A 573898-nucleotide genomic window follows, 5' to 3' on the forward strand; every position below is an offset into this window, starting at 1 on the left:
TCAGCTTCAGCACAAAGAAGTCAGAAACTGTAGACAGGATAATGTAAGAAGACAACTCTATGAGGTAAGGTGTAGGTAGTAGCTGCATTAAGAAGGGATGACTTGGAGTGCCTGGCTGGCCTAGTCAGTGGAGCATGTGCTCTTGGTGTTAGGATTATGAGTTCAAGCCCTGCATAGAGCTTAGTGAAAGAAAAAAAAAAGAGAGAAATAAAGGGAAAAAAAAACAAAAACAAAGAAAGAACAAGATAAAGACTTAAGATGATTTAACCTTGAAGCCCAGAGCAAGGATAAAAAGAAACCTAGATCTTTGAGAATTTATTGGGAGTTCAGTAGCCTGGGCAATGCAGGAGATTCCCAAGTTGGCCTTGCTTTCAATAAGCTGCTGGTCATTTGATTGACTGATTACCCAGAAAAAAATTACACTGTGTGCTAAGAACCAAATGAGTGGTCCTACAGATAATAAATGCTCCAGATAATCAGATTTGTGGGAAATTTCACAGAGAGATGTAACTTGATTTGGCCTTGAAGAGTGGGCAAGATGCTTATGGGTATAGACCAGAAAGGTGAAGACACTTAATCGGGTGGATTGTTGGGAGGTGTCCAAGTATATTTAGTAAGTAAAGGAGTAAGGTAAGTCTCAGAGCAGCCCGAATTCAGGCCTGTCCAAGGTGGTTTGCTCACTAGTGGAATACTTGAGAGGAGCTGACCTGTAGGAGGTGTTTAGCTAGAGGGTAGTCTTCGCTTCTAGTGTTGACTGTGTCCCTTGGGGTGGGGTGGGGGGAAAGGCAGAGAATAAGAAGATGAGAAAGATGGCTGAAGCAGCTATTTTCACAAGGGACCCTCAGGACCCACTGCGTAAGAGTTCCAAGAGCAGTCAGCCTCCCCGTTTCTACTTTGGAATATGTGTAGCCCCTGCCCCATAAGGATTAACAGGAACCTGGAGCTATGTGAACAATACAAGGGGGTTTTGGCTCTTTGGGAACATCAAGGGCTGGCCCAGGCAGGGTCTACATTTCCAGAGAGCACTGGCCCCAGCAGCCACACCCCCATGCTTTAAGACACCACATCATAACATGGCTTCTGGAGTCAGACACTTGGTTCAAAGCCTGGCTATCCCACTTCCTACCTGTGAGACCTTGACAGTCACTCAACATTTTAATCCTCTATTTCTCTGCCCAAGATGTGGAGGTTAAGAGATAATATAAGGGCTCAGAACAGAGCCTGGACCCAGGAAGCACACAGTAAGTGCTAGGTATTATTAGCTCTTCCCAATTACCATTAATCATGCAAATTGCTTGGTACAAAATACAGGTATGATAGATGGTGGCTGTTGTGGTGATGATGATGATGCGTAAGTGTTTGTAAGCACCTGTAAATGTCCCTGAGGACTCCCCCAAAAGCTAGGGAGAGCATTCAAGGGATGCCTAGACAAGGGATTTGTGTAAGGGAGCAGTGTTATAAGGTTAGAAATGTCAAGGTGGAGTTTTTTTTATGACTGAGGGCGATTTGGAGAGAGCAGATGGAAAAGACTGTTTACTGTTACTTTATTTAAATTAATATGTCTGTATTTAGGTAACAATTTTTAAAATCTATTTTTCTTTGAGCTGATCTCATCTATTTCAAAATCTAGGAAATTTTAACAATCATCTTCAAAGGACCCTCCTCTCCCTAAACCCAAAGTCTGTTGATGACCCCCTATCATAGGTATTTCCTGCTTCAAACCTGAGTGTCTGTCCTGCCCGTGAGACTTTGAAACTGTGATCAGGAGCTCATGTCATATAGGCACTGCAAATTCAGTAAGTTAAAACCTGACCTCATTATACTTCCCTCAGAGCTGCTCCACCTACTGTGGTCCCTATCTCAATTAATAGTGTCTTTTGGCTCTAACATCTCAGAATCCTTTTTTGTGTGATTTCTCAGGTCAGTTCAACACGTATTTATTGGACACCACTCCATACGAAAAGCCGAAGTGCTCTCTAGAAACATGGGCCTTGTCCTTGAGAAAAGACTGATTAATGCTCCTGCAACCCAACTGGAGTACACTACTCTTCTTTAAATAACTGTTTCACTCACAGTGTTGTTAGATAAACCACTAAACATTTTAAACAGCATTTACATACGTAATATATTTACTTTGCCTTTTAAATGCTTTTTTTAAATGCCTGATTTAGGGGCATCTGGGTGGCTCAGTGGTTGAGCGTCCGCCTTTGGCTCAGGTCGTGATCCCAGGGGGGAGCCCACTTCCCCCTCTGCCTATGTCTCTGCCTCTCTTTCTGTGTCTTTCATGAATAAATAAATAAAATCTTAAAAAATAAGTAAATAAATGCTTCATCTAACAAACAGAACGTCCTCATGTAAATAATAATAATAACAATGATAACTAACTTACTGAGCATTCCCTAAAAGTCAGGTACTATTGCAAGCTCCTGTATGAATTCATTAATTCCCTCCCAGCAATGTTGTAAAATAGGTACTATAATTATACCTATTTTATAGATAAGAAAACTCAGACACAAGAAGTTACTTGCTCCTGGTCAGATATCTAGCAAACCTAATATATTTAAAATCTAATAAATTTTAAAATCAAATATATTAAACTTTAAATAAAGTGAATGTCAGACTTTTTTTTTAAAGTAGGCTCCATGGCCAACATGGGACTTGAACTCACAACCCTGAGATTGAGAGTCATATTCTATAGACTGAGTCAGCCAGGTGCCCCCAAACTCCCTTTCAATACTATTTGCAAACTAGTAAAGATCTCTGAAAACTAGTAAAGATCTCTGAAACAAGTATAAAATCAATCACTGAATTATATATTTTACATTGGAATCACAGGCTAGTTTATCAGATCCTCTGATATAATAAATTATATCTTACAAACATTAAAAATACCAAATTACACAGAATATTATTAGAGTTAACACAAAGATACACATTCTGTGAATTTATTCCATCATCCTCATATTTAATTCTGAATATTCTTAGGATTAAATATCATTTACCATCCCAAGCAATGAAGGTTAGTTTCTCAAGCCAATTGAGCTTGCCTCTGCAAAAGAATGGGGATGCCTGTCTCAGCAGGCTGAGATTGCTTTGTGGCCAAGGTATCAGATTCTTCTGCCATCACTGTGAACACCCAAATCCCTTCAATATAATCTGTGTCAACAGAGTTCTCCTAGACCCTCCCTACCTCACAGATTAGATTCACCCTGGTACCTAACCTAGTTCTTTCTGGACTCATTGATTAGGTTATGAGGTAGATAAAATCCGGGTGACCATCAGGTCCTTCTTCCCTTAATTAGATCCAAATGATCTCTTTATTGGATGATTACATTTGGCATCCTTTTCCAATTCTTTCCCTATCTGCCTCAATCCTAAAGTTATTCTAATGACAAAAAATATAGATTGAGCCAGGCTGTAGGGGGTCCTAATGGCCTTCTTAAGAATTGGTTCTTGGGATCCCTGGGTGGCGCAGCGGTTTAGTGCCTGCCTTTGGCCCGGGCATGATCCTGGAGACCCAGGATTGAATCCCACGTCGGGCTCCCTGCATGGAGCCTGCTTCTCCCTCTGCCTGTGTCTCTGCCTCTCTCTCTCTCTCTCTCTCTCTCTCTCTCTCTCTCTCTCTCTGACTATCATGAGTAAATAAATAAAATCTTTAAAAAAAAGATTAAAAAAAAAAGAATTGGTTCTTAATTCAGGGCAACAGTTGGCTTTTGACAATTTTGACCAAGACACTTACAAGGTCAGAATAGTGTAGATTCACCAGGAATCCAAATACGAATTGAGCCACTGATCCCTAGAAGGCACTCAAGGCTCCCCACTTCTTGACCCTCTTTAGGGTGGAGTCAGGATGGTGAGCAAGAAATTTCACCCCACACCAAACTCATCATACCCACATCCACAAAGGAAGATAAAACTTGCTGAAATTGGAGAATATGGCATAAGGTACATTTTCAAGGGTAGAGCCTTTATTTTTATTTTTTTTTTCTCATTAAACTTTTGTTTTAATGGTCTCAAAATTCTGTGACAGATTTTTGGTCAAGTTGTTTCCATTAAAAAGTACTGATTTTAAAAACTAATAACTTAAAACTGCCACACACGCACAAAGAAAAAAAAAAACAAAATGGTCCACAAAACATTCTCCTTTCCTTCTGAAGGTTTTACGATGCATTGTTATCATTAACCAGTCTTTTACTATTAAACTTAAATGGCCAATTGACACAAACAGTTCTGAGACCGTTCTTCCACCACTGATTAAGACTGGGGTGGCAGGTATTGGGGATAATATTCATTTAGCCTTCTGAGCTTTCTGGGCAGACTTGGTGACTTTGCCAGCTCCAGCTGCCTTCTTGTCCACTGCTTTGATGACACCCACAGCAACCGTCTGTCTCATGTCACGAACAGCAAAACGGCCCAGAGGAGGATAGTCAGAGAAGCTCTCAACACACATAGGTTTGCCAGGAACCATATCAACAATGGCTGCATCCCCAGATTTCAAGAACTTGGGACCATCTTCCAGCTTCTTTCCAGAACGACGATCTATCTTTTCCTTCAGCTCAGCAAACTTGCAAGCAATGTGAGTTGTGTGACAATCCAGCACAGGTGCATATCCAGCACTGATTTGGCCTGGATGGTTCAGGATAATCACCTGAGCTGTGAAGCCAGCTGCTTCCATTGGTGGGTCATTTTTGCTGTCACCAGCCACGTTGCCACAACGAACATCTTTGACAGATACGTTCTTGACATTGAAGCCCACATTGTCCCCAGGAAGAGCCTCACTCAAAGCTTCATGGTGCATTTCAACAGACTTTACTTCAGCTGTAACATTGACTGGAGCAAAGGTGACCACCATACCAGGCTTTAGAACACCAGTCTCCACTCGACCCACTGGGACAGTACCAATACCACCAATTTTGTAGACGTCTTGGAGAGGCAGACGCAAGGGCTTATCAGTTGGACGAGTTGGTGGCAGAATGCAATCCAGGGCTTCAAGCAGTGTGGTTCCGCTGGCATTCCCATCTTTACGGGTGACTTTCCATCCCTTGAACCAAGGCATGTTAGCACTTGGCTCCAGCATGTTGTCACCATTCCAACCAGAAATTGGCACAAATGCTACTGTGTCGGGGTTGTAGCCAATTTTCTTAATGTAGGTGCTGACTTCCTTAACGATTTCCTCGTATCTCTTCTGGCTGTAGGGTGGTTCAGTGGAATCCATTTTGTTAACACCAACAATTAGTTGTTTTACACCCAGTGTGTAAGCCAGAAGGGCATGCTCACGGGTCTGCCCATTCTTGGAGATACCTGCTTCAAATTCACCAACACCAGCAGCAACAATCAGGACAGCACAGTCAGCCTGAGATGTGCCTGTAATCATGTTTTTGATAAAGTCTCTGTGTCCTGGGGCATCAATGATGGTCACATAATACTTGCTGGTCTCGAATTTCCACAGGGAGATATCAATGGTGATACCACGTTCACGTTCAGCTTTCAGTTTATCCAAGACCCAGGCATACTTGAAGGAGCCTTTTCCCATCTCAGCAGCCTCCTTCTCAAATTTTTCGATAGTTCTTTTGTCGATCCCACCACATTTGTAGATCAGATGGCCAGTAGTGGTAGACTTGCCCGAATCTACGTGTCCAATGACGACGATGTTGATGTGAGTCTTCTCCTTTCCCGTTTTGGTTTAGGTTTAGCGGTGGTTTTTACGACACCTGTGTTCTGGCGGCAAACCCGTTGCGAAAAAGCGGGTAGAGCCTTTAAAAGGTAGGAGGTTTAACACTAATAGGTACAGTCTCCCATTGTCAACATATCCTGAGTGGTAACAGCGCTATCCTTGCCCTACTTGGAGGCACCCAAGCCAGCATCTTCTCCTTTCTCCTTCTAGGAAATTTCCAGGCCCTGGAGCTATAGCCCCACCTATAACAGCTTGTACAGCCCCAGCCTTTGGGCAAAGAAGCTGCAAATTTGTCTTTCTGTCCAGTTTCCCTGGTGAGGCTGGCTTTTTGCACCACTAGGAAGTAAAGTTCTAAGACTCCTGTTTGGGCATCAAGTGGGGGGAATAGACAGAAATGACCAGAGTCCAGCCTGTCTTTCCTGACTTCTGCATTGTGGTTTGAGATCAAATACCCAGCTAATAATAAAGTTCTCTTTTGCCTGGTTGTGTCATTGTTCATTTTCCTTATATTTCCTCCAGGGATCTCTTAGGTAGGGGAAATGGCTGGCCAAGACAGGATTCAGGCATTCCCAGATCTCCAACCAGATATCTTCTCTATACCATCTAAGGAACAGTCCTCAGAAGATGTTCTGAACTCCTGAACAGACCAAAATTAGTCTGGAAATGCTTAAAAGGAATGAAAAACCAATGGGGGAAGTAAAAGAAAATTCAATACTGCTTGGTAACTAATCAGATACTGAGGGAATAGGAAGGCAAAGTTCAGAGGTAATTCCAGGGTTTTAAGAGCTAGATGACAGAAAGATGGTAGTGTCATTGACAGTCATCTAAAGGGACAGCCAATTTAAATGGAAAGAGGATGTTTTTGGTTTCAGACAGATTGAGTGACGGGTGGCAACAGGGAAGACATATGTTTTGGGCACAGGCTGCAGCATGGAGTGGAGGTGGGGAAGGCTGAGGCAGAGCAATCAGGCATGAATGCAAACTGGTGGTGCCTGTGGCATAGAAGGGAGAAAAGGTTTTGAGAGACATCAGGAAGAAATCTTAATCAGGGCTTGGAAACTGATTAGATCTTGAGGGTAATGGAGCAAGTGAATTGTCCAGTAACTCCTTAATACTAACGTAATAGCTTTAGACAGTTACTCTTTTTAAATATCATTCACTCATTTATTCAAGAAGTACCTTGTAACAGTCACCTTTGGATGTGACTTGCTTAATCAAGAGATTCCCCTTCTCTGGAAACTGCCTCCAGTCACAGAAATGGTCCCCAGAAGTCAAAACCCTCACCCTCCATTGCTGACTGACAGAGGCATGCATTTAACCCAAGCTATGCTAGGATATTCTCTGTCCTGGGAATTTAGCATGTTTGGCTAAGAGACACAGACTGGAATCCTACTAGAGCTGAGTCACATTAATGGTGTAGTTAGAGGGCAGCCCAGGGGGCTCAGTGGTTTAGTGCCGCCTTCAGCCCGGGGCATGATCCTGGAGACCCGGGATTGAGTCATCCCCCCCACTCCCGTTGTGCTCCCTGCATGGAGCCTGCTTATGTCTCTGCCTCTCTCTCTCCATGTCTTTCATGAATAAATGAATTTTTAAAAAATGGTGGAGTTAGAGATGGGGTGCCTGGGTGGCTCTGTTGGTTAAGCATCCTTCAGCTCAGGTCATTATCTTGGGGTCTTGGGATTAAGCCCCACATGGGGCACCCCACTCAGCTAGGAGTCTGCTTGTCTCCCTCTCCCTGCCCCCATCCCATTTGTGCTCTCTCTCTCTCTCTCTCTCTCAAATAAATAAAATCTTTAGGGAAAAAATGATGGAGTTAGAGAAAAGATCCACAAACACCACTGAGGTCCCCAAGGCTGTAATATCCCCCTAGTGACTTCCGGCCACAGATGATTAGTCTAAAAGCAGGTACCTAACTCAAGTTGGCTAATCAGATCCTTTCCTGGAGATTTTGAAATTGGAATCGAGATCGATCTCTCTCTATATATCTTTTTCTCTACCTCTGTCTCTCACTTTCTAACTTTACAACTTTTTTTAGCTTTGGGAGCTGTAAGTGGAGGCCATTTACCACCAAATGAACTGGGGAACAGAGACAGTCCATCAGTAAGTAAGAAAAGCAGGCAAAAGAGACAATGTTCCAGGATCCCTACAGTGCCCTAGTCCCTCATTTTCTTCCTGATATTCACAGGATCCCTGCCGATGGGTTTCCTAAATTCCTGAATATTCTCCTAATAAATTGCCGTTTTTGCTTAAAGGACTTTTGAGTAGAGTTTCTGATGAGTAGACCCTCCCAACCTAAAGAGTTCTAGCAAATACATATCTGTATGTATGAGGCTCTGGGCAAGACACCACAGATCTGCTATGGATCAGGCGTGGTTCTGTACTCAAGTTACTTAGAGCAGTGGGAAGAAGATACATTCTGTTATCAATAACTACGATACAGGTAAGAAGAGAAAAGCCATTAGAGATGTACAAAGTCCCTCTTTGGGGACTTAGAGGAGGCCCTGCTAAGAGCAGGGCTGGACTAGAACAAGGCAAGCAAGGAGCCACTGACTCTCAGGGTTATGTTAGTGCAGACTTGGCACTTCCACAAACCTGAGAGTGAGTGCTTCCTTAAACTTTGCTGAAAGTTACAACTTATTCTACCAAGATTTTCTACCCATTTCTGTCCATGGCTAAGAGTGAGGGTCAGGAGGACTTTATAGGTTAATACTCGAGCTGGACCTTGGGGAAGAAAGAGTTGAACTTAGTGGCAAGGCCATATAACTCGAGGTGAAGTTAACATAAAAAATACTCCCATGAGGGGATCCCTGGGTGGCTCAGCAGTTTCGCGTCTGCCTTTGGCCCAGGGCGCGATCCTGGAGTCCCGGGATCAAGTCCCCTGTCGGGCTCCTGGCATGGAGCCTGCTTCTCCCTCTCCTCTGCCTGTGTCTCTGCCTCTCTCTCTCTCTCTCTCTATGTCTATCATAAATAAATAAAAATAAGTTTAAAAAAATACTCCCTTGAGAACACAAAAGGGTTGCTCTAGAATCATCAGACTCTCAAGTACGGCTTAATATACAGAGCATGAAGGAGGAGGGGACAGTAAGAAAAAAAGGAAACACAGAATAAGATTCTGCAGGCAACAAGAGAATAATGGTGACTGTTAAGCTGGGAAGTGACATAATCAGAGCGGTACTTAAGAAGATTAATGGAACAGAATAACCTGAACTAACAAGGAAGGGCTAAGGTCAGGGCAAACAGTTAAAGGCTATTGTGTTAATCCAGGTAGAAAGGTGAAAGTCTAAACAAACTGGCACTGGAAAAATAATACACAATTAATATAACTTAAAACTGGTTGTTGGAGGGGATCCCTGGGTTGCTAAGTGGTTTAGCGCCTGCCTTCGGCAGAGGGAGTGATCCTGGAGCCCCTGGATCAAGCACCTGGATGAGTCCCTTGTCGGGCTCCCTGCATGGAACCTGCTTCTCCCTCTGCCTGTGTCTCTGCCTCTCTGTCTCTATGTCTCTCATGAATAAATAAATAAAATCTTTTAAAACAAAAGTTGTTGTTGGAGATGAGGGAAGAGAGGAATTAGAAATACTGGTCAACTGTGCACCTATAACAAAGGATGAAAAAGCATTTGATGCAATGATGTCTAAAATATATACATGAGAAATGCAAGTGGAACTGTGTATATGGTATGCTATTTGTATTTGCTTAAGTTTTGCCTGGTCTGTTGTTGTTGTTGCTGCTGTTGAGGTATAATTGACCTATATCATTATATTAGTTTCAGGTATACAGCTTAATGATTCGATATTTGTATATATTATGAAATGGTCACAACAGTAAGTCTAGTTACCATCTATTACCATACAAAAGTTAGGACAACTTTTTCTTGTGACGAGAACTTTTAACATTTACTTTCTTGGCTACTTTCAAATTTTTTATTTATTTATGATAGTCACAGAGAGAGAGAGAGAGAGAGGCAGAGACACAGGCAGAGGGAGAAGCAGGGTCCATACACCGGGAGCCCGACATGGGGTTCGATCCCGGGTCTCCAGGATCGCGCCCTGGGCCAAAGGCAGACACCAAACCGCTGCGCCACCCAGGGATCCCTCTTGGCTACTTTCAAATATACATTACAACTTTATACACTACAGTCACCATGCTGTAGATTATGTCCCCATGACTCATTTGTTTTGTAACTGGAGGTTTGTACCTCTTGAGCCCCTTCACCCATTTAGCCCACCTCCCAACTCCTCCCATAATTTGTATTTTTAAAAGGGAAAACAGGGGGATCCCTGGGTGGCGCAGCGGTTTGGCGCCTGCCTTTAGCCCAGGGCGCGATCCTGGAGACCCGGGATCGAACCCCATGTCGGGCTCCCGGTGCATGGAGCCTGCTTCTCCCTCTGCCTGTGTCTCTGCCTCTCTCTCTCATTCAGTGTGACTATCATAAATAAATAAAAATTTAAAAAAAATTGTTTTTAAAAAATAAAAGGGAAAACGTAAATAAATATACTTCTTACATATTCAAAATATAGGCATATATCCTTAAAGGAATATGCACAAAACTTTGGCATTAGTGGCCTGTTGAGAGGGGGAAGTGGATAATTGGGGTTCCGTAGTGGGAGAGCCTTTATCAATGTTTATCAGTGAACCTTATGAATTTTACCATTTAGATGCGGTACCTGATGAAAACAATTCCTTAAAATTGCTGAACAAAAACAATCCCAAAGCCCAAAGATGAAGCTAAAGAATGGAGCTAGTGACAATAGCTTCATTAACAAAAATAAAGACAGGAAGAGAAGTTCATTAGAGAAAAAAAATGTGTTTCAATTATGACATACTGAGACTGAGATGCCAATTGTACATACATCCAGTTGGAGGCTTCCAGCTCGCAGTGGAGGAGGGGAGAGCTAACGAACAAAAGGTCATGAAAGACCTTTGCCAGAATAGTCACTGGAATGGAGCAAACAGAAACCACAATTCATGGGGTGCCTGGCTGACTGAATCTGCAGAGCGTGTGATTCTTGATCTCAGGGTTGTAAGTTCAAGCCCCATATTGGGTGTAGAGATTACTTAAAAATAAAATTTAAAAAGGGAAAGAAAGAAATCAGAATTCAGTGGGTAGCAGAATAAAGGGGAAATGGGAAAGGAGAGGTAACTAGAGTAGACTATTCCTTTAAGAATGATGGATAAAAAGGGGCAATGGAGAGGTTTTCATAGCTAGAGAGAGCTAAGGTCAAGGTAAAATAGAAGAGATTGAACATCTTTTTTGGCTTCTGGAGAGGAGCCAGTAAAAACAGAAAGGTTGAAATTACAGGAAGAGAGAGAAATTGATAGAGCAAGGACTCTAAAGAGGAGAACAAGCACAGGAGCGGGATGAGGCTCAAAGGAAGCAGGGTACCTTCACATTTAAGAGAAGCCAGAGGGGAAGAAGGAAGGATGGGAGAGGAAAAAGATTCGTTTGTAGGGTATTCACAAGGGAGGGAGGATTCAGGCTGGCTTGTCCTTGTTTCCTCTGTGAGGGGGTCCAAGTCATCTGCTGAAAAGGGGACCTGCAGTCAATAGCTCCAGAACAATGGCAAAGATGTAGAACAGGCCTTGCTTAGGGAGAAAGCACCACACAAGGGTATACAAGAGAGCTGACCGCTAATGTCAAGGCTGAACTGAAATGAGCCCCCACTCAAATATGGTGGCATCAATCAACTTGACTCATAAAGCACTTTCTGTGACTCTCCACAGCAGCCCACAGACACTCAGATGGCCAATACATAGTTTTGTTTCCTTGTTTTGGGCTTTCTCTTTTCTTGAGAGTCAACTTAGGTTTGTTGTTTTTAACTGTGGTAAAATACACTAAATTGGTTTGCTCAGGCTGCCATAACAAAATACCACAGACTGGGTAGCTTACACAACAGAACTTTATTTTCTCACAGTTCCTAGGCTACTACAAGTGTGAGCTCAGGGTGTCAGCAGGTTTGGTTTTTTCTGATGCTTCTCTCCTTGGATTGCAGAAGGCCACCTTCTTGATGTGTGCTCATATGATCATCTCTCTAGGTATGCAGCTGTATGTTATTTCTCTCTGTGTGTGTCCAAATTTCCTCTTCTTCTAAGGACACTGGTCATATGGATTAAAGCCACCCTAAAAAAAACATTTAAGTTAATTACTTCTTAAAGACCTTATCTCCAAATACAGTCACATTGTGAGGTACTAGGAGTTAGGACTTCAACATATGAATTTCAAGGGGATGCAATGCAGCCTAAGACATGCATATAATATAAAAATGTATTATCTTAACCATTTTTAAAAATATTAAGCCAGAGCATTCTTTTATTTTTGAAGACTTTATTTATTCATGAGAGACAGAGAGAGAGAGAGAGAGGCAGAGATACATGCAGAGTGAGAAGCAGGCTCCATGCAGGGAGCCTGATGTGGGACTCGATCCCGGGACCCCAGGATCACATCCTGGGCCAAAGGCAGGCGCTAAACCGCTGAGCCACCCAGGGATCCCCTATCTTAACCATTTTTAAATGTTTTGTTTTGTTTATATATTCATTATGACTCATGAGTCTTACTTGCTTTCTGTAGCAAGAAGATATCCCCAGGCCAGATAAAATTTTGCAGGCTCATTCCTGTAACAATCAGCCATTCCTATAAAAATCTCAGGTTCCTATTAGTGGGGAAAGGTATTTAGGGACCACAATTTAGATACTAGGAGTGATCATTGCTCCCAGGTTGTCATCTTCAATGGATGCTATAAAATAAGTATTTTTTAAAAGAACAAAAAGGGTTGGGGCATCAGGGTGGCTCAGTCAGTTAAGTGTCTGAATCTTGATTTCGGCTCAGGTCATGGGATTGAGCCCTGAGATGGGCTCCACACTGGGTATGGAGCCTGCTTAAGATTCTCTCTCTTCCTTTTTCTCTGTCCCTCTCCCCCTGCACACTCTCTGTCTCTAAAAAAATAAATGAATAAATAAAACATTTTAATAATAAAAAATAAAAGAATAAAAAAGGTTTATACTGATATTTTCTCTTCAAATTTAACCTTACAATTATTTACTTATTAACCTTACCATTTTTATACTTGTTTTTTTCTTTTCTTTTTTTTTTTACTTTTTTTTTAAAGATTTTATTTATTTATTCATGAGAGACACACAGAGAGAGGAAGATATAGAGGAGAAGGAGAAGCAAGCTCCCTGCAGTGAACCTGATGTGGCACTCAATCTGGGAACTCTAGGATCATGTCCTGAACCCAAGGCAGTCGCTCAACCACTGAGCCACCCAGTCCATTTTTATACTTGTATCACTGTTCTCTTACACTGAAACAATTAGTTCCTAACAACATTAAAACAATTACCTATTTGCTATACCATATAATCTATGTAAAGACATTTCAAAGTGATAATACCAAATTTACTGTTAAGATTCCTTTGCAAGTTGTTATGTATGTATGTATGTATGTATGTATGTATGTATTTATTATTTACTCAGAGAAATAGAGAGAGAGAGAGGCAGAGACACAGGCAGAGGAACAAGCAGGCTCCATGGAGGGAGCTCCACTCGGAACTTGATTCCGGGTCTCCAGGATCACACCCCCGGGCCGCAGGCGGTGCTAAACTGCTGTGCCACCAGGGCTGCCCAAGTTGTTATGTCTTTTAAAAAAATATTCCTCTGAGGATGTATAGTGAAAATACTATGATCTAAAGTGACTTGAAGTAATTTTTTTTCCTCTTTGTTGTGACACCAACTTGATATACATTTTGGCTCATTTCTTCCTGCTGTGTTCAAAACTGGATACTGGCCACTTGAGTGTCTGTGTACTGCTGTGGAAAATAATGGGATTTTACTTGGTTTTATTTTTGAGTACACAAAATGTTTACATGATTGCAAAGCTAAAAATATAAAACAACAGGGGATCCCTGGGTGGCTCAGCGGTTTAGCACCTGCCTTCGGCCCAGGGCATGATCCTGAGATCATGGGATCAAGTCCCACGTCGGGCTCCCTGCATGGAGCCTGCTTCTCCTTCTGCCTGTGTCTCTGCCTCTGTGTGTGTGTGTGTGTGTCTCATGAATGAATAAATAAAATCTTTAAAATATATATATGTTTTATATATATATATATAACACAACATATATTCAGAGATATCTTTTTCAGCCTAGTGCCTTCCCCTCACCCTCGTGGTTGATAATCATTTTATTATTTATTCCTCCTTCTGATAGTTCTTGCAAAATAAGCACATACAAATATATACACAAACCTTTGTTTCCATAATATTTGCATTTCTTGAACAGAAGATAACATGTTAAGTTAATGTTTAAATAGTTTATCATTTTTTATTCTTTTACTTTCAACCTGTCTATATTTAAAGTGTATTTCTTGTAGATAACAAATACTTGGAATTTGATTTTTGGTCTAGTCTGATAATCTCTGTCTTTTAATTGGGGCATTTAGAACATTTCCATTTAATGTGATTACCGACATGGTTGTTTTTAAATTTGCATCTTGTAAATTGTATACTATTCCATCTGTTTCCTGCTCCATTTTTGTATTTTTCCATCTTCTTTTGGATTGAGGATTTATTTTTATTTTATGATTCCACTTTATCTCCACTATGCACTTAATAGTTTGACCTCTTTATTTTATTTCTTTTTAATTTTTTTAAAAATATTTTATTTATTTATTCATGAGAGACACAGAGAGGCAGAGACACAAGCAGAGAGAGAAGCAGGCGCCATGCAGTTAGCCCAATGTGGGACTTGATCCCAGGACCCCAGAATCATGCCCTGGGCCGAAGGCAGGTGCTCAATCGCTGAGCCACCCAGGTGTCCCTCTTTGTTTATTTTTTTTCATGGTTGCTCCATACTTTACAAATATGTGCCTTTAATTTATCACAGGCTACCTTTATTTGATATAATATCACTCCATATTTAATATAAGAACTCGACTACAATCTAAATCCATTTCTGGCTGCCTAACCTTTCTGCTTCCTTTGTCATAGGTTTTTCTTCTATATGTTATAAACATCACAGGAAATTATCCTATTTTCCTTAATAGTGAACTACATTTATAATATAGTTCAATATATAAAATATATTATTTTTATATTTATGTTATATATAAAAATATAATATTTTTGAATATAAAAATTTCAAAATTAGAGAGAAGCATAGGAAAAGATGTTCAACATTATATGTCATTAGGGAAATGCAAATTAAAACAATGATGAAACCACTACATACCTATTAGAATAGCTAAAATCCAAAAAACTCCTAACAATACCAATTGCTAGTGAAGATGGTGGTAGGAAAACCTAAACTGTAATTGACAAATATGGGAGAGTCCCATATTTTTGTGCATTTTACCCCTACCAGTTTCTCACATTGAAAATAAGGGGTGGAATGCCTGGGTGTCTCAGTCTGTTAAGCATCTCAGTCTTGATCTCAGGGTCATGAGTTCAAGCTCTGTGTTGGACTTCATGCTGGGTGTAGTGCCAACTTCGAAAAAAAAAAGGAGAAAAATTCCCTTATGCTTTTGGGGAGTGTTGCTTTTGGAGGGGATGTGTTGGGGGACAGGGTGCCATTTTGAAATATGCTCAGAATATTCTCTTCTCCTAACAAGGCCTGCCCTCAAGACAAACTATTTCACCAGAGCCTAACTGACCTGGGGGAGGGAAAATACTAAACTCTTGCCCCCTCTATCCTTTCTGTCTCACTTAAGGGGTGGATGAAGAGATTGAGTAGCACTTGTAAAGGTCACAACCCAGGAGCGCAGGATCACTAAAACACAGATCTAGCCATCGTACTTTATGATGCTCCCCCCACCCCCCCACAATCCAAGCATCAGAACCAGACTCAGATACGGCAGGGATACTAGAATTATCAGACCAGAATTTAAAATAACTATGATTACTATGCTAAGTATTCTCATGGAAAAAATAGACAACATGTACAAACAAATAAGTAATGTAAGCAGAGAGATGGAAATTCTAAGAAGCAATCAAAAAGAAATGCTAGAAAGGTAGAAATCAAAAACAAACAAAACACACACACACACACAAAAGAAAGAAATCAAAAACAGTTACAAAAATGGCTTTGATAAAGTAGATGGTAGACTGGACACAGCTGTGGAAAGGATTGGTGAGCTTGAAGATACAGGTAAATAGAAATGTCTAAAACTGAAATGCAAAGAGAAAAAAATATACTGAAAAACAAAACCAGAACAGAATATCCAAGAACAGTGGGACTATTACACAAGGTGTAATGTACACAGAAATGAATACCTGAAGGAGAAGAAAGAAAGGAAGAGAAGGAAGAGCTGAAGGAACAATGACTGAGAAGTCCCCAATGTTAATAACGATGTATCCATATTAGCTCTCTTAGCCCTGCTCCAGCTAAGATACGCCAGAAATCTGAGGAAGCTAGACCACCAACAATAGCCTGCCATCAGCGAATAGGTGGCAGCTGGAAGATAACTACCCCAGCTTCCTCAGTCCTCAGTTGGGACCCCAAGGGCATGTTCTACTCTGTTTCCCAAAGTTCTTCAGTGGGATCTAGCCTCCATGCCCACAACAGGCCCCTGCTGTATCACATGCCTTCTATTGCCTTCCTTCTATTCCCTGTACCACTTGCCCATTTCCAACCAGGGTTTCCTGGGATTACCTCCCAAATAAAAGGCTTGCACTTGAATCCTTGGCCACAAGATTGCTATCAGAGGTACTCACCCTAGCACATCTAGGCATGTTCATTATGATATATTACTTCTATGATAGAGGAAGATTTGAAAAAAGAATCACCCCATCTACACGGTTTAACCAGTGTATTCATATTATCTGATAGCTGGTCATTTGATGTATTTGGAGAGCAGGAAATGAAAGAGTTACACGAAGTAGAGTTCTTTAAATTGATTTTGATATTTTGGTGACAAGTCCCACTGTAATGCAGAAGCAGAGCAGGAAAACTTGCAATCTATCTATGTCCCCATTATCAACTGACCATGTGCCATGTTTTTTGTACTTAAAGAGTAGAGCAAATAAAATGTTCCTTGTATGCAAATAAATCGAGAGTATAAACTGCTTTGAGGTATTTGGAATTCAAGATATATTGTTACACTATTTTTCAAACACCTAGGTGAAGTTTACTTTGTATTTTTACTTGACATACATTCACATTGCTGAGTATTTTAGAGATGACCTTAAATGCTGGGTAAATATTAAATTTAAATATATTTTTAGATTGTCGGGAAAGTGACTAAAACACTGAATGAAAAAAAAATATGGTCTCACTGAATTTAAGACAATCTATTTGTAAAGGAAAAAAGATGAGAAGAACATGTATTAAAACTATAAAGTAATTTGTATTTAAATTGATAAGATAGGTTAGGAGTTTTGTTTCTGTTTTTCAAAATTTTGTTTGTATGATTACATTATTTTCATAATACAATATTTTAGAAGAAAGTTCACAGAAGCAAACAACACAAGATCTCATTAAAGAAGAGCTACCTTGGGATCCCTGGGTGGCGCAGCGGTTTGGCGCTTGCCTTTGGCCCAGGGCGCGATCCTGGAGACCCGGAGTCGAATCCCACGTCGGGCTCCCGGTGCATGGAGTCTGCTTCTCCCTCTGCCTGTGTCTCTGCCTCTCTCTCTCTCACTGTGTGACTATCATAAATAAATAAAAAAAATTTAAAAAAAAAAAAAAAAAAAAAGAAGAGCTACCTTAATATTCAGCTGTCTGCTTGTTTTTTTTTGTTTTTTTTTTTGTTTTTTTTTGTTTTTTTTTTTGTCTGCTTGTTTAATTTGAAATTCCCACAATAGGGAGAAAGGGGAACCCTCTCGCACTGTTGGTGGGAATGTGAACTGGTGCAGCCCCTCTGGAAAACTGTGTGGAGGTTCCTCAAAGAGTTAAAAATAGATCTGCCCTACGACCCAGCAGTTGCACTGCTGGGGATTTACCCCAAAGATTCAGATGCAGTGAAACGCCGGGACACCTGCACCCTGATGCAGCAATGTCCACAATAGCCAAACTGTGGAAGGAGCCTCGGTGTCCATCGAAAGATGAATGGATAAAGAAGATGTGGTTTATGTATACAATGGAATATTATTCAGCCATTAGAAATGACAAATACCCACCATTTGCTTTGACATGGATGGACCTGGAGGGTATTATGCTGAGTGAAATAAGCCAATTGGAAAAGGACAAACATTATATGGTCTCATTCATTTGGGGAATATAAAAATTAGTGAAAGGGAGTAAATGGAAAGGAGAGAAAATGAGTGAAAATATCAGTGAGAGTGACAAAACATGAGAGACACCTAACTGGGAAATGAACAAGGGGTAGTGGAAGGGGAGGAGGGCGGGGGTTTGGGGTGACTGGGTGATGGGCACTGAGGGGGACACTTGGTGGGATGAGCACTGGGTGTTATGCTATATGTTGGCAAATTGAACTTCAATTAAAAAAAATTTTTTTAATGAAATTCCCACAATAGGAGAAGACTCAGGAACTGTGTAAAATTTTACCAGCCATTCAGGTTATTAAACATGGCTTTCTCACAAATTTAAGTATATTTTAATAAATTTTAGATGACATAAAATATAAAAGTGCAAAAATTGGACGTGCAGAGCTCAGTGAAATTTCTGTCAACTCACCTGTGTAACAACCATCCAGTTGGAGAGCTAGAACATCCCCAGCACCCCAGAATCCCATCTCATGCTCCCTCCCAGTTATCACCACCCAACCCTCCCCAAAGGCAACCGTCAGCCTGGCTTCTAACATCATAGATTAGTTTGGCTGTTTCTGAAGTTTATGTAAATGGAAATTTACATTATGAATTCTTTTGTGTCCTGCTTCTTTTATTCAGCATAATCTGTGAGATTAACCATGTCATATGTATGAATATAGTTCCTTCCCACAGTTTACGACTCTACCACAAATTTATTCATTGTAATGTTCTGGGCACTTGAGATGCTTCCAGTTTGGTGTTAGTATTGATAGTGTTTGTATATTCTTGTGGCAGTCTCTGGATGCACATATAGATATGCAATTCTGTTTTTTTAAGATTTGATTTATTTATTCATGAGAGACACAAAAAGAGGCAGAGACACAGGCAGAGGGAGAAACAGGCTCCCTGTGGGGAGCCTGATGTGGGACTTGATCCCAGATCTCTGGGATCATGACCTGAGCCAAGGCAGACAGATGCTTAACCGCTGAGGCACCCAGACATCCCTAGATAATGCAATTCTATTAAGGAAATACCCAGGATCGGAAGTTCTGGATCATTGGGTATGTGTTATATTCAGTTTTAGTAAATACCGTTTTTTAAAGAGGTTATACCAATTTTCACCCCCACCAGCAGTGTGTGAAAGGTATAGTTGGCCCAAGTTCTTTGTCAGTTCTTGGTATTTTCTCTCTAACTGTTGCCATTCTGGTGGGCAAGTGTGGTATCTCGTGGCGGTTTCAATTTGTATTTCCTTGTTGACTAAAGAGGATAAACACCTTTATCCATCTTATTGACTATCTATATAACTTATGAAACGTCTGCTGAAGCCTTTTGGTCAGTATTCTATTGAATTGTATCTTTTTCTTATTGATTTGTAGGAGTCATTTATTATATTCTGGATGCAGTCCTTTGTGGGTTATATATCGTACAGATATCTTCTCCCACTGTGATTGCCACTTCACTCTCTTCATGGTGAATTTTGATAAACAAAATATTTTTTTCTTTTTTAAAGTATTTATTTATTTGTTTATTTATTTATTTATTTATTTGAGAGAGACAGAGACAGAGATAGCAAGAGAGCGCCCAAGCAGGGAAGAGAGGCAGGACTCCATCCCAGGACCCTGGGATCACGACCTGAGCCAAAGGCAGATGGCTAACTGCGCCACCCAGAAGCCCCAATAAATTTTTTTCTTAATGGTTAATGATTTGTGTTAATGTCAGTATCAGTGTCCTGTTTAAGAGATCTTTGCCTACCCTAAGATCATGAAGTTTCCTGTATTATCTTCTTGAAACTATATTATTTAAACTTTCACATTCAGATCTACTATGTACATGGAATATATGTTTGTGTTATGATGTGAAGTAAAGGTCAAGCTGCCTTTTTTTTTAAAACATAAGGATATTCACTGGACCGAGCACCATTTATTGATGAATGTCTTTTCTGCACTGTTCTGCTTTTCCAACACATACCAGTGATTATATATATGTGCGTCTGTTTCTGGATATGGGCTCTCTATTCTGTGCCAATAGACTTCACAGATTTTTTAATGCGTGAAAGACTTTCAGAGGGAGAAAGGGAAAATTTAGGGGCACTCATTATGAACATAAATAAGTTGTAAACTTTATTACTATCATTTTGTTTGCTTTAATCTGTTTTTCTTTTTAAAGACAAACATTCAAAACTGTCAGCCACTTAATTTTTTTTCTTTTAGTTCTATAGATTTTTATAGGTAAAGGGGCACTGAGATAAATCCAGCATACCTCAAAATGATTCTCCACAGGGGTGCTGTGTGCCAACTGTTTAAGGCACTGAGCTTTGAGTATAATCTTTTAAAAATTATTCCAACAAAGGTTAAAATGCTTTCTTTTTTTTTAAAGATTTTATTTATTTATTCATGAGAGACACACACACACAGAGAGAGAGAGAGAGAGAGAGAGAGAGAGAGAGAGAGAGAAAGGCAGAGACACAACCAGAGGGAGAAGCAGGCCCCATGCAGGGTCTAGCCTGCCGGAGGTGGGACTCCATCCAGGGTCTCCAGGATCAGGCCCTGGGCTGAAGGCGGTGCTAAACCGCTGAGCCACCCGGGTTGCCCTAAAATGCTTTCATAAGAAGCTTATGAAAGCATTTTATATGCAAATGATTTTTAGATTCCAATAACAGTAGCATACATTTCATAGTTTAAATGTACTGGGATATGGGATCCCTGGGTGGCGCAGCAGTTTAGCGCCTGCCTTTGGCCCAGGGCGGGATCCTGGAGGGCCAGGATCGAATCCCACGTCGGGCTCCCGGAGCATGGAGCCTGCTTCTCCCTCTGCCTGTGTCTCTGCCTCTCTCTTTCTTTCTCTCTCTCTCTCTCTCTCTGTGTGTGTGTGACTATCATAAATAAATAAAAATTATAAATAAATAAATGTACTGGGATATGACATGTGGAATTCAACTTTGTTTTGTTGTGTTTCATTTCATACTGGTTTACTTAGCAGTCCATTTTCACTCCTCAATAGACTTTATGTATTTCTCATAGTTTCTTCACTCATTAATTCATTCAGTTCTGAAGAATTACTGAGTGTTATCTCAATCAGCCAACCATCTTCATAACGAAATCTGTTGACAAGTCCTGGATTTTCTACAAGAGCTCCGTTAATTTCAGTTACTTCTAATAGAGGAGAAGAGAGTTCACTAGCGGCTTTCACACTTTCCAAAGCACCAGACTCATCTTGTTTGTTCCATTTTGTCCCAATTTCAGGTAGACTACAGTAAACAACATCTCCTGTACAAAACTGCTGTGCAAAATTGCGGATTCCCACTGTTCCCATACCATTTTCTGTTGTTATCCATTCGTGTTCGGCTTGAATTTATGCATGGAGAGCAACGCGGAGCCTGTGCCCAGAGTTGGGATGGCCTGGCCCTCAGCCCCCAGGGCTATGGCAGGGGTGGCGGTTCCCAGGTGGCGGGCAGGGGGCGGCGGGCAGGGGGCACACTCTGCATTGCTCCTAGTGTCATGTGCGCAGAGGTGGGAAGTACCAGTTGCTTAATTTTAAGATTTTTTTTCAAGTTTTTGGGTATGTAATATATATTTGTGCCTCAGACATTAGCATATATGTAAAGTTATGCAAATGTCGACCCATTTATTTTCTTTCCATCTACCTTAAGAGGTAACTACTGCTATTCATTTCTTATTTTTCTTTCAGATATATTTTTTAAAGATTTATTTATTTATTCTTGAGAGACACACAGAGAGAGAGGCAGAGACACAGGCAGAGGGAGAAGCAGGCTCCATGCGGTGAGCCTGATGCAGGACTCGATCCCAGGACCCCAGGGTCACAACCTCAGCCAAAGGTAGATGTTCAACCACTGAGCCACCCAGGTGGCCCTCTTTCAGATATTTTTAATGCGTGCATAAACTACCACAAAAATATATGTTTCACTTTTTTCCAGTGGTAGTATGCTCTATACTCTATACACTCTTCTGCATCTTCCTTTTTTAAACTTGACATATCTTAATTTTCCATAACAACACAAAAGAGGTTCCCAACCTTCCATATGGCCGCAGAGTGTTCTGTTTTATATATATATATATATATATATATATATATATATATATATATAATCATTTAATTACCCTGGTGAGGGACATTTTGTTTGTTTTTAGTCTTTTGCTATTATAAATAATACTACAAAAAATAATCTTGTGTGAATAGTATTTTAACCTGTGAGAAACTGTAATTGTGGGATGAATTTCCAGAAGCAGAATTGTTAAGCCAAAGGGTTTCTTTGACTAGATAGGGACAAATTCTCTGAGAGGTTGTTTACACTGTGACCAAAGGATGAAGGAGCTTCTTTCTCAGGAACTCTGCTAGCACGTCATAACCTTATAATTCCAAGACAGGGCACAGCGTCTTCCAACCTGAGTTCACACTGATTAATTCAGAGAAGAGGTCACAAGCCAGGTCAAAGGAAAGCATCCATGGGCTCTTTGCTAAACATAGCAGAAAGGAAATCCTCTCTTTTCTCTGAGATTGTAGGTATAAGAATAAAACAAGCTTGGAACTGCCTGAGAATACTCCAATCCAGGGGGAAGCAGGGCCTAGGGATGGAGACTGATGTGAAGGAGCTCCTGAATCCAATCTTGCCTAACTCTGAGAGGTTATGTGTGTCAAGAACAACTTCATCACTTGTTCCTCTCTTTCTCTTTCCTCCTCTTCCTCCTTTTTTTCTCTTCTTCACTCATTCTAATTTTAGGGTTTTTTTCCCTACAACTTGCAATCTAAAGAGACTCAACTAACACAACTTCCCACCTTCAAGTTCTTAAAATAATTTAACATTTTAGTTTACCAAATAAGATGTTCTATGTTCTTTTTTTTTTTTCCTCTTTCTGTCAGCTTCATTCAACTCTTCTTCAGTTGTGGTTTGCTGGTATCCAATTCTTGTTTCATTAATAAGTCATCCAACTTTGGACAGAATACCTGCAAGGCCCCATTGTAGGGACTGTGGGAGAGATGGTCCTTTTCCTTGAGGTGCTAAGGCCTGTGGAGAGAGCCAGACGTTTATGCAGAGAAAGGTGATCAGCACCAGGAAGATCACTCAGTGCCTAACCTAGTGAACAGGAAGCCAGAGGGAAAAGGCCTCACTCTTCCCTGGGGCAGTCAGAAAAGAATTCATGTAGGAGACAAGACTTTTGGTTTTTAGCATTTTATTTTAATAGATAGCACATTGACACCATCCAACATTCAGAAGATACGTGTAATGTACAGTTGGTAGCTTAACCATGTTTAAGTGCACACTCAGTGGCATTGAGTCTATTTACATGCTGTGTGACTACCACCACCATCCAGACCCAGAACTCTTTTCAGGTTGCACCATTGAGACTGTCCCCTTTAAACACTAACTCCTCCTCTCCCCTCCTCCAAGCCCTGGTAACCACTATTCTACTTTCTGTTTCTATGACTGTGACTGCTCTAAATGCCTCAGAAAAGTGGAATCATCATGGTATTTGTCCTTTTGTGACTGGCTTATTTTAGTAAGCATAATATCCTTAAGGTTCATCCATGTTGTAGCAAGTGTCAGAATGGTCTCCCTCCCCACCCCCACCTTTTTTTTCCCCACCTTTTTTAAAGAAGGATGAAGGGCAGAGGAAGAGAGAGAGAATCTTAAGCAGGCTCCATGTCCAGCACAGAGCCAATGCGGGGCTCCATCTCACGACCCTGAGATCATGACCTGAGCAGAAATCAGGAGTCCGACATTCAACCAATTGAACAAGGCAGGTACCCCAAATGTTCTCCCTTTTTAAGCAGCATAACGTTCCATGGTATGTGTTTACCACATCTTGTTTATACATTCAGGTTTTTGAGGGTTCTTTCTCTCCTGCTGTCCCACTCCTTCGTAATTTGTACCATAAAGCAGTTTTCTAGAAGCTCAAGGTCTTTTGTGACTCTTCTACTCTTCTTTTTTTTTTTTTTTTTGTAACTCTTCTTTATTGGGTGGAAGGACCTACTGGAATGACTGTCTTTTCCCAGAGACTCCAAGGAGCTGACCTCCAACACCTCCATAGGCCAGAGGCCTCCTCTCTTAGTTAACTTGGTTTCTTCAGAGAAACACTTTCCTCTTAAAGCCTTTCAGGATTTCAGTCCTGTCGGCCCAGAAGTCCTCTGGGAACAGAGCTCTCTGTGCTGACCCAGAGCGCACTAGCATCCTGCTGAGCAGCTTCTGGCAAAGGCCCTCTAAGTGGATTTTCTTCATATCCTTGGCAAGCAGCCTCCAGAAGTGCTGCCTGTTTTCATCCTGCCCTACTGATTGGGTGCCTCAGGCTGGTTGTTCTCGGTGGTGGGGGGTCACCCTCGGCTACACCCTTTCCAACACTTTATCTTCCAAGCCCCTGTGACCTTTTGTGTTACCAGGGGCCTTTGCTCAGTCTTTTACAGCAAAAGACTGAGGCCACTCAGTCTCCTTCATTCTTTCCTTTTCCATTGCTTTTTTACCTTCTTAAAAAAAGACACAAACAGTTGTATTGTAAGAGAATGCTCTTGTTCTTCGGAAATACACTTATGTGAGACACTTGGTAGATACACCAGGATGCCAATGGGCTGCAACAAGCCCAGGTCCTGGGTATTCAGTGGTAAAGCAGCTCAATGCCTCCAGTTTACAAAGGATTCAGGAAAAATGCATCAGTATAAACATATAAAGAAAAAGGATGATAGGGATGCCTGGGTGGCTCAGTGGTTGAGCATCTGCCTTTGGCTCAGGTTGTAATTCTGGGGTCCTGGGATCAAGTCCCACATTAGGCTCTCTGCAGGGAGCCTGCTTCTCCCTCTGCCTGGGTCTCTGCCTTTCTCTCTATGTCTCTCATGAATAAATAAATAAATAAAATCTTAAAAAAAAAAAGAAAAAAAGGATAATAAAGCAAAGAGGGTAAAGTGTAACAATTGGTGAATCTGGTGCTATGGGTTAAATATTGTGTCTGAAATTTATGTGTTGAACCCTAATCCCCAGTGTGATGGTATTTGAAGGAAAGGCCTTTGGCAGGTGATGAGGTCATAAGAATAATAATAGGTGGAGTCCCTGTGAATGGGATTAGTGCCCTTAAAAAAAGAGACCCCAGAGGGTTCACTCACTCCCCTTCTACCATGTGAGGATGCAGAGAGAAGATAGTTACCTGTGAATGAGGAAGTGGCCTCTTGCCAGACACCAAATCTGTTGGCACCTTGATTTTGGATTTCCTAGTCTTCAGAACTATAAGAAATAAATTTCTGTTTTTATAAAACACTCAGTCTGGGGCACCTGGGTGGCTCAGTCAGGTAAGCATCTGACTCTTGATTTCAGCTCAGGTCATGATCTCAGGGTGGTGGGATTAAGCCCTGTGGTGGAAGTCTGCTTGTCCTTCCCTCCTCCCCTCTCCTCCCCCTGCTCATGCTCTCTCTCAAATAAATAAATAAATAAATAAATAAATAAATAAAATAATATATATATATATATATATATATGGTATTCTGTTATAGAAGCTCAGATTGGGAATTCTAAATAGATATAAGCAGATCATCTGATATGTTTATATGAAAAATTGGATTGAAAGGCTGTTGGAAGTTGTGTGCCAGAAAAAGCAAAGTAAATGAAAAACCAAGGTAGATATTAACTTTGGTGGAAGGGGGGAGGAATTGTACAAACAATGAAATGAAAGCACAGTAAATCAATAGGCTCAGCATTCATTTGCTGCAGGTGTTTACTGATAGTGTGCCAGGCATGTTCTTAGGCCCTGGGGGACACAGTGGTTAATAAAGTCCCTTCCCTCAACAAATTATATAATTTATATATAATATATATACATGATAAATATATAAATATATAATAAATATAATTGTATATAATAAAACTGATTATATAATCAGTATTTACATCAATAAGTAAATAATATAATGTCAAGGTGTGTGTGTGCGTGCGTGATAAGTCCGTGAAGAAAAGTAATGCTGGAAAAACGGATGGAGTCTCCGGAGCTTCTCTGATCAGGTGATATTTGAGCAGATCCCTGAATGAAATAAGGATGGATTTCAGGCAAACATTAGGGCGGAGAGCGTTCTGATGCTGGAAGAACACACGTAAAGGCCCCAAGGGAGGAATACACACAGTGTGGTCACATGTTGGAGGAACCAGGGAGGCCACTGTTGCAGGGGAGGAGTGACAGAAAGGGAGACAGCAAGGGGGCAAGGGAGCCCAGGGCCCTAGGGTTTTAGAGGACCCAGCAAAGACTTGAATGATTCATAATCACAATGAAGAACACACTAAATACTGATTTAACTGAAACTTGTGGTAAGATGAGAGAGGTAGTGCAAAAATGTCATATCCTCATCTACCGTAACAGAAAGTCAACAGATAACATCTAAAGTTGGTAACAAGAAATATGAGAATAAGCATAATTTTTGCAAATGTGGAGGTAAATGCCAAAAGAACTAGCTAGATGAGCTGACCATGGTGGCTTCTGGAAAGGAGCCTGTTGAATGGCAAGAGCTTGGTGAAGGAGACCATGGTTGATTATTACGAGCACCTTAGTATGATGTAATTTTTAAGACCATATGCCCATATGGCTCTGACAAAACTGATAAAACAAAACAGGAAACAAAAACCACCAAAAAGCCAAGGAGTGACCTTCCATGGCCTAGTTCCACAGGCAATGGCAGGGATGACTTTCTACGACGCTGAAGGTTCTCGGTGATTGCCCATGTGGCCTTGCTCAGCTGTTTGGAAAGCCCCTGACAAGGCAGCTCCCGCCTCCCTGTGCCATCAGCTGGCGTGTGAAGCAGACCTCTTGGGAAGCACTCTCTCGAAGCCTGCCCAGCTGCTTCCACGCTTCCTCACCAGGCAAGCTTTACATATAGAACCAACTCAACTCAGTGATAAGCAGCAGCCACAGAGGCGGCAGGCTGGGGGCTGTGATAAGGGATGAGACAGGGTTTGAACTTAAAAACCAAACCGACCCAGGCAGTCTCGCTCCACTTCACAGTGCTATGGGCACATGTTCAGTGGGAGAAGTTATGAGAAAAGACAATGTAGGTTCACTGAGTGTTCACTATGCCTTAGTTTATGTGTGGGAGGCTTTATATACATTATTTCATTTAATCCTCACAAACAGCCTTGTAGATTTAATGCCACAAAACCGTATACTTAAAAATGGTTAAGATGGTAAATGTTTAAGATGGTAAATGTTATGTTATGTGTAGTCTACCATAATTTAAAACCAATAGTGATGACCTTGTGTGGAAGGTATTATTTCTATTTTCTAGAAGAGGAAACAGATGATCAAAGAGTTTAATAACTTGTGGGGTGGCTGGGTGGCTCACTTGGTTAAGCATCTGCCTTCAGCTCAGCTCATAATCTCAGGGTCCTGGGACTCAGTCCCTGCTGAGCAGGGAGCCTCCTTCTCCCTCTGCCCCTCCCTCCCATGCTCTCGCTCTCTATCTCAAATAATTAAAATCTTAAAAAAGAAAAGAAAAGAAATTTAATGACTTGTTGCAGCTGCCCAGCCAGTAGGTGTCTGAGCCAGGTGCATTGGGCTTTGATGGCTTTCTGCCCTATTGCGAGGTCTCAGTGGTAAGGCAAATGCTAAATGAAATGGAAGGAAGGAGCTCTAGGAGGAAAGTGTAGTCTTTCTTTTGAGCCTCACAATTTTGCCCACTACCAGCTTGGTACTCCACCCTGGAGGAGTGAGCAAGTGCTGGAGTGAGATGTATTGGTGAACATTCCCCAGCTCAGCAGCTCTGGGAGACAGGCTCCATCAGCGTGCTCCTCACCCACGGAGGCCATGCTGGGGAGGGGCAGCAAATGTCTGCAGCAGGTGAACATGCAGCTCTGAGCCTTCGCAGATACTCCACAGGAGGCTCTTTTCACTTGATTTCAGGTTCTGAATTAGCTGAATTTTTAGATGATGCAAATCCGATTCTTTCCCTGCAGGAGTTGGAGGAAATGACAAGTGCTTAGTTAAGGGCAAAGAGAGCATCACCATATGATTAAAATGCAGTTGGGAGAGCAGAGTTGTGGGGAGGAGAAGGCTTAGGAAAGCAGGTGAAGGGATGAAGAGTAATTAGGATAATAACACCATCAAACACTGCAAAGCATGCTGTGTGGCAGACACTGTTCTAAGTAGTTTCTGTGTATTAATTCATTTAATTCTCATAACCATGCTATGAGGTTATTATCAGTTAGCTAAAAAGTACACAGTTTATAAAGCATTGGTTGATCCTATATGCCAATTTCTGCCTAATAAAAGTATTGTTTATAATGGACAATAATACCTAAATGTTCAACAACAGGGAATATTAAAGCCATGGAATGTATGTAGACATAATGTCATCTCATTACCTCCTTTAATCTTTACAACCCCTAAGAGAAGTCCTAATAGGAGCCCATTTTATAGGTATGGAGACTGAGGCTCAGAAGCCTTATAAGTAGATTTGCCCCATGTAACTTCAGGACCCAGGCTCTTACCTACTGTATTATCTTTCCTCGAAGACTGGAAGATACAAAGTGTTGCACAAAACTGCCATTCACCACGATTATAGTCGCATAAAACATAAAAGTCTGTGGGCAAATGCCAATCATGACTACAATATATGAACCAGGTAAGGGGATAATTTGAGTGAAATGAGTAAAACTGTTCTAAGTAAGATCCTCACAGGAAGCCCAGGACAGGGCATTCGTTTCCCCCCTTTCACTGGCAGCAGCCCCGTTTAGCTGTCATCATGCTCTGTGCCACTTTGAGCATGTCCTGACTTCCAAAGGGAGGGAGGCAGCAGAGAATAGTACTTTCCCTTTCCCCGGGCTCCCCTGGGCCCTGCAGACCTGCCCTTACACACCCTTCGCTGAAGTCACACCTGCTCGGAGCAGGAGACCATAGCCAGGGTGTCTCTGGGGCTGGCAGTTCGGCTGCATCACAGGCCTCTGGGAGCCCGGGACTCCACTCACGCGGCCTCCTCTATGTTGTGGACACCTCTATTCTTATGTGCACCACAGTGGTCCAGGGGCCTTAGGTGACACTGGGCTCCTTTGGCTTCCACCAAACAGACTACTCACCCAGAGCATGTTAGCACAGTTGAGTTTACGGATGGCTTCAGAGGGGAGATAAGAGAGGTTCGTGTCGAGGCCACACAGTGTCATCACCTTTCTTAAAAGTCGTTTGCCCTTTCTTTCTTTTTTTTTTTTTAAGATGTTTATTTATTTATTCATGAGAGACACACAGAGAGAGAAGCAGGGACACAGGTAGAGGAAGAGGCAGGCTCCATGCAGGGAGCCCAACACGGGACTCGATTCCAGGACTCTGGGATCACGCCCTGAGCCAAAGGCAGATGCCCAACCGCTGAGCCACCCAGGCGTCTCTCCTTTGACCTTTCTTACTAGTCCTGGCTTCCCACCACCACCTCTCTGGCTCTTCATGTCTGCCGCGGATGGGTCCCCTTGACTCTTCTCTGCCGACTAGTCCCCTCTCAGCAGGAGCCAAGGCAGGAGTTCCTGCCTCTGCTTCTTGCAGAACTACATGCCCTCCTCTCGCTGCCAACTCCGTTCCCACAGGTCACACCAACCCCCAGGAGATTCGGCAAAGGTTTTCTCCTCAAAAGACACCTTCTTTCTTAAGAGGAATTCTAGCAACAACTGTTCAGGAGGGGAAAAAATTTTTTTTAAACCTTTTACATTTTCAATCATCTGAGGCCAGCTTACCCAGAAAACAGTCTGAAACAAAGATCTGTGTGCAAAGGTTTCATGGGAATGCTCTTAAAACAACCCCTTCGGGAACGGGAGAAACAGGACTGGCTAGAGGAGAAGTTAAGCTTCCATGAAATTGCAGTGAGTTGTTAGCTGGTCCCACAGAAAATTCTGGAGCTGGAATGGCCCCTTGGAGTTATGCCATTGAGGCAAGGGGGGCAGGCCTTCATCTTCTGCTTTCCACACAATTGACTGGCTATTCAATGTATGTCAGGCAGCCCACTCAGCTGAGGACTAGTCCAGGTGGGGACACAGCAGGCCAACTCCCAGCAGCTAGCGGTGTGAGCACCTCCCTCCTAAAGGTGGGATGTGGATGGCACACCACAACAGACACTGCAGTGATAGTAAGTTTTAAAAGTGTGAAACAGGGGCACCTGGGTGGCTCAGAGGTTGAGCATCTGCTTTTGGCCCAGGCCATGATCCCAGCGTCCGCATTGGCCTCCCCGCAGGGAACCTGCTTCTCCCTCTGCCTGTGTCTCTGCCTCCCTCTCTGTGTGTCTCACGAATAAAAAAATACTTTCTGTAAGAAAGAATAAAATAAAATAAAAAGTGTGAAACAATTTCGATGCCTCTCTATTGGGGATTTGATAAATCAATAATAGTACATCCACACCAAAGAATACTATGCAGTTGTTAAAACTTTGTTTATGAACATAGAGTGGGGGGATCCCGGGGTGGCACAGTGGTTTAGTGCCTGCCTTCCGCCCAGGGCCTGATCCTGGAGTCCACAGATGGAGTCCTACGTTGGGCTCCTTGCATGGAGCCTGCTTCTCACTCTGCCTGTGCCTCTGGCTCTCTCTCTCTCTCTCTCTCTCTGTCTCTCATGAATAAATAAATAACATCTTTAAAAAAAATGAACATAGAGTAGTAGTCAGGATATATTCTTAAGTGAAAAAAGTGAGTTGCAAAACAGTACTGCCTCATGACTCCTTTTTTATGCTTAATAAATAGATAAGTAGTCTAAAAGTAGTCCAGACTTTTAATACTGACTACCTTTGGAGAAGTGCTTATGCCAAAAAATTAACAATAAACGTTTATTATTATAACCTTGAGAGTGAAACTTTTTTAAAAAGATTTTGGCTTTTTAAAAAAGATTTATTTATTGATTTGAGGGGGAGGAGGGGCAGAGAGAGAGGGAGAGAGAACCCCAAGCAGATTCCCCACTGAGTGCAGATCCCACAACCCCGAGATCATGACTTGAGCCAAAATCAAGAGTCGGCTGCCCTACTGACAGCACCACCCGGGCACTCCGGAAAGATTTTCAAGTAATCTCCACACCCAGGGTAAGGCTCGAACTCACAACCCCAAGAGTCACATCCTCCACTACTGAGCCAGCCAGGCGCCCTGTAAAACTTTTCTGGAAAAAAAAAATCCTAGCCAATTGAAACCAGGTAGCTGTTGATGAAATATGTCAAGGAAGTGACTTTTCTCGCTGCTGACTTGAATTTCTCCCCCCCCATCAGTGTTCTGTAAGAAATGGCATTTCTCCCCACTTCCTGCCTTAATTTGTGCCGCAGCCTGTGCAGCTGTGGAGCAGCTGTCATGTCCCCTTCTGACGCCGAGGTGGCTGCAAGCACCTAATGAGGAAGCTGCTGGTTTCACGTCCCATGTGGGAGGAACAGGAGCAGTGGGAGCTGCCCAAATTCCACAGAGCCATGTGAGAAATTCCCAGGCTGTAGCTGCTGCCAGTGTCCCTCGTAGCCGTGTCCCTCTTCACCCGTCACCCTCATCATCACAATAATGAAGAACACTATCGTCATCGTCACAATAATGAAGAGCACTTATTGAGATTTCCCCTGGCCGGGCAGTGTGCTTTATATTCGTGACCTCATGCCTTCCTCATGACAATCTTACATATGATTATCTTGGTTTGCAGACAAGACACTGAAGTCTTTGCCCAACTCTGTGAGCATACGACAAACCACTGAACTGCGCACCTTAAATGGGTGACTTTTATGGTATGTGAACACTACACCAATAAAACTTAAAAAAAAAAAGAGAGAGAGAGAGAGAGAAAACTGAGGGCGCCTGGGTGGCTCAGTCAGTGGAGCATCTGACTCTTGGTTTCAGCTCAGGTCATGAGCTCAGGATTGCAGGATCGAGCCCCACATCAGGCTCCATGCTGGGCACGGAGTCTGCTTGAGATTCTCCCTCCCTCTCCCTCTGCCCCTTCCCCACTTGCCTCTCTAAAATAAATAATTAGAGAGAAGGCTAAAGTCCGTAGAGGTTAGATAACTTGCCCGAGGTATAAAGTGGTGGGACAGGGTTAGCAAGAAGAAAGCTGGCAATGGAATCTGTGCGGTGGCTGCTAGACCAGAGCCTCCTGCCTGCCTGAGGCTGACCGTGGGTGCTCAGTGTCATTACTTGCGTCCATGGGAAGATGGGCCTGCTGTAGGCAAGCCATCGGGGCAGTTCCTTCCTGCCGTGAGCAGCAGCATCTCATCGCCTCAGAGTGGCTTTAACAGTGGGGGGGGGAGTGTTGGCATGAGAGAGAGAAAAATGAGTGACATCCATCACCCGATGCCCCATGCCAAAAATGCCCCAGCTCTGCATGAGGTGGAGCAGGGGCCCCTAACAAGCTGCTGAGGGTTCTGTCCTTAGTGTCCTGGGAACCCAGCGTTCAGCTAAGGGGATGGAGAATGGGATGTGGGGAGGAGGCGGCTGCTGGAAGGGCTGCATCGGGCTGGGTCCCGCGCTGGAATCTGTCCTTCTGCAGCCCACGTGCCTTTGGAGCAGTATCCAAGCCAGGGACGTGGGGATTGCTCGAACGACACGTGCACGTGCATATTCTGCTAAGTAGATCATCAGCATTATCTTGAAATAGTTGGTGTGAAAAAGTTGATGGGTTTGAAATCCTTTGCCTATCACAAGAAATTTCCATAAGAGCTGTTAAACTCTTTAAAGATAATTTCAACTGCTGTAAAAATTTGAAGGGTGATAAAAAAACACTTTAAAATTTTTTATTTCCTACTTGGGCAAAATTTCTCATTGATGGTGATTACCAAAAACTTGAATAGATCATTATTTTAAAATCTCCACTGGCAATTATTTATTGCCATTATGAGGCATATAAAAAAGGTTTAAAAGAATTATGCCTCTACTATATTTACTATCCTCACTACAGAGCAGCACTGTGCAGTCAGGCAGCCACTGGCCATGTGTGGCCACTGAGCACTTGAACCGTGCCTGGTCCAAATGGAGATGTGTTGTGTTTCACTTATAAGTGAAAATACACACTAGACTTAGTAAGAAAACAAGAATGTAAAATATCTCATTATTAATGCAATTATTATTTAATAAAGTATCTCATTTAATTTTACATTGATGACATTTGAAATAATAATATTGGGGATATATTAAGTTAAAGAAATATAGTATACAATTTTTTTAAAGTATGTTCATGGAAACAAGCTCAAGTTTCTCATTAAAAATTTGAAAATATTTTATTTGGAAAATTTTATACAAATTCAGTATTTAATATGTTCCCTAATGACTTTATATTTTATTTTTATACTTCTTTAATATAAAGAAAACATAATTACTTTTTCCATCAAGCCCCACACAGATGTACCCAAATCCCCTCCAGTTCACTTGGGTGTGCCATAATAAGGTGGATGTTTCCTGCGAGTGTGATGACATGAAATTGTTTCAAAGAAGATATTTTTGAGGATCTATATTGTTCAGAAAGATATTCTTTAGTATCTTTAAGGTTTGTAAAAGGCATTTTTGTGCATCTCTCCATGCCAGGCACCATGCTAGATTCTGGGGATACACAGCTGTACATATGGTACGATGTATTGATATATATGTATATATATATATATATATATATATATATATCAACACTGAGGGGAGAGAATCTTTGCCACCCCACTAAGGAAAGAAACACCTGGCAGAGAACTCCTAGCAACCTACTCTGTTGGCTGTAGAATTCGTGGACATCTTAGTGAGGCCCAGACCAGCCGCAAAGCAGTGGGCCAGGAGGCCTCCGTCCGAACAGAGTAACAAGGAAGCGTAGGCCTCTTTACTTTTTTGAGCTTTACATTTCAGTGGAGCCCCTGGCAGGGCTCCTTAAGGCTTGTTTCCACTGCATGGGGCTTTCTCTCTGTCTCTTCTGTCAACTCCAGAAGCCCTGCCTCAGCTGCAAAGCATCTGTGTGCAGGTTTCCTAAAATTATCTGCCTGAGGCGAGGTATGTCCTGAAGTCAGAGGCCAGGCTACCCGGGTGCTTGTAAACTCAGTTATTTTTTACATGTGTGACTTTGGCAACCCATTTAGTTCTCGTTATGGGCTAGCCTAATGCCAGAGCTGACTTTCTGTTTCCAACTTCGCCCCCCTGGGTGGAATCCTGCATTTGCCATAAATGGCCTTTGCAAAGCAGGAAGCCACCCACATGCCCTCACTAGCATAATTTGAGATGCTAGCATTTTCTCAGTTCTTCTGAAGTGGAGGCCAGGAGATTATCCATTTGGAAAATCATCAGAGAGCACTGAAGGTGACAGAAATCAACATTAGATCCCAGACTATGGAGTCACTTCCTGGAAATGCAAAGAAACAATATGGCATCTATTCAGATGAATATTACTTTTCAAATTCTTTTTTTTTTTTTTTTTTACTTTTCAAATTCTGTGTGGCCCTTTGCCTGCTCTGTGATGTAACTTTGTCATGACTTTCTCCATCTGTGCCCTGAACACCTGTGTAACTGTGCCTAAAGCAATTGATATACAAGTGATTGATATAAAGATTGATATAAAAATAGGCATATGTATGGATATATAGTGGCAGCAATGCGCTTTATTATAAGAAGTGTTGTATATTATCCATGTTTAAAAAGGAAGGAATTTGATCAAAGGCAAGCCATCTAATGTAACTAACCAAGGACAAAAGTTTCAGGACTTTCAGACTTTTTTTATTTTTATTTTTTTATTTGTTATTATAGCTTTCAGGACTTTCAAATGGTAACTGTTTCTCCTGTCTAGGAAACACCATAAAGGTCAAGTTAGTTAGGGATGACTTACACATTTTTTTGTTTCTAACATCTAAGAGATGCTTTTCAGACATTTGTATTGCCATATTCTTTTATCTTTTTAGATTTTATTTTTAAGTAATCTCTATACCCAACATGAGGCTCAAACACATAGCTCTGAGGTCAAGAGTCATATGCTCCTGGGATGCCTGCGTGGCTCAGTGGTTGAGCATCTGCCTTTGGCTCAGGTCTTGATCTCAGGGTCTTGGGATTGAGTCTCACATCGGGGTCCTGGGTTTGAGTCTAGAATCGGGCTCCCCACAGGGAGCCTGCTTCTCCCTCTGCCTTTGTCTCTGCCTTTCTCTCCGTGTCTCTCATGAATAAATAAATAAACTCTTTATTTATTTTTTATTTTTTTTAAATTTTTTTATTTATTTATGATAGTCACAGAGAGAGAGAGAGAGAGAGAGAGAGAGAGAGAGAGGCAGAGACACAGGCAGAGGGAGAAGCAGGCTCCATGCACCGGGAGCCTGACGTGGGATTTGATCCCGGGTCTCCAGGATTGCGCCCTGGGCCAAAGGCAGGCGCCAAACCACTGCGCCACCCAGGGATCCCCTAAATAAACTCTTTAAAATAAAAAAGTCACACGCTCCACTGACTGAGCCACTCAGGTGCCCCCATATTGCCATATTCTTCTTCTTTTTTTTTTTGAGAGATTGAGAGAGAGAGAGAGAGAGAGAGAGAGAGAGAGAGAGAGAATGAGAGGGGGCAGAAGGAGAAGGACAAAGAATCTTTTTTTTTTAAAGATTTTATTTATTTATTCATGAGACACACACACACACACACACACACAGAGGCAGAGACAGAGAGGCAGAGACATAGATTAGAGAGAGAAGCAAGCTCCACACAGGGAACCCAACGTGGGACTCCATCCTGGGTTTCCAGGATCACACTCTGGGCCAAAGGCGGCGCTAAACCTCTAAGCCACCAGGGCTGCCCAGGACAAAGAATCTTAAGCAGGCTCCATGCTCAGCATGGGGCCTGACGTGGAGCTCAATCTCTGACCCTGAGATCATGACCTGAGCTGAAATCAAGAGTCGGACACCTAACTGACTGAGCCATCCAGGTCCCCTGTCATATTCTTAATTGAATGCTTTGAATGACTACATCCAATTCTGCACCTATACCCTCTGATATCTTTTTAACCTTCCTGATATCATTTTCTAAAAAATCAAGACACATTCAGATCTGAAAAAAAGAAAAATGGGTTGTATTGAGACGACAGAGGTCATGGGTGTTACTATTAGGTGGTTTAAATATATACATATTTTTTATATTTTTTCTTTTTAAGTAATCTGTACACCCAACGTGGGGCTCAAACTCACAACCCAGAGATCAAGACTCACGTGGTCTTCTGAGTGACCCAACTAGGCACCCCAGGTTTTTTAAAATATTACACAAAGTTTTAAACTTTAAAGAACTGTCCAATTAAAGGAAAAAACTGATAAAGCCATTTGAAGAAAGCCTATTAAAAGAATTTCAGCCATTTAAATGTCCAACGATAGGGGAATGATTAAATCACGGTAATAATGTACACTTACTGTACACTTTATTCTGTACCAGGTACTATGCTAAGTGTTTTATATGAGTTATCTCATTTTTTAAAAATGCCCTAAATAACTCAGCAGGAGAGGACTATTATCATAATTTTCATTTTATCGATGAGAAAACTATAGTATAGGGATCCCTGGGTGGCACAGCGGTTTGGCGCCTGCCTTTGGCCCAGAGCGCGATCCTGGAGACCCGGGATCGAATCCCACATCGGGCTCCCGGTGCATGGAGCCTGCTTCTCCTTCTGCCTGTGTCTCTGCCTCTCTCTCTGTGTGTGTGACTATCATAAATAAATAAAACTTTTAAAAAAGAGAAAACTATAGTATAAAGACATTAAGCCACTCAGCAAAGACCACATGGCTAGTTATCGGCAGAGCTGGGATTTGAACCCAAGACTGTGGGTCCTACAGCCAAGTGGCAAAACACACTATCACACAATCATGGGAAATTTTCACAGCCAAGCACAATCTTGGTGGAGCTATCATGGTTAGAACCTTCTAAAAGGAAGGCTATTTTACAGCATCTCTCACAGTGTTAAGATGCACATACTGTTTGTCACACAATTGTATTTCTATGATACCATCCAAAGGAAATGTTCTCACATGTACATAAAGACTATTGTACAAGTGATTATACCATCATAGATGTTAGTCAACGGGAATGGCAAAGGAAATGATGGCACTTCTATGAATGAGCTATTTGGGTAGCTTTCTTAAAATGCAGCAGATCCCTATTTACCAGTAAGGAAATGTCTCCAAGTTATGCTGTGACATGACAAAGCTAGTTGTGGAGCCACTAGTTAAAAAAGCTGTTTTGTATGAGTGTAGAGAAAAGTCTGCAAGGATAAGAACTAAACTGTTAACAGTGGTTTACCTCTGAGGCATGGTGCAGAGAAAGGAGAAGGGAAGGGAAAATTTTACCTGTTCATTTATATATTTCTGAATTGTTTTAATTTTTTACGGTGAATGTGTATTACTTCTGTAATTAAAAAAATAATATGGAAAAAATGTTAATGTTTTCAACCAAGTTTTAATGATATGGGAAAATATTGTAACAAGTGAAAAAAATCGGAGCATGGAATTATGTATACAAGTATGATCTCAGCTGCAGAAAAATGCATTTAAAATCTAGAAAGGAAATATATCAAAATGTTAATAGGCACTGCCTCTGGGTGGCAGGATTATAAGTGGATTTTTTTCTCTGCTTTACTTTTCTAACCTTTCTAAATGTGCCTTATTATTTTTACAATTAGAAAAAGAAATTAAGTAGGTCTGCCAAAGGTCTGTGGCAGGCTGTAAAACACGAGCAGCCGCTGCCCATACGGTCAGGCTAGACGGTCCAAGATTCCTGACCACCGGAGGAAAATATCCTAATTGCAAGAGGACAGAGGAGGACCAAAGATGGGTTTTCTTCATGTTGATTTTCTGATTAAATTGCAGGAGGAGGGATGCCTGAGTGGCTCAGAGGTTGGGCGCCTGCCTTTGGCTCGGGGGTGATCTCGGAGTCCCGAGTTCGAGTCCCGCATTGGACTCCCCGCATGGGGCCTGCTTCTCCCTCTGCCTGTGTCTCTGCCTCTCTCTCTGTGTCTCTCATCAATAAATAAATAAAATCTTTTAAAAAAAATTGCAGGAGGAAAAGGGAGAGTCTCCCGGCAGAGAGGGTGAGATTTCCGATCCCCAAGGTCAGTGATGGGCTTTGCGGGGCACCGGGAATCACCGTGGCTTGTGGAGCGTGTGCGTCCAGAGCCCAGGGACTGGGCGCTGAGGGCTGCTGTGGCCCGGCCACACCGCAGCGGTGGAGGGCAGGCAGGCACCACACCGAAAGGCCTTGTGTGGTTCCCGAAGGCCGCCCCAAGGGCTGCCATGCCACAGCGTCGAGGGTGGGGTCACAGTGGTGTGGCTGCAAGGAAAGCAACTCTGTCACTTGACCTACATGACCCACTTCTTGAAATATCTGAGATTGCCTGGGATAATTCCTGGCACCATCATGGTCTGGGACTTCTCGGAAAGTATCCTGGAAGAGTAACTCTTTTAAAAGTAATTCTTTTTTTTTTTTTAAGATTTTATTTATTCATGATAGACATAGAGAGAGGCAGGTTCCATGTAGGGAGCCCGACGTGGGACTCGATCCCGGGACTCCAGGATCGCGCCCTGAGCCAAAGGCAGGCGCCAACCCGCTGAGCCACCCAGGGATCCCCTTAAAAGTAATTCTTTTGGTAGAGAGCTCTCGGCCTGTGTGTACCATGTCCGGACCTGTCATGCCTTTCTTGCTCCGCTCCTGTCGCTCTCTGTGCTACAGAGGGCTGCTTCCTGAAGGCTGTGTTTCCACGCCTCCCACGTCCGAATTCGAATTCTGCCTCCGTTTGGCCAATGGGAGACACTGTCAAGAGGTTTGGAAGACAGGAGAGGGGGAAGTTGAGGTATTTCTCCTACTCCCTCCCTGCTTTGGGTGAGCCTCTGGCAGCAAATGAGCCTCCTCACTTCAGCTTCCACTGAGTAATCTTGAGTTCCAGGTACCCGACCTCCTCTCTCTGTCCCCTCGAGGGTGGGGTGGGTGTCCTTCCTGTTCGCTGCTGACCTCCGCTTATTTGGCTTCCCACCGAGTCCTCTGTCACACTTATCAACAAGTCCTTGCATTAAATTCTCTCTCTTCGAAGTACTTTAGGTGGTTTCTGTTTCCCTGGCTAAATCCTGAACTAATACCTTCTTGGGCTAGGCCAGTCCCAGTGAAGAGAACCTCAAGATGGCAAATACCGGGGGATCCCCCGGGGTGGCTCAGTGGTTTAGCACCTGCCTTTGGTGCAGGATGTGATCCTGGAGACCTGGGATCGAGTCCCACATCGGGCTCCCTGCATGGAGCCTGCTTCTCCCTCTGCCTGTGTCTGTGCCTCTCTCTCTCTCTCTCTCTCTCTCTCTCACTCTGTGTGTGTGTGTGTCTCATGAATGAATAGGTAAAATCTTAAAAAAAAAAGAAAGAAAGAAAGAAAGAAAGAAAGAAAGAAAGAAAGAAAGAAAGAAAGATGGCCCCACCCCCCAGGAGTGTGAGTGCTTCTCTGCCTTTACTTTATATGTATATAACCCGAGGATCTCATTCAAATGTAGATGTGAATTCAGCAATGGTGAGAATCTGTATTTCTAACATGCTCCCCCATGGTGCTGGTACTGTGGTGGAAGCCTGCGGGGGCAGCCAGGCACCAAGGCGTCTAGACCTGGGTCGGGGAGGGAAACACCAGCGCCCTGGAATGGCTCAGTGGCAGGCCTCTACAGCACTACCACTAGGGGACACAACACGCGGTGAAACGCTGCATCTCTTAGAAGCAGCAGAACCCCACAGTTGAATAGGCTGTCCTGACATATTTACTGAGTGGGAGGTGGAAGGTGGGAAGCCAGCTGCCCGAGAGCAGATTGACTATATTCGTGTAGCAGCAAGCATCTGACTCCTTTATTGTGACATCTAAGATGTGTTTGTGCCTGGATATTTACTTATTTAAATAAATTTTACTTTTTGTAAGTTACTTATGTCCCCTATACTACGCAGTACAGAGTTAGGAGATTTTACCTCAGAATTTCATTTCCAGGGTAATCAAGGGGATGTTACAAAATATTTGTCTTACAGAGAGCCCTTGGGGTGGAAGAAGGTCGTGAACTACTGGGTTAGAGGATCCAGAGGAGGGTGGCCACTACCCAGAAATCCTGGGCCAGAAGTGGAAGTAGGCACTGATAAGACTCTGGGTTGTTTCCCCTCCTGGGGGGCGGGGAGAATGGGGGGGTGTTGCACACACTCTTGATTATACAAGGAGTAGTGTCATGCATAGACCAATGGAACAGAATAGAGAACCCAGAAATGGACCCTGAACTTTATGGTCAACTAATATTCGACAAAGGAGGAAAGACGATCCACTGGAAGAAAGACAGTCTCTTCAATAAATGGTGCTGGGAAAATTGGTCATCCACATGCAGAAGAATGAAACTAGACCACTCTCTTGCACCATACACAAAGATAAACTCGAAATGGATGAAAGATTTAAATGTGAGACAAGACTCCATCAAAATCCTAGAGGAGAACACAGGCAACACCCTTTTTGAACTCGGCCACAGTAACTTCTTGCAAGATACATCCACGAAAACAAAAGAAACAAAAGCAAAAATGAACTATTGGGACTTCATCAAGATAAGAAGCTTTTGCACAGCAAAGGATACAGTCAACAAAACTCAAAGACAACCTACAGAATGGGAGAAGATATTTGCAAATAACATATCAGATAAAGGGCTAGTTTCCAAAATCTATAAAGAACTTCTTAAACTCAACACCAAAGAAACAAACAATCCAATCATGAAATGGGCAAAAGACATGAAGAGAAATCTCACAGAGGAAGACATAGACATGGCCAACATGCACATGAGAAAATGCTCTGCATCACTTGCCATCAGGGAAATACAAATCAAAACCACAATGAGATACCACCTCACACCAGTGAGAATGGGGAAAATTAATAAGGCAGGAAACAACAAATGTTGGAGAGGATGCGGAGAAAAGGGAAGCCTCTTACACTGTTGGTGGGAATGTGAACTGGTGCAGCCACTCTGGAAAACTGTGTGGAGGTTCCTCAAAGAATTAAAAATAGACCTGCCCTACGACCCAGCAATTGCACTGTTAGGGATTTACCCCGAAGATTCAGATGCAATGAAACGCCGGGGCACCTGCACCCCGATGTTTCTAGCAGCCATGTCCACAATAGCCAAACTGTGGAAGGAGCCTCGGTGCCCATCGAAAGATGAATGGATAAAGAAGATGTGGTTTATGTATACAATGGAATATTACTCAGCCATTAGAAACGACAAATACCCACCATTTGCTTCAACGTGGATGGAACTGGAGGGTATTATGCTGAGTGAAGTAAGTCAATCGGAGAAGGACAAACAGTGTATGTTCTCACTCATTTGGGGAATATGAATAATAGTGAAGGGGAATATAAGGGAAGGGAGAAGAAATGTGTGGGAGATATCAGAAAGGGACACAGAACATAAAGACTTCTAACTCTGGGAAATGAACAAGGGGTGGTGGAAGGGGAGGAGGGCGGGGGGTGGGGGTGAATGGGTGACGGGCACGGAGGGGGACACTTGACGGGATGAGCACTGGGTGTTATTCTGTATGTTGGTAAATTGAACACCAATAAAAATTAATTTATAAAAAAAAAGGAGTAGTGTCATGGTGTCATTGTGTCACAGGGCATCATTTTCTTTTTCAGTTTTCATTTTCAAAATACAAGAATGAGGAGAATTGCTTATATTGTTGCCAAGCAGCCAGAGACGTGGGCTCTGGTGGGCATCTATCATTCCTCTCAGCTGCCCAGCCTCTGAATACCCTTTCTCTGGGTGGGGGGGGGGGCATTCCTTGTCTTATGTGTCCTCGACAGCAGGCAAAGCCTGCCTCCCACTACAGAAGCTAAACAGACACTCCCTCTCTAGGGCTCCCCTGCAGTTGGGTGTGCACGTGTTCTAGGCACACATGGAGCAGGTACACCTGACCTACACTTTGAATGAACACAGGATTGCTTTTCCCTGAGTGAGGAGGAAAGCATTACCATGGAGGTGAGGTTTAAACTACGTTTTGAGGAATAAGTAGAATTTCCACAGGTTGGGAGGAACGAGCAGTGGGCAGATCAGAGGGTTGGGTAAGCGGGTAGGCATTCCAGGTATGGCAAAGGTGTAAGCATGAAGATACTTTAAGATAAGTAAAACGCCATTAACTTTACTCATGCATGTTGGAGTCAAGCGCATTGAAAAGGGGCCAGAAGACCTAAATTCAAATATGGATCCTGCCTTGTATGACTTTGGACAAGTCCCCAGCCCTCTGGGCTCACTTCCCTTACTTGGAAAAAAGGTAGTACCACCACTACTGATTTACCATCCTCACATAGTTTTTGTAGGATACGTGAAGATGAACATAAACTGCTTTAAGTGGATAAGTCTAAATGGAAATTATTAATTATGAATAATGTGTGTAGGGAGTGGGATAGACAAAATGATGAGAGAGCACTGGTCCAGCCTGAGATAGGTCAGAAGAAAATCAAGTCTGGGGAGGAGTGTCTGATCAAAGACCAACTCTTCCTCAAGTGTAGGGCTGGGGAGGTAGGTCCCCTGGATAGCTGGCAGGTGTCAGGAGGAGCGCAGATACTCAGCTAGAAAAGGGGCTTCTGGGGCAAGGCTAGTCCCGCGTCTCCCTGAGGTTCTGGTCTGACCACTTCACCTGTTTTGTGGCTGTTTCCAGTCTTTTAGCCACCCTGTTACAAATGCCTTGCTATTTGCTTTCTCTAGCTGGCCAATGTCTTGTCACATTTTGATTCTTAATTTTCACCCCAGAAAGTAATTCTAATTTCATTTTGGAGGAGCTTTGCCGACTCCCTCATGTTCCCTCATGTAGAGCATGAGGCATGGAAGTAACCCGCCAGCCTTGTGCAGAAGAGCAGAGAGGCTATTGTACTAGAGGCTTCTTGTCAGTCCTGTCCACGTATCACGTGAGAGGTGCTCAGAGCTGGCGAGGTCAAGCCTCTACCCTCCTAGCTACCTGGGCTGAAAATCAGCAGTAGATTGACACCACCTTCCGTTTGCATTCCAGATCATCAGGAAATCTCGATATCATAGGAGGCCTTTGGGGATTCACAAATTAAGTCGTCAAGTGTGTGACTATTTGGGAGTAACTCCAACGTCCCTGACCCAGCCATTTGGTTCTAGGAGTTTCCTAGAGGGTTCTGCAAAGCCCCAGCAGGAGTTGAAACTACAGCAGTTAGCGGTGAGAGCAGGGAGCCTGCAGCCTGTCGCCCCCTCAGCCCAGTGAGTGATGCTTTTAAACCCAGGGATCCCCGAAGGTCTGCAAACGCAGACCCTTCTGTAACGTCCGCGGGGTTCCTCTCCTTTCCCGGCCCCGCGGCGTCCAGGAGCCCATCTCCACCTACACCCGCCGCACCTCCCCGCCCGGGTTTCCTCCTCCCGCCTGGGTCCACGCCTCCAGCCAGGCCCCGCCCCGCAGAGGGCGGTCGGAGCCCCCCAACCCCGCGCGCAAGCCCGCACCGCCTCCACCCAACCCTGTACCCCCCACCCTCGCGCCGCCGCTCCCGCTCCAGCCAAAGTCCTCTGTGCGGCGCGGCCGCCCCTGAAAACCTGGCCCGCATCGCGTGCTCGTCGATTGGGTCGGGTGTTGGCGGCATCCTGGATGTGTGGTCAGGTTTAGTCTGACGAACATTCCGAACTGTAGGTGGGCAGCTCAGGGAAACAGGACCAGAAGAGCCGACGGTCGGAGTGGCATGAACCAACTGTACAGGGGACAGGACGGCAGGACACAGGGGCTCTGGGTGGGAGGCTGCCCGCTGGCTCCTCGAGGGCCTGGAGAGCTAGGGAGGAGCTCAGGAGCCTCGTGTTCCTGGGCCTCAGGAAAGTGATCCCCCAGTCCCCCTTCTGCACCCCCCCCCACCGCCCCAGCCTCCCAAATACACAGCCTCAGGGAATTCAGCTTCACTGGAAGGAGTTTCACACCCTCTGGTTGGAAAAAGTTCTGGAGGCAAATGGGTTCTCCCCAGAGCCTTGGTAGATTCCAGCCAGGGCCGCAGTGAGGTCAAGGCCCTCCTGTCCTTGATCTGGTCCAAGCCTGGCCTCTGCCTGCACCCAGGCCTGGCCTTGGGCTTGGGGGTGGGGGTGGGGGTGGAAGAGGCAGGAACCAGAGGCGGCAGGTAGGAGGCTAAGCTCCGGATGCCTTCCTGCAAAGGAACCCAAGATTTTTGTTTCATTCAGGCCAACAGCTCAGGAGATGACTGCCACACCAAGAATACCCAGGGTCGGTCACCCAGCTCAGGGCTCCCGCAGCCTCGCCGGAGGGCATCGCTCCAGAGGGTCACGTCGCGCTCCTGACGAGCACACGCGCAGAGGACCAGGCTGCCGCGGCCGGGGTGGAGCGGAGGCTCTGACCGCCCGGGGAGGAGGCGGCTGCTCGCTTGGAGGTCAAGTCCCCGGATCCCTGGCCGGTGCTGGCAAAGTCCGGGGCGGACTCCCAAGGCGGCCAAACGGGAGAAAAAGAAGACAGGGTGGCCAAGCAGTGGGGGCGGACAGCGCTTTGTCAGCGTGGGGCCCACCTTTGGCAAGAAGCCCCCAGGGCCAACTCAAGTCCATTGTTGTTCTGGCTTTCCCCCAAACAGTCAACAACAACAACAACTGGACAAATTTGTTACTCACAGTTCCTAAGAGGAGGGCACGGTGCCACTCAGGCCTCACACAGGAACCACAGCGCCAGGAGGGGAAAGCAGGGGCTGCCGTTTAGTGGGGTTTTTGCTGGAAGGAATAGAGGAGGCAGGGTAGGCAAGCTGAGCAGGCTTGGGAGGGGATAGTTAGGGTAATAATCTCAGTGGGCTCTAGCTCCAGGGGCGTCCCTAGTTGTCTTGCATCTGGCCCTGAGATGACTTAGGGTAAGGGGATAGTGTCCTGACTGTAGGAACCTGATAATGGGAGGTGAATGGGGGAGAGAAGGGCGGGTCGGTTGGTTTCCATATCAAAGCTAGGCTCTGGGGCAAATTGTTTGCTACTTCTAGAAAGCAGCTCACCATGGGAGGGGCAGTCCCTCTCTGCGTCTGCAACGCCTGGGGACATCAAAACTCACAAAATACAGATATAGAGCAGACTGTCAGAATGTGCATCAGGGAGTCTTCGAGAGGCTGCAACCTCGCTGTGAACCCCACACAGTGAGGTAGAGCATGAAAAATGAGCACCATGTGAAAGCCGGAGGCTCCCAGGTTCTGGCAACAGCTCCCTTGGGGGATCAGCTGGTGTGGTGCAAACACGCTCTTACTCTCCCAGAGGGTGCAGCTTGGGGTGGACGCAAGCTTTGGCTTTGGAGTCAGACCTGGTTGGGTCCCACCGTATGACCAAGGGTAAGTGACTTCACCCTCTGAGCCCCAGAGGATCATTGGGAGAATTAAAGAAATTTGAGGACAGAGGCTTCTCCATGTAGGCTAGTCCGAGTTGCACAACTGCCTAAGAGACCTCTCTGGAACTGGTTTAAAATAATGCTGATTGCCTGGCTCCACCTAGACCTTCATGGGACTCAAGCCACACTCAGTAAATTGGGGATAGCAAGACCAAGAGAAGTGAGTATGTCCCCGCGACAGCAAGGAAACACTGGGACAATGCTGAGTGGCTCCAGGTAGGCGGAGACCAAGGCCACCAACCTGGGAGAGCTGGCTAGGCTGGGTGGGCTGTCACCAGGCTGGGTGGGCTGTCACCAGCAAGGATACAGGTGACCAGGGTCCTAGGACACGAATACCAGCCCCAGGGCCTGGGGAGCTCCTTCTGGTGCCACACACAGAGGTCCACAGACTGTAGCCCCAATACCGAAGTTGGAGGTGTTCAACTTCACACGACAGAGACATGATTTTCAGCTCTGTGAGGCCCAGAATGAGAATTAAATTCACATCCTCAGGAGAGAATGGAAATGTCATCTCCTTTTCAAGTTCCTAGTAGTACCCATACATTCCAAACTGTGGAGAATGAACTGTTTGCTTCTTTATTTTGATATAAACTTTTTAAAAAAGATTTTATTTATTTATTCATGAGAGACACAGGGAGAGAGAGAGAGGCAGAGGGAGAAGCAGGCTCCAGGCAGGGAGCCCGAGGTGGGACTCGATCCCGGGTCTCCAGGATCACGCCCTGGGCTGAAGGTGGCGCTAAACCGCTGAGCCACCCCGGCTGCCCAAACATTTTTTTTTTTTTTTAAGCAAGTCTTTTTTTCCCCCTGGTTATCTCGAATCTGCAAATTCCACGAAGGCTCAAAATCATGAGTTCTCTTGTAACACTCGCTCCTTAATCCTGCTCACTCTTGACACAGCCACATCTTTGTATCCTCTCTGATGGAGCAACATTCTGCTGAGGTGATTTCACAGACTTCCGGAGCCGACACTTGTCACCCAGCTTCTGGCCGGTGCTGTGACCACGTGAGCCCCCACCTCGGACCCCAGGGCACCCCTGTTTTCTGAAATGCATGACTCATCCTACCCAGGCTTTCTTGAAGAAAGTGAAGTTAAGCCCTCCCACACGCCTTTAAAAATGTATACTCTAGATTCCAGTTGTCGTAGTAACATCTTCATGCTGCCCGCTGCCTTTTATATATCTTGGTGCTGATGGACCATCAGTTACCATGAGAACGGCAACGTCTTTGAGCAGCGAGAATCTTGTAGAACTTAGTTTTGTGTCGTGTGCAAAACAAAACCCACGTCCACAGAAGCAGCCTCAACAGAGCGCCGATAGTTTAACAACGGCATGGGACCTGGAAGTCACCAGAATTTTACTTGGTTCCCTGAATTTTGTTTTGGAAAAAAAGGTGTATTTTTTTAAAGATTCAGTTTTATTAATTGTCACTCTTAAGTGATTGCATTAGTTTTAAAGATTTATTTTTTATTTATTTTAGAGAGAGCGAGAGAGAGAGCATGGGGGAGGAGGTGGGAGGAGGAGGGTCAGAAGGAGAGGGAGAGAGAGAATCCTAGCAGACTCCATTCCCCGTAAGAGCCCCAAGCGGGGCTCCATCTCACGACCCTGAGATCATGACCTGAGCTGAACCCAAGAGTTGGATTCTTTTTTTTAATTATTTTTAAAAGATTTTATTTATTTATTAATGAGAGACACAGACAGAGAGAGAGAGGCAGAGACACAGGCAGAGGGAGGAGCAGGCTCCATGCAGGGAGCCCCACATGGGACTCTATCCGGGGTCTTCAGGATCCCGTCCCAGGCTGAAGGCAGCGCTAAACCGCTGAGCCACCCGGGCTGCCCTCAAGAGTCGGATTCTTTTTTTTTTTAAGATTTATTTATTTATTCATCATAGACAGAGAGAGAGAGAGAGAGAGAGGCAGAGACACAGGCAGAGGGAGAAGCAGGCTCCATGACGGGAGCCCGATGCGGGACTTGATCCCGGGTCTCCAGGATCGCGCCCTGGGCCAAAGGCAGGCGCCAAACCGCTGACCCACCCAAGGATCCCCCAAGAGTCGGATTCTTAACTGACTGTGCCACCACCCAGGCGCCCCAGTACATTAGTTTTAAATACATATTCTTTCCTTCCGACTTGAAGATAGATTTGTTCACACCTGCCATACAACTGTAATCACTTCCTGAGCTATGCTTCGCTCCACTTCCCCAGCCCGGCCCACTGGTGACAGGGCAGTGCCAACTGATCAGGCGTTGCCTGCTATTGCAGAGCCAAGGTCTGTGCATTAATTCTCTCTTTCAAAAAGTGAATGTTTGAAAAATGTAAGCTCTTTGAGTTCAAGGACATAACACATGCTTCTTCAGAACTCTCCGCATAGTCCTTTTTGTTATTTGATTTGGCTTTAAGCTTTCCATTCCGATGTACAAAATGAGGTTTTGGCTGAGAATTTAAAATAGTCAATTTCAGAGGGTTTGTGTGTGGGAACAAACTTGAAGGTAGGAAGAAACCAGCCCCACAGTCTGAATAGCAGGCTGCGTCAAAGACACATTCTTTAATGAGTCCTGTTGACCTAACTACGTAGTGTGTATTGTGTGTCTACCATGTGCTGGGCACTGAGCTGCACATGTGACGTGTATTACCTCATTTCATGCTCACAATATAAGCCCTGTTTTAAGCTTTCATTTTACAAATGAGAAAACAGAGCTGTGGATATGGGGCAACTTGACCCAAAGTCACACACCTAATTACCCAGTGGGACTGGGATTTGATTACAAGCATCTTGTTCCACAACCCAAGCACTTGTAAAGCAAGTAAACCTACATTTTATAAAGACATCCTAAATCCAGGGCCAATGGGATGGGCTTTGTACATCTGTGCAAACTCTAGCAGTAGATGGCAATGTGGAGAGCGTGTTTTAACTGGTCACTCCCTGAGTTCTGTCCCTGAGCAGTAGCACTGTGCTGTGCCCTCTCCTGCAGATGCAAGCTAGGTTCAAGGGCAGGGGTGAGAATCAAGTCTTTGCCAGTGTCCCCGTACATTGGTTCCTGGTCTTCCGGAAAACAGCTTGCCCCATAAAAGAATTTCATTTTTTGACCCAGTAATCCCACTCATGGCAATTTGTTCTAAGAAAAGAATTCAAGTCTATACACAAAGAGGCATTCATCTAGCACTATATCTAACAGCAAAAATTGGCAGCAATATAAACTGATCTGCTCTAATGGATCCTCAGGTAAATTACAATTCATCAATTGAGAGGAATACTACACAGCTATTAACAGACAGCTGTGAAGACAATGAAACTGCACGTTAAAAAGATTCTGATTCTGCAAACATTCAGTTCAGCATCTGAAAATTACCCTTCACTAAGACTATGACCACGCTTTTTTTTTTAAGTTTATAATAAGATGGCCAAAAGACACACAAAAAAAGATGCTCAACAGCACTCAACATCAAGAAATTCAATTCAAAACTACAATGAGGGACGCCTGGTTGGCTCAGCGGTTGAGTGTCTGCCTTCAACTCAGGGTGTGATCCTGGGGTCCCGGGATCGAGTCCCACGTCAGGCTCCCTGCATGGGGCCTGCCTCTCCCTCGGCCTGTGTCTCTGCCTCTCTCTGTGTGTGTCTCTCACGAAAAAAAAAAAAACTACAATGAAATATCACCTCACACCAGTTAGAATGGCTAATATCAGAATGGCAAGGAAAGAACAAGTGTTGGCCAGGATGTGGAGAAAAAGGAACCATCACGCCATGTTGGTAGAAATGTAAATTGGTACAGCCACTGTAGAAAACAATATGGAAGTTCAACAAGAAATTAAAAATAGAAATTCCATATGATCTAATAATTTCACTAATGGGTACTTACCCAAAGAAAATGAAAATGCTAATTTGAAAAGATATATGCACTCTTATGGTTATGGCAGCATTACTTACAACAGCCAAAGTATGGAAGCAACCTAAGCATCGATCAGTAAACAAATGGATAAGGAAAATGTACACACACACACACACACACACACACACACACACGCACACATGCACAGCTTAGCTGTCCCGCAGCAACCGGCTGCCACCCCTGGCAGATCCTTGGAGGGTGACTTCAGCAGTGTGGATGGGGCTCAGCTATCTCACAGAACAGAAGCCCATGGGCTGCACACACCTGGGCGCAGAGTGCCAAAGAAGTCAAGGCTAAGGACACCTGAAGACAGAGAAGGGACCAAATGGCACTGGGCAATTCAACTCCCATAGCCAACAGGTGGGCCCAGATGGGTGGACACTGCTGTTCATCGCTCTCCCACTGACTCTGTGTGGCAAATAGGACTATGGTCAGTATGATGGTGACAGGTGCCCCAGAAGACCGAGAGGGTCTGAGGGTCACCTGCTGGCCAGGGACCTGGAGCTGAGGAGCGGGCAGGCGAGTCCGCCCAGCCTCCAGATTCCTGCACGCTCTCCTTGTGCTGAGCCTGCCGTGAGCCTGACCTCTCACTCACAGCTTCTCTGCCTCATTTATCATTAATGCCTTTTACATCCTCACGCAGGAGAGGAAACACGAGGTTGACATAACTGGGGGAGGCTGTTCACAGAGTAACAACAGATCCAAGGTGCAAATTAGTGCTAGGAAGTGCAGATTCGGAACCAGGGAGTGTCAAGCAAGGTGGGGATGAGGTGTTTTCTGTAGGAAGTAGGTTGAGGCAGGTGGAGGGTCAAGGTGTAGGTGCTCCAGTGGGCAGTGAAATGTGTTGTGGTTCAGGGGCCTGGAGTTGTATAGGGGGCCAGAAAGAGTACCCTGGTTTCTCTGAGTCACAAGGAAAAGAGGAGAAATAAGGCTTTGTGCAGAGCGGAGTGAAGGAGTCCTGCGGGCAATCACATCTGCCTCCCACCCCTCACCACTGCTCCGTTGCAGAGAGAAAGCCTCTTGTGGGAAGTCCGTGCTGCATAAGCTGTCCCTTCCCTCCCACCTCTGCGGGACATCAAGAACAAAGAGCCTTGGTTGATTTGTTTCCGTATTGTGGTAAAATTTATGGAACAAAAAAGTTATCCATTTATACTTTAACTATTTGTAAGTAACTGGTTTAGTGGCATTAGGTACATTTACAATGTTGTATAACCATCACCACTGTTTGTTTGTTTGTTTGTTTGTTTGTTTTAGAGAGGTGGGTAGGGGCAGCTGGAGAGGGAGCATCCCAAGCAAGCTGCATGCCCAGCACAGACCGTGATGGAGGCTCAGTCTCAAGACCATGAGATCCAGACCTGAGCTGAAATTGAGTCAGATACCCAATCAACTGAGCCACCCAGGCACCCCCATCACTGTCCATTTAAATTTTTTTCATCATCTCTAACAGAAACTTACTAAACAACAGCTTCCCATTCTGCCCTCCCCTCAGCCCCTGGTAATACTATTCTATATTCCATTCCCATGAATTTACCTATTTGAGAGAACTCATATGAGGGAATCATACCATAGTTGTCCCTTTGAATCTGGCTTAGTTCACATAGCATAACATTTTCAGGGTTCATCCATGTTGTAGCCTATATCAGAATCTCCTTTTTTCATTCCATTGTCTGTATAGACCACATTTTGTTTATCCATTCACTTGTGATTGGACGCCTAGTTTGCTTCCACCTTTTGGCTGTTGTGAATAATGCTGCTATGAACGTTGGTGTACAAGTATCTTGTTTGGGTCCCTACCTTCATTTCTTTTGCATATATACCTTAGTGGAATTGCTGGATTGTATGGTGACTCTTACATTTAACTCTTTGAGGAACCTTCAAACTATTTTCCACAATTGGCCACACTGAGCTAACTTATTTTTCTAATGATTTTATTTATCATTTATGAGAGACGCAGACAGAGAGAGGCAGAGACACAGGCAGGGAGAAGCAGGCTCCATGCAGGAAGCCTGATGCGGGACCTGATCCCGGAACCCCGGAATCATGCCCTGAGCCAAAGGCTCAACCACTGAGCTGCCCAGGTGTTCCTAACTTAAGCTATTTTAATGAAGAATGAATCTATTCCCAAAGCCTCATGTCAGCCTGGACTGGAAAGATTGGTCTAAAGGCCAGAGCCTCACTAGGATGTAAAATGTGGGTGCCCCATCGTAGCTACAGGAGAAACGACACACTGGATGCATCCAGAATAGGGTGACCAAGAGGAGTCACGTTAAGTAAAAAGTGGTTGAAGAGACTGGAGTGTTTGGCCTGGAGCAGAACAGGTGTCCTCTCCACATAGAATGGTCTCCAGGAGTGTGTAAGGCTGCCATGGGGCAGAGTGGATGGCTGTTTTTGTAGCCACGGAGGTAGAAGGGGAGAGCCGGGTGAAATTCTCCAGGAGACCCTCTTTGGTCAGATGCTGCTCTGAGAGCAGCAGTACCAACTCCCCTAACAACCTCCTTCCCCTGGGGCAATGACAGCAGGCTTGGAGAGGGTACCTGTGATGGGTCATGTGATGGGTCATCACTAAGGCTCCACGACCCGACCCGGGGAGGTCACCAAGGAGACAGCACAGAGCAGGGACTCATGCTTCATGGGATGCTCTCATTGTTGTTCTGTCTTGAACAGATGGGAAGGTTGAGCTCAGATTTTTTTCTTTTTTCTTTTTTTTTTTTTTTGGCAGTTGACAAAATCTTAGGCTTCCTTTTTTATGTGGGAAATCAGGAAGCATACAGTCTCAATACAAATAGTAGTGTAATTGCTGGATTATGAGTTTCATTTTGATAAATTTAAACATCAATCACAGTGAAATATTTAAGAACAGTCATTTTAGGGGATCCCTGGGTGGCGCAGCAGTTTGGCGCCTGCCTTAGGCCCAGGGCGTGATCCTGGAGACCCGGAATCGAATCCCACATCGGGCTCCCGGTGCATGGAGCCTGCTTCTCCCTCTGCCTGTGTCTCTGCCTCTCTCTCTCTCTGTGACTATCATAAATAAATAATAAAAGAAAAAATAAAAAAAGAACAGTCATTTTATTTGAATGGTTTCTCTAGAAGTTGGAAAAGAAAATGTGATCAGAGGTAAGAAGAGTTTTGAGACTTAAAACTCTGCTTTGCTCAGGTATTCTAACACCTTTGGGTTCCTCTATGGGGGGGGGCCTCAATAAACAGAACACAAGAGCACAGACGCAGCATCTGGAGGGTATGTTTCTTTTTTTTAAGATTTTATTTATTTATTCATAAGAGACACAGAAAGAGGCAGAGACACAGGCAGAGGGAGAAGCAGGCTTCATGCAGGAAGCCTGATGCAGGACTCAATCCAGGAACCCCAGGACCATGCCCCAACCTGAAGGCAGATGCTCAGCCACCCAGGTATCCAAGCAGGGTGCATTTCTTCTTGAATCTGCCTCTCTGTACCACTTATTTCTCAGCCTTTTTATTGCGTTTCCTTTTTGTTTTCTGAGTCTTGTTTATTACAAAAGCAGTGCATGCTTCAGATAGGTATTGCACTGAACAGCAAATATTTCTGGTTCCCTTGTGGCGCATGTGTGGCATTACATTTCTCTACTCCCTTAAAGTTAGGTGGGGCCATAAGACTTGTTTGGGCCAATAAAATGGGAAGTGATTTGTTACTTTTAGATGGAAACTTTAAGAACCTGTGTGCAATTAACATTTCTTTCTTTTTTTTCTCTCTGCCTGGCAACCTATAACACCCCAAATGGTGGCTGTTCTGTAAGCCTGGGTCCCTGAGTGAGGATGACACCCGGCAGGCCCCAGCCCGCTCTCAATGGACATGGAGCCTGAAGGAAAAATAAACCTTTGGGTTAGCCTTCCATGAACTGTAGCTTTCATTAGAAATAAACTTTGTTGTTTTAAGCCACTGAGATTTTGGGAGTGTCGCTATAGCATAAATAGCTCGTTAGAAAAATCCTTCAACAAATATTTATAGGGCAGCCCCGGTGGCTCAGCGGTTTAGCGCCACCTTCAGTCCGGGCCTGAGCCTGGACACCCAGGATCGAGTCCCGCCTCGAGCTCCCTGCATGGAGCCTGCTTCTCCGCCTGCCGGTGTCGCTGCCTGTCTCTCTGTGTCTCTCATGACTAAATAGATAAATCTTTAAAAATATATATTTATATGCCAGGCTTCTGGCAATGTAACAGGGCACAAGAAAGCCTTCAACAAGCTGCCAAGCCCTACTATCAGAGAACTATATTCTAGCAGGGACGATAACCGCTATACAATTAGCCATTTAATCGTTAAAATCTGGAGAAGTCCAGAGCCCTGCAGAGTGCATAGGGCACATGACCTGCTATGGCCCAGGGTCAGGGAGACGTCTCCTGGAAGATATGAAGCTGGGATCCAAAGGACGGCTGGGAGTTAGCCGGGGGAAAGGGAGGATAGTGTCCCACGCAGAGGGAACAATAGGAGCAAATAGGAGCAATAGGAGCGGGAGTGGCGGGAATGCCCAGAACAGGGCACAGTCGTGCTGGGAGGCAGGGAGGACGCAGCGCCCTGGCCGCTCTGCTTGCGGACCTTGGTAGGACGTTTGGTCTCGTCCCGGGAGCAGTGGGTCACCATGTTTGGGTCAGAGGGGTCAGATGACATTTTTTTAGAGGGCAACAACCAACACAGGATTATCAAGGCAAGGAGTGTCAAGCGAGGGAAAAAAATCTATCTCGAGTTGGCTTTGGCCGCGACAGTACGTGATGCAGCCCCAAAGCCAACCGCAGGTGGCTCTGCCTGCACGTGCGGCCGCCGCGGGAGCCCCTGCCCGGCGGCCACCCCGCGGCGAGCTGGGGCCTCTGCGCTCAGACCCGGCGGGCGCGCGCTGCAGCCTCCCACCGCCAGGGGGAGACGGGACGCCCCGGCCCGGCCTGGGGGCACCGGGCGGCCCGGATTCCGACCCGCAGGTTTGGGTCTGTGCACCCGCTGAAGCCCCGCGTTCCCCCCGCCCACGTTTACGCTCATGCCCTGCTCTAGAGGAGCAGACGCGGGGACCCGTCATCCGCCAGGTCGTGAGTCCTGTTCCCATCCCTCCGCCCGCGGCCCCACAGACCCCCCCTTGTCTCCAGGTTCCGTTCCTCACCCTCCGCCTCTTCCTTCTACCCCCGGAGAGGAGACTGTCCGCAGGGCTCCTGACCCAGCGCAACTTCACGTCTCCGGCTGACCGGGCCTGGGTCCCAACCCCGAGCTCGCGTGGACTGTGTGGACCCGCACCCCGCCGCCCTGCCTCTCTGAGCCCCGGTCCACAGGTCCCCAGGTCCCCGGCGCCTGCGGGCCCTCCCCCTGGGCCTCCCGCGGCCCCCGCACGTCTCCGGGGCCAAGGTCGGCTCCGGGTGCAATCGCCCGGGGGGGGGGGGGAGGGGGTACGGAGCGCAGCCGCGGCCTCCGCGGGCGCCCGGCACAGCGCCCCCGGGCGGCCTGAGGCGCTCGCTGCAGCTTCTCGGCGGCCCAGCAGGCTCCGGCCGCGGCCTCCTCTCCTCCTCGGCTTCCTTCCAGCGTCAGCGGCCCGCGCGCCTCGCTCTCCGGGTCTTCCCACGGCGGAGACTGCGGGACCCACCTGGCCTCGCAGCGGACCAGACGCCGTCGCCTCCCGCAGGTCCAACCAGCCGGGCCTGAGGGACAGGACTGGTTTTACCCGACGGGTAGTACTAAGCGTGGACATCCCCCTGGGACAGTTCTTCAGGGGACGGGGTGGGGGTGGTGAGAGTGTTAGCCCGGTTGGCGGGAGTGCTTCCTTCCCCCTCGCTGTAATTCTTCCCCTTACAGACAAGATCCTGGAAAGAATCTGCTTCTGCCTTTTTTTTTTTTCCCACTTCCTCACCTTTCTGTCACACACTTTTTCTGTCTCATTTTTTTTAAACACCACTTTTCTATTTTTTAAAAATCTCGAGCCTATAGAAAGGTTGAAAGAAAGTACAATGAACACACAGACCCTTTACCTAGACGGGGTTCTCAACCTCCACCCCATAACGTTTGGGGCTGGAGAATTTGTTGTTGTGGGAGCCTGTCCAGTGCATTGTGGGATGTTTAGCAGCATTCCTGACCTCTACCCACTAGATGCTCGTGGTATCCCCTCAACTGAGACAACCGAAAATATTTCAGACATCACCAAATGTCCTTGGGGAGGCAAAATAGCCGCCAGTTGAGAGCCACTGACCTAGATTCAGGAACTAACATTTTGTCATATTTACACCTGTACACACTGTGTATATACATGTATCCACATGTAAACATGCACGTATGTATGTATATATTTCCTATAGACCTATAATCATAGTGAGCAAAAGTGGCAAAATGTTTATTTGTGGATCTCTATGATACATATGCATGTTATGAAAGTATTTGTTATATATGCATAGATGTGTATTTTACAGACATATAGAGTGCAAATGTGGCAACATGTTAAAAAATATATTTTATTTATACACACACACACTTTTTTCCTGAAACATTTCAAAGTAAGTTGCATACATCATTCCCTTCTCTCTAAATATGTTAGCTCCTGAGGACAAGAATGTTCTGGCATATAACCACAACAAAAATTACCATGGTCAAGAAATTTACGTCAATACAATATTGTTTTGAAGGCTATATACATTTTCTCTTCACTTTCTCAATTATGTTCTTTGTGGATTTTGGCTCACCAAGTCCCTGTCATAACTGTGTCATGATAACACAGCAGACACACCATTGAAGGTGAAACAAAAATTAACTGCTGTCGTGATGGGGCCTGCGCATCAGCCTCCTTCGCTTGGTGTGAACCGTGCCCGGGTTAGTACTTCCTCTATTCCAGTGCTTACTAGCCTTTCTGCTCATCATTTAACCATCTCAAGAGGAGAAAGCATGTCCACTTCCAGATAATCTCCTTAGCCTTTAAAGGTCTGCAGGCCTGGCATGTGTCTATATCCCCTAACTGATGTCATCTGTGCTGAGAACAACATCAGGAAGAAGCTCTGCAAATGCCACCTCCCCAACATTCCAATAAACCTTACTGCTCGGATTCAAGCTCCTGAACCAAGTGAGGCAGAGAAGGGCATTAGACATCCTACGAGTTGAAGGACTCAACAAGCCTGTAGCACCTGGTGAGGCAGCATTAGCTGGAGCAGCACTTCTCCATGGGTGTGGTCCCACAGCTGCACCATCTGGGCGGTTAGCTGGAATGCAAACTCCTGAACCCCACCCTTATGTGCTGTGACACATCCTCCAGGTGGCCATGCTGCACGCTCAAGTTTGAGAAGGACTGACCTGGAGTTAGTGTGTTCACAAACAGAAGCCATCTGCATCCATCCCAGCAGCATCTAGCAGAGTGGGAAGGGGTTTCCCTTCCAAAGCCTGTCAACAGATGACAGAGAGGGCCCCCCCTTCAGGTTAAGAGCAGCACCAACCTTCTCCTGAGCGAGTGAGGGCTCCTCTGGCAACTAGTCAAGGTCTCACATGGAGTCTGCACAGATGGGACAGCTAGAGGAATGTCATTCCCAGCAAACCCACGTGAGTGTGAGCACCCCACTTCTCTAGCACAAGGATTCATGTGATTTCCTTTTCTCTGTGAGATTTACGAAATCCCGAGTCCTAGGTGGCAGCCTTCCTTAGCAGACTTCATGAGTCTTTGAGATCCTCACAAGGTAACCGATGGCATCATCATAAGTAGTTCAGACAGAAGATATCATCCCTGGACAGGTGCTGCCTTAGAGGAATCAGCTTCTGGCTCAGCTGCGCCTGGGGACCACAGTGCAGGTGTCAGTGTTGGGAAGGAAAGTGGTGCGACATGCCAGGAAGACAGAGCAGAAGCTAAGTGATTCAGAGATGGTGTTTATACTTCAAAATGCCTTTCCTTCCAAGTTTCACATTTGGGGCTTCTAGGCCTCTTGGACTGAAGAGAAAGAACTGCAGTTTTCTCTTAAGTGTTCCGCACAGACTGGGGAGATGGGAATAGCAGCAAAATGCCCATGGCAACTTTCTAGCACCGGTTCCATAACTCAGGGTCAGCCCAGTTTAACAGGAAGCCTGCAGAAGGTGGAAGGAAGATGGGAATGTGGAGGAAGAGTGTGGAGAAGAGTCCAGTGAGGTGGAAAGAAGGGAGACAAGTGTGCTGATCTGCTCCCTTCCCCCGCACAGGGACACTGTCCGCTGTCACTCCCGAGTCATGTGTTTATATGCCCTAGCAAGGTCAGAGCAGGAATGACGATCTTAGCCTCCTCTGGCGTCCTGGCTAATTAAAATCAACCAAGAGTCAGACTGCTGAGAGGAAAATTATAGCAACAAAGTTTTCATTATTTTTCCTGAAAAAAAGATGGGAAAAGGAAACAGGGCCCAAGAGAAAGATGTTCATAAGCAAATCCAGTGCTTTTTGCTTTTTTTTTTTTTTTAATTAGGCTACATGTTCTGCGTGGAGCCCAACACAGGCTTGAACTCACGACCCTGAGATCAAGACCTGAGCCGAAATGCAGAGTCAGGTGCTTAGCCGACTGAGCCACCCAGGTGCCCCAGCCATGCCTTTTCTATGTAACCCCTTTTTGCAAAAGAAAATCATCCATGCAGGCTAGAACTACCTTTTGAGAACAAAGTTTATTCTGACCCGGAATTCTAATTTTTAAAGTCCTATCAATTACACCACGCAGGGTAGGAATTACTCAGACTTTTTCCCTCCTCGACTTCTTCTGAAAAACCAAATTGGCTAGCTATAGCTGAATTTAGCTGGGAAGTAACAAGCATTTCTTTATCATTAACTACCATAGAAAAGCACACTTAGCTTGCATCTCAAATGGTCTCCAGTAAAGTCTATTTTGCTTGCAGTAGTTGGGTTATCCTGATTTCTCTTCCCCAAGTTCTGCTCGCTCTCTGGGGAACGCTATTAAGTCTTGTTTTTCCCTTTTTTTGATTTGGGGGCACCTGGCCAGCGGAAGCCTCGCAGGTGCAGGCAGTCGGCAACGTTGTGGGCAATGTAGTAGAGGTTCAGCATGGCCGCGGGGCTGAGGATGTCCACCTCCGGCTTCTTCTGCTTCTTCCCGCCAGACTTGCCTCGGCTTTTTCCTTGTTTCCCTTTACCTGGCTTTCAAAGACAAGTATGTATGGGGCATAAGTTAGTTTTTCTGACCTTGAAATAATTTTCAGCATTTCCTATTGAACATTAGAAACAAAAACTCTTAAAAGAATTGTAATGATAACAAAAATTTTTGCATGGAGTGGGAGCAGTCACGTGCAATCTAATTCAACAAATGTGTATTAAGCACCCAGATTAAAAGAGACCAAACCTGAGGGATCCCTGGGTGGCTCAGCAGTTTAGCATTTGCCTTCAGCCCAGGGTGTGATGCTGGGATCTTGGGATCGAGTCCCATGTCTGGCCCCCTGCATGGAGCCTGCTTTTCCCTCTGTGTGTCTCTCATGAATAAATAAATGAAAATCTTTAAAAAAAAAAACAAAAACAAACTTTTTTAAATAAAAGAGAAACCTAATCTAATGATCATATGGACTTTGTTTGCATTGATTTGAATGAAATGAAAAAGACATTTTTAGCCAATCAGGGACATTTGGTAATATCAAGGAATTATTAATTCTGTTAGGTGTGGGCAGCCCTGGTGGCTCAGCGGTTTAGCGCCGCCTTCGGCCCAGGGCGTGATCCTGGATCCAGGATTGAGTCCCGCGTCGGGTTCCCTGCATGGAGCCTGCTTCTCCCTCTGCCTGTGTCTCTGCCTCTCTCTGTGTGTCTCTCATGAATAAATAAATTAAAATGTTTTTTAAAAAATTCTGTTAGCTGTGATAGTGGTATTGGGTCATGGAAGAAAATGTTTATGCATTTCAGAAATGCACATTATGATCTGTGGAAATGGAAATGAAAGAAGGCTGCTTTAAAATAGTGCAGCTCCCCCAAAAGACAGATGAAGAAAATGTGGCAAAATCCTGACAACTTCTGAGTCTGAGAAATGGATATATAAGAATTCATTTTACTATTCTATTTTTGTTATGTATAGAAATTTTCATAATAAAGATTCGTTAAAAACATTAGATAATGAGGATGCAAACACATATTTTGGCATTTGTTATGTTGTAGTCACTGCCTCATTAAGCAGTCATGAGGGTTGAGATGGATATAAGACACTTGGCATAGACTCTGACATGAAGGAAACAATAAATGGTTGTCCCCATCACTTTATCACTCCTCCAAGCTGTGTTTTGAGGCAGAGAGGCATTATTCCCGTCTTAAGAATGGAAAAATGGAGGCAGAGCAAGGTCACAGTGCAAACCAGTGTCCACTAGCTCAGCACCTGTGCTCTTGCCATGACCTTGCTACCAGGCCAGGGCCTTTTAGGAAAAAGCATGGATATTATCCTAATGTGGTAATAAACTATCTGAAGTTTTGCTAGAGCCACACAAAGCTGAATTGACATTTCTATGTCCTGTGACCCACCCGTACATAAAATAACAGATGGGGATGTATTATATGGAAAGTGTCTCCAAGAAAGAAGAGGAATGTGTAAGTTATCAAGAATACCTGCTAGGGCTAAATATTTGTATAGAATAGATGCCATGTTGATAGCATCTAATTTTAAAAATGTCCCAGGCAAAAAAATAAAAATAAAAAATAAAAATGTCCAGGCTAAATAAAGAGAAATAGAGTCGATGTGTTAAAAACACTAAAATACATTTTTGTTAAGTGAGATGGAATACACTTCTAGATACAAAACCCAGGAATGAAGTTGAGAATTATCTTGCAACACAGCGGCCTGGCTTTAATGTGGAAATTCAAATTAAAAAAAAAAAAAAGGGCAGCCCAATTGGCTCAGCGGTTTAGCACCACCTTCAGCCCAGGGCGTGGTCCTGGAGACCCGGGATCAAGTCTCATGTCAGGCTCCCTGCATGGAGCCTGCTTCTCCCTCTGCCTGTGTCTCTGCCTCTTTCTCCCTCTGCGTCTCTCATGAATAAATAAATGAAATCTTAAAAAAGAAAATGAAAAGCTAAGCCACAGTCTGGGAGAAAATGTTTCCAAATTGTATATCTGATAAAGCCCTTATATTCAGAATGGATAAAAGACTCTCAAAACACAATAAAAAACAACCAAACAACAACAAACACCCAGGCGTCCTGAACAAATACTTTCTCAAAGAAGATACACAAATGGCCAAAAGGCACACGAAAAGATACTCAACATCAAATCATTAGGGAAATGCAATTAAAACCACAATGAGGGATGCCTGGGTGGCTTAGCAGTTGAGCATCTGCCTTGGCTCCTGGGGTCCTGGGATCAAGTCCCACATCAGGCTTTCCGCATGGAGCCTGTTCCTCCCTCTGCCTGTGTCTCTGCTTCCCTCTCTGTGTCTCTCGTGAATAAATAAAAAAAATATATAAAAAAAACCGCAATGAGATACCAGCACACACTCATTAGAATGGCTCAGGTTACCAAGACTGACCATACCAAGTGCTGATGAAGATGTAGAAGATCTGGAACTCTCTGCTGCTGAGAATCTAACATGAAAGAGGCACTCTGGAAAACAGTATGGCAGTTTCTTTAAAAGGTTAAACACATACCTACCATATGATCCGCCATTCCACTGCTAGGTATTTACCAAGAGAAATGAAAGTGTATATCCTTTCTAAGACTTGAACATGCAATGTTGGTAGTAACTTTGTGGTAGTCTAAAGCCTGGAAACAGCCCACAAGTCCATCAGTGAGTGAATGAATGAACAAACTGTGGTATAACCATAACCATACACTAGAATATCACTAAGCAATAAAAAGAACTAGTGATGCATGCTACAACCACAACATGGGTTTTTAAATATTTAAAAATAATTTAAATTAAACATCTTATTTTTAAAAAATATTTTATTTATTTATTCATAGAGACACACACACAGAGAGAGAGAGGCAGAGACACAGGCAGAGGGGGAAGCAGGCTCCATGCAGAGAGCCCGACGCGGGACTCAATCCAGGGTCTCCAGAATCACGCCCTGGGCTGCAGGTGGCGCTAAACCACTGCGCCACCAGGGCTGCCCAAATTAAAGATCTTAAATATAATTTAAAAATAATTTAAAATTTAAAAAATAATTTTAAAGTAATTTGAGGGGATCCCTGGGTGGCGCAGCGGTTTGGCGCCTGCCTTTGGCCCAGGGCGCGATCCTGGAGACCCGGGATCGAATCCCACGTCGGGCTCCCGGTGCATGGAGCCTGCTTCTCCCTCTGCCTGTGTCTCTGCCCTTCTCTCTCTCTCTGACTATCATAAATAAATTTAAAAAAATTAAAAAAATAAAGTAATTTAAAATAATTTAAAATTTAATTTAAAAATAATTCTACAAGTGAGGGACACCTGGCTGGCTCAGTCAGTGGAGTGTGCGAGTCTTGATCTCAGGATTGTGGGTTCAAGCTCCATGTTGGGCGTAGAGATTACTTAAAAATAAAATCTTAAAAAATAATAATTATTATTATACAAGTGAAAGAAGCCAGACCAACACCCCCCCATACATACTGTATAATTCCATATGTTTAAAAAATCCTACAAATTACAAACTGATCTATAGTCAGGGCAGATCAGCAGCTGCCTGGGGTGGGAGGTGGCGGGGGTGGTACACGGAGAAGCAAGAGAAAAGAGCTGATTACAGAGGAGCACATGAGACTCCCAGGGGTGATCCACATGTCTGTTATCTTGATTGCAGTGATGGCTTAATGGGAGCATACAGATGCCAAAGTTATCAAATTGTACATTAAAATACGTGCAACTTATTGTACATCACTTATACCTCAATCAATCTGTGAAGACATTTTTGTGAGTGAAAACTTTCAGTGTCTCTGCCGATTGGGTTGGTTTAATACAACTCCATGGCCCTTGGCTGTTTCAGGTCCCAGAACACATAGGGTCCCAGAACACATAGCTCCTGCCTTGAGACTCTCCAGACTCCTTACTGAAGACCACACTGGCATTGCTTCTAGTTCCCAAACCTGCCCAACTGCTCCCCGCTCCCACTTCTTCCTGCTGACCCTCCCAGGGGAATATGTTACTTCTCTTTGGGCAGGGCTCTGCTCAAATATCACCTCTTTAGAAAACACCTCTCAGATACTGTGTCGATATTCTATCTATAACTAGAGTGACCATATAGTTTATTGTCCAAACCAAGACACTTCAACAGACATAAACTGGACTGTCCCAGGCAAGGAGGGAGGGGGGTACGGATGGTTTCCCAACAACCCTCTCAGCCTGTCATTTTCTAGCTCCTGATGCCAGGCACACTCCACTCTTTAATAGTGCTATTTTGTTCGTGTATTTATGGTGTGTTTCCTAGCCAGGGATTTGTCTATGAGGTCACCACTGAATTCCTAGGGTCTAAACCAATGTCTGGCACGTTTGTATGAAGAGATATTTGCTGAATGAATACATTGCAATTCAAATGCCATGCAACCCCAGGATTTAGAAAGCAAATGTAGAGATCTGCTTTTCTGGATTTTAAGATGGCTTCTTCCTTCATTCAACAAATACTTAACAAATATCTACTGAGCACCAGAACCTGCAATTCAGGGCTACTGTCTTCATGAAGCTTAGAGTTGGTGAAGGAGAATTTACAAATGCATTTAGTCACCAACATTAACTCACACTCCTGTGAGCAAGAACCCAGGGTGCCTGGCATTATGATGACACAGAATGGGCAGGGAGTGACCACAACTGGGACAGGAAGGAAGAAGGGTTTACTGAAGGCCAGCCTGTGGGCCGAGGGGCAGGGAATTCCCAGGCAAACAGCTTGTGTAAAGGGTCTGAGGTGGAAGGGAATATGCCAAATTGAAGGGACCTCTCAAAAAAGGTCAGTGTGGCTGGCATATAAGCAACTGTGGTGGGGGTGCAGAGTGAGGGGAGCTTAGGCTGGGAAGGTGGGCAGTGTATAGCTCTGGCCTACAGGCCTGGGAAGCTCAGGGGTTTAACTTTTATCCAAGGAGCAGTGGGAATCCATTAACTTCAATGACTTTATTAAATTGTTTTGTGGGGATCCCTGGGTGGCGCAGCGGTTTAGCGCCTGCCTTTGGCCCAGGGCGCGATCCTGGAGACCCGGGATCGAATCCCACGTCGGGCTCCCTGCATGGAGCCTGCTTCTCCCTCTGCCTGTGTCTCTGCCTCTCTCTCTCTGTGATGACTTTCATAAATAAAATTTTAAAAAAAATTAAAAAAATTCTTTAAAAAAAATAAATAAACTGTTTAGCTTCAGCTCCTGGGCTCTGAAAGAAAATGACAGTACCAACCATGCACAGCACCCCGGGCAATGACACAATTTAAATCAAGAGACATCTATTTAGTGCTTTTACAAGGAACGAAGTAGAAGGGACACAGATTTGCCAAACACATTTCTACACTAGAGTCAAATGGGGCTGAGGAGTGAGGCTTTCCAAGCTGAAATAGGTGAAGCTCTGTAAGTGAGGTGTAGAAGGTCACGGGGGCTTGGGGAGCAATGTGGCAGCGGGAGGTGCTTCGGAGCTGGGCCCATCTTGAAGAAAAGTAGATAAGTAGCTTCAGATGGGGCAGCTGCAGGAGGCTTGGAGAAGAATGTGGGTCTAGTGTGGTATGTGTTTTTGTTTGTTTGTTCATTTTGTTTAAAGTAGAGAAGTTAATACGGTGAGACACCTGGGTGGCTTAGTGGTTGAGGGTCTGGCTTCGGCTCAGGCCATGATCCCCAGGTCCTGGGATCGAGTTGTGAATCAGACTCCTCTCAGGGAGCCCGCTTCTCCATCTGCCTATGTCTCTAGCCTCTTTGTGTCTCTCGTGATAAATAAAATCTTTAAAAAGAAGTTAATGTGGTAAATAAAGCTCAAGGTGAGGAATAGCAGTGCTTATGAGTTTGAGGCCAGGAGAATGAACATGCCATTGGAAAGTGCAGAGAAGGTAGCGGTGAAAAGACCTGGATTGTGAACACAGTTGGGAAATGCTCTGGGGTGGAGAGATCCAATGGAGAACTGGAGTGGTTTGGCTTCAGATGTTGGTCTGTGAGCCAACGACTTGCAGGTGGGATGGACGTTTAAGGATGCTGCAAGCCTTCCTGGGCATCAAATTCAAGAATTCCCTGCGCAAAAGGTCTCCTCCGGAGCCCTTCCAAAAACTAGGGTTGGAAGAGACCATCGCCGCGAGGACCCCTCGCACCACGGCTCCCTTTCCGCTTCTCAATCCGCAGAGGCGAATCCTGCGCAGGACCCAGGACAGCGGCAGCAGGCGGCGCCCGTCCCGGCTCCCTGCGCTCGCGCGCCCCTGTGCCGGCCTCCCTTTATTTCTCCCGCGTCTGGTGGTGAAGGTGGCGCGACAGAACCAAGGAACGGAAACTGACCAGCTCACAGAAGAGGGCTCCGCCGGCTGCGCTCGCTGTGCCCGTGCGCCCCCCCGCCCCCCGCCTCCCCCGTCCTCTCTCGACCCCAAGCGTTCAGGTCTCTAGGCTGGACATCACACACCTGGGTAAAGGTGCCTCGGCGAGGCGCAACGCTCTTAAACTAACTGAGCGAAAGCCTCGGATCTCAGACGTAAATAAGGCCATTACCATGGTAATCCCTCAGTCGAGCGGGTGAGCGCCGCACGGGTTCCCAGTCCCGAAACAGAGAGAGCGAGCCCAGTTCTCCGCCTCGCCTGCGGGCGGCGCCCCCGCGCCCATCCCCGCGCCGACCGGGTGCTCCCCGCTCGCCAGCGACCCGCCGCCGCCCCGGACGCTCAGGGGAGCCCGGCGGGGTTAGGGGGCAGCCGGCCACCCAGCCGCCGCCACGCGGAGCCTGGGCACCCGCCGCACGGAGGCCGCGCGCCGCGACACTCACGGCGAGCGCGCCCCGGGGACTGGGGGCACCGGGGGCACCGGGGGCACCGGGGCACCGGGCTCGCGGGGGCGCGGGCGGGCCGCGCGCACAAACGCCCGGCGGCGCGCGCCCCGGGGCACGGGGGACGGGGGACGGGGCCGCGCGGTGTTTGCCTGTTGCCGGGATACCGGGGGCCGCGCGCGCAGCCGTTGGGCCCCGCGGGGCAGCCGGTCCGCAGGCCCCGCCGGCCCCGCCGCGCTGGCTGGGCCGCTTCACCTGGCGCCAGGCGCGGGCGGCGAGGGCCCGGGGCCCAGCCTCGCGGGGCGTGGGGGCCGGACGCGGCGGGTGCGCTCCCGGCCTCGCAGCGGGCGGCTTGCGCCGTGGCGCTCGGACACCCACGGGCTGACCGTGCACAAGTCACCGGAGACGCCATGACCTTTTTCGGAAAATGACAAACGGCCTGTGAAGGTTGACGTGAGAAAAACATGGGAAACGGTTCATGAAGAGCCTGGGACACGCCCCAGAAGAGTCAACTCCTGCCAGAAAGGCTCTTGGGCCCCAAATGGGAGTAAGGAAGGCTGTAGGGCAGGAGCAGCTCCCTTCCAGCCTCGGGAGTCCACCTCGGTCTCGGTGCCTGTTTACTCGTGTTCTCCGCGGGGAGCAGCCTTTGTAGACTCGTGTCTTTGCGCGCGGCGGCAGTCGCAGACTGGGGCTAGTTGCCGAGATCCAGGGAAGCAGCCCCCTCTCTCTACCAGGCCCGGCGCTTCTTGGTTCTCGCCGATGTCCGAGCCTCAGTTGACGTTGCCCCCTCTGCCGGCCGCCGCCTCACCTGCTTCGGTTCTGTGCCTTAGCCCTTGCTCACGGGACCTCACGAGGTACTCTCCTGGTCGGCCTCCTGCTGCCCTCCCGGCCCCGAGCTCTCTGCTGTTGTATGTCAGCGTCTCCTCCCGTGACGACTCATCCGATAACGTCAGTGACTACCTCTGTTGGGGTGACACAGCCCCCAGCCGGAGGGATGGCCTCCGCCTGAGCTCGTCTTGAGGCCGCACTCTTCTCTGGCCGTAGGGCATCTCCTTCTGTTGGCCTCTCCATTTCCGTTGTCACTGGCGACGCTGCTCTCTCTTGCAGTCTCTTGCCCTCTGTTATCTCTCACTCCTCTCTCCAATGAGGAGCCCAGGCCTGAGCATCCTTTGTAAATTCTTTTATGGGTCCTCCCCTTGACATTTTCATCATTCTAAACTAGACCTTCGTTTCGTATTGCAAATAATAGTTAACACTGAAGGAGCGCTAATGTCCAGCACCTTGCTGAGGACTTTGCACGCGCCATGGCATCATGTCCCCGCAACCAGTGTGGGCGGTTCCATTATGTTCTCCAGTTTGCTTGAGGTCAGAGTAAGTAAGTTGCCCAAGTTCACACAAGCGGAATCAAAGCCAGCTCGGTCCATCTGTCCAGCTGGTGCTGTTAAACGCTAGTATTATTCAGGAAGGCACACTGGGCTTGAGGCCCAAAGATGTGGGTTCAAAACTTGGCCTTACTACGTATGAGTTTTGCAATTTCGAGCAATTCTCTGAGCTTCACTTTCTTGCTCTGGGTTGATGTGAAGGTAGTATGATGGGATGAATGTAAAATGCTATGTGAATTCAAAGTATCTTCAGTAAGCATTGCTTTTAAAGGATATATTTGTGAGTTAGGGAAAATGGAATGGGGAGAAGCTGGTAAAAAGTACAAACTTTCAGTTATAAGATGAATGAGGTCTAATGTATCACATGGTGATTATAGTTGATAATACTGTATTGTATAAATTGAAAATCGCTGAGTGGGACGTAAGTGTTCTCACACATAAAAAACTGTGAGGTGCTGAATGTGTTGATTGTGGTAATCCTTTCATAATGTGTGTATGTGTGTCAAACCATCAGGTGTACACTTTAAATATATTACAGTTTTGTCAGTTATACCCCAATAAAGATGGGGGGAAAAAGCTATAACGTATAAGAAAGAATGCTTTAGGGGGCACCTGGGTGGCTCAGTTGGTTAGGCATCTGCCTTCAGCTCAGGTCATGATCTCAGGCTCGTGAGATCGAGCCCCCTGTCCAGCTCCCTGCTCAGCGGGCTTCTCCCTCTCCTCCTGCTTGTGTTTTCTGCCTGTCTCTCTCAAATAAAATATTTAAAAGAAAAATAGAGCATGCTTTGTCAGTAGACAGGTGGGACATAAAAATGATGATCTAGTGACAATCAGCACAACTTCAATGGCAGCACCATTTTCCACTGACCAAGTGGATCTTAAGCCTTGAGGGCTTAGCACTGACCTGCAGGGAGGGGAAGAGGGCTGCCGAGGTGTGTGGCTGAAAGACAGACTGTTAAATAACACAACGAGCGTTGCTATTAGAACTTTAAAAAAAGTCATTGACAACACACGCATTTTTCTTAAATACCAGTCCACTTAAGAATCATTTAATACTTAGGACTTAAGATAGATCTGTTTATTCTATAAGAACTGAACAAATCTTCCTGGGTAAACTGGAAGATGAGTTAATTTAGATAACTATTCAAATTCACATCAGAATTACACTGGTAGAGGGGCAGCCTGGGTGGCTCAGTGGTTTAGTGCCTGCGTTCAACCCAGGGTGTGATCCTGGAGACCGGGGATCGAGTCCCACGTCGGGTTCCCTGCATGGAGCCTCTTCTCCCTCTGCCTGTGTCTCTGCCTCTCTCTGTGTCTCTCATGATTAAATAAATAAAATCTTAAAAAAAAAAAAGAATAGCCACTGGTAAGGATCTTGGCTGGCTCACTGGGAAGAGCATGTGACTGTTGATCTTGGGGTCATGAGTTCGAGCCCCACCTTGGCTATAGAGATTGCTAAAAATAAATAAATAGTACTACTAATTTTATCTGTTTATGATTATACATCCTTATGTCTTCTTTATAAATAGTAATACAAACTGTGCTGTTCTTTTAAAAAAAAATAACATTGCCAGAATTGAGGCATGCATTCTTAGAACATCCAAACTTAGAATATTCTATCATTATCTTTCTTAGAAGTTACATCTAAAAATTCCTATTTCCTCTTTTCTACTCTGATCACTCCTTTTCCTCCTTTTCATCTCATTAAGTTCAACATTATAGCACTGCACTCACTTCATCCTTTATAGCTCTAATATTGTAAGGAAGTTACAGAAAAAAATAAAATGTTCTTTGTAGGTAATTTCCTCTGGTCAGCCACTAGGGTCCCAGCAGTGAGAACCATGGGGTACAGTAAAAAACAGCTGGAGTAGATAGGAGACAAAATTATCTAGAGCAGGGGTCGGCAAACTCAGTAACTCTTTTAGGTTTTACAGGACTTATGTCCTCTTTTACGACTACTCTGCTGATGTAGAATGAAAGCATTTATAGACAACCTGTAAACAAGTGAGCATGGCTGTGTTCTAATAAAACTATCATGGAAACTGAAATTTGAATTTTATAGAATTTTCATGTGTCATATAATATTTTTCTTCCATGGATTTTTTTTTCCCTAACCATTTAAGAATGTAAAAACCATTCTTAGGTCATGGGCTGTTATGTATAAAACCTGTCAGTGGGCTAGATTTGGTCCCTGGGCTATAGTTTGCTGATTCCTGGTCTAGAGTATTAAAATGCTATTAATTATTCTTGCTGGGGTATTCTTTGACAGGGAGGGGAATGAAATGAAATGAATAATCAGCAATTACTGAACACTCACGTTTAGCAAGAATTATTCTAAGCACTATATGCACATCGACTCATTTAATCCTTATAATTCTATAGGGTAGGTAGTAAGTATTAACCCTATTTTACAGATGGGGAATCTGAGGCAGAGAGGAAAGAACTTGTCGTTCTTTACAGCTAAATAGATGCAGGGTCTGCATGTATCTCACCAAGTTGGGTTGAGAACCCTCAGTCTGAGCCTTTATGCTGTATAGCCTTTCTGGGTAAAATATCTTGCATCTTACCCTGAAGACATATTTTCACAGGCGTCCACATGGAGGATCTTTGTCCTGCCAGCTCCATTAAGCATTTGAACAAAAAGTTACAGAATGTTCAAACTAATGTTTCCATTTGGAGGCAAGGGGACAGATGGTATTGTCATATTTAGTAAGGAAGTCACTGTCACCAAAGGTGTTTGAGCAGAGATGGAATGACTTTTGTATTCTTGTAGCTCCTTAGACAGACCTTGGTTATTTTCTATAAAATATGTAAAAGAAAAACTTAAAGTCCTTGCTTTTTGAAAGCTAAATCTGGCCAATTACTAAAGGAGCAGACAGCCTGAAAACCTCCCCTGGCCCACTCAGGCACAATCTCATTACATTTACAGGATCTGGGAGTCTGAATGGTCAGAACTGCTGGTAGGAAATTATATTTCAAATTGTTTGGCCTATTGCTATGAGAACTGAGTAAGTCTCCCTTGACCTTGTCTCCACCACCACACACACATATGCATGCATGTGTGTGTACACACACCATTCTTCCCATTTATACCCTTTCTTCTTACCTAGAGTGATTGTTAAATATATTTAAGTTATACTTATTCAAGAAAATATTAACATGGAAAGATAGGTCTCTGGGATAAGTATGATAAAAACAAGTATAGGACAGAATATGTTGTGCTCTCATGTGTTAAGAAAAAATATTGGTGGGGAAGGGATGGGTATTATCACAGGAACTTTCTGAAAGGATACAAAATATTTAGTGATTACTTCTGGGGAATGAGATAAGGATCTGGGGTGAGAAGTTTTATTTGTCATTGTGTGCTCTGAAAAATTACTTGCATTTTTTACATGTATCTTCTTATCAAAAACACCAATACCTAAATGTATTCTTCAGTTTTACACCACTTTCTTATGTCCTATCCTCTACCTAAGCCTGAAACTTTCTTAACCTCAATCTTCTTTGACTACATCAATAGCTGCAAGCATTTTTCAAATAAAAATAACTTGCTTCAGTTCTTTCCTTACACCTCAAATAATAGAAAGGAAGAGTAATTAATTAGTTTTGTTACTATGTGTCTGATGTAGTGGGACAGTGAGTTGAATGGTGGCCTCCCAAAAGATATGTCCCTGTCCTTATCCTTGAAAACTGTGACTACTGGGATCCCTGGGTGGCGCAGTGGTTTGGCGCCTGCCTTTGGCCCAGGGCGCGATTCTGGAGACCCCAGATCGAATCCCACGTCGGGCTCCCAGTGCATGGAGCCTGCTTCTCCCTCTGCCTATGTCTCTGCCTCTCTCTCTCTATCTCTCTCTCTCTGTGACTATCATAAAATAAATAAAAATTAAAAAAAAAAAAGAAAACTGACTACTACCTTATAGCAAAAGAGTGAATATTACTTTATATGGCAAAGATACAATGAAGGATCTTGAGAAAAGAAGCTTATCCTGGATTATCCTGATGGGCCTTAAATCCAATCAGAGGTATCCTTAGAAGAGAGAAGCAGAGGGACTCTTGAGAGAGAAGAGGAGGAAGCAATGTGACTACAGAGGCAGAAGCTGGAGTGACATGAAGCTAGAAGCTTCCAGAAGCTAGAAGAGGCAAGGTAATGATTAAAGTCTTTAGGGAGTAAGTCCTACTGACACCTTGATTTCAGACTTCTGGACCCTGGAACTGCGAGAGAATAAACATTTGTTTTAAGCCGCTCAGTTTCTGGTAACTTGTTACAGCAGCCCTGGGAAACTAATAATGATGGGGAAGAAAGTACAATTAATAGCTAATATTAGTTATTTGGATTCCATAAATGTATTATTTCTTCTGGCTCAAATAACACCGTAAGTTGATTGTATCGAGGTAGTTAATACTTTTGTACTCATCTCAGTTACTACTACTGAAACTATGATGTAGTGAGATTCTTATCAGTGAACGGATCAGAGGCTAAACACATAGGTGATACTAATTAAAGGAATTCTTGCATTGGATGGAGACAGTCCTAGATGATCTCTGATCCCTTCAACTCAAGAATACATTTCCGTGAAAAATCTTCCAAATACTGAGGTTTAACATTTTACGATTAACATTAGAATAGCCAAACATTTAGAAAATGCATTCATCTGGAAAAGGTGTTTGAAAGTGTAAGGTACTCAGGACTTACGTTTTATGAACTTTCCATAGCAGGACTTCTGAAGGAATACCAGAGGCTACTGAAAATTCATTAATGGAAAAAATAGGTAAAATATAATTCATGAACTCTCCCCCAAATCACCAATTAGGACTTACCCATGCCAATATTTCCAAAAGCATTTGCATGTTGCTCCAAAAGCTCTGCTAATATAGACAGAGCTTTGATCTCTCCCTTTGTTCTGCCCTATTTTGGAGATTACACATTTCCACCATGTAAATAGCTCATTGTTGAGTAGTGAGATTATATGGAAGGTAATTTTCTTCACTATCACGATACTCTTCTTTGTTTTATGGTTTAGAGAAAACAAGAAAGCAGAAGGCCCAGAGGCAGACAAGTTTTATTTAGTATAGTTGATAAAATCATGATGTAGACATTTTTACTCTAAAATGTATTTTATGTGTTTATGTATATATTTGATGTCTCATGTTGAAAAGCATCATATAAAATATCCATTGAAATATGTACTAGTATTAAATACATGTAAGAATAGCAGTAGGGGCTCTAAAAGCTACTGGGTGTTTTATAAAAGTTGTTTATAAATCCCATAACATTTTATTATCTACAGAAAACATTTTATTGTGCCATTACTGAAAAGTCTGTACTGGAATTATATATTATAGGTAGAGCAGATGTTAATAGGCCATGCCCAATATTTCTGAGATAGTGGCAAGACTCTCTGCCTCTGAAAAGCTAGACTTAGCATCTACAGAGTGCCAGAGAGTTGCAAAGTTCAAACCTGACCTTGCCTGGATATTAAGGTGGTGTTACTTAGCTCATCAACAATAGCATCGATGAGACCAACATCACAAGTCTGATTGTTGTATGAACCAATGTCATTTTTGTTTCAGAAGTACAGCTGCATTTTGAGCCTCAACTAGTTTTATTGTAAATATAGGTCATCTCAAGAAGCCCTAGAGGAAAGAATTCAAACTCATCACAACTACTTGTGGGAGAAAAAGAAATCATCAAAACACCTGTTCATTTATAGAACTGTCTTTATATAATAAAGATTCTTGTTAGGTGGAAGTGCTAGGGGAACTATGGACACAAAAGGTCAAGAAAATCTCAACTGAAAATATCAGCATAAAGCACTGCAATGGGTGGTTTCAAATGCTCACTGGAAAGCTGTGGAAATTCTCAAGAATCCCTACTAAAGCCCTGCCACCAATCTTAAAAGCTCACGGAGAAGCTGCTGTGACTCACTGTCTACCCATATGTCTGGTTGCAACTGTCTTCCTGTAGGTAGAATACACTTCTCTGGCCCAATGTTAGGCTTGCCCCATGTGAACTGCTTTTTGCCAGTGGAACATGAGCAATTTGACTTATGACACATCCAAGCAGGAGCTTGAAGCACCCTCAGGTGCTTGCATGGTATGGTTTGGTGCTTGCTCCTGCCCTTTACCATGAGAACAGTATGTCCCAGGCAGGAGCTATTCCATCAGCCTTGTGCCAGAATAAGATGATGTGTGAGCAGAGCTAAATCTAGCAAGTTAACCTGAGTAGAACAGAGCTGCAGCTCATCCCCAGAAACAAGAAATAAAGATATGTCATAAGCCACTGGGATTTTTGCAGCTGTTTGTATTAGTCTACCCCAGGGAATACTTTCTGTACCTGTTTTTTAAGACTCTTTTGTGTTGAAGAATTAAATACCAAATTTCTAACTCCAGTTCAATTTCTTTTTATTAAAGTGCTTTCAGTAGATAAACAGTGTCATCAACAATCAACACAGATTTTACGGAAATATTCACAAATCAAATCCTCTATAAATCACTCAAATAATGTTCTTCTAAATAGTAACAGTAAGTCTTTGGAGGTTGGTTAATCTGAATTTATTCCTAACCACATGGGTTCTCAAATTGGAAGATTCAGATCAGTTACTTTAACATATGGGGCTGGCTGTCATTACCTGAATACTATCCCAGCAAGTCAGCGAAAAAATGTTGTGATTTGAAACTAATCACTTTTCTTGGTATCTCAGTTTCTCCATCTGCACTGAGAATATTCCCTTAAACAAGATTTGTAAAAAAAGTATGAAATGTTAGCATACGTCTTGCCTCCGAAAGCAGTCATGTGCATATTTTTAAAAGGGCAACTTATTTGTTCTTGACACAAATTAAATACTATATGGTTTTAAGAGAAATAGATTGATGACTGCTCTTTCCTTGAAAATTGTCTTTTCAGTTAAACCACATTAAAATAGATTAATAGGATTTGCAGATGATATGCTCAGTGAATTACTTTGCAGCGAGGACAGCTGTCCTACTCAGGTAAAATTTACCAATTATTTCAAGAAGTGTCATCCATTACATATATTCTTCATGACCTTTCCATAAAAATAGAAATCCTGCTACCTAAAGCTCAAAGAGGTGAAATCCAAGCTTTAGTTAGAGTTCTGGTCTAGCTCCTTTGGATATGATAACTGTATCATGACTTCCAAATCAAACTGTAGTTGACAAAGTAAATAAGCCATTTTTTACTAGACTTCCTGTCACAAATTGACCTGATGCTATCATAAAAACAATGCAGTAGTGTCTCTGTCAGGGGGAGGGCATTTAAAATAAAAAAGCTTGAAAATATAGATGACATAACTGTGGGGACAGAAGAGAAATAAAATGATCCTGATTGAATCAGAAGCTTTTCTAAAAACGTTGTTTCTGTCAAGAAGTATGTGATTTTTTAAAAAAGATTTATTTATTTATATGAGAGGGAGTGCATGGAGTGGGGGAGGGACAGAGGAAGAGAGAATCTCAGGCAGACTCCCTGCTGAGTGCTCCTGCAGGATCTCAGGATCTAGAGATCATGACCTGAGCCAAAATCAAGAGTCAGACACTTAACTGACTGACCCACCCAGGTGCCCCAATAAATATGTGATTCTTCTGTAAAAGAAATTTAGAGGTTGGTACATCAATCCCTGTATTTTCAAAGAAATGTGCAATACTTTTAGGTAGGAACAATATTGCTAAATCTCCACATGACACTTTGAAAGCACTTGCAGTAAAAAGGAAAAAAATATCATTAATCGACATAGAAGAAAAATGGTAAGCTGTGATGCTCTTGCTACTCTATCCAATTAAAAAATAAATCGATCATGAGCAGAAATGGACATGCCATCTCAATAAATAAAACCTCCTGCAGTTACTTGTCATTTAAAAAATGAATTGGATGAAAAGGATGACTTTTTACAGTGTACTCAGTCATTTGAAGACTGAAGTAGATTCAGAAAAACATGAAACATCCTTAGAGGAGGCCTATTTCAGACTGCCTATGGCAGAGCACTCCATGCCCTATGCAGAATACACAGAGAAATAATTTCAGATTGAACATACATCTCTTCAGGAATAGAGGAAAAAACACTTTACACAAATATACCTTACTGTAACATGCAGTCTTTAGGTAAGAGTAAATCATTATCCTTTACAGAGAAGATGCAGGTGCTCCAAAATCATCTTTGAGCTAATATATTTTTTGAACTAATAATTTTAGAAAGAGGTGTCAAAATTTTAAATTTAAAATCTAGACTTAATCTCAAACTTGAAAGTCCTAGGAATCCAGAGTGAGCAAGAATGTTCTCCCTATTTTATGACTTGCCTCTCTCATTATCTATGATGAATATCATGGGTCAAATGCTGTAATAAACTTGTTCTCACTCTTCAGGCCAGCAAAGGCTAGCCTAGTTCTGGGTAAGACTAAAGCAGGGAGCAGTCCCACAAAAGAGCCTGCAGGACTGATCCAGCAGATTTTCAAGTCCAGCTGGGTACCCAACTGACTCCAAGGCAAGTTGACCAATTTGTTGTGACTCAGGATCCTAGCCTTGCTCTATCTCCAGGCCCAAAGTCCCCAGGATGGCCCTGCACCACACTGGATGTCCTTGGGCTAGGCCAGCTCTCCCCTGGACAAGCATTCTCAGAGCTGGAAACAGAGGCTAAAAGGGCAGGATAGGCAGAGCACCATTTATTGGAACCAAACCCCATCTATCGGATGCTTTGTTCTTAAGAGCTCAGTCAGTGATTCTGGAGCAGCTCCTCCCAACAGATGGGCTGTGAAAACACCTCTCTCTCCAGCCACAGCTCATATGAATAGTGGAAGTCCTCAGGCAGATCCAACCTCTGCCCCAGCACACTCTGCAAGCAGTTATCCACAGGTGAAAATTCAGAGTCCTGGGGTTTGTCATACCGGCGGCTGTTAAAAGCCTCAATATTGGCCCTCAAGGTACATTCTTCTGCTTGGAAGTCCCATGGCCTGGCATCGATGTCTGTGTTGGGAAGAGAGGAAGAAGAACATGTATATAATTCAGGACTCTGCTCCTCTTATCATAAAGCATGGCCTATGGGATAAGAACAATGAAACGGGGGCACCTGGGTGGCTCAGTGGTTGAGTGTCTGCCTTTGGCTCGGGTTGTGATCCCGGCATCTTGGGATCGAGTCCCACATCAGGCTCCTCGCAGGGAGCCTGCCTCTCTCTGTATCTCTCATGGATAAATAAAATCTTAAAAAAAAAAACAACAACAAAGAATGAGACTGCTCAGAATTTCCTTTTTGTGGAGGGCAACATACAAAGTAAGTGCATAATATACTGCCATTCCAGGTTAAAAAATATACTTGTATATGCAGAGACTATCAGTTTGGTTTTTTTTAGATTTTATTTATTTATTCATGAGAGACAAAGAGAGGGCAAAGGGAGAAGCAGGCTCCCTGTGGGGAGCCTGATGGCAGTACTTGATCCCAGGATGTGGGGATCACAACTCAAGGCAGATGCTCAACCACTGAGCCACATCAGTGCCCTAGAGACTATCTTTGGAAGGGTAGTCTAGACACTGCTAACAGTAATTACCACTAAGAAGGAAACAGGTCCCCTGAGATAGACTTTTTTTTTTTTTTTTACTGTACTTTTCATTTTTTTTTAAGATTTTATTTATTTATTCATGACACACACACACACAGAGAGAGAGAGAGAGAGAGAGAGAGAGAGAGAGAGCACGAGAGAGGCAGAGACACAGGCAGAGGGAGAAGCAGGCTCCATGCAGGGAGCCTGACATGGGACTCGATCCCGGGTCTCCAGGATCACACCCTGGACTGACGGCAGTGCTAAACCGCTGAGTCACTGGGCTGCCCTTCATTATTTTACTTTCTTACTAGTTATATGTATTATATTTTCGAAAATGGCAACTCAATTCCCTTTACTGAGCTTTCCTAGGGGACAGGAGTTACCCATTTGAATGGAATCATCAGCTCTCAAGGAATGGAAAGAGGCAGGAAGGGGTACAACCAGGAGAATCAGAATGGATCAATTCTGAAGACTTTACTGATTCCCTGTGACCTCTCCCAGCATGTGATAAGTGTATGTGTCGGCTTATGTTAAAATTATTAGGTGAAAGCTTCTAGGAAGGTAAAAAGAGAAAACAGATAATCTGCTTTATTCTATTTATCCCACTCAGACACTTATTTCAGGGCTAGAGATCTGTCTTTCCCCGATCTCTTATGTCTCACACTCAATGGTATATATATATATATATATATATATATATATATATATATATATATATATATATAAAATTTTTTTTTAAAATAGTCTCTAAACCCAACATGGGGCTCAAACTCATGACCCCAAGATCAAGGGTACATGCTCTACTGACTAAGCCAGCCAGGCCCCCATAATGGTTTATCTTAAGGAAGTACAGATTGGGTTTGGACTCATGATGGCAGCAACAACAGACATGCCATTTGCAGGATAAAACATTTTCATGTTTTAAAAATCTACAAGAATTTAATAGTTAATTGGCTTTATGTCTCATAGAAGTTGCTCCTGGCTTGTTATCGGCCAATCATATACTTCCCTTAGTTTTGTGGGTTCTTTACTGCAGCATTCTCTAAAATTCAGGCAGGTTACAAATCCCAGCAAAGACAAGTCATTAGTCATTTTACCAAAAATTCTTAAATACAATTATGCAAATAATGGTCAAATCCTACTATAGCAAATGTCAATACAATGAAAAAGCTCTCCAAACTAAATTCTTCCAAACTTTGGTAAATCTATCATACGTCAACCAGATATTATAATGTTTCCTAATGTGAGACAATACGCAGTTCCCAATGGTACCTCAAATATACTATAGCTGAAAAGTTTAAACTGAATCCATCGAACCTTCAGATCTAACTTTCAGTTTAGGGACACCTGGGCGGCTCAGTGGTTGAGCTTTTGCCTGCTGCGCAGGATGTGATCCTGAGTCCCGGGATCCAGTCCCACATTGGGCTCCCTGAGTGGAGCCTGCTTCTCCCTCTGCCTGTGTCTCTGCCCTCTCTCTGTCTCTCACGAATAAATAAATAAAATCTTTATTAAAAAAATAACTTTCAGTTTATAGGTAATATGAGAGATAGAGATAAAAGGTAAATGATGCCACAAAGAAGCTAGAGATAAATCCAGAAGGTGGATATTCTGCAGGGTGACTGACCTAGTTCTTCAATTAGCATTATGGAAAAAAATGAAAACAAAACACTGCTAGATTTAACAAATAAAAGGATAGAACAGCCAGATGAATTTGTGGCCCTGGGCTGGATGATGACTTGGAAAAAACAGCTTTAAAAAACATTTTGGGGGGGTGCCTGGCTGGCTCAATTGGAAGAGCATGCGACTCTTGATCTTGGGGTCATGAATCTGAGCCCCACATTGGGTGTAGAGATTACTTAAATAAACAAAACTTTAAAAAAAAGAATATTTGGGGGCAACTGGGGAATTCTGAATATGGACTTATGATGTAGATAATGTTAACTGAAAAAAGATGATGAAAAGGTATGTATAATTTTCTTAAAGTAAAAAGTATACATATGTAAAGAAAAAGATCTAGAAGAATATACAGTAAGATTTAACAGTAACAATCTTCAGGTGGTACAAAGGCATAAATATGGTGATATAGTAAGTTTTCTGACTTGTATTTTCTATTTTTTTTTTTTGAAGTTTATTCAGGTAATATCTATATCCAACTTGGGGCTTGAACTCACAACCTTGAGATCAAGAGTCATGTCCTCTTCCAACTGAGCCACCCAGGAAGGCTGCTTTTTTTGCTTTATCTAATTGCTTTTTAATAATAAAAGGTTATTTTAATTTTAGAAATCTCTTGGAGAAATCTGTCTTTTAAAGGAATGTTTTCGAAAGGGGGTAATTATCTCAATTTGCTTGTTTTATAAAATGGGAAAAATTTTTTAAAGCAAACTCTATCTACAATGTGGGGCTCAAACTCTCAATCCTGAGATCACTAGTTGCATGTTCTACTGTCTGAACCAACCAGCCAGATGCCCCTAAAATGGATTTTTATAGTTAATATAGGACCAGAGCACATGCTAGAATTTGGGGCAGTAACCTTAAAGTTTGTTATATCAGTACCTGCCTATAATCACATATTTTCTCATCCAAACTAAACTATGTAACAATTCATACCAAAAGAGTAGAGATAAATGTTTATTTAGTTTGTTTAAATAACTGGGCAACTCCTGGAGATCAAGAACTCTGACAATACTCACCATTCCCATAAGCCCAGTCATCATTCATGCGGTGGCGTACTTTCTGATAGATGGCTGACATGGTTTTCATGTTGCTTTTCCTCCACTGGCGCCCCAGATACTTGGTCTGTATTTTTAGCAGCTTCAGAACATAAAGTTGCAGCATGGCCTGTTTGACCTTGAGGGCTCGCTTTAAGATCGGAGCAGATTTGAATACTACCAGCATCTACCCATTTGAAGAGAGGTGGGAGTGAATAAAGGCAGATAAGTTTCTTGCAACTTCCAACTCACAGACAAATTAAGCCAAACTTAACTGGTCTCAATACCCTGGGGGAGCTTTTGGGAATCTATGGTCCAGGTTCTATTCATATTTAGTCTTCAAGAACATAAAGGAACCACTCCATTTATATGTCACAATTCAAAGTTTCTAATATTCAAAGTACATGATATAAAGGCAAAATAATTGTTCAGCCACACATTCCATTTCTACTGTTACCAGCTTCTTATGTATCTCCTGGATACATAATTCTATGTACACATATATTATTTTTATTAACAAAACCCACAGCCAACTACATATCCTGTCACATTGTTCTATACCTTGCTTTTTATTTAACAATGTATCTTGAAAGTTACTCCGTATCAGTATAGAATTGCCTCATTCTTTTTTTCCTGCCTCATTCCTTTTATTTTATTTTATTTTATTTTATTTTATTTTATTTTATTTTATTTTATTTTATTTATTTATTTATTTATTTTTATTTACGATAGTCATACAGAGAGAGAGAGAGGCAGAGACACAGGCAGAGGGAGAAGCAGGCTCCATGTACTGGGAGCCCGACGTGGGACTCGACCCCGGGTCTCCAGGATCGTGCCCTGGGCCAAAGGCAGGCACCAAACCGCTGCGCCACCCAGGGATCCCGCCTCATTCCTTTTAATGGTTGTATAATATTCCATTATAAGGATGTACCAATATTATTTAACCAGTTGGTCCTGTATTAACAGGCTTTAGGTTGTTTCCAATCTTTCATGATTTGTACTGCAATGAATAATCTTAGACTCGCATCATTTGGGATGTGCTTATAATCCAAATAACAATGCTAACTTTCCAAGCAGAGCTGCCCTGGGGGATAGTCCATTTTCAGCTCCTTGTAAAGAAATGTACTATGAATAATTATTTCATATAGAATAAGTGCCCAGAATTAGGTGCTTACCTTATGTAGCATTCAGAGCTCTATAGAGCTCACAAAGCAGGAAGTCCATAAATATTTAAGATTAAAAAAATTTAGTCAGATGGACACTACCACTATCTGAAGCCCCACTCACCATTGTTCTGGAATGCTTCCATTTGGTCAGTTTATTGAGTAGCCTCAGAAGGTTGATGCAGGAAAAGAGGTTCCTCCAACAGAACTGGTTGTTGTCTCCAGCTTCCTGTAATAAGGCAGGCCCACCATTACCTCAATAGCTATAAGACTTTCATTCCCACAGAAGCCTGAAATGCTACCTCCTCACCATTCTGCTCTTCACACACTAAGGCCTCAAAGCATGCAATACTCTTCATCTGAAAGCACACAGCTGACAATCCTGGAAGGCTTAACCTAGAGCAAGTACTGATTAGAAAGAGGATACATGAACATAGGAACTTCACTCAAGCAAGCCTTCTTGTGTTACTTTCTGCTTTAAAATCAGAAAAGAGGGATCCCTGGGTGGCGCAGCGGTTTGGCGCTTGCCTTTGGCCCGGGGCACGATCCTGGAGACCCTGGATCGGGTCCCGCGTCGGGCTCCCAGTGCATGGAGCCTGCTTCTCCCTCTGCCTATGTCTCTGCCTCTCTCTCTCTCTCTCTCTCTCTCTCTGTGTGTGTGACTATCATAAATAAAAAAAAATTTTAAAAAAATAAAATCAGAAAAGAGATGATAGAATTTAACCCCCATATACCTTGTACTTATATAAACTGTTTACAACTGCTAGGAGTTATTCTGGTAGATTCATTCCTTCCTCCTTTTCTTTCTTCCTTTCTTCCTTTTTTAAGTAGGCTGTATGCCCAATGTGGGGCTAGAACTCATGACTCCAAGATCGAGTCATGCTCAATCTACTGATTGAGCCAGCCAGGTGGCCCTATTCTGGTAGATTTCAAACTATGTTAGATAGATCTGATATTCATTATGACTTAATTTTTAAAATCATCTTCCATCCTCCTTTATCAAACTCTATTGCAGTGAATTGCTTAATTCTCTAGCATGGAAGCAAAAATGGCAGATGGTAAATTCTAACCAGGTGTTTCTCTTGTATGTTTATTGATAGCTTGTGAACACCCAACCAGAGATAACAGATGGATGTCAGATTAGAAACAGGTATCTACTCACAGAAAATCTTTCAAGGACAAAAATAGTCTTTCTGGATTTGGGGGTCTGTAAATATACTGGAATCAAAAGCTATGTAAATCAATGAGCATGCATGGTAGCCAAACTAACATCTTGGAAATTCCTCATGCCTACAATTTGATTGGAGAATGTAAGAGTAGGAGACAATATGTAGAAGTGAACTGTTGTCTGAAGAATGGAAAATTACCCCCTCCTTTACCAAATTTATCCAAAGCAAGCAAGACAGACATACATCTAACGTGGAATAAACATCTAAGATTAGGCTCTACTAAGAAATAAATAGGACTACTAAGGGTCAAAAAGTTCCAGGAAAACTTTTTGAAATATTATTTAGAAAAAAATGTTCTCCTTCCTGTAGTAAATGTTCAATATTGTGTTTAGAACTAGTTCCTGGAGAACCATCTATTTCCTTCTAAGAGAAACTTCCATGGGAGTTTCCACTCTAGTGCATCAGCTAGTAGGTTTGCCCAAAACAGGTAGGTTCTATAGATGTTCCATCTTGTGTGTCTAACAGAGGAATGAACTCTTAAATGTTTATTTTTTTTTTTAAGAAGCAGGGGAAACAGAGAACATATGGGAGAAGCTATGTATATCTCCACTATGAGCTTCCTTTATCCTGATTTCTAATATGATAGCAGCATAAAGAGCCTTGCATTCCTTAGCACTTCAAAACATAATATGGAAGAGGTGCCTGGCTGGCTCCATTGGTAGAGCATGAAGACTCTTAATTTTGGGGTCTGAGATCAAGGCACATGTTGGGTGTAGAGCTCACCTTAAAACAAAACAAAACAAAACAAAACAAAACAAAACAAAACAAAACAAAAAAAGGGCTGTGGCTTGTAGAAGCAGCACTGGAGTAGATAGTAGACACCTGGATAATGGCTTTGACCATGGCTGTACGATGGTAGATAAGTCATTTCCTTGTTTCTTGTAAGAGGTTGAATTACACCATATTTCAGATCCTTTCACCTGTGATCATTTAATTTAGTACTGTGATTTATCTCCACTTTCTCCATTTGGTTCAAAAGTGAAGTTTTAAGTGAAAGTAAGCTGATTGTGGCTACCTTTTCATCAAAGGTCAGTCTCAAGAGTCCCAGGAAAGACACTCTAGTTCCTTCACGAAGATGGTCTCATCTGCCCAGGGCCTTACTCTCTTTTCTTTCTGATAATGCTGCCCTACCGACTAAAACTAGTCCCATTTCTTGCTTCATCAGATGTTGTCTGAAGTGGTCACTGAAAGAACACAGGTGCCTGGGTGGCTCTGTTGATTAAGCATCTACCTTCAGCTCAGGTCATGATCTTTTTATTTTTCCAAAGATCGATTGATTGATTGATTAGAGATGGAGAGAGAGAGAGACGGAGAGAGAGGAGCAGGCTCCCTGCAGAGCAGAGAGTCTGATGCAGGACTCCATTTCAGGACCCCAGGATCACAACCTGAAAGCAGATGCCTAATCTACCGAGTCACCCAGGCACTCTCTTTTTTTTTTCTTTTTTAAAAGATTTTGGGATCCCTGGGTGGCTCAGTGGTTTAGCGCCCGCCTTTGGCCTGGGCCGTGATCCTGGAGTCCCCAGATCGAGTCCCATGTCGGGCTCCCGGCATGGAGCCTGCTTCTCTCTCTGCCTGTGTCTCTGCCCCTCTCTCTCTATGTCTGTCATGAATAAATAAATAAAATCTTTAAAAAAATAAATAAAAGATTTTATTTATTTACTTGACAGAGAGCACAAGCAGGGGGAGTGGCAGATAGAGGGAGAGGGAGAAGCAGGCTCCCCAAGGAGCAGGGAGCCTGATCCCAGGACCCCAGGATCATGACCTAAGCCAAAGGCAGATGCTTAACTGACTGAGCCATTCAGGCTCCCCAATAAATAAAATCTTAAAAAAAGAAAGTAGGAAAGAAAGAAAGAAAGAAACACATGCTAGTCAATGCTCTCTCAGGATAATGCATCCCCGGGTTGTTGTCTGTTTGTAGCAATAGGCTCTGCATGGAGCCTTCTGCCTTTTTCCCAAACCAACAGATAATCCATTTTTCAGCAGACCTCTAGCTCCATGGGATGCCTTTTCAGATTTGCCAGACTTGAGGCGTTTTTGTTTTCTTGTTTATGTTAATTTAATTTTTCTCTTTTTTTGGGAGGGCAGAACTCAGCATACTGAGTAAAATGTAAACTTCTGTGGAGAGGGGATCCCTGGGTGGCGCAGCGGTTTGGCGCCTGCCTTTGGCCCAGGGCGCGATCCTGGAGACCCGGGATCGAATCCCATATCGGGCTCCCGGTGCATGGAGCCTGCTTCTCCCTCTGCCTGTGTCTCTGCCTCTCTCTCTCTGTGACTATCATAAAAAAAAACAAAAACAAAAAAAAAAACAAAACACTTCTGGAGAGATAGACTTTATGAGCAGCAGCACTTGGCCATATTCTCTTGTTTCTGTTACTTCACACTATTTTTTTTTAAGATTTTATTTATTTATTCATGAGAGACACAGAGAGAGAGAGGCAGAGGGAGAGGCAGGCTCCATGCAGGGAGCCTAATGTGGGATTTGATCCCGGGTCTCCAGGATAACACCCTGGGCCAAAGGCAGGCACTAAACTGCTGAGCCACCCAGGCTGCCCTACTTCACACTATCTAAAGCAAGACCTTTACTCACTTTCTACTGGTGAAAGTTGAAAACAGAAAATATTTGCCCATGTTTCACTTGTATAAACACTTGTTTACAAAAGCAATCCCATTTACAACTGCACCAAAAATAATAAAATACCTTGGAATAAACTTAACCAAAGAGATGAAAGATTTATATTATGAAAACTATAAAACACTGATAAAAGAAATTAAAGAGGATACAAAGAAATGGAAAGGCATTCCATGCTCATGGATTGAAAGAATGAATATTATTAAAATGTCTATACTACTCAAAACAATGTATAGAGTTAATGTAATCTCTATCAAAATACCAACAGCATTTTTCACAGAACTAGAACAAACAATACTAAAATTTGCATGAAACAAAAGACCCTGAATAGTAAAGAAATCTTGAAAAAGAAAAACAAAACCGGAGGTATCACAATTCCAGACTTCAAGTTATATTACAAAGCTGTAGTAAGCAAAACAGAATGGTACTGCCACAAAATAGACATACAGAGCAATACAATAGAATAGAAAACCCAGAAATAAACCCACAATTAGGGCAGCCCTGGCAGTTCAGTGGTTTAGCACCGCCTTCAGCCTAGGGCCTGGTCCTGGAGACCTGGGATCGAGTCCCACGTCAGGCTCACTGCATGGAGCCTGCTTCTCTCTCTGCCTGTGTCTCTGCTTCTCTCTCTCTTTCTCAGGAATACATAAAATACATTAAAAAAAAACACCCACAATTATATGTTCAATTAATTTTTGACAAAGTAGGAATGAATATACATAGGGAAAAAGTTTCTTCAACAAATGATGTTGGGAAAACTGGATAGCTATGTGCTTAAGAATGAAAATGGAACATTTTCTTTCAGCATACAAAAATAAACTCAAAGTGGATAAAAGATCTATGTGTGAGACCTGAAACCATAAAAACCTTAGAAGAGAGCACAGGCAGTAATTTCTCTGACATCAAACCATAGCAACATATTTCTAGATATGTCTCCTGAGGCAAGAGAAATAAAAGCCAAAATAAATTATTGGGACTACATCAAAATAAAAAGCTGCACAGCAAAGGAAGCAAAACTAAAAGGCAAACTATGGAATGAGAAGATATTTACAAATGACATATCACACAAAGGGCCAGTATCCAAAATATATAAAGAACTTATACAACACCCAAAAAACCAAATAAACCAATTAAAAATGGGCAGAAGGCATGAACAGATATTTCTCCAAAGAAGACATCCAGATGACCAACAGACACATGAAAAGATATTCAGCGTCACTCATCACCAGGGAAATGCATATCAAAACTACAATGAGATGTCACCTCATAGTGGCCAGAATGGCTAAAATCAAAAACACAAGAAACAACAAATGTTAGTGAGGATGTGGAGAAAAAGGAACTCTCTTGCACCATTAGTGGGAATGTAGACTGGTTCCTCAAAAAGTTAAAAATAGAACTACTCTATGATCTAGTGATTGTACTACTCAGTATTTAATCAAAAAAATACAAAAACCTTAATTCAAAGGGATATATGCATCCCTAGGTTTATTGCAGCACCATTTACAATAGCCAAGATAGGGAAGCAGCCCAAGTGTGCATTGATAGATGAATGGATAGAGAAGATGTGGTATATAAATACAATAGAATATTTTTCAGTCATATAAAAGAATGAAATCTTGCCATTTGGAACAACATGGATGGAGCTAGAGTATAATACTAAGTGAAATAAATAGAAAGATAAATACCATATGGTTTCCCTCATGTGTGGAATTTAAGAAACAAAACAAATGGGTAAGGGAAAAAAAGAGAGAAAAGACAAACCAAGAGACTCTTAACTATAAAGAGTACACTTATCATGATTAGCACTGAGTAATGTATAGAATTGTTGAATCATTAGATTGTATACCTGAAACAAGTATAACACAGCAATTTACTATACTGGAATTAAAATTAAAAACCTAAAAAAAATTGTTTACATACACTTTGTGTCTAAAAATTCAGTTCAGGGATCACATCCTACCGTTTCATAGCATCTCTAAGGCATTATGCGGGTTCTGTTCTCAAGATCCATCCTAACCCAGCTGAGTGAGCCAAGCCAAATAAAAACAGAGGCTTACACCAGTTATGTGGATAATTGACTCAAATGACTGCCGAAAGAACAGAGTGTTTCTTCTTTTTGTACTGAGGAAATCAGACTGGTTAGAATCTGAGCACTAGAGGAGACTTAGCTTTCAGACTTGCTAAGTCTAGTTCAATTCTGTCATCCACAGAAGCAAAACCTAAGGTTGAGGGAAGGAAGGGCTTACTTAAGATCACCTAAGTGCCCCAACCAGGCCCTGAACCTCTAACTCCATTTTAACATTCTTTTTTTTTTTTTTAAGATTTTATTTATTCATGAGAGACACAGAGGGGCAGAAACACAAGCAGAGGGAGAAGCAGGCTCCATGCAGGTAACTCAATGTAGAACTTGATCCCAGGACTCCAAGATCATGATCTGAGTCAAAGTGAGATGCTCAACCACTGAGCACCCAGGTGTCCTGACATTCTGTCTTTATTTACTGTTCATCTTCTGTTGCACTTTTGGAATCCTAACAGAGAAGATGATTTCTGAGAGAAAATTTGATTTGATCCCCTGCTTTCTCAGTTTCTGACCTAATGGTAAAGAAGCTCTTTCTTATGTCCTATTTTAATGGTTATTTCAAACAAGCAGAAGATAACAGTTTCCAGAAACAACAAAAAATAGTGAGGTTTCTTGGTTTAAAGCGGCTCCGTTTTAAAAGTCTTCTGAGTCTGGTCAGCCTATGATCAGACTGAGCCTTTAAAGAAGTGCTACTAAGGGCACCTGGCTGACTCAGTTGGGAAGAGTGTGCGACTCTTGATCTTAGGGTTGTAAGTTCCAGCCCCATGTTGGGGGTAGAGATATGTAAACAAACAAACAAACAAATAACTAAAAACAAAACAAAGTGTTATTCGCTGTGGGCTTTTCATATATGGCTTTTATGATATTGAGGTATGTTCCCCCTATTCCTACACTGTGAAGAAGAGTTTTAATCAAGAAAGGATGCTGTACTCTGTCAAATGCATAAAAACAGAGCTTTTCTCCTAGAGTCAGGAACATGGCAGGGATGTCTGCTATTACCACTGTTTTCAAGATAGTACTAGAAGTCCTAGCCTCAGCAATCAAACAACCAAAAGAGATAAAAGGCATTTGTAACAGCAATGAAGTCAAACTATCCTTCTTTGCAGATGATATGATACTCTATGGAAAAGCCAAAGCCTCCACCCAAAATTGCTAGAACTCATACAAGGATTCAACAAAGTGGCAGGATATAAAATCAATGCACAGAAATCAGTTGCATTTCTATACACTGACAGTAAGACAGAAGAAAGAGAAATTAAGGAGTCAATCCCATTTATAATTGTACCAAAAACCATAAGGCCTTGGAATAAACCTAACCAAAGAGGCAAAGGATCTGTACTCAGAAAACTATACAACATTCATTAAAGAAATTGAGGAACACAAAGAAACATTCCATGCTCCTGCCACTTTGCTGAATCCTTGAAGGAATAGAATATCATGTGTGGCTATTAAAAATCATGTTCTCTGGGACCCCTGGTGGCTCAGCGGTTTAGCACCACCTTCAGTCCAGGGCCTGATCCTGGAGACCCGGGATCGAGTCCCGCGTCAGGCTCCCTGCATGGAGCCTGCTTCTCCCTCTGCCTGTGTCTCTGCCTCTCTCTCTCTCTCTCTCTCTCTCTCTCTCTCTCTGTGTGTCTCTCATGAATAAATAAATAAATAAATAAATAAATAAATAAATAGATAAATAAATAAATAAAATCTTAAAAAAATAAATAAAAAATCATGTTCTGAAATATGTCCAAAGTCATATTATAAACATTTAAATTTTATTATGTAAATTGAAACACAAAGTACTTATTTTCTTAAAAAAGTGTGTATATATATATATATATGAATTAGTATGTACATATATATAGTAACTGAAGGAAAATATTAACAGTAGTTACATATAGGTAGTATAATTTTTTATTTTATTTTATTTTTTTAAAAGATTTTATTTATTTAACTGAGAGAGAGAGAGAGAGAGAGAGAGAGGAAGAGGGAAAAAAAGCATGAGTGGGGAGAGGGAGAGGGAGCTGAGCATGGAGCCTGACTCAGGGCTAGACAGACCTGAGCTGAAGGCAGATGCTTTAACCAACTGAGCCACCCAGTCACCTCAACAAGTAGGTAGTATAATTAAGGTATTTTTGTTTTCTTGCCCATATTTTTCTGTATTTATCCAATTTTCTGCAATAGTATGTACTGATTTTGTAACCAGGGAAAAAAATTGAAATATTATTTAAAGAAAATCCTCCACATCTATAAAAGCCAGTATATTTTCTGTTTACAATTAATTCACTGAGCCTGGAAAAGAGATAAATCTTTAATCATATAAACACTAGTATGTCTGAGTATTTTTTTAGAGAAACAAACCATTATATTGAGGACCTATGTGGAGTAACTTGCTAGTTAAGCCCATGATTAGGCTCAGGGAAAACATTCATACCGTAAATTTGAGCAAAAAACCCCCAAAATTTGTGGTTACCAAATGAAACCACCAGGTGCCACTGTTGCTTCATAGAAAGGAGAGGGGAATACCTAGCATGAATTGGTTTATTTAGAATAGGTATGTGCTTTCACCTGCTTGTGGATAACAATAAAATCTTCTCAGAGGCATAACAATTATTTCAGTAATTTTATGCTCATTTCCCAAGAGGCCAATCAGAAGAGATTTTACAGTATAATTCACATCAATTTCCTACATATGGGATTTGGAAAAGAGAACATATTGTATCAAGAAATAGATTTCAGCCATAAAAGTGACTTTATGTTTTGAAATACCTAATACTAGCATTTTAATGCTGTTTACCATTGTTTGATGTGAGGAAGTGTATTCTTCATTCTACCTCTGAATGGCAGGGATGTTAAGTCTCCACCTTGGCTCTACTGCTTTCAACTGTAAGGTTTTGGCAGTTAACTTCTCTATGTATAAAACAGTAATACCAAGCTAATACAGTTATTTTAAAGATTGAATAACGTGCATAAATAGGGTTATTACATAATTTAATGCTTCTCTCTATAGGGTTAAGAAGCTCCCTAAGTGAGACAGAAAATCTCTGCCCTGATGCTATAAAGTGTGCTAAATGAGATGCCTGGGTGGCTCAGCAGTTGAGCATCTGCCTTTGGCCCAGGGTGTGGTCCTGGAGTCCCGGGATCAAGTCCCATATTAGGTTCCCTGCATGGAGCCTGTTTCTCTTTCTGCCTATGTCTCTGCCTCTCTCTCTTTCTATTTTCTCATGAATAAATAAAATATTTTAAACAAAAATAAAATAAAATAAAATAAAATAAAATAAAATAAAATAAAATAAAAAGGGCGCTAGACTTATTATCTTAGAACATGGGTCTTTCTTTAATTCTAGATGTATCATTTATGAGGAGACCATGACAAGTCATTCATTCACTGAGCCTTCTGGTTTCTCATCTTTGAAATAGAGGATTGGGCTAAATGGATCTCCAGCCAAGAATCCTATGGTTCTGTAAAACCTGTACCACAGAAGGTATCATTCTATTTGTGCATAATACAGTTTCCTGATGCAACATTTTGCAGGTATTAAAGTTGGGGGACAAAGGGTTGTGGGACACATGGGTGCTACCATCCAATCATTCAGCAGTTGAGTTCCTTTCATGTACCAAACATAGTGCTAGACTCCCGGGATATAAAAATGAAGAGGAAAACATCTCTTCCTTCAAGTTTTCAGTCAAACGGAGAAACAGATATAAACCAAGTAAATGCAACAGGGTGAGGGTATGGACTTAGCATATCTGAGGAGGTATATCTACACAAGGCAGACAGTTAATCTTCAATATGCTGTTTATCAGTTGGTTTCGTGAAATTCAAACTCTGAGGGACTTTTCTGACTTGCCTAAAGTTGTTTCCAGGATGAAGACATTTCTGGGTCATTCTGCTGAGGCTTTACCAACTTTTGGCTTAGAGAGACCTAGGCAAGGTATTTTCTGAAGTACACATTCCTGTTTTTTTTGTTTTTGTTTTTTAAGATTTTATTTATTTATTCATGAGAGACACACAGAGAGAGCAGAGACATAGGCAGAGGGAGAAGCGGGCTTCCTGCAGGGAGCCTGATGTGGGACTCAATCCCTAGACCCTGGGATCATGCCGTGAGCTGAAGGCAGACGCTCAATCACTAAACCACTCAGGCATCCCACACTCCTGGGTTTTATAATCTATATGAAAAAGGAAAGTGAGGGACGCCTGGGTGGCTCAGTGGTTGAGCATCTGCCTTTGGCTCAGAGCATGATTCCAGGATCCGAGATCAAGTCCCACATCGGGCTCCTTGCATGAAGCCTGCTTCTCCCTCTCCCTGTGTCTCTGCCTCTCTCTGTGTGTGTGTCTCTCATGAATAAATAAATAAAATCTAAAAAAAAAAAAAAAAAAAAAGAAAGAAAAGAAAAAGGAAAGTGAATAGCCTATTGCATAGTGGAAAGGAGACAGATCATTGTTTGGAATAGACCAGCAGAGTTTCCCATGCCATTTAGCACAGATGTTCACATTCAATTTCAGTCCCATTAACTTTCTAAATTCTCTCTTCTCCTTAGTGTTTGTCACTCACCCTTTTCTCTTCTCTGCAAATTGCTATGCTCAGTTTTTCCAAATTTTTCTCAACTGGGTCAGCAGCTCTAAACCCCCACTGCCTCTGTGCTCTTGCCAATATTCCTTTACTGATCTGAAACTCCCAAACCAGGGCATTATGGGGCTGGAGAAGGAATGGAAGAGCAAATACCAGCCTCTGCCACCTGGCAGTTTCAAAAGCTACCAAATCCCCCTCTGCTTACCAGACTCTCTGTAGTAAGCTCCGGCAAATCCTGGATGGTACAGCAAGGATAATCCAGGACTGAGATGCTGCAAAATGGAGAGAAAGGGACAGGCTTTAGGGAAATAGCAATGGCAGAAAATGGCAGTATCTGAAATGGTAGGAATTCCTTCTCTCTAGCAGGCCCCATCTATCTCCCAGATTGCTTAGTGACCTCAGCTGAAACTGAGGGTTGTGTGCCAGGCAACTCCAGCTCCAGTCTCCTCTCCTCATAGTCATGAGAGGAACCCACTGAGTTCCTCCAGGCTAGGCCCTATCTGGCAGATGCAAAGAAAGCAGCAAGAAAGCCTCTGGTATAGCCACCTTTCTCCTCTCTTCTTTAAAGAGTAGGGACATGTGTGCATTTCTGTTTTTGCATTTAAGTGTATGCTTGTGTATATGTGTGAACTGTGTTCCCAGAGATGCTGCCCAAACTTAACCCACTTAGTAACAATCTGTGGACATGAGGATGAAATGAAGACCTCTCCTATATTCTTGACCAGATGCTTCTGAAAGTCAGGAACTCTGGGAAGTGATCACGGAAGGCATTCTTTTTTTTTTTTTTTAAGATTTAATTTATTTATTTGAGAGAGAGAGAGAGAGAAACAGAGACACAGGCAGAGGGAGATGCAGGCTCCATGCAGGGAGCCCAATGTGGGACTCGATCCTGGGTCCCCAGGATTATGCCCTGGGCTGAAGGCAGCGCTAAACTGCTGAGCCACCCAGGCTGCCCCATGGAAGGCATTCTTGAAGGAAGCTTAAAACAGGCAGCTTCCTGCGGCAGGGCCAATCTAGTAGCTCAAGAATGGTGATAGCATTAGGGCACCTGGGTGGTTCAGTCAGTTAAGCATCCAACTTGATCTTGCCTCAGGTCATGATCTCAGGATCATGAGATCCAGCCCCATGTCAGGATCTGCACTGGGCATGGAATCTGCTTAAGATATTCTCTTTCTCCCTTTGTCCGCCCCCCTCAACAACTTGTGCTCATGTACAGTCTCTCTCTCTCTCAAAAAAAAGATTGGTAATAGCATTTGCCCCCAGAAGTGACAGTGCAGGACTACAAGGGAGCTAGAGGCTCTGCAGTGAGCCCAGGGAAGCAGCATGAGTAGGTAGGGGAAATGAGGCACTGCATTATGACAAGCACATAGTTTACTTAAAATTATAGTTCTTCCTTTCCTTTTCTCTCTTCTTCATTGGTACAATGCAGAATTTAGCTAATATCTAATGCTCCTTCTGGTTCTGACATTCCATAAGTTTTATAACCAATCTATCTGAACTAGTACAGTTGGAAATGGATAAAGGATGTTGGCAAAGCAGGGGCCATAAAGAGGAGTATGGGGTTTCTTGGACCTGTCTCTACGTTTCGAAAGTCAAAACTCTATCCAAGCAAAAGGCAACAATTTGTTTACCTAGAAATGTTTACCTTTGTCCAAGAAATCCACAATGATGACCTAGGGGAACCAAGGTAGGAGAAACAAGGGCATTGGATATATCTATAACATTGCTCATCATCTTAATTCACTCTACTAGATTCTCCCAGGGTTGCCAGTTCTATACTTAACTGCTCCATTATGATAAACATTCCTGGCTGGCTTATTCACTTATCTACCCACCACCCACAGACAAAGCCCATGGCAAAGTAGGTGCTGGCAACCAGGAAATGGGGGTGGGAAATCAAAGATGGATTTGTTCCATCCTCCGTGAACTGAATTCTAGCCTAAGGGGGCAAAAAATAAAGTTACATGTTTCTAGAATATCTATCTAGATTGTAAGAACCATGAGGAAAAGGTGCAATAAGGGGTGATGGGTGTTTCAAGCTCTCAGGGATCACGCAACAGTAAAGCTTATAAGTGGTACAGAAGATGACTATCTTATCTAGGCCAAACTTAGTAAGTGATGTAGTCTGGCACTACCACTCTTCTAATTCCAAATGGAACCAGATGGACACCTATCAGATTCTTTGCCCCTCCCCTTCCAGGACCAGGGTGGAGGGTGGGTATTTATTTCCTGAACCCCAGCCATACTTGATTGATCCAGGGTGGATCTCTAACTGGAAATGTGGAATAGGACTCACGTATGTTTATCTTAACTGATACATATATAAAAACTCTGATATAATCAGGGAATGTATTATTTTAATTTTAAGATGAAAATATGGGCAGCCCTGGTGGCTCAGCAGTTTGGCACCGCCTTCAGCCCAGGGCATGATCCTGGAGACCCAGGATTGAGTCCCATGTCAGGCTCCCTGCATGGGGCCTGCTCCTTCCTCTGCCTCTGTCTCTACTCAATCTCTCTCTCTCTCTCTCATTAATAAATAAATAAAATCTTAAAAAAACAAACAAACAAACATGAAAATACTGTGGCTCAAAAAAACCAAAGTTTCCTTACTTAAGATTATGTAACAAATGGCAGGTCTCATAACTTCAGATTCCATATGTGTATGTCTATTTTATTTTTTTTAAGATTTATTTATTTAGGGACACCTAGGTGGCTCAGTTGGGTAAGCATCTGCCTTCAGCTCAGGTCATGATCCCAGGGTGCTGGGATCGAGCCTGACATGGGGTTCCCTGCTCACCTGGGACCAGCTTCTCTCTCCCCTCTGCCCCTCCACCCTGCTTGTGCTCTCTCTCTCTCAAATAAGTAAATAAATCTTTAGATTTATTTATGTCCCTGGGGGACAGAGAGAGAGAGAGGAAGAGAAAAAATCTCCATCAGACTCCCCATTCAGTGAGGAACCTGATGCAGGGCTCGATGCCCTGACCCTGAGCTCATGACGTGAGCTGAAATCAAGAGTTGGATGCTCAACCGAGCCACCCAAATGTCTCTGTATATTTTATTTTATTTGTTTTTAATTTTATTTTCCCCCTAACCCCTGTGTATTTTACTCAATTTTTAAAAAAAGATTTTATTTATTTATTCATGAGAGACAGAGAGAGAGGCAGAAACATAGGCAGAGGGAGAAGCAGACCCCTCACAGGGAGCCCGATGTGGGACTCAATCCTGGAACCCCGGGATCATGCCCTGAGCCAAAGATAGACACTCAACTGTGAAGCCACCCAGGCATCCCACCTCTGTGTATTTTAAACTACATATAAGTAGGCTACCTCTCCATGGTGACTTTCAGGCAGTACTGACAAGACTGGTGAGGCACTATCCCCTGAGCTCCTCCAGTCACCCCAAGTAATCAGATGAGCCTTCTTACTTCTACTATAGGAACTCTGCCCCTGGTAAACTCTAATTAACATGCTTCTAATTCTTGTGGAAGTAGCAAACTAAAGAATAAGGATTTACTTTGTAACTCCCCAAGTCCCCACTTGGCTGGAGGAGTGGAAAGTAATTTGTATTTATAGCAATTGTGACCAGAAAACAATCTGTGTTTTGATCCTGACTCTGCTGCTTACTTAAGTGGTCTCACTAGCATGTTAGTCTTGAGCAAGTCAATTAACCTCCCTGGATTTGTTTCCTAATTGGTGAAATGAGAATAAAATTTGTTGTAATATCTCTTACCACTACTAAAGTGATTAAATAAAATACCATATATTTGCTTTATTACAAATTGATCGAAGTAAGGATCTGTTATTTACCTTTAGTTACAAATTTGGTAGGACACTAGTTTACAAAGTAACATAATTGATTCAACTTATGATTTATACTAAGATCAGGGCTGGCCAGATAAGAGGGCTGTTTCACAAAAAAAAAAAAAAAAAATCTTCTGGATCCTTCTGCCATAGGGTTAAAATTTCATTGTTGCAGTTTATTTACTTGAGTTGTGAATTTTTCAGTTTTCAAAACCATTAAAATATAAATACCTCTGTGAAGAGACCAAACCACACATCCCATCAACTAACACTTCAAGGAAATGAAGTTTGACAATGACAGCTCTAAGATAGAAGGGCCTAGGGACACAAGGAGATCTGAAAGTCTCAGAGATGATTTATATTTCTCAACCCATCCCAAAACAGATCTCTGAAATAAACCTGTCCAAAGTCCATACCTGTTTTTGGCAGTGATGTAAGACAAGATATTTTGATTGAAGAACTTCAGGATCAACGGAATGCAGTTGGCAAATACCAAATGTTGTGATACATATTCAAACTGAGTTAAAAGATAAAAGCAAAAAGGGCTGCTTATGTGGGGGAGAATAGAAGGTACGTATGAAAAAAAAAAGATAGGCAAGTATAACTCTAATATCCATTCCTAAGAATATCCACTGTCCACTAGTGTTATCAGTCCTCCTGTCTGAGAAGCGGGGAGAAACATCATCAGCCAGTCCATCCTGCGTAAAGGGGGACAATCTGCAGTGTGTGTTATGTTGCAAGCACCTTACCAAAAGCACAAAACATAAACAAGTCAGAAAGAAAATCCCACTCCAAATAAACAGAAGGAATTGCTGTGATATTTGTTCCTAAGCTCAACAAGAAAGGAAGGCTCCCTGAGAGAGTTGTCTTCCATACCAAACCTCTGGCTCATAGTGTTTCAACAATGATTGACATAGCAGGAACAGGTGCAGCTTACTCCCAGCAACTGCTGGCATCACTCAGTCAGGATGGATATGGCACATAGTAACCAAGTGAACCACTGGAATGTGGGCTCCAGCATAAGTCTGTCTGGTTCACTATATTATCCCTATACTTACAATATCAGTATTTTAATGAATGAATCAACAAGAGCCCTTCGGCCAACAGACACTGCACTGAGAATAAGTCCAAGATCTCTTTGATGAGCTAAACACCAGAAATAGAGGCTCCATTTTGTTCTTTTGAATTTGGATGGGGTTTTGTATCTGGGAAGACCTAGTGGATAGTATCCTAGAGTGGTATCACCTGGAATTTGCCTGTGATGCACTGAGGAGCATCAGATAGAGAGTTTGCCTCCAGATCTGGAACCCAAGCTGCTGGGACAGTAGAGAAACTGGGCTGAAAAAAGCAGAAAACTGTGCTGTTTTAAATCCCTTAGCTTTCCCTGATCACCAAGAAGTAGCCATGGCAGCCAGCCAAGCTGCCCTCTACCCCTGGAAGGAGTCAGCTTGTGCTGCCCATTTCTCTCTGCTACTCAAATATTTTCTCCCTAGTAGCCGACCTGGCGTATTTTCCAAAGCTCCAGATGGAGCAGCCAATACATACCCACTATGGAGTTATAGAAAATCTTTTTCAGTTTGAGATTGTCTGTAGCCTTGTTGGGATTCACTGACACTGACACACATTGGCAAGGCCCATCAAACCACCCACCTGTCTGGCTGTTGATCCACATACTGCCCACCAAGAGAAGCAGACAGAAAAACATATCCACGATTCTCTGTTCTTTCTACTAGGAACACTATCTCCCACTCACCTCTACTCCTCCCAGCCCTGCTGTTGCTCAACAAACACTGGCAGAAGAAGTGTGAGCACCCAGGACACCCATAACACACCCAAAGATGTCTCTGAATGTACTCGAGTGGAGAAATATCCTGATTATATAGTAAACTTGCATGGACACAGACCCTGCAGGAGCTTCTGAGTATTCTGAGAACCTGCTGTTCTAGCAGGAGGCTTTTTTCTGACTTCTTAGGAGGAAAATGGAGCAAAGACACTGAGCAATCATGAAGAGCCTCCTGTCCTCCCCACGTTCTCACCAAAGAGACCATCTATCCCCTGCCCCCAGGTTCCCTGATATCTTGGCACGGCCCACAGTACCAAGTCCAAACTCCTGAGTATGGCAAACAATGCCTTCATGGAGAAACAGCTTCTTAACCTTTTTTTAGGCTCTGTTTCCTCATCTATAAAACAGAGATAAAATAAAACCTATCTCATAGGGTTAAGAGAATTAAATGAGATCCCACGTGAACTTAATAGTAACGGGCACATTATAAGTACTCAATAACTGTGTGCTATCATATGTATTATGATCTGCTCTCTGCCTTCCTCTCTAGGTCCATGTATCACCAGGCCTTCCCCATCTCCCCCCCCGCCCCCCCAAGGGAGAACTCCAGGAACATTTAATCAGTTTCCAAAGGTACTTTACTCTCTCTTCTCTGGACTTTCACAAATTAACATTTCTGCTTGAAATGCTTCCTATCTTCCTTCCCTGACGACTCCCATATTCTGACTAACCTGTTTCTTTAGGACTCAGGTTAGAAGTCACCTCACCTCCACAGCAGGTAGGATAACCAGCCAGTGCTTATCTGTATCACGCACTTATCATTCCATAGTTACCTATTTATATATCCATGTCCTTTATAAGACTTCAAAGCCCTTAAGAGCCCAAACTGTGCCTTATTCAGGATTATACCTCAAATGTTAGAAAAATTCTCAACACACTTTTCCCCCACTTTTTTTTTTTTTGTGTGTGTGTGTAATGCTTGAATCCTATCTTGTGCTGTTTCAAAGCTGGCTGGCCACATTCCCAAGAAGCCAAGGATTCTTACTCATAACCCTTGGATAATGTTCAAAGGACACAGACATCTGCACCTGTCTAGAACAGTTCCTTACATCCCACTCCGTAACCCCACTCAAGCTTGTGCAACAGGTATATGAATTCCCTGAGGAGAACCAAGAAAAGGCTGAAAGATATTCAACTGGACTACAAAGGCCCCATCACCCCCTCTTTGTGAGACAGGGCCTAGAGAACACCTGAGACCTGTGAAGAAATGCTGCTGGCTGCTCACCTGGTAGATATGGTTCAGTTTGAAGTGTTTGAGGAGGAGCAGGAGAAGGGCAGAGATACTCTTTACAATGATCTCCTTGTGCCTGTTCACATCGATGCCCAACTTCATGCTCTGGAGAACAGTAATGCTACATTGGGGAAGAGGAGGAGTCAGTGCAGAGCAGCCTTAGAGAGAAGCCTACAAGGACCCAAGTATTTGGGTCAGAGACAACATATACAGGAGAGCCAGAGCTTGGGAGATCTGAACTTCTGTGCTAGGGAAACTCCCAGAGTCCCTACTTCGAGTCTGTCTAGAAAAAAGCTCCTTTGCTCTCTCTGTTTTTCTTTCTCCTTTGGCAAGCTCATGCCTTGGCAATGTCCCCCCACATACCTATGCAACCAGTCCCTGGCACTGATGTTGCTCTGCAGACCCTCAGTTTAGAGCTAAAAAGAACCTAGCAGAGAGCACTGCAGTGCAAAGGAGCTACTGATGGGGGAGAGAAGATCTCTTTGGATACAATCCCTATGAGTGTTATCAAGGCAGGGTAGGGACTAGAGAGACACTGTAGACAAAACAGTGCATTCAGCAGCCAACTCAGTTGAAGCACTCACGGCATCTCCTCAGGCAGGACATCTGCCAGGATATTGATAGAGTCTGTCTTTGCTTTGGAGGTGGGGGCTGCGGCCAGCAGAATCTTAAGCAGAGCAATCTAGGAAGTAGAAAATGAGGAGATCCATCTCTGTCCATCCCATTCAACAAGGCGATTTTTCCACACCTCAACAGCCCTATAAGAAGTGTTTTAATGCCTTCTTCTATGTTCATTCTCAATAATCAAATCTCCCCAGCCTCCAGAAGGGTAAACAGGTGCCCAGTCCTGAGAGGCCTGCCTGTGAGGCTAAGGGAGCCAGAAGGAAGCTTACAGGCTATTCTGCTTCAATAATGTTCTTTCTAAAGAAGATGATGCAAAGAATAGAGGGGCAATGCCTAGAAATAAGGTGAGAGATATAAGCATGAACTCACTTTCTCTATCCCTTAGAGGAAGCTCTAACCCTGACGATCAGCATCTTCACCACGCAGCCTGAGGCTATCTAGGACAAGACAGACCATGGTCTCAGAGGGACTAGGGTACTAACTTAGAAGGAGGGCCCCCAATACATCCTGCATGGACCCAACCTTATTCTCTGCCCCTCCCAAAGAAGGACTTGGAAGTACAGCTAAGTCTTCCTTCTTCTTGGAGAAGCCCTGAGGAGTGCTCAGAATTCTAACGTGTTAGAGAATATTTTGCCTCATGAGAACAAGCTCAAATAATGGAAAGCTCAGTTTGAAATGGCTCTCAGCTGTCTGTTCCTTGGAGCAGAGAAGGGCAGCTCTGGCCCAGCTATTTCCTTACCATGTACTGAGGGAGGCTGTAGAGCATGCCCTGGTAGAGGATTTCACATGGTGTCTCTGGTACCACCTCTTCCCCCTAGGATAGGAAACACACAGTTTGCCCAGGCCATTTTCCAGCTCACCAAAGACTATGTTTTCTTGGTTGTAAAGGGTGGCATGAAAAGAGCACTAAGCTAGGTTCCTATCCAGCTGTGTTAATGATTCGTTTTATCACCTTGGGTAAATTACTTTCCCTCTCTGGGTCTTAAGTTTCCTCTTCTTTAGGATTACTAGGCTAGTCTGATGCCCTCTGAGGGCTATTCCAGCTCTGACAATCTATGATTCTGGTTTTCCCATTACCTGAAATCAATCCAGAATTCTTCTTGCCCCATCACATGTTGGATCAGGAGTCAGAACACCTATCTCGGTGTTGGCTCAAAACACTGCTTTTCTGGCCATGCACGGGCTTACGTCAGGGTGCATGTATGCCTGGGATACTAGAACAGACACCCCACACAGAAGCACTTTCTGTGGTGTCAGTCTGAGGCCATCCAAGAGCTCTGGAATGCTCTGAAGTAAGAGGTAGGTAACTCAGTAGAGAAAGTTGAAAAGGGAGCTGGGTAACCCATGGTCAAGAGAGGCAGGATGGAGTATTAGCAGGGAAACTTTTAGATAGAAGCTATTTTCTTTCTTTCTCCAATAGCCCCTACTACATCCCTTCCTCCTTTATGACCAGCACCCTCATCCACAACTCTCTTTGTCCTTTGATGACCCCATCTAAGCCTTTTATCAGAGGGGGGGGCAGGATGTCTGGTGCTCAAGGGGCTACTCAGGCCATTGTCATCTTTGGCCAATTCAGTTCTTCTTCCCACAAGGTACTTCTATCCCTGGGCAAGGTCATTGCCTTCAGATCCTGAGGGAGAGAGAAAGAATCTGGCCTCTGCCATCCCACATAACTCAGTTGCTGCTTAAATGGGCATTCAATAAACTCAGGCAGTAGATCTCTGGGGGAGCAGGAAGGCAACCTGCTTCCCCAAAGATCTATTTCATACCTTCTCTTCTCCCCTGTCCTCAAACCAATCCCCGTACTCTGTGACCCTTCAATAGTTGCTAACCCAGCTTCATACTTCATGGAGAAAACAGAGGCAATCAGACACTTCATCTTCTCAACACCAAATCTACCAGGGTCTCTACTTTCCTTCTTGACATGAAGTATCCACCGCCTGTGCTCTGTTAAAGGCCAACCCCCCACTTGTGTTGGGGATCTCTCACCGTTTTGTTTTGTTGAATGCATCAGTTCTGCAATTGTCTCCTCTCTCCCAGATCATCTCTTTTAGGACATAAATGTACTCTAATATCTATCTACATAAACATACTCTTCTATCTATAAAATTTTCCTTTGATCCCACATCCTCCTTTAGCCACCATCCCATTTTTATACTCTCTACAATAAAACTATATATTGTCTGTGTTGACCACCTATCTCCTTTCTTTATGTTCTTTACATTCCTTTTTCAACACATTCCAACTTGGATGTTACCTGACCCAATGGGCACCTCAGGTCTTATCCATTTATCAGCAGCATTTGACACAGCTGATCACTCCCTCCTTGAAAAATTTTCTTAGCTTTTATATTATCACAATCTCCCACATTCCCTCCTACCTCACTGAGTTTCCCTTACTCTTCTTTTCTGGCCCCTTTCCTGACTCATTCCACCTTCAACACAACTGCTGTGTCCCAAGGCTTTGTCCAGGGTTCCATCCTCTATTCTCTCCCTGGGTTATCTCAGCCAATTCTATGGCTTTTAACACTGTCCATTAAGTCAACAGCTCCCAAATTTATTTCTCTAGGCCAGTCCTCTCTTAGAACTCTAGACTTACATATTTCAATTGCATGACTGCTCATGTGCATGGCTGCCTAATGGATATGTAAAACTGAGTATGACCAAAATAGAACTCTTGATAAAACGGAACTCCCCATGTTGGCATATGACTCTTATTTTTGATTCTCCTCTGTGCCTCTCTATCCAAATCCAATTGACTAGCAAGTTGTGTCAGCTACACCTCCAAAATATAACCCAAATTCATTCAATTTTCCCTATTTCCGTAATTACTACCCCAGTCCATGTCACCATCATCTGTCACCTTGACTATTTTAAGAGCTCCCTAACTGATCACTCTGCTTCTACTTTTTTCTGGTAAAGTCTTTACACAGCAGCCAATGGCTTTTGAAAATATAAATCAGATCCTGTCACTCCCCTGCTTAAAATCTCTAAGGGCTTACTTCTGTATTGCGAAACAACTTCACACTCCCTATCTTTGCTTACAGGTCCTGTGTAAAGCAGCCCCAGGCCACCATCCTGGCTTCATCTCATACAACCCTATCCCTTATCCCTGTGCTCCAGCCATAGGCCTTCATTCACTATCCCTAATACTCTGAGCTTGCTCTTACTCTTGTTAAAACTATTCCCTCTGCCTAGAATGCTCTTTCCCCTGATATCATGGCCAGCTCCTTCTCATACCTAACATTTTAGCTTAACTGTCACCTTCTCAGAGGTCTACCTACCCAGACTGCCTAATCAAAAGTAGTCTACTATATGATAGATGCCTCTATCATATCATCCTATTTAACTTTTCTTCATTGTATCTCCCATTCTCAATAGTCTTCTTGTTTCCTTAATTATTTATTTTCTTTTTTCTCTAACTTTAAAGTATCATGAAAGTAGGGACCTTGCCTTGCTTGGCATACAGTAAGAGCCCAGCAGCATGCACACATGCTCTGTGACAGCACTGCAGACAGATTTCCTCTTGTTTTTCTCCTATGCAGGAGCCCCTTGACTCACCAAAGACATGGGGCACTTTTCCAGATCCTCCTCATTCTTGATTTGAACATCTGCAATGGAGATGTACTTGTGCTAAGGAAGAAGACATCAATTAAGAGGCTGAAGTTACTAAAAAATATATATATATTTTAATTATAAAAAGGGGGGCTTTTGGCTGGCTCAGTCTGAAGAATGTGTGACTCTTGATCTTGGGGTTGTGAGTTTGAGCCTCATGTTGGGTGTAGAGATTACTTTAAAAAAAGAAAAAGATACTGAGGGCCCCAATCACATATGTACCAGCCTCTTGCTTAACTTCCTCAATGATAAGAAAATGTGTTGTTTATGGGTTGTCACCCCAAATTGAACATGAACCTTTTGAAGGAAGGAGTCTTATTTATCTTTGTACCCTTAACATTGAGCCCAGACTTCATATACAGTGTTTCTGTTTATTCTATGTTCCCATATTTGTTGAAAAGCAGAAAATACTTGAGTATTTATCTTCAACCAAAAGGCAAGGGGAAGTGAAGAACAGGCCCATGCCCCTGTAACCACTACCCTGAGACTTTTGTTGCATATGAGTATGCTTGCATGCATGTGTATGGAGTGATGATGGAATGAGGGAGAGTTCCAGGCCCGTGCAAGAGATGACTATTACTCTTTGTGCTTATATATACTTTGGATACAGAGCAGACTGCTACTAATCCTGAGCCTCTGGAAGTTAGTGGCCCTATAGGGACAAAGAAGTGAGAGGAAAGGAAGTGAGGAAGAAGAGAGAAAGCAGGGTGGGAGAAGGAAAAAGGCATGAGAGGAAGAAAGGACAACTTTTTCATCTATCTGAATGTAGGAAAATGGTTAAGTAGGAAGAGATGTAATTTATTCCTCTTTGGTCAAAATGCCTGAAGGTGCAATATAGAATAATTGGTTAAAATTGTGTCTGGTAGAAGAGCCAACACCCAGGACTTTGGTAATCTAATTTGCCTTGATGGCTCCCTACCCCTGAAGACTGAGAGCCCACCCTGGTCACCTGCTTTAGAGTCTTCACACTTTCATGGATGGGCCTGGGTAATCCAACCAAGGTATCTGTGTCCCTGTGAAATGCGAGATATAACAGATCATAAGCATCAAAACTATAGAAAACTACTGATGAATCACTGACCTCTACCCCTGAAACTAATAATACACTATATATTAATTAATTGAATTTAAATAAAAACAACAACAACTATACAGAACTACTGATATCCTCTGGAGTTATATGGACCATGCCTTTTTTTTTTAAAGATTTTATTTATTTATTAAAAACAGAGAGAGAGAGCGAGGCAGAGACACAGGCAGAGGGAGAAGCAGGCTCCATGCAGGGAGCCTGACATGGGACTCGATCCTGGGCCTCCAGGATCACCCTGGGCTGAAGGTGGCACCAAACCGCTAAGCCATCGGGCTGCCCCATGCCATTTTTAATATACAGTATTTTGGATCTTTCTCTGCAAGCTTCTAGCCCCCCCCCCCCCATTATTGCTTCAGGACACAAAAAGAACAATGCCACATAGAAGTGTTAGGATTAGGATTTTTGTATAGTCTTTTGGGGATTTACTTTGTCAGGAGTAGGTTCCTTAAAAGGGCATGTACCCCAACCACAGTGAAACACCAGTAACAAGGCCTTCTCAGTTTGTTTGTTTGTTTTTCCTTCTCAGTTTTATAGAGGCCAACCAGGGTGAGAATTCATGAGGTAGGAGAAATGGTGGAAGACTGGATCTGTTCTAACCATGTTGCTTCTTCATGGAATTCTGGCCCATTAAAACAGGAAGGACCCCTGAGGATCCCTGGGTGGCTCAGCGGTTTAGCGCCTGCTTTTGGCCCAGGGTGTGATCCTGAAGTCCTGGAACCAAGTCCCACATCGGGCTCCCTGCATGGAGCCTGCTTTTCCTTCTGCCTGTGTCTCTGCCTCTCACTCTCTGTGTATATCTCTCATGAATAAATAAATAAAATCTTAAACAAAACAAAACAAAACAAAACAGGAAGGACCCCTAGGGACTATCTAATCCAACACTCTCATGAGTAAATTGAAGCCCAAGAGGGAATTAACTTGTTACTCAAGTCATTTACCTGGCTAAGAACATGAGTTCTTCCAGGAAACTGGAAGGAAAAAAATTCCATAGTACCAGCACAAAGTCACTAGGAGATGCCCATAGTGGCTCTGGATTAGACTATGACTATCAGGCAACATCTCTCATTCCAGCCACCCACTCCTCTGGCCCCCTAAGAATCGCTCTATAGCCAGTTCTGACCATTTAGTCACTTACTGCCCCAGAGTGAATCCGATGAATTTGTTCCTGCTCATCTCCAAGAAGTGCTCGATGTCCTTCTGTCTGAGAGGGCAGTGGAAAGACAATTCCCAGAAAAGGAAAAAAAAAAAAAGCAAACCTTGAGAGACCGAACCTTTCTGGGCTTTTAATCCAATTGGAGGATTAGAACAGTGGGGGAAGACAGCAGCTAACAGAGGAAACTTCAAACCCAGGAGTTCTGACTTCTAGTCCAGCTTATTGAGAATTGAACACTTAGACTACAGCACCCTGGGTCTTCAGTGATTCTAATCCCAAAGCTCAGGGTCTCCCGAGTTATCAAACCTACCTGACCTTTGGAGCCCAGGGCAGGCCCTTGGGAAAGGCCACCCGCTCAGCAGAAAGGGGTGTCTGTGAGGGTGGAGGTGGCACCAAAGGGTCTTGCTCTAGCAGGTCTAATTCTCCATCCAAGGTTCGTTCTCCATCGCCAGCAGACTCCTCTTCCTCCTCTGTGGCTGGTTCCTCAGTCTTAAAGAGATCTCTTTCATTGTAGATGTCCAGGCTGTCCTGCTTAGTGAGGAGTTGCTAGGAGGGTATTGGAAGGGTGGAGAGAAAGTGTACAGAGATCTCACTCTAAGCATCCTTCTCTGAGGTCACCCTCTACCCATAAGTTACTAGACTTCAGGATATGGTGTAACAACCCAGCTCTTATAAGAATATCCCCTTCCCCACCTTCACCCTAGTATCTCCAGCAGACCAAATCCCAAGACAAGCACCTCTCAGGCAACCAAGCCAATAGCTGAGGAACAAAGCATAGACAATCCCAAAGTCAGTTACTTAGCTTTCAGACAGCATGGATGCCTCTTTCTTTCTTTCTTTCTTTCTTTCTTTCTTTCTTTCTTTCTTTCCTTTCTTTTTTTTTTTGCCAGCACTTTCCTTCCTAATTATGCTCTGCTTAGGTGAACATTCAAATAGTTTGCCTTCTGTGAGCATACACCAGCTGGCTGACTGAGGAAGAGGAGGACAGAGGCTTGCTACTAGGCAAAGAGAAGCAAGTTTGGAATTTTAAATTTTATCGAAGAAAAAAACATTGGACAGAAATAGGTCAAAAAGTTAACAGTGACTGCCTCTGGTTTGTTAAGCTTGTGGGTGATTTTCTTTTTTCCTCCCTTCTTCACATTTTTATATTTGTTCCAAATTTTGTACAACGAGTAAGCATTACTTTATAAAACAAAAAATAAAGGTTAAAAAAAATCACATTACAGATTATGTAGACCAGATTACCGAACATGATTGTCTGGTCCTATCACCTGTAATTGGTGAACTCAGGTATTTCAGAGAGGGGAGTTCGTGGGTACATGGTCAAGTCTTAGGGCAGCTTGTCATTCTGACCTTTCCAGGGATGTGGATTATACCTAGAACACTAATCAATCATCTCCTAAATGAAAGCTTCTGGTTCCAGGGCCAGACAAGAGCATGGCTAGCTCAAAGTAAACCTTCTTGCTGTCAGTAAAATGATAAAGCCTTACCCCAGGTGAGTGGATATGCTGGGAACCCTGTTCAGGTGATCTGGATCCCTATCTTCAGGATTATACCCTAACTGTTGTCCAGGATGCTAGGGAACTCCAGGCATACCAAGTCTAGGCCAATGACCCTGTAGCAAGATATGGATCTATGATGTGATATCACAGTGTTACATCATGATAACCCAGGAATCTGCTGGAGACAGAGGCAAAGTACAGACTTTAAGGTTTCAGGTTGGTCACAGGGCCAACCAGAGGCAGATGAGTTAAATCCATTTACTGCCGTTTCCTACCACATCCAGATTAGCTCAGAAACTTAATTTTTGGCCAACTAGTATCAAAACACCACTGTCTGCTTTAGTTCATACCCTTCGAGAACCACGGCGGCCTCGCAGCTTAGAAGGTGGTGGTGCCAGCTGAGACTCCCCCAGGTCGAGGGTGTAAGAGGGTGGGGAGGCAGCACGCATGCTCTTCACCACCTGGATACTATCTTCAGCCAGTGGAGGCAGCCCCAATTCTGCCCGCTTCTGTACTTTGAGAACCTGAAGATGCTCAAATCCACCGAGGGTAAACTACGATATAAACAGGAAAGGGGCAGAGAAGAGGAAAAGAGGAAAGTCGGGGGGAACAAAGTCAGGGACATGTAGATGGAGAAGAGCCACAATCTCTGGTCCCCTTGAGTCCCCTTCTTAACTAGGAAGTAATAAAATAAGATGCAGTTACTATCCCCAGTCTTAGGAGCTCAGGCATCAGGATAAAGCATTATTTACTGACTCAGCACTGGAAACATCACCAGAAATTAGGAAAGGGACTCCTGGGAGCTTCCACTGGAAAAAAAAAAAAAAGAAAGAAAGAAAAGAAAGAAAAAGAAAGGGAAGCTGTGTCCCCCCTTTTAAGGAGCACATCCAGATGCTATAACGCCTCAGTCACTCAATTTGTTCTGCAGTCAAAAGGTAGTTCTCCCCCTATGAAGCTTGCTCTGGAGGGTATGTCATTTAGCCAGTCCTGTGGGGTGAGAGCCAGAGATGAAGGATCAGATTTAATAATTAGGAACAAAGTGGTACCATACACTTATAAGGACTTCATTTTTTAAAAGATTTATTTATTTATTTTAGAGAGAGAATGTGAGCAGGGGGAGGGGCAGAAGGAGAGAGAAAGAGGAAGAGAAGCAGACACTCTACTGAGCACAGAGCCCAACACAAGGCTCAATCCCACGACCCTGAGCTCATGACCTGAGTTGAAATTAAGAGTTGGACGCTTAACTGACTGAGCCACCCAGGTGCCCCAAGGACTGCATTTTTTTTTTAAAGCAAATCCTCAGTTTATCTAGATGGAAGGCAGGCAGTAAGCCCTACATTTTATAGCTAGAAAAATTGAGGTACAGACAGTTGCCCAAGGTTCCTCAGTATCAGCAGAGGCTAGATCTCTCAACTCTCAACCAGTATTCTTTCCATGAAATGTCAGTTCTATCATGAGAAAGCACAATGACACCCCAACTCATAGAGTGACATCTGCTGTTAGTCCAACAGAAATAGGTAACCTACTCTGACAAAGAACATTTTATTTCCCTCCATTGGCTAACAGCTGTCCTATTCTTCAGTCTTAGCTCCAGCCTTCTGGAATCAGACTAGAAGAAACTGAGGTGGTGAGGAGTGGGATGATCTGATCTGATGGGATGAGAGTGGGGAGGAGGGTAGATCAGCCACTCACCATTACCACCTTCCAGAGCAAAAGCAGGACCTTCTTTATAGGGAAGTGGGGAGCCAAGCCACTGCAGAATTTGGTAACCATGGAGAAAAGCAGAAGGGCAAAAGGTTCCTCATTATGCACAGAGAAGCCTGGGGAAGAGGAGAAAAGAAGTGAGAAAGTGAGGATGAGCGCTGAAACCCTACCCCTTTAACCCTACTTCTGGACACAGTGAGGAAGGCTCTCATGTCACCCAAAAAATGTGAGTACTTGTTCCTTAGAAGGAGCCTTAGAGAGTCCCCAGAGGGAAAGGATAGGAAGTGAGGCCATGGAGGTGAATTGGTTAGCTCCCAAGCTTGAGGGTGGATACCAAACTAGAAGTAATAGTAATAAAGATGTTGCTTTCTGGCTGAAGGACTTAATGCATCTCATGGATCACAACTCACTTTGCCACATCAATGGATTTATTTTAAAAATCCCATAGGCCGTCATATCTTATCCCTGTCTAATGACAATATCAACTAATATTTTCAAGGTGGTTCAACTCATTTTTTCATGTGAGATTGATGATGAACTGGGAGATGGACAGCTATCCCCATTTTATAACCAAGGAAACCAAGGCATAGAAATGACACATGATGGTACTAACTCAGACACAAGGGCAGTCAAGCCAGGTCCTCATGCCTGCCACACAGTAGCTCTGCCCTAAAAGAATAGATGCTAATTCTGAAAGACGAAGGAAGGAAAGAAGGAAGAAAGGAGGGAGGGAGCGAGAAAGGAAAGAAGGAAAGCTGTCTGTCTCTATGTGGAAGCACAGCATCTCATCCCTACCCTTCCTCAGGTTGCCACTTCTTACTCAATTCAGTGCGGAAGGTCTCCCGCACTGTCCTCCACCGGCAGGAGTCCGTCTCTCTCTCCAGGCGGATATTTTCCACCAATAGGTACATGACACTCAGCAGCACCCTGGAGTTATGGAAGGGTTACAAGAGATTCCCAAAGCAGCTCCCAACCTGTAGCCAGAAACCTCAGGGATGATCTCTGTGGGAGCCCAACCCAGTGGAATTAGCAACTATTAGCAGTCCAGGTGTATCTGGTAACCCATTGCGAACTATCCCCTGTCCAATCCCAGGGCCAGCTCCACTTACCTGAGCTCTGTACTATCAGCAATGGAGATGGCTGGTTTCCGAAGAGCACTGCTACAGGCCTGGCTGTTGCTGCCATGGGGACGAGGGAGAGAATAGGAACTTATAAAACCTCTGCTATTCCCTGGCTATGTAGCTAAAAGAAATTGGTCTAAGGTAAAGGAGCCCCCAAATTCCTCTGCCATCTCTGTAAACCCTTATCTGTGGTAAAGATGGGCAAAGGCAGGGTCTGTGATGATGCCTCCTCTTATAATCCACACTGTGCCTAGTACCATGCTGAACACAAAATAGATGCTAAGCAACACTTGTAATCTGCCCTATTTGAACTTCTGGATAATAGGCATGAGATAAAATGAGGGATCTCTACAGTGGTAGCAACAGATAAGGCCACCTCTAGAGCTGTGACCTATGAGGGAAAGAATTGGGTACAGCAACAGAAATTGATCCTGTCCCTCTTGGGTCATGTTTCCAGGTAAAACAATTTCCTTCATGGATTCCAGAGTTAGGCTGAATTGAGGTGTTTAGATAAAAAGGGAACCCATCTAGGGTAGGGCCCTAAAACCCAGGACTGAAGCTGGGGCAGAAGCTGTTGATGTTGTCCTCCCAACCTCAGGGAGGACAAAATATCAGAGAGGATGGCTGGATAAAGGGAAACCGTCAATAAGCTTTGGACTGAGGTGTGAATAGACTCTGCTCCCATAGAGGTCTCTATAGTGAGGGAATCAGTATAGGACATGAAACACCCTTCAAGGAAGGGGATTATCCAGGCCAGCCCTCCCCTAAGGCTTCTCACTCGATTTCCATGTGGAGTAGCTCCAAGAAGGTAGAGAAGGTCCCCATCTGATAGAGCAGGAAGCAGTTGTATCTGGACCAGTGTAGCACATCAACCTCCGAATCACATTCCCCAAAAGTACCTAAAGAACCAGACAGTTGCCATGTGGGGTTGAGGGTAAGAGGGGTATCCAGTTCTTTCCACTCTGCCCCATGATCTTAAGACTATTTTCCAACACCCTGACCAACAATTAGGCTGACAAAGGTAGGGCAAGGGCCCCTAGAACTTCCTTGAATAAGGCAGGAAAGAGGAGAAATAGTCTTCAGAGTCAGGTCCAATGTGCTTATCACTGTCCTGTCTTAAGTTTGAGTTCCCTGAAAAGCAGATCCAGAGAGGATTCAAATATAAGTAGTTTATTTGGAAGATGATCCCAGGAACCATTAGTAGAGAAGTGGGGAAGTTAAGCTAGGAAGAAAAGGCAGCCAATAGCTGAAATCCAGGATGGAAGAAGCTCTGGGAAACAGTATGTTTTTCAACCCTCAGAATCATCCCACCCAAGAAGAGTGAGATAGTTGGGCTATTCATCCAATAACTCCTGTCATTCATTGATCAGTGCTACTGCACTAGGGGAGCACATTAATTTCCTAGCACTTCCTGGCTACCCCATATGGACTGCAGAGAAAGCCCTCAGGTAAAAAGTTAAAGGTACTAGCAGTTGGAAGTTGGCCGAACACTAGACCCAAGAGATGCAGTTAGGCACTGCCTCGTTTGCTATTGTCTTTTCACCACTCTCTTTCTTGTCCATTTATTGTTTTCTTATAAAACTAGCTCCCAGCTAGTTAGTTCTGCCAAAAGTCCTCGTTATGACCTCAGGGCCTATTTTTCCTATTCCAGTTAGGTTATCTCATTTCTCTTTCCAACAAATGGTTAATAGGTCTCTTCTGGGAAGGCTTCCTTAATTAATCTCATTGAATTCTGATCGTCTCCCAATTACCCACTGCATCCACTCCTGCTGCTATGCTGGCTTGAACCCTCTAAATGCCAAAGAGAAATAATACTGAGGGTCCATGTGTGAATCTGCAGGACCCCACTGTCTCCTCTTAGTAGAAGTCAGTGCCATAGCTGAGGAAAGAAGCCTTCATGCTCAGCTGGTGGTATATCATCAACTCTAGCCACACAGACTCTCTTGCTAAGTATTCTCCACATATGATTATAGCCCACATGAAGGAAAAAAGTACCTTAGAAATCTTGCCATGCCTGGTAAGATAAAAGCCAATTCCAAGGGATCCAGAATAGTACCCACCACTATCTCCTTAACTTGCTTATAAGCATCAGGTTACTTCCAGCACTTGATAAGATCTGTCCTTGAGAGGTAGGGACCTTGCTTTCTTTTTATTTTATTTTATTTTATTTTTATTTTTTGGGGACCTTGCTTTCTTAGCATGGCTTGCCTCATCCTAGTCCTGATGGCAATATTTCTTTTTTTTTCTTTTTTATTATTTTTTATGGCAATATTTCTTTCCCCAGTGTTTACCCATCTGAAGCTGGCAAAGGTGGACACTTGCCTTGGGCCAGGTATAGAACAGCCCGGGCCACCTTCAGTCGCCGTTCCCTACTGACCACCTCCAGTCGGTCCAGGAGTCCCATCACATAGGCCTTCTGGGCATCTTCCTCCAACTCCAGCCACTCCTTGCCTTGCACTGGAGACAGAAGGCCATACAGATCCAGGGTCAGCTTCTGCCTCCCCTTCCTGGAAAGGCTCCTGGTAACATGTCTACTTCTAATCCCAGCCCCCAAATTCTTCTCTTCAAAATCTTTCCTTATTTAGATGAGAAGGAATAAGAGATTGGAAAAGTAAAGGACCCCCAAAGTTCTGGCTGAACCCACTCTGAATGAAGCTTCTTCTTCCATATTCCCTTGTTCTCTACACAGAGCCTATTCTGGCTTCTCTCTCTGCCTTTTCAAGGGGTTCCCTCTCTCCCTACATATCTAATTCCTATTTATCATTACAGGTCCTATACTAAATTACCTCTTTCCCACTAATGCTCCAGCCAGAAGCTCTGTCCCCCAAGATACTCCTCTGCCTCCAAACCCCCAAAGATACCTTTTACTTCTCTTATGATACTTACCACTTTCCTCTTGGCGTCAGTTTTGTGATGTATACACCTCCCCTCTGCCACTGGACTATAATCTCTTGGAAGATACTGCAAATTCACTTTCACTATTTTGAGCACAAAATAGTACTCACCACACATCTGTTGTGTTGCAAACTGAATTCACTGACCAAGTAAGGAAGTGGAGGTCTGAGAGGATCAGTGTGGGCACATGAAATTATTATTAGATGCTATTAGGAGTGACACAGAGTTGGAGGCAGGGATTGAATGTTAAAGTCAAGGACTACACTAGGTACAGGGTTCAACCAGACAGCAGGGCACCAGCCCAGTCCTCATCCCTCTGCTCTCTAGGCCCTTTATATCAATGAAAAAGACCCAGCTCAGGCTTCTCCTGCTTCCATTCCATGGCCTCTCCACTTGAGATGTAGGAAACTCTGTGTCCCATATACAAGGAGGGATAGAGAAGTGGTTACAGAGAGGATAAAAAAGAATCATACTTTGTTTTGGGCTTTTTCTAGATTGGACTGGGATATCATGGAGGGAAAAGCAGGTCTCTATGTATAAGATTCTGGGATCACCTTGAGTCTTGAAATCTTCTTCAAAGCACCTTCTGTTAGTGGTGAATTCCAGGTTTTCAGTGTAGCTATATAATTCTGTGGCAGGAAAGATAGGACAGAGTCACAAACACTTAGCAGACACTTATAGAAGGGGCCTGGGGTAGAGAGGGTGGCATGAAAGAGCTAAAGCTTCCAACACATTCTTGTGTCCAATTCAATCCAGAGCCAGCTTCCTCCCTATCGGAGCAGTTAAAAATAGCCACTTGTGTCCCTGGGTGATTAAACCATCAAACCTGTCCTCCTCCTGCCAGCTGGCTGCTACAGCAGAGAAGGCAGTCTTCAACACTTGGTGAGGGCCAGGAGGGTTGGAGCAGAGAGGGCTTACTCTCATCACTCCTGTTTCTTAGGGCTGCAGCACTTTCTGATTGTCAACCCGGACTGAGACTATCCTGTCTCTAGGGAAGAGACGGGCAACACAACGCCTGAAACTTAGAGGCAAGATCCTTGTGCTATTCAAGGAACCAGAGTATGTGTTAGAGGGACCTCTGGGGTTGAAGCCAGTTCATTCTCTCCCTGCTGAGTTTCCTCGAAGGGTATAGAAGTTTAGGTTCTTGCCCATAGCCATCCAGGTAGATACAGCATCAAACCACAAAGAGGCAGCCATTGTTGCCAAAGGGCTGCTTATGCTCAAGAAAATCTAACTTTGTTAACAATAGTCTCTGAATACAAAATGCAGAGAGCTTATGAGAAATGAAAATGCCTTTTCCTCCACACACACACATAGACACACACTCTAGAACATTGTATCAGTAAGTATTCTTATCTTACAGAGGATGAAGAATTGAATTGAGAAGTCAATAGGTGACAGAACAGATTTCCTCAAACCTCTGTTCCCTGAGACCCTTCCTGGAAATTTAACTAGGTCACAGATAATTCACAAAGGGAAATTCACTTATGTTCCAGCCAGCTGTCTAATGGTTGAGAAACACCTTGTCTGGTAGCCAGGGCTTTTGAGTCTTGAGTTCCAAAATCCTGGACTGACCAGAAGCAAATCTCATCTTTGACTCTGATATTCTTCAGTGCTCAGTGGGTGGTGTGCATATGTTTTTTAAAAGCACAGTCAGAAAATGGAGCAAGGCTGTTAGGTACTAAACTTTTGTTCTTATTTTTAAGTTTTAGTTAATGAACTTTCACATACAGATAAATATAGCATACATAAGATACCTATGTATCTTCTACCCAGATTAAACAAATGTTTACACTTGTTATATTTGCTTCAGACATCTAAAGTCCTCTTTTCCTTCTTAGTCTATCTTATTCCCCACTCTAGAGTTAAACATTTTAATGAAATTGGTGTGTATGCTTCACATGTCTATTTTTCTACTTTTACTACACATGTATATACCTGTGAACAACATGACGTTGTGTTTGAAGGTTTTTACCCAAAAAGGATATTATATATATTATTTTTTCTTAGGAACAGTTCTTAGTATGTCTTTCAATAGTTTTTTACATGACAGTGTAATGAGCACATCCATTTTCTTAACTGACACTGTTCTCAAACAAGTGTGCAACTAGACTTTCCAGAAACATCTTTTAGATTTTGTGTGTTTAAGCAGTTTTTGGGAGGCATGAATAAATTACCTTGTCGCTGCTTTTTTCCCCTCTGAACACTAGGTTTTTAACATTTATTGATACCGAAACATATTGATATAGATCAATTATTCCAACAGCTATGTGGTAGCCTATTATATTGATATTCTAGTTTATCGATTTCCCTAAATTGTTTTGAATTTTTCACAATAACCACAATAAACATCTTTTTTTTTAATAAACATCTTTATACATGTTTTCTTGTGCCCAACTGTCTTTAAAGTATATATCTAGAATCACTGGGTCATATAATATGTATGCATCTTCAACTCCGCTAGATATGGCCAAATTGCAGTTTTATACTCTGCTCCCACATGCCAAGAAGTGTATAAAAGTACTAATTTCTCAGCACCCTCACAAACTTCAGGCTTTTAAGTTTTGCAGTCTGATGAATGTGAAATAATTATCTCATTATTTTAATTTTCTTTTCCTCATTTGCTAATGTAGTTGAACATCTTTTCATATATTTATTGACCATATGGTTTTCTATTCTCTGAATTCTTATTCATTTCTCTGACTATTTATCTATTGTACATCTCTCTTCTCTCTCTACATACATATACACATGCATATATATATATGAAATATATTTATATTATTTGGAATTCTAATCCTTTGTTGGTTATTAAACTCAGTTCTCTATTTGTCACTATCACAAAATTTATTCCTTGTGCTTATTCACAAGAACTTCTTTAAAAATCCTTGTCTCTTTTCCCTGAAAAAGCATGTCTCAAAGTGTCATTTCCATGTGACAGAATATTTAATTTTCATGCCATCTCCACCCAAAGCTCGTTTATTAATAACTGGCATTCATAGCACGTGTAACATGGAGGCTCTTAATGTGAGGAGATCACACTTAGCCTAAGCTAAAATCCAGACAGAGGGAGGGAAAGGGTGGCAGAAAGAAGGGGGCATGCATGCAGAGATACGAGTGAATATAAGAAAACAAACAGAAGGAATGGGAAAAAGGAGGAAAGAAAACAGATTTGAGAGTGCACCAAAGAGAATAAAGAAGGATGAGCATAAAAGAGTGATAGAAAAAAAGTAGAGAATACTGGAACCAAAGGAGAATTCACAGAAAGAAATGTAAAAGCAAACAAATATTAACTGCTGGAGGTTGGAGAGAAGAGGGAATGTGGAGAACAGGCAAGCTGCCAGGGGAGATCACAGACCCCTGCCCTCTCCTCCTGGCTATTCTTGCACTCTCCCCAGACCCATCTCTGTCTCATACCTGACAGCTCTGCTGCGTGCCCATCTGCATCTCCATACTCAAATTCCAGAGTGGGGCAGTCCACAGAGCCCTGTAATGGAGAAGTCTTTGCAGTAACTTGGGGAAAAGGATGAAAAAGAAGATCATACTTTCATTTAATCTTCTTCTCTTGGAGGCCAATGTTAGCTCAGGGAGGCAGCTTAAAGAGTCTCATCTGGGCCTTTAATCCAAAAAGGACCCTCCTCCTAGCCAAAATTGGAGGCTCAGGGCAGGGCTGAAAATTCCTATATACAATCCAAAAGTCTGAGTAAAGGGCTATGATTGTGAAGATATGAACGCTACACAATCTGTGCCTGTATCTGACCTACATAAACACAGATCAGAAGAGCATGTATCTGATTTCTAGAACAATGAGATGGACTTAAAACAAAATAAGGTGAGCCAGATTCTAATTTCAGCTATGTCATTAACCCAATGTATGAATTTGGGCAAATCTCATTCTTTGGATCATAGTTCCTCATTTATAAAAAAAGTCCCTCAGCTCTAGTGTTCCACGACTTTAGGATTGTCAAATAAGTAGTTCTATCCCAAATTGTTTTATTTTTATTTATTTATTTTAAAAGATTTTATTAATTTATTCATGAGGTACACAGAGAGAGAGGCAGAGACATAGGCAGAGGGAGAAGAGGGTTCCTCGCAGGGAGCCCAATGCGGAACTTGATCCCAGGACCCTGGGACCATGCCCTGAGCTGAAGGCAGATGCTCAACCACTGAGCCACCCAGGGTTCCCTACTCCAAATTGTTTTAAGGCTAGATTTTCTATGATGCTGTTATGCATAAATTTATAATCCTATATAAAAATATTTTAATATGATCCCACCTCTAAGCATTTTGGAGTTATTTCCTACCATAAATTTAAAAAATTTTGAATCTCAGCCATCACATATTGAGATCCTGAACAAGTTACTTAACCTCTCTGTGCCTCATTGTGGTATAAAAACTGTATTTGGTTTTTGCCCCGTTCCAGGCACAGAGCTCCAAAAACCTTTGAAATTTCCTGATAGAAGTGTAATCCATAAGCCCCTGTCAATAATACTTGAGTTTATGTTAATGAAATGAATCCAGGTTAGCCTTTAAGAGTTTCAAAGGAGGGGCTGGCTGCACCTCCAGAGAGGGGAGGAGGCTGAAGATTGAGTTTAATCAGAGGCCAATGGTTTAATCAACCATGCCTAGGTAATGAAACTCCATTAAAGCCCTAAAATAATGAGGTTTGGGTACACTAAAGTACTAGGAGGGTGAAAGCTAGAGGATGTGGAAGCTCTACACCATCCCACCCTCATACCTTCTCCTTTGCCTCTCTTCATTTGGCTATCCTTGAGTTATATCCTATATATTAAAATCGTAATCATAGAGGCAGCCTGGGTGGCTCAGCGGTTTAGTGCCGCCTTCAGCCCAGAGCGTGATCCTGGAGACCTGGGATTGAGTCCCACGTCAGACTTCCTGCATGGACACTGCTTCTCCCTCTGCCTGTGTCTCTGCCTCTCTCTCTCTCTCTCTCATGAATAAAAAAATAAAATCTTTAAAAAGTAATAAAATAAAAAATAAAATTGTAATCATAAGCAGAGCAGTTTTTCAAATTCTGTGAGTTACTATAGCAAATTATGGAATCAGGGTGGTAGGGATGGTCATGGAACCTCTAAATTTACAGCTGGCCAGGTGGAAGTGCATGTACCCTGGAGGTCCCAGGTGTGGCTGGCATCTGAAGTGGGGACAGTCTTGTGGGACTGAGCCCTTAACTTGTGGGGTCTGTGCTAACTACAGATAGTGTCAGAACTGAGTTGGTGACAGGGAATTATTGGAAAACGAAGTGCTCAGTTTTCTTATCTGTAAAATGAAGATAATTCATGGGGTCATTATAAGGACTAGATGAGTTAATAGAGGAAAAGCATCTAGCATACTACCCAGCAATTGGTACTGCTATGTAAATGGTTATATTACTTTGAATTTTACTTGTTGTACTTGCAATTTTAACATTATATGATAAAGGCATATTTCTCATATTGTTATGACTATCATTTTAAACAGCTAAGTGTGCAGCAAAATGGACAGATAACTGGTTACTTAACCAGTTCTCTAGTGTTGAACATTTAAATTGTTTTTGATCTTTTTTTACTATATGCATGAAGCTGTAATACACTTAGCAATCTTTTCATATTTAGGATCTTTCCAGCCTGATGCAGCACTCGATCCTGGGACTCCAGGATCACGCCCCTGGCCGAAGGCAGGACCTAAACCGCTGAGCCACCCAGGGATCTCTCGATTTTTTTTTTTTTTAATTTAAGGATAGATTCTTGCAAGAGAAATGAATGCATCAAACTTTATGAATACTTGTTGTATGGTTCTTTGTATATGACAAGTTTTTTTCCAAAACCACTTTACCAATTTACACTGCCAACAATGCAAATCATATTTAAATCCACTATAGCAAAGATTTCCAAATACTTCTGATACTTCTGGGTTACAGAAAAAAAAAAAGGTGGAGGGTGCAAATGACATTAGGTAGTTGAGATTTTATTCTGTTAAGTAGAGACTTAAAAACTTTTTAAAAATATTTATTTCAAAAAAGGATAGTTTAATACTCCCCAAACGAGGACGCAATATTAGAATAAAAGAGCCATCAATAGTAATGTTGACATATTGGAGTGACATATACACACATATACACACAAAACTGGAACAAAAGTTTAACAGTCTCACTATCACTATATGTGATTAGATATTTCCTATTCTTCTATTTCTTTAAAAAAATGTTGGTATCAACTCACAGAGTACCCCCTACAGTTTTAAAAACACCATTTTAATTTGCATGCATCCTGCAGCAAGACCAAGAACCAGCATCCCAGTGACAAGATGTCACATGTCCCCTGCTGTGATGTGACCAGAAAGACGGTTACCTCTGTGGTCTTCTACCTGAAAGCCCAGAATCTGGCCTCACGTCAGAAGACCCTGAATGAGGCTCACTGAGAAACTCTCACAGCCCAGAGCAGGCTCAAAATAACTGGGGCCTGAGAAGGATGCCTGAGGGACACAGCCTTGCAACAGTCAACAGACCACTGTTGCTTCCATGGTTTGGACAAAGGCACTGTGGAAACCTGAGCAGCTGGCATCAGGGGAAACTGAGCAAGGGGTAAGAGAACTCTCTGTACCATCTCTGCAATGTCTCTGTAAACCTAAAATCACTCCAAGTAAAAAGTTTAATAAAAAAAAATTGCATAATACTATTTACTTATTTATTTAGTAAGTAAGTAAGCTCTACATCCAATGTGGGACTTGAACTAATGATGCGGAGATCAAGAGTTGCATGCTCTATCAACTAAGCCAGCCAGGTGTCCCAAATTGTATATATCCTTTAAATTTATTGTATTGAACTATATTTTATGAAAAATCAATGTCAATGCCCTGAATTTTCCTCATTTTGCCACAAACCAGTAAAACTTTGTCAAGGACTTTTGGAACCAATTAAACCAGGGGACCTGGCTAAAGAGGCCTGAGGTGAATCGTTTAGTTAAGAGTCTTCTTATTAAGGGTTACTAGAGTGGTTCAATTGGTTTCGGCTCAGGTCATGATCTGAGTCCTGGGATACAGCCCTGGGGTGGGGCCTTGAGTCAGGCTCCAAGCTCAGTGGGAAGTCTGTTTGTGGATTCTCTCTCCCTCTGTCCCCCACCCCAAATCATGTGCACTCGGCATGTTTTCTCCCTCTCTCTCTCTCTCAAATAAATAAATGAACCCTTTTTAAAAAAGGATTAAATCCTTTTAAATTCTTATTAAGCAAATAATTATTCTCTAGCTTCCTCTTTTTCTTGGGAGGTTCATACACTAAGCCTTTTGGGGAGGGTAGTTCAACTAGTGTCCCCTACAAGCACAATGATGGATGAGGAGGCTCCCTTGAATTGTGCCAACAGTCACTCTCTTCCCATAATCCTCTAGAAGCACAAAGGAAGGGGGAAAAAAAACCCAAACCACCAAAATCAAAACCCACCTCCCTTGAGGACTGTCTTCCACAGGAAAGCGAAAGGAGGGAAGGAGGGAAAGGCAGATAGTTATCTGAGTCTGGCACCTGAGTGTTATGCTGATAGGGAATGTACTGACAGGTAAAAAGCAGCTTTCCTTCTGCAGTAGAAGGTGGAGAAAAGCTAATCTTTCCAGCCAGCCTTTTGGCAGGCAATGAGCCCAGATGGAGAGGATCACTGCAGTTGTCCATTTCCAAGCATAAAAAGTGCAGCTGCAGACAACCAGGAGGCAAAACTGTGGGGCAGGTGGAAAGCTCTGGGTCTCTGGATACTGAACTTATTGGCAAAAGGAAAATACTATCAGAGCCCTTTCCTGAAGGAAGACTTGATCGCAGGGAAAGGCCTCCTACATCAGTTTTAATTCCCCCAAAGAACATATCTTTCTGAAACTATCTTATTTTCTTACATATTGTCTGTCTCTCCACCCCAACTAGAATGTTTGCTCCACAGACCAAAGACCTTGTCTTGTTCACCATGTATCCCTACCACCTAAACAGCGCTGGGCATGTAGAAAGGAAACAATAATTTTAGAATTAATGAATGACCTATCCACTCTCCAAAAATACATTTAAGCAAGAGCAATGTCTCTATGGGAGAATGAGCACAGGGTGCCCTAAAAGGCCAGATTCAGGGGCACCTGGTTGAGCATCCAACTCTTGGTTTCCACTCCAGTGGTGATCTTTATGTGTTGTGGGATAGAGCCCTACTTGGGGCTCCACACTCAGCAAGGAGTCCGCTTGGGGATTCTTCCTTTCCCTGTCCCTTACTCATTCTCTCTATCAAAAATAAATAATCTTTAAAAATACATGAATAAAATAAAAGGCCAGGTTCACAGTGAGGCAGGGAGGGAGATGACATGGATAGAACACTGATCTAGCTAGCAAGACAGTAGGGCTGAGCTCTGCCTCTGAAAGGTGGTATGACTTTGGGCCAGTCTTTTCATCTCCTCCACTCCTCTTTTTTTAGAAAATAGGATGGAGGGGATCCCTGGGTGGCGCAGTGGTTTGGCGCCTGCCTTTGGCCCAGGGCGCGATCCTGGAGACCCGGGATCGAATCCCATGTCGGGCTCCCGGTGCATGGAGCCTGCTTCTCCCTCTGCCTGTGTCTCTGCCCCTCTCTCTCTCTCTCCTCTCTGTGACTATCATAAATAAATAAATTCAAAAAAAAATTTAAAAAAAAAAAAAAAAAAAAAAAAGAAAATAGGATGGATTCCTACTTGTAGCAAAATGAAAACATATATGAAATCCCTTTGGAAACTGTGATATAGGGGCACCTGGGTGGCTCAGTGGTTGAGCATCTGCCTTTGGATCAGGTTGTAATTCTGGGGTCCTGGGATTAAGTTCTGCATCAGGCACCCTGAAGGGAGCCTGCTTTTCCCTCTGCCTGTGTCTCTGCCCACCCCCCCTCGGTGTCTCTAATGAATAAATAAGTAAAATCTTAAAAAAAAAAAGAAATTGTGATATACTATTCAAATGGTAAACCCTTGCTGGGATAAGTAAAATCTGGCTTCTAGTACCAGCTCTGGCCCTATGATCTACTATGTACTGACCAATTACATGCTCTGTGCCTGAACTGAATTAAACATTTAACATTCAGTTATCTCATTTGGCTTTATCACAACCTTCTGAGGTAGGTAGTATTAACCTCATTTTATAGATGAAGAAATTGGAGCTCAGAGAGTTTTGGCAATTTGCCAAAAGTCACACAGGGTAAAATAGTAGGGCTAGGGTTCAAAACCTGGTCTAACTGACCCCAAAGCCTAGTGCTCCTGGCCACTATGCCAGATGTATGATCTTGGGCAAGTTACTTCTGTCTCTTGCTTCTGTAAAAGAAAAAACTAAAATAGATGATGTCTACAGATCCCTCCACATCTGACATTTTGTGGTCTATCGTGTGTGTGTGTGTGTGTGTGTGTGTGTGTGTGTGTGTGTGGTCCCAATTCTACTCTTGACTAAACTGATGGAAATTGGCTGGATGAGGGGGTGGGGGACTAATAATTCACTCCTTTGATCCTCCTAGTTAGCATTTCTTTTCAGAAGAAGAGGAAGTGACCCAAACATCCATATTCCTATCTGTGGGTGTGTATCTCGGACAGCTCCATCCACTCCCTCCTGTACAGTCCCTGCCCGAATCCTGTCTTTGGGACTTTCACTGGTAAGGAAGGGGTCCTGATGTCCACGGAAGGCACCCCCGACGGAGGCTGCCAACACTCGGAGTAAGGGGAAGCGCAGAAGTCCCTGGGCACGTCTGGATCGGCTCGCCCGCCCGGGCTGGGGCGGGGAGGCGGCTGCCGCACACGCCGGTCCCACTCCACTGCGGCGGCGCTCTGGCCCCCACCCCTCAGGCCAGTCACTTAACCTCTCCGCTCCCGTTTCCTCGGTAAATCTAGAACACGAATCCCCCCCACTTCAAGGGGCTGCAGAGATGAAGGGAGATCGATGTTCGAAAAGTATCAGGTATGCTCGCTATTGCGCTCCATCTTCGCGCCCAGAGGAGAGCCAGACGGCTAAGAAGCCCCCGACCCGCGCAGGCGACGGGCAGAGGGACCAGGGACTGCGGAGCCCCGAGTCCGGGGTGCGGCGGACCCCGCAGGCGCCCGCTCCGGGGGGCGGCCCCGAGCGCCCCGGGAGCTCCGGAAGGGGAGGAGGACAGGGCCGAATCACCTCGGCCACCGCTTCCCGCCCGCAGGCGTCTCCCGGCCCCAACTGAAGCTCTCGGGTTCCTCACCTCCGACTCCCGCCGCTGGCTTCTGAACGCTTCCCGGCCCTTGGGCGCCGCCTGCTTCCCTTTGCCGCCGCCGTTGCCGTTGCCATTGGCTGACGAGCTCCCGGCCCCGGGCGCCGCGGGGTCCTCCATGCAGCCCCAGCCAGCGGCTCCCCTCGGTCGCTCGGCGCTCTCTGCCCGGGGCGACCCCGCCGCCGCGCGCCGGGAGCCAGGCTCCGCCCCCTCCACAGCTATTGGCTGCGGTCGCGCCCCGCAGCCCCGCCCCGCAGCGCAATTGGCCGTTGGACCGCTCGGAGCGGGACTTGGAGGAGGTGGGGGGAGCTCGTACACGGGATTTCCCCCTCCCCCTTCCTTTTAAAAAAATCCTGGGGTGGTGTTGGTAGCCTTAGGCTCCCGGCTGCACCTTCCGAATTCTGGGCCTCCGGGCTCTGGCGGGTTATCCTTTTTCTTCTCACTCAGCACTCACCCCCCCCCCCGCAAATAGTGACCTTTTTGGGGAGCTTTAGTCTCCGCCTCCTGCTCCACTGCAGTCTGCGTTCCCCGGTACCACAGACCGCTCTCTCCCGGCGCCCGCGTTACGCCCCAAGTCCCGTTTCAGTCTCCGGGGAGCACGGCACCGCCGGGTGGCCAGGGACACCGCAGGAAACCGGGGACTCGCTCGCCCTCGGATTTCTCGAGAACTCATCCCGCCCGGAGTGAGGGCTTGGGCTGGGAGGTAGTGGGTTGAGGGGTGGGGTGGGGCATTTTCGCTTCCAGAAATCGCCGGTGCCCTTCCGGGCTGCTCCTGGTCGTCCGTCTTTCTCCGCTGAAGTGGGGCACCTTCCTCAGGTGTGAGCTAGGGAGAAATGTTGAATGCAGAGCATGCCCCCACCTGTTCCCTCTCCAGTCCTTTCCTTCATTTCTCTAAGATCCTTCCTAAGGATCACCAACGAGGCTGTGTGATCTGCAGCTCCCGAATTTATCTAAAAAGCTGTTTACAGTAAATATTTAGGCTGTTTGGGTTGGTAGTTAGAAGTCCCAAACAAGCAGCCTGAGGGGAAGGGGTGGGATTGGGGGAGTTGTTGAGCTGCCCCTTCGTTCCAGGCATTACGTTAGACACTTTCCAGATATCATACGGCACTTTCGACAGGTTGTTTTCACTAATCCTGTATTATTGTTGAGAAAACCAGCACTCACAGATTCCTCCTTGCAGTTCCCGAGGTATCATATTCTATCTTTTCTCAATGTCTTTGCAGTTCTTTCTCTCTGGGAAAAAAAAAACAAACGTTTTTGCTCTTGTTGGCTAACTTATATTGTTCTGTGAAGATTCCATTTCATTATAACCCCTTCTTCCAGATGCTTTCCTTTCACCCTTCTCAACTCACTCAGGCTGTGTTGGTGTCATACCAAGTCGGCTTGGATTCCAAATTCTTATATTTTCTACTCTATCCCCAAGGTAAGAGGCTCAAAGGAATTACTCCCCCTTCCTATATCTTAGGGACAATTCTCCTTTTTATTTGTATTTATTTTTAAATATTTTATTTATTTATTCATGAGAGACACACAGAGAGAAGCAGAGACATAGGCAGGGGGAGAAGGCCCCCTGCAGGGAGCCTAAGGCAGACTCATCCCAGGACACCAGGATCATGACCAAAGGCAGAGAGATGCTCAACCACTGAGCCACCCAGGTGCCCTTCCTCTCTTTTTTAAATCAATAATTCTTTTTTAAAAAAAGATTTTTAATTTATTTGAGAGAGAGCGCGAGAGCTTAAGTACACGCAGAGGGAGAGGGCAAGAGAAGTGGACTCCCCGCTGAGCAGTGAGCCCCAATGCGGAGCTCAATCCCAAGACCCTGGGATCATGACCTGAGTTGAAGGCATATGCTTAACAACTGAGCCACCCAGGTGCCCCAATAATTCTTTTTAAAAAAAAATTTTTATTAAGTAATCTCTACACCCAACTTGGAGCTCAAACTTATAACCCTGAGATCAGGAGTTGCAAGTGCCACCTATTGAGCCAGTGAGTACCCCACTGTTTCTTTCTTAACTATTTCTCTCCTTCACTCTTTGCTCTGCTGGTCAGTAGGTGACAGATCAGAACAGAGTTGAGAGAGAACTCCTTGGAGCTTTCTCAGTTCCTTTCCCTCCTATCCCCCAACATCTCCTTACTATATCCACCCAATCATTTTCCCTTTCCTCTCCTATTCCCCCCAATCTGAATGTAAGTTCCTTCAAAATAGGGCCAAATTTTGTTCATTTTGCATATCTCACGTATGTATGTTTAACAGGGCTTTTTTTAAAAAAAATTTGTTTATTTATGATAGTCACACACACACAGAGAGAGGCAGAGACACAGGCAGAGGGAGAAGCAGGCTCCATGCACCAGGAGCCCGACGTGGGATTCGATCCCAGGTCTCCAGGATCCCGCCCTGGGCCAAAGGCAGGCGCCAAACCGCTGCGCCACCCAGGGATCCCTAACAGGGCTTTTGTAATACTGACTGAAAAATCATTTGTAGGGAACTGTCCTATGCATTGTAGGATGTTTAGCAGAATCCCTGACCTCTCCATACTAGATGCCAGTAGTAGTCCTCTCCCCTAAATTGTGACAACCAAAAGTGTCTCCAGATACTGTGAAATGTTTCCTGAGGGGCAAAATCTTCTGTAGTTGAGAACTACTAGTTTAACAGAATTGAATTAGTGTGAATTTCCAAGGAAGTCCATGGCTCAAGGCCTCAACTATTTGATTTTGGAATTATTTTCAGGGTATAATATGTTAAACTCTAATATTCACACTCTGCTTTAAAATTCACAACTCGGGCAGCCCGGGGGGGCTCAGCGGTTTAGCGCCGTCTTCAGCCCAGGGCATGATCCTGGAGACCCGGGATCGAATCCCACGTAGGGCTCCCAGTGCATGGAGCCTGCTTCTCCCTCTGCCTGTGTCTCTGCCTCTCTCTCTGTCTCTCATGAAAAAAATAAAATAAAATTCACAACCCATGCCTAGCTCATCAATGCTGCAGTGTGGTAAACCTGCACAGCCCATTGGGGTTTCTTTTTTTTTTTTTTTGAGGGATTTCTTAATAAAAGAATTAATTATTCTGTCTTCCTCTTCCCAATTCCTATCCTCCTAAGCAGAGTTGTAGGTTTGACAGGCCCAGAACTTCATATTTCTTTTGTGAACCTAGTCAATCAGCAGGATCCCCAAACAGTGGTGGCAGGAAGGAGTGGCCAGTTTTGAGGCTTTGTTCCTTTTCCAGTCTATCCCTTGGGCAAAGGAACAAAGCTTCAAACTGGTTTCAGTTGAGAGTAGGACTGAGGACAGCTTTCAAGTCCCCTCTGGCCTCTAGGCAAAGCCAGTTGCTGAGCCTGGAGCTCCATCTGGCTTCACTTTCAGAGAAGGGGTTTGAAAAACTGGTGTTAGGGAGATTGCAAGAATCAGCACAAGAGACCTCAACCCATTATCTTTTCCACACTCCAGTGGAATGGGAAACAGTTAAAATCAGACATCTGTCTGCTCGTTATAGGCCCAGACTTTCAGAGCTTGTCAAAAGGAAGAAGATTATCTGGAAACAATTCCTGGAAGAAATAACAAGAAATCACAGATTAACTGAGAACTTTACTAGAGGCCATAGACTTGGTACACACTGAACTTTTTTTTTTTTTAGATTTTATTTATTTATTCATGAGAGACACCCACAGAGAGAGAGAGAGAGAGAGAGAGAGAGAGGCAGAGACACAGAGAAGCAGGCTCCATTCAGGAAGCCTGATGTGGGACTCCATCCCGGGACTCCAGGACCACGCCCTGGGCCAAAGGCAGGTGCCAAACTGCTGAGCCACCCAGGGATCCCCTACCTGAACTTTTTAGCTTATTTGTCAACAAGGATTGATACCCATCAATACCATTGACTATAGAGGCATCCATATGGATAGCTGGGAGCTAATTAGTCAGGGACTAGTCTATAAGTGTTTCCACCTTGCAGAGATGGCTCCAGTGCTATTTTTAAATCAACACTACCACTTTTCCTTGTCCCTAAAGTCAGGAATTTGGGGGCTGCTGGAAGAAGGCTGGAGGTATAAATAGGTAGTTACAAGGACTGAATGTATCCTTTCCCCCATGGAAACTCTCAACTTTAATCCATGGAGGTTAGATACCAGATTAAATAGCACCTGTTACAGAGAGTGCTTAAAAATAAGACACAGAAAGTCTTACAATATTTAGTTTTTGAGGACACTGGGCAGCCAGGATGATGTAGTAGAAAAAGGTTAGAATTATCTTCCTCTCCCATCAATGGCACATTTGGGTGTAATGAGGCAACAGAGTCTGTGGGATCCTAGACTGAGATGAGAAACTGATGTGTATGTAGCACATGGTGTGTGCTAGGTTTTAAAGCAGCATTTAAAAAATTAAATCAGGTCTTTAAATCCTTACCCTAGCAGATAAGCACTAACCATTTCACAGGCAAGAAAACCAAGGCTCCAAACAAAACAAAACAAAAACAAGGCTCCAATGGTTATATAATATAATCAAATCATGCAACTTATAAATGGAGGAGTTGGTCATATGACCCTGACTCAAAGTCCAGTTCTTTCCACACAGACCACAAGCTAGAGAAACTGCACAGCAGTGGGTAGTCTGGGCTTATCCTGTGAGTTTGAAACTAAGACTCAGGTACCCAAGCTCCCATCTTTCACAGAAGAGGACTCAAGCCCTGCTCTGGATATGTGTGTGTGTCTCTGTATGTGTATGTGTGTATGTGAACTTGCCAGCTGGCTCCCAGGCTTCATTGCTAATTGTTGCATTCTCCTTTTCCTCAACTGGAGTGGCACCAGCTTTTAGCCATTACCAACTGCCCAGACTATTAGCCCTTAGTTTAGATAAACACATGTCAAAGTAGCAGAAGATTCTGAAAGGGCAGAAAAGATCTTGCATACAGGAAGAACTAGTTTTAGGTTGTCAACTAAGAAAGGTGGCTATCGGGATCTCTGGGTGGCGCAGCGGTTTGGCGCCTGCCTTTGGCCCAGGGCGCGATCCTGGAGACCCAGGATCGAATCCCACGTCGGGCTCCCGGTGCATGGAGCCTGCTTCTCCCTCTGCCTATGTCTCTGTCTCTCTCTCTCTCTGTGACTATCAGAAATAAATAAAAAATTAAAAAATTTAAAAAAAAAAAAAAAAAAAAAGAAAGGTGGCTATCAGAAAGTTACTAAAAATGGCCACTCTATTGGTAGTTGAGATTGGATTTAATCTTCTAGTTACTGATTTATTGAGGCAAAAGCTGACTTGGAGACAAATCTCTGCCAGATTAATTTATTTCTTCCTTTTGGTTGTGTTTAGTCAGATTCTGGATGCCAGGGCCCTTTAATCCCAAACCATGGATGCTGGCTTCCTGTGATCTCCAGCTAAAGGCAGCACACAAAGGACTTGGGGGACCTAGAACCAGACATTAGTTTCTCTGCCTTAGGCCTACACTTCTCAACTCCCTAGGGTGATGGTTGTGAGAAAGCAGGTTCTTTACACACGTAACCAGGGGGTGGGTTGGGGGGAAAGATATTAATGGAATGGCCCACTATGGAAAAAGGGACCCAAGGCTAAGGCCATTCGAACATGCCTCTTGGTAGCTGCTTCAACTTTTTACATGCTTGCCCTACAGCAGGCTCTCCAGCCAGTTGCCCAGAAACATCTCTTACCTCTGAAATCGTAGTTCACAGAAGGAATACTCTCAAGACAAGAATCCATTTTAAGAATATTTTATTTATCTTTTGAGATTACATAGTCATTATTGCTGATCTAATACAATCACTTAGACATAAAGATTTCCAAGAGCCTCTCAGAAACGGCGATCCTTAGAGGTTTTATTTCCTTTCAGTAAGATGACAATGAGAACTAGATGATTATATATATATAATATATATATATTATATATATAGTTTAGTTTATCGTCTACATATAATTTGCTGGTGTTGCCTATTTTATTTCCATAATTTTCCTTTATTAAAAAAGCTTAATGCAACAATGCATTTGATTTCTTTTTTTTAAAACCATGACAAAGTTAATTTTGAGAAAACCACAGGAGCAGCAATTTCAGATCTCTTCAGAGAAAAGCCAAGCAGCAAAAAAGCTTTGCAGGAGTATGTGGCCATGGGGAGCCGTGCTCATATGGGAGGATAGGATGAGGAGGTAGGAGGGCAGACAGAAGGTAGACCTGATACCTTTTTTCTTTTTTAATGAGAAAACAAAACAAAAAACAAACCCTGAATTTCCATTAAGAAGGCAAAAAAGACCTCGAAAACTAGCACGAATTCATTGTAGAGAAAATGGTAAGTATCCCCACCTGCCAGGGCCATATACAAGCAGATTAGTCTTCTTTCCCATGCTTCCAGATACCTAGAATGCATCTAAGGTGAGAGCTTGAGGGAAGAAGACACATTTGTCCTGGTTCCAAGGGTAAGAGGGAATAAATGACCAGATTCCAACATTAAGGTAGAGCCCAAATACTCAGGAGGCCTGGGCCTCCTACTTCTTAATGGTTGCTGACATGGGGTCCTCAGAGAGAAAGGAAAAGGAGGTCATCTGAAACTCAGAGGTAAGTATCTCACCAGGGGCAGCAACACTGGCAACCTAATCTAGAGGTCTAGGGGGCTCTTTTTTTATTTGGAATGGGCCTCTTCACTATAGCACTATAGCAATGCTCTGTCAAGATCAGTACATAGTAATAACTGCTCCCCAGAGAGCCAGGCTTTACTGAGAAACAGCAGGTTATGATTTTTGGCTTAGGAACATAATAGGCTAGAGTCCAGGTATCTGCCTAATGGAATCTCCCCTTGATAGAAGATGAATTACAAAGATCTGTATCCAATTAATTAATACAAAAGAGATTAAATTAATTAATACAAAACTCAGAACTGGATAGGCAAAAGGAAGAACTTTGTGGCCTAGTGGAATTTTCAGCATTTACGATCTTCCTCAAGAAAGAATATAGCCATGTATGTGACATTTTTCCAGTATGTGCTAAGATATACAGCCTCTGAGGAACCAGATGCTATGGGCTGAGGCTGTATACTATTTAATGAGGCAAGTAGCCATTTACCCAAAGCCCACCTCCATACCTCCAAAAGGAAGGTCACTTCCAGACTAGCTCTGAAAGTATATGTGAAAACCAGGGGAAGTTGAAGAAGGTGGAGATAGGAGAGGAGAATCAGGGTTGGTAAGGTTATAGTGATCCTGGATGGTCTGGTGGCATTTCCTTGAGTCACCTTGGTCTTAAGACTATGAGGCAGAAAAAAATGGAAAAAAAATGGGAAAAGAAACAAACAAACAGGCAGACAGACAGACAGATCTGAGAGTGTTAAAGAAGGTTGTCGGGGGGTGGGGGGAAGGGACACACTTCATCCAAGATTTCTAGGGCCACTCTGGACTAACTCTTAAAACCGGTCTGGTCCCGATGAAACCCTTAAGACCAACAAGTTAATCTCCAAAAGGTATCCAACTCTTATGTGGGACATAAAAATTCAGGCTGCTCACATTACTAGTTTTTTGTAATGTTGGAGTTACTCAAGAGGCCACCTCTGAAATATAGAATCCTAAGATGGAAGAGGCAAGAATATAAAAATATATCCCAGGAGAGAAGAAAAACCATGGACTAAATAAATCATAGAGACATCAGATCTCAGTTTGATCAATGGCAAAGGCCAAAGAAATGAATGTATGAGAAGGTTCGAACTAGTCAAACTAGCTTTAATCATCTGGATACAGCTTACAGTGTCATCTCTGTATAGCTTGGCTTGTTAAGCTGCAAAGCCCTTCCCAGGAGACAAACACATACATTCTGCTTCTTTAGAGTATCAAACTGTGGGCCTGAATGGCCTATACCACTTCCAAAGCCCTACACCCTCAAATCCATTGGAAAGTACATCATTCCCTGCTGTTTCAAAAGCAGTTTTAGGCAATAAGAGGAAATTTCAGGAAGCAGAGTTTCATAACAAACTCTCCTTTTCTGAGACAGTGCCAGTCTAGAAGGAACTTCCTGGGAAACTGTTCAGTTAAATGACAAGTAAAACTATGGGCCCCAGTAAGGCTGGCCCCCACTTCCTGAGCAAAGTTTAGTTGGGTTAGAAAGACAGTAACACAAATATCTGACAAACACCAGGGCTGCTGAGGAAATAATGGAGGCACATTCCTCTTGGAACCAGAAAGTGTTAAAACAGACGTGAATATTCAAGGAAGAAAGGGGTCCTGGGTAAGGAAGGAGACACCTGGTAAGCACTGGCGTAGCTAAGTTCTTGGTGTAGCTTGCCGAAGTCATAACACTCCTTCCTTCCTAGTCATTTTATAAAGAAGGCAGTGATAGTGATGGTCAAGGCTGGGAACCCAGGCCATGTTAATTCAGTGGCTTCCAAAAGGCCTCACCTGGGGAAGAGCCAAAGCTGAAAAAGGCAACTGCTGAAAATTTATTCCAGAAAACCCCAGGGAACAAGGAGTCTGGAATTCCTGGACTAACTTCTGAACCTGGACAAGAGACAAATGACCATTGCTGAGGATTCCAAGTCAGTGGGGAATGATGCAGAAGATATAGTGGGAAGGATTACCCCATATCTTTCCTTCCTCGGCCTGTCTTTCATGGCTCTCACAGCCCTCAGGGCAGTAACCACACTCTGGGCCAAGGCAACAGGCACAGGATTCTAGATTTTAATAAATAAATAACCTAACATATAGGGTGAGCACGGCGGGCAGCTGATTGGAGAAGCAGCTTGCTGGGTTCTTTCCTGTATAGGAGTGGAGAAAAGACTTGGAGTTCTATTCTTTAAAATTTCTTCTGGCTTGAATTACAGGAACTTAATACCTAGAGGGAGAAAGAAAGATGAGAGGGTGATGTTATCGGCTTGTGAGGATGCTGGGACATGAAGAGCCCACCTAAGGTATATAGCAGGGATCCCTGGGTGGCACAGTGGTTTGGCGCCTGCCTTTGGCCCAGGGCGCGATCCTGGAGACCCGGGATCGAATCCCGCGTCGGGCTCCCGGTGCATGGAGCCTGCTTCTCCCTCTGCCTGTGTCTCTGCCTCTCTCTCTCTCTCTGTATGACTATCATAAAAAAAAAAAATTCTAAGGTATATAGCAGCAGGGACGCAGGGAGTGCATGATAAGGGTAGATACTTGTGGTGTTTTTTCACATCAGTGAAAAAGACCAGTATTTTTTCCATAAAGAGGTAAAGATCATATCAAGAAGATGAAATGGTGGGACACCTGGTTGGCTCAGCGGTTGGGCATCTGCCTTCAGTTCAGGGTGTGATCCCGGGTCTGGTGATTGAGTCCCCACATCAGGCTCCCCAGAAGGAGCCTGCTTCTCCTTCTACCTATGTCTCTGCTTCTCTCTCTGTGTCTCTCATGAATAAATAAATAAAATCTTCAAAAAAAAAAAAGGAGGCAAATTCAGAAAGGGAACACTAATATTTAGAGAAGGCCTCAAAGAGTCCTTTGGAGGTGGCAGTGACGGGGAGTGGGTTTATTTTTCTGAGTTCACATAAATGTGAGAGATGCAAGGACAGTGCAGAAAGTTTTTTCTACCCAGGCTTCCCTGTCTTCAGGGGTGGGATGGGGTGGGGTGGGGAAGGCACCTGTAGTAATTAGGCTTGAAGGGCCCATTCTTGTTGAGTCCCAGATACTTGGCCTGTTCATCTGTCAACTCTGTCAGGTGGGCATCAAAGGTGGGCAGGTGTAGGCTTGCCACATACTCATCTGGAACAGATCACAAAAACCCTGGTATAAACATTCATGCCTCTTCTCTGGCTGTTCTTTCCAGGCTAGGCCTTAAAAAGTTGGAAGACATCTTCTAATTCCCAGAGCTGAAAGAAAAATGCTCAACTGGCTCACTGGCCCAGAATTCTAAGGAGTTGTTGATTGAGCTTCAAGCTGAGTGTTGTTCAAAGCCATAACGCTTCTTTCTTACTAGCTGTCTTGTCCTTAAAGCTTTCCTTCTCCCCAGAAAGTTAAGGGAGATATGAAAGAAGCAATAATCTTTAGCATCTAAAAAAAAAAAAAGATGGGATAGCAGGGGACTAAAAAATGAGAAACTTGAATTTTTCTTCTATCTTAGACTCTAGACTTTGCGTTACTCTGGAAACTAACACCTGAGGATATTAGAAAGGAATTAGAAAGGAATCTAATAATAATACCATACTGTTTGCTTTGCTTTTAGCATCCTTAGTTCTTATGGGTTTCTTTTACATTCTATTACCTGAATACATATTATTCAGAATTTTATGTCATTTTCTAAGTATTTGTTTGGTCTTCTTAACTTCATTATACATTCGGTCAAAATATAGACTGTTCTATTTCTTTTATATCCTTCCAAAGGATATAGTAAAGAGAAAATATGTCAATTTCTAACAGTTGCTATGCATCTAGGACTAAAGCAAAACAAAACCAGAAGCTGATTTATTCCCTGATCTTTGCCTCCAGAGTTCATAACATACAGTATCAGGTGCTTGAGGCAGTTTCTTTAAAAATTCAAGACAGTTTAATGTTTCTCTTATATGAAACACCCACATAACTAGTCTTAACAGAAGTTATTCAGTCTTTCCTTTGGCCTGGACAATGAGGTCAGGGTTAGAAGATGTAGTATGAAGAAGTCTTCTTGGTCTGAGGAAAGCCGGAAAGGGGCTATGTAGCAGCCTAGAAATGTAATAAGTCAGATGTCACAAAGTAGAAGAAAAGTCTTCTTTCTTAGGGGAAGATTTTTGCCTCCTTTGAGATTCTTGCATATAAGATACTTTAAGACAGAAAATCCTTAAAATTCACAGGCAGGTAAACCAAGTCATAGCAAAATGTAATGATTTCACTAGGGCAACTCATGGGGAAAATGTGATAAGGCAACTAGGAATGGAACCTAGGAATCCTAACTCCTACTTTGCAAGATACAGATATCTTTTTTTTCCCCTATCCATAAGAGATTTAGTGCCCCAAACTTCATCTAGCCTCTGACTCTGAACTACGTTGGTAAGGATGGGAATGGAAGAGTACATGCTTACCCATTTTCTTGGGCAACAGGTAGACATCCTGCTTATAACGACCCTCGGGAGCATTGTAAAGCTCTATCAAGGCAAGTGCCTAGAAAAGTAGAGAAATGGATGCTGATGCACTATCAAGTGAGACCTCGATGGTCTAATGACCCTCCCCAGCCCACTGCCTTCCCGCTCTGGTGGCCCTACCTGAGTAGTAGCGGTGATTGAGAGCACAAAGGTAGGCACTGTGGAGCAGCTTAGGTTCAGCAGACGGCCCTAGAGAGCAAGGGTTGAGACACAGATGGGTTAGGACAAAGTCTCTAGCCTTTGAGGAGTGAGGGACGAGCATGGCTGCCATTTTCCAAACACATCCCAAATACCATTGCTGGACAGAAAGTGGGTGTTCAATAAATAGGAATGAATTGATTGACATTTAAGTGGAATTAAAAGGTTCTGAAAAATTTGATGAGGTAATAGATAAAAGATCTCTGGGATTATGTAAAAAGGAATAGAGATGGTCACATGATACTGGGCTTATGCCAAGGAAGGGTATATTTCTCCTGAATTTTCTACTTACTGCAACAGAATATACTCCCTCTGAGGTATTGGCATTCCTTTAAAAGATTGTTGTAAAACAAGGATGTAGTCAAATCCAAGGGCAACCTCTCCAGGTTGTAAGGGGAGATACTTTTGAATTTAGGAAGCTGTGATAATTTCTGTGCTTCTTCCTTAGTTTGGTTCTGAATTTAAGGATAGCCTTTTCTACTGGGTGACTCAGAGAATACAAGGACTAGAGAGAGACGGCTGGAGAATGTTTCCGAGAAAGCCTGACCACATTTCTCCCCCCTCAAACTTAGTAGTCAAAAATAACTGTGGTGCTTGCTTTTATAATCAAAATTACTAGATGGGACCTCCCAGGGCAACTGGAAATAAGTAACCAGACAGTTGGCTAATATCAAAGCAATTAATGAATATTTAACAACCTGCCCATCCCTTCCCTGTACTTGTGAAGAAATAATCCAGTCCCTTTACAGTTGCCCTAGAGTATTTGAGAAGGTGAGATAAGGTGAAAAAAGGTAAAGAGAACAGTAAAGATACTTGAACATAAATTTAAGGGTCCCTAGGGGAAGATGGTATTACCTTTATATTTTCATATTCAATTTCTTTAATTAAAAATAAGGAAAGAAAACTGACTGAAAACCAAAACTTGAGAAAAGTATTATTATCCTTATTATTTTGGTACTTTCTCTGAAGAAGAGAAACTGTCAAAGTCAGAACAGGGGTGTATCAATATTGCTGTCAGGAATCTAAGACTAGGGAAGAGAAGATTTCAAGAAAGGAAAAGTGGCCAAACATTGACATAGAAGGCTAAGTGGAATGAAAGTGAAGAGTAAGTCTGAGACAGAAGAAGCCAGGGCAGGGAAGTATTAATTACACAACCAATATATAGCTAGGTACCATACTACACATCTGACTCAATTCAGAGGAACGATCACTCAAAAACATGGAATCTATCAGCAAAGATATGACCTTCTCAGAGCTTGCCTAAGACAGTTTAGTAACCGTCAAGAATATCTGCTTTGTGCTTACTGATTAAGCCATCCCACAAATGACATTATCTCTTTGTAATAAGCATCACTCAAAGTGGCATTGGTTCTATCCGTTAATTCTTCCACAGTAATAGTCATTATCTGACTCAACCTGTAGAGTGACATAGAGAGACAAGATAATTGGTGAAAAGTAAGGAACCAAAATAGTTTCTAATTGCTGAATGAAAAGACCTTTCACAATTAGATGTAAAATCCACTGGTAAAGTAGTTAAGCTTGTGCTAAAGAGGAGTTGAAAATTTAAGAGAACATGCGGAGGAGGGGACCTGGTATTGCAGTCTCTGCCATGGGGGGTGAATTTTGCTTACCAATCTCAGGTCTTACCTCTGCCAGCAGTACTATCCTCTTGCCATCAGGCCATATTACATGGTCAACTTGGGATCTCACTCGCTCCCAGGTCAGTTCTGGTGTCCGCAGACTTGCCTGCAACACAGATAGCAAGCACATGATCAGGCATGACTTGTCCCACTTTGTGGATGGAAAGATGTTGAAGGGAGCCATTTCAAATAGCAAGTTGAAAGGAGCAACCAACATGCCAGATGGAGAATACCTGTCCTGGGTTGGTTAGGACTGTTCCATTTCAGGGAATTTAATCTTAGGCCCAGCCAGGGAGGGATCACTCAGGATGTCATTCCACAACATATAGTGTACGCCCACTCTCTGCTGAGCACAGTAAAAGGTGCTATGGGAAATACAAAAGAAACCACAGACATGGTTTCTGCCTTCAAAAAGCTCATAGTTTAGCTGGGAATACAAAACAATGCATATGTGAAGAGGAAAAAGCCTTTACAATACTTATAAAGCAACATGCAAACAAGTGCAAATTAATACAGAGCAAACGGAATACATAAGTGCTGAAGAGAAACAGAAAAAAAGAGTATCAAAGCTAAGAGGAATTTGTTAGAGAAGGCTGATTGTCCTAAATATAGCATGCTGGGGCCCAAAGGTTCTGCCTTCATGTCCTCATGTCCCAGGTTCCACCTTCTCAATGATGGTGGTTCACTCTAAAGTTACAGAAGCTTTGCGACCTAAGTGCAAATGTGAGGTAGCCTTTAGAGAAATGCTTAATGGTAGAGTAAAGCTCCCAACAGCTCACCCTCCTTCCATTTCTGTATATTGTATATTCCGAGAACAAGAGAAGAAATGTTAAATTTATTAACAGCAGCAATCAAGTAATGGTCACAGGGTTTAGATTTAAGATAACAACTTCCTTTTTCCAATAGGCTATGCCTAAAATAGAAAGGGAATCCATATTCTGAAACCATCCATTGGCTTAGTTGGTAAAATTGAGAAGTTCTGCCAAACAGTAGTTTTCAGACAAATAGAGAAACACTTTAGTTATACACTAATCATTTGCTGAATACATATGATCTTCTAGGCGATATAGTAAAGGACACTATTTTTTTTTTAAAGATTTTACTTATTTGCCAGAGAGAGAGAGAGAGAGAAAATACAAGTAAGCAGAGAGGAAGGCAGAGGGAGAGGGAGAAGCAGGCTCCCCGCTGAGCAGAGAGCCTGACACAGGGCTCAGTCCCAGGACCACACAATCATGACCCAAGCCGAAGACAGATAGTTAACTGACTGAGACACGTAGGTGCCCCAAAGGACGCTATTATAGATGAGACTGTGGACCATCCCTGTCCATAAATGGTAAGACTGTGAGCTATATTTATGGACAGGGATGGTATCATCTTTTCATTACCAATTTAGTGGAAAAGGCAGACATAATTATATTTCAGTATATTCAGGACTGTATTAATGATCTAGACCATTTTTTAGACCATTTATTGGGTAGATGGGAAATATAAAATGTTTTGAGATGTCAAGTTTCATAATTTAGTTCAACCTTACCTAAAGAGCAATTTGGTAGTAGCTAACAAAATTTTACACGTACCTAAACTCTGACCAATCAGTTTCACCTTTACGGCTTCATACTATAAGAACACTTGCTCAAGTTCAGAAATATAAGTGCCCCAAAATGTTCAATCCAGTGTTATTTATAACAGCAAAAAATGTAATTTAATAAGGGAATGGCTAAGTAAGTCTAGATAATCTCATACAATGGAATATTATGCAATTCTTATATTAAAAAAATGTAGATTGGGGACGCCTGGATGGCTCAGCAGTTTAGCTCTGCTTTTGGCTCAGGGCATGATCCTGGAGTTCAGGGATCAAGTCCCACATCCGGCTCCTCGAGGGGAGCCTGCTTCTCCCTTTGCCTATGTCTCTGCCATTCTCTCTGTGTGTCTCTCATGAATAAATAAATAAAATCTTAAAAAAAAGTAGATTGTGTTAACATGAAAACTATTCACTATTGTTAGGTGAAAAAATAAAGTTGCAGAATAATATACTATAATATCAATTTTGTAAATGTTTTACACTTCCTACTTTAAATAGTTAAATATTTATGTTGCTTGAATTTTTACACTAAGCAACTGTTACCTTAAAATTAGAATTAAATTAAAAAATATATATATATAAAAATTTTAAAAAATAAATTTTTAAAAATAAACAAACACTGTAAATAAAGTTAAAAAAGAATTTAAGCAAATAGACCACTTTGGGAAGTTAAGGATATAAGGTAAATCCCTTAGCCTTTAGAAATAACAACACAGAGGGCAATAACCATGTAGAGCCAAAAGATATTCCTTGGTGACACTGGTATTTTTTTATTGAGATGATAGAACTTTAAAGTAGTTCAAGTTCTCAGTATCTCACACTCTAAATCTTCCAGAGGACAAGCAATCTTGGTGATTGGGAGTAAAAACCATGATAAAAGGAGTCTCCTATCTTAGGAGGTCTTCCCTGGGAGAAAAAGATATGGTGGAATCAAGGAAGGGACACTTCTTATGAACATCACGAGTGTGCTAGAGCACTGCAATGGCTGTGGTGCAAGTAAAAGACCTGAGGGAAGTTAAAAGAAGGTTTCAAGAGAAACTAAGTTAAATTATCTCTGGCACTGTTCATGGAGCTCCCATAACCTAGTAAGTTTAAGGGACAGTTACACTCTTTGAGAGAAGGATTTCTCATGATCTGCACAGTTCTATAAGGGGGTGTCTCCTGGATGGCTCAGTCAATTAAGTGTGTGACACTTGATTTTGGCTCAGGTCATGATCTCAGGATCATGAGATCAAGCCCTGCATCTGGCTCCTTGCGCAGTCTGCTTGAGATTCTTTCTCTTCCTCTCCCTTTGCCCCTCCCCTTGCATGCATATTCTCTCTCTCTCAAATAAATATTAAAAAAATTTCTCTTAAAAGCATCCCAATGTCTTTTCTGTTGATTTTTAATCACTAAGCAATCTATCAGGAAAGAGGTTCCTTACTAGGTTGCCAAACAAGGTGTATATCTCACTGTAAATTATTATGCTTGCACAAATTGATTTTGGACAGTGCATATCAATTTTTTTCAGGGAGAACAACTGTGGTTCTAGTCCTGCGAAATGCGGAGTCAATAGCAAATCTCAGGTTCTAATTCTTTTGCTGGCAAAAACTTTTAAAGTATGTATACATAATGGTTTAGCCACTTGAACTGTGAAGCTTACAATCACACAGGCCATCTATGTGATGCGTATGAGTAAGTAGGTCTGTTTTCAAGAGAAAAGGAAACAACCAAAGAGAGACATGGCCAAAATGCAGGTAAAAGCACAATCCCTATCACAGGTTCTCTAAGTATTCACAGCATTAATATCTGTCAGAAAAAAATGCAGTTTTCTAAGTGACCAACTATTTTGATGAGCTATTCCTTCCTAGAAATGTAGCAGTCAACATCTCAAGGTTAGGTAAAATTCCTACAACACTCCCCCCCAAAAAAACCTAAAAACCTTACATTTTTTATTGCTAAAAATATCTTGAAAAAAAAATAAAAAAAAATCTGGAAAAATTTACTAGATCATTCTCCTTCACCGTTTCACTCAGATAACTTACAGAGACTTTCCTCTTTTTTCACTCTCTGCATCCAAGCCATTTAGCAAATCCCAGTTGACCTACCTTCACAATACATCACCTCCACTGCTTACTCATGTCATCTATTACTGGAAATACTGAAAGAGCCTCCTATTGTCCCTATCACTACTCAAGCTCCAGAAGTGTTTTCTTTATACTTTCTTTCTTACACAGCCAGAGTAATCTGTTAAAACAAATCAGATTTTGTCAGTCACCTTGTCAAAACTTTCCCATTGGAATGGCTTCCTTTAAAAAAAAAAAAAGAAGTAATCTCTATATATGCCCAACACGGGGCTTGAACTCATGACTCCAAGATCAAGAGTCGCATGCCCCACTGATTGAGCCAGCCAGGCACCCCTGGAATGTCTTCTAACAGCTTCCCTTGTACCTAGAATAAAATCTGAAGTCCTTATTGGGGCCCACAAAGACCTACATAACCCACTATCCTCCTTCAGCTGCCTTATTCTCATTCCCTTGCCCACTCTGTTCCTGCCTCAATAACCTCTTTTCTGTTCCTCCAACTTCAAGCCTATTTCTACCTCAGCGTCTTTTACCCACCATTCTCTCTGAATAGAATGCTCAGATGGTTTATTCCTTCAATTCATTCATGTTTTTGTTCAAATGTAATCTCCTCAAAGAGACCTTCCTTAATCACCTTAACTAAAATATCATCCTCAATGTCCCCACCTTGCTGTTTTTCTTCAATACTAGGCACTAACTGATGAAACTATCTATTTGTTTATTGTCTGTGTCCTGCACTAGAATATAAATACCACAAGAACAGGAATGCTTTTCGCTATTTCTTTAGCCCATAAATACTCAGCACAAAGCAGAGGAATTATTCAATACAGATTAAATAGTGAATGAACATTCTGGTTTAAGTTACTAGTAGAGTTTGCTATTTCCTTAAATTTCATTTTCTATGCCCTGTGACACTATCATCAAAGGTTGAGTAACTTAACTTTCTTGAAGCCCTTCTGAGTGAGCCTCTGCCTTTCTGGACCATTTAGTTTAGTCATATACCTTTTCCTAAGAAGAGCACGAAGACAATTGAGACATAGTCCTCGGCTATCAGTGCCGGATACTGGGAGCTACCTAGCAATTCCTGCAAAACTAGGTCTAGTACCCACAGCAGTCAGATCCTTTTCCTTTTAAAATAAAAGTCATCTTTTTATAATAGAAGTCAGATTATTAGAAATCTGACAATTGCATCCTATTTCTCTCAGAATATAATCAGGAGTTTATAATAACTTATGAGACCCCATAAAATCTGGCCCATTCCTTCTCTAACCCCATCTTCCACTTTTCCCTGCCCCATGCTCATTCTGCTCCAACCACACTGGCCTCATTGTTGATCCTCAAACAGATTTGGCACACTCCTGCCTCAGGGTATTTGCTCTGGCTGTTCATGAAATGATTGATTGATTGATTGGTTTAAAAGATTTTATTTATTCATGAGAGACACAGAGGCACAGGTAGAGGGAGAGGCAGGCTCCATGCAGGGAGCCTGACATGGGACTTGATCCTGGGTCTCCAGAATCAGGCCCTGGGATGAAGGCAGTGCTAAACCACTGAGCCACCCAGGCTGCCCTCATGAAATGTTCTTTACCTAAAAATCCATTCATGGTTAATTCCTTCAAGTCTGTTCAAACATCACCTTCTCAATGAGATTTATACCTTGATCCCACTACTTAAAATTATAACCTGACACTCTTGATTCCCCTTATCATGGTCTTTTTCTTTTTCCCATGTGCTTTTGCCTTCTAGCATACTATAAATTTTATTTATTATGTTTATTGTCTTTTTTTCTCCTCAAAAATGTAAACTCTAGGAGGGCAGGAATCTGTGCCTGTTCTGTTCACTGACTCCAAGCATCTAGAACAGCATTGGCATATGCAATCACACAATAAATATTTATGATTGGAGGTAGTCTCCTGGCCTTTATCCTAAGAGATTACTTATGTCTGGATTGCCATTAGAGGAGAGATTACCATCACAATTTGAAGCTTACCTAGAAATCATGAGGAGGTAATAGTACAATGTACAGGAAAACAAAACAAAACAAAAACTGGACTAGAAGTAAAAAAATCCTGATTTTTGTGGTCCAGTTTCATTTTTGGATCACTGTACACGACTGAACAATGGACTTTAAGTCTTTGTTTTCCAATTAAAAATCAAGAATAAGAATAATGCCTTGTGGGATACTCAAGAGGATGAAATGAGATAAAGTAAAAATATAAAAATTACATGATTACATTTGGAATTGTTTTTATTTAAGAGCTGGAGGATTTAGCAGAGAAAATTCCTTCCCTCTTCCCTTACTCAGAAAATTTCTCTTTAGAGCTCAGAGATGACTACTTCCCTTAAGCTTTTCCCATTTGGGGGCTCTCTAAGCAGATTAATTCAGAAAAGGACAATCATGTGCTAGATAGTTTTAAAAATATTAATATCTTTGACTAGTAAAAAGGCAGTATGGCACATAAGTGAAACTTAAAAAAAAAGGGGAACCATTCAATATTTAAATTTCAGTATTGAAAGGAGAAATTAATTATTATGAGCAAAATAACCTGATAAAACAGAATAATGGAGCCATGCCACTCAGAAACCTCAAGAGTAGAAATAGGCTTTGCTCGGTTGTTTTTCCAGCTATTTTTAATAACAGAAGAATAGAGCAGAGTTAAAAAGAGAAACCATTTAAAATAGATATTATCCAAAAGACTCTCAATATATCAACTGATCCTTACCTGGCAATGCTGAAGCTCAATCAGAGCAGCCCTCAGGGCAGATGAAAGCATGCTTTGCTTGAGCCATATACCCAGAGAGAAATACAGTTGTGCCAGAAAAATGCCATAAAAATTTAAAATCAGAGTGAGAGTCACACTGAGAGATACTTTGGTAAGTCTGAAAAGAAATAAATAACACTTCTATTAACTATTACTTGGGCAACGTAGTAGGACCAAGTGTTATGTTGGATTGGATAATTTTAGGGTGAATATAATCAAATTAGAGAACCAAAGTGATAGATAAAATGGCTTACAGTGTAAGTAGATATCAAGCATGGGTGGAAGAAAAGACTCGTTTGAAATGACTGAGATGAAGAAGTTTTATGGTATCCACAAGCACAGGTCATAAGGGCTAGTAAGTGAACAGACTATGGACAGCTCTACTAGGACAGCCATATTTAGGATGGCTTGATGACTCTTCTCTTTCCTTTTCCAGTTTATATTTCTTGGGAAGGAGAGAAAAAAGCCCCCAACAATGAGTTACTTAATCTTACCACGTCAATCTCCGTGTTGGAATGTCCCATGTTACAAACGATGCAGCTATTCTTCATACGGTCCAAGTGCTCTCTGGTTACCACATTCTTGTTACCTTAAAAATAGAAGAGATATCCACATGAAAAGAAACGAGGTTGGACCCCTACCTCACATCGTATGTGAAATTTAACTTGACCTAAATATAAGAGCTAAAACTATAAAACTCTTAGCAGAACATAGGAATAAATCTTTGTGGTCTTCTGTTAGGCAATGGTGTTTTAGATATAACACCTAAAGCGCAAGCAACCAAAGAAAAAATAGACTTGTTCTACAAATGATACCACCAAGAAAGTGAGAAGACAACCACGAATGGGACAAAATATTTGCAAATCATATAACCGATAAAGGATTTGAATCCAACATTTATAAAGAAGTCTTATAACTCAATAATAAAAGGACAAATTACCCAATTTAAAAATGAGCAAAGGATCTGAAAAGACATTTCTCAAAAGAAGTACAAAAGATGTGTCAACGTGCACATGAGAAGATATTCAACATTATTAATCATTAGGGAAATGCAAATCAAAACTACAGTGAGGGGTGCACTGGCTCAGTTGGTGGAGTGTGTGACTCTCCATCTTGGAGTTATGAGTTTGAGCCCCATATTGGGTGTAGAGATTATTTGACAATAAAATCTTAAAAAACAAAATCACAATGAAACACCATTTCACACCCCCTAGGACGGCTATAATAAAAACAGCAGGCAATAACAAGTGTTGGCAAGGATGTGGAGAAATTGTAACATCCATGCATTCTTGGTGGAATTGTAAAATGGTGCCGTCTATTTGGAAAAACTTGGCAATTCCTAAAAATATTAAAGTAGAGTTATCATGATATCATCCAGCAATTCTAAGGCATATATAGGCAGGTATATATTCACAAGGGTGGGAAACATGTTTGTAGAAAAACACTGTACACAATGTTTATAGCAACATTATTCAAAATAGCCAAGAAGTGAAAACAACTCAAGTGACCATCAACTAATGAATTGATAAACAAAATGTGGTGTATCCTTAAAATGAAATATAATTCAGCAATAAGAAGGAATGAAATATCAACACATACTACCATATAGATGAACTATGAAAATACTATGCTAAGTAAAAAAAGCCAGTCACAAAAGACCACATACTGTGATTCCACTGGTAAGAAATAGGCAAACCTATAGAAACACAGAAATTTGTGGTTGCATAGGGCTGGAGAAAGGTAGAGTGAAAAAATGAGGACTGACTTCTAATGATATGGGGTTTCTGGAGTGATGAAGTCTCTGAAATTGGACATTGTACGACTTCAATAAAAACCAATGAACTATATACTTTAAAAGGGTAAATTTTATGATATGTGAATTATATCTCAATAAAAAAATTAGGTGATGGTGATGATTGTATGACCCTGTGAATTGGCTAGAAAATATTGAATTGTGCACTTAAAATGAATGAAATGTATAGTTTGTGAATCACATTCCAATAAAGCTATATATATATAAAAAAAAGACATGAAGGGAATGATGGGAAGCAAGAATAGCTTCTTATGGTCCTTCTTCTCTGCCCTCATCTCAGCCCGAAGCTACAAATATATTTTTATTCTCAAATATTCTGATTTTCCTCCTCTAAAATATAATTTTACAAATAAAAACTAGTGTTCTAGCAGTTTGTGGTCCCATCATCATAAAGACAAAGTATCTCAGTCCAAGGAAACTAGCCATTTCTGCATATTTCTCTCTAAAACTCCAATCTAATTCTTTGGGAATTAAAACAACTACCTTTCCCACTTTTGCTAACTATGCATTTTGCTCTAGGCCTGCTTTAATTGCAGAGACTAAGAAGAAATAGACATTACTTTTGGAGGCAAAATAAAAAATCAAATGTACAAATATAAGATCTGGCTTCCCAAATAAAACTTATCTCTAGTCATCTCCTTGGTGGATGGATGGAAATATAGAACAGCTAAAGAGAAACTTTCCTCTAGGGATGACCTAGATGGTATACTTTTGGTCAGAGTTCTAAAGAGGTAGGAAGAATGTGAAAGATTGACTGATTTTGTAGACATCTGTATCCGGCTTTTCAAATTTGGTTTTATTCAGAACGTTTCCAGTAATTTTTCACTCGTTTCATGAAAGTATTCCCAAGTGCCACCCCACTGTACATGTCAAAATCATACCTGTACAGGTGATAACAATATCCACTTGCCGGATGACCTCATTTAATTTCACCAGTCGAAATCCATCCATACTATAAAAAGAAAGCATCATGAATTAACCTGAAAATAGGCATTTGGAAGCCTTTTGCCACAGAACCTCAAAAGCTATGACCAAGTTCCTTCGATACCTACACTGTCACTTCTTGATATAGCTATATTATTCTTAGCAGTGAAAAATTCAAACCATCTCCTTAGTTCATACAGGACAGAAATAAAGGTTCCTTTGCATCACTGCAACTTAAATCTTCCTAAAAATAGGGAGCCAGAGGTTACCATTAGATTCCCAAACTGAGTTTCTAGAAAGTGCAATTTAGCCACTGAATCTTATCCCATTGAAACTACTCTCCCCAAGATCATCAACAATCTCTTGGATACCAAGAACAAAGAACAAAGTCCATGACACTGTTCTCTCCTGGTTTTCCTCTTACTTTTCTGATTGTTCCTTTCAATCTTTCAAGACTGGGTGGGTTATGGAGGCTACAGACACTGCAGCTCTGCAATAGTTTTTAGAAACTGGTATTTCCATTCTGCTGAGGATGGCAAGAAGCAATTTTAATAATATCTACCATTTAGTGAGCATTTATTATGTGACAGCAGTTCTATACTTTATGGAATTATATATTTATTATATGATATATAATCATATGTAACAATTATATAATTACTGAACTTTTGCAACTCTTTAAGGTAGGTATCATTAACTACATTTTATGGATGAGACAGGAACTATTTTTTAACCTTTTTATTTTTTTTAAAGATGTATTTACTCATGACAGAGAGAGAGAGGTGGGGGGGCAGAGACACAGGCAGAGGGAGAAGCAGGTTCCATGCAGGGAGCACGGCGTGGGACTTGATCCCGGGTCTCCAGGATCACACCCTGGGCCGAAGGCAGCGCTAAACCGCTGGGCTACTGGGGCTGCCCCTATTTTTAAACCTTTAATTTTGAAATAATTTCAAACTTAGGAATTACAAAAATAGTACAAACTACCATATACCTTTCACTCAGAGACAGCAGATCTTATTTGGATATGCCTGATGTTTCCTCCTGATGCGAATCAGGTTATACATTTAGGGGAAGAATACCACAGAAGTGTTCTTTTTAGTGCATCACATCAGAAAGGATCTGATGCCAACTTATTTCTTTTTTGATCATTGTTTTCAAAGGGAGAAGGGTTGGGGTGCCTGGCTGGCTCAGATGGTGGAGCATGCAATTCTTGATCTTGGAATCTGTGAGTTCAAGTCTCACATTGGGCATAGAGCATACTTCAAAAAAAAGGAGGATTATACATGGAGAAGATAAGGAGTTACTTGTTCTTTGGCTCAAGGCATCTCCTCTTATTATTTCCACAGGAATTCAAAATTTTAGCTTCTCTGATAGTTTCTGCTTCCTCAGAGCAAAGCTACTTGATCTTTAAAAGAGAGAAGCTTATAGTTAATAGCAGCATCTCTCAGGACTTGGGATCCCCAAGATAAAATGTGGCATTAACCAGGCCATTCTTTGGCGACAATTACAAGATCTCAATAATGATGGCATAGAGGAAAAAGCTAGTCTCTTTTGCGTGCTTACCAGGCTTGAAGAGCACAGATGGGATCGATCTCAGTTACATACACAATAGAGCCCATGGCTTTTAGAGCAGCACAGCACCCTTTCCCCACCTGAAGAGGAGAGAAAGTACACATAATAAGGAAAGTCAGTGAGAAAACAACATCTCAAAGCTTCTGGTAAACGGTACCTCATTTTCCGCCCCCAAAAGGAGTTTCACTGAATAGATTTATGCTTGGGGAAAAACAAGAAAAAACAAATAAATGAATGCAGTTCATAAACAAACTCCTAGCCCCTGTTTAGCACATGCATGTACATAAGAACACCCACATTCACAATTTATAATCAAAACATAAGCTAAGAGAACAACACTAACAGTGCACTGGAACAAGCCAGAAAATCAACTTAAGAAAAAATGGCAAAAATGCAAAAGGAAAAAGAAAGATTGTACTTTAACCAGAGGGCCTCTAAAGTTACCTTTTTCCCCACCTAGAGAGTGGTGAGTGAATGTATTCTCACATTCATTAAATTAAAAAGTCAAATATTAAAATATTTTACCAAAATAACATTTTATACACCTAGGAAGTGACAAAATTAACCTTTACCTCTCCATAGCCACAGACCACCACCTGCTTTCCACCAAACATCATGTCTGTTGTCCTTTTAAGTCTAGGGGAAGAAAAACCATTAAATCAGAAAAATCTTCTCATTTCTCCTTTAAGGTTAGATTGGGTCCCTTTGTTTTTATGTATGTTTGTTCCATTTTGAAAGAAAGCCTGGTTTCTATGTTATCTAATAACTAGAAAGAAAGGTTGAATAAAATATGTATTTTCTCACTTCATGCTATCCAATCAATTCCATCTATATGGGAGGGCTCTTTCTCTTTTTTCCTCTTGTCTTGGGAGTGGTACAGAAGGGAAGAAGCTGTAGACTACAAAGTAACTTTTAAGTAAAAAGCAATATATATACATTTGTTATATAGTTTTTGGAAATAATAGAAGAAAAAAACATTTTTTTTACTTAGGAGGCAAAGCTCTAGCTTAATGGAAACATTATTCTAACCTTATTGAATGAGACAGGAACATAAAAGAAAACCCTGATAAACGAGTGCTACATTTAGTAGTGTCAGAAGGGCCAACAGCTCCCTCATTAATTCCACACAGAAGGTAATGGGCAGCTAGATGGAGAAGAGCTCTGAAACCCACCAGTACTGACTACATGAGATAGTGAGCTTGCTGGGGCTGATTCTTTCTCAAACATGCTCTGCTTCTTTGTCTCTGATGCTCTATGAAGCTAGAAAAAATGTCCTTACTGTTTTTAGAGTCTCTTGGAAGAACTTGTAGGAATAGGTTCTGGTTTCAGGAATAGGTTCTGGTTTCTCCTTGGGTTTAGCCAGTGTCCTTTCTCTAGGAATCATTCCTCATTAGGCAGAAGAAAGTTTTCAACTAAAACTAGCTTATTCTGAGATAGACAGTTCCTACAAATATTTGTGACTCTTTCTATTCACTTACCCTTACCTCTGCTGTTGAAAACATTCTATAAATGCCCCAAAGGCAAAGTAGGAATCCAGTCTTTTTAATGATTTGACAACTCCTCAAAAGGAACTAGTACAATTCTATGAGCCCCAGTGCAACTAAAAAAATGTCAAACATTATTCAGCCATAAAAAAAGAATGAAATCTTGCCATTTTCAATGACGTGGATGGAGCTGAAGAGCACATGCTTAGTGAAATAAGCCAGTCGGGAAAAGACAAATACCATATGCTTTCACTCATAAGTGGTATTGAAAAAACAAAACAAATGAGTACAGGAAAAAGAGAAAGAGAGAGAGAGAGAAAGAGAGAGAAAAAGAGAGAAAGAGAGAAAGAGAGAGAGAGAGAAGCCAAGAAACAGACTTTTTTTTTTCTTTAAAGAAACAGACTCTTAACTATAAACAAATTGATAGTTGCCAGAGGGAAGGTAGGTGGGAAGATGGGTGAAACAGGTGATGGGAATTAAGGAGTGTACTTGTGATGAGCACCAAGTGATGGACAGAATTGCTGAATCACTATATTGTACACCTGAAACTAATGTAACAGTGTATGTTAACATAAATAAATATAAATAAACAAATTTTTAAAAATATATCAATTAAGGGCAGAAGCATTTCTTGTTGAGTGAAGAGAGTAAGTCTGGCTGGGCTATCATACTCAAAAGTCATGGTTTAGAATGGTCCTGGAATGGCTATTATAGCAAAGAAAACCAATAGATTATATTTATGAGCCTCCTTTGCTTTACTCTTGGGCTCTTCTGTCTCTCTTTCCAAAGGGATATCAGGTGCAAAGCTATTCATCAAAGCTATTCACGTAAGCTATAACTCTTTTATGTAGCCAGAATGAGGGACAGTCTATAAACACACTGATGGATTGAGAATTCACTTAAATGTCCAATCTATCTGATAATACTATTGGCTCTATAGAAGGATTCTAGAAAGAAGGGAAAGGGAACTAATGTTAAACACCAGGTTCTTACCTTATCTCATTTTAATTCTCACAATAACTCTATGATGTAGGTCTTACTGTCATCATTTTATAGATGAGGGAATAGGTGCAGAGAGGTTAAATAACTATTCCAAGACCTAAATGATACAGCCAACAGTTGAACAAAGCGAGGCCTCCTGGCTCTAACGCCTGTGGTGTTGCAAACTGCCTCGGGTCCAGACTGGTTAATAATGTGGCCCACAGGCCTTTTCTTAGTTTTTCCATTAACCTAAACATGATGGAAACCATTTGGCTTGGCAATATTCTAAACCAACTTAATGGTTTCACAAAGGGTATTACTGAGTCTTCTGAACAAGGATGAAGGAACAAGTGTAGAAACTACAACTGGGCACTAGAAGAACACAGTATTTGGTATATACCTAAGTAGATTTTTGTCAGATTTATAATCCCTACAGATTTGAAAAACTGGCTATGCCTCTGGGATTGACCCTTTGCTCACCTCAACTTTCCAGATGGCCAGAGAATTAAATGCTGGTTGGAATTTTAAAAGTGGTAACATGATCTAGAATAGGAATACCAGGAGCCCTTTCCCAAATCATCAAAAATACTTAGCTGTTTATGACTTTAAGTTACTGACTTGCAGTAACAAAGTAAAAACTTTGCCACCAATAGATAGAGGCTAGTCTGATTTTTTAAGTAAAATAGATGAGCTTGTCATAGGGATAGCAATGGCAGATCTGGGTTACAAAATATTGAGTTATGTTACTTTTATTCATTCATTCATTCATTCATTCATTCATTCATTTTTGAGTTATGTTATAGTGGTAGATCCAGAGGTGCTACATGAATCATTTCCAGAAATAACCAAAACCCAAACTCAGAACCTCAATTCAATAACTCAAGTTCATTTCAAAGATAATAAAACATTACCCATCTAGAATTGATTCACGGCAACAATAGAGGTTGTCAAATTTCTGTTTAGTGACTGAGTCATTGACGTTCATGGCAGGAACACATAGCTTCCCAGCCTTGGATAGCTGGTACAACCTGAGGATGAGGGAAATCAAGAACACAAAACAGCGAGATACTGTAATCTACTGTCAGTTTCATAACAAATTACAGAAATACGTTGAATGGGTAGGCATGAGAGCATGAGACATGCTAGTTTCATCCCATTAGGTGTATATAGAGAAATAAAAGCTGTCTACAGATTAGAAATGAAGATCTTGGGTGGCCCGGGTGGCTCAGTGGTTTAGCGCCACCTTCAGCCCAGGGTCTGGTCCTGGAGACCTGGAATCGAGTCCCACATGAAGCTCCCTGCATGGAGCCTGCTTCTCCTTCTGCCTGTGTCTCTGCCTCTGTCTCTCATTAATAAATAAATAAAGTCTTAAAAAAAAAAAAAAGAAATGAAGATCTTAGCTACAAGATATTTGGGGAAAATCTTCAAATCACCTCTAAATTTTAAGGATTAAAATGTAAAATTTTAAATTGCTTATTAATTTTATTCCCCTTTTAAATTATATAAAGAGTAATTTTATTTATTTATTATTTTTAAATATTTTATTTATTCATGAGAGACACAGAAACAGAGAGAGAGGCAGAGACACAGGCAGAGGGAGAAGCAGGCTCCATGCAGGAAGCCCGATGTGAGACTCGATCCTGGGTCACCAAGATCAGGCCCTGGGTATTTTAAGTGCTATTTTAATCCCATGACTAACAATTTTAACTTTCAAATAGTCTCAATTTTATAATCTCAATACATATACATCCTATAAATATGTATGTCTACATACAGGAGTTTCATTTTAAGTTGAATCAACTGAAAATTAGAACCAAGTGTTTTATTCAAAATTCATCTCTTTCTAGAGTCTGAAGGTACAGTATATTAAAAAAGATCACAATATATTGAAGCAGTGATGGTGGCTTATTCAGAATTTACTTCCCTAAAACTTCTATTTTATACTTGCAGTTCTTGATGAGAGAATAAAAATAATCAGAAATTATTTCAATTTTATCAAGGGAATTATTGCTCACCTGAGAAATAGAACCCTAAATTCTTGTTCTCTAAGTAAAAATATAAGCTCTATGAGGATCCACGTTTTTGCTGTTTTGACCACTGCTAGAACCCTAGCACAGTTCCTAGAAGTTCCTGGCTCACTGTAGAAGTTAAATTAAGTTAAATTTATCTATGGAATAGATAAGTTAAATTTATCTATGGAATGAATGAATTCATCTAAAAAGGACAAGCAGTCATTTCATTACAATGGCTAGAAAACATGAGGACCACACTTCCATACCTGTCCCCACTCTCAATTTTTGGTTATTTGCATTGTTAATTTATAAAAACTAAGTGTGCAGGGATGCCTGGGTGGCTTAGTAGTTGGGTGTCTGCCTTCAACTCAGGTTGTGATCCCGAAGGCCAGGGTGGAGTCCCACATCGGGCTCCTTGCAGGGAGTCTGCTTCTCCTTCTGCCCATGTCTCTGCCTCTCTCTCTTTCTGTATCTCTCATGAATAAATAAATAAAATCTTTTAAAAAACAAAAATAAGTGTGCAGACTCAAATCTCATCACCTCATGGCAGGTTCAATTTTTAACATAATGTATTCTATAGGAATGTGATTATCAGAATAAATATCTAGGCTGCATAAAACCAGGTATGCACATGTCAAGTCTTACCTATGGACTCCAGTAACACTCTCCTCTACTATGCCTTTGATTTTCTTGAACATATTAGGATACTTCTTATAAATCCAGTGAGTAAGATCCCCTCCATCATCCAATATCTGCAATAATAAGCAACAATAATATTGATTTTACTGAAGTCTCAGGGATTCCAGTGTTGCTCTGGGTCTTTTATCCCAATTTCTAACTGCCAATTTACAGATACTTCAACTTTCCCAAATGGTTATGCAAAGTTACTGAAAGCCAATATAATGACCAGTCATTACTCTAAGTAAAAGACAATGAAGGGTGAAAAGCCAATTGTAATGCTTATTATAGCCAAATCACCTTCCCACATAACACACTTACTGTATCAAAATACATAGCAATGAAATGAGGATTTTTCTTATGAACTAATGGCTTCAGTGGTTATCTAGACAACCAGTTCTTGAATGCGCTATAGATATTCAGAAAGCCTGGCCTTGATATTAGCATATTTCTAACAGTTACATTCAGGACTTCAAATATATTCAGTCAAGGCTTAGTTTAAATAAAGCCAGATAATTAGTTTCCCTCCCAGAACAATGGGTTATAAAACTGTATTCGTTAATCCTTCTCCCAAAGCATAGGCACTCTCATACCAAAAATATCAGGCAGCACTGAAGGGTTTTGCCTAGCAAAATCTCACACTCTCTATAAACCAAATTAAAAATAACTGGGGAACTGTGCAGCATGTAGGTGTGCAAGCATGCCTCTGAACAGCTCATCACTATTTCAGGTTAGGATTAAAGATAAACACAATGCTGTACCCACTGGAGCTTTCATCAGCAGAGGAAAGTTTCTGAATTATATATAAGCTAAAGACAGATCAGCTTAGAAAGCTCTTAGGCACTAGGCTGTGGCATTTTAACCCTTCACTTAGCTGTCATATATGCTTAGCAGGATTTTCCAAATTATTATACCTGGGAAATTCCCATAGAACTGAGTTGCTCCCTACTGGCATGCGCCCATTTTGCAGTCTCATCAAATACCAACTCTACTCCAAGTGCCCAAAATGCTATTCTGGACCCCTGGGTACACAAAATCCCTCACCTCATGTCTACCACCTAATCTCTTTTTTGCTTCTACTCTTGCTCTTGATCTCTTCTCTGGTTCAACTACAGTTTATTTGAGAGCAAGGATCCAAGGCAAGACTCTCATTAAAATACATATGCTCCATTCTCTAAGTTAATGCTCCATTTTCTCCCAGTAGAGACTCTCAGAACAGATGCCCTGAGAAATGAAAAATCTTTCTCAGAGTTTCTCCCTCCCATTCTGTATGTATGCAGTCCTCATAGAGTTCTCTCTTGTAGCCTCTGATTCCTAGCCACACACAAAAAAATCAGAGATGAAAAAGCCTGAGCAATTGGAATTTCTGGTCTTAAGACCCACTATTCTTGTCCACTTTTCTCCTTTAACAGAGGCATCTAATATAGGCAGTATTAGTTGCTATCCCTAATATTTATTTAATGAATGTAAAACCCATAATTCTCACCATGTTATTCTATTACAGAAATTCTTGCCCTCAGGGAATCTTCCTGAAGTTGGAAAGCAAGTAAAAGTACTAGAACTTGACAGGATCCCAAGACGAATTAGCTCTATTTTCTGGGATGACAATTGTTTTTTTTTCCTCATCTTATTTTCTTCATCGGCTTTTCCAGCAGTTTCTGCTGACCCTATAGTCTGTACCTGCAATCCCATGTCTGCCCCATGTTCTCAACTCTAAAACTAAGGTTTTATTCCTCATAGAAACTCCCTGGCATATCATCTCTTTAGGTCTATCAGTCATACTTTTTCTGGTCACTGTCAAACTCTGTGGGAACAGGCAACTCATCTTACAGCTGACTCCTCCCTCCCTTTCAGGTTATTAACCCAGCTTCCTCAAACAAGCACATGGTGCAATGTCACCTGAATCACAGAATCCAAAAAGAGGCTTTCTTTTCTTTCTTTTCTTTCTTTCTTTCTTTCTTTCTTTCTTTCTTTCTTTCTTTCTTTCTTTCTTTCTTTCTTTCTTTCTTTCTTTCTTTCAACAAGTGAGGCCTACACTGCAAATTGTAGCAGCAAGCAATAGTTGGAATAGAGCTTCAAGGATTCTTTTTTCAGTTGACTCCCAAACTTCTCTCCTTCATATGCAAAATGTTTGTGACATAGGAGTGCTTCACACTTTGTGCGGTGTTTTGCTTCTTTGTGAATCTAATGTGCTATCAGCCTTCAAAAATTTGATCTTTTCAAAAATCAAACAGAAATAAAATGAAGCAAAATAAAAAACCCTGAACTTGGGATGCCTGAGTGGCTAACAGTTGAGCGCCTGCCTTTGGCTCAGGGCATGATCCTGGATTCCCGGGTTCGAGTCCCACATTGGGCTCCTTGCATGGAGCCTGCTTCTCCCTCTGCCTGTGGCTCTGCCTCTCTCTCGCTCTCATGAATAAAGAAATAAAATCTTTAAAACAAAACAAAACAAAACTTTTTGCCAAGTCATCTTTTACAAAGTGCCTGGTCATCTTTTACAAAGAGAAGAAATTTGAACTCAGAATCTCTTTAGGTTTACTATAAATTTAGCATGTGATTCTAGAGAAAAGCTAAGTACCACAGGAACTGTGTGTGTGTGTGTGCGCGTGTGCGTGCACGCATTTTCATTATTGTGGTTGGAGGGGAAGGTCGTTAGGGGATGGACACTCATTAACCATGCTTTGAACCAACCATGCGTGAACCCTGAGCAGTATTTTAATGATGCTGATGAATATAAATTTTTCTTAAGATCAGCACCAACAATTTTAGCACTCTGAGGCTAAGTTCAATATTCCTGGGGTACACTAAACATAAGCATCCAGCTCCGTTGGAAGCCCAGATACATCAGATAGAAAAGGAAGCATTTTCCTGCCTTCCTGTTGGGACGCTCTCTCCCAGGCCATAGCCCTCTACTCTGTCCCGAACAGATTTCTCCAGAATTGTGCTAGCAGAAATCTAACCCACCATGTTTGGCTGCCAGCCCTCCACATTCACACATCTATCAATGCACCACCAAAAGTCATCTTCTGACTCTCCTTTCCAGGCAAATACAGGAAATCCTGAGAAAAGGGAACAAAGAGCAACCATTAAAACCTGAAAGAAGGGCTGCCCCTAAATTTTGACAAGATACTGGTTTTTCCCCAATTCTGAATTTTTTCATTCTGCTCTACTTCTTGGATTGACTTTCTTCACTGATTAACACTGTCTTCAGACCTCTTGTCCACTCCTTTGTCTTTAGTGGTTGTTTTGCTTTTGATATACCAAAAAGGACAAACAAAAGGCCAAAGAGTATGATGGATACTACAGATAGAACTGAAGGGAAAAAAGAGGAAATGAGAAATAAGTACTTCTTGATCCAGTCAAACTGTCTCATCATTTCCCAACTACACTTTGATCTTTGCTGGGTCTATACTTTGGTCGTTCCACCTTCATCAGGAGAACCCTGATATTAATCAACCCAAATATTAATCTGCCAGGCCAAGTCCTTTTTACTGCTGAAGTAGAAACACCAGACATCAAATCAGGGCAAATAGCTGAAAAATCAGGAGGACTACAAAACTATGCCTGAAGCACTTTCTTTTTAAATCCATATTACCTTAGACAATGAACAGTATTCACTGGTGCTCTAATATTAGCAAGACAAGGCAAAGCATTAACTAATAAGGGAATTTTAGACATAAGAAGATATTTGCTAACTGTAAAACAAAGTTACCTACATCATATTTAACAAGAGAAGCCCAGAAGGAGAGCAAACTCACAAGAATAGGGATCCATTTCCCCCAAGATGGTTCCTTTAATGTCAATCTCTCTTAAAGATTTATATTGAAACCATGGAACTTTTCAGAGACTTACTTTAGCCAAAGACACAGAAGACAATTAAAAGACCTTACCACTTTCTGCGAGAGCAGCAGCCACTTCATTGAGAGTGGAATAGATGTTGCAGGCTGCCCATCGGCACTGTGCCCCCAGTGCACCCAGAGTTTCCATAAGCACCTATATTAAACAGAAAACAGGAGATCAACAAGGCTGGCCAAACAATTGGTCAAGGAGATTAAGTCTATACATTTGACAATGAATAAGTTTATCAGGAATAACTGAGGCCAGTGACTTTCTTTTTTTTTTTTTTAAGATTTTATTTATTCATGAGAGACACCGGGAGAGAGAGAGAGAGAGAGAGAGAGAGAGAGAGAGAGAAGAGAGAGAGAGAGAGAGAGAAAGAGAGAGAGAGAAAGAGAAAGAGAAAGAGAAAGAGAGAGGCAGAGATACAGGCAGAGGGAGAAGCAGGCTCCATGCAGGGAGCCCAACGTGGGACTCGATGCCAGGACTCCAGGATCACGCACTGGGCTGAAGGCAGGGGCTAAACCACTGAGCCACCCAGGGATCCCCAGCCAGTGACTTTCAAATTGTATAGAAATTTTGAACAGAGGGCAATGGTAGGGGTAGGCATGGGGAAGGCTCCAGCTGAGCTCTTTGCTTTTTTACCTATTTCATATATTTGGGCTTCCTAATAAGACTTAATTAAGCCAAGAATTTTATAGCCAGAACATTTTTGAAAAACCACCAATTTATAGTTCTGCTTCTTCTGAAGATGTAGAAGACTGCAAGAGAAGCTCCTATCCTAACAACAAAGGCCAGATAAGCTACAAAACCATAACTTTTCTTGAGCCCATCAAAGAGCTGAGGTTGTAAAGCAACCAAGTGAACTGAACTCCAAAGTGACAAAACTCTTTAAGGAGTGAGGGAACACTGCTTCACCTCTGACAGAGCACAGGAAGATGTGGGTGCCACATAAAGGAATAGGAAAAAATTAGCTAGAATTTCAATGAACTAGTAAAGGCTGAGTGGGGGAAAGTATGTCAGTTTGGAATTTCTGTTAGCCCTTGGCAAAAGGAGATTTCACACTCACGTGCAATCTCTTTTCCAGGGGGCTTCCACCCAGTGCTCACAAGAAAGACTGGGGGCAAAGACCTGAACCAGCTGTGCTCAAAGACAAGCATGAAACCTGGACACTTTTGCCACACTCTTCTCTCATAAGAAGCAAAAGCCTTAAGCTGTAGGAAGACAAGCAAAAATTACGCCTGCCACCAGGGACCAAGCAAAGATCCACTGCTTCTGGAGAAGAGTGGAAGGAAAAACTCCCTGTTCCTCGTAGAGAAGCAGGAAACCTCCTTGTGCTCAGGACTCTGCACTGATACAAAGTACAGGCACACACATCAGAGATACTGCAGGTTTGGTTGCAGACCACCACAATAAAATGAATATCACAATAAAGCAAGTCAAATGAGAGACACCTGGGGGCTCAGCCATTGGGCCTCTGCCTTTGGCTCAGGGTGTGATCCTGGTCTCAGGACTGAGTCCTGCATCAGGCTTCCTTTGGGGAGCCTACATCTCCCTCTGCCTGTGTCTCTGCCTCTCTCTATGTGTCTCTCATGAATATATAAATAAAATAAAATCTTAAAAAAAAAGCAAGTAAAATGAATTTTTTGGTTTCCCAGTACATATAAAAAGTTATGTTTACACTATACTATAGTCTATTAAGTGTATACTTATACACTTATAGCACTATAAGTGCTATAAGCACTTATAGCATTATATCTAAAAAAAATGTGCATACCTTAATTTAAAAACTACTTTGTTGCTAAAAAATGCTATCACCTGAGCTTTTGCCAAGTCATAATCACTGATCTACAGATCACCATAACAAATAATAATGAAAAAGTCTGAAATATTTGTGAGAATTACCAAAATCGTGACACAGACACATGAAGTGAGCAAATGCTATTAGAACAATGGCGCTGATTGATGTACTTGATCCAGGGTTGCCACAAACCTTCAATTTGTTTAAAAAAAAAAAAAAAGGCAATTATCTGTAAAGTGCACTAAAACAAGGTATGACTGAAAGATTTGCTACCTTCCTAGGAGAAGCAGGGAAATATCTCCTGCACAAGACCTATCCTATCACAGACACAAAGCAAATTTGGCTGCTACAGAGAGAAGAGACAGGAATAAAGAAGAGGCCCTATCCTCACAGAGCTCTACCTAAGACTGAGGCAGGATCAGGAGATCCAAGAACCTCACTTGCCCTTACCATGAGCCTAGCTCTAGGAAACAAAGAGTAACAGCCTAATGTAGCAGGTAGAGAGTGCATTTGAAGAGAGAGATGACACTCTGAACTCCTGTGGCAAGCATGTGTAGAAGCAACTAAAAGCTGAGCATGAAGCCAAAACGCCGAAGAGAGCCTTCTGGTAACCTCAAATCACAATGTAACAGCTGCCCACTACTGGAGGAATCTGAAGCCTATGGTGCAGAACAACAGAATTGAAATACAGCCCAATTTATGACAATAATGAAAACTAACAAATCATCCATAATAAAATTTCAAGACACACAAAAAAGTGGAATAAACCACCCTTTCCCCACACCATTGTTCAAGAAATCAAGTATTCAAGAGAACAAGGCTCTAAGATGAACTAGATGCTTGATTAGACAGGAACTTTAAATTAGCTACAATGAACAGGTTTACATTAAGGGGTTTAGTGAAAAGATGGACAACATCCATGAATAGATAGAGAATTTCAGCCGAGAGTTGGAAACAATAAGTCAAACAGAAATGTCAGAAAAAAATTCCAAAGGTATTAAAGATTATGAATTCTTTCATCAGACTCACCATCAGATTAGGCATATCTGAGGATAGAATCAGTAAATTTGAAGACAGATCAATAAAAATCACCAAATTGAAATAAAGAAAAAAGAGTGTGGAATAGGAATCAGAACAGAGCATCCAAGATCTATGGAACATTATCAAATGGTTTAACACTCATGTAATTGGAGCCCTAGAAGGAGGAGGGCTCCAATACAAAGAGTTAGCAGGCAATTATTTTCCAAAATATGAAATTAAAGAGGACCCAGGAACAATGATATTCCAATAGCAAAGAACACAGTAGTGTCCAGATCCATTAAAAGGAACCAGGCTCCTTGAGAAATGGCTAATTCCTGGGCTAGGGTAGAGAATGTACAACATAAGCTTAGATAATCATATACCAGAAGCAAAGAAGTGCTCAAAGAATGAGAGGGATATGTAAAAACAAAGAAGTCACAGAAGCCAGATTGAAAGGGCTCCCCCTGGACAAGTTTGGAACAATCTGAGCATCATAATAAATAATGATAGTAGTGGATTATACTCTATTAAATAAAATAGGAAACAATGATTCATACAAATAAAAATAAGTAAATAAATGAATAAATTGGAGGCTTGATGAAGAATGGGATGTTTGCATAGTTTCATATTACTGCCTCACAAAATACTTTTTAATTACAAAGACTTCTACTTTTCTAGTGGAAAAGTCTAGCAGACACTACCTCAAGCAAAGGATCAAAATGAACATCATTTTGGCAAATTATAAATCAAATCTGAATCAATGTGCCACCTGATAAGATTCAGTGAAAAAAATGCAGCATCATTTCCTACCAAAACTGCATGGCCTGAATTTAATAATAAGGCATCAGGAAAACCAGAATTAAGCACATTCTACAGAATAATTCATCTATAATTTTTAAAAGTGTCAAGGTCATGAAAGTCAAAGAAAGACTAATGAACTGTTCCAGACTAAAGAAGACTAAAAGATGATGATTAATGAGGTATGTAACTATGGACTGGATCCTTTTGTTATAAAAAATATTATTGGGACAACTTAGTAAAATTCACATGAGGTCGGAGGATTAGATGGTAATATAAGTCAATGTTAATTTCCTAATTTTGAATAGTTGTACTGGTTGAATGAGAGAATGTCACTGTTTGTAGAAAATACACACTAAAGTATTTGTGGGTGAAGGAGCATCAGGTTGGCAACTTACTCTCAAATAGCTAAGAAAAAAGTGATCTGTACTTGCAACTTATCTATAAATCTACATTTATTTCGAATTTTAAAAATGTTTTATTATTTAATTTTTTTCTGTTTTTAAAGATCTTTTTATTTATTTGAGAGAGAGAGAGCATGGGGGAGGAAGGGGAGTGGGAGAGGGAGAAGAGGGCTGCCTGCTGAGCAGACAGCCCAATGTGGGGCTCCATCCCAGGATCCTGGGATCATGACCTGAGCCTAAGGTAGATGCTTAACTGATTGAACCACCCAGGTGCCCCTTAAAAACATATTTTAAAAAATTATTTTAAAAAATTTATTCCATTGATTTGATCCTGACTTACTTTTATTTTCAGTATATAAGATAGATGTAGAGTTCTTTTAAAGAAGGTAGTATACCACCTACTGCTTTTCTTTTTTTAAAAAAGAATTTATTTATTTATTTGAGAGAGAGCATGGGCAAGGGGAGGAACAAAGGGACAAGTAGACTCCCTGCTGAGCAGAGAACCCAACACAGGGCTTGATCATGACCTTAAGCCAAAGACAGAAGCTTAACCGACTGAGCCACCCAGATAGGTGCCCTTCATCTACTGCTTTGATTACAAACTATTTTAACAAGAATAAAGCTTTGATTAAAAAACTTGTTTTAAAATTTCCTGATTGTAGTAGTTAACTCTGAGTACTGGTACTTTTCATGTTGTAAAACTCTTATTTTCTAATATTTCTATGCTAAAAGAATTCTAATTTTGCTCTAATTAAAAAAAATTGCAAACAACTCCACTAATTTAGGCTGAACTCCTAAAGTAATTTGTCCAAGGTCACATAGTAAATTAATAGCAGAACTACTCCTATGTCTTCATTTGTAGTCCATACTATGTTTCAATATTTGATCCCATTTTTTCCCCTTTCATTTTATTTTTCACCTTAAAGAATTTCTGAATTCCTATAGCTAGGATTCTTGAATTTGTTAAACAAAAGAGGGATACTGAGACTTATCAAAGTGATTAATCAAGGCCAAGAATATAAGAACTGTTCAAAGAATTCTAAGTCAAGACTGCTGGCTGTTAGGGCTTAAGCAGGAATGAAGGCAGGCAGGAGTGGAAGGAGGACAGAGCTTAGAAGCTGTTTTTATTTTTTTAAGTTTTTTTTTTTTTTTTTTTATATTCATAAGAGACGCAGAGAGAGAGAAGCAGAGACACAGGCAAAGGGAGAAGCAGGTTCCATGCAGGGAGCCCGATGCGGGACCCGATCCCAGGACTCCAGGATCATGCCCTGGGCCAAAGGCAGGTGCTAAACTGCTGAGCCACCCAAGGAACCCCTAGAAGAAGCTGCTTTAACCAACTTTCAATCATGACTATAGACAGAGTAGCAAAGGAATCTGGTTATTAGAAGGAACTATGGAAACATGCCTAAAAAATATAGATACAAGTCATTTAGAAACACGGATAGAAAACCATTAACTATGATGGTTATGTCTGGAACATGGGATTATAGGAGACTGCCTTTTACACTAACCATTGTGGTAATGATTGAGTATTATAAAATGAATATGAACTACTTTTGTAATTAGAAAAAGAAAAATAGAGATTAAAAATAAAACAAAGTCCTTTGTAATTATTATTATTCAAAAAAAATTTTTTTAAATTTATTTATGATACTCACAGAGAGAGAGAGAGAGAGAGAGAGAGAGGCAGAGACACAGGCAGAGGGAGAAGCAGGCTCCATGCACTGGGAGCCCGACGTGGGACTCGATCCCGGGTCTCCAGGATCGCACCCCGGGCCAAAGGCAGGCGCCAAACCGCTGCGCCACCCAGGGATCCCCTGTAATTATTTTTTTTAAAGAAAAAGAAAAAATGTGTGTGTGTGTGTGTGTGTGTGTGTGTGTGTGTAACAATGAAATAATATTAAAATTGGTAAACTAATTTTGATTACTCCATTCAAGGGAAAGTAAAAGAGAACATAGAATGGTGGTAATGTTTGGTAAACCAGGGGGTAAAAAAGAAACTAGATATAATTTAGCAACATGAGACAGTACAGAAGCACTTACTATTTTAAGACACCACATTGAAGTCTCATGTCCCTGACTGGGGAAGCCCAAAAAAGATTTCAAGAGAGTTTCTGCCTTGATTCATTAGTCTGTAGCTCCAAAAAGAGACAGCTTTTTAATTTATTATATTAATTTTGGACAGCCAAGGTTTTTTTCCCTTAGAGAACATGTAATCCAGAAGAGTCTTATGGTAAAGATGTTAACAGTAGTTGTCTGGTTTTAAGGACTCTGCTGTACTTAATTAGGAAGTGGCCATATAAATAAGTGTTATGCTTCAGGAGATAATCTTTTGAAAGTTGATCTAACCATACAGATGACCGGAGTCTTATAAATCATACAAAAGATTTCAGACCATTTCTCAATATATCAGTTTCCTGTAATGGTCTCATTATGGTTGGCAATTCAATATCTCTTACATCTTTGATGATGGCTGTGAGTCAGTAGTTCTTAATAGAGGAGCTCTGGAAAACTGTGGGGGCATTTTTGATTGTCACAATAACTGGGAGGGGAATGATTCTGGCATCAGAGGATTAGAGGTTCCGATATTTTGCTTTTTTTTTTTTTTTTTATCATAGTCACACAGAGAGAGAGAGAGAGAGAGAGAGAGAGAGAGGCAGAGGCAGAGACACAGGCAGAGGGAGAAGCAGGCTCCATGCACCGGGAGCCCGACGTGGGATTCGATCCCAGGTCTCCAGGATCGCGCCCTGGGCCAAAGGCAGGCGCCAAACCGCTGCGCCACCCAGGGATCCCCCAGGTTCCGATATTTTGAAAGTGCAGGCCAGTCTCTTACAACAAAAACCACACCACATTTTGTAGTTTTCAAATGTTCCAATGAAAGTTCACATGGGTGAGAAATCTATTTATAATGATCTAAGTTTAGAACCTTATTAAACTTACACATAAACAAAAAATATTTTTGTAGTTTTAATACAAAATAATAACTTTTCCAGAATGCAACAAGTGTATAAATTAAGAGAAAACACACTTTTTGTTGTTCAAAAATTATAGTTTATTATGATCAGAAAATCAAATAATTTGGCAATGCCACTCTGATGTTCTAGAACCAGTAACACATTTCAATCTCCCTTGGTGGTATTCTCATTCAAATAATGCTATGAGGAAGTATATATATCGGAGTATTCCACTATATTTGTGCCAAGCAGTTACTACAGAAATACACATCATTTCATTATAAATTACTTTTTTTAATTCCTCCTTCATATTTAAGATTTTATATTAATTTCTTAAAAAATTAAATATATCTAAGTATGTTATATTTGAATTTCATTCTAAGATAATACAGGGACATTGCAAAAATAACTTTTATAAAAAGGAGACACTGAATCTGATAGTGGTGAGAATTACTGGTCTAAATCAATCATGGTAATCCCAGTTCCTTTGCCAGGACTGGTGGGCCATGGGCATGTGATCCAATTCTGCTCAATGACACATAATAGAATATCCAGGAAGACTCCTGGGAAAGGTTTTCTTGCTCTTGGGGGAGAGAAAGAAATGGTCCTTACTCTTCATGTCTATTTGTAATCATCTTGCTATGAGCCTGAGGATGAAGTAAGCAAGACAAGGCAGCTCCAAGAAAATCATAGACAGATGAAACTGGAGCCCTGAGATCCCACATCTGAAGTCTACCTTACCTCTGGACTACTAGCCATGTACTATAATAAATTCCTTGTCATATGAGCCAGGTTGAATCAAGTTTTTCTTATGTGCAGCAGAAAGCAGCCTAGGAGAGCTGCCTTATAGAAATGACACTGGAAGGGAAGATAAAGGAAAGCAGTGTATCACAGAGAAAGCATAAACTTGGGACTCAGATATACTGAAGTTCAAATCTGAATTCTATGATTTACTAGCTGTATAACTTTGGACAAATTACTTAAAGACTTTGGGCCTCAGCTTCCTTGTTTGTAAAACAGAAATAGGAATACCTGCTTTACCTGGCCATTAGGAGGATTAATGAAATAATATTTGTTAAGCTCTTAACTTGCTACTTGGCATGTTGCAAGCACTCAAGAGTGGGTGGCTATTATCAACTATTATTATGTAGAGAAAGAAAAAGGACTCACAGCAGTCTGAGCAGTGATGTGTGTGCAACCCACAATTTTCGCTCCAGCCAAAGGTTTTTCTCCTTGAGCTCTCTTCCTCAAAGCCATCAGTGCAGGCATTTCTGAAAAAGCACAATATATACAGAGTATCATTAGAGAGGAAGGAATGAGAGAGAAAGAATAAACAGAAGATCTTATTCTCTTAAGGTAAGATTTCTCTATCAGGTTCTTTGTTAGATTGGATTTCTCATGGGGTCAAGACATTGAACCTGATTTTTCTTTTATAAAAGACTCTCAGAGGCAAATGTTCCAGAATTCTGATTCCCTATACCCTAGTCCTCTTTATTCACTCTTTCCCTTTTTCGTGGTGTAGGAGTTCCTTCTATACCTATACCCACTAGAGTTCACTCCCTCCCCACAGTGTTTCCTAAGTTCAGATCTCTTTTGCAATAAGTATTCCTTAAAAGTACACTTAAAGGATGCTTGAGTGGTTTAGTGGTTGAGCGTCTGCCTTTGGCTCAGCATGTGATCCTGGGGTCGGTATTGCTTTGGGTTCCTCACAGGGAGTCTGCTTCTCCCTCTGCCTGTGTCTCCTCTGCCTCTCTCTCTTTATGTCTCTCATGAATAAATAAAATATTTTTAAAAGTAAAATAAAAATATAAGCATACTTAAATTTCACAAGCTACTAGACCCCAGGACACAAAAATGGATTAACATGGACAAAAAGATATAAGCAGAAGAAGTGCTTGCTTTTTTTTACCTTGTTCAGCAATTTCAATTTCTCTTCGTCCAAACTCTGCCTGCTTGATGTTCTTGACACAGAAGTCGCTGCTTCCCTTAGAGTTCTTTTGCTGCTTATCCCTGGGAGATGTCTCATCATCAGAGCTATCTGTATAGGAGGCCGCTGAAAAGACAGAATAAGAAACCCTCAGGGAAAAAATTAGCTTCCTTGGAAATTCCAAACCATGGAGTGAACTGAGGCTTCTCTAGTCATCCAACACCACACAGATGTACACCTAAATAATAGGCACCAAAAATGACACTGTGGAGCTGGCTCAATCACCTCCTGCGGAAAGTGCTATCCACAGGTCAGAAAGAGGCAGCTGAAAGAGGTTGCCAAAGACATGCCCTCTGGATGGCATTAACTTGGAATCTATGGCTAAGAATCTTCAGAACATGAGAGGTCCTTGAATATGCAAAGAGAGAGAGGTTACATCATGGTGGCATTATGTTAAAGTTCTTAGTGCAAGATCATGGTCATTAACCTATGGGTTTCTGGAATCCATGCTTCCCCTCTTTGTCTGCTGCTTAGATGCCCAACGTAATTTGTGTGTTAGTACAATAACTGAACAGATAAGACCCAGAGAACAAGAAACCCATGGGAAAATAATTAAGAACCACACAAAAAAGTGTTTGTCTGACATAACAGAGCTTTCTTTTTAAAACTGGCTCTGATGAGGCTGAACTATGCCTGCAGACCCAATTAGATATTGACAATGAAGTATTCAGTGTGCTCTCCCTTCTTGCTGGCCTCAGGGGGTCCAGCAGTGGGCATTTTAGGTTCTCAAAGAAGAGAATAAATCCTCCTTTGGCATACTAAAATGTTCTGATGATTAATCCATGTAGCAATATATGCTAGAGGATAGAAGGTCTCAGACTTCTGATTGTGGCTAGGAGGCAGCTGCTGCTATTCATAGGTTTAGCTGAGGTATTTTCGGTCTTCATACAATTCTGTAGTTGCTAATTATTTGCTGGAGAATTTAATTTCCTTCCATGATTTATGTTTAAGTTTCTGAGGATAGTTTCTTTCTGAGTAGTCCTCAAGGTTTGCTGCAGGATTTTTTGTGGTTTTTTTTGAGGAAGAGGGGAGTTTGGAGGATATAAAGCTCTGTTTATAAGGCATTACATGTCTCTCAATGGGATAAGAAGGACTTCCATCACTTTTAAGGGGAGAAAACTGCAAATGCTCAGAACTCCTAAAGCATATGGCACTTTGATCTACTTACATCCAGAGAATTAAGGCATTTCTGGGATTTCTTAGTAAAGGATCTGTATCTGGGAGGGCTGTAAAAGGCAAGTCTGACCTTGCCCAGTTAATCGGGCATGGCACTACAAAATGTTTGGGCAGCAGGGGCCCGAGTGTCTCTCATGGAGCTGGAAAACTGCCTGAGAACAAAGTCCTAACACGAGGCAACAAGAATGAACACGGGCACCAAGGGAGGTGAGGGAATTAGTAAATCCCCAAAAGGACTTCTGTTCTTGAAAGGAACTAATCTGTATAAAAAGTCTGTGGTTCTCCCTCCTAGGGTGAGCAAGAGTTCAAAGTACCTTTGGCACCAGAGACCAGAAATAGCTTCCTGGGCAGTCATTTGTTTCATTAATCAATACTCAGAAATAACTTATGCATTGGAGGCATAGGGGAACCATGCTTCTACCACCTGAGGGAAGAAAGATAATGGCTATCCCTAATCTTGATCATAGTTTATAGCATAATTGCTTTTGAAGAAAGTGTTTACATTCAGAATATCCTGAAATTTCAAGTCCTTTTCTAGAGGCATGATGATTTCTATGTTTCCCAATGGCCATTTAAATATAACTGTTATGTATATGTTCTGGAGTCAGACAGACTTTGACGTCTCAGTCTCTGTTTCTGGGTATATATAAAGTAAAGGTGTTCCAGAACCTGATTAATAGAATTGTTAATTAATTCATGAATCCATTCATTCACACATTCAGTTGTTTATTCAACAAATTTTTATTTTGTGTCTACTAATGTACCAGACAGAGTCTAAGTGCTGGGTACACAAGAACAAATATGGATTGTCTTTAGCTAGGTGGAGTTTTCAGTCTAATAGGTTAAGTCAGACATGAAATAACTAATTACAAAATTAATTGGAGTTTTTCTTTCCCTATGGTTGTAATATGCACTATGAAGCAGACTGTATAATAGGAAGACATGACTTTCAGAGTCAAGTTGTTGAGAAGATAAGATAGTTTATTTTTTTATTTTATTTATTTTATTTATGATAGTCACAGAGAGAGAGAGAGAGAGAGAGAGAGAGGGGCAGAGACACAGGCAGAGGGAGAAGCAGGCTCCATGCACCGGGAGCCCGACGTGGGATTCGATCCTGGGTCTCCAGGATTGCGCCCTGGGCCAAAGGCAGGCACTAAACCGCTGCGCCACCCAGGGATCCCAATAAGATAGTTTAAATAATGTACTTAGTGCAATGCTTGGCATAAAGTAATTAACTACTCTATAAATGACACCTCATATTATTGTTGGCTTTTGCGAATATTTTTAATTCAGTATCAGATATAACATTAAAGGCTCTTTCTCAGCTTCAGGACTTTGAATGGGAAAGGAATGACATGCATACAATATTATTTAGCAGTTCCTTTCTTTTCTACCTCTGTCACCTACCAATCTAACCAAGCAGCAGGTGGTTGGTTGGCAGTGATGATAAAGGTTGAGACTGGAGTTCTAACTCTACCCAGAATAGCATTCCTCTCCTATGTCTCTCTAGCTTCTAAGGATGAGTCAGGGTAAAAAAAACCCACAAACAATAACAAAAATAACCCCCCAAATTTCCTCTTAGGAGAAGCACTCCAATTTTTGACTTGAGTTGTTTTCTTCTATCCCAAGAAGAAATTATTATACCACCTCTCTATTCTGAAAAAACTCCCCAAATACAGTATTTTATTTTCTTCATAGTAATCAACTGGTTATAGTTAGTTCAATCAATATTTTTATTTGAGTCACAGTGATTTGTTTTCAAAGAGTCCTTTGTGCAGACCTGTTATCACGTGAGAAACAAAACTATCAGTTCTCTAGAGTGTACGAATATGTGAATGCAAAATGGCTGACAGACCCAGATCAACAGAGAATGTTATTTCTGTAAACAGTGAAAAGATTATTCCTGAACTAGCATGACATTTGTTTTTTGAATCTATATTTATTTCTGTCACTATATTTAAAGTAGCATATTCATGAAAATATTTGAGAAAAGTTTTTTCCTAAGAAAATTTAGAGAAACCTAACACATATATATACATGTGCTTCCATAGTTTCTAAACTGTTTACAACTGTCACACTCTGAAGCCCAGAGCCATAATTCAATAAAAAATGGACAACTTATAATCAAAGCAATAACTAACTGAAGTATAGCTGAGACCTTAGCTCTAGCTTTACCTCTAATTGGTTGTAACCAATTTTCAATTTATCCAACTGTAAAATAGGGAGCATAACAGATCTCTCTCAATTCTCTTTCCCCTAACTACCACCAGAAAAATCTCATGAATAAATGAGAGTAAAAAAAGACTCAATTTCTAGGTAGAAAAGTAACATAAAGTATAATATAACTTTACTATGGGGTGTTCTCTTGTTTCATGATAATCCAAAATCAAAACAGAACTTGATGAATCACTAATCCATAATCTATCCCATAGAACATGCATACATACGTTCTATGGCTCAAGCCTGATTAAGCCTTACCTCCTAGCAGCTATGATATTGTGGGTTATTGCTAGGAGAAACAGCAGTCAGACACCCGGTTGAATTAGTCCTATCAGACTATTTTAAGTCGACAATTCCTCTTAGGCCTAATCTATTCATTTGACAATGGAAATAACAGTAGGGACCTGTGTCAATGTGCAGCAGATTTCACTGATGAATAACATTCTAGAAATATGTGAAAAGCTATGTTAGCAACCAAAATACAAACAAACATGGTTATTTGGAAAAATCTGAAAATACTTTGTAAGTTCTTTAAGAACCAATTATGAACTAAGGGATGTCAGCCTTTCTCTCATATCTTTAACCAATTAACTCACTGCAAAAATAGCTTTTTTTTAAAATTTATTCATGACAGACAAAGAGAGAGAGAGGGGGGCAGAGACACAGGCAGAGGGAGATAAGCAGGCTCCATGCAGGTAGCCCAATGTGGGACTCGATCCTGGGTCTCCAGGATCACACCCTGGGCCAAAGGCGGCGCCAAACTGCTGAGCCACCGGGGCTGCCCAAAAATAGCCTTTTCAGAAATATATCACTGGGAATGATTTGGCTTTGAAGAAGTCTCTTTTGTTCCTGTGTTTTTATGAGGTTTTGTATTTAGGGAAAGAGCTTTCTGAAGTTTGTTTCTTATAAACAATTTCAGGAACAATGCAAGAATTTTAGGAATTAATGCAACCCTTTTCAACCTGGGTTCCACTAGAATTAAGCCCTAATGCCCTGAAGCATCCATAGAATATATCAATTAACTTCTCTCCTATCCATCTGGAAGAGTACTAGTTATGAACCATCTTTGGAGAACTAAGAAAACAGTGTCTCTAATTCTTTTCTGTGTTCTGTGATTCTGATGAGGAACCCAGGTTGAGAAAGGCTGGTAGAGGCTCCTAAATGAAAGCATAGCAAAACTTAGCACTAGGATCTTTAGGCAGGGAGAGTAGGCCATAGACTACCCAAACCTCCTTGTAACTTCAGCAAAACAAACACTCTGGATAGGGAGGTATCTTTTTTTGAAACGTCATAAACCTTCTTCTAGCTGTTCACCTACATAGAAAATCAGAGACCTCAACAAGAACATAAAGTACAGGTCTCTGAACATCTTTCACCAATATTTATTTATAAAGCACCTCTTATGTGTCAAACACTTCTAAATGCTGGGAACAGAACAGTACAAAACAGACATATCTCTACTCTCATGGATCTCATATTCAAATAAGGGGAGAAACAATAATAAAATTAGTAAAATACATAGTATGTTATATGATAATAAGTGCTGTGTAGAAAAATAATGGAGGAAACTTTGATAGGGAATGTTGGGTAGGGTATTTGTACAATTTAAGAATAGCCAGGAGAGGCCTCAATGAGAACGTAATTTTTTTTTTTTTTGAGAATGTAATCTTTAGTTAAAAACTGAAGGAAGTAGGATACCCAGCTAGGTATCTCAAAGCATCCCAGGCAAAGGAAATAGCAAGTGCAAAGAACTTAAAGCAGGAGAGTGCCTGGCATGTTTTAAAATAACAAAACAATAGTAAGGAGGCTAGTATGACTGGAGTGAAATGTCTAGCTGGAAGAGAGGGTAGGTTTGGGAATGTAGTGATGTGATTAGAAATAAAATAGGGTGATACAGAGTTGTGTAGGTCACTGTAAGAACTTTAGCTTTTGGTCAGAATGAGATTGGGAAGCAGTGGAGGGTTTGGAGGAGAGAATTATGACCTGACTTATTTCAAGAGAATGAATCTGGCTGTAGTGCTGTGAATAAACTTCAGTTTATTGAAGAGGGGCAAGCTTAGAACCCAGGAGCTCAGTTTTTAAGACATGGAGATGCCTACAAAACATCCAAGTGAAGGACTTAGCAGGCAGTTGGATATATGGATCTAGTGTGTAGGAGAGAGATTTGAGGTGGAGATAAATCTGAGAATCAAATGTCAATACATAACAGTATTTAAAACTATGAGGCTGCATAAACTCATGTGGGGAAGGGTATAAAGAGAGGAGGTCCAAGGATCAGTCTTGGGGATCTCCAATGTTACTTTTCTGTAGTCACTTAAATGATAATGTATGCTAAAAATGGGTTCCAAGTTTATTGACATGCATTTGCATATCTTCCTATATTTAGAGAACTATGAGTCAATTCCATTATTCCTAGCTTTTCATTTGATAGATATGGAGCTTTTTCTGTATCACCTCATGTGACTTTTCATTGCCTCTGTTAACGAACATCACAGGCTGCAAGAGTAGGTTTCTAGGATCACAAACAAATCACACATGGATCAAAGCCTAGAAAGTAGGTCTCTCCTAAATCCCACTCCAGGGCTTGCCAATTGTTCATGTGAAAAAAAAAACAAAACAAAAACAAAATGAGGTAACACTGTGTATGATATAGCTACAAAAGGAGCAAACATTGGGGCACCTCAGTAGCTGAGTTGGATAAGTATCTGACTCTTGATTTTGGCTCAGGTCATGATCTTGGGGTTATGGGGATCTGGCTCTGTGCTCAGTGGGGAGTCTACTTGAGATTCTCTCTCTCTGCCTCTTCCCCATTGCCACTCTCTTTCTCTACTTCTCTAAAATAAATAAATCTTTAAAAAAAAAAAAAGCAAACCTCATCTTAGATTTCATTTTAAAAGCACTGAGTTTATGGAAATAATACTTCCTATAGATTATTTCAGACCATAAATGGAATACTATAGACATGTTTTTATTTTTAAAGATTTTTATTTATTTATTCATGAGAGACACAGAAGGAGAGAGAGGCAGAGACACAGGCAGAGGGAGAAGCAGGCTCCATGCAGGGAGCCCGACGTGGGATTCGATCCTGGAGTATCATGCCCTGGGCTGAAGGCGGCGCTAAACCGCTAAGCCACCGGGGCTGCCCTAGACAGATTTTTAAAAGGACGTTTATCTGTAATATATCCAGACAAAGATAACCAGGGCAGTGAGATGCCCCGAAAATGGTGATTTTTTTATTTCTATGCAAAATCATTAAATTCCAGGGATTACATGAGAGCCTATCAGAGCTAAATAACTAGATAAATCAAGAATCATCCTAACATCTAGAATGCTCCCAAAGAAGCCAGGTGGCCATTTGCGAGGGATGCCATCAAGGTAATTCTAGCAACCAGTAGGAAGCTGAATAACTGGTTTTAAGTTTTCCTATTTTTAGAATGATTTGACTCCATGCTCCTGAACTTTATATCCTTAAATGGATATATATGGTTGATAATTTTTTACTATAAAAATGGCAACTTCATGTAGTTCAACCTAAAAAGTCCAAGTTTTCCAGGGTGACATCAGTTAATACCATTCACCAATGAACTATAGTAGGCAAATATGTGTTCACTTAAAACCAAGGCATAGGTCACACTTTCTAGGTAAATAGATATTTTGTAAGTACCTTCCTTACATATAAGGGCTCAGTTGGAGGGCAGGCATTAGTTTGCTCTATAGGAACACTATTGGAAACGTGGATCTAGTGTGTAGGGAAAAGATTGAGCTGGCATTAAAACTTAATGTAGTTATTGTATAGTATCAATCTTTTTTTTTTAAAGAATTTTATTTATTTATTCATGAGAGATACAGAGAGAGAGAGAGAGGCAGAGACCCAGGCAGAGAGAGAAGCAGGCTCCATGCAGGGAGCCGGACGTGGGATTCGATCCCAGGGATTAGATCACACCCTGGGCCGTAGGCTGTGCTAAACCGCTGAGCCACCAGGGCTGCCCTTTAGTATCAACCTTTAAATAATATGTACAAACTCACAATCTAAAATGTTACACATCATTTTATAAATCATATTTTCACAATTATTATGGTTTCTAGAGTTATATTAACTGGTTCATGAATTCTCAACGCTGGCTATTTCAGCAGAATAAGATAGGTACACAACTTTTACACATATCTTTTACACAAAAATTCAGAGGGATTTACATCATTCTGTTATGGGGGTAGGGGGGAGTAAAAAGAGAAATGTAACAAGTGTAAATAATAATCCACCCAACCTAAGTTATAGCTTCCCAAATAAGCTTTCTTCAATTTTATATAACAAATACTACTTCAATTTTATATAACAAATAAATACTATTTGTGTGAAAAACAAAATTTCAGGTCATGCTGAAAGTTTCTAAAGAATATTACTATTTATAATGTGGAGATAACTAGGGCAAACATTCAGCTTTCTATTATATTCCAACAAAGAGCAAAATAAAATAGCTCCATATTAGATCAGATACATAGTAGGCATTGTTGAAGAAATGGCCAATGCCTTTAAAGGGTTCAATGTGGTAATAAGCTCATCTGGCATTAAGTGATAGCTCCAGAGCCCATATATTTGAACTAATGCCACTGCAAAGGAAGGGAAGAATGACAAGCAATACAATGTCACAGTTTAGGAGAGAAGGCAAAGGGCTCACTGGAGCTAGGACCTACTTGAATGTTTTCATTGTTTCTTGGTGCAATTAAGGTTTCTCCATTAATTTGCAAGTTCTGGATGGAGGGATGGAGAACTCCTCTTTTATTTTCAAAGAATGGAAAAAAATACAAGTCTTTGTACATTCTGCTCAATGAAGTTCATCAATGAATTACATACACCCACCCTCTGAATAAATTAGAAATCAAATTTGTTAATCACTCTCCTCTACCTTTATTGGAAGAAGAGATCTGCATTAGGCTCCACTCTGAATCCTCAAAGGATCCAAAGATTCCATCCAGAATTTTGGTCTAAATTTCAACTGAGAGTCAAAGTGTCTATTCTAAAGCACAGGTTTGATGGCGCTTCAATAGACAGGTGGGTCCATAGCAGCTCAGTACTTACCTGAGCTGTAGCTGTCAGTAGATGACTGAGAAATAGAACGAGACAGAGAGCGACGTCCAATTTTAGTGGGACGTTTGTTGAATTCTTGCTTCTGGTCAGCAAATTGGATCTGCTAAGAAAAAAGAACTCTAGTTATATAAAGGACAACAATCTTCATTTTGAGAGAGCAGTTGAAGGCTTGCATTAGAGGATCTTAGTTGATCTGTTTGTACCAACCCATACTTGGAGAGAATGATTTTTCATTCTTTACCTACTGTATTTCTATCAAATTTAAATCTTTGATTAACTCTCTGGCTATATACCCTTTATAATAAAACTGTGGACAAAAAAAAGGGAGAATGGGATGTTCTGGTTAAAATAAATTTTTAGAAAGCCTAGTCATATTCCTTTCTATAGTTTTGTTGAAAATTAAGACTGGAATCTTTGAAACTATTTATTCTAATATTCATATATCCAGATGAGAAAGCTATAAGGTACAGAAAAGTAAAGTGACTTGTCTTCAGATTTTAAGATTCTCAGGAAATGGGATGGTATAATAAAAAAAGGGGGTGGGGGGCTTTCCTTCCTGAAACTGCATTCAAATCCTGACTATGGGGAGGCCTGGGTGGCTCAGTGGTTGAGTGTCTGCCTTTGGCTCAGGGCCTGATCCCAGGGTCCTGGGACTGAGTCTTGCATTGGGCTCCCAAGGAGGAGCCTGCTTCTCCCTCCACCCGTGTCTCTGCCTCTCTCTCTCTGTGTCTTGCATGAATAATAAAATCTTAAAAAAAAAAAATCCTTACTGTGTCACTAATTAGCTATGTGATGTTGGTCAAGATGTTTTTGTGATCCTCATTTTCTCATAAATACAGCAAAGACAAAAGTATTTTTTACTTCACAAGTTTTAGAGAGGGTTAAATGAAACAACACATGTAAACTGTGAAACATAGCAGTAGATTCGATTAAATCTGCCCCTCCAACTCCTACTCCTACAGTTCACTGCTGTTATAATTCTTGCAGGTAGTCATTCTAGCCTTTTAAAGGCTTTGTAGAAATGTATTAATTAGCTTTTCAATACTAATAAGTAAACCTTAACTTATTTTTATGTATATATATTTTAAAAATTTTATTTATTCATTCACGAGAGACATAGAGAGAGGCAGAGACACAGGCAGAGGGAGAAGCAGGCTCCCCGTGGAGAGCCCGATGTGGGACTCCATCCCAGGATCCTGGGATCACACCCTGAGCCAGAGGCAGATGCTCAACTGCTGAGCTACCCAGGCGTCCCAACTTACTATTTTTAATATTTGATATCATAAAATACCTAAAAGCCACAAGATAGATCATCTGTTCACTACAACACGACAGATGTAGAAGGAGTAGATAAAGGACTGGATTGACTACATATAGACAGCAATAGAGGTCGCATTTTGGACCAATATCTGAGGATTTTCTTACAATTTTATCTCTTTCTCCTATCATTAGAGGTTCTAGCTGACAATTCCTAACACTTTACAAATTAAAGCTCATATAATTTATTCAACAAATAACATTTTTTTCTTTCTCCCTAATTGAATGTTTGTATAATTGCTTCAATTATTCTGGATCCAAGGTGGCATGGAGGCAGAAAGGATCAAAGATCTGAAAACTACCTTTCATGATAAAAAGATGGTTCCTTGGTGGGCGGAACACAGACACAACCTAATCAGAATGAAACCACCAACCAATGGCTGTATTTCCTGCAATTAGAGGCAACTACTGAGTCTTTTGAATATGAGACAAGGGAGACTAATACCAAACTGGATGAGGTTAGCATCTCTTCTAGGGAATTCACTTGATCTTAGCCAAAAGGCCGAGAAGCGATTCTTCTAGGGAATTCATAGCATATTCATAGCTATAATAACAAATTAAGCCTGTATACCTTAATGTACCTTAGAGTTTGCAAATTGTTTTCAGTAATAAGAAAATTCTTTGGACCAAAAGCTCTTTGCAAAGTGAAAAATTGGCAAAACTGACTATTTTGCTAAAGTAGTAATTTATTCCAAAAGGATACAGTGCTCTTTCCACACACTCCCATGGGGTATACATGAACTTCCATGTACTCCTAGCACAACACTTACCACACTGAATGTAAGTATCTACCTGTATCCTCTATAAAGGCAGGAACTGTGCATCTTACTCACCCTTATGTCCTCAGGCACAAATGCCTGACACATGGTAGGCAATCACATGCTGAAACAATGAATCTGAAGTAGCTTATTCTAGATTCACTGTCTGTATTTGGTCAAATATTAAGAAAATATGGTAAGCATAAGCCAAATTTAAAGTTAAAAGAAATTTCAGGGCCAAAAAAGTTAGGTAGGGGAAGGTAGGTGAGAAGATGGGGAGGGAGACAGAGGTCAAGCTGAAAACTGGCTTTCATACCACCTTTCTTGTTCAAAAACAATGATGTCTTTTTTTTTTTTTTTTTAAGACGCCCATCTAGGAAAAGGAGTAGTAACTGACTTCCCAAAGGCCAGTCACAGTTAGCTGAGTCACTAACTTCAGCAGTGCCTACTTTGGGAAAAAAAAGTAACATACAAATCCTGCCTCAGATATATAACCCCCCCCTCCCATCCACACACCACTAGAGGGGGCCAGCCACTCTGCTTCTTAGATTTGTAGAATAAGGGGTGGGTGGGTGCACACCACTTTACCCCAATAACACTAAACCATGTAGCTATCTGGCTATTCCTCTTCTCAATCCAGTTTCCATAGGCTGAGCTCTCTTTTCTATAGTCTCCTCCATTTACAGTAATTCCTCCCACGGGGTCTTTTGGCACTAAAGACTAGGCTACGCTAGCTTCCTCCACTCAGAGACAAGGTTTAAATCTTGTTTACTCATTAGACACTGACCTCATAATTAAGACAAAAGAATATTACAAAGAGACTACCTATAGACTACCTATACACTAATTCTATATAGAATTATATACACTTTTCCCAAGAAATAAATGTTTCTATCCTATCTTTTCGATCTTGTCCAAAACCAGAGTCCTTCAAGGTAACCCTCCTTTTCCATTTCAGAGAGAACTGCCTAATTCCAACAGGCAAGATAGGGAAAGAAACTATTGAGAGGGGCAGCTCACCTTATGCCAGAAGCAGGGATGAAAAGCAGCAAGGAGTGAAAAAGCAGCTGGCCTATTACAGTAATGGCTACCGCAGCAACAAGCCTGGTAAGTAAGAGCTTAGCCTCACCTGGGCTCTAATCCCAGAGTTCCCATTGACAATGTATTTCTTCTTGTTGCCCAGCATAGTGACATGACCAGCCCCACTGCCACCTCTCCAGTCCAGGGACCCTTGTGGCTAGGCCTTTAAACTTTCCTCATCAGCAATTCTGTTGGCTCTGTTTCCAGCTAGCTTTTTTTTTTCTTTTTCGTGTGGGGGTGCTGCCCTTCCCTGGAATCCCTGAAGCGGCTCCAACAACCCCTCCAGCAGTAGAGCCCAATTTAATAAGGCATTTCTGTTAGTGGCTCATCAACCATTCCTAATTCTGGTAGCTGTTTTGCTTTATTTTTTTTTTCCTAAACACCTAATTACACGGATCCTCTGACCTCTAAACCTTAACAAGTCCCTTGACAAGGCCCAACTTGCATGCGCATAACAATAGCTTATTTATATAACCCGTGCACTTTTTTGCCTGCTATAATTAACTTGCTAATTAGGTTCCTTTTTACCTTACCTCCTCCTTTTCCATGTCAGATGATTTTAGTTAACCTAGTCTCATTAGAAAAAAATTAACTACAGAGTCACTAAAACAATGAGGGAATTTATTAAGAAGGTAAGAAAAAAATGGTGCCAAATGCGAGGCAGCCTCTACACCCTGTGTCCTTGGGTTTGTCAGGTTGAGGACACTGGTTTCAGCTATCACCATGGAATCAACTTTCTCAGACCGTTGCTTTACTCTTAATTGTGCATCTTTTATACAGGGTTTTTTTCTTTTTTTTAGTCTCTTATACAGGTTTTGACGTATGGTTTCTAGTCTCATCTCAAGATTGTTGCTGATTAAATGGTGAGTGACTGTTTTTTCCAAAGTTTTTCAAAAACTGTGTGTTTTGTGGGAAGTATGACTACAAAGGAGAATTTCCTATTTCCTTAGAGTCCCCAGAATCACAATGACCTTGTTACATATCAGAGAGTCAAATGAAAGGGCAAAGAATCACATTATTTGTTGATTTCTAGAAGGCAGTGAATAGGAAATCTACATTCAACTGTATGTTACAAGACAGGGATGGAAATGTGATTTGAATTCTTCCTTAAAAAAAGGGATTGCTTGTTGAGCAGAAGGAAGAACATAAAATGGTAGATTTTTTTTTTTTTTATTTTAAGGATAATCTTTACTTTGAGAGAAAAGATCTCTGGAAGAATGGAATAAAGGGAGGAGAGCTAATATTTATTAAGTTCCTACTATATATGCATAGCCCTGCATATCTGTTACTTCTATTAATCAGTATAAGAATCTTACAAAGTAGTCCTCATTATTCCCTTTTGACAAGTTAGGGAAGGGCAGTCCTAAGAGAACGAATGATTTGGTGGACATCTCACTGCAAGTCAGTGATGGCACTGAAACGGGAGCCTGTGTTTATGACAGAGCCAAAGTTCTTTCTACTACACCACACCTTATGGTATTAATCAGAAGATGAAAAAGTCCCCTGGTCCTAATTCTGGGTATACTAGTCCGACCTCATTTCTCTTAATTTATCTTCAAACTTAATTGATTTAAAATTACTCTTTTAGTTTTATTTATCAGATTGGGTCTCAGAAATGGTATCAGCCCAGATGATCTTTGGGCTCTGATCACACAATTCTGAAATGGCTAATCATAGAATCTGAAATCTAACAGCTCTTTAACTAGCAACTTTGCCCAATGTCACTACCAAATATTAGGACAAATTAACTGAACTCAAATACGATTCACTATCACCCATGAAAATCCTGATCTCTTACTCATAATTTCATAAAATAAGACCGTCTTTTTCTTTTTCTTTCCTTTTTTTTAAAGACAGTCTTTTTCTGGGATCTCTGGGTGGCACAGCGGTTTAGCGCCTGCCTTTGGCCCAGGGCGCAATCCTGGAGACCCGGGATCGAATCCCACATAGGGCTCCCGGTGCATGGAGCCTGCTTCTCGCTCTGCCTATGTCTCTGCCTCTCTCTCTCTCTCTCTCTGTGTGACTATCATAAATAAATAAAAATTTAAAAAAATAAAAAAAATAAAAAGCATTGCTAAGCCCCATCCCCAGAGCTTCTGATTTAATAAATCTGGGTGGGGCCAAATATTTTTGCATTTCCAACAAGTTCCCAGGTGATTTAAGGATGCTGGTCTGGGGACTACACTTCAAGAACCACTGCTCTAACACTTTCTCCAAGCATGAATAAAGCAGCCCTAATGCTCCTGACTCCTTAACCAACCATTTTTTTTTTAATTTTTTTAATTTTTATTTATTTATGATAGTCACATAGAATGAGAGAGAGAGAGGCAGAGACACAGGCAGAGGGAGAAGCAGGCTCCATGCACCGGGAGCCCGATGTGGGATTCGATCCCGGGTCTCCAGGATCGCGCCCCGGGCCAAAGGCAGGCGCCAAACCGCTGCGCCACCCAGGGATCCCTTAACCAACCATTTTATCCTATCTGTGACCACACCATAGAGGCATATTCACAGGCAGAAAAGAAAAGATTATTTGAAAGGTCAGAGAACAGAATGAAGTGATCCTTTCTTTATACCCAACACAGGATATAAAGAGAACTGGGTCTAATTCTGATCTTTTCACAATTTAAGGCTGTTAAGAACAGATGGTTAATACATTGAGAAAACTAGGACTCATGGGGAGGACGGAAGATCTATTTACCCTAAAAAGGATCAGGCCAAGAGAAAACAATTTCTTTTCAAGTACATAAAGTCATACTACAAAGGATGATTACCAGCGCTTTCTCTCTCTCCTTCTCTGCATTTCTTAACATTTCAGCACTTAACACTGGTAATTCTCATTTGTAAAATGGGAATAATAACAGCTCCTTTTCCTATCTCAGATGTGCACTGGACAAATTTAAAAAATGATGTAAGAGGGTTTTGGAGACTACATAATGACACATATAACCTATTAACACTTCTATTCTTTTAGGTCAAAAGTTTTTCACCTAGAGTCCATGGATGTCTAGACCAACCCCTTAACACAGAATGCAAAATTTTGTGTATGTGTTTATTTTCCTGGGTAGAGAGTCCATAGTTTTTCATCAGTTTCTCAAATGGGTCTCTGCCTTTAAGTGTCAATCCAGATCCAGAGTTGTAGTCAAACTACCTCCTACCACCATTTACCAGATACCTTAGAGATTTTTCTTTTACTTCCAAGTAGACATGGTTCAAGCATTCTTAGACACATCTCTCTCTTCTAAGCTAAATGAGCTGCCTGAGCAGATTCTTCACCTATAAAAGAGATTATTTCTAGCCAAAAGAAAATTGGGTAACCAGCTGGCTGGGTACTCAAGAAAGTCAATCAGACTTCCTATGGAAAAGTACCAAGTACTACTATAGACAGCTTGGATTGGAGGAGGAAACATCAAAATATAAAAACCTTTTAAAAAGGTTACTGTTGATCTCTATGAACACAAGAGGAGGTATTTTACCTACCAGTAGAGACCAAAGATTTCTCAAGGGAAATAAAAACATTAATAAGGACAGTCTTTAAAAGGATATGTTCCACAACCTTTTAGCAGTAAAATTCCTGAACAAGGTTAAAAAATCCTTGACATGAAAACAGCTTAGGAGCAGAGGCTCCAGAAGTTTTGCAGTGACTGAAGGAATGTTAACTTGAAGGTCTACCTTATCAATTCTCACTTTTTTTAAAAAAAAGATTTTATTTATTTATCCATGAGAGACAGAGAGAGAGAGAGAGACAGAGACATAGACATAAGCAGGCTCCCCACAAGGAGTCTGATGCAGGACACGATCTCGAACCCCAGGATTAGGACCTGAGCTAAAGGCAGATGCTCAACCGCTGAGCCATCCAGGCATCCCTACCTTATCAATTCTCAAGATGGGGATTCTTCAAACTTTGTTCTGGCTTATTTCCCTGCTGAGAATCAGAGATGTGAGTACTGTCAGCTGCTGTGTGTGGTCTGAGTCCTATTCTTGGAGGGATGTGCAAGTCCCTTACTGCTGCTGATCATTAACAAAGAGGGACATGTTATAATGTGCCTCCTCTGCTAAACTGTCCTCCTGAAAGAAGGTCTGAAAGTCTTGTAATGTTTCCTTTGGTGGCAAGGATAGTCTCAGTGGAAACTAAGTTATGTTAATGTATAAACTGGAACATGAATCAGACATTTGGTTAAAGCCTTCTTAAATTGAAATTCTGGCCCTCAACATCTCCCATGTGGCTTCAGGGTTTTCTCCTGGGGGATTAAAAGGCATTCTAATATTTCATAGGTAAGATCTACAGGCAATATACACTAGAGGGTGCTTGATGGCTCACTTTACGGCTATGTGGCTATCAGTGGCAGCCTAATGAAGCACTTCCAGCCAGGTCAGAAAGTAATGATTTATGTGCTATCTGAAAGAAAGCATCAAGAGGTAAATCTTTGGCAAGGAAAAGATAGACAAAAAGCTAAGTTATTGAAGACAAGCCCCTTACTACTCTTTCTTGCTGTTGTTAAAAAATTTTTGCTGATCAAAGGTGTTTTTCTGGCTTTTGAGAAGGGCCAAGAAATATCTGAGAATGCCATATTGAAAAAAAAAGCAGAGCTGTGCTTTATTAAAGAATGTTTTCTAAAAGTTGGGAAGTCCTGGGTCACGTCCTTAAGCAATAGTCACTAACTCTTGCAGGAGTTTTCTTGTTCCTGTAAATAAAAAGAAGTAAGTAAAGGTTCAGTAGGAGCTCCTGTGGAGAGCACATGCTGAAGAGATAAGAGGACTATTATGAGAATAAGAGTTACTATAAAACTTTTATTGACTCTGAGTTGACACTCTAATGTTCTGTGGAATTCTTCTGTAATATTCCTTTATCAAAATACTAAAGTTTAATATCTTAAAGTGGTCCCTCCCCTAAGACAACCAAAATTCTTGCTCCTCCTTCTTGTTTATTAGTGAGTGGCTGGAGATTCAAAAACAAATTTAAAATCCAACCAGAATTATTATGTGAATCCTTTCCATCAATTTTAAAACACTATGTTATTTGAAATAAGCCTGTTAATGGATAGGATTTATTTCCATTGAACACTTTAAAACTGAGCACAAGGTTCTGAAACAAGAACAACAATAGCAATAACCCCAACAAAAATAATAAACAATAGTTGTGACAGTGAGACTTGAAATGTGGTTTCTTTAGTTTGGCCTTTGTCAGGCCTACTATATAATCAATCTCGTTACTGATGGTTATGTAAGTCCATAATTCCATAAACACTGAAAAGAGCCTAAAATATGCTGTATATAATAATCTAGCCAGTTTTCCATAGGGAAACATACATATATATATAAAGACATAAGGCTGGTATAGACTCTAAGAAATCAGGCTAAATCTAGAAAAAACCAGACAGTGGTTGCTGTTTTTAAATCAAGTTAAATAAACTTTAAACAAAGTTGAAACTGGATCTGAAATACTAGGTTTTATGTGTTAGTTCTTATCGACAAATAAGTCCTTATATTTAAATTATATTAAAAATATCTAACAGGGGATCCCTGGGTGGCGCAGAGGTTTGGCGCCTGCCTTTGGCCCAGGGCGCGATCCTGGAGACCTGTGATCGAGTCCCACGTTGGGCTCCCGGTGCATGGAGCCTGCTTCTTCCCTCTGCCTGTGTCTCTGCCTCTCTCTCTCTCTCTCTGTGTGACTATCATAAATAAATAAAAAAATTAAAAAAAAATATCTAACAGGCAAATATGACATTTTGAAGAATGGTACCAAGAAAGCTATATAGTTCCTGCCCTTTAGAAATACAGATATAAAGAATATCTGGGGAAAAGTGGGGCAGGTAAGGGAGAAATCCCCCCACCCTCACTATTCTTTTTCTTTACCCCCATGAGAAATAAACTAAGTATTAGCTTGCAAACAGAGTGAGAAGCAATCACAGGATAACACAATCCATGCAATACACCAGCAGTAGAGGAACTCCAGCCCAGCACAGACAACCAGGCAATAAGCTGACTCTGGCCATGGAACTCAAACCTTTCCCAGGTTCACTTGCAATTAAGAAATAGGCATGATCCAGGACACAAGAACTAATTAGAAATTAGAGGAATAACTGTTCTTCCAACCACAGGTCTTGGTAGGGACTTGTCACAGGTGATCCCTGTCACCTGTCAGACATGGTTGCCTCATTACCAAGAAACAGAAGGAAAAGCAAAGTGACCAAAGAACTCACCATCCACTCAGGCACGTGAAAAGCTGAGGTGCCCTCATTACTGTCCCACTTCTCCATAGTTCAGGCTTGGGTAATATATGTCCTGAAGCAAAAGGGAAAACTGGTTTGGAAATGCCAGGGTTTTTTGAGTGCCCAAAAGCAGAACCAAACCTAATGATTCACAAGTTCACAATATCTAGCTGAATCTGCATCCCCTTTCAAAGTGACTTTCTATTCAAATTAAGATCATTAGTCAACCGCCTGACAAGTCCCTTACTGGCCGGCTTCAAACCTTCTCCTTTTCACTCAAAATCGGAGCTGATGTAAGGTTCTGCACCCAGGCACTGAACTTCCCACAGGACACTCACTGTTTAATGCTACCCAAACACACAACCCCCACCTCCCCAGTAGGGACTTTCTGCAGCAACAGTCAGGCTTCCTCTCTTTCCCTGTGTGTAAGGAAGGCACTTGTTAATTTTCTCCCGCCCCTCAGGACACGTCACTGGAGGTGCTGATACCAAGATCAATAAGGATCGAGGTCAAGAAGGCACTCCCATTTCTCAAGAGTTGCTTGATTTGGATCAGCTCAGTAAACAGGCGTTTCCTTGAAATCAAGAGTTCCTTATGGTTTTCAAGTTTAAACAACTATGCAGAACTTCCCCATCTGCTCACACCAGGGATCTGGCACCAAACTCAGGCATATCTCAAGCTAAATTCTTATTTACAAGGGAGATTTGATTCGAATGGTGCCAGGGAAGATCTCTTGCAAAATCAGAAATTAGAAGCTCTGGAGAATGTTCTGGGACCACAGCTCCCTCTGCTGGCCCTCTGTGCTATATACACAAAGGCCCCAGAGCCTTGGGCTGGGGAAGCAATGTAGGTGCCAACTGAGGCTAGTCAGGAGCTACCAGTGTGTTCAGAGGCAGCCAAGGTTTCAATCAAGTCCCTATCCAAAGTGGGGTTTGGATTTGGGGAAGAAACAGGATGCCAACACAGTAGCCCAAACACTATCACCTTTAAGGGACCTCAGGAGCTCTTCCCTCCTTAGGTTCCTATGCCAGCTGCCTCCTCCATACTTCAGAAGTTTGGAAACAAGACAAAACTAAAAGTAGCCTAACCTCTTAACTGCTCTGCTCATTCCTAGAGTATATTATCCAGTAAGAATACCATAGATTTCAGGCACAAAGTAAGCCCAATGAGATATGCCTGCTTTGGTCCCTTTCAAGGACCAGAGACTCTTTCAGTGTTAAGTCCATTTGCAGAGGATAATTTTCTAGAGCTGATGGTTATGATATTAAAATTAGGATTATTGGTTCATTGCCCTTTAGTGCCTTCACTGGTTAAGAGAATGATCCTTTGGATGTGGAATGAAGAGGAAGGTAATGTCGAGGGGAAGAGGTATCGTTAAGATGCCAGAGAAGGCAGAATTCAAATATCTGACCTGGATGTTTAGACTAGAAAGAAAGGTAGGTGAAAACAGAAGGGGACTGACTGTTGGACCCTGTGAATGCAGAAGGATCAAAGGATGAGAGATCACAGGGCAGGTAGATATCAGATGCAGTAAGAAGAGAGAACAGCAGGCGTGCCCCAGTGGCTCAGTCAGTTAAGCCTTTGACTCCTGATTTTGGCTCAGGTCATGATCTCAGGGTCATGAGTTCAAGCCCCGAGTTGGGTGTGGAGTCTGCTTAAGATTTTCTCTCTCAAAAAAAAAAAAAAAAAAAAAAAAGATTTTCTCTCTCCCTCTCCTGCTGCCATGCCCACCCCCCTCTAAAAAAATTAAAAAAAGAAAAACGAAAAAAGAAAGAAAAACAAACATCAGAGGCAGAAGTAAAGGAAGCTATCATCCATCACAGAGGGGCTATGGAGTGATGCCAAGATATAGAAGGTTGATGAGATGCAGGAGCAACAGGCCCTCTGGGGTCAGAGTGTCGATTCTGATAAATCCTTAGTTGAGCCACCTCCAGTTATTGTCCTCTTGTCTTTCTCTTAATCCAAACTTCTTAACAGAATGAGAAATTAACCTTTGCTGCCTAAATTTCCAATGGTATCTTTCATCTGTACTTTAAATGCAATGTATTCCAAATCAAAATGATTGCTCCATCCTTCCTCCCCTCCCCAACCCTCCAAACAAGTTTCTTCTCACTTTTCTACCTCTGTTCCCTCAGTCAGCCAAATATAAACCTCGGTCATCTTTGATTTCTTTCCTTTCCCTAGTCCCTAGAACAATCCGTTGCCAGTTATTTTTTTTTTAAGATTTATTTATTTATTCATTCAGAGAGAGCGAGAGAGAGGCAGAAACACAGGCAGAGGGAGAAGCAGGCTCCATGCAGGAAGCCCGATGTGGGACTTGATCCCAGGTCTCCAGGATCACACCCCCGGCTGCAGGCGGCGCTAAACCGCTGCGCCACCGGGGCTGCCCGCCAGTTATTTTTTTTTTTAAAGATTTTATTTATTTATACATGAGAGACAGAGAGGGAGAGGGAGAGGAAGAGAGGCGGGGGGCGGGGGACAGGCTCTATGCAGGGAGCCCGATGTGGGATTTGATCCCAGAACTCCAGGATCATGCCCTGGGCCGAAGGCAGGCGCTAAACCGCCACCCAGGGATCCCCCGTTGCCAGTTATTTTTGAACCCTCTTCCAAGCCTGTTCCTGTCCCTCTCTATCCATTTTCACTACCTTCTAAAAACCCTCTATAAAGCCTTTCCAGGATGGTCTTCCTCTCCATATCCCAGTACATACTCCATCCCTAGGAAAGCTGTTTTGCCCACTATTTCCTGAATGTGAAGACCACATAGCACAGCAGCTAAGACCTTGGTTTGGGAATTAAACAGACCCGGGGAGAATACGGACTCTGCCCTTTACTTAACCTCCCACTCCTCCAGTTTTCCAATCTGTATAGTGGAATAATAATAATAATAATAATAGTAGTAGTAGTAGTAGCCACCTCACACAACTGAAGCAAGGATTTAAAAAGTATGTATACACTAAGGGCTTACTAAATGATAGCTCTTACTTATGTCATTATTATGCTGTGTCCTTTCCCACCTCATGCCTTTGCTCATGCCATTTTCCCAAATTAAAATGCATCCATTCTGCCTTCACTTCTGTTAACTTGACTTATGCAAATTCCTCAAGTTCAACTCAAATGATAGTACTGCCATTGAATCTAACCTAGAAAAAACAACCTCCCTTTCCTCTAGTATTGGTCTTTGGTCACATCACTGTTTTCACCCTTTCTCATGTTAAAGTTAATGCATCTGTGTGTTGTCTCTCATCAGATTACAGGCTTTTTCAAGTGCTTAGTCAGTTTGATTTGCCCACAGTGTCTGGTACACAGTAAGGGCTTAAGAAATTATATTTTGTATGCTGTATGTACACCTTACAGTACTTTGGGGGTAACTTGCATAATCATAAAAATGTTCAATATATTTATGTCCATTTTATTGAACCTGGAATGTTATTTTACATATGCAGGGATTTAGTTATACTATTGCCTAGAGTTATGACTTATTTGTGGTGAGTCCTTAATAGGGTTTTAATCCTTAATTATATTATCTCTGCAGGAATATATAATCCACTTTCCATTGCTTGATCTGCATCAATTGTAATACATTATGATCTGCATCATAATAAAGCTTTTAGGAACAAATCAAGGCCAAAAGAGTGGAGTCCAACCCTAAAAATATTTCAGTGATCAGCAAATTACTAGATTACTAGTGGTCTTGTAGATGTTTTCTACATAATCGGTTATTTAAGTAATAGATGATTGCACTCATGGTAAATGTCAAAACATGGAAGAAAATGACTTAAAGAAGATGGGTGGGAATATAAGAATAAGCACAAATAAAATATATCGCTTTTGCAGGCTAAACTATCATATTAGTTGTGGCTTTTTAAAAAATTTTATTTATTTAAGAGAAAGTGAGAGCGCAGGAGTGTAGGGAAATGGTGGGGGGGAGGGTAGTGAGAAGAGAAATTCTGCGCTGAGCACACTAAGCACAGAGTCAATGTGGGGATCATCTCACAACCCTGAGATCAGGACCTGAGCTAAAACCAAGAGTCCAACTGACTGGGCCACCAAGGCGCCCCTGTTTGCTTGGGTTTTTTTACTGTAAGTTTTAACTAAAGTAGATTTCCTTTACAAACTGTAGCTTTACTACACCATTCTGCCATGACTGTGAAACAAAAACACAACAGGAACTGTTATTACATTTGGGAACTGAAAGTCTAGTAACTGTGTGGGGCTGTATGCAGCAGGAGGCATGGGTGTAAGAACTAATTATATAGTTGTTTTCGATCTAATTTCATTTTACTATACTGTGCCTTAGAAGATACACCAACAGCAGGAGAAGGAGTAAGAGAACTGCACGCGGTTATCTATAATAAGCACTCTTCCCATTTAGGTGAGAAGTTTGCAACCTTAGAAGAAAAAAAGTTACACAAACTACATTTGTATCTATGGCCTTCAAACTTTACAAAAATTGACCAAGTGTGTGAACAGCTCAAAAGAATCTCATTTGCACTCCAAGAAGAACAACTTGGAGCTGTCTGTGCCAGTTGTGCTTCTGCCAGTGGTGATTTGATAGCAGTATTGTTAATGAAAGTAAGCCACGTGACTTGCCAGAGTTGAGTATATGTTTGGCCAGAAGAGAAAAAAACAAGTCAATATTTCCAGGGGGTCAAAGTCAAAAAGAACCACACAGTGGTAAAGAAGTAACTGCAATGGCAGAACAGGTTTAAATAAGAGGTGATAAATCTGGAACCTAGAAAGTCACAGGGCACAGGGCAAAGAATCCATGAATGTGACCCAATTCTCTATTCCTGGCTTGTTTCTAATGGTTTTATTAGACATTGGCAAGTCACCTAATTACTTTCTTCCTCAACTTCCTCATTATAAACCAAGGGGGAGGTGGTGTATAGTGGACTGTGGGAAGGAACCAGTTCTGACATTCAGTATTTCTAAGCTGTCTGCTTTCTCCGAGGCTATAAGAAAAAAATGATAACTAGGTCCTTAGTCACCTAAGTTACAGCTTATTGTAAAGGCTTGGATTCTTAATCTCCTGAGTTCAAAGTTCCATCTGGTCAGTTATGAGGCTGGCTGGAATTGCCTTAGGTCTCCTTTGCCCCTGCAAACCTAATGTTTGCTATCATTAGGTTTGTGCTAATGATATCATAGCAAATGGGATTGTTGAATTCTCCCCCTACCCACAACCTAAATGTTAGGCATCCTCTCAATACCTTAAGACTCACATCCCACAGGTATTTTAGACTCCACACAGAGGCACCATCATTACTGCTAAAACTACAGGTTTTGGAGCTAGACAGGCATGGGTTTAAAGGCTAGTTCCACCACCTACTATCTGTGTGTATCTTTACATAAAGATATAACTATATAAGCTATATAACTTTTTGAACCCTTGCTTCCTTAACTGTAAAACAGGATAATAATGCCTTCCTCACACTAATGTTATCAAAATTAAATAATACATAGAAATATACAAAAAGGGCGAGGAAGTTATTTTGTCCAAAACCATAGTAGAGTCATATCAGACTGAATCTTGACTCACACTTACTAACTGTAATTTTAGGCAAATTACTTATCCTTTCAGTGCCTCAGTTTTCTCATCTGTAAGATGAGGATATTGAAAGTATCTACCTTATTGAGAGGATCAAATAAATTTATATATAAATTATTTTATAATAATAAAATAAATTTATATACACATACACACATATATATCACTTAGAACAGTGCCTGGAACTTGTCAGTGCTATTTAAAAATCACTATTATTATGAATATAACATGTTTATTCTTTTTTTTTTAAAGATTTTATTTAATTATTCATGATAGTCACACAGAGAGAGACAGAGAGGCAGAGTCACAGGCAGAGGGAGAAGCAGGCTCCATGCAGCGGTAGCCTGACGTGGGATTCGATCCCGGGTCTCCAGGATCGCGCCCTGGGCCAAAGGCAGGCGCCAAACCGCAGCGCCACCCAGGGATCCCCAACATGTTTATTCCTGAACACACTCAAATCCATCTTCTACATGATGAATTCATTCAATCAAACCATAGATATTTATTGGGTGCCTATTATGTGTCAGCCAGCATAGAAAGACAGTCCCTGCTCTCATGGTGCTTACCATCAGGTAATTAAATAATTACAGTAAAAATATGAAAAATTACCAGGTAAATACAGGGTACTATGCGAGATATGGCAAAGGTGCTAATCATACATATTGGGAATGAGGAGTTCCATTTTAGCTAAAAGGTAAAGAATGATTAGGGGGTGTCTGGTGCGTATTTGGCAGGGAGGAGTATCAAGAAGAGTGTAATATCTCTTGCACTCTGTCCTTTCTTCTTCATACCAGCTGTCTAAAGCCTATCAACACATCCATCTAAATCAGTGCTTCATAAGCTTGAATGTGCCTATGAATTATTTGGAGATCTTGTTAAAATGCTGATTTAGGTCCCAAGATTCTACATTTTTTTAAAAGATCTAGTTGAGAGAGAGAAAGAAAGAGGAAAGGGCAGAGGGAGAGAGAGAATCCTGAAGCAGACTCTCCACTGAGTGAGAAGCAAGACATGGGGCTTGATCCCAGTACCCTGGGATCGTGACCCAGACATACTCAACCACTGAGCCACCCAGGCGTCCCCCTAGTGGGCCAGTTAACTAACTGAGCCAATCAGGTACCCCCCAATCTACATCTTTCACAGCTCTCACATAATGCCAATAATGCTGGGACTACACTTTGACAAGGGCCTAGATAATTCCATCCCTATACAGCCTACTTCAATTTGTTAAATCAACTTATATATGATTATCATCAGCCCAATCTTTTAAAAATCTGATCACATCACTTCCTTGTTCATAATGCCTCAAAAGCTCCCCACTGTCTTCAAAATAAAATCCAAATTTCTTAGCATGACATATAAGACCCTGCAGGACTCAGCTTGTGCATACCTCCTATGCCTCAGCTCTCTGAATTTTCCCATATCCCCACTATGAACATACACATCCCTTTCAAAATTTAGCTTAGCTGTAATTTCTTTCAGTACACGTTTCCAGCTTCTGGTCTAGGTTAAGAACCAATTCTATGAGTTACTGAGTAATTTCCCAGACTGATCATTTGTTTCCAAATAGAGCTGCAAGCAATTTGAGGGCAGAGATTATATGTCTTATTTCTTCATAAGTGCCTAGCATATAGTAATCAACTAATGAATACATGCTTAATGAAAAAAATGACTTAAAGAATAGTTAGATCAGAGTAAAGCCTCAATTGAATAAAATACAGGATAGGAACGTAAAGGGTAAGAAAAGGGACTCAAGTATGACTAAGAACTGACAAAACCATAAATAGAAATGTCACTATAACAAAATTCTGTACCTCCCTGCCACTGACTAATCCAATCACTGTTTCTCAGATAAATAATTAAGCAATACAGAGACTACAGTACACTAAAGCAGGCACCACGCCACCTTTTCCACTCCCTGTTAAGCCGTCTAGATTCTGGGGGTGGAGTGTGGAATGTAAATCTTCAATCTCCCTGACACAGCGAATAGCGCTCCATTCAGATCAAAGTTCAGTTTGCTGCAGTTAGCACCTCTAGCTCAAACTGTCTTCAAAGAGAGGTCAAGCTAAAACTTGAAAACATCTTAAACTTGAAGACAATCAGAATAAGAGTGGGAAGAAATTTATCACAGACTGGAGGGGCATGGGGTACAGGATAGTGGGAAGGGAGTAGGGTAAAATACTGAAACATAATGCCATTAAATAAACATAGAATGTGGACTTATTATATCTTTCAATTTTCAAGTAAATTTTTTATGGAAGTGTAATTAACCTCCCCCAAAAATACACCAATAAAAATATTATAGTTCAATAAAATTTCAAAGGTCAACACATCTATGTAACCACTACCCAGATAAAGAAATACTGGGTTACTAGCATAGATCTTTCCTCATATCCCCTCTCAGGCATTACCCACACTTCTCCCTATAGGTCATGCCTACACTGATTCTTATCACCACTGATCTGTTTTGCCTACTTTTGAACCTGATATAAATATCATTTTCTGCTCAATACATTTCTAAGAGTTATCCAACTCAGCTGCATTTAGCGGTTCATCTATTTTTATTACCAGAAAGTATCTCATCACATGAATATTCATAATTTATTGACTTCATTCTCCTGTTGAAGACTGTTTTCAGTTTGAGGGCCATAACAAACTGATGTTGCTATGAGCATTCTTGTATTTGTTGTATGGTGCCCATGTGAAGATATTTCCGGTTGGTTATTTATCGAGGTGTGTAAATTGCTGGGCTATAGGGTATGCATATGTTCAAGCTATGTAGGTAATGCTAAGCAATTTTCCAAAGTACTTATACTAATTTCTACTACTTATACTAATTTCTACAGCAGGGTATCAGTGTTCTAGTTGCTTCATATTCCTGCCAGTGCTTACTTTTGTTGGCCTGTTTACAGTTTAGGCATTCTAGGTAATGATACTGCATTGTGATTTTAATCTGCATCTCATAGCTGCCACTATTATCACCACTGAGCACAATTTTATTTTTGTGGTTTTTGGGCCTTTATTATGTTGAGGTATAATTCCTCTATATCCATTTTGTTGAGAGCTTTTATCATGAATGGATGTTTAATTTTGTCAAATTCTCTTTCTGCATCTATTGAGATGATCATATGGTTTTTAATCCTTCATTTTGTTAATATGGTGTATCACAGTGATTGAGTTGTGGATGTTGCACCATACTTGCACCTCTGGAATATATTCCACTTAATCATGATGTATGATTGTTTTAATGTATTACTGAATTTGACTTGCTAATATTTTGTTGAGGATTTCTGAATCTATGTTCGCCATGAATATTGGTGTATAACATTTTTTTGTATGTGTGATAAAATATACATAAGATTTGCCATTTTAACCATTAAAAAAAATTTTTTTTAAGTAGACTCCATGCCCAACATGGGGCTCAAACTCACAACCCTGAGATCAAGAGATGCATGCTCTACTGACTGAGCCAGGCAGGAGGCCCCACCATTTTAAAGTGTACAATTCAGTGGCATTAATACATTCACACTGTTGGGCAACCAGAACCACCATCCATCTCCAGGACTTTTTCATTATCCCAAATTGAAACTCTACACTCATTAAAGAATAACTTCCCATTTTCCTCTTTCCCCAGCCCCTGATAACCACTATTCTACTTTCTATATCTTTGAATTTGACTACTCTATGTATCTCATACAAGTAGAATCATACAATATTTGTCTTTTGTGTTTGGCTTATTTCACTTGGTATAATGTTTTTAAGGTCCATCCATATTGTAGCATGTCTCAGAATTTCACTCCTTTTTTAGGGCCAAATGATAATATTCCATTGTATGTATATACCATATTTTGTTTATCCACCTTTCATCCACCGGTGGACATTTGAGTTGTTTCCAACCTTTTGGCTATTTTTTTTTTAAAGACTTTATTTATTTATTCATGAGAAACACAGAGAGAGGCAGAGGCATAGGCAGAGGGAGAAGCAGGCTCCTCACAGGGAGCCTGATGTGAGACTCAATCCTGGAACCCAGAATCATGACCTGAGCAAAAGGCAGATGCTCAACCACTTAGCCACCCAGACGCCCCCATTTTGACTATTTTAAATAGTGCTGCTATGAACATAGGTGTGCAAATACCTGTTCACGGCCCTACTTTCAATTCTTTGGGGTACATACCCAGAAGTGGAATTTCTGGATCATACTGTAATTTCTGTTTATTTTTTTGAGGAACTAAAACCCATATTGTGCTTTCCATGGAAGCTGCACCATTTTACATTCCCATCAGCAAAGCACAAGGGTTGTAACTTGAAGAAACTTGGTATACTGGCACACTTTTATCTGCTTATTGGCCATTTGGATATTCTTTTATGTGGAGTCACTTTTCAAATCTTTTGCCTGTTTTTCTATTGAATTGTCAGCCTTTTCCGTATTGATTTATATGAGCTATTTATATATTCTGGTTATGAGTCTTTTCCAAACATTTCTGACTCTGTGGCTTCTTTTCCTTTCTTACTATTGTCTTTTTTAAAAACTTTTGATTTTGAAATAAGTTTAGACTTAGAACAATTAGCAAAGGGAACCCTGGGTGGCGCAGAGGTTTAGCGCCTGCCTTTGGCCCAGGGCGCAATCCTGGAGACCCGGGATCGAGTCCCACGTCGGGCTCCCGGTGCATGGAGCCTGCTTCTCCCTCTGCCTATGTCTCTGCCTCTCTCTCTCTCTCTCTGTGTGACTATCATAAATAAATAAAAATTTTTAAAAAATTAAAAAAAAGAACAATTAGCAAAAACAGTATAGAGAGTTCCCATATACACTTTGCCCAAGTTCCACTGATTTAACATCTTGTAAAACCAGGTCAATTACAAAAATTAAGAAATTAACATTGGTACAATACTATTAACTAAACTACAGACTTTATTTGGATTTCTCAAGTTCTTCCATGAATGTCCTTTTTCAGTTGCAAGATCCAGTCCAGGATCCCTCACTGCATTTAGTGATGTCTCCTTAGTCCCCTCCAATCTATGATAAATCCTCAGTTCTTCCTTGTTTTTCATGACCCTGACAACAGTAGTTGACTGAATCTTGGAATAAAACTATGCAGTGACCAGATTAAAAAAAAAATTAAAAAAAATTAAAAACTCAATGTATGTTACCTACTCATCTCTTTTGATTTTTAGTCCCCCCTCAGTCTTATTGACATATATTGTATTAACATAATGATTTGACATATGTATATACTGCAAAATGACTGTCACAGTAAGCTTAGTTAACATCTATGTGGTAACCACATCCTTATGTGGTTACAAATATTTTTTCTTGTGGTATTATCTATTTATCTCTCTTGGTTATTTTTTTAGTAGAGACACCAACTCTATTAATTAGTAAAATGATTTTATTTGGCAGGTAGTTTTCTTGTTTGTGACTTTTTTTAATTTTTAAAAATGTATTTAAATTCAGTTGACAGTGTATTATTAGTTTTATAGGTAGAGTTCAGTGATTCATCAGTCTTATAAAACCCAGTGCTCATTACATCACATGCCCTCCTTAATGTCCACCACCCAGTCACCCTATCCCCCCATCCCTCTAGCAACCTTCAGTTTGTTTCCTATGATTAAGAATCTCTTATGGTTTGTCTCTCTCTCTGATTGCATCTTGTTTTATTTTTTCCTCTTCCCCTATGCTCCTGTTTTGTTTCTTAAATCCCACATATGAATGAAACTATATGATAATTGTCTTTCTCTGATTGACTTATTTTGTTTAGCATAATACCTTCTAGGTCCATCCACTTTGTTGCAAATGGCAAGATTTCATTTTTTGATGGCTGAGTAGTATTCCACGTGTATATATACCACATTTATCCATTCATCTGTCGATGGGCATCTGGGCTCTTTTCATCCATAGTTTGACTATAGTTCATGACTTTTTAAAAAGATTTTATTTATTAATTTGAAGAGAGAGAGAGAGAGAGAGAGAGAACTCCCTGCTGAGCAGGAAACCAGATGTAGAGCTCAATCCCAAGACCCGGAGACCATGAACTGAGCTGAAGGCAGATGCTTAACCGACTGAGCCACCCAGGCTCCCCTTGGTTGTGACTTTTAATAAACTTTTCTAGTGCTTCAAATACCCTAAGTGCTCAGAGACTATCTCTTTTTAATCAACATGAACTAAGTGTCTCTCTTTCCACTAAAAGATCAAGAGAGCCTAAACTTCCATTTATAAAATAAATAAGCCATGGGGATGAAAAGTATAGCATAGGTAATATAGTCAATAATACTGTAATAACTTTGTATTGTGTCAGATCGTTAACTACACTATAGTGGTGAGCATTGCAGAATATAGAAAATTGTCCAATCACTATGTTGTACACTTAAAACTAATAACATTGTATGTCAACATACTTCAATTAAAAAGGAAAAAAAGAGATATCAACAGGGCCTGAACAGTTCCTGAATTCCTGGTCTGTTTTCTAATTTTTTGGGAATGAGAATGTATTGCCCTCATAAAAAGAGAAAAAAAATTTTAATCTGTCATAGACAGAATAATGGCCCCTCCAAAGATGTCCACGTTCCAATTTCCTGAGCCTGTAAATATACAGGATAGGTAAGGCTACAGATGGAATTAAGTTGCTAGTTGGCTGACCCGGAGATGGAGAGATTATCCTGAATTAGCCAAGTGGACCCTATATAATCAAAAGGTTCCTCATAACTAGAAGAGGGAGGAGGCAAAAGAGTAAGACCCAGAGACAGATTTGAAGATGCTATGCTGCTGGCTTTGAGGATGGGGGAAGGGGCCACATGCCAAGGAATGCTGGGTACTTCAGAACCTGGCAAAGGCAAGAAAATGGATTCTCCTCTAGGCCTCCAGAAGGAATATAGCCCTACTGACACCTTAAAAAAAAAAAAAAACTATTGAAGTATGATTGACATGCAGTACCTTTTTAGTTTCAGGTGTATTTCACAGTGATTCAATATTTTTATATATTACTAAATGATCCCATCATAAGTCTAGTTACCATCTGTCACCATGCAAAGTTATTACAGTATTATTAACTATATTCGTGTACATTATATTCCCATGACTTATTTATTTACAACTAAAATTTGTACCTCTTAATTTCTTTCACCTATTTCATCTGCCCAAACCTCTTCCCCCTCTGGTAACCAGCAGTTCATTTCCTGTGCCTGAGTCTGTTTCTGTTTTGTTTGTTCATTTGTTTTGTTTTTCAGATTTCACATATAAGTGAAATCATACAAAATTTGTCTTTCTCTGTCTATTTCACTTAGCATAAAACCCTAGGTCACATGGCAGGATTTCATTCATTTTTACAGCTAGTAAAATTTCTAACATATTGATTTTAGTCCACTGAGACCCATTTTGGACTTCTACTCTCTAGAACTGTAAGTTAATACAATGGTATTGTTTGGGTTTTTTAAAAAGATTTTATTTATTTATTTGAGAGAGAGAGAGAGAGAAGGAGAGAGTAAGCACAAGTAGACAAAGAAGAGGGAGAAGCAGACTCCCCACTGAACAGGGAGCCCAACACAGGGCTTTCGAGGACTCCAAGATTATGACCTGAGCTGAAGGCAGGCGCTTAACCGACCGAGCCACCCAGGTCCCCTGTACAATGGTATTGTTTTAAGCCATAGAAAATTAAACAAGAAGGCTCCAAGATTTTAAAGAGTTGGGGAGGTTAGGCGTTTGATCTTAAATATTTCAATTATTTTCAGATAACTACTCATGCATGTTCAGGTTTGGTTGACAATGTTTTCATAAATTTTTAAAATTCTGCACATTACAGGGACTAATATTTTTAAAACTGCTTGAAATAAGATTCCTTTTTTTTTTTTAAACCAAATCCTAACTTTGTGTGATTAGAGCACTGTCAACGAGAGTGGTGGGAGATAAGACAGGAGAGGTAGGCAGAGGCTGATCATGTAGGGTTTGCAGGCCACAGAAAAGTTTTAATTTCATTGTCAGAATAATAGGAAGTGGGATGCTTGGCTGGCTCAGTTGGTGGAGCATTCAGCTTTTGATCTTGGGATTGCAAGTTTGAGCCCTATGTGGGTATAGAGATTGCTTAAAAATAAAGTCTTAAAAAGGGGAGGAGGGGCAAGATGGCGGAAGAGCAGGGTCCCCAAATCGCCTGTCCCCACCAAATTACCTAGATAACCTTCAAATCATCCTGAAAATCTACGAATTCGGCCTGAGATGTAAAGAGAGACCAGCTGGAATGCTACAGTGAGAAGAGTTCGTGCTTCTATCAAGGTAGGAATACGGGGAAAAAGAAATAAAGACACAAAAGGCCTCCAAGGGGGAGGGGCCCCGCGAGGAGCCGGGCTGAGGCCGGGGCGAGTGTCCCCAGGACAGGAGAGCCCCGTCCCGGAGAAGCAGGAGCTGCACCAACCTTCCCGGGCGGGCGGAAAGGGGCTTGCAGGGAGTTAGAGCAGGACCCAGGAGAGCGGGGATGCCCTCGGGCTCCCTGGGGACACTAACAGACACCTGCGAGCGCAGGAGAGTGCGCCGAGCTCCCTAAGGGCTGCAGCGCGCACGGCGGGACCGGAGCAGCTCGGAGGGGCTCGGGAGCAGCTCCAGGGAGGGAGCAGCAGGGCGGGAGCGTGAATCCAACAGCGCAGGCCCCGGAGCACAGGGCGCCGGGACACAGCCCAGGATCCGGCCTCCCCCGGGACAGGCAGAGGCCGGGAGAGCCCAGGACAGCAAGGACGCTCCTGCCCCAGCTGAGCAGATCAGCAGCCCCGCCCCGGAGCCTCCAGGCCCTGCGGACGGAGAACCGAGAGCCCCGAGCCCCGTAGTTCCTGCGGAGGCTGAATCCAGGCTTCCAGAGTTGCCATAGCCACTGCGGCTGTTCCTCCTGGGGCCTGACGGGGTAAACAACCCCCGCTGAGCCCTGCAGCAGGCAGGGGCAGAGCAGCTCCCCCAAGTGCTAACACCTGAAAATCAGCACAGCAGGCCCCTCCCCCAGAAGACCAGCTAGAGGGACCAGTGATACTCCCTCGTGTTCCAATACAACTTGTTTTTGGCCACTCTGCACTGAGCAAAATGACTAGAAGGAAAACCTCACCTCAAAAGAAAGAATCAGAAACAGCCCTCTTTCCCACAGAGTTACAAAATCTGGATTACACTTTAATGTCAGAAAGCCAATTCAGAAGCACTATTATACAGCTACTGGTGGCTCTAGAAAAAAGCATTAAGGACTCACGAGACTTCATGACTGCAGAATTTAGATCCAATCAGGCAGAAATTAAAAATCAATTGAATGAGATGCAATCCAAACTAGAAGTCCTTTTTTTTTTTTTTTTAAATTTATTTATGATAGGCACACAGTGAGAGAGAGAGAGAGAGGCAGAGACACAGACAGAGGGAGAAGCAGGCTCCATGCACCGGGAGCCCGACATGGGATTCGATCCCGGGTCTTCAGGATCGCGCCCTGGGCCAAAGGCAGGCGCTAAACCGCTGCGCCACCCAGGGATCCCCCAAACTAGAAGTCCTAACGACGAGGGTTAACGAGGTGGAAGAACGAGTGAGTGACATAGAAGACAAGTTAATGGCAAAGAGGGAAACTGAGGAAAAAAGAGACAAACAATTAAGGGACCATGAAGACAGATTAAGGGAAATAAATGACAGCCTAAGGAAGAAAAACCTACGTTTAATTGGGGTTCCCGAGGGCGCCGAAAGGGACAGAGGGCCAGAATATGTATTTGAACAAATCCTAGCTGAAAACTTTCCCAATCTGGGAAGGGAAACAGGCATTCAGATCCAGGAAATAGAGAGATCCCCCCCTAAAATCAATAAAAACCGTTCAACACCTCAACATTTAATAGTGAAGCTTGCAAATTCCAAAGATAAAGAGAAGATCCTTAAAGCAGCAAGAGACAAGAAGTCCCTGACTTTCATGGGGAGGAATATTAGGGTAACAGCAGACCTCTCCACAGAGACCTGGCAGGCCAGAAAGGGCTGGCAGGATATATTCAGGGTCCTAAATGAGAAGAACATGCAACCAAGAATACTTTATCCAGCAAGGCTCTCATTCAAAATGGAAGGAGAGATAAAGAGCTTCCAAGACAGGCAGGAACTGAAAGAATATGTGACCTCCAAACCAGCTCTGCAAGAAATTTTAAGGGGGACTCTTAAAATTCCCCTTTAAGAAGAAGTTCAGTGGAACAATCCACAAAAACAAGGACTAAATAGATATCACGATGACACTAAACTCATATCTGTCAATAGTAACTCTGAACGTGAATGGGCTTAATGACCCCATCAAAAGGCGCAGGGTTTCAGACTGGATAAAAAAGCAGGACCCATCTATTTGCTGTCTACAAGAGACTCATTTTAGACAGAAGGACACCTACAACCTGAAAATAAAAGGTTGGAGAACCATTTACCATTCAAATGGTTCTCAAAATATACCCTAAAAACTATAGAACACTTCTGAAAGAAATTGAGGAAGACACAAAAAGATGGAAAAATATTCCATGCTCATGGATTGGCAGAATTAATATTGTGAAAATGTCAATGTTACCCAGGGCAATTTACACGTATAATGCAATCCCTATCAAAATACCATGGACTTTCTTCAGAGACTTAGAACAAATTATTTTAAGATTTGTGTGGAATCAGAAAAGACCCCGAACAGCCAGGGGAATTTTAAAAAAGAAAACCATATCTGGGGGCATCACAATGCCAGATTTCAGGTTGTACTACAAAGCTGTGGTCATCAAGACAGTGTGGTACTGGCACAAAAACAGACATATAGATCAATGGAACAGAATAGAGAACCCAGAAGTGGACCCTGAACTTTATGGTCAACTATTATACGATAAAGGAGGAAAGACGATCCACTGGAAGAAAGACAGTCTCTTCAATAAATGGTGCTGGGAAAATTGGACATCCACATGCAGAAGAATGAAACTGGACCACTCTCTTGCACCATACACAAAGATAAACTCAAAATAGATGAAAGATCTAAATGTGAGACAAGATTCCATCAAAATCCCAGAGGAGAACTCAGGCAACACCCTTTTTGAACTTGGCCACAGTAACCGGAGAAGGACAAACAGTATATGTTCTCATTCATTTGGGGAATATGAATAATAGTGAAAGGGAATATAAGGGAAGGGAGAAGAAATGTGTGAGAAATATCAGAAAGGGAGACAGAACATAAAGACTTCTAACTCTGGGAAATGAACTAGGGGTGGTGGAGGGGGAGGAGGGCGGGGGGTGGGGGTGAATGGGTGACGGGCACTGAGGGGGACACTTGACGGGATGAGCACTGGGTGTTATTCTGTATGTTGGTAAATTGAACACCAATAAAAATTAATTTATAAAAAAAAATAAAAAATAAAGAAATAGGGATTGGAAAAAAAAGAATAAAAATAAAGTCTTAAAAAAAACGAGAGAGAGAGAGAGAGAAAGGGAGCTACTAGGGATTTTTTGTTTTCAAAAGATCACCATGACTATAAGGAGAAGAAACTAAATGAATATGAATGGAAATGAGATTAGTTGGGCAGCCCACGTGGCTCAGCGGTTTAGTGTCACCTTTAGCCCAGGGCCTGATCCTGGGGACCCAGGATGGAATCCCACGTCGGGCTCCCTGCATGGAGCCTGCTTCTCCCTCTTATCTCTGTGTCTCTGCCCCTCTCTCTCTCTCTCTGTCCCTCATAAATAAATAAATAAAATCTTAAAAAAAAAAAAAAAAGAAACGAGCCTAATTAGAAAGTCATTAAAATATGAGAGATGATGGTAGCTTGGACTGCAATGATAGTAGTGAATGGATTTAAGACAGATGTCGGCAGCTGACTCCATAAGACTTGATAACAAACTGAATGTAAAAGATAAGAAAGATATAAAGAATGATCATTAGGTTTCTGGTTCAAGTAACTAATTAAATAGGGATGCTACTGATTAAAGTGGAGAAGGGCAGGGGGAAAACAGGTATGAGAAGAATACCAGGGCTTAACTTTGATCATGTTAAGTTTGAGATGTCTATGAGACAGATAAGTGGAATTGAAATAGCAATTGAATAGAATCTGGAGCTCAGAGGAAAGTCTGGGCTGGAAGCATAAAATTGGGAGTTACTGATTTCTTATTATTTCTGTAATTTAAATCCCATGTGTACACAAATATATAAAACCATGAGAATGGATAAATTTCCCTAGAGAGGGGAAACAAGCAAATAAACAGGATCCACTTCTGAGCCTTGATCCACCATATAGGGTAGAATAAGAAAAGCTAGCAGCTGAAATTTGAAAAGCAGTAGTCGGAAAAGAGGGAAAAAGAGAATGGTGTCACTGAAATTAAGTAAAGAGATTATTTCAAAAAGGAAAGCGTGATCAGCTACTTCAAATACTGCTGGGAACTTTGGTAAGATGATAGCTGAAAATAGTTTTTAGAATTAGGCAGCATGGAGGTTTCTGGTGACTTGGGGGAGTGATGGGGGTAGGGGAAGGGGTATGAAAGCAGGATTAGGGAAAACTGAAGAATGACCAGGAGGTTAAGTAGGAGAGGCAGTTTAAACAGATAACGCCTTTGAAAAATTGGGCTGTGAAGCAGAGTAGAGAGATGTGGAAATAACTAAAGGATTATAAGTCAAACGAAGTGATTGATGTGTGTGTGTGGTTGGTGGGGGCATGTGTGCTTTTGTTTAACAAGATGGTTACTAGAGCTTGAGTAAACTCTGAAAGAAATGATCCAACAGAGAGGGAGGATGAAAATGTATTTATGTGTGTGTGTGTGTGTGTGTGTGTTTAGAAGTGTAAAAAAGGGAAGAAAGAGCTAAATAAAGTTGCCAGGTAAAATTCAATATGCCAGTTATATTTGAAGTTTAGATAAACAACAAATAATTTTTAACATAAATGTGTCCCAAATATTGCATAGTACATGCTTATACTAAAATAATTTGTTGTTAACCTTAATTTAAAATGTAACTATGTATTTTGTGTTGCTGTTGCCAAGTCTGACAACCTTAGGAGTAAATCAAGAAGAAAAATCTCTGAGAAGAGAGAATGGGATCCAGGGCACAAGTGGAGAAACTGTTCCTAGGATTAGAAATAATTTCTTTCTTTGTTACAGAAAGAAAAAAGAAGAAATAGATGCAGGCAGCGTTATAGATAATGGTAATAAGATGAGGGAATTCACATCTAAGTGCCCCCTCCAACAATGAATTATGACAAATAACATCAATCAAGGGATTGAGGAAGAAGAGCTATAGGAGAATTGTGAAGCTTTAAGAGATAACTGGCTTATAGTAATTTAAAAATAGACAAACTAGCAGCCACAGAAAGTTTCTAAGTAGGGCAGTAATATCTCTGCAGAATAGTATGATAAAAATATGCTTAGAAAAGATGCATTCAAGAGAGAATGTGGCTGAAGGAAATGAGGACAACCTTGAAGACGGTTAAAGTCTGGATTTCCAGATTACAAGTATATGAAAAAAAACCACAATAAATTTGAGAAATTATATAAAGGAAGAACTAGCAGGATCTAGGCAAAGATCTGGACACAGAGTTGAAGGGAGCAAAGTTCCTATTTTACACACACACACACCACACACAGTCATTGCCAACATAGTGCATTCAAGTTCCATGCATCAACAACTTACATCATTACTGCTTTACGTCTGTAAAAATAACCAACCATAATTATTTTCCTACCTGGCACTTTTCTGCCAAAAAGTTCTAATTGCTTTATAAAACTTTTTGCCTTTTTTATCTTTCATGAAAGTCAAATAAGGAATATTCTAATGAGTTCCAAAGCAAATCAATCAAACATAACCATGATTAGAAAGCAGATCTTTTTAGATCCCAGGGCAGGATATTATATATTTAAGAGATTCCTAATAAGAGGCTTCTGAACATTAAAGAAAATCTACTAAGTGGATTGCCTACTGCCATCTTCCATATAACAACCCACTATCTAGCAGCCAATTTTTTTAAGTTGTATCAATGAATGAGTTAATGTGTATAAGGTACGTATACAGGGTTAGGCTCCTGTGAGCCTATGGTCATAACATTTTCATCAAATGATTAATAGATAACCCTGTTTTATGTGGGTTTTTGTTTAAAGAAGCTTTATTTAATGTATACTCTTGATTCATTAACACTGAGCTCACAGCCAACAGCACTACAACTCATGGCTGAATGAAACTTACCTAACACACATTTTTTCTCTATAAAGCACATCACAGCCTTTATGTAGTACAAATACTAGACAGCACTTCGGGACTACATTTGGTGGACATTTTAAACAGTGAAATCCCAAGAAAGAGCACAGAAATGTAAAAAATACAGCATTAAATAGACCATGAAAAGGACACTTAGATGAGAGTATGAGAATTTGAACAAGAAGGCAGAACACTGTCTTGTTTGACCTCAACTGGGAGCATACATGTCAGGTGACTCACATTTTTTGCTACTCTACACATGTCCATGGATGACCACTGAAAGGACAGGCGGTATTGATTTTGGGGCTACAAATAAACTTTAGTGGGAGGCAAATTTGCAAATACAGAATCTGAGAATAATGGGGATCACCTGAGCTGTTGCATTCACTTGCTTCAAATGATTCCAAGGCAAATTTGCTCTGATTTTATAACTTATGAGCTAGTTTTTACCTGTAGATGCTGTGAATACCTCCTGAGGTCCAAAATGACCTCGATTTCACTTCTTCTTTTCTTTTTAAACCTCAATTTTGCTTCTCACTTCAGTTCTCTATGAGTTAAAGATGTCCTAGTCAAAAATCTTCTGCCAAGTCTGAGAGTGACCAAAAAAATAGAATTCAATCTTCTTAAAGCAGTGCTGACATTGTAGTGTTAACAGGATGTTAACCAGTGTTAACATCTGGTTGCAAGAGAAGGTCTTACACAATGAAGACTTACAAGGGGCCAAATTCAGACATGTAAGACTCCTGCTACTGATTAGTTATGCCTTTGCTTGGGCTGTTCTGCTGCTAAAAACCACTCCAGCCTACAGGTCAATAAAACCTAGTAATTCTGCCATGTTCCCCTACTCAGTCCTTTCTTCCTATCTCCATACTTGCTGTCAAATATTCTCTATTTTTCTCAAATGTCCAACTATAACATCTATCACTTACTCTGAGAACATTATTTATCATCTATTTCACAGGGAAAACTAAAACCATTAGATGGAAAAAAATTGTTCAACTTCTTGACACCAAAGCCTACAACCTCACCCACATCTATCTTTTCTTGCCTCCTTCTTGTCTTAATGGAAGAAGATTAATGGAAGAGGATTCTCTCTTTCCATCTGTTATAGACTAAATTACATCCCCCCAAATTCACATGCTGAAGCCCTAATTCCCAATGTGGGGAATATGCAATGGAAATAGGGTCTTTACAGAAGTAATTAAAGTTAAATGAAGCCATTAAGGGTGGGGTCTGAATCTCATGGAATTATTGTCCTTATAGTAAGAGGAAAAGACACCAGACAGCACTCTACTCTGCAGCACACACAGGAAAGAGAACGTGAGAACACAGAGAGAAGGCAGCTCTCTATAAGCCAGGAAGAGGACTCACCACAAACCAATCCTGATAGCCTCTTGATCTTAGACTTCTAGGCCCCAGAATCATAAGAAAATACATTTGTGTTGTTTAAGCCACCAAGTCTCTGGTATTTTGTTATGGCAGCCTGAGTAGACTGAGAAACCATTTAAGATTAATTAGTCCTTCCAACCAGTACTCTGGATCAAATCCTCTCTCACCTTCTCAGGGACTGTTCTCTATCAGTTATCTCCTTTCACTCATATTTCTTCAATTTTTCACCCTCTAATGACTTCTTCCCATCAGACAAAATATGCTTAGGTTTCTCCCATCCCCGAAATAAATAAATCTCACCTTCTAACTTTCAGCTAGCTACTGCTCTCTTACTTACCTTCAAACTTCAAAACTCCTTGGCTTTCTAAGCTTACTATATCTCTAATTCCTTACTTTCTGTTCACTCCTCTATGTACTATAGTCTGGCTCCTGCCAACCCACTGAAACTATTTGTGCCAAGGTCACCATGTCCTTGTTGCTAAATTTAATGGAGATTTCTCAGCTTACTTTACCTCTTGACACTGCTAATAGCTTTTCCTTGAAAGACTCTCTTCCTTTGGCTTTCATAACATTACACCCATTTTTTCTTTGATCTCCAAGATATCTTACTCCTTTCCTCTGTAGCTTTTTTTCACTTTGGGTCCCTAAAATGTAGGAATTCTTAAAGATACTAATCTGTTTCCTCTTCACTCAAAACATTGTCTTACCCGTATCCGTGGTTTCATTTACAATTAATATGCAGATAACTTCCAAAATTTTGTATCTAGCATCTCTCTGACCTTCAGTTCAAAATGGACAATGACCTACCAGATGGCTTTACTCTGTGATGTTCACATAGGCACAACATATCTACACTTACAGACTTTTTCTAGTAAGGGAGATAGAAAAAATAGATGAAATGGTTAATTTTCTGGTAAATACTATAAAGGAAATGGCCAAGAGGCTAAAGTATAAAAGTAAGAAACTGCCTTTGATAAAATAGTCCAGGAAAGTTGTTTTTTTTTTTTAAGATTTTATTTATTTATTCATGAGAGACACATAGAGGCAGAGACATAGGCAGAGGGAGAAGCAAGCTCCATGCAGGAAGCCCGATGTGGGACTCTATCCTAGGACTCTGAGATCATGCCCTGAGCCGAAGGCAAACGCTCAACCGCTGAGCCACCCAGGCATCCCAAGGAAGGTTTTTTTTGTTTTGTTTTGTTTTGTTTTGTTTTGTTTTTTGTTTTTTTTTAAGATCCAGTTAGGGGCAGCCCTGGTGGCTCAGCGGTTTAGCGCTGCCTTTAGCCCAAGGCCTGATCCTGGGGACCCAGGATTGAGTCCCGCGTCAGGCTCCCTGCATGGAGCCTGCTTCTCCCTCTGCCTGTGTCTCTGCCCCTCTCTCTCTCTCATGAATAAATAAATACAATCTATAAAAAAAAAAAAAAGATTCATTTATTCATGAGAGACACACAGAGAGAGAGGCAGAGACACAGGCAGAGGGAGAAGCAGGCTCCTCGCAGGGAGCCCTATGCAGGACTCGATCCCGGATTCTGGGATCACGACCTGAGCCAAAGGCAGGTGCTTAACCACCGAGCCACCCAGGCATCCCAAGGAAAGTATTTTTAAGAGGATAATACTTTAGCTAGGACCAGAAGGGTGAGAGAAACCTTGTTATCTGAAAGTAAGGAAATAATAATTCCAAAGACTCCAATGTAAGAAAGACCTTGGCATGTTTAAGCAATGTAAGAACAATTTGCAGCTCATTACTTCTACTACACTCCTACTATATACCCTTAGTTATACTTACTAAAAATCTCTGTAACTTCATTATCATCCAATAAATTGTTATTTTTAAGTCCCAAAGATTTCCTTGTGCCTATGTGGAAACAATAACAAGAAGATAATATTCAAAAAAAATCCTTTTAACTTTCCTAAATTTAAATTTTTTATTTAAAGCTGTTACTAGGGATCCCTGGGTGGCGCAGCGGTTTAGCGCCTGCCTTTGGCCCAGGGCGTGATCCTGGAGACCCGGGATCGAATCCCACGTCGGGCTCCCGGTGCATGGAGCCTGCTTCTCCCTCTGCCTGTGTCTCTGTCTCTGTCTCTCGTGAATAAAGAAATAAAATCTTAAAAAAAAAAGTGTTGAAATAATTAGTAGACAGTAAAGTAAAAATAGTAAGAATCTCTTTAATTCTGATTCAGATAGGTAACTGACAAGGAAAGAAAGAAAAAATTCCTTGTAACCCTTCTCTCCTTGTGACTTCCAAACCTACGCAGGAACAATGCAGCCACTGCAAACTGAAAGCCCAGAGATCCAGTGGTTGAGACCTGATTCTGAGATTTTGTTTCTCTTTTCTTTTTTCTTTTTTTCCCCCTTCCTTTACTATTGAGAAAAACAATAGAAGGCATGGACAATTCAGAAAGAGGTCACTGCTATGGGATTTAGGCAACACAGTAATCTTGGGAGAAAACCAGCTCTTAATTCTGATAATCAACAACTCAACCCAACTCCTTATCTACTTGTTTCACACCTCAATGTGGAATCCAAGGAACTTAGTCACTTTATAGAAAAGTACACTTTGACATACCCCTCCATTGAAGTCCTTCAATTTAAGAAACTGAGTCCTACCTCTCTATGTGTAACAGAGGGCCATTTCCTTAAAGCAGTCCCTAAAATTATCAAGTATATTCTGGTTGTGGGATAGCAGAAGAGATTAATTCTCAAAAAAAAAAAAAAAAGAGTAATTTGAAAGTCACAATTGTGCCACCAAGCATGTGGCAAAAAGATAGTGTGACAGTTACCAGGTACAACTTAGCTTTGGAAGCACCAGATTCTCTTCAGCAAAAGTTTTGTCAATAATAGTTAGGAAATCTCTGAAATGATTAGAATTTATAGATCATCTACTATGGCAACTAACAAATCCCTAGTGCTTCCAATGAAGCTTGCTTCAAACTTCCTACTCACTGAGACAGTATAATAAAGAAGTGAACAGGAATGCCTAGGTGGCTCAGCGGTTGAGCATCTGCCTTCAACTCAGGGTGTGATCCCAGTCCGCGGATCAAGTCCCACATCAGGCTCTCTGTAAGGAGTCCGCTTCTCCCTCTATGTCTCTGCCTCTCTCCCTGTGTCTCTCATGAATAAATAAATACGATCTTTAAAAAAGAAAGAAAGAACGGACAGCACATATACCCAAGAGGAATATCTAGGGATGATAGTACTCTGTTAATAAAACCCTGTGTATCAAATTAAAACATGGACAGATAAAGAGTAACAGTCTACCTAGATTAAAAAGTCAGCCCAAGAGCTCACTCTTGTGAAGAGAGGGAGGAAAAGCAGAAGAGCTAAAAGCTGGACACAAATAAATACGGAATGTGTGTACAAACTAAAGTGAACAATTATCATTCTAAAGTAACCTGAAGGAAAAGAACACAATCCAGACTGTAAGCGGGTGGAGCTGAGGTATAAAAAGTGTTATAGTGCCAGGAGTTCATTTTTCACCTCACAGCTAGAATGTCACCTCTTCAAGGACTTCCCTGATCATCCTATTGGGCCCTGCTCCATCACTTTGGACCTATTATTACCTTATTTTATTTTCTTCAGTTACTTACCACTAGCTGAAATTACTTATTTATTTCTTTGTTTTCACCTTCTAGGACTTAAGCTTCAAGAAGGCAGGGGCCTTCTCTGTATTATTCACCTAGCATAATGTCTGATACAAACAGATACTCAGTGTGGTTTAGTGCCTGCCTTCCGCCCAGGGCCTGATCCTGGAGCCCTGGGATCGAGTCCAACATCAGGCTCCCCACATGGAGCCTGCTTCTCCCTCTGCCTGTCTCTGCCTCTCTCACCCTCTGTGTATCTCATGAATAAATAAAATCTTAGAAAGAAAGAAAGAAAGAAAGAAAGAAAGAAAGAAAGAAAGAAAGAAAGAAAGAAAGTATACAGCTTTTACCATGCAAGGTTAGCAAGAGATTACAGTAACAATCAAAGAGCTGCAGGAACACAGCTCAACTTGTGTGGAATAAGGCTTCCCTGAGGAAATTATACTAGATTTGGGTCTTGAAGAAATAATAAAATATACCTAACTCTGTAAGTCTCCAAAACTGTCATGGTGCTTCACATCTCCGCACCTTCAATAACAAACGGGAAGAAAAAAGAGACTACATTTACTGAATGCTTTTTATATTCCAAATCCTATGCAGTTTTGGCATGTGTTAACTCATTGAATCCTTACAAAAACTTACGAGGTAGGTGCTTTTATTATCATCACTACTTTACAACTGAGAAAACTGAAGTATAAACGGGCTAAATAACTGAAGTAACACTATTATTATATTTGTCACGGTGATCTACAATCAGTGAACTTTGACGTTACCATTATAATTGTTTTGGGGCACCAAGAACTACACCCGGTATGAGACGGTGAATTGAATTGATACAAATGTGTGTGTCCTGACTGATACCGGCTGGCTGTTCCTCCTCCATTTCTCTCCCTCTCCTCAGGCCTCCCTGTTCCTTGAGACACAACAATATTGAAACTAGGCCAATTAATAGCCCTACAAGGGCCTCTCAGTGTTCAAATGAAAGGGAGAGTCACATGTCTCTCACTTTAAATCATAAGTTAGAAATGATTAAGCTTAGTGAAGAAGGCAGCTCCAAGGCTGAGACAGGCTGAATGAAAGCTAGTCCTCTTGTACCAGTTAGCCAAGCTGTTATTACAAAAGAAAAGTTCTAAAAGGAAATTAAAAGTGCTACTCCAGTGAACACACAAATGATAAGAAAGTGAAACAGCCTATTGCTGGCATGGAGAAAGTTTTAGTGGTCTGGATAGATCAAACCAGTCACAACATTCCCTTAAACCAAAGCCTAATCCAAAGCAATACCCTGACTCTACAATTCTGTGAAGGCTGAGAGGTGAGGAAGCTGCAGAAGAAAAGCTTGAAGCTGGCAGAGGTTGGGTCCTGAGGTTTAGGGAAAGAAGCTGTCTTGATAACATCAAGTGCTGATGTAGAAGCTACAGAAATTTATTCAGAAGATCTAGCTAAAATAATGAAGGTGGCTGTACTACACAACAGATTTTCAATGTAAGTTGTATAAACAACCTTATACTGGGAAAAGATGCCATTGAGGACTTTCATAGCTAGGGAGAAGTCAATGCCTGGCTTCAAAGGTTCAAAAGACAGGTTGACTTCTTGTTAGGGAGTAATGCAGCTGGTGACTTTAAGTTGAAGCCAATGCTTATTTACTATTCTGAAAATCCTTAGGCCCTTAATGATGATGTTAAATCTACTCTGCCTGAGCTCTGTAAATGGAACAAAGCCTGGATGGCAGCACATCTGTTTATAATGTGGTGTACTGAACATTTTAAGCCCACTGTTGAGATCTCCTGCTTAGGAAAAACAGATTCATTTCAAAATACTACTGCTCATTGACAATGTACCTGGGCACCCAAGACCTCTGATGGAGATGTACAATAAGATTATTTTCATGCCTGCTAACACAATGTCCATTCTGCAGTCCATGGATTAAAGAGTAATTTTGACTTCCAAATATTATTATTTTTTAAAGATTTTATTTGAGGATTGGGAGCAGCAGAGGGAGAAGGACAAGCAGACAGTGTGCTGAGTGCAGGGCCTGAAATGAGGCCCAATCCCACAACCCCAAAATCATGAGCTGAGCCAAAATCAAGAGCTGGGCGTTTAATCAACTGAACCATCCAGGAACTCCAGGTATTATTATTTAAGAAATATATTTCATAAGGCTAAAGCTGCCAGAGATACTGTTTTCTCCAATGGATCTGGATAAAGTAAATTTTAAAGCCTTCTAAAAATAATTCACCATTCTAGATACCATGAAGAGCATCCAGATTTGTGGGAAGAGGACAAAATACTAACATGAACAGGAGTCTGGAAGAAGTTGATTCCAACCCTCATGAATGACTTAGAAGGGTTCAAGACTCAGGTGGACGAAGTAACTTTAGATGTGGTGGAAAGAGCAAGAGAACCAAAATTAGAAGCGGAGCTTGAAGATGTGACTGCATTGTTGCAATCTCATGATAAAATGGTTTCTTTCCTTTTTTAAAAAAATATTTTATTTATTTATTCATGAGAGACACAGAGAGGCACAGACACAGGCAAAGGGAGAAGGAGGCTCCAAGCAGGGAGCCCAACGTGGGATTCGATCCTGGGTCTCCAGGATCAGGCCCTGGGCTGAAGGCGGCGCTAAACCACTGGGCCACCCGGGCTGCCCTGTTAAAATGGTTTCTAGAGATGGAGGCTCCCCTAGTGGAGATGCTGTGAAGACTGTTGAAGTGACAACAAAGGATTTAGAATATTATATAAGCTAGTTAATAAAGCAATGGTAGAGTTTATAGGATTGGCTCTAATTCTGAAAGAAGTTCTACTGTGGGTAAAATGCTATCAAATAGCATCGCATACTAGAGAAATCATTTGTGAAAGGGAGTCAATCAATGCAGCAACTTCACTGTGTTATTTTAAGAAACTGCCACAGCCACTCCAATCAACAACCAGCATCCCATCAGTGAGCAGCCATCAACATCAAGGCAAGAACCTCCACCAGCAAAAAGATTATGACTTGCTGAAAGCTCAGAGGATGGTTAGCATTTTTTAAAGAAATGAATTATTTTAAAATTAAGGTATGTGACACCTGGGTAGCTCACCAGTTGAACACCTGCCTTTGGCTCAGGGCATGATCCTGGGTCCAGGGATCGAGTCCCACATCAGGCTCCCTGTGAGGAGCCTGCCTCTCTCGCTCTCTCTCATGAATAAATAAATAAATCTTTTAAAAAATAAGCAAAAAATAAAATAAAGGTTATGTGTATCTTTTTAGACATAGTGCTACTGTACACTTTATAAATCACAGAAAAGTAAGCATAACTTTTATATGCACTAGGAAACCAAAAAATTAATTTGACTCACTGTATTGTGGTATTTGCTTTATTGTGGTGGTCTGGAACCAAATTCACAGTATCTCTGAAATATATCTTTAGTACCATTTGAAAGACTTTCAAGTACTTAGGTGTAAAAGCAAACAAGGTAGGAATACAATAGGAGATTCAAATATTCCATAGCTTAATGAAATAAATTTCTTTTAATTATTGGGTTTGGGTGTTTTCCTTTATCATTTCTCCCCCTGGTAATATAAAAATCTAGACAGTTATATTTATACATTCATTAGGCTACAATTATATCTTTCCAAGGATTGTAATTATTCATTATCACTGTAAAAAAACAAAAACAAAGACAAAACTTGAGGTGATGAAGGTGAAGAAGGGAAGCAAAACCTTCCCATTAAACATCAGGAAACTACTGAAAATAAAGACCTATGAATTTTCAGAATATTAGCTCAGTGATTTCAAGTTTAGGTGAGTAGTCCTGAGTTATTTAACCTGTCTCCATGTAGTTTCTTATTACAACCTTTTAAAAACATTTAATTTTTTAGAGTAGTTTTAAGTTCACAGCAAAATTAAGTAGAGAGTTCGTGTATATCCCGTCCCCAACACACACAGCCTCCCCCACTATCAATATCCTGTACCAGAGTGGTACAGTTTTATAAAATGGACATACCTACATTGACACATCATTATCACCCAACGTCCAGTCTGCATTAGGGTTCATTCTTAGGCTTATGTAGTCTATGGATTTGACAAATGTATAACTACATGTATCCACCACTATTATACTAGCATACAGAATAGTTTCACTCCCCTGAAAATCCTCTGTGCGCTGCCTATTCACCTCTTCTGTTCCTCCAGCCCTGGCAACAACTGATCTTTCTACTGTCTCCATAGCTTTGCCTTTTACAGAACGTCATATATTTGAAATTATACAGTATGTAGCCTTTTCAGATTGACTCTTTTCACTTAGTAATATGCATTTGAGGTTTTCCCATGTCTTGATAGCTCATTTCTTCTTAATGCTGAGTAATATTCCGTTGCCTAGATGTACCATAATTTATTTATCCATTTACTTACTAGTTGGTTCCAAGTTTTGGCAAGTATGAGTAAAGCTGCTATAAACAACCATGTGTGGAAGTTTCAACTAATTTGGGTAAATACCAAGGAGTGCAATTGCTGGATTATGTAGCAAAAGTATGCTTAGGTTTATAATAAACTGTGAAATTGTCTTTTAAAGTGGTTGTACCATTTTGAATTCCCACCAGCAGTGAATGAGGGTTTCTGTTGCTCCACATTCTCACCAGCATTTGATATTGTCAGTATTCTGGATTTTGTCCATTTTAATAGGCATGTAGTAGTGTCTGGTTGTTTCAGTTTGCATTTCCACGATGACATATAATGTGGAACATCTTTTTTTTTTTTTTAAAGATTTTATTTATTTGACAGAGAGAGAGAACACAAGCAGGGGAAGCGGGAGAGGGAGAAGCAGGCTCCCCATTAACAGACAAGCTGATGCAGGACTCAATCCCAGAACCCTGGGATCATGACATGAGCCAAAGGTAGATGCTTAACAGACTGAGCCACCCAGGCACCCATCTTTTATATGCTTATTTGCCATCTGTGTATCTTCTTTGGTGAGGTGTCTGTTAAGGTCTTTACCTATTTTTCAATCACATTGTTCACTTCCTTATTGTTGAGTTTTAAAGTGCTTTGTAGATTTTGACTAATAGTCCTTTATTAGATATGTCTTTTGCAAATATTTTCTCCCAGTCTGTGGCTTGTCTTCCCATTCTCTTGATACAGCTATTTTTTTTGATACAGCTATTTTTAACAGATGAGAAAATTGAGGTTCAAAAATTTACCTGCTTGAGGCATACAGTAGGAAGGCAAAGCCAGGACTTAATCTCTGTTCTTACCACCATTCCATGCTGTACTTCTAGAATTTATTTGGAAAAGCTGACAGAATACTGCAGGGAAAAAAACAAAGCAAAATACCACGAACCACCACAACCACTCTGATCCTGAACAAAGGAAACCACACAGCCTCCCCTTCTCTTATCCCACAAATTCCCTCTAGTAATCTCCTACTGATTGTCTTGTTTCAATTTTCATTTCTGTGCTGATAACTCCTATATCTCTATTTATAGCCTAGGCCTCTTCGATCCGTACATTCAAATGCTATTGGACATCTCTAGTTATATATCCCATGGGTTCCTCAAACACAGCCTATTAAAACTGAACTCCTCATATTACCCTCAAACTCACTCCTGAATTCTCTATCTCAATAAATGGACCTCCATTTCAGAAACCTTGAACTTCCCCTAAGACCATGCTCCTTCCTATCCTATCATTTCTTTCCTTTCTAAGATTTGAGAGAGAGAGCACGCATACGCATGAGTGGGGAGAAGGGCAGAGGGAAAGAGGAATAAAGAAGCAGGCTCCCTGCTGAGTGTGGAACTGACATGGGGCCTGATCTCACACCTGATATCATGACTGAGCCAAAATCAAGAGTCAGATGCTTAATCAACTGAGCTACCCAGGCACCCCTATCCTACCCATTTTATTTGCAAAAGTAGCCCCAACTCAAAAAATTCTGTGTACTCTGTGCACTGACTTCATCATTTTCTCACAATTCATCAACCTCTTCCTAGTTTTACTTCCCTCCTTTTCTAGCCTAGATTTCCAGGTCATCTTAAAAATGACTTATAAATAACCTCATTCCCACTCTCCCTTCATCATTTTGCCGGGCAAAACTTCAATCCTGATGGCCCTATCATCTATCTATTCCAGCTAAATTTTGCAAAAGAAAAAGCCATGCAACCAAGCTGACTGGTTTCACTTTAAATTCATATTCTCAAACCTCAAATGAGCATCAAAAGTGCCTCAGTTACCTTATGCAAAAAAGGTACATATTCCCTCCTGTCCCCTCCCAGGAAGAATATTTCATGTTTGTCCTCTCAAACTTCTATCTTCACTTTCAAGTGACAGCCTTACCTTATAGAGGAAAAAAATAATTTTAAGAGAACAGGAAAATATCTGAAACAAATTCTCCCATTCCAACCATAAGGCCAACCTTATCTGCCCTAGTCTCTCCTTCTGCCTTTTCACTGAAGAGTCTCACCTTGTGCTCTACAGTACATTCTCTCTCAAGTTCTTAAGGACTCAACTCCACACGATCTGGCTGTTATCTCTCCAAACCTCATCTCCCACCATTTACCCTCTTGTTCACAATACTCCACTAAAAACCAATCTTTTCTAATTTAGGGTCTTGTATATGCTATCTATGCCTTCTTTCAGAATTTGAAATTTTTGGTTAACTCATTTGTCTATTTCTCTATAGTTGACTCTCTACCACTACCACAGTGGCCTTAGGAAACAACTGATCTGCTATCACTGCAGATAAATTTGCCTTTCATAGAATCTTATATAATGAAATCATAAAACATTTATTTTTTTGCACCCAGCTCCTTTCACTTAAGCATATTTTTGAGATTGATCTATATTGTTCCACATGTAGTTCATTCTTTTTTATTGCTAAGTAGTATTCCTTTTCATGGATGTACCATAATTTAGCCATTACTTGTTAATGCATATTTGGTGTTTTTCCCAGCTTGAGGCCATTATGAATTAAACTGCCATGAACATCAGCATACAAGTCTTTGTGTGAAAACAAGATTTCATTTTCTTGGGTAAAGCCATAGGGTAGGACTGGAAACTGCTATGTCATTTGGAAAGTATATATTAAATTTATAACAAACTAGAAAACTGTTACCCACTGATAATGTATGAGCATTCCAATTGATCCATATCCACATCAATACTATGTACTGTAAACTCTTTTACATTTTAGCCATGCTAGTGAGTGTGCAGTATCTCATTGTGGTTTTATTTTTGTTGTTGTTGTTAAGATTTTATTTATCTGAGAGAGAACATGCACACACAAGCAAGGGGAAGGGCAGGCAGAGGGAGAGGGAGAAGCAGATTTCCTACTGAGCAAGGAACCTGACATGGGGCTCAATCCCAAAACCCTGGGATTATGGCCTGAGCCAAAGGCAGATGCTTAACCAACTAAGTCAGTCAGCTGCCCCTCATTCTGGTTTTAATTTGAATTTCTCTAATGATTCATGATGTTGAGTAACTTATATGTGCTTACTGGCATTCATATAGCCATCTATTGAGATATGTCTGTTGAAATAATTTGCCCATTTTATTTCTTAAAAAAAATGTATTCATTTATTCATGAGACATACAGAGGCAGAGACATAGGCAGAGAGAGAAGCAAACTCCGTGTGGGGAGCCTGATGTGGGACTCCATCCCAGGATCAGCCAAACGCACTCAACTACTAAGCCACCCAGGTGTCTTTCATTTGTCCATTTTAAAAATCAGAGTGCATATATTATGAAGTTGTAAAGGTGCTCCATATATTCTAGATACCAGTCCTTTGTCTGATACATGTATTGTGAACACTCTTGTCCCATTCTGTGGCTTGCCTTTTTATTTATTAACTGACTTTTTTAAAAAAGATTTTATTCATTTATTCATTTATTCATGAAAGACACAGAGAGCCAGAGCGAGAAAGAGAAGCAGGCTCCCTGCAGGGAGCCCAATGTAGGACCCATCCCAGGACCCAGGATCATGCCCTGGGCCGAAGGCAGACGCTCAACCATTGAGCCACCCAAGCATTCCTTTAACTGTATCTTTTGAAAATAACTTCATTTTGGAGAACTGTATCAAGATTTTTTTCTTTGGCAATTTTTGTTTTGTTGTATACCGAGAAACTTTTGCTTACTCCGAGGTCATGAAGATTTTCTCCTTTGTTTTCTCCTATTGTCCATGATTCATTTTGAGCTGTTACATATGAAATAAGATAAAGGTAAAAATTTCACTTTTCCCCCAAATTAATACCTAATTGTCCCAGCACCATTTATTTAAAAAAAGAATATCCTTTCCCCACTGAATTACTTTGGCTCTTTTGTCAATTCATTGTATACATGTAGGTCTATTTCTGGACTATATTTTGTTCCAGTGACCTACATATGCCTACCCTTCTCCTTTTAGGGTATCTCCTGTGGAGTGAGCAGAAGGTGATAACTGGGGTCCAAAAAATTTCAGATATTTTTCTCCCTTCTCTAACCCTCTTTCTCCTTTTCTTCTTTAAAGCATTTAGCACAAAATAGACCTCAAAATCAAAATTTCGAGCACAGAAATTGCTAGCACAGAAGATACTATAATTGTCTATATATGCCAACCAGGGTGCTCTCAGGATGAGGATTTTATTCATATTACAATAGAGGACAAGTAAGAAAAATATGAAAGTTTTATTTCTAAATTCACCATAAACAGTCCACTAAAAACAGTATTTGGGACACATAGGTGGCTCAGTCAGTTGAGTGCCCTGCCTGCCTTCAACTGAGGTCATTATACCACGGTTCTGGGATTGAGCCAGACCTGGGATTGAGCCCTGGGTCTGGCTCTGTGCTCAGCAGGGAGTCTGCTTCTCTCTCTTCCTCTGCTGCTCCCCCTGCTTGTGCTCTGTCAAATAAATAGTATTTAAAAGAAGCAAAAACAAAAACTAATATCTTAGTGCCCTCTAGTGGGGAGAAATTGTGGCGATATGCCAAACAAGAAAAAGATGGCTAACCCTATTCAGATGAATTCTGAATACCAACAAATGTGATTAATATTTTCACTTATTCTCCTCACTTTTTAAAACAAAAAAAAAAGGGATCCCTGGGTGGCGCAGCGGTTTGGCGCCTGCCTTTGGCCCAGGGCGCGATCCTGGAGACCCGGGATCGAATCCCACATCGGGCTCCCGGTGCATGGAGCCTGCTTCTCCCTCTGCCTGTGTCTCTACCTCTCTCTCTCTCTCTGTGACTATCATAAATAAATAAAAATTAAAAAAAAATAAATAAAACAAAAAAAAATTTTAAAACAGAAAATATTTTGCTATTTTATGTTATTTTAATCCAATGTGAATTCAGTGAAATACAAATCTGGTGTTTGAGGGGATGCCTGGGTGGCACAGTCAGTTAAACATATGACTCTTGGTTCTGGCTCAGGTGGTGATCTCAGGATCATGAGGTTGAGCCCTACCTGGGCTCCACACTCAGCAGGGAGTCTGCTTAAGATTCTCTCCCTCCCCTCACTCTCTGCCCCTCCCCCCTAAAATAAATAAATAAATCTTCAAAAAAAAAAAAAAAGAGAGGGCAGCCCCGTTGGCACTGCGGTTTAGCGCCGCCTGCAGCCCAGGGTGTGATCCTGGAGACCCTGGATCGAGTCCCACGTCGGGCTCTCTGTATGATGCCTGCTTCTCCCTCTGCCTGTGTCTCTGCCTCTCTCTCTCTCTCTGTCTCTATGAATAAATAAAATCTTTATAAAAAATAAAAAATAAAGAGAGAGCAAAAGAAAACAAGTGCTTGGAATTCATCTTCCCATAATATATTTCCATATTCAAAGGAAATGGGGACCACAGCCCAAAGGAAAAGGGAAAGGATTTTACATGATGAATTGAGCAAGGATGTAAATGAAATGGTTGTAAAGATAGATATATTTTTTAAAGATTTTATTTATTCATGAGAGAAACAGAGAGAGAGACAGAGACATAGGCAGAGGGAGAAGCAGACTCCATGCAAGGAGCCTGATGTGGGACTTGAACCCAGACTCCAGGATCATGCCCTGATCCAAAGGCAGATGCTTAACCACTGAGCCACCCAGCTGTCCCAAGATAGGTAGTCTAAACACACTGTCAAAATATATATGTTAATACTTAATATAATGCAATACATAATAATGTATAACATATTTAGATACGTAGAACAAATTTTTCTGGAATGGAGAACAAGAGGATGTCAACAACGATTGTGGGTAGGTGAATAGGGAAGAAGGGAAGACTTATACATATACATATTTTAAATATCTGTAATAAGCACTCTTAAAATGCAGGTCAATAATTTTGAAACCGTGAAATGGAATTTTATTTTATTTTATTTTTAATTTTTTATTTATTTATGATAGTCACAAACAGAGAGAGAGAGAAAGATGCAGAGACACAGGCAGAGGGAGAAGCAGGCTCCATGCACCGGGAGCCCGACGTGGGATTCGATCCCGGGTCTCCAGGATCGCGCCCTGGGCCAAAGGCAGGCGCTAAACCACTGCGCCACCCAGGGATCCCGTGAAATGGAATTTTATATGCTTATACATGAACCCCCAAATAGGTGGCAAATGAATAATACTTTGTTCAGAACAGTCTGTTCCAGCAGTTGATTATAATTAACTCTTTATTATGTCCCACAGGGTACATAGCTACATTAACCTCTAGCATTCTCAAACACTGCAGAAGGAGAGAAACAATGAATTAAAAGTACTTTTCAATATCAATTTTGCTCAACATCACTGGGTGATAGGCTGTATGTTGGCAAATTGAACTCCAATAAAAAATTTTTTTTGCTCAACAATTTAATCTTTTAGATATTTCCCGTATCTCCACAAAGCTTCTGGAATCTGAAGGAGGAAATTCAAAATGTCTACTCTCTGCATAACCCATTCTTGAATAGGTTCTTGTTGTGTTCTTAGCTATAAAGTCATTTTTCCAAATGCCATATCATAATTTTCCAGTAAATCTTGAACACTTTCCTGCAGAGTCTCAAAGTCTTTTGCTAATTCTACATATACCTCCACCTCCGAGTTATCTTAGCCTCACTTAGCCAATAAGCTTTCTTTCTACTTTTGATCCTGGGACCCTGAGATCCCATCCTGAGCTGAAATCAAGTCAGCTGCATAACCAACTGAGCCAACCAGGTGCCCTCCTTGATCTTTTAATAAAAATATCTTGGTATATTCACCTACCTTTTCCTTCTTTTTTCCTATTTTAAAGGAAGAGGTCTCTCGCCTCATCTTTTCTTTCAAACTACCTCCTAATCTTCATTTTGTATTTTTAATCTATTAATTAAAAAAAAAAATTTAGGGCAGCCCGGGTGTCTTAGCGGTTTAGTGCTGTCTTGGCCCCAAGGGCCTGATCCTGGAGACCCGGGATCGAGTCAGGCTCCCTGCATGGAGCCTGCTTCTCCTTCTGCCTGTATCTCTGCCTCTCTCTCTCTCAATCTCTCTCTCTCTCTCTCTCTCTGTCTGTCTCTCATGAATAAATAAGTAAAATCTTTAAAAAATAAAAAAATAAAAAATTAAAAAAACAATTTAAATCTCACTGTTGTCCCTCTCATCATAGGTTCAAAACTCGAGTCATTATCACTCTTCCTCTCCTTCTAAAATGTCTTTTGTTTCTTCTTGATCTTACCTTTCATTTAATACAACAGGGAGGATTCTAAAGACTCCCAGGTTTCTGCCACACTGCTCCCAGCTGATAGTGAATGACAGTACTGCCAAGGGCCAGGAACACCTCTAAAGCCCTCACTGTACTTTGCAAGTTCCTCAGTCTATCTGAAGCTTTACCTTTATATTCTTGGAGATAATCCGTCCCTCTGAATTTCTGCTTTAATTACTGCCTATACCACTCTCTGATTTACAGCCCAGGCTCCTGGGCTGTAAACCCTTGCTTTTCTTTAAGCCCTTGCTTAATCTTCCCAACTGTTAGTAAATTCTTAAAATTATGGACAGATTTTGGGCAGCCCCGGTGGCCCAGCGGTTTAGCGCCACCTTCAGCCTGTGGTGTGATCTTGGAGACCCTGGATCGAGTCCCATGTCAGGCTCCCTGCATGGAGCCTGCTTCTCCCTCTGCGTGTCTCTGCCTCTCTCTCTCTCTCTCTTTGTCATGAATAAATAAATAAAATTTTTAAAAAAATTTTGGACAGATTTTATATTTTTTATTTCCACTATCTTATCCAAAATACATTTTACATGATAATCGTGTATGTTATTCCCACCCTAGATATTCATAGACTTCTATAAGAGCCCTTTGAGGACAACAGTCACTTTTACTATCAATGACTTAACTTGTACTCAATCTTCCATTTCTATCCTCCTGCTCCCCCGCCTACCCCCAGTACTGCTATCACCGCCACCTTCCTTCCCTCCTATGTATCTTCTTTTCCTTCTCTCTCTCTGGTAAATAGTACTAAAGAATTATATGCTATGCTTTTAGTTACTTCTACTTATAAGGGTAAATTGTAAAATATGACTTGTATTTCCAACAGTATAAAGTATTAAATACACTGATTATCCTCCCACTGCAAACTAAATATGTAGTATAAACACCTGCTTAAAATTTACTAACTGTAATAGTTATTTCACAGTAGTGGACAAGTTCTCTATACTATCTGAAGTCAATATTTTTCTTCTTGTCTTAGAATTTCAGAGATTTTTTTTTTTTAATTCCAAACCTCTCATTTCATAGGTGTAGAAACTTAGGCCCAGAGAAGTGAAATCACAGAACAAATCACAGACCAAATTAGTAACAGAAAATAGATCAATAGATCAAAACCCTTGCTTCTAGATCCTCAATGTAGTGCTTTTTTCCCCAAAACCAAAACTTGTCTTTTCCTCCCCACCCTTTTAAAAGATTTTTTAAAAATATTTTATTTATTTATTCATGAGAGATACACACAGAGAGAGAGAGAGAGAGAGAGAGAGAGAGAGGCAGAGACACAGGTAGAGGGAGAAGTAGGCTCCATGCAGGTAGCCCGACGTGGGACTGGATCCCGGGTCTCCAGGATCACCCCTGGGCTGAAGGCAGCACTAAAACATTGAGCCACTGGGGCTGCCCAAGATTTTATTTGTAATTAATCTCTATACCCAATATTTGGCTTGAACTTACAACCCTGAGATCAAGAGTTGCGTGCTGTACTGAGTCAACCAGGTGCCCCTTCTCCTTCCTTTCTTTATTCCATTCTTTTTCCTTGTGGCAGAAGAGCAGCCAAAATAATGTCAATTATCCTTTTATTCTTCCCACAAAGAGCCTATACTTATTTATAGCTTTAGGATTTAAAGAGCATTTCCCAGTCTTGCTTGTCTCTACTCCTGCTGAGCCTCTAGCGATGTATGGTGCCACCCACCTGAGGCAATTGATAAGCTGTGTATGGATTATTACCAATAGAATGCAAATTTACCTTGGTAACATACAAACAATGACAGTAGAAGGGCATTATGTGAGTAACAAGACTTACAAAGCTTCCAGCAAGGAAGACAGTAGGAATCTCAGCCTCACCTGGACCAAAAACTACAATCCTTTGGTAACTATAAAATGCAAAGGTCTTCTACAAGTCTAATGACTTCCTAACAAAGGTCTAACCAGTAGTTAGGGAGGCCTCTAACTAAGAAAAGTAAAGTAAAGTAAAGTAAAGTAAAGTAAAGTAAAGTAAAGTAAAGTAAAGAAAGAAAAGAAAAGAAAAGAAAAGAAAAGAAAAGAAAAGAAAAGAAAAGAAAAAAGGAAAGGAAAGGAAAGGAAAGGAAAGGAAAGAAAAGAAAAGAAAAAAGAAAAGAAAAGAAACCAAGAAAAGACAACAAATAAATCAAAGGACACCAGGGAAACTAATAACGATGTGAATAAAGAAAGAAAAACAAAACAGAGGGAGGTTGCAGGGCACCTGGGTGGCTCAGTGGTTGAGTATCTGCCTTTGGCTCAGGTCATGATCCCAGCCACAGTCCTGGGATTGAGTCCTACATCAGGTTCCCTGAGGGAAGCCTGCTTCTCCCTCTGTCTATGTCTCTGCCTCTCTTCTCTGTGTCTCTCATGAATAAATAAATAAAATATTTTTAGAAATATATATAGTGGGAGGTTGCATGAGAGTAGCATAACTATGAAATTCTGTAGTCATCTTTCCCATAGCCCAAAGTAGAACTACAGCTGTGGTCATAGTTTTTCATTTATATTCAACTAGTTTCTGCCTATTAACTTCTGTAGCCTGGCCTCAAAGTGAGATTGCTAATAAGAGACTTAAAGTCGCTAAAATTCCAACTTAAAACAATTTGAAAGCACTCAAATGTCCATTAACAGGGTTTTGATTAGAACAATGAAATATTATACATCTGTAAAAAGAGAAGCTTTTTTATGTGACCCTTCTATGTAAGAAAGGATAAAATACATGCATATTTGCATAAAGAAGCAATAAGAAATGAAGAACAGGCCATGAAAAAAAAATGTTTTGGGCTATTTTTTTTAAGTTTTCTTTTTTTTTTTTAATTTTTTTATTTATTTATGATAGTCACACAGAGAGAGAAAGAGAGAGGCAGAGACACAGGCAGAGGGAGAGGCAGGCTCCATGCACCAGGAGCCTGACGTGGGATTCGATCCTGGGTCTCCAGGATCGCGCCCTGGGCCAAAGGCAGGCGCTAAACCGCTGTGCCACCCAGGGATCCCTGTTTTGGGCTATTTATGTGTAAATTCACTATCAACTTCACTACTTAGGAACAATTTAAGGTTGTTACATTGGTACTTATTTAACTTTTGCTCTTTCTAGCTTAATGAACTGGACAATCTGGATGAAAATGTTAATTTAGCACTGATGGCACAAAAGAGTCTGAGCATCCAATATATGATGGTGATTGATTTCCAGTCTCCCTCATATCAGAAATGACTTTTTCTCCATGCTTGGACAAGGTAAGTGCCACCCTTACTCTTTCTCTTTCCACAATGATGTATCACCCTATGCTTACCTCCACTAACCTTTAATCAATATTTACAATTTAAATAAATACCTCACTCTCTGATTCCAAGTACTTAACCAGTTTCTGTGCTATGTATTTTAGGCTTTAGCTGTTATTCTCCCTCCAGTTTTTTTTTTTTTTAATTCCAGTTAGTTAACTAGTTTCAGGTATAGAATTTAGTAATTCATCACTTATATACAACACCCAATGCTCATCACAACAAGGGCCCTCCTTAATACCCATCCGGTTACAACTGTAAATGCTTGTAAATTACTCATCAGCTAGCTATATGTAGTCTTTGTGTAGTGCCTCACATGCATTTAATTAGATACCCTGGCACCACTTATTTATGCCAGTCACCAAAGTGTAATCCTTTATAACCAAAAATCACAAATTCTATACCATGCCCTACAACCTTTCGTTTTCCTAGGTTTTCCAGTCCTGAACGACAGTTCAGAATCTATTAATTTCACTCACAAATATCAACAGTTCCCAACATGCAAATAAATGTACAAGAAGTATTAGCTATATCTCTTAGCTGCTGGAAAAAAATGACTAAAAACCAATACAAATCATTCTAGGTAACATACTCAAATCTCATACTTAAAGAGAGTGAGATTCAAGACCAGGAATGTAAACACAATACTATTTCCCTCAGTTTCTACCTTTTCTTCTAGTCTTTCCCAATTACCTCACCACCCCTTCCCTTCCTCTAGGGAGGGAGGCTGCAGGCAGCAGCTGGTTTACTCACAGCTAGCTTTATTTGGTTTACATGGCAACAGAAATGCACAAAAAGGCACAAAAGAGAGCTGTTTGTTTATGATTGGTTCAAATTCTTTTCAACCGGGTTTAAAAAAAAAAATCCCTTAAGGTAAAAAAAAAAAAAAAAAAAAAAAAGAATTGGGAAAAAGGAAAGGTGAAAGAGGATTTTAGAGTGAAAAGCTAAAAGAGATGGGCCTGGGGAGCTGCTAACTGTAAATTTCTAGGTACCGTGCTTCTGGTTTCTGAGTCCTGTGACTAGTGGCCATGGCCCCAGATCCAGGGAACAAGCTGAAGAATGTTATTATTTAAAGATCTTTTACACATCTTTGGATCTCAGAATAACACTGTTGTTTCAACCTTCCAGTTTTTATAAACTAGTGCCAAAAAGAAATTATAGGTAACATCACCAGTGGATACACCCAAACTCAGAAATATATCTCTCTTTAGCAATAGAGGGAAAGGGGAATAATTATTTTTTTAATCCACCCCACCCTCTGCTATGAAATGAGTACCTTTTAAAAAACTTCAATTATAAAAGTCATTCCTGTTCACTATGAACAAACAAGAGGAGACAAAAATCAACCATAATACCAACCCTCAACCATTATCATTATTGACGCTTTAGTACATATCCTCCTGGTAAAAAAATGAGAGGTTATAACTTTTTTTTTATGTAACATATTACATATTTGACTCTATAAAATCAAAAGGCTAGGGGTGACTGGGTGGCTCTTATTAGAAAATAAGAGTTTTACAACATGAAAAGTACCAGTACTCAGAGTTAACTACTATCAGGAAATTTTAAAACAAATTTTTTAACCAAAGCTTATTCTTGTTAAAATAGTTTGTAATCAAAGCAGTAGATAAAGGGCACCTATCTGGGTGCCTCAGTTGGTTAAGCGTCTGCCTTTGGCTCAGGTCATGATCCTAGGGTTCTGGGATCAAGCCCACATTGTGCTCCCTGCTCAGTGGAGAGTCTGCCTCTCCCTCTCCTCCAGCTCATGCTCTCTCTTGCTCTCTCTCTGTCAAATAAATAAAATCTTAAAAATAAATAAATAAACAAGCAAATAAATAAATTCAAAATACGATAGCTGAGAGCATGGATTTTGAAGTTGGACAGATATAACTGTCCCAGTGATTTAGGCAAGTTATCTAATGTCTCTTAATGCCTGAGTTTCCTGATGTATAAGTGAAATAGTTCCAAATTCACAGGCTTATTCTAAGGATTAAATAATGATGATAGAACAAATCTAGTATACTGTACTCAATAACATAACATATACTGCATAAATTTTGTACTTCTATAACATTTTATTAAGTGGCTACTATTCCACTGGAAAAATGTATCCTAGTTTATTAAAAATCCCTATTGTCAAAATAAGTTGCTTCTAAATTTATAATATTATATACATAGCAATGCAACAAACACCACATCTAAATCTGTACATGTTGGGCAGCCCAGGTGGCTCAGAGGTTTAGCGCTGCCTTCAACTCAGCACGTAATCTTGGGGTCCTGGGATCGAGTCCCACGTCGGGCTTCCTGCATGGAGCCTGCTTCTCCCTCTGCTTGTGTCTGTGCCTCTCTGTGTGTGTGTGTGTCTCTTGTGAATAAATAAATAAAATCTTTAAAAAAATAAAAATAAAAAAATAAATCTGTACATGTTTGTGATTGTTTTTCCTTAAACAAAATTTCTAGAGTAGAATTCTAAGTCAAAAGGAATAACATGATCTCTCCCTCTGTTGCCAAATTGCCCTCCAGAAAAGTTGTACCAATTTATACTCCCATATGTATATATAAAAATGTTCAGGGCAGCCCAGGTGGCTCTACGGTTTAGCGCCGCCTTCAGCCCAGGGTATGATCCTGGAGACCCGGGATCGAGTCCCACATCGGGCTCCCTGCATGGAGCCTGCTTCTCCCTCTGCCTGTGTCTCTGCCTCCCTGTCTTTCTGTGTCTCTCATGAATAAATAAATAAAATCTTTTTAAAAAAAGTTCATTTCCTCACCTGTTCATTCACACCAAATTTTTAAAATATTTTAAAAATATTATGCATATCTTTTTATAGTCAGTGTTTCAAAATGGTAAAAATACAGGATTCTAACAGAAAATTCCATAACTTTAGTACTCTTAGAAGTGAAAGTTTCCCTTGGTTCAATTTTTTCCCTTTTTGGAGGTTAATTAATTAATTTGAGAGAGAGAGCACTAGAGAGAAAGAGCAAGCATGAATGAGGGGCAGAAGGAAAGAGAGAAGCAGACTCCCCGCTGAGCAGGAAGCCCAATGTGGGACTCAATCCCAGGACCCTGAGATCATAACCTGAGCTGAAGCAGACACTTAATCAACCGAGCCACCCAGACACCCCTGGAGGTTAATATTTATATAGTCAAATGTATCACTCTTATGAATTCTGGGTTTTATGTCATATTTAGAAAATAATCACTGATGGCTTCTTTCAGTACTTTTATAGTCTCACAAACATGGATGTCTTTCCATTCGTTTGTGTTTTCTCCACTTTCTTTCAATAAAGTCTTGAACACTGTTGGTGGGAATGTAACTTGCTCCAGCAGCTATGGAAAACAAGATGGAGGGTCCTCAAAAAATTAAAAATAGAAATGCCATATGATCCGGCAATCCTACTTTTAGGTATATATCCAAAGGAAATGAAAAAAGGATATTAAAGAGATATAAGCACTCCCATGTCTATTGCATCATTATTCACAATAACCAAGATATGGAAACAACCTAAGCACCCATCAGTGGATGAATGGGTAAGGAAGATAATGAAGATGTCTCTCTCTCTCTCTCTCTCTCTCTCTCACACACACACACACACACACACACACACACACACACACAGTGGAATATTATTCACTCATGAGAAAGAAAAAAAATCCTGCCATTTGCAACAACATGGATGGACTTTGAGACATTTACAGAGTAAATGGTGATTACCAGGGGCTGGGTGTAGGATGATGGGGCAATATGAGAAAGACTGTTTAAAGGTACAGGCTTGCAACCAGTAGATAACTAAGACCTGGCTATGTGATGTGAAGTACAGTAATTATAGATAACATTACTGCATTATAAACATCATACTTGCTAAAAGACTAGATCCTAATTATTTCCACCACAAAAAGAAATAATTTTGTGACAGGACAGACGTCCTAGCTATGCTATAATGACAATCATATCACAATACATAAATGTATTAAATCAACATGTTATATACCTTAAACTTACTAATGCCATATGTCAAATATATTTCAATAGAAAACCAATCACATGTAATAAAGATGTTTATAATGAAAAAGTTTATAGTCTATTTAATTAAAACAAGTATATAAATAAAAAGGTATCATGGAGTTAATTTTTTTTAAAGACTTTATTTATCTATTCATGAGAGACACAGAGAGAGAGAGGCAGAGACACAGGCAGAGGAAGAAGCAGGCTCCATGCAGGGAGCCCAACATGGGACTCGATTCTGGGTCTCCAGGATCATGCTCTGGGCCGAAGGCAGCACTAAACCGCTGAGCCACCCGGGCTGCCTGGTATCATGGAGTTATATACAGAAATAATAATATAAATGGGAGGGAAGAAGTAGAAGTATACTATTATAAGACTGACATATCATATGTACTATATACATAAACTACCATATGATATAAACAGTCTCTGATAAATTAAAGATGTACAATATAAACCCTAAAACAACTACTAAAAAAAGACAAGAGTTATAGCTAATAAGCCAATTGGGAGATAAAACTAAATGATTAAAATATACTTAACTAATACAAAAGAAACAAGAAAGGAGGAACAAAGGACAAATGAGAAAAAGAAAACAAATTGCAACACGGCAGATTTACAACTATCCATATGAATAATCATATCAAATGTTGATGGTCTAACACCCCAATTAAAAGGCAGATACTGGGGACGCCTGGGTGGCTCAGGTTGGTTAAGCATCTGCCTTTGTTCAGGTCATGATCCTGGAGTCCCAGGACCAAGCCCCACGAGGGGTCCTTGTTCAGAGGGGAGCCTGCTTCTCCCTCTGCTCTTCATCCTACTCATGGTCTCTCTTGCACACACATGCTCTCTCTCAAATAAATAAATAAAATCTTAAAAAAAAAAAAAAGCAAGACCCACCTATGTGCTGCCTACAAGAAATATAGAAATACAAAAGAAAAGGGAGAGAAAAATACCCTTTGCTAATAATAATCAAAAGAAAGCTGAAATGGCTAACTTTCATACACATCGTCAGGTGATTTCAAATATGATGTGATGATGAGATTACTCAACATTCACCAGCTTCCATCTTAATTATGATAGTTCATTTCTGAAGATGAAAGGCCTAAGTCATTAAAAATTATATGCCCCATGTAAGAAGCTTTTCTGCATACTATAAATGCCTTTTGTGAACCTGTGTATTTTAACCTCTTTTCACAATATACAGAAAACAAAACACCCCTTCCTCAGTAAATTTAACCAAATGATTGTTTCAGAATACTTTCTATTTCGCTGCTTTTTTTAAAAAAAAGTGTGCCTATTTTTTAAATTTAAATTATTTGTTTTTAAAAAGTTGAGGGATGGCTCAGTTGGTTAAGCATCCAACTTGTGATTTTGGTTGTTTGTTTGTTTGTTTGTTTTTTTAAAGATTTTATTTATTTATTCATAGAGACACACAGAGAGAGAGAGAGAGGCAGAGACACAGGCAGAGGGAGAAGCAGGCTCCATGCAGAGAAACTGACGTGGGACTCGATCCAGGGTCTCCAGGATCACGCCCTGGGCTGCAGGCAGTGCTAAACCGCTGAGCTACCAGGGCTGCCCAACTTGTGATTTTGGCTCAGGTCATGATCTCAGAGTCCTGAGATCCAGCCCTATGTCAGGCTCCACGCTCAGTGGGGAGTCTGCTTGAGAATCTCTCTCTCTCCTTTTCCCTCTGCCCCTCCCTCCCTTTTTGCTTTCTCTCAATCTCTAAAATAAATAAATAAATCTGAAAAAAAAGTTGAAATGGCTATATTAATACCAAGTAAAGTATATTTCAGAGCAAAGAATATTACCAGAAATAAAGGGTATCGTTTCTCAATCATAAAGGGGTCAATTCATCAAGAGAATATAATCTTAAGTGGTTCTGTATCTGATAACTAAGCTTTAAAATACATGAAACAAACACTGATAGAACAGCCAAGAGAAACAGATAAATCCACAATTCTAGCCAAGATTTCAAAACCCCTCTTATTAACTGATAGCTCAAATAGATCAGAAAGGATTACAAAAGACTTGAATAACACTACCAACCACTTTGACCTAAATAATATTTATTGAACACTCAATCCAACAAAAGCAAAAAAATATATTCTTTTCAAGTGAACACAGAACATTTAACAAGATAAAGCATATTTTGGGCCATAAAACAAGTTTAAGCAAATTTTAAAAAATTCAAGTCCTACAAAGTACATTTTCTGACACACTGAAATTAAACTAGAAAATAATAACAGAAAGATGTCTGGAAAATCCCCTGAACATTTGGAAGTTAGAACACATTTTAAACAGACTGAAAACACAACATATCAAAATTTGCAAGATGCAGCTAAAGCAGCACTTAGAAATTTGTAACAGTAAACACTTGTATCACAAAAAAAGAAAGGTCTCAAGTCAAAACCTCAGCTTCTTGGGGTGCCTAGGTGGCACAATTGGCTAAGTGACTGACTTGGTTATGGCTCAGGTCGTGATCTCAGGGTCTGCACTCATCATGGAGTCTGCTTGAGATTCTTTCTCCCTCTCCCTTTGCCCCTCCTGATCAGGCTCCCTCTCTCTAAAACAAACTAAAACAAAACAAAACAAAAAAACAAAAAAACACCTCAGCTTCTTCCTTAAGAAACTAGAAAAAGAAGAGTTCATAAAACCCATAGCAAATAGAAGAAAGGATACTCTATAAAGATCAGAGCAGAAATCAATAAAATGGAAACTAGAAAAGTGGTTTCAGTGAAACCAAAAGCTGATACTTTGAAATATGAATGAAAGAGACAAGCCTTTAGTCAGACTGATAAGGAATAAAATAGATCCAAATTAACAATATCAAGAATGAGAAAGATGACATCATTTCAATTCTACAGATATTAAAAGGAAAACAAAATATTAACAATTTTTTTCTAATAAATTCAACAAATTCCTTGAAAGACACAAAGCTCACTCAGAAAGAAACAAGTAAGTGTGAATTACAAAAAATGAATTGGTGGTTAAAAACCTTCCCACAGGGATCCCTGGGTGGCGCAGCGGTTTGGTGCCTGCCTTTGGCCCAGGGCGCGATCCTGGAGACCCAGGATCGAATCCCACATCGGGCTCCTGGTGCATGGAGCCTGCTTCTCCCTCTGCCTATGTCTCTGCGTCTCTCTCTCTCTGTGACTATCATAAATAAATAAAAAAATTAAAAAAAAAAAAACCTTCCCACACAAAAGACACCATGCCCAGATGGCTTAACTGGTAAACTCCACCAAATACTTAAGAAATAATAAAAATTTTACACAAACGCTACAAAGGTACAGTAAGAGAAGAAAACTACAAATGTTTCTAACACAGATCCAAAAATTCTTAGCACATTTTTAGAAAATCAATTCTAACAATGTATAAAAAGAATAATGGATCACAACCAAGGGGGGGTTTATCCTATAATGGAAGTTTGGTGTAGTATATGAAAATCAATGCACTTTACCATATTAATAAACTAAAAAAGAAAAATCATATGATCATCTCAATGGCTGCAGAAAAAGCATTTACATATAAGTCTTTATGCATTTGTTTTCATTTTTCTTAAGTGAATTTCTAGGAGGGTAATTCTGCCCCATATAGGATTACCCTCCCAGGCAATGTTTGCTTGGGGATTCCACCTCTTCCTGGTTGAGATTTTTCTCAATTGTACTGTGGTCTCAGACTCTTCCTACCCCATCTCTCCTTCCCTGTCTTCCTTCACAGGTGTTACATTTGCATCACATTCTGAAAGCTTTCCCTGCCTACCCTTGTCTCCTTTCCATTTATAGTTCACAGGTGCTTCCCTCCAAGAAAGCTTGTACTCTAAACTTATCTTGACATTTGCCACTTGGAGGATCCATATTGGCATAGGGAGCATAAGATAATTTAGTCAATTATGGAAAAAATCAGCTACTTTTTAAAATGGGACTTGACTCCACATTCTTCATACCCAGCGGTATGTTTAAGCTATATAATGGTTGGCTTCTCTAGACAAGCAGTTGGAAGCCATGGAGCCAAACATGAGGGAAGAGATACAAATTGTGTTTTCTTTTATCTCAGTATACTGTGGGCTCTTTTAGCTATTTCACATGAATACTCAATTACTTTGCCTCAGGAGAGGGCTCTTCCATTAGAGCAGTCTCTAAGGTAATCACCTTAATTTTTCCTTGTCCTGTCTTGAACTGAGAGATCTGGCCAGCAAGGCAGGCAGGAGCACCATTCTCTGGCATTTAAAATATCCTGAAGGACAAACATGTTATCAGCCCAAATCTTCTTCATCCCTATCACCAAGGAAAATCTCAATCCAAGAATAGGTGATACACCATTTTGTGATAGGCAATATTCATTTAAGTAAGATTTCACTTGTATTTCTTTTGAAGTTTACATTTGGCTTACTTTTACCATCATTCTGTTCTAAAGGGATAGTCTTAAGAATTTGCCAAAGTTTTTAAATTATTCAAACAAACTGAGAATGTATAAAGCCTATAATAACCAATGGTTTTACATTAGAACTTCAAGAATCATGTTGCTTTATTGCTATAGTGCTCCTTATACTGTGGATGGCTAATAAATACTAAACCAATCCTCCATAACCTGCCTTCTAGGGCAAAAACTTCCTTTATTCCTAGACCAAAATATTTCTCAGAAATTTTTCAAAGGAGACCTTCTTAAATCTTTTTTTTTTTTTTTTAAGATTTTATTTGTTCATGAGAGACACACAGAGAGAGGCAGAGACACAGGCAGAGGGACAAGCAGGCTCCCTGAGGGGAGCCTGATGTGGGCCTCAATCCCAGGACCCCAGGATCACGCCCTGAGTTGAAGGCAGACACTCAACCACTGATCCACCCGGGAGTCCCTCAAATCTTACATTTTTGCCTTACAGCTTTCTACTATAAAAGTGTTAAGGCATAAAGGTACACCATTACCCAAAGACTACCTCAGGACATTCTTCTTAAAAAGGTATAAATTTGCCTGCCCTTAGTTTCGCCTTCTTACAAAGTTCCCTAGTCCAGGCTAAATAATTCCTTTCTTGCTCAAATGTTAACACCCTTCAGATATTTGGGAGTGTCTCTCTCTCCTGGATTTTATAGTTGCCAGAATTCAGTTAACCCTCTATGCTTAAAATCTTTAACTGATCTTCAAAAATTTATCTATTTATTCTTTTCAGCACTCAGAGCTCACCACCTTCTGTTCCTATCATGCTGACACTGTGCTAAATGTAATACTCCCAGTGGGCTCTTGCCAACTCCCTATGCCGTGGCACAATTCTTCTTTGTTCACTGCCTAGAATAGCACTGGCTCTCCTTTGACTGCCAGATCGTATTTCAAGCCCAAACCAAGTCTGTTATCTGCCATTACTGTCAAGTCTCTCTTGCCCTTGAGTTGCAGTATTGCTTTTTTTTTCCCCCGTCAGATCTCTTGTATCTCTGCAGCCTCAGACACAAGAGTGGAATTGTGCCCTAATGCTAATCTCCCAGATGAATGTTACTCATATTTTGGCCAGATATTAATAGTAGAAATTGCATATTGATAATTTTCATAACTGAGTTTTTTTCCTTCTGTTGAATTCCTAAGATCTTTTGTTGTTAAAATTTCACTTAAACTCAAATCCTCCTAGTAACTTTTAGTTAAAACAAAATAGGTTGTATACTTTCCATAGTTCCTTTAGTTCAATAAACTTTGACTAGGCACCTACTATATGAAAGTGTTGTGATAAACATGAATGTATTGCTTTTGCCTTCAAGCAGCTGACAATCTTGTTTGAAAGAAAAAACATGTAAATATATATATTTATAATATAGTATAATAATGTAATAATGAAAAATCACACAGTCTACAAAGGTCAGTAAAGCTGATAACTCTAAGAAAGAATAAAAATCTATCAGATCCAGAAGGAGAAGGAAGACATTCCAGTCAGAGAGAAATTCCAGAACAAGGAATAGTGTGGAATACTTGGGAAACAAGAGGCATGATGTTGCTGGAGCATAAAGAGCAGACAGGGGAGAAATGGCAGGAAATGAAAATAGATAATTAGAAAAAAAACAAAGTACTACACCCCAAAGTATCTTGAATCCCAAGTTAAGGATATTGGACTTAATCATAAAAGCAATGAGCAAAGGTCAAAGAAATATAAAAAAGAAAGATATGGGCCCTGGGTGGCTCAGTTGAGCATCTGACTCTTGATTTTAGCTCAGGTTATGATCTTGGGATTGTGAGATCAAGCCCCAGGTGGGCCTCTGTGCTCAGCTCAGAGTCTGCTTGTCCCTTTCCCTCTACTCCTCCTGCTACTCTCTCTCAAATAACTAAATAATTCTCTAAAAAAAAAAAAAGGATACATGATCAATGTGTTAGAAAAATCACTCAATATGAGTAGAGAAGAGAAAATGGAAGGGGGACAGCAGAAGCAAGAAAATCAGTTAGGTGGGGTTCCTGGCTGGCCCAGTGGGTAGAGCACATGACTCCTAACCTTGAGGTTGTAAGTTTGAGCCCCATGTTGAGGATTGAAATTACTTAAAATCTAAGAAGAGGGAAAGAAGGAAGGGAGGGGGGAAGGAAGGGAGAGAAGAGGGAAGGGGAGAGGGGAGGGGAAGAAAGGAAAAGAACATCAGTCAGATGTCAGCTGTAATAGTCCAGGGGAGATGTAAGGGGTTTAAGTTTGAAACTTTTCAGAAGGAAAAAAATCAAGATGACTATTTTCAGCCTGTCACTTACTGAGCATTGACTATGTAGAAAATGCTGTATTTTGTGTTTTCCATATTTTACCTCATTTAATGATTAGCCTTTCAGGTAGATACTAGTACCCCCTTTTTTTTTTAGATTTTATTTATTTATTCATGACAGACACATGACAGACAGACACATGACAGACACAGAGAGACATAGGCATAGGGAGAAGTAGTCTCCCGAGGGGGACCCAGGGGAAGTAGTCTCCCTGGATCCCAGGACCAGGGGATCATGACCTCCAAAGGCAGCCACTCAACCACTGAGCCACCCAGGCATCCCTAGATACTAGTATCTTAATTTAACATAACAAGAACCTAAGTTTCAGAGAAAACAAAGCTTGAAATACAACAAATAACTACCAAAAAGAATCAAATTTAGTAAAATGTTCTCAATACTGTCACTGTGGCTTCTAGAACATTACTGCAGAGTATACTCTTAGTCACAGCCTCATTGTCTCTTTTTCCATTCATTTATTCAGCAAATACAAACCAGTACCTAGAATATGCTAGGACTATACATAATAACTAGTCAATGAGGGATGCCTGGCTGGCTCAGTCACAAGAGCATGTAACTTGATCTTGGGGTTGTGAGTTCAAGCCCCATGCTGGGTGTAAAGATTACTAAAAAAACAATAACAACAACAACAACAAACAAACAAACAAACAAACAACTTTAAAAACTATAGTCAGGGGATCTGTCAGTGGCTCAGCGGTTTGGCGCCTGCCTTTGGCTCAGGGCGCGATCCTGGAGTCCCGGGATCGAGTCCCACGTCGGGCTCCTGGCATGGAGCCTGCTTTTCTCTCCTCCTGTGTCTCTGCCTGCCTCTCTCTCTCTCTCTCTCAATCTATCATAAGTAAATATATAAATAAATCTTTAAAAAAAAAACTATAGTCAATGAGTTTACAATCAAAGGGGAAAGAAGCACAACATAATCCCACAATAAAATATATAATTAGAATAAAGAATCATAAAAGAGAAAGTACAGGGTATTGTGAGACTGTAGACAGTATAAGAGGAAAACTTAATTTAGTATTCAGGGAAGGGGATAAAATGGAAGATCTCCTGAGAAACTGGCATTTGAAACATGTAAGAAGGATGAGTAAAAAGAAAGACCTAAAAGGTAAAACTGGTCTTATCTACCTCACTTTGTGCTTCACCTGTTAGTTATTTCCAGGCATCTCATTGGCTGAAAACTCTCCCAACTAGCTTGTGTCTCAGTCTTCAAAGTTCTTGAGCAAATATCTAATCAGGTGCTTGACCTGAATTCCTTTTATACTTTCTCCTATGGCCATACCCTAGTAACCTTGTCAGCACCTGTAACTGCCTATACTTTTGGAATCTACAATTTAAATATTTTATTTCATCAAATCTAAGATGTCATCAATTGGAAGACTCACCATTATTTCACATATCAGTAAGAAAAAAAAATATTACCAAGTAAACCGACATCTCAACTTCAGAGATGTCAAAATGGAAAAAACTCAACAACTCCTAAAATCAATGAACTATGATATCTTAACTCTGATGACAATTGCTAATCTCTTTATCAGTCACTGTATTTTTTTCCATTATATTTACCTCATCTTACCTTCCGTTATCTTTGACTTCAACTGTACTTCTGGAAACTTGACTTCTTTATACTATCCTAATCTGTTAACTCTTGCCTGTTAGCAAAAAACGAGGTTAGAGTTTAGAGACATGAGTTTGGAGAGGCAATTCTGTAACTTCATAGCACTCAGTCCCATAGAAAGAGAGAAGATAAGACTATAGGAGTAATGCAGGAAGTTGGGAACTGGTAGAGGATAAGAACTAAGAGGCTTTGGGTATTTACAGGTGACTAACTGAAATGACTATTTTTAATAATTAGTATTTGTAACTCAATGGTTTAAAATACTTATCTCCCAAAATGTAACAGACTGAGAACCATCACATGATAATAGAACATCACTGAAACTGTCTGCAATGATCCACCCCAGCCTACCCATATCATGCAACCCATATGCCACATGCCTCTCATTACAGTACATTATTCTTATTATAATAATGGTTTATTTTTTTGAAGTAACTTTAGAATAATTCTATTAATCTGAATGTTTCTGGCTTTCAAACTCACATAAAGAATCTTCTCCTGTATATACAATTATATGCTAAAACATCCTTTAGAAAAGTCATTCCAATGTTTTGGATTTAAATTATCTAAACTGTAGGGGTGCCTGGGTGGCTCAGTGGTTGAGCTTTTGGTTCAGGTCGTGATCCTGTGGTCCTGGGATTGAGCCTTGCATTAGGCTCCCAATAGGGGAGCCTTCTTCTCCCTCTGCCTATGTCTCTGCCTTTCTCTCTCTGTGTCTGTCATGAATAAATAAAAATCTTTAAAAGAAAATTATCTAAACTGTAGAAATACAACAAAATCAGAACAGATTAGATTCATATGAGTGGATAAAAGAATCATGTTCTATATAAACAAAGTTGTGTACTTCAACCACCATGTGGCTGGTGACAATGGTGAACAGATCCAACGCTCTCCTGACAAGTCATAAAAGCATGAAATTACCCCCTAAAAAGCTGGGAAATTCTCTTCTAGACTATCACTTCCATGGGATATGAGAACTTATCAGTGGATTTTTAAAAATTGTTTCTGAACATAAAGCACAGGTTAGCAAACTATGGCCCACAGACCAAATTTGGCACATTGCCTATTTTGGTAGAGTTCAGGAACTAAGAATCGTTTCTACATTTTAAAGTGTTTTTTAAAGGTGCCTGGATGGCACAATTGGTTGAATGTACAACTCTTGGTTTCAGTTCAGGTCTTGATCTCAAGGTCGTGAATCAAGTCCTATGTGGGCATGAATCCATGCCCAGCATGGATCTACTTAAAAAAAAATTTTTTTTTTAGGTACCATTACAATGGTACATAGAATTTATATAAGATGCAAATTTTAGTTTCCATAAATAGAATTTCATTTAGTGGGGAAAAAAACCCCAAATACTCATTTGTTTCTGTATTGTCTATGGCTACTTTTTTGCTACAACAGCAGAACTAAGTAGTTACAAGAAGACTGTGTGGTGGGCAAAGCCTTTAAATACTCTTTGACACTTTACAAAATAAGTTTGCCAACTCCTGACCCCCAAAAAGTCTTATTTTATTGTGTGATTCAGTAATGACATTGACAATTATTTCCAAATGGATACAAGTGTATGAACAGCAACTTAGAAAATGAGCTTACTCAATTAGAATTAACAAAGCTTAAAGTTTTATAAGTAAATCAGTCTTAATTAAATTGGCAGAGTGGCAGATACCAAACACACTATTGCAAATGTGACACAAGAGTTCATCTCTTTAATTCGGTTCTTGTAAGTCTTTTTTTTTTTTTTGTTTTATTTATTTATGATAGGCACACAGTGAGAGAGAGAGAGGCAGAGACACAGGCAGAGGGAGAAGCAGGCTCCATACACCGGGAGCCCGACGTGGGATTCGATCCCGGGTCTCCAGGATCGCGCCCTGGGCCAAAGGCAGGCGCTAAACCGCTGCGCCACCCAGGGATCCCAGGTTCTTGTAAGTCTTTATCCTGCTTCTCTCAATTGTCCCCCAAGCAACCTTTAATAAGAATTCTACAAAATTCATCTAGGAGTTTTAGGAAAAGCTACCTAAACGTGTAGTATTTAGTTACAGCAACCCTACTTAAGTACGTTCCATAGCCATCATATATCCAAGTTTCGGGGGAAAAAAACAAAAAGCAAGTGTTCTCATGAATTGGCTAGTGAATCATGGCCAGTAGGTGGAGACAGTTTCTAACCAAAACTATAACAGCAAAATCTGATTGTGTTGCACTGGAAATTTAAACTATCTTCATGTCTTTACCTTGAACTATTTAGTTAACTTAGGACAAAGTGATCTTTTTCTCCTCTATTTCAACAGTAATAACCAGGCTACCTCATATTTCCTAAAACAGGTTTCACTAAGAGATCAGAAATAGGAAGGCTAGTTGTTAGATACTCCATTCCCTATAGAATATGAACCTACTTCATTGGCTAGAGTAAAGCAAGGTCTCTCTTCTCTTGCCAATAGAACAGGAATATTTTTCCAATCATTTAATCTCAATGAGATTAGCATCCTTCCTCTCAAATCAAATCTCAGGCCTTCTCTACTACTCTCTAGCTACCTGATTATATAAATAGAATAACTATTCAGCAGGTAATGTTTTGCTGACAGCTCCAAATCACCTTATCAAATACTGTTAACCTTCACTCACAAAAAATATCCTTTTCAAAGATTTTTTTTCTCATTTTATAAACAAGAAAAAGTTTCTTTTGTGTACTGAAAACTGTAGAAACAGAATGGTGGGTCTAATTTCTAGGCCACTAGTCCAGAGATACAAGGCAGTTTCTAGCAGTATGCAGGACAAAGAAGTCTATTTCCATTAGGCTTCAGGCAAAGGCATTCTAAACTTCCTATCTCAACTCCTGATGCTTCTGCCACCCAAGCACTCAGTGTCCAGCACTCACTAGCTTTCCAAAGCTTCCCACAGAAGTTTCTCTTTGGGGTTGCTCTGTCCTACACTTTTTCAGTACCTCTAATTTCAGGAGTATACACAACTCTGCCAGGTTTTAAGATGAATCCTACTTTAAAAAAAAGATTTTATTTATTCATTTTAGAGAGAGAGTGAGAGAGTAAGAGTGAGCACGAAGGGGCAGAGGGAGAGGGAGAAAGAATCTAAAGCAGACTCTGCACTGAGCACAGAGACTGATGTGGCACTTTTCCACAACCATGAGATCATGACCTGAGCTGAAACCAAGACTCAAGTGACTAAGCCACCCCAGGGCCCCAGATGAAACTTATTTTCAAAGTAAAGCATACTAAGTGCAAAGGACTCACAAGCAACTCCTTCCACCAACACTTCCCAGACTATATTTTCAGTAAAAAAAAAATTTCTAGATGGAATAAATGTCTCTTTGATATAGACACCTCTCTACTATCCTTTCCTGTCATGTCCCAACCACCTTCCTTATAGTCACACATTGTGCTAGGCACACAATACACACACAGTCTTGACAAGATGGCTACCTATTTCAGCAAGGCTGACATATCTTACATTAAGTTTTAGAAAGGAAAGCATAAATAAATCCTCTAAAAACTAACCTACTAGGAAAGAGAAAGACTCTAACTTAGCAAGTTTAATTTAATATGAAAATACACACTTATCTTTACAAGGCTATTTTCAGAAACCAATTCTCTTAAGTATTTAAACCACCTAGTATCAGAAGGTCCTGAAATTTTTATTTTACTTTTCAGATCAGGTAAAACGTAGATATAAACATCTACATCTTGGGGCACCCGGGTGGCTCAGTCAGTTAAGCTAAGCACCTGCCTTCAGCTCAGGTCATCTTAGGGTCCTGGGATAGAGCCCCATAGCAGGCTCCCTGCTCAGTGGGGAGTCTGCTCTTCCCTCTCCCGCTGCCCCTCCCCGGCTTGTGCTCTCTCCTCTCTTGCTCACTCTGTCAAATAAATAAAATCTTAAAAAAAAAAAAAAGGCATCTCAACCTTTCCATTTTAATAAAACCCAGTCATTCACTCTCTATCAATTGTGTGTCACCCTAGAAAGCCAAAATATTTAAATCCAATGAAAGCCAACATGGCACCAAAAGTAATTTTATCTTTTTTCCCTAGATGTTTCTTTTCTTTAAAAAAAAAAAAAAAGAAGATTTTATTTATTTATTCATGAGAGACACAGAGAGAGAGAGAGGCAGAGACACAGGGAGAGGGAGAGGGAGAAGCAGGCTCCATGCAGGAAGCCTGACGTGGGACTCGATCCCTGGTTTCCAGGATCAGGCTGAAGGTGGTGCTAAACCACGGAGCCACCTGGGCTGCCCCTCCCTAGATGTTTCTGATCTCCTGAGAAAGTACTTACTTGGAAGCAAAGTAGTCTGTGGCTGATGGTATATTAATGGGTACAGTGGTTCTTCATTGGCTCCCTTTATGTAGCCTCTCCTCTACTCTTCCTATTATTTCCTGGACTTTTACTTTCACCAAGTATCTGTTTTGAATAACACTGAACAATTCCCCCAAAACAGGACTCTTGGAACCACATTTCCAAGTCTCCAACCAGATTCTTTAAGTAACACATACTAGAAAAGGTAAGATTGAAGCAGCAGAACCTAGAGGCTGGCTTAAGATACTAAGTTTCCAGGGTCTTAAATCAGCTATATATTTGTCCAAAATCAATTTAGTAAATAAAGACAACAGTATGAATGTAGGAAGCCTTTTTTAGAAAAACTGACTGATCTATTTTTGTCCTGACGTTGGCCTAATTACTTCAACCAGTGGCTCTAACTCTGCTTATATACATACAAACCCCAGCAAGGCCAGCAACTGTTGGGAAAAAGGAGTGAGCAAGATCTTCCTAGTTAGAGGCAATTTGAGTTCTACCAGGACATGTGGTAACCCTCCAGGGATGCCTATAGTTACAGAAACTCATGTCTCTGGCCATTCATTGCCTTTATCTCAAAGACATAATTGGCATAATTCTATAGTTGTTTTTGTTAAAACATCCATATATTTATCATGTGTTTATTGTGTGTTGAGTGTTCTGTTTTAATTTTCTTTCTCTATATAATGGAAAAAGTCCACAAGTCTGCCCACTAAGAAAGTCTGGAGAAATACCAAATAATGCCTAGATGAGGACTCAATTCTACAGTCCATACAACTTGTCCCCTAGTGCCTCTTTTTCTGCTTTCAGAATCTAAGTTTCTTTTCAAGATGCTATAGAATTGCTGAGGACTATTCGCTGAGCTTAAACTAGTTGTAGTTTTCTGTTCTCAACCTAGAGATAGAGACTGGCTCATAAGTGACATTTTTAAAGCTGCTGCTCTGCAATGTACATCCCTCATAAAACCTTAATCACAATAAATTTAGTTAAATCCTTTAAAACCGGATTGCTCTAGCTTCACAAAACAAGTCTGGCTGCTCAGCTTCAATTCCCTGGAGAGAAGAGAGAAGCTCTACTCTATTATGAAACCAGCTTGCCTAATCAAATTCCCTTTCAGAGAAAGAGGTCAAGGAGAATAACTGCTGTGCATTTTTCAATTCTTCCTTCCAAGAAATGACTGTGACTGACAGATACTATTTCCTTGAGTTCCAGTGGCCAAGATTGACTAATTATTCCTTAGTTAAAAGAATGATACCAATCTGCCAAGCTACAGGACTCTCTATAATCATAATACAAAATTCTTTACATTTGTCAAATTTCATGATTTTTGAAGTTTATACCCACACATACACACCTCTCTCCCCCTCTCTCTCTTAACACCTCATTGAGAGGTAGAATAAATATTATCCTTATTTTACACACAAGGAAACTGCAACAAAGGCAATATATCACTTGCCCAAGATACACATGTTATGTGGTAGATCTACAACTCTAATTTGTTATCTTACTGTCTTATGATTTCCTACACATCATGTATCTTTGCAATCTCCTTAGTATGTCTATTGATCTCATTGTCTGCCCCAATTTACTGAAATATTTACTAACAGAAAACAGTATGTTCAGATGACATGGTGGTGTAGTAGACATAGATTTGTATGATGTAGCAGAAAGAGATATTTGGAGACTGAGATGGGTTCAAATAATAATTTTTCTACTTATGGAGTATGACTTAGGGTAAATTGATAACTAGCCTCCATACCTTTACCTGTAAAATGGGTATACCATCTACCTCATAGAATTCTAAGAATTAAATGAGTTAACACATTTTACTCACCTGATACATAAAAGATACTCAATGTTAATCCCCTCCCCACCCCCAACCCAGCTCCAGAATAGTTCTAAACAGATTACCAGCCTCTTGAGAGTCCAACTCATTTGATTTCAGTGACTCCTAAAAACTAAGGGATGAGGATTAGGAAAATTGGAGCATTAACACTTTCCTGGCACTTCCCTCAGATATGTGGGGGTTTTTTGGCTGTCTGTCTAATGAGCAGATTTTAGAAATGCAGACTAACCAATTAAGAAAAAAAAATAGGAAAAGGCAAATGTCTCCAAATAAATAACAATGAAGTAATTAGTTGTTCTATCAACTAAACATATATTGGAATGCCAGTTAGAATATACCAGTCACAATAAAGAAGAGCTGAATTAATGTTACTTGCCCTACAGAATAATTGATTAGATCTATACAAAGAAATACGAACATTAATCTAAACAATCCTTCTCCACTACTCCTGAATAAGCCAAATGGGATAAAGTACTTTTCATAACCAATAAATGAATAATCATATTGACTACGAAACAAGTTTCTAAAAGCAAATTTACAGTCTCTAAAATGAATTCCTTAGTTTAGAACAAATCATATCTGGGGTGCCAGTCTGTTGAGGTGTGACTCTTGATCTTGGGGTTGTGAGTTCGAGCCCCACATTGGGTGCAGAGACTACTTAAAATTAAAAAAAAAGTTTTTAAAAAGAATAAATCATACCTGAGTCTTATTCTCAATACCACACATAAATTCATACTAAGCCACCTCTTTCCTGGGATTATACTAAATTTCCTTTTTTTCTTCTTTAAAGATTTTATTTATTTATTTGAGAGAAAAAGAGCACATGTGTGCAAGCATGAGTGGGGGGAGAAGTAGAGGGAAAGGGACAAGCAGACTCCCAAAGAGTGGGGAGTCCCATGTGTTCTCAAATCCAGAACCCTGAGAGATCATGACCTGAGCTGAAGGCAGACCCTTAACCCATTGAGCCACCCAGGCACCTCAATACTACATTTCAATAGTTAAGGGACAATTGCTACAAATATTTGAATAACTGTAACATGCTAACCCTTGACCTGTAAGAATTTAATTTGTTGTTGCTGCTTTTATTGTTTAAATTTTTTTGTGTTAGATTCCCTCAGATAAGTCTTATTCTGTGGTTATAATCAATTCACAGCTTCTAATAGAACATTTTCTTTTTTTAAAAAAATTTATTTATGATAGTCACACAGAGAGAGGCAGAGACACAGGCAGAGGGAGAAGCAGAGAGAAAAGCAGGCTCCATGCACCGGGAGCCCGACGTGGGATTCGATCCCAGGTCTCCAGGATCGCGCCCTGGGCCAAAGGCAGGCGCTAAACCGCTGCGCCACCCAGGGATCCCCTACTAGAACATTTTCAAAGCCATATCCAGATAGTGAGATTAGCTGAAGAAACATACATATATTTGTATGCAACTTTTATGTATTGTAAGAATATGTTTTCTCTTAGTCTTGGGAAATCAGCACAATATTACTTATAATAAATGTAGTATTGTCATTTCTTGGTTTCCTTGATTTCCTCTTTTAAAAATTCCCTTACCGGGCAGCCCCGGTGGCGCAGAGGTTTAGCGCTGCCTGCAGCCCAGGGTGTGATCCTGGAGATCCGGGATCAAGTCCCACGTCAGGCTTCCTGCATGGAGCCTGCCTCTCCCTCTGCCTGTGTCTCTGCCTCTCTCTCGCTCTCTCTGAATAAATAAATAAATCTTAAAAAAATAAATAAATAAAAATAAAAATTCCCTTACCTCAACCATTAAAACTGAGCTTCCCAAAAATAAAGTTTCAAAGGTAGAAAAAAAAAAAAAGCTACTAGCTGTCTTTGCTATATCAATTTGAAAAGTGGCTAAGCAATATGCTTTAAGAGTAATGTTTCTCAATCTGGAAGCCAAGTTGTAACACTGTGTCCTAAATACACTTATTTCTAAAAATACTTGAGAACTTTTTAATAGGGGCAGCCCCGGTGGCGCAGCGGTTTGGCGCTGCCTGCAGCCTGGGGTGTGATCCTGGGGACCCGGGATTGAGTCCCACATCAGGCTCCCTGTGTGGAGGCTGCTTCTCCCTCTGCCTGTGTCTCTGTCTCTCTCTCTCTCTGTGTCTATGACTAAATAAATAAAATCTTAAAAAAAAAAAGTCATTAAAAAAAAGAACTTTTTAATAAAGAAATTAAATTAGATGCAGAATTTTCCCTACTAATGTCACTTTCATTCTCATATTACATTCAATCTTATTGAGTGGGAGAGAGTGACATACAGCAGTCAGCAGGAAATTTTGCACAACCAGTAAACTCTATAATATATGCTACAGTCTCAGCTGTTACAATTACAGATTATTATAGTGCTTTTGAGTTATTTTTTATCATGCATAAATTCATGATAATGAAGGAAGCAAGGAGAGTGAAGAAACTAGAACAAGTGCCTCTTCGGGGCTCACGTATGAGAATGCTATGAATGCTTAGTACCCACACAAAACAAGTTATAATCATCTTATCACAGGGAAAGTGATGGCAAACAAGTTATATTACAAGTACTGTTCCTACTAAAAATGTTTAGTGAATTCTGTGAATTCTAATTTTTTCACGGAGGATAAGAACTTATTCTTTAACAATTCATATTTATCTGCTTAATATTACCTATAAAATGATGAGGTAGGGAAAAATAGGATTCATTTTTCTGGAAATAAAGCTTCATTAAAAAAAAAAAAAAAAACTGGCAGCACGGCTGGCTCAGCGGTTTAGCACTGCCTTCAGCCCAGGGCCTGATCCTGGAGACCTGGGATCTAGTCCCACATCAGGCTCCCTGCATGGAGCCTGCTTCTCCCTCTGCCTGTGTCTCTGCCTCTGTGTGTGTGTCTGTCTCTCACACACACACAAAAAAAACTGGCTTAGCCATAATTATTTATTGTTATGACAGATTTTGTGACACTACATGAGTAATTTTATTATATGACCATAAAATCCTTTTTTTTTAAATTTTATTTATTTATTTATTTATTTATTTATTTATTTATTTATTTATTTATTTATTTATTTATTTATGATAGTCACATAGAATGAGAGAGAGAGAGGCAGAGACACAGGCAGAGGGAGAAGCAGGCTCCATGCACCGTGAGCCCGACGTGGGATTCGATCCCGGGTCTCCAGGATCGCGCCCTGGGCCAAAGGCAGGCGCCAAACCGTTGCGCCACCCAGGGATCCCAACCATAAAATACTTTTATGAACACCATCTCATCCTACAAAAGAGTCTGTGATAAAGTCACTTAAGGCAATTTAACAGCAAAGGCTGTGGAGAAAGAATACATAATTTGAATCCTGGCTTTAACATTCACTAGTTGTGTGACCAACTGGGCAAGTTACTTAATGTCTGTGCCTCAATTACTTCACCTATTAAATGGGAGGATAATAATAATCTTACCTACTTAATAAGATTGTGGTAAGAATAAATGATATAAATAGCATATTGTGAGTACTTCAAATTAGTTCTGCTTTACTTTCTTGTAATTTGCGGGGAGCTGTAAAATAAATGGATAAATTCATGGGAAACATGTTTGTGATGATGTGAATGTTCTTTGCCATTTATATTAAGGGAAACAAGAATGAGGAGGAGAGATGATACTTTTAAATGTTACTTAGAGAAGTAAAAACAAAGATTCTTATTTATTCCTTTGAATAAAAATACAATGAAAAAATTGTACCGTCAGGACGCTTGGGTGGCTCAGCAGTTTAGTGCCTGCCTTTGGCCCAGGGCATCACGCCCTGGGTCGTGCCCTGGGCCAAGATCCTGAAGTCCTGGGATTGAGTTCCACTTGGGCTCCCAGCATGGAGCCTACTCCTCCCCCTGCCTATGTCTCTGCCTCTCTCTCTCTCTCTCTCTCTCTCTCTCTGTGTGTGTGTCTCTCATGAATAAATAAAATCTTTAAAAAAAAAATTCACTGGAAACAATAGATTAAATAACTCCATATCTGCTAACAAGTAGCAATTAAGTAACATCCACTTTTTTTTTTTCAAGATTTTATTTACTGGGGACCCTTGGGTGGCTCAGCGGTTGAGCGCATGCATCTGCCTTAGGCTCAGGGCATGATCCTGAGGTACTGGGATCAAGTCCCACATCAGGCTCCCCACAGGGAGCCTGCTTCCCCCCCCCAGCCTATGTCTCTGCCTCTTTCTGTGTCTCTAAAGAATAAATAAATAAAATATTTATTTAAAAAAGAGATTTATTTATTTATTTATTTATTTATTTATTTGACAAGAGTGAGAGAGCTGCAGAGGTAGAAAGAGAAGCAGGAAAAAAAAAAAAAAGAAAGAAAGAGAAGCAGGCTCCTCACTGAGCAGGGAGCCCCATGCAGGGCTCAATCTCAGGACACTGAGATCATGACCTGAGCCCAAGGCAGATGCTTAACTGACTGAGCCACCCAGGAGCTCCTAACATTCACTTTTTTTTTTTAAATTTCTTTTATTTATGATAGTCACAGAGAGAGAGAGAGAGAGAGAGAGAGAGAGAGAGGCAGAGACACAGGCAGAGGGAGAAGCAGGCTCCATGCACTGGAAGCCCGACATGGGATTCGATCCCGGGTCTCCAGGATCGCGCCCTGGGCCAACGGCAGGCGCCAAACCGCTGCGCCACCCAGGGATCCCTAACATTCACTTTTTAAAACCATCTTTTTCTTTCACATTCACCCAAAATATTTTTCAGTTATATTACCTTTTTTTCAGATCAAGCAGAGACATTATACTTGAACACTGTTCCTCTGTCATGCTGCTAAAATGAACTCATATTTTTTAATCCTGCTCAGAACATTCAATCATTCATTTGACAAATATTTGTTGCAAGCCATGCATTAGGCATCAGGGACACAAAGATGTCTAAGACATGTCTTCATCTCCAGTCTTGGTTTTTTAAGAAGAAACAAATATGTAAAATCACAAGAGAATAATGTGGAATAACAGCAGCAATGGATTGAAATATATTTAAAAAATATTAAGGGTGCCTGGCTGGCTCAGTCAGTAGAGCATGTGAACTCTTAATCTCAGGGTTTTAAATTTGAACCCCATGTGTGGAATACAGTTTACTTAAAATTTAAAAATATACACATACGGATTATATATATATATCATATATATATATACACACATATATATATGTGATATATATATATCATATATATATATATAAATAATCTAGGAGTTCATAATGATACCAAAAACAAAAAAGACCAGTCACCATTGGATAATGCTAATTGAACTAATTGATTATTTTGAAAAATGATAAATAAAAAGAATCAGCATTCATCCTGACTTTCCCAAATGAACTACAGGGTAATCAAACAGTACAAAAGATAAGTTTCTTTTTATAGAAGTATTATATGTAATAAATAAATAATAATAGGTTGGAATATCATCATTTTGTAGCTCTTAATGATTTAATGGATCTAAGTAAAAATTATCAATAGCTACTGACATCACAAAAAGAGAGACATTATGCATGTCCTGATGAAAGTACTTACCACTCTGAAGAAGTCTGAACAACCTTCTAAATCTAAATATCAATTTACAGGAAATGCAGAGGACAAAGCAACATGTTAAAAGACATCATAGAGATACAATCAGCAAAATTCAGACTCAAGGAAACTTGACAAATGACCCAGTTTCTACAACAAAAACTTAGAGAGAAAAAGTGACAAATTAGAGAGTAAAGAAAAAGTGACAAATCAACCAACTGCACTGCACAAAATTTATCTGCATCCCAAATACACTGGGAAAAAAAACCATATATATATATGAATGACACAATCAAGGAAATGCAAACAATGGGTTTTTGACACTATTAAAGAATTACTGGCAATTTTTTTAGTGTGATCATGGAACAAACAGAAATGTATATAAAAAACTAAAAAATGTAAAACTATAAAATGTCTTGAATTTGTATCCAGTAATCTAGGGGAGAGGGTGGAGTAGGTAGAGGTATACATGAAACATTTGGCAATGAATTAACAATTGTTAAAGGTGGGTGATGGGGTATATGTTTGACATTTTCTATTACAGAAGACATTAAAAAGAAACAGGAAAGTTCAAAATGATGAGAGAGACTATAATGTACTTAGCCTATATATCACAAGTACTTATAATTATTCAAAAGCTTAAGGATTGGATTAGATAACCTCTCAGGTACTTTTCAAATCTGAAAGTCTAAAATTCTATGACTAGATTATCTTTAAAAGTCATTTTTAATCTCTAAAATTCTTTGGTTCAATTATCCTCTCCCACTGGTTAACAATAGCCTGCAAAAACACTAAACAACTACTTTTTAAAAGCACATGAACTGGGATTGACTCCTAGTTCAGTGCTTGGAGCTTTTGACTATAACACCCACTTCAGTTCTGGAGTCTGAATGTTATACTGTTTAATTACTAGGTTAAACAGTCAGTGCTGATTAAACACATGGAAAACTTGGTTTTACCCAATGGAGAAACTTTTTTTTTTTTTAAGATTTTATTTATTTGAGAGAGAGGGGAGAGAGAGAGCATGACCTGAGGGGAGGAGGGAGGTAGAGGGAGAAGGAAAGGAGACTCCTCACTGAGCAAGGAGCCCAATGCAGGGCTCAGTCCAGGATCCTGAGATCATGACCTGAGCAAAAGGCAGACGCTTAACCAACTGAGCCACCCAAGTGCCCATCAATGGAGAAAACTCTTGTGTTTCTTTTTCCCTATACATAAATAGTTTGGGAACAGTGTTTCAAAAGCTCCTGAACATACTGACACTTTCTGGGGGTGCTTGAGATCACCAGTATTTTTGTGATAATACTAAGAAGGTATTTGCCTTTTTTATTCTCATTATCTCATAAGTATACAGTGGAGTTTTCCACAGGATACATGATGTATGGCAGTGCACCAGACTGACTGCAAAAGTAGATATGAAATTCAAGCTGTTTTTAATAAAGCCAGACAGCAAAGAGATTTGCAAAAGAAAAGAAAAAAAAATCAATGCTGTTCATCCCACTAAATGTTTTGAAAAAAATTTTTTTCATATAATTATTTATGTTGACATGTAATGGGCTTATCATTTTCAAATAAAATATATATTTTTTAAATTGCTCGCTTTCAAAGAAATAGTAATATATGATGTTTGTTGTTGTAAATAAATTTAAGTTCTCAGTTTTAATTCCTAATATAGTAAATATTGATAACTATAACTCACATACACAAAACTTTTTGGGATCTTCAGAGAGGTAAGCATGTAAAGGGGTCCTAAGACCAAAAAGTTTGAGAACTATTGCTCTAGAAGACACACAACTCCATCTAATTATGTCTGTCACTACATCACCTCACATTACTACTATGTTTTCTGTTATGAAGACTCAATTCCTTAATTTTCACCCTACAAAGGGTATTTGCTCTAAAACTAGTTGCTATGATATGCCTAAAATTTATTGGGGGGCTGTCCTGGTTTAAAGAGAGAGATTACTGCTCACAATTGTAAAAAAATATATAAAGAATTTTAATTATATGGATTCTACAAGGTTAAGAAGAACATTTCTCTTTGGAGGGAAGCTGGCACTAAGTCTAAGGACCTAAGTTCTTTTTTGAGTGTGATCTTTTTTCCCTTTCATTAATACTTGCCAAGGCTAGAAGCTAGAGTCCTCAATTCCAGTTCCCTGACACCACAGGAAGACTGGGAAAATAATCCTTCCTGGTCAGGGTAGGAAAGCTTGTCATCTTAGAATACACAGAGCTCATCACTTTCTCACCTTACAGATTCTCCATTAGGAATCTCTATGCAGTGATCTCTGACCAATTCTTCCAACAACTTGGAAGCTTAAGTCAGCTCAACAAATTTGGGTACGCTTGAAAGAATGACTCATGGAGGCCACCACAGGAGAAAAAGAAAAGAATATAGCGGATGCTAGCAGTAAATAAATACATACAATACATACATCAGGGAACAACAGATGGGAGAGAAAAAGAAGACTGTAGCTTTAAACAGTTGATGCTAGCTATAAATACATATTTACAAACATACATACAAATGCAAACACCAGGCATCTGGGTTCTCTCTCTCTCTCTCTCTCTCTCATGCTTTCTCAAATAAACAAAATCTTTTTTAAAAAGTAAATGCAGGGCAGCCCAAGTGGCTCAGCGGTTTAGTGCCTCCTTCGGCTGGGGGCGTGATCCTGGGGACCCGGGATTGAGTCCCATGTCAGGCTCCCTGCATGGAGCCTGCTTCTCCCTCTCTCTGTGTCTCTGCCTCAGTCTCTCTCTCTGTGTCTCTCATGAATAAATAAAATAAATCTTAAAAAAAAAAAAAGTAAATGCAAACACCTAGAATTGACTACCCCATCCTCACGAACTCCTGAGCAGCCCTGGATCCTTCTGTATCATGTCTTCTAATCTTTTATTTTATATATATATAATAAAAATATCTTTATTGAGAAAGAGAGTACAAGCAGGGTGAGGGGCAGAGGAAGAAGCAGGCTCCCCACTGAGCATGGAGGCATGGAGCCCAGTGTAGGACTCAATCCCAGGACTCTAGGATCATGACCTGAGCTGAAGGCAGATGCTCAACTGAGCCACCCAGGTGCCCCCTGTCTTTTAATCTTTCATACTCCAAAGCATTTTAACTAGATTGCACTTTTATAAAAATATTATAAAAGAAATCTAAAATTTGTCCACCTTCCTGATAAATTGATACAATAAAGGCTGTACTATTCCAGTTGGCCAAAGCTAAAGCTCAAGAAATTAATGATTTGAAGTTTTTTTTATTTCTTGATACACTTTCCTTTGAAAAAAATTCTTTTTTTTTTTAAGATTTTATTTATTTATTCATGAGAGACACAGCAAGAAAGAGAGGGAGAGACACAGGCAGAGGGAGAAGCAGGCTCCATGCTGGGAGCCTAATGTGGGACTCGATCCTGGGTCTCCAGGATCACACCCTACGCTGATGGCGGCACTAAACCGCCGAGCCACCCGGGCTGCCCTGAAAAAAATTCTTTAAAAAAAAATTCATTCCCCCCCAAAATAAAAGTAAATTAAAAAATTCATTCCCACTTTTTAATTAATCAACAATTACACACTGAACGTAGAAAAGAGAAAGCAAGAGTAAAAGTAACAAGCCACAATCCTCCAAGAGAATTCATCTTTATCCCCAGAAATATGAAAATCACATTGACTTAAGACGCCCCCCCCAACAGCTACTCCAAGCTTTTTCTGTCCTTCCTATTCCTCACTCTTATCGGATAACCCTACTTCTTCTTTGAGAAGACTAACAAACTCTCTTAACTGCAGAATCACTCTATTAAAAATCAAGCCCAATCCCTTATCTTTCTTTCCTTTATTTCTCCTCGTAGCAGAATTCACATTTTTATCACTTCCCTTAAACTAAGCTAGAACACAGTGTTCCTACTTCAGAAAATCTTGGAAATCGATTATTTATAATAAAATAGTATCCAAATTAAATAATTCATTAACTAGGCTAGAGGACAGTGCTTTCTTTTCTTTGTTAAATGACTCCATTGTAGAAAGGTGCAAAGATATTAACATGATTTTAATATCTGGATCTTCATTTTGTTTTTTAAAGCCTCAGATATAATGTTTTTCTTCATTCTATTCCTAGGAGGGTTCTTCCCTGAGGTCATAAGATCAAATCAGACCAGATTAGTAGATTGGTTTTAAAGTAAAAAATGACCACCTGATGCTATTTGGAAGCTAATATGAAACAAGATAGCAATACTGAGTTCAAGCCTCAGGGCCTGTAATACAAGAAGTATTGCCTATTCATACAATAAGAGAACATAATAAGTCTCTGTTTTAAAAAAAGAGACTTATCACTGGCCAGATCATTTGCTTATTTGGAAGAGCATGAAACTCTTGATCTCTGGGTCATGAGTTTGAGCCTCACATCGAGTGTAGAGATTACAAAAAAAAAAAAAAAAACTTAAAAAAAAAAAACTTAAAAAAAAAATAAAAAATAAATTAAAAGAATGATAATCACTGAACTCTACTAGAATCAAAGCAAAATGAATTACTGAAAAAAAAATACCTAAAATGTAAACCTTTAGTCTCTCAAATATTTTGAGGAAAATAAGGTGAAGTCTGGGAAATTCTAATCACTACTTTACCTTTGACAAATATACTTGTTTGGTTTATGTATTTATCACAATACATTTTAAGTACATAGAAAGTATAGAAAATAGGGGACTTCCATTTGCAGCCAATAAGGAGTAACAGGTACAACAGTCACCTACCTGCCTGAATCAAACAGAAACAGACAAAATATATGAAACAACAGTTTCGAAGACTGAACTGCCTGAACGAAAGAACAGTGATCCCTGAGAGATAAGAAACAAGTGAAATGAGTTTTATGAATGGCTCAGCTTATTACCCCGAGACCAGGGCACAGCTCAGGGAGGAGGAACGCAGGTAGAGCCCTGCAGACTATCTTAGTTGAGGAGATGGAGCTGAGAGTTGGAGGAGACCAAGGCAGATACAGTTTGCAGGACAAAGTGCTGGAGAAGAGAAGGCTGCAGAGAGAGCATTCTGGAAATATGTGGTGGGTGCCCCTCAAGTATTCAGCAGAGTACTGATCAATGATTGCATATAAGGGACCATTCAAAGGATTAGAGAGAACACTGTCACTCAAATAGAACAGGAATAGTACCTATTCTTGAATTACATTCAGGAATACCAATCAGAATGGAAAAGCCCCCAATTTACAGAGCCCTGGGTAGAGTATTTAGAAGGGTCCTGCGATGGGCGCCTGGGTGGCCCAGTAGGTTAAGTGTCTGCCTTTGGCTCGGGTCGTGATCCAAGAGTCCTGGGATAGAGCCCCCCCACATCGGGATCCCTGCTTAGCAGACAGCATGCTTCTCCCTCTATCTCTGCCTGCCACTCCCCCTGCTTGCGTTCTCTGTCAAACAAGTAAATAAAAGGGATCCCTGGGTGGCGCAGCGGTTTAGCGCCTGCCTTTGGCCCAGGGCGCGATCCTGGAGACCCGGGATCGAATCCCACATCGGGCTCCCGGTGCATGGAGCCTGCTTCTCCCTCTGCCTGTGTCTCTGCCTCTCTCTCTCTCTGACTATCATAAATAAATAAATAAATAATTAAAAAAAAACAATTAAATAAAAACTTTAGAAAGAAGGGTCTTGGGGGGGCAGCCCTGGTGGCGCAGTGGTTTGGCACCGCCTGCAGCCTGGGGTGTGATCCTGGAGACCCGGGATCGAGTCCCACGTCGGGCTCCCTGTGTGGAGCCTGCTTCTCCCTCTCCCTCTGCCTGTGTCTCTGCCTCTCTCTCTCTGTGTCTATGAATAAATAAATAAAAATCATTAAAAAAAAAAAAAAAAGAAGGGTCTTGGGGAAATAATTACCTTAGATGGAAAATGGGCCCAATCTAACAAATCCTAAATGGGAGACTAAGAAGGGTCAAAGTGTAATGATAACTCAGCTGTGATAGAGAACAAAGAAGAAGAAAAGGATCCAGTACCCACAAGGTAAAATTCACAATACTTAGAACCAAACAACTTTAATGGACACACAAAGAAACAGGTAAATATGACCTATAAAGAGAAGATCAGCTGAAACTTCTACAAAATTGACACATATGTCAGAATTAGCAGACATTGGCATTAAAAGTTATTATACCTGTATTCCATTTTCAAAAAAAATTAAATAGAAACAAGAGAGATATTAAAAGAATATAAATCAAACTTCTAGAGATTAAATGTACAATGTCTTAGATGAAAAATACACTGGATAGGATTAACAGCAAACTAGACAAAACCAAGTAAGAGATGAGTGAACTTGGAAGATACAACAAAAGAAACTATCCAAAGTGAACCAGAAGCAAAAAGAGGGAAAAAGACCGTCCGTGAGTTGTGGGAACACCTTAGGCTGCCTAATATATTTGTAATTTGAGTTTCTCAAAGGAGAGGGAACAGAGACAGAAAAATATTTTTAAAAACAAATTTTTCCAAATTTGATTAAAAAAATAATAAACCCTCAAGTTCAAGATCTTCAATGAACCCCCAAGAAGAACACAAGAAAAACTACACCAAAGCATAATAGTCAAATTGTTCAAACCACTGATAAACAGTATTAAAAGCAGCCAGAAAAAAAAGATACATTACATACACAGGAATAAAGACAAGGATGACAGCAGATTTCTCATTAGAAACAATGCAGTCAACATGATGCAATACCTTTAAGGGAATGAAAAGCAAAAATGGTCAACCTATAATTCTATATTCAGGAAAAAATATCTTTCAAAAACAACGTTCAAATAAAGATATTTTCAGATACACTAAATAATTAATTACTAGCACACCTGCACTAGAAGAAATATTTGAAATAAACCTTTAAAAAAAATGAAATAAACCTTTTGAGGAGGATAATACCAGATGAAAATCTGAATCTGCACAAAGGAATGAAGAGCATTAGAAAGAATAACTACATGGATATTTGTATGAGATTTTTTCTTATTATGTAAATCTCTTTCTAATATAGTTTACTATTGATATAAAAATATAATAACAAAATGGTATGGGGTTCATAGTAAAAGGAGAAAATGTATGACAAAATAGGACAAAATCTGAGAGGAATGAGAAGGGAATATTTCTTCGATTATCTAAGAACTATTGTAAGCTTTTTTGTTTGTTTGTTTATTACAAATTTTTTATACTATAGGTAAAGTGGCATAACATCATTTAAAGGCAAACTATGACAAGCTGAAATGTGTATTACAAGTCCTAAAGCAACCATTAAAACAAAACAAATAAGCCAACAAAGAAATATGAGTAAATGATTAAAAAATAACTCAAAAGAAGACAAAGGAAAAATAAAACTAGATGGGATAAACAGAAAAATAGCAAGACAGTAGATTTAAACCTAACCATACCAATAATCACTTTGAGCATAAATGGTCAATCAAGAGATAGAGATTGTCATTTGCATTAATAAAGCAAAACTCAACTATATGCTGTATAGCACTATACACTTATTAGAATGGTTAAAAATAAAGATTGCTCATACCAGATATTGACAAGGATGTGGAAGAACTCAAAATCTCCTAGGCTTCTGGTGGGATGTAAAATAGCAAAACCATTTTAGAAAACAGTTTGGAAAAAAAAAAAAAGAAAAAAGAAAAGAAAACAGTTTGGCAGTTTCTTAGAAGTTAAACATACTTATATGATCTAAATATTACACTCCTAGATATCCTAACAAAGAAATGAAGCATAAAAAAAAAAAAAAAAGAAATGAAGCATATACCTACAAAACTTGTATATAAATGTTCACAGTGGCTAAGAGCCCCAAACCTGAAATAACCCAAATATATGTCAGCAGGTAAAAAAACAAAGTGTGGTCTAGCCAAAAAACAAAGCGTGTAATACTACTAAGAAGTAAAAGTAATGAGCCTTTGACCACTCAACAGCAAGGATGAAATCTCAAAATAATGATGCTCGGTGAAAGAAATATAAACCCCCACCACAAAAATACTATGTACTACATAATTCCATTTATATAAAAATATTTTAAAATGCTAATTCATCTACTGTAACATAAAGCATTCAGTAGTTGCCTAGGGATGAGGTTAGGTGGAAAGGAGCAGAAGATTTTAGGTTAGGTGGAAAAAAATGATAGATACATTTTTTTTATCTTACTGTGATGACAGTTTCACAGTTGTATACTTATGCCAAAACTTTTTAATTTGTACACCTTAAATACATTTTTATTTACTGATTCAATATATGTAATGATTATAGGCCTATTCAAGTTTTTATTTCTTCTTGAGTCAGTTTTAATAAGTTAGCTTTATTTCTGATTTCTATTATTTCTTCTTTGACCTATGAGTTTACTTAGAAATACACTTCTAAATTTCCAAATATATAGTTATTTTGATCATCTTTTCGTTTAATTTCGATCTTTAAATTGAGAATGAGAATATAGTCTGCTTAAATATACATTCATTGATTTTGTTGAGACTTGTTTTATGAATTCAGTATTTGTACAATTTTTAAAAAACTGCTTAAAAAGAAAGTATATTCTCATCTCTTATGTACAGGACTGTAGAGGCCCACCAAATCAAGCTTGTTGGTCATTTGTTCAAATCTCAAATTTTTTGTCTGTTTGACCTGCAATCACTGGGAAGAACAAGTTAAAATTTCCTGCTTTGTAGATCTACCAATTTTCCTATAGTTGTATATGTATTCTTTCCTCCTATAGTCTGTCTGTAGATTTTGAGGACACAGTACTGGATGCATATGATTTGGAATCATATTATTATATGCTTCCATATAATATAATATAATCAATTATTATAGCTTCCTGGTTAATTATCCTTTTATAATTTTTTGTGATTTTAAAAATTCTTAATAGTGGGGCAGCCCCAGTGGCCCAGTGGTTTAGCACCACCTTCAGCCCAGGGTATGATCCTAGAGACCCAGGATCAAGTCCCACATCAGGCTCCCTGCATGGAGCCTGCTTCTCCCTCTGCCTGTGTCTCTGCCTCTCTCTCTCTGTGTGTCTCTCATAAATAAATAAATAAAATCTTAAAAAAAAATTTAATAATGAATTTTGCCTTCAAGTCAATTTTGCCTTCTAATGCCCTGCCCTACCACCTTTATTTTAGAATATGATTTTTCCATACCTTACTTTCAATCTGATTCTCTTATAAACTGCATAGAGCTGGATTTTTAAATATTCAATCTGATGATGTTCCAGTTATCTATTACCACATAAAAAACTACCCCAAAACTTAGTGGTAAACAACAATCATTTTATTATTCTCATGATACTGTGGGCCACAAATTCTATCAGGGCGTAGGAGAGATAGCAGGTCTCTGATCCACAATGTCTGGGACCTCAGATGGGATGACTTGAATAGATGAAGATGGCTAGGATGTCAACAGGAGCTATTTGTCTGAGACCCCAGTTCTTCTCCAGGTGCTGTTTGCTAGGGCTGGACTGTCCAACATGCTTCCTTCACTCACTCACATGGCTGACAGTTAGTTGATGCTATTTGTTGGTAGCTCACTGGGGCTATCAACCAGTGCCTACATGTGTCCTCTCCATCTGGCTTGGGCTTCTTACAGCATGGTAGCTGGGTTCTGAGTGTGAATACTCCAAAAGGCCTAGGCAGAAGCTGCAAGGCTTCTTATAACCTTGCCTTAGAAGTCTTAGAAAGTGGCATTCAATCGGTCAAGCAAGTCACTAAAGCCAGTCTAGATTCAAGGGGAGGAGAGCAATACACTCCACCTCTGAATGGCAAATAAGAAATTAACAATGGCCACTTTGGAGAAAAGCTACCACATACCACCCTCTGACCCCAAGTTCCTCCCACATGCAAAACACACTCACCCTCTTCTAAGACCTTCAAAAGTCTCATCTCATAATGGCATCAGCTTGATGTCCAGAATCTTGATTATCTAATTCAGGTCCAGGTGAGATTGAGGCTCCTCAGAAGTAGTTCCTCAGGTACAGCTACTGGAGAATAGTTCCTCTTGATCTGAATAAAGAAACAAATTATCTGCTCCCACACACCCAACACACAAATGTATAACACTGAGACTGACTCAGGATAACCACAATTACATTCTCATTCAAAATATGAGGAAGAAGGGAAAGGAACAAGAAACACATAGCAGTTACCGGTCCACAGCAATTCTGAAATTTAATCAGACATATGTCACTGGTTCCTTGATTTCAGCCCAATCCTACTCTTTGAGAGTGATTCTCCAAAACTCTCGGCTCCACCTCTGAGTCATCCTTCCTCTCACATAAGAGATGGTTAATGTTTGCAATAGAGTAGCCTTCTCAGCCTGCTTCCTGCTTGTAGATGATTAGAAGTCCAAAGGTTTCAGTTTTGACTGTCTCTGTTCCTTTTTAATCCAAGCTGAAGCTGCTTGTTAGAACAATTTGTTTAAAAACGTTGTAGAGGGCAGCCTGGGTGGCTCAAGCGGTTTAGCGCTGCCTTTGGCCCGGGGCCTGATCCTGGAGACCCGGGATCAAGTCCTACGATGGGCTCCTTGCATGGTGCCTGCTTCTCCCTCTGCCTGTGTCTCTGCTTCTCTCTCTCCTCTCTGTGTATTCTCAGAAATAAATAAATAAAATATTAAAAAAAAAAAACTTTGTAGATTTCCTGACTCATAGGGTTCACTCCAGGAGACATAGCCATACCAACCTTCTTTATCTTAGGTTCTGTGTTCTGAGACTACCATAAGACTACCCTTAGGAACCTGAAAAGCCCTATTTATTTAACAGAGAAGGTGTAAGAGGGATTCCTTTAAGATCTTTGGACATTTTTTTGTCTAGCTAAAATATTCTATGAGGCACTGCCTTATATCTTTCTGAAATCTTAAAGGGACTTATATTTCAGATCTTAACTCTGAGGCCATATTTTATTGGCAGAATCTTTAATTTTACCTTTGCTTTGAAGCCATTTCTTTGTCACTGGCCATCTAGAGCAACTGGAGATGAGAAAAAGTTTTACTTTATAATATAAAAGATCCTGAGTTTAAAACATTTCCCTTGCAAGTTCTGCTTAAAAACTGAACATAGTTCATTTTTTACCTATTCATCTATATATCATCACAGGGAGTTAGAAGAAGCTAAGTAACACTTTGCCAACATTCTGCCTAGAAATCTCTTTGGATAAATCCAATTCATTGGATATACTTTCTATCTTCCATGTTACCACACTTGACAGTGCTAACAAACCTTGTATCATTATATAACAAAGATTCTGTTATCCAGCCTCCAATAATACTTTTCTTACTATTTCAAAACTTGACTAACAGTCTCCTCAAGGTCCCTTCAGCTTCTTCTACTCACAACTAAGTTCCAAAGCCAATCTAAATTTTAGATTATAGATGCACCTCACTTCCAGGTACCAAATTCTTTTTCAACTATCCATTGCTACAAACAAAATACTCCAGAGCTTAATGTCATAAAACTACAATCATCCTATTATGCATATAATTCTGAGGGTCAAGAATTCAGACAGGGTATAGGCGATAGTTTGTGTCTGCTCCATGACATCTAGGCCTTCAGGTAGGGTGCTCTAATGGCTGAAGATGGCTAGATTGGGTCCATATGCCTGGTGCCTGGGTTTTCTCCATATGATGACTGCAGGCCTGGAATGTCCAAGATGACTTCTTCACTTATTCACATGGCTGGCAGTTGATGTTGGCTATTGACTGGGAGCTCAGCTGCACTTCTCCATCTGGCTTGGGCTTCTCACAGCATGGCAGCTGGGTTCCCAGACTGCTTTCCATGGGAGAGCATTCCAAAAAAACAAGATAGATGGAGGCTGCAAAAACTCCTCATGACCTAGCTTTGAAAGTCCCCAAATGTCATTTCTGGTAACTTCTATTAGTCAAACAAGTCACATGCCAGTCCAGATTCAAGAGGAGTAAAGGAATAAACTTTACCTCTAGGAGGGAAGATAGCATTCTGTAAAGGAAATGAACTAATATCAGCCATCTTGGAAACATGCTACATGTTTAAAAGGCAATCTGCCTTTTAAATGGAAAGTGTAATTCACTTTAGTATGATTATCAACACATTTGAATTAATTTCTACCATCTTTTACTATGCTTTCTATTTATCCTTTATTTTATATGATATTACATTTTCCTATCCTGCTTTCTATTAGATTGAACAAGTACACAAATCATAAACTCAATGAATTATCACAAAGTGAAACAACCATGTAACTACCACCAGGCCAATAAATCCAGCACCCTATAAACCTCTTTCATCCTCCCTCCCAATCACTGTCCTTTCCCTCACTATCATGATTTTTAACTCTGTATGTTAGGGTTTTTAGCTTTATATAAATGAAATCATACAATACATATTCTTTTGTGTCTGGCCTCCTTCATTCAGCATTATCTTTTTTTGATCATGATCTTGTGCATAGCAACAATTTATTCATTTCCATTGCTTCATAGTCCATTGTGAATATGCCATAATTTATCCATTCTATCATTAATGCTGTTCATGGAGTTTTAAGTTTCGATGACTGTATTTTTTAAAGTTCTATTAAAAAATAAAATCTTCAGGGCACTTTTGGTTGTGGGAATCCTGTATGGCCTATATTAAAGATATTCCTATAGAGAAGTTTTGCATTTGCTTCAGCTTGATGCCATGCAACTGTTACTGACTCAGGACCACTTTATGTTAATTTCTCAGCTTTGGGTTTCCTAAACTGCAGAAAAAGAGGGACATTCTATTATTCTTTTAAAAGATTTTTTAATTTATGTATTCATGAGAGACAGAGGCGGGGGGCAGAGACACAGCCAGAGGAAGAAGCAGGCTCCATGCAGGGAGCCCAATGTGGGACTCAATCCGGGTCTCCAGGATCACACCCTGGGCTGAAGGTGGCGCTAAACCGCTGAGCCACCCAGGCTGCCCAAAGAGGGACATTCTAAACCAAAACTATAGGACATAAATTCTCAGAAGAAACTTTTTCACTTAGAACTCATATACTGTGCATAAACTCATGTAACTGTGTGACATCACATGACTACACAGATGTTTTTCTAGATCATCTTTTCAATGGTTAGACAACCTTTTGAGGAGCCCAGCTTTATGGAGGGAAGGCATGAAAGTCTCCTGTTCTGTATGGCTATTAAAACAGAAGCCTCTTCATTACCAGGGCCAGCCATAGTTTTAACTTATGTACTTACCAGTTTTGCTTGTTTATTTATTTATTTAGTTAGCTAGTTAGTTAGTTAATTTGACAGATCCTGCCGCAGGTTTATTTGTACAAATAGCACAGGAGGACACCAGGCCCATGCAGACAGAAGCCCAGGGGTCATACCAGTCCTTCCGTCCTCACATGGCAGGCAGAAGCCTCTACACTGGAGCCTTTGTGGGGACCTGGGCACCTTTGGGAGCCTGTGCTGCAGGAGTAGGAGCAAGAGCCGGAGCCGGGGTTGCAGCTGCAGCCTGGGCCTTGGTTTGAGCCTTGGCCTTGGCCTTTGGCCTGCAGAGCCTGAGACCTTTGGCAATGCAGACATGAGCACGTTTCCCAAGTTTGGGGTAAGTGATGTAGGCAAGTTGATTGAGCTTGCGGCTGCCGCCTGTTAGGATCTTGGGCTTAACCTCCTAGGGCTTGACAAGGCCTTGATAGCCTCAGCACGTGCAGTCATGGCCTTGGCATTGTTGGTCTGCATCTTCTTCAGGCCCTTCTTGTTGTGCTTCTTGACAAAGCACATGTTCCTCAGGAACTTGGGGTCTACCCCCTTAAGAGATTTATAGTATTTATACTTAAGAGTTTATAGTATTTATAGCTCTCTCTTGCCTGATAAATTTGCTTGATTCTTCATATTTGTGTCTATTTAATACAATACTTTGTACATAATATATATCAAATAAATAATTTTAATATTTCATGTTTTTTAAAATTTATTTATTTATGATAGTCACACACAGATAGAGAGAGAGAGAGAGAGAGAGAGGCAGAGACAGAGGCAGAGGGAGAAGCAGGCTCCGTGCACCGGGAGCCCGACGTGGGATTCGATCCCGGATCTCCAGGATTGCGCCCTGGGCCAAAGGCAGGCGCGAAACCGCTGCGCCACCCAGGGATCCCCCAGCACAAGGATTTAAAAGTCATCACACAAACACTAAAATTCAGCCTTGGAAATTACTAGTATAAATTAGAACTAAGAGTAAAAGGGGAAGTAGATCAAAATACCAAGTTTGTCTTAAAACTCTTCAAAAGAAATTCTTACTTTTATCTCTCTCTAGATAATTCTCCTCAATTTTTTTCTTAAAACAGATAATTTGACATTTTCAATGCTTTTATACTTTCATTTTACAGAGACTCTGAAATAAACATAGTACTACCATTCATTCAACCATAAAGGCTAGAAACTCATCCTCTCTCTTATTACACAGAGCATCCACTCCAACACACAAATGTCACCAAATTACATCAATTCTACCATTTTAATATCTCTCTCATTAGATTTCCTCTATTTCCTGTCATAGGAAAGGCCTTTATCCTTACTTAGATAACTACAACAGCCTGTTTCTCTGACTTCAACACTACCCTCACCCCCACCTCTAATATATTATACACACTAATATCCAAATCTAATAAGGCTAATGTAAACTCAATAAACTGGAAAGAATGCGTGTACACACACACACACACACACACAAATCCTTTCTTAAATTGGTATTTTCTGCTCATCTTATTTTACAATCCATTTTTAAATTTTCACTTAAAACAGAATGGTCATTTAAAAAAAACCCTAATGGGAAACCTGGGTGGCTCAGTTGTTGAGCCTCTGCCTTTGGCTCAGGGTGTGACCCCAGGGTCCTGGGATCGAGTCCACATCACGATCCCCACAGGGAGCCTGCTTCTCCCTCTGCCTATGTCTCTGCCTCTCTTTCTCTCTCTCTCATGAATAAATAAATAAAATCTTTTTAAAAAATAAAAATAAATAAAAACTATTTATATGTAAAATTATAACTATACGGGCACCTGTGTGGCACAGTTGGTTACAGTTGGTTAACTGTCTGACTCTTGGTTTCAGGTCAAGTCATGATCTCGGGGTCATGAGATCAAGCTCCGTGTTGGGCGCCATGTTTGGCGTGGAGTCTGCTTAAGATTCTCTCTCCCCTCTCCCTCTGGTCCTCCCCACTGCATACTCTAAAATAAATAAATCTTTAAAAAATTAAAACTATGTTATCTTTGTTAATATAAAATCATCTTTGTTTCATCTTTTATGGTATTTATTACATTCTTATTTGAATAAGTTACTATATAATTTATTAATTCTATTTCTATCTAAAACCTTCTGAGTATATTTATTGTTTTTTTTTTAAGATTTTTTATTTATTTATTCATGAGAGATACAGAGAGAGAGAGGCAAAGACATAGGCAGAGGGAGAAGCAGGCTCCATGCAGGAAGCCCAATGCGGGACTTGATCCTGGGATTCCGGGATCACGCCCTGAGCCAAAGGCAGACGCTCAACCATTGAGCCACCCAGGCATCCCTATTTATTCTATTTTATTCAAGCTTTGGATGCCTCCTCCACCACTATTCCTACCCTCAGTATCTAGCTCAGTATCATTATTAAATAAGATATTCAATGATTATGAGTGATTTATCCAGATAAGGTTACCTTGATAAAAATATGTCCATTATGCTCTACTTAAACCTCTCTGAGATGACACTTTAGTTCAGGGCTCTTCCCAAGTGTGATTCTTCAGCATATCCTTTGATTCTGTGAATTACTCTTATTATCCTTATAATATCCTCCTCCCCCTACCCACCCTTTCTTTTTTTAAGTTAACTTGTGACCGAAGAATACCTAACTAATAAAGGCTAGAACACTTTGTAATTGCTCAACAGACATTTGTTGTGCAAAATTGTGAAAGGAATGTACTGAGAAGGAAGAAATGGATATAGACAAGAAACAGGAATATATTGAAATAGGAAAATACTGACTATACCGACAGTAGATCACTATACCAAAACAATTATCTTCATTTTGGACAAACTTTCGCCTATTACTCTCATCCCAACAACTGTTCTGGCCAAAGGCTTTGAAGTCATCTTTAACTCTTCTCTTTCTTTCAAACACTAGTCAAAGCTATTAGCATATCTGGTTTGCTCTACTTTTGAAATACATGCAGAATCTAACCATTTCTCCCACCTTCACTGCTATTATCAGATCCAAACTATCATCGTCTCTCATCTGGTCATTGCAGTAACCTCCTAACTGGTCTTCGTACTACCACTCCTGATCTCCTTCAGTCTGTTCTCAACCTTGCAGCCAAAATGATCTTGTTAAAACTTAGGTCAGGGACACATGGGTAGTGTGTGTCTACCCACACTACCACAGACGTCAGTGATTGAGCATCTGCCTTCAGCTCAGGGCATGATCCTGGGGTCCTGGGATTGAGTCCCACATCGGTCTTCCCACAGGGAGCCTGCTTCTCCATGTCTCTGCCTCTCTGTGTGTCTCATGAGTAAATAAATAAAGTCTTTGAAAAGCAACAACAACAACAACCAAACCAACTTAGGTCAGATCATGCCACCTTGCTAGAAACTTCCCAATGATTTTAACTATCTCATTTAGAACAAAAGCCAAAGCCTAAAATCCTTAATATAACCAATTAAGACAATGTATGAAATACCTCCATTATCTTCTGGCCTCATCTATACAATCTCTCCATCTTTGACTCTACTCCAGCTACACCGGGCTCCTTGCTATTCCTTAAAATCACTGGTATACCTGTCCCTCAGAACCTCTGCACTTACTGTACTCTCTGCCAGAATACTATTTCCTTGCTCTCTTATAAAAAGCAATTCTGTGGGACCCCTGGGTGGCGCAGCGGTTTAGCACATGCTCCCAGTGCATGGAGCCTGCTTCTCCCTCTGCCTATGTCTCTGCACCTCTCTCTCTCTCTCTCTGTGACTATCATAAATAAATAAAAATTAAAAAAAATTAAAAAAAAAAAAGCAATTCTGTTAAGGTCATGCCATTCAATTATGTCATTTCTTCCTCTCCTAGCTACTGCCATTTATTAAATTCATCTCTCTCAGATTCTAGCCATCCTAAATTCCACCATTAACCTGGGCTTGGCAGAGGAAAGGTAAGTGGAAATTGTTGGGTGGGGCTTCTGGGAAGGTCCCTCCTTTTTTTTTTTTCCCTTCCTCCTTCTTGACAGTGACAATACAGAAACAATGCCTTGAGCTCCAGCAGTTATCTTGAACCATGAAAGGATGGAAGCAACATACTAAGAATAATGGAGCAAAATGACAGGAGTCTGGGTCCCTAATCTTTGCAGAGTTACCATACCAACCTCGTAATGCTTATTATCCCTATATTTCTTTGTACATATGTACATTTTGAGGGTTACAGGTGGGCAGAATTAATAAATCACGCATATAACTTACTCAGAATGTAATAAATACCATAAATACTAAAAAAGATGTGAAACAATGATGACTTTACATGAACAAAGATAGCATATTTTATGAGAAAATAAACCCATGTGCATATAAACCATGGTTATTAATGGTTATTGTCAAATGCAGCTAAATCTAATTTCAAGTTTTTCCAAGGTTCCATTAATAAGAAAGCAGTAGAAACTGGATATTAAGTAGACAACTAGAAGTTCTGCAACACTGGGTGATTTTAACAATGTATGTGGGTGGCCCATGAAGAACTGACCTTCAAGTTCTTTCATTTTATCTCTAATGATATTCTCCTTCATTCTATCTCAGCTAACCATTACCAAGGTCATACCTCAGCTGTTATCATCACCAGAAATTATTCCATCTCCAAAAGAGCTTATTTGGGTAATTTGCTCTCTGGCCTCTCCTTTTAGCTTGCTTGTTCAATTACTCCTACTATCTCACATTGACTTTAGCTCACTGATCCTTTCACTACCAATTTGTTGGCCATCTTTTTTATTCCTTTTCCTCCTTATCCATGATTTCTTACCTTACATCCCATGAATCACTACTGTAATTACCCTTTACATCCTCTGAGCCCCATAACAGTATATCCAATTTGTCTACTAGTTATCCTCATTCAGATGTTCCACAGACATCTTAAACTCAACATGTCTAAAATTAATGTACCTTCTCCCACCACTATTTTTTACCTCCTATGTTGGTTAATGGCACCACCATCCACCCAGATGTCCTAACTGGCCATAACTCACTTCCCTCTTTTACTCTTCCCTATAATAACCAGAGCCTCATTCTACCTATGAGGTAACTCTAAAAAAAAATCCATCTTCATCTTTCCAGTCCCATCATTAGGGCTCTAGTTTGTGCTTCCAAATCTGAAACAGATTACTAACCAATCTTTCTGTATATAATACTAACTGCTTCTACTCTAATGCATTTTCCCCATTCTCCGTACTGCATCCAAGGTAATCTAAAATACAAATCAAATCATGGCACTCTCCTATTAGCTCATAAATACCAAGGAACACTTCAGGCACCTCAGCAGCCCCCAAGGAGTGCAGAGACTAAAGCTGCCAGGGCATTTCACTCCCTCAGGTTAAGTCATGGGGAACATGGCTATCAGCAGCTCCAAAGTAATCACGGAAAGTAAAAAATTTCAATTTGATGCATTTAAATAGATACCATTATTATTCAATATATTCATTTCCCCTCCCTGGTAGAGGATTTTCCCACCTAGTTGTCAGGCTTGGCCATGACTTGCTGTAGCCAAAGAAATACAAGGAAATTACACATTTTACTTTCTGAACAGAAGCTTTCAGAGTAATTCTCATTTCCCTCTACCACAAGGTTAATGTCTCAGACAAGAGCTGCAACTCTTGCCTGGGTCCTGGAAATGGGCCATATGGTAAATTTGCAGCATTAGCAAAAAATTAATCCTTGTTATTATAGCCATTAAAATTGGAGGATTTTTTGTTACCACAACATAACCTAGCCTAAACTGACTTATGTATCATAAAAAAGGATCTCAACTACCCTGGTCTTGATCACATCTTTTGCTAAAACCCTTAAGTGACACTCATGTGTTACTATCATAATATAAAGGCTCCTTTTGACACGGTCCTGCTCATCTCTCCAGTCTCATTTCCTGGGACTCCCCTTTATATTCCCCTTTATATTCCATATTGTAATACTGGATTATTTTAAGATTTCTCAATCATATTGGTCATTCTGTCCATTTATTTACAGATGCCCATCCCAAACCACCCAAAATATCTATACTTTCACTTAAACAGGGCTTCCGCTGTGGAGGTTCATATAAATCTGCCCCCTTAAACACAACTGGTTGCTCCACCACAGGATTTTAAACATTGTCTAGGGATCCCTGGGTGGTGCGGCGGTTTGGCGCCTGCCTTTGACCCAGGGCACGATCCTGGAGACCCGGGATCGAATCCCACATCGGGCTCCCGGTGCATGGAGCCTGCTTCTCCCTCTGCCTGTGTCTCTGCCTCTCTCTCTCAATCTGTGACTATCATAAATAAATAAAAATTAAAAAAAAAAGACCATTTAAAAAAAAAATAAACATTGTCTATTAGCCATTATCTTGCTATGGACATAGCATGGAGAGTGCCATGATTGGATTTATATATATTATATATAACTTCAACTATATTGTGGCTTCCTTAAGAGAAAAGACCATGTCCTTCTCATCTTTGGAGTCCAAGAATCTAATGCAGTGCTTGGCACATAATAGAGGATTGATATAAGCTTATACAGTACTAATACAGTCTTTTTCCAGCAAAGTTGGATACAAAGATGAGACAGGCCCTTCTATCATGTTAATAGATAATACAGAAAATCTAACCTATCCCACTCTTATTTTGCTTCTATTTTTCTTTGTCAAGAATAATCTTCCAGATTGGAAAGAGCAGAACACATATGATTAAGAGGAAACTGAAGCCTGAGACAAAAGAAAAGATAATAAAAGAGCATTAAGTAGCTTTTTAGTACATTCTAGAATCAAATAAATTACAGCCTAAAATATTGAGATCTCCATGGTATCTCATGGTAAACAGAAGTTAGAAGACTAGAAACGAGAAAATTTTATTTCAATTTTCTCAAAGGAAAAAAAGAGAGATATGGGGTAGCCCAGGTGGCTCAGCGGTTTAGCACCCCCTTCAGCCCAGGGCATGATCCTGGAGACCCGGGATCGAGTCCCACGTCGGGCTCCCTGCATGGAGCCTGCTTCTCCCTCTGCCTGTGTCTCTCATGAATAAATAAATAAAATCTGAAAAAGAAGAAAGAAAGAAAGAAAGAAAGAAAGAAAGAAAGAAAGAAAGAAAGAAAGAAAGAAAGGAAGGAAGGAAGGAAGGAAGGAAGGAAGGAAGGAAGGAAGGAAGAAAGAAAGAAAGAAAGAAAGAAAGAAAGAAAGAAAGAAAGAAAGAAAAAGAAAGAAAGAAAGAAAAGAAAAGAAAGAGAAAAAGAAAAGAAAGAAAAGAAAAGAAAGAAAAGAAAAGAAAAGAAAAGAAAAGAAAAGAAAAGAAAAGAAAGATTAAATTCTAGGAACTAGGGATCCCTGGGTGGTGCAGCGGTTTAGCGCCTGCCTTTGGCCCAGGGCGCAATCCTGGAGACCCGGGATCGAATCCCACATCGGGCTCCCGGTGCATGGGGCCTGCTTCTCCCTCTGCCTATGTCTCTGCCTCTCTCTCTCTCTCTGTGTGTGACTATCATAAATAAATAAAAATTTAAAAAATATATTAAAAATAAAATAAAATAAATTCTAGGAACAAATAAATAAATTAATTAATAAATTAATTAATTCTAGGAACTATAGAGTAAGAGTTTAACAAGGATTCCCTGCAAAATTCTATGTCAGCCTATGGCAAAGTAAGGAAAGGGTGCAGAGAGCATCAAAAGCTAGAATGGATTCAATAAGGAAAAAATCATGCTGACCTAATTTTACTTTTGGTAAAATTTGAGATCAGACAAGTAACAGAGTAGGCCAAATACATCTTACCGAAATCAAAATAAGATTTCTTATATTAGTCAGGTAAAGATTTAAAATTGGTGGGCAGCCCTGGTGGTGCAGCGGTTTGGCGCTGCCTGCAGCCCAGGGTGTGATCCTGGAGACCCGGGATCGAGTCCCACATCTGGCTCCTTGCATGGAGCCTGCTTCTCCCTCTGCCTATGTCTCTGCCTCTCTCTCTGTGTGTCTCTCATGAATAAATAAATAAAATCTTAAAAAAAAAAAGATTTAAAATTGGTTAAACAACCATCCTTGGATTATTAATCAATAGCTTAATCTCAATCCAGATGGAAGGCTCTAATGTTATCATAGAACTCTGTATTTGGCCTTACTTTGGTAGATGTTTATCAACACCCAAAATTTAAAAGGCAGCTTGCACATTTTCATGGTTTTTTTTTTTTTTTAAGATTTTATTTATTTATTCATGACGGACACACAAAGAGAGAGGCAGAGACACAGGCAGAGGGAGAAGCAGGCTCCTCACAGAGAGCCTGACGTGGCACTCGATCCCGGGTCTCCAGGATCAGGCCCTGGGCTGAAAGCAGCGCTAAACCTCTGAGCCACCGGGCTGCCCTTGCTAGTGTTTAAACCTGGGAAGATTAGATAAGGCCATGAAAGATATAATTAAAAAATAAAAAATATCTGAACAGGCAGAAACAATGGACTGAAAATTAAAAATGAAATTTATCAAGGATGAATATAAATGCAGTTATCTAAAAAGAATATTCTACTGGTAAGAAATCAATTTTAACAGTTGATGATTAGTTAAGAATTTAGTTGTGTTAAATAACAAAAAATCAACTGAATAAATTTAAAGATCAAATTGGGCTTTATTTAATGATTTATGAATTGAGTATCATCCCATCTAGCAAACAGAAAGAAGCTCCAAAGAGCTACAGAAAAGGAAAGAAGCTCCAAAGAGCTACAGAAAAGGAAAGGTTTGGGGGGACCTGAGTGGCTCAGTCAGTAAAGAATTAGGCTCTTAGTTTTGGCTTGGGTCGTGGGATTGAGCCCAGAGTCGGGTTCCACACTCAGCATGCAGTCTGCTCATCCCTCTCTCCCTGTTCCCCCCACACCCTGCTCGTGCTTACACACATTTTCTCTTTCTCAAATAGATAAATAAAATATTTTAAAAAGAAAAGAAAAAGGTTTTTAAAGGCAGAGAGGGAATGAGAAAAGGAAGTCATTAATAAAAAAAAAATTATTATTTCTGACAAGGTCTCTTTCCTTTGGGAGAATATCAGGGTCTATTAGGCAGGATAACTACACTGGTGCTGACTAGGAAATTCCAGACTGACCATTAAGACTACATTCCTGAGGAAGGTCAAAACTGCAATTAGGTTAAGTATTAAATCTCAGTTTGGTGACATGGGCTTAGTACAAGTGACTCCATTTTTTAGCTGTTGTTTCTTTTTAACAATTGAGCGTAAGTTCAAGATAAGCCCTCATTATGAGGTATCAGCTTAAGAAGACTAAACAAACTCAGTTAACAAAATAACACTACAGTGACCTGAAAAAAGAAGAAAACTGCTACAGGTCACGCAACAACCTAAAGCCATAATTTGGTATATGACCTCTTACAGGCTACACTTATCACATATAATAAATCCAGAAAAGGATAGCCAGGAAGGTGGTAACAGTACTGGCAAACTAAATCATATGAAGAGCAACTAAGACAATCAGGAACAATTTCCACAAAGATGTGAGGCTGGAAAAGGAACATTAGAACTGCTTCCAAGTATAGAAATGACTGTTAGATCAAAGGGTAGGAATTATGCTTTTACATATTTTTTTAGAGATTTTATTTATTTATTAGAGACACAGAACGAGAGAGAGAGAGAGAGAGAGAGAGAGAGAGAGAGGGAGGGAGAGGGAGAGGCAGAGATAGGCAGAGGGGGCTGCCCTGCTTTTACATATTTTAAACATTCTCCATGCACACAGTTCCAAGTTTTTCATATAATAAATGCTCAAATATTTGAAGTTCAAGATCAACTTACTTGTTGATGGCTAAGCCAACAAAGATGGTAGTTATGAGTATCTGAGGTGTTCTGAATGACAATTCAACAAAAGGGTACAGTTGGAGGAAGAATGCTGAAAAATCAAAGTAACAGTATTTAAAAGCCTTAACTGAAGTGAGCAACAGAGGATACGTAAGGCATATTACCCTAAAATTTAGAATTTGATAACATTCTCTATCACACCACTCATTATATTTCAGTCCCTTTTCCAAATGAAAGGGATATTTCAGTCCCTTTTCCAAATATTTCCCACAATGGAAAGTCATTTTCTTTTTTTTGGGGGGGGGGGGGTCATTGTTTTCACTCTTTACAAAGTGAAACCTGAGGCTGCTAGAAGCTATTTGCTTTGCACCAAAAGTATAACAATGATTAACCTTGAATAAGAACCCCAAGCTTTTCACTCACAAACTTCTTGTTAAAACCACTGGACTCATTAGGGAGGCAGTAAACAAGTACAGCACTTAACTTAGCAACTCAACCCCAGTTTGGTAATAATTTTGGTTTCACTTTTGTTACTTTGTCATCCAATCTTGAAATCCACAAAGAGTAAGCCTGTATTAAAACTTCAAAACATGTAAGAAATTTTATTTCTTAAAGCCTAGAAGCAAAAACAAAACAAAACAAAAAATAAGATGTGAAACAAAAGATCTGTCTCTCTCAAAGAGGGAGGCTGCTTAAGTTGTAGCCTTGGCACTATCAGATCTATCATAAGCCAAATCTTGGCCATCAGGGTTTATACACCACATCGTTTCTCCGGAAACCTAAGTGGCTTCCTTTGTGCATCAGAGATTTGGTGCAAAGCTGTAGCAAGTTAATGCCAGAAGGCAATGAGAAAAAGGTAATGTTGGTAAAGGAAAATGAGGTTTTCGTGTATATGAAGAAGTACATTGTTTTACAATTCATTTTTTTATATATGTACTAAAACATGGTATTAGCTTCTCAGAAAACTGAAAAAAGTCCAGAGTGGCACAGGACTTGATGGTGTCTGAGGAACAGCTACACCAGGATTTCAAAATAGCAAAATGCTAGTCAGTTCTAGTTGAAAAGCTATAAAGGAATGTCCTAACAAGTGCCCACGCTCACAACTTCCTTCCCAAGGAAGCTCATTTACATTATAATGGTTGCCAAGGTTACTTTAATTCCATCACCCCTCCTTTCTCCAGTTGCTAATCTGGAGCACCGGACTGGGTGGTACACATTAACAACCAAAACCTCAATTAAGACTAACTCAAAATTCAGGCTACTCAAAAGTTGATGACCTTCAAAAGGAAGAGTAGTTTTAGCAACAAAAATTGCAGAAAGGTAGAGGCCATTTGTTTCCTGTTTCCTATAATATATACCTACTGCTACCTCTGTGAACTCTCTAGGAGTCACTACTTTTACCTGCTCCAAACAGAGATTCTTAGGAAAAGGATGATAAATAACATAATTTTTTTAAAAAAATTATTTATTTATTCATGAGAGACACAGAGAGAGAGGCAGAGACACAGGCAGAGGGAGAAGCAGGCTCCATGCAGGGAGCCCGACGTGGGACTCGATCCCAGGTCTCCAGGATCACGCCCTGGGCCGAAGGCAGGCGCTAAACTGCTGAGCCATCCTGGCTGCCCAAATAACATAAATTTTATATACAGTAACGGATCAAACTATTAAGTGCTTTATTACAAGTATTTTTTTCCTTCCTTTAATCAAAAAAGGCCATTATCAAAGAGATACTGAATAGTTTCTCATATACTCATCACTAAGTATCAGTATCATCTTCTAAGAATGACAACATACAGTGCTGGCTATACAAGAAGTATCTAAATGAAATAAAAACAATTAGGCTAGTATATTCTGTATGAAAGCAACAACCAACAGAACATACAGTAACAGGAAAAGTAAAGAAGAAATGAAGGCCAAAAAGAGGAAGATTTCAGAAACCTAAACCTCAAACATTAAGCACAGTTAAATTAACAGTATGTTCAAATGGTAATTTGTCATCAGAAGCAATACTCCCAAATGTAGTTAACAATGGGAGACACAGGGTAGTGGTCTGTAGACATCCTCCTAGTCAACCAACAGATGCTTCAAAAGGTCACTTCACTGGAGAGGAGTTTTACATTTACATATTCTTATTCTATTTATTCTCTTTTATCCCACTCCCATTAGCACTCAGTTTAGGCAATCACTGTAATATATTTAATGTGTTTATACGTTTTCTTACAAACATGTTTTACATGTTTCTTACAATGTGTTTTACTTACATATATTTTTTAATTTATATAAATAAATGCTATTGTGTTATATATATCCAGTTTGTTTCTTTCTGGTTTTCTTTCCGGTTTTTCAGTACCATGTTTTTAAGATACATCATGTTGCCATGTGCACATCTAGTCCACTGCTTCAAACTGATACTTTTTTTTTTTAATTTTATTTATTTATGATAGGCACACAGTGAGAGAGAGAGAGAGGCAGAGACACAGGCAGAGGGAGAAGCAGGCTCCATGCACTGAGAGCCCGACGTGGGATTCGATCCCGGGTCTCCAGGATCGCGCCCTGGGCCAAAGCAGGCGCTAAACCGCTGCGCCACCCAGGGATCCCCAAACTGATAGTTCTTAGTGGTATAAATCTACCATAATTTACCCATCACTAGGGAAATAATAGGACAAATTCATTTTCCATAAACAAATAAAACCATAATAAACAACCAGGTACGTTGTATTATGTGTGTATTTCTTTCAGATATATATTTAGAGAAAGAGCTTCTGGATTATGGGATATACATAATATATAATCTGATTGAGTACTTCCTTCCAAAATAGTTTGACTAATCTATACTTCCACGAACAGGGAACTAGCATAACTAGCAGCTACTATGGACAAGGCACTGGACTAGACACTCTAGATCTTTTTTTTTTTTTTTTACTCTAGATCTTTTTACTCCTGTATCGCCTCATCCTCCTCAGCTAGCCTTTGCCCCTTTTGCTTTTCTTTCTTTTTTTCCCCCTTTTGCTTTTCAGATCAACTGTCACCACATCAGAAATATGAAGGCAAGAACTTCCTCCCTCATCCTTTCCCTGACCATCAAATTCCCTATTCTACTCCAATGCCATTGAGCTGCCAATGTCTCTGCTAACCGTGAAGCTTGTGAAAACGGAATCAAATTACAAATGTTATTTTTTTTAAAGATTTTATTTATTCATGAAAGATACAGAAAGAGGCAGAGACATAGGCAGAGGGAGAAGCAGACTCCCTGCGGGGAACCTGATGCAGGACTCGATCCCATGACCCCAGGACCACAACCTGAACCAAAGACACGCTCAACCACTGAGCCAGGTGCCCTGCAAATGTTATTTTTAAAAGATATGATTCTCAAAAAAGTCATTAAGGTTTATCTGTTACAGAGAACACTAAGAAATTCCTTTCATACACATTTCAGAGCCATTCCTATTTTTTTGCTTTTGAGAGTTCTTGAAGGAATAGCTCCATCTCTTTGGAACCCTTCATACATAAAATAAAAGGAGCTGGACTACAATCAGTGTTTTCAATCTGTACACTGGAACCCAAAGGTTCCAACTGTGAGGTGGTTCAAGAGGATTATCTCAGGACAAAAGGGGGCTACCTATGCCTCTTCTTCTTCTTCTTTTTTTTTTAAGATTTATGTATTTTAGAGAGAGAACACGAACCGGAGGGGGAGAGGAAGAGAGATAATCCCAAGCAGACTCCTTGCTGAGCATGGAGACCAATGTGGGCCTCAATCTCATGACCCTGAGATGAAGACCTGAGTTGAAACCACGAGTCAAATGCTTAACTGACTGAGCCACCCCAGGGGACCCTACTTATGCCTCTTCTATTAGAATAACACAATAAAATTTTTCAAATCTATAAATTTTAAGTATCCATTCTATTTAAGAAAAGTTTATTCACTATTAATTGAAAGTGTTAACTGGTCTAATTTCTATTGCATCTGGCAATATTTATTGAAAAAAATATACCTACCTTTTGAACAAGAAATTCCACTTGTAAGAATTTATTCTACAGATATTCATCAACACATATACACAAAGATATTCATTTTGGTATTGTCTGTAAGAGCAAAATATTGAAAACAACCATAAATAGTAAACTGGTTACAGAAATTATGGTACATCCATACAATGGAATATAAACTTTAAGAACAAAGCAGCTTCAAGATATATTAAGCAAGCAAAAAACAAGATGTAGACCGTTGTTATGTAGTATACTACCTTTTCTGTTATTTTTAAGGGATATATACACTGTACATAGCTGAAGGGTAACAAGAGGCCAGCTTTCATTTGGCAAGGTGGACATGTCTACATAGGAAGATGGTATTAAATTTAGTATTAGCACTGCCTCCTCCTATAGAATGAACATTCTTCTAACTAGATCTCACCCTTCATTTTTTTTAAATGTATCAACTTCCCTTGAGTTCATCAAGCCAAGTCTATCAAATGAATTGTCTTGAGGCACCTAGGTGGCTCAGGTCATGATCTCAGGATCCTGGGACTGAGCTGTGCATCCAGCTCTCTGCTCAGCAGGGAGCCTGTTTCTGCCTCTCCCTCTGCCTGCTGCTCCTCCCCCTGCTTGTGCTCTCTCTCACTCTGTCAAAGAAATAAATAAAATCTTAAAAACAAAAAAAAGTTAATTACTTTTTAAAAATGTGACTACAAGAAAGGTCCATTCCGTACACCCCCCACCCCTGCCCCGGCTCCCCGCCAATGGCTCAGTCAGTAGAGCATGTGACTCTTGATCTCAGGGTCATGAGTTTGAGCCCCAAGTTGCGTGTGGAGCTTACTTAAAAATTAATTAATTGGGATCCCTGAGTGGCGCAGCGGTTTGGCACCTGCCTTTGGCCCAGGGCGCGATCCCGGAGACCCGGGATCGAATCCCATATCGGGCTCCCGGTGCATGGAGCCTGCTTTTCCCTCTGCCTGTGTCTCTGCCTCTCTCTCTCTCTCTCTCTCTCTGTGACTATCATAAATAAATAAATTTTTAAAAAAATTAAAATTAATTAATTAATTGAAATGTGACTACTAGAAAATTTAATTCTACACTTTCTGATTAATTCTGAAACTCTTGCTATATTTTTAGTTAATTCACTTGCTCATACTCCACACACAAAAAAACTACTTCAAATTTTCACCATTTTATTCAACCTTCTGAACTTTTATTCTCTTCCCCCCTTAGCTGATGACCTAGAGCTCAGAGAAAATAGAAGAGTAGCTATAATATTGCCTTCAAGTCTCTTTACAAAATTAGATCTTTGAAATAAAGCCTGTAGATAACACTGTTTGTTTTTGGCTTAGTGAACACTGATAGTTTTATAGTAGTATGGTACAACAAAGAGACCTAGATAGAAAATTTTAAAAGACATGGGCTCAAGTTTCAACAAAATTGCTATTTCCTTGAAAAATATTAACAATGTACCAATCATGTACAATAAAAAGAAATATAAAGTATCTGGTTTTTTAAATCATAGGTAAAAATAACAGTCAAGCTTCCCTGAAACTAACGTTATATTAGTTAGTATATTTAGAGAGTTATATTAATATAGAATTAGTTAGTATAATGTTAGTATATTTCAAATTCTATTTCAGTTATCAAATAAAATGGTAGATTTAACTGGATTAAGGTATAAAGAACTATACAAAGGTAAAATTATGTTATAGGATAGTAATGTAGTTTTGCCAATATTTTTTCTTCTTCCTATGAATGGTGCTTTGTGCCCAAGCTTATCTTGACAGACTCCAATGCTTTATAATGCTTCTAAATATAGCTACCATTATGATTAGGACCTTCCTAACAATCTCCAAAACTATATCTTGACTCCTTCCTTCAATTTCCACTTGGACATCAGTTCTATCTGTAAAACATCTTCATTTAGATGTTATACTAACATTTCTAACACAAGGTAAAAAAAAAAATTAAACTTGAGTTCTTATTCTATAACACTTTAACCAAGTGTTTATATTATGATTCAGGCAAATAAGCATTTGGTTGAAGTATTTATAGAACAAGAACAAGTTCAGTTTTTACCCTGTGTTTGATTTGACTAAATCATATTACCTTAGCAAAAAAAATACAACTATAAACTAGGTTTTCTAATGCTTTTATGTTTCATTAAACATAAAAATAGAAATAAGTATATTTTAAAATACCTACATTCTTATCTCTGTTTAAAAGTATATTTCTGGGGCGCCTGGGTGGCTCAGTCAGTTAAGCGTCCAACTCCTGGTTTTGACTCAGGTCATGATCTCAGGGTCAGGCTCCATGCTCAGTGCATAGTCTGATTGAGAGTCTCTCCCCTCCCTCAGCCTCCATCTCTCCCTTGACTTGCCAGCACATGCACTATCTCTCCCTAAAATAAATAAAAATTTTAAAAAAATTTTAAATATAGGTATATGCATATATATTTCTGTAGTACAATCTTATAATTTGGAAATTATTTATATTTACAGATTTTTTTAAAAGATTTTATTTATTTATTCCTGATAGACACACAGAGAGAGAGAGAGGCAGAGACACAGGCAGAGGGAGGAGCAGGCTCCATGCAGGGAGCCCGACGTGGGACTCGATCCTGGGACTGCGGGATCACGCCCTGGGTGGAAGACAGGCGCTTAAACCGCTGAACCACCCACGCTGCCCTATATTTACAGATATTGAGACGAAGATGCTGTCTTGGCAAAATGCAGCATTTGGACTTTACATTTACAGCTGTCTGCTCTGGAGCTATGGACTAACACTAAGTAGAGTGCTTACTAGTATTTAACAAACATTAATTGAATTTCATTTTACTTAGCCTTTCCGTTAGTAAACTATAACTGCTTACCACAGAGCTATTATAAGCACTAATTTATATTTATAAGTACTCTATAAGAGAGCATTCTTTGATACTGTGCTACATCTTGGCAAGGTCCCAACCTTTCTAGGGTGCTCCTTTTTTTCCCCAAGATTGGGACAGAGGCTTCAAGAGTCTGTGAACCCAAAATACGCATCATCCTTGCTCCCTTTAAACCAATAGCCCTCGGGATCCCTGGGTGGCGCAGCGGTTTGGCGCCTGCCTTTGGCCCAGGGCGCGATCCTGGAGACCCGGGATCGAATCCCACGTCGGGCTCCCGGTGCGTGGAGCCTGCTTCTCCCTCTGCCTGTGTCTCTGCCTCTCTCTCTCACTGTGTGCCTATCGTAAATAAATAAAAATTCATAAAAAAATATTAAACCAATAGCCCTCTTGCTAAATATCTGTCTTCAAGTACAGATCCATATCCACCATGATCTCTGCTACATATTTTAGGAACAACTCTGAAGAAAAAAAAAACAGAGAGAGAGAGTAAATAAAATTATAAAATCTACAAAGTAAGTTTTCAACCAAAGGAGTCCTAACTGGTTTAACCTGATGCTCTTGAATAAAACTAATACTGCTTTAGAATTACCAAATATCATCACGTCAGTATATACTATAGACTGTTCTTGTTGCTATTGTCTGGTCAGAGTCTAAAAACCCTTGGGCTCTTTCCAAAGACTTAATTACCAGTGACATCTGACAGAAAATCTAACCAAGAATGTTATATACAAAAGCTGAAAATACTAAAGTTTTCATGTGTGTGACTGCATCAGGAGTCACATTCATCTAAGGAACAGAGGTACTTTAGCTGATAAGGGAAGAGATGCATGTTACAAATCAATGGTTTATGATGGGGCTCAGTTCTATTACCACAAACATTTACCATCTATTATGTGCTAGCATTAAATTGTAGAAATCCACCAAAAGCAAGCCAAATACCTAATGAACAAAAAGTGGGTCCACTAAACCAATGGAAGAAATTTAAAGACATTACACCAAGGAAAGGAGTTTAAAAAAAAAAAAACAACAACAATGATTTCTGTAATACCCAAAAGATCCTTTTTAAAGACCATAAAATTAGGGATGACTGGGTGGCTCAGCAGTTGAGCATCTGCCTTTAGCCCAGATGCTAGAAATTTAAAAAAAAAAAAAAAAGTGTGATATTGGTAAAGAAATCAACAGAGAGAAATGAAACATAATACACAACCCCAAAACAGAATGGATGATACAAAGGATGTGACAGAAAAGTGGCATTACATATGAGGATAGGGAAAAGCTTCTAAAACAAGAATCAAAAAGGACAAACTACATGGAGGAAAAACTGATCAATTTATATTACATATTTTAATTTCTGTATAAAAGTGATAATAAGTAAAAAAGACAAGCCATAGACCAAGAGGATATTTGCAACACAAATATATTGATAAAGCATTAGAACAATTATAAAGAACTCTTACAAATCAATAAGGAAACCAATGAGATCCCAATAGAAAAATGGGAAAGGATATGCATATATATATTTTATAAATAAGGAAATCCAGATGAACCACAAACATATTAAGACATGCTCAGTCTCACTAATATCCAAGGAAATGCAAATTAAAAGAGATACCATTTCACAACCACTAAACTAACAAAAATTAAATATCTGACAATACCACATATTAAGGTTTCAAAAAACAAAGGGTTAATAAAATTTCAGAGGGCGCCTGGATGGCTCAGTCAGTTAAGTGTCTATCTTCAGCTCAGATCACGATCCCAGGATCCTGGGATGGAGTCCTGCATCGGGCTCCCTTCTCAGTCTGCTTCTCCCCCTCTCACCGCCCCTCTCCCCAACTTGTGCTCTCTCTCTCTGAAATAAATAAAATCTTAAACACACACACACACACACACACACACATACTCTAAAAAGCAATTTGAGAGTATCTGATCAAGTTGGTATACCTTAAGCAATTTTGCTTATGGGGTATACCCTAGAGAATCTATCATATACATGATAAGGAAACATGATTTTTTTTTTTATTCATGAGAGACACAGACAGAGAGAGAGAGAGAGAGGCAGAAACACAGGCAGAGGGAGAAGCAGACTCCTTGCAGGGAGCCCAATGCAGGACTCAATCCCAGATCCCGGGATCACGACCTGAACCAAAGGCAGGTGCCCAACAGCTGAGCTACCCAGGCATCCTAGGAAACATCATTTAAAGATGTTCACTCCAGCTCAAAAAAAAAAAAAAAAGAGGAAACATTAATAGGGCATGAGTAAACTGTGGTAGAGTCACACAATGAAGCACTACACAGCAGTTAACACGACTCAACTAGAAAATCTACATGTAGTAGACTGGTTAAAACACAAAGGTGAGTGAAAAAAGTAGGTTGCAGAATAGTATCTGCTCTATTGTACCATTTATGTTAAGTTTATAAACACACAAAACAATGATATTGTTGATTATCAATTTACAATTAATATTGATAATATATAACAAAGGTGCTAAAAGATGAAGGGGAATAATAAACTGAAAAGTGTGGACAGCAGTACCTCTGTGATGGAGGGAGAGAAAAGAAGAAAGGAAATAAACAGACAAAGGGTACAAAGGGCTCTTCAATTTTATCTACAATGTTTTATATCTTTAAAAGTAGCTACAGAAATGTTTGCAAAATGCCAACATTTGTTAAATTGGGCAGCATGTACAATTTTCTCAGCACTCTTCCATATGTTTGAAAAAAATTTTAACAGGCTTTTGGTCAAATGGAAACATATACATGTACCAGACAGCAAGAGAAAAATATTTATCTCTTTGGAACCTATATTTGTAAAAATCTTCTAGCAATGTCTCTATGTGCCTAATTCCCTTAGTGTGATAGAAACTTTCAAGTATTTAGGCACAAACATGCTTTATGTGTCAGTCTCCTTTTCCCTAACAAGGTACTTCTCAAAAAATACTGCCCAAGGGACTAAAAAAAAATCTGGTTTTGTTGATACCAGTGATCTCTTTATCAACCAACAATCAATGTGCTATCCTTAAGCCAAAATCAGCATAATTTAAAAATCTTTTAATTCACAAGTAAATTACTCCCCTGAATCATCCTTAAGTTTCATCACAGGTCTTGCACAAACCTACTATGAATGACCCAAGAGGTAAAAAGACCAACATTACACCTCTTTCTAGTTTAACATAATATTCCCTCTCTGCCCTACATTCTTCAGTCCTACACACCCACAAAGGACTCAGTATGAGTCCTCCACAAAGGAGCAGTATTTCTGGATTTTCCATTCCTGGGCAGATTTATATGATTCAGAGAGCATCGAGGAGTGTGTTCATTAGTACCAAAGGGAACTGAACATGGAACTTCTGCTTAACTGGCAATCTAGAATGCAAGCTCCTGAGAGAAAATAAGAGGAGAATGACTTTTCCAACCAAGCATGATGAGTACATCAAACTGAAAATGATGCCCAGGAACAAGGAGCTCCAGAAACAGGAATTCAAATAAAACTGGATTTGTAACATTCACCGTTCTGCAGACCCAATGGTAATCCGTCTGTTTTTGCTTCATTTTCTGGTTCAGTTAAAAGTACCATAAAGAGTATACTTGTCCCTTCTCCTCAAATATATGGAAAAAACTACTCAAGTCTTAGGAAAATTCTGAGTTTTTAACATTACTTTTTGGCTGTCAGTGTGCATGTATGTAATTCTGTTGGGGGATGGGCTCCAGGGTGTATGTAGCCCTATGTGGGCTATCTCTGTGGGTACCTGTAGGGAATTCTCTATGGAGACACATGAGGTCCCTCTTTGGGTGCGAGTATGAGTCCATAGGTATAAAGGGTCCAAGGTGAGGAGTTTTAAGGGGTTCTGTTTTATGTGAGGGATCTTTGTATGTCTGTCTTTGTGTATCTGTGCCTGTCTGTGGTTCTATGTCTCTACCAAGTATTTTATTACAGGTCTTTTAATAATAAGCTTTATTATAAATTTCCACTCTTCCAAAAACTTCCTAAAATAATTTTCTTGCCTCTCTACTCTGAGGTTTCATAAAAGAAGCATGAATAAGACAACTGCTAGGCCAGTATTACTCAACAATGAATAAAAAACTAAGGTTCTGGTGGGTATACACAAGTACACAACCAGAGTTGCCCAAGATTGTACATTCCTAACGAGCTCCCAGGAGATGCCAATGCTTCTGGTCACAGACCAGCTTGAGTAGCAAGGATCTAAAGGATTCCAAACTTAATAAACTGCCCTAACTACACTTCCCATGTAGATTTTCCACAGTACCCTCTGACTGATATGTATATCAGATCTGCTTGAGTGTTCTACATCTGCCTATAAGCTGGAGGTTACCATTTTGTTTTATATACAAGTTTGCTTTGTATGAGCCAGTCCTAAGAGGTGAATGACTAAATGTACTAAAAATGTGAATTTCAGAACTTGTAAAGCTGGAACATGGAAATTTAATAAAGGTCCTGCTACACTGTGAAATTTCTTGGGTAGGCAACCAACTACTTTTCCTAAGGTGATACACCTCAATTTCAGTATTGACCTCTCCAAACTGCAACAATTACTGCTTCCAGTACTGCTCATATCAAACCAGACTGTATTTATTTATTGTCATATCTGCATTCCCCACCCTCTCCTTGAGAACAAGAATGATATTTCACCGATTTAATAGTCCTACCACCTAGCAGTGTTTAGCACACAGTACATAAAAGGTTTTTGCACAAAAGAAGTCCACAATACATTAGAGGAGATTATTAAAGAAGTATCCAGAAATAGTAAATTGCTTCCTTATTTCTAGAATACAGTCCAGCAAAGGCCCTAAAAAGGAAATAGCATTAGACCAATCATCTTTTCTCCCTTACAGAAACAATAGATATGAACGTAATAAAAATTCCTATTCCATTTCTGTCTCCCAAAGCAGAGTCACCCAACACTAGATTCAGTCAAGCTTTATCCAATAATTTTATTGAAGAAGACATTTTATTTACCTGCTAGGAAAAGAAGTCTTTCTTTATTTAACCTAGAGGAGAACATGTCAACTTTGAAAGGTAGAAGCAAAAAAAGAAAGAAAAAATGAAACAGAGATGCACACAATTATGGAATCAGGGCTACATTTTTCTTCCCACAGTCTCATTATAGGTACTCAATTCCTGGCAATGCGTTTAAAAAAAAAAAAAAAAAAGGTGTCATTTTGAAAAAGGACCACACATTTTTCTAACTTAGTACAATTGCAGGAGGTAAGTTTCTCTGTAGACCACTGCAAAATAGGATGTGTATTTGAAATATAAATATTAAAATATAATTTATATCTACTAAACAATAATAAACATTTATAATGATATCTACCTATAAACAGTAAGTAAAATTTGCTACAATAGGGCAGACTGGGTGGCTCAGCGGTTTAGAGCTGCCTTCGGCCCAGGGCATGATCCTGGAGACCCGGGATCAAGTCCCACGTCGGGCTCCCTGCATGGAGCCTGCTTCTCCCTCTGCCTGTGTCTCTGCCTTTCTCTGTCTCTCATGAATAAATAAATAAAATCTTAAAAAAAAATTGCTACAATAGCAAGTACTTCTATGAATAACTCATTTTTTAAAAAAATTTATTTATTTATTCATGAGAGACACAGAGAAAAAGAGAGAGAGAAAGAGAAAGAGAGAGGGACAGAGACACAGGCAGAAGGAGAGCAGGCTCCATGCAGGGAGCCCGATGTGGGACTCGATCCGGGGACTCCAGGATCATGTCCTGGGTGGAAGGCAGGCGCTAAACCGCTGAGCCACTGAGAGATCCCCTGAATAACTCATTAAAAGCACTTATAATAACTCATTATAGGCATTTAATACTGCCAGGATGGCTATTTTTTATTTATAAAGATATATTTATTCATGAGACAGAGAGAAAGAGAGGCAGAGACACAGGCAGAGAGAGAAGCAGGCTCCATGCAGAGAGCCCGATGTGGGACTCAATCCAGGAACTCTAGGATCATGCCCTGGGGCAAAGTCAGATGCTTAACCACTGAGCCACCCAGGCATCCTGAGGATGGCAATTTTTAGTGTCATTCTTGAATTAAATAGTCTTCAATCAAAAATTACATCTAGGGGATCCCTAGGTGGCGCAGCGGTTTGGCGCCTGCCTTTGGCCCAGGGCGTGATCCTGGAGACCCGGGATCGAATCCCACATCGGGCTCCCGGTGCATGGAGCCTGCTTCTCCCTCTGCCTGTGTCTCTGCCTCTCTCTCTCTCTCTCTCTGTGACTATCATAAAAAAAAAAAATTACATCTAGCTAAAAGAAATAAGAAACAGTGAAGAAGGACAGATTAAAGAAAAAGAAATAGAAAACAACCTGAAAAAGTAAAAATTAAATTTTATTTGGGGACAAATAGAGCTATCTTTTTTTTTTTAAGATTTTATTTATTTATGAGAGACATAGAGAGAGAGAGAGAGGCAGAAACACAGGCAGAGGGAGAAGCAGGCTTCATGCAGGGAGCCTGACATGGGACTCAATCCCGGGTCTCCAGGATCCCACCCTGGGCTGAAGGCGGCACCAAACCACTGAGCCACCCGGGCTTCCCGAAATAGAGCTATCTTATATCACAAATAGTCCGTACCTCACATTATGAACAAAAATGAATTCCAGTCCATTCCAAATGGACTGAGGAACCAAAATATAACAAACACAGCCAAAAACAGCTGAAGAAATATAAAGGGGTGCCTGGGTGAGTCAGTCAGTTAAGCGGCTGCCTTCAGCTTGGGTTGTGATCTCAGGATCGTGGGATTGAGCCCCGCCATCAGGCTCCCTGCTCGTTGGAGAGTCTGCTTCTCCCTTTCCCTTTGCCTCTCCCTCTGGCTTGTGCTCTCTCTTTCAAATAAATAAAATCCTTAAAACATATATATATATATATAAATTATTGTATATAATAATTTGTTTATAAACCTGGGGGAGAAAAGGCCATTCTAACACAAAATGTTCAGGTCATGAAGGAAAACATTGCCCAATCTGACTACCTAAAAACTTTTAAAATCATAAAGTCACAAGTCAATAAAAAATAAAATAGAAAAATATTTGCAACATATACACAAAGAATTAACATCCAGAATAGTAAAGAATTCCTACAAGCTAACACAAAAAACATAAGTCAGTAGGAGGGCAGAGATCTTCATCTATTTTGTTCACTGCTGTATCCCTAGCACTTGGCACACAGTCGTTACTCAATAAATATTGTTAAGTAGGAAAAACACTAATAAAAGCAGCAATAAATGATTTTCCTCATAAAGGATGTAAAAACATCTTGTGGTAGGTAAAGGTGTGGTGAAAAGGGTAGTTTTGTTTACAGTTAGTTAATGTGTAAAATGGTACTACATTTTTGATGGCAACATGATATTATGCATTAAGTTTAAAAAGTGAATATCTTTCAACTCCAGAATTCTGCTTTTAGGTTATGTATCCTAGAGAAACGCTTATACATGCATGAACACACACACACACACACACACACACACACAAACATGCATACAGGTAGTTACTACAGCATTGTCTATAAAGTGCTGTAGAAAAAAAATTAAATATGCATCAACAGAAGAATAATAAACAATAGTATGGACTTTGAAAATCAATTCAGTGTCAAAAAGACTTAAGATCTACATATATTGATATGGAAGGAGCTCCAAGTGAGAAAAAAAAATCTGCAAATATATAGTATGGTTTTATTAATGTAGAAGTTATTATAAAACTACTAATTTCTCCATGTGCAAGTATGAATATAAAGTCAGAAAAAAAAAAAAGAAAGATAAATTGAGGGACGCCTGGGTGGCTCAGTGGTTGAGCCTTCAGCTCAAAAGTCTTGATCCCAAGTTGGGGGATCGAGTCTCACATCAGGCTCCCTGTGAGGAATCTGCTTCTCCCTCTGTCTATGTCTCTGCCTCTCTCTCTCTGTCTCTCATGAATAAATAAATAAAATCTTAAAAAAAAAAAAATGATGGATGGCATAAGTCACCTGTGGGGTTGGGGGGGAAGAAGTCACCTGTAGAGAGGGCAATGACACTGGCTGAGGACCAAGGAAAGACTTCTGCTTTATTAAACTGAATTATTTTATAAGAAAATATTCAGGTATTTCTTAGGCAATTAAAAACAATTTTGGGGGGGCAGCCTGGGTGGCTCAGTGATTTAGCTCCACCTTCAGCCCAAGGCCTGATCATGGAGTCCCAGGATGGAGTCCCACATCAGGGTCCCTGCATGGAGCCTGCTTCTCCCTCTATCCCAGGATCCTTCTCCCTTCTGAATAAATAAATAAATAAAATCTTTAAAAAAAATTTTTTTTTTTTTAGGAGTGCCTGGGTGGCACAGTCAGTTAAGCCTCCAACTCTTGGTTTCGGTTTAGGCCCTGCTCTCAGGGTCATGGGATCAAGCCCAGCATTGGATTCTGGGCTCAGCAGGGAATCTGCTGGAGATTCTCTCCCTCTCCTCCTCTGCCCTTCCTGCCACTTGTGCTCTCTCTAAATAAATAAATAATTTTTTTTTTAAGGAAAGAAATAATGTAAACACCATTTAACTGATACAAAAAAAAAAAACAAGAATATATTTTGGGGATTAGACAGAAAGACAAAAATATCCATTTTGGACATGTTAATTTTGAAGTCCAACTGCAAGTAAGTAGTTGGGTACACGTATAGGATTGGCATTTGGAAGAGTGGTCTTAGCTAAAGAAAAATCTGGAGTTGCTGGGATGTAGATGACACTTAAAGGCACAGGAATAGTGAGGATGACTTAGGGAGAGCACACAATGGAAACAGCAGACAGCTCAGGATCCAGAAGAGCCAACAAGAGACTGAGAAGGATAAGCCAGAAAAATAAGAGGAAAACTAGTGAAGAGCAGTGTCATGGAAGCAAGAGAGGGAAGTGTCTGGGTAAGAAGCTGGTGTCAAATGCTACCAAGGGGGTCTTGATGAGGGCTGAAAAAACAGACCACCGTGCTTCCCAAACTGATGGGACATTAGCAACGTTAGCAAGAGGATTTTGTTCTGGGCAGAGCATTAAGGTGGGAGTCGGTTAGAGTTTGTAGGAAGAAGAAATGTATATAGTGTGTGTTGAAAACTTCTTTAAAGTTTAGCTGTGAAAGGGAGTGGAAAGACAGGACAGAAGCAGAGAGGAGAGATATGGGGGTTAGAGGATAGGGTTTTCAAAATGGGAGAGATTACATCAAGTTGGGATACTATAGGAAAGGCTTTAGTAGAAAGAGGAAACAATTAAAGGAAGAAGTTCTTTTAAGAAGACAGGAGATTAGAGCACCTATAGAGAGACAGGTCTCTGGTAGAATGAAGGATGTTTACTCTATCTAACAGGAGAGAAGGAGAAAAAGATGAGCCCCCGATGCAGGTAGGTTTGTTGATTTGGGAAGTATAGAGATGAAGGAATTCCCTTTTGGTGGCTTCTGTTTTTATACTAAAGTATAAGGCATATCACTGGTTCAAAAAGAACATATGAGAGATTAGAAATAGACAGTATGAAACAATCATTTGCAGTGAGTAGGAAAGTGAACTTAGTAGAGAAACGTATAATATTGTTAGGGGATGCTAATTATGCACATAAGGTTGACAATTATGAATTCAGTGACATCATTCTGCCTGGTTTTCTGATTTTCTCTAGCAAATCTCAGTTCCATGGTTCAGCTCTCAGAGTGGAAAACTTGCTTCAGGGCCACAGAGCTAAAAAACAGCACCAAAATCATACATAGAATGGGGTTGGCAAAGATGTGTTTGCTAATGTTAAGGAGATGCTGTGGCTTGGGTTACACCATTATAGTTCTGAATACCAGGTGATACACTAACAGCTCCCCCACTGTTGCTCCTGTAACTTGATCTTGCTGCTTGAGGCTGATGCTACATGGGGATTTACTGAGAATGAAGGGGGAAGTTGTAGAGGACATGGTAAAAAAAAAAAAAATGAGGGAACTGGATCAGCTGAGAGGATGAGGAGACTGGTAAGGTAACCAGCATTAGAAGATAATGGCTAACTGGACATCAGATAGTAAATGAGGTAAACAGAGATATGAGGCATGGTGGCTCAGGCCTTCTCTCTGAGGAGGGTAGATTCTGAAATCCAAAAGGTTGCAGAGTGGTCTTCACAGTAGCCTAGGTGCAGGAGCTTAAGCCGATTTTATGGGGATTGGCAGTGTGGCAAAGCCTCCCACTGTTGCTATGGACAGTGTTTCATCTCACTAACCCCAAAGGCATCACAGACTGGCAAAGCCTTGAGCAAGTTAATTATTCTCTTTGTGCCTATATTTTCTCATCTGTAAAATAAAAAGAATAATATTCATCTGATAAAGTCATTATGAGGATGAAATGAGATGAGATAACTGTCTGGCAGAGAGTTAGTGTTCAGTAAATGGCAGCCATAAGTGAGGAGTTGTAACTGAAACCAAGAGAAGAGTTTCGAAGAAAAGGTAGTCAACAGTACCAAAGCTGGTAGAGTGATCAAAAGGGTTCACATTGAGCACTGCAAGAGATAAAGAAGATGAAGTCAGTTTTAGCCTCAATATCCAGTATTCCTTTTTGCAGTATCCAGGCTTTAAAGGAAAAGCCTGATTTGTAGTCAGAGAAATTCCATCAGCTCTGTTTATAATAATAAAACAGGCTCTGAGCTTAGAAAAACCAGGTGCCCCAAATAAATACATTTCTACTGATAGAACCTTAAAGAAAAGAGTAGGAAATCACTAGCTGCTTTTGGCTTTAGGCTCGGAGGAGGCAAAGGTGCAACTGTCTTCGGTCGTCCCGAATCCGGGTTCATCGGACACCAGCTGCCTCCACCATGCCGCCTAAGTTCGACCCCAATGAGATCAAAGTCGTGTACCTGAGGTGCACCGGTGGCGAGGTCGGTGCCACATCTGCCCTGGCCCCGAAGATCGGCCCACTGGGTCTGTCTCCAAAAAAGGTTGGTGATGACATTGCCAAGGCAACCGGTGATTGGAAGGGTCTAAGGATTACAGTGAAACTGACCATTCAGAACAGACAGGCCCAGATTGAAGTGGTACCTTCTGCCTCTGCCCTGATTATCAAAGCCCTCAAGGAACCACCAAGAGACAGAAAGAAGCAGAAAAACATTAAGCACAGTGGAAATATCACTTTTGATGAGATTGTCAATATTGCCCGACAGATGCGACACCAATCTTTAGCCAGAGAACTTTCTGGAACCATTAAAGAGATCCTGGGGACTGCCCAGTCTGTGGGCTGCAATGTTGATGGCCGTCACCCTCATGACATCATAGATGACATCAATAGTGGTGCAGTGGAATGCCCAGCGAGTTAACTACAAAGGAAAATATTTCAACAAAGGATCATTTGACAACCAGTGGAAAAAAAAAAGGAAATCACTAGCTATTATTAATGCTGTCCAAGTGTCCAGTGTCCAAGAAAAATGGCTAACTGAATTGTTGTAGAACATAGTTGGGGCAGAGGAGACTGAAAATCATACAAATCATGTGTCTTAATCAATAGTTTTAAACGCAGAACTGCAACAGAAGAAATTTCAATCTACCACTTTCTCCTCTGCTCTGCTCTCACTCCAGGGCCAGAGGTCAGACTATAAAAAGTTCCTACAAATTCCATAGAAACCTGATCAAGCTTACTTACCCTTTCTTTGGTAAATGGAATTTCAGCTCCTCTAATTGTGCATACCACGTGAACATGCTGGCTGGGTGATGGATCAGGGCAACTGTCAGGATTGTTCTCCCATCTACCTCAGTTGTACTTCTCTCTCAATTATTTAAACAAAAGCTACCATGAGAGAAACTATATATTCTTTATAAACTCAACTCGACAAGGAGTCCGAATAAAGTTGTCAATAAATCTTTCCGCCCCCCTCCCCGCCCCGCTTCACTGTAGGATAGAGAAACACTTTCTATAATAAAGAAACTCATTCTCCCTTCACAGATTATCCATTTCTTCCATTACTGGAAAAGACATCAAATACACAACTGCAAATTCAGCTCTGAGCAACTTCCCAAAACACCTCCTAATGTTCACTCTTTCCCAGGCCCAAGGAGAATAGAATTCACAAATTATACTAATACAAAATAAGGGCTACTTTCTCAGAAAACTCATACATGTTCAATATATGGTAAGACTATTAAACTCAATAAATAAAAAGAAGTTGCCGGTTAGTGAAATAACAAATTATGTCCAAATTAAATAAGATTTAAAAGGTTCAATCTGAGGGGCATCTGGGTGGTTCAGTGGTTGAGCATCTGCCTTTGGCTCAGGTCATAATCCTGGGGTCCTGGGATCAAGTTCTGTGTTGGGCTCCCCATGGAAGCCTGCTTCTCCCTCTCTGCCTGTGTCTCTGCCTCTCTCTGTGTGTCTCTCATGAATAAATAAGTAAATCCTTTAAAAAAAAAAAAGTTCATTTTGAGCTTTGGAACAGAGAAATGAAACTTCAACTGAAAAGAGAGGCTCGGGGATCCCTGGGTGGCACAGTGGTTTGGCGCCTGCCTTTGGCCCAGGGCGCGATCCTGGAGACCCGGGATCGAATCCCACGTCAGGCTCCCAGTGCATGGAGCCTGCTTCTCCCTCTGCCTGTGTCTCTGCCTCTCTCTCTCTCTCTCTCTCTCTCTCTCTCTCTGACTATCATAAATAAAAAAAAAAATGAAAAGAGAGGCTCGGCTTTGGAGTCAAACAGATTATAGAGTTCTGTTAGCTTCATCACATTACTGAATGTGCAACCTTGAGGCAAATTCCTTAATCTCTTCAACTCTGTCTCCTCAATAAAACAAAGATAACACTACCATATCTCTGAGAGCTTGTTCAAGGATTAAATAAAACAGTAGGGATCCCTGGGTGGCGCAGCGGTTTGGCGTCTGCCTTTGGCCCAGGGCGCGATCGAGTCCCACGTCGGGCTCCCGGTGTATGGAGCCTGCTTCTCCCTCTGCCTGTGTCTCTGCCTCTCTCTCTCTCTCACTGTGTGCCTATCATAAATAAATAAAAATTTAAAAAAAATGACTAAAAATAAAAAATAAAAAAAAAACAGTATATTTAAGGCTCTAATACAGTGCCTGGTATTAGCTGGAACACATAATAGTATGCTTCTCCTTATAATTTTCAAAAAGCTTAATTAGAGACTCATTCATTAAGAATGTGGGACTTAAAAAACTGGTAGCTGGACAGAAAGGAAGAGCATATTCTTACGTACTGAAGATTTATTTACAACTTTAAAAATAAGGATATATGGTCACTTGGGTGACTAAGCGGTTGAGCCTTCTGCTCAGGGAGTGATCCCGGGGTCCTGGGATCAAGTTCCCACATCGGGCTCCTTACAGGGAGCCTGCTTCTCTCTCTGCCTATGTCTGTCTCTTTCTCTGTTTCTCTCATGAATAAATAAAATCTTTTTGAAAAATAATAATGAAAAAACAAAAATAAGGATATATTTGAGGGAAAAAAGGATAAATTTATCAATAAATTATTAACATGAATATGCATCATTGATCACGGAACACTTTTTTATATATAAGATACTCTTCTTCCTTATAATTTTACAATTTTTTGAGGTTCAACATTTGTACTTTTTTTTCCTGTCCTATTCCTAGAACCCTGACTTTGGCTTTGGAGCAACCTAAACCTTAGGCCAGACAGGCATGCGTTAGAGTTCACTAAGTATTCTTTGTTTTTAGGGTTTTTAAAAGATTTTATTTATTTATTTATTTTATTTATTTATTCATTCATTCATTCATTCATTCATTCATTTATGAGAGACACACAGAGAGAGGCAGAGACACAGACAGAGGGAGAAGCAGGCTCCTCACAGGGAGCCCCATGTCAAACTCAATCTCTGGACCTGGGATCTCGCCCCTAGCCAAAGGCAGATGCTCAACCGCTGAGCCACCCAGGCGTCTCGTTCACTAAGTATTCTGAAAGACTTCTGGGAGAAGACCAGAATCCAACATCTAAAAATTTAAAAAGGGGATCCCTGGGTGGCGCAGCGGTTTGGCGCCTGCCTTTGGCCCAGGGCGCGATCCTGGAGACCTGGGATCGAATCCCACATCGGGCTCCCAGTGCATGGAGCCTGCTTCTCCCTCTGCCTATGTCTCTGCCTCTGCCTCTCTCTCTCTCTCTCTCTCTCTCTCTGTGACTATCAAAAATAAATAAAAAAATAAAAATAATAAAAAATAAAATAAAAATAAAAACTTAAAAAGAATCAGTGTGGTATAATAAAAAGGACATGGACTTTGCAAACAGGCAAAGGTTTAAAACAGATTTGAGGGATCCCTGGGTGGCGCAGCGGTTTGGCGCCTGCCTTTGGCCCAGGGCGCGATCCTGGAGACCCGGGATCGAATCCCACGTCGGGCTCCCGGTGCATGGAGCCTGCTTCTCCCTCCGCCTATGTCTCTGCCTCTCTCTCTCTCTCTCTCTCTGTGACTATCATAAATAAATAAAAATTAAAAAAAAAATAAAATAAAACAGATTTGAGTCCTACCCCTACAACTTGCTAGATGTACAACCTTGAGCAAGGCACTTTATCTCTCGAGGACCTCCTTGCTTTATCTGTAAAATGGAGATAATGTCACCTATATTTCCCTGTATTGTCAGGATTAGAAAAATGCCTATAATAATTCCTGGAATATAAAAGGCCAATGAATGGTAAATCATATTTGGATCAATCTGCCAACTGCCTTACTGAACATTTTGTAAGGCTGTACTTTCCTAACTAGCAAAAGGAGTCATACTGTTCCCACATTCCCATGCGTATAACCAAAAGGTTCCATTTTAGTAATCTATAATTAACCAAATCAAGAGCTTAAAGAATTCAGGACAAGAAAGAACTAACATGGCTCAACTCATTCTCTGCTGACAGAAACAAATCCAGTGTAAAGTGGATACGTTTGCCAAAAAGAAAAAAAAAAAAAAGACTGCTTGAACATGGTCATTACCAATCGTGATGTAGGCACACACAAGCTACAGCTCTTGGGCTTGCAGCCTTACCATCGAAAAGTTTTCATTTTCCTGAAATAAATACTCTCCTGCTTTGTTTTCCCTGCTGGGCTATGATACTCTTATTGCCCCATTTTTAAGAACACAAGGAAGAAATCCTCTCAACTATTACTACTCCATTCACTTGGAATTTATCTTCCTATTCCACAAATCACTTCTTACAGAGATTTTTGGTTCATTGGGTTCACCTGACATGAGCTTATGAAGAAAGACATTAATACAAATATATGATAGCCACAATGACAGGACCTGATCCCCGCAGCACCACAAGTTACATGATGGAGGCAGGAGCCAAAGATAAGATGTGACTAAGTAACCTGCGTACCTTATATTCATTCTCATTAACTACTGCACTTGGGAATTCTGGCTCTTATAAAAAGTTCATTTCCCTTGTGTGGCTAAGCAGAGTAATAAAACCAAGAAAACTGATGACAAATACATGACTAGAGTAAGGGAAACCATCAACAAAAAATGTGACTTAAGATAAGTAAGCTTGCAGGTGAGAGTTACAGAATAAAAGCAAGCAGTCACCAATTACATAGCCAAAGGTAGCTATTTCAAGTCCTGATACCCCCTGTCCCTCCCTACAGTAAAAGCAGAAGGGCATCGAGGTCGTAATGATTATTTACATAAACAATCTAAGAATCAAGAAAGACTCAACAAATCAAAATGTCACACTGTCACACTTGGTGAGGTGACTTTCAACTTGCGGAAAGAACAGCAGTCCCCTGCACTTATTTTAATTCAGTCAATTCAATATTGAGAAAGTTAAAGAATCTGTCCCCAAAAAGGAGTTCAGCAATGTCTTTTAATTGTGTCATACAGCTGTATCCTTGCCTGGAGGTTCATTTGCTTAACTTCCAGCAAAAGTTGTTTTTTGGTTGCAATTAACATTGTAAGACAAGCTCAGCCCTGTCTTCCATAGCCTTGAGGCTGCTGAGTAAATCTAGAATCATGGAACCTACATTCTGATGCTGGAAAAACAGGAAGAAGGTGGTTCAACAAGGAAAACGGTCAAAAAGCATGTCTAGATTTAAGAAAAACAGACTGATATGCTGGCCTGTGATTTTTTCAACTTCTCTATAAAGAATCTATTGAGTTGGGCATGCCTTTCAGGGGAGATTACGAGGACATGCACTTAAAACATGATGGGAGGAGGAATAAAATAAAATCCTTAATAATAATAGCTATCATCCCCTAAGTCCCTAGTATATGTGCCAAGTTCAATGCTAAAGCCCTTTACAAATATTTCTAATCCTCAATCATATTAGTATTCTCATTTTATACAAGAGGAAATGAAAATTCAGGGAATTTAGAAATTACCCAAAAGCTAGTTAGTGAGCATACTAGTATTGAAACCCAGTCTGCCTGACTATAAACCAATACCCTAAAAGTAATTTGTTAAACGCTATTACCCTCAAGAGATCTCATCAAATTACAGATTTACACAAAAAGATCCCTAATCACACAAAAAAGATTTGGCCAAAGTTATAAAGCAACTCAACCATTCAGAAATGTTTCAGATTTCAGGACACATATCTAGGTACTATCAACCCGAGGACCTGGGCTGCCTCCTATACTATAATTCCCTCCCAGAGGAGTTTCATGCTGCATACAAAATGGACACTATTCTAAAGCAATTTATAATTAAACAAATTCCTTCAGTCTTGCGTCTGACATCATCTATCACCTACATCTAGGGAATTAGAACGAAAGGGTTATCTGCTTTCCACCTTAATCATGAGACTATTACAACAAAAGTTGGGCTGGATCCGGGGTTCCAACTCAGCAGAGTCTTAACACAGGGAAACCATTGCAGGCTTCACATCACTTTACTGCTGCTCTGACAAAGCAATGAAAAATCATTCACAACATAAAAAACAAAACCCACAAATCACTGTGTTCATACTATGCCTTGGAAATTAGAGCCATAAATCCCTTTTTATGTGACCCATATCTCTTTTTCAATAGTTGCCCCCCCCCCTTTGTTTCCCCTGTGTGAGAGTTGAGAAACACCACGGACGGCCACTGTAAGGGGAACACTGGAGTATCACACATCCAGGCTCACGTCTCCGTGTTGAGGCTACCTGCTCTTCAAAACTACGTCTGGAAGAAGCTGTCGGCTGAGACAGACACCCTCGCAATGACTGCCTTTCCCCAGAGCAGAAGCACTTCTTCCTAACACTTCCAGATCATAATAAAGCAACCAGTGAAACAATCATTCTCTTCACACACAGTCTAATAATCCTGGTGGCCAACTACTAAGCAGAAGAAAAGAGCGAAGAGACTCTCTCTCCATTACCCTTCCACATTCAGAGAAGATGCAAGGATACTGCAGTATCTGGAATGAAGGAAGGGCACGGCATCAGTACTGCTCTATGGAAGCGGCTGGCCACAGAAAGGCAGAAAGTCATCCTCTGTACAGAAACCAGAGGACTGAGTATTTCAACGCGAGGTTAACTACTGCTTACAAGTCCTCCAAACAGGAAAGATGTTTCCACCCTCACTGCTGGGTGAACTCTCATAAGCGATAAGGATTTTCTAGACCATCGGGCGGTCTCTCCCTTAACAGTCTGGAACGTAACACGGGGAAGTGTGCTGGATGTGGGGGCGAACGGTAGTATGAGGCGCCTCTCCCCCCCTGCCTATTCCAAGTAGTAGCGAGCGCGCTACCTCCATGTTATTCACAGCGAAGTACGGCCGTGCCACCTGGAGGCTTCGCGGCGGGCAGGTGGGGACATCTCTCAGAGAGTGGATTTGAAGGGGAAAGGGCTCTCCAGGCGACTGCGCCCGGGAGAGAGGGCGTGGAGGCTGGTGCTGCCCTGCCGTGAGGATCTGCGGTTCCCCCCCTCCTCCCTCTCTCCGCCAGAGGCACCCCGGCCCCAATACCTTCTTGACTGTGCGCGGCGCCTCGGTGACGGTGCCGTCGGGGCTAACCAGGGCCTCGCCGCCGTCGCGGTGCCGCTGGTGCTGGTGATGAGGGTCGCTCCGCTTCATGGCCGACGCCTGAGGCACTTTCCCGGCGGCAGGGCTGAGAGCGGCGGCGGGCCCCGAGCCCGGGCCAGGGGCCGGGGGCCGCTCGGCGGCGGGAGCTGGAGCCTCAGGGTCCCCGCCGCCTGCCGGGGGGGCCATGGCGCTCACAGCCGCCGTGCTCAGTCCCAGTTGCGGCTCCGCCTCGGAGGGGCTCAGGTCCTTCAGCTCCACCTCAGGCACCTTCGCGGCAGCCGCTGCTGACACGACCTGCACCGACATCACCGCCTCCACTGCAACCGCCGGCTCAGACTCCAGCTCCGGCTCCAGCTCGGCCCCGCCTCCCGCCTCCCTTCCCCTTCCCTCCCCCATTCCCCCACTCCTCCCCTCCATCGCCTCCGCTCCCACCCCCTTCCTCCTCCCGCCCGCCCGCCGGCCGGCCAGCCAGCCCCGGCCTCTCCCGCCCCACCCCGCCCGGCCCCGCCCCGCCCCGGCCTGGCCCGGCTCTACTCGCGCGCGAGGCGCCACGGAACCTGTAGTGCGCTTGCTCCGGGCAGCACGCGGCCAGAAGACTATGGGACCTCAGCCCCCAACCTACACTGCGAGCCGCCGGGGGCGGGGCCCGCGATGCCCCCTGGGAGCGGTAGTCCCCGCCACCCTGCCTCGGCTAGTGGGATTCTGTAAGAGATGGAGCTCTGTCTAGCACCTGCGACTAACGGAAAGGAAAGGAGTGAGAGTCGGTGACCCGACGTAGCGGATGAAGAAGAACGTCTCCCAAGGAGTTGCAGCTTCTGGGAAGGGAAAGCCAGGAACCCTCGGGTGGGAACGGTGGGGGAGGAACGACTCTACCCTGACAGCGTGAATTTCTTCCGTCGGTGTGCGTCTGTAATCACGTGACCAGGCATTTAAAGGAAAAGCGGAGGCGTCACGTGAGAAGACCGCCGGCCTAAGGCTTGAAGTAGTTTGATATTTCCATTTTTACGAAGTCGGGACCCCAACACTTTTACGAACTTTAGTGGCTATGTTTGTAGAAGGAATAAAAATAGGACTTTACCTGCTGTGGCAATTCCTGGAACGTTTAGAGTTTGGAATTTTAAAATCAGTCTAAAAAATAAGTTAGGTATCACTAGTTGAAATTTCAGAACTAAGGAATAACACGTAGCCTTAAGCAAGGCCAAGTCTTCTGACCTATTAATTGCACTAGGGAAATAATATGAAATTCGGATAAATACATAAGCAGAGAGGCATATTAACAAAAAATAGGAACAATGACTTCCTAAGTGATTTTTCCACAAGTTAAAAAATGAGACGACTTTTTAAATTTTCTTTGTAGTTTTATTTTTTTCAAGGGTTTAGATTGTTTATTGATGCCAAAGTAGGTTTTCCAGATAAAACTTCTGTGTTTTGTTTTTTTTAAAGATTTTATTTATTTATCCGTGAGAGACAGAGAGGCAGGGACACAGGCAGAGGGAGAAGCAGGCTCCATGCAGGGAGCCCGACATGGGACTCGATCCCGGGGTTCCGGATCACGCCCTGGGCTGAAGGCGGCGCTAAACCGCTGAGCCACCCAGGCGTCCCTGTGTTTTGTTTTAAAAGAGGCAAGCACAAAGACGTATAGCGTTTTATTTTTAGTAACAGAAAGGTTTTGAAACTACCCAAAGGTCCAGCAATAGGGAAGTGGTTATAGCCTTTAAAATTAAGTTTGCCAGGAATTTTTTTTAATGATGAAGAGAAATAAATGCGTATGATAAGATATATGCTAAAAAGCAGAATACAAAATTTCACGTTCCGTAAGATTTTACTGTGCGTATAATATTTGAAAAAAAAAAACACATTAAAATGCAATTGACTGACAGATTATGGTCTAGGTTAGATTGTTTCTTCTCTGTTCTCAGGAAAACTGAGGCAAAGGTGATCCTACAGTTTATGGTTGTTCAGAGAGTAAGCAAGAGCTCTGATAATCCCAGAAGACCTCTGGACATCTAATCTTTTTTTTTTTTTTTTTAATAAAATCTTTTTTTTTTAATTTTTTTTATTTTTTTTTTTATTTATTTATGATAGTCACAGAGAGAGAGAGAGAGAGAGAGAGAGAGGCAGAGACACAGGCAGAGGGAGAAGCAGGCTCCATGCACGGGAAGCCCGACGTGGGATTCGATCCCGGGTCTCCAGGATCGCGCCCTGGGCCAAAGGCAGGCGCCAAACCGCTGCGCCACCCAGGGATCCCCTGGACATCTAATCTTTAGAGTAAATTTTCCCCGGCAAAGAGAGGGAGAAATTATCTGCCTTGATCTCCTATTTCCCTGTGGTACAGCTGTCTTGGGAAATCTGTTCATTTGTGGAGTTGTTTTACCCCGGATGGAGTCTTTTGCATCATGGTCTTCAATTTATGCCTAATACTATGTATGAGGCATGTGAGCGTTGCTATTTCCACAAAGCCCACAAGTCCACCAGAACCAAGAGCTTCTTAAGATTTCTTTTCACACTCTAGCTTTGAGAATTTCCTTCCTGTTATAAAGAACCAGCACAGAGCTTCATCCTCCAGCTGTCGGAGCAGAGATTAGCAGAGCTATAACTGATTTCTTTCTTCCCCCTAATACACAAGGGACCTGTGGTACAGCCACCTGGCATGTGTCGGAGTTCATAGACAGCAGCTGCCTACCTGGACTGCCACTAGTATTGATTACGATAGGGAAGAATTAATTCCTCAGTGGGATGTGGTTACAAAACCAAAAGAGTTGGAATGCTGAAAAGAAACTGATATTCATCCTTTATTTATTCAGGCACCCTCCGCTGGTTAGGACCAAACATCAGGGCACACTCCTCGACCATTCTCAGCTCCATCCTACGCACCTCCTACTTCTGCCATCTTTGTTACTGAGGGACACCAAGCACAGTTGAAGAGGGAAATACTATGCTGGAAACAGGATGATTAAGCACAAGTATATGAAATAGTTTTTGTTTATGTTTCAAGGTTCAAAAGATACAAGAGTATTTTGTGAAAAGTAAAGCATCTTCAGTTCCTCTCCCTGCATGCGACCGGTTAAGTTTCATCTCCATCATTCTGGAAATATTCTATGTATTAATGTGTATATTCTCCTTCTTACAAATAGTAGCCATGAGCCTTGGTTCTTTCACTCAACGATGGAAATAGCAAACTCAGAGAAGTACATATAATTGGAAGGGTCCTCTCTCTAATCCTCACATTGCAAAAATAATGAGATTAATAATTTAAGTTAAAATTATTTGCCCAGAGTCAAGTCACTTCAGATTTAGCAGCAGATTCAGGACCAGAAGTCAGAGTTCTTTCTACTGCAAGATTACCTGTCCAATAAAAAGTATGGGATTGGGCAGTCACTGAGTACATGTGGTTCACAACTTCCCACTGGGTATGAAAGGCCTTGTGTTTCTATATGCCTCTCTTCTTCCTCTGGGTTAGGATCTTATTAGAACTTCACCCAAATGTCCAAACAATGCTCCATCTACGTATCCTTTTGCCTTTGCAAGCTGCATGTTCAGATAGCCATCTACAGATACCAGGTTGCCTTTGTACTCCATTCCTCACTGAAGTTTCACCGTACTGACTTTCCTGTTAATCCATTCAGGAAAGGCTTGGGATTGAGGGATAAACTCAGAGCAACTACCAGAAAATGCTAAAGGCCACTCGCTGCCAACTGAGCAGTCGTCCAATCCTCGTGACCGAAGTAGCTACAGCCAGCAGTTTATGAAATATTTAGATTACAGTTCCTCCCTAGTTGGCGTATTCAGCTGCCACACCCTTGCAAGCGGGAATGTATGTTCCATGTGGAAAATTGGAAGAACTTTTGAGGTATTTTGAGGTATCTGACCAATCCGAGAGAAAACTTGAGGATATCAACGTTTAGAGTTCTCCCAATGAAATGGGCCAGCCAGATCACCCCATGTTCACAGAGTTTCCAGAGAACCATTTAGTGTCACATTCTTAAATATGAGCAAATAGCCATCAAATATGAAGAAAACCTTTAATAATAAGACAGAGACCAACATAAGCAGGGAGAAAATAAATAAATAACTTAGAGGAAAGAAAGGCTGTGCTTCAAGAAGAAATCAAGACCAAAAAAATCATTAATATCCTCAGAGACTTAAGATATTGTATTTGTGAAAGAACATGCTATTTTAAGAGGTGAACATTCAGAAAACAAACAAGACTTTTAAAATGAAAGCATGTAGCAGAAATTTTTAAAACTCAATAAATAAGGGACTCCTGGGTGGCTCAGCAGTTGGGTGCCTGCCTTGGGCCCAGGTCGTGATCCCAGGATCTGGGATCAAGTCCCACACTGGGCTCCCTGCAAGGAGCCTACTTTTCCCTCTGCCTATGTCTCTGCCCCTCTCTCTCTGGGTCTCTCATGAATAAATAAATTAATGTTTAAAAAAACTCAATAAAAGAAAGAAATTAAAAACGGGAAAGACGCATTTTCTCTTTGCTCAGATTGTTGATGAATGGTGGCTTGTGTTTTTTAAATCTGTGTCTCATGCATGTTTTAACATGATAGATGGAATGCATTGTGTAGCTACAGTTTTCTGGAAAGGTTGGTCTTTTAGGAATTAATTTTCAGATATTCAATAGGTTTTTTCTTTTTGAAAAAAAAGTATTTATTTATTTATTTATTTATTTATTTATTTATTTATTTATCTACTTAAAGCAGAGCAAGAGTAAGAGAATGGCTGAGGGAGAGGGAGAAGCAGGCTCCCTGTGGAGGAGGGAGCCCCATTAAAGGCTGAATCCCAAGGCATTGAGGTCATAACTTGAGCTGAAGGCAGATGCTTAATCAACTAAGCCACCCAGGCGCCCCACCCCATGTTTTTTTTTAATTAAAAAAAGGGGGGGAGAAGGGGAGAAGGGGCTCCTGGTTGGCTCAGTCAGAAGACCATGAGACTCTTTATCTCAGGGCCATGAGTTTGAGCTTCACCTTGAGTGTAGAGATTACTAAAAAACAAACAAATAAAATGAATTACAGGGCCAGTGGAAGAAGTCTAACATCTGAATAATAGGAGTGCTAAAATGAGGTAAAGAAAATGGTGTATGTCGGGGAGAGGGATGCAAATCAAAGAAAAGTTTTTTAATTTCCCAAAATTGAAAGATGAGAATTTTCACAATGAAAGGCGTCATTAGGTACCCAGCCCAACAGATGAAAACAGACTTACATTAATATACATCATTGTAAAATTTCAAAATCTGGGGACTAAGAGATAATCCTTGAAATGTCTGGAGTGGGTCAAGGAATAAAAACTTTACAAAAGCTGAAGAATTAGAAAGATACTGAACCTGTTAAAATTAGTTCTGAAAGCCAGAAGATAATTCCTTCAAATACCACAGACCCTCTATTTGCCTTCCCTAGAGAATGAACTAAAAATCAGCCAGGTGTGAGAAGAGCAGTCATCTGATTGCTCAGAGTTAGATAGGGGATCAAGGACCAGTCCCCCTGTTTTCATTTCTACCTTCTAAAGTTCCTGCTGCCTCCAATTCAGAGCCTTCTGGGGGGCGAGTTTTTCCTACTGTTGGCTAAGACTTTGCCTTTTCACATCTGCTAAACTACCACTCATCCTTTGCTTACCAGCTTTTGAAACTGTTTCTGTTGGTTCCTTCTCCACCTCTTTTTTCTGATTATAGGCAAAGATTGAAAACATCTAAATTGGGACGCCTGGGTAGCTCAGTGGTTGAGCATCTACCTTTGGCTCAGGTTGTGATCCCAGGGTCCTGTAATCAAGGCTCACAAGGTCTCACATCAGGCTCTTTGTGAGGCACCTGCTTCTCCTCTGCCTGTATCTCTGCCTCTCTCTGTGTGTCTCTCATGAATAAATAAATAAAAATTTAAAAAGTAAAACAGCTAGGGCAGCCCTGGTGGCGCAGCGGTTTAGCGCCGCCTGCAGCCCAGGGCCTGATCCTGGAGATCCGGGATCGAGTCCCACATCGGGCTCCCTGCATGGAGCCTGCTTCTCCCTCTGCCTGTGTCTCTGCCTTTCTCTCTCCTGCTCTGTATCTCTCATGATTAAATAAAATAAAATCTTAAAAAAAAAAAGTAGAACAGCTAAATCCTGATCTTCTGTATTGGAAAGTCAAATGATAATGCTTCAAATGAACATTCAAGAAGTAGTATTATCATGTTTTTTAGACATATGGGAGGAAATATAAGAATAGTGTAAAATAAATTGGTTGACTCCCAAGAGCAGGAAATGATGGAGTATCTGGTAGGAATCAGTCCCAAGACAGCTATGTTAATCAACAAGACCTGTAGAATAATTTGACTTCTCATACTGTATCATGTACACTGTATCATGTGTAGATGAAAAGGTTTTTTTTAAAAAAAGATTTTATTTATTTATTTGACGGAGAGATGGAGCACAAGCAGGGGGAACAGCAGAGGGAGAGGGAGAAGCAGGCTCTCTGCTGAGCAGGGAGCCTGATATGAGGCCTAATGTGGGGCTTGATGTGGGGTTTGACGTGGGGCTCCATCCCAGCATCTGGGATAGGCCAAAGACAGACATTTCACTGACTGAGCCACCCAGGCATCCCAATACATAAACAGTTTATGGAAACCCAGCACCATATGCATATATGAAAGCATAATAATGGACTGGAAGGCAACCCACAAAACTCAAAGAGTTGTTTTTCTGTCAAAGAAAGGGAAATTGGGAGGAGAAATGGACCAGGGATGTTGGTCAAAGGGGACTTCAGCTAAGTCTGTTACATTTTCTTTCTTTAAAATTATAAGCTGGAGGGAATTTGTGGGCGGCTTAGTGGTTTAGCGCCTGCCTTTGGCCCAGGGCATGATCCTGGATTCCCGGGTAGAGTCCCACATCAGGCTCCCTGTATGGAGCCTGCTTCTTCCTCTGACTGTGTCTCTGCCTCTTTCTCTCCTCTGTCTTTCATGAATAAATAAATAAAATCTTTAATAAAAAAATACATATATATATGTATATATATACATATATATGTATATATATATACATATATATATATAAGCTGGAAGTAAATATGGTAAAATGATTTTAAAAAAAGAGTTAATTCTGTGTAGTGGGAATATGGGTGTTTATTAGGTTGTTCCTTGTGTGTTTCTGCATCTTTCCAATTTCTTAGGTTAAAAAAACAAAAAATGAGGGGATCCCTGGGTGGCTCAGTGGTTTAGCACCTGCCTTCAGCCTAGGGCGTGACCCTGGAGTCCTAGGATGGAGTCCCCAGTCGGGCTCCCTGCATGGGGCCTGCTCCCTCTGCTTGTGTCTCTGCCTCTCTCTCTCTCTCTCTCTGTGTCTCTCATGAATAAATAAATAAAATCTTTTAAAAAAGAAAGAGAAGAAAAAGAAAGAAAGAAAGAAAGAAAGAAAGAAAGAAAGAAAGAAAGAAAGAAAGAAAGAAAGAGAGAGAGAAAGAAAGAAAGAAAAAACTCCAGCAGGCAGAGGAAAGGTTGAGGCAGTAGCTTGACTACTTAAAAGAAGCTTGGACCAACAGAGGCAGGCCTCCCAACCTACGAAGAGGGACAACTAAGTTAAAAGGCAGATTGAGGGAGGAACTGCCCCAGCATTGAATGCCTGGAGCCCATTGTTCTCAGGGTAACCGCTCAGCCATAGGGAGTCCCCAGGCTCCTTTAGGACCCAGGAGTATCTCTTCCAGGGATCTAGTTCAGAAGCTTTGGTAGAAAAGTGACCACAGTGACTCAGTCCTGAGAGCTGGTGCTCCTATAAAAACACTGCAAGATTTCTTGGTTGTAGGAACGTCATGGTCCTAGACCCCTCCCTGCCACCTAACAGAAGCATCTCCTAAACGTGGGCTCACAGTGCCCTCTCGTGGTTACAGGCTCTTTGTCAGCCTCCACCACCAGAGGCAGAAAGGTAACATTTCTGAGCTTTTAAAGCCCACAGTCAACTCCCTCTACATCCCATTTCTCATCCTTTACCTAAATATTCCCATTAAATAAAGCAGGGATGGAGGGAATGTCCACACAGATGAAAAGAAAGAAAATCGTTGACATTTTCCCTTATTTCCGAAAAGATCATTAGACAACACTGATACATTTTACTGTTTTGAATACTCTTGTTGATAAAGGTTAAGAAGTAGCTACATCCCTACTGAGCGAAGCACTAAGGGCAAGAATGAATGAGGGAAGCAAGCACTAAGGGGTACAGGGAGGCCAGAGAGAACACAGCATGGGAAATCTGGATGAGAAGAAAAATCCAGAGTCAGAGCTGAGACTGGACAGTCTGCACTTGGTAGTTAGGATGACCCTGGGTCCAGGCTCTGTCACTTATGAGCTGTGAGGTTGTGCATAAGTCATTTTGCTTTGCTGAACATATTTCTTCAAAAAACCTCTGATGCCTCTGAATTAAGCAAGAGGCAGTCAAATATGGTGGCCAAGAGCATGCTCTGGAGCCAGATGCCCTCACGGAATCCCAGCATTACCACTTACTGTGTGGCCTTGGCTAAACGATCAAACCTCTCTGTGCTTCACAAATCTGTGGTGAGATTCAGTGAATCAATGCATGTGAAGTGCTTAGAGAAGAGCTTAACGAGCATTCGATGAGTTAGCTATGATTATAATCATTTGTGTCTAAAGTACCATATGACCAGATCAGTATGTAAGCACCCTCTCCCCGTACCCTGGAATCTGGCTCTAGGCAAAATGCTTATGTCTCTGTCACATAAACAAGCCTGGCCAGTACTCCACAATACCTTCCCAGTCTGGGGGCATCACCCTCTTTCCTCCACAGAGCCTTTCCACGTGATCCTGAGTCCTTGGAACCCACTTCCTAATCTCCTACTGATACTGGAGGAAGTGGAGCTAACAGGCTTCCCTCTGAGGAGTCTGAATTCCTTCCATCACCCAGGGGAGGAAGCTGTGGATCAGAATGCATTGGTCCTACCGACATCCCTTTTAGGAGGAAGAGCACCGGAGGTGGGGCCCAAGGACTGCCACAGGAGCCATGATCATCTATCCTAGCAGGGTGTAGTGACACTTCCGATGGTCACTCCAGGGGCAAGCTGCATGTTCTTGCTCAGTCAGCTTATAGTCAGTGCACAGAGAGGCAGCTGTGGCCACAGAAGAATTTTTGTCCATATGGAGCCTACTGGCTGGGCACTAAGCTGACGTCAGCCTAAGATCTGTCAGTCCTGACCCTCAATAGCACCAAGCCGTTGGCCTTTCAGAATAGCCTGAGGAGGAAGTGGGAGACGAATGAGATAAGGACCAAGCAAACAGGTCAAGGCCAGGGCCTATGGATATTATTTTATTTTATTAAGTAATCTCTATGCCCAACATGGGACTTAAACTCTTGACCCCCCGATGAAGGGTCGCATGCTCTACTGCCTGAGCCAGGCAGGTGCCCCTCCCAAGGGCCTGTGGAAAAGAAGCACACCGAGAGTTTATACAAAAACCTTTTATTTACTGTTTGTATTTCTTCTCCCCAATCTGGAACCCAGCTAGCTCCTAAGGCTTCCTGCTGCCTGGTTCTTGAAATTGGGGCCTGGGGGACATAGTTAGGGGTTATGAGAGGTGGGGATCTCCTCACCCACCAGTTGCAGAAGTTGAAGGAAGCTTCCCTGCCTGGCTGAAGCTCCAGCAGCCTCCCAGGGCAGCCCCTCAAGTCAGAGGATCCATTCCCCCACAGGAAGGATGAGAGGAAGAGAGAACACGTGTCTCTCAGGGGCCCAGAGGCTCCCTATCACTTGCTGCTTCTACACCAGGCCAGGCTCCATAGCTGAACCTATCTCTCACCTGGAGATGGAGCCCAGCACCAAGGGAAGGGGTAGGGGTGGGATGGAACATGCCTCTGTTTTGGGTTCTACTCAACAAACAGGAAACAGGAAGAGGTTGGCCTGGAGTGGGAAAGGGGAAGGAGGGCACAGGAGCACACAGGAGGGGTTACTGGCCTGGGGTCGGGCCAACTGGACACCTGTGGAGAGAGGTTAGAGCCCCTATGGGAACTGGCACTTCCAGCTCCACAACCACTGGGAAGAGAGAGAAGGGAGCCCTGTACCCGTCTAGACAAAGGGCTAATGACACAATAAACACATTTGGTTTGAAAGTGCCAGGAAAGGGCAGCCAGTGCTATCTGCCAGGCCTGGGCCTGGCTGCCTCATTGGCTACCACAGCTCACTCTGGGTACTGTCACCCTTGCCTCCACCGTCACTGCCCCCGCTCAAGCTCTGCATAGCCCATGACTCTGCTGCAGGTGGATACTGCCAGCCAGACTCCAGCTGGCGGGGCAGAAACAAGGACCCCGAGCTCCAGGGCCCTTCCCTGGATGAGGCCTACCCGTGGAGATGTCAGGCCCTTTCCCACAGTCCCGCTGCCATGAGCCAGACAGAGAGAGAGCTCCTGGGAGGGCACTGCACCCTCAGGTTCTCCGGAAGACAGGGGAAGCACTCTCAGGGAGGATGAAGAACCTCAGAATGGTATTTGCTCCTCTTTCCTATCCCAGGTCCCGTTGTCCAGGCTCAGAAGTCTGAATCTGCATCCATGAGCTCTGCCTCCATCAGGTTGGTGCGGGAGTGAATGGGCCCCAGCCCCTGCCGGCAGCCCTGAGCCCAGGCCGTGGGAACTGGGGCGCTGGGCAGAAATGGATCCTGCAGGGGACTGGGCTCTGGACAGAAAGGGTTGGAGACCAGGGTCCAGGCTCTCTGTCGGCAGGATTCCCCAGCTCCCCAGGCACCTGCGGCCACCAAGCACTTCTGCCGCGGCAGCTGAGGCAGTCGAGGAACAGCGCTGGCTGCAGGGGCAGGGGCAGGGTGGTGAAGTTCAGGGGGTGGTGCCAGTGGGCACACCTCCTTCTTCCTCTTCCTCCGCTTCTTCTTCCGGCCCAGGCGCTTCTCCAGTTCTGGGGAGATCTCTGCTTCAACCAGCCACAGGTTGGCTTTTTCCTCTGGGGGCACTGATGGCAGGAGAGAGAACTTGAGTTTGGGATGCTGGCTCTGTCCACGCCACCCGTTCTCTCCTCGCACCCCTACTTTTGAGCTCTGGGACACAACTGTAGGTCTCTTCAGGTCGCTTCAGCCCTACACTCTAGACCCTCCAGGGCCTTTCCTTCCTCCTCCTGTCCCAAGAACCCCCAGCCTCCATGCCCCCCACCTTTCTACAGAAGCCTGACCCCCTTGTACCTGGAGTTGCCACAGGGGTGACAGACACATCCTGGGGCAGTATGGCTCCTCTCCGAGCCACCATCTTGGTGACATGTTGGGCCCAGGCAGAGGACACATCAGCAGAGGGTTCGTTGAGGTCAAAGGCCAAACCCGCTGTGGGGATGAAAGGAAAGGCTAAGGAATCATGACTGCCCAGTTCTTGGATGATGGCTCCTCCCTCACTTAGCACATCTACCTTCTCCCAGCAGCTCCCTCACCGTCCCCTGAGCCCAGAAGGCCCACCCAGGGTAATCATAGTGAGCTACCCAGTCCTGGTCTGAAGAGTAGGGCCTTGCTAGAGGTCTGAAAGCCAGTTCCTGGAACTGGAGAGGACAGAAGGAGGGAAAGGGAGATGAGTCCTTTTGAGACCAAAGTATCAGCAAGCAGACCCAGGGGCAGAAACAGTGCAGAGGAGCCAGGGATGGAAGGGGGACTGGAGAGAGTTGAGTGTATGAGGAAAGGCCGAGGGCGGGGGTGGGGGTTATTCCTCCCAGCCTTCCAGACAGTCCACGTGTCCACACCAGCCTAGTGGGATGGGGCCCAGGTATTGTGGGTGCTGAGTGGCTCCCGTGGAGGAAAGGGGCCTGAAGCTCACCCACAGGCCCATCGTGGGAGACAGTGTGCATGCTGAAGGACAGTTCCTGGCCTGGGTTCTGCAGCAGCTCACGCCGCTTGGAGAAGGCCTTGGCGATCATTTTGCTCTTCTTGATGCGTTTGGGCTCATCATCACTCTGCCCAGTCAACCTGAGAGCAGAAGAGGTGGGGGAGGGGAGTGAAGGAGCAGCCACTTCCATCCAATCTTGTGAAAGACCAGTGACGACGCCATTCCCTCCACGACTTTGAGGAGTAGAGACCTCTGCAAAGAAGTGGGCCTAGAATTTGGGGCTCCTGTATGCTCAGTACTCAAATCACTCAAATCAGTCTACTCTTCTAAGAGACGCCGGCGGCAGCTGGCTCAGCACTTGATCGGTCCTCCCAAGGGCAGGAGGTGTCACCAGGGGGCAGTGGTGAGCCACAGAGGAGGCAGCTTTAGGCATCTCAGCGCAGGCCCTTAGAAAACTAGCCTACCCCAAGAGTGCTGGGAGACCGTGGAGCCCACAACACCTATTGGTTGGGACATCAAGCTTGAGAAATGAAGGGCATAAGGTCAGATCCAGCTGGCTGCTGATCCCACCTGCACCAGGTGCGCCTCCAGATGAGCAGCGTGGCCTTAGTCCAGACCCAGGTGCTCATGGCAATGCCGGTTCCAAACATGGCAAACAGGTTGATCTTCTCCACCAGGAGGCTAGGGCGATTCTTGATTTCACAGTCAGGGATGGGCTTCTTGGTGGGCAGCCCGATGGTCACATTGGCCTGGCACCTATGGCGGGGGGCGGGTAGCAGACAGGTGAGGCTTTCTGGGTCTCTTGGGTGAGGACCCAAATAATCAACCCAAAGATTTTAGAAAGCGCTAAGCCGCCACAGCTATGTTCACAACCCCGGGTGCTCAGTAGAGTCATTTGGGACATTAGAGTTACTTTTAATAACTACTACTGTCGAGGTCACACCCCAGACAATGAAATCAAATCTCTGTGGGAGGACCAGGCATTAGTGTGGTTTAAAGCTTCCTGGACTGGAAGCTGAAGCCATTAAGGAAGAGCCTGAGGCAATCAGGACATGGACTGGTGTCCATTTTAATGAGCACTGTAACTGCTATTCCCGCCATCAGCAAGTGTGGCTCTTCTTTCAGCGGGTGAGCTGCCTTACTCTCAGATTCATCCTCGTGGTGACACAAAAAAGCACAGACAAAGCTAGCAAGTATTAACAGGTTGTTAATCTATCATAGAGAGGTAACTGCTTCTGTGCAGGGCTCTATAATAAGCTCTGTAAAGAGTACGTTGAGAATTAGAGTGACTTCTATGGCCAACACAGAGTCGTCAGAGAAGCCCAAACACGAGAGAGCTTAACAGTTACAAACACCAGCCAGACAGTGGCTCATGCAGAGAGGAGGGCAGAGTGGAGCTAGGGTAGGAGAGGGGCTTGCCGTGTTTGCAAATTACAGAGCAAAGGACATCTCGGGCACCCAGAGCACGATGGGCAGTTTCACCTGCCATCGGAGGAGGACACCTGGCAGAGCATTGCTGAACGGTAAAAGGGCTATCTCTGCAGTCCTGGCTCCAGCTCCTATGGCTGCTGCCCCCAAGCCCCAGGCCCTGTACTCACAGCACATAGTCCCGGAAGCTACGCTCCCACTCAGCCTGGTTGAAGAAGTCGTAGAAATGGCAGCTGAAGGTGATGAGCACAAAGCCAAAGGCCAGGAAGCCAAAAATGCCTGTGGAGGGCCAGGGTGGGACAGAGCATTACCAATCCCAGGTGTGGAAGCAGCAGTAGGGACAAGGTATTTGCCCCAGTTAGGCCTGAAACATAGCTGAGTCTGGAGTAAATCCATGCTAGGCTCAGTTTGCTGTATTCTCCAAAATAAGGCCCGAAGGGCACTTGAGACAACTGTGGCACAGTGGGCATGGGGAAGTAGTCTTGGCATAAATTTGAATTTTTCCATCCAAGAAGGTCCCCTTTTGAGCTGGTACCACCATCACCACACACACACACACACACACACACACACACACACACACACACACAAAGCCTTGTCCTGACCCCATGGCTGCTAACTTGTGCCACTGACACTACTCTTCTAAGACCCTATCCTGCAGGTCCCATGGCCCCAGGAGGGTACAGTGGTAGGCTGGCCAGTACCTCAGGCCAAAGGCCTTGCGATCCACTCACCCAGGCGCAGCATGGTCTCATTGATCTTGCTGGCAGCCTTCTCACTCAGCAACCCAGGATGGTTGCTCTTGATGGAAAACAGAGTCATGACTCCTGAACAGAAGAGAGACCTCAGACATTAGTAGGGTGAGGCCACCCTCCCGGGAGGGATGGGTATCACAGGGAGTCCCCAGTCTGATTACTCCTATGCTTTAAAGCTTGAGGAACTGGAGACACTTGAGAAATGGAGCATAGTTGGTGGCAGATGTGCTGTGTACTGGAAAGACTGGGGCAGAGCCCAGACAGACAGACAGATAAGGAGAGAGAGAAGGCGCCTTGGTCCTGGCCCCAGCTACCCCTAAATGAGGCAGCCAGGTCAAAGCTGTGCTGATGGAAAAGGCATAAAGAGATGCAAGAACAGTGCTATCCAATAGAAATACAATGTCTGCCACATACAGACTCTCCAATTTTCTAGTAGCCACATTAAAAAAGTAAAAAGATGCAAGTGAAGCTAATTTCCATACATTTCATACACAATGTCATTGTTTATTTCATTATCATTTCAACACGTACTCCATATAACAAACTATTAATGAGGTAGTTTACTTTCTTTGGGCTCTGTATCGCAATACAATTTTATACTGATGACACATCTCAGTCTGGAGTCGTTTCAACACATGTGGCTAGAGGCTACCGTACAGGACAGCAAAGATACAAAACATAAATCAGAGGCCCGGAGACTGCCAAAAAGAGGTGGGCTGAACAGAAGGCTGACAGCACGGGGGGAGGAAACTGAAGTTTACAAAGAGAATGCAACAAAAATGAGCTAAGAAGACACGGAGGCTTACTGTGGAGGTGGTGGCTCCAGACGGGAAATCAGGGAACAACGAATCTGTGCGTGTTGTGGCAACTTGTGGGTGGAAAGCAGATGAGGAGCCAAGTTCCAAGAGATGGGGGAAATATATAAATTCAGGGTGCACACACACACAACCGAAGGCCTGAGCTGGCTGCTGTGGACAGGCCAGTTTATTCACCGTATGAGTGCAGCTGGCCAAGGGCTGAGCCGGGGCTCAGGCTCTGCTCAACAGGCTGTGAGCTGTGGCTCAAGGCTCTGGAGAAAGGGCCTGCATTTCTCTGGCCGGCACAGAGGTGCTGCCCCACACCAGGTGCCATGACACTGTTTCTGCTGAGAGTGGGCACCTTCCACTTACCAGCAAGACCCTGTGTGAGCTGACTGAGGTCCTGCTGCGAAGGCAGCAGAAGCTGGCAGCTTCTAGCTCCCACTTACACAGAGCAGGCGCATGGCGCATTTTGTGGCCCAACTGGTGCTGGCCTGGTGCTCACTCACCTCGGATGAGGAAGTAACCTCCCACCATGAGCACCAGGCCAATGGGGGCCAGCACGAAGCCAGCACGGTATCGGTAGTTCTTGTAGCCAACAAAACAGATGCCGCTCACGGAGTCCCCATCCACCTGTGGTGGGAAGAAGGTGGGAGGGAGGGACAGAGTTGGTCACTGGCCTCCTTACCCAAGCCCGCTCCAGTTCCCAGGCCCCCACCAGTCACCATACCTGGGCCACAGCAAGAATTGCCACAGTAAGGACAAAGGGGAGTGACCACGTTAGCAGGTGGAAGTAGGAGGTCTTGCCAGAGAGAGGCTGGTAGGTGGTGCCCAGGGCTTTGAAGGAGGTGTGCCAGGCATAGGTGAGGACCACAAACCAGACGACACCAGCCATCAGGGCGTAGTACACGATGACAAAGATGATGACGCAGGACAGGGTCTCATTGGAGCTGTGCAGACATGTGAAGGGTCACCTGGGGAGGTCATTCTGTACTCCCTTTATCAGCTCTCTCCACCTTGTCCCCAGACCCTTGGCTTCTAAGGTCTGGAGGTTCCCTAGGAGTCAGGGCTTAGGTACAAGACTCAGGTCAGATTTGAAGAGGGTGTGAAGGATGCCCCTTGGAGCAAATGCAAACATTCACGGTCCTAATGCTGCAAACTTTGGGCACAATAGGCAGAGCTGAATCCTACGCTCAAATGTCAGTTTCAATCCCCACCTGTCCCTTTTGTGGGAAACACACATTTCAACTTTCTGCCCCTCCCCTCATTTCGGGGTCCCCAAGACACCTACGTGGGCTCCCCAAGTCTCATGGTGCCATCTGCACGGCAGACAATCTCCCGGCGAGCGCCATCCATAAACTGGGCCAACCAGCCAATGCTCCCCACAAAAAAACACGCGTTGACGTAGAAGAGAATGACAGCAGGGTAGCGATTCGAATTCCGCCAGTCAGCCACAAATGTGGCCTAGAAAAGAGAAGTGGGGTCCATTCTATGAGGTTTGGGTGATTCTGCTGCCATAGATACCCTAGTCTGAACCCTAAACCCCTCTTATCCAGACCCTGTCCCAGGGACCCCACCAGGTCTTCCCCTCCTCACCTCCCTCTGCCCCAATAGCTGGGCCAACTGACAATCTACTTCCTTCCCACTTTCTAGGCAGCACGTTCTAGGCCCCCTTTCCCCTGACCCTTCCGCCCGCAGGCCTGCCGTCGGCTGACCAGGGTGAAGAGTGTGCAGAGGCCTGTGACTGCCCCGAAGGCCGCGATGTAGCTGTGCATGTCCTGGTGCTCGGCTTCAGTGAACAGCGGGTTCTGGCACTGGATCCCACATCCCTCCACGTCCTCATACCAACTCTTGGGGTTGTCGGTCCGAACCAAGGGAGCCTCGCACTGGCCCGAACTGTTAAACTTGATGTTCTGCACCTCATTCTGGCACAAGGGAAGGGAAGAGGGCAGTGCAAAAGGGAGCAGGAGGCCCAGGGGTACCCTTGGTTTAATACGAGGCAGAGGGGTAGCATGGCGGAGTGCCAAGAGCCCAGGCTGGAGACAACCTTCCAGCGTTTGAATACCAGCCCTATTACTCAATGGCAAATTATATCAATAGCCTGGGGTGAATTATTCGACCTCTCTGTTATCTCACTTTCCCCAACTCTAGGATAGCAGCTCCTACTTCACAGTGTGGTTTAAAGGTTAAATGAATAAATAGATGTAAACTGTTCCTATAGCATTTGGCAGGTAGTAAATAGTAATAACTAGCATGATTACTAATATTATTGCTGTTATTATTATTATTACTACTTGTGAGCTCTCCTTTACCACCAGAATGAGATCACACCCGTCTTGGTATCTCTAGTTGTTTTATGTGTGTGTGCCTTAATTCTCTAAATACACCATAAACTGCTTGGCCAATGAGTTCCTGTCATCCATGACTCCCGAAACTCCCAACACCTGGTAGAGTAGGTGCTCAAAAAATATTTGTTGAACAGCTGCCTTTTATAAATAAACAGATAATCCCTAATAGACTGGCCCAGTCAGTGAGCGTCAGTTAGGTTTTGTGGCTCATTGACCCCATGGCTGCAGATTTAGGTCTCCCAGGAGAGAAGCCTGTGGGGCTGCCCTGCTCCTGCCTCCTGTTGGACCCTGCCCTATGCCCAGGGCTTGCCCCTCAAAGCACTCACCGGGCAGCCCTCGGGGAAGTGGTCAGGGGTGCAGCGCAGGAAGTCAGGCCAGCCGCGCTCCCTCTCCACGATGGCGCAGGGGCCTCGGGTAGCCTGGCAGAGGGTGCGGCTAGGCAGCTCCACCCGGTCATTCTCGCACTTGGGCATGTACACAGCACAGAGCAGGGGCTGGATCACTGCCCAGCAGCGGGGGGCATTCCGGAGGCCTGGGGGGAGGCAACAGTGTGGGCACATTGCAGTGAAACCCCTCCTCATGCTGACTCAGTCACAGTCATTCCCAGGCCTAAGGCAAGTCTCTGCCACAATGCCAGGGCTGTCAGGCGCAGGGTTTCTCAACAGGGCATTTGGGCAGGATGAGTCTTCTCTAGGACTGTCCGCTAGAGTGTAGGGCTTTTAGCATCCCTAGACTCTTTCCACTAAGTGCCAACAGAACCCTTAAATGCTCCCCTTTGCCCTACTGCAGAGTTGGTGACTGGAAGAGGGCCTGAAGGGGAGCTTCTGGGATGCTGGTAATGCTCTAATTCTTGATCTGGCCACAGTTACATGTATGTGTTCACCTTGTGAAAAGCAAACTTGTGATCCATGCACTTTTCTGTATGTATTTGTGATTCCAGTTTTTTTAAAAAAAACAGCCCCCATTTCCAAATGCCCTGCTGAGAACCCTAGGTCGACTTGCCTTTTACCTTGTCGGGGCATTCCTAAAACCTTTCAGAGGTCTCTTCTAGGGTAAAGGGAGGTTGTGGGACACCACCCCGCCCCCATCACAAAACCCATGCACCAGAACCAGATGTTGCCCTTTGCCCAGACCCAGGATCCTTGACCCTCTTACCAAGCTGAAGTGAAACAGAGTACAGGGAGGAGCTTTAGAAGAAGTAGTCAGGGGAGCCAGGTACTCCAAAGCCAGAGGAGGAAACAGGAAATCAGATGGAGAGAAACAGAGGAGGTTCTGTCCAGTGCAGAAGGAGGAAACATGTTGTCAGCAAGACAGAAAGAGATGGAGATCTCCCGGCACCCCTGCCCCAACCCAGGGCCTCTACCCTGCTGCCCCAGTGGCTGGGCCCACCCAGCATTCTGCCCCCATTGTCACTCCCGAGTCATCCCTGCTCTGAATACTTTGTTCACCCAAGAAGTTGTCTTAGGAGAAGCTTCTGAGGGATGGCCTGGGTGGCTCAGTGGTTGAGCGTCTGCCTTTGGCTCAGGGCATGATCCCGGGGTCCTGGGATCTAGTCCCACATTAGTTAGGCTCCCTGTAGGGAGCCTGCATCTCCCTCTGCCTGTGTCTCTGCCTCTGTGTGTGTGTGTGGTGTGTGTGTCTCTCATGAATAAATAAATAAAATCTTAAAAAAAAAAAAAAAAAAGGAGAAGATTCTGAGGATGTGAGACCAAACTGGGTGACTGCCACATTGCCAAGCTACAGTGGTAGGGGCAGATACTTGTTCTTATTTTGGGAAAGAGGCAATACAGTAGAATGATATGGGTCATGGGCATTACAATTAACCTCCCCGGGTTCAAACCTAGGCTCTACCATTTCCTGGCTGTTTGATTTCGGGCAGATTACCTTATGGCTAGCCTCAGTTTCTTCATCTGTGAAATAAGGATAATAGATTTACCCCATGGAAATGTTGTGAAGAGTTAGATAATGCATTGAATGTGGTTAGCATGGTATCTGTCAGACAACAGGCACTCGGGAAATATTAGGTGTTATTACTCATCTGAAATCTCTGACCACTCACAGCTCCCACTACCACAAAGCCTATTCCGGGGCACAGAGCAAGTTCCTGTCAAGAAGCAATGTCCTCGGGCAACTGTCCCCAGACCTGACCAAATCAGAATCATCTGGGGACCCCTATCATTCTGGATGGAGAAAACCCCTCTTAAGAGTTCTGACCAAGTGGGTCCGGGTGGAGAACACAGCAGTGGTTGCCAGGGGGTAGGTAGGAGGATAATTTGCACACAAGGGAACAACATGAGAGAATATTTGGGTCTGAAGGGATTGTCACTATCTTGAGTGTAGCGGCTCGTTACTTAACTATGTGTTTGTCTAAATTCATAGAATTGGGGCAGCCCCAGTGGTGCAGCGGTTTAGCGCCGCCTGCAGCGCAGGGCGTGATCCTAGAGATGGATCGGGTCCCACGTCAGGCTCTCTGCATGGAGCCTGCTTCTCCCTCTGCCTGTGTCTCTGACTCTCTCTGTGTGTGTGTGTGTCTCTACGAATAAATAAATAAATAAATATTTTAAAAATAAATTCATAGAATTGTACAACAAAGAAAAAAGTAAATGTTACTGGATGTTTACTGAACAATATATTTTAAATGGAGGAAGCTTACTAGAGTAAAATTTATTCCAGAGGAGCAGCAAGCAGTTGATTAATAAAAATATTATTTTTCTGGATTTTGTGATATTTGCAATAATCAACTTCTAAAGATGTGGAATTTTGTTTTTTCTTTTCTCAATTCATTTTTTATATTATTTATTTATTTATTTGGCAGAGAGAGAGAGAGCAGAAGCAGGCAGAGGGAGAAGGAGAAGCAGACTCCCTGCAGCGCTCTATCCCAGGACCCCAGGATCATGATCTGAGCCAAAGGCAGAGACTTAACCAACTAAGCCACCCAGGTGTTTTTTTCTCATTTTAAATATTGTTTTGTACCTTAAAAATAAACTCCCCAAGGAAAAGACAGATTATTAAAGATACCTTAAAAGACAACTGAGGAACTATCTAGGGGAAAAAATGGATTCTTACTCCATTTCTTACATAAAAGTAAATTCCAGAGGAATCAAAATAACTACATGAGTTTTAAAAATTAAGGTACCAGAAGAAAAGATGGGAAATGGTCTTTAAAATCTTGAAGTAGAGATGGCTTTTTGAAGTATGACACAAAACTCAGAAGCTACAAAATAAAAGATTTTAAAAGACTTCAGGAAAATAGATAAGTAGAATAAAATACAAAATCATGAGAAAAACAATACACTTAAAAATATATATATTTTAAAGATTTTATTTATTTACTCATGAGAGACTCATGAGAGAGAGAGAGAGAGAGAGGCAGAGACACAGGCAGAAGGAGAAGCAGGCTCCTTGCAGGGAGCCCGATGTGGGACTCGACACTGGGTCCCCAGGGTCATGCCCTAGGCTGAAAGCAGCGTTAAACCGCTGAGCCACCCCGACTGCCCGAGAAAATATATTTCTGATACATATCACAGGTAAGGAGCTAATTTCCTTATGGACATGAATCTCTTCCACATCAGAAATTCATAATCCAATAGAAAAATGGGCAAAAGACAAAGTTCAAATACAAATGACCTTTAAACACATAAAGAGACATTCAATCTCATTCTTTTTTTTAAAGATTTTATTTATTCATTTTAGAGAGAGAGAGTGCAAGTTGGAGGAGGGGCAGAGGGGGAGTGTGTGTGTGTGTGTGTGTGTGTGTGTGTGTGTGTGTGGGCGGGCATCCCACAACCCTGACATCACCACCTGAGTTGAAACCAAGAGTCAGACCATGAGTCCGAAGCTCAAGCAACTCAGCCACCCCAGGTACCCGTTAACGTCACTCTTAATAAACTAAATGTGAAATAAAACTATAATGAGATAAATTTTTTTAACTTTCAGAGTGATAAATATCAAAATAATTGAAAATGCTGTGTTGACAAGAATGTGGGTGAAACTGGCACTTATATATAATTTTAGTAAGAACAGACATTAGTAAACACTTGTGGAAACTGTTTGGCATGATCAAAATTTTATACTAGTGATCCCACTTCACATGTTTACAAAGTTAATACATAAAATTATTCATTGCAGAACTGTAACAGCAAAAGAGGAGAAATTGCAGAATGCATAGCCATCAATAGGAGACCAGCCACATAAGATACCACATATCAATATAATACAACACTACGCAAGGTTGAACCACTTGCATTGAAACTGAACTACCGGGCATCCCCGGTGGCACAGCGGTTTAGCGCCACCTGCATCCCAGGGTGTGATCCTGGAGACCTAGGATCGAGTCCCGCGTCGGGCTCCCTGCATGGAGCCTGCTTCTCCCTCTGCCTGTGTCTCTGCCTCTCTCTCTCTGTGTGTGTCTCTCATGAATAAATAAATAAAATCTTTAAAAAATTAAAAAAAAAAGAAACTGAACTACCTCCAGTGCATCTTGTTAAATGGATAGTTGAGTGAGAACAGCCGGAAGAGCAGACTACTACTGCTTTTCAGTAGAAGAGCAGACTTCTACTACTGGTTGTAGGAGGAAAAAGACTAAGGATGCATCTACATTTATACATATGTTGGCTATCTCTAAAAGGACACACAAAAACCAGTACTAGTGGTTGCCTCTAGGAAGGGGAAATGGGTGGCTGGAAGCAGAAGTGGAGGGGTTTAACTTTTGTTACTTTTGAATTTTGTACAGCTCGTACATACTATTTTTTAGAAGTAATTAAGCTTAAAAAAAAATATGTCAACCATAGAGTTGGGGGAAGCTCTCTAGAGAAGAGAAGGGGACAGAATTGTAGACAGGAAGAAAGGGGGACAGCCTGGATGGTTCAGCGGTCTAGCGCCTGCCTTCGGCCCAGGGCCTGACCCTGGAGACCCAGGATCGAGTCCCGCATCGGGCTCCCTGCTTGGAGCTTCTCCCTCTGCCTGTGTTTCTGCCTCTCTCTTTCCCTCATGAATAAATAAATAAAATCTTTGAAAAAAAAAAAAGAATGGTAGAGGTTCTTGGCTTGGAACTCAAAAAGGATTCTTAGAGAAAATTTAGGGGCCTGTGAACTTGAATGAGAAAAAAATTACATCAAATAGAAATTTAGCCCTTCCTTCAATTATGGGTGTAAGCCACATACTATGTTATCAGAGCTGTGTTTTTGTCATGAATGGAAATTAGATATTTTTATTATAGATATCTCAAAATATTGTTACTGTTCATCTCCACCTTGATATTATGGTGGTTATTAAACACATAGTACATCTTACTTAGTTTATTAGTAAAGAAGTACATATATGTTAGATCACAAAATTGTTTTAATATGTTTGATAATTATATTTCAGTAGAAATCATTTCCTTTGTACCTATATGCTCCTTTTTAATCCTATGTGTTTTACCTTATAAATTTAAAAATATGATACTGAGAAAGGGCACAGAGGTTTTATCAGACTGTCAAAGAGGTTCATAGCTCAAAGAAGGTAAAGAACCATGCCATAAAGATATGATAATTAAGATGGCACATATTGGCAAAGGATAGACAAAATAGAACTATGGAACAGAATAAAGATCCCAGAAACAAATAGATATTTGGACAATTTGATTTATGGCAGAAGAGTGGAGAAGGGATATTCTTTTTAACAAATAATGTTAAAAAGGGCGCCTGGGAGGCTCAGTGGTTGAGCATCTGCCTTTGGCTCAGGGCATGATCCTGGGGTCCTGGGACCGAGTCCCCAGGCTCCCCGCAGGGAGCCTGCTTCTCCCTCTGCCTATGTCTCTGCCTCTCTCTCTATGTCTCTGCCCGCCCCCCTCTGTCGCTCAAGAATAAATAAATAAAATCTAAAAAAAACAAAAACAAAAAACAAATTATGTTGAAACTAAATGAAATATAAATGAAACTAGTAAATTGTATGTCTAAATTGAAAGGAAAATCTAAAAAAGTTTTGAGAAGATAACATGAGAATAAGTTCATGACTTTATGTTATGAAAGGACATTTTTAAAAGATTTATTTATTTGCAAGACAGAGTGTGAGCAAGAGTGGGGGTGGGGAGAGGAAGAGGGAGAGAGAGAGAGAAGGAAAGCATACTCTCTGCTGAGCGGGGAGCCCCCTGCAAGGAGATCTCAGGATCCTGAGATCATGACCTGAGCCAAAATCAAGACTAGGATGCTTAACTGACTGAGGCACCCAGGTACTCCATGAAGGGACTTTTTTTAAAAAAAAGGTTTTATTTGTTTATTCATGAGAGACATAGAGAGAGAGAGAGAGTCAGAGACACAGGCAAAGGGAGAAGCAGGCTCCATGCAGGGAGCCTGACGTGGGACTCAATCCCGGGTCTCCAGGATCACGCCCTGGGCTGAAGGCGGTGCTAAACTGCTGAGCCACCCAGGCTACCCAATGAAAGGACTTTTTAAAATAAGACAATAAGTACTAATCAGAAAAAGCTTTACCAATGACTATCTTTTTTTTTTTTTAATCAATGACTATCTTAAAGCTCAGAACTTCTGTTAACAGATGACACAAAGGAAATTAAAAGGCAAGGCACAGAAAATATTTTCAACTCATACAACCAATGAAGAACTCCTGTCCAGCATAAAGAAAGAACTCTTAGAAATCTTATGAGAATGACAGCCCTATAGAAAAATGGGCCAAAGATGCGAACAGACACTTCATAAAAAAAGAAATCCAAATGGCCAATAAACATTTGAAATGGTGCTTAACCCCATTAGTTATCAGGGAAATGCAAATTAAAACCACAAATACATACCACATTATATACACCAGATTGGCAAAAAGGTTAAAGGCTGACACCACCAATAATCAAGAATCATGTGGAGTGATGGTGACTCTTCTACAAGGTAAATGGGGAATCTAAGGTGGTATAACCACTTTGGAAAACTGTTTCGTATTATCCAGTAAAGCTGAAGGTAAAGACGGCTGAGTGGCTCAGTGGTTGAGTGTCTGCCTTTGGCTCAGGTTGTGATCCTGGGGTCCTGGGATTGAGTCCCACATCAGGCTCCCTGTGGGGAGCCTACTTCTCCCTCTGCCTAGGTCTCTGCTTCTCTCTGTGTATCTCTCATGAATAAATAAATAAAATCTTAAAAAAAAAAAAAAAGCTGGGGTTTCCTGGGTGGCTCAGCGGTTTAGCACCTGCCTTTGGCCCAGGGCGTGATCCTGGAGTCCTAGGATCAAGTCCCACATCTGGCTCCCTGCATGGAGCCTGCTTCTCCCTCTGCCTGTGTCTCTGCCTCACTCTCTCTCTCTGTGTCTCTCATGAATAAATAAAATCTTAAAAAAAAAAAAAAAGAAGCTGAACATATGCATAGCCTACTGTTTGGTGATCCCATTCCTCTAAGTAGGTACCTAGGGAAATTTGACCCAGGTGCACCAGGATATACATAGAAGAATACTCACAGCAATGGTATTCACAGTGGCCAAAAACTGAGGACAGCTTATATGTTTAACAACAACAAGACAGATTAGTAAATTGTGATATATTCTACAATGGAATACTGTGTGACAATGAAAAAAAAAAAGAGCTGCAATAACGTGGATGAATCTTACAAAAGAAATAACAAAAGAAGCCAGACACAAAAGACATAAAAGAATACACGTATCGTGATTTGTATAAAGCTCAAAAACAGGGGATCCCTGGGTGGCGCAGCGGTTTGGCGCCTGCCTTTGGCCCAGGGCGCGATCCTGGAGACCCCGGATCGAATCCCACGTTGGGCTCCCGGTGCATGGAGCCTGCTTCTCCCTCTGCCTGTCTCTCTCTCTCTCTCTCTTTCTCTCTCTCTCTCTCTCTCTCTCTCTCTCTGTGACTATCATAAATAAATAAAAATTTAAAAAAAAGCTCAAAAACATTCAAAACCTAAATATCCTGATTAGGGATTCCAAAACTAGATGATAAAGCTATAGAAGAGAAAGGAAATGATAATCAAAAATATTAGGGTAGTGGGTACTTCTAGAAGAGAAGGGAGGGAAATATGATTGAAAAAGACAAAGGAGGGATCCCATGATCTAGCTCTTGACTCAGGTGTCACTTTATAATTATTTGGTTTTGTTTTTGTTTTAAGATTTTATTTATTTATTCATGAGAGACAGAGAGAGAGAGAGAGAGAGAGAGAGAGAGAGAGGCAGAGACACAGGCAGAGGGAGAAGCAGGCTCCATGCAGGGAGTCTGACATGGGGCTCAATCCCGGGTCTCCGGAATCACGCCCTGGGCTGCAGGCGGCGCCAAACTGCTGCACCACCGGGGCTGCCCAATTATTTGTTATTTAATACCTCTTTGTTTTATGCAATTTCTGTATGCATGCGGCATAGCACAATTAAAGCTAAAAATCTTGTGGTACCAGCCTGGCTGAGTCGAGGATCCTGCAACTCTTGATCTTGGGGTTGTGGGTTCAAGCCCCATGTTGGGTGTAGAGATTACTTAAAAATAAAATCTTTTTTTTTTTTTTTTTTAAGATTTTATTTATTTGGGATCCCTGGGTGGCGCAGCGGTTTGGCGCCTGCCTTTGGCCCAGGGCGCGATCCTGGAGATCCGGGATCGAATCCCACATGGGGCTCCCGGTGCATGGAGCTTGCTTCTCCCTCTGCCTGTGTCTCTGCCTCTCTCTCTCTCTCTCTCTCTCTCTCTCTCTCTCTCTCTGTGACTATCATAAATAAATAAAAAATTAAAAAAAAAACAACTTAAAAAAAAAAGATTTTATTTATTTATTCATGAGAGACACAGAGAGGCAGGGACACAGGCAGAGAGAGAAGCAGGCTCCCTGCAGGGAGCCCGATGCAGGACTCGATCCCAGGACCTCAGGATCACAATCTGAGCCAAAGGCAGATGCTTAATCACTGAGCCACCCAGGTGCCCCAAAAATAAAATCTTTAAAAATAAATAAATTAAAAAGTCAAAAATCTAAAGCAAAAATGAAAACTTGGGCCGGTAGATGCTTTCCTCTATTTTTATACTTTCCATATATATGGAAAGTATGAATATATATATATCTTAACTGATTCTCATCATCATCAGCCAGGTTTGGGAACAGCTCTAGGGGAATTCTTTCTGATCTGCCCCTGCAAACAACCCACCACCATCACCAACATCCTTCCTCTCATTGCTCAACCAGATGTCGGAGAGGAAAAGAGAAATTCCTCCCAGCTTCTCCGGCTCTTTTCTACTGGCAGCCTCCAGCTGGGTGACAAGACCACACATCACTGTGCACACACAGAGCACAGCAATGGTCAAAGAGGCTACGTGCTGGTTGTCAGGGACTTATTTCCCTCACCAGCCACAGGTCTCTGCTTTCTCAGCCCATTTACCAAACCAGATTTGGCCCAAGGTGGACTGTGGCCTGGATATTATGTTTGTCTGGTCAGCTTGGAATGCCTAAGAAGAGACCTGTCAAGCTACCCTGGGGGAAAGATGCTGAGTGCCTGAACTTGAGGCCCAAGCCCAGAGAGTTGAAAGATACAGGAGGACCTGAGTTCTATACAGATCTAGAAAGCAGTCCAACCTGAGCTAGCAACTTCCTCACTCAGTGGCATACTTCCAAAGGCTCAGCAGTCAAGGATAAGGAAACACAGAGTGACCACTCTCTTCAGCAACTCCTATTCCAAATCTGCTGGTAATCTCCACATAGATGTCCGTTGAGCATCTCTAATTCACACGCCTAACTGAATCCACGCTTTCTTCCTCTTTTTTTTTAAAGATTTTATTTATTTATTTATTTTTATTAAAAAAAAGATTTTATTTATTTATTCATGACAGACACAGAGAGAGAGAGGGAGAGGCAGAGACACAGGCAGAGGGAGAAGCAGGCTCCATGCAGGGGGTCCGACATAGGAATAGATCCCGGGTCTCCAGGATCACACCTCGGGTTGAAGGTGGTGCTAAACTGCTGGGCCACTGGGGCTGCCCAGATTTTATTTATTAATGAGAGACACAGAGAGAGACAGGCAGAGACACAGGCAGAGGGAGAAGCAGCCTCCATGCAGGGAGCCTGATGTGGGACTCGATCCTGGGACTCCGGGATCACACCCTAAGCTGAAGGCCGATGCTTAACCGCTGAGCCACCCAGGTGTCCCCATGCTTTCTTCCTAAACGTTCTCCTCCTCCAGCATTCCCAGCTTAGTGAAAGGGAATGATACCACCTTCCCCGCAAGCCTGAATCCTAGGTCCTCCTGCTCACTCATGCCTTGCATCCAACTCATTGGCAAGTCTTACTGGTTCTAACTTGGATTTCTGGCACCTGTCCACTTCCTCCAGCCTATCACCTGATCATCTCTCACCTGGACCTCCACCTCCATCATATCTCACCTAGACTACTTCAATCATTCCCTAAGCAAGCAACCAGGCTCCAGGCCATTCCTCCTCCCATGGCTTCTTCACACAATACTCAAAGAGATCTTTCTAAAATGCAAATATGATTACATCTCTCCCTTGCTCAAATGCTTTCAATGGCTCCTTACTATCTTCTGGATAACATCCAAACTTCTTAATACGAGGTAGGAATTCCTTTACTCTCTAACACTCTAGGTCTTATCTCTTATAATTCTATCCCTCACATGCTTTGATCCAGCTCAGCTAAAATTCTTGCACTCTTCTTTAAAAGTACCAAGTCCTCTCACCTCCTCACCTTTGACGCTGTCTCCTCTTCCTATTCCTTCCCATTCAACCTTTCCTTGGCTCAGCTAATTCCTGCTTATTTCTCAGGTCATAGGTGAAAGGTCAGTTCCTCTGGGGAGGGTCTCCCTTGCTCCCCAAAGTCTTTTGTGTTCCTTCAGCACCCTACCCTGTCACAATACCTCTTACGGGAACTGCTAAAGCTGTCTGTGGTCTTCCCTTGATGGCAGGGATCATGACTGTATTCCTTGTCTTTATATGTCCCAGAACCTGATCCAGGATAACATGTAGCAAGCAACCAATGCCTAATTTAACGACTGAGCAGAACTCCGAGGTTTAAAAAAACAAACAAACAAACAAACAAACAACAAGTGTCTACCTTCAAAAGTTTACAGATGAAGACCACCTAGATCATCTTCATCTTTCACCCACGAAAACACCTCCAAGAGCCAGGTGACACTGACCATTTAGACATGGTCAAATCAAGACCACTCACTCAGGACTGGACAAATCACTTGCCAGAGGCTGCCAGCCGAAGGCCTGTCTGTGATTCTTGCCCTTGACTCTGTCTGATTCATTGTACCCACCACTGACCCAGCTTGCACCACCACCTGCTTCTGGTCCCACTACCCAGGATACCCAGCAGAAAGAACAACCAAAAAACACTTGTGACTGAGCTAAGAGATGATGGCAGCAGAAAAAAATTCAAAGTGAACTAAAGACCTGGGCTCCAGGGTGGCACGCCTGCAGGACCCTGTCCCCCAGAAGCACAGCTAGTAAGGATGGAAAGCGCCCAGCTAGCAGATGGTTCTAACTCCTAAACTTTCCTGCCAAAACCACTTTTGCCTACTCAGCAGCTGCTCTCAGGAGTATGGACTGGAAAGAGATCGATACCCTTCTTCCTTGATTTGATGGTAAGTACAAAAGGACTGCAGCATCACACATGCATTTAACTTAGAAGAATTCAACCATGAGCCCCTGCAAAATAAATAAGGAGAGAGGGACATCTGGGTGGCTCAGCGGTTGAGCATCTCTGCCTTTGGCCCAGGGCATGATCCTGGGGTCTCGGGATCAAGTCCTACATCGGGCTCCTTGCATGGAGCCTGCTTCTGTCTCTGCCTATGTCTTTGCCTCTCTCTTTCTCTGGGTCTCTCATGAATACATGAATACAATCTTTTAAAAAAATAAGGAGAGAGAAATGTGTGGCAGGGGCATGAATTGCTCTCAGTGTGAGCAACTCAGAACTGGGTGAGCGTCTAGTGCTGAGAGATTTGATTTTCCATACAGTTGGCTCCTAAACGCAAGCCTTCTTTTTGCTCTTTTGCTCAGAGACCTGTTTATACCTTTTTTTGCATTCCTTTTTTATTCTTTCAGTCTTTTGTTCTTTTGCATTTATGTAACTTTATTTTTCTAGATTTTATTTATTCTTGAGAGACATGGAGACATAGGCAAAGGGAGAAGCAGAGCCCCCCAAGTGCCCCAGCATTTATGTAACTTTAAAGACTAAAATGATATTTTCTAGGTATGTCCCTTCTTATATACATTACTATATGTTACACATTTAAATAACATACTACCATAAAAAGAGTATCTATGCAAAATGACAGACTTCACGTTATGGTAATTTATGGATTTTTCAAAGCCATTGTTGATGACACACGATTTCTGCCTACCTGCTGACTTTACAACCTGATACCCACTAAGGATATAGCTCTACCACAGGTACCATCTTCCAAGTCCCTCCTCTGGCATCTGCCAGAGAGTGATACCAGGCCAGGAATGATATGGCTTTGTCCAACATCCAGCAATGACTCTAAGAACTCTAGTGGACAAGTTGACGATGACAGGCCTGCAGCCTAAATACACTTCCTCCTTCAGGATCATCACTAGCCCCCAGGGCAGAACCAAGATGGGTGTAGGTAGGGCACCCAAGGCTTGTCAAAAGAAGTTGCCAAGCTGGCTCCTGACTTTTGGTTTTCTTTTTCAAGGACAGTTTTGGAATCACGTGGACTAGAAGCAAGCGATGACAAGACCAGTCAGTTCTCTTCCCCGAGTCCCTTCAGGCCCCCAATCCTGAAGAGTGACAAGTGGGGAGAGAATCCACTCCCCACTGCTAAGGAAGGATTTGTTTGGGTTCAGTCTGCAGTTTTTCAGGCCTGGCCATAATCCTATCCTGAGGTGAGGGCTCTGGGATTTCAAACCCCTAAGAAAGTACCCACAGACTCTCAACATCATAGACTTAAGTGTCCTTCTGCAGCTCTGACCAGCCTGAGGACCCAAACTTCCAAAGAATATACAAATAATCCTTAGAATAGTCTCATTCCGTCACAACCTCAGACAAGGATTAGAGTCCCCATTTTTCAGATGAGGAAACAGTGAAATCTCCTGCGAGAAAGCAAGACGGGATCACTGGACTTCCTGTCTCCCAAAACAAGATTTCTGGAAATTTCTGGCTAACTTTTAATTACTCAACAGCAGGGGGTTTCGTATCCGTCACAAATTTCACTCAATTCTCCCCCCCCCATGCCTAAATCTTCTCCAGGATCTTTACTTTTTTCCTCTCCAACTCGACTTGCCGGTTGGCTTCTTTTCCAAGATCTAAACACCTCCTTGAATCCCCAAGGACCCCGCTTCCAGAGCAGTACTTAGGTGGAGCAGCCCCATTTCTTAAAAAACGTCCTTCCCCGTGGCTCTGAACCCCCTCCTCATGGGCCCCTCGTTCCTCCCATTCTCTGCGCACCCACCCCGCTCAGGCCTTTTGTGACCGGCTCCCTCCACTGCCTCGCCCCCCCCCCCCCCCGACCGAGGGTCCCATCCCGCTTACGGCAGGCACGCAGAGTTGCAGACTGCGTTCCTCCAACTCTCCCGGGTGCAGCTCCCGCCCTCGCCAAAGCTCAGGCCCGAGCCTGTTCTTTCCAGGAGTCCCGCATCCCACCCCCGCAGCCCCCGCTCCGGCTCCGGCTCCGGCTCCCGCGCGCTTACCCGACCAGAGCACCAGCTTGCCGTGCGCTTCTTCCTGGGAGTCCGAGTCCCCGGCCAGCAGCGTGGAGGTGGCCCCGTAGGGCAGCGCCGAGCCCAGGCACACGTTGTAGCGCAGCGGCTCGCAGGGGGCTGCGCGGCCGCAGTGGCTCAGCAGCGGCGGGGGGCCGGTCACCGCCGCGCTCCTTCTCGCGCTCCCGCCCGCGCTCCGCGGCCCAGGCCCAGTCGCGTTCCCGCTCAAGGCCGCCCCCCGGCCCGGGGCCCCCAGCAGCAGCAGCAGCAGCCCCAGGAGCAGGATCTGCGGCCCCCGTGCGAGGCGGGCAGCGGCCATGGCCAAACCCGCCAACTCAGCAGAAGCCCCGGCGTCCCCGCCCGCTCCCCGGAGCCCCCCGGCCGCACGCGCAACCCTTGGGGCCGCGGAGGTGGCTCAGGCGACCTGCGCGCCTCGCGGGTCCGGGGCCGGGCCCCCTCGGACGCTCCGCGCGCCGCGGGCCCTCGGCGCCCAACTTCGCAAACTTTGGACCCGGGGGCCCATGTTGGGCGGCGGAGGCCCCGGCCGGGATGCACCCCTCTCTACTCTTTCTCCTGGCGATCCAAGTTGTCTTCAGCCCCGGGAGCCCCCTGGGCCCCCCATCTCCAGCCCCATTCCCCCTCCCACCATTAAAACTCCCTCTCGGCCCCGCGACGGAGGCCAGGCGCGCGCCGGCGGTGGGGGACTAGCTCCCCGGCTTCCCCTCTGCGCCAGCCCGCGGCCCAGCAGCCACCTTCGCCCGAGCGCGCCTCAGCCCCCCGACTCTCCCACCGACTCCCCGGCTCCTTTGTTGCTCTAGCTCGCTCGGCTCTCTGGAATGCACGGGCCTCGCCGAGCCAAGCCCGGCCCCACCTCCGCCACGGCTTGGGGAGGGACTGGCCGAGGGAGGGAAGGGGAGGGGAGGGGAGGGGAGGGGAGGGGAGGGGAGGGGAGGGGAGGGGAGGGGAGGGGAGGGGAGGGAGGAGGAGCGCGAGCCTTGCTGTCCCCGGCGCGCGGAGGGGCCCCGGCCAGGGGCTCTGGTGACCCCGTTCGCCACCCTGGGGCAAGAGATGGGAGGAAATCGTGGCCGGGAGCTGCAACCAGACTCAGCGGGCACCTAGATCAGCCTGAGGATCTTTCGACTTGGTGGAAAAGACCAAGCGAATAGACACTTCTGGTTTACAATGAGAGACTAGGAGTGGAAATCAGAAGGATTTGAAGTCCTTCCTCTGAAGTCAGCGGAATCCTCTTCTACATCCTTGCCTGGTCCCCAACTCGCCAGTTTTTTCTGGTTCTGGTTTTAGGTCTTTCGACTTGTCCCGGGGGGCGGGGGGCCATGGAGGAGAACCAGGGTTTGGGGGATTCGCTTGTTTCAATCCTTCCAACTCGGGATCTGTGTGAGAGATGAACTCAAAGTCACTCGGGCAGCTGCCTGGCTGCTGTTACCTGTGAGAACAAGTGTCTGGAAACCAAACGTGCCAGCATCAGCCTTTATCGCTACAGATGTGTGAAGTGCAAACTGTAGTTTCCAACGACTGACCTTAGCTTCTCTTTGGTTATGTTCAAAAGAAGCCATTGCATTTTTTATGGCCCTTGCTGTCCATATACTGGCTGATGAAGTTTCTGTTGCTCTCCTTCCCTACTCTTCTTATTTGGCCTTTCCTCCCACCTTTACTTGTGGGGCTTTGAGCCACTTGATTTCACCCCGCAACAGTTTACACCTATACCCAGGGGGCCCTCCAGGAGAGTGGACTTAGATTGAGCAGCTTTTCCATGTTGCAACACACTAGGATGGTTTTTCCTTTCTCACCCCTACCCCTTCAGCATAGCTGAAGTAGACCAGTTTTGTTAGGTTTGGCCATTTAAGAGCAAATTTGCTATTACAGCTCAGCTACCATCCTCAATTAGTAGATAAGCCCCAGAGATAGACACACAGAGAAGATTTAATTCAATTTAGTAAGTCTTTCTGAAATCCTAGGATGTACATAGCACCATTCTAAACATGATATCCTTGCAGAACTAGAGAACTTGCGTTTTACTGTGGAGACAGCCTTGCCCTCAGGAGATAGTAATACATCATGATAAAGCAGCAAAGTCTTCTCCACCAGGGCAGGGACCTTATTCTAGTCTCTGTAGTCACAAAGCATCTAGTGCAGTCAGACATGCATATTAATCACTCGATAAATAAGGTGCCCAAATGAAGTGTACAGTGAGTGTGCAATAGGAATTTATAACAGGGAGATATTGGTATGGGTAGAAGTGGAGGTGGTGGGATTTGAATCCAGTCCTGAAATGTGAGAATGAAGAGTTAGAAAAGTAGAGAGGAATAGAGCTAGCATTACAAGTGGAGGAAATATGACTATACCCCAGAGCGTGACTGGCCTGGCAATCGGTAGAAGATAAGGAGGGAAAATGATTGATAAGAGACCTCAAATGACATATAGAAGAATTAAGGTTGGGATCCCTGGGTGGCGCAGTGGTTTAGCGCCTGCCTTTGGCCCAGGGCACGATCCTGGAGACCCAGGATCGAATCCCACGTCAGGCTCCCTGCATGGAGCCTGCTTCTCCCTCTGCCTATGTCTCTGCCTCTCTCTCTCTCTCTCTGTGATAACTATCATAAATAAATGAAATTTTTTAAAAAAGAAGAATTAAGGTTTAATTCTGTTGGCAACAAGGAAACAGCAGATTTTTGATCAGAGGATTGGTATGCTTAAGAACATTGATGAGGCAATGTGGGGATGGTCTGAAAGACAAGAGGCTAGAGGCAAGGGGTCATTTTAAGGAAAGTCACTAGTGATTTATGGAGGAAGTAAGAAGTGTGTCATTATAGCATAATATTCCCACTGGAAAAATCATTTAAAACGTTATGATCTACTTGATTAATTTTTTCTGTGATATAAATGAAATGCTGTTATAACATGTCTAAAGTCTGAGCCACAGAGAAAGTTACCTGATGCCATGCTAACATTTTGCTTTGTGAATTTTCTTCACCTATTTTCTATCCTGTTGTTACTGAGGCAGCTTGGAAATCCTGTGGGATTTTCTCAGTATTCTACATATTAGGAGGAACCTACACATGTGCTCTGGCAACTCCTTACCTCCCCACCTAAAAATGTTAGCAATTCATTAGGTATGAAGACTCTACCATTCCTTGTCTGAGATTTCTTGGCAGGTCTGAGGAAGAATACCTCACTGCAATAGAGCACCTTTACACTGGAGACAGAAGAGGGCAAACTGAGTAGATCCTAAGGTATTATCTTCTGGACAGAATGTTCTTCTCTTCGGGAGGAGGGAGAAGATATTCTACTCTGTGTTTGCGTATGCGTGTGTGTGTAATAGAAATATACATGGAAGTACACTCCTGTTTACCGGCCTTCAGCATTCCTTTCTGGATATCTTGCTGGCCTAAGCAGGAAGCATCAGGAAAGCAGACTGAGGAAATTCTCATAGCACTGTCCTCAGCTATTGGGCCAGGTTCCCATCAGTGGCAGCTGCAACAATAGTCATGTCTCCACATTTAAATTGCCTATCCTATTCCACAAAATCAGCAGGAGGTGGAGATTCAGAAATCCTGTGAGACAGCAGGTTTGGGAGAGAAAGAAAAGTATTCAGTGGGGACTGGAGAAGAGAATCGGGTGGTTCCTGAATAGCATTCAGGGTCTTGGACGATGCTCATCCATCCCCTTCCTGCAGGCATAGCAAGACTGCCACAGCCGTTAAGAGGCTCTCTCCAGTGTTACTTGACACACTCTTCGTCTCCAGCCTGCAGGCTGCAAAGTGTACCTCTCCTGAGCCTGAGCCACCCCCACTCAGTTCCTCAAGAGTATTAACCTCATCTATGTACTATGACACAATCCTTCTGTCAGGGCCATGAGAAACTCTCCTGTGTTGACAATGCATTACAGTACTTGATTTGCTACAAACAGCTTCTTGATTTCTGAGTTCTCACCAACCATTTTGGCATTTGGAGGTCACACATTCAATGTTGACTCTTTGTTATTGCCTCTGGGCCCTCCACTCAAAAAGAATGGAAGTGAATATATCTTTGGAATCATGGGTATCCTTGAGAACTTAGTTACCTCCTTACATAGTTCGGTTGTCACACTGGCCAGAATTTAAAGCATAGTTGTTGCAGTGTTCCATTTTCTTCTTTTTCTAGTGTTACTTACTTTGCAACTAAGAGCATCAAGTTAGAGAGAAAGGACAATATGGGAAAGGGGCTGGGTAAACTACCTCCTCAGAGAGGTAGCACAACAGATTTGGAGTTAGAGACTGAGTTGGACCTTACTAGCCAAGGACCTTTGAACAACTTTTTTTTTTTTTAAAGATTATTTGTTTATTTATTCATGAGAGACAGACAGAGGCAGAGGGAGAAGCAGGCTCCATGCGGGGAGCCTCTTGTGGGACTCAATCCCAGGACCCCAGGATCATAGCTAAGCCAAAGGTTGTCACTCAACCACTGAGCCACCCAGGTGTCCCATTCTAAGATTCTAGAATGAGTTCTAGAACAACTCATTCTAAGTCCCTACTTCTTCCTTTAAAAAAAAAAGATACATTATTAATTGTTTTTCTTTTTAAAAATATTTTATTTATTTACTTGAGAGAGAGCAAGTATGTGTATGTGTGTGTGTGTGTGCGCGCGTGAGAGAGAGAGAGAGAGAGAGAGAGAGAGAGAGAGAGCATGAGCAAGTGCACACAGAGGGAGGTGAGGCAGACCCTCTGCTGAACAGAGAGCTGATCCGAGGAGGCTGAGGTCATGACCTGAACTGAAGGGAAACAACGGACAGAGCCACCCAGGCACACCATCTCCCCATCGATTGTGTTCCTATACGTGAGCAGTAAACAACCTGAAAAGGAAATTAAGATGGCAATTCCATTTATAGAGCATCTAAAAGAATTAAATAGGAATAAATCTGACCAAGGAGATAAGGTAAAAAGACTTATGCACTAAAAACTATACAACATTGCTTGAAGAAATTAAAGAAAACCTAAATAAATGGAAAGACATTCTGTGTTCATGGATAGGAAGATGTCAATACTACCTAAAGCAATCTACAGATTCAATGCACTCCCTATTAAAATTCCAATAGCCTTTTTCACAGAAATGGAAAAGCTAACCTTCAAATACATACAGAATTGCAAAGGCCTCTGAAATAGCCAAAACAATCTTGAAAAGGATTAATGGGGGCGTTTGAGTGGCTCAGTCCATTAAGAGTCTGTCATGATACCAGAGTCCTGGAATTCAGCCCCACATTGCACTCCTTGCTCGGTGGAGAGCCTGCTTCTCTCTCTTCCTCTGCCACTCCCTCATCCCCCCTACTTGTGCACTCTCTCTCTCTCAAGTAAATAAATAAAATCTTTTTAAAAATTAAAAATAAATAAATAAAATAAAATTTAAAAAATACTTAAAAAAGAAAAGGACTAATAAAATTGGGAGACTTACACTTCCCAACTTTGAAACTTACTACACGGCTGCAGTAATTAAAACAGTATGGTACTGGGACACCTGGGTGGCTCAGCAGTTAAGCATCTGTCTGCCTTTGGCTCAGGGCTGATCCCTCCAGTCCTGGGACTGACTCCTGCAAGGGGCTCCCCCCAGAGAGCCTGCTTCTCCCTATGCCTATGTCTCTACCTCTCTCTCTGTGTGTCTCTCATGAATAAATAAATAAAACCTTAAAAAAAATAAAACAGTATGGTACTGACATAAAGACAGCCAATAAAATAGAACAGGGGGGCATAAGAGCCAACCCTCACATATATGGCCAATTGATTTTCTGCAAGGGTGCCAAAAGTATTCAGTTGGGAAAGGATGGTTTTTTCAACAAATAGTGATAAGAAAACTGGATATTTATTTTTTTTAAAGATTTATCTATCTATTTATTTATTTATTTATTTATTTATTTATTTATTTATTTATGATAGACACAGAGAGAGAGAGAGAGGCAGAGACACAGGAGGGAAAAGCAGGCTCCATGCCAGGAGCCTGACGTGGGACTCGATTCCAGAACTCTAGGATCCTGCCCCCAGCCAAAGGCAGGCCCTAAACCGCTGAGCCACCCAGGGATCCCTGAAAACTGGATATTTATACGCAAAAGAATGGGAGCACCTGGGTGGCTCAGTGGTTGAGCACCTGCCTTGGGCTAAGGGTGTGATGGGGGAGGGGGTGTCCTGGGATGGAGTCCCACATCAGGCCCCCCACAGAGAGCCTGCTTCTCCCTCTGCCTATGTCTCTGCCTCTCTCTCTGTGTCTCTCATGAATTAAAAAAAAAAAACAACTGGATATTTATATGCAAAAGAGTGAAGTTGTATATTTATCTTATATAATGTATAAACATTAACTAAAAATGAATCAAAGCCTAAATTTAAGAGCTAAAACTCTCAGGAAAAGGACATTAGAGAAAATATGCGTGACATTAAATTTGGGACCAATTTCATGGCTATGACACCAAAAGCATAGGCAATAAAAGAGAACATAGGTAAGTTGGACTTCATCAAAATAAGGAACTTTTGTGCATTAAGGGATACTATCAGAAAAGCAAAAAAACTCAAAACAACCTATAGAATGGGAGAAAATATTTGCAAATCATATATCTAATAAGTGATTAATATCTAGGATACATAAAACACCCCAAATTCTCAACAACAATACCACAACCTAATTTAAAAAGGGGCAAAGACATGAGTAGACATTTCTCCAAAGAAGATCTACAAATGGCCAGTAAGCACATGAAAAGATGCTCAACACCATTAGTCATTAGGGAAATGCAAAATCACAATGAGATATGACTTCACAGCTATTATACTAGAATGGCTATTAAAACACACATAAACACACAGAAGATAACAAGGTTTGGCAAGAACAGGGAGAAATGGGAACACTCGTGCATTGCTGGTGGGAACAGAAAATGGTGCAACTGCTATGGAGATTTTCATGGTTCTCTCAAAGGCTAAACATAGAATTGCCACATGACCCAGCAATTCCACCTCTAGGTATATGTCCAAAAGAACTGACAGCAGGAAGTCAGACAGACACGTGTACACGAATACCCACAGCAGCACTATTCACAATAGCCAAAAGGTGGAAACAACACAAGTGTTTGTTAACAGATGAATGGATAAACAAAATGTGGTATATGCATACAGTGAAATGTTATTCTGCTATAAAAGTGAGTGAAATTTTGATATGTACTATATAACATGGATGAATCTTGAAAACTATATGCTGAGTGAAATAAGCTAGATACAGAAGGATGAAGAGTGAATGACTCTGCTTATAATGAGCCACTTAGAATAGGCACATTCATAGAGAGAAAATACAATATGGTTGACTAGGGGGCATCTGGGTGGCTCAGTGGCTGAGCATCTGCCTTTAGCTCAGGTCATGATCCTGGGGTCCTGGGATGGAGTCCCACATCCGGTTCCCCATAGGGAGCCTGCTTCTCCCTCTGCCTATGTCTCTGCCTCTCTGTGTCTCTCATGAATGAATAAATAAATAAATAAATAAATAAATAAATAAATAAATAAATCTTAAAAAAAATAATACGGTTTACTAGGGACAGAAGAAGGAGGAAAGGGGAGTTATTGTTTAATGGGTGGAATTTTTGTTAGGGATGATGAAAACATTTTGGATATAGATAGTGATGATGATAACACAACATTGTAAATATATTTAACGCCACCAAAGTATAAACTTACAATGGTTAAAATGATAACTTGTGTTATATATATATTTTACAGCAATTTAAAAAAGAAAAGAGAAAAGCATATTACTACTTAGCTATCAGGAAACTAATAAGGATTAATAGGAAGTAGCAAGACAAATCTTGGTCCTTAATGTGCTTATTAACTATTGGTTTCATTTCCCTTCTTTAATCTCCAACATCCTTCCTACAGTGCCATTTCAGTATTTTCTCAAAGTCCAACTAGTAGCCAACATTGCAGAAATGTGGCTGGTCTGGGACTGCACACTGGGATATCAGGTTTTAGGTCTTTTCCAGGCAGTGACAATTTTTGTTTTTATGCCAAAGAACAAAGTTTTCCTCTTCCCAGAAAATGGCACTGCTCTTCAACTGGCTGCACTGCCCAAGAACCATAGAGTCATCCTCAGATCTTCTCTTTCTCTAACATCTCACACCCAGTTCTCTCAGCTTTACCTTTGAAATATATCTAGACTCCAACTATTCCTCATCACCTCCACAGCTGCCAACCTGGTCTGTGCTGCCAGTCTCTGTCACCTGAGCCACTCAGAGAGCTTCCTAATATAACTTCCTGTTTCCCTTTAACTTCCTTTTTTTAAAATTTATTTTATTTTATTTATTTATGATAGGCACACAGTGAGAGAGAGAGAGAGAGGCAGAGACATAGGCAGAGGGAGAAGCAGGCTCCATGCACCGGGAGCCCGACATGGGATTCGATCCCGGGTCTCCAGGATCGCTCCCTGGGCCAAAGGCAGGCGCTAAACTGCTGCGCCACCCAGGGATCCCCTCCCCTTAACTTCCTAAAGCCTATTTTCCAGTGCCAGGACAGTCCTTCTAAAACAGAAATTGGGCCATGTCACCTCTGTGTTCAAAACTTTTTGATGGCATCTCATCACATTTACAGTAAAATCCTACAGAATCATCATGACTTCACCAAGCCCCAGTTAATCCCTGACAACCTGGATCTCATTTGCTGATACTCTTTTTGTAGCTCACTCCACCTCAAGCATGCTGTTCTTCTTGCTATTCTTTATATACACCAAGAAAGTTCCTGCCTCAGGACCTTTGTACTCATGTTCTTGTTTCATTCAGGTCTCTATTCAAATACTCTCCCTGAAGAAAGCATGCCTTATAAATTGCTCCAAAGAAAATAAAGATCTTAAGTATAAATCTGACAAAAATAAGTATAGGATCTATGATGAGAATTATAAAATGCTGATGAAAGAAATAAAAGACAACCTAAACCCTTGGAAAGACATACCATTCAATGTAGTAAAGATGTCAATTTGCCCTAAACGTCTAGGTTTAACATAATTTTAATCAAAATCTCAGCAATTTCTGTATTAGACATAGACAAGCTTATTCTAAAATTTGTGTGGAAAGTGAAAGTCTCTAGATTAGCCAAAACAAGAAACCATTTCCTGATATTCAGGCTTACTATAGGGCTGCAGTAATCATGATAGTGTGATTTTGGTTGAAAGGAGACATAGTCACCAATGGGACAGATAGAGATCTCAGAAACAAGCCCACAAATGTGCCCAATTAAATTTACCAAAGAGCAAAAGACATTCAATGGAGGAAGGAAAACCTTTTCAATAAATGGTACTGGGGTAATTAGACATCCATAAGAAAGAATATGAAACTCAATGTACACTTCATACCTTGTACAAAAATTAACTCAAAAGGAATCATAGACTTAAATGTAAAACTATAAAACTTCTAGGGAAGAACATAAAGAAAATTTTTCAGGACCTGTGACTAGGCAAAGAGTTCTTAGACTTAACACCAAAAGAATGAACAAGAAGAGAAAAAAATCAATACATTGGACCTCATCAGAATTGAAAACTTTCTGCTGCAAAAGGCACTGTTAAGAGAATGAGAAGACAAATTACAGACTGGAAGAAAATATTTGCAAATCACATATCTGACAAAGGTCTAATGTCTGGAACATTTATTTACTTTTATTATTTATTTATTTTTAAAAAAGATTTTATTTATTTATTTGAGAGAGAGAGAGAAAACACAAGCAGGATGAGCTGTAGGCAGAGAGAGGAGAAGAGGCTCCCTGCTGAGCAGAGAGTCCAACATGGGACTGGATCCCAGGACCTTGGGATCATGACCTGAGCTGAAGGCAGATGCTGAACCAACTGGCACCACCCAGGTGCCCCTTGAATATATTTTTAAAAGCTCTCAAAACTCAGCATTAAAAAACCAAAAAAAAAAAATCCAATTAGAAAATGGGCAAGACATGCACAGGCAGAGAATATATTGGTGGCAAATAAATACATGAAAAGATATTCAACAACATTAGTCATTAGAGAAATGCAAATTAAACCACAATGAGATATCATAACATACTTATCAAAATGGCTAAAATGAAAAGCTGTGATTAACACCAAATGTTGGCAAGGCTGTGGAGAAAATTGGATCACTCATATGTTGCTGGGGAACACAAAATGATACAGCTCCTCTAGAAAACAGTTTGTCAGTCTCTGGAAAAACCATACATACACTTACCATATAACCCAGCAATCACACTCCTGGGCATTTGGCCAAGAGAAATAAAGACTTATTTTCACGCAGGAACTTGTACACAAATGTTTGTAGCCGCTTTATTTGTAATAGCTCAAAATTGGAAACTAACCAAACATCTTTTAATGGGTGAATGGTTAAACAAACTCCAGTACATCCATACCAGGGAACACTACTCAGAAATAAAAAGGAAAAAACTAGTGATATGTGTCACTTGGATGGATCTCAAGGGGATTATACTGAGTGAAAAAAAAAAGAATCTGAAAAGGGTACCTACTGCATGATTTCATTTATGTAGCATGAAATACATAATGATAGAGTTAGAGAACAAATTAGTGATTGCCAGGGGCTAGTGATGGTGGGGAAGGATGGGTGTGGCTACAGAGGTAACACTGATGTGTCTTGTGATGAGGGCTCAGTTAAGAATTTCTTTGTAATAGCTTTGAGTATAATTCATATATGTAGGTCAGTACCTTGATCGTCATGATGATTACCCAAGGCTACACATATGTTAAAATTACCTAGAATTATTTATACACACGTACTCAAATGAGTTCAGGTATAACCGGTGAAATCTGGACAAGCTCTATGGATTACACTAATGTTGGTTTCTTGGTTTTGATGCAGTACTATAATTGCATAAAATGCTAACATTGGGAGAGATGAGGAAAAAGTGCATGGGACTTCTTTGTACGTTTCTTTGCAACCTCCTGTGAGTCTATAATTGTTTCCAAAAAAATGTTCTTTTTAAATTTGAAGCATTTTTAAACTGCTTCATCCAAAATAGTACCTCTTCCATCACTCTTTCTATCCTGCTTTATTTTTCTTCATATCCTGCTTTATTTTCTTCCTGACATTATAGTATATGTAATGTATAAGATATAACATATTTTATATAAATCTATATCCTTCAGTAGAGTTAGGAAGGCAGGAACTTGTGTTCTCCACCGTGTGCCCAGTCATAGAATGGCACCTGGACCATTTGTCTTTGTTGACTACATGAGTTTATCTGCCTTCCTGCAGATGTACATTTCCTTTTTGTGTCTATACATAAATTGGCCCTATAGCCTTCTGCCAGAAACAACACCTTTATCAAGGTATCTGCCCCAGACTCTCTGTTCAGAGAAATTTCAAAATTGCTTTTTTTTTTTTTTGGCAATAAAATTTTAATACATGTGATTCTTTTTTTTTTTTTTTCATGTGATTCTTTAGTGAGGAATAAGCAATTTGATTTCATTCTGTTTCTTCCTTCCTGGCTCCCATCGGGTCTTTTGGGAATACATCCTCGTTTAGTGCCTTCCCAGGATAGTTAAACATTCAGTTATGAGATGGCAGCTAAATAAAGGTACTTGAATCTGACAGAGCTGACCCTGTGTTCCTCAAAAAGAGCTTTAGGAGGCCAAAGCTTCAGAATGAGTTGTTCAAATAAAATGAAACAATTTTACAAGAGAAAGAAACAGTACAAAGAAAGATCATTAAACTCTCAGCCATCCATCATATTACAAACGGTCATGACACATTTTGTTATGCATCTGTGGAAGGCAAAATAATGGGTCCTAAAAATGTTCACATCCTAATCCCTGAACCTGTGAATATGACACCTTGCGTGGCAAAAGGGACTTTGCAGATGGATGAGATTAAAGTTAAGGACCTTGAGGTGGGCAGAGTAGCTTGTGTTAGGCAGGTGAGTTCAAGCCAATCACTTGAGTCCTTAAAAGGAAGAAAACTTTTCTGGCTGTAGAGAACCTGACAAATTGTGTCGCTGACTTTAAAGATGGAAGAAGGGGCTTCCAGGAGCTGGAGAGGTCAAGGAAAAAAAAAAAGAGAGAGGTCAAGGAAAGAGACTCTTCCCTGGAACCTCCAGAATGGAATGCAGCCCTGCCAACACTTTGATTTTAGCCCAGTGGGACCCATACCAATGGGCTAAAATCTGACTTACAGAACTGCATAATAAATTTGTCTTTTTTGAACTCTAAGTTTGTGGTAAGTTGTTATAATAGCAAGGAAAACTAATAGGGTATCTTATTCTGATTATAGCTTTTCTATTAGCTTTGCTTGTCAGCAACAGAAACCACATTTTCTTTTTTTTTTTAATATTTATTTATTTATTTATTCATGAGAGACACACAGAGAGAAAGGCAGAGGGAGAAGCAGGCTCCATGCAGGGAGCCCAAGGGTTCCATGTAGGGAGCCCAGGGACTCAACCCCGGGACTCCAGGATCACGCCCTGGGCTGAAGGCGGCGCTGAACCACTGAGCCACCTGGGCTGCCCCGCGTTAAGTTTCCTTAAGCAAAGAGACTAAGCTTTTTGGGAAGCCTACAGTATCTCAGGGAACCCAAGGCTGGGAACCCAGTGGAGCTGCAGAAAAGTTGTAGGATCATAGTAAAAGCTGCCACCCAGAGCATCCTTCCTCTGCCCCTTTTTTCTCTGCCTCCCCATTTACTTCATTCTTCTCTTTCTGTAAATAGACTTTCTCTGCTACTTAGTTCTTAAAGGGTGAGAAGGCTGAGCCTCAGTTTCCATTTGCTTATCTTTCTTCACCAGACCAGTCAGCTCAGGCTGTGACTAAAATCCCATTCTCAATACCAAATCCCAGGGAAGGAACTCTGGCACTATTTGAGCTAAGTAACTGTTATGGGTTGAATAGTGTTTCTCATTCCTCTTCTCTAGAAAGGGGAGCCCTAAGTTCCCCAGAATGGGGCCTCAGTTCCCCAGAATGGGGCCTCATTTGAAGATACGGTCATTGCTGATGTATTTAGTTAAGAAGAGGTCATACAGGAGTAGGATGGCCCCCTATTCCAACATGGTTGGTGTCTTTCTGATAAGAGGAAATTGGGACACAGACATAGAGGGAAGATTGCCATGTGAAGATGGAGACAGAGGTTGCAGTTAAGCTGTCATAAACCTAAACTCCTCAGTTCCCCAGAATGGGGCCTCATTTGAAGATACGGTCATTGCTGATGTATTTAGTTAAGAAGAGGTCATACAGGAGTAGGATGGCCCCCTATTCCAACATGGTTGGTGTCTTTCTGATAAGAGGAAATTGGGACACAGACATAGAGGGAAGATTGCCATGTGAAGATGGAGACAGAGGTTGCAGTTAAGCTGTCATAAACCAAGGAGTGCTAACCAAGGTGAAGGCTCTGGAGGTTTAACCAGAAGCTGGAAAGGGCAAGAGAAGATCCTCCCCTAGAGGTGCCAGGAGGAGGATGGCCCTACCAACACCTTGATTTTGAACTTCTGGCCTCCAGAACTGTAAGGCAATACGTTTCCATTGTTTTAAGCCACCCAGGTTGTGGTACTTTGTTACAGTAGCCCTAGGAAAGTAGTACAGTGCCTAAGACTGATCTGGTTAGCTCTGTCTAGGAGACAATGCCTTACAGTACAAATATGGCTCCTTATGACTCACCCCAATGGCTTGAGGGGTAGGGGACCTACTTCCAAAGAAGGAAGAATCATTATGAGCTGGGCAGGTGCACCGAAAAGTTGTCCACTCTAGCTCCCTACAGCTAGGATCAATAGGATCCATTTTTAATTTTTGTTTTGTTTTGTTTTATTTTTTTTTAATTTTTATTTATTTATGATACTCAGAGAGAGAGAGAGAGAGAGAGGCAGAGACACAGGCAGAGGGAGAAGCAGGCTCCACACAGGGAGCCCGATGTGGGATTCGATCCCGGGTCCCCAGGATCGCGCCCTGGGCCAAAGGCAGGCGCCAAACCGCTGCGCCACCCAGGGATCCCTTGTTTTGTTTTAAAATAATTATTTTACCCTCTGGAATGCAATCTAGTGTACATGACAGACGAATCTGTTACTTCTTTCTCATACCATAATCTATATGTCCTAACATTATTAGTAATTACCCCTTCCTCTCATCACTGTGTTTATTAGTCAGTGAGTACTGATGGTTGAAAATGTGACTGGAGTATCTATGCTATTCCATTCATGTGATTGATTTATCAGGTTCCCAGTATGATAGTGAAAAGCCTCTAGAGGCTTAACCTGCAATATAAATTCTAGAGCATGGTTACTCTTCACTTTATTCCCTTCTCTAAGTGTCTTTTCTATGGCAATTTGGAATATCAAAATACTCTTTTTTATAATTTTTTTATTTTATTTAATTTATGATAGGCACACACAGAGAGAGAGGCAGAGACATAGGCAGAGGGAGAAGCAGGCTCCATGCACCAGGAGCCTGACGTGGAATTCGATCCGGCGTCTCCAGGATCGCGCCCTGAGCCAAAGGCAGGCGCTAAACCGCTGCGCCACCCAGGGATCCCTCAAAATACTCTTAATTTATTTTTTGTAGGGAGAGGGTGTGATTTACAAAATGCTTCCGACCTCTTTAGAGTAATGGCCCAAGGGAACGCTTTCTTTGCGGCCCAAAGAAAGAAGCTTTCTGTGTCCCCTTTTTGAAACTGGTCCCTGACCATGTTTGTTAACATATCTGCTCTTTGGACTGAGGACATGTCAAAATATAGCATAAAGGACCCACAGATTAAACTTTGTTATAAATATGTGCCTGGCACACAGTAAACACTCAATAAATGTTAGGTAACTTTTAGAACCAAGGCCAGACAACGCCCACCTCAAGCTCTTGCCAGTAACCAACATAGCTCATTCCTACCATTCCCCCAGTTAAGATATGCATGAGAGTGGGAAGAGGGTGTAGTAGGCTGAATAATGACCACCCCAAAATGTCCATGTCCTCATTCCTGGAACCTGTGTGTTTATTACCTAATATGGTAAAAGGAACCTTATAGATGTGGTTAAATTAACACTCTTAAAATTGGAAGATTATTCTGGATAACCTGGGTGGGCTCAATATAATCAGAGGGACATAGGAGAGTTAGAGAAAAAAGGAGATGTGACTACAGAAGCAGAGGTTGATGTATTTTGAAGATGAAAACAGGGGCCAGGCAAACAAGTAGCCTCTAGAAGTTATAAGATGAATCCTCTAGAGCCCTCAGAAGGAACTCAGCTCTGATGACACCTTGATTTTTTGCCCAGTGAGACCCATTTCCGATTTCTGACTTCCAGAACTGTAAGATAACAAATTTGTATTGTTTTAAACTTGTGGTAATTTGTTACAGCAGCAATAGAAAACAAATTCAGAGGGAATCAGAATTTCATTGAGCATTTGCACTCTTGGACTCAAGTCCTTGTTTAAATAGTAGGGCCCACAGAACTAGCAGTATCTTTCTTGCCACCTCGCCCCAGCCATATTTTCACCATCCTTCAGGCCTTTCTCTCCACTTCTGCCACTCCAGCCTGATTTCCGACACCCCAAGAATTTTCTTCCATTCACCCACCTTTGAGCCCTAGATTTGATAGGTGTTCTAAGATCCTAGTGTTAATCCTACCATATGTTAGAGACTAGAGTCATTAGAAACAGAAATCTAGGGAGTAAAAGAAAATGAAACATGAAATAACAATGAGAAACCATTTTAAAAATTGGGGTATTTTCTCTCCCAGCATCAGGCCAAGGAGAAAGAATGCTAAAGAGAAACTGAGAACCAGAGACAATGAGAAATGAATCTAGCTGGGAACGATGAACTGCAATATAAGCTTCTGAACTTTTGCTAAAGACCCTGTAAGGCCTGAGACTTGGGCAGAAATTCCTGACCCTTTTGTCCCAAGTCCAGAGCGCTAGATGCTGAAAGACCTAAGTAAAAGGGTAGTTTGGAGTTGAAGCAGTCTGGATTTGGATCGTGGTTCTGCGGACCACCGCTCCTGTTCTCATCACAAGAGGCCCCAAAGAAGCCCCTTGCCAGGTGAGCTCCTTAATGCCGGTGAACCGGGAAAGTGCGTCACCCCAGCTCCTAACCCAAACCACTGTTCGCGTCACCAATAAAAGAAACAGTATAAAATGCTTTATAAAATGTGTCCTCGACACAGAGAAAGCGCGCTTTTTGACCCTCTCGCAGAATAAGAGGCCCTTACTTCTAATTTTTTATTTGTGACGATTTTTTCTTTCCGTTGTGTCACTAGCTGGAGCTAAACATTGGCTGGGGCCCCAGGCGGCTGCTGGAAAGGCGCCCTCCCAGGAGCAGAAGGCTCGTTCAGAAGAACGGGGGGCGGGGAGACAACTCGCGACTCGGGCCCTCCTGCGCCGGGAGGGATTCCTTCGAGCCTTTTCTCCCGCCAGGCCGAAGCTCCTAGCCTGCGCCCCCGACAGCCGAGGGCGGCGAGGAGACTCCGGGGAACGCTCACAGCGGGGCGCGGCCCGCCGCCCGGGACCGGCCGCCGGCAACCGAGCTCGCAGCTCCTCCCGGCGGGGGGCGGAGGCGCCAGCTCCGGCCGCCGCGGAGGCGGGGACCACCCACCGCGCCGCGCGGCCCCGCTCCCGCCGCGCCCCGCCCCGCCCCCGCCGCGCCCGCCCCGCCCGCCCCGGCCTCCGGGCTCCGGGCTCCGGGCTCCGGGCTCCGGGCTCGACGCCCTCGCACGCTTCTCGCGGCGTGACGGAGCCCCGCGCCCCGCTGGAAATTTTCCCTGAGTACTCCCCAAGTACTGCGGGCGGCGGTGGGGCTCCTTCGGATCAACACGGAGGAGGGGGCTGGGGGCCCCAGACTGGGAGTGAAGAGATGGCCCTCCTCCTCCTCCCCGCCCCGGTGGGGTGTGCTAAGACTCTGATTTCCAGCTGCATCCTCACCTACCCCCGTTCTAAAAGTTGTGGGCGGCCAATTTTAATTCAGTTTAGTTTGGGGGAAAAAATTAACGTCAGGTTTTGGGATAAAATTACGCTGTTCCCAGATCGGAACTAGGAACCTTTCGCCCTAATTGAGACCAGAGGGGGCGGGGTTGTGCGAGGGGAGTAGCGCATCTGGTTGAGGGAAATAGGGGCGAGGGACGGGGCCCGGGAGGTCCTGTGGTGTTTAGGGGAGTCTCCAATCCCCACCTGGAGGGAGGGCCCACCCGCTGCGCCTTTCTACCCCTCCCGTTCGAGTTGCCAGAATGGAAAATTCGTGGAGTCCAATTTAGCGCAGGTCAACAAACTTTTATTGCCACTTCTGGCGCCCTGGCCCCAGCAAGATCCCTGTTTCTTACACTGTAGAAATACTGAGCTCTGGTGCGGCGTGATGGGGGCGGGGGTGTTAACCTTGACTCCACAGTACACTGCCAAGGCTAAAGAAACTCCCCTTGCTGGAGAGGGAGGGCCAGAGGGGAGGAATTCACGGGCACAAGTGGCTCAGTCCCACCTCTGCTAGCTGCAGAGTATAAAGACCATGGTTTCAAATCTTTTAAAAAAGGGGTGGAGTGGGGGAGAGGGATGAATTTGGCAGCTCTTGTACCCTTGCCCTTGCTGCCATGTTTCCATGGAAATGAGGGAGGGGCAGGATGTAGCTCACTTTGACTACCTGGGAGGATGGCAGGGCAGCATTTAGTAAACACATCGCCTTCCACTCCTACCCAACACATACAACTGTCCCCAGTCGACCCCAAGCTCACTGCCTGTTCCATTCCCTTCCCTTCTAGAGCTGGTAGCATACCAACTGGACTCCAGGTAGGACTATTAGTGTCCACTCTCCAGCCAGGTCTTGCTGGCAACAGATGGAATCAGAGGATGTCCAGCAGGCTCACTAGCAGCCCAGGGAGAATGCTGGTTGTAGCGCCTCGGTGAAAAGCAGCACCTAGTACCCCCAAGACTCTCTGCAACTACTGTTCCCCAAACATCTCTGCCCAGAAACAGTTTAAAAAAAAAAACATAAAGCCAAGTGTATAAGGTTAAAAATAACTCTAACAATGCTGACGGGCTAGGATGAGGAGAGGAGGAGGTGTGTCCTTCCAAGGCTGGAGCCACCTGTGCACCCTGCCTTCTGCCCGGCTGGAGTTGGCTTCTTTCCACTGGGCTGTCGCTGGGGGACTGGAATCCAGATCTCCATCTGGTGCTGAGAGCTATACCCATTGCTTTTGGTAGATGAGGCTCGCCTGTTGCTATAGTGAGGAGGTGCAGGATGGAATCTTAGTACCATGGGTCAGCTCGGTGCTGCTGGTTGTACAGCTGTAGCTTGATCTGATCTTTGATTTGATTCACGAGGATCTGGGACAGCAGGATTCCTACCAGCTGGGAGAGGCGAGATGGATTGAGCTCTCAGCAAGGAGGGATGTCTTTGTTTTCCCTGACTCAACCTTCCCAGTATGGTCAGCACCATCCCGTCCCCTGCTTCTTTGCAATGTCAGTGCCTGATACCCTAGCTGATCCCCAGGTGCCCTCCCCCAAACAAAGGAGTCTTTGCAGAATTGTAGGACCCACAAGTCTTACAGGGTAAGTTACCTGGGGGATGGCCAGGCCCAGTGCTATACCACCAAGAAAGAAGAGGTTGCTGTGTATCCAGTTGACCAATTTGTCAATACAGCCATTGGTATAGATGACTTTACTAGCTTCCAAGTAGTCAAGGGCCTGCATACCTTGGCCACACATGGTGTTGATCACTGCCTGGGGAAAGAGTTGAAAAGCCAAATGGAACTCCCATTCCCAAACTTTTTATTTTGGGCCCTAGCTGATGGGCTTCCCACCCTTTCTAAACTCCTAAATTGTTAGGGAATATAAGTGGAGGATCCTAACTTGAAAGTTGCTAAGTGCAAGCTTCCTTTCCTCTGGGAGATCTGAGCTCAGTTCTTGCTTTAGAGACTTACACCTTCTGAATCCCCACGTGAACTGCAGGAGTGATAAGTTAACAGAGACATGAGATTGGGGTGGAGAAAAACATCTGACAGTTGTCCTACAAAATTGGCTGGTTAAACTAGTGAATGGGGATTCCCCACTGTGGGTACCCCCACTGTGGGTATCCTAATCAGGAAGTTAACTGAGATTGCTGCCCAGGAGGAAATGAGATGGGACACAGGCTCACCTGATTTGGGGTAGGCAAGCAACAGGAATAAGGCACAGAGCAGCGCTCACGGCTGGGATTGTCTTCTGAACAGTTGAAGTACATGTTCAGGGACCAGTCCTTATAGGAAATCCCTCCACAGCAGCTGAACTGCAACAAAGCCCACCACAGAGGTTAAGGATCACCCACTCCTCACACTGAGGTGACCAGGGGAATTCTTAAAGCAGCCAAAAGTCTGTGGCCGGTTTCCATTTATAAATTCAGGTTGTTTTTAATCACAACCTTACACCTTGAGCTCATGTTTCTCAGTGGCTGTTACCTTTATATATCTTGTTATAATGACCATAGTTGTATATATATTTTGTTTTTCACATTCAACATGAGCTTCTTGAGAGCAGTTTCTTCATAGTATAGAGGCTGCAAAATGAGGTGTTCACAAACAGTAGCTGAAATAATTAAAGGATCAGCCTTGAAAATATTTGTCTTAATGCAGAGAAAATAGAAGAGATTCTTCAATATTATGGGCCCACAGTTACTCCATGAAAGCAGGCAGAATCCAAGTAAGTTGCACCAAGGGAAGGGGAACTCGGTACTGGTCTCAAAAGCACTTTTATTTAAAATTCAACTTTTGATTCGTAGCAGCATGATTCACAACAGCTAAAAGGTGGAAGTTACCCAAGTATGCATCAAGAAATGAGTGAATTAACAAAATGTGATATATACATACAATGGAATGTTAGCCTTAAAAAAGAAGGAAACTTTGACATACCCTACAACATGGGTGAAATCTGAAGACATGCAAAGTGAAATAAGCCACAGAAGGACAAATACTGTATGATTCCATTTATATGAGGTCTCTCGAGTAGTCCAGTTCATAGACAGAAGGTAGACGGTAGTTGTCAGAGGTTGGGGCAGGGGGAAGTTGAGAGTTAGTGTTTAATGGGTAGAGTTTCTTTGGAGGAAGATGAAAAAGTTCTGGAGATGGATGGTGGTGATAGATGTAAACAACGCGAATGTACTTAGTGCCACAGATTTGTATACTTAAAAAGGTTATGGTAAATTTTATGTTATGTGTATTCTAGCACAATTTTTAAAAATGTAACTTTTGAATAGGTAATATTTAAATATTTAAAAGTCTGCCCATTTTCTTATCCCCCTATAAGTAACCACTTAGTAATCCCTCTATGGGAAACCACGTAGTTTCTATATGTCCTTGTAGATTCCTTTTGCAAATATGAATACATATTCTTTCCTCCTTTGTTTACACCTATGGTAGATTACTATAGATACTACTGTTCTGTCCTCTTTTTTCTTTTTAAAAATTTTATTTTTATTTATTCATGAGAGACACACATAGAGAGAGAGAAAGGCAGAGACACAGGCAGAGGGAGAAGCAGGTTCCATGCAGGGAAACTGATGTGGGACTTGATCCTGGGTCTCCAGGATCAGGCCCTGGGCTGAAGGCGGCACTAAACCACTGAGCCACCAGGCTGTCCCTGTTCTGTTCTCTTAAAAGTACTTTTAAAGCACTCTGCTATGTATGGTTTCTTGCCAAACCTTCTTCCAAAATCCATTACCTGGCAGGTAATGAAGAAGCCTTAGGCCTGAAGGGTGAGGTATCTCTTGGGATGGCATTAACTTTTGCCTACAGCCTCTCAGACCACAGCTGACCTCCCCCCACTCCTAGGCCATACCTTTTTCTGGCCAAAATCAATGAGGTTCTGTAGATCCAAGTCATCTCGGTAGTGCACAATGGCATTATTGATGATCTCACTCACTTTCCCTCGTGCCTGCCAGAGACATGAGTACAGAATCAGAACACAGGACTAATTCCTAACCTGCTCCTCCATTCAGTAATAACAGTAGACAGTGGGCAGCCTTCTTAATTTAAGTCAGTCTTGAAATCAGAACCAGGTCCTAGGTTGATGGCTTATTCTGAAGCTCATCTATCCCTGGGCCCTCAGGTACCAGTAGGCAAGAGAAACACAGGGCCTGCTGTTGCCTCTTCTCAGAGCCATATTTTGAGATAACAAATGCAAGATTTATTTACCTCTGAACACTATTACCATAAAATACTTACTGATGGAAAGCAGAGAATCTAATACATGCATATTTTAGTAGAAAAGTGCTTACAAAGCTGAGACACTGCCCTCTAGTGGACATAATGGAACTGCATCTCTTTACAGCCCAAACATCATTTTAGTATTTTACTAAACCAGGACTGGGACATTCTGAATGAACTCAGTGGCTCCCCATTTCCTAGTTTCCATCATGCTTTTTTCCCTTCTTGCTCTGCTACTTTTATCTTTTCTTTTTTTAGTAATTTTTTAAAGATTTTATTTATTTATTTATTCATGAGAAACAGAGAGAGAGAGAGAGAGAGAGAGAGAGAGAGAGAGAGGCAGAGACACAGGCAGAGGGAGAAGCAGGCTCCATGCAAGGAGCCTGATGTGGGACTTGATCCCAGGTCCCCAGGATCACACCCCGGGCCGCAGGTGGCGCTAAACCGCTGTGCCACCAGGGCTGCCCCTGCTACTCTTCTCCAAGTTTCTTATCTATAGCCCAATATGACCTCTGGCAATCATTTGCCCTTTGAGAAAGGAAGTCTGGTTTTTAGCCAAAAGGACTGTCACTAAAAAGCAGATCACTTCCAGATATGGTGAGCACTGCTCAAAATCTCATTTACTTTTCCCCTTCCCTCCTTCTGTTTATCACAATAAGCAATCTTTAGAATAAATAAAAGTTTCTTCATATTGTCTATGGTCTACTTGATAATTGTGTTTTACCCAATAATTTGCCATTCAAGTTTGCAGATTATTTTAACTTGGTGTTCATAGAATTTACTTTCCTATTGGCCTCTCAGACTGTCAGAGGAAAACAGCTCACAATCTGGAAATTCTCTTTAACTATGGTGACTTTAAAGGCCATTCATTCATCCCTAAGGAGAATTTTTCAAAGGTTGATGCTTCTCAGGGAAAGGAGCACTATGGTTAATTAATTGGGCTAAGCACAGGCAGTAACATTCTCTTCCTCCCTCTGGTTCACACCTGAGGAGGGCCCCTGGCTCCCAACGCTACCTTGTCGGAGAAGACGAAGCCCAGGATCCCTGCAGCCAGCTGTAGCAGGAACACGATGGTGAGGCAGAGTGAGAACTGTGGACAGCAGGTAAGAAAATGAGACAGTGATTACTGGGCTGGGCTGTAGCCCCTCCCAGAGCCATGGGGGGTACTGGATACTGGGGGGCTATGGGGTACTTCTCCCAGATGCCCCACCCATGATAAAGGCCTCTGCCTCTCCCATGCTATCTTGAGGGTGGCCACCCTGTGCTGAGTCATCTGGGTCAAGCTCTACAGTGGGAAGCAGACAGCACAGGCTTTGAAGGAAGGGTGGGACAGAGGAAACTGAAAGGTTGTAAGAAAGGCATCAGGAGCCTGGGAGGCATATGGAGGAGGCCAGGGTCTTTCTGGGGCCCCTGACCACTCACCGTCTGTAGGAGGCAGATGTTCTCACGAAGGGATCCAATACAGCCGCAGAAGGTGAGCAGGAACATGAGAATGCCTACCACAATCAGCAGGATGGCAGGGTCCACTGCCACGCAGGCCAGGGCTGCTTCTGGGGGAGGGGCTGCCTCTCAGTCTGAGCCTGGTGCTGACTGAGAGTGAAACCCAGGGACGAGGTGGGGGGTACCCCTCAAACCTGTTCTCTGCTGGGGGAATCTCTGGTATGGTTGGATGGTGGTTACGGGGAGGCAGTACTCCTCTCCCGTGGGGAGAATAAAAAGGGCCCAGATGGGTTTGTGACAGTTAATTTGAGGAGCTAACAAAGTAAGAGCCTTTATTCCTAAGCTTAAGAGAGGAGGAACCACTTTCGCTCCAGAAAAGAATTAGAATGGCATTAGGCTCCCAGTTTTGCAGATTCCGTTTCCTGGAGACTCTGTGCAGTAGAACAGGAATGGAGGTTGAGTTACTTCAGGACAGGGTGAGGAGGCGGGGCTGAGGCCTCTGATTACTCTCTTTTCCCAGAGGCCTACCCTCTTTCCTAGACATTTCCTAAGCCTACAATGCAGGCAGATCTTGGAAGATTCATGGGAGCTAAGGGAAATTCTGGTGAACCGGCATAGGTGGCCTGATGCCTTGGAGTAGGGTACTGTGATCAGGCTAGAAGGCAGCTGTCCTCTTTAGCCCCATTGCTTACATGGGAAAGCATAGTAGAGGGTCAGGGCTGAAGGAGGCAGAGGAAGGTGCTTGGCAAGAGTCCTGGGGGGACAGAGGAGGATCTGTAGCTCACCTGCATGCTTCATCAGCCGAGCATAGACTCCCACAGCCATCATCACCATGGAAATCACCTGTGGACACAGGGAATGAGGCAGACTCTGAGATTTAAGAAACCAGAGAGCCTCCTTTTAGTTACCTTAAGGAAGAGCAGGAGGAAGATGACTTTCCCAGGAGCCAGAGATGAGCATCTCTGTCCTCCCAAGAGATAACAGTTGATAGCATCTGTCTGCTTTGCTTCCAAGAAAAGCTTCCAAGAAAAGCTTTTACCAAGATGATCTCATTTGATCCCTACGATACAGTTTTCTCGTGGGGCAGTTATTTCCCCCATTTTACAGATGAGGAAATTAAGGCAATGCAAGGTTACTAACAATGGTTAAGAATGTGGGCTTTGGAACCAGTCAAACCTGGGCTTCTGCTAGACAAATCTCTGAGCCTCAGAGATTTTATCTGTGCCTTTTGGATCTGAAGATGGGAATTTAAAACAACTACATCTAATAACACTACTGTGAAATTAGATAAGATAATGTATGGAAAGCATTTAACACAATGCCAGACAATAAATATTATCTATCATTATTTTTTTATTATCTATCATTATTAATAGTTAACCTGTCCAGGGGCACAAGTTTTGAATTTGAATCCAATTACATCAAAGGGCAGGGTTGGTTCTTTTTTTTTTTTAAGATTTTTTTTATTCATTTGAGAGAGAGAGTGCATGAACACACAGAGGGGAGTGGGGCAGATGGAGAGGGAGAAGCAGACTCCCCACTGAGCAGGGAGCCTAACATGGGGCTTGGGGCTTGATTCAGGACCCTGGGATCATGACCAGAGCCTAAACCAGATACCCAACCCACTGAGCCACCCAGGTGTCCCCAAAGGGTAGGTTTTAAAGCTGAAGCAGGCCTGAGTAGATGCATCCTCCTGGGTCTCTAACTCTTTTGGGGATCAAAATGGAGTCAAATGGAAGAATGCACATGCCTATCAATGTGAAAGAATGCATGCATGAATGCATGTATGTAAAATACCAAGCTGCCTTGGCAAAGGAGCCTTTATCTTTATAAACCTGGATTCCAGTGTGGTGCAAAAGGTTTAGATACTTCAAACTTCCTGGCTTCTCCCTGAGAGAATAAACCCATCAGAGACTACCAGCAATCCCCAAAGGGGCCTTTTCTGCACCCCCACCTCCACCCCAGGCCTCCAGGAGTGCAGGGCAGCCCAGTGTGCACATCTCTTGGCTACTCTTTCTTTGTGCCCAGTCCCCAGGCTGGTGCTAAGCAGCCGCTGGTTGTCACCATGGCAATAGCTGAGGCCAAGCTCTGGCTGGAGGGAGTTCTCAGCAGCAGGGACTTGACCAACTCAGTGGGGAAGAAGATGGCTGGCTAGACTCCACTGATCTACAAGACAGAGACTAGTTGGAAAGAGCCATCTTGGGGCTTTGGTGGGAGAAGGGACTAGGGCCCCTGAAGAAGTAATAGGGTCAGAGCAATCCCTCGGCAGAAAGACATTTTTCCTTAGTGGCCTCTGCCTTCTGGTGCATTTAGCAGTAAATGGAAACCCTTATCTAAAAGCATATCTTTCAGGACTCTTCTCTGGCTATGTACACAGCCTTGCCCCCCAATCATTTGACACTGCCTCTGACTCAGAGCCAGATGTGTTATCTGCTGGCTGTTATGCTCTTTGTCCAGGAGAGAGGGAGCTGCTTGAAGAGCTGTTGAGACGGGCTGGAGGTGCCAGCTGGCTTGCTGTCTCCCCGGCACAACCAGGTTGAGGGAGCAAGGGGGAGTGGGTGGGAGGCAAGGAAACCATACAACAGAGATCCCCGTCATCCCCAAGGCCTGTAGACTCAGCCCTTTGCCAGAGTGACTGAGCACCTTGGCCTCCCCTTTAAAACTCCTCACAGCCAATTAATGGTTCTGAGTATCCTTTTACTGATGCATTTATTTTTAAACTTTTTAAAAAGATTTATTTATTTATTTATTTATTTATTTATTTATTCATTCATTCATTCATTCATTCATTCATTCATGAGAGACACACAGAGAGAGGCAGAGACATAGGCAGAGAGAAAAGGAAGCTCCCTGCAGGAGCCCAATGTGGGACTTGATCCCGGAACTCCGGGATCACACCCTAAGCCGAAGGCAGACGCTCAACCACTGAGCCATCCAGGCATCCCTTACTGATACATCTAAAGACATATATCTGTTCTTTATTTCTGTTGTTCCCAGGCTCCTCACTGTTTTTGCACATGTTAAATTTTCACTAGGATGTATAACTTCCCACAGAGATGGTCTCTGATTAAATCCTAACACAACTAAAACAAGAAAGAGAAAGTAAAGAGATGCCACGTATTACGGTAACTTAATTCCATGTATGGGCCTGTATTACAGCAGTTGCTGTGTCCTTATCTGTGATAGGTAGAACAGTGTCCCCTCAAAGATGTCCTGTCCTAACTCCTGGAACCTGTGAATATGTCACCTTCCATAGCCACAGGGGCTTTGCAAATGTGATTAAGGATCTTGTGATAGGGAGATTATCCTGGCGGGCCTTAGAAAAGGGAGGCAAGAAGGTCAGTCAGAGAAGGAGATAGGTACAACAACGACAACGGAAGCACAGGTTGGAGTGGGGTAGTGCCATGAGCCAAGGAAGATGGGAAGCCTCTAAAAGCTGAAGAAGGCACAAATAGATGCTCCTCTAGAGCCTCCAGAAGGGACCATCCCTGCTGATACCTTGATTTTACCCAGTGAGACCCATTTTGGAATTCTGACCCCCAGAACCTAAGACAATTAATCTGTGTTGTATTAAGCTATGGATTGTGTGGTAATTGATTACAGCTACAATAGAAAACTGACACACTGTCCAGATTCAATTCATCAGCTGCTATGCACAAGGTACTCTGAAGACTGCAAAGATGAGTGAGATGCGGTCCCTGCCCTTGAGGAGATCTGTAGGTTATATGGGAGAGGGCAAGAACATCTATAGCCCATACTTCCCAAACTTGGGGATCATTAGAATGGGAGGGAAGGCAGGGAGAGAACTTAAAACTGTGAATGCCTAGGCTGCACCCCAAACCACATATTTCAAAATCTCTGATGTTAGAACCCAAGCGAAAGTATTTCTGAATGCTTTCCTGGTGATTCCAATGTGTAGCCAAGTTTGAGAATCACAAGCCTAATGCATACTCAGCCAGGGATATAGAGCAGCAGGTGCACGTTACATTAAAATCGAGATTAAGACTTTAGTATTATCATAAATATTTAACGTGGTCATTAATGACACTGGTTACCTGGAGCTTACTAGTGAACTCTAAAATTCAGAATTTCTATCACTGACCTGTTTCTTCATCCTGGATTCACAGCTTGCCCTTTTACACTCCTATTCCTGCCCACATCTCCCACCCTGAATTCCTCAAAGCTCCTGCTGTCCCAAAGTTAATGCTGCTGCCGTTAATAGCACAGCATTTCAGAGCTGACTAGAACCTTAGAAATGAGCTCGGCCACTCACCTCTTTTTATAGATGAGGCCCAAAGAGAACAGTGATACTTTACCAAGTGTACATGGGTGCAGAGGAAACATCTGGATGAAACCCAGTTTCCAGTCTCAGTCTGGAACTCTTTTTCCTATACCAGGCTTTGGCACAAAATCCTTATAGCACCCTGCAATATTGCCAATGACCTCCTTGACCTCCTTTCATGATGAGGATAGAGATAAAGACGCTTCTTAGAATGGCTTTTCATATTCTGGCTAGAATGAAGCCTCACTGGAAATTTTTAAAAGCTAGACACAGTTTTTAAAATAGCTGAGTCTAGTGAAAGGCATGTTCCTGAAGAGCTGTCAATCAAATTATATAAAATAACTTGCACGCACCAATACCTTTATCCTTATAGGAGGTGAGTAATCACCTTATAATGAAAATAGCCATCCCCTGGGCTCCTTGGGAAAATGGTTGAATCCACGACTGGAGCAGGAGATACGCAAGATAAAAGCCTGGAGTATCTCATGGTGCCAGAAAGTAAGGAAATGCTCAAAAACACCTCCCCGCCCCCCCCCCAACTGATATGGGTATGCCAAAGAGACATCAAAATAAGAAAGTATGAAATTATTACCCCAAACATAAAATAAATATCCATGAGTCCATATTGATAAAAAGGACTTAAATTTTAAAAAGGGAGGGCACCTGGGTGGCTTGATGGTTGAGCATCTGCCTTTGGCTCAGGTTGTGATCCTGGGGTCCTGGGATCGAGTCCTGCATTGGGCTCCCTGCAGGGAACCTGCTTCTCCCTCTATGCCTCCGCTTCTCTTTCTGTGTCTCTCATGAATAAATAAATAAAATCTTTAAAAAAAAAAAACAGGACTTGAATAGATAAATGAGGGAGAAAAGACAAATCTCTGATGCACAAGAATTCCAAATAATTTGTATATAGATGCTATACTCTCAAGGAGGGGGAAGCACAACCTCCTACTTCCATGTGGGCTGCCCATAGTGACGTCTTTCCAAAGGACACAGTCTGGAAGAGGGGGACACAGGCTAACTTTACAGTGGAGAAACCTGGCAAACACAACCTCAGCCAGGTGAGTCAGGTCAGCACCAACAGGAGTATATCATAGGCATATGATATGATGTGGTGAAAATAATACTTCACTCCTACTTCTTTCCCCTGAAAACACATAGCCCGGATATAACCATGAAAAAACCATTAGACAAGTTTCAGTACAAGGACATTCTACAAAATAACTGACCAGTACTCCTCAAAACTGTTAAATCAATCTTTCTTTCTTTCTTTCTTTCTTTCTTTCTTTCTTTCTTTCTTTCTTTCTTTCTTTCTTTCTTTCTTTTTTTTAGAGGGGGTAGGCGCAGAGAGACCATCTCAAGCAAGCTCCTCAAACAGCCCGAGCCCAATGAGGGGTTCCATCCTGGGAACCCAGAGATCATGACCTCAGCTGAAATCAAGAGTCAGATGCTTAACTGGGTGAGCCACCCAGGTGCCCCCCAAACCAAGGAAATTCTTTTTTTTAAAGATTTTATTTATTTATTCATGATAGTCACACAGAGAAAGACAGAGAGGCAGAGACACAGGCAGAGGGAGAAGCAGGCTCCATGCAGGGAGCCCGACGTGGGATTCGATCCCGGGTCTCCAGGATCGCGCCCCAGGCCAAAGGCAGGCGCCAAACCGCTGCGCCACCCAGGGAATCCCCCAAACCATGGAAATTCTAAGAAACTGCCACAGCCAACAAAAACCTAAGGAGACATGACAACTAAATGAAATTTGGTATCCTGGATGCATGCTGGAACCCAAAAAGGGTGTTTAGTGAAAACTGAGGAGATCTGAATAAAATATAGACCTCAGTGATAATGATAATACCATTAATTGTCACAAATGTATACTCGTGTCACGAATGTCATGCTCATGTCAGATATTAAGAGGAACTGTATGTGGGGTATATGGGAACTCTGAACTATCTTCTCAATCTTTCTGTAAAACTAAAACTGTTCTAAAAAATATAACCTATTAAAGAACAGCCACTCCCAATTTGTTAAGTTTTAGTTGGTTAGTAAATCCACATTCTTTTAATATCAGTTTTTCCTAAACTGGGATTCACTTGTATGCAATTTCACAAACTTTAATCAGGGGGGTTTGCCTCTATACCAAAGTATAAGGCAATGGATCTTAAAACTGTTCAGATATCAGAGCACCAGGAAGCCACAATGCTCTGTTAGTATAACCTATACAATTTTGACATATTAAATTCTTTTCTTGGGATGCCTGGGTAGCTCAGTGGTTGAGCGTCTGCCTTTGGCTCAGGGTGTGATCCCGGGTCCGGGGAGTAGTCACACATCAGGCTCCCTGCATGGAGCATGCTTCTTCCTCTGCCTATGTCTCTGCCTCTCTCTGTGTGTGTCTCTCAGGAATAAATAAATAAAATCTTTAAAAAAATTTCTTAAACTTTAATATGCAATTGCTGCTATCTAATTTATAGTCCCTATTTACCTTTTCCCAGTTCTCCCAATAGTGTTTTTTTAAACTTTTTTTTCTCCTTTTTTACTGATCCAGGATCATGCATTTAGTGATCTTGAGTGATCAAGTCTCCTTTGGCCTGGAAGAGTTTTGCAGATTTTTTCTTTTTTCTTTTCTTTGTTTTTGGTCTTTCAAGACACTAACTTTTTAAATTAAAAAAAAAAAAAATGTTTAGGGCAGCCCCAGTGGCTTAGTGGTTTAGCGCCACCTTTGGCCCCGGGGTGTGATCCTGGAGACCCAGGATCGAGTCCGGCGTCGGGCTCCCTACATGGAGCCTGCGTCTCCCTCTGTCTGTGTCTCTGCCTCTCTCTCTCTGTGTGTCTCTCAGGAGTAAATAAATAAATAAAATCTTTAAAACAAAAAGATTGTATTTATTTATTTGACAGAGAGAGAGAGATAGAGCACAAGCAGGGTGAGTGGGAGAAGCAGTCTCAGTCTTCTGCTGAGACCGAAGACAGAAATATTACACAGATAATGTTGTGTCCTGTGAGGAAGCACAACATATTAATTTCTATCATAGAAATAAAGAACAATATACTGAGCAATGACAAAGCTGTTAAACATATGTTTCTACATATCATAAAACAATAATACATAAAAAAACAATAATACAGGCACTACTCTAAATAGTTTCCTAGTTTTCCATAATATTTGGTTGCTCCTTATCCTCTTCACTTTGCCTTCTGCTAACACTTGCAGACAGATAAGCAGCCACAAATACTAAAGTTCATGGTAGAAAATAGAAAATGCAGAAAATTCTCTGCATTATTTGAGGTCTTTTCTTACAAATTGCAGAAAGACAGCCATGATTTGATGTTTGTGAGAAAAACCCTTATTCTAGCCCCTGGGACACTCATTGCTTTACAGCCATTATAATGCACTAAGGGAAGAAAGGCTATAGGGCTCCAAGATGAAACTCTGAACAAGAATTCTTCTGGCTCTAGTTCCCAAATGCCAATAATTACAAGGCAAATTAGCTCTTGGAGTCCACTTGGACTGTACCTTAAGATCAAGGTAGTGTGACAAGCCCTGACAAGTGGACCTGGGGAAGGCCCTCAGAGACAACAGTGGGGTCTCTGTTTCTATGATAGATGTGAAACGTCTCTGTGGACTGTAAAATATATAAAGACATCATTAATTATCACCTCTCTCAGGCTAACAGTAGAAAAGTGAGCAAATGAGATTTGAGGCTGAAGGAAGTCAGGCCCAAGGTTAGCCAGCCCTCACCTAGACTCAGTCCTTAGCTACTTGCCAATTGTCAGAAGGAGCACTCCTCCAAACTCCTCCTAGTTTTCCTAGTTTTCCCATCCCTAACAGGTGACCTCTAGGACATATTTCTAGCAATGGTAATAGCTACCCTTGTTGAGTACTAAGGGTCAGGCACTGGGCTAGACACTTTATACCCACGTTTTCATTGCATTCTGACCACAGTCCCAAGAGGGTGTTAGTATTTCCATTTTACCGAACTGATGTTGGGAGAAGTCAAATAACTTTCCCCAGCTCACTCAGACAGTGAGCAGCTAAATGGGACAGGAACCTAAGTTTTCATGTCTCCGGAGACTTGTGACCTGGGCCACATGGCTACCTTCCTCTGTCTGCCTCACAGCAATCCCAGTGCATGTGCATTCATCATGTGAGGTGGGAAGAAGCTGCCTGTAGTCCTCTTGGGGGAGTAGCTGGTAATCTCCAAACTGGACAGGATTCAGGCCGGGTAGGGAGGTGGGGTGGGGAGTAAGAGAGCACCAGGAGGTGGTGGTGCCAGAAGGGCCCAGAGGGAAGTCCCTGGAACATGGCCCTGGAAGGGGAAGACATGGCATCACCACGCAGGGCCCTCCAGCACCTGAGAGAAAGCCCTGGCCTTATCTGTCTCCATATTCTAAAGTCCAGTTTACATGAAGTGTGTGCATTTGTCTCAGAGTCCTCTCCTCTTCTTTGGAATCTATTCCCCTCTTCTTTTGAAGGTGGTGGGGGACAGCTGTGAATAGAATCATTCCCCATAATCCTGGGGAATCAAATCCTTGCCTCTGCCACAGGGACGTTGGATGGGAGGGTTCTGTACCTCTGGTTTCTCAGTCCTCTCTATCCTCATTTCTGGATAAGCCTGCTAGACCTAACACAGGGCCCCCTCTCTCACTGCCCAGGATCTGCATGCACTAGTTCTCACGTGGCCATCCCAGCACCATTGTTCCTGAGTTTCTGAGGTAGCAACTATCTATGTGAAACTGGCTCTTGGCTTTCTCCCTCTGGACTGGATGGAATTGTCCTATTAAGGAAGGAAATCCAAAGAACTCTTCCCTTTCCATTGTCTGGAGCCAACCCTTTAGCTTCTTCTTAGGCCATGGCTTGTTTTGGTTTCCCAAGGTTATAAATGAGGGACAGAAGTCCACAAGGGCTCATAGTAGTATAAACACTCCAACTATGGCCCTGGAGCTCCTAGCCTGACACAGAGTCTGCTATCAAGACTCAGAGAGTTGCTACATGTTTTCTTTTATTCTTTTAAAGGCTTCTTGAAGTTTATGATTTTCTATTCGGTACAAAGCAAAGAAAGCCGTTGAGGAGATAAGAAAGCATGTGAGTGACTTGACAGCATAAGATATGCTTCTTGTATTCATTTTTAGTGTGTGTCTTTTTTTTTTTTAATTAAAAGAATATGACTACTTCACTTATTACAGCCTACCTAGCCTACAGGGAAAGGAGGAGAGTGGGGGCGGGGGGGGGATTGGGCTCTGCCTCCTAATGTACTTAGGTGTGAGTGTGTGTGTGTGTGTGTGTGTGTGTGTATGCTGGGGGTTATGTCAGGTTGTGGAAATGGCCCCTGCCACTCAGGAGCAGTTTTTTCCAGGCTTGATGCCTAGTCATTTCCTCATGGCTTCTAAGCCAGGTTACAACAGGTAGTGGTGCAGGTGCTCTGGGGCATTCGCTGTGCCCTGGGGACTCCAACCCTTACAGTGCTCCTGGAGGTGAGAGTGAATTTCTTAAAGAAGATAACTCACTTGAGGCCTGGATCAGTCTAGGAAAGACCCAGATGGGGATCCACGTGTGCTGCAGTGGAAGTGAAAAAATCTGGGTGCTGTAGATAGGTAATTATGCATGGCCCTGAGAGAGATGTTGGAAGGGGATGGCTCACCTGGCTTGAGGGAGGAGTGCTAAGCCACAGGATGCAGTGCAGAAGAGAACACGGTTGGATTCCCCCCTCCTCCACTAAGAATGCTCAAGGGTCTTTGGTTATGCTGCATCTTGACAGACTAGTCATCATAAGAGAGGGAGGAGTGGCATCATGCTTTCACCAGGTAGGGGCTGTTGCATCATTTGGCATTCAATAAACATTCAGTAAGTATCCACCCTGCCAAATTCAGCTGGGCACTGAGAAGCAAGAAGTGAATAAGGCAGTGTACCCTCAGGGGCCTGAAGTCTAGAGGAGGAGACATAAATAAACACGTAATTGCAGCACAGGTAAGGGATGTGACAATCAAGGTATATATAAGATGCCATGGGAGCCGTGAGGCATGGCCACCAAGAAAGCCTGGGCTGAGTCACAGGGACTGGAGGTCTGAGTTCTGCTTGACTCTAAACCACCCCAACTGCTGCCCTGAATGGAAAATGGGCCAGCAAGGAAGGAGATGGCTGCCATGGGCAGCACTGATAATGCTCCTGCCAGTGTATGTCCATGGCTGATAAAGCATGTACCATGGCACTCCCTTTCTCTCTGCATAGAGCTGTCAGACACAGGGAGGGGAGGACAGCAGGCTACTACTTGACTGAAGAATTGTAACACAACTTTTGGGATCTTGGGGCAACTACTCTGGGTCATGGGATCCCAATAATCAGTAACCCAGCAGCATGATTCTGGGGAGAAAACCAGAACTCCTAGGCAAAAGAAGTGAGATTTGAAACATGAACAGGAGGAATGGGTCCTGCTCCTAAAGAAGCTAGCAGCCTTCTGAGTCAGACAAAATGACCCAAGGGCCAGGGCTGTTAGGACAGCAGCAGGGATAGCCAGTGCCACCACCACCACTGAGTGTGACCCCAGACAACACTGGCTATCTTCCCAATGTGTTCCAGCATAGATACAAACACTGCCCATACACAGCTCCCCCAGCAGCTGGCCAGAACATGCACTCTGCCTGGAGAAGGAGAGGGTCACCAGTGCCATCCATGGGTGCCTCCAGGGTAGAAGAGGGGAATTTGATTGGGATGGTGAGAGCCTGCTGAAAAGACAGTATAGGAACCAGTCCCTGAAGGGTGGTAGGAAGAAAGAGGATCCCTGAGCTGGGGAATCAGCTCCTCATCTCCAACTCTCCTTGTGTGGAATGTACCTCTGTGGCTCTGGCCTTGGGAGAAAAGTGACCCAAAAAGTCCTGGCCTCTGGGAAGGTCAATGTCCTAGGGACACCAGGACTCAGAGAGATGTATCCTTAGATCCAGCTCCAAGTCCTGAAGAAAGAAAACAGTCCCCAAAATGATGCATTCATCTTTAAATAGCTCACAGAGGCAGAAAAAATTTCTCCTTTAGAGGAGAAAGATTAAGGACAGAGAGACAGATATATTGGCTTAGGGTCACACAGTAAGTTGATGCCAGAAAAGAACTAGGCCTCTTGTCCTTCGTTGTGCTATTTCTAGAGCCTCTGACTTTTTATGAGTCCAAAGTAGGGCCAAAAAGGGGCTCTTTTCTAATTTGGGGTGGTGCCAGCTTGGTTAGCCAGGTCCTCCGACCTTGAATGAATCATTTTTACCAAGGTAAATGGGTCTATGGAACCAAACTCTCTCCCTGGCTGCAACCTACCCAAATCATTTGTCTGGTAAAAGAGGGGGATGGAGTAGGGTGGGGAAATCCTAGAAAATGACCGTGAATGCAAGTGTAACAGATGCACCCAGCTGTTGTCGCTGAGGAACATAGATAAGGGTGAAGTGCCAAAGGCTCCAAAGAAGAAGCAGAGTCTTGGCTGACAGAGAAACTCAAAATGAGGATCTGAGGTCCCTAGGATGCTAATGCTGGCTCTGAGGATGGCATGTCATCTGTCAGGATGGCATGTTACTGGCCTGGCACATTCAGTGAGCATGGAGGAGGGTTCACTGGGACTTGCCCCTAGGCTGGGAGTTTCCCTTAGGTCATCCCCCAGCCCCCACAGAGTGGTGGTGAGTTTTTCTTCTGTTCCTCCCTAACCTCCAGCTGAGGCAGAACCTAGACAGTGGGAAGTTGGATTACCTACTAACACCCCAGCTACAGTAGCAGTCATCTGGGCCACGGACTTTCCCGAGAGGCACTGTAGTTCAATAGAAAAACCACCTTACCATCCAACTTGGATAAAACCATTAACAACTTTGTGCTTTAGTTTTCTTGTGTATAAAATGTGGGTGCCAGACAAGATGTCTTCTAGATTCTTTTTTCCAGTTCTAAAACTGAGAATTTGTTAGGAATTCAAACTTCATTTTTCCCAGTACAATGGCTGAGCTCTTATCACCACCCTCTGGGAATTCTCTCATTTGTCCCAACAGGCTAGCACTTATGTACTTTGTGTCTGTTCTTCAAACCACAGCCCCTGTGAACCTTTCCAGCAACTGACTTAGATGCTTGGTCTGTTTCCTGTCTTAGGAAACATATTTTACACTCAAGCTTTCTCCCTCCTGCAAGCCTGAACTTCAGGTCTCAGGCTGAAATGAGCAGGGATAATGGGCACCTGCAGCAGCTGCTCTGGCGTGGCTGGAGCTGGACCAGAAGGGAGGATGGGAGAAGGACGTCTCTATGTCCTCAAACCCAGAGGAGCTCAAAGACTCTATAGGACATGAAACAGGGTTGACCTAGCATCTCATGATCTGGTCCAGCTGGATCCTGGGCTCCAGTAGAATGTTTCTGCCATCTCTGATCATACTGGCCTTAATTTTATGGAGGAGGAAACCAGAGCCTACAGAGGTGAAGTATTGCCCAGGTCAACAAGTGCAGGTTGGAGACGGGAATCCAGGTAGTACCCAGTCCAATATTTTTTTCCACTTTTCCACCCTAATGATAAGATTCCGAAAGGACTGCTGGCCTTTTAGCCCAACACAGGGTCCAATTTAAAGAAGCTGAGGGGATCCCTGGGTGGCGCAGCGGTTTGGCGCCTGCCTTTGGCCCAGGGCGCGATCCTGGAGACCCGGGATCGAATCCCACGTCGGGCTCCTGGTGCATGGAGCCTGCTTCTCCCTCTGCCTGTGTCTCTGCCTCTCTCTCTCTCTCTCTCTCTGTGACTATCATAAATAAATTTGAAAAAAAAATTTAAAGAAGCTGAGGATGAAGACTTGTCAGGCTCCAGGGCATGCATGCAGTCTGGTCCTGAGAAAGGTGGGACAAAGTCTGGGTCAGTGCTGGGAAAGACATCCACATCTGGAGGCCACTGCTGCCCCTCCTCAGCCTTTGAGAGGAGGGAGGCATCAGAGGCCTCCAAAAGGAGAAGATGAAGTCCTTTAATCCATCCTCTCTGAGGTAAAGGGGAGGGCAGGTCTGGGTTTTCCCTCCTTCCTCTTTTTTCTTTGCTTTGGGGCCTCCCAGCCCCCAGGCCCGAAAGTCCCCCAATCATTAACGTACCAGTGGGTCTGCTTTGGGGCAGCAGTAAAACCCTCTACTCCTGAGCAAACCCATTTTTTTTTTTTTTTTTTGCCTGTCACATATCCTCATCCGATGCCCAGAAGATCCCCATATGTCTTGACCGAATCTCTTGCGTTACCCTACCCCGCCCCCCACCACCCAGCATGCCCCTCCGGACGCGGCGCCAGCCTGCTGTCCCTCCCCAGGAGAAATTACCCCGAAGTGTCATCAACCCAGAAAACTAAGCAGTGCGTTCACGACTCTCGCCTGGAACCTGGCATCCCGGGACGCCCCCTCCTCAGCCGGGGGCAGCCCACTGCACCCTCGAGGGGTGCCCTGCACCCCAGGTGCCCCCAAGACCCGCACGACTCACCCAGAAAAGCATGTTGAAGAAGAAGAGCAGGTACTTCACCAGCGGGCTGACGAAGGTGAACTCCTCCCCGTAGGCGGCCGGCGCCCCGGGTCTCCGGGCCATGGCCCCGCCGCCGTCCCCCCGGGGGCCTATCTCCCCGCGGCGGCCGGCCCACCTGCGCGCCCTGCGCCCGGGGGCATGAGCCGCGCCACCGCGGGAGCCCGGGAGGCGGGGGAGCTGCGCCGCGGAGGGAAGCGCCCGAGCCGTGCGTCCGGGAGCAGCGCGGGCCGGGGAACTGCGCCGCCGCCGGAGCCGCCGGGAGCCGCGGGAGCCGCGGGAGCCGCGGCGGGCAGCGTGAGCGGCGGAGACTCCGCGGCGGCGGCAGGACCAGCCTGGCCCGCCCGGCTCCCAGGAAACCGGGCCCGCCCCCGGCCGCCCATTGGCGCGGCTGCCGAAGCCTGACTTCCCATTGGTCGGTCGCTGATGTCACTAAGCGTCCAGCCGTCCCTCTCCTCCGAGGGGCGGGGGAGACACCTGTTCCGTGAGGGACAACTTGTTAAAGGGTCAGTGGTTCTGCCGCCTCCCCCGAAAGGGAAGCATCCAGGCAGCAGCTGCTCCGGGGAAGAGGGATGAGCTGGAATGCACACCGCGTCGCACGCGCGCGGCCTCCACCCGACTGCAGCACACAGATGCAAACCCACATACATTAAAATCAACAAGTACGGACGTCGTGTGATCAGCAATGCGCCGAAGGCTGTGGGAATCCGGGAGAATGGAGATAATCCCTCCCCCCGGGGGGGGGGGCGACAATAAAATCAGGGAGCCAGAACCAACCTACATGTAACAATCAGAAAATACTGAAGGGTAGCGGCAATCCTGCTTAGTAACTATGTATTTTAAACGCTTATTTCAGAAGCTCTGTAACCCACTAGTGGAAATTTGGAAACATCCACCAACAATCCTGCCATCCCAATTCATTACTGTTTCAACACCCTTCCCTTCCTATTTCCTTAGAATCTAGGTTTATAGGTAGCCACTGTTTTTAACATGTTGATATGACACAAGCAGGTTGAGGGCAGTGTAGGTACTGGACACGGTACTGGCTACCATAAGTAACACAAACATGAGCGCTATAGATTGAATGTTTGTGTCTCTCCCCCGTCCGTATGCCTAACGCCCCCCTCCCCTGTGATGGTATTAGGAGAAGAGGCCTTTGGGAGGTGCTTAGGTCATGAGAATGGAGCCCTCATGAATGGGATTAGTGTCCTCATAAAAGAGACCTCAGAGCGCTTCCTCACCCCCTCCACCATGTGAGGACATAGGGAAAATACAGCCACCTAAGAACCGGGAAGTGACTCTCACCACACACAAAATCTGTGGGAGCCATGATTTTGGACTTCCTGCATCCAGAACTGTGAGAAATAAGTTTCTGTTGTTTGTAAGCTACCCAAGTTGTGGCTTTTTTGTTTGTTTGTTTGTTTGTTTGTTTTGTTATAGCAGCCTAAATGGACTAAGAAAGGTATTCCACCCTCATCGGTTGCATGACCTGGGCAAGCTACTTCATACCCCTGAGCCTCACTTACTTCAGTGTTAAATGGGGAGAGTCCTGTCCTACAATGTTGATGTGTGAATTAGACAAGATAATGTGTGCAAATCACTTAGCACAGGCTGGCACATTGAAGGGTCCACTCAAGGCAGTACTTCATTTGAGCAGAATTTAGAATTCAGTAGGGAAATATGATAACTGCACAAATAACTATAGCACATTTATTTGGTGGAGGGTTAGTGAAGATATCATGGCAAGTGAAATTAAGGGAGGAAGAGACTTAGAATAGAAGAGATGAAGGGGGAGGGTAATCCAGGTGGACAAAAGGGTGAACACAGCCTGGAGGTGCAAAAACACACTGTGTGTTAATGAAAAATAACCAGACTGGTTTGGCTAGAGCATACAGTATGCTTAGGACAGCAGGGGAAGATAGCACTGACCTGCTGCCAATACATGTTGAATTGAATTAGAATCATGGAAGGGTTTGAATGCCAGATTGGGGAGTTAGTGTTTCATTTGTTTGGAAATGGTCGCCTAGGTGGCTCAGTCCGTTAAGCGTCTGCCTTCAGCTCAGGTCATGATCCCAGTGTCCTGGGATGGAGCCCTATGTAAGGCTCCCTGCTCAGCGGAGCATCTGCTTCTCCCTCTCCCTCTGCCACTCCCCCTGCTTGTGCTCTCTTGTTCTCTCTCTGAAATAAATAATCAAACAAACATTTTTAAGAAAATAAAAGGCTGGATTTTTAAAAAGATTTATTTATTTATTTGTTTGTTTGTTTATTTGTTTATTTATTTATGAGAGATACACAGAGAGAGAGGCAGCGACACAGGCAGAGGGAGAAGCAGACTCCCTGTGGGGATCCTGATGTGGGACTCAATCCCAGGAACCTGGGATCACGACTTGAGCCAAAGGCAGACACTCAACCACTGAGCCTCCCAGGCGTCCCAAAAGGTTGAATTTTTTTTTAAAGATTTTATTTTTAAGTAATCTCTACACTGCACGTGGGGCTCAAACTTACAACCCTGAGATTAAGAGTCACATGCTTTACTGACTGAGCCAGGCTGGCACCCTCAGAAATAGAAGTTTTGAAGAAGAAAATGATATAAGATCTGTTTTTTGGTGTGTTTTTTGTTTTTGTTTTTGTTTTTTTGTTTTCATTTTGAGTGGGAAAGAGCCTGCAGAGAGGAAGGCTTGTTAGGAGACCATTATTAATAGTCTAGATAATCAGAACTTAGTATCTTATTTCGAGATGATGGACAGAATTGATAGGAAAGGGTAGTAATGAAGCCTCTGAGAAGACAGAATCTTTAGGGCTAGCTATGGCGGGAGGTAGGGTTGACAGGAGCTCTAGGATGGGGTCCAAAGAAATGACTAAGGCCAGGTTACTGGGAGATGGGACATTAACAGGTGACTGCTTAGAGATCCATTTTAGTGTAAAAAGGGTGGGGTGAGCAGAAGCCACTTTACAAGAAGTTAGGAGTGAATGGGTAAGCAAGGATGGGTACTTTTCTTCAGATGTTAGAGCGGTGAGAACTGAGAAATTTGAAGATTATGAGAGCTTTCAGGAGACCTTAGAATGAAGAGAAAATTCTCTTTCAGCATACAAGGGATCTGACATACATAGGCAAAACAAACCAGTAAAAAAGGAATTGAGGTTGATAATGGATGGGACAGAGTTTTGGAGTTAATGGGTAGAAACAGGATCGGGAATCAATGGGATGGCCACAATGTCCATCAACAATGAACAGGATGGAAGTCAAGGATGGCGCCTGTACAGTAGGAAGCTGTACAGCTGTAGAACAAAGAATGAGGAAGCTTTCCATGTAGCGAGAACAATCCCTAAGATACATTATCACGTGAAAAAAGCAAAGTGAGGAACAGTGTATATATTACATTCTGATAAAAAAAAAGACAAATATAAGAAATGACATTTGTGGGCAGCCCGGGTGGCTCAGCAGTTTGGCGCTGCCTTTGGTCCAGGGTGTGATCCTGGAGACCCCGGGGACTGGGTCCCATGTTGGGCTTCCTGCATGGAGCTTGCTTCTCTCTCTGCCTGTGTCTCTGCCTCTCTCTCTCTCTCTCTGTGTCTCTCATGAATGAATAAGTTTTAAAAATCTTTAAAAAATGATATTTGTATTTGCTTGCATCTCCCCAAATAAACTCTGGAAAGATAGAAAAAGATACTAAGAAAAGAGGCTATGTTCTGGAGTGGATAAGAACCAAGATGTGAAGAAAGAGACTTTCACTGTGTGCCATTTTATTTTTTCTGATTTTTGAAGCATGGAGTATATAAACTACTCAAAGCATTAAATTAAAAAAAAAGTTGCATCCTCATTTTGGCATGCTATGCAGCCATTTAAAATAATGTAGAAAATAATGAGAAAAGGTCCATGATACAGGCAGTACAAGAAAGCAGATTGCAGAATAAAGTGTATAAAGTATCTGGTAACCACGAAAGGACTTTGACTTCATATTTCAGGTCCTTGGAAGGCATTTTAATCCCTTGGAATATATGGTGTGGCCACTTAAATTGAAGTCACAAAGATTATGTAGTAATATGTTACATTTAACAACATAAGTGAAAAATCCTAAGCAACTTATTCACAGTATTTGTGTAAACATCAATAGATACAAACCAAGGAAAATGAAAAAGTAAAATTATTTGCACTGATGTGGTAGGATGTGTAGCAGTTTCTTACTTTAAAATTGTATTCTATATTATTTATGTGATTATGAACAGAAGTAAAACATTTGAACAATATTTCGGTAAAGCAAAAAAAAAAGTCATGTTGCCAGTTAACATTGGCAAGAGGGTGTGTAAAGGAAGGAAGGGTGACAAGGAGGAAAGAAGTGTGGATCTGGAGCTTTAGGAAGGAGGAGCTTGATGTAGAGAAGGGCAGGAGACTGGAAGGAGGGTGGTTCAGCAGCAGTGAAAGCCCAGCTGGGGTGGGCTTTGTGGTGGTCCCAGTTGGGAATGATTTCCTTAAAAAACAAAACAAAACAAAACAAAAACTTGTGTAGCCTGGAGAGCCCACCGTGAGAACTGCAAATGCTGGGAACTGCAAAAAGGCAAGTAAGTGATTCAGTGATGATTTGAAATATACAGTTGAAAAGCCCATCTGTGGGATCTAAGATTGCAAAAGAATTCACTGCTGGTATGTGAGTCTAGGAGAGTTGGGAGGTTTGTCTACAAACCTCTGTTTAGTGCTTCGAATTTTTTTTCTTGTTGTTTTAATTTTTTATTGATATGTAACATACCTATAAAATGCATTGTTCTCTTATTTATGTGCCCTTCTTTCTGTAGTACATGTTCCTTTTTTAAAAAAGATTCTATTTATTTATTTGACAGAGAAAGAAAGAGAGAGAGCCAGAGAGGAGAAGCAGGGGGAACAGCAGAGGGAAAGGGAGAAGCAGGTTCCCCACCCAGAGCAGGGAGCTGGATGTGGGGCTTGATCCCAGGACCCTGGGATCACCACTGGAGCAGAAGGCAGACACTTAACCGACTGAGCCACCCAGGTGCCCCTGTCATTCATGTCCTTTTAAAATATGAGATCGGGGCAGCCTGGGTGGCTCTAGGGTTTAGGGCACCTTCAGCCCAGGATGTGATCCTGGAGATCTAGGATCGAGTCCCACATCGGGCTCCCTGAATGGAGCCTGCTTCTCCCTCTGCCTATGTCTCTGTGTCTTTCATGAATAAATAAATAAAATCTTTTAAAAAAATGAGATCAGGGTCACCTGGGTAATACAGTCAGTTAAGCAACTGACTCTTGGTTTCAGCTTAGGACCTGATCTCAGGGTTGTGAGATCAAGCCCCATGTTAGGCTCTGCACTCACTGCAGAATCTGCTTGAGGTTCTCTCTCCCTCTCCCTCTGCCCCTCCCACTCATGCTCTCTCTCTCAAAATAAATCTTTTCTAAACATTTAACAAAATAAAATCTGAGATCAATATAAAACTGAATGTCTACAGTAACCACAGTTTTATAAAATAAAAAGACGTATATTTGTAACTGTGTAGAAGGAAATGAATTATAATATAAATAATAATTATCTCTGCACATAAATATTTGGGGTTCTTGTTTTCACTTTTTAAAAAATTTTTATTTATTTATGATAGTCAGAGAGAGAGAGAGAGAGAGAGAGAGAGAGAGAGGCAGAGACACAGGCAGAGGGAGAAGCAGGCTCCATGCACCGGGAGCCCGACGTGGGACTCGATTCCGGGTCTCCAGGATCGCGCCCTGGGCGAAAGGCAGGCGCTAAACCGCTGCGTCACCCGGGGTTCCCTTGTTTTCACTTTTGAATAGAAATGTTTTCAATTGTTTTTAAAAAGATTTTATTTATCCACTCACGAGAGTCACAGAGAGAGGCAGAGACCTGGGTAGAGTGAGAAGCAGTCTCCTTGTAGGGAGCCTGATGTGGGACTCGATCCCAGGACCCCAGAATCATGCTCCTAGCTGAAGGCATATGCTCAACTGCTGAGCCACCCAGACATTCCAGAAATGTTTTCATATACACAGAAAGATAGAAAGAATAATCCCAAAACATATTCATTCCCACTACCAAATTTTCACTTTTTGCCATTTCCTTCATCTGTTTTTATTTTAATTTTTTTCCTTCATCTGTTTTTAATTAAACCTCAGCCATCATAACATTCTACCCTAATTTAGTTTCCTAAAAATAATGATTTTTAAACATAACTATAATAACATAATTTCTGATAAATTTAACAATTCCCTAGTATTATTTTGTGCCCAAGTTGATACTCAGATTTCCTTAATTTACTCCCAAATATCTCTAAAAGCTGATTTGTTCAAACCAGGATTTAATCAAGAGCCAGCGATTGCTGGCTCATTTGGTGTTACATGGAGTTCTTTTTAAGAAACCTGACTTAATTGAAACTTCACAAGCAATCACCAATGTTTCACAAAAAAGGTGGCATTTGAAATCTGAGACCTTAAGGATATGTCAGAATTGACATGGTGAGAGAAAGGAAGAAGTCATTTCAGGAACAGAGATCAAAATGAGAATATGAAAGAGAGAAAGGTGGCAGATGTATTTAAGGAGCAGCAAGTAACCCAGTTTATTTGAATCAAAGGAAAAGGAATAATGGGGGATAGAATTAGCAAAATAATTTGGAGATAGATTGCGGAGAGCCTTGAGGTTGTTTCCAGTCCACTGTGTAGATTATTTGAGAATTTCAGTGAATAACCCATCATTCCATAATCCCTGTGGGACAGTGGCTGTGTTTTAATCACCTGTATATCCCTGACACCTAGCAAAGCATACTTACAGGATGCTCAGAATGCATTTGTTGTTGAAAACATGGCAAAATAATAAAAAGAAAGAAAGAGAAAGAGAAAGAAGGAAAAAAGAAAAGAAAAGAAAAGAAAGAAAAGAGAAAGAAAGAAAGAAAGAAAGAAAGAAAGAAAGAAAGAAAGAAAGAAAGAAAGAAAGAACATGGTGCCACTGAAGAATTTTTAGTTGAAGACTAACATGCTAAAATCTCCTTTGGGAAGATTAGAAATTGGTTGGTAATGATGGTGACTAGAATAAGAATTTAGGGAAGAGAGCCAGCTGACTAGATTGGGGCAATTGAAGGTGGGGCTTGGTTAAACTAGATGGAAAAGTAGCATAAGCAAAGATGAGGAGTCAGGAACAAATTGAGGATAGCATAATGACCAGCAAGAATGTGCTTTGGAATGCTCTGAGAAATGAGATTCCAAAAGATAGGGTCAGGGAGTGGTTCAGGGAGTCTAATATTGGTCAATGAGATCTATGTTATAGGCTTAATAAATGACTTCTGATCGTGCTTGAATTCAAGATTTGGGGTTCTTAAAATTGCATCTACCTGTCTTTTTTCATGTAAGAAGAACTTGCATACAATAAAAAAAGACAAAATTGGGTAAGATCATTCTGAACCTAAAAAGAATTAATTATTAAATAAAGCATAAATGAAGGGAATATTAAATCAGAATTATATTGGGCTGTGTTCATTTCAAATTTGTTAGCTGAAATATGATACTGAGTACAACTGCATACATGACATGGAAATAGGATTAAAGGTGTTACCAAATTCTGTGTTAATAGAGAACACAGAACATTTGCTCAAAACTGCATAGGAAATTGTGTATTCCTCTTGAAGCTTGATGGTTTATTTCCCTTCAAGAGGAAGATGGACCCTCCTTGATTATATTCAAATTAAGGTTGGTAAGTGTGAGGACTGGCTCACAACTGGGAAAAAAAAGAAAAGAAAAGAAAAAAGAAAAGAAAAGAAAAGAAAAGAAAACCCTCTACATTTACCTGCTGCCCAGAAAATGACTTAGACTTATTTGGATTATACTTGGGGATGGTTCTCAAGGTTTTCTGAACACAGGGATCACCGAGGGAGTTTGAAAAAAGGCAGATTCCCAGGATCTAGCCCCACTAATTCTGAATCTTAGTTGGGAAGGCAAGTTAGGGCAAACAAGCACATGGGAAATTTATCTTTTTAAACAAGCACCCTGTGTAATTCTAATTCAGATCATCTACGGACCATACTTTGATAAACTTCTCTAGGACCCAGTATCTTTTCTTTTGCAAAAGTATAACTTGTACAGTTAAAAGATTAGTTGTAGTTTAAAATAATTTTTTAAAAAACATTCTGTTAGGTCTATTTGTTAGATCAGCTACAAGTAACTTGGAAACACAGCCAACAGTGGCTTAAACAAGTAAGATTTTATTGGTTGGTTGGTTTGGTTTTTATCTCGGGCAACAAGAAGTCAGAGGGTAGACTGTGCAAGGCTGGTCCTTTGCACTCAAATTCAATGATTCAGGGAGCCAGTCTCCCATTCTGCTACATTTGTGTTAAGTTGCAACCTTAATTCTCATGACCAGATGGCTACTGCACATCCAAGTAATGTGTCCATGTTCCAGATGGGGGAAGAGAGAAGGAAATGGTGCAAGCCAGACATATCACCCCATTTCACAAAGTGTTCACAGGTGGTCTACCAGCAACTTCTGCTTATTGGCCAGAATTCTATCTTATTAGCCCGAACCAGGTCACATTGCCCTCTTAGCTACAAAGCGTCTGGGAAAGTAGTCACTATAAATGTACTACTCCTTTGAGAGGAAAAAAGTGGCTGTGATCTTGTGGGGGGAGACTCAAAACTTCATTCCTGAAGGGTCTGGTCGTTTAAGGGTCCCACCTGTATGGGTTATGGGAATTTCTTTACCTACTATAATCACATAGTGATATGTGATTCTATGTGTCTCAGAGATATCCTAGGAGACTACCAGCATTCCAGACATATTCCTCCGTACTTCCATTGTGTAGTAACTTCTCAATTATTAACATTCTCCTCTACTGAGATTGCTCTTTGTAAGCATTCACATGGAACACAAATATATTTTCACATTCTGTGATCTAACCACATACCATTTCCCGAGACCTTGTCACCAAATTTTCAATCATGTCACTTCTGTGCCTCTGACCATCCAGCCATATCATTAATTACTATCCATGGGTCAGTTTATATTTGTACCTCTGGCCACCTCTCTTTTCAGATACAATGAACAAGGTACCCTGCTTGAGTTCTACCCACAGTGGGGAATTACTTTCCTACTACCCTCAGGGCCACCTTGGAGTGAGGCCAGCCTATTATAGAGGACCATTTGTAAATTAACCCTAAATTCTTTATTCCATAGTCAACTGGTCATAGGGAACTCTCCATGAAGCCATAAATGCAGGTGGAAGAAGAGGAGGCAGTGGGGTAGGAATATGGGAGTGAGCATCTATGCTACTTATTCATGCAAACTGCTTTGTATTTGTGAGGTCTTATGAAAAGTAGCAGAGCAGCTTGCATGGCAGCCTGGACCTATTGTGATCCTTTTCTTGTCCTGAGCTGCACTCAAAACTGGCTTTTCAGGTCATTCAATAAATAAAAGTAGCACTCCCAAATGAGGCATATGTTGCCTCCAAAATCTAAAGAGGTCCAGTGTGTCTCCTTCTTAGAGATAGGAGGGACCAGATGGAACAATCTGCTCATTTTTTTTGGAAAGGGTTATCTCAAATGCTCCTAGAACTCTTACTGAGATGGAAGCGTCCTGAATTTCTGTGGGATTTATTTCCATCCTTCTAGCACACATGAGTATTACCAATGTGTCTACATAGTTCCTACTTCCTATTCATTGAATCAAATCAAAGTCATATCATCAATGTAATGGACCAGCATGACATTCTATGGAATGAAAAGGTGATCAAGGTCCCTGCAGATTAGATCATGGCATAGTACTGGATAATTGATATAGCCCTGAAGTAGGACAGTGAGGTGTAAACTGGTCCTGCTGGCTGACAGCACACTGCTTTTGATTGCCTTTACTAATGGGTAAGGAGGAAAAAAGCACTCACCAGGTCAATAGCTGTCTACCAGGTTGCCAGGAAATAGGTTGATTTGCTCTAGCAAAGAAACTACAGCTGAAACAGCAGCTACAATCAAAGTCACCACTTGATTAAGCTGACATTGAACTGCTTTCATTCTCTGAGATGCACTTGTCTTCACTGGCCAGATAAAGAGGTTGAATGGGAATACATTAGGAATCAGGCCCACTATGCTGCTCAAGTCTTTGATAGCAGCGCTAATCTCAGAAATATCGTGTTGCTTTTAGTCTGCTATATTGATAGGAGTCCGCTCCAAAGGCTTCTACTTGGTGTCTCCTTTCAGAGTAGCCTTCATTCCATGTATAAAGAAACTGGTTATTCTGGCAGTTGCCGAGCATGTGTGTGCCAGCTACACATCACAGAACTAAGAAGTCACCCAGGGGGTGATTGTGGGAACCCACTGGACCCACCGTGAGATAAACCGGAGGCAAAACTCCATTGTTCACCTGACAGCCATAGAGTCCTAGTCTGACTAGTGGACCACAGTGGCGTTTTGAGTATTCAGGAATTAGTATCAGTTCAGAGCCAGTGTCTAATTTTCCGGAGAAGGTTTGTTTCTCCTCTCTTAATGTTTCCGGGGAAATGGCTGCAGTTCTATTAGAGAAGGCTAGAAGGAAGATTTATAGTGTGCATTTTATGTGTAGTAGGGTTGTTCTTCAAGAAAACTTGGGTCCCATCCATGCAAGGGGCTCTGGGTTTGTGAACTTGTTCCATTCTTGGAAGTGGTTGGTTGATATAAATTGGAAAAATAATGCAATTCTTCAGTAGCTATGTCACCTCTTCATGGGTTATACTCTGTACCCCATCCTGTGGCTGTGCTGGAACTTGAATCGTATGGGTCTAGAAGCAATGAGAAGCACTAGGGATGAGTCCTTAGGAAGACCTGCACTCTCTTGCAGGGGGAAGGCTATTATGAGTTATTCAGGCAAAGGGATTCTGTTGCCAATTCTTAATGGAATGACATGGAAACAATAAATAAAAGTACGGAAGTATAATTGAATTTTGCATTTCAAGTGTGATCAGTTCTTAAAGATGTGATTTCATTACATAAAAACAGATGGAATTTGTCTCTTTTTGAAAGAGAGGTTGGATATAAATTGGGTTTCATAGTCTACATTCATTCTGTTATGAAATCCACAGATTTGTGACAGCTACTGCTAGGGTAGAAATTACCACGGGCAATTCTGACCACTATTAGTCTTGGATTTTATGTCCCCTTGATTAAAGAAAAGCTGTGGCTTACCTTTTCAGGGTGATATATATGTAATAGGATACTATTCTCTGTGGTACTTTTTGTGGGTACTAACCATGAATGAAAACCTGTGATAATAGGTTTAAACCATTTAATCCATGAAAAGAATTCAGATCTTTGCATCTAGAATGAAACTATGCTTATAGGAGTGTCAAACCCAGTATATAAACATGCTGTGGGTACCCATTATGTCAGGCATTGTGCTAAGTATTAGGGTACAAATAAGATCTACCTAGCCTTAGGCATAAACTGAAGAGCACACAATCTAGCAGCAAACTTAGCTAAATTGTTCAGATTCAAAGCAGAAATTGGACTCTGCTGGGCAACCCTGGTGGCGCAGCGGTTTAGCGCCGCCTGCAGCCCGGGGCGTGATCCTGGAGACCCTGGATCAAGTCCCACGTCGGGCTCTCTGCATGATGCCTGCTTCTCCCTCTGCCTGTGTCTCTGCCTCTCTCTCTGTGTTTCTATGAATAAATAAATAAATAAATAACTTTAAAAAATTATTAAAAGAAAAAAAAAGAAATTGGACTCTGCTTTATTAATGGAGGTAGAAAATAAATTTGAAGAGGTGCTTGAATGCCTCAGTCGGTAAAGCATCTGCCTTTGGCTCAGTCATGATCCTGGGATCCTGGGATCACCCTGTGATGGAGCCCAGCACAGACTCTGCTCAGCAGGAAGTCTGCCTCTCCCTCTGCCTCTGCCCCTCCCCCACTTGGGCACAACTCTCTGTGTGTCTCTAAATAAATAAATAAATAAGAAAATAAATTTGAAAAGAATCAAGATAATTCTGGAAACAATATGCCAGCACCTCTTTAAAAAGAAAATAAAAATAAAATTAAATTTAAAAATTAAAGAAGGAAAAAAGGTACTTCAAACCGCTATATAATCATAATATATTCATAAGAAATACAAACAATTAAAAAAAAAAAGAAAAAAATCTCGGTAAGCCCTCTGGCTTCCAGAGCTTTATCAGGGCACACACATATACCAATACATATTTTTCCCAAGAATAAGTCTGATGATTAATATTTTCCAGAGACCTAGAGAGCCTTACGGAGAATATCTGGAATTTTTAAAAGAACAAGAGAAAGAATTCCATAATTGCCTTTTGAACTGTCCCGATAATTCTGTTCATTTTACTTAAGAAGTTGTTTTGAATTTAATTCTTAGTGAGTGCTAAAATTGCTTAAAGTTGCCTAGTGGTGGGCAGCCCAGGTGGCTCAGCGGTTTAGCGCCGCCTTCAGTCCAGGTCGTGATCCTGGAGACCTGGGATAGAGTCCCACATCGGGCTCCCTGCATGGAGCCTGCTTCTCCCTCTGCCTGTGTCTCTGCCTTTCTCTCTCTCTCTCTCTCTGTGTGTCTCTCATGAATAAATAAATAAATAATTTTTAAAAATTATATATATAAAAAAAAAGAAGTAGCAGGCGCCTGGGTGGTTCAGACTGTTAAGCATTTGCCTTTGGCTCAAATCATGATCCCAGGGGCCTGGGATGGAGTCCCAAGTCTGGCCTGCTTAGTGGGGAGCTTGTCCCTTTCCCTCTGCCCTTCCCCTTGCTCATGCTGTCTCCCAAATAAACAAAATCTTAAAAAAAAAAAAAAAGTAGCAAAGGCAAAGCAGCCTTCATTCATAAAAACTTAGTTAAATTAAGAAGTAGTTAGACGGCCTGTTTGCCTGGCACTGAGGGGACTCCTGGGACATAGGACTTACAATGCTAAAATTGAGCTAGTCTGGGGCAAACCAGCATGATTGGTCATCTGAAACAGAGCCTGAGTGCTTCAGAACACATACTATTTACATCTTATTACAGCCTAAAATCTGAAAAGTTCTGGATTCTGAAACCCACTTGTCTCCAAGGATTTGAATGAAGGACAGTGTAGATAGATTATTTCTGGAAGAAACATGAGCAACAGGTCAAACCTCCCTCCCCTTGGGAAGAAAATAGGTGGCTGGAAAGCAGGAGTAGAAAGGAAAGTTTTCATTGTATATCCTTTTGCATCCTTTGACTGGGAACCACGCGAATATATTACCTGTGCAAAAAATAAATATCATAAATTATTGGGGGAAAAAAGTGGTCAGCATTAATTGAAAGTCACTATGCGTCTGCTATAATGAAGCCCTTTCTGGTTACTTATAATATCAGTGGTTTTCAATATTTCTTGCTCACTTATTCTTTTTTGGCCATGTCTATAATATTCTTTCCACACATATCATTTCACTCTCCAGGAACAGCAAGGAATAGTATATGTAGGTAGACCAAGCTCTTTGGAGACCCATTATTTTAAGAGTTTCCAAAGTAGAGATATTGGACCAGATAATGGTTCAGGCTAAGGAAGGGACTCTCCTTGTAAAGGCAATGGGACCTAACAAGTCAGTGGAAAATAATACTTGTAATGGTACTTTTCAAGTGCCAGTCACTGTTCTAAGTATAGGGTGTCTGAAAAGTTAGAGAACATAGTATAAGATGATTTTTAAATCATATATTTTTTAGCTTTTCAAATAATTCATTGATTTCCTTAATCCCAAGATGTATTTTCAGTGAAATGCCTCTAAATCTGAAGCAATAGATAACATTTGTTAATGAAGAAAAAGTTTATTATATATATAAATACATATATAAATACATATAATTATATGTATTTATATATGTAATTTTCCCTATACTTCTAAACTTATTAGACACTCTTTAATGTATTTATTGTACTTTTTAATGATTATAATTGGATTCATTTTTTAAAAAAAGATTTTATTTATTCATGAGAGACACAGAGAAAGAGAGGGGCAGAGACAACAGGCAGAAGGAGAAGCGGGCTCCATGTAGGGACCCTGATGCAGGACTCAATCCCCAGACTCCAGGATCACACCCTGGGCCGAAGGCAGGCTCTAAACTGCTGAGCCACCCAGGGATCCCCTGAATTGATAGTTTTATTTTATTATTATTATTATTATTATAATTATTATTATTATTATTACTATTATTTTAAATAGGCTCCATGCCCAACATGGGGCTTGAACTCATGACTATGAGATCAAGAGTCACTGCTCTACCTACTGAGCCTGCCAGGCCGCCTGGTCTCATTGCTTTAAACTGCAGATTGTCCAAGAGTTAAAAAAAAAGAAATACAATACTCTATGAAAATGTAACTAACATACTGTTTAAAAACAAGTTTGTTTTATAATCCTTGACTTTTCAGACACCCTACATTTTATATATATGAATTCATTTCATCCTTTCTATGTTGACATGAGGTAGGTACTATTTATTATCTATACTTGCAAATGAGGAAACTGAGGCAGGGTGAGTTGCCTAAATTGCCCGAAGTTAAAAAACAGACAGACAAGCCAGGAAGCTGCAGAGTCCAGGTTTCAAACCAGATAGACCAGCTTTCTATCTGTGCTGATAACTATTCAACCTTACTGCCTCTTACAAGAAAAGTGTCTGATGGAGTAGTGACTTGGAACTGAGTCCATGAAGGATCCAAAATCAAATTCTGAAGAAGGGAAAGGAAGCTGATGTTAAATGTGCAATATTTCTAGGTTGCACTAAAGTCTCCATATAGCTCACTTATGATTACAGAATAGATTGCTAATGAAAAATGTTAAAGAAATGATATTCTAGCATTTGCATAACCCCCCTCCTGAGTCTATCTCTAATTGCTGCTATTTTCTGCAAGAGATTTAAGCAATATGCTTAAACTCCACCAGGAGAGAAGGAAACGTCCTGCCCAGGAAAACTCCTGCAAAACAAAAACTTCAGGACAAGCCCACAGGTCATTTACACATGGCCTCTTTGAACATTAGGTGAATTTCCTTTGTTCCATGGTGTTAAAAATGTTGAAATCGGATGCCTTTAGCTTTGCCCTACCCTCTTCAATTAGCCATAGTCTCCACCACTCCTAGTTATATACATATATCATTCAGCTTCAAATATTGCATTAACTTCCTGGTCCTAGTAGTCATATAAGATCAAAGTCTCAGGGCTAGAACTAGATGCCGTTCAGGAGGGAAGACACGGGGAGAGAGAGATTTTTTGCTACTGTAGTGATATAGCCAATGAGCAGACAGTGACAAATGATTCAGTCATTAGGAGCATGTTGTTAATAGGGGTAAGACTAGCAAGAAGTAAGGCTAACAGGATAGAAGCATATTACAGGGGGAAATAAAAAAAATCCAACATGTTATAGGGATGGTAAAAAGATGATCCTTATGGACACGTAAATTGACAAAAGGCCCTAGAAGGTTTGGGTGGGGTTTTTTGTTGCTGTTTTATTTTGTTTTCAGCAGAAAGATTACAAACCAGCAAATGGGTGGAGAAGCTTCAGGTTCTTTTGCACTCACTGAAGAAGTCAAAAGAACTGAGGTATACCAGAACCCAATGAAAAATTCCTATCATACTCCACTTCCACTGGCAATATCATCCTTCTAGATCACAGTGGGTGGAGATAACAACATGCAGAACTCAGTAAGGCAACAGGGAGGAGCATCATGGGCAAAAGTGAAGAGGGAAGATTGTGTGTGCCTTTTCGAGGGAGGAAGAACCAGGGAAGTAGCGGGACCTTGACAACTGAAACAGATTGTATTGAGGAGGAGCAAGAAATCAATTTGGGGCTGATTGTGCAGGGTTTCAGAAGACAGGGTGAAGAGTATAGGTTGTGTGAGTGGGAAACAAATACGGTTTGGGATCTGGAGCCCTGGGTGCCTTGGAGATGTTCTGTCTGTAGCATGTCTGGAATTGGAGCATGTGTAAGAGATCAGAACTGCAGCTGTAGATGTAGAAGATGTAGATCAGGGGACTCTCATCAGCACCTCTAGAGGAAAACTGGCCTTTATAGAACAGATTGGGTTAGGGAGGTAATTTATCAATCCAATGGTGACTTCAGAAAAATCACGATTCTGTGGAATTGGGACTGGGACTATGGACTATAAACAAGAAGGGTGGGAACACTTCCTACCAGGAGCAGCCTTACACTCATATAGGGGTAGAACACTGTCCATTTTTTTTTTGTCATTTCAGGGGCTCCAATAAGCTTCCCTTCCCCTATTTCTCAGTTTACTTAAATCTTTTCTCTAGATGAATCCTAATCTAATCTCATTTTAGATTAAGGCACTGAATTGCTTATTAAAATGCAAATGTTATTGGGAAGGATACCCACCCCAATATCTATACTTCATGCTGTAGACATTATACATTTATGAAAGCATTTATTTTGTATGCCCTCCATTTAAGCCACCCAGAAATCAAAGATGATAGAATTCAGACAGAATCTCATGAGTTTGAAATTCAATCACTCTGATTTGGGGGAGAAACAGTTCAAGCAGTAGATTAATGTTCAATGAGTGGAACTGATTCCCCACCCACTATTTTTCCAAGCCCAGCATCCACCGTCTACTGCTACCAGCATTCTAGATTTCCTTTGGGAAACCCCACCTTCCCTCTCAGCCTGAGTATATAAGGGAGAGGTTTATTCTCGCAGGCCAGAGTTGGGGCGGCTCTGTTCTAGCTAATCAGAACACGGGGACAGATATTTGCTTCAAGTTGGTCCAATCAGAATGAATCCTGGAATTTGGTGAGGGAGAGGAACACGAGAGAAAGATATTCCCTCTCTCTGGCTGGGACCCCCTAGCATTACAGTTGACCTGCTGCCACTGACAGCCACCATCCAGATGGAAGGAAACACTAATGGGAAGAGGCGGGGCTGAGTGATGGGGTGAAACTAAGTCCTGATGACATTGTTTGAGCCCCAAGATCCAATAGTGCCTGAAATCAGCCCTGTCCTTAGACTTTTCAGTTATGTGAATCAATGAATTCATTTGTTCTGCTTAAATCAGATTAAAATGGATTTTTCAGTCACCTTGCAACATGAAAATATTGCTCTAGTCTGAATATTTGCGTCCCCCCCCAAAGTCATATGGGGAAACCTAATGCCCAATGTGATGGAATTAGGAGGTGAGGCCCTTGGGAAGTGACTAGGTCATGAGGGTAGAACCCTACAAAAGTGACCCCAGAGAACTAGCTCTGCTCTTTAGCCATATGATAACACAAGAAGACAGCCATCTCCGAATCAGGAAGCAGAGTCTTTTTTTTTTTTTTTTTAAGATTTTATTTATTTACTTATAAGAGGCACAAAGACATAGGCAGAGGGAGAAGCAGGCTTCCCATGGGCAGCCTGATGCAGGACTCAATACCAGGACCCCGGGATCACGCCCAGAGTCTAAGGCAGACGCTCAACCACTGAGCCACCCAGGCATCCCCAGGAAGCAGATTCTCACCAGACATTGAATCTGCTGGATCCCTTGATCTTGGACATTCCCCGTGAGAAATAAATATCTGTTATTTATAAGCTACCAAGTCTGTGGTATTTTGTTACAGCAGCCAGACGGCTCCAGACAAGTACTGACTGGCATACCATTGCATCTGGTTGTGCATTGTAATCATTAACAAAGTTCACCTTTCCTTGGGAATTCATCCCTTATGCGAGGCCACCATGATGTAGTCAGATCTAGGATGCTTGTTTTTATACTTAGCTTTCTTTAGGCTTCTTTACCTCTGATAACTGCCTGATGACCTCTTTTCTGCAGCTCCAGTAGAGGGAAGCACAGTAGGGCTCTTTTAAAGGTGGATCCCAAAGGCTGATTATGCTAACACCTGGCCACAGTTAACTGCAGTAACCATGGTTGGCCTGGGCAGTCCTGAGGCGAATGATCCACCCCTATACTGAAGGCAGTTCTTCCTGTAGTGCTGGAAAGAAGCCACCCAGAATCCAGAAAGAACCTGTCACCAGCTCCTTTACCGAGGAAAGAAATAATCCCAAGAAGTTTGGCTCCCTCAGTTTAGGACAACCGAGAAATGAGTCAGCTTTCTGGGGAAAACTCCTTCCCACAGTCTCTGATTCACCAGCTCTAGCAGGCTCCCACCCCACCCCCACACCAGTGAGGCCGATGCATTTCTTTCAAGAGCATAATAATACCTTATATTTGAAAAGCGCTGAAGTGCTGTACCTCTTTCAAAGTACTTGTGCATTCATTATCTCATTAGGATACCAGATTTGCTATTTTTCCCTTCGCATTTTTTTTTTAACTAAAATCCAGTGGAGAAATTTTTTATGTGGTTTTCAATGAGTCTTGAGAGGAAAAAATCAGAATGTAATACAAGAGCGACACTTTCCTAGGGCCATAAATATTATCTTTCTATCTTATGCCAGAAATAATAAGGGGCAGAGGCTAGATCCTAGAGGAAAAAACACTGAGTGGGTTCTAGTCCCACATCTGCCACTAAGTAAGCTGTGTCACTTGGACATGCTTCTTGAGCTCTCTACACTTCAATTTCTTCTTTTGTAAAATGGTGGCATTGAGGCTTCCTGGGGGGATTGGCCTTGATATTTTCTGAAGGCCTTTAAAGCTCTGAGGTTTCATGGCTTGGGGAATTGTAAAGCCTGAAGGGTCTAATTTATAAGCAGTTTGGCACGTTTTAATAAGCCCAGCTGCTATTTTGGGGCATGCAGGGAAGAGTGCCTGCCCTGGGTGCCAGGGGCTACATCATAGTGGAACATAAAGTGGAGCATGGCTGACTCCCCAGAGACTCCAAGGCCCTCTTCCAAAGTGGTAGTTAGTTGACAGTGGTTAGTCGGTTAAATGAAGGGTGAGTGCCTGACCATTCACCGAGTGCTGGCCTCTTGATGGGTCAGGAAACCCTGTGGCCTGTGGGATGAAGCACAAGTAGTTATCAGATTGGTTCTTGGAATAGAAGTGGAACCATGGCATTTCCCAAGAGATGTGGCCTGTGTAGGGCTTGGCAGAGGGATAGTAGGTCTTCCTTAGCAATACAGACACTGGCCCAAGACATTTTTCTGATTTCAACCTTCTTTGTACAACCTTTTCCCTTAGTAGATGCTTTCTGCCAGTGAAGGTAAATAGATCCCCCACCTTCATGAGCCCCTTCTGTTTGACTATACTCTCTAATATTTCCTGGCTCCTCCTTCCATTTCCGATGACTACTTTGAGAACCTAGATGTCAACAGTTTCAGTAGTGCCTGGATTATGTATCCTTTGAGAGCAAGAACTGTGATACCTCAGACTGCCTCCTGCCTTTCTCAGCACAGTTTTGGCTCTGAGGCTTCCTTCAACATGCCCCCTCCTACCCTTCCCCCCCAGTCAAAACAACCAAGTACCACCACTACTAACAGCAACAGAGACCCTCACCATCCATTACATATCTTGTCCTCTTAGGAAATTTTTCTTTGTTCCTAAACAAATTCCTGCTGAAGGGCTGATAGTTGCTAAGACTTATTACCTTCCCATCCCCCCTGCCACTGCTCCAAATATATATTTGCATTTTAGCAGGAACACTGGATCCAGTTTGGCAGAAACAATCCCATTAAAGGAACAAACTTGTTTCAGCATCAGACCTTTGCTAGGAGATATTTCTGTCCTTGAGGAAGTGCCTTTTTTTGTCCCCTCCAAAAGGAGGGGGGCCAAAACCCATTACCTAGAGGAGGCTGGGTTCTGGTGAGGTCAGAGCTCACCAGGGCAGCCTGGCCAATCAGACCTTCCCCCGAGCCAGTAGTGCCATCCTATTCATAATCAGCTCTGCAATTTTAATACCCGGAACAAAGTCTGCCACATTGCATTTGCCAACCTCCTTGCATTTCACAATATTATTTTGTTGATTCTGGGATCTTCTCTTTTCCTGCTTAAGTCCTGGCCCAGCCTCAGACGTCCCTGGCTCTGCATAGATTGTACAGCCTGATGCTGGGATAGGATGTGGAATCTTGGCACTCTCTGAGAACTCGGATTTGCCTAACCTGTGCCCCTCCACGCACCATTCCTATGCCCCTTATGGAGTCTCCCACAATCCAACCGCTAGTCCCAGGGCATTGGGGCCTGAGCTGAAAACAGGGCCAGAAAAAGGAGCCACAATTTATAGAGTAAACACACTTGAACGAATACAAAGAGACCAGCTGAGTTTCAGGAGCTTCCGGATCTACATTAAAAAGGGGCAACTTTCTATTCCCGTAGGTTGCCCACTCTGAGTTTTGGTGCCAGGCCAGTACTTTCTGCCATTTACCTTGTCCCACTCGACTCCTCACAGCAAAGTTGAGAACATCCCTGTGAACAGGAACCAACCCAGTTTCCTCAACTTGGAACTCAGCTTGATTCTTTGAGGGGAAGGGTTAGCAGGGATGAACCCAGCTCTAGATTATCTTTAAGTGATCAGACGCTCTAGTTTTTGCTGGCCCATACTGGTGTTGACATGCAAGTGTAAAACGAGGAAGGAGTCTACACTAATGTATGAAACGTGATGGCCACTCTAAAGGAGTAATGTGAATCAACAAATAATAAAAGCAAGGTTAAAGTCTCTCTTAGGTTTGGAATTCTGAAATAACATTGGAAAACCAGTACCACCTCCTGCACTATCCTTCTCCCTTCCCTCAGCCTGGGGGCTGAGTCTTGGAGCCACAGACAAAGGAAACAATCAGCCGTCTTCCAGTCCCTCATTCACCCTGCCTGGGTCTGCCAGGTCTGTGCCTAAACTTGCTTAGAAATGCGTTCACCTTAGACACCTTCTGTTCAGTCATCTTGTCCTTTCTGCTTCCTGATGTTGATTTGGTGGATGGCACAGTAAAAACCATGGCAAACCTGTGGAAGAGAAGCATGAGAAACCTATGGTAGGTCCCCATCATAAAGATTGGGAAAATTGTGGAGGCCATAGAAAGATTTATTTATTTATTTTAGAGAGAGACAGACAGACAGAGCGAGAGCAAATGTGCATGTGCACATGTGGAGGGGCAAAGGGGCAGGGAGAGAATCTCAAACAGACTCCCCGCTGAGTCTATCCCTGCTGCCACAGGGCTCCATGCAGGGCTCCACCCCTCAGCCCTGAGATCATGACCTGAGCCCAAATCAAGAGTCAGAGGCTTGACTCACCCTTGAGCCTCTTGTGGAGACTATATAAAAGGAATTATCATTGAAAAGAAAGGAGAAAGAGCAAGGCTGGTGCTGACACTGAAGGAAAAGCTGCTAACCAGTCAAGCACATTCCAAGGTCATCCCTGCAGCTGTGTCTGTGGCTGAGTAAATTCTCATAGCTGAGTGAATCTAATCTAGGTGGACCTTGTCCAGCAACAAAACGGGAACAGTCAAGTCGACTTTGTTCTTATCTCCACTGCTCTTATAATAAAGAAGTTTATCATCATCTCTAGGCTTCTAAACTCTCCCAGCTTCTTACCCCAGAACCAGATTTGGGCTTATGTGCTCAATTCTTTGACCCACACACTAAGCAGCAAAGTCACAACTACCAGCACCAAAGACTGGGTGACTCCAGGTCAACTCTGCTTTATGCAAAACTGAGATATGGAGATCCAGATTTTAACCAAAATGATTAATCTGGGAGGTGATTATGTATTTGTTTATTTATTTAATTTTTGTTTTTCAGAAGCATCCCTGAAGGAGATCTTTAGATTTTTTCTGGCTCTGGTTTTTGTTTTTTGTTTTTGTTTTTTGGATTATCTTTGGTATAAGATGATAGAATCACTTTACAAAGAAATTTGGAAAAAATTGAAAAACAAACAAACAAACAAACAAACCAATCATATATGACTATCGTCTGTCTCCTGCTAGTATTTGGAAGATTTCTTCCCCATCCTTTCTCCTATAATCATTTTTTTCCTTCTAAACATTACAGGTTTGTTTTGTTTTAAATTTAAAAAAAATAATAAAAGAAGGGACACCTGGGTGGCTCAGTGGTTGAGCATCTCCCTTTGGCTCAGGTTGTGATCCTGGGGTCCTGGTCGAGTCCCACACAGGTTCCATGCAGGGAGACTGCTTCTCCCTCTGCCTATGTCTCTGCCTCTCTCTCTGTATATCTCTCTAAATAAATAAATAAAAATCTTAAAAAAAAAAAGTAAGTCCATATGATAAAAAGGATAAAATAAAAAGTAACAATCTCTCCCTCCACCCTTACCCTTAGTTATCACCATGAAGTCTTATAATCTTTCCAGAAAATAGCTTTTTTTTTAATTTATTTTTTAAGAGTTTATTCACTTATTTGACAGAGAGAGAGTGGGCACAAGCACAAGCACGGGGAACTGCAAAGGAAGAGAGAGAAGCAGGCTTCCCACTGAGCAGAGAGCCCAACTCAGGCTCAATCCCAGGACCCTGGGACCATGACCTGAGCCAAAGACAGACACTTAGCTGACTAAGCCACCCAGGTGCCACATAACATAGCTTTGCATATCAAGGTGTGTGGCTGGGGAGGGGGTTTAGCATGTGAGGGGAGAGGCTAGGGACAAGCACTAGATTTGCTTCTATTAAGGGTGTGGACACATCAACATGTGAGTACCCCCTCCCTGGCATCACTATTGTAAAGTATAAAACCCGGGAGCTGCCAGGGATGGTGTTTCTGGCCATGTAACTAAAATAAGTGACAGGAGAGCTGGAGAGAGAGCCCTGGTGCTATTAGAGATTCTGGATCTGGTTCTTTCTAAGGCTGAACCATGACCTTGGCCAACCTACAGTTTAGTTGTTTGACTTTTCCCAGAGTTCACGACCGATAAATTTCCTTTCTGCTAAAATTTATTTGAATTGGGTAGATGTCATCTATCAACAAATTAGCACATTCACATTTTCTTTCTCTGTACAATCTTACTGTCTATAATTGTTTTTTTTAAATTTTTATTTATTTATGATACTCACAGAGAGAGAGAGAGAGGCAGAGACACAGGCAGAGGGAGAAGCAGGCTCCATGCACCGGGAGCCCGACGTGAGTTTCGATCCCGGGTCTCCAGGATCGCGCCCTGGGCCAAAGGCAGGCGCCAAACCGCTGCGCCACCCAGGGATCCCACTGTCTATAATTGTTAAGGATAATAGCAACAAGCAGCAAAAAGGAAAAAAAAAATGGATAAATTAGAGATCATCAAAATAAAAAAGTTTTATGTTTTAAAAGACATCATCAGGGAATCCCTGTGTGGCTCAGTGGTTTAGCGCCTGCCTTTGTTTGGCCCAGGGCATGATCCTGGGGTCCTGGGATCAAGTCCTACATCGGGCTCCCTGCATGGAGCCTGCTTCTCCGTCAGCCTGTGTCTCTGCCTCTCTCTCTGTGTGTCTCTCATGAATAAATAAATAAAATATTTAAAAGTAAATAAATAAAAGACATCATCAGGGACACTTAGGTGGCTCAGTTGGTTAAGCCTCTGATTTGGCTCAGGTCATGATCTCAGCGTTGTGGGATCAAGCCCCAGTTTGGGTTCTGCACTCAGCAGGGAGTCTGATAGAGATTCTCTCTCTCCCTCTCCATCTCCCTCAGCCTCTCCCCTACTCTCTCTCTCTCAAATAAATAAATATTTTTTAAAAATACGTCACGGGACACCTGGGTGGCTCAGTGGTTAAGCGTCTACCTTTGGCTCAGGGCGTGATCCTGAACTCCCAGGATCGAGTCCCACATCAGGTTTCCTACATGGAGCCTGCTTCTCCCTCTGCCTATGTCTCTTCCTCTCTCATGAATAAATAAATAAAATATTTTTAAAAATACATCAAGAAAGTGAAAGTGAAAAGAAGATCTACAAATAGCCGATAAGCATGTGGAAAGATATTCAACATCAGCAGCCATCCAGGAAATACAAACCAAAATCACGTGATCTCACTTCACATTCACTGAGATAACAGTATCAAAAAGACAAATAATATGTGTTGGAGAAGATGTAGAGACATTGGAACATTCATATACTGCTGTTGGGAATGTGAAGTGGTACAGTTGCTTTGGAAAATAGTTTGGCAGTTCCTCCAAAGTTTGAAGAGAGTTACCATATGACCCAGCAATTCCACTCTTAGGTATATTCCCGAAAGAAATGAAAACATGTCCACACAAACACTTGTACATGCATGTTCATAGCAGCATTATTCATAATGGCCAAAAAGTAGAAACAACTCGAGCTGATGAGCAGACAAGCAAAATGTGGCATATCTATACAGTGAAATATTATTCAGCAATAAAAAGAAATGAAGTACTAAAACGTGCTACAATTTGGATTCATTGAAATCCTTATGCTGGGCAGCCCAGGTGGCTCAGCAGTTTGGCGCTGCCTTCAGCCCAGGCCGTGATCCTGGAGACCCAGGTCAAGTCCCACGTCAGGCTCCCTACATGGAGCCTGCTTCTGCCTCTGCCTCTGTCTCTGCGCTAACCCCCGCCCCCTCCGTCTCTCATGAATAAATAAAGAAAATCTTTAAAAAATTAAAAAAAAAGAATTTCTTATGCTAAGTGAAAGAAGCCAATCACAAAGATCACATATTGTATGATTCCATTTGTATGAAATGTCTAGAATAGTCAAATCCATGGAGATAAAAAGTACATTTGCCCAGGGATGGGAGCTGGGGAAAAACAGGGAGTGACTGCTAATGGGGGTGATGAAAATGTTCTAAAATTGTAATGATGGTTGCAAAACTCTGTGATTATACTAAAAACCACTGACTTGGACACCTAACTTTTTTTTTTCTAAGTAATCTTTACACCCAACATGGGGCTCAAACTCATGACTCCAAGATCAAGAGTTGCATGCTCCACTGACTGAGCCAGCCAGGCACCCCAACTTGTACACTTCAAATGGGTGAATTGTATCATATGTTAATTGTGATCAAACTTATTTTTAAAAAATAGCCTATTGAGTGGATGTGTCAATGGGATTATTTATATAGTTGTCAGGGACAAACTATTCCTCTCTTATTAATACAGCCCTCTGTTACATATCATTTAACAAATATTTGCTAAGCATCAGATGTGTTGGGAATATAAAAAAGCAGAAGACCATCTCATGGCCCAGCCAAGGAGACAGTACCCACGCATAGAAGGTAAGTGAATGGGCAAAGCAGCACATACTAAATGGTACTGGTTTTAGAGGCAGGCTGGCTGTCATAAGCTATGTATCTAAGGAAGGCTTCACAGAAGAGATGGAAACTATTACATCTTGAAGGATAAATGAGGTTAAATAAAAGTAGAACAGTTATCATTTGTTGAGAACTTACCACAATGGGCACTGTTCTAAATACAGTACAGAGAGGGTAGACTTCCAGAATGGCAGAATAAGGAGTTAGGGGGAACTTCTCCCCAGCAAAACAACAACTTAACTGGTAAAAATGATGAAACAAAGCACAACACAATAATTTAAAATCCCTGGAAATTGTTCTAAGGGCATAGAACAAATGGAAAAATAATATACAAGAAAACTTAAATCTTAAGAAATATCTAAATCTTGGGCACTTGACCCATTATTCCCTTGGGCCTTCTCCCTCAGTTCTTTGTCATGGAAGTTCTACCCAAGAGCTCTATTCTCAGCAAGAAGATTCCTCATGAAGAGATGAGCGCTGGGTGTTATACTATATGTTGGCAAGTTGAATCTAAATAAAATTTTTTAAAAAAGAAGATTCTTCCCAGCTCCCAGTCTGTAGCTACAATTTCATCCTGGGAGAGGCAGACTTCTGGGGTTTCTCCTGCCTCTGCTCCTCTGCTTCAGAAATTCTATTATAGGCATGGCAAGCTGAGAATAATGGGGCTTCATCACTCAACCCCTCCCTCAAGCCAGTTTGTAGAGAGGGGGTTCTTTCCTGGGGGGGGGAAGAGTAGAGAAAATTAGTGGCTTCCATTCCCCTCTCCCCTCTCTCTCAAAGCAAGGTGTCACTCTAGGAAAAGTGGACTCCATCCCTAGTTCTGATGCAGGGGCACAGGGGTTCTGTCCAGAAAGAAAGCAACCCATAAGGATAAAGAGTTTTAGAACTCTGGTTGAGACCCCAGTTTTATTGGAATAGAGCCTGGGGAACTCTGCCTAAAAGTGTTACGGAAATCAACAGAAATCTTGATGTAAAGCAATTAAGAAGCTGCTGGTAGCTCCATGATAATAGCAAAATGGCAGAGCAATTAGAAATTTAATAGGGACATAGGGAAAGAGAAAGCCAAGAACCCTCTTGAAGGCATACTCAACTTTAAGGATCAATAATGGTGTACACAGGTGCCTGGCTGCACTCACTCATGGGCAAGCAGAAGAGAGCATGGGGGCAGACTTGAAAATGCTTCTCATGCTATACACAAGCCTATTAACACAGGGCCCTTCATGGCACAGGGGCTTAAACCCAATCTCTGACCACATGATGACTGAGCAATAAGCTACTCTGACCAGGGGCAACTCCTAGGAAATCAGACTTCAAAGTAAAATCACTCATTCCTGGCAGTTGGGACATGCCCGACATATGGGCATGCCCAAGGCTGCAGCCTCTCAGGAGTGATCCAAGAGAGAATATCCAAACTACTAGGCCCTGAACAGACATGGGGAAAGCAAGCAAAAAACAAAACAAAACAAAACAAACAAACAAAAAACACCGACCTGAACCGTGACTGCAACCTCCAAGCCAAATACATGTCCAACAATAAAATGTAAAAATAAAACTGGCTGGGACGCCTGGGTGGCTCAGCAGTTGAGCATCTATCTTTGGCTCAGGGCGTGGTCCTAGTCCCAGGATGGAGTCCCACATTGGGCTTCTTGCAGGGAGCCTGTTTCTCCCTCTGCGTCTCTGCCTCTCTCTATGTGTCTCTCATTAATAAATAAAATCTTTCAAAAAATAAAAATAAAAAATAAAACTGGCTAAGGAGCTTTAAGAACAACCTGTGACCAATAAGTACATTATGCCACTCATGGTAACCTGTAGAGAGCCAAGCTAAAATATAAAAACAAAGGGTAGATATCTGAGCAGAGGCATCAAAGGCTATACACCATAAGGGAAATAGACTGCAAAATTAGTTTAGGGAAGTTATTAAACAAATAAACTAATGACAGACTACATAACAATAGCCTGACATTCTGGGTGAGAAATCAGCATCTGTAGTTGCTAAAATATATTATCTAAAATGTCTACTTCTCAATAAAAAATTATAAGACATGAAAAAAAAAAAAACAGGAAAAAGCGGGTAATAGAAACTGCCTGAAGGGCTCAGATGATGCATTTAGCCAACAAAAACTCCAAAGCATTTATTATAGATATGTTCAAAAAGCTAGAGAAAACAATACTTGCTTTTAAAGGAAGATATGATGACAATATCTTATTAAATAGAGAATATATTTTTTAAAGATTTTATTTATTTGTTCATGAGAGACAGAGAGAGAGGGGCAGAGACACAGGCTGACGGAGAAGCAGGCTCCATGCAGGGAGCCCGATGTGGGACTTGATCCCAGGACTCCAAGATCACATCCTGGGCCGAAGGCAGGCGCTAAACTACTGAGCCACCCAGGGATCCCCAAATAGAGAATATTAATAGAGATAGAAATAACAAGAATCAATGGAAATTCTGGAGTTGAAAAGAACAACCAAAATGAAAAATTCATAAGAGGGACTCAACAGTAGATTTGATCTGTCAGATGTAAGAATCAGTGAACTTGCAGAGCAACAGAAATTATGCAATCATAAGAACAAAGACAAAAAAGAGTGAATAAAAATGAACAGAGCCTCAGAGAAATGTAGTATGTCTTTAAGTGCACCAACATATGTATAATGGCAGTACCAGCAGAGTAGAGACAGAAAAAATAACCAAAGAAATAATGAGTGAAAACTTCCCAAATTTGATGAAAAGCACTAATCTACACATTCAAGGTGTGGCCTGGTTTCTTCTTGTTGCTTTTGGTAAAATGCAAAAGGAAAGAGAAATCTAAAAGGACCCATGAAACAAAAAGGAACCAAAGTTTGACAGTTTAGTCCATCCATATCACAAAAGATAAGAGAACATGCTCTAGAGAGAACACCAACGGTACTTAGACAACAATTTGCTAAATTAGTCATGTGATTTATGGAGTTGATCAACCATCTAAGATGAAGCCAAGAATAGAGATGGGTTTTCCAAGAAGACTCCATGGTAAACAAAGGGGTCTAATGGCATGGATCTTCTTAAAATCACAGAAGACCAACAAGGTTTTTGAAAAATTCATACCAGCAGAAACACTGCCAGCCTGGACTGAAAGGGACAGGGATGAGATGATGGGGGAAGAATAAATCTGAGGGTAGAGCTATGGAGGCAGAGGCCAGAGAGGGTCTCACCCTGGGAAACCCGGAGGGCAGAACATCAAGTCACAGAGGATATGGCTTTGTTTTTTTGTTTGTTTGTTTGTTTGTTTTTTTAGGGTTTGGCTTTGAAACTTAATGGAATTTGCCTTGTTGGGTTGCAAACTTGCTTTAGACCAATAACCCTTTTGTCCTTTCCATTTTTCTCCCTTTCATTTTTTAAAAAAGATTTGTATTCATTTATTCATAGAGACACACAGAGAGAGAGAGAGGCAGAGACACAGGCAGAGGGAGAAGCAGGCTCCATGCAGGGAGGCTGACGTGGGACTCAATCCTGGGTCCCCAGGATCAGGCCCTGGGCTGAAGGCGGCGCTAAACCACTGAGCCACCCAGGCTGCCCTTTTACTCCCTTTCAGAAAGAAAATACTCTTCCATGCCTGTTGCACCATTGCATTTTGGAAGCAGATAGCTTATTTTCTAGGTTTTACAGATTTGTGGACTGAGAGGAATTGTGCCCCAGAGAGGACCATATTCAAAGTCTCACTCATTTGTTTAGATAATTCAGATGATGAGTGGGACTTTTTGAGTTGATATTTAGATGACATTTGGGACTTAGAGTTGATGCTGGATGGGTTAAGACTTTTGGAGATCTTGGGATGGAATTAATGTATTTTGCACGTGGGATGGATATGAAATTGGATAACCAGAGGGTGGACTGTACTAGACTGAATAGTGTCCCTTCAAAAATTCATGTCCACCAAAAGCCTTAGAATGTGGTTTCATTTGGAAATAGAGCCTTTGAAGATGAAATTAGTTAAGATGATATCATACTGGATTGGGATGGGTCCTAAATCCAATGATTAGTGTCCTTATAAGAAGAAGAAAGGACACATAGAAACACGGATACACGGGGAGACAGTAATGTGATTATGGAGGCAGAGATTGGAGTGATGCATCTATAAGCCAAAGAACTCTAAGGATTGCCAGCAGCCACCAGAAGTTAGGAGAGAGGAATGGGATGGTTTTCCCTTGAAAGCCTCTGGAGGAATCAACTCTGCTGATACCTTGATGTTTGATATCTGGTCATCTGAACTATGTGAGAAAAATGTCTATTGTTTATTTATTTTTAAAATTTATTTATTTATTTATTTATTTATTTATTTATTTATTTATTTATGAAAGACACAGAGAGAGGCAGAGACACAGGCAGAGGGAGATGCAGGCTCCTCGTGGGGATGTAGGACTTGATCCCAGGACTCTGGGATCATGACCCGAGCCAAAGGCAGATGCTCAACCGCTGAGCCACCTAAGTGTCCTGAAAAATGTCTATTGTTTAAAGCCACTCAGTGATAATTGGTTATAGCAGCACTAGGATATGAGCACAAGTGCTAAGACCATTCAATGAAGAAAAAATTGTTTTTTCAACAAGCAGTGTTGAGACAATTATATATCTACGTGCAAAAATTGGACCCCTCACGCCATATACAAAAATTAACTCAAAATGGATCAAAGACCTAAATATAAGAGCGAAAATTATGAAACTTTTATAAGAAAACATAAGAGTAAATTTTCATGAGCTTGGACTAGCCAATAATTTCTTAAATATGACACTAGAAGCATAAGCAACAAGAAAAAAATAGATAAAATTATCAAAACTAGATAAATTTAGGGATGCCTAGGTGGCTCAGGTGGTTAAGCCTCTGATTCCTGATTTCAGCTCAGGTAATGATTTCAAAGTTGTGAGATCCCACATCAGGCTCTGCACTGGACATGAAGCCTGCTTAAGATTCTTTCTCTCCCTCTCCCTCTGTCCTTCCCTCCGTCCCTCTCTAAAAACAAAAAACAAAACAACAACAACAAAACACAACTAGATAAATTTATTATATTAAGAATAGATAAATTTAAACCTTTTGTTCTTTAAAGGTACCATCAAGAAAGTGAAAAAACAGTGTACAGAATGAGAGGAAGTATTGTCAAATAACATCTCATAGAGGACTTGTACATAAAATATTTAAAGAACTCCTACAACTCCCCAGTCAAAAGATTAATAATCCAGTTTTTAAAATGGGCAAGGGGGATCCCTGGGTGGCGCAGCGGTTTAGCGCCTGCCTTTGGCCCAGGGCGCGATCCTGGAGACCCGGGATTGAATCCCACGTCGGGCTCCCGGTGCATGGAGCCTGCTTCTCCCTCTGCCTATGTCTCTGCCTCTCTCTCTCTCTCTGTGTGACTATCATAAATAAATAAAAATTAAAAAAAAATAAAAATGGGCAAGGGCTCTGATTAGACAGAAGACAGACAAGTGACCAACAAGCATTAGTCATCAAAAATGAGGCATCAAAAGGGTGAATTTTGATATTGAGTTATATATTTTTTTTCTAAAAAAGCAATGACATAAAGGAAGATGCATGAAAGTAGACCGTTGGACCTATACCATGAAAAAAAAATGTAATCTATTTGACAAAGGAGGCAGGTGGGAGCAAAGCTTTGCTGAATTTAAGGACATGACACCAGATGGTAATTCAAATCCATAGGAAACAAAGAGAAACGGGAAGGGTAAATTAGAAGGTTAATATAACAAACTCTGTCAATACATACTTTTTTAAAAGATTTTATTTATTTATTTATTTATTTTTGTTTATTTATTTATTTATTTATTTTATGATAGTCACACAGAGAGAGAGAGGCAGAGACACAGGCAGAGGGAGAAGCAGGCTCCATGCACTGGGAGCCTGATGTGGGATTCGATCCTGGGTCTCCAGGATCGCGCCCTGGGCCAAAGGCAGGCGCCAAACCGCTGCGCCACCCAGGGATCCCAAAGATTTTATTTATTCATTATAAAAAGGTATTATTTATTCATGACAGACACAGAGAGAGAGGCAGAGACACAGGCAGAGGGAGAAGCAGGTTCCATGCAGGGAGCCCGCTATGGGACTCCATCCTGGGACTCCAAGATCACACCCTGGGCTGATGGCAGGTGTTAAACTGCAGAGCCATCCAGGGATCCCCTGTCAATACATACTTGTTTTCAATCTCCTTTTTTTTTAAAAAAAAAAAAAAAAGACTTTATTTTTTTTTAATCATTCATGACAGACAGAGAGAAAGACAGGCAGAGACATAGGCAGAGGGAGAAGCAGGCTCCACGCAAGGAGCCCACTGTGGGACCTGATCCTGTGATTCGGGGATCATGCCCTGAGCCGAAGGCAGACGTTCAACCACTGTGCCACCCTGGTGTTCCCCAAGCTTCTTTAAAAATAATAATTATAAGAATGTAGGGATCCCTGGGTGGCGCAGCGGTTTGGCGCCTGCCTTTGGCCCAGGGCGCGATCCTGGAGACCCGGGATCGGGTCCCGCGTCGGGCTCCCGGTGCATGGAGCCTGCTTCTCTCTCTGCCTGTGTCTCTGTGCCTCTCTCTCTCTCTCTCTCTGTGACTGTCATAAATAAATAAAAATTAAAAAAAAAGAAAAAAAAAAATAATAATTATAAGAATGTATTGTTGGGTCTGTAACACACATAGAAGTCATATGTCTAAGAATAATAAGGTGAAGAAGAGAGAGAAAGGAATGCAGCTATGTAGGGGTAACGTTTTTCTATTTCATGGGAATTATTTTAAATATAGATCCCGAGGTTGGCTGAATCAGAATTTCAGAAGGATGGCCAGGGCCTTCTTGGTCTGCACAATGCCTTTGTGTGAGTTCAAAGGGCTTTCTTGGTCCATACAGTGCTTTTGTGTGAGTTCAAAAGGCTTCCCTTTCTGCCATCAGATGTAGCTCCATGCCAGGGCCAATGGCTTAACAAGCCGAACATGAACTGGATTGACCACCCACTCACCCTTGTGCATTGAATGATCTGCACAACTGCATGGGGGAGGTGGCCCCAGATATGACCCATGTCTGTATTTTAAGACTGTTCATCTAATAATTCTAATGTACAACCAGGGCCAAGAACTGCTGGGTTAGGGAAGCATTTGAAAAGAATCTGAAGTATCAGGTAACTGATAAAATAGGAGAGACGAGGATTTGGAGGGAGGACTCTCAGGCTTTCTAATCCCAAAGATTGAGAGAATGGTAAGAGAGAGAAGTAGGAAGGAAAACCCTGATTTGGAGGGAATGTGCTCAGTTTTAATCATATTGAACTTGAAGTCATGGCGAGACATTAAAGGAGGAATGTTCAACTGACAATTAGAAGAAAGATGATCCTGGAATTTTAAAACTATATTTAGGAATCATCACAGCATAATGATCATGGAAATAAATACTGTTTATAAAAAGTCTGCTCACTGCTCTCCCTTGTACTGGACATTTTATATAAATACGAGCCCAGTAGGCATAAGGGTGACGACACAGTCACTATCCGTGAGTTATTTATTCCTCATGGCTTTGCCCAGTGGTGGGATGAGTCAGCAGAAAGCAGGTTTCAGGAAGTGGGATGAGACTGGAGGGATGGGGAGTGGGGGTGGAGATGGTTGTGCACCTAACTATGAGGCTTGAAGAGCAGCAGGTAGGGGCACCTGGGTGGTTCAGGGGTTGAGCATCTGCCTTCGACTCAGGTCATGATTCCGGGGTCCTGGGATCGAACTCCCCACAGGGAGCCTGCTTCTCCCTCTGCTTATGTCTCTGCTTCTCTCTTGTGTCTCTTGAGAATAAATAAAATCTTAAAAAGGTAGTTATTTAAAAAGAAAAGAATAGCAGCAGGTAGCCAAGGAGGGACTGCCAGCTGAGGTCTCAGGGCACCTCCTTGATATCTTGAAACAGGTAGGTGCTGGCATCATTATGACAAATGGGTGATAAAAATGTCAGTGGCTTCGTAAGTTCCATGACCAGCTGTCATGGGGTCTCACATGGAACAAACCCCTTTTGTACCTCTCATCCCCAGTAGAGCATATCAGGTCTTGACATTCACCAAGACCACAGGTCTGGATGTACTGGCCCTGTTTGTTAAAGTGGCTCACTACGTAGAAACTTGTGGCTGGAATCATGGATAAATTCCTACAGATAAATAGTGACGCACGAAGAAAAAGAGGAAGGTATTAATGGGATTGGAACCAAGAGGTTATTTAGGGAGGAGCATACAGCAAGCCCCACCAATATCACAAGCAACACTTACCTCTACGGTCACGCATACACAGCTCCTTGCTGTGAACAGGCCCCAGTCAGGTTCTGGAGTTGGCCAGACTAGTGGGGAAGTGCAGACAGTGAGCCAGCCTACTTTTCTGTCACAACCTCAGGGCTACCATTTCTGTAAAGCATCCAAAGGATGCTACCATCCTTTAGCATCCAAGCTGGTTAATAGCACCGTTATGTTCAATACTTCCTGGAAATTTGCTCATAGGTCAAATCTGGAGCCGGAAGCAGAATTCCATGAAATTTCCTAACCCCTTCCTTAGCCAAAGTGGCCATTGGCCAATGCCTGCCAGGGTCTTTTTTATTTTAAATGGTCTCATGAGGAATCTAGCAGAGTGGATTCTGTGCTCTTTCTGGCTACATGAGGGGCACAAGCCCTTTCAGAAATTCCCAGTAGGGCAGGAACACAGAAATCATTTTATGATTTTCATTGTGCAAAAAATATGTGACCTGGAGGGTCAAAAAATTATGCATCCAGAGTAGGATGCCATGAAATTGCAAGGTCTTTGGCATAGCAAGGAGGGTGGGGAGAAGACACTGTGGATTTGGCCAGCATTGGGAGAGGATGGTAATGACACTAGCAGGCTCAAAACTGCTGGCTCTACTGGCTGTAAAGGCTGGAATTCACCTCTGGAAGGAGAAACTTTCTTTACAATGGCAAGTTAGCCAAGCAGAGCGAATGGAAAGTGCTTGTAAGCTCTTCCTTCTCGCCTGACTGAGAATCTCAGAGTTTGTGAGTTAGTTACTGAGTAACTGGTAAGGGCAGTTGTTGTGACCTGAAGGCCTTTCATAGGATCAGCAATTTAAAGAGCTGCAGCCAGACAGTGAGTCCAAGGTCAAAAGCTGGGAGAAACCAAATCCTGGGCTAAATTGCAGAGCTGCAGGGCAGAGAAAAACCAGTCTAAGGCATATAATGCAGGAGGCAAGTGAATGGAGCAGAAAAGTGAATTGGTGCAGGGTTTAAATTTAGCTTCAGAATGTCTTGATGCAATGGGAATCAAGCCATCAAGGACCCAAGCAGACTGGACATGACAAGTTTTGTGCCTTTGGAGTGTCTATAATCACAGACCCTCAGTGTAGACTATGAGTGGTCATTCTATAATTTTTCTTGTCTTCTATTTGCTACCCAGGCAAAATTACTAATTATAGGGCTCCTTTGCAAAACTTTCTGAGTGGCCCTCCTTCCTCTCCTCTGTTCCTGTGAGCAGACTCCATGAGTCTCTGGCTCAGCACTCAAGCACATCTCTTTCTGCACTCATTTCACACCGCTGAAAGCATTTATTTGCACATCCCTAGACTGGCTTATTGAAGGTAGATCCATTTTTTATTCATTTTTGTTTGTGTTAGCAGTGCTTGACTCAGTATTGGGTGCATAGAGAGTGCTAAGTAAATACCTAGTGAACAAAGGACTCAACTCAAGATTGAAGGGGCACATATATTAATCTGGTCCTCCTTCCCTTCTCCAGTCTCATCTGGATGACATTGTGCCATTTGTCCTCAGCTTGAGCTAATACCTTGAACTTCTTTCTCTATGAAATTCTCAGCCAAGAACATATCCTTTGTGTCCTCATCTTTGTGTTTTTCTCTCCTGCTATCCCATTAGTCTGGAACTCTCGTCTCCTTCTTTGCTTTTGGACATGCAACTTCACCCCTGCCCTTAGACTGCAACTCCTTGAAGGCAGGATGTGTTTATACCTCCTTCAGAGCCTGATCTGGTGCCTTGCATTCAGCAGAGGCATAAGCAGTGTTTGCTCAGGGAAGGAATGAGTTACTTTGGCTTTGACCTTCTGGCCTCTGTCAGGTAGCTCCTCATTATGTCTTGGTAATTGCCATCTATTTAAGAGGATTTGCTTAGGGATCCCTGGGTGGCGCAGCGGTTTGGCGCCTGCCTTTGGCCCAGGGCCCGATCCTGGAGACCCGGGATCGAATCCCACGTCAGGCTCCCGGTGCATGGAGCCTGCTTCTCCCTCTGCCTGTGTCTCTGCCTCTCTCTCTCTCTGTATGACTATCGTAAAAAAAAAAAAAAAAAAAGAGGATTTGCTTAGGAGAAATAAGATGAGAAACTAAGTCATGTGAAAATTTAGCGTTAAATGGGACTTTGAGCAGGAGCAGTTTGAAAATTGTTGTATTGATCAAGAGTAGCCAGCTACTTCCCATAGCTCTGTGGCCATTTAGTTAATAGCCTGAAGCCGACTTGGACTTGTGACAGGGAACTCTTGGCTCCCCTTTATTCCATGAAAGCCAAAGGAGGGGAGGAAGAGGGCAGTGTGAAGAGATACCTCCTCCACTCTCTTTTGTCCTCACTCCCTGCCCCAGCCCCAGGACAATGCCAGGTCAACATAAAATCATATGGCTTGGCTTTGCCTGTGCCCTACCATATGTCTATTTTCCCTTACTGTCTCATTTAGCCCAGTTTATGGACTAAATGTTTCTGCTCTGTTCTCACCCCTCCAAGGTGGAGGAAAGGGAATCTGATCAATCAGTAACCAGGTTTGGAAAACTCAAATGCTAGCAGAGGCCAAAGGAAACAAACCGAGTTGGTTGGGCAGGGACAGTGACCATGGCCCACTTAAAGGGGTAGCTGTTTCCTTGCTCAGAGACTGTGGTCCCAGGGCTGCCTGACCTTGTGTTTTGCACAGTCACCCTTGTTATAAGCCTTGGCATCATCAGGAGGAATTGGCTGAGATTAGAAAAAATGCAAAAGAGATTATTGGTGTCCTTTCAGGGGACTGCAGGATGTAGCTTCTCAGACTCTTTGGGGATTATCTGATTCTAGAGGAGTCTTTGCACCACTGGTAGATCTAGGGATGAGAGATTATCCTGGATTATCCAGGTGGGCCTAATATAATCATAAGGATCCGTTTAAGTGAAAAAGGGAGGTAGGAAGTGAGAGTCAGAGGAGATATGACAATGGAATCAAGAATCTGGGGTGCTGCAGAGTGAAAAAGTCTCAACTGACCATTAATAAGTATTGACTTTGAAGATGCAAAGAGGTGACTATGTGCCAAGGAATGGGACTGGCCTCTAAAATGCGGAAAAAGCAAAGAAATGCTTCTCCCCTAGAGCCTCCAGAAGGAACACAGCTCTGAGGACATCTTGAGTTTTGCCAAGTGAAACCCATTTTAGCTTCTGACCTACAACTGTAAGATACTCCATCTAACTGTAAAATAATAAGTGTGTGTTGTTTTAATCTACTAAATTTGTGCTAATTTGTTACAGCAGCAATAGGAAACTGATACCAGGTTGTTTTACCACTTGTAGGGATAGAAATTAAATTGTGGGAAATTGATAGCCATACAAATCCTTCTTGTCCATAGTAATACAAATGGTTTCTGTTCAAAGAACTGTAAAAATACATTGTCCAGTGTAAAATTCTCATCTGAATTGCTTTTAACATCTTATTGGTTCCTTCATTAATTAATGAACTGAATAAAATCTTTGACACGTGTTAATTTTATATTTCTATAAGTTCATGTTATTAATTAAAAATACTATAGTATAGTTTATATATGATCATGTTATGTTCACATTCTGCAACCCTGTGCCTTTGAATTTAGGCTCTATTAATACTTTTGAATCTACTGTGATCTTACTAATTTTATTTCTATTTTTTCAGGCAGTCAATTATCACCAATTTTAAAAAGACATGTGTTAGCAAGGCGTGCAGTTGGGATTCCAGTGGGAAGGTGTTATATTTACCAAGATCTGGTAATTCTATAATGTGGTAATTCATTCAGACTTGGGAACATGTCAAATAGTGTATTTTTTCTATTGAAAGGCCTTAAGGAATATATTCTACCAAGGCAGTAGATATGTATTTTTTAAAAAAGATTTTATTTATTTACTTGACAGAGAGAGAGAGAGAGAGAGCAAGCAGGGGAGGAGGGGAGGAGAAGCAGACTCCCTACTGATCAGGGAGCCCAGATGCGGGGCTTGATCCCAGGACTCTGGGATCATGACCTGAGCCTAAGGCAGATGCTTAACCTACTGAGCCACCCAGGTGCCCCCAATAGATATATGTTTTGATACTTTTCTGAGAGTTCATGCTAATATCTCCTAGATGATCTACTGCTGAACATATTTATCAACATGGACTGAGGCTATCAAATGCACTATGTGTAGGAGTAACTGGTCAACCTTGGAGAGTGCTGCCAACATGGGACAGGGCAGGGTGGAGGTAGACTAGGAGTGCCAGGCATAGAGGCTCTCTCCATACAACAGATGCAGAGAAACATAGCAACAGTGCTGCTGCTGCTCCAGGACACAGAAGCCAGCCTCAGGATGCCTGGGTGGCTCAGTGGTTGAGTGTCTGCCTTCAGCTAAGGTCATGATCTTGGGATCCTGAGATTGAGTCCACATCAGGCTCCCTGCAAGGAGCCTGCTTCTCCCTCTGCCTATGTCTCTGCCATTCTCTCTGTGTCTCTCATGAATAAATAAATAAAATCTTAAAAAGAAGAAGAAGAAGAAGAAGAAGAAGAAGAAGAAGAAGAAGAAGAAGCAGCCAACCTCATAACTGGAGACACTGAGCTCAGAGATGTTAAGTGACTTGCTCAAGGTCTCACAGAGCAAGTTTAACTAAGGGCTAAACCCAGGTCTTTTCCCATCCACAACCCAGCTATTTTTTTATCTCCTTCCAGATTTCAGGCAGGGACTTTGCTATAGAAAGTGGGTAATGTGGTGTTCTTTTTTTTTTTTTTTATGTGGTGTTCTCAGTAGGAACAATATTGCCCCAACGGGTTAAGGTTGTTATGATGATAGCAGAGGACACTATTTCCATGTGCAGGGCATGAGCCAAGGCTGCTAAGTTGTCCTGTAACAAGAATGATAATCCCCGAAATGAAGAATTGTCTGCATCCAGTGCAATTTTTAAATGGATCCCCAGATATTCATGTAGGTGGAAAACTGTCCAAAATTATCTGGGCCTAAAACTTAACTCCTTTCTGTATATAAACACAAAATATTTTTTACTTGGTTTAGAAGTACAGTGATTCTCTCAGGAATAAACTACAAATTAAGGATGATTGTACTTTTTTCCATTCAGAGTTTTACCTAAATTTGTTCACCAGTTTGGAAAATCACTTCAGGAACAGTGATGTCAGTGTTGTCAGTATGACCACTTGTATTGGTCTTATTTGTGGCCATTTGCATTTAAAGTGAGTCTGCTTTTAGGAATAAGCATCAATTACTTCATTATATTGATTATAATGTTGTCCTGGGCATTAATTATTATTTTATTTGTAATTATAGTAATTATTTGTCATAAATAACAGCTCTTTTATTTCTCCTTTATACTGTATGGTCAACATATTATCTTTTGAAATAACCTATAGATTTAATCCCATTGTAGTAAAGAGTGGGTGATACAAAATATTTGTTATGAAAGATGGGGAGATTAAATAGGTTGAGAACCACTGTAGTGATACCAACATATAGTCAGGAAACAGTCAAATCTTGCTGAAAGATCTTGGTTTTGCCACTTATTTGGGGCATATTACAATTTCCCAGAGGTGGCTTCCTCTTCTGTAAAACAAGCATAACCTCTGCCTTTTACTTCTCAGAGTACTTGTATTAACCAAATGACATCATGTAAGTACGTGTATAAGGAATATTTCTCAGTGTAGCTATGAATAGAACATGCTTATTTGGGATTAAATCAAATACTTAACAATGCTCTTATCATTCCTGGTGGAGTAATGTGAGCTTTAAGTTGTTTGCCTTAAAGCTTTAGCTAGGCACTTGACAAAAGAAGATATCCAAACCAAATGGCTGACAAGCTCTTGAAAAGGTGCTTGACTTCATTAGTCTTCATGGAAATGTAAATGGAAACTACAAGGTAATAATATCATTACCCACCCACCAGGATGACTAAAATGAAAAACAATATCTCAACGTTGTCAAGAATACGAAGCTATGGAAACTCACACACTGCTGATGGGAGTGTAAATTAGTATAACACCATGGAAATGTTTGGCATTATCAATGAAAGCAATCCTATGACCCAGCCATTCCACTCCCAGTTATAAAGCCAGTCGAAAGGTGTACATATATTTCCTAAAAGCTATGTACAAGAATGCTCATAGAAACATTCTTATAATATCCCCAAACTGGAAATACCCCAAGTGTCTACCACTAATAAAAGGATAAATTGTGGTATCTTTCTACAATGGTGTACCACAGCAATGAAGATGAGCCATGTACAAGCACACAGATTAATTTCACAATGCTTAGCAAAGGTCATAGACATGAGTACTTATTGTTTGATTCTGTTTATATAAAATCCAAAAGTAGACAAAATTAATCCTTGGTGTTAAATAAGCAGAATAGCAGTTACCTTGGGGGTGAGTTGGGATTGGATGGGGTTATAAGAAGAGTATTAGGGAGTGTTGGAAATATTCTGATTCTTTTTTTTTTTAAGATTTATTTATTTATTCATTCAGAGAGAGCGAACAGAGAGGCAGAGACGCAGGCAGACGGAGAAGCAGGCTCCATGCAGGAAGCCCAATGTGGGACTCCATCCTGGGTCTCCAGGATCACACCCCAGGCTGCAGGCGGCGCTAAACCGCTGCGCCACCGGGGCTGCCTAAATATTCTGATTCTTGATCTGGATGCAGGTTACACAGTATGCTCAACTTGTTCAAAGGAACTTAACTGTCCATTTATGGCCTATGCATTTTTCTATTCTTATTATAAATGATTAATTTTTAAAAAGTTAAACAAAAGAATAACTGTTGATCTGGGCCTGTGATGCTTGAATCGCATGCTTTGCTTTCTTTCTTCCTAGGTATCAAGCCCTGGCAAGTTTAAGGCTCTGTTGGTGACCACAAAGCAGAACAAAGCTAATGGGCTCCTACAGGGGTCAAGGTCATGAACATAGCTCCAAGGCCCTGTAACCCCAAAATAGGGGTGTGTCAGGGCTACCCTATGCAAAATACAAGAAAGGTGTTTTTTTTTCTTTCAGTTTTTCCTTCTCATTCTCTAAGGGGAAGAGAAGTGATGCGAAAAGGGAGTGAGAATGGATCACATGAGAGGATGTTTGTGAAAACACCCTGTAAGGCATACAAAAAAGTTATTAATAGAGGACAAAGGTAAGTGGGAGGACAGGTTTGGGGAGGCAGAAAGGAAAGGTAAAGTAGAAAGAGACAGTGGAGAGTGTGTCTCTGGTGATACCTTACTTTTCTTCTCTTACCCAGCCTTGCAACAGGAGAACGTTGGGTCTTTGTGAGCTGTTTCCACCTCTGGAGTTTCTTCTCCTCGCCGGGCGGAGTCCCGCTTTCTGCCGCAAGAGGGCGGTATGGCCACGCTGAGCTGAGGTGTCCACTGCGGGATTGAGTGGCTTGGGCTCTGAGATGCTGAGGAGTGGCCGAGAGTTTAATCTGGTTCTGAGAGCCAGACCCCAGCCTGTCCAAATGCTCCTCTGTCTCTGCCACCAAGTGATCCATGGGGAAACCGTGGAGCAGAAGGGCAGGCAGGGATTTTGCACGTTGCCATTCATCTCTGGTGTATTCACATCTGGGGCATTAGTTTGGGAGTGCTTTGTTCTGTAGGCTAGTGGAGAATAAAATGTGCATTGTCTTCACAAGGGCTCAAAGACTAACGCCAAGAATCCAAGTATCTCTGGACCGGGGTCGTGGGGGCTTTAAAAAAGGGAATATTGATACAATAGGCTTTTAAATTTTTTAAAATTTATTTATGAGAGAAACACAGAGAGAGGCAAAGACATAGGCAGAGGGAGAAGGAGAAGCAGGCTTCCCACGAGGAGCCTGACACGGGACTCAATCCCAGGACCCCAGCATCAACATCTGAGCCAAAGGCAGATGCTCAACCACTGAGCCACCCAGGTGCCCCTACAATAGACTTTTTAAAATGTTCCCCATCAACATTTTCTCTGACTGTTGAGTGATTTTCCCCCTCCATTTTTCCTCTCCCTTTGTTCCATCTCTGAGACTTCAACTCTACCTGAACAACACAGGGCAGAGCCAGAGGGGACCTAAGAGATGAATTACTCCCTGGGTCTCTCCAGTTGTGACATGGATCACAAGCATCCAAATCATCTGGGCGCTTGGTCAAAGTGTAGATTCCAGGTGGCCACCCCAGACTTACTGAGATAGAACCACTAGGAGGACAGAAACTTGCATTTTTAAATAGGCACACGTACCATAGTCCCCTTTACTACACACTGGTGGTGATGCACTCTAAATTTTGAGTTCCAGCTTAGTTCGGCTTCCTCAATGTGCAGGGGAATAAACCAAACTCAGACAAAGGTCAAGTAACTTGCTCTATGTTACCCAGATGGTTGAAAGCACCCAAACACTTTAATCAAGACCCTGAACGCTGACTTCACACTTCCACTATCTCCAGAGCCCTAGAGTTTTGAAGAGGTGTTTTGGGGGTTCTGCAAATATTTGATTGTAAGGTGATTTGCTTAAAAGAAAAAAATACTGTTAGTATTTGATGCTCTTATTGTATGAATCAGGGTCTTTAAAAAAAGATTTTATTTATTTGAGAGAGAAAGCATGAGCTGGGGGAAGGTCAGAGGGAGAGGGACAAGTAGGCTCCCTGCTGAGCAGGGAGTGGAGATGGGCCTCCATCCTAGGACTTTGGGATCATGACCTGAACCAAAGGCAGATGCTTAACTGACTAAGCCACCCAGGCACCCCAGGATTTTTTTTAAGAGAGGGAAAGAATTTGAGGGAAGAAGCAGAGGGAGAGGGAGAGAGAGCATCTTAAGCAGGTGCCACACCCAGCACGGACCCCCACAGTGGGGAGGGGGCTCAGTCTCACAATCCTAAAATCATGACCTGAGCCTAAACCAAAAGTCAGTCACTTAACTGACTGAGCTACCCAGGCACCCGTGGATCAGGGTTTTTTAAAATACTGTGTTTACAACTGTCACTCATTATCTCATTTTCATATTACTAAGATCATCACAAAGGTCTCATTGTACTGACTGACTTAGATAAAATAAATTATTGAGAGCCACTTTTATCTATTTTATATTTTGGGATTTTGTGTAAATTTTCATTTAACAAAACAATTTTGCCACTCTGTGTAAAATTTATTGGGTACCCATTATACTCCAAAAACACAGTGTTAGTGCTGTGGAAACAAATGAGGATCACCCAAATGAGAAGAAACCAAAGCTATTTATTACTCAAAGCTTTGCCATAGCCAGGAAGTCAGCCACCATCATTTGCATTTAGTAGAGATTCAAAGGCAGGCAGGGGAGTGGAAAAGCTTTATCGTGAGGAAAGAGAAGGCTACAAATGTGCCCTGATGGGAGATTCTTGGCATGGAAAAGCTGGAGGTAGAGATGGGGCATCTTATATGATTGGTTTGGGAAGCATATTTGGCTTTCCCTGCTTGGTCTGAGCTGGAAGCCAGGGCAAAAATTACAGAAGTTGGCACTCATTGACTTGGTCAAGTCCTGACTGTTCTGGGCCAATTGCTACAGAGGTTGTGACTTGGCTTCCTAGACTAGTTGTTGCAGAGGCTGCCACAGAGTTCTATTGTCATAGAACTGCCCAGTGTCTGTATTTCCAGTCCCTCAGCATTATATGCATTGTTTCACTTAAGCCCCATTACAGCTCCATGAGATTGCTGATGTTATGATCTCAGCTTTATGAATGAGAAGTGGAATTGGAGAGAAGTTAGGTAACTTGCCCAAAGTCAAACAGCTGTGAAGAGAAAGTTGGGTTCTGAATCTAAGAGACTGACCTCAGACCCTTGTATTTTTCATTAACAAGCTCTATTTCTGTCTCTTCTCCATAGGAAAAAAAATGTAGAAATTGACAAACTAAAATTCATTTGAAAATGAATAAGATCTTGGGAAGCCTGGGTGGCTCAGCAGTTGAGTGTCTGCCTTTGGCTCAGGGCGTGATCCCAGAATCCAGGATCAAGTCCCACATTGGGCTCCTTGCAGGAAGCCTACTTCTCCCTCTGCCTATGTCTCTGCCTCTCTCTCTCTGTGTCTCTCATGAATAAATAATTAAAAAAAGAAAGAAAGAAAGAAAGAAAGAAAGAAAGAAAATGAAAAAGATCTAAAACAGCCAAAACAACTTTGAAAGAGAATAACAAAGTTGGAGAGCTAACATTACTGGATTTCAAGACTTCTTTTAAAAAAAAAATAGACTACTTATAAAACAATAGTAATGAAGAGTATGTGCAGTGGACCTTAAGATAGACCATGGAAGCAAATAGAGAAAAAAAATGTATATAATGACAAAAATTGATGCTTGAAAAAGATTTAAAGGCAATTTGATGGAAAAAAGGATAGTTGCTCCAATGAGTAAGGCTGGAACAATTGGATATTCATATGAAAAAAGTGAACTTCAATCCATACTTCATACCATACACAAAAAGTTAAGTCAAAATAGATCATAGACCTAAATGTAAAATCTGAAACTATAAAACCACTAGAAGAAAATATAGGAGAAAATCTTTATGACCTCCGATTAAACAAAGATTTTGTAGATACGGCACAATCTATAAAAGAAAACTTTGGTAAATTGGACTTTCTTAAAATAAAAACTTCTGTTCTAAAAATAAACACATACAAACCTTTCTGTTTTTGAAAAGACACTGTGAGAAGAATGAAAAGACAAATCACAGACTGGGGAAAACTATTTGCAAAACACATATCTGATAGAGAACTTGTGTCTAGAGTATATGAAGAACTTTGAAAACTCAACAATGAAACAGACAAATCAATTTTTTAAAAGTGGACAAAGGAGATGAACAGACATTTCACCAAAGAAAATATATGGATGAGGGGTGCCTGGCTGGCTCAGTCAGTAGAGCATGTGGCTCTTGATCTCAGGCTTGTGAGTTTTAGCCCCAGTTGTGTGTAGAAATTACTTAAAAATAAAAAAATCTTTTTAAAAAAGAAGAAAATATATGGATGATCAGCACATGAGATGATGCTAAAACAACATTAGTCATTAAGGAAATGCCAACTAAAATCACAATGGGATATTGCTATATACCTATTAGGGTGAGTGATTAAAAAAACGTTATATGGGAGGGAGGGTGAAAAGAAGAAGGATCATACAGGGCACCTGGGTGGCTCGGTTGGCTAAGTGTCTGACTCTTGATTTTGGATCAGGTCGTGATCTTGGTGTCATGGGATCCAGGCCTCATTGGGTTCCATACTGGGCATGCAGCTTGCTTGGGATTCTCTCTCTCCTTTCTCCCCACTCACTCTTGCTCTCTCTCACTCTCTCTGAAATAAATAAATAAAATCTAAAAAAATAAAAAATAAAAGACTGATCATACCAAGAGTTGGTAAGGAAATGGGAGAACCAAAACTCCAGAACTCACAAATGTTAGGGGAAATGTGAAAGCACAACCACAGTAGAAAGCCATTTGGTAGTCTCTTAAAAAGTTACATACACCTACCATATGATCCAGCCATTCCACATCTGTGTATTTACCTAGGAGAAGAGAAAGCATATTCCAAACAAAGATTTGCATATGAATGTTCATGACAACTTTATTTTTAGTAGCCAAAAACTGGAAACAAACCAAATATCTATCAACAGGTAAATGGATAAACAAACTGAAGTATGTTCACACAATGGAGTACTACTCATCAATAGAAAGAAGTGATTTTTTTTAACAGACTAAGTGGGATATAACTTACTCACAATAAAATCCACCCATTTAAAGTGTACCAGTCAGTGGTTTTTGGTATATTCCAAATTGCACAACCATCACCACAGTCAATTTGAGAACACTTTCATCACACTACAAAGAAACTATTCTCTTTAGCAATTGCCTTCAATTTCCCCCCAGCTCTCACCCTCAGGCAACCACTAATCTACTTCCTATCTCTATACATTTGCCAATTCTGAACATTTCATATTAAAATGGAATCACACAGGGCACCTGGGTGGCTCAGCTAAACCTCTGCCTCCTTGCCTCTGGTTCAGGTCATGATCCCAGGGTCCTGGGATCGAGCCTGCATTGGGCTCCCTGCTCATTAGGGAGTCTCTTTCTCCTTCTGCAGGCTACTCCTGCTTGTGCTCTCTCTCTCTCTATCAAATTAAAGAATACATATTATAAATAAATAAATAAAATGGAATCATGCAATATGTGTTTTTTTGTATATGTCTGGCTTCTTTCACTTAGTGTAACGTCAAGATTTATCCATGCTGTAGCATGTATCATTACTTTGTTCTTTTTTATGGCTGAATAATATTCAGCCATATGGACTATACCACATTTTGTTTATCCATTCATCAAATGAAGGGCACTTGGGTTGTTTCCACATATTGGCTATTGTGAATACTGCTTCTATAAACATTCATGTAGAAGTTGTGAGTATATATGTTTTTACTTCCCTTGGGTATATACCTTGGAGTGGAATTGTTGGGTCAAACGGCAAATTTTTTGAGAAATCACAAGACTGTTTTCCAAAGTGGTTGCACCATTTTACATTCCTACCAGTAGATACTTGTGGGTTATAATTTCTCTATATACTCTCCAAAACTTGTTATTATCTAACTCTTTCTTTCTTTCTTTCTTTCTTTCTTTCTTTCTTTCTTTCTTTCTTTCTTTCTTTCTTTCTTTCTTTCTTTCTTTCTTTCTTTCTTTTTTTTTTAAGTAGGCTGCATACCCAGTGTGGAGCCCTGCACAGGATTTGAATTCACTACCTGGAGATTGAGGCCTGAACCAAGATCAAGAGTATGATGCCTAATGAACTGAGCCACCCAGGTGCCCCGACTTTTCCATTATAGCCATCCTAATGGATATAAAGTAGTATCTCACTATGGTTTTGATTTGCATTTCCTTGATAACTATTGTTATTGAGCCTCTTTCCATGTGCATTTGTATATCTTCTCTGGAGAAATGTCTGTTCAGATGCTTTGCTCATTTTTTAATTGAATTATTTGTCTTTTATTAGTGATTTATAAGAATTCTTTCCCTATTGTAGATATGTCTCCTATCAGAGACATAAACCGTGATACACAACAACATGATGAATCTCAAATAATTATACAAAGTGAAAGAAACCAGACCAAATAATCTAAAGAAATCAGATCGTGGGTGACCAGAGGGAGAGTTTGGAGGAAGGAGCAGAGAAAGAGGATTTATAAAAGGGCACAAGGAAACTGTTGGTGATGATGTTTATTTTCATTATCTTGACTATGGCAGTGTTTTCACAGGTGTATGCATATGTCAAAAATTGTCAAGTTGTACACTTTAAACATGTGTAATTTATTGTTTGTCAATCATACCGCAATGAAGCTATTTCAAAATTATCCAAAGAACTTTACAAAAAAAAAAAAAAAAAGAACTTTACAATAGTCTGCTGTTTCACCTTTGTCATGTCAGTATTTTTTCACCTGAAAGCTCCCTCCCAATTGTACTCCCTAAAATTTATTTTAATCTTCTATATTCACCAACGTTCTCCAATTTCTCCCATACCACATTGCTCTCTTCCAGGATATGTTCCATTTCCCACCACATTCATTGGTGTGCCTCTCCCTAAGGCTACCCAGGTCCCGGGATGATGGATGCTTAAGACCCTTGCAGAGCTTAGCCCAATGTCTTGACTCTGGTTTAGTATGGTGATCAGAAGCACAACTTTGAGGCAATAAGCAAGTTCATTTACTTGTATATGCCTTAGTTTCCTCATATATAAAATGGGCATAAAGGTACAGCATAAAGAATATAGTCAATAAAATTGTAATAGTGTAATAGTGACAGATGGTAGCTAAGTTTGTGGTGAGCCTAGCATAATGTATAAACTTGTCAAACCAGGATGTTGTACACCTGAAACTAATGTAACATTGTGCATCAACTATACTCAAATAAAAAAATTTAACCAACAAAATGGGCATAAATATAGCGCTTACCTCATAGGGTTGGAGCGATGATGAAATGAGTTAATATGTATATAAGATGTTTGGATCAGTTCCTGGCATGTAGTAAGCCTAGACAGGTGTTTGCACTTATTTATATTTGGGACAAGGGTGGAGATTTGCCAAAAAATTGGGTGGGCAGTTGTTTCTGGGGGAAGTTTTGGGCTGTTTGGGAAATAGCTTCATCGTGGTTTCTTCTTTGTGGGAGAATCTGTTGCTGCTGGCCCTTTCTTTGTTAAAAATTCGGATTGATCTTCCTTTGTCATGTATTTCCCTCTGTGGCATATCTAGACATTCAGGATATGGTGAACCTGTTACTAAGGGGAGATACTACAGGGGCAAGATATTGCACTGAGCCTTGAACATGGGTTATGTGAACCTGGGGAAAGTTATATTGAATGCTCCAAAAGCTAGTATTTTGTTTGGTCAGGTATTTGTCAACTCACTCCTTCCTGATTCATCAGTGCTGTGATAACAAGGTAGAATAGAGAAACAGTTCTCTTCATCAGAGCAGACTTATTCTGTGGATCCAGCAGTGTACCCTGAGCCCAGCACACCTCTCTGTAGGATAATAGAAGGATGGGGGACTCCTGCTTCCTTTTTGCTTATTGACCCAGCCTTATGAGAATTCCCCTTATAAAAAAAATTTTTTTTAAAGAATTCCCCTTATCTAATAAAGCCTAATCCTTAACTAACGTATGCGGAGTGGCATATTAGATTGCATCTTAAATCCTGGGACATAATAGGAGGTGACCCAGAAATGCCCACTTGGCGTAACAGAAACACAGTGAGAGTCATACAGTCTATCCTTTTGGTTCAGTTTCTGTTTATTGTTGGCCTGGGGATTAGGATGATTCTTGGGGCAGAGAAGTTCTGACAGGATAATTAGAAGTTGACTGTATAAACATCTCCATAAATTAAACCAAAGAAGTGTTTTTAGCACGAGCTAAATCTAGACACTAACTGCTTCCTTTGATCAAATCAAAAGGCCTTCTTTCAGTTTTTAAAAAATTTCTAAATTAGGGGATCCCTGGGTGGCTCAGCAGTTTGGCGCCTGCCTTTGGCCCAGGGCATGATCCTGGAGTCCCAGGATCGAGTCCCACATTGGGCTCTCTGCATGAAGCCCGCTTCTCCCTCTGCCTGTGTCTCTGCCTCTCTCTCTGTGTCTCTCATGAATAAATAAATAAAATCTTAAAAATAAAGTTTCTAAATTATCTTTTCATTGTGGTTAAAAAATGTATTACATAAAATTTACCACCTTAACCATTTTTTAAGTGTACTGAATAGTACTGTTAAATGTACTCATATTATTGTGCAATCAATCTCTAGAATCTCTTCATCTTGCAGAGCTGAAACTCTTATGTCCATTAAACAACAACTTTCCATTCTACTCAGCTACAGGCAACCACAATTCTATTTTCTGTTTTTATAAATTTGAATATCCTAGGCATATAAGTGGATCATAAGTATTCATCTTTTGTGACTGAATTAATTCATTCAGCTTAATGTCTATGAGGTTCATCCATATTATAGCATATGTCAGAATTTCATTCTTTTTTAAGGCAGAATGATATTCCATTGTATATATATATCCCACATTTTGTTTATCCATTCATCTGTTAATGACCATTTGGATTGCTTTTACCTCTTGGCTATTATGAATAATGCTGCTGTTAACATAGGTGTACAAATAAATTTTCAGTTTCCTGCTTTCAGTTCTTTTGGATATATACCCAGAAATAAAATTGCTGGATCATATAGTAAAGGTTTATCTTGAAGAAAATCATTATCTTAAGAGTAAAATGAACATGATTCTATTGTGGTACAGAATATATATATACATAAATTTTTAAGATGGCAATATCACATATCTCGGTTTCAAAATTTACAATAAAGTGGGGCGCCTGGGTGGCTCAGTCGGTTAAGCATCTGCCTTCGCCTTGGATCCTGATCCCAGTGTCTTGAGATGGAGACCTGAGTCTTGGGTTCTCTGCTCAGAGGGAAGTCTGCTTCTCTGTCTGTCCCTCCCCCACTCGTGCTTTCTCTCTCTCTCTCTCTCTCTCATAATAATAAATAAATAAATAAATAAATAAATAAATAAATAATCTTTAAAATAAATTTACAATAAAATGATGGCAATCAACATAGTGTGATATTGGCATAAGAATAAACCATCCATCTATGGTCAACTGATTTTCAACAAGGGTGCGAGACCATTTAAATGGGGAAAGAATAATCTTTTCAAGAAATGTTGCAAAAACTAGTTATTCACAAGCAAAAGAATGGAGTTCTCACACCATATATAAGAACTAACTCAAAAAAATAAGAACTAACTCAAAATGGATATAAAATATAAAACTATAAAAGCCTTAAAAGAAAATGTGAGGGTAAATCATGATCTTGGATTTGTCAAAAGATTTCTAGATATGACACCAAAAGCATGAGTTACAACCACAAATAGACAAATTGGATTTCATCAAAACTAAAAATGTGCTTCAGAAGACACCATCTCAGTCTGTTTGAGCTGCTATAACAAAATACTTCAGACTGGACAGCATTACAGACAAGAGAATTTTATTTCCCATAGTTCTGGAGCCTGGAAGTCTGAAATCAGGGTGCCAGGATGGTCAGATGAGGATTCTCTTCTGGGTCACAGACTTCTCATTGTGTCTTCCCATGGGAGAAAAGACTAGAGAGCTCTGCGGTCTCTTTTATAAGAGCATAACCCTACTCATGAGAGTTCCAACCTCATGACCTAAGCACCTCCCAAGGGTCCCACATCCTACTACCATCAGATTAGGCATTAGGGTTTCAATATAGTAATACAAACACATCAGTCTGTGTTCTTAGGAACTCTCTGGTGATGGATGCTGGTGTAGTATCAAGTTTGAACATTACTTGAGCGCTGTGGGGAAGTCAGAGGGGAGGTAGAAACTTACCTCCCCTCTGCTCTTTCTGGGTGTGTTTCCTCTATTGCTACAGACAGACTCTCAGCACTGCCCATCCTCCCCCCAGCCCACAGTAGTTATCATGGTAGAAAATGGCTACCAATTGGGGCACCTGAGTGGCTCAGTCAGTTAAGTATCTGCCTTTGGCTCAGGTCATGATCTCAGGGTCCTGGGATTGAGCCCCACGTGGTTGGTCTCCAGGCTCAGCAGGGAGCCTGCTTCTCCCTCTACCACTCCCCCTGCTTGTGCTGTTGCTCTCTCAAATAAATAAAATCTTTAAAAAACATATAAAAAAGAAAATGGCTACCAACAATCCCCACATTTAATTATTATTATTTTTTATTTTTATTTTTTAGAGCACCAGCCAAATTGAGACCAGGATCCAGTTCCAACTGCAGATTCTGGGGGGAAACTCAGGTGGCCTGGTTTGTGTCAGCAACCTCTTCAAGGTTGCTCCCGGTATAACCTTTGAATGGAGGGAGGTTGGGGTTGAGAAGGGAAGAAAAAGAAATGGGTATCCTTTACGGGCAGTGACAGAAGAAAATCTAGGGTGATTAAGCACACAGTTCAGCTGGGATTTTTCTAGTTTCAGCACTGAAAGTCTCATGTCCTGGGAAACACCTTCATCCTGAGCAAACTACGACAATTGGTCACCCCAGAACTGAGGCTTGGGGCAGGAAGAGTTTTCACTTTTGCAGGGAAGGGTTGCAAAAAAGAAAGAGAAGGAAGTTAAGACTCCCAAATGGGAGTATTTGGAGATGTTTGATGCATTTTTGGTTGTCACCGTAACTAGTATGCTCTAGTGACATTCTACAATACTTGAGTCGGAACTGCACAAAGGAAATTGTTATGCCCCAAATGCCAGTAGCTCCCTTGTTGAGAAACTTCTATAATAAAATGAAGGTATAACTACTAACCTAGTTGCATATTAAAATCACCTGAGAGGAATGCCTGAGTGGCTCAGTGGTTGAGCATCTGCCTTTGACTCAGGGTTTGATCCCCGAGTTGCAGGATCAAGTCCCGCATTGTGCTTCCTGTGGGCAGCCTGCTTCTCCCTCTGCCTATGTCTCTGCCTTTCTCTCTGTGTCTCTCATGAATAAATAAATAAAAATCTTTAAAAAAATAAAATCACCTGAGAGCTTTAAAGGGCCTAGATTGGACCTCCAGACTTAGCCCCAGGGTTTCTGATTTAACTGGCCTAAGGAGGCACCCAAGGCCAAAATTAAAGTTCTCCCAGGTGATTTGAGTGCTTAACTGGGTTGATAGGACCTTGGAGAATCAAAGTGAGGATGAGAGAGGGATTGGCCCCTGAAGTTGGAGTCCTGGAAAGTGAATTATTTGGGCCTTAGGGGAAGTTGGAAAGTCTGAGGCTGTAGAGAGATATAGAAGGCTGGAGGACAATGATGAAGGCTTAGGGTCTGTTCATTGCCCCGCAATCTAGATCTAGCAGCTTGGAACCAGAGCAGGTATGTGCTCACTGCTCAATGAGCAGAGTGGCAAGGAAAGTGAGAGTCAGAAGTGGATCTAAATACCTAAATTCTTCAGGAAGCAAGAGCTGGTTGGTAAGCAGAGAGATGCAGGCAGTGTGACAGGTGTGACAGTGGTTACAGGTGCTGGGCCGGTGAGGTAACCGAGCATTGGCTAGTCTATTGCCTGGTCAGCTCATTAAATACACTGTTTCTCCAGTATTTGCAAAGCCAGTCATTTTGGGGTAAACAGTTGTGATTTCTATGTCTCTCAGTAAGACCAAAAATGACTGTTTGACTTCACATATTTGTAAAATGGTGTTTAATTACCTTAACAATTGCTTTCACTAAGCCTTTCCAAGGCACTTTCACATGATTTTACTTGGTCTTCCTTGTGCATGGTGGGTAACTATTATGACCTCTTTGAACAAGAGAGTCCAACTTAGGAAAATAGTTAATGTGGTTAGGGTCACATGGCTAGAAAAAAGCGGTGTTGGGATTGGCACCAGGGGTTCTGATGTTAGGACAGACCTCTTTCCACCACGCCATACAAGAGAGAGTTCTTTTGCTCTTCCTATAGACAAGAGGGGCCTTCTGCATTTGTGAGGAAGCACATTCTCCTTTCAGCCTGGTTGGGCAACAGTTTGGATCACACCAGTCCCAATGCATTGCTTAAAAACATGAAATAAAATTGAGTTCAGTGTCAATAAATGTGGATATAATACATCTTATATAAATTAATCTTGTCAGGAGGAAACTACTCCCCTTACCCCAATATATGGATTCCAAAGTGAAGAGCTCAACAGAGGAAGGAAGACTTTGTAGGAGATAGAAGAGTATGATGCAGGGAGATCTTGGTGGACCATTACTGAACTGTGTGTTTTTTTTCCATTGCCCCTGGGTTCTCTGAGCAGCAGTGTATTTCCTTTGCTGGAACAAATCTCCCATTTTTGGTCTCTGGGCACCAGAGGCTACTGGGCACAGAATAACAACCACGACAATAAATAAATAAATAAATAAATAAATAAATAAATAAATAAATAAATAAATAAAATAGAACAAATCTCACTTTGTTAATGTTGAGAAAAATTTGAACCTACTCAGTGCTTTCCCACCCCAGTATATCAGAACTGTCCCTGAGAACATCTTTAAACAAGGCTCCTTTTGACTGTGGATAGTTAATTTGTGCTCTCATTTTTCCATAGAAATTCATGATCTCAAAAAAAAAGAAAAGAAAGAAAGAAATTCATTATTTCTATTTACCACCCCCCCCCTCCCAGGCTCTTCCAGAAGCATGAATATGCTTTGCAAGTGAAATGGAGTGAAAAGCTGGCCTGGACTGAAGGCACATCTGAGTGGACAGCCAGACAAAGGCAGATGCTGTCCTCAGCACGTGAGCCCTGATTGTGGGTTTGAGGGAAAAGAGATTTGTTGAATGCTGGGTTTACGCCTGTCTCAGGTTGTGAAGCTGAAGGCACTTGGTCTAGAACATCTGCCCTAAGGGTTAAGTAGTTGGGAGAAGGGCCAGGAAAGGCTCATGTTATGCAGCCTTTTCTTGGCAAATAGCCATCCAGATTTAATCCACACTGGTCCCTAATGGTTATGACTTCTTTGAGTTTATAGTGTCATCATTTGGGGGAAAAATGTGCTGTCCTTTAATTTTTAAAAATTTTAAATTATTTTTTTTAAAATGTATTTATTTATCTTAGAGAGTGGGGGAAGAAGGAGAGCTGATGAGAGAATCTCAAGCAGACTCCCCTCGGAGGGTAGAACCTCATGAGGGGCTCAATCTCAGGACCCTAAGATCATGACCTGAGCTGAAGTCAATAGTCAGACACTTAACTGACTGAGCCACTCGGGCACCCCTGCTTTTTAATTTTTTTAAATTTTTATTTATTTATGATAGTCACACACACACAGAGAGAGAGGCAGAGACACAGGCAGAGGGAGAAGTAGGCTCCATGCACCAGGAGCCCGACATGGGACCCGTTCCCGGGTCTCCAGGATCGCGCCCTGGGCCAAAGGCAGGCGCTAAACTGCTGCGTCACCCAGGGATCCCAGCTTTTTAATTTTTTAATGTAATTATTTTTAAGTAGGCTGCATGCCCGACTTGGGGCTTGAACTCATGACCCTGAAGTGAAGAGTTGCATGCTCTCAACTGAGCCAGCCAGGCATCCCAGCTGAGTTGTTTCTGATGAATATGTTTGTTAGAAATGTTAATAATCATTATAAAGAAAATTCAATTTATTTAAACATTACTAATGCATTCAACAAATAATTATTTTGTGCCTGCCATTTGCCAGGCACTGTTCAAAACAGAGTCCCTATTTGTGTAGAGCCTACATGTTAATGGAAGGAGTAGCCATAAAAATAAAGAAATATGGACATATCAAGTGGTGATAAGAAAGTATAAACCAGGGAAATGCCTGGATGGCTCAGCAGTTTAGTGTCTGCCTTCAGCTCAGGGCCTGATCCTAGAGTCCTGGGATGAGTCCCACATCGGGTTCCCTGCATAGAACCTGCTTCTCCCTCTGCCTGTGTCTCTGTCTCTCTGCCTCTCTCTCTGTGTGTGTCTCTCATGAATCAATCAATCTTAAAAAAAAAAAAAAAAAGAAAGTATAAACCCCTCAAAATCCCATCACCAGAAAAAAAACATTGTTAACATTATGGTGAATATCCTCGCAGACCCCTCTTCTTGCTTGTATACAAATAGAGATATAATTTTATTTTAATGAGTATTTTCACATGCTGAGCACAACCTGCTCTTTAATAAGATTTTCTGACATCTTTTCATGTCAATAAGTAAAAATTAACATGATTTCCCCCCTGGTTTTGACTTTTTTTTTAATTTGGAAAATTTCAAACATATACAAAGTTGAGAGAATGATATAGTGACATTTTTACTAATCCCCATTTAACAACTGTTAACATTTTGCCATATTTGCTTCACCTATGGGGGTGTGTGTGTGCTTATGTCTGTTAAACTAAATTACAGACTTCATGAACTTTGTACCTTTTTTGTTCCTACCCCAACTGGGTGAACTGCAATTCAATTCTTTTTTTAGGGTGTGTGTGCAGAATTCAATTCTAACATTAACTACCTGGAGTTAATATCAGACTCCACAGGCTTAAGCTCAGTCTTCCACAAGGCAGCCTTCACTTCAGATGTCAACCTTACTTCAGGGGTACCCAGGCCACCTGTACTCCTGACAAACTGGCTACAAATTTAGGGGTTCCCAAAATCCCCACAGGTTCAGTTATTTGCTAGAACAACTCACAGAACTCAGAAAAGTACTACACCTATGACTAACTAGATTTCTATTATAAAGGCTATACTTGAGGTCTAAGAGGAAGGCAGAGCTCCCATGCCCCCTCCCGATGGAGTCAGGGTGTGTTACCCTTCAGGGACATCAATGTGTTAGAAGCTCCACTGAGATTCAATGTCCAGAGTCGGGTTTTGTTTGTTTGTTTTGTATGTTTTTTTTTTCTTTAGAAAGGGAGGTGGGTGGAGGGGCAGAGTTTGAGGGAGAGAGACTCTTAAGTGGGCTCCACACCTAGCATGAAGCCCAAGGCGGGGCTTGATCTCAGGACTCTGAGATCGTGAGTTTAGCCAAAATCAAGAGTTGGGGGTGCCTGGGTGGCTCAGTAGGTTAAGCGTCTGCCTTTGGCTCACGTCATGATTTCAAGGCCGTGGGATCCAGCCCTGCATCCCATCAGGCTCTCTGCTCAGTGGGGAGCCTGCTTCTCCTTCTCCCTTTGCCCCTCCCCCTGCTTTGCAGTCTCTCTTTCTCTGTCAAATAAATAAACAAAATCTTAAAAAAAAATCAAGAGTTGGATGCATGGGGCATCCACTCAGGCACCCCTCAATGTCCAGAGTTTTTTTTTTTTTTTAAGATTTATTTATTTATTTATTTAAAGATTTTATTTATTTTTTCATGAGACACAGAGAGAGGGGCAGAGACACAAGCAGAGGGAGAAGCAGGCTCCATGCAGGGAGCCTGACGCGGGACTTGATCCCAGGTCTCCAGGATCACACCCTTGGCTGAAGGTGGTGCTAAACTGCTGAGCCACCCGGGCTGCCCTAAAGATTTATTTATTTATTTATTCATGAGAGAGAGAGAGAGAGAGAGAGAGAGAGAGAGAGAGAGGCAGAGACACAGGCAGAGGGAGAAGCAGGCTCCATGCAGGAAGCCCGACAGGGGACTTGATCCCGGGACTCCAGGATCATGTCCTGGGCCAAAGGCAGGCGCCAAACTGCTGAGCCACCCAGGGATACCCAATGTCCAGAGTTTTGATCAGGGTTTTGTTACTAGGTACGATTGATTAAATCAGTGGTCATATGATTGAACTCAATCTCCAGCTCCTTTTTTCCCCTCCCATGTTTGGGCCCAAAGCTACAAGCCTTGAATTAATCTTTCTGATGACCAACTCACATCCCAAAGCTATCTAGGGGCCCACCATAAGTCACTTCATTACAATAACAAAGACATTCTTATTACTTAGGAAATTCCAAGAATTTGTTACTACCATGACAGGAGCTGGGGACAAAGACCAGATACACCCTTTTTTGGTGCCATATCACTTGTAAATACTTCAGTATGTATTTCTAAATATATAAGAACATTTTTCTTAAAATATCACTGTCTTCTTAAAATACCGAAATACTACTCTCATAAATGATACGGGGCCAGGAGTGAACTATCAAGAATTCTTGAAATGTTTTTGGTGCAAAAAAGGTGCTTTTATTATAGCATGGGGATGGGACTCATGGGCAGAAAGACCTGCACTTTTACTGTGTGAAGCTGGTAGTTATATACTTAGTGCTCAAGAGGGAGGCAATGTGCAGGGAGTATTAGATCATAAATGTCTTTTTCAATTTCTTTTCATCAAACTACTTTTGCAAGATTTCTCTGGTGCTTAATCATTCATTCAGCTTCATATTAATTATTGGTGAGATGTACAGGCAGTCATGAGACCTTTTAAGAATTTAGCAACCAGCACATATTTGATCCTTATCAGAACTTTGCAGGCTGTTTGACAGCCTTTTGGGCTAAAGGTGAACACTTTTCTGCTTCTATTCCTCATTGATATGTAACAAAATTAACAATGGTTCTGACTTGATTTTCAACGGCTGCTTGGGATCTAAGGTATCCATACACTCTAATGTTCAGTTCCTTATGGATGGAAATTTAGGATATTTTAATTTTTCACTAGGGCAAACCACCCTGGAATGAATATTCCTATGCATGCACCTTTTTACCCTACAAGTGTCCTTTTACTACCTCAGAAAATTGTGGCTGCTTGCCCCTGGCAGGAAGTTGTGAAATTCAATCCAAGGGTTTTGTCTTCTAGCTAAGCATAGTGTTTCTCTGTCCCGGAGCAAGTCAGCACAGCTGTGCTTGGGTTTTTACTACCATCTGTGTGCCAAAGAAATCTGATGTTTCATGTTCTGTCTCCCTTTCTGATATGAAACATCAGATTTCTTTGGCACACAGATGGTAGTAAAAACCCAAGCAAAGACTCCTAACTCTGGGAAACGAACTAGGGGCGGTGGAAGGGGAGGTGGGCGGGGCGTGGGGGTGACTGGGTGATGGGCACTGAGGTGGGCACTTGATGGGATGAGCACTGGGTGTTATTCTATATGTCGGCAAATTGAACACCAATAAAAAATAAATTTATAAAAAAAATCTGAGGTTATCTGTTTCTTTTGGATGAATAGGAGGGCCTTCCTTTAGCTCTCTAACGCCAAGTGGAGGCAAATGTTATGGACTGAATTGCTTCCCCGCCAAATTCGTATGTTAAAGCCCAAACCCTGATGTGATTGTATCTGCAGATAGGATCTATAGGAGGTAATTAAGATCAAATGAGATCATAAGCGTGGTGCCCTATTCCAATAGGACTTTGGCCTTGTAAGAAAAGGAAGAGAGATCACACTGTTTCTCACTGCATAGAGTACACAGCAAGAATTTGGTTATCTATCAGCCAGAAAGAGAGCTCTTACCTGAACCTGACCATGGTGGCACCTTGACTTTGAACTTCCAGAAAGCCTCAGAACTGTGAGAAAGTAAATTTTTGTCATTTAAGCCACCCAGTCTATGGTGTCAAAACACCATATATGGCAGCCTGAAGTAAGACAGCAGAGTGTTTAATCAAAACTCTTTTGATGAGACAGGTGACAGAAACTGAGTTTGAATTAGCTAGGAAAAAAAGTATTCATTCGGGGAACTCTAGGAAGGGTTGAACAACCCAAACAAGAAAAGAATAGGTACTTGGGGGAAACCATTGGCCTCTACCACACTGTTTTTACAACTTATTCCCAAAGTTCAGTGGCTTTCCTCATCCTAGGGTTTGGAGTAGGCATCAGAGGATGAGAGAAGAGAATTAAGGAGAACTGTATGGGACCCCAATCTATACTTAGTGTAACCTGAAGTTCATCTCAAGTCACAAGCATCATCCCATGGCAGATTTAAGCTTTCGTGGAAGTTCCCATGGCAGCACCTGTCTGGAATTGGAGAGAAACTTATTTATTGAGGTATGATACTCAACCTTTGGATATGCTCAAAGGTGAGTAAAAGGTTCAAACTTACAACCCTGAGATCAAGTCATATGCTCTACCAATGGAGCCAGCCAGGTGTCCCAGGTATTTCAGATTATTTCTAAAAATTTATTTCAGATATATTATTCTAATAGTACTTGACACCTTTGGAGCATTTGATGCTACTTAAAGGATGATCCCTTTGTAGTACATTCTCCTGGTTCTCCACTTTCCTCTCTGGCTACTCCTTTCTAGCTTCTACTTCCTTGCCCATCCTTTATTGTTTATCTGCAGTGCCCTGCCTTAGTCCTTCTCCTCCCTGGTTCATCTGAACCATTTCCTTGTCTTCACCCACCACCTACATATGAAGATGACTCTCAAATCTCTATCTTCACCCCAGTCGCTGGCTTCAGTCTGCTGACCTTGGCTTGTTCACAAATGCCTCAATGCTCAACATAGCCAAAACTAAACTCACCATCTTCCCCCTTGCACTTCCTCCCTACTATCACAAAAGCTATTTCTTTTTCTGGATTCCGTATTCAGAAGCCTGGTTTCTCTTTCCTTTATCACACCCTACAGCTCAATTACCATATCAAAATTCTTTTTCCTAAATTCATCTTCAATATCCATATCTCCACAGCACTGCTGTGTCATTTTAGGCCACCATACCTCACCAGGATTGTCACAAGTTTCTTTCTTTCTTTCTTTCTTTCTTTCTTTCTTTCTTTCTTTCTTTCTTTCTTTCTTTCTTTCTTTTCATTCTTTTCTTTCTCTCTCTCTCTCTCTCTTTGTTTTTCTTTTTCTTCTTCTTTTTTTTTTGTAAGATTTTATTTGACAGAGAGAGAGAGAAAGAGAGAGCATGAGTGAACACAGCAGGGGGAGCAGCAGAGGGAGAGGGAGAAGCAGGGTCCCTGCTGAGCAGGCAGCTCCATCTTAGGACCTCTGGATCATGACCTAAATCGAAGGCAGATGTTATCCAACTGAGCCACCCAAGCGCCCCAACAAGTTTCTTATTTCTGTTTTTGCCCCCTTCCCCAGCCATTTAGTGTTGCAACTAGATTGATTTTTCTAACTAAAGAGCTAGAAGACACGTTATTTAAAACATTTACTATACCCACTATATATTAGACAATGGTTTAAGGACACGAAGAATAGGACACTATGGGGGGATTGGTTGGTTGGTAGTTTTTTTTTTTTTTAAGATTTTATTTATTCATTCATGAGAGACACAGAGAGAGAGAGAAGCAGAGACACAGGCAGAGGGACTCGATCCCGGGAACCCCAGGATCACGCCCCGGGCGGAAGGCGGCGCTAAACCGCTGAGACACCCCGGCTGCCTGGTTGGTTGGTTTTTGCAAATATTGGCCAAATATCTACATGGTGTTTTAAAAATTCTAATAACAACCCTTTTTAAAATAATAATTTTATTGAAATATAATTCACATACCGTAACAGTCATCCTAAACATGTATTAAATGGTTTTTATATTCACAAAGTTGTGCAACTATCACCACTATCTAATTCCAGAATATTTCATCTCTCCTCACTTCCCCTGGCAACTACTAATCTACTTTCTGTCTCTGAAGATTTGCCTATTCTCATATTCCAAATTAATGAAATCATATATGTGGCTTTTTTTTGGGGGGGGGTCTGGCTTTCACTTAGCATCTTTTCAAGATTCAACCACATTGTAGCATGCATCAGTACTTCATTCCTTTATTTTTTAAATTAATTAATTAAATTAACAAATTTATTTTCTCATAGTGCTAAAAGGCTGGCAGTCCCAGATCAATGTGTTGGTGGACCAATTTCTCCAGAGGCCTTGCTCCTTGGCTTGCAGATGGGTACTTCTTCCCTTTAATATTTAATATTCTATCATGTGGATGCATCACAGTTTGTTTATCCATTTATTTGCTGGTGGGCTTAGGGTTGCTTTCACTTTTTGGCTATTACAAATAATGCATGCACAAGGGTCCGTATGGACTTAGGTTTTCATTCTCATTGATACACACCTAGGAGTGGAACTACTAGGTTAGATGGTAACTTTAACCTTTTGGGAATTGCCAGACTGTTTTCTAAAGCAGCTGCACCAATTTACAACTCTACCAGCAGAGTGTGAGGGTTTCAATCTTTCCACATCCTCACCAACACTTAATGTCTTTTTTCAAGTTATCTTAGGGAGTGTGAAGTGGTATTTCATTATGGTTTTGAATTGCATTTCTCTGATTATTAGTGATGTTGAGCATATCTGCATATGGATTTGTATGTCTTTTTTTGAAAAATATCTGTTCAAATCCTTTGCTTATTTAAAAAATTGAATTGTGTTTTCATTGTTGAATCATAAGGGTTCCTTATACATTTTGCATGCTAAACCTTTAGATATATGATTTGCAAAAATTTTCTTTCATCTTGTGGATTGTCATTTCACTTTTAATCATTACCTTTGACACAGAAGTTTTTAGTTTTGATGAAGTCTGATTTATCTATTTTTCTTTTCATTGTACTTTTAGTACTAAGAAACCATTGCCTAATCCAGGATCATGAAAATATAGTCCCATTTTCTTCCAAGGATTTTATAGTTTTAGCTCTTACACTTAGATCTAGAATTTATTTTTTTGTATATGTGCAAGGTAGGTCCAACATCATTCTTTAGCTTGTGAATATTCATAGAGCTTTTAAACTATATTGAATTGCTTGTCTTTCAATTAGACTGTAAACTCCTTGAGGGCAGAGACCATAATGACTTTACTAATTTTTTTTCTGAATGAATGGATGAATTAGGTTGCCAGAATATTAAGTTTCTTTTCTTTTGTCTGAAATCATATCAGTTCCGTGCAGTAACGGTGTTTTTCATTATGATGTTGGCTATTCAAATCTGTTGAGAGTAACAATTCAGAAACAAATACACAGGCTGACAGGAATAGTATTATTTAACAGGCTTCACGATAGTGAAACTGATTTGGATTCAAATCCTGACTTTAAGAACTATGTAACCTTGGGCAAAGTACATTACCTACTTCTTATTCTATAAAATGGGGATTCAGATGGTGTAGCTGTCAAGAGGATTAAATCAGATCTTTTTAACTACAGTGCTTTACACGTTGTAAGCATTCATCAAATAGTGGCATTTATTATTGCAAAGGACTAGCATCAATGTTGAGCAATCCTTTAACATGCTGCTCCCCTTTTGTCCAAAATTTCTTCAGAGTGCAGATTCCAAAATTCCTATTTTCTTTTGTGAATTAAGAATTGTTAGACCATTGATTTTTTTTTCCTGATTCGGAAAGATACACACAAAAATTCAATTCAATGACCCTAGAAATGTATGTAAATACTGTGGAGTTCAGTGTCCTGAGCAATAGAATGAAACACCTTTTGGGGTGTAAGAACTTAGTAGGAAGGGGGCTGGCTATACAGGGATTGTAAGCATTTTTTATTCATCTGGATGTGGCACATATTTCAGTTTTGTACATTATTTGCTTACGCGTCTGTCTCATCTACTACAGCCAGGATAGGAACCCTGTCTTCAGTCATCTTTGCATTTCCAGTACGGTGCATACCGCACGGATGGCTGGATTGAGGCGCCTTCTCCACGGGCGTCAGGAAGGATTCCCTGGATAGGGATGGAGAAGTCCGAAGGGCGTTGGAAGGACCTCGGACCACTTTCAAGGAGAGAAGAGCCACTCAGGTACAGAATACACGCCGCTCCTATTGCTCCAGTCGTAAGCAAGTAACGGAGAGAACCACATCCAACTGCCTCTTCCCGGCTCCCGGCCTGGCAGGACCACTTCCGGGAGGGGGCGGGGAGACAGGAGGAGGCGTGCCGGGAAGGAGGCCGTTTGCGCTGCACCAGGCGGAAGTGTGCCAAAGGTACCGGCGCCGCGGCTTCCGGTCCGTGTTAACGCGGCTTAGGTACGCTGCGTGGTTTGTGTGGCGTGAGGACAGACTTCGGAGGGCGAGTCAGTGGGTGAAGAGGCGAGTATAGGCGTCTGAACTCAGAAGTCTGGAGTCTAGTGGGAAGATAGGAAAAAAGGCCGGGAACCCGAATACAATCTAACCTCTGTTTCTGAGGGGGCAGCTTCCACGGGAACCCCTCTGCCCTGGTAACGGCCAAAGAGGAGATGGCGCCAGTCAGGGAGCGGCCGTGGCCGACACAGTGAGGAAGCTTGAAGGCGGAGCAACCGGAGAAGCCTCGGGAGAACAGCCAGAGCCGTCGCTGCCGCTACCACTGCCACCACCATGGAAGGGGCAAAGCCGACTTTGCAGCTCGTATACCAGGCAGTGCAGGCGCTTTACCACGACCCAGATCCCAGCGGAAAGGAGCGCGCCTCATTTTGGCTTGGGGAGCTGCAGCGTTCGGTGAGGGGCCCAGAGAGGCCGTTCTGCGCCGCGGGGCAAGGGCGGGGTGGGACCCGGGCTAGAGCTGGAGCCTGAACGGGGCGGTTGGCCTCGTGAGATGCTCCTTAGGGAGGAGCTGCTGCCGCGGGGTGGGGCTGCGAAGCTACATTTACGCCGCTTTTCGGAAACTACTTCCTTCTGGTCGGTCGCGAACTGGCCCTTTCCCCACCCCGTAGAATCTTGATTTGTAGGTCCCGTACTCGCTTGTGGCACGGATCTGGTCGTGTTTAAGTTTTACGCTTGCTGCTTCTTAGGCTCTGCTTTCGCGTTTAGTCGTCCTTCAGCCAAATCCAGTCCCATTCTTTCTCTATCTTCCACTTACGGATGCTTTCTCCGTCTCCTCTCGGTGTCCCAGTGTTGAGCCTGGCAGTTCCATCCCAGCAGTAGCCTTACACCTCACTGTGTGTGCCTCACTGATTTTTCATTAACAGCGATAGTTTGAGTCTCTCATTCTCGAAACTTCTCAGGTTTCTAGATTTCTGTTACACGTGAATTTCCGCCGTGTTTTGGAGTACACCATGATGCAAAGAAAAAAAAAATACCGGTTCTGATTTCAGGAAATTCTTGCAGTTAGTTCACCTTTTGATGCATATTTGTTTTTTGACCTGGTTTTTCCCCTCTGACTTTAGTTTCTTTATAAGATATTGGTATCATAGCTGCTTTGATTATTCCATATGATTGTGTGGATATCCGGTTAGGGGTTTAATTACAACCTGTTATACCTATGCACAGGTCTTACCATCCTCTGTTTTATATTCACTTTTCCTGTGTCTTATTTGTGTGTGTGTATACTCGATGATCTTACTGACTTTACCTTTATTTTTGCATTTTATATTCCCAAGCATATTTTTAAAGTTTACTCCCTTCTCTTTTTAAAAACTAGTAACTGATACTTTAGGGTGCTTTGCCCTTTTAAGTGAGGCTCTCGGCTGTGCAAGTACATAGTACATATTTAAAATTTTGCAGCTTTGGTTTTAAATATTACATTTAAAAATTGGGGAACCCCAAGTTCTGGATAACCTCATGGGAAGATAAAGGAGTAAGACTCACTATAGGCTACACAAGAAAAACCATTCACATATACTCTTTTTTTTTATTTTTAAGATTTTATTTATTTATTCATGAGAGACAGAGAGGTGAAGACAAAGGCAGAGGGAGAAGTAGGCTCCCCACAGGAAGCCTGATGGTGGGACTTGATCCCCCGGGCCCTTGATCAACCTGAGCCAAATGCAGATGCTTAACCACTGAGCCGCCCAGGTGCCCCACATATACTCTTATTTAATGTTTAGTTTGTTTTTGGGGAGTCACAAATCTGATACATCATACCAAAAGTCACCTTTTCCCTACTAAACTTGCTTATTGTTGTATTATTTATTTATTTATTTATTTATTTTTTATTTATGATAGAGAGAGAGAGAGAGAGGCAGAGACACAGGCAGAGGGAGAAGCAGGCTCCATGCACCGGGAGCCTGACGTGGGATTCGATCCCGGGTCTCCAGGATCGCGCCCTGGGCCACAAGGCAGGCGCTAAACCGCTGCGCCACCCAGGGATCCCGTTTGTATTTTACATTAATATTTTGAGTGCTTACTCTGTACCAGTAACTGTGGTAGGCATTGGTATATGGAAATGAACCAGACAAAAATCTCCACTTGCCACATAATATGTTTGTGATGATGAAATGAGTTAATATCTGCAAAGAGCTTAGGGAAGTCATAGTTTAAAATGTTAGTAGTTGTTATTTAAATGGTACTTTTCTTACTTTCCACTGCTATTATAATCTTACATTGTCATCGTTATTACTATTTACATTAAGGGTCCCAACAGGAACAGAAAGCACATTTGTAATAATTCAAGGAGGGTTTATTATATAAAAGTATTGTTTATAAAGGTTTTGGTCTAATGTGGTACTATAAGAGATAGTGTAGTAACTTGTAGCCAAATTGTTAACATTTGTAGACTGGAAAGAATAGGAGAGGGAGTGATTACTTGAACTCTGAAGGGAGGTATGGAGTTGGTTGCCTTGAGAGGAGTAGCAGTTTTCATTTGAAGGGACATAGTCATCATGAGGTGATTTTTCAGGGAGAGGGCTGGAGGAATAACTATATTGACCTTATTCCCCGAACCTCCTGGGACTCTTTGAGCAAACCCAACCAAAAGCTAGGAGAAACAGGAACTTGTTGATAATAGTCCATATAGATCAGCATATTGGGGCAAAAACCAGGGAAGAGTGGAAAAGTTGACCTGGAAAAAACATCTAGTACAGTCCCACATCATCATTTATAGGCAACGTCAGCATCAGAATCCACAACTCAGCTGATATTTCAGCCCCTTAATTCCTTTACCTCCCTTTCTCAGCCACATGGTCATACTGTCACATCTTGGGTCTTGTCATTACTAAAAAGTCACCAATCCCTCATGGCACTAACTCAGTCTTATGGTCACGCAGTCACACCCTGAATCTTGTCATTTTTAAAAAGTCACCAGCCTGGGTGCCTGACTGGCTCATTTGGTAGAGCATGTGGCTCTTGATCTTGGAATTGTGAGTTCAAGACCTATGTTGGGTATAGAGCTTGCTTTAAAAAGGGGAGGAGTGTGTGCTTGGGTGGCTCAGTTGGTTAAGCTTAGGTCTTTATCTCAGGATCATGAGGTTAAAACACACATTGGGCTCCACATTGGGCTCCAGGCTGGTTGTGGAGCCTACTTTTAAAAAAAAGTCACCAGCCCCCCACATCACTAACATCTGTTCTGATCACAGCCCACTCTTCCAGTTTGCTGGCTTAAGGATTCAAGTAACCTCATATAATAGTTTCATGTTTTGAAATCTATAATTTTAATTTTTATCAAAATTAAAAACTTATGGGATGCCTGGGTGGCCCAGTCGGTTAAGTGTCCAACTCTTGCTTTTGGCTCAGGTCAGAACCAGCTCCTCTGTGGGGGCCCTGCAAGGGTGTGGGGTCTGCTTAAGATTATCTCTCTCCTAGCCCCCTCATTCCTTGCTCACGTTCTCCCTCTCTAAAAAAAACTATGTAGTTATATATTTAAAAGTTAAAATCTTTTAAAGTTAAACTTTTAAAACTTTAAAAAATTATAAAATGGAAACTTTACAAGAAAGGCCTAGACTGTAAAAGAGCAATTACGTTTAGACTTTCTTCTATGAAAGTCTTCCATTGCATTTCTCTAATATAGTTCTATCAGTTTTGGTTAAATACACACAGTACACATTGTGAACCACATAGCAACGTGGTAATATTCCCTTTGTTGTGCAGCTTTTTTTCCTTTGTTGTGCAGCTTTTTTTCCTCGTGGTAGTCATTATCTTTTTCTTTCTTTCACATTTGCTTCATTTTCTGTATATCTGCAATAATTTGTCCAAAACTTTCTTTTTTTTAGTTTATTTATTTATTTTTTTAGATTTTATTTATTTATTCATGAGAGACAGAGAGAGAGAGGCAGAGACACAGGCAGAGGGAGAAGCAGGCTCCATGCAGGGATCCCGACGTGGGACTGGATCCTGGGTCTCCAGGATTATGCCCTAGGCTGTAGGCGGCGCTAAACCGCTGAGCCATGGGGGCTGCCCTGTCCAAAACTTTCTGCATATGTAAATATCCTCTTAGTATGTTCAGTTTGGTAATCTGTTTCCTTTTTTGGTAGAAGGAAACCACTCCCAAGAGCATTCTATCTTCCTCCTCCAATCTGACCTTGTTATTCTCCAGGTCTGTTGCATAATTATTGTTCTGGGATCTCTAACACCCTGGAGAATTATGTTCTTTCTTATGTAGATACATTGAATCCTGGATCCTATGATCTTTTCTTGGATTACTCCCTCATTTGATGACTAATTGAGAAGGAAACCTTTACCCCTTTTCTCTTGTATTTCTGTTTGGTCTTCTTTTCTTGGACCACTTTTATCCTGAGAGCAATCCTCTGGATATAAATGGGGCTGCCGCTGGCAGGTAGGAGAAGGAAGCAGGGGATGGATTTTACCACTAAGTATGTAGGCTTTAATTTCATCTGTTTTAAATATGATATTCCTGTCCTTAGGTGAGTCTGTTGGCCAAGAGTCTAGAATCCCTCTGTGTCAGTCTTCCCCAAAGTGAGTCTTCTATGATGGTGGGAGGATAGTAGCCTGGCCACTCAGTCAGGGAGAAGATATCAGTCTGACTGCTTATACAGATTTTGAGCCCACTCTTTTGTTTTTTTGTTCTACCTGTGCATCTGCCTTCAGATGTACCTGGTACTTTTAATTCCTGAGCCTGAGATTTTGCAATATGAATCATTTTGCCCCTTGGCTTCCCCTTTCTCATCTTGTCCTTCCTCTGAAAGTTTCAACTTTTTCAGTCTTGCTAAGACAGTTAACTCCTTCATTAGCATTCTAGCATGCTTTTTTTTTTTTTTTTAAGATTTTATTTATTTACTCATGAGAGACACAGAGGCAAAGACATAGGCAGAGGGAGAAGCAGGCTCCATGCAAGGAGCCCGATGTGGGACTTGATCCTGGGACTCCAGGATCACGCCCTGAGCTGAAGGCAGATGCTCAACTGCTGAGCCACCCAGGTGTCCCTACAGTTTTCTTAATAATAGTCATGGTTTTATTCTTTTTGTCCTTGTGGTACCCCCCCACCCCATTTCAAAAAATCTCTTTACTCTGATTTTAGTGGATTTTTGGAAGGGACCTGTGAGCAAACAGATGTGTTCAGTTCAATCATGTTAAAATAATCCCTGCATTAGTTCTTAAATTTCATCAAAACCTTATTCAAAACTGGCTCCAATTTTTTCTTCATTAGGTCTTATCTTCTAATTTGGATTATAAGGTCTATAATTGTAGTCATTTTCTTAAATATACTGTAACCATCAACCCTTCACCTCTGATTTAGTAAAACTTCCTAGGTATAGCCAATTGCTTCTCACTTCTATCTGGTCTAGGTTGCTCTGCATCTCATTTTCTGAATTCTTAGGAACCTTGATCTTTTGGTTATCCTATCTCTCACTTATGTTTTCAAACTCTCATTACTGGGTTCTTCCCATCAACATTCATACAGCTGTAGTATTTCCCATAGTAAGCAAATGGTTATGATGGGGAGGGAAGGGTGGCAGAGAATGCTTCCTTTGTCCAATTTTCTTATTTCTTTGATTCTTTCATACTTCTGTACTTTTACTCTTAAAAAAATTTTTTTTTTTAAATTTATTCCTGAGAGACAGAGAGAGACAGAGACATAGAGGGAGAAGCAGGCGTCTCATAGGGAGCCCGACATGGGGCTCGATCCCCAGACCCAGGATTATACCTTGAGCCACCCAGGCGTCCCTGGGTCCTTTTACTCTTTCATAATCTTGTCTTCAAATGAAGAAACTAACCCATCTTTTCAAAGCCCAGCCAAAATCCTTTCTTCTTGAAGTCTTAACTGAATCTCTTCAAATGAAAATAATTTCTGCGTCCACTGAATACCTAGAGCACTTTATATACAATTGTATTTATAATTTTTTTTTTTACTTTTTTTGAAAATCTGGTTTGTTCCTTCTACTGGACTGCAGAATCATTTTATTTGTTTATGTGATACTTACACTTGAGGGAATAATTTAATGGTTATTAAGAAAGCAGTGATCAAGATGCCTGACACATTTCTTTAAAATGTGTGTTGAAAGGCACCTGAGTGGTCAGAAGGTTAAGCGTTCGATTCTTGGTTTCTGCTTTGGGTCATGATCTTGGCCCAACATCATCAGGCTCTGTGCTCAGCGTGGAGTCTGCTTGTTCCTCTCCCTCTGCTCCTTTCCTTGCTTGCACTCTCTCTCTCTCTAAAATAAATAAATCTGGGCAGCCCTGGTGGCTCAGCGGTTTAGCGCCACCTTCAGCCCAGGGCATGATCTTGGAGACCCGGGATGGAGTCCCACATCAGGCTCCCTGCATGGAGCCTGCTTCTCCCTCTGCCCGTGTCTCTGCCTCTCTCTCTCCTCTCTGTGCTTCTCATGAATGAATAAATAAAATCTTTAAAAATAATAAAATAAAATAAATCTTAAAAATATATACATGTTGAATGAATAGCTACTTGTAGGCACCTCCAAAGGGATAGTTGGTTATCTCAAATTTGTCTTCATCTATGAATTTCATTTATTTTTGCTGCCTCTCTCTACTATACCTGTGGTTAATTGAAAATAAACAATATTATTCAGCCTCCTATGATGTTCTGTTTTCAGTCTTTTTTTTTCTTTTTTTCTTTTTAAAGATTTTATTTATTCATGAGAGACAGAGAGGCAGAGACACAGGCAGAGAGGGAGAAGCAGGCTCCATGCAGAGAGCCTGATGTGGGACTCCATCCCAGGACTCCAGGATCATGCCCTGGGCTGAACACAGGCGTTGAACCGCTGAGCCACCTAGGCGTCCCTGTTTTCAGTCTTTCTATCCTTTATGAGGGGCTTCTGGGTGGCTCGGTCAGCTAAGTGTCTGCCTTCTGCTCAGGTCATAGTCTCAGGGTCCTGGGATCCTGCCCTGTGCAGAGCCTGTCCTGTCGAGCCTGTTGTGTCTGGCTCCATGCTCAGCAGAGTTTACTTCTCCCTTCTGTCCTTTCCCACCCGCTTGTGCTCTTTCTCAAATAAATAAAATCTTTGGGGGGAAAGAAAAACTTTGTGAGATGAATTTATATTGCCCTCATTTTATTCTCTGAAAGATTTAAGTACAGGAAGGGAGAGGAACTTTTTGACTCAATAAGGCTTTTTCAGAGTAATCAATTACTAAGTACAGACCAAAGGTCTGGTCTAGTGTAGTTACAGCATAGTGTTCTTTCTTTCTTCCTTTCTTTCTTTCTTTCTTTCTTTCTTTCTTTCTTTCTTTCTTTCTTTCTTCCTTCCTTCCTTCCTTCCTTCCTTCCTTCCTTCCTTCCTTCCTTCCTATCTATCTATTTTTAAAGATTTTATTTATTTATTCATAGAGACAGAGAGAGGCAGAGACACAGGCAGAGGGAGAAGCAGGCATCATACAGAGAGCCTGACTTGGGGACTCGAGCCAGGGTCTCCAGGATCACGCCCTGGGCTGCAGGCGTCGCTAAACCGCTGCGCCACCGGGGCTGCCCCAGCATAGTGTTTTAATTTCAAGTTGGTTGTTAATGAATTTGCCTGGCTTGTTTGAAAACCATTTTGAAAAAACTCATCACTTCTCCAACTCTCATTTTACTAATCAAAAGTCATTTAGTAGAGTTCTAATGACCTGGTGACAATAGATTTGGTTTAAGGGTGTAATTTAGTAATGGTTTAGTCTACACTATGAGCATGTTTTCTTTTTCTCTGATATTTACTTAGAACAGCCATTTGCCAAAGAATCTATATTCATTGCTTATAACTTTTTTTTCCCGTCAAAATTCTTGGAAACAATATATAGCCATGGTTTTGATTTATGTGATAGGCAGGTATCACTGATATCCAGAGTGTTTTAAAATAAAGCAAGTTATTTTTAGACAGATCTTAAAGGAGGCCTGACAGTGAACTATGTCCACTTTTGGTAACCCAAGAGTAGACTGTGTAGAAAGCAATAGAAGGAAAGACTGTCTCTTTATACACCTAATGAATTATGCTACGCATTTGTTCTAGGTTTATAATTTAGGCTATAAGGAGACTACTTTTATAGAGACAATCTGTGGGTCAGAGGTTAGCTCAAAAGTTTTATAGTTGAGTCTGGAAACTGAAAAGAAATGATGAAATCATAAAAAGCATCAATCAAATCAGATCATGCCCTGATGGACTAAGTTGACATTGTCATGTTTGGTTTATTATATGTCCTTGGGAATTTTCTTCCAAATGTCCTGTCAGGAAAGTCATGGGTCATAAAATTTCAGCTTCAAATTTCTTTCTTAGTAATTTTCCTCTTTGGAATTTTTTGATTCTTTAGCCTAGTTCAAAAAAACCTATGGTCTTTGGTTTTTCTTTTAGCAATTTCAGTTATTGACTTATCTGAAAACCTGGGCTTTCTTTATGCTTATGCTTTCATTTTCCAGTTAAGTAACTCATAAAACATGACACGCTTTTGAAAGAAAAGCCTTCAGAAAAGAGAAATATTCATCTACAAATTCTGTGGATCAGTTAATTCAACTAACAGGAATACTGTATGCCTTGCATTGCTGGAATTGGAAACACACGAATGATAAAAACCAGAGACCTTTATTGCAGAGTTTAACAATCTGGCCATGTTATTTAATATGGTAGGCGTTAGCCAGATGGCTGTTGTGGCTACTTAAATTAATTAAAATTAAAGTTAAAATCCGTTCTGTATTTGCCATATTCCAAGTCTTGACAGTGCAAATATAGACATTTCATGTCTTTGGTGTATTGAAGACTCTGAATGAGAATTTGTGATGGTATTTATGTTGGCATGGTAGTCTGTTAGCTGGTGGCATTCATCCATGTTTGGATTAGTTTATTTCTTGTCTTCCCAGGCCTTGGACCAGAGTTGGTGGTGCGATTCAGGGTATAAAATTATCAGGGCAGTGCTGCATTTTCTAATTATAACACAGTTTTCTTCCAGAGCTTTCCAGATATTTCATCATTTTGTTCATGTTGATTGCACTGGTGTCTGTAAGGGAAATGGAAAACAGATTGCATGGATTTTTTTTTTATTATTGTGGTAAAATATTCATAACAAAAATAACCATTTTTAGGTATACAATTCAGTGGCATTAAGTATGTTCATGTTGTTGTGCATCCATCACCACCATCTTATTTCCAAACCTTTTCATTTTGTAAAACTGAAAATCTTATCTATTAAACACAGCTCCCCATTTTCCCCTCCTTACCCCCCAGATCCTGGCAACCTGCTTTCTATTTCTATGAATTTCACTACTCTAGGTACTCCTATAAGTGGAATCCTACAGGGCAGCGCCGGTGGCTCAGCGGTTTAGCCTTTAGCTCAGGGCATGATCCTGGAGACCTGGGATTGAGTCCCACGTCAGGCTCCCTGCATAGAGCCTGCTTCTCCCTCTGCCTATGTCTCTGCCTCTCTCTCTCTCTTTCATGAATAAATAAATAAAATCTTTAAAAAAAATAAATGGAATCATACAGTATTTGAACTTTTGTGATTGGCTTATTCATTTAGCATAATGTCCTTAGGTTCATCCATAGTATGTCAGAATTTCATCCTCTTTTAAGGCTGAATAATAATCTCTGTACCATATTTTGTTTATCCACACATCTGTCAATCAATGAACACTTGGGTTGCTTCTACCTTTTGGCTATTGCAAGTAATGCTGTTATGAGCATGGGTATGCAAATACCTTTTGGAGGCCTTCCTTTCAATTCTTTTGAGTATATATCCATAAAGGGAATTGCTAGTCTTAAGATAATTTTGCTGGGTTTCTTTGAGGAACCACCGTACTGTTTTCCAGATTTTATAGAATGTTAAGCTCTGTTGAACTTAAAAACAAATTTAATTCATAGGAAGTCGATATTGCTCAGGTTACCTCTCCTGTATTTTTCTAGCTTGTACCCTGATACTGAAATATTGCCAGAGTGTTTTACTGCCGTACAGGTGAAGTCTCACATAGAAGCTTAATTTCTGTTTATTGGAAGTTCATAGTGCTGCTAAAGGGGAAAATTTTGTAGTGTTTGTCATTCAGACCTCCTTAAAAATGCTGACTTAATTTTCCTTTCTGGTAGAATTTCCAAAATGACAATATTATGAAACATATGAGTTTTTTTTTTTCTTTTGGTCAGAAATTTTCTGTTAATGGAGGTTATATTACTTATTTTTCTCAAGCCCATAGCACAGTTCTTTTCAGTTTTTCCTCTGTATTGTTTCTTTGTATTTTCATTTTCAGCCATAGTATAGTACTCTTTAAGTAGCCCCCAAACACAAGAACATACTTGGAATTAAGCCTGAAAATTACGCGTTTTTTAACATAAGGATTCAGAGTTTTCTAACACTTCAGTGCCTTTTTTTTTTACACAATATTTTGTACTTTTACATAGACATTTCATATTCCTATAATATTGAAAAATTTGACTCTTCAGCACAGTGTTAACATGACTGAAGCATGCATCCCTTGGTAATCTGATTTATATGAGTTGTTGTAAAACTTGGCACAGATGGGCAGGAATAGAGACTAGTGATTAAAGGAAATACATTTTCTATGTTTTTGGCTTTCAGGAAGTACTTATATCAGCTTTGCTTCAAATGATTTTAAGTTTGGCATTTTCTGCTTTTAAAATAGGACTGCCTAGTATAATTAGTAAGGACCACAGCAAGCAATGCCAAGGGATGCATGCTTCAGTCATTCCCAACCCAAGTTGATTTTATGGATCCAGATTTACTTATATTTTTTTAGGGCCTTTTTTTTTTTTTTTTGGCCATTCTTGAGGCTAATGTTCACGTACATAGGTTATAGAGGATTTTAAATTTGGATAAAGAGTTTTTACTTGTCATGAAAATATTTTGGCAAGATTTCTCAATACCATATTATGCATGACCATATTATGTGACAAATTTGAGCCAAATTTCATTTGACAGAGTTATGACTTAGATTGTTTGAAGATACTTGTCCCAGAAACATGGGGAATCTCATCAGAAACTGAGGAGGCCATATAGGGTTGAGTGCTGTCGTTTGGTTTATTTATTTATTTAATTAATTTATTTATTTATGAATGATAGGCACACAGTGAGAGAGAGAGAGGCAGAGACACAGGCAGAGGGAGAAGCAGGCTCCATGCACCGGGAGCCCGACGTGGGATTTGATCCCGGGTCTCCAGGATCACGCCCTGGGCCAAAGGCAGGCGCTAAACCACTGCGCCACCCAGGGATCCCTGATCTTACTGATTCGTTTCATCATCACCTCAAGATGGAACAGCACATATAGACGCTACAGTCTACTGAAAGTTGACTTGAGTATTTTGATATTTGTCATGGAATTTGAATAGTTTATGATCTTTTAAAGAATTATTTTTAGCTAGAAATCTCTTCCTTCCCATAAAGGAAATAGCATCTCCCTTTTAATTATTTATTCAGTTATTATGGAGATGGCTATGAAAATGTTTAAGTTGGCTGCATTTGTGTCTATGAACGAGCCTTTTTGCTTCTAGAAAAGTTACTTATGCACCGCAAGGGTATTTTCTGGGTATGGGAGCCTGTTAGGGGCTTTGTATGACTCTTTCATTTATATTGGAGGTGGGAGTTGTTTACTTATCACTGCTGTGGTGAAGTTATTAGCTAAGTTCATACCATCATGGTTTCTGCATTTCAGGCCATTTTATAACATAAGTTATATTGAAAAACATCATTTTTAGGTAGTAATGGTTATCTTTTAAACCCCATAGTATGTTTTTCTTAATATTCCTTCAAACCATTTTCTCCACCTGCTAAGAAAACCTTCAGAAAGTAACTCATGACGGACTTAGCAGATTGTCCTATATTTGTAAAATTCTCACAAAAGATTAGATACAAAGGCTTAAGATAGTTGATTAGCTTAAAAAGTTACTTTCTCTGTTTCAGGTAAATTCAACTTACTTTTTTTTTTTTTTTTTCCTGTCTGATGGGAATGATTTTTTTCTTGATTGGGGAAATTTTGGTTTTCTAGCTCTTTACTACATTTGTTATAGGGTATATGTATAAAACTGCGTTTATGGACTGATGATTTTTTTGTTTTGTTCTTTTCACTCTGCTTTGTCTTAGTCTCTTTTTCTCCCAATATACTGTAAATCTTTAAAAGTCTTTATTTAATAAATACATTATTCTCTAATTGAAACGCTTAAAAAAGTACAGCAACCTGACCCTTTTATGTTACTTTTCAAATTTCACTGAAATATTTGTATTTTCAGAACCTCATTTTCTATTTGCCAGAGCTCTTCTGTCCTCAGTGAAGTATTTTGAGTAATTCTGCTTAATTTGAGGAGTTTTTGTAGGATTAACTAGCAGCCCTAATCCGCTTCCAATTCTTGGCAGTCAGTGAATCCTTAGGCTCCTATCTGGGTGTGTGCTTGCATTGTTGACAGTCCGCCTGCTCAGTGATTTAGGTTGATTCGACAGTTTTAGAACTGTTGGTGTAGAAGTGAGTCTTGGAGCAACAGAGCACCATAAAGAAAAGGAAAGGGCAAGTATTTTTAGGATCTGCTGTGAAGTATAATGAAAGAGAGAGTATGTTAGTGAAAGGATTGCTGGGCCATAGCCTGCTTCATATTCATCACATAGTCATGGAAATATCTTTTGAAAAGACTGATATAAAGGCCTGTTCTGCTACTGCTTTGTGAAATGGAAGATTGGAATTAGATGCTTAAATGGAAAATGTTCTCTTGTTGCAGCCTCTTTGAAATGTGCTGCTGGTGGGAGCTGCAGCTTCCTCCTGCTGACTCTGAGCCCCAGGCTTCGGTTGAGATGGTCCTTTCAGAAATGTGGAGCTTAGTCCAAGCCTGGATTTCAGTGGGTAGCACCTGGCATCTGTGGCTAGAAAGTCCTATGAAGTGTAAGTGCTTTATTCTCTCCTTGTCAAGAATCCCTTTTCCTTCCTTCCTTTTCTTCCTTCTGCAGCTTAGCAGAGGGGAAGTACAATGAGCAATATACTGTAGTGTCTAGGATATCAGGATTTGGTTGCATTTTCTTTATGGTTCAGTGACCAAAACAAGATTGCTTGGTTTTAGATATCAACAATTCTTAAACCTTCCTAGAATTCAAAATGAAGTGATAAATTATGACCCCTTAATATATGGTATTGGCAGTATCATCCCAAGTAATTTTTTATTGACAGTCTATTAGTAGTTATGATGCTCAGATTTGCCAAATTTCTCTAGAGATCACTCTTCTATTTTATTCTTACTCTAAAAGACAAATATTTAAAAAGAGAGGCACATTTGACCAGTGGATGAGGCAGCATCAAGGTAAATAAGGATGGTTGAAATGAAAAGACTTCTCTTTGACTTTGGCTTCTACCTGATACATTTGCACTACAAGCAATTTGAGAATTTTCCAAAGACCAGTTTCTCATAGAAGCGTCCTTGGAATTTCATACAGCTGCCATCTGTATTTTAGTTTAGTTAAAAAACAAAAACTGCAGCAGTTAAAGTGCCTGCCTTCAGCTCAGGGCGTGATCCTGAAGTCCTGGGATCGAGTCCCGAATCAGGCTCGCTGCATGGAGCCTGCTTCCTCTGCCTGTGTCTCTGCCTCTCTCTCTCACTCTCATGAATAAATAAATAAAATCTTAAAAAAAAAATCCAGATAACTACATAATGAGCATTAAAAGATACAAGTTTTATATGTGATTTAGTTGCTTGAAGTTAAGTGCTATTCTCTTTTTTCCTATTTCGGAAGTACCGGTAATATTTTAAAGTAAGCTCATTCCAGAAGACTCCCATTTTAGGGAGATTTAAAGATTCTCTTCACTGAAATTTTTCTTAAAGTCTGAATCTTCAGATTTTAGCTAAGAAATTATTGAGCTTCCTCTCATTGCTAAAACAGAATATGTATTTAAAACAAAACGAGACGAAGGCTTCATCTGTGCAAGGCATATGAAGTTCTACAAATGAAGATTCTGAAGGAAAATGTCTCATCCTCTCAGGGCCTCTGTTTTCTTTATCTGTAAAGAACTGATTTGCTTATTCTCTGTTGCCCTTTCTCTCTCTAAACATTTTGGATTCTGTTCTTAGAGCTGATTCTCAACCTAGTAAGTATCTAGCTATGCAGTAGAAGGATGGGCTTTTCATGTTTGGGAAAGCAAAGAGGTGTTAGAGATTTAGGAGATGATATAGTATCTTGTCATTTTGCTTCTTATTTAATATATACTTTGAGTACCTCTTATGGTGAAGGATTTTGTGAGATGTAGAGATAGTTACAGTTGTTCTTTCTTTAATTTTTTTTTTTTTTTTATGATAGTCACACACAGAGAGAGAGAGGCAGAGACATAGGCAGAGGGAGAAGCAGGCTCCATGTACCGGGAACCCGACGTTGGATTCGATCCCGGGTCTCCAGGATCGCGCCCTGGGCCAAAGGCAGGCGCTAAACCGCTGTGCTACCCAGGGATCCCTGTTGTTTATCTTGGAAGAGCTCGCAGTCTGTTAGAAAAGATGAACAAAGGCCCAAGTAATTATAGTACAAAGTTCTATAGTTGAGCTGTTACAGAGCCAGTGTGAAAGCCTTTAATATTTTCTTGTAATCACTGTTTCAGGAGTTTGAGTATGATGGGTTTTTGTGTGGGAGTGGGGGATGGGAATGTTCTCTGTTGCCCCAGTCTACTGTAGTCTTAATTCCAGTGCTGCTATCTCAGTGGTGGGGTTTTTTTCAGTGATCCTGGCCTCACCTATGGCATTCTTGCTTTGCATTCCATCTGGCAGGTCTTGTGCAGGATACTTTTTTTTTGCCCTTCACTCAGTGTTAGGAGACCTCGTATTGCCAGTGGGCAATAGGTCTTAACCTGTGTTGTGAGGGTGACAGGATTTGCTACCCCCACACAGCTTGAGGCTTTTGTTCAGTAAGGGAGAGGATCTAGTCAGCTTTTTGTGCCTTCTGGGCTGTTGAGGCAGTTCCTATCCAGGATCATTGTACCAAAGGTCATTTTCTCTGGTCTTTTGCCTTGTCTCCGGTCTTTGTCCTAAGTATCTGGGGGAGGTCTGTGAAGAAGAGCCTGTAGATGGTTGTGAACTTCCTTTGTCTGTGAGTCCCAAGGGTTTTATATGTTCATGTTAGTCCATACTCAGCCTTTATCATTTTGTTCATAATTTTAGAATTTTTATTACTTGGATATCTGGTACCCTATGTCTTTTCCTTATTTGTTACACCACAGGGGAGCCATTGCTTGCCTCCTGTCTCCTTGGAGAGGTCTGTCTTTAGATTTCAATCTACTTGGTTACCCTGGGACTTCAGCTTTTGATGCATTTTAAGAAAAGGTATTTTGTAGTTTATTTGCTTTTGTTTATTGTTAACTCAAAAGCAGTGTTCTTTCTGACTTGCTACATCTTAGATGTAGAACTCCTCTCAGGTATTTTTATTCAGATGTTTTAAACTCTATAAGATGATATTGCTTTATATAGTCAGTGTCCATAAAGATTAATCACATACATAACCTTTGCATTACTCTTCATTTCTTCCTATTTCCATGTTTCCATCCAGAATTATTTTCTTATTCCATGAAGAACACCCTTTAGTATTTTCTTCTTTTTGGGTCTGTTGGTTATAAATTGTCTTTTATTATTAGTCTTTAAATTTTTCATTTATTTATTTTAGTTAGCTATTTAGTAAGTAAGGAAGTAAGCACTAGGCCCAGCGTGTGGCTTCAACTCGTGACTCCAGGATCAAGAATCACATCATCTACCAACTGAGTCAGCCAGGCATCCCTTTGTTTATGGTCTTAAAGTGTTTTAATTTTGTTGCATTTTGGAAGGGTTTTTTGCTGGGTATAAAATAACTCATTAGCAGTTATTTTCTTTCAGTACTTTGAAGATACTGGTTCTCATTGTTTATGTTGACAAGCTAGCTATCAGTCTCGTTGTTCTTTTAAAGGTAATATATCTTTTTTTCCTCTTTTTACTGTCCTTTAGATTTTTCCCTTTGGCCTTTTTTTTTTTTTTCTAAGATTTTTTTCTTTTCTTTCTTTCTTTCTTTTTTTTTTTTTTTTTTTTGAGAGAGATTTTGCACTTGTGTGCACAGTCACAGGGCAGGGGGCAGAGTGTTTTAAGCAGATTCTGCACTGAGTGTGGAGCCCAATGTAGGGCTTGATCTTGTGCCCCAGAGATCACGACCTGAGCCAAAACCAAGAGTTGGACTTTTAACCAACCGGCACTGCCATCCAGGCACCTGTCCTCTCTGGCTTTTTAACAGTGTTATTATGATGTGCTTAAATCTTTTTTTTTTTTTTTTTTCCTGTCCTTAGGGTTTATAGAGCTTCTTAAGTCTGTAGGTTGGTATCTGTACCACTTTGGAAGTTTCTCAACCATAAATCTGTAGTGATTCTGCCCCATTTTTTTCTTTCCCTTCTAGGATTTCAGTTATATGTAAAAGTTTTTCACTGTGTCCTATGTGTCACTCAGAGTCTTCCCATTCTTTACCTTCTGTCTTTTTTGACTTTGTGTTTTGGTCTTGTTATTTTTCTCTTGATTTTTTTTCTTTTTTCTTTTTAAGATTTTATTTATTTATTTGGGAGAGACAGATAGCAAGTGAGAGCACAAGGCAGGGCCAGGGAGAGGGATTAGCAGGCTCCCCACTGAGCAGGAAACCAGACTTGGGGCTCGAAGCCAGGACCCTGGGATCATGACTTGAACTGAAGGCAGAAGTTTAACTGAGCTCCCTCCAAGCACCCCTCTCTTGATCTGTTTCTAGTACAGTAGTATTTTCTTCAGTTGTCTAATTTACTATTTTAACCCTTCCATTTGGTACTTAATTTCTGTTACTATGTTTTTCAGTTTTAGAATTTCCACTTGACTCTTATAGATTACATTTCTTAATGACCATTCTCCAATTTGTCTTCTGATTCCCTGAATATATTAATCAGCTTACTTAGTTTTTTCCCCAACTGTTTATTTTGAAAAGTTCATAACTTGAAAGAACGTTACAGTGAACATTGATATACCCTTCTCCACAATTTGGCAGTGTTCCATTTGCTTCTGTCTTTCTGTTTTTCTTTGCATATATATTTTTTAACCTTTTGGAAGTAAATTGAAGACCTTATAATGCTGTATGCCTAAAAACGGACATATCTTGTAAGAACAAGGACATTTTTCTATACTAAAACCATTGTTACTCTCTAGGAGTTTAACTTTCATGTAATGGTATTATGTAATACACAGCCTATATTCACATTTCCCAGTAGCTTTTATTTTTAAAATATTTCTTAATCCAGGATTCATTTAAGGAAAATGCATTGCTTGTAGTTGGTCTTTTTAGTTCTTCAAGGTATTTTTGTTTTTCCTTTATGGGTAGTGACATTGAAAAACAAATACAAGTCCCATTTTGTCTGTTTTTTATATACCCCCACTATTTGGTTTTATCTCATCATTTTCTCATGATTTTATTCAGGTAAAATAGTTTTTGGGGAATACTACCTGGATGATAATTTGTTGTTTTCAGTGATTCACATGAGTAGCATAAAATCTGTTCTGTTATTGGTGATGTTAAGTTTTATCACTTCAGTTAAGACATCATAGTTGTTAGGTCCTCATTTCATTATCTAGGTACGCTATTTTCTTTTTTTTTTAAACATTTATTTATTCATGAGAGACCCAGAGAGAGAGAGAGGCATAGACATAGACAGAGGGAGAAGCAGGCTTTTTGCAGGGAACCTGATGTGGGACTGATCCTGGATCCTGGGATTAACACCCTGAGCTGAAAGCAGACGCTAAACTGCTGAGCCACCCAGGCATCTCATAGGTACACCATTTTCTATTGTCAGTTTCTTTTCCCTTTGTTGATGTTATTTAATCTTGCTTTTGTTTGATACTGGATATATTGTTTATGAAAATTTGAAGGGTTAATAAATGATGTTTTCCTCCTGACATGATTTCTTTCGCTTCTGGCAGGTCTTTAAAATAGGACTAAATCCCTTTACGAAGAAATTGAGCAGATTCTAAACTGTGTTTCTTTTTTTCTTTTGGTGGCAAAATATACATAACATATAAAATCTACCATTTTAAAACTATTTATTTTTAAATATTTATTTATTTGAGAGAGAGTGCATGCATGTACAAATGCATGCGGGGAGGGGCAGAGGGAGAGAGAAACTTTAGCAGACTCCACTTTGAGCTCGGAGCCCGACGTGGGGCTTGATACCAGAAACCTGAGATTGTGACCTGAGCTGAAATCAAGAATCAGTTGCTCAATTGACTGCTCCACTCAGAGGCCTCCATTTGAATTATTTTAAAGTGTACATTTAGTGGCATTAAATACATTCACATTAATTTACCACCATTACCACAGTCCATCTCCAAAACTGTTCATCCTCTTCAACTCCCCATCAAACAATAACTCTCCCCATTATCTTTTCCTTTCAACACCTGGCAATCAGAATTATTTCACTTAGCATAATGTCCTCAAGTTTCATCCATGTCATAGCATGTAATGGTACTCCCTTCTTAAGGCTAAATAGTTTATCCATTCCTCTGTCAGTTAGCATTTAAGTTATTTTCAACTTTGGCCTATTTTGAAATATGCTACTATGAACATTGGTGTATAAATATCTGAATCCCTCCTTTGCATTGGCTTGGGAACATACTCAGAAGCAGAATTGCTGGGTCACGCGGTAATTTTATTTTTAATTTTTTGAGGACCTGCCATGCTGTTTTCCATGGTGACTGTACTATTTTCAGTTCTCACCAGTAATGCACAGTTTTCCAGTTTTTCTACATCTTCACCAATACTGTTTTCTGTTTTCTTGATACTAGGTATCGTAATGAGAGTGAAATGCTATCTCATTGCGGTTTTGATTTACATTTTGCTAATGATTAGTGATATTGAGCATCTTTTCATGTGCTTATTGGCCATTTGTATATCTTTTTGGAGAAATGTCTCTTCAGGCCTTTGCCCATTTTTTAGTTGGGTTGTTTGAAGTCTTTTTGTTGAATTATAGGAGTTCTTTATATATTATGGATATGAATTCTGTATCAGATTTATCATTTGCAGATACTTTTCCTGTTCTGTGGGTGGTCTTTTCATACTTACCAAGTCTTTTAATGACAAATAGAAGTTTTAAATTTTGACGTAGTCCAGTTTATGTATTTTTACCTTTTTTGCATGTGCTTTTGATCTGAGAATCATTGCCAAATCTCATTTATGAATCTTTCCCCCTGTGTTTTCTTCAAAGAGTTTTATAGTTATAAATCTTAATTTAGTTTGTGATCCTTTTGGGGTTAATTTTTGTATATGATGTAAAATAAGGGTCCTGTTTGTCCTTGTTGAAAATTATTCGACCATATATGCAAGGATTTATTTCTGAATTCTTTTCTGTTCTATTAGTCTTGTATCTGTCTTTATGCCAGTACCATACCTTTTTTTTTTTCTATTGTGGCAAAAAACACGTAACATGAATTCATCTTCTCAGCTGTTTCCAAGGGTGCAGTACAATATTAATATTGTCAGCCATGCGTATGTTGTTGTGTAATAGATCCCTGACCCCTCTCATTCTCCATGACTGAAATTCTATACCTACTGAAAAACATCTTACCCTCATCCCAGTTTTGAGTTTGACTATTTTAGCTATCTCATATAAGTGGAATAATGTAGTATTTGCCTTTTTGTGACTGACTTCATATAACATTTTCTCAAAAAAAAAAAAAAAGGCAAAGCATAATGTCCTCAAGGTTCATCCATGTTATAGCATGTAATAGTACTTCATTATTTTTTTAGGACAGTAATATTCCATTGCCATGTATTACCACATTTTGTTTATCCATTCATCTGTCAGTTAACATTTGAGTTGTTTTCAGCTTTTGGCTATTGTGAATACTGCAGTGTACATGGGTATGTAAATACCTTTTTAAGAATCTGTTTTCATTTCTTCTGGATATATACCCAGAAGTGGAGGGCTGGATCATAAAGTAATTCTGTTTTTAATTTTTTTGAGGAACTTCTATACTGTTTACCATAGCAGCTGTACTGTTTTACATTTGCTTTTATAACAGTGCACAAGAATTCCAGTATCTCCACATTCTCTCCCAACACTTATTTTGTTTTTTTTTTTTCTTTTGATAGTGGCCTTTTGACAGGTGTGAAGTGATACGTGATTGTGGTTTTGATTTTACATTTCCCTGATGACTAGTGATGTTGAGCATCTTTACATATGCCTGTTAGCCATTTTTATATCATCTTTAGAGAAATATTTTTTTCAAATCCTTTGCCCATTTAAAAATTGGGTTATTTGGTTTTTTTGTTTTGACTTGTAGTAATTCTTTATATATTCCCGATATTAACCCATTTTCAGAAATATGCTTTCCAAATAGTCTCTCCCGTTTCACAGGTTGCTTTTCTATTTTGTTGATTATTTCTTCTGCTGTATTAAAGTTTCAAAGTTTGGTGTAGTCCTGTTTGTATATTTTTGCTTTTGTTTCCTATACTGTTTGTGTCACATGCATGAAATCACCATCAATTCAAGTGTCATGATGTCTTCCCCACCATGTTATCTTTGGGAGTTACAGTTTTCAGGTCTTAAATTTAGTTCTTAATATATTTTGAGTTAATGTTGTACATGGGTCCACCTTCTTTTTTTTTGTCTATCATAATTTTGTCTATCATAATTGTCCCATTATGTAGTTTTTTTGTGTGTATGAATAATTTTTGTGTGTGTGTATGAATATCTCCTTTCCCCATTGTGTAGTTTTGGCACCTTTGTTGAATATCATTTGACCGTATTTGTGAGGGTTTATTTCTAGGCTCTCTTTTTTGTTCTGTGGGTCTATGTACCTGTCTCTATGCCAATACCATACTGTTTTGGTTATTCCAGTTTTTTTTTTTTTTTTTTGTTATTCCAGTTTTGTAATAAATTTTGAAATTGAGAAATGTGAGACCTCCAGCTTTGTTTTTTTTGAAGACTGTTCTGGCTATTTGGGGGTCCTTTGAGATTTCATATGGATTTTTTTTATTTTATTTTGAAATATGCTTATTATAAAATACATTCATTTATGTTCATTTTATATTAAGTAGTGAAACACAGGGCTTCAACTCATGACCCTGAGATCAAGACCTGACCTGAGATCAAGAGTCGGATCCTTAACTAACCAAGCCATCCAGGTGCCCCTTCATATGGATTTCTTTTTTTTAAGATTTATTAATTTTTTGGAGAGAGAATCTTTTTTTTTTTTTAAGATTTTATTTATTTGTGAGAGAGACACAGAGAAAGGCAGGGACACAGGCAGAGGGAGATGCAGGCTCCCTGCAGGGAGCCCAGTGCAGGACTGGATCCCAGGTATCTGGGACCACAACCTGAGCCAAAGGCAGATCCTCAACCACTGAGCCACCCCTGGGTAGGCACTGGAGAGAGAGAATCTTAAGCAGACTCTCTGTGAAGTGGGGAGCCTGACACAGAGCTCAATTTCAGGACCCCAAGACCACAGCCTGAGCTGAAATCAGGAGTTGGACACCCACTGACAGCCACCCAGACACTCCCCTCCATATGGATTTTAGATGGATTTTTTTATTTCTGCAAGAAACATAATGGGGATTTTGATAGAGATTGCATTGAATTTGTAGATCACTTTGGATAGTACTGACAATAGTAAGTTTTCCAATCCTTTAATACAGGATGTCTTCCCATTTATTGATGTCATCTTTAATTTCTTTCAGCAGTGTTTTATAGTTTTTTTTTTAAAGATTTTATTTATTTATTTGAGAGAGACAGAAATAGTGACAAGATACCAAGAGAGAGCACAAGCAGGGAGGAGAGAGAAGCAGGCTCCCCACTGAGGAGGGAGCCTGATGCAGGGTTCCATCCTAAGACCTTGGGATCATGACCTGAGCTGAAGGCAGCCGCCTAAGCGACTGAGCCACCCAAGTGCCCTGTGTTTTGTAGTTTTCAGTGTACAATTTTGCTTCCTTACTTTATTCCTGAGTATTCTGTTCTTTTTTGATGCTAATGTAAATGTAATTGTTTTCTTAACTTCTTCAAATTGTTCATTGTTAATGTATAAAAACTGATTTGGAAGTGTTGATTTTGTGTTTTGCAACTTTGCTGAATTCATTTATGATAACAGGTTTTTGGGGAATCTTTAGGGTTTTCTACATGTAAGGTTATGTCATATGTGAGTAGTCATCGTTTTACATTTTTCTGTTCAGTTTGAATGCCTTTTGTTTCTTTTTTTGCATTTACTTTGGCTGGAACTTGAGTAAGAACTTCCAATGCTTTGTTGAATTTAAATGACAAAAGTGAGCATCTTTGTCTTGTTCCTGGTCTTAGAGTTTTGAAAAGCTGTCAGTGACCATTGAGTAAGATGTTCATTGTGGGTTTTTCATGTATGGTCTTTTTTTATATTGAAATCGTTTTCTTCTTTTCCTAGTTTGTTGAGTGTCTTTTTTTTTTTTTTAAGATTTTATTTATTTCTAAATGAGAGACACAGAGAGAGGCAGAGACATAGGCAAAGGTAGAAGCAGGCTCCATGCAGGGAGCCCGATGTGGGACTTGATCCTGGGACCCTGGGATCACGCCCTGAGCCAAAGACAGATGCTCAACCACTGAGCCAGCCAGGCCCCCCTGCCTCTTTTTTAAATTTATTTATTCATGAGAGACAGAGAAAGAGAGGCAGAGACACAGACTGAGGGAGAAGCAGGCTCCATGCAGGGAGCCCGACGTGGGACTTGATCCCAGGACCCCAGGATCACACCCTGGGCTGAAGGTAGGCGCTAAACCACTGAGCCACCCAGGGATCCCCTGTTGAGTGTCTTTATCATGAAAGTGTGTAAAATTTTGTCAGATGCTTTTTCTGCATCAATTGAGAAATTTGTCTTTTTTTCCCCCCTTCATTCTGTTAATGTGTGGTATATTACTTTTTTTTTATGTTGAACCACCATTGCATTCCATGAATTAATCTCACTTGGTCATAGTATATAATCCTTAATATACTGTTGAATTTGGTTTGCTAGCATGTTCTTGAGGGTTTTTTAAATCAGTATTTTAAAGGGATATTGGTCTGTAGTTTTCTTGTAGTATCTTTGGCTTTGGTATCAGAGTAGTACTGGTTTCATAGAATAAATTAAAAAGCATTCTCTCTTCCAGAGTTTGAGAAAAATTAATCTTTAAATGTTTGATAGAATACACTGATAAAGCCATTTGGTCCTGGGCTTTTCTTTACTGGAAATTTTTGATGGCTGATTCAATCTTTTTACTAGTTATAGCAATGTAGTTGCTTCAGATTTTCTATATCTTCTTGATTTAGTATTGGTACATTGTATATTTTTGGCAGTTTGTCCATTTCTTTCTTTTTTTTTAAAGATTTTATTTATTCATGAGAGAGAGAGAGAGAGAGAGAGAGAGAGACGGAGACACAGGCAGAGGGAGAAGCAGGCTCCACGCAGGGAGCCCAACGTGGTACTCAATCCCGGGTCTCCAGGAGCATGCCCTGGGCCAAAGGGAGGCACTAAACCGCTGATCCACCTAGGGATCCCAGTTTGTCCATTTCATCTAGAGTATCCAATTTGTTGGTATACTGCTGTTCCATAGTATTTCTTATAATTTTTTTTAAAATTTCTGTAAAATTGGTAGTAACTCATTTCTTTTTTTCTTAGTTAATATAGCTAAGGCTTTGGCAATTTTTAAAAAAATTTTTCAAAGAATCTAGTCTTTTTCTGTTCTGTATTATTTATCTTTGCTCCAATTTTTATCATTTTTTTTCCCTTGTGCTAGCTTTGGATTTAGTTCGTTCTTTTTCTAGTTCCTTAAGGGGTAAAGTTAGGTTGTTGATCTTTCATTGCTGAAATATTTCTTTTTTAAAACATAAATGTGTGTGGCTGTGAATTTCCTTCTTAATGCTCTTTTTGCTGCATCTCATAAATTTTGGTATGTGTATTTCCATTTTCATTTATCTTTTTTAAAAAGATTTAGTATGTATGTATGTATGTATGTATGTATGTATGTATTTATTTATTTATTTATTTATTTATTTATTTATTTATTTATGATAGACATAGAGAGAGAGAGACAGAGACACAGGAGGAGGGAGAAGCAGGCTCCATGCCGGGAGCCCGATGCAGGACTCGATCCCGGGACTCCAGGATCGCACCCTGGGCCAAAGACAGCACTAAACCACTGAGCCACCCAGGGATTCCCCATTTTCATTTATCTTAAGATATTTTTCAGTTTACCTTCTTCTCCCATTTGTTTTAAGAATATTTTACTTTTGGGGTACCTGGCTGGCTTGGGCTTGTGAGTTTGAGCCCCACATTGGGTATAGAGATTACTTTTTAAAAATCTTTGCATTCCCACCCTCAAGTTTAACAATCTAGGAGGCAATGGGTTTTTTGTTTTAATTTTTGGTTCTGCCCTTATTTTTGAGATCTCTACTTTTAAAGACAGAGAAACATTTAAGTTAGAAATATAATTAACTCAGAATGATACATTTGGAATTTTTACTGGTTTCTGCCATTCAGATTAAAGCACAATGTGGCATGGTACAATCAATGAACTTTTTCCTGAGTCCTGACCTGGTAGATTGTCAGCTTTCACTTGGGAGGAAGACATCATACTAGTTCAGTTTTAACAGGGAATATTGGAGGTTTTTTGGGTTTGGTGGGTTTTGTGTGTGTGTGTGTGGTTCTATTTTGTTTTTTAAACACATATTCAGAAAATAGGGTGGAACAAATATATAACTTGATAAATTACTGTATGTGAGTGCCCTTACAGCTACCACCCAAAACAAGAAGTAGAACCTTTATGGCCATTCCTGAAGTCTTCCTTGGCTCTGTTTGACATAACTGCTTCCTTCTCCCTAAAAGTAACCACTGTCTTTCATAGTAATCCTTTCTTTGTGGTTTTTTAAATAGTTTTTATTATTGTAAAAAAACTAGTTTTTAGTCTTTAGTTTGTAAAAATATGTCTTTAGAATGTCTTTTAATCAATAGATTCTCTGTCTCTATAGAATATTTAACTGTTGAGGAATCTGGGCCATTTCATTTGACTTACTGAGTTTCCCTACACCATGGATTTTGCCTATTGCATAGTTATGATGTAATTCTAGTCTCCTCTATTTCCTGCAAATTGGCAGCTGCATCTAGAGGTTTGATGAGACACAAGTTTGATCCTCTGGTAATTGTGATATCCTGTTCTTTTGTCAGGATGCACATAATATTTGGTTGGTTGTTCTCATGATCTACTGTGAAACAAATTACCTTAAAACTTAGTAACTTAAGGGGTGCCTGGCTGCTCAGTGGTTGAGCATCTGCCTTTGGCTCAGGTTGTGATCCCGGGGTCCTGGGATCAAGTTCCACATCAGGCTCTCCAGAAGCAGAAGAGCCTGCTTCTCCCTCTGCCTATGTCTCTGCCTCGCTATGTGTGTCTCTCATGAATAAATAAATAAAATCTTCCAAAAAAAAAAAAAAAACCTTGGTAACTTAAAAATTGTTTTGGGGCACCTGGCTAGCTCAGTCAGTGGAACATACGACACTTGATCTCAAGGTTGTGAGTTCAAGTCCCATATTGGGTGTGGAGCCTACTTTAAAAAACTTAAAAAACAAAAATAAAAATCTTTCATTGTATCTCATAATTTTGTGGGTCACAAATTCTAGCAGGGCTCTGTGGATGATAATTCTATTTCATGAAATTTGGTGGATGGGCTGGTCTAGAGGTTCAAAGATGGCTTCATTTACATACCTGACACACTGATAGAAATGGCTGGAAGACTAGACTTAGCTGTGCTTCTCTTGCTTTACATGTAGTCTTAGGTCTCTTTACATTGTCTCTCCAGTATAGAAATCTGAATTCTTACATAGTAATTGTCCAAGAAATTGTATAAGTATTAAGACAAATAGTTTGGAGAAATACTTTGATAGATGATAGATCCTGTTTCTTTTTAAAGTTCACCTGCTGATTTTATTCCCTATCCATGAATATTGCCGGTAGCAATTGTTACTGTGGTATTGAAATAGTGATTATCTGTTTTTCTCATTCCTTTTTACCTTTATTAACTAAGCAATTTTCTGTAAAAATAATATCTTATGTCTTGCAAATAACCTGTCCGCAGTTATTTATTTACTTGATTATTGTTCACATCAGTTTGGACTTATGGGTAGTTGCTTTATTTTTGAGTGTTTTTTTTTTTAAAGATTGTATTTATTTATTTATTTATTTATTTATTTTAATTTTTTAAAATTTATTTATTTATGATAGTCACAGAGAGAGAGAGAGAGAGAGAGGCAGAGACACAGGCAGAGGGAGAAGCAGGCTCCATGCACCGGGAGCCCGACGTGGGATTCGATCCCGGGTCTCCAGGATCGCACCCTGGGCCAAAGGCAGGCGCCAAACCGCTGCGCCACCCAGGGATCCCTGTATTTATTTATTTATGAGAGACACAGTGAGAAAGGCAGAGACATGGGCAGAGGGAGATCCCAGGACCCCGGGATCATGCCCTGAGCCAGAGGCAGATGCTCAACTTCTGAGCCACCCATGTGCCCTATTCTTTGAGTTATAATCCAATACTGTCATCATTCATTTTCTTACACTAGGTTTTTTTATCTTTGGCCATTGAGATGTTTCAGGTTGGCTTCTGTATCCTTTGGACTTTAGACTAGTGTTTTTTTATTATTACTGTTGTTTTTGTTAGAATTTCAGCAATTTTTTAATGTTATCACGTGCAATTTATTAGGTAGATGTCCAATATCTTTGTATTTTTCTGGTAGACTAGTTTTTAAAATGTTCCTCTGGTCTGCTTTCCTTGTAGAGAGGTTAGTCTATTCGTTATTTTCTTTTCCCCCCTATAGCTATAGATAGCATTTGACCTCATTTGTGTGTGTGTGTGTGTATGAGAGAGAGAGAGAGAGAGAGAATCGCATTTGACCTCATTTGTGTGTGTGTGTGTGTGTGTGTGTATGAGAGGGAGAGAGAGAGAGAGATCTTTCTGAGCTTCAGGAGGCATGTTAAAGGTAATATTTTCATCTTCAAAGAACTTCCTTTTCTGATAGTATTTACAAATGTGGTTTGATTTCTAAGATTTCCTAGCTTTGTTACTCTCTCTTCTTCATCTCTGTGTTACTTATACTGTATAATTTTGCTTCTGTTCACAGCATTCTGTCCTGCTTAGAGTCCTGTCTTTCCATTTCAAGAGTTTATAGAAACTAGACTGTACCATCTCCTTAGATTTTATGTAGGCTTCTTCCACTCACCTCTTCTCACCTGCTTTTAGAATGCACAAAACGTCTTCTATTTTCAGTCCTCAAATTATCTCTCTCTTCTTTCCATTGAATACCTTTTGGCTTTTTTGGTGTTCCTTTGCTCTTACATCCATTGGAGACCCTGTTGTTTTCCTCTGCTTTTGCTTTTTACTGAAGCTGAAACTACGCAGGTCTTATGTCACTCACTGGTTTGTCCTCAACCACTTAAGTTTTCAGGTTCTTAGATGTAACTAGGTAATACCTGGTTTTGTTGTAAATTCCATAGTTCTTTAGTTTTGCTTTTTAACTGCTGTTTTTATGGGGTCATTTATGGAGATTCAAGGTTTCATAGAATCTTTTTGCTATTATTATTTTTTTTTAAATAACAGTTTGAGAGGTACCTGGCTAGCTTAGTCAGTAGAGCATGCAACTAGTGATCTCAGGGTCGTGAGTTTGAGCCCCATGTTGAGTATAGAGCTTACTTACAAAAGAAAGACTAGATTATAAAATATCAGTTTGAGCAAAATATGTTTTGATGGCATATTAAACTACAGATATGCTTAAATTATTGGTTAGATACTGAATAGCTAAAAACTTATGTGGCTGGAAGATTTTTTGTGACATGTTTTATTATTTTCCACCGTCTTATTGGATTGAAAACTAAGTTTCTATTTCCAGTTTACTTTGGGAACTTGTACAGGCCATTTGAAGAATCATTATATGTTACTTGTGAAGTGCTCTAGCTTTATAAGAAATTGACTGGGTAAATCTTTGTGATCTCTTTCCATAATTGCTTCTACTTCTGAATTGAGATTGAAAAATTTTTTTCATTTCATTATTGCCAACCTATTTTTTTTTTTAGATTTTATTTATTTATTCATAGACAGAGAGAGAGAGAGAGAGAGAGAGGCAGAGACACAGGCAGAGGGAGAAGCAGGCTCCATGCAGGGAGCCCGATGTGGGACTCGATCCCAGGTCTCCAGGATCACACCCCAGGCTGCAGGTGGCGCCAAACTGCTGCGCCACCAGGGCTGCCCCTTGCCAACCTATTTTAGCTTTCTCCCAAGAAGAGGCAGTTTGGTAGACTTAGATTAAAATTAATCAGTTGTTAATTAGTTGCCTACTGTGTACTGCACAACTTTGTTCTCAAAGTTATCTTTCAAAATAGAACTCTTTTCTGTAACTGTTAAAGACCAAATCCAGTGTTTTCATTCCATTATTATTTCCATAGATACATTTATTTTCTCCTGTGGAAATGATTTTAGTATTACTTATAGCACTTTGCCAAACATGACTACATTAGAAAGCAATAGAAGTATGTGAAATATTCACTTGGGGTGAGATGATCTTTCTGCTAAAGGGAGCTAAAGATTGAAATATAGGCCTGCTGAGACCTATTTATAGATATATTAAAATGGTTCTCAGATTCACTTCTCAAAGTGAACAAAAAGCTTATTTTTTTTAAGTGGAAAAGAAGCATCCAACCTCTAGGTAGGCTTGGAAGTTATACAGTGACATTTGAGTTTTAGTAGGAGCTTTTGGGACTTTTTTCTTCATGCTTTCCCCCTATACAATTAATGATTCTTATCAGCTAGATTAGATCAACTGATCTGATTGACTCTCATGCCTTCCTAGAATAAGTCAGGAGGATTTAGGTAATACTTTTGTTGAACAGGGCTTATATAGTTTGAGGTATTGGCTAAATTAGTGGGTAATTTAGCTGGTCAGATTTTTATTATACTTTGGTCTACATATTACGTGTATTGAGGTGTAACATTAAAATTACTTAGGACAATAGTCGTTTTTGTCTCGTCTGCTTTCAGGTTCATGCATGGGAGATTTCAGACCAATTGTTACAGATCCGACAGGATGTGGAATCATGCTACTTTGCTGCACAGACCATGAAAATGAAGATTCAGACCTCATTTTATGAGCTCCCCACAGACTCTCATGCCTCTTTACGGGACTCATTACTAACCCATATCCAGAACTTGAAAGACTTGTCACCTGTCATTGTAACGCAGGTAAATCCTGTGCTTCTCATTAGAGAAATTTGTAAGGCCATTTGGATTTATCAAATTAATTTTGATTGATGTTGCTAGGCCACGTGAAGTAATGTTAACAACTTTATTAGAGTTACTGCTATTTTCTTAAGTGGATAGAAAGTGAAAATGTAAATCTGTGTTACTGTTAGAGTTCATTTGATTTCAAACCAATTTAAGTACCAGGAATGGGGGAGATGAGTATAGGTTTTCACAGGCAGGCATGTGTGGTGCCACTCCTCTCCCCCCATTAAAATTGCAGATAATAAAAATTTTGTATACTGTACTGTTCTGGGTCAGAGGTCTGCCTACTTGCCTTTAAAAAAAAAATCCTTTCTGGACTAATTGACTAGTAAAAGCCTCATGTATGAAATAGTGAACCATCTGGCCCTTCCCCCTTAGACTGGGAAATACATTAGAAAGGGAAACTGGAAGAAGCTTCAGTGAATACATACTCACGCATGTTCTCTGCCTGGCGTAGAAGTGCCCTTGAAGAGGAAGGAGGCTTTTGCATAAAGCTTCAAGATGAGAAATGGAAAGAGAAGGGAAATGGCATTCCATTACTTGAGGAGTGAGCCAAAGGGCTGACTTTGTCAGTAGCTCTGGCCTTTTGGCAAAGTATAATTTATCTGTCCATGAAGTTCTATGGTATTGCCAAATAAAAGTAAGTATTGATGTATTCTGAGGAAAATCTGTAGTCTGTTCTTTCTGATTTCTTTTTGTTGTTTTTTTTTTTTTTCATTTTTAGATGTAAACTTTTAAATCCTAGCAATTTGTATCTAGTCCAGAAGAGTTTACATGATATATGTAGTTGTGAAAGTGAGGAGAGGTGGGGGAGGTGTCAGTCTTTGTTGTCATATTGTTTGGAAAAAGTTTAGTTTCTTTGCTTTCTAATTAATATTGTTGGTAACCCTATTTCTGTTCATCTGTTCTATTCATTATTCATTTCATTTATTTAATCTCTCTTCTTATTCAGCTCGCTTTAGCAATAGCAGACCTTGCCCTACAAATGCCTTCCTGGAAGGGATGTGTACAAACATTGGTGGAAAAGTAAGTCACTTATGTTGACTATATACTAGCATTTGGAATTACTATTAACCTACAAAGAGAAATTTGTTAGCATTAACTAGACATTTGGAATATTTCCCCAAACTCTTAACCAAGAATTATTTATTATTAACTTCTGTTAGAATAAAAGAAAATCATTTGAAATTTAAATATTACAGAATTGTCATGTGGGACATAAAAGGCTCTCTCATAACTTATACATACATGTTCTTTGAATTAATTGCAACAGTCTTTTATTGTCTTGTGGATCACTCCTACTACCTGACATGTCAGCAATTCAAAAAAACATTGTCAGAATGTTTAAGATTATATTAAATTGAAAATCATTATGAGTAAAAATTCTTCCTAATTGGGGTTTGTTTCATATCTGTCAAAGGGACAGTATCATTTTTAGATACATAGAGCCTGCTACTTTGTTGTTGTTTTTGTTTTTGTTTTAAGATTTTATTTATTTATTCATGAGAGACAGAGAGAAAAAGGCAGAGACCTAAGGCAGAGGGAGAAGCAGGTTCCCTGCAAGGAGCCTGATGCGGGACTCGATCCGGGTACTAGGGATCATGCCCTGAGCTAAAGGTAGACGCTCAACCACTGAGCCACCCAGGTGTCCCAGAGCCTGCTACTTTGAATAAAAGCATTTCCTCATGGTCTTAGCCAGATAATCTTCATATTTGCTTGCGTTTCAGCATTTGATTAGGAAATTATTTTTGAACAGAATGGATGTCCTTTTTACCTCCAACTACAATGTGTCATTAGTGACTTTAAGAAAATTTTCTTTTTTTTTTTTAATTTTTATTTATTATTTATGATAGTCACACACAGAGAGAGAGAGGCAGAGACACAGGCAGAGGGAGAAGCAGGCTCCATCCACCGGGAGCCCGACGTGGGATTCGATCCCGGGTCTCCAGGATCGCGCCCTGGGCCAAAGGCAGGCGCCAAACCGCTGCGCCACCCAGGGATCCCAAGAAAATTTTCATTAAGAAAATCAACACATGTTCCTTAAAAAAATTCTAATAGTATGGAAGCTTTCAAAGTAAAAGCCTCTCTCTGTCCCTATTCCTGTATTTTATAAGTAACCACTATTAATAGTTGACTGTATAGCCCTCCAGACTTTCCTTTAAGCATCTTGAAATAAATAAGTGCATATACATTTTAGTATACCTATGAATTTGTTCCCTCATATGTAATATATTTCATACACTTTTTTTTTATTTAATACACTATGGACATCTTTTCATGTTAGGACATAGATATTTCAGTTACTGTAATGGCTACATATGTTCCATTGTATGACTGTAACCTTTTTTTATCCTAATTATAGAGGACCTTTATTAATTTCCCAATATTTTTGCTATTATAAAAAAGTACTGCAGTGCATATTTTTGTATACTTTGGATATGTATGTGAGATTTTTCTGGGAGAGAAATTTCTGCAAGTGGAGTTACTGGGTCAAAGATTATTATGCAAGTTGAAATTTTGATTTCCAGATACCTTTCCAAAAAAATTTTAGCTGTTTTTTCCTCCACTTTAACAGTAGTGAGAATGCTGCTTTTGTTGTTATAGATTATTCTGAAGCGTGTTGTTATCTTATGTAATTGTGTATTTTCTGACTGTAAATAACTTCAGTCTCTCTCCTTTTCTTTTCCAGATATAGCAATGATGTAACTTCTCTGCCTTTTCTGCTGGAAATCCTTACAGTGTTACCTGAAGAAGTACATAGTCGTTCCTTACGAATTGGGGCTAACCGGCGTACAGAAATTATAGAAGATTTGGCCTTCTACTCTAGTACAGTGGTATCTCTATTGGTAAGTGTGAATTACTAAGTTGTTCTGTAGAGGCAAAAAGCCTTGGTGGTTATTTTCTAACTCAGTTGCATTATTGTGAAATACAGCTTTCTTTGCAAAAATTGGCGATGATCTGATAGCATTTATAGAACACTTTACAGTTAAATACTTTCAGAAACTACATGGAGCTTGTAGTAGTGCTGTAAGGGTGATGTTGTTTCCATTTTATGAATGAGATATGAGCTTTAGACTTAATACAATTGCTAAATCAGAATTTGAACTCAGGCTTTTCTGATTACGTCTCTTGCTTTTTTACTCTTTTATACTACAAACTAGTGGCTCTTGATGAAGGACCATGCTAAGGGAAAGTGTATAAATTTACTTAGGGAGAGGATCCCCTCTTAAAGATCAATTGAAATTTTGATAGGGAGGTGATTCAGGACTTTGACCTTTGAATATCATAATTATAGATTAGATAATACTACACCATCTTTTTTAAAAAAGTTAAATGTGATTAGGTCCTTTTTGATTAGGTAGACATTTTAATGCTGTAGACCAGAGATGGGTAAATTTATGGGTAATCTATGAGTTAGTCACCTGTTTTTTTTTTTTTATTTATGGGTAATCTATGAGTTAGTCACCTGTTTTTTGTATATAGACTTTTTTGGAAGACAGTCATTCAGTTATGTATTGTGCATATCTGTAATTTTGAGCTGAAATGGCAGAATTGAATAGTTCAGGACTACATATGGTTATAAAATCTAAAATATTTACTATTTGGCACTTTAAGGAAAATATTTGCTGGTTCTTGAACTTTGATGGTATTAAATTGTCTAGCCCGTATCTCATTATCTCATTTTTAGGTCTTTCTCGTCAGGTGAATTTTTTCAATAATGTAGTTATAGATTATTTTTCAGGAATTTGTTTCAGTACTTTTACAACATCATAGAACTTTTTATTTGAAAAGTAAAATTTTTACTTAATTGTGTTCAGATTGGTGTTAGAAATTCACTGGAAAATTATTCTTTTACATGCATTTTTCAACTTAACGTTTATTTTAAAGAAATAGTATTATTGAGAATTAGAAAATACAGACAAATTATATTCAAACCATCTGGAGATCACATTATTAACCCTTTAGTACATATCCACTATGAACATGTGACAAATTTTTTAACTATAAGTGAAATTATATTTTGCCTATCCTCCTACAGCCTGCTTTCTCAGTTATCCAACTTCATCTTTCCATTTCAGTAAATTTTTATATCATCTAATAAATACCCAGACCATATTCACATTTACCACGTTCAATCCTAAAATATTCTTTACAGCATTTTTCTAAATCAATATCCAGTCTAGAACCATGCCTGTGTCAGTTTATTATGATTCCTAATCACAGTTCTGCTTCCCCTTCTTTTTCTTTTCTAAGATTTTTTTAAAATTCACTTATTCATGAGAGACACACAGAGAGGCAGAAACATAGGCAGAGGGAGAAGCAGGCTTCCTTGCAGGGAGCCTGATATGGTACTTGATCCCAGGACTCGGGATCACAACCTGAGCCAAAGAAAGACGTTCAGTCACTGAGCCACCCAGGTGCCCCTCTTCCCCTTCCTTTTCAAAACACAACTGATTTCAAGGAGATTGGACTGGTTATTTATATTATAGACTACCTTGCCTTTTGGATTTTCTGGTTGTCTTGTCTTTGTTTCATTTAGTTTGTTTTTCTGTTCTCTGTATTCCCTTAATTGGAAGTTGTATCTAAAACAGCCCTTCTCAGTAGGGATTCCTCTAGAGAATTAAGCCTTAATGCCCTAAGGCATCCATTGTATGGAACAGATTCTCTCCTATGCATTAATAATGGTAGGAGCATGCTATCCATAGGATAATGGAAAAAACAGTCACCCAAATCATTTTCTGTAAGGCTTAATTCTTTTCAAAACCATGGTTGAGAAAGACAGAAAGGCTTGATGATTGATTTAAAAATTTTTTTAAAATTTTTATTTATTTATGATAGTCACAGAGAGAGAGAGGGAGAGAGGCAGAGACACAGGCAGAGGGAGAAGCTGGCTCCATGCACCGGGAGCCCGACATGGGATTCGATCCTGGGTCTCCAGGATCACGCCCTGGGCCAAAGGCAGGCGCCATACCACTGCGCCACCCAGGGATCCCTTGATGATTGATTTTAAAAGGTTAAACATTTTGGGACTCCCGGGTGGCTCAGTGGTTGAGTGTGATGATCACAGAGTCCTGGGATTGAGTCCCGCTTTGGACTCCCTGCATGGAGCCTGCTTCTCCCTCTGCCTGTGTCTCTGCCTCTCTCTCTGTGTCTCTCATGAATAAATAAATGAAATCTTAAAAAAAAAAAAAAGAAATAAAAGGTTAAACATTTTTAAATTTTTATTTATTTATTTTAAGGGTGGGGAGGGGCAGAGGGAGAGAGAATCTTAAGCAGACCCCATGCCCAGTGCAGAACTGACACGAGACTTGATCTCACAACCCTGAGATCATGACCTGAGCCGAAATCAAGAATCAGGCACTGAAGCTCATCAAAAGGTTAATTAAACATTTTTGTCTGGAATACATCATAGATACTCCATAGGCATCTTATCAGAAGAGAAATACTTTTTGATGACCTTCCATTAGTGACATTAGGGTTGACTGGATTAGGATGATGACAATCTGATTCTTCCATTTATAAAGTTTGTTTTCTTCCTTGTAATGCAATTTGTATGGTGGTAGTTTGTAAAATAACAAATGTTCAATTCTGTATCAACCTTTGCCTAAAGATTTCAAATTCTACTTGGTGTAATCATTGTCTTAATAATTTTATTGTAGTTTGCAAAATAATATTTTAATTCTTTCATTCCTTCTGTGTGTATAAGTTGGCATTCTTGTGAGTACTCTGGTATTCTACTAGAAAGGCACGATAAATCTTAAATTCTTTTTAAATTTCCTGTTTGCTAAATAAGGTTTTGTTTTAAATCTGCCTCAAGTGTTATTTTTTCTGACATTTTCTTATGGAATATCATGACTCAGGATTTTCACTGATGTAGGGTCTCATCTAAAATCATTCTTTTGGTGCTTAAAATGTCATAACTTTGGCCACTGGAGCATTTCTTTCCTTTCTAACAAAAAAAGATGACTGATACTCCCCTTGTTACCTCTTTGCTCTAGATCTGGAATACTTGGTTCCTATTAGTATCAGTCTGTATCTAGTCAGAAGAGAGAAACTATATAGTAGTGTGTGAGAATGTTCATTCATTCATTCATTCAAAGATTTTATTTATTCATGAAAGACACAGAGAGGCAGAAACATAGGCAGAGGGAGAGAAGCAGGCTCCTTGATGTGAGACTCGATCGCAGGACCCCAGGATCACTACCTGAGCCGAAGGCAGATGCTCAACCTCTGAGCCACTCAGGCATCCTGGGAATGAGAGGCCCAAATTCTCCAGGTGAATAAGTTTGTCTTCCAGTTTATTGGAATCATGTTTGTATTTCCGAGTAGAAGCATTTCTTCCTTGGGGACCAAAATCTCCAAACCAATAAAGGTAAAGTTGCTCATTACTATACTTCCCTTACTCTGCTCTGAGTTCCTTGATTAGATAGGATGCCATGGTGGTTGGATATGACATTCTGTGAGTCTGTGAATGATAGAAGCACTGACAGAAGCACTGCAAGCAGGGAAAGCAAATCCATATCCAGGATGTGAGTCTCCCTCTCTTCCTGTGAGTGTTGTCCTTCCAGACAGATGTCTGCTTCTTTTGTGATGGAAGTCCAGTGTAATCAATCAGCCTGGTTCCCATGGTAGATGGTGCCATTTTAGGCTGCTGTTGGCAGATATGACATTCATCAGTAGTTTTAACTTAGTGGAAGTCCATGTTAATCCTAGTGTAGCGTCCATCATTCTGTAATCCAGGCTTGATTTTTCTTCTTTAGTCATTTAGGTCTTAAGGAACATGCCAAGAGGCAGGAGACAACGGGCATGAATTGAGGAACATGAGCCAGTGCAAGAATAGTTGATGTCAAAGGAATCTGACCTATCTGCTCATGCAACTTTCTTATATCTTTTTGAAGTCAGTCTCTTATATTCCATTTCTCTTTGATAACAGGTTGCTGTTATGTATGTATCGCCATGTTTAGTTAGTTCAGATAATACTCATTTCATGATGAGAAGCTCAGGCCATGTGATCACCTGATGTTCTGTGGATAGATGTTTGGTTTCTACCAAGGTTCAGTAGTAAGCCAGAAACTGTTTCTCAAAAGAATAATTACCTGTAGAAGAAGATACAGATTTGCTCCCAAGTCCTAGATATTTGCACTATGATTTGTACTTCCCACAGGTGCCATATATTCATTAAATCCAGAATCTCTAAGAAGTACACTCATATCAGTGAGTTTGGCTCAAGTTAGTAGTATATTCCAGCCTCCCTTCATCTAATAAATACCCTTAGAATCATTCCCACATATGTTCCTCAGGTTTCTTCAGGTATATGTTAGCAAAGTTGTACAGTTTTTTTGTTATTTCCTCTTGTATTTATATACCTGTCTCCCAGAACATGCTAAGATTTGACCATAGTTATGGGTGACACAAGAAATGGTTGTGGTAGATCTTGAGGAGAATGGGCATCCCCTTTGAAAGGCACCTGAAATGAGGCTATTACAGAGCTTTCAAACTAGTCTAGTTTGAACTAGAAGGCTAGTCTTCTCAGACACTAGAAGGCAGACTACACCTGCTGTTAAGGGATACTCAGTAATTTGGGAGTTCAAGATTATCCATTTCATTAGGGTCCAACCAGATGTCTGTAGTCCGAGTTTCAGAATTCCATGCTTTACAGTTTAACTTTCACATGAGAAATTTGGTGAGATTGTGAATTCAGCTGTTTATAATTCAGTAAACCACACTATTATGTGTGTGTATATCAGCCCTGGAGCTACACAAAATAAGAGCCTCGTACTGAGTGGTTGTGGAAGCTTTGATTCTCAGACAATGATTTAAATTGAGTTAAGGGACCTGAGCTTGTTTTATTTTTGTAAGCATTCACATGAAGTCAAAAGAATCCAGTCAACACTGCAGTTCCTATAGTCATCATTATTGGTACAGTGGTCAAGTGCAGCCGCCACTTGGACTCCCAAGGCATATGCTTGACTTAATACTTCTTCATAATTGACAACAGGCAATAGCTTGGTTTGTTATAATGAAATCTGAAAAATTTGTCCCTGTAGTACTTAATAAGGTCTATAATTCTGTCATGTAACTTGTCATGCTATAGAACCCAGAAAACAAAATGTCCAGAATTGCCAGGAAAAATAGGTTGGCTGTAATATCAGGTACCAGAGGCCTCTTAAATCTTTTTCATGGTTTTCCCCATTCCTCTTATTCATTCTATTCCATCCCATTTTGTTAGTATGACACTTTTGTGGTCCATTAGAATGGAGCCATTTCTAAACATTGTGTTGAACTTTTAAACACTTTAAATATTATTCTTCTTGCCCTTAGAGTTGAACTGAGCCTGTCCTCTAATATATTTTAATTTTCTTCCCTTCATTTGTTCTTCATTTTGTTAATCCAAGGTTAATTCTTACTTACCTCTGCTGCATTTTTACTGGTGAGCTTTTCTGGCATTTATGTTTCAGCTTTGAGGCCTTGCTTTAAGAGAGAATTCTTAATAATACAGTTCTTAAAGAGGAAGCCAAGGTAACCCTTTCTAAGTTATGAAGGCAGATGCTCAATCGCTGAGCCACCCAGGCATCCTGAGAAACAGTGGTTTTAGTCTGACTTTCCCTTTTATCTCTTTTATCAACCCACTATATTTATAGTAGTGTATTTTTTCTGTGGAATGGTGTATTTACTGGAGTAATCAAGTGTAGCTGAAACATCAGCTTTTCATAGTAGGACTAGCTTACTTTTATAAAATCAACTGTGTAGATGAGTATTATTTTAAGATAATTTTTTGATAAGATTATGTTAATGCAGAAGAGGGATCTAAGAAACTATTATTTCTGAAACAGAACTATCTTTGGACAAGTTTTAATCTCGGTGTATCTCAGCTTCCCAGTTGAGAAAGTAGAGATAGTACCTGGCTGTAGTGTTAGTTGAGATTAATAAATTAAGGGCATTGAGAGCAGCATCTGACACTTTCAAAGCGCTTTTAACTGTTGGCCCTTAATATTATTATCCTTCTCAATATTATACCTGCAAGATGATTTTAATAATGGTTTAAAGATAAAGATTGCCATTATTTAACTTTTTTTTCCTTCTTTTCAGATGACCTGTGTAGAAAAAGCAGGAACAGATGAGAAAATGCTTATGAAGGTCTTTCGCTGTTTGGGAAGTTGGTTTAACTTAGGAGTTTTGGACAGTAACTTCATGGCTAACAATAAGTTACTAGCACTCCTTTTTGAGGTTTTGGTAAGTAATGGGTTTGTTATTGAAAGTATTTTTACCACATAGTCACAGTAGTAACTAACCTTCGGGAACATAGCAGTGTTTTCAGATTTCTGTACAGTGATTAGAAGATGTATAATAAGAAAGCAGTGTCTCTGTCTTGCTTGTTACCAAGTACCAAAGGTATTGAAGGGGGCAGCCCAGGTGGCTCAGTGGTTTAGCGCTGCCTTCAGCCCAGGGTGTGATCTTGGAGACCCAGGATCAAGTCTCACTTCACACTCCCCAAATGGAGCCTGCTTCTCTTTCTGCCTGTGTCTCTGCCTCTCTCTCTGTGTGCCTCTCATGAATAAATAAATAAAATCTTAAAAAAAAAAAGTATTGAAGGTATTAGTATTAATACTCAGAACAGAATGTAGTTAGGTTTAATAGGAAAGCAGTTTTACATGTAGATCAGTGGTTTACATATTAAACTCCAAGTAACAAAAAACCATTGGTCTCTTTTTTTCTTGTTTTGTCCCCTTTTCCTGGATGGTGTCCTTCCATAAAATCATATTAGTTTGGAAGCTCTGTGTGTACTGGTTGTGTGCTAGTGCACTATTATTTAGAAGGTGGTAGGGGCACCTCGGTGGTTCAGTCATTTAAGCATTTGCCTTCAGCTTGAATCATTATCCTGGAGTCCTGAGAATGAGTCCTATGTCAGGCTCCCTGCTAAATGGGGAATCTGCCACTTCTTCTCCCTCTTCCTGTGCTTGTTCCCTGCTCTTTCTCTCTCTCACTCAGTCAAATAAATAAATAAAATCTTAAAAAAAGAAGAAGATGATAGCATGATAATGGATTGATACCACTGTGAATTAAAGGAAAGGAAAGCACATTCTCCAAAAAGACATTTTTGGTATTCTGTTGTTAGTGTATTTATGCTGTGTTTTTTCAGGAGCAGGAGCTAAGACTCAGGAAAGTTAGGATGCTGCTAATAATTATTTTGCTAGTCACTGTCTTTGTCTCCATTTCTATTGATGCCCTACCTCAGTAATGGTAATTGATTCTCATCTCACTAAATTGTATAAAGAGTAGTCAGTATAAATAAATTAAAATCCTACTTTTGTTTAAAAGTTTATGAATATGAGGGACACCTGGGTGGTGAGGTCAGTTGAGTGGCCAACTCTTGGATTTAGGTCAGGTCATGATCTCAAGGTCATGAGATTGGAGCCCTTCATTGGGCTCCCTGCTCAGTGGGGTATCTACTTGAGATTCTCTCTCTCAACCTCTGCCCCTCTCACTCATGCACACTCTCTCAAATAAATCTTTTTAAAAAATTTATGAGTATAATTGATTACATATGAAGGGAGGGCAGTTTAGAATACACATCAAACTCAAGACCTTGGTTACTTCTGGGAATTAAGATTGGGGTAAGGAGCAAGCTAAGTATTGTGCCAGGATTATATTCTTCACTGATCCAGTGTGTCAAGACCCCTTTGCCATTTAAAAGAAGGATAATTTTAGAGTCAGTGTCAAATATATTCTCATTCTTACATTCATTCAGTGGTTCAGAGTCATGCCATTAGTTTGGTTTATGTGCAGACCACAACTTTATTATAGTGGTGTAATAAACTGTAATAAACTTTTCTCCCACAGTTCTTTTTTTTAAGCTTTTACAAATATAATGCTGGAGATATGCATATATATACAACACACAAAATATATATATATATATACGCAAAAGAATAAATTTGAGTGTTTAACTTTTAAATCATATAATAACAATAAATATTTTTGAATTTACCTCTCAACCTAAGAATAACTTAATGAATAATTTGCATCTATCTTGTGTGTTCTCCCCTCACTGTATTGCTCCTTCCCCACCCTGGAGATTCTAAATGTCCTTGTTTTTTATTATTCACAAAAGACTAATATGCTTTCACTAAATTTACCCATCCTCTCAACTGTACTCTTCTAAAAAGAAGTCCTAAAGGAACCTTCTGATCTGCTCTAATTTGTACCAATTACTCTTTAGATCTTCTCCTCAGCTGTTGTTCTGGAACTTCTCTTTACTATGCTTTTGGATTGGATTGTGTTTTTAACCTTTTTAGACACCTTCCTTAGAAAGATATGTGGGAAGTAAACTTTGAGCTTTCGCATTCCTGAGAAATACTTTTATTTTACTTTCATTCTTGATTGGTGGTTTAACTAATTCTAGGTTTAATATTCTTTTCCTTCAGGATTTCTAAGGCCTTTCTTTTGTATATACTGGCAGGCATCATTGCTAGAAGAAACTAAATAGCTGATTTTTTTGCTCTTATCAAAGTTACCTTCTCTCATCCCCAGAAGTTTTAGAAACCTTTGTTGAACCTTGGTATTCTGAAATATGGACCCTTTCATTTTATTTTCTTATATTTTTAAAGATTTTATTTATTTATTTTAGAGGAGTGGGGAGTGTTTGCAAGTGAGGGGAGGAGCAGAAGGGGAGAGAATAGGAAAGAATTCCAAGCAGACTTGGCTCTGAGTACAGGATCCAACGTGGGGCTCAGTCCCACAACCCATGAGGTCATGACCTGATCTGAAACCAAGAGTCGGCTGCCTAACCTACTGAGCCACCCAGGTGCCCTGAATCCTTTCTTTTTAAAATAGTACTTGAATATAAGAAAAAGGATGGAAAAGATTTCCACAGACTAAAACGGGGTAGAGAACACATGGCATTACATTAGGGGCGGCTGGTATGGGTGGGGGGAAACATGGAACTTTAGAAGTCATGTGACTGTGATTGAGGTATGAAAAGGCTATATGTTTGGCATATAGAGAAATAGAAATAGGACAGGGAAAATTGATGAATATTGTCTGGTTGAAGGTCATGACTGTTAGGCTGTTATGCATTTATTTATTTATTTATTTATTTTTAAGACGTTATTTATTTATTCATGAGAGAGAGAGAGAGAGAGAGAGGCAGAGACACAGGCAGAGGGAGAAGCAGGCTCCCTACAGGGAGCCCGATGTGGGACCCGAACTCGGGTCTCCAGGATCACACCCTGGGTCAAAGACAGGTGCTAAACCACTGAGCCACCCAGGGATCCTGCTGTTACGCATTTAAAGTATACTTCAGAAACAAGCTATAATTGTTTTGCTAGTACTTGGATTATAGCTTAATGATCATGTCTTTTCTGTTCCTGCTATCTCCCAGCAACAGGATAAGACTTCATCCAACCTACACGAAGCTGCTTCAGATTGTGTGTGCTCAGCTCTCTATGCCATTGAGAATGTGGAGACTAACTTGCCATTAGCCATGCAACTTTTTCAAGGAGTCCTAACATTGGAGACTGCTTATCATATGGCCGTGGCACGTGAAGATTTAGACAAGTGAGTGATTATTTCAGGCAGTAGCCCTAGGTTCCATCCTTTGTGATTCTTTGTGACTCCTTGTAAATATAGACACCTCATCCTAAAAATGCTCTGCTATTCTCTATTGAACCTAGACTGGCAAATTAGATGCAGAAGGAAAGGTTGGAATCATAGAAAGTAGTAGTAAATTTTTCCACTCACAGAGCATAAGGTTCTAAGATTTAGGAATGAACTTTGGAATATGGAGTGTGATTTGATAAGGATTTTATTCAAATGTTTTAGTAATTGAGAATTTAAACCGACTTATGAGTCATATGCTTATGTGTATAAAAATACACAATAAGGAAAAGTGGCTGTTGTAGAGATTTTGATACAGGATAGCTAATAATCACTACGTGTCCCTTAGACTGAGGATCCCTTTACTGATATAATTAACTGTCTGTAAGTATGTACGTAATATACAGATTTCTGACTTGGTGCTGTCACTACTCTTTCATCTACAGAGTTCTGAATTACTGCCGTATTTTCACTGAACTATGTGAAACTTTTCTTGAAAAAATTGTTTGTACTCCAGGCCAAGGTCTTGGTGACCTCCGAACTCTGGAACTGCTGCTTATTTGTGCAGGACATCCTCAGTATGAGGTAGTGTTTATATCATCTAAGCCCATTATTCGCCAAGTTGTATGTTGTATATTACCTATATTTCATTGCCACCCGCCCAGCTTTTTATTTGTGGGAAACTATAGTCTTGTTTTTTGTTAATGTGACGTGGTAGTTTCCTCTGTGTTGGAATTTTTTCTTTTTAAATTATATTTGAGTTTCTGTTTTTAATCTTTTTCTGTTTTCTTATGTGGTTAGTTGGACTGACTGCTGTAGGAAGAAAGCTTACTGCCTTTTTACTGAGCCCCCTCTTTAGGTCCAGTTGTTCTTTTTAGAGCTTTACTGCTAAAAACAAAACAAAACCACAAAATCTTAACTGCACAAGTCTTAACATCCAAAATTTTTTTTCCAAATTTTGGTTGGGAGGGACACCTGGGTGGCTCAGCTCAGTAGTTGAGCGTCTGCCTTTGGCTCAGGTTATGATCCCTGGGTCCCTGGGATTGAGTCCCATATCAGGCTTTCCTAGGGAGCCTGCTTCTCCCTCTGCCTATGTCTCTGCCTCTCTCTCTGTCTCTCTCATGAATAAATAAATAAAATCCTTAAAAATAACATTGTGGGTGGAAATGAGAAAGGGATTGAAAGGATTTAAAAGTCTACTCCATTCCAAAATCCCTATAGTACTCTGATTCTTAAAAAGAGTTGACTAGATTTTTAAAAATCTTGTTTATTCAAGAAGTTTTACCTCCTCTTAATAGTATAAGTGAGAAAGAACTTCCAATTTGGGTATTATTTTAGATAGGTCTATTTTGGACCCTTGATCGAAAAAGGATGGTAAGGGCTTCCTTAAGAGTACAGTTGTGTGATTCTCATTTCTTTTTCTTTTATTCATAAAAAATGTTTGTTTGATTTGATCTTTTGAGGATACCTAGATTTAGATGAAACACAAAACATTTCCGGGAGGAAGTATAGCACCATGTAATAATTATCACTCCTTTAAATAGTGCTATAAGTAAGATAAGCTGTGGATAAAGTCCTGGACTTTTTCTTCCCTTTCAGTCCCACTTAGGAAAGTTGATGAGTAACAATGACATAAGATTAGCATGTTCGGGGATTTGCAGATGCTTTGCCTATTAAGAGGTGTTTTAATCTCAAATATGAAATGATTTTTAGATTTGAAAAAAAAATACTTTTAAAGAGACTTCCATTTCTGTATCAATTTCTCTAAATTCAGAATCCATAATACTTTTGGAGAAGTTATCAGCTAAAGAGGGACTGTACCCCCACTCATCCTAAATGGAGTTTTGAGGCCTATCATGGGAAGATACTTTGGGAGGATAATAATAAATCTGCTGGAGAACATGTGGCTTCTGAACTGGTTTTACTCATACTCTTTTAGATTATATCTTTCCTGTGTAGTTCTAGTAATAAAACTGTCTTCATGTTCCATTCCTTTTCTGATTCAAATAAACTTTCTTTTCTTTTTCTCTCTTTTAACTTGACAGGTAGTAGAAATTTCCTTTAACTTTTGGTACCGACTAGGGGAGCATTTGTACAAAACTAATGATGAAGTTATTCATGGAATCTTCAAAGCTTACATTCAGAGGCTGCTTCATGCCTTGGCTCGACACTGCCAACTAGAACCAGACCATGTAAGTTCCCTTCTCCACTTCTTCAGATCTTAATTTCCTACTCTTTTCAGTGCTAATTTAAACATGAACTAAAAAGATAAGAAAATAAAGCTAATGGAATGTGCAGATTTTCTGTCACTCTATAGCTTATACTAATGGAATCCATAACAGTGTAACGAAGAGTGAGTATAAGGCTTATATAGAAAGAAGTCAGTTTTGCTGAGCCAGTAATTATTCTCCTGGGAATTTACCTTAAATAATTCTGCTGAAGGAAAAAAAGTGGCTGTTTTATATATATAAAGCATTTTCTGTAAAGTAAAAAAATGATAAATTCATGTACAATATAGGAAGTTACATAAATTATGATGTAGCAACTTGATGGATCATTATGCAAGAGTTAAAATAGTGACTATTGAAATGGTAATTGGGTCCACCTGGGTGGCTCAGTGGTTGAGCGTCTGCCTTTGGCTCAGGTTGTGATTCTGGGGTCCTGGGACTGGTCCAGCATCGGATTCCCTGCATGGAGCCCACTTCTCCCTCTGCCTATGTCTCTCCCTCTTTCTCTGTGTCTCTCATGAATAAATAAAATCTTAAAAAAAAAAAGTAATTGGTTTGCTAAATGAAAAATATCAGAATGTAAAAGTTTATAGGCTGTATTTTTTTTTAAATTTTATTTATTTATGATAGTCACAGAGAGAGAAAGAGAGAGAGGCAGAGACACACGCAGAGGGAGAAGCAGGCTCCATGCACCGGGAGCCCGATGTGGGATTCGATCCCGGGTCTCCAGGATCGCACCCTGGGCCAAAGGCAGGCGCCAAACCGCTGCGCCACCCAGGGATCCCTAGGCTGTATTTTTAATAGTATAACGTAATTGGATTAAAACTAACACTGAAGTGAAGTATTTGTGTGAGGATGTGGTGAATTATACATACCACATAATACACATTTTTCTTTATATTTTTACTGATTTTTTAACTTATGAGAAAATATAGAAATAATCTTCTTGCTTAGAAGAATATATACTAGAAATACTATAAAATAGTTGGAAAACTCTTTAACCTCCATTCTTTGCTCAGTCTCTTAAATCTTAACAGCATTTATTTATTTCATCCTTTTGGTTGGTTGGTTAGTTGGTTAAATTCCTGTTCTTTAACCTAGGAATTGAAGAGAGTTTTTTCTCATTGCTCACAATTAAATCTGACATGAAAACTATAACTGTGTTTGTTCTCTTCATTTTAATGTTAACATTTTTGTTTGAGTCATGGTATTTTGCATCTTCAAAGAATCTTAGTGATGACCTAGTCTAGTGGTTTTCAACATTTTTGTTTTGTTTAACTGAGGAATTCTATCTTCAATTACATCTTATGTGAAAGCCTGATATGTAAATAAAAGCAAAGCCTCTTTTTAAAAAATTTAAATCCAATTAATTAACATATAATACATTACTGGTTTCAGAGGTCAGGGCAGAGAGCCATCGGTCTTATATTAACACCCAGTGCTCATTATATCACGTGTGCTAAATGTCTGTTATCCAGTTACCCCATCCCCCCACCCCCACCCGTGATTACAAGTCTCCTTAAGGTTTGTCTTGCTCTCTGATTTCGTCTTGTTTTATTTTTTTCCTCTCTTCCCCTATGATCCTATGTTTTGTTTTAATTGGCCCTACTTGTTTGATCCCCTTCTTCCCTTTTGCTAGTTCCTTGGCACCATTTCCCTTGCAGTAATTCCTTATACTTGTGGAATATATAGTGCTTTATAATTTGTGGAGTGCTTTATAATTCCTTACCTCAAGATAGCCATTATTTCTTCCTCATTCTCTGACTTTAATTGCTTCATCCTAAAGTAAGGAGGTTGGATGAGATCAGCAATTCTCAATAGTATTGGGTTTTTTTCCAGATAGTCATGGATAAAGCTTATTATACATGCTCTTAACCATCTCACAGCTGGAAGCACGAAATATAAATGATCTCTATTTTTTAATGAAAAATTTCAAATATTTGGCAAAGGTCAAAATTTTATAGTGACTACCTATATACCTACTACCTAAACTCTGCTAAAACTTGTTTTATGTTTTATTATATATCTATATATATTATTTATATAGAATTCTTTTTAAAGTCTAAAATTCTATTCTGCATCCAGTTGTGATAATGACTGATTCTGGTAAAACTTGAACAGTGAAGCTTCAGAGGCTTATTCAGTACTAACAATAAGATAAACTTATATAAATTACCACCTCTTCCAGGTCACTTCCCACACTACTGTTCCAAATTTTTTCAACAACAGCAAGATGTGGCTTGGAAATGGGGAAAGGGAGAAGAGTTTCTCATAGTAAGGGTAGAGGATAAGTTGTACTGACTTGTTGACATACTGTATAGTAAAATAACCCTGATTAGGCAACTTATCTCTTGTTCATTGGGACTGAATTGCTTAGTGGCTTTTTTTTTATTCTTAATTTTTTTTTTTTTTAAGATTTATTTATTTATTCATGAGAGAGAAAAAGGCAGAGACGTGGGCAGAGGGAGAAGTAGGCTCCTCGCAGGGAGCCTGATGCAGGACTCTGTCCTGGATCCCGGGATCATGTCCTGAGCCAAAGGCAGACACTCAACCGCTGAGCAATCCAGGTGTCCCTATTCTTGGTTTTATAGAGGTCAGTAAAGCCTTACTGATAAGTTTAAAAGAAATGTTCTCCGACTTGAAATTTCAGGAGGGGGTTCCTGAGGAGACTGATGACTTTGGAGAGTTTCGGATGAGGGTATCAGATCTGGTGAAAGACTTGATTTTCTTGATTGGGTCTATGGAGTGTTTTGCTCAGGTAAGTACATTTGGAGATTTTTACTGGTTTTACAGATCACTTTAGTTATGTTCACTTCTGTATTTTCTGTAAATGTTCCACCTTATTCTTCAATTTTAATGGCTAAATAGGACAGTAGATATGCAGGTGCCTAGCACACTGCCTGGCATATAGTAGCTTTGTTTGTTTAGTTTCTTAGAAGCCAATTGCAGTCTGTGACTGGTTCAGTTATGGTTTATTCTTGCTATTGAAAGCTGTTTTACTTTGTTCAGACAGAATGGAAAATCATAGATAAACCTTAAGGCCCCAAGATATTTATAGGGAAGTTGGACTTAGCCAGGAAAAATTGGCAAGTTTTTCTGCTTTATTAATTATGTACCAACTCCTGGCAACTCTTTTAGTTATTTGGCATTTCCTTTGTCCATACTTATGGTTAGATTCCTGTGCAGTTTCATCCCAGAGGTGACTATACTAGAGTAGAAGATTCATAGTCCTGTGAATTTCCTGACAGTGAGTAACATTTTACCTCATAAGGTTGCAATCATCACCATTCCACATCACTTAACATTAGCATATTTTCAGGCAGTTTTCATATTGCTAGATTGTGCTCTAAGTTCTGAAATACTAGTTTTGATGTCAGGAATACTGAACTAACCTTTATTTTATTTTTTGGTAACCCAGCCATTTTGTGTATTTTGGGGCATAATCTGATTTAGAAAGCGTTAATAAAATTATAACTTTTTCTTTATGACAAAGTGTGTTTATTGATCTAATTACAAAGAGTTGGAGATTCTTAACAGATTCAGTGAGATCACCAGATCACAGGCAGATGACCTTTGTTTACACTTCAGCTCTTCTGTCATTCACTGTGTGGCTTTGAGCAAGTTACTTGTTTTTCAGATCTCTGTACAAATTTACATAAAGTATCAGTGTTGTCCAAGGTGTATTCTGTGGAACACTAGTCCTATGAGATGTTTTTTTTTGGGGGGGGAATCCTCAATTAAAATTAAGAAATGACTTAGACAATATATTAAAGGCTCAGTGAAGTCCTACAGCAAGAGAATTATTTAATTTTATCTTACTTAGCAATGTTTGTTATTTGACTACAGAAACCTTATTTAGACTAACACCCAGTCACATCCCAGAGGTGGATATACCTGGACTAGAACATCTCTGAGTATTCTGCTTGGTCTCTTTTCTTCTTCCCCTTGCTTGGATATGGTATTCTAAATAGCTGCTTTTTAAGAATTTAATATCTACTACTAGTGTTGTTGCAGATAAGTATTTAAAACAATAGAAATGTAAAATCAGTACATATTTAAGAAGTTTACATTGTATCTCAATCTTATGTGTATTTATGTGTTTATTATTGTAGGGATCAGGAAAAGACACTCATGTAATCATATGTTTTGCTTTTCCATAATCCTCATTTTGTGGGGGCAGATGATACTTTGATATACTCTTGGGGAATCTAACTGGGTTTATTTCAGATATTAAAATAGTTACTTATAGTTAGTGAAGATGTGAAAAATGAAAATAATTTTCTTCCTTGGCTCTGAGAGATAGATTTAGAAACAAAGGGCTGGATTTATTTTAACTAACAGGATTTTTTTGTTTTGTTTGTTTTGGAATTCTATTCTGTTGTCCTTTTAATGGATCCATAATCCACCTCTTCTTCTCTAGTTATATTCTACTCTGAAAGAAGGCAACCCACCCTGGGAGGTGACAGAAGCGGTTCTCTTTATCATGGCTGCTATAGCAAAGAGTGTTGATCCGTGAGTGTCTAAATAAGTCTTTTGCTGGGAACTCTAAATATGAAAGGAAGGAAAATTACATCATTTTTCCTCATATGGTATATGTTTGGAAACTCTTAAAACGTCTTACATCTGTAATACTGCCTAGTCTTCTGACTTCTAGAGTCTGTTCCAGAGTAGCATGCATTGCTGATATCCATTTTTTTAAACTATATTTCCATGAATTAAAATTATTTTGTTCTTGATGCTAAGAAGGTAATGCTGATTTATCTTTCGAACTGAGGCTCCCCTGTGAAAGTTGATACAATAAAAAATTTGTTAGGCTGTTAAATTGTCGGTACTTGCTTAAAAGCAGTTGAATAGGCACTAATTAGCTCTCATCTCATTTGGACCTTGGTAAGTTATCCTTACAAATATTTCATTATATTGTTCTCCTTTTCATCTGCCTTAGAGAATCATTTGTGAGTTTGAGAGGCAAGAGAGGCACCATTTCGCCCTAAAAGAGTAGCAAAATCTAAGGGGCAATTATTAGTTTTGTTATTGCCATGGGAAATTTTAAGTTATTAGAATTTGATTTCTACTTGAATAGCATAGAAATTCTATTTATGATTTTAACATGAATTCCTAAAGACAGAATTTTCTTTGTGATGTGAATTTATAAATTGATGCTAATATATATCAAGTTTTCCTGTTGTGATCAGATACCTGCAATCAAGCCCTATCCCATGCCTTGGTTGGAGAGATAGTTAAGGTATCTATTTATGAAAAGTATAGTGCTTTCTTAGCTGCCTTTCAGGGTTTAGTCAATGAAGTCTTACATGTTTCTAATCCAGTAAATACTCAAGGAGATAGAGTAGGGTTTTTTTCTCTATTAAAATGCACTGGTCCTAAATTACAGATCATACTGTTTGCTCTTAAATTTGTTTTGGTATCTTTTGGAACCTTCAATGATAGTCTGAAGATTATTAAAATCACTAATATTCTAACTGATATGTGTTGGTGTGAAAAGAGGTGGGTAGAGAGTCTCAAAAATTAGTGCTCTCAGGAAACAAGGCATAAGCGAGAAATTTTATGTTGTTTTTTGTTTATCCACATTTCAGGCAAACTGTGTGATTACAATTTTTTAGTGTACACAAAGGACTTAGTTTATCAACACAGAGTGCTTTTGCTCTAATCCAGGACATTATTTGGATTTTAAACATCTTTTGTTTCTGGATTATATCCTACCACTGTGGGGTGGAAGGAAATAAAGAATTTCAGCCAGTATTCTTGTGGAGTGGAAAAAGATAAGGAAAGGGGAAAAATAAATTCATGGAGCCATGGAGAATATTTGGTTAGCTTTAATTTTCCCTTATGTTCCAAGTCACACATTTATCTATTTCTGCAGCTTGTTTTCTTGTTCCTTTAGTTAGTGAGCTGGCCCACCCATACTTACCTGTTCTTAAAGTTTCCAGTATCCAGCTATAAGAAATCTTTGGAGAAGAACTAATAGCAAGTGGTCTATTCATTCATTCATTTAGCCATTCAGGAATATTTATTGAGTGCCCACTATGTGCCAGGCACTGTTCTAGGTACTGCAGTTACAAGAATAACTAAAATGGATTCTTTAAGAGAAGACATTCATCCACAGTAAATACCTGCCTCTCCAATTTGAAGAGTCTTATTTGATAGCAGGATGTGTCTTTAGATACTTTACTGGCATTTAGAAGATTAAGGAGCAGTATGCTCCTCCTGAAACAATATCTTCTATTTCTGTCTTTTTGCCTCTTTTTGAATATTTAAAAAACTTTCATACCAAATATTAAGCACTTTCATCCAAATGGTTATATGTTGGGATCCCTGGGTGGCGCAGTGGTTTTGCGCCTGCCTTTGGCCCAGGGCGCGATCCTGGAGACCCGGGATCGAATCCCATGTCAGGCTCCCGGTGCATGGAGCCTGCTTCTCCCTCTGCCTATGTCTCTGCCTCTCTCTCTCTCTCTCTCTCTCTCTCTCTCTGTGTGTGTGTGTGTGTGTGTGACTATCATAAATAAATAAAAAATAAAAAAAAACAAATGGTTATATGTTTAGAAAAAAGCCCTTTAGCAATGATTTATCTCCTTGCAGCCTGTTATTAGGCCAGAATCTAACCTTTGAAATCAGTAACTATGAATACTTGCTTTTTGTACTCAGGGAGAACAATCCAACACTTGTGGAGGTCCTAGAAGGAGTTGTCCGTCTTCCAGAGACTGTACATACAGCTGTGCGATATACCAGCATTGAATTGGTTGGAGAGATGAGCGAAGTGGTTGATCGAAATCCTCAATTTCTTGGTATGTGTGAACTTACTCCTCTGCAGCTACTGTGTCAGATTTTTCTGATTTTGTTCTTCCTCTCTTACTTTTGCTCTTGTCTTGCTTTCTATTTTTATTTGTAGGTAGAATGTTTCTAGACACTAAGAGTAAATATTATGAGATTGCTTAGTTGACACAACATTTATAATCCATACTTTGGAGAAAGAATCTTTGAAAGATTAGATTTTTAGATAGGGAAACAGTTTGCTTATAGTAGTCTGCTTTGGCATGAACATTTCTGTCTGTTAGTCTTTGGCACATGGTTGAGCTAATCAGATTTGCCTGTAGTTCTAACTTTTTTTTTTTTTGTAGTTCTAACTTAGTGTTAATAGGCTAAAGCAAAGGAAAGGTTTTTTAAATTTTATTTTTATTTATTTAATCATAAGAGATAGAGAGAGAGAGAGATAGAGACAGAGGCACAGGCAGAGGGAGAAGCAGGCTCCATGCGGGAGAGCCTGACGTGGGACTCGATCCTGGGTCTCTAGTATCACGCCCTGGGATGAAAGTGGCGCTAAAGTGCTGAACCACTGGGGCTCCCCAAAGGTTATTTTACAGTGTTAAATACATGATCCTTTTAAAAATCAAGAATTATCATTTGAAACAAAATAAGTTCAGATTAAAATGAAGAATGTTGAATTATATAACCTCTAGATGCGCTTATTGGCCTGAAAAAAATAAATATTATAGTAGAAATCATTTCTTTTATCCCTCTCATTTTGCAAATAAATTCAAAAAGACTAAATAATTTATCTTGGATAATATTAAGCCCCCCTGCTATTCAGGAGTGATATATTCTGAGAATTTTAAGAACCCCCAAACTTGTGAATATCATTAATTATATTATTAAGTTTGATGTATTTTCTATGCTTATATTACCACCTTTTAGAAAAAACTCTAGTAAACAAACAGTGTTATATTAGTTTCAGGTGTACAAAGTAGTGATTAACAGTTCTCTGCATTACTTGGTGCTCATCAAGATACATGTACTCTTAATCCCCTTCACCTATTTCACCCATCCCTCTACCCAACCCACTTCTGGTGACCATCAGTTTGCTCTCTGTAGTTAAGAGTCTGGTTTTGGTTGTTTTGTTTTTTCTTTGTTTTGTTTCTTAAATATATGGAACTTAAATTCCATATATGAGTGAAATTATATGGTATTTCTCTTCTCTGATTTACTTAGCATTATACTCTTTAGATCCATACATGTTGCATGTGGTAAGACTATTCATTTATGGCTGAGTAATATTTGTGTGTGTGTGTGTGTGTGTGTGTGTGTGTACCCCCTTTTTTTATCCATTCATCTGTCGATGGACATTTGGGTTGCTTCCATAATTTGGCTATTATAAATAATGCTGCATTAAACAGGGGTGCATATATCTCTTTGAATTAGTGTTTTCATATTCTTTGAGTGAATAAGCAGTAGTGGAATTACTGAATTATACATTTATTACCACCTTTCAGCTTGATTTTATTTTATATATACTTTATTGTTTGAAACTCTTGCTTAAGAAGTGATGTTTCTTTTTTCTTATTTCTGTATACAGAGCATATGACAGACATGCTCACATTATAGCTGAAACATTTTCAAATTCAAGATATCATTTAAATTTAAAAAATACCTATTTTCTAATTCTTTTTTTTTTTTTTTTAAGATTTTATTTATTTATTCATTAGGGACACAGAGAGAGAGAGAGGCAGAGACATAGGCAGGGGGAGAAGCAGGCTCCCCTCAGGGAGCCCGATGTGGGACTCGATCCCTGAACTCCAGGATCATGCCCTGAGATGAAAGCAGAGCTTAACTGCTGAGCCATCCAGGCATCCCAGCCTATTTTGTAATAGGTTTTCTAATAGATTAGATTTCTCCACATCTATTACCTGTCTCAACATTTGGCTTGCTTTTCTGAATGATTTTTCCACAAGAAACAAAGTGGGTTTGTTTGTTAAGATTTATCATTCACTATCACCTTGCATTATTTTATTCAAATAAACTTCAACACTGTGACAGATTGCTTCATGCTCATATTTACTTTAGAATAGTTAAAACACAGGATGCCTGGGTGGCTCAGTGGTTGAACGAATGCCTTTGGCTCAGGTTGTGATCCCAGGCTCCTTGCAGGGAATCTTCTTCCTCTGCCTATGTCTCTGCCTCTCTCTGTGTCTCTCAGGAATAAATAAAATCTAAAACATTAAAAAAAAAGGATAGTTAAAACAATAAATATTCCATTTGAGAATCACAAGCCTGCAGTATTATAGTTGCTTATACTTTGTTTTTCTGATTCTTAGGCTTAAAAGTTTTTAGTCATCTTTTGTGGAGGGGTTGGTGCATCATATCAGTCATTAGACTGGAAATGAAGATAATGTTTAAATGTGCTTTAAGATACTATTATTTTGATTCCTTTTATGGTTTGGTATGAAGTTAGAGTATAAAGTACTCACAAAGTTATTTTTAGTCATATGTGATTTTCCCATAGAAAATCATTCTGAGGGCATCTGGGTGGCTCAGTCGGTTAAGTGTATGCCTTCAGCTCAGGTCACAATCCCAAAGTCCTGGGATCAATCCCTGCATCTGGCTCCCTGCTCAGTGGGGAGTGTGCTTCTCCCTCTAACCTCTACCCCTACCCCTCTTCTCGTGTGCTCTCTGTCTCTCTCTCTCTCTCTCTCTCTCTCTCAGATAAATAAAAACTTAAAAAACATTGTGATTTTTACAAAGTAAGGTAAAAGATAATATAATTTTTTTATAGAAATTCACCTTTATAATTAGTTTCTTTGGCACAATTATATTTGCCACAAAGTAAAACAATTTTTCTAGAAGTGCTAAAGCTCAATCTATGTGTTTTTAAAGCCTTTTCTGACTATAAGGAAGGAAGTATAGGGGTGCCTGGGTGGCTCAGACAGTTAAGCGTCTGCCTTCAGCTCAGGTAATAATCCCAAGGTTCTGGGTTCGAGCCCCACATCAGGCTCCTTGCTCAGCAGAGAGCCTGCTTCTGCCTTTGCATGCTGTTCCCCCTGCTTGTGCACACACTCTGACAAATAAATAAAATCTTTAAAAAAAAAAAAAAAGGGAAGCAAGTATAAAAGTGTCCACTTTAGAGAACCGTCATTGTCTTGATTAACATAGGCTGTTTTTACATAGTGACTCATCTCTGAGTATAAATAATGGTAGCTCTCTGAGCTTCATATTCTTTTTTATATTGCCGTATTCTTAATACTTGTATGGTCTTATCCACCAGTGGTTTTTAAATTGTACTGTGTGAAGGCCTAGCCATGAGGAAAGAATTAGAAGGTGAATAGCTAGTACCCAAGGCTCCCTTACACTATGTCAGTGAGATCAGCTCCTTTTGTATGTCTTATATATTGGAGTTTGAACACATTTCGTTTTCTAAGATGGTTCTTTTGCTTAAAAGGGGGGAAGGGGGCAGGGATATAAACCTCTGTTGTAAGAAATTAGAAGTTTTCCTTGAGTTTCAGATATGTAATCTCTATTGTGTGGTTTCTTTGTTAGATCCTGTGTTGGGCTATTTGATGAAGGGCCTGTGTGAAAAGCCTCTGGCTTCTGCTGCAGCCAAAGCCATTCATAACATTTGCTCTGTCTGCCGAGACCACATGGCTCAGCACTTTAATGGACTCCTGGAGATTGCCCGTTCCCTTGATTCCTTCATGTTGTCTCCAGAAGCTGCTGTGGGCTTGCTAAAAGGTATTTACTTCAGATGATAACCAATAACATCTCTAAGTCACTTCTGGGGATTATCTTCTACTAGTGACATCCCAGGTTTTCAGTTGCAGCATGCTTAGTGATGGACAAAGTTTGCCATTCCACTCAGGAGGGTGTTGATTATATATAGATGCATTCTTTAGAATATTTTAAGGCTATATAACTAATTCAAACTGCTTACAGTGTGTGTAGCACAGACCTAGAACCTAGATTTTGGGTTGGCAGTGACACATTTGAACTAAACATAGTTTCTTTTTGAGTTGGGGGAAGAATAAAAAAGACCAAATAGCATTGCCATACCAAAGCGGTAGTTGGAAATGGAAAGATAGTGTGTGATCAGTCCTGTCAGTAGAAACTTGGTCTCTTACTGGTCTTTAACCATTATGCATCAGCTTTACTTTCAGTGATTGCCTGTCTAGAGGCAAGGAGCCAGAGTGATGATGAAGTTCAGAGGAAGAGGAACTAGAGATATTAAAGCTAGGGAAGAAAAGACAAGAGACTTTAGCATGGTGGCTATTTTTAAATATTTGAAAGATTGTCCTATAAAAGAGGAAAAAGTTTATTTTATGAATAGGAGTTAGTTGTTGACATGTACTGGCTGTTAGAAAACACTTGAAGCTAAACTCTGAAACTATTGGGGTACCCTGTGAAGTGGTGAAATCCTATAGCTGATAAATAGAGGGAATTGAGGGTATATCAAATAAAAGATTGGGTAATACAACCTGTGTGGCATTATTTAAGCCTCTGTGAGTAAAAAACAAGTTAGTCTTGGCTAAGTTGGATGACCTTGTCTGTGAACTAAATGTTGTTATATTTATGACCAAGTTCCTTTCCAGCTAGTATATTTGCTGTTGTTGTTTCCCTTCATAGGCATAGATAATAAGGCATTGAAACAGAATCAAATATTCTTACTACTTAACTACTGAATTAAAAGGAAAAATCCTATTTAAGTTAAATTCCTCCCTCTGATTTTAAATAGGTCTAACTCATCCATGACTTATAGATTACCAGGAGAAATCATTTAGTTTTTTAATTCACATTTGAAGACTTATGGATTGATAACTGTTCTGTTGAATGAAATTTTGGGAGATTAGAAAAATCATAGTCCTGGATTTTTTTTTTTTTTTTTTTTACCTTGGAAAGGAACTAGGCTAATATGTAATTCTTTGGCTCTAAGGGGAGATGCTTTAGCATTTGATGAGGATTGTGACAAGAGGAAGGCTGAGTGAGAAGGGTTTGGGCCTTCTGTTCCCATTTTAAGCTAGGTACTTTTTTTTTTTAACCTATTGGCATTCCAACTTAAGATTTTATTTAATAAAAAAAGAGATGGGGGGAGACTTTTGCAACTATTTAAAAAATGAAAGAAAGGCAAACTTAACTTATTCTTCTGTTCAGAGCACTTATTTTACAGGCCCAAAGATCATACCTTACCTAACTCATAGATTCTGTTATGGTATAACTAGAATCAGACCTCTTAGGAAAAAACTGTCTCTGTTTCTCAAATTTATCTCATGAAAAGAATTGCCTACAGTACTTATCAAAAATAAAGGCTTTCCTTGACCTGCTAGATCAGAACGTCTGGGAAGTTTGAGAACCATTTTACTATGCTATATAAAAATAGCTTTGATACTGGCTTTGTGAGGAATTTTTTTAAAGTATTTGAAGAATTGGAAGGGGAGTTGTATTTAAACATCTTTAAACCCATAGGCTGAGGAGAGAGAATTTAATATTAACTTCAGTTGTGAATGTTAAGTGAAAGTGATTTCCTTGTCTAAGCCAAATAAAGAGAAACTAACCTAAATAACAAAATACTATAACTGAAAAAATAGTGCTGATCTTTTGAAAAGAATAAAACCAGCCAGCCTCTTCTCATAGCCAACTGATAGAGATCAATGAATTCCCTCAGTTGAACTTTTGTTTTATTTGTATTTTTCTTTGTCTTGCAGGGACAGCACTTGTCCTAGCCAGATTACCTTTGGATAAGATTACTGAATGCCTTAGTGAACTATGTTCTGTTCAGGTTATGGCATTGAAAAAGGTGAGTCCCAATTAAATAAGGGGCTTAGTGTGTGTGTGTGTGTGTGTGTGTGTGTGTGTGTGTGTGTGTGTGTGTGTGTGTAATGCTTACATGTTAGAAAGGAAAAGACGAAATTATATATTTACAGGTGATCTTTTATTTATGTATAGACAAGCCAAGAGAATGAACTAAAAAGTTACTAAAATTAGACAGGGGTGCCTGGCTCAGTTGGTTAAGTGTCTGCCTTTGACTCAGGTCATGATCCCAGCCTCCTGGGATCAAGTCTTCCATCAGGCTCCCTGCTCAGTGGGAAACCTGCTTCTCCACCTCCTTCTGCCTGCCACTCCAAGCACACAGAGAGTGTGCTTGCACTCTCTGTCAAATAAATAAAATCTTTTTAAAAAAATAAATAATAAAATTAATAAGTCTATCAAAGAAGCTGCATCCATGGTTTATTCTAAAATCAGTAGATTTTCACTATCAGTAATACCAGCTCTTCTCAAGTTACACTTGTAGTGCAGTAATAGAAGAATTTGACATAATGATTCTAAAGTTTATCTCTAATGATATCCTGCTAGAACTATTTAAGAAGTTTTAGGAAAGAATAAGAGGCAACTTACTTTATCTCTTAAAATATATTATGAAAAAAATATATATTATGAAGCCTTAGTCATTTTGAAGTGTTGTAACAGAAAGTGAAATAAAAATATGGATTATATAATAATGTTGTGTATGATCTGTATTATATAATGCATATAATGTCTTGGTATTATAAAAGTAAATGGTGGAAAAATAATACTGTTTTTCCACACCACAATGATCATATAGTAAAATGTTGTAATATGTAGTCTTGGCCATGATGCAGTAAGATAAAGGAAAGTAATTTGACAATATGAATTTAAAAGTAGTAACTATTGGGAATCTCTTATAAGGAAATAAGCAGAGATTGGGAGGGAGGTTGATGTATAGGGATGTATGTTGCAGTGTTTGCTGTAGGTATGTATGTGTAACAACAGAGTTTTATTATCTCTCTGTCTCTTCAGCTGTTGTCTCAGGAGCCCAGCAATGGCATATCCTCAGATCCCACTGTGTTCTTAGATCGCCTTGCAGTAATATTTAGGTAAGAAGGGAGACTGGTTGCCTGATTTGGGTTAACAGCTCAAATAAGACCATTATGTATTTTAAAAAGCATGTGTTTTTTCCGTAAACTTCCAAGTACTTCCTGTCATCTCTTCTGTTAGGAGACTGATAAGCCCATTACTGGAAATTTGGTGCAAAGACAAATTCTAAGACTTTATTCTTGATAGACCTTTGTCAAAAGATACTTTAAAATGTAATTAATTTTTTTAATCTCTAGATTGGTGATTATCAGACTTTAACATGCATAACAGCCATGTTATGAAATGGGTATCAAATGGGAGGGCTTATCAAAACAGATTGCTGGGTTCCATCCCCAGAGTATGATTCAGTTGGATTTGGGGTAGGATCCAATAATTTACATTTCTAATAAGTTCCCATGTGATGCTGTCATTGCTGCTTGCTATTCCAAGGATCACACTCCAGAACTGTTGCTGTGTATTGTAGGGGTGCAAAAAAATAATAAAGCCTTTTCATTGATCAGGTGAAATTAATCCTTCTTTGAAGTTCAAGGGAATCCTAATGATTAAAAAAAAATTTGAGTGACAGTGTTCAGAGTGATCCTTCCTGAGTTACATAATTTATTATTTGTCAGACCCATAGATATAAGTGGAATATTAGAGTAGTTGTGTAAAAGCCTATGTGGAATAAGTTAAAACTGAGGTGTTTTAGCTTATTTGTTCAACAGGTGTTTTGTTTTGTTTTTTTTTAATTTGGTGCAGTGTTTTTCTTTCTTTCTTTCTTTTTTTTTTTTAAGATTTTATTTATTTATTCATGAGAGACACAGAAAGAGAGAGGCAGAGACACAGGCAGAGGGAGAAGCAGGCTCCATGCAGAGTCTGATGTGGGACTTGATCCCGGGACTCCAGGATCAAGCCCTGGGCTGAAGGCAGGCGCTAAACCGCTGAGCCACCTAGGGATCCCCGGTGCAGTGTTTTTCTTGTATAATTATGATAGCCCTGTTACCTGACATTCTGAAAGTCCAGCCAGCAGTCCTTATTTCACAATAAATGGAATATCTGCAATAGATGGAAATCCCCCAATTTAAAGAAAATGAAATTTTTTAAAAAATTAAGATGCTGTTGAGTTTCTTGAAATTCAAGAATTTCTTTCCTTTAAAGAGGTTGGTAATCATACAGGGTTTTGTTTTGTTTTGTTTTTCCTGCTTTCTTTCAAATTAGTGGATTCTAGAACTAGAAAAGTATTTGGATTTGGCATATTGTGAGTGGGCCCATATTATATATCATTGGGTTCTGACTACAGCCATGAAAAACATATTGGGTAGGCTAGAATTTTTAAAGCTTTTGCCTTTTAAAGCTGAGACTGGAGCAGTACTTGGTTTCTTATAGTGGATTGAGACAACCTGGTTTTTAATTAATATTTTTTATTAATTTGGAAAAGTCTACATTTCTGGTTTTTAAAGAGAAAAAAATGAAAAAGATAATTATAGTGCTCCACAGCCCATGTAAGCCAGAGTTAGATTGAGTTGGCATATTCTAGTGGAAGTGGCTTAAAGGTGACCAAAAAAACAGCACAAGGGATGATTTAAACTATGTGCTTGTGTTTGTTTGACTAGAATAGAAGGAAAAGGTATTGAGTCATAAATAAGTTTATTATTTGGTATTCTTTATGTGATGACAGTGTTACTAAGTAAGCCAGCAGGATTCAGAGCTATGGCTCTTCAGTTAAGTTGCTCTTTTAATATTTTGGGTTGTTGTCTTTCCCCAGACACACCAATCCCATTGTGGAAAATGGACAAACTCATCCTTGCCAAAAAGTCATACAGGAAGTAAGTGCTTAACATGCCTGTGAAACAAGGCTTCCTTCCTTTTTCCTTATAAGGCTGTGGGTAACTAAAATGAGAAGATACTGTCTTTTAGGCTCACAGGAAGATTCAGTTTGTTGATACAGTTTAAGTTTCAATGAATAGAAGAGAGAACCATTCAAATAAATATTTTTTACTATAGATTTGATAAGAAAACAGACTGTGGGGAAATGTACTCAAAGCCCAGAGAAGTAGAAAGAGATTATCTATGTGAATCCTAGAGTTGCTAGGAGTAGGAGACCTGTGTAATACTAGCAAAATTTTTTTGACAAAGCCATTTATCCCTCATGGCTTTTGTTTCCCCAATGTAAATGTCCTTTTGCTTTTTTCACTGACAGTAATATGAGGATCAAAAGGCATGTTTTGAGAAGTGCTTTTCAGGCTTCAGTGGGAAATCTCCAAGTATACATTAGTGTTTGACAGTATCAGATAATCCCATTTCATTAGCTCCAGCCCTTTTGTTCAAAGTATTCCAACTCACAACTGTCTGTAAACATCTCTTCCTCTGTAACTCATACTAATTCTTTTCATCCTGAATTAGGAAGTCCAAAGTTTATCTTTTAGGGAAGTTAGTCATGCTTCTCTTCCTGTTCTATAGAGTCACTATGCTTCTCTTAAGAAGTGGTTGTGTTTTAGTGTTGGATAATGTATTGACCCTCTACATACTCAGATGCATGTGTGCACTCATGCACACAGATTGAGGCCACATGTTTTTCTATAAAGAAAGCTTTTTCCAAATTATTTGAAAACCAAATTAGATGTTACCAACTTGGAGCATTTTTTTCATCTCTTAATTGTTCATTGTTTTCTTTCTTGTGCTCTTTGACTTTTGACTCAGATATGGCCAGTTTTATCTGAGACTCTAAATAAACACCGGGCTGATAATCGGATTGTAGAGCGTTGTTGCAGGTGCCTCCGCTTTGCTGTTCGCTGTGTAGGCAAAGGATCTGCAGCCCTGCTGCAGCCACTAGTTACACAGGTAAGTTCTTCCTGAGAGGGAAAATGTACAGTGTATAGAATTTGAAGTAGGAGTCTTCACTTTTTTTTTTTTTAAGATTTATTTATTTGGGGGATGAGGAGAGAGAGAGAGGAGCATGAGCAAGGAGGAGGGGCAGAGAGAGAGGGAGAAGGAGAGAGCCTGACATAGGGCTTGATTCCAGGACCCTGAGATCATGACTTGAGCCGAAGGCAGATGCTTAACTGTCTGAGCCCCCAAGTGCCCCTGAAATAGGACAAAAATTTTGCTGATGAAATGGAATACTTGTGTTTATTAAATACAAACTCCAAAATATTTGAAGGAGATAAGTAGTACCTATGGTATGTTGTCTCTGAGGGAAACAGCCTATAATCTATTCTGTATAGTGAGAGTCTAAATAGTAACACATTCTGGCATGAAATTAGGAAGAGAATGACTTTAATGCTCAGCTTTCATGTACTAGCACTAAGCATTTTATACTAATTTTTCTTTTTAAAATGTGTTATGTCAAATTTTGCCATTTCTTGGCCCAAAGGAATTTTTTTCTAACTTGACCAGATTTGGTCACATAAGTCTGTTATTTGTCAAGAAATGTTTGACTCTTTTATAATCACCAAGATTGATACGCAATTATGATGGTGTGACTCACTGTATGAGGTTCTGTAAGATCACATTCACATCAAGAACTACTCTATATGAGATGCCTGTAATTAGTGACTGAAATCACTAAGTAATTTGATGTTAACCTTATAGCAGAGCCAGGACCAGATTGAAGAAAGGCACAAAATTGAAAGGCAAGGCAAAGTGTCAGCCTTGGTGTTTACAGGACTTGGAGTAAAGTGCCTTCTTAAGTTTTGCATCCATGCATTGAGGGAAAATGCACAGCTCCAGGTTGGGCCACCTCCTCAGCCTGAAGTGACCCTTCTCTACCTAGACAGTGTATCCATGATGCAGATTTTAAGGAGTTAAATATTCTGGGGAGCTGACCCTGACAGTGAGTGCCTCCTTAAATTCTGCACCCTGGTGCCTCATTCCTTTTTTTTTTTTCTTTTTAAAATTGTATTTCTTAAGTAAGCTCTACACCAAGTGTGGGGCTCGGACTCACAACCCTGAGATCAAGAGTTGGATGCTCCACTGACTGAGCCAGCCAGGCACCCTTGGGTACCTCAATCATAAGGAAGCACTCACCTTCAAGTAGGATCATGCTAGTGAAGTATCAGTTGGCATATGCACAGCCCTGCCTTCTTTATATTGTAGATTAGCTTAAAGTTTACATTTACTATACCCTGAGGACACTGTATATTTGTACTGCATGTATTTCCATCTTCAGTATGTATCCCCCTCAATGTAATACATTCTGGATCAAATGTAACTTATTTTAATGCCTCTTTGCTGTTAGAGGATACCCTCATGACTTTGTTTTTTTGTTGTTGTTGTTTTGTTTTGTTTTGTTTTTATTCCTGCTGATTATGTGACCAACCCAATAGAGTAGCACCTTGTATAGGAAGTGTGTTCTAAAATCAGTACACGTGAAAAAATGAAAAGTATTTTTTTAAATCCAAATTTCAGAAGTCAGTAAACCAGAACTATAATTGGCCTGTCACCTAGTTTTGTAAATATAGTTTTCTTAGAGATTGCCATGCTTATTCATTTAAGTATTCTGTATTGGCCATTTTTGTGCTACGGTGGCAAAGTTGAGTAGACAGGGCAGCCCTGGTGGCTCAGCGGTTTAAGCGCCGCCTTCAGGGCATGATCCTGGAGACCCGGGATCAAGTCCCACACCAGGCTTCCTGCATGGAGCCTGCTTCTCCCTCTGCCTCTCTCTCTCTCTGTGTCTCTCATGAATAAATAAATAAAATCTTAAAAAAAAAAAAAAGTTGAGTAGACAGATCATATGGCCAACAAAGTCTAAAATTTTTACTATCTGGCCCTTTAAGAAAAAGTTTACCATGGGATCCCTGGGTGGCTCAGCAGTTTAGTGCCGCCTTTGACCCGGGACGTGATACTGAAGACCCATACTGGAGACCCGGGATCAAATCCCACTTCAGGCTCCCTGCATGGAGCCTGCTTCTCCCTCTGCCTATGTCTCTGCCTCTCTCTCTCTCTCTTCTCTCTCTCATGAATAAATAAATAAAATCTCTAAAAAAAAAAAAGTTTACCAGCTCATGACTTCAATCATTCAAGTAGGGCATATAGTTTTGAGTATACAACACCAAACAGATTCATAGCTCCCATCATAGCCCATTCTATGGTATATGTTGATAAGAGTCAGTCACTTGTCTTTCAGCCCCCACCACATTCATTGAGATAAATTTATATAATAAAACCAATACACTTAGTTATACGTCCAACTCTTGATTTTAGCTCAGGTCTTGATCTCAGGATTCTAAGTTCAAGCCCTATGTTTGGCTCCACACTGGGCATGAAACCTACTTAAAAAATCAATACATGTGTTGTAATGGCATTTTATTTTATTTTATTTATTTATTTATTTATTTAATTTTATTTTATGTTATTTTATTTTAGATATTATTTATTTATTCATGAGAGACAGAGGCAGAGACATAGAGGGAGAAGCAGGCTCCCTGCAGGGAGCCTAATGCTGGGACTTGATCCCAGGACCCCGGGAGGATGATACTCAACTGCTGAGCCACCTAGGTGCCCCTGTAATGGCATTTTAAATAGATGAATATATAGATACCTTTTAATTTTTGGAGGAGAGTAGGGGGAAAACCCTAAACAAATCATTTAACTCAGGTATATATATTAACATTTTTATTCTCTTGAGATCCAGTTATCTTGATTAGAAACACTGTTTTTTACTGAAAAGTTTAAATAGAAGGGTTTAGGAGCCACTCAGAATTTAAACAGTGCTTTCACAGTCTCTTTCAGGATGAGAATAGTAGGCATTTTTAGCCCTGCTATAGCTATATATGCTTTTTTTTTTAAGAGTTAATCTTTAATGCAAATAAGAACAACCTTTAAGTTGTTAGGATATATGCTAGGATTTTGGAAATATATTGGATTCTAGCATCCTAATGGCTTCCAGCTTGAAGTATTATCAGCTCTCTTAAAATATTGTTTTGGGAAGATAAATGTCAAAGGCATAAAAGGACTCCAAAGAGAGTACTGGAAAATTATTGAAGAATTGAGCCCTCTCTTTGAAAAAATGTAGCCAGCAAGCTCTACAGTGTTGTCTCAAAGAGAAGAAACCAGTCTGTCTCTGAATTTCTTCATCTAAACAGTTTCCTAAGTTAATACTTTTTGGGGAGTAAAGAATTGAACTAACTGGTTTTTCCCTTGGCAGATGGTGAATGTATACCACGTACATCAGCATTCCTGTTTCCTGTACCTTGGCAGTATCCTCGTGGATGAATATGGCATGGAAGAGGGCTGTCGGCAGGGACTCCTAGACATGCTCCAGGTCTGTTTTTCTTGGGGAGTTTCTTGGAGGGACTAAAGGCTTAGCAGTTTGTTCTTCACCATGTTTTGAATTCTCTTGCTTCTCTGTGTTTATCCTCCAGGCATATTGATTACCTAATAACAGGGAGGTAGAAACTTTCTAGTTACTCTCTGGACAGTCATGCCTGGGAGAATGAGAGAGAGATTGGCCATATGAATGTAAGGATCAGGGGCACCTAATAATCTAGTACATAAGCAGTCTTACTTTCAGAAAGTTCTAAATTTTTTTAGAGAGCTAGCTGGGGGAAGGTGCGGGTGTGGGCAGAGGAAGACAGAATCTTAAGCAGTCTCCATGCCCACCATTGAGCTCAACACAGGGTTTGCTCTTATGACCCTGAGGTTATAACCTGAGCCAAAATCAAAAGTTAAATGCTCAACTGACTAAGCCACTCCAGTGCCCCCAGAAACTTCTAAAACTTTGAGATGACATCTATCTAGTTTCATCAACTAAAATTTATACCCTCAACCCTATCTGAAATATGCACTTCATATGTGAAAACTACATCAACTGAGAAAGATTTCTCTCTTCCTTTTCTTGATCTAATTCTCCTCAGAGTGTTTTTCTTTTCCCATCTGTACTTCCCCCACTTTGTTCCTTTTGTGTATGTTGTGATATTTAGCAAGTCTGAATGCTGTTGGATTTATGTACTAGCACTTATTTAAAATCTCTATTCTGTTTTAGGCACTGTGCATCCCTACCTTTCAGCTGCTGGAACAGCAGAATGGGCTCCAGAATCACCCTGACACTGTGGATGATCTGTTCAGGCTGGCCACCAGGTCAGTCCTTCTGAAGAGCAACCCTTACTTTATTGCTTATCCCCATCACTGCTTAGTCTTGTCATATAACACTTGATTGCTTCTCTATAAAATGAGGTTAGTGGAGTATAGGTAGGTTAATGATTCCTAGCCCAAAGTTAAATATGAACTGGAATATCCCTGTAAGTGAGGAAGAGGAGTTGGATGGGAGTGGGGGAAAGCAGCTGGGTTTCTATAACAAAGGAGGGAACACTCACAAGACAATAAAACCAGCTTGGCAAAAAACATTTGACTAGAAAACCTCTAGAATCCCCTCTAGTTTTAACTTTCTGTGCTGCTATGATGACTTGCTTCACTTCAGCTTTTTCCTTTAGGAGGCTTGGCATCTTTTAGATAAAATCATATTTCAGAGTAAAAAGTTTTTAAGATTTTAAGGTGCCTTAGAAATTAACTTGTTCTGCACTTTCTGGTTCTACCCTCAGCTTTCCACCCCAGTTACTGCTTAAATTCCTTCTACCAGTAACACTGACTATATTATTGCCAAACCTTTGAATTCCTTCTTTAGTCCCTAGGTAAGGAATTTGAACCAAAGCAGTAGTGAACATAAAAGCATTTAAAAATTATTTAAAATAGATTATTATATGTAATTATACATTTAATATATATCACTTACAATTGCAAAATAGTACTGACTGTTTCAGGATTGACTATTGAACGCTTTTTTGGTTAGTTTTTGGACAAGTTAGAAACACCTTTGTTTTTGTTGTTGTCATCATTGATATGAGAGAACTGTTGGGTAGGCTCTCTAGTCTCTGCTTTCCCACTGTGTGTTCCTTGAAAAACTGATCCCCAGAGATGCTCTTTGCACAAATAAGCATGGTAAAGTAAATTTGGAAAATATTGTGTCTTTTTTGCAGAGATTCTCCACGTACATTAAAGGGTCTGAGAAATCTCATGTGATATTAAGTGGAAAGTTTAGAGAGTTCCCATATACCCCCTGCCCCATACCACCCCACGCCTCCCTCAAAGTCCATAGTTTACATTAGGGTTTAGTCTTGGTAGTGTACCTTCTGTGGGTTTGGACAAATGTATAATGACATGTATCTACCATTTTCATATGAAATAGTTTTAATATCCTGAAAATTACTGTGTTCTACCTGTTGAGTCCTCCCTTACCCTTTGATGGCTAGCAACCACTGATCTTTTTACTGTCTCTATTCATAGTTTTGCCTTTTACTCTGGTTGCTTGTAGAGCCTAATCCTGTCATTTATACCTACCCTATCTTTCTACACCAGGTTTATTCAGCGTAGCCCTGTTACCTTGCTGAGAAGCCAAGTGGTCATCCCTATCTTACAGTGGGCCATTGCCTCTACTACCCTGGACCACCGGGATGCCAATTGCAGTGTCATGAGGTTCCTACGAGACCTTATCCATACAGGGGTAGCCAATGATGTAAGTATAAACATTGTACTTTATTTTGCAGCTCACTGCCTTTTTTATATCTCTTCTTCATTTCTTAGGGGAAAACCAGATTCTCCTTATTTGATATGTATTGGTAGGTACATACTGTTCACTAACCAAAACATTATTAGATTTAAGATAGACTCTACTAAGTGCTGTAAGCTACATAAAACAGTCTAAAAATATTTCTACTTCCATGTTATTTAGGTTTGGCTGAAGAGATAAATAAATATATAGATTTAAATAACAAAAGAAAAGCAGTATTTGATTGCCAGATGACTAATAAAAGTCATGATTGCCGTGAGATCAGAGGAGGGAAAGCTCTTTAGTCAGAAGTGGGTTGGGATTAGTTTCTGGAAGAAGCAGGACCTCAGTGCAACCGTCAGATATAGATAGAATTTGGATGGATTAGAGAGGGGGAGGGTAGTCTTAATTGGGGCATTAATATAGCCAGAGAAAGTCAGGATAGTACTAAGTATGTTAGACAATCAAAAGACCTGTTTGGCTGGAGTATATAATGGCTCACAAAATTTTCAAAGGTAGATTTGGCTAAATGGAATAGAATTGAAGGTAACAGAATGGTAAAGAAATAAGCAATTACAAAAAAATAAAAATAAAAAAAAAAAAGAAAGAAGCAATTACATGAATGGGCTAATTATTTAACAAGTTTGGTAGTAAAAGAAAAAGAAGAAAACTATATGTGAAAAGCAATTTATAAAAAAATCATTTTCTTTAAAGATATTAGAAGTATATGTATATTCAAGACTATAGAAAGGAAGAAAATAAGGGTTTGTTTTTTTGATAGAAAAGATTAGGTATCTGAGAGAAGTCTTTGATTTTTCAGTTGGTTTTATTTTATTTTATTTTTTTAAGATTTTATTTATTTATTCATGAGAGACACAGAGAGAGACAGAGGCAGAGGCACAGGCAGAGGGAGAAGCAGGCTACACGCAGAGAGCCCGATGCGGCACTCGATCCCGGGTCTCCAGGATCAGGCCCTGGGCTGAAGGTGGCGCTAAACCTCTGAGCCACCGGGGCTGCCCATCAGTTGGTTTTTAAAAAGGAAATAGACACTATTTTTCACAGAAAAAGAATTAAAATTGCTACCTATAACCATTAATCATTGTTTCTCTTCTGCTTTCTGTTCATGAAAAATCTAAGGGTTAAAGTTAGTCTCAGCTAAATTCATGCCCATTTCCTTGATACTAAACTCTTAATATTTTCTTCCTAATGACAGAACATTTTAGTGGTGTCTGTGAATCTAGCTGTTATATATACATTTCCTTCTCTAGGAAAGAGGAATTACTATTAGAGTGGAGATTTGAAATTAGAGCTTATTTTTGCTCTGTTTCCTTATAGCATGAAGAAGATTTTGAATTACGGAAAGAACTGATTGGACAAGTGATGAACCAGCTTGGACAGCAGCTTGTAAGCCAGCTGCTCCACACATGCTGCTTTTGTCTCCCCCCCTATACCCTACCAGATGTGGCTGAAGTACTCTGGGAGATCATGCAGGTTGACAGACCGGTAAGATCGTTTTCATGAAGAACCCATTCTCACAGTCCTAAACTTTAGTTCCTGGAGGCCGATTATAACTTTGAAAACAGCTCTATTATGGGGATCCCTGGTTGGCGCAGCGGTTTGGCGCCTGCCTTTGGCCCAAGGCACGATCCTGGAGACCCGGGATCGAATCCCACGTCGGGCTCCCGGTGCATGGAACCTGCTTCTCTCTGCCTATGTCTCTGCCTCTCTCTCTCTCTGTGTGTGACTATCATAAATAAATAAAAATTTAAAAAAAAAAAAAAAGGAAACAGCTCTATTATATATCCATGGAACCTATTCTAGGCATATTTCTAAGTTTAATTAATAGATGATGGGGCCTATAGAAGGCCAGTGATTCATTATTAGGTTTTTGAAAACATGTTGGTTTCACTGTCACAGGGTTTATATTACCTGAAGTGAATACTAAGCATTAAATTCAGTTTCTGTGGCTGGCCAGTGAGAAATTTGTTCACTTGTGTGAAGAGATGCCCATATATCAGTTATATAATGATACAGATGGATATATTCAAGAAGTAAATTTACTTCCAGCTCCTTAGATAGCACTGTATGGTTTTCCATGCTAATAAATCTAGCCAGGGCATTTGGGGATATAGAAGCAGAAAATTAGCTCACAATATACTCTTGGATTTTTTTTCTCCTTTGGGTTAATTTGCATCTTGTTTCAGTTATTTTATTTATTTTATTGTATTTTTTATTGTATTTATTTTATTTTTTATTTTATTTTTAATTAATTTATTTGAGAGAGAGAGAGAGCACAAGCAGTGGGGAGAGGCAGAGGGAAAAGAAGAAGCAAGAAACAGGGAGCCCAGTGCAGGGGGAAGGAGAAACTTAGCAGGGAACCCAATGCAGGGCTCGATTCCAGGACCCTGGGATCATGACTCAAGCTGAAGGCAGGTGTTTAACCCACTAAGCCACCCAGGCACCCCTGATGTTTCAATTCTTGATCCAGGTCATTTATCACCTGGGCAAGGAAGTTTTTGTTAGGTTATCCAGTAATTTAATTACTGGGCCACATGATCATAAATCAGGTTATATGTACTGCATGAAAGTTTTGAGCATAGTGGTAAAGTATATATAGCCTGTACATGATTTTTAAATAGGACTTATAATTTTTAATATTAATATAAAAGCAGTTCAGAAAAGTATAGAGTTGCTTCAGTTAAAGTGAACTGTCTTCCAGAACTACAGAAAAATCCAGATGCACAAGTTTATTGTAACTTTTAAGTCCACATGCATCTTAATGTTGTTTCCTGCTTTGTATCACTGATAATAGATGTTAGCTTCAACTTCAGCAGTTTCACAAAACAGATGTTACTGAGCCAAAGGTTCTGCCTTGGATTTGTGTATTCATCTCCAAAATTTAGTGATTAGTGTATGTTGTCCAAGTGAGTATATGCTTTACTTGATTTAAGACTTAATTATTTGTTTGAGAGAGAGCAGGAATGGGAGCAGCAGCAGCAGCAGACGGGAGAATCTCGAGCGAACTCCATGCGGAGCGTGGAGCTCAACGCAGAGCTCGATCTCATGACCATGAGACCATGACCTGAGCTGAACCAAGAGTTGGACACTTAACCAGCTGCGCCACCCAGGCACCCCTAATTCTTGATATATCAAACTCTTGAGACTTCTATGTGACTCTGGTTTCATCAGATAGCTCTGCAATTCTTCCATGTAAGCTCAAATGCTTCAGGAATGAATAGTGTCTATAGTTCCTGTTGCTAGTAGTTCATTATGTTCTATTTCAATCTAATATGGCTATATTTTTGTGTTTTCCTAAAGAAAGTACTCTGTGAACCCCTCAGGACCAAGTTTAATTCCAAAAGTCCTTGACATGAGAAGTGAAATTTCCATACTGTTACTTTTTTTTTTTTTACACAAATATACTTGGTTCCCAGGTAACAGAAAACTTATTATGTAAATTTGACTTTATTTTTTTAAAGTTTTCATCTTTAATGAAATGACCTTGGAAATGTACATTTCCATGACACCAGTAGTACAGTTTATGGAGTGACAGTAAGGTACACAGAATTACATCTGTAATTAATATGAATGCCAACATTTCAAGCAGTAATTTCTGTTATATAGCAAACAAAATCAAGAAAGCAACCATCAAACAAAAGAGACCCAGAGCTTCAGACAAGGCAAATCCCAGGATAGCATATGAAAACCGCTGCTGCTTCGGCAAAGGGTTTCTGGCATAACCAGTGATAAAGCTGCCAAAGACTGTTCCAATACCAGCACCAGAACCAGCCACTCCCACTCTTGCAGCACCTGCACCAATAAATTTGGCAGCAGTATCAATGTCTCTGCTGATTGCACTGGTCTGAAACTCCCTTTGGATTAGCTGAGACACACCATTCTGGGCCCGATTAAATACTGTAGAGTGCTCTCCAGTCCTAGCCTCTGGTCGATATACCACTGATGCAGAAATTGGTCTGTATGCAACTCTGGATCCAGCTCGGATCAGAACAGGGGTGCAAGTGAGCTTGGCGCAGGCAAACATTGTACACTCTTTGGGACGATGTGGCTGGAGGACCTGGGTGACAGCCGACGCGAGCTCCTCTCCTGCTTCCCTTCTTCCCCAGAGGCGGCAGACGGGGCAGCATAGGTCAAAAGAGTGGCACTAAACCTAACTTTATAAAAACATTCTTGGGGCCCGTGGGTGACTTTGGCAACTCCCTTAAGCTCAGGTAATGATCTCAGGGTCCTAGGCTCGAGTCCCATGTGGGACTCCCTACTCAGGAGTCTTTTTCTCCCTCTCCCTCTGGCCCTCCCCTCTGCTTGTATTCTCCGCCCCCCCCTCAAATAAATGGATTTTTAAAAATATTTTTAAAAAATAAAAACGAAAACATTCTGGATTTGTAAATCTATGGTTAAGTGCTAACAGAAGAATAAAATTAGAACCACACATTTAGGCAGGAACAGAAATGAAATAGCCATGGGCTCATAAGAGTTTACTATATATATAACCACAGAATGGTGGTCAAGCAATTTAAAAAGATTGTTTTCTATAAACATCAACTTACAGCTAAGTTTTTGTAAAGGAACCCTTACGTAAATTTGGGTTGTCCATACCCTGTAAACTGATTGAAATTCTCTAAGGATGTAAGTCCAAAGAAAATTTGCATTGAGCACTTTCTTAATTGTACCATTTTCAAAATTCAGCACACAGATTCTTCAATAGAAGATGGTGTATCAGCTTCGTCATGTGACTTGAATATACTATTAAACCCTTACCTCTCTTCCTCTCTTTCTTTGTTGGATACCCATCTGTGGCCATTTACTCAGTGTTTTCAACCAGATTTCTCAGATTCCTTTACTGGTAAATGATTAGACCCATTGTGTGCTAGCTGATTAGTTTTGCTTTTTAGTTTCATTTCTGATTGTTCCATTTGGGGCTATATTGTAAATTCACAGGCTGTTTTTGGATTCCAAAACTTTATCAATTAATGGTTCTTCCAGAATTTCTTGCCCCTGCTTGTTTTTATCTTAGTAGTATTGTCTTCTTTGGGAGCAATACTTGGAGAATTATGCAGTACTTCTTAAACATTGTAATGGAATATTTACTTTTGCTCCAGTTTGTTATCATAAATTAACATAATGGAATATATAATGTAAAGAATATAGTTATAAAAGGTTATTTTACTGCTGAAAACTATGACCAAAATATACACCCTACTTAAGAAAGGTTTTAAAAAAGAAAAAAGGTGTAGAAGGGACTCCTGGGTGGTCTACCAGTTTAGCGCTTGCCTTTGGCCCAGGGCATGATCCTGGAGTCCGGGGATCGGGTCCTACATTGGGCTCCCTGCATGGAGCCTGCTTCTCCCTCTGCCTATCTCTGCCTCTCTCTCTCTGTGTCTGTCATGAATAAATAAATAAATAAAATCTTAAAAAAAAAGAAAGAAAAAGAAAGGTTTAGAAAATTAGAGCTAACTCAGAAAAGAACAATTCAACTGAAAATAACCCAGAAGAAGTCTCTAGAATTTGATTTTTTAATTTGAAGAGGAAGGGAAGTAAGGGTAGGGGTAGACAGTTTTTGTGCATATGGAAGGTATAAAGAGAGAGACTGTGCTCAGATATAAAAAATATTATTTTACAACATTTTTTTAAAAGTTGTATTTATTTGAGAGTGAGAGAGTCTATGAGTTGGGGTAGGGACAGAGGGAGAAAGAGAATCCCAAGCTGATGACCTGTTTAGCGTTGGAACCCGACATGGGGCTCGACCCCATAATCCATCCGATCATGACCTGAACCAAAACAGAGAGTTAGGATGCTCAACCCACTGAGCCACCAGGCACCCCAATAATATTCTTTTAAATAGCAACCAGAGGGATCCCTGGGTGGCGCAGCGGTTTGGCGCCTGCCTTTGGCCCAGGGCGCGATCCTGGAGACCCGGGATCGAATCCCACATCAGGCTCCCGGTGCATGGAGCGTGCTTCTCCCTCTGCCTGTGTCTCTGCCTCTCTCTCTCTCTCTCTCTCTCTCTCTCTCTCTCTCTCTCTCTCTCTGACTATAATAAATAAATAAATAAATAAATAAATAAATAAATAAATAAATAAATAAATAAATAAATAAATAAATAAATAAAAAATAAAATAAAATAAAATAAACCTCTAAAAACTCTTTAAAAAAAAATAAATAAATAGCAACCAGAGTGAGCAACAAAATTTTCTGGCCCAGAGAAAAGGCAGGTATCACAAAGGAGTTGACTGAATAGTTGACCTTAAAATCCTTTAGACTCTGATTCATATTATATATATATTCTTTGACATGTTTACTTACTATACTTTTTGTCCTTGCTCTTTGTGGTACTGAACTTTTGCTGTAAGTTGCCTTTGATCATTGTACTAGAGTTTTCTGGCAGCTGTTTAATTTTTGAAATATTACAGAAGTTTAATGATAGGAACAGAACAATAGTCTCATCCAGAAGAGACTTCATTTCTAAGGTAGAGAAGTGCTTTTGAAATGATGGCCTGCTGCACCTTTGAAGTGAAATCTAGATTTGCCTTTGTAGACCATTCCAAACCCCAGAGGGTTAGAAGGCCTAAAGATAGTAGTGCTTTTGTTAATTCCTTTACGTCCTTCCAAGTCTGGAAGACCTGATTCTGCTAAGGAAAACCTGCGGGTTGTGTTAATACTTGTAGAGTCTAGTTGAGTAAGCCCTGCCTCTTCTTAAAACTCTAACCATCTTCTCTGCACAGACTTTTTGTCGATGGTTAGAGAACTCCTTGAAAGGTTTGCCAAAGGAGACAACTGTGGGAGCGGTTACAGTGACACACAAACAACTTACAGATTTCCACAAACAAGTCACTAGGTGAGTGATGTGGGGTTTTTTTTGTTGTTGTTGTTTTAATGTGAACAGAAATGGTGTGCAGAAAAAATATATCTTTGTTTCTTATACCAAATATACAGGAGTATGTTTCTCGTGTGCCTTAAAATTCACAATTCAGTGTCTGTTTAGCATTGAATTGCCCACATTGACATTAGAAACCAATTTGAGGGGAAATATCACCATGCTGTATAGGTGTGCATCAGTTTTACTGTACAAACTTATTAACAGGTGTAAGATCTTAATGGGTAAGTGGAAGCATTATTTCTTCCAAGAGAAAAATGCATTCAGCAGACCACTACCCTTCACAAGATCTATCTTTATCTTTCTGGAGTCCTCTGTTCTTGTCTGTATTCGGGGATCAGGACTATAGATGTGAATTAGGCAAACCATTAGTTGTAAAACATAGATGATGTAAACTGAAGTGAATTGGAAAATACTCATTATGCCTAAGATACTGAAATTCTAATTGCATGCAGGCCAAATGAAATATCTGAGATGCTTTAAGCCCATGAGTCAATTGCTTGAAGCTTAGTTAAAATGTTAAGAAGTATACATGAGTATTTTTTTTTTTTTACTGTGAACATAGTAAACATTATAAGTGTAGCTGCATAGTCTTAATTACTACTTCATAGCTGTAAAGGTGTTGTTTAATTTCTGGACGGTGCCTCTATTAGTATACATTTAGATTATTTTTCAGTATTACAGGTAATATTAAAACTCTAGCCTAAAAAAAAAAAAAACTAGCCTTTTCCTTCTTTTGACTATTTTCCTTAAAATGCAGTCATTGGATCAAGATTATGAGATTTTATGGCTCTTGATAGCAATTGTATTTTGTAACTGTGTCCTACCTTGCCCCAATACATCTTTTTATATGTCTAGTATCTCTAGAATTCTGCCTAGATTTTAGGTATTAGCTTACAGTCATACAGTAGTGGAATTATTTATAGGTCTGAGAATTGAGTGTTGCAGAAGGGTTGGTAATAGTGAAAAACACTATAAATATTCTAATTGCTCATTAGTAGAAATTGGTTAACTGATTAACAGAATGTAACTAAATAAATAGGCACTAACAAAAAGGAGCAAGAATGTCATGATACAGAAGTATATGTAAGGTATATTATAGAGGGGAAAATTAACAGTATCATATAACCAACCCAGCTTCTACTGATGGTTTTCTTAAATTTCTAATTGTGATGAAATACAGATAGAATTTATCATTTTAACCATTCTTAAATATACTGTTCAGGAGTGTTAAGTACATTGTGCAATCACTGTCCGGAATTTTTTTCATCTTATAAAACCAAAACTTTACTCCTAAAACATCAACTCCCCCTCCTCCTAGCCTCCCGTCCCCAGCAACCATCACTCTACTTTCTGTTTATGATTCAGCTACTCTAGGTACCTCATATAAGTGAAATCATACAGTATTTGTACTTTTGTGACTCAATGTAATGTTCTCAAGGTTCATCCATGTTGGTAGTATGTGTCAGAATTTCCTTCCTTTTTACGGCTGAATGACATTCCATTTTCTGTATATACCACATTTATTTATTCATCTATTGATGGACATTTGGATTGCTTCTACCTCTTGGCTAAGTAATGCTGCTATGAGTATGGATGTATAAATATCTCTTTAAGACTCTTGCTTTCAGAACACCAGGAACCTCAGTCAGTTAAGTGTCCAACTCTTGATTTCAGCTAAGGTCATGGTCTCAAGCACCACATTGAGTTCTGTGATGGCCATGGAGCCTGCCTTAAGATTCTCTCTTCCTCTCTGCCCCTCCCCCCTTAAAAAAAAAAAAAGACCCTGCTTTCAATTCCTTTGGATTGAAAAGAATTCCCAGCACTGTCCTTTTACCCATGGAATGGTCTTGGCACCCTTATTGAAAATTATTTGACCATATATTGAGGGATTTATTTGGGGGCCCTCTGTTCTATTCCATTGATCTCTGTGTCTGTCTTATGTCAGTACCATACTGCTTTGGTTGTTATAGCTTTGTAATAATTTTGAAATTGGGAAATATAAGACACCCCCAACTTTGTTCTTTGTCCAGGGTTGTTTGGGGTCTTTGGGGATTCCCTATGAATTTTAGGATAGATTTTTCTATTTTCACAAAAAATATCATTAGGATTTTTTTTTAAGATTATATTTATTTATTCATGACAGACACAGAGAGAGAGAGAGAGGCAGAGACACAGAGAGAGAAGCAGGCTCCATGCAGGGAGCCCAACGTGGGACTCGATCCTGGGTCTCCAGGATCATACCTCGGGCTGAAGGCGGCACCAAACCGCTGGGCCATCGGGGCTGCCCTCATTAGGATTTTTGATAGGGATTGCATTGAACCTATAGATTGCTTTGAGTAGTATTGACATCCTAACAAAATTAAGTTTTCCAGTCTATGAACAAGGAGATATCTTTGTATTTATTGGAGTCTTTAATTTCTTTCAGCAGTGTCTTATAGTTTAAGTAATACATTATTTTTGATCCAGTTGTAAAGGAACCAACTTGCACTTTTAAAGGCTGCTATATATATCCATAGTAAATTTCTGGAAAGATAGCTAGGACCAAGAAGGGAGAAAAGACTTTTTACTTCATAACTTTCTATATTGTTTCATTTTTTTCATGAGCATGTGGTATACTTTTGTAATTAAAACCAGACCTAGTTTTTTAAAGTGGGGAGAGGGGTGCCTGAGTGGCTCAGTCAGTTAAGTGTCTGACTTTGGCTCAGGTCATGATCTTGGGGTCCTGGAATTGAGCCCCACATCAGGCTCTGTGCTTAGCAAGGAATCTGTTTGTTCCTCCCCACCACAACTTATTAAGTGGTGGTACAAGAGCTAATCTTTTCTGAGACTAATTTCTTGATCTTGCTTTCCAAAATGCAAGGGTTTGGGTTCTCCCAGGGTTTCTCATCTCCCAGGGTTTCACCAATAATTTTGTTAATTTGTTAAAATTCAAAGCCTGTGAGTTCTATTTTGTAGCTTACTAGAAGTGGCTTAACATCATGTCCCAGGAGTAACTGACTTTTGGCCATAGGCCAAATGACATGCATGACCAAAAAATGGCTTGTGACTACCTTCATGACATATTTTGCCAGAAGGGAATTTCCCCTCTTCTAGGTAGGTGTATATTGACTGGGAAGACTTTACAAAATTATTTTATTTATTTTTACTATGAATCTTCCCAGTGGGAGTACTATTCCACCCATAAGCAGTCTCAGGGGAAAGAGTATAGCTTCTTTCTGCTTCTATTTTGCTCTATTCCATCTAGTGGTATAGAAGGGAAGATCATATTGGTTCTAATTTCCTTAAAGCAAATGGGAGCCTGGAGAGAACCATCAAAGCACTAGGCTTAGAGTCAAGGATGTTGTCATGAATCTTGCCACTTACTGAACCTGAGCCTATTCATCTGTAAAATAGGATAATACCTATCTTATTCATAAAGGGTTATTATGAGATACCATGTGGAAATCTAAAGATTTGGCATGTTGTAGGTGATCAGTGAATGTTAACTTTCTCCTTGGAACAGAATCTGCAGGAATGTTGTTATGCATTTGCAAAGCTAGCTTGAGCATGTCTCCTGACAGCTCTAAGGCAGCCACCCACACATTCTAGAATAGGTCTCCACCAAACCTGTATTCCCTTATCTGGGCTAATCTATGATAGATAGAACAATAGAATAAATCTGAAAAGTCATGGACATTACCTTGTTTAAGGAAAATTGAGGCACACAGGAAAGGACCCCAAATAATGCAATGCTACAAAAAAAAATATCTTTGATTTTTGGCTTAATAAGGTGCACTACCAACCTGGCCTACTTGATCTCTCATTGCGGAACAAGTTTTGCTGCTCCTCCTAGAGTAGGCTGTGACACAGTCGTGGGAAATGAGTAGAAGAGGTAATGTTGAGGTGCTAGAGAAGGTTTGTGATTGCTCACCTCCTTATAGTAATTCTCTTTCTCTAGTATGTGTGTTGCTCTTGAACCTTCTGTTCCATGCATGACTCAGTCTCCCTTTTGGTTTTAAGGTCTTATAACTCCTGCCTCAACATGTTGCTTTGTTTGCCATCCTAACAGGGAGGGCAAACTGGTTCAGTTTCATTTCAGCAAGTCCAAGCCTGTTTTTCAAATGGTACTGGTAATTAACTAATTCTCTAACATTTTTGGTTGGTCAACTTGAAGAAAGCTGAGGTTTTTCATTCTGAAATATTCTTGCTCTCCAGATACCATTAATTATGACTGGAAGAAATCTTGCCATCATTTCCCATTTCTCTGTGTTGATGTTTATTCTCTGACTCTTAACACTTGGCATGAGGATCACAAGGTCAGAAGATGTTGAATTAAGGAAACATTGATTCTAGAGTTAGAAGCCAGTATGGGGTATCTTCTTGCTCAGATCATCAGTTAGAGTTTGGTTGCTTTCTGTCATCCACCAGAACATCAGGTGAAAAGGGCTGTGTTTCTCAGCACACTGCTAGGATTATGGGGCTTGAGGAACGAGCACCATAAAAGTATTCAGAAGTATGGTGAAAGGATCAGAATTGTGGGACTAGAAGCCAGAAGATAGAGCTTAGAAAAATAGTGCCTATTTTAAACGAATGAATGAAATGAGATGAAATGGAAAATAAATGCCAGAAGAACTGAGGCAGAAAACAAAATAGTAGTAGCTTTTAAGTTTGGTTGTTATTTTTAAATCAATTTCTCTGGGTCTAATCACCAAGGACACATTAAATATTTGGCTGAGGTTCTCCTCACCAGGGCAGTTGCCGACAGGACTGAGAGCAGAGCTGAGCTGACTCAAGATGCTGCCCGACCCCTCCTTCACCCTGGCTAACACAGTTCTCTGTACTTGCATTCTGGCTTTGGCACTTTTTCTCCTGTGTCACAAGAGAGGTGAAGGATGGAATTATCATTTCTCTTCTGGATTAAACCAAGGGTAGAAAGAGGGTAGAATTAAAACATGTGAGGCATTAGAACAGCAAAAGAATCTCTATTGTTAAGTCTCTATTGTTGCCCCACATTTAACTGTTTCGTACTGTCATAGTTCCTTATGATAACATGCCACACAGTGACTTCTTGTGGGTTGCATATCTTCTTCCTTTGTGACCATGGGAGCATGAGCGATTATGTGCTTGCCAACCCAATTGCCTCCTTAATAGTATTGATTTGGAAATAGAGTGAGGGAAGGTAATGGTTGTATTGAAGCATGTTAAATTTACAAATGGCAGAATTTTTATAAAACCAAAAGACTATCATTTTCATTAAATTTTTTGGGTGGAGAGACTGGAAGAAAGTTTCTAGAATCTTTTGTTGAATCAAATCCTGGGGTCTGAATCAAGGTTCTTAATGTTTCCAACCTTGTAAAAGGTAGGGAAATCCAGATGTAGGCACAAGGGAGATAGTTCTCCTTTCACCTTCTTTTCTGTGGAACCACTGTTATCAGTTCTTTCCCCTGCCGTTTAACCATTATGAGAAGGAGAAAGCACTTTCTTCTAACACTGAATCCTAGGCAGTAGGCTGTGGTCCTGAGTTTTTTTTTAGAGCCAAAGAGAGGGCCACAGAAGAATGAGCATATTTGGAAGTTCTTCCTCTTCCCCTGTTTTTAGCTTAGCTCCATGCCCATTTACTGAAGCCTATTATGAAGATTGTCACAAAAGAACAAAGTGGGCATCAACTGGATTTTCAGTAACAGTTTTGGACAAAGGCTTTTTGAAGAAATAGGGTCAGGTGAATATTGGGCTTTTCAAATCCCATCTCAGTGCTTATCTGAGGACCCGGTCCTGTTTCCCTCCCTACTTTCTACATGCCTTAACCCTTTCCTCTCTCCTCTCCTTTCTCCTCCCACAGGAGGAAACCCTGAGCAGCCTGTCCAACTAGAAAATTGCTGACTGCTAGAGACTTAGTTGCTGGAATGGGCTTTGTAAACAAAATCTGCCTTTGGAAGAGAATGAGGAAACCAAGATACCTAAGTTAGCTCAGCTCATAGAGTTAAAATTATTAGCCTTAGGTGAATATGCTTGCTTTTTTATTTGGGGGTTCTGGCTTTCTTGTATTTATGTCAGGGACTTCAACCAAGTGTTGAATGACTTAGTCCTCCAAACATTAATAAGGTAGGTAACGTGGTAAATGAAGCAACTTAGTAACTCGTCCGAGAGTGGCGGAGCCAAGATTCAAACCTAGGCAGTTTTTGTCCAAAGCCAGTCTTTAGGGACCATACAGCTTATAATTATTTCACATGCAGTAGTTAATGTTTGCCCTTGAGTTACAGAAAGATCAGAAGCAGAGTCCAGAGACAATGGAGAGAGCTTCAAACAACTAGGATAGTTCCCAGTGGACCTCGGTGTTGTGGTTGTTTTGAGCATATTTTATCTTTCTCATCAGGGACCAACCTACTTTTTCTTTTCTAGTGCTGAGGAATGTAAACAAGTTTGCTGGGCCTTGCGGGACTTCACCAGGTTGTTTCGATAGCTCACACTCCTGCACTGTGCCTGTCACCCAGGTGAGTGGTTATAGTTCCCGGCTTTTTCCCTGGCTGTCAGCAGTGCCTGGGGATGGCATAGGTTTTAGTGCCTATCATGGAACCTGTACTATAGCTAGTTAGGAAAGGACTTAACAGTTTAACACTGCTGAACGGTTAAGAAATGAAGGACCCAGGACTCCTGGATGGCTCAGCAGTTGAGCATGTGCCTTTGGCTCAGGGCATGATCCCAGAGCCTAGGATTGAGTCCCGCATTGGGCTTTCTGCATGGAGCCTGCTTCTCTTTCTGCCTATGTCTCTGCCTCTCTGTCTCTGTGTCTCATGAATAAATAAATAAAATTAAAAAAAGAGAGAGAGAAGAAAAGCAGGACCCTGATTTGCTTAGGTCAAGGCAGCCATGATCTTGTCAGGTGCTTTTGGATACTATCTTCACCCCCATAGGAAAGTTCTTATTGTAGGAGATCTCAAAAAACATTACTCCTCTCATCCTTTACAGACACTTGAGGGTGGTAAGTATGTACGTTAATAAGTATTTTTTTAATCTGGTTATTTTGGTGAAAACAGTGCTGACCTGAAGTTGACTATAATTACATTGACACCATTCTTCTAAAACTGACCTTTCAGATTTAATGAGCAGAGATGTTTATTCTTAACACTCTTTAAGTTTGTGAACTCCAAAATGCCAGGTTCTGACCAAGACAGGAGGTAGCATCTTTAGCTCCTCATCATCAGTTTTTCTCCATGTGCTTCTGTGACTCCTGGTTCTAAAGCAAAGCAAGAATCTTAGCTAAGGAAAGAAAGAAGTGGGTAGTGGGATTTGGGTACCAGTTTCTTGACTGAGAGCAGAAAGGCAGCTCTTGTCCTATGCCCTCTCTTTGACGTCTTAGACATTATCCTCCCTGGAGGCAGTTCTCAGTGGATGTGCAGCACCTCACTGGTGGCCATTAAATGTATTAGTAGATTAAGGCACTTTTCAGCAGTGCCTTGCCACACCAGAAATTATTTCTAAATTTTATTCTTTAGCAAGTAGTGATATCATTTGGGATCCTCAAGTTGTGCAGTGTCAGTAACAGCTAATGTTGGTACACATAGGCTTGTTCGTGGACAGCTGTGGATGCTCTTAGCTCACACTTATGGAGCGCTGTGTGTGTGTGTGTGCACGCCAGGTACTGTTCTAAGTGCTAAGATCATCCTCAGGTGGTTCTCTGGCTTAGTTACCGTTATTGTTCCCATGGTACAAGGGAATAGAGGTTCCAACATGTTAAACGATTTGTTTGATTTCACAGTGAGTAATTGATAGAGCCACAATTCAAACACTGATATTCTGGTGGTAGAGTCCTCACTTTTAACCACTCTACTTCATACTTTCACGTAGTACTATTTTCATACAGACTAAATCAGTGGTTTTTAAACTTTTGTTAGTAGACAGAGTCTTCCTTCAGCATAAACTCTTACATGAAACACACCAGAATTTAGACTAAAGTAGAGATTTTCTGGTTTGTTTAAGGTGGGTAGCCTAGACCTGCTGGCTCATTCTTTACCCCCAACATATCATCCCTAGTTTTACAACACTCAGAAGAGGACTACAGGTAGTATCATTATAGCAGTAGCCCTCTTGAAATCACAAGAAAAAAAAATCCAACTTTCTTTTTTTCACTGAGTTCTTATGGCAGAAGCCAGAATGAGGTACCTGAGCAAATAATAAGCTTCTTATAAAGTCAAGGTAGAAATATTCCTATCTCCTGAACCATAGTTATTGACTGTTTTGTCTCTTTTGTCAGGAATGTCTTTTAATTAGAAGACAGGAAGAAAAAAAAAAAAACCAGACTGTGTCCCACAATCAGAAACCTCCATTGTGGCAGAGGGGCCTTCACCGCCACCACGGCGTTCCGCCAGACAGGGAGAGACTCCAGCCTTCAGAGGCCATCCTGAGGAGTTCCTGTTTGGGGGTGTGAGGGAAAATCAGCGCGGTTTAAAAAAAAGATGGCTGCGGGCCTGTCCGGCGTGGTGGGAGGGGAGCTGGTTTCCTGGTGAACTTGTTTCAAAAGGAAAAATAATTTTAAAGAAATAAAAAAGGAAAAAAAGGAAAACTAAACTGAAACCAGAACTGAAACGTTCACTTGGTAGCAGTGACATGCACACACACGTACCTAAACACATGCTAACATGCATGTGCACACAATAAAATAAAAGTACAAATTTTTGTGAAACAGAAACCTTTACTTAGGGAAAATGGGAATTCAGACGAAATAGCTGCAATTGAAAGAAAAGGGTCAGGATCATCTTTTAAGGTTTTCTATTGTTTTTACCTCTTTCTCCCACCCTTCTTTCCCTTTCTCCTCTCTCTTTTAATGAAAATGAGTGGAAATTTCCTCCCACTCTCCCCAGCATTTCTTCCCACCTCTAGAGTTATTCAGACAAGGAGGAGCCTGTTTGTTTTATATCATGGTCACATCAGTGATACCAGGACCTGCCAGGGCCAAAATTCATGTATATTCCCAGCCCTGACCCTCTCCAATCTCTTAAATCCATTTCTAATCCCCACTGAGTTGTCATCAGCCTTGGAGAAAAGAGCCAAAATTAGGGTGAGTGGGATACAAATGTATATTCTAAGTTTTAGTTTTTTTAAGATTTTTGTGGGGTTTTTTTAGTTAATTTGTCACCCCTAGACATGAGAGAGGACAAAAAAGAGGGTGGGCATATGGGGGAAAGTGTTTACAGGGCTAACTGTATTTTACTAAAAAAAAATGTGGAAATTATTTGACTTCATTGAGGGGTGAGGCGGGAGAGGGAAGCCCAAATCAGATCTTAATGTTTTAAAGGAGTTGCAGCCCTGCACAGGTGTTAGCTATGAGGGCACTGTTCTGTCTGGTGTTGTAGCCATCGCAAGAACAAATCAACAACAACAAAAAAAAAAAAAAGAAAAGAAAAGAAAAAACAATAAATTTTTAAAATTTAATCAGTGTTTGTTTTTCCTCTTTTCACTGCCTCATAGCTCTGAAATGATACAGCTAGACTGCGTGACTGAGCAGTCTTAGCCCTTACCTGGGAGATGGCTGTGGATCAAGTTTAAACAGCAGCCCCCTGCCCTTGATGCCACGGATACTTCATATTTCAGAAATGGCTCCTGCATCTTTTATTCTTTCTTCTAGTTCATCCTAAAACTCCTCGTGCTACACTTTATTCTTTCATATAGCCTCAGGAGCCAAGAGAATGGGTCCCTACACATGTTAAACAAAAATGCGGCACATATATTCTCTACAAAGCCACCCAAGTAGATTCCTAACCCACTGATTCCTAACACACTGACTATGGTATTTGGTCTTTGAAAAAAAGAAACCTGTATTGCACTATAATTGACACAGGATAAGCTGCACATATTTCAGTTAAACAGTTGATAAGCTTTGACAATGGATACACCCATGAAACCATTAACACAATCAAGATAGTGAACATACCTTTACTCCCAAAAGTTTCCTCATGCCTCTTACATCCTCCAATAGCTACTAATCAGCTTTCTGTCACTATAGATTAGTTTGCATTTTCTTTAGTTTTATATAAATAGGATCACATAGTGTGTTAAAGCAGTTGGGTTTTGAGCTAATAAGTTTGACTGCAGAGCTCTATATAGTGTTTGGAATCAGTAAAACTGAACCTTCCTGCATAACCTCAGTTGTACTCAAGAGTTTGACTTGGACAGGATTTTAGACCGCACACATCTAAAAATCCGCCCACCCTTCAGCTAGCTTCCTCCTGGAAAGCAGAGCCAGCCAGCTGAGTGCTTATGGAGCCCCACTGACTCATCAACCTGGAAGGCTGGCCCTCCTCCTGTCGTAGCCCTAGAGATGGAAGGCAGGTGCTAGGGGAAAGGGCCAGCTGATGCCAGAAATAGGGTCTGGTAGAAGAGCATGGAAGCAGATGGTACTGGAAAAAGTAAGCTGAATCTGTTTTTAATATTTATTAATTGAAAAATACATAAAATTCCATTTCTACCCCAAGGAGGTAGCTGCTGGCCTTAAGGATCCGGTATGATACCTAAGTGCCCTTCTCAGGAAGGAGAGAGATGTGAAGAAGTGAGGCCCAAACTAGGGAACCCCACAACCTGATCAGGCCTATCCCTGCTGAGGCAGCATGGCCCATAGCACTTGGCTCTTCTGGCCACAGGAACTGGGGCAACCACAAGAGTGGGCCACTCTGAGACCGTTCCCTCTCAACGAGCCCCCCAGGGGTGGTGGGGGAGTTACTTCTCTGCTTCCTGGGGCTTATGGCTGAGTTCCTCCAGAGTGAGCAGAGGAGAGGCACATACAGGGAGACAGCCCTCAAAGCAAAACTGGCTTCCAGCTTCCCTCAGATGCTACGGGAAAGAGCCTGGAACTTGGACCTCTCTTCCCTCTCCCTTCTCCGTGCAAACCCACTCCAGGACACCCAGATAGTGGGCCCCGTAGCCAGTCAGATGCCCACTGGGGCCATCACCCTTCACATGAGCCCACACCCCCAGGTGGGAAGCTGTGCCAATGTCCGTCTGCATGCAGTCTCATTGTTGCATGCCAACTGAGTGCATGGGCCAGGCCCCCTGGCCAGCACTGAGGCCTGCCACAGCGGGGGCCTGGGCCACAGGCTGCAACCGCTGCTGGGACTGCCAGAGGTGATGGAGCTCCTTGAACTGCTCTACCATGCGGTCTTTGAGGTCTGGGTTTGAGATCTGTAGCCGGATACTATCAGCTGACCAAGAAAGCTCCCCTGAGAACATCTCCAGCAACAGCCGAGCTGCTACAGGCACCACCTGTGGGGCAAAGACAAAAACAGTCAAATCCAGTTGTGCCTGAGGCATCCACCAGAGGGCAGCTGGTGGACTGCATCCACCAGGAAGAAGAAGGGGCACCAATTTCTACTTCATACAAAGGCTGCTGATGTGTGGGCAGCCTCCGGCCTTGATTATCTCTGGCCACTGAGTTCCCACTGCTCAGAGAGCCCTGGGCCTCTACCTGGGGCAAGGGCTGATCCCCAGGATTCCCCAATATTCAAACCAAAGCAGAGTAGGGGGTGAGATGGCGGTATACCTGTACAGTGATGAGCTTCTTCTCTCGGGGTTTGCGGTCAGGCCACTCCTCCCCAAAGCAGAAGAAGATCTCAAATGGCGGTGGGGTGTTAGTCTGGCCCTTCTGGAACAGGATGAGCTCTGCAGCAAGATCAAGACCCTTAGAGGCTAGAACCATGCCCCTGGATGAGAGAAAGCCAGGAGGAACACGATGCGGGTCCCTCACCATTGAGAAAATGCTCCAGGCTGAAAAGCTTGGTTTTGACCTCCCGCTGGATGGGGTTGGGGTGTGAGCCGTGGGCCGAGGCACAGGGCCCGCTCCAGAACACCTTGCACTGGCACAGGCGGATGGCATACAGATCTTGGCCCTGCAGCTGGAGTATGAGGCCGCGGTCCAGGACATCCAGTAGCTGGTTTGTGTAGAAGCGCTGCTTGTCGCTGGGGATGTCCTCAGGGCTGGGGAAGCGCACTTGCTCCAGGCTCACGGGGCCGAAGAGCTCTACCTGGTCCTGGGTGGGCTCCAGCTGACTGTAGAAGAGCCGGCACCCCTGGGGGTTGCTGATGGTGAGGGCACGGGGTGGCCGCCCCCGGTACTGGAACTTGATCTCCAGGTCCGTCACTGTGGGGCAGAGGGCAGTCCCACCCAGGCCGTGAGCCCCACGCCTCCTCATTCTGTAGCCCACTGACTTGCTCTGTCCTCTGCCCAGTGGCCAGACCATCCTGTCAGCAATCCCAGTGGCCCCCCCCACCCTGTCCCCAACCCAAGGAGGGACTGGCTTGAGCATCTTTGCTCTTCATCCTCCACCCTTCTGGCAAACCAACCCCCCAGCGCGCTTTACCCACCCAGCCCTCCTGTGGGTCCTTACGAGGCAGCATGTGGGGGCTGATTAGCAGGTCGGGCAGGAGTTGTTCGCCTGTGGGGGGCAGGCTGGCAGCCAGGGGCCCAGGCTGCAGACTCGGCAGGACTTCAGGGAGAAGCTCCCCAAAGCCAGCAGGGTTGCCAGGGGTGGGGCCCAGCAGGCTGGGGTCTGGTGCAGGAGGGCCCAGCACCACAGGCGGCTGGAGGGTGGGCGGCCACTTTACATCCTCTTTGGGTAAAGAATAGGGTGCCATGGGGGGGCCAGGTTGCACTGCTTCTACAGAGGGTGGGGGCAGGCAGAGCTTTAATGCCACTTCTGGAAACTTCCCCCTAGGCCCACCTACTCCCAGTCCTGGGCCTCCCCCCAGCCTCCCTTCAGCCCCCTCCCAGGTACCTATGGTACCTGCAGCCTCTACTTCTACTAGGCCCCCAACCACACCACCTCCCGGCCCCACCTGTGATGCTCAGGCTTGGTAACATCCTCTGGAGCTGTAGGGAAGACCCAGGCAGAGGAGGGAATAGGCCAGAGAGAGAGAAGGGAGGACAGGTTAAGAATTGATCTGAAGCTAAAGAAACACATGAGAACAACAGGCAATTCCCCGGTGCTCAGCTCTGCAAGGCCAGAGTCTGCCTTCCATCCCAGCTCTGCCCTCCCAGGCGGCTCCATGAGCTCTCACTGCAGGTAGCGGGCCCTACTCAGCCCCAGCTCCTGTGCGGGTGTGTCAGACAACACGTGGGCGTGTTTTGTGCCAACAAAGCCCTAAGGGAGTTCAGGGCAGTGACTGTGTCCTTAGCCTCAGAACCCCAAGAAGAAACTCAACAGCAGAGCTACTAAAAAGGCTGCAGGAGCCTGGAGGAAGGACCGCGGAATCCTAAAGCAGAGCACGCAGCAGAGAGGTCCCGACAAGGCCCACCACGTCAGTGCAGGCCGACGCTGCCAGGAATGGCCCCGAGCTCACGTCTTCCTCTTCTTCCTCCTCCTCCTCTCCCGCACCAAAAGTGTAATCCTCACTAGGCTGGGACTCTGTAGAGTAGGGAGAGAAAACAAAGGGAGTCAGTGGAGGAGGAGGAGGAAGGCCACCAGGGCTCCACGGGGCAGCTCCTCACCCACAGTGGCCCCCACAGTGAGGTGAAACCCCACATAGCTGCCAGGAATCACTGGGGACCTCCCTGACCCCATGGCACTAAGCTTCTTAAGTCACTAGACCTACACTCCCTGTAGCCAAGAGCCACGAACAGGGCAAACTGAGGAAGGTAGACATGGAGCCTGGTCTCTGCCAGGTCATTCCCGGCCTCATAAGTGGCCTCATGGCAGGCCACTCACGGGAACTTGGGGTGTTAGGACCTGGAAGCAGGTCCCTGACCACTGCACGCTGGAGGGACCCTGGGCCTTCCCGAACAGCTTCCTAGGTGGCCCACCTAGGGCCAGGCCTGATACCTGCAGGAGCGGAGCCATTAGAGCAGACCTCGTAGATCTTGTAGGGCTGAGGCGGCATGTCCCGGGGTCCATCATAGATGAGGCGGAAGTCACGGCTCTTGTTAAGGGCACAGCGCAGATTGGCCTTCCACTTGGCTGGGTCCGCCTCGTCCACCCCCTCGGTGTACTTTCCTGTCTCCTTGGCCCAGGCCTGAGGCAGGAAGAAAAGATAGGCCACCACCGAGAACCACCCTCCGCAATGCCCCAGCCCCTCCTCGCCTATGGAAGTCACTGCTGAGCGGTGAGAAGTTCAGGGACACACGGAGCCCCAGAGCATCTCTCTGCGAGGTGAGAGACTGGGAGACGGGCCTGCAATCCTCCCCAGTCTCCTCAGGGCTCCACCAAACTACAGGAAACCTACGTGCTTTGAAAGGCATTTCATCAGCCACTCCTGGGAGGGTAAATAGATAAAATCTCCGAGCAGGACGGTGTAACATGGAAGGTAAGAGCACTGGATCTGGAATGGGATTCATTTGAATCTGGAAACTGCCATCCACCAGCTGTGGGCCAAGAGCATGTCACTCTGCCTCTTTTTGCTGTAATGTCTCCATCGGAGTCTCCCCTCACAGTGTGCTAGTGAAGACTCCAGAGCCCACAAAGCTTTCAGAACTGTGCCTGCACTTCAGATGGGCTCCATACACTTCAGCTGTTGGTATTATTTTTGAGGGTAAGTTGGCTGATGTCAGGGTTCCAAATATTCTCCCCCCCCACTTTTTTTTAAAGATTTTATTTATTTATTCATGAGAGACATACACAGAGAGAGAGAGAGAGGCAGAGACACAGGTAGAGGGAGAAGCAGGCTCCATGCAGGGAGCCCGATGTGGGACTTGATCCCAGGACTCCAGGATCGTGCCCTGGACCAAAGGCAGGCATCAAACTGCTGAGCCACCCAGGGATTCCCTATTTCTCCCCTTTAACCTAGCAATTTAACTTCTAGGAGTTTATCTTGGGGATACAGAAGCATCCACATAAAATTCTGCACATACAAGGTTATTCACTGCAGCACTATTTGTAAAAGCAGAAGACCCCAAATAAATAAATGCCCATCAGGGGATCCCTGGGTGGCGCAGCGGTTTGGCGCCTGCCTTTGGCCCAGGGCGCGATCCTGGAGACCCGGGATCGAATCCCACGTCGGGCTCCCGGTGCATGGAGCCTGCTTCTCCCTCTGCCTGTGTCTCTGCCTCTCTCCCTCTCTCTGTGACTATCATAAATAAATAAAAATTAAAAAAAAAATTTAAAAAAAAAAATAAATGCCCATCAATGGGACCTGATTAAATTATAGCCAATCCTTAGAATGGAATACTGGGCAGCAAGAAAAAAAAAGGAGGTGCTTTTGATATACTGAAAAGTCATAATCTTCAAGAAATATGAGGTACAGAAGGGTAGCTGTCATTTTGTGAAAAGCAGGGAGGAAAGATAGGTACCTATTTGTGTGTATGCACAAAAATCCCTCAGGAAGGAGAAACGAGAAATTGACAATACTAATTGCCTCCAGGGAGGGATTGTGTGGCTGGAGACAGAGGTGGGAGAGAGGCCTTTTTGCTGCAAACCATTGTACACTTTTTAAAATTTTGCACTGCATTACCTATTCCAAAATAAGAAACAGATTTGAAAAGAACCTTCAAAGGGTAAAATATCTACCTGCAAAGACTAAGGAAATATCTACTTGCAAAGACTATTGGAAAACATCCAAATCTTTAAAAATAAGGATTCTCTTTGACCCAGCAATGCTGAACTCTAGCAACTAACCCCAAAGAAAATCATTTATGATATCCAAAGGGTAAGTAAGAGTTTAGAAGGTGTACATGGCAACAGGTCTTCAATACCGGAACACTAAAAGCCAAGTGAGGTGTCCAAAAGCCAGGTGTGGATAACTAAACTGCTAACCCCTCCAGTGGTCACCAAAAGTGATGTGACATTTATGGCAGAGGAGAGCTGGACCTGATGTTGGGTGGAAAATACAGGATACAAAACAATATACAGTTGATTTCATTTTTTAATTTTATAGACACACATACAGAAAACTGAAAATAGAAGCAAAAAAGTATCCAAAGTCGTTACCTCCTAGTGTTAACATTATGGAGGCATTCTGGGGTCTTCTTTTAGCGTATGTGCACTCCACACAGGCGCCCTGCACACGCATGTACTGACGTGTGATGAGAATGAGAAAGGAAAAGGGAGGAGGAGGAAGGTCTCCTGGTGGGGAGGGGCTTCTGTCCCCACCTTGCTCTGGGCAACAGGTTAAAAAAAAAGGCACAGCTGTAGGAATGCCTGCATCCCCTTAGTCCAAGCCTGGGGTCACCTGCAGCAGGGCAGCTGGGACAGTGGTCAGTTTGGTATATGGGGGATCCTCTTCTAGGGCGGTGCCTCCGAAGTCCAGGCGGTAACCCCCATCCAGAGCTTACCTTGAAGATGGTATTATCCCCCTCCTGGCTGGGGCCGTGTCGCGTGGCATGGCGCCAGGGGATGCAGAAGAATTTCCTTTCCCCATTGACCCACTGAAGCCCTGGGTACTGGCAGCTGTTCACCTGGGCCACCAGCCAGGGCTTCAGTCGCACGCGGCGCGGCGGAGGGGGTGCCCTGGGGGCAGGCTGGTTCATGGCCAAGGGGTCTGTGGGAGAAACCCAGAGGCGGCGCATCAGAAGCTTTGCAGATAGACGCTGCCTATGGCACAAAGACGTGGGGTGGGGGCACCCAGGGTGGGGGTTGCCAAGCCAGGGGTACTGTGGCTTTCTCTTCCTCCCAGCACTGGGGGCCAGCGTGTCTCCAGCCTGCCCAGATGCTCACAGCCAATTCCCTTTTCCAACCATCAGCTTTCTTGTCACAGGGTCACTACATCTGTGCTCTGAGTTTGGGGGGGGTGGGGGGGACAGGGTTTACAGATACAGCGGATGCTGTGCGTGCCGCACCCAGACATGCTTTCCCAAGTGGGGCACCAGCTCCCCAGCTGCTGTGAGGCTGGAGCAGCACAAAGGCACTGAGCTGCTCACTGCCGTCTCACTCCCGAGGCTCCCTCCAGGGCCCATGTGACTGACAGGCGAGGAGAAAAAGCCAGTCTCCTTGCTTCCGTGGAGCAAACCGGTGCAACGTGCAACGTGTGCTCCAGAACTGCCTGCGGGCCAGGCTGAAGGCTGCCTCCAGCCCATCCCACATCTTTGCTCAGCTTTCTTCCTGCCCACCCTGCTGCCCTCCCTCTCCTTGTCCCCAGGACTCCCTCCCTACAGCACCTTCGAGGAAACCTGGCGCAAGAGCAGGTCACCATGTGTGAATGGAGGGAGGGTTCCCAGCCTATCCCTCAGAACTCCCTTTCTTCCTCAGTTTTCCTCAGGGATGAAGCTTCTCTGAGGAAAGCTGGAAGTCTGGAGAGAAATCCTAGCAGCCATCTCAGCCCACCTCCTGCATCTCCAGGACAGCAGCCTTAAGTAGGACTTGAGAAATACCAGCCAAGTGATATACCCCAGGTACTAGAAGATTCTGTCCTGCACCCGTTTCTCCTCCACCGGCCCTGCTCTCTCCAGGATCCTCCTCTGACTCAGAGTGGGGTGAGACCAGAGGTCAGAGGAAGGCCGCTGGGGCTGTGACACAGGCAAGGGTCCAAGGTGGGGCAGGCCTGTCAGGGAAGGAATGGCTGGAGGAAATGGGGCATCCGGATGGCGGATTGGGACAAGAGCTATCCTTAGCGTTTGTGGTACCACCGTGTGACAAAAGGACTAGGGTTTGAGTCAACACCTGAACAGCCTCCACAGAGGCGGACTAGAGACCAGGTTGAAAAAAAGAACTTTCTGAAAGCTAAAGCCATGTGACGAACAGGCTAGGCCTGGGAGCAACTGGTGTCTGAAGGTACTCAAGCTCAGGTGAGCTTCCTGGCCTGCCGTTGGGGTGAGCTTGGAGGGAGAGGCTCTCTCAGGTGTGGGCCCCATCATTCCAGGCTTGCTTGGAGCTCAGTTTCCCCAGAAATTCCCTGCCCGGTACCTTTTTGGGTTGTAGTTGTTAAGCGCCACCTCCACGCTGCTAAAAAGTCTCCATCGGGCAGGCCTCTCTTCAGAGCAGTGCCCAGATCCGGGCTGCGACAGGAAGAGTAAGAGACCCCCCAGCCCAGTCCCCAGGCCTCAAAAGACTGGTGGCTCAGTTCCCCTTTCTGAACCAAACTCCACCCAGACCCAGGGGAAATGAAAGTGGCCAGACCAGACAACTCGGAAATCTGACTCACTGTGAACATGGAAAAAGTGACATTTGGGTCCCCAAGACCACATTCTTAATCCACTACCCTGTAGCCCATTGCCCCCCATCCCTAAGCTTGCTGATGGTCATTATACATTAGCCTGGTTCACAGCAGGGGGTAGAGCCTTGCCCACTACATCAGTTTTTATAGTTCCCAGCTGCACCCTCTGCAGAGAGGCCTTGCTCCTCGAACAGACTGGTGATGGGCACCGGTAGCTGTCAATTCTGGCTAAGTGGAGGTGGACAGAGGAAAGCTCTGAAGACCCAGAGGAGAAGGCAAGCGACCCTGATGATCATCTCTCCACATGGTCAGGCCAGCAGCTGTGCGTGGGGTGGTGGAGCGGGGAGACCAGAGAGGCCTACTCCTCTGCCCAGGGCAAGGAGGAAGTCAGGGTGAGTCCTGCCGCCTAGCCTGGCCCAGCAGTGCTGTTCAATACAAAGATTTTGAAATGACTCATGTCAGTAATGTACAATCCCTTTGGGCAGTCTAAGGAGCGGGGTATGGAGAAGAGGCTCCCAGGACAAGTCCAGCCAGGGCCAAGGGAGGGTGTCCAGCAGGCCAAACAAACATCTTCAGCCTCAGGTGCACCAAGACCAGGCTCAGTGTGTTTCCCAAGGAGGCTTCCTCCTGCCTGGAGGTGGGCTTAGATCTAATTCAGACTATCCTAATGCTAAGAGTTCTGAATCTCAAAGCGTTTGCACCCCATCCCTACTTTCCCTCCAGATAGAAACAGTCACCCACACTCCCAGGGGACCTCAGAAGCTATAGCACAACCTAAAAACTCCATCCTACATTCTATCCCCCCTTGCTGTGAGGACTTGATTTTTCAGGCCTGCCTTCTCAGGAGTCTGGAGACTTGGGGGTGATATTTCTGCAGCCCCCAGACCTAGGATTTGAGCTCTAGAGAGTGGGGAAAGCCAAAAGAACCTGCATCAGTTTCCATGGAAATGAGGAAAAGAGGTGTGGGCTGCTGAGGATCTAAGGAAGCCCTCATGGGTGAATTATATAAAAGTGAAGCATCTAGAGGGGCAGCTCAGGAACTTACGCTGGGGTAGGGAAGCCCCACAATTCACACCGGGACCCTAAAGTTCCAGGAGGCAACCACCTGAGGAGCCTGGAACCCCATAGGGCCCAGGGACCCCTAGGGAAGGAAGCTCTGCAGCCCCATAGTGTGAGGAGCATTAAGCCCCTTGCCACCTCTGGACTTTGATTACACTGTCTCCCTGCAAACCCCACACTAAACTCGGGGAGAAGGCGAAGGGTTCCCTACACCTGGCGTCACCCTAATCCCACACCCTCCAGGTGAGTTGACCACATCTTGAGACAAGCAGATGCCTCTCTCGGCTTCCTTCAGGGGAAAGCAGAGGTGCAGGGGGAAACCCCAAAGTAAGGCCTTTAGGCTTTAGAAAAAAAAAAAAAAAAGTGGTTTCCCAATGCCTCCCTAGGCTTGACAGGAGCCAGCTGCCAGACCGGATAGTTCAAGGGAGGGCGGGGACTCTGCCCCTGGCCCCGTCGGCCTCCTGGCCTCCTCCGCGAGCCGCCTGCGTCCTGGCTGCTCCTGGTCACTTAGCCCCGCTCTGGGGGGGCAACCTGGCGGGTCCCGCGGAGCCACCTCCAGGGCGCCGGCCCGTTCGCCTGCTCCCGGGCTCCTCCCGCTGACGGCGCCCCCTGCCTCGGCCCCGCCACCGCAGGGGCTGCCCAGGGGCTGCCCAGAGGCTCCTGCGGGCGGGGTGGCGTGGGGGGGACACCTTCTACCCGCCTCGCGGCCACGGCCCTCTGCCTTTCCTTCTACTTTTAGACTCTTCCTTGTTTTAAGTTCGAAGGGAGGACGTTCGAGAGCCTAGTCCAGGAACTGCTCCCGCGGTTCTTCTCTGCTAGGAGGCTCGGCGCCCCTCGCTGCTGGTCACGGGTCAGGAGGCGCCCCCGCCCGACACCGTCTTCCCACACACTCTGCCCCGGTTCCTGCCATTGGCCTCAAGGTCCTGGGGAGACGAGCCCTTTAAGCCTCATCCTCTGGACCGAAAGCGGGATGCCCAGGGGCCGCCTCCAAGACCCAAGCCAGACCGCGGCCGCGCGCCGGGGCGCTCCCATCCCTGCGGCGGCTTGACGCGCTGGAGGGAGCGGAGAGCGGAGCGGGCCCCCCGGCGCTGCCGACCGCCCCGCCGCGCGGCCCCCGGGCCTCCGGGCGCCTGCGGGGCCAAGGCTGCCGGGCCGGCGCACCCTCCGCCCATCGCGCCGCAGAAAGCTCGGAGGAGGCCGCCCTGCAGTCGGCGCCCCCAACGCCCCGCCGCCCGGGCTCGGCCGCCTGGCGGAGCCGGACGCGCCCCCTCCCGCGCTCCCGCCCCGCCCCGTCCCCCCCGCCCGCCGCCGGCAGGTGCCCCGACGGCGCGGAGAGGAGCGCGGGCGGCCGCGACCTACCTGTGTGCGCTGCGCCCGCGTGGCTGCGCCCGGGAGCACCGGCCGGCGGCGGGCCGAGCTGCGCTCTCCGCGAGCGGCGCCTCCCGCCAGCCCGGCACTTCCGCGTCGCCCGCCCCCGCCCCTGGGCCGCGGCCGCCGAGCCTGGGAGCGCCCGCAGCGCCCCGCCCTGCCCCTCGGGACCACCCCGGAGGCGCCCCAGCCCGCGGCGACCCCGCGGCCGAGCGCCCGGCGCATCCGGCCCCGCGCCTCCGGGCCCGCCAGGCCGACTCCTGGGCTCGCTCGGGCACCTGCAGCTGCGAAGAGTCGTCCGACAGCCCCGCAGCCCGGCCGCCGGCCGCAGAGCTCGGCCGAGTCCGGGCACTCCCGCCCCGACGGGCTTGCAGAAGGGCTCCTCACGCCGCCCGGCCCCTCTCTGCGTCTCGGCCCTCGCACCGCCTGCCCCGGCCCTCCCTCCCTGGTCGCCCCGGGGACCTCCCAGGGCCAGTGCGTGGTCCCTCGTCCTGCGTGTCACACTCACGGCTGCTTGGACCGTCCATCTGCCGCTCTGAGCGGTTTTCGCTTTGAGGTTCCGGCCCCAACCTTCATAGGCCCCGTTCCTTCTCCTGGAGCATCTCCTCTTGCCTTCATAACGGCTGCTCTCTGAATTTTGTTTCAGCATCACCTCCTCTGGAAAGCCTGCCTTGACTTCCTCTACTTGGTCGGGTTTCTGAGCTCCCAAGCTCATCCTTGTTGGCTTCATTTATGAATTTTTTTTTTTTGATGTCTGATTCCCACTGCAGTCAGCTTACTCGGGGGGGGGGGGGGCTCTTCTTGTCTTTTCATTTTCTCTAGTAATTTTTAATTTAAAAAATTGTTTTTGAATTTTTTAATTTATTTATTATAGTCACAGAGAGAGAGAGAGAGAGAGAGAGGCAGAGACACAGGCAGAGGGAGAAGCAGGCTCCATGCACCGGGAGCCCGACGTGGGATTCGATCCCGGGTCTCCAGGATCGCGCCCTGGGCCAAAGGCAGGCGCCAAACCGCTGCGCCACCCAGGGATCCCCTAATTAAAAAAAAATTTAATGAAGAGCAATTTCCAAGTTAAATTTTAGATAGCAACTGAAATATATTCATTTTTTTCTAATATTATCAAAATACTGCCAGATTCCTGTAGAGCCCGCGTGCGTGAATGAATGTGTGGGTGGGGGGAGCTGCATTACTTGCCCTTTAAAGCGGGCACTGTATTTTTTGCAAATTCAGTGTTAGTTGATGAATCAGAACTTTGACCTTTCCCTCCTCTGCTTTTCCCTCTAGGAACACCTGAGTTGCTCTTCATTATTAATATGTATCATTACTCATTATGTGTTGTCTTTTTTTCTTCATTTCTGCGTCTCCCTCTCCCTCTCCCCCAAACCTCAGTCCTAACGTAAAATGGAAATATAGTTATGTACAAGTATTTTATTATTTGTATCTGCTGAGTATTTCACTATTTCATATTTTTAAAAATTTAAAGTGTGGATGGGGAAAGTGTGGATAGTAGATTTATATTTTTCTTCTGTAAAAATGAAACTGCCATTAAGTAGAAAGTGGCCACCACAAAATGGGAACCCTTTCCCACCGATGCTTGATAGAAAAATATTCTACATTGGTCCAGAAAATATATCTGGAGCAAGAGCCACCAAGAGACTTCTTTTATTGTCAGATGTCCCACACAGAGTCTGAGGGACCATGAGACTCTAGGATTCTGCACCCTGCCCTCTACCCACTGCCCCTCTTGCTCAGGTGAGGTCCCAGCTCTTAGAGACTCTGAAGTCTGTTAAGAGCCCTGCAGGGGGGAAAAAAAAAAGATCCCTACAGGGGCTGTGTAGAGGAAGCTCACCACACTTGAGCTGGCATCCATCTCTGGTGCCAAGTGACCTTAGGCAGGTTCTATGAATCTGATTCCCTGTCTGTAAAGGGGAGAAGATGTTACCGAGCTCACAGCATTGGCAGGAGGCTCCAGTGATAGGCGCTACACAGGAGCTCTGCTCCACCGGGGCCTGCCTTGAGCAGACTGGGGGAAATCTGAACAAAGAACCACTCTGGGCCAGAGACATGGCATAGGAAGGAAGGAGCAGGGGCTCTTCCAGGCTCTTCCAAAACAGAAGGGTCCCCATGGTGAAGCAAAAGCAAAGGGAAAGTGAGGCTACACCCAATGCCGCGTAATCACTCCTGGTCTCTCAACCCCACCCCTGCGCCCCCAGCAGGGCCTGGCCACAAGGAAGCAGGGAGACTTGGCCTCCACAGCCCCGGACATGTGCCCAGGCCCCTCACTCCCAATGGTGAGCTAGCCCCTGCCCCCACTTCCCCTGCCTGGGGTAGCAGATTGAGGGTGTGGTGAGAAGCCCAATTCCGGTAGAGGCCAGGGTGCATGAGTGTGTGGGTGGGGGGAGCTGTATCACCAAAGGGAACTGAAAGAAGCTGAGTGTGAGTGGGTAGGGAGAGAGGACAAAGGTGCAAGAGGCAGTGGGACAAGAGCCCCCGCCCAACTCTGGACCTGCCCCTCTCAGTGCAGGCCTGAATGAGAGCTGCCTCGACCGCCCCTCCAGGAGACCCATCCCCTCAGGCTCAGCCCTTGGGATTCCCCAGGCTCACCTGTCTCCTAGATACCCCTCTTTCTGGGAACTTGCTGGCTAGATGCCAGGCTCTGGAGTCTAACAGGCCTGAGTCACTCCCTGGCTCTACCACTGAGGCATTGTGTGACCTTGAGCAAGCCACAGCCTCGCTGGGATCCCCATTTCCATCACTGCACAGGTTGGTGGTGAGGCCTAAATTCAGCACATCCCAGTGAGCACCTTCTATCTGCTGGGATAAAACAGTGAGCAAGAGTCTGTTTGGTCTAAACCCCCCGCCCTCCTGGAGCTTCCATTCTGGGGAGGCAGATGCTTAAGTAACAGAATTAGTGGTCTTTGTGGATCATCGTGCAGGCTGAGCCCATGTGATCTGACTTAGGCTTTGACTCGGCCTCTCTGGGCTCCTGTACGCATGCAAGTGGTAGCTCTAGTAGGATCAATGCCCAGGAGGCCTCACTGGGACTTCCTCCCCGTTTCTTACCAGTGACTGCCACCTCCTCAGAGCTTTCCAGGGCAAGACCTGGAAGTCCCCTACTTGGCCAGCACTGTCACATGCACACCTGTAGACCTCCTGCCCCATGTTCCCCCACTTGCAGCTCCCTTTACCTCCTCACATGGCCTGAGGCCTAAGGACCTGTGCTGTCGCCCCATCCATCCCAGACCTGGCTCTTTCTGCTCCCTTGGCCCTTTTAAGAGCAAAAGCTACTTCCCTTTTCCTTCATAGTCAGCACCTTTCCTTGCCCTGCCCACCCCCACCTCCCCACGCTGGCAACCTGGCCTACCCCTCTTGCATGGATTCTGGCTCTGAACCTCGGTCCCACAGTTCAAACAGGCCCTGGAAGTCCCAGGAACTCCCAGAAACTCTGGTCTCTGTATCTCTTTCTCACATAAACTCTCCAATCCCAGGGTTTCACTGTTGCCTAGATTTCTCATGGGCTTGCTATGTATTTATTTATTTTAAGAGAGGACAGGGGGAGGGGAGGGGCAGAGGGAGAGGGAGAGAGAATCTTTTATTTTTCTTTTAAGATTTTATTTATTTATTCATGAGAGACACAGAGAGAAATGCAGAGACATAGGTAGAGGGATAGCTCCCTGCAGGGATACCAGTGCAGGACTCCATCCCAGGACCCCGGAATCACGACCTGAGCCAAAGGCGGATGCTCAACCACTGAGCCCCTGGGGGAGAGAGAGAATCTTAAGCATGTTCCCTGCCCAGCCAGAAATGGGGCTCCATCTCACACCCCTGAGATCATGACCTGAGCTAAAATCAAGAGTCAGATGCTCAACTGACTGAGCCTCCCAGGTGCCTCTCTCATCAGTTCTTTATTTTTTTTTTCTTTAAAAAAATTATTTTTTATTTATTTTATTTTTTTTCATCAGTTCTTTAAATAAAGGTGGTGGAGACTCTCCTCACACACCTCAGTGCCCTAACATTGTCCCCCTCGAGTAGGGCTGCCCAGCCTCCCACTGCAGTCATCACTGGTCCTTCTGTTGACCCCTCCCCCACTCACATCCTCCTTCTAGATGCCAGGATGCCTCACCCAGGCATCCTTACACTCCCACCCCCACCCTCACTGCTGCACACAATGATTCAAGTGCTCCCCAAATCTGCTGAGCTCAGTGTTTCACTCAAACCACTTCCCTCCCCCCTCCTGGGCTCTGTCATAGAAGGGATCAGGACTCTATCCTTCCTGCCTGTGTAGAGCAAGAGGCACCTGGATAAGAAGGAAAAGAAAGAAGAGAAAACCCAAGCCTTCTAGGGTCCTGCACTGTGAATCGCTGTTTTGCGGGGACAGAGGCCTCTTGGCCTCACAGAATCCAGGTGTGGACCTCAGTGTCCTCTCTTGTCCCAAACAGACCTGGTTGAAATCCAGAGTCTGTAGATGTTCCCACCAGGGACTGGAGTCCCATTCAGGTGCACAAGGCCCACCCATTGTTGGTTGGGGTGCAGGAGGCCCTGTAGTCACAGGCACCAATGTGCTTACCAGCCAAATCCACCTCAAGCCCCTGTAGCTTAGAATCAGTGCTTGGAATCCTGCCTGGTGCAGGACTGTTGTCCCTTTGAGGTGAAAAATGAGGGAGGAGTCAATTCTATCCAGGATGTCAGCTGGCCCAAAGGCATGGGGGGGCGCTCCTCTTCTCACAGCTGGACTTCAGGGTGGTGGGGAGATTACAGAAGGTTGGCTCTGGGACTCTGCAAAAAGTGATCTCTGGCCTGGAGCAGCTGAAGTATGAGGTCATGGGAGGGGGGCAAAGGGGCATGATATTCATCCTACATGGCCTTTCATTACTTCACCATAGAAAGGAGATGTCCCCTGCCCCTCTTTGGCCTTCTAAGAGACAGGTTGGGTGGGGGTTGTGAGTTGAGCATGTCCCACTTGGGGTGGAGGGAAGAGTGGGAACTCTTGGGGGCTGGTAGTAGTGGAAACAGGTGCTTGGTTCCTGCCAACCAGGTATTCCTGGCCTACTATTCCCTGGGGGTCAGGCTTCTGGAGGGCCCTGGGTGGGGTGTCCCCCAGGTTTCTCTGCTGCTCTGGCAGCTTCTGATGCCAGGGATTGAAAGTCAGAAAGCAGAATGCTCTTGCTCTAAGGGCTAAAGGATCCTGGCAGGCCTACCCTGCTCTCTTAGGCCCTCCCCGAGAAGAGGAGGCTGGCTGTCAGATCTCACTGGAGGGGCATCTGGGGAGTGGTTCTTACCAGGCCAGTGTTCTAGAACCCTGTTGTTTCACAGATCTCCAAGCCAGGAGCCAGGTAGAACTCTGATGTCCCCCCAAGTCCCTGAGCCAGGCAGACTGGCACAGAGCAACAGAGGTGCTGGTGGGTATGTGGAATTAGGAGTCTCCACTATCTGTGCCAGTCTACAGGGCCATGCATATCCTCTTTCAGCCTATCCTCCTTCCTCTTTGCTGGGGCAGCACTCCCAAAGCTGCAGGGAGGCTGGCGTGGCTTGACAGCTGATCCAGGGCCCATCGTGGGAAAAGGAAAATGAAAGAGGTACCTACTCCGACAGGAAAGAGCTCACGGGTCCTTCCTCATCGCCACCACCCGTCCCCCACTCACTGCAAAGGCTTTGCTTTGCAGCAGCAGGCCACAGAGTTCCCAGAAGAACTGTGCAAGAGGACAGTGAGCCCAGGGATCCTGAGGCCCACTTGGAACTTGGCCACTTAGGGAGCGAGTGTGCTCACTCCTGCATTCTTACTGTGGTTTGGGGCCCAAGGTTCAGGTGAGAGAGACAAGGGCAGTGGGTGCCGTGCAGAGGGACAGCCTATCCCAAGCTATGGAGCAGGGCCAGGAGCGGTCACCACTGGTGCTGTAGCCTCTCAAGGCTTAGGGGACACGCTGGTTCACGGCCATGTTGGAACTGGATACAGGGGGGAGGGGGCAGGCCACATGCCTGGCTGACCCGAGGAGCAAATGCAACCAGATCATTCTAGTGAGTCCTTAATACATGCTAGACACTACTAAGCACTTGTCATATATTATTGCATTTAATTGTCTTGACCGGCCAACATGCAGTGGGCATTCTGAGTATCCCCCTTGACAAAGAAGCAGGCTCAGAAACAGGCTAACCTGGTGAACTTGAACAAATTACCCTGCTTACTTCTCTGTAGTCAGGATTATGCCCAGCTTGTAGAAGCACCACCCTGATCTCTGCCTTCATCCTCACACGGTGCTTCCCCTGCACTGTATGCCTATGTCCAAATCTCCCCTTTGGATGAGGACATCGGTCATATTGGATTGAGGCCCACACTAATGACTTCATCTTAACTGAAATAATTACATCTGCCATGATCCTATGTCCAAATAAAGCACCATTCTGAGGGACAGGGTGGGGGGCAGGGGTTAGGACTTCAACATATGAATTTGAGGGAACACAATTCAACCCCTAACCATATTTAACATGTAACCTACTTTGCACCAAACACTGGAGTCACACTTGCTTTTCATGACAGGGAGAGGGGAGGGGGAGTCAGCAGCTGGGGGCCTCCTTCCTCCTGCTCAGGTCCCTGGAGGTCGTCTGTGTAGAAAAAGTGGCCCAGCCGGGCCTGGGTGACTCAGTGGTTAAGCATCTGCCTTCAGCTCAGGGTGTGATCCCGGGGTCCTGGGATCGAGTCCCCCATCAAGGCTCCCTGGGAGGAGCCCGCCTCTCCCTCTGCCTGTGTCTCTGCCTCTCTCTCTGTGTCTCTCATGAATAAATAAAATCTTCAAAGAAAGAAAAATAAAGAAAGAAAGAAAAAAAGAAAGAAAGAAAGAAAGAAAAAAGAAAGAAGAAAGAAAGAAAGAAAGAAAGAAAGAAAGAAAGAAAGAAAGAAAGAAAGAGTGGTCCGTGTGTCCAGAGAATAACTGGAGTGCCTGAGAGAGGCTGCCCACTCCCCAGCTGTCTCACCCTCTCTCCCTCAGGAACAGCCCATGAGAAACTTGTAGAATCAGAGGCACTTGGGTGATGCAGTCAGTTGAGCGTCCAACTCTTGGTTTCTGCTCAGGTCATGATCTCATGATCGAGCCCCTCTTTGGGTCGGCTTGAGATTCTCCCTCTCCCTCAGAGCCCCTGCTCTTGCTCTCTTTCTCTCTCTCAAATAAATAAATAAATCTTTAAAGAGAGAGAGAGAGAGAGAGAGAAACTGTAGTATCAGAGAACAGACTGGGGGTGAGGTGCAGGGAAGGGCTGACCACAAAGGAGCAGCATGAAGTGGTGGGAAGAGTAACAATGGTGGGTACACTGAAAAGAGTGAGTTTTATCGTATGGGAATGACAAAGATTTAAAAAGTGGGGTGCCGGGGATCCCTGGGTGGCTCAGCCGTTTGGTGCCTGCCTTCAGCCCGGGGCACAATCCTGGAGACCCAGGATCGAGTCCCGCATTGGACTCTCTGCATGGAGCCTGCTTCTCCCTCTGTCTGTGTCTCTGCCCCTCTCTCTCTCCTCTCTCCTCTCTCTCTCTCTCTCTCTCTCTCTCTCTGTCTCTCATGAATAAATAAATAAAATATTTTAAAAAAAATTTTTTAAGTGATCCAGAAGAGCCAAATTCTAAATGTCAAGTTTTGGGAACAGTTTAACAAATTTACTTAGTTTGTAGTTACTTCTTTATGCAAGCAGAAGTCAGATATATGATAAATATGTCTTAGAAAACCCTTTAAATAAATCTAACATAGGGGCACCTGGGTGGCTTAGTGGTTGAGCATCTGCCTTTGGCTCAGTCGTGATCCCAGGGTCCCGGGATCGAGTCCCGCATCAAGCTCCCCACAGGAAGCCTGCTTCTCCCTCTGCCTATGTCTCTGCCTCTCTTTCTGTGTCTCTCATGAATGGATGAGTAAAATCTCACTAAATACATACATACATAAATCTAACATAAACACTCTAAATAATTTTTAAAAAGCAAAGCAAAGAAAAAGAACACATCCTTCACAGACAGGCGGGGGCGATGCCTTGCCCCCATACTCTCTGTTTCTCCCTCCCTCCAGCCTGGCTTCTTGGGGGCCTGCAACCCCTCTCCTGACCTCCTCTCAGCTCTCAAGAGGCTGACCATTGACCGACTTCTACTAAGCTCCCTGACTGTCCAAGGAACCAAACACAGGGCCAACCCCCAGTATGAGTGGCTCCAGGTGACAGGTGTACACGTCAGGGTCCTGGGCAGGTGCCGTCAAATGCAGGCAAGTTCACAGAGGCGTGAACAGAGTTATGAAAGCCAGAGGCAATGTCCAGGTACCCAGGGCCTAGCATCAGTGGGGAAGCCTCCAAGGGATTACCTTCCAGGACCTGTGGCTGCAGCAAGGTGTGGGGCACAGTCTGTTCCATATCCCCACCCCTATCTCTTGTCACTGCCTCCCATTAGCCAAATCCACCCAGAATCTGAAGGCCAAGGGAGCCCCAGGCACGCAGGCTGAGGAGGTCAGCCTCCTTGGGTCATGGAGTAAGGCAAAAGAAAGCAGAGGATGGATAGGGAGGGGTGGCAGGCAGAGAGAAACCAGAGCCGCTCGGAAGGGAGGGATCTGATGGGGGTGCGGGGGCACACCCTGGGGCACACAGTTACCTTGGGCTTCTCCCTTGGAGGACAAACATCCAAGCTCCTCTTCCAGGCTGGGAATTCCTGCATGAATGAATGAATGGTGAATTGGGGAATGGGAGAGTGATGGATCGAATGGGAAGAGGCGGGCTCCTACAGGCACTGAGAATAAGGTAGATCATTTTCCCCATGATTTCTGCCCTTCTAGACCCTTAAGAACTGAGTACCCACTTGGAGGCCTCCAAAGGCCCTTGAGCTAGGGAAGCAGAGGCCAATGGCAGAGGCAGGGGGTGCCACCAGGCACAAGAGAGCCTGCGTGGTCCTTCACGTGAGGCCTTGCTCCCCCTCTCATTGGAAACACCCTGGTGAGGTGCCCACCCCCTACCATCCACCCCCCTCCGAGGCCCCATCTTCTCCATCTGGGCCGCTCAGGGCCGGTTCGCAGGGCTGAGTCAGCTGTTGATGCTGCAGGGGAGGGGAGGCACAGCAGAGTGGAGACCAAGGGGCCTGTCACTCTGATTATTGTAGTGTGCACATCTGCACAGCAGCCCCCATGCTCCCCAGTGCAAGCCTCCCAGTGGGAGGAGCAGAGCTTGGCCTTGGGACCTCGAATGTTCTCAGAGTGCCCTGGGAGGTAGGGCTGGTGACAGTTGATGGGGAGGAAGAGGCTTTCTCCTCAGCCCCTGAGGCACTTGTACATGTGCCTTCTCTGTCCTACATCCTTCCCCCTGAGGGTCCTGGTCAGGTCGTAAACCACCCCTCCCGCACATATCCTGCACCTCCTTCGATCGGGCTGGGCTTTTGGTGAAAGCTATTGTGGGTCCGAGGGTGCCTAGGCAGAGAGGTGGGGAAGACCTCATGAGGGCTCAGTCTCGGGGTCCAAGCACCAGCACTGGGATTGGGGTGGGTGTTAGGGTGGGCAGTGGGGAGGCCACTCAGAAGGTCCCCTTCTGAGAGGTCTCTCCTGGAGGTCCTCAGGCAGTATGTCCCCCACTTCTACCTTGGACCAGAGCTGGGAAGGCAACAAATCCTCGTACTGGGCAGTACCTGGGATGAGGAGCAGGGGTCTGGGGTGACGGTTTAAGGGCAGAGTACCCCTTGTTATGCTTCAGCTTTGCCCCTGTCCCAGCCAGGAGCTGAACTCTGGCCCCCAGAGCTCTTGGCCTGGGACCCCACAGAAGCGTGAGTGGGCAGCAGGGAGCCCTATCTCCAGTGAGTGAACTCATCCCTGGTGTGTGGGTGACCCTGGTCTTCCCCTTGTCCTGTGTTCCACCTGCTCCCTGCTCCGAGGTCTAGTCCCAAAGATTCCCAGATGCACTGACAGGGACGCTTTGCTTTCTTAGCAGAGCTGCTGGTTGACCAGAAAGAAGCTTCAGCAGCTGTCCACTCCTCACACTTCCTCTCATTCAGATCCCCCCATTCCAGCCTTCACCCCTGTGTGTCTGCCCTCCAGCCTGGCTCAGCTCGGGCTTTGAATTTTAGGATACTTTAGGGAAAAGGCAGGGGGTAGCTACCCCATCCACTGAGCGCTGCCCCCCACAGCCTGCCAGGGGCAGAAGGGAATGTGGACCCACTCCAGGGTTCTACTGGGAGGTATTCAAGGTTCTGGAAGAAGCAGCATTGGAGCCTGACCACAGGGCTCCCAATGGGCTGCGCCCAGACCTTAGGACACACACTTCCCTGCACCTGAACATCTGACTCATAAAATCTGAGGTGATCCCAAGGGCTATGCAGCCCCCCAATACTCCACCAGAGTTGTATCCTCCATATCGCTCATGGAGGCCACCGTGTGGCCATCTCAGTGCTTCAGTCTTCCTCCAGGTGGCATCAGTTGTCCAAGACAATCCTTCCTTAGGTAACTTTCCTGCCCAGGACCTTTCCTGGGAACAGCTTATCTGGATGGGACAGGAAGACAGCATATAAGCTGTCCACAGGTTAGCCTAAAGCAACCACTAGAAAAATAACTTAAAAATTAGTAAGGGATCCTGGCTGGCTCAGGTTAAGTGTCTGACTTTAGCTCAGGTCATGGTCTCAGGGTCCCAGGATGGAGCCCCGCATCAGGCTCCCTGCTCAGTGGGAAGTCTGCTTGTCCCTCTCCCTCTCCCATCCCCCTGCTTATTCTCTCTCTCTCTCTCTCTCAAAATAAATAAAGTCCTTAAAAAATAGTATGAAAAAATCATTCGAGGAATAATTTAAATTTTATGCTAGAAAATATTCACAATGTAAAACAAAGCAGTCTAGGAGAAACAGAGGAACAAGAAAGACATGAGATATTTAGAACGTAAAACAGCAAATACAACTATATAAATAATATGAATGGATTAAACAATCCAATCCAAAGGCAGAGATCACCAGACCAAATTAAAAAATAAGATCCAACGATATGCTGTCTATGGAGACACGCTTTAAATTTGAAGATACAAATAGATATAAAGTAAAAGAATAGAAAAAGATGTATCATGCAAACAATGATCATAAGAAAACTGGAGAGGCTATACTAATATCAGACTCAGTCTATTTTTTTTAAAGATTTTATTTATTTATTAATGAGAGGTACACAGAAAGAGAGAGAGAGAGAGGCAGAGGCACAGGCAGAGGGAGGAGCAGGCTCCACGCAGGGAGCCCAATGTGGGACTTGATCCCAGGACCCCAGGATCACACCCTGGACCAAAGGCAGGCACTAAGCCATTGAGTGTCTACCCAGGGCTCCCCATGATTCCATATTTATATACATTAAGAGATGGTCACCATAATAAGCCTAGTTACCATCTGTCACCATACAAAATTGTTACAATATTATTGACTATATTCGCCTGTGTTACACCAGACCTGATAGATTTTAAACCAAAGGAAGTTACTAAAGGTAAAGAAAGACATTTTATAATGATAAAAAGTGTAATCCATCTAAGATATGATAATTATAAACATATATACACTTAACAACAAAGCTATCCTTCACACTGTATACAAAAATTAACTCAAAATGGATCAAAGACCAATATGTAAGAGCTAATACTATAAAAGTCCTATAAGAAAATAAATCTTCCTAGCTTTGGATTAGGCAGCAGTTTTCCAACTATGACACCTAAAGTATGAGCCACAAAAGAAAAAAAAAACAGATAAATTGGATCTCATCAGAATTACGTTTTGAGCTGCAAAGGACACTATCAAAAAAGTAAAGAGACAACCCACAGAATGGAAGAAAATACTGGCTATCCATATACCTGTTAAGTGTCTTCTATCTATGATATATAAAGAACATTTAGAACTGAATAATAAGACAATTCAAATAAATCTGGGGAAAGGATTTGAATAGATATTTCTCCAGAGAAGTTATATAAATGACTAATAAGCACATGTAAAGATGCTCAACATCATGAGTCATTAGGGAAATGCAAGTCAAAACCACTTTACACCCACCAGGATGAATATAATAAAAAAGTCAGATAATAATGAGTGTTGTAGAGGATGTGGAGAAATTGGAACCCTCGAATATTGCTAGTGGGAATGTAAATGGTACAGCCACTTAGGAAGACAATTTGGCAGTTCCTCAAAAGGTTAAAGATAGAGTTACCACATGATGCGGTAATCTCACTCCTTGGCATACACCCAAGGTAAATTAATGCATATGTCCGCACAAAAACTTGCACATGAATATTCATAGCAGTATTATTCATAATAGCCTCAAAGTGGAAACTACCCAAATGTTTATCAACTGATAAGTGGATAAATAAACTATAGTATATACCTGCAATGGAATATTATTTGGCAGTACAAAGGAGAGAGGTACCGATAGAAGTCATGACACTGAGGATCCTTAAAAATATGCTCAGTGAGAGGAGTCAGACACAAAGGACCACATATTGTATAATTTACTTAGATGACATGTCCAGAATATGCAAAGAAATCTATAGAGAAAAACTGTAAATGAGTGGTTCCCAGAGCTGGGGGATGGCTGGTGGTGGGAAACAAGGAGTGACTGCAAGAATACAGGGATTCCTTTGGGGGGTGATGAAATGTTCTAAAGTTGATCATGCTGGTGATTGCACAGCTCTGTGAATATACTGAACTGCTGAATTGTACTCTTTTCTCCGCCCCCTTGGTAACCATACCCTTCCTTCAGCACTAGCAGTGCCCTGGGAACAGCACTAGGCTCTTCACCTGTTTTGTGTTTTTAATTAATTAATAAATCAATCACTAACTAATTATGTAGGCTGCACACCCAGCATGAAGCCCAATGCAGGGCTTGAACTCATGAGGCTTGAACTCATGACCCTGAGAACAAATGGGAGCTCAACTGACTGAGCCACTCAGAGGCCGCTTCCTGTTGGATGTGAACACCAGGATGCTCTCTGGGACTGCCCGGGCCCGAGGTGCATGGCTCCCTCTAGTGGTGGCCCTGTCTGAACTGGAGTCCTCAATAACCGCAGGTCCCAGTTTTTATCTGCCTGGGTTTACTTAGATTTTCTGGTGGCCAAGAGCCTGCCTGCTGCTGTCACATGCAATCACAGGACTTTCAGCTTCACTCAGGGGCTGCTCAGCTATCAAATCAATGGCAAAGTTTTCATTCACCAATTTGAAATTTCAAATTGAATTTTCTTATAGTCTTTATTATCATACACCTGACTGGTGTGCGTAATCTTCAACCTGGTGCCCCAGGGGGTAGGCTCAGCAGCAGGGGGAGGTCACTGCCCCTGCCATCTTGTGGGCTCTGAATTGTACCCTGCAAATGGGTAAGTCTATGATATGTGAATTATATCTCAATAAAGCTGTTTGCAAAACAAAAAACATAAAAAGGGAAACTGAGGTTACTACCAGGTGCCAGGACATCTGGTGTCTTAAGATGGCCCAGCTCTGGTTTTGATGCACTGGCCTCTCTCCCTCTTCAACTGATCCCTCTCTTCATATTACCTGGAAGGAAGAGTTACCATTCTCCTTCCCTCAGTCCCTGTCCTTGGTCTTGTTTTTCTCTAAAACTGTGGGCTTGGGCTATGGTGCTGGGTGAGACCCGTTGCTTGACCAGAGCCCCCTTGGCCAGTCTTGGCCCAAACTCCAGTGAGACAATGTCTCCTCTGGCCAGCCTATGTGGGAAGGCAAGCGCCTGTGTCTCAGAGCCTGACTACCAAGGGAGTTAAGAGAATGGCCAAGGGGTTCTGGGCTAACCCAAAGCAGAAGGCCCTGGGCAAGTGTAGACAGTATCCTCTCCACACAAGCCTCTATCTGGCTGTTAATGCCTTGCCTTTGTTTGGGATCTGAATTCTGGGGCTCTGACCCAGGATCACAGGAATAGGGGCCAAAGGAACTTCTGAGACTCAGTACCCCCAACCCAATCCTTGGATTTTATAATAAGATTGAGGCAGTGGAAAGAGAGACCCCTGTATGTGCCCATCCACTGGTTCCTGCCAAGCAACTTCCATGCCCATACCCTGGGATTAAAGCAGAGGAGGAGCAGAGCTGGCAAAGTGGACCTGCCCGAGGGGTCCTCCCAGCCCTCTGTCCTGGGGAGAACATGCCTAAATCTGGTAACTGCATGGATTCCCAGCGCTGCAGAAGAACTGGTGAGAAGCAGAAGATCCCCCTGTGCAGGAGTCACGGGCGCTGGGAGAAGAGCAAGCAGACATCTCAGTGGTTAGGCGTCAGAGCTGGGGTGCAGTGCTGGTTCTGCCACTCTCCAGCTGAGCGAGCTTGCTTAGGCTGCTTAAACTCTACAAGCCTCAGTTTCTTTGCCTGTCAAGGCCATGAGGGATAAGAAGAGAAATGGGTATGGGAGCCTGGATGGCTCAGCGGCTGAGGGTCTGCCCTTGTCTCGGGGCGTGATCCTGGGGTCCTGGGATCGAGTCCCACATCGAGCTCCCTGCAGGGAGCTTGCTTCTCCCTCTGCCTAGGTCTCTGCCTCTCTCTCTGTGTCTCTCATGAATAAATTAAAATTAAAAAAAATAAAAAGAAATGGGTGGATAGGAGGAAGAGGAGATTGTCGGCAGGAAGCAGTATCTATGTATCTCGTCCTCTCTTCCTCCACCCTCTTAGCTCTCCAAGCCCTAATGGGATCCCCAGGGGTCAGTCTTTGAGAAAAAGAGATTTGAAAAAACGAGAAACGCTAGGCGGGGATAGGCACAAAAATGATGAGCAAGCTCCCCTCCAGGCTGGAGAACCTCAAGGCTTGGCGGTCCCTGTGTGGGTACCTGGAAACCTTCTGCCCATCCCCTAGTCCCCTGCTCTGCTGCAGGTTTCAGATATGCAATCAGATGGCATCAGTCTTTCTATGCCAAAAACAAAACAAAAAGTGCACACACACTCCTAAAGTCCCAGTGGGTTCAATCCAACAAGGAAGTATTCCAACTGTGAGTATTAATCCGCGAGCAGTGTTAGTCAAGTGTGTGGACTGGCATTCTGTGCCGGGTAGACATGCCACAGCTTGGCACAGAGCCTGGAGCATCGTGAGGCGGACCTTTGCAGGCATTTTAAGAACAGGCAAAGAACCTTCCTGGAGGGCAACTGGTGGGCTACTTATTTGGAATCTGGGGGAGGGGTTGCCAGGCTGCAGGGTACAGTTGTGAGATTTGAATGTCAGATCTATGAGGAACAACACATTCCCCACTTGCTGTGGCAGCTCAGCTAGCCAGCCAGGGGTGACCTTGGCCTGGGGTAGGACACGATGTTATGAGTGGGGAGTGAGGGTCATGGGGGAATTGGGAGGCTGGGACAGGAGCCACTGAGATTGCTGACCCAGGGGAGAGCTGGCAAGGGTTGCCGGGGTGGGGATGGGGGCTGAGATCCTGCACAGCCTGTTGCAAAATCCCATCTCCAAATGAATCACATGGTGTATACGTGCTTGCACATGGTTGTGTGAGCCAGGTGAAGGGTATGGAAAAACATCCATGTGTTACTCATGGTCACCTGGGGGTGAGAGTCGATGGGCAAGGGAAGGGGCAGATGTAGCGATGAGCTTTGTCTGCCTATCTTCGTAGTATCTCATTTCATTTATTGCAACTGGTATGATTTGAAAGATAGCAAATGAAGTACAAAAAATGAATCATTTACAAATCTTTTCTGTCCCTCCCTCCTCATAATGGCCTTTTGCTTCCAGCCAGCAAATCCAGAGAGAAGTCCAACCTGCTGCTATTGTCAGTACAGCCTGAAGCAGGTAATATCTGGGAGGTGACCTACGTTGAGGTGTTGTTCTGTGTGCCAGGCGCCACGCAGACGTCAGGGACATATCCTCATCGAACTCCCCCCTCCTGCAGTTACTTCATTGTATAGGTGGAAGATTGCAGCTTAGGGAGTTGGGGTAACTTAGTGGAATAAGTAGTTAAGTTAGCACACTGGTTGAGGACCCAGGAGAAAACAGGATACCTGCAGACTTGGTGGTAAGAGAATCAACAAGGGGTGTTGAAGGCCGAGGGCTAAGAGGAGCAGGAAGTCGTCATCATCCCTGGGTGGAGAGGACAAGGAGAAGGAATGGTGTTGAGAGCCCAGGTGAGCAGAAGGAGGGAAGAAATATCCCCAACCACTGTCCTCTCCTGCCTCCCAGGCCCTGCCTGTGGCTCTCGGGGGCTGACCCAACAGGAAGCCAGGCAGATGAAGTCTGTAGGGGCTGAGAGGGAGGAGAAGGAATGGGGGTGGGGAGAAATGGAGACCAACCAGTTTGGACTGTGAGGGTGGAACAGGAGTTGAACTCAGAACCCACCAGCTTTGAACCCTGGAGTCCTTCTCCTGCCCTCCATAGCAACATGGGCTGCCTACATGGATGTGCCTACAACCCCCCCCCCCCCGGGCTCCCACATGCCACTCTATATGTGGGGCCATCCTGCCAAGAAAGGACTCAAGCCTGAGTCTCTCCTGCTTTCTCTGGCCAGAATGTCCTCCTCTACAGAATGGGCTGGCTTTGAGTCAGGACAGCTGCATCTGGCAGAGAAACGTGAACCCTGTATTCCAAGCCTGACACTTGTGTGCACCTATGATTCCACACTCACACTCACACTCCTCCTCTGCCAGGGACCCCAGGCCCCCCTTCCCTTGGCCTGCATGGGAGCATTCCAAGAAGGGCCATGTTTCGTTTATTGCTATATCTCTGTATCTGGCTTGATGCCTGGCACAAAAGAGGTTCACGATGATCACTCACAGTGGAACTCAAATGCCTCCCCAAATGCCCTTTCCTCAGGACCCTGGGTTTTTATTTCAGAGTGAGTTTTCCAGACGCTTGGGTGGCTCAGCAGTTAAGTGTCTGCCTTCAGCCCAGGGTGTGATCCTGGAGACCCAAGATTGAGTCCCACATTAGGCTCCCTGTATGGAGCCTGCTTCTCTCTCTGCCTGTGTCTCTGCCTTTCTCTATGTCTCTCATGAATAAATAAATAAAATCTTTTTTAAAAAATTTCTCTACCATCTCTTGCAAATGAAGAATGTGCTGAGTGTCCTTTCCAGCCATTAATTCATGTAAGCTCACAAAACATTCTATGGGGCTTGCTATTAGAACTACATGTCACAGCTAAGAAAAAAATAGCCACTGAAAGTTAAATGACTTGCCTGAGGTCACCAGTGGAAAGTATCATCAGACCCAGGATTTGGACTCACCAGAGTCTGCTCTTAGCCTCTGCTCCACCCAGTCTCCCAGGGGACCTGCCTTATAACAGGCACCATTTTCTTTAACCCTGGTGAGACTAGAGATGCCACATCCTTGTTTCTTCTCTGGTCTGCTGGCCCGAGCCTCCCCCTGCTCCTGTGAGCCCAGCTCCAGATCTGCTGAGGCCACCCCTAATCCTCCTGCCAATTGCTCAGGCACTTTTCAGGGTCCACACTCCTGGGAGAGACGCTGCCCGCTTATGGGGAATGGGCAGCAGAGAGGGGGACCTTTAACCCCTGCCTGGATGGGGGAAGGATGGCTTCTGACTTGCTGGCCTTTACAGCAGGGAGGGAGACTGCTTTGGCAGGATTCATGGCTCCACCTTCAAAGTCCCTTTGCCTGTGAGCTGGTGGGGGGGGGAGGCGGGGGCTGGGGGGGGGGGACGGCATCCCTGCTCCCCCCTGCTTCCCAGCTGCACTGAGAAGTTCTAGGCCAGCTTTCCTCACTTCCTCCCATTGGATGCCTCTGCCGGATGAGCCCACGGCCCAGCCCTGCCCCCAGTCCTGGCTCTTCCCCACCCCAGGCCTGAGTTTAGGAACTGGAGAATAGACTGGGACCAGCCAGCAAAGGGAGGCCTTGGCATTTAGGGCCTGGGGTTCCTGGGGTGGGTAGGGGTGGTGGGTAGAGTCCAGGAAGGAAACGCATAGGTGGAACAAAAGAGGAGGAAAGCAGGAGATCTCAGAGGCCTGGAGCAGCACCTTTGCTGTTGTTGTTTCTACTGAGCACTTAGCATGTGCCAACCACTACCCTAAGTTATTTATATACTTGCACCGCCAGTCTGTAAGGTAGAAGTTGTAATCCCCAGTTTACAAACAGGGAAACTGAGGCACGATTAGGCGTCTGTTTAACGGCACAGGGATTTGGCCGAGTAGGGTTTTGAACCCAGCACAATCTTCTTCTCCTGTGAGCAGGAAGGAGGCGGACCTGGGAACCCCAGGGCAAACGGAGTGGCCCCAAGGGGAGGGGGGCGGAGGACCCGCCGTCCCGGGCCTCAGAGGGATGCAGTAGCGTTCATTGTCAGGGTTCATTGTCCCCCTCCAGGGACCGCAGGCGGGAGACGCCCGGCGGCCGTCGGGGAGCAGAAGCCCTCCCTGAACAAAGCCCGGTGGGAGGCGGCCTGGCGCGTCCCCACCCCGCCCCCCGGCGCCCGCGAGCCGCGACCGCAGGCGGCGAGGCGGAGCGAGCATGGCCGGGCCCCGGGCCGCGCCGCTGGCCCTCGTTCTGCAGCTCACGAGCCTGGCCCTGGCCTCGGCGGCGGCGGCGGCGGCGGCGGCGGCGGCGGGCGGAGGTAGGTCGGGGCGCCGAAGGCCAAGGCCGGGGCGGGGGCCCGGGGGGAGGAGCGGGGCGAGCGCCTCCCGGGCCGCCGCGGTCCTCCCCGTCGGGCCGGAGCCGTGTGGGGGCGCGGGGCGCTGAGGCCCGGGGCGGGGGCGGGGGGCTTCCTGCCGCGGCTCGGGAGGGATTCCTGCAGGCAGCGGTGGGGGAGAGGCTGCCCTGGAATCTGGGAGTCTGAAGTTAATTATTTGTCTTGAGAAAGTGGGGAAGAAGGAGGCCCGCTCTGGGGGCTGACCTGAGTCTGGCCTTCTCCTGGGGGAGGGGGCTCGGGCCGGAATAGAGGGGTCGGTGCAAGGGCTTGGCAGGCACCTGGGGCAGGGGAGCCGCCGAGGACAGTTCCCTGGGGAGCAGTCGGGCCCTGTGAAACCATCTCCAGGCAAGCGGCTGGCCTCTCTTCCCTGAGGGTCCCAAAGGACCCCCACCCTCTCCCTGACGCCCTTATTGTGCCTGCTTAAGTAGGCCTGGAGGAGTGGCCTGAGAGGAGGGACCGAGGGGGTGGGGGTGACAAGTCGGGATGGAGGGTATATGGTGCTGAGACCTCATTTTCAGCCGCCCTGCAGGGGGCCGGGAAGCGCGCCCCCTACAGGAGCCATACCACCTTCCCGGTGACAGGATACCTGCAAAGGGAGGCGACGGGAATGTGCACAAGAGGCTTGGGTGCCGGCATTTGTTGGGGTGTTAGAACCCAGATGTGGGGAGTAGCGGGGCAGGCTAAAAAGATGGGTGGCGTTTGCAAAAGGTCACATTTGGACTTACCGCTGGGAACTATCAGACGTAGAGAAGTGATGCCAGAGGTGAGCAGGTGGAGGCAGGGAGGACAGGACGCCTCTGATTCAGCCTCCCGAGTGGAGAGAGTGGAGAGAAGAAGGAGGAGTGGGTCGAGGACAACTGAGTGAGACCAGAGGCTGATGCGTTGGGGGGTACACAAGAGGGAAACTGAGCCCCAGATTTCTGAGTCCGTAGGGATGGCAGCAACCAAGACAAGAAACTCAGGCAGGCCAAAGCAGGTTTGGAAGAGAGAAGACAATTTAGGTTTCAAATTAGACTCTCCAGTCCTTGCTTGGAGAAGCCAGGGTGGGGAGTGGGTGACACGGCCTCTGCCTTACAGGACTGGTGTCTGCGAGAAACCCTTTTAGCCACCCCAGGCCTGGCCTCATTAATGAGCTGCCTCTGTAGGAAAGACCTTCCCCTCTCCCTCCTCTTCCTTATCCAGACCCTCCACTGCCCACCCTCACCCAGAGGAAGGATCTGGGCTATGGGATGTCCTCAGCGTCAGGCTACCCGCGCCTGGCAGCAAGAACCTCTGTCAGATGCAGAGTGGGGGGTCCCAAAGTGGGATCCGCAAACCCCTCCACCACAGGCCCAGAAATAGTGGCGAGGCTGGGGGCGGGGTAGAGGTGGAGCGGAGGGAGCGGTTGTCCCTCCCTGTGCACATTCTCAGGAAGCAGTGCCTTTGCTGATAGGATGAGGACAGGATGAGAACAGGGGGTTGGAGGGCCAGGTCTGCTCACATGAGACCGCAGGCCCCTTAAAGCAGCCCCGCCTTTCATGCAGCATCTCCCTCTCCTGGGCTGCAGCCTGCACGGGCTGCTCTAGTCTCTCCATGTCCCCAGCAGGTCAGGGTCCCTGGGGCTGATACCTGACAAAAGTTCTTGCTACTTGGGAAAGCTGGTCTGGGTGACTTTTGTCCACCTTCTCCCTTCTTCTTCCATGCTTTCACTCCAGCACCCTCACAGACCATATCTCTTCTCTGGAAGGTGGGTGGGCAGGTGGACAGGGTAGGGCACAGGGTGACCCTCTTCCCCTGCATGGTTTGGAAGACAGGACCCAGGAAACCTTGTTAGCCCTTTACCCACAGGCCCACCTTGGATTCTTGTACCCCTCAGGTGGGGTCATCCTCAGGGAGCCCCCTGAGCTTGCTGACATCCAGGACTACCAGCAGCAGGAGCCAGCCCACTCCTCAGCCCCTGCTGGGGGCCCCCAGGAGCAGTGGCGCCCCCTGGAGGAACGGCTGGGAAGGCTGGAGGCCCAGATGATGGCCCTAGGAGAGCAGGTACTGCTGGGGGCCTGTGAGTGTGGGCAGGGGAGGCAGGTCTTGTGGGTTTTTTTGTTTTTGTTTTTAGGTCTTGTGTTGTTAAAGGAAAGCAGGGTTGGGTGGGAACTGAGCCAGCACCTCCTACCTTCCCCTCTACCCCTTTCCCCCAGAACAAGGAGCTGCAGGCGAGGGTGAGGCAGCTGGAGTCCTGTGAATGCCGCCGCCCAGCTTCTCCCCAGTGCCGGGGACTGGGGCGGGCCTGGCCTGAGGGTGCTGGCTGGGAGCCTGACACCTGCACAGTCTGTGTGTGCCGGGATGGGGCTGTGCACTGTGAGCCCAAGCCCGGCCTGCCCCATTGCCATGGTGAGTGCTGCCCTATCTGCCTGCCAGGACACCAAGGGATGGCTGTGAGTGCCTGAGTGACAGCACTGTCTCCTCCCCAGGCTGCAGCCACCATGGTCAGGCCTATGGCAACGGGGAGACCTTCTCCCCAGATGCCTGCACCACCTGCCACTGCCTGGTGAGTTCCCGTGACCCACCTAGACATCACATATCTGTCCCCCTTACCTGCCTCACTTAAGTTATGCATCACTGCAGCCTGGTATGCTGGAAGTTAAGTGACGGGGTCCACCTGCCCCGCCCCCAACACCTTGCCACCAGTGGCTCTGGCTGATTCCAAGTGGCTCAAACCCCAACCCCCTTCTGATTTGGGCCTGGCAAACAGTGGCATGGAGGGCAGAAGGGATGGAGCTGCTTATCTTCCTACATCGCCCCCTCAGCTGTGGCCCTTCCCTGTCCCTGCTCATCCATCTGTCCCTGTCATCTACCTGCCTCCTCTCCCTCACTTGGTTCCACATCCACCTTCTTCCAGCCCTTCCTTCCTCGCTTCTCTGTTGAGGAAGTTCTCAGTTTCCTTCCTAGGATCTCTCCATTCTAGAAACTTGCTAGCACCAGGAAGAGATGGTTTCTGGGGGTCAAGAGAAGCAGAAGATGATGGGGGTGGGGGTAGGATGTCTCTTTTCTGCCTTAGGACCAAAGGGAACCCACGTACCCTGAGCTGCCTTGGCCTCCTGCTCCTCTGTTATGTTCAGGCCTAGGGTGAGCTTTTGGTTCTGGAGGCAGGCCTTCCTGGGTTCTGATGTCTGTGCAGCCAAGGGTCTTCTTTCCCACAGGAAGGAGCCATAACCTGTACCCAGAAACCATGCCCAGAAGGACCCTGCCCAGAGCCAGGAGCATGCTGTCCGCACTGTGAGCCAGGTCAGCCTCCTGCACTCGTTCTGGGGCCCCCAGAGCCATTGCGTGCTACCTTCCACCTGCCACAGGTTGCCTGCCCACTCACTCTGGCAGTAGTTTGGCGACTTCAGAACAGAAGCACAGGGGCACCTGGGTGGCTCAGGTGTTTAGGCATCTGCCTTCAGCTTGGGTCTTGGTCCTGGGGTCCTGGGATCGAGCCCCGTTTCAGGCTCCCTGCTCAGTGGGGTGTCTGCTTCTCTCTCTGCTCCTCACCTCGCTGGTGTTCTCTGTCTCTCTCTCTTTTGCTCTTGCAAATAAAATATTTTTTAAAAAACTCAAGGGATCCCTGGGTGGCGCAGCGGTTTGGCGCCTGCCTTTGGCCCAGGGCGCGATCCTGGAGACCCCGGATCGAATCCCACATCGGGCTCCCGGTGCATGGAGCCTGCTTCTCCCTCTGCCTGTGTCTCTGCCTCTCTCTCTCTGTGTGTGTGACTATCATAAATAAATAAAAAAAATTTTTTTAAAAAAAGAACTTTAAAAAAAATAAAAAATAAATAAAAAACTCAAAAAACTGAAGCACAGTCAGCAAATACTGACTCTGGCCTGGGACTGATCCAGAACCTCTGTATGATCTTTTTCCTGCCCTCAGGGAGCTTCTAACATAGTTGAGAAGACCATAGCTAATATAACACAACATTTAAGATCCGATGACTAGATTAAAAGACCTATAGAGGGACGCCTGGGTGGCTCGGTGGTTGAGCGTCTGCCTTTGGCTCAGGGCATGATCCCGGAGTCCTGGGATCGAGTCCCACATCGGCTTCGTGCATTGGAGCCTGCTTCTCCCTCTGCTTGTGTCTCTGCCTCTCTCTCTGTGTGTCTCTCATGAATAAATAAATAAAATCTTAAAAAAAAAAAAAGACCTATAGAAGGGCAGTATGTGGTTAGCTGCCAGAGGGGATGGCAGGAAGGCAGGGGAATCCACTCAAGTCCGTGTCAGGGTGGGCTTTACAGACAGTGGGTCATCTCAGCTGGATCTTCAAGGGAAAGTGAGATTTCACCAGAATGAGATAGCACTTAACAGCCCTTTGGACACAAGAACAGGGTGGGGAGAGATGTGTTGTAGGAAATCAGTCTGGAAAGGCCCAGTGGGAACAGATTGCTGCTATAAGCCCTGCAGTTTGTACTTTCTTCTGTGGGCAGTTGGAGCCATTGAAGGCTGCAGAACCAGCATGGCTTGTTTAAAAGAGTGTTTTAGGAATATTCATCTGGTTTGGGCTAGATGCGAGAGACCGTTTAGCAGGCTAGTACAGTAGTCGTCTAGGCATGGAGCCAGGGATGGCAGTGGCAGCAGAGGGAGGGTGTTTCTAAAGTCCAGGAAGGAGCTGGGGACTGGTTAGATCCCATGGAATAGTGGGAGGCTAGGAAGGCAGTGAGTGGTGCCAGTGACATGAAGAGAAGTGGGAGGAGGTGGAGGCTGTGGCTCTGCTGGGAGATACAGCTAGTAGTATGAAGGATGGGTCAAGGGCTCAGGAGACCAGTGAGGTCTGGGGAGTCCTGGCCAGAGATGAGGAGTGGAGTCTTGGGAGTTGATGGATCACAAAGAAAAGGGACACACACACACATACACACACGTACACACACACGCACATGCACACACATAGAGCTTTCAGGATACGTGGTGCCTTAAGGTCACTGCTAGTTCATCTGATATCTTTGGTGAAGATTTTTAAAAAGGCACCCTTTTGGGGCAGCCCGGGTGGCTCAGTGGTTTAGCAATGCCGTCATCCCAGGGCGTGATCCTGGGGACCCAGGATTGAGTCCCACGTCAAGCTCCCTGCATGGAGCCTGCTTCTCCCTCTGCGTCTCTCTCTCTCTCTCTGTCTCTCATGATTAAATAAATAAAACTAAAAATCTTTAAAAAAAAGAAATATATAAAAAAAAGGCACCCTTTCCTCAACACTTCTATCTATTGTAAAATAATGGAAATCTAATTATGTTTGAGTTAGACAATTGACTGCCATCTGCTGGAAAGTTGTAGTAATTATAAAAATTTCTGTTTATTGCCTGAATGGTACCCTGTGATGTGGTACCATTGGAGGTGCTTTGGCTCCAGTACTATGGGTCTCTAACATGGAGCTCCCGGCCTGGTTTTGCAGGCTGCCCTGGAGGTCACAGAGCTGGGGAAAGGTGGCAACCAGAACCCTGTGTCATCTGCACCTGCCAGGTAAGGGAATCAGAGGCTAGCCCGGCCACCACCCACGTCCCAGATGCCCGGCCTACCCAGGCCTGGCCCCCAATCTGGGGGCCAGACAGAGCTGCTGCCACCCCCCAGGCGTCAAGGCCTACAGCCTGCTAGGCCCGCTAGGCCAGCAGAGTAACTCAGCTTGGGCAGTGGAGACAGAGGGAGGGCTCAGTGTTTGCCCTGCAGGCAGGGACCGTGCGGTGCCAGAGGCCCTCATGCCCAGAGCTCAACTGCCTGGAGAGCTACACCCCACCTGGGGAGTGCTGCCCTGTCTGCCGGCCAGGTGACCTCCCGCCCTGCCCCGCGCCTCCACCCCCTCAGCCCCTGAGGGTCCAGTACCTACTTGGGGTCATGCCTTCCCCGGGTGATGTCCACTCACCCTGCTCTCTGCTGACCAGCCTGTCATCCTGGCAACCCTCCCCAGGCTGTGAGTATGAGGGGCAGCCTTATGAAGAGGGTGCCAACTTCCTGTCCAGCTCCAACCCTTGTCTCCAATGCTCCTGCCTGGTGAGTCCCCATGCCCTTTGTCCAGGCCCTGCTCCTTCTTATATACTCCTTGCCCCACCTTGGGCCATACCTGCTGCTCCTCCATCCCGTCATACACCTTCCAAGACCTGCTGCTGGTGAGGTTCACCTGCATGCCGGCCCCGTGCCCCGCCCCCAAGGATGTCAGGCCCTTGCCCATCTCCTCTCTGGGAGCCGGCCCCGGTGGCCTTACAGCTACCGGTGCATTACAGAGGAGTCTGGTTCACTGTGTGCCTGTCAAGTGTCCGCCCAGCCCCTGCCCTGAGCTGGTCCTGAGGCCTGGGCGCTGCTGCCCGACCTGCCGAGGTAAGGGCCCTGCTCCTGCCCTGGAACCCCAGGGCTGTCGCTCCATCTCTTCAACCCCTGAGCCCATTCTGCTGGCTCTGACCTGGGGGGGGGGGGGGCTGGTCAGTGGAGAAGCGATGCCCTATCAAGCCTGCTCTGGAGCTGAGCACGCCCGGGCTGATTCTGCCCTTGCCACTTCATGGCTGTGTGCCTCTGAGGGAGTTACTCTGTGCCTCAGGTCCCCATTGGTGTGGATAATGACACTAGACACCTGATAAATGTTGACCGTAATTATTAGATGCTATGTGCACGGAGATACAGGGTGGGTGCTCCAGGTGGACCACTAGGGGGTGACGCTGAGTCATACACCAATACCATGGCAAAGGCAGGATGAGAAGCAGGTGCCAGGTACTGTGAAACTCAGGGGAAGGAACCCTAATCCAGCCTGGACACAGGAAGGAAAGCGTCCTGGAGACAGCATGTCCTGAGTGAACCCTCTGGATAATGGGCAGTCAGCTAGGGCATTCCAGGAAGAGAGGCCAGCTTGCACGAAGGTGCAGGACTGACAGTGTGAAGTGGATGTGTGTGAGGTGGGAAGGTGCAAGCCCGCGCAAATGGCCAAAGCCTACAGTGAGAGATGAGGAAGACCGAGAGCAGGGGAGGTGTGCATGGCCATGCTGGGCCCTGGGAGTCCGCAGGAGTCTAGGCAGAGGCATGACCTGGTGTGGTCGGGGCTCAGGAGGCCCGGAGGGCATGTGGAGGAAGGTAGGAGCAGGCTGGAGCTGGCACCCAGGCTGGCTCCCACCAGGCTTCCTCTCTGCCCGTCTGCACCCCGACCCCAGGCTGTGTGGAAGGTGGCTCTCGCTGGGAGCATGGCCAGGAGTGGACTGCCCCTGGGGACCCCTGCCAGATCTGCCAGTGCCTGGTAAGCCCCACCACTGCTCCCCCACCCCTCCCCTTCCCTGTCCCCAGGCCCACCATATTCATTCCTTCATTTCACTGGGCACATCCCATAGGCACTAGGAGAGGACAGAGCTGGGGAAGGCCAGACCCTGGGCACTGTGAAGGCTGGGACGGGGCTGTGCCTGTCTGCGTGCCAAGTTCTGAGCACAGTAGGAATGCAGCATGGGTTTGTGAATGACCTCAAAGAGCTTGCGAGCTCCAGGAGTGAGGGCAGGATATGACAGGCAGGAATAGTTCCAGGAAGAGAGAAATGCAGAGTACCTGGAGACGTCTAGAACTGTGCTGTCCAGTCTGTAACCATTACTGTGTGTGGCCACTGAGCCCTTGAAATGTGGCCGTCTAATCTGAGATCGGCTGTAGTGAAAAATACACATGGGATTTTAAAGAGTTAAATACTAACTCTTTAAGGAGTTAGTAGGAAAGAAAGGAATGTAAAATATCTCATTAATGCTTTATGTTGATTGTATATTGAAATAACTTCTGGATATATTGAGTTGAATGGAATATGTTAAAATTTAGTTTTATCTGCTTCTTTCTACTTTTTGAAATTTGACTACTAGGGAATCTGAAGTGACTTGTGACTTGTGTTATGTTTCTATTGGACAGCACAGATCTAGAAAATCTTCATGGGAGGGGTGGTGTTTACCTAAGATCTTAAAGGGTGAGTACAATTTAAGCAGGGAGAAATGGGAAAAGACGCTCCAAAATGTTTGTGCCCCCCTCAAATTCCTATGTTGACATCCTAACCCCCAAGGTGATGGTATTAGAAGCGGAGGGGGCTTGGGAGATATTTAGGTCCCGAGAGTGGAGCCTTCATAAATGGGATTCATGTCCTTGTAGAAGGGACCCCAGGGAGCTAGCTCCTCCTCTCTTCAGCCATGTGAAGACACAGTGAAAAGACAGGTGTCTAGGAACCTGGAAGCAGGTCCTTACCAGACACTCTGGCACCTTCATCTTGGACTTCCCAGCCTCCAGAACTCTGTGAACTAGATTTCTGTGGTTTGTGAGTCCCCCAGCCTATAGGATTTCATTACAGCAACCTGAATGGGCAAAGACACCAGGTGTGGGGAACAACAGTCCAGGCAAAACCTGGGGGTGGAAGCAGCAGAGGGACGTGGAAGCCTAACATCCAGGCAGGGCGCATACTGAGGAGGGCTGTATTTCCAGCCAGAGCCACGGAGCTCCCTGACAGCTTCCTAAGAACTGAGGACTCCACTGTGCAGGACAGGGGGCACCCACCCGCTCTGCACCCATGTGCGTTCCCACCCTGTTCACACGGACCACCCACGCTCACACCTGTGAGAAGAATCACTGGCTGCCCACGTATAGGACTGACCATAGTTAGCCTCGATGCAGGTGGTGAACTCAAGGGGCGGTCTCTGTTTGGGAACAGCTCTGGGGAGTAGCGGCAGCTACTGTTTGGCAGCTTCCAGAGGTGGCTATCACATCAGACACCATATCTTGTTTCATTCCCATAACAGGCTACGAGGACAGGACTATTATTGTCTTTTTTCAGATGGGTAAACTGAGTCACAGAGAGCTTCAGTAATATCTGGGTTAAACATCTGTATTAGTTTCCAAGGGCTGCCATAACAAAGGGCCACAAATGGATTGGCTTAAACAAGAGAAATGTATCATTTTGTGGTTTAAGAGGGCACAAGTCCAAGATCAGAGTGTCATCGGGCTGGTTCCTCTTGATAGCTGTGACAGAGACTGTTCTAGGCCTCTCTCCTAGCTTCTGGTGGTTTGCTGGCAATCCTTGGTGTCCCTTGGCTTCTGCCTTCCCCTTCACATGCTGCTCTGTGTGTGTGTGTCTGTGTGTGTGTGTGTGTGTGTGTGTTCCAATTTCCCCTTTTTATAAGGACAGTTATTGGAGGGGACACCCCACTCCAGTATGACCTCATCTTAACCAGTAATTACATCTGCACCGACCCTGTGTCCCAGTAGGTTATGTTCTGAGGTGCTGGGGGTTAGGACTTCAACATATGAATTTGGGGAGACACAGTTTAAGCCATAACAATATCTAGTAAGTGGATCGCAAGGACTCAACTGCTCTTTCTGCCGCTTTTAATGGCCACTTCCTCTGCCCCCTCCCAGGAGGGCCACATTCAGTGCCGCCAGCGACAGTGTGCCAGCCTGTGCCCATACCCTGCACGGCCCCTGCCTGGCACCTGCTGCCCGCTGTGTGATGGTGAGTCGGCGAGGGGAGCCTGGAGTGGGGGTCCAGAAAACTCACGGCTGGCCCGGCCCAGTCTCCCATGAAGGCCATGACATGCTGCGGTGGGGTTCCTGAGAGGGGTCTGAGGTACCCTCTTCCCCAACAGGCTGTTTCCTAAATGGGCGGGAGTACCACAGCGGAGAGCCGGTGGGCTCTGGGGACCCCTGCTCGCACTGCCGCTGTGCTGTGAGTGTGGCTGCCTGGCAGGGAGGGCCCGGCTTCCCAGCCTGCCTCTCGAATGCTGACCAGACCCTGTTGGCAGAATGGGAGTGTCCAGTGTGAGCCTCTGCCCTGCCCGCCTGTGCCCTGCAGATACCCAGGCAGGACCCCTGGGCAGTGCTGCCCAGTCTGTGACGGTGAGCTGGGGACTTGAGTCACCAGGAGAGGGCTGAGCACTGGCCCAGGAGGGGCCCCTGGGGTGGGAGCAGGCGTTTGGACCTATGGGAAGCCCCCTTGGACTGTAGGATGGGAGAAGTCCTTGATAAGCCCTGTCACCATGGGCGAGGGTCACGTTCCCACCTCACCTTCTTGTGACAAACTGGACCCCAGGGGTGGAACCCTTGATCCTGGAGGCAGGGAGGCTGGAGCATCAGGAGGCAGAGTGGATGCCTCGAGGTGGTGTGAGACTTTGCTGTCATCCTCCAGCTCTGTCCCCCGGTCCTCCTGTCCTCCCATCCAGGCTGTGAGTACCAGGGACACCAGTATCAGAGTGAGGAGACCTTTAGACTCCAAGAGAGTGGGCGCTGCATCCGCTGCTCCTGCCAGGTAGCAGTCTCTCCCTCTCACACCCCAGATCTGTCTCACTCCTTGAGGACCCTCACCCAGTGTCCCTCCTAGGCTGGCGAGGTCTCCTGTGAGGAGCAGAAGTGCCTGGTTGCCCCCTGCACACTGCCCACCTCTGGCCCCCAGCTCTGTCCAGGTATGTGGAGAGGGTGAGAGGTAGGGGCAGCTTCAAAGGAGTGCTGCTTCCAGCTGCTGCAGATGGAAGGGCATTCCTTCACAGTAAGGGGGGCATTGCTGGGCCCACCAACCATTCCAGTGTGTGCTCAGAGGCCACCGTGGGGATGGCAAAGCCAGGGTCCTGTGGCCTGGGGAGGTCAGGGATGGCTGGAGGTGTCCAGGTTGCCATGGTGATAGCCCCCCCTTGCTGCAGCCTGCGTTCTCGATGGAGAGGAGTTTGCTGAGGGGGTCCAGTGGGAGCCTGCTGGCCAGCCCTGCACGGCCTGCTCCTGTCATGACGGCGTGCCCATGTGTGGGGCTGTGCTCTGCTCCCCAGCTCCCTGCCAGCACCCTACCCAGCCCCCTGGTGAGAACTCCTCCCTGATCTGGCTTTCTTCCCCTGCTGTGTCCAGCCCACCTTGGTTAGCTGGGCTCTGACCAGTCTGCCCCACCCAGGTGCCTGCTGTCCCAGTTGTGAGAGCTGCACCTACCGTGGCCAAGTGTATGCCAATGGGCAGAACTTCACAGATGCAGATAGCCCTTGCCATGCCTGCCGCTGCAAGGTACCTCCTCTGGCTTGCCACTGCCCTGCTGAGCCCTTCCTGGGGCCTGACCCCATTGCCCTCTTCCCTGCTCCCAGGATGGGACTGTGAGGTGCTCCTTGGTTGACTGCCCTCCCACAACTTGTGCCAGGCCCCAGAGTGGACCTGGCCAGTGCTGTCCCAGGTGCCCAGGTATGTGCTTCTTACACCTGTCTGGCTTTTGGGCCCTAGACCCAGTGCTCCCATGGCCCCATGGGCTTGGCAGATACCGTAGAAAACAACAGCCTTCTCAGATTGTTTCCAGTCTGACACAGCTTGGAACTCTCTGGATCTCACAGGGTATGGGTGGGAGGGAGAGTAGAGATTTATTTATCCCTTATGTTACTATACGATCCTTCCCTCCGACTCTATTTCCTCTTCCCAATACCCCCACCAGTCAGATATACTTGTGTATCTATCAGTATAAAGCAGGTTCATGCCACAAACATTTGGGTCTGGCATGTGGGAGGCTGGCTGCTGGCATGCAATGTGACCTGAGCCCTGCCCTCGTGGAGAGTCTGTGTCAGGGTATGTATCACAAACACATGCATGCATGAGCTTCTTGGCTTTTCGCCCTCGGAGACATGCACACATGCCTGCAGGTGAATGGGCTCAAATACACACACACACACACGTGTGTGCTCAGAGAGATAGCCACACTCGCAATATACAGACTCCTCCTCCACTCTCTCCATGGTGCTTCCTAGTGACCTTTCCTCAGTGGCTCTGGACTCCAAGGATAGATGGGCTCTCAGCCCACTCCAAGAACTGTCAATCCTTGCCCCACTCTCCTGCCCTTTCCACTACCCCAATGCTCAGACTGCATCCTGGAGGAACAAGTATTTGTGGATGGCGAGAGCTTCTCCCACCCCGGGGACCCCTGCCAGGAGTGTCAATGTCGGGAAGGCCATGCCCGTTGCCAGCCTCGGGCCTGCCCCAGGGCCCCCTGTGCCCACCCTCTGCCTGGGCCCTGCTGCCAGAACAACTGCAATGGTGAGGTGGATGGGATGGAGAAGGAGGGGTGGTCTTCTTGGATGGTTGGTCCCATCTATGGGCTGGAAGGGCTGGAAGGGCTGGAAGGGCTGGAAGGGTGGCATACCAGGGAGGAGTGGGGCCCCTCCCAGGCCTACAGCTGCCCCATCTCCCAGGCTGTGCCTTCGGAGGGAAAGAGTACCCCAACGGAGCCGACTTCCCTCACCCCTCTGACCCCTGCCGTCAGTGTCACTGTCTGGTCAGTCCGCCCCGGGTGGGAGGAGGGGTCCAGGGGAGTAGGGGTGGGACTTGGGAAACCTGGAGAGGTCCGCCAAGGTGGCCGACAGAGACAGAAGGAGCGGGGACGTCCTCTGCCTCCCACCACTAAGCCGCCCGGCGCGCCCGCCCGTTGCAGAGCGGAAGCGTGCGGTGCCTCGCCCGCCGCTGCCCGCCGCTGCCCTGTCCAGAGCCGGTCCTGCCGCCCGAAGAGTGCTGCCCGCAGTGCCCCGGTAGGCGGCGCACCCCCGGGGCCGATCCAACCCCGAGAGGGGCCGCCTCCCCGCCGCAGCTCTCCCGGAGCCCCGACGTGCGCGCTCTCCCCGCAGTGCCCTCCTCCGGCTGCCCGCGGCCGGGGGGCGGGGGTCCGGCCCGGCTCCTGGAGCATTTCTCCCTGCCCGACGACCCCTGCCGCCGCTGCCTCTGCCTCGACGGCTCCGCGTCCTGCCAGCGGCTGCCCTGCCCGCCTGCGCCCTGCGCCCACCCGCGCCGGGGACCCTGCTGCCCCTCCTGCGACGGTAACGCCTCGGCGGCACCCCCACCGCCCCCGTCCCCTGTTCCCTCCAACTCTGCCCCGGAGGGAGCCTCGCCCTACCTGGTCCCCTCTTTTTCCGTGCCCCCCTTTCTCCAGCCCCCAACGCTGCGCCAGCCCAGCATCCCCCTCCCTCCAAGCCCACCACTCCCACGTCGGGGTTCTCACTAAGCATGTGGGGGGACAGTGCCCAGTCCGCCTGGCCTGGGAGGCTGTGGGCCCGGGGGACAGCCACCACGACCCCCGCCCCCGCTCCTACCCTCCTCGCCTGCCCCCCTAGGCTGCCTGTACCAGGGGAAGGAGTTTGCCAGCGGGGAGCGCTTCCCTTCGCCCACTGCCGCCTGCCACGTCTGCCTCTGCTGGGAGGGCAGCGTCAGCTGTGAACCCAGGGCCTGTGCCCCTGCTCAGTGTCCCTTCCCTGCCAGGGATGACTGCTGTCCTGCCTGTGATGGTGAGGGGCAGGGGACCGCGGGGATGAGGGGCTGGGAGGGCTGGGCCAGCATAGTCTTTACTGCCCTAGAGTGGGTCCCACATATCTATCACCTAACAAAAACAGCTGATGCTATTTGGCTGTGTGACTTCGGACAAGTTACATAACCTCTCTGGGCCTACTTTTTCTTTTTAATTAAAAAATACATTTTAAAAAGCTGTATTTTTGTAAAATACGCATAACATAAAATTTACTACCTTAACCATTGGTAAATGTAGCTCTATCTCCTATAAAAAAGAGACAGTTGAACAAGATCCAGTTTCCCAGTCTTTGGTCATTCTTGTACTAGCCTAGCAATATTGCTACATACCCCTCTATCACCTATAATTTTATTTAGTTAACTGTCTTTCTTCAAATTAACTTTTAAATTTAAATCTTTATATATATACATATATATATATATTTTTTTAGTGATTTATGATAGTCACACACACACACACACACACACAGAGAGAGAGGCAGAGACACAGGCAGAGGGAGAAGCAGGCCCCATGCACCGGGATCCTGACGTGGGATTCGATCCGGGTCTCCACGCCAAACTGCTGTGCCACCCAGGGATCCCTAAATTTAAAACTTTTTAGAAAAGAGTCTTTATATCATACTGTCAATGAATTCGATTTGCCAGGAATGAAGATTACCATCAATATTAATACAGTTAAACATTTAACATTAAATTCGAGTCAGACACTTTTGCCTGCCAAGGCTTTGAGATGGAGACTCTTTATTTTTCTGTTAAGACTTAATTTTTTTCTTTATGGCAGTTTTAGGTTGCCAGCAAAAGTGAGAGGGAGGTACAGAGATTTTGTATATACTCCCTGGCCCCTCACCCAGCCTCCCTCATTATCCACATCCCCCACTGGAGGGATGCATTTGATGCAGTTATAATTGATGAACCAACACGACACATCATTATCACCTGAAGTGCCCTCTCTTTTTAAAAAGGTCAGCAAGAGTCAAAAAGCTGCTCGGGTCAAGGCTGCCAACACCCCAGGATCCCTCCCTGTCTCTGATTAATCAGAGGGCTTGAAAGAGTAATGGAAAGAGGATACCTTGAACCATATCTCCCAAGCCATCCTGGGCTATTTCTAGCTCTCAGATTGGGAACATTGATGCCTTCTGGCCAGGCAGTGGCCTGCTGGGTATTTAACTTTAGGGACAGATTCTGTGTGGGTCTTTCCCAATAGATTGCAGGCTTAAAAGGGAGGAAGTTGGCCCTTTGGCCAGTCCCCCCACGCCAGACTCCTCTGACCCCCTTCCCCTGCCTGGCTCGAGTCCTTCCCTCCCACAAGTTGCTGTGTCTTTGAGGCCCCAGCTCGGGCCCAAGGGCCCAAGCTCGGAATGGAAGCCGAGGACTGTTCATCCCTCTCCCTTTCTGCCCTTTGCCTGCCCCTCCCCATCCTTTCTTGAAGGTTGTGAGTATCTAGGGGAGTCCTACCTGAGCAGCCAGGAGTTCCCGGATCCCCGAGAGCCCTGCAATCTGTGCACCTGCCTCGGAGGCTATGTGACCTGTGGCCGCCGGCCCTGTGAGCCTCCGGGCTGCAGCCACCCGCTCACCTCAGCTGGACACTGCTGCCCGACCTGCCAGGGTAAGACAGCACCTGCCCTTCCTGCCCCTTCTGGCGCTCTGGGGGGCCTAGAGTCCCCCCTCTCCTGAGATAGCCACACAGCAAACCCACAGCTTGTACTCTCCTCACACCACACCCAGGCCCTCCTGTCTGTCCCTGCCGTCACCTCAGACCAGCGGTTGTGTTTGTTAAAACTGGTCCTTGTGTTTCCAGAACTTCCTGCTCTTTAATTGTCTCGTCACCTTCCTCAAATGTCACATCACCAGACTCCACCCATTTAGTGGCCCCCAGACCCTAGAGTCACCAGTCACGAGGGGCAGCTTCCTTCCCTCCTGGCCTCTTTTGCCCATGATCCTGAGCCCAGCCCACCTCTTGCCTTCATTTCCAGGAGTGCCCTTCCTCACCTCCTCTGCCCATGAGCCCTGCAGACAGAAGCTCGCCAGCAGTTTTAGATCCCACCTCCAGTCCTCATTCCCGTCATGCCTGCCCCTCTCAGCAGCCAGGCAATGTCTCTCTTCCAACCCTCACCTTGGTGGCTGCTGCAGGCCGCACTTGATGCCTCCCGTTTATGTCGGCTTTGGTGGAGGTCCCGGGGCCCAGCTGTATGTGTGGCCATGGAAGGCTGCATTCATGGCTGCTCTTTATGTTTCCTCCTCTGCCAGGGTGCCTCTATCATGGGGTCACTGCAGCCTCTGGAGAGACCCTTCCTGACCCACTTGACCCCAGCTGCTCCCTTTGCACCTGCCAGGTGAGGTGGCCTTTTGGAAACGTGGTAACCTTCCATCCCTCAATCCTCCTCTCTGTCCAGGAAGGCCTTGTTTCCTCCCACCCCGTCTCACAGGGTACCATCTGGTGGAAGGCAACTGGGCCAAGGGATGGGGGTTGGAGCCTGGCAGGCTCAGTACGGGCACCTCACCCTAGGGCAGTGTGTAGCCTCATTTGAGGTGGTGAGACATGGAGTCAAGAAGTGGCAGTGTGACCTCTCTCCCCCAGGAAGGTTCCATGCGCTGCCAGAAGAAGCCATGTCCTCCGGCTCTCTGCCCCCACCCCTCTCCAGGACCCTGCTTCTGCCCTGTTTGCCACAGTGAGCTGCCTTCCACTTGCCCCAGTCTCCCCCTGCACCCTATGCTCATCCTCATCCCTCCCCGCCTGTGTCTACCGGCCTGAGGCTGCACAGGGCAAGGTGGCATAGCCCTTTGCCCAGGAAACATGTTTCCCACAGACTGCCTCTCCCAGGGCCAGGAGCACCGGGACGGGGAAGAGTTTGAGGGGCCCCCAGGCAGCTGTGAGCAGTGTCGTTGTCAGGTAGGCAGGGAGGGAGCACAGTGGGTAGCAGTGGGGGCAGGCCCACAATGCCTCTGGGGTACCTGGCCTAGGGGGCAGGTCAGGGAACCCACATCTCCTGCAGGCTGGCCAGGTCAGCTGTGTGCGGCTGCTGTGCCCTCATCTGTCCTGCCCGCTCCAGGTCACGGAGCAAGGGAGCTGCTGCCCTCGCTGCAGAGGTATGCCCGGCCCCATGTGGCTGCCCCCATGCTTTTGCCCCTGGGTCTGATGCCCTGTACCTGCCCCTCCTTGCCCTCCTAGCTCTCCCTTGCCCCCCACCCCGCCCTCTGCCCTGCTGGCCCTGCCACACCTTGGCCCTTGAGCGCTCCTCCCTGGTAGTCTTCAGTTCTTCCTTCCTCTCTCTGCCCCTGGCCTGGCCAGACCATCACCCCCTCAAAACTGCTCCGCTTCGTAACCACACTCTATTCATCATCATTATAATGACAATTAACTTTTGTTGAGCACATAGCGTCTGAGCTCTGCACTTGACACATATCTCATTTAACTCACACACGATCAGATAGGTACTATGATTATTCTCATTTTACAGATGAGAAATCTGAGGTACAGTGAGATAACATATAACTTGCCTGTGGTCATGCAGCTAGTAGGTGGCAGGCAGGATTTACATCTTCACTGTCTGGTACTAGAATATGAGCCTTTCGTAGGCTGCTCTTGGCCCTTGCCCCGAACGCTGCTCAGCAGGGTATAGCTTCCACAGAACTGTCACAGCATCTCATGTGCTCTTGAGGTAGGCAAGACAGATGAAATCCCCATTTAACAGGTGAGGAGATTGATGCTTGGAGAGGTTGTTACCTTGGGCACATGCTTAGCGATGGAGCCTTTCATTCTTTCCACATGCACTTATTACACACCTGCTGCATGCCAGGTACCGTTGCTGGTACTGGGCTCCTATTTGTTGTAGTCCTTGGTCTGGCAAGCAAGCATGCACGGAATAGGATAAGAACCCAGGTGTTCTGACCCTCACCCCGGGCCTTTCCCTTGCACCAAGACAGGAGCTCTGCCCCAGGCCACCTTCCTACCACATCTGTGCAGATCCCCCTCCTGGCACCCACATGCCCTGCTGACCACCCAGGGTTGGGGGGACAAGGGCATATATGCAGAACCAAAGACTCAGAGCTCACCCCTGCTCACCTGGGATGCAGGCTGCCTGGCTCATGGGGAGGAGCACCCTGAAGGCAGTAGCTGGGTGCACCCCAAGAGCCCCTGCTCCTCCTGCATGTGTCATGAGGGCGTTGTCACCTGTGCCCGCGTCCAGTGTATCAGCTCCTGTGCCCAGCCCCACCAAGTGCTCAGTGACTGCTGCCCACGATGCTCTGGTACTGGGAGCCTGGGGACCGGGTGAGGGAAGTCAGGGAGGCAGCCCCTGGTCAACATCTCCCTCCTTTGAACTGGGCTGGGCGGCAGAGACGGGCTATTCTAGGAGAAGTGAGCCCCATTCTTGCACACACACCCCTGGAGCTGGGGGGCACTGCAGGGACAGAGGACCCTGCCCCCTGGCATTCCTGCCAGCCTAAAGCCTCCCTGGTCCTGTTCTGCTTCTGCCCCCCACCCCAAGACTGTGAGCATGAGGGCCACAAGTATGAACCAGGGGAGAGCTTCCAGCCTGGGGCAGACCCGTGTGAAGTATGCCTCTGTGAGGTGGGTGACGGCAACATCAAGGGGGCAGCCTGGACCCTGTGGGGAGCAGGCACTGTGGGGGTCAGAGACAGGACTGTGCCCTTGTGGCCAGAAGGTGAGGCAGGACTTGGAGTGAAGAGCTAAGCAGGGCCAGGAAGTGTGGGGTGGGATGGGCACCAAGTGTGGGGAGTTGGGGAGGCAGGCAGTGGGAAAGCCCTCCTGGCTGGGGTGTAGGGTGAGTATGTATGGGAGGTAGGGGAGACACCTGGGAAGTGGTTGGGGGGCATGTTAGGGAATTGCCATTTGGAGCAGATGTGCAGTGGCCTATGTGTGGAGACTTGGCAGGCAGGGGAGGAGAATGGCATGTAGGAGGGTCAACAGCCACATGAAGGTTCAGGCCCAAGTAACTGGAGAGAGAAGGGGACGTCACCTCTGGGAATTAGGGCATGGGGTGAGGGGCACCCTGGGGAGATGGGGAGCCTCACTGGAGTTTAACCTGCCCAAGACATATCCAGGAGGAGGCGCAGCAGACAGATGGAAGGGCCTGGAGCCCAGGGAAAGAGGATGTCTCTCAGCTTTCAGGGCCTGGGACCTACCCACCTTTGCTCACTTGTTTTTGTAGCTGCAGCCTGAGGGACCCCCCAGCATTCAGTGTCACCGGCGGCAGTGTCCCAGCCTGGTGGGCTGTCCCACCAGCCAGCTCCTGCCCCCTGGGCCCCAGCACTGCTGCCCCACGTGTGCCCGTGAGTTCCCGGGATATGGGGGTAGAAAAGACGGTAGGACTGCCACTCTTAGAGTGATACTGGAAGAGCCAGCCAGCTCTCCTCTGCAGCCTTAGCTCTCACCCTTACCTGAGTCCAATGGACTATTCTGGAAGCCCATGCCCTGGCAGGTGAGGCCTGCACCCTACCACCCCCACCCTAGGGAGAAATGGGGAAACTGGTGGAGATTCCTGGACTCTGAAGCCGGGCACAGTTTGTGGAGCATCTTGCCCAGCAGGTGGCGATGGAGGCAGGAGTTTTGTCCGCTGCTGGTTTCTTGAGAGCAGTAATGGGGAGACCAGAGAGGCCACAGGGATGGGGAACAGTTCTTACCCACACTTGCTAGGATGTGCTTCAAGGGGAGAGAAGACTAACATTTATTAAGCATCTACTGCATTCTAGACACTGTACTTGGTGCTTTTAATAAACAGTATCCCATTTAATTCTCTGTTGCCCACTGAGGGGTATTGTTCCACTTTTACAGATGAGAAAACTGAGGTTCAGAGAAGTTGATTAGTCTGCCCAAAATGGCACAGGCACTCAATGCTGGAGCCAGGACTAGAACCTGGGGTCCCCACCTGGCTCTGCTTCCTCATGCCCTTTTTAACCAGGTAATAGGAAAGGAAATAGCTGAAGAAGCAGACAAGGTGTCCTGATGGTCCGTAGTGAAGCCTACGGCTAAGGAAGCCACACCCTGTCCATCTCCAGGCCTTCCACCCTAGTAGTCTGCAAAGTTCTTTTTAAAAAGTCCAACCTGGGGCAGCCCCGGTGGCTCAGTGGTTTAAGCGCCACCTTCAGTCCAGGGCGTGATCCTGCAGACCCGGGATCAAGTCCCACATCAGGCTCCCTGCATGGAGCCTGCTTCTCCCTCCCTCTGCCTGTGTTTCTGCCTCTCTCTTCTCTCTGTGTGTGTCTCTCATGAATAAATAAATAAAATCTTTAAAAAAAATAAAAAGTCCAACCTTTTCTTTGCTGACCCCAGAAGAAAGAGGACTTATCCTCTTGGAATCAAGGTGTTGGGCATATGAGTATGCCTAGGCCTAGAAAGTCTGGGGACACAGTGGGTAAGTGGGCTTTTGCCCCCTGATTCCCCCTTCCACCCCCAACGCTGAGTCCCTGTCTTTACAGAAGCGCTGAGTAACTGCACAGAAGGCCTGCTGGGGTCTGAGCTGGCCCCGCCGGACCCTTGCTACACCTGCCGGTGCCAGGTGAGCCCTTCTGCCTCGGGGACTCCCAAAGCTCTGTCTTCCTCCCTCATAGGCGGTGGCAGCCACTCCTCTCCTGTGGCAGGTCCAGGATCCCCAAGGACCCGATGTCCACACACTTACCTTGAGTATCATAGCTGCCTAAGTCTACTCCCAACACCCTGCTCCCTCCCTCTACCGATGGTGTTCATATGTCCTTCCACAGGATCTAACATGGCTCTGCATTCGCCAGGACTGTCCTGAGCTCAGCTGTCCCCCATCAGAGCGCCATACCCTCCCTGGGAGCTGCTGCCCTGAGTGCCGAGGTGAGTGCCAGCCTTACCTGCATCCTCTTAGCATGAGCCCTGGGATAGACAGGAAGGGTGGCATCCAAAGGCTAAGTGGGCGACCTGGGGTCTATACTCCAAATGCAGTCTTCGTTCTTTTGTAGAAGTGAAGAGTGGTTCACTGGAGTGTAGAAAACAGAGGAAAGCAGGGAATGACCTCTGGATTCTCAAGGCCTCGTGTGAGGCTTATCAGTGGGCTCAAGGACTTCAGGCCCACTGGCCAGGCATTGCCCTGAGGTGGCAGCTGGCCCATGGGAAGGTTCCAGCCTCTGGCTCTTTGGGCTTTCGGGACCTTTCCCATTTCCCAAATACTGGCATAGGGCCTGCCATCTAGTAGGTCATCTGGATGCCCATCAGGGTGTTAGTAGAATGGTGTGGGCACCTGGCTGCGGTGGGCCTTCAGGGTAAGCTTCAGAGAGGAGGATGCAGCTGGAAAGACAATGCTCCCCCATCCTCATTTCTCCCTGCTCAGAATGTGTGGTGGAGGCCGAGGGCCGGAGAGTGGCAGATGGAGAGAGCTGGCAGGACCCTAGCAATGCTTGTGTTACTTGCACCTGCCAGGTGAAACTGGGTGGTAGGCGGGCATGGGGTGGGGTGGAGGGCCTTACAGATGGATAAAGGGAGGAGTCTCAAGACACTGGGCCAGTGAATATGGGGTATTTGAGATAATTAGAAAAAGCCCCCCCCCCCCAGCCCGGAGAGTGGGCAGTGGCATCCCTGTGCTGGGCAGGGAGCTAAGAGCTGGCTTTCATCCCTCACTTGAACATGAAGTGGGTGTTCTTGGGCAGGGGCAGAGAGAAGGGGCTGCTGCCTCAGAAGGTGACCCAGAGGGCCCCGAGAAGTATGAGGCCAGGGGCCCCAGGCCCTGCACAAAGTCCCTAGAGCAATAACATCTGTCCTCAGCGGGGTCACGTGGAGTGCGACCTGGAGGAGTGCCCCGCCCTCTCCTGCCCCCACGGCTGGGCGAAGGTGCGAGAGGCTGGCCGCTGCTGTGACCGATGCCAAGGTGCCAGCCAGACGGTGGGACTTGGGGACGAGCGAGACCCAGTGCGAGGGACAGGCAGTTGACCCTACCCCGCTCCTGTCCCCTCAGCCCCCGCCCGGTCGTGCGAGCACCAGGGCCGGGCGGTGGCCCCGGGGGAGCGCTGGGCCGTGGACGTTTGCACCTCCTGCTCCTGCGTGGCCGGCGCCGTGCGCTGCCAGAGCCAGCGCTGCCCGCCGCTCTCCTGTGGCCCCGTGAGTGCCGCGGTCGGGGCGGTGGGTGCGGGGGCACGTGGCAGCGCGGTCCTGGGAAACCCGGCGGGAGGAGGCAGGGCGTGAGGGCGTGGGTAGTGGCCGCCGCGCGGGGAGCGGACGGGGACCGGGCTGTGCGGCTCCAGGCGCCGCCACAAGGAGGTGCCCTGAGCCCGCTCGCGCCGAGCCCCGGAGCCAAGCTGGAGTCCCGGGAGACTCCGGGGCGATCCTCGGTCCCAGGGGAGTCTGCGTGGGGCACGGCGGGGAGCGCGATGTGTCTGACCAGGGTCTGGGCTGAGGCCAGGACGAGGCCCCGGCCCTGAGTCCCGGCAGCTGCTGCCCCCGCTGCCTGCCGCGCCCCGCCTCCTGCATGGCCTTCGGAGACCCTCACTACCGCACCTTCGACGGCCGCCTGCTGCACTTCCAGGGCAGCTGCAGCTACGTGCTGGCCAAGGACTGCGGCCGAGGGGACTTCAGGTGCGCAGCCCCCTCCGCCTTCTCCCTAACTCCCTACACCTGGCCCTGCTGACCGCTGCACCCGGGCCTCTCACGCCACAGCGTGCACGTGACCAACGATAACCGGGGCCGGAGGGGTGTGGCCTGGACCCAGGAGGTGGCGGTGCTGCTCGGAGGCGTGGCAGTGCGGCTGCTGCAGGGCAAAGCGGTCACGGTGAGCAGAGCTGAGCACCCGGCGGTGAGCATCGGTCCTCCGCTGTCCACTCGACAGTCCCGACTTCGCCCCTCCTCCTGCCTTCCTCCTCCAGGTGGACGGGCGCCCGGTGACCTTGCCCTTCCTACTGGAGCCGCTGCTGTACGTGGAGCTGCGGAGACGCACCTTGATCCTGCATGCCCAGCCCGGGCTCCAGGTGCAGAGCCAGGGCCAGGGGGCGCGTGGGAGCTTCCGACCTGCTCAGGCCTCTGGATCTGTGTAGAGGGAATGGGAATACCAGCCAGGTTCAGGGCCAGATCAGGCCAGGGAGGTGAGAAAGTTCTGCTGAATTCCGAGGGGAGGAGAGGAATTATGGTCAGACACCTTGGGTGCAATGAAAGGCATTCTGAGCTTAGTTTCTAATCTTGGTTCCACCACCAACACACTGGGACTCGGGCCAGTACCAACCCCCTCTGAGCCTGTTTTCTCGTTGGTAAAAAGGGGGAAAGATTGGGGGGGATGTCAGCCAAGGTCTCCTAGGTGACTTCTGAGATTCCTTCCAACTCCCATGTGAAAGAGTACATTTCACCCTGCCTTTGGCAAGAAGTACAATTTGTAAATTCATAAAATAAGGCTTGTCCGTATTTCTGATCTGGACTCTAATTGTGCTCTATCCTCTGTAAGGTCCTAATGCCCACGAGAAAGTGAATCTCTGGAAGAGGGTTGCATTTCATCAGGGGCCCAGCTCAGGGATGCCAATGGGAGAAGGTGCCCTCCTGCCAGAGTTGTGGGCATGCCTTCTGTTTGCCCAGGACTCACAGCATGTGCCAACTTGGCTTTGGCCAGAGCAGCCTCCTTTCCATGGGGAGCCTCTACCCACCCATTCTCCTCCCCTACAGCATGGAGTGTGTTGACAACACTTGGGGCCAGGTTGGGGTCCCTACCTTTCCCCATTCCTCAATCCCAGCCTCTCTGCACAGGTGCTGTGGGACGGGCAGTCTCAAGTGGAGGTGAGCGTGCCTGGCTCCTACCATGGCCAGATGTGTGGGCTCTGTGGGAACTTCAATGGCTTTGCTCAGGATGATCTGCAGGGCCGTGAGGGGCTGCTCCTGCCCACAGAGGCTGCGTTTGGGAATAGCTGGCAGGTGAGTGGCACAGGAGCTGGGTAGCCGAGAGAGGCATAGTTGAGTGTGAGTCTTAGAACAGCCCTTCTGTATAGAAAGTGTGGGGACACAGATGGGCTTTGCAGCTTCAGGATGATTTGCGGGCTTCTTGCCTGTGCTGGGGAGGCAGGATGGCCCTTTGAAAGAGGCATCGTCTAAATCCACAAGTCCTGCTTTGCCACTCACTGGCTGTGTGACCTTGGATAAGCCACTCATCTGCTCTGGGCCTTGACTTATTCATCTGTAAAATAGGAACAAGAGAAAGTAGGTGGTGTTTCCTTTGCTATTCTTGTGGGGGGTGGGGAGGATTGAAGCTAAACCAAATTATTTGGTGGAAAGTGTTTTGAAGAACATAGCACACAAAGGTCAGCTGCCAGTGAATGCTGTCACATCAGGGTCACTCTTCCCACCTAGGTCCCAGAAGGGCCTGGACCTAGTCGGCCATGTTCCAAGGGCCGTGAGGTGGACCCATGCAAGGCAGCAGGTTACCGTGCCCGGCGTGAGGCCAATGCCCGCTGTGGGGTGCTCAAGTCCTCCCCGTTCAGTCGCTGCCATGCTGTGGTGCCGCCAGAGCCCTTCTTTGCCGCCTGCGTGTACGACCTATGTGCTTGTGGCCCTGGCTCTCTGGCTGACACCTGCCTCTGTGACGCCCTGGAAGCCTATGCCAGCCACTGTCGCCAGGCAGGGGTGATGCCTGCCTGGCGAGGCCCCACGCTTTGCGGTGAGGGGGCAATGCCCTGCGCATGCTGGGGAAGAGGGTGGCACAGAGGGCTCAGGTCTGGATGGGGTAGGTACCGGGAGGGCTGCCGGCATGCCCCTGTGACCCTGACTTCCACTCCACTTGCAGTGGTGGGCTGTCCCCTGGACCGAGGCTTCGTGTTCGATGAATGTGGCCCACCCTGTCCCCGCACCTGCTTCAACCAGCACATCCCCCTGGGGGAGCTGGCAGCCCACTGTGTGAGGCCCTGCGTTCCCGGCTGCCAGTGCCCCGCAGGCCTGGTGGAGCACGAGGCCCACTGTATCTCACCTGAGGCCTGCCCCCCAGTCCAACTCACTGGGGACCGACCACCCACACCTCTGCCCAGCCCCAGCCAGTAGCCCCAGGGGGCACCCTGAGCCAGGATGACCCCAGGACTCATCAGGTCAAAAGCCTCCCCTTGGAGAACAGCTCTCGCCGTGGCCAGAACCATGGAGAGAGTGCCCCACCCAGACCCCGGGAGCCTGGGCCTGTGTCCCACAGAGACCTCACTATGTTCAGTCAGAAGCAGTAAAATTGGGGTCTCTCCTAAGGCATACTTGTGTGTCTGTGTGTTTTCTCCTGGTGCGGGGATGGTGGCAGCTGTGGGAACTGAGCCCTACATCCTGCTCATTTCTTGCACCTGCCTAGGCTGCCCTCACCTGCCATACCCTGGTGTTACCTGGGAAACCCTGCACTGGACGGAAGGAGGACCCAGGTATCTTGGTCTCAGCACTGTGCTCACACTGTATCACAAGCATGGCCCATGGTCTGCATGCTGGTCCCTGGATTCGTGTGGAATCCTGTGGGGGCTGAGGAACAGAGAAGGGGCTCAGTCCCCACATGGCGTTCCCTTTCCTCTTGATTTGGGGGATACCAAGAGCTAGGTGCCTCCTGGGCCACTCTAAGAGCTGGTGACAGAGGGACCCCAAGTTTGTAGGGGGGAACAGGAGATACAGTAGATCATGATGAAATATGGACATGTGCACATATGCACACACATACACACACACTCACACTAACACCCCTCAGGAACCCTGGTAAACATGTATAGCACATGCTTGAGCCCCTGTGTGCATTCATAGCCACACACACCCTCGATGGACACAGGAGCAGGAGACATCCTTGTAGGGGAAGGAATATGGGTTCTGAAATAGAAAAAAAAGTATTTCTTCAAAAAGTCTCTTTTCAAAGGGACTCTATTTTTGCCACCTATTGGCTGTGACCTTGGTGTTTCAGGGGCCTTGGGTAAAAGATGGGGGGGTGCTGCATTATCATTGCCAGCTCCCTGATGTTTCAACAGAAGTGAAGGGAGTGTCTGGCTGACCCGAGGTCAGCTGTCCTGCTAGCTCAGCCCCGGCTGAGGACCACGGAGCAGAGCTGGCCCCGGTCCCCCACAGAGCGGTGGCAAAGCAGCAGGAAATGTGAGGATGACAGACCGGCTCACGTCTTGTCCTGCCCTTGTCCTAACCTACACAAAGCATGCCCTCACCTGACGAACCTTGTGTATGCAGAGGAGTAAACAGTGACCTGTGGCTCAACCCTTTGCAGGTGGGCCACTTGGAGCAGGCACCTGGGGGTGCTCGCCCTGTCCCGCCTGTGGCTGCTTGACCTGGGACCATGCTTCCCCCAGGCCTGTGCATCCCGGCCGCTGGCCTCCAGATGAGGGAGACACTGGCATATGCTAGCTGGGGCTCCCTACCCTCTGGGACTGGTTTCTAACCTGGACAATTGGCATGATAATGCTAGCACCTACTTCACAGAGGCTTCAGGGACAGATGACATGTACGCAGCATCGTGTTTCTGCGCATATAGTAAGTGAGCTGCCGGCGGCTGCTGTCCATGTGGGGTGTAGCTAATGTCTAGCTAATGCCGTTGCAAGCTTCCTACGTACACATAAAACACATACTCCCAGGACTGCAAACAAGCGCACACAAGCACCTCTCTCTCCGGCACAGTCACAGTCCTTGCCCCGCCGTGCGAAGCCAAGAACCCCGTGTCAGAGACAGGCCTGAGTCTCTCTGAGACATGGCTGGGGTCCAGGCCCTGGCTCAGATGTCAGGTCCCTGCATTATTGAGCTCTGGAGGCTTTGTCTCCTTCTTATCCCTGGTCCTCCCCTCTCCAGGCTCCAGCCGCAGAGGAGGAGGGAGGGGAATCCGCTCTGGCTCCCCCTGCCCATGGAGCAGGCAGTCACACCTGGGGGCCCAGGGCTCCCGTGTAGCCACAGGCAGGCCTTAGCCCTGTACCAGCACCTCTTTAGATGCCCTGCAGGCCCGGGCCAGCTCCAGGCTGCCCTGCAGCAGGTGAGGAAGGTGGGGCATTGCCTCCAAAGGGCAAGGCGGAGGCCTGACTCCATCCTGTCCCCCCAGGTGCAAGAGAGTCAGGCCTGTCCCTCAGGACTGGAGCTGCCCGCTGTGTTGCTGGAGATGGAACGGAGCCGGCGGGCCCAGGAGCAGGTAGGGGCTGGCCAGGGCACGTGGCAGAGGGCCGAGTGGGCACCCCTTCATGCCCCGGCACCCATTATTTTTTCAGCTCCTGTGGGACTTGGAGCTGCTGACTGGGGCAGGGCTGAGCCTCTTCTGGCCCCCCTGGGCCCAGTTCTGCGGTCTGAAGGACCAGGCCCAGTGTGTACAGAGCCGGTGCAGCAAGCCCCGCGGTAGGATGGGTGGGGGCCCTGAGCAGCTGACCAGCTGGGTGAGCGGGGTCACAGCTGAAGGCAAGGGGGTCGGTCAGTGTGACATCAGGGGGTGGTGGTGGTGAGGGAAGCAGAAGTATGGGCTTTGGACCCAGGAGCCTGGGTTCTGTCCCTGTTCTGATGCTCGCTGTGGACCGTAAGCCTGTTTCCTCAGCTACAAAATGGGGAAGACAGTAGATCTGACTGGAAGGGAGCACCAGTGAACTCATCCATGTACAGTGTTTAGCACTGTGCCTGGCACACAGGACCTCCTCATTCCGTACCAGCTGCTATTACCATTCCACAGTTAGTGCCTATATTGGCCAAATCAATGGAATGGTGACATCTAGAAGGCTTTAGATGTGGCTGCAGCATGGGGGGAAAGCAACCTCAGTATTGCTCCTGAGGCCACAGGCACTGATGCCTGGGGTGCACAGACCCTTTCCTCTGGGGCTGATGGCTGGGCAGACCCCTTCTAGGAGGGAGGCTGTTGTGGTGACTGGGACCTGGGACTGTGCCTCCCAGTCATGTCTCAGTTATCAATTGTCCAAGGCACTTTGGGCAGGTTGGCAGCCCTCTCTGAGAGCCTCTCCCTCAGCTGTGCAAGAGGGGGTGTTAGCAGTGACCACTAAGGAAGCATCCAGCTGACATTGTAGGTCAGGATTCCAGTCTCATCTGAAGGCTTGAATGGGCAAGAGCGATCCATTTCCTCACAAGGAGGAGAAGAGAACAGGGTCATAAGTGGTCATAAGGAATACCAGGAGGAGGGATGATTGGGGGTCATCTTAAAGACTACCCATCGCACTGGGGGATGATGCCCTGTGGACTAGGGCACCCTCCAACTTTCCAGAGTTCTAGGCGGTGCTCATTGCCCCAGGCTGGGGACTCTCTGAGCCAGAACCATCAGCTTCCAGAGGGGTGAGTCTTTCTCCCAGGAAATTCTGTCCACTTCATATGGCCACAAAAGGGCCACGCACTGGACCCTTTTTTCCTATCTCCTTCCACAGCCTTGCCTAGCACCTCTTCCTTACACCCAAGGCTCCTCTTTGGGCTCTCACTCAGTTGCGCCCATATGATTGCCCCATAGCCCCTGGAAAGGGTGACCCCCAAATTCCAGCTCCTGGGGTCCAGTGGTGGGTTCAGGGGCTGGGAGAGGCGACCCTGGACTGGGTTTAGGCACTGGGGCCAGGAGACTGGCAGACAGGCTGCCTCCCCGCCTTCCAGAGCCCACGGGCTGCAAAAGGTGATTCTGAGGCAGGCTCTGCACTCCTGCAGGGGGCAGGTGGTAGACCCATCATCAGCCCTGGATCTGGGTGAAGCTAGGAGTGACAGAGACCCAAGGTGGGAGAGACCCGCTATGCCTGCCGAGCCCACACCCGGTATGCCGACACCCTGGCTGGGTGGCTGGACTAGATGGGGAGGAGGGAGGAAGTCCTCATCTCAAGTGCCAGGATTTCAGTCCCCTTCTCACTCATTCTTCATCTTATACTGTTTTTTTGGGGGGTGCCAAGGAGCACCCAGGGACAACAAGTAGGTCTTATTTTATGTCCCAATTCCACCTGTTTGGTACCAGCTGTCTCAGGCACTGGGTCCGGGATTCTGAAGCTAAACTGGGACTCAGGGGAGAGAGCACTGGGAATGACTGTCCATGGTGGCCCAGGGAGGAGGGGACAAAATAGCTGTGCCGGCCACCTGTTTGCCCCTCGCATGCCAGGCACTGGGAACATACTGAGCAGGAGAGAGGCTTGACTCCATTACTTGGTCCCTGTCACTGAGGGGATCACAGCCTAGTGAGAGCGTGACAGTAAATAGGCAATCAGAATTCCATGAGATCGATGCTGTGAACCTTGGGCCTATTAATTTATACGAAGCCGACTTTCATCTCAGATGATTTGTTAAACCTAGGTAAGCCATAAGCCTCTAATTGTTCCACTGTGCATGTGAGAGAAGAGCAAAGAGCCAATGCTTGTTTTTTCTGATTGACAGACATTTTTACAAGTAAAAGATCTCTCGGGAATACAGAGATATCAGTTATAGCATTATAACTGGAGAAATAAATTATCTGGTGAGACAACAGATCAGAATTGTGAGGCAATGGGTTGGGGGTTATGTTCACTGTTCATGGCAATAATTTCTAAAGGCTTGGGAGTCTTATCAGACTCCTTTGTTCAAAAGACATGTTTTTTTTTTTTTTTTTCACAAAAAAACATACCCACTTGGTTACTGTTGTGAATATTCACACATCCATGTGGCATAAAGATGGAACATCCTTGTGAAAGTCGTCTGTTTAGGGTCTTATGAAATCAAGTTCTTTTAATCAGTTTTATGGATGCAGAGTGACTCTCCTTCCTGCACAGCTGCAAGGGAGCAGACATTTCATTTCTTTCTTTAGATTTCTTTGGTTAATTATGAAACTCACAGTTTTTATTTGGTTAATTATGAAACTCCAGCCTAAAATTTCTTTTCTTGAGTTTCATTGGATTTTACTGTTAGCAACCAAGAAAGACCTAAAGAGGATTTTTCTTAATAATAGCAAAATAAGGTGCATACAGTGGGTTTCCTTGCCGGTCTAAATGGGTGTCCTCATAAGGGACTGACAAGCCTGGCCCACAGGCCCTTCCTTCTCCGTGCCAGGCAGCCCCTGGTGGTTTTGAAGATAAGGGTGTGCAGGTTCCTCTGAAGTGCTCTGACGAGGAAGAGGTGGTCGGCTGTTGGCAAGAAAATCCGACAGGCAGGCATGTGTGTGAATAAAGGTGCCTGATGAGCTGTGACAGCCTTAAAGTTCACACATCAGACCATCTCCTTCACCTGAGGCGCTGGGGACTCCCTAGGCTTCTTGATTCCAGTTCAGGTGGATTGTGTGAGGGGCTAGGCCATGAGCAGAGTGTTCCTGACATTGGTCTTTCTCCCTCAGGCTGCTTACAAGAGCTGAACCCTGCCACCAGCAGTAGCTTTGGGGACCCAGGACACTCTGAAGTCAAGGTGAAAGAGTCAAAGTGTCCTGGAAAAGGGCCCCCTCAGACTGGCTGGGGATAGCAGGGTAGGGGCTGCCTGGGAGGAGGCTACTGGGGAGAGGTGGTGTCCCCTCCTATAGCCAGGTAAGAAGGGACCATCACAGAAGCACCTTTTTTTTTTAAGATTTTATTTATTCATCACACACACACACACACACACACACACACACACACACAGAAGCAGAGACACAGAGGGGAAGCAGGCTCCATGCAGGGAGCCTGACTGGGACTTGATCCCGGGACTCCAGGATCAGGCCCTGGGCAGAAGGCTAAACCGCTGCACCACTGGGGGATCCCCACAGAAGCACCTTTTACCTAACGAAAAGTAGGCTTAGTGAGTTCAGGAGTCAGGCAAGGGCTGTGATGGAAATGAAGCCCACTGGGACAGTCACGGAGGTCTCCAGCGTCCCTCAGGGTAAGTGGCCCAGGCATGGGGGTTCCCCTCACAGGCCTGGGCCCAAATGCTCTTCTTCCTTCCCAGGACCTGGCTCAGAGGGAAGAGAGGAGACAAGGAGAACCCACAACCCAGAGGCCATTCATCGGCCTGTGGGGGAGGAAGCTGGTTCAGGGAGCCCCAAGGCCCTCAGGCCTGCCTTCCCAGGGCCTGCCAGAACCCCAACATCTCCCCCAGGGGCCAGGCTGGGGCCTGGGCCAGCAGAGAGCAGAGCTTCAGAAATTGCTGAGGATTGAGATTCTTCAGAGGCCGAGAGAGGAGGACCCTCAAGAGCAGAAAGAAGGGTGTCCCCGGGGTCAGAGAGGGGAGGCCCCCAGGGGAGAGAACAAAGAAGTTCCCAAGAGACAGGGAGAGCAGCTACACCAGGGTCCGAGTGGGGAGGCTACTCAGGCTCTGAGGGAGGAGGTCTCTGTGTATCCCAGGGGGGAGTCTCCTCAAGGTCAAGGCGGAAACAGGCCTGAGTGCCCGGGAAAGGAGGGAAAGGAGGTCCTCCGGGAGCCGAGGAAGGAGACCCCGCAGGCCCGGGAGGTGAAGGCCCTGCAGCCTTGCCCCGGCGGCCTCTCACAAGCCCGGGCGGTGGAGGAGGGAGAGGTGCCCACACCGTCCCCGGAGGAAGGCGGCTCCCCGGGAATTTCGAGGGACTTCCACCGGTCCCTGGGAGAACAGAAGCCCCGGCCTGCGGGAAGGGAGGGCCCTGGCTCCGGGGAAAGGACCACCCAGCTGACGCGGGACAAAACGGACGGCCCGAGGCCAGAGCGGAGGGCCGAGCCGCAGGCGGCCCCAGACCCTGGGGGCTCCGGGCGGCGGGAGCGCCCCGCAGCTCTCCCCGGGCCGCCGGGGCCGGGGCGCGACCCGGAAGGAGGCCCGGGCCCGGCGGAGCAGGTGCGGGGCGGCTCCGCGAGGCTCGAGGGCGCCGTCGGGGGGCGGAGGGGCGGCGCGGAGGCTCCCGAGGCCTCGAAGGCCGCGTGGCCCGGGCCCCCGGGCGCGGAGAAGGCGTCGGCGGGCGCGGGCGCGGGCGCGGCGCAGCGGGAGACGGCCCTGCAGCGGCTGCTGGAGCTGCACCGGGCGGCCGGGCGCCGGCGGCGGCAGGAGCGGGAGCAGCAGCGGCTCCGGGTGCGTAGCGGCGCCGGGCGGGCCCGGGACACCGCGCGCTGCAGGGGCACAAGGGGCCGCCGGCCGCTGACAGCCGCCTCTCCCAGGTCTTGGAAGGCCTCCGCATTGCCAAGAACCGCCGCTGCCGGGTGCACCCTCTGGGGCCCCCGCCCGGCCCAGCCCGGCTCCCGCCACCGGCAAGGCTCCCGGGGGAGGGCGGCGGGGCCACCGCGATCCTGCCCGGGCGGGGGCCGGGGGCCGGGCGCTCCTGGGTCCCTTCGGAGGGCGCGCTCGCCCCGCCGCCGACTGAGGGCGCAGGGGCGCGCCTGCCCGGTGCTGCCCCCTGCGGGCTCCTTCGGGCCGCGGGCTGGGAGGCCAGGGCCTCAGGGCTCCGCACCGCCCAGGAGGACGCGGCCGGGCAGCGGCGCGCCCTGCGGGAGCAGCTGCAGCAAGTGCTCCGGGAGCGGACCTGGCGGCTGCGGGCCCTCGGGGCCAGGTGAGGGGCGAGGGCGGGCAGCTGATGGGGCGGTGGTGGCTCCCGCGCTCTGGCACCTGGGAGGACGGGCCGCTCTCTCCCAGGAACACCCAGAACTTCCAGCAGCTCCTGTGGCCCCCGGGCGCTGAGGAGCCTTTGCGTGGAGCAGCGCTCACCCTTCCCGGCCCCCCCGCCCCCAGTCACCGCTGAATCCTCACGGGGTGATTAAGGAGATGGAGACCAAGGAAAAGGCGAGCCGGCAACCGCCGGCCAGCAAGGGCGATCAGAGGTAGTTCCAGAAAAGGCCCAGAACTCTGCCTCAGCGCCTGGGAGGCCAGACACACAGACACACGCGGCGGCTTCAGCCCCACCAGGAGGCGTGTTATTCCTTCTCCCTGTCCCCCAAGTCCACTGGCTGGCCAAGGTCAGAGAGCCAGGTCCCGAGGGTCAAGCAGCGCGAAGGCCCCATTCTTTCGGAAGAAGGATTCAATGCGGCACATCTTACAGGACACCAGTTCTTGCTTCGCTGGGGGGCCTGGGAAAAGATGTCAGAGGCCAGGCATGGATCCTGGGAAAGGGAACTTGCGGAGCCCGGGAGCCCCACAAGCTGCCTGTATTGTATCCACTTGTAAGCGTGACGGAATAAAAAGTGCTCCTGAGGAACGTGGGCTGTGGGCAGACAGAGCCGACTGGGGGTCCAGACCAGCAGTGATGGCCGAACTGGCCCGTCCGCCAAGTGTCATCTTTTCCCCCACCTCAGGTTCCTCCACAGGCCAAGTGGAGGGACACCCAGCACTGCTTGTCATGGGGACGGACAGAGCTAGCCATCTCTGAAAGAGAGAGGGCTGCCTTCTACCTCCTGCTCTCCTGGGACTTGCTTCCTGCTTTGGGAGAAATTCCTCTTTCCCTTCCCTTTAGGGCCTTGGGGAAAGTGGCGAGAATCTTTAGGCAAAATGTCAGCTGTGTTTATCCCCAGCCATCCAGCGTTTTGCCCAGGCCCTCAACCCTGTGGAGAAACACCCATAAGCCCCTGAGTAGTCTCACTTGCAGTTCACGACCACAAACAGGAAAGGGACACAGGATCACCCAGCAGTCCTGCAGCATTCCCAGGCACGCTCCCGTTCCTACGCCATTGAGCTCTTCATCTCCAGCTATACCACTGCCTCCCTCCTGTCCTCCCTGATGATGATCTGGACTCTCAGCCTTGCAGAAAAAGCAGACTCAGCCCAAGTGGACAGCCTTCCCACCAACACTGCCTCCCTACCGCTCTCTGTGCCCCCTGCCTCTCCTGTCAGAGTCCAGCATCTGGAGTTTCCTGGGTGGGCTCACCCAGCCTCGGGCTTTAAGTAACATCTACATCCCCGTGACTCCCAAACTGACATCTTCAGCTCTGACATCACTCCTGCGGGGGACCTCCGTACACAGCCACCTCACCGGCACCTACGGCATGGCCAGGGCTTACCTGTCCTCACACGCCCTCCAGCCCTGCTCCCCTCCATCTTCCTGTCCAGGCGCCTGAGCCAAACACTTGTGCTTCCCCACAGCCTTCTTTCCCCTTCTGTCATCCCATCCATCCATAGGCTTCATTGATTCCTCTTCCAAAGCATAGCCTGAATCTACCACGGCTCTCCTGCTAATCACCCTAGCCCCAGCCATCGTCCTCTCCTGCCAAGAGAACTCAAAATAGATGCAGACCTCACTGGCCAGTTGATTCTTTCCCTGAAAAAGCCATTGCTTATGGAATAGTTAGTACCCTGTCAGTATTGTTCACCTGCTTAAAACCCTCCATGGCTTCTTCTCCCACTTGGAATAAAATCCAAATTCCTCTGTCACTTAGCTTCCAGCCTTTAGGTCCTCAGAGAGGCCTTTCTTGACAATCACGTATCCCTTGCCCATCTCCCCAATCTCTCCCTAGTCTCATCATGAAACTTTTCCCTTCTCAGATGTCTACTTTCTCTCGTGCTTATGGCCCAGATCCCCCACTAGAATGGACACCCCCACCCATGTGTCTTGTATGCCTAATGTCGACTGCATGGCCTGACTTGTGGCAAGGGCTCTGTGTCTGTGAGGTGAATAATTTCTGAGAAGTTGGGGCTCACCCAGCTGCCAGCCATATGTGAAGTTGGTGGTGATGGGGAAGAGGTAACGCATCTCTGGCATGTCCAGTTTTCGGGTGTTGAGGTAGCGGTAGCGCCCCTGGAAGTCGTGGGAGATGCCTTCATACAGCAGGGCCCGGGTGGCAGGCAGGACTGGGTACATTTCTGACCGAATAGGAGCCTCCAGGGCAGGGCTGGGGACCTTGGAAGGCACTGCTTTGGGGGCAGGTGGAGGTAAGAGTGGGGCTTTGGGGTGCAGGGTGGGCAGTTTGAGGGGCAGACGCGCTGCAGCCTTAGCCTTCTGCTTGGCCTTCACCATCGACCCATACTTATGATGCCATTCACAGCGCAACATCTTCTCCCTCAGATATTCCTCCTTCCAGAAGTTCTGCCGCAGCGTATCCATGCTGAGTTGGCGCGACATGGTAGCAAGGGAAGGAGCAGTACCAGGGTGGCTGCAGCTGAGGGATAAGCGATAGCAAGTAGAGTCCTTCCCACAGCACGTGGCTGCCACAGACAGTCACCTGGCAACCAAGCCTCACCTCACACAGGGCCAGGGTTCTACTTGCCATGCCTTTAGCAGACCTCACATGCCTTGATCCAGAGGCAACCTCAGGCCAAGGCCCACCGGCTAAGATCCTTGATCTCCAAGCCTCTTGCAGGACCCAGGCTCAGTCTAGTATCACAGGCTTCTGGGTTTCCTGTGTTTCTGCTTCCGATCCTTGGGGTCAGGTCCCTCCCCAGCCTGAGAGAATGAATTGGGGGAGCCTAGGACCTAGGCACAAGCCTCCTCCCATCCCTCCCCACCAGAGCTGGTCACCATTGATTCCAAGGATCCATCCTTGAGTTATGATCTCTTGGCACAATCTTCCTGGTCCAGCTTTTCCATGCCTATATCTTTGGCAGAACCCTTCCCAACCCTGCCAATCTAATCCCCCCAACCACCTCATCCATGCACGTCCTTTCTAGTAGCCAGTCTCAGTTTGGAGAGAAACGGGAATGTTGCTTTAATTTAACATCAACAGAGACACCGTGTAACAGCACAGGGAAGAGGTAGTGGAGAGAAGACACTCAGGCTTCCTGTTCCCTAACCAGCCTTGACTTTAATGGCAGAGCCCCAGCAATCTGGAAGCACCTCATCTAGCCTCTCAGTGGGTTGGGAAGGGACAGGGGCTGGGAAATCAGAGTCGGGCTGAAGGCAAGCCTGGGGAAAGGCTGCGTGGCTGTGGGGAGGGCTCTAGCGCAGGTCCTCGGCCGTGAACATGCCCCTGGCCCTGCGCAGGATGGAGTCCTTGGTGGCATCATAGGGGTGCTCCTTGGACGGAATCTCCAGAACGGCTGGAATGGAGCGCTGGTGGGCGTCGAGCGCATGCCGCACCATCTCTGCGATGTATTGGTTGATGAGGATAATGCCGATGTCATCCCGGTTTAGAAATTGCCTGTTGGGAGAAATGAGAAGAGATTCTCACTCTGAGGTGCTGAGGCTGGGCTGCAGAGGAGAAGGGGCTTGACCCAGAGACTGCAGAGCACAAAGGCAAAAGTTACTAGCTAAATTCTCTTTCTAACCAGGATCATCTTCATTTCAAAATCTAAGGACCCGGGACGCCTGGGTGGCTCAGCGGTTTAGTGCCTGCCTTCAGCCCAGGCATGATCCTGGAGTCCTGGGATCGAGTCCCCCATCGGGCTCCCACATGGAGCCTGCTTCTCTCTCTCTCTGCCTGTGTCTCTGTGTGTGTGTGTGTGTGTGTGTGTGTGTGTGTCTGTGTGTCTCTCATAAGTGAATAAAATCTTAAAAGAAAAAAAAAAATCTAAGGGCCCTCTGGCTGTCTTCTGCCTCCCCTGCCTGAAAGGCTCCCAAGCGAACTGGTGCTGAAGACTAGCGCACATGCTGGTGCATTCTTCTCTATGCTGCATTTGTGTAAAAAAAAAAGAGAGAGAGAGAGAGAGAGAGGATAAGAATGTCTGTCCCTTTGTGTGTACATAAAGAAAAAGCAGAAAAGTAAATAAGCAATTAATTGCTCACAGGGGTGGAGGAGGGAGGTAACGAAGTGGAAAAAGACGAGGGTGGGAGTGAGGGGTGGGAGTCAGACTTGTCCGTGTATACCTTTTATTTTTTTTAATTTTTTTTGTTTATGACAGTCACACACAGAGAGAGAGAGAGAGAGGCAGAGACACAGGCAGAGGGAGAAGCAGGCTCCATGTACCGGGAGCCCGACACGGGACTCGATCCCGGGTCTCCAGGATCACGCCGTGGGCCAAAGGCAGGCGCTAAACCGCTGCGCCACCCAGGGATCCCTTTATTTTTATTTTTTTTAAAGGAATCCAACTTGGATTTATTTATTTATTTATTTATTTATTTATTTATTTATTTATTTATTTGTTTATGATAGTCACAGAGAGACAGAGAGAGAGGCAGAGACATAGGCAGAGAGAAGCAGGCTCCATGCACCGGGAGCCCGATGTGGGATTCGATCCCGGGTCTCCAGGATCGCGCCCTGGGCCAAAGGCAGGCGCCAAACCGCTGCGCCACCCAGGGATCCCCCGTGTATACCTTTTAAATATTAATTTGCAAGCTACATGAATAACTTTTAAAGGAAAGCTTTTTTTTTTTTTTTAAAGAGGGCTGATGAGACCATTAAAGGTCTATGCTGAGGAGGTTGGGGAATGGATCATAGGGGCAGTTTCGCATGAGTCAAAAATACAACACAGGAGGAGGAAAATCACACTTTCCCCAGACAGAGAACCTAGCACTGGGATCTCCCTTCCTTATGACCACCCACACATTAGTTAAGTAAAATATTAAAAACTATTTTAACTGAGCGCTTGCTCTCTGCCAGGCACTAGGGCAGGTTAGACTTGATGATCTCTGGGTCCCTTTGGATGGAAACATGAAAAATTCCTGGAGTAAAACCTACCCTTCTCCCAAGTCAACTTGGGTCACTTTACCAGACTGCCTAGAGATCAGGCCGGTTCAGGGCCAATCATACCCTCGGCAGCAGGAACCAGTCTCAGCCCGCAGCTCAGGACTGGACTGTGTAGGGGAAACAAATGAGAGTAGTTTGTCCCTGAGATTGGGTAACAGCCTCCTTCAGGATGGGGCGGGAAAACAAAGGGGGCTAGCATTCTCAATTCAAGGCACCAGGACACCTCCTGGTTTAAGGGACATGCCTACATTCATACTATGAAGCTATCGCTCTTGACCCAGGGTAAGAAATCAGGACTTCAAATGCAAGGTCTTAGCAGAAAGTAGCAGGATATAGTCCTAATATTCCGCCTGCAGTGCTCAGGACAATAGGAAATTCTAAGAGTTGAGGGAACTGCACAAGCAAAGGGTGAACCTGGCTTAAGAGTGTTGGGTCTGGGTTCAAATCCCCCCCTCTCTCTTCCAAAAGATGTGACCTCTCTGAGCTTTAGTTTTCCTACTTGCAAATGGGAATAATAGCCTCTACTTTACAAGGCAGTTGTGAGCCTCTAAGGGACATAAAAATACAAGAAAGCCCGACCCCACTGCCTAGGTATTCGATAAGTGTGTGGGTCGCCTAGGGTCGATTCGCAAGAGCCGAGCGCTAACAAGGCTGGGAGCCTGCTCTACGGGGCGAACAGGGGCGGAGCTGAGCTAGGACCCTGGGGCAGGTTGGGGCCGAGAGGCGGCGCCCGTCTCCAGATCTTTTCCCCTTTCCTGACCCAGAGTCATGTGAGGGATGAGCTCGTGAACCTGACATAGCTCATGTTCCCCCGGGCCCCAAAAGAGAACTTGGAGCATAGAGGCCTCCTCCGGAAGGGCGACTGGACCGACTTCCTTGACCCCAGACATCGGGGTCTGGAAGCCTGGCGCCGACCCCGCTGACCCCCGTGGCTCCCACCCGAGGCAGAGGGTCCCATTCAGGCCTCGCGGGCTACCGTACCGGAAAGTGTCTTCGATCTCATTGATGGTTGTATCCTTCTCCACCACCAGGAAATTAGGGTGGCGGTTCTTGTTAAGCTCCCCTATGCCGCCCAGCAGGAAGCCAGTCACGGTGTCTTCGTCTCCGATCACCGCAATTAGCTTCCCCCTACCCGCCATTCTCGCAGGCAGGTAGAGCTCAGCGGCGACGGCCCTTAGACGACGAAGCCCCTCCTCCGCAGCGCCCCGCCTTTTCGGCCGCGCCTCCGCCCTTTAGACATGCGCAGTTCACCACTCCGCCTTCCGGGACATGCGCATCAATAGTAAAACGTCTTAATCTGAATACGCCTGCGCAATAATGAGGGGCCCCCGAACCTGGGGACTACGATTCCCAGAAGTGCGCGCGGCACCACAGGTTCACGCAAGCGCGTTCCATCGCTCGTTCGATAAACCTGATGCGCCCACTGCTGGTAGATACGCAGACCCCAGAAGAGGAGACGCGGTTTCTGTCCTTGAAGGCAAGGTCCGGGTCTGTATCGTGTATTTAACTATGGCACACAGTTAACAACTAGTACGTATTTGTTGAGTATATAAAATATTGGACAAGTTAATGGTGACACTGACTAGTGAGGTAGGGATTCAAGTGAACAGGCAATTAATTACAGAGCAGTGTGTTAATTGCTAAAATGTGAGCCGTACGTGGAAGCATCCACTGAAGGGATAACCAACCCACTGGGGGGACGGTGTGCGCAAAGAAGATCCCCCGAAGGATTTAGGAGATAGAAGTAAGGACAAGAGGGTGTTACACCCTGGGCAGGAGGAACAGCGTATGCAAAGGCTTAGTGACATAGCATAAGTCCCCTCAAGCAAAGTTAAAGAATCTGGAACAAATTATTCTGAGGACAAATTATCCTGAAGTCTTTGGAAAATGATATTGTGAGATACATGTTTTAGAGGTAAGCGCTGCCATGGTACTGTGTGCAGAGGCAAGACTGCAGAAGGAGGGATCCCTGGGCGGCTCAGCGGTTTAGTGCTGCCTTCGGCCCAGGGTGTGATCCTGGAGTCCTGGGATCGAGTCCCACGTCAGGCTCCCTGCATGGAGCCTGCTTGCCCCTCTGCCTGTGTCTCTGCCTCTCTGTGTGTCTTTCATGAATAAATAAATAAAATCTTTAAAAAAAAAGACTGCAGAAGGATACTGTTTTGGTAAGAGATAATGGTGGTCAGAACTCAGGTTGTGGGAATGGGAATGTGGAGAAGGAGATGGAGTCAAGAGATATTTAGAGACAGAATGAACAAAACTGGTGTTCAGATTGAATGTTTGGGAAGTAAGGTAGAGACCTAGCTGACTCCCAGGTTTCTGGCCATTGCAACTAGGTGGATAGCACTAACATGTCTGAGTGAGCTAGCCGTATTTCACACTATTTCCTAGTGTGAAATATGGACTGAAAGAAAGGTCCACCCTTTCCTCCTCTATTTTTAGCAAACAGGCATACTGGTGTTCAGCATATGGTTTGTGAGTTTAGAGTGCTTAAGACATCCAGATGGTCTCGTCTAGGGGGTATTTGTATGAGAGGCTTGGGATTTGGGCACACCTGATTTGAATCTTGGCCCAAAAATCATACTTAGAGGTATGATTTTGGATTTATCATCAAAATTCTCAAGGCTTCAAGTTCTTCAGATAGTAGTATCCCTACCCACTTGATAGGGCTGTAAGGTTTAAGGGAGATAGAGTCCATAAATGCTCAATACCTAGGGCCATTCTACAGTTGCAGAAGAGCAGCTGGGCTGGACATCTATGGACACACAGATGGAAAGCAGATGATGCTGAGGAGGCGGCCAGCAAGCCATCCAGGAAAGTGCTCACACCTAGGGTGAGTGGGGAGGGAGGGCAGAGAATGAAGACGGGTGCATGTAGAAGCACCTGGTTTAGTGCCTGGCACAGAACTGGCCCATAATGCTCACAAGTGGTTGGGTACTTAAGAGAATGGATCTTGCCTTCAGTGATTTTTATTTATTTATTTATTTTTTATGATAGTCACACACAGAGAGAGAGAGAGGCAGAGACATAGGCAGAGGGAGAAGCAGGCTCCATGCACCGGGAGCCTGACGTGGGATTCGATCCCGGGTCTCCGGGATCGCGCCCTGGGCCAAAGGCAGGCGCTAAACCGCTGCGCCACCCAGGGATCCCACCTTCAGTGATTTTATCAGGTGAAGAGCTGGGAACATTTATACACTCATTCATTCAACCAGTGTTTATCAAATGTGGCCATGAGAAGGCTGAAGATCCATGATTGATAAGACATGATTTCTGTCTGCAAGGAGCTCAATGAAGGATGGGGAGGAGGGCAAACATAAGAGAGGCCCTGGAGGTCTTAAGGGGGTAGGATTCCAAGCAAGGAGGGGGAAAGGGAAGAAGAAATTTAAAGAGTGAGGAGGCAGATAGGCTACTGAGTAAACCAGGTGAGGAGAGTGGTCTTCCCTGACCTACCCACCACTATGTGCTGAAATGTCCAGGAGCAGGTCTACAGTTGGCGGGGGTAGGAGGGTGTCAATTTACTGAAATCCTTTTTGGCCCTGCTGTGTCTACTGAATTATTCATTTACTTGCTTGTCACAGCTGTCTATATTAGACCTTCCAGGGTCAGGGAGCTACAAAGTCACAGATCAGTGTAGTAATGCAAAGATGTGCCTGGGGAAGTTTCAGAGCTGGGGGCAGGGGTAGATCAAGGGGGCCAGGAAGATGAGGAGGGTGGAAAGGCAAAGGCTGAAACTGCAGCATGGGTGCCCAGGAATCTCAGAGCTGTAAAGAGGGGTTGAAATGGAGGGTGTGGTGGGGAGTAGGCACACTGACTCAGGACTTCTTGTGTCAGCAGGTGGGGGAAGATGGTGCGTGAACTTAGAGGCCTTGTTAAGAGGAGTAGACATTAGCCTGGAACAGGAGGGAGCTGCAGAGGGGCCCGGACGCAGAGAGGGCCAGATTCCTTGAATGGGAGCCTGTCAGGCTGCAGTGTGGAAGGCGGGTTTGAGACAAGTGGCTCAGGCCAGGGAGGCTAAGGGGAGAGGCTGGTGGGCCAGGGAGACCAGTGGGCCAGGGAGGTTAAGTGACAAGGCAGGGACACCTGGGTGGCTCAGTGGTTGAGCACCTGCCTTCGGCTCAGGGCGTGATCCTGGAGACCCGGGATCAAGTCCTGCATCGGGCTCCCCACATGGGGCCTGCTTCTCCCTCTGCCTGTGTCTCTGCCTCTGTCTCTCATGAATAAATAAATAAAATCTTAAAAAAAAAAAAAAAAAAAACTGTTGGTGGGGCCAGAGCAGGTCCGGACCTGACCCTGGACTCAGCTGGAGTGAAGGCTCCGGGCCTTGCATGGGGTGCTTGCTGGGTGAGGAACAGTTCCTGTTTGAAGGACCTAATT

At 42.8% G+C, this 573898-nt stretch overlaps 12 protein-coding genes and 1 pseudogene across 23 annotated transcripts; 3 read left to right on the plus strand and 10 right to left on the minus strand.

The window, feature by feature from the left end:
* Nucleotides 1–55449: 55449 nt before the first annotated feature.
* On the minus strand, nucleotides 55450–60612 carry SMKR1 (small lysine rich protein 1). Its single transcript, XM_055307357.1, has 3 exons — nucleotides 60598–60612; nucleotides 60476–60530; nucleotides 55450–58115 (listed from the first exon to the last, which is right to left on the minus strand). The coding sequence occupies exons 1-3, from the start codon at nucleotides 60610–60612 to the stop codon at nucleotides 57922–57924; spliced, it is 264 nt and encodes an 87-aa protein (XP_055163332.1). The 3' UTR covers nucleotides 55450–57921.
* Nucleotides 60613–72603: 11991 nt separating this feature from the next.
* Nucleotides 72604–121062, minus strand: STRIP2 (striatin interacting protein 2). The gene is made up of 21 exons (XM_055307561.1): nucleotides 120910–121062; nucleotides 114134–114203; nucleotides 111271–111345; nucleotides 110144–110278; nucleotides 108600–108720; nucleotides 107810–107878; nucleotides 107521–107627; nucleotides 106689–106816; nucleotides 105347–105550; nucleotides 103805–104040; nucleotides 103477–103542; nucleotides 102201–102264; nucleotides 101198–101269; nucleotides 98377–98451; nucleotides 97598–97695; nucleotides 97008–97134; nucleotides 94356–94456; nucleotides 90345–90411; nucleotides 79761–79865; nucleotides 78456–78660; nucleotides 72604–75193 (listed from the first exon to the last, which is right to left on the minus strand). The coding sequence occupies exons 1-21, from the start codon at nucleotides 121036–121038 to the stop codon at nucleotides 74943–74945; spliced, it is 2505 nt and encodes an 834-aa protein (XP_055163536.1). The 5' UTR covers nucleotides 121039–121062; the 3' UTR covers nucleotides 72604–74942.
* A 5548-nt stretch (nucleotides 121063–126610) lies between these two features.
* On the minus strand, nucleotides 126611–291971 carry AHCYL2 (adenosylhomocysteinase like 2). Of its 9 annotated transcripts, none has more exons than XM_055307405.1 (19): nucleotides 291579–291652; nucleotides 253759–253906; nucleotides 180311–180392; nucleotides 170947–171058; nucleotides 162396–162539; nucleotides 161657–161757; nucleotides 153563–153665; nucleotides 152637–152731; nucleotides 149640–149746; nucleotides 147894–148010; nucleotides 145090–145153; nucleotides 144509–144597; nucleotides 142903–142973; nucleotides 140703–140797; nucleotides 133809–133907; nucleotides 132084–132152; nucleotides 131904–131982; nucleotides 130491–130611; nucleotides 126611–129718 (listed from the first exon to the last, which is right to left on the minus strand). In XM_055307405.1, exons 3-19 carry the CDS (start codon nucleotides 180365–180367, stop codon nucleotides 129712–129714), a joined length of 1530 nt encoding a protein of 509 aa, XP_055163380.1. In that variant the 5' UTR covers nucleotides 180368–180392; nucleotides 253759–253906; nucleotides 291579–291652; the 3' UTR covers nucleotides 126611–129711. The 9 variants fall into 9 exon arrangements, with proteins under 9 accessions (XP_055163380.1, XP_055163381.1, XP_055163387.1 ...); XM_055307406.1 differs by lacking the exon at nucleotides 291579–291652 and adding an exon at nucleotides 254050–254455; XM_055307412.1 differs by lacking the exon at nucleotides 291579–291652 and having other exon boundaries at nucleotides 170947–171055; nucleotides 253759–254455.
* On the plus strand, nucleotides 284442–285057 carry LOC129498178 (60S ribosomal protein L12-like). The gene has a single exon (XM_055307413.1). It carries the CDS (start codon nucleotides 284518–284520, stop codon nucleotides 285013–285015), a length of 498 nt encoding a protein of 165 aa, XP_055163388.1. The 5' UTR covers nucleotides 284442–284517; the 3' UTR covers nucleotides 285016–285057.
* A 3120-nt stretch (nucleotides 291972–295091) lies between the features above and the next one.
* LOC129498139 (small nuclear ribonucleoprotein F-like) lies at nucleotides 295092–301839 on the minus strand (annotated as a pseudogene).
* On the minus strand, nucleotides 301050–323231 carry SMO (smoothened, frizzled class receptor). The gene is made up of 12 exons (XM_055307505.1): nucleotides 322359–323231; nucleotides 309064–309269; nucleotides 308105–308314; nucleotides 307681–307853; nucleotides 307120–307339; nucleotides 306899–307022; nucleotides 305572–305664; nucleotides 305008–305116; nucleotides 303980–304165; nucleotides 303401–303549; nucleotides 302785–302919; nucleotides 301050–302558 (listed from the first exon to the last, which is right to left on the minus strand). Exons 1-12 carry the CDS (start codon nucleotides 322684–322686, stop codon nucleotides 302125–302127), a joined length of 2367 nt encoding a protein of 788 aa, XP_055163480.1. The 5' UTR covers nucleotides 322687–323231; the 3' UTR covers nucleotides 301050–302124.
* A 16337-nt stretch (nucleotides 323232–339568) lies between these two features.
* On the minus strand, nucleotides 339569–358989 carry TSPAN33 (tetraspanin 33). The gene is made up of 8 exons (XM_055307449.1): nucleotides 358645–358989; nucleotides 345711–345768; nucleotides 344908–345035; nucleotides 344501–344575; nucleotides 343118–343213; nucleotides 341445–341573; nucleotides 340868–341029; nucleotides 339569–340657 (listed from the first exon to the last, which is right to left on the minus strand). The coding sequence occupies exons 1-8, from the start codon at nucleotides 358744–358746 to the stop codon at nucleotides 340556–340558; spliced, it is 852 nt and encodes a 283-aa protein (XP_055163424.1). The 5' UTR covers nucleotides 358747–358989; the 3' UTR covers nucleotides 339569–340555.
* Nucleotides 358990–420276: 61287 nt separating this feature from the next.
* On the plus strand, nucleotides 420277–503305 carry TNPO3 (transportin 3). Of its 2 annotated transcripts, XM_055307383.1 has the most exons (24): nucleotides 421045–421150; nucleotides 433456–433616; nucleotides 449743–449943; nucleotides 450938–451011; nucleotides 452675–452831; nucleotides 459076–459219; nucleotides 462368–462543; nucleotides 463029–463167; nucleotides 464628–464774; nucleotides 467461–467568; nucleotides 469231–469322; nucleotides 471471–471610; nucleotides 475134–475325; nucleotides 477290–477381; nucleotides 478404–478480; nucleotides 480226–480286; nucleotides 481161–481301; nucleotides 484606–484722; nucleotides 485443–485537; nucleotides 486813–486969; nucleotides 488338–488505; nucleotides 493743–493855; nucleotides 500276–500367; nucleotides 502128–503305. In XM_055307383.1, exons 3-23 carry the CDS (start codon nucleotides 449821–449823, stop codon nucleotides 500334–500336), a joined length of 2574 nt encoding a protein of 857 aa, XP_055163358.1. In that variant the 5' UTR covers nucleotides 421045–421150; nucleotides 433456–433616; nucleotides 449743–449820; the 3' UTR covers nucleotides 500337–500367; nucleotides 502128–503305. The 2 variants fall into 2 exon arrangements, with proteins under 2 accessions (XP_055163357.1, XP_055163358.1); XM_055307382.1 differs by lacking the exon at nucleotides 433456–433616 and having other exon boundaries at nucleotides 420277–421150.
* On the minus strand, nucleotides 488512–493017 carry LOC129498171 (ATP synthase F(0) complex subunit C3, mitochondrial-like). Its single transcript, XM_055307384.1, has one exon. It carries the CDS (start codon nucleotides 491042–491044, stop codon nucleotides 490619–490621), a length of 426 nt encoding a protein of 141 aa, XP_055163359.1. The 5' UTR covers nucleotides 491045–493017; the 3' UTR covers nucleotides 488512–490618.
* A 963-nt stretch (nucleotides 503306–504268) lies between the features above and the next one.
* IRF5 (interferon regulatory factor 5) lies at nucleotides 504269–514962 on the minus strand. Of its 3 annotated transcripts, none has more exons than XM_055307386.1 (9): nucleotides 514878–514962; nucleotides 510126–510331; nucleotides 507682–507871; nucleotides 507158–507267; nucleotides 506699–506732; nucleotides 506251–506520; nucleotides 505611–506003; nucleotides 505407–505525; nucleotides 504269–505129 (listed from the first exon to the last, which is right to left on the minus strand). In XM_055307386.1, exons 1-9 carry the CDS (start codon nucleotides 514894–514896, stop codon nucleotides 504881–504883), a joined length of 1590 nt encoding a protein of 529 aa, XP_055163361.1. In that variant the 5' UTR covers nucleotides 514897–514962; the 3' UTR covers nucleotides 504269–504880. The 3 variants fall into 3 exon arrangements, with proteins under 3 accessions (XP_055163361.1, XP_055163362.1, XP_055163360.1); XM_055307387.1 differs by lacking the exon at nucleotides 514878–514962 and adding an exon at nucleotides 514361–514442; XM_055307385.1 differs by lacking the exon at nucleotides 514878–514962 and adding an exon at nucleotides 511693–513981.
* Nucleotides 514963–532641: 17679 nt separating this feature from the next.
* On the plus strand, nucleotides 532642–557354 carry KCP (kielin cysteine rich BMP regulator). Its single transcript, XM_055307527.1, has 42 exons — nucleotides 532642–532860; nucleotides 534791–534957; nucleotides 535110–535302; nucleotides 535383–535459; nucleotides 536112–536196; nucleotides 538329–538396; nucleotides 538601–538697; nucleotides 538839–538921; nucleotides 539152–539245; nucleotides 540067–540149; nucleotides 542285–542378; nucleotides 542512–542591; nucleotides 542668–542761; nucleotides 543085–543170; nucleotides 543243–543324; nucleotides 543559–543711; nucleotides 543801–543907; nucleotides 543985–544078; nucleotides 544745–544918; nucleotides 545074–545156; nucleotides 545313–545406; nucleotides 545503–545691; nucleotides 545986–546156; nucleotides 547605–547781; nucleotides 548423–548508; nucleotides 548754–548844; nucleotides 548983–549065; nucleotides 549169–549262; nucleotides 550250–550423; nucleotides 550663–550745; nucleotides 551347–551467; nucleotides 552614–552693; nucleotides 552896–552995; nucleotides 553489–553577; nucleotides 553920–554022; nucleotides 554110–554252; nucleotides 554554–554726; nucleotides 554808–554919; nucleotides 555014–555115; nucleotides 555879–556043; nucleotides 556476–556782; nucleotides 556909–557354. Exons 1-42 carry the CDS (start codon nucleotides 532758–532760, stop codon nucleotides 557157–557159), a joined length of 5085 nt encoding a protein of 1694 aa, XP_055163502.1. The 5' UTR covers nucleotides 532642–532757; the 3' UTR covers nucleotides 557160–557354.
* Nucleotides 557355–564908: 7554 nt separating this feature from the next.
* Nucleotides 564909–567027, minus strand: ATP6V1FNB (ATP6V1F neighbor). Its single transcript, XM_055307529.1, has 2 exons — nucleotides 566607–567027; nucleotides 564909–565042 (listed from the first exon to the last, which is right to left on the minus strand). The coding sequence occupies exons 1-2, from the start codon at nucleotides 567025–567027 to the stop codon at nucleotides 564933–564935; spliced, it is 531 nt and encodes a 176-aa protein (XP_055163504.1). The 3' UTR covers nucleotides 564909–564932.
* A 558-nt stretch (nucleotides 567028–567585) lies between these two features.
* Nucleotides 567586–570738, minus strand: ATP6V1F (ATPase H+ transporting V1 subunit F). The gene is made up of 2 exons (XM_055307438.1): nucleotides 570509–570738; nucleotides 567586–568042 (listed from the first exon to the last, which is right to left on the minus strand). Exons 1-2 carry the CDS (start codon nucleotides 570664–570666, stop codon nucleotides 567841–567843), a joined length of 360 nt encoding a protein of 119 aa, XP_055163413.1. The 5' UTR covers nucleotides 570667–570738; the 3' UTR covers nucleotides 567586–567840.
* Nucleotides 570739–573898: the final 3160 nt, after the last annotated feature.

Source organism: Nyctereutes procyonoides, unplaced genomic scaffold, assembly GCF_905146905.1.
Source record: "Nyctereutes procyonoides isolate TBG_1078 unplaced genomic scaffold, NYPRO_anot_genome, whole genome shotgun sequence".
Taxonomy (NCBI): Eukaryota; Metazoa; Chordata; class Mammalia; order Carnivora; family Canidae; genus Nyctereutes; species Nyctereutes procyonoides.

Excerpts from the sequence above, each read along its gene's own strand:
- SMKR1 (XM_055307357.1), bottom strand. Across the intron at positions 58,116-60,475 it reads CTTCATCAGCACTTGGTATG|GTAAAGGGAAACAAGGAAAA; the intron begins GTCAGTCTTGGT and ends TTTGAAAGCCAG.
- STRIP2 (XM_055307561.1), bottom strand. The coding sequence starts at position 121,038 with ATGGAGGACCCCGCGGCGCCCGGGGCCGGGAGCTCGTCAGCCAATGGC. Across the intron at positions 114,204-120,909 it reads GCCAGCGGCGGGAGTCGGAG|GGCTCTGTGGACTGCCCCAC; the intron begins GTGAGGAACCCG and ends TCTCCATTACAG. Across the intron at positions 103,543-103,804 it reads CCCTGGGCTCCAAAGGTCAG|ACAGAAGGACATCGAGCACT; the intron begins GTAGGTTTGATA and ends CTGCCCTCTCAG.
- LOC129498178 (XM_055307413.1), top strand. The coding sequence starts at position 284,518 with ATGCCGCCTAAGTTCGACCCCAATGAGATCAAAGTCGTGTACCTGAGG.
- AHCYL2 (XM_055307403.1), bottom strand. The coding sequence starts at position 291,941 with ATGTCGGTGCAGGTCGTGTCAGCAGCGGCTGCCGCGAAGGTGCCTGAG. Across the intron at positions 149,747-152,636 it reads AGGGCTGGCAGCCAAACATG|ATATTGGATGATGGAGGGGA; the intron begins GTGGGTTAGATT and ends TTATTATTGCAG. Across the intron at positions 133,908-140,702 it reads CCAACACGGAGATTGACGTG|GCAAGTCTGCGGACACCAGA; the intron begins GTAAGATTAAGT and ends TCTGTGTTGCAG.
- SMO (XM_055307505.1), bottom strand. The coding sequence starts at position 322,686 with ATGGCCGCTGCCCGCCTCGCACGGGGGCCGCAGATCCTGCTCCTGGGG. Across the intron at positions 305,665-306,898 it reads AGGTTACTTCCTCATCCGAG|GAGTCATGACTCTGTTTTCC; the intron begins GTGAGTGAGCAC and ends TCTTCTGTTCAG. Across the intron at positions 305,117-305,571 it reads TGAGACCATGCTGCGCCTGG|GCATTTTTGGCTTCCTGGCC; the intron begins GTGAGTGGATCG and ends GGCCCTCCACAG.
- TSPAN33 (XM_055307449.1), bottom strand. The coding sequence starts at position 358,746 with ATGGCCCGGAGACCCGGGGCGCCGGCCGCCTACGGGGAGGAGTTCACC. Across the intron at positions 345,769-358,644 it reads TCTTCAACATGCTTTTCTGG|GTGATTTCCATGGTGATGAT; the intron begins GTGAGTCGTGCG and ends CTGTGTCCACAG. Across the intron at positions 340,658-340,867 it reads TGGGCCTGGCCATCCCCCAG|CTGGTAGGAATCCTGCTGTC; the intron begins GTAACTTACCCT and ends CGCCTCTCCCAG.
- TNPO3 (XM_055307382.1), top strand. The coding sequence starts at position 421,031 with ATGGAAGGGGCAAAGCCGACTTTGCAGCTCGTATACCAGGCAGTGCAG. Across the intron at positions 451,012-452,674 it reads GTACAAACATTGGTGGAAAA|ATATAGCAATGATGTAACTT; the intron begins GTAAGTCACTTA and ends TTTCTTTTCCAG. Across the intron at positions 486,970-488,337 it reads ATACAGGGGTAGCCAATGAT|CATGAAGAAGATTTTGAATT; the intron begins GTAAGTATAAAC and ends GTTTCCTTATAG.
- LOC129498171 (XM_055307384.1), bottom strand. The coding sequence starts at position 491,044 with ATGTTTGCCTGCGCCAAGCTCACTTGCACCCCTGTTCTGATCCGAGCT.
- IRF5 (XM_055307385.1), bottom strand. The coding sequence starts at position 511,939 with ATGTTCACAGTGAGTCAGATTTCCGAGTTGTCTGGTCTGGCCACTTTC. Across the intron at positions 506,521-506,698 it reads ACCAAGCCTGAGCATCACAG|AAGCAGTGCAACCTGGCCCC; the intron begins GTGGGGCCGGGA and ends CACCCTCTGTAG. Across the intron at positions 506,004-506,250 it reads CAGCCCCCACATGCTGCCTC|TGACGGACCTGGAGATCAAG; the intron begins GTAAGGACCCAC and ends TCTGCCCCACAG.
- KCP (XM_055307527.1), top strand. The coding sequence starts at position 532,758 with ATGGCCGGGCCCCGGGCCGCGCCGCTGGCCCTCGTTCTGCAGCTCACG. Across the intron at positions 550,424-550,662 it reads CTGCTGCCCACGATGCTCTG|ACTGTGAGCATGAGGGCCAC; the intron begins GTACTGGGAGCC and ends CCCCACCCCAAG. Across the intron at positions 553,578-553,919 it reads GTGTTACTTGCACCTGCCAG|CGGGGTCACGTGGAGTGCGA; the intron begins GTGAAACTGGGT and ends ATCTGTCCTCAG.
- ATP6V1FNB (XM_055307529.1), bottom strand. The coding sequence starts at position 567,027 with ATGTCGCGCCAACTCAGCATGGATACGCTGCGGCAGAACTTCTGGAAG. Across the intron at positions 565,043-566,606 it reads CACATATGGCTGGCAGCTGG|GCCCCCCAGCGAAGCAAGAA; the intron begins GTGAGCCCCAAC and ends ATCTTTTCCCAG.
- ATP6V1F (XM_055307438.1), bottom strand. The coding sequence starts at position 570,666 with ATGGCGGGTAGGGGGAAGCTAATTGCGGTGATCGGAGACGAAGACACC. Across the intron at positions 568,043-570,508 it reads GAGATCGAAGACACTTTCCG|GCAATTTCTAAACCGGGATG; the intron begins GTACGGTAGCCC and ends TTCTCCCAACAG.